The 576,716-nt window shown below is 38.3% G+C and overlaps 6 protein-coding genes and 1 long non-coding RNA gene across 11 annotated transcripts; 5 read left to right on the forward strand and 2 right to left on the reverse strand.

Moving 5' to 3' along the window:
- Positions 1 to 65,300: 65,300 nt before the first annotated feature.
- OSTF1 (osteoclast stimulating factor 1) lies at positions 65,301 to 90,574 on the reverse strand. Of its 2 annotated transcripts, XR_008508938.1 has the most exons (11): positions 90,103 to 90,574; positions 79,371 to 79,417; positions 78,713 to 78,763; positions 78,566 to 78,629; positions 77,270 to 77,323; positions 76,671 to 76,778; positions 76,174 to 76,223; positions 75,980 to 76,058; positions 75,415 to 75,513; positions 71,253 to 72,410; positions 65,301 to 68,042 (listed from the first exon to the last, which is right to left on the reverse strand). XR_008508938.1 is itself a non-coding variant. In XM_036403437.2 (10 exons), exons 1-10 carry the CDS (start codon positions 90,134 to 90,136, stop codon positions 72,352 to 72,354), a joined length of 645 nt encoding a protein of 214 aa, XP_036259330.1. In that variant the 5' UTR covers positions 90,137 to 90,574; the 3' UTR covers positions 69,961 to 72,351. The 2 variants fall into 2 exon arrangements, 1 of the variants encoding a protein (XP_036259330.1); XM_036403437.2 differs by lacking the exon at positions 65,301 to 68,042 and having other exon boundaries at positions 69,961 to 72,410.
- A 70-nt stretch (positions 90,575 to 90,644) lies between these two features.
- On the forward strand, positions 90,645 to 99,381 carry NMRK1 (nicotinamide riboside kinase 1). Of its 2 annotated transcripts, none has more exons than XM_036403438.1 (9): positions 90,645 to 90,751; positions 92,700 to 92,759; positions 93,178 to 93,268; positions 93,876 to 93,924; positions 95,306 to 95,468; positions 95,547 to 95,618; positions 96,611 to 96,720; positions 97,682 to 97,771; positions 98,138 to 99,381. In XM_036403438.1, the coding sequence occupies exons 2-9, from the start codon at positions 92,731 to 92,733 to the stop codon at positions 98,155 to 98,157; spliced, it is 624 nt and encodes a 207-aa protein (XP_036259331.1). In that variant the 5' UTR covers positions 90,645 to 90,751; positions 92,700 to 92,730; the 3' UTR covers positions 98,158 to 99,381. The 2 variants fall into 2 exon arrangements, with proteins under 2 accessions (XP_036259331.1, XP_036259332.1); XM_036403439.1 differs by having other exon boundaries at positions 90,669 to 90,803.
- Positions 99,382 to 102,932: 3,551 nt separating this feature from the next.
- On the forward strand, positions 102,933 to 123,606 carry CARNMT1 (carnosine N-methyltransferase 1). Of its 3 annotated transcripts, none has more exons than XR_004982071.2 (8): positions 102,933 to 103,289; positions 105,727 to 105,922; positions 106,844 to 107,007; positions 114,197 to 114,337; positions 118,277 to 118,455; positions 119,437 to 119,546; positions 120,449 to 120,552; positions 120,829 to 120,916. XR_004982071.2 is itself a non-coding variant. In XM_036403436.1 (8 exons), the coding sequence occupies exons 1-8, from the start codon at positions 102,958 to 102,960 to the stop codon at positions 120,928 to 120,930; spliced, it is 1,332 nt and encodes a 443-aa protein (XP_036259329.1). In that variant the 5' UTR covers positions 102,933 to 102,957; the 3' UTR covers positions 120,931 to 123,606. The 3 variants fall into 3 exon arrangements, 2 of the variants coding, with proteins under 2 accessions (XP_036259329.1, XP_036259327.1); XM_036403436.1 differs by having other exon boundaries at positions 119,437 to 119,550; positions 120,829 to 123,606; XM_036403434.1 differs by having other exon boundaries at positions 120,421 to 120,552; positions 120,829 to 123,606.
- A 247-nt stretch (positions 123,607 to 123,853) lies between these two features.
- CZH9orf40 (chromosome Z C9orf40 homolog) lies at positions 123,854 to 129,500 on the forward strand. Its single transcript, XM_036403914.2, has 2 exons — positions 123,854 to 124,207; positions 128,174 to 129,500. Exons 1-2 carry the CDS (start codon positions 123,887 to 123,889, stop codon positions 128,330 to 128,332), a joined length of 480 nt encoding a protein of 159 aa, XP_036259807.1. The 5' UTR covers positions 123,854 to 123,886; the 3' UTR covers positions 128,333 to 129,500.
- Positions 129,501 to 145,226: 15,726 nt separating this feature from the next.
- TRPM6 (transient receptor potential cation channel subfamily M member 6) lies at positions 145,227 to 229,855 on the forward strand. The gene is made up of 40 exons (XM_036403779.1): positions 145,227 to 145,349; positions 145,899 to 146,024; positions 152,413 to 152,492; positions 153,278 to 153,316; positions 164,012 to 164,192; positions 164,591 to 164,804; positions 165,608 to 165,732; positions 166,494 to 166,665; positions 167,927 to 168,101; positions 169,406 to 169,529; positions 170,581 to 170,653; positions 170,768 to 170,868; positions 175,083 to 175,217; positions 175,799 to 175,852; positions 178,158 to 178,298; positions 179,619 to 179,753; positions 180,808 to 181,088; positions 182,156 to 182,384; positions 182,965 to 183,119; positions 183,860 to 183,992; positions 185,007 to 185,135; positions 187,135 to 187,386; positions 188,317 to 188,491; positions 189,920 to 190,034; positions 191,654 to 191,853; positions 195,334 to 195,466; positions 197,181 to 198,316; positions 199,027 to 199,139; positions 200,057 to 200,183; positions 201,087 to 201,184; positions 203,518 to 203,576; positions 205,167 to 205,192; positions 206,923 to 206,973; positions 218,660 to 218,725; positions 221,140 to 221,426; positions 221,697 to 221,779; positions 222,293 to 222,498; positions 224,380 to 224,431; positions 228,723 to 228,829; positions 229,734 to 229,855. Exons 1-40 carry the CDS (start codon positions 145,227 to 145,229, stop codon positions 229,853 to 229,855), a joined length of 6,333 nt encoding a protein of 2,110 aa, XP_036259672.1.
- Positions 229,856 to 246,929: 17,074 nt separating this feature from the next.
- Positions 246,930 to 384,416, reverse strand: RORB (RAR related orphan receptor B). The gene is made up of 10 exons (XM_036403333.2): positions 384,253 to 384,416; positions 288,136 to 288,221; positions 283,743 to 283,884; positions 280,347 to 280,748; positions 265,721 to 265,842; positions 264,321 to 264,453; positions 262,053 to 262,160; positions 260,828 to 260,938; positions 256,698 to 256,810; positions 246,930 to 256,210 (listed from the first exon to the last, which is right to left on the reverse strand). The coding sequence occupies exons 1-10, from the start codon at positions 384,257 to 384,259 to the stop codon at positions 256,055 to 256,057; spliced, it is 1,380 nt and encodes a 459-aa protein (XP_036259226.1). The 5' UTR covers positions 384,260 to 384,416; the 3' UTR covers positions 246,930 to 256,054.
- A 532-nt stretch (positions 384,417 to 384,948) lies between these two features.
- Positions 384,949 to 471,366, forward strand: LOC118698996 (uncharacterized). The gene is made up of 2 exons (XR_004982011.1): positions 384,949 to 385,192; positions 470,876 to 471,366. It is a non-coding gene; the product is annotated as an uncharacterized LOC118698996 (long non-coding RNA).
- Positions 471,367 to 576,716: the final 105,350 nt, after the last annotated feature.

Here is a 576,716-nt window from a genome sequence, read left to right on the forward strand (position 1 = left end):
CCTTCTTGTCCTTTGCCAGACTCAACTCCAGGTAGGCTTTGGCCTTCCTAAAGATGCTGTATGTTATAGCCATACATCAGCAAGATCCAGCAAGAGAAAAGGGAGAAATGTAAGTAAACAGTATAGTGCTGCCCTACTTGGGGGCATCCCATAGTTAAAGTGGATTTAGTATTACATGAAACATGTCACATTTCATATCTTAATTCCAAGATTTCAGAAATAGAGTAAGCCAGCATGGACTGACAGTCTTGCAAAAACACCCCAAACCAGCCTGTGCTTTCTCCCTTGGTTTTTCTCTTGCTCTTCCTAAAGGTGTTAAAGCTGTACTTTCTTTTTCTCTTTCTCTCTTTTACTTTGCTGAGTTAATTTAATCTTGGATGGGTTTCCCAATCCATTTCACTGCAGGGCCACACAAGAGCTTGTGTTGTCAGGACCCATTTTTGGTGCATTATGATTGACTTATTCTGAAATAAACTGTGTAACTTAGCTGTGTGGTTTAACTAGTTAAAGCACCTATTTTATCTAGATACAGAGACAAAGGCATTCTGGTTCAGTAGTCAGAGGAGGAGCATTGCTGAGGAATGTGGCTAGGACATGGAGGTTATTCTGTATTACCTCATACCACTGTGAGGAGCAGAGGGAAGGGGACTCTCACTTCTGAGAGAAGCGTTTTCTGTCCCCTCTAGAAAACAGAGTGGCAGGGCAGAAGGGAGAACTGTCGGGCATTGTTTGTTGTTGCGGGCTCAGTGGTGAGTTTGGTTTTTTTGCATGTGAATCAAAAATCACATCTCTCTTTTGTACACTTTCTTTCTTGGTATTGTTGCTGTTAGTTTGTTTTGTTGTCGTTTCCAGTAAATAGTTCCTATCTCAACCATGATCTTTAACTTTTGTATGTCCAATTCTTCTCTCCAGCCACCCGCAGTGGGGAGGGGGAAAAGAGAGGAGAGTGAGCAGCAGGATGGTTTTATTTGGAGTACTAACTTGGGTGTACCGTTCCTAAACCATGACAAGAGGAAAATAAACTCTTGAGTTGGTTGACACTTTTCAGTCACTAGTAATTAACATGCTCATCTTAAAATGGTCTTGGTTTGTCACAGATATGTTCTCAGATAAGCTAGTTCACAGATGGTGCTGTGTACCATACTGTAAACATGACTGACCACAACATGCAACTGTTACAGAGAGAAGAGTTTCTCTGCTAATGAGGTTGATGTAAGTCAATTTTTTATTGTGTATATTTTAAAATGTTACTTTCTTAGCTTTGAGAGAATGCTGTGGCAGTGTGGACTGTACTATTAAAGGCTGAAGTTGCCAGACAGAGGTTATGGACTGGGGGCTGTAAAGTTCTCTTTGTTGTTGTGCACAGCTAATTAAAACCAAATAGAAATAAAACCAGATCTTTTGCAAGAACCTTAAGCCCTTGAATGATTGCTACAAATGTCACCCACATTTTCCTAGAGAACTTGTAGTGGTAAGAGAAGGCAGGAAGCACTGGGTGGGGACAAAGAGTAAGTAGGTTATTTTATCAAGATAAGACCAAGCTCTGATCCAAGACACTATAGAAAACTCAGGAACATTTCCTAAACTGCCTGAGCTCTAATCTTTACTATGTAGGCTGAATTTTCTGCAAGAACTTCTGTTTTTTCAGCATGCTCTTGTTGTCTGGAGCTGGCTTTGTAGTGATGACAGTGATAAGCAGCTCTGGTGATACAGAACACGCATAGCTACTTGGTCCACAGCTTTGTTTGGCAGGCCACTTCTGTTTACTGTTTCCTTTTGTTTTCTTTGAAAAGCACGATGCTGCACATCTGCAATCTTGCTGATTGCTCCACAGATTTTTCAGTGGTCCTGAATATCTATGGATGACCTCCTGTAGTGGTTACAGGAAAAAGGGTGCCAATATGGGTGTAACCAGACTGTGTATTCTACTCTGATCTACATAATTTCCAATGCACTGTTAACGATGGGTCATTCACAGCAGCTGCCCGGTGCACACCCGATCCCTCAGGCTACAAGCTGGATGTTAGATGAGAAGAGGCAAACCCTGTGAGGAGGAAGAGTCTTCACTGTGACTCCTCCCATGATAGCTCCCATATGGAAAGCAGCAGCAGCAGCCATCCTGAGGGGCTCACCTCTGCTAATGAGCCATAATGAACAGAGTAGACACCAGCAGAATAGGCTGCTGAAACGATCATCAGACACTCCAAAAATACCCCACAACTCCTAGGACCACATCACTCCACTGTGAACTCCCTCATCCTGGGGAGGTACCACCTGAGCTCTACTGCATATACTCTTGAGGTTTGGGGGTTTGGGACACCACCACCACTCCGTGGACCCAAAGGAAGACCCGAACTTCCACAGGAGGACCAGGCTTTCCACAGAACCACCACTTTCAACAAGCCTGCAACCTTCACTTCAACAACTGCTTAAGCAGGTGGTTGACTGCTAACAGGGTGCCAGGTTGTACTCTGACTTGGTGTGTTTAAGCCAGTTTTTCTGTATCATTGCATTTATTGTAACCTTTCTATTAAATTGTAACTCCAACCTGAAATCTCTCTGAAGGTGTTTGTGTGGGGTTCATTTCTCCTGCTGGTTTACTTTTAAACTGGCACACTTAAATGTACTATAATATTGGGAGACTTTTTTCATTTTGTGTAATAGGAAAGTTTATTTCTGGGGGGAGGAGAAATGGGAGAATTAAAAGCAAATCCATTGGCTTAGCTGAAATAATGGAGGATAAATGATGTCACCTTTCTTAAAATAAATCTGTGGTCTGAATGCCACTCTTTATCTGAATTTCAGGTATTTTCTCCCTAGGCACTCATGTATGACCATCTGTGAAGACAGAATGGATATGCTGGAAAAGCCTTTTGTCCAATTTGATGTGACAGATCTTTTGTTCTCTTGTTCCTGGGAATTGGGAGATCTAGAGAACAAATAACTGAGATGTGGCTTGGTGAGCTAATGTAGCTCCTAGAGGGTCAGAAATGTGGCAGAGTTGTTGCTAGTGCACCAACTGTACACAACTGGAAGAGAGAAGAGGGCTATGTGACACCAACCCTTTCCCCATCAGCATGCTTACAGGTTTCATTGTCACTTAGGGCTGCTGCTGTTTGTACTGTACCTATGCTGTCCTCTGGATGCTCCCACTTCTTGGGGTTTTATTGGGGTACTGATTACTGATACATTTGGTCATTCAAAATATCTGCCTCAGACCTTGTAAGAGAAACAGCAGACCAGTGGTGTCTTTAGTAAGATTTTTTGACTCTATATGGCCCCTCTGTGTCTATTCCTAAATCATGTTTTTTAAATATTGAGTGTTTAAGAAATAGGGTAAGTTCTTGGATTTTGTTCTTCATTCTCTAATTTTCTAGAAACTCTGTATAAGTCTCAAGATTGCCAGATGGATTTAATTTTTCAGCCTTCATTTTTCATTAAAAAAAATGAGAGACTAGCTGACTTTGGTATTTTTTGGTGACTTCAGATGAGACACTTCCCCTGATCTTCTGTGGATCCAAGGGGTCTCTGAATCTTCATGCTGGCACCAGGAGAAGAACCACCGATCAGTCTGGGACATGGGTAAGATCCCATTCAATAATAAGGCATTCTTTTGGGAATCCTGCCCATATAAGATGTGTCGGTCTTCCAGCACATAGTAGGGGTTATCCCCCCAGTGTGGGGGTTATTTGGTATTCTGAAATTTGGTATCAGACTTGTTTTTTTTTCAACTGATAATTGTTTTGTATTTGTATTTGCTCCTGAACTGTAACATTATGGGTCTACTATTCGAAAGTGGGTAGTGGACAACTTAAAGGGGGCATTCTGACATGCTTGATTGCATTTTTGACATTGGTGAGAGAAATGTCGGTCCCCTGGGGAAATGTCTACCAGGGAGAATTCAGTTTAGTATTGTAATCAATGGTGGCCATTGTGCAAACTATGCTCTGGGAAAAAAGTGGCCACAAAATGGAATCTTGAACATTGTTATAGTTAATATTGTTTTTAAGATGGGAACAGAAATGGGATGAGGTTATGGATGCTGATATATTCTTCACTTTGTGGAATCAGATGGAATGGCAGAAAAATTGTGGCTTGAATTCAACTCCCTCAGACTCTTTTGTGCTGGGTCTTGAAAGGGAGAGTCAAGGAAAATGGTTAAAATGTTGTTGTTCTATGTGCAGCATATAACAAATTTGTTGTAAACATCTCCTCAGTAAGGAGGATGATTTAGATCTTATGGTCAGTCCTAATTACAGCTTAGAGAGGAGAACAAATAACCAGGCTACCAAGACTGATATCACAAGGGAGCTGGTGCACAAAGAGGCAGATTTAACACATATAGATGAGAAGATAGAGGAGATAGGGAGAATGTATCCAAGAGCAGAGGTTTTTAGTCTTTTTGCAGGGAGAACTAGAGCTAAACTCAGAGATATGACAGTAGCTGACTCTGTTGGATGGTAGATGCTAAAAGTTTCATTTTCAATAGCAGACTTTTATGATTGGAAGTCAGTGGCTGGCATCACCTTCTAATACTCAAAAAACCCTCCAAAAATCCTCAGAAGGTTGCAAAAATCCTCAGAAGGTTGCAATCCTGAGAAGGATTTCCAAAGGAATGGTGCCCCTGGGGAAAGGAAGGGGGCACCTTGAATCTTCCCCTTGGGAGACTAGGTATTGATCAAATGTGCATACTGTAATAAAGATGGGCATTGGAAAAAGGATTGTCCACAGTTGGAACATAAAAGCCTCCCTCTCATGGTCATCACCCATGATGACTGTGGGAGACCAGAGGATTCTTCCCTAGCAGAACCTCAGCTTACAGCTAAGCTGGGAAATGAGGAGGTAAATGAGGAAGTAGAATTTTTAGTGGATACAGGAGCTAGTTACTCTGTGCTCAATACAATAAAGGGAAAGTTGAATAATGATTCTATAACAATCATTGGTGCAAAAGGGAATTGCAAATCTCAGCTGTTTTTCAAGCCCATTGATTTTGAATTAGGAAGAAAAACTCACCCTTTTATCTACTCAATTCACCAAAGCATCTCTCTGGGAGAGATTTATTGGAAAAACTTAATGCTGAAATCAAATTTTTAAATGGCAAAATACAGGTTATTATTTCTCAACCTCATTATGTGGAAGCTTCTATTTTTGTACTAGTCTCTGAAATTGGATGTGATCTGTCTGCCAGTATCACTTGAGGATGCAGTGATTCCCATAGTCTGGGCTGGAGAGGTGACTGGGCAATCCAGAAGAGCAGAGCCTGGAAGAATGAAGTTAAAACTTGGAGCAGGACTGGTAAGGCAAAAGCAATCTCCTTCGAAAATAGAAAGTCATAAGGGGTTATTTTCTCTTGTGGAAAAATTTGTAAAATATGACCTATTGAAGAACTGTGAATTCAAAATTAATACCCCTATTTTCCAGTTAAGAAGGCAAACAGAGAGGATTACCAGGTACAGGATGCTAGGGCTGTAAATCAGGTAGTAGAAGATATACACCTGTCAGTCCTTATACCTAGTAGAAGATATACACCCAAGTCCTTATACCTTGCTAACAAGCTTGAGTGAAAAATAAAAATAGTTTACAGCATTAGATTTGAAATAAGCCTTCTTTTGTGTCCCTTTGAATACTGAAAGTCAAGAGCTTTTTGCTTTTGAATGGGAAAATTCAAACACAGGGAGAAGGATCCAACTTGGACAGTACTACCACAGGAGTGGTATTTAAAAATAGCCCCACTATGTTTGGAAATCACTTAGCAAAAGAACTGGAGGAATGGAAAAATCAGAACCCTCCTGGAGTTTTGTTACAGTATGTAGATGACATTCTGATAGCCACTGAAACTAAACAGCAGTGTTGGGATCAGAGTGTGGCATTGTTGAATTTTCTGTGACTAAGTGGATCCAGAGTATTCAAAGACAAAGCACAAATAGTCCAGACCACATTAATCTACTTGGGAATCAAAATCTTCCAAGAACAAAGGAGGCTGGGACAGGAACAAAAGAAGCAATTGGCCAGCTTCCAGAGCCACAAATGGTAAAAGAGTTGTGTGCATTTCTTGGGATGGTCTGATGGTGTCACCTGTGGATCAGCAGTTATGGGTTGCAAGTAAAGCCACTGTGTGAGCTCTTGAAGGCAGCTCAGGAAGGCAGCTCAACTTATTTCATGGTTACCCAGCTGAGCTTGGTTAAAACATTTGTTTATAATAATCTCCATTAATAATTGCTTATGTTTTATCTTGCATCATTATTCATTGTTATAGCTGTTGTAGTGCCTTATGCTTAAAAATGAAATACAGATATTAATAGTTCCCATAAGGAACATGGTCTCAAGAAAAGGGAGACTTGATAATAACAGTGGAACAGAAAGCATTTTACCCTCATGAGGACAGTCGAACAGAACAGCACAGTCTTGGAGAAATGGATAAAGGATGTAACTTAGGCAAACTGGAGTTGTGCAAATTCACACAAACATAAGCAGGATGCCGGCTCAGCTCTGCAAAACTGACAAAGCAGAAGTTTTGGAAAACAATGATTTTGTACTTACTCACAAGCAGGGGTTGAGGAACATGTTATGTTAAAGACAGACGCCAAAGAACCCCATAAGGACTTTTGATAAGTACAACCACGTAAAATACAGTAATACAGGTACATCAGGTAACCAGGGATAGCTGATGAGTATATAATCACTGCTTATGATAAAAGATCTGCTTACCCGATGCCTGGGGCACTTGACTAGAGGAAGGATCCTCTCAGAGACCAGTGTGTTGCAATAAAGTATGCTTTCTTTCTAATACTCAGAAGTGTTAGAAACTTTCTGTCTGGCCAATTTTGATATCAATCCAAAAGTCTCTCAGAAACTGAGTTTGCGTTTCTCTTTAATAGCTATTGTTTATAAATTAACACCAAAAACAATGGGCTATTTGATGTTCATGCCCAATCACTAATTAGTCAGCAGTCTTTTGTAGAATGAGGATTGAGGTCAATAGTGGGGAGTAAGCCTCTATCATGGATTGGAGGGCCTCCCTGGAGTTTGCAAGCTAATTTGCAGCATCAAGCCTAAGTAGAGTGAGTCAAGATTATGTCAGAGCCTTCCACTGATTTTACTAGTTTCTTACAGTGGGGGACTGTCCAGCAAAATCATGCTACAGTTACAAACTGAAATGGTTTCCTAGAGGAAAAGAAAAGGCTATCAATACTTACTGTATTGATAAACACTGAAAAACAACAATGCTCAAGAACCAGGCAGTTTTCATTCTCATCTTCTTTCAGGGATTTTGAAAGGAACAAGCAGCTAATGGTTAGTAAATGCAGACCCTTCATGCAGGAATAACCATGTCTTTGGATGTATCTCAGTGCAGATGGAAGACATGTGGTACTGGAGTTGTGATACAAAAAGGCTTACCACAGGCTGCCTGTGACAGAGCATCAGATTGCTGCTTGTGTCCTTTATTTCTGCCACAGAATAAAAGAGAGAAGAAACAGTGCCTTTCACAGAACACTTACTATATCACTTTATGCAGATCATGTGACAAGCCACTGCTGAATTCCTAAAACACCCCAAGAATTCTCTGCTTAATGAAAAGGTTGTGTACTGACTGTGTGCTGGTTCCTTTCTGAGCCACAAAAAGAATGAGATTTAATGCCTCTGTGATAACTTATTATTCTGTCTTATAAAGCTGAATAGTAGATTTCAATTATCTGTCATTAAAATGAACATTCATAATTTCTTCTGCACTAAGATGTTGTGTGTCGTGTCAAATCTCTTGCACTTTTAGGTACCATGCAATTCCCTTTTAAGATGTGCTTGAGAACCCTACAGGTTTCATCAGATGTTTTCACATCATCCCTGTGGTAGCATCTCAAAGAGACCACATTATCCTTACAATGTATATAGGTGTGTACACTATTTTTTAGATAGCTTCTTCATTTAGTCCGTAAATATTTTAAACCACCAACAAAACCTTATTTCGGATAACTTTGGGTTTTCACTCAAAGCCTGAAATGTGAACTCAGTTTATAGTCAAGACAGACTTTGATTACCAGAAGATTTTTTAAATGTTTTAGGAATTTTTTATCTTCCTTTTTTGAAACATTTCACAATGTTTCAACTACTGCAAGTTGCTTATGATATATCATGATATATCAATGCAGACAGGATCTGTTGTATTTAAATTCTTCATTCCTCTGTGCTTATCTGCCTCTGTTGTGCTCATCTGCCGTTCTTTTGATTCTCCTTCCTATTCCTTCTGTAATCCTGGCTCTCCCTCTCTCCTCAGCACTCTAGTCATGCTGAAGGAACAGTGGCTTCCACAGTGAAGGTTCATGATACTATGTCACTCCATAGTATCCCACCTACCCTCCCTTGCAGTCTCTTGGTCTCATTGCCTGGACAGATCCACGCTCTAAGCCAGCCATTTTGATTTCTTCATACCGCAATTTTTCATTAAATTACTTTCTTCTGACCCTCTTATCTATTCTACATCTATTTTGTTGGCACTCCTGCCTGATCATCTCTCCTTCATTGTTCCTCTTGCCTTTTGTTTCCTTGGGATTCTTTTAAAAGAGACCATTCTTTGCATAATTTTAGCATTCCTTTTTTCTTTGATTTCAACCTACTTTAATGTTACTATGCCTTGCTGAAGAAAGACAATGTAAACATCATGCAGTTTCCAATTCCACAAGAACATTTTCAGTTTTTTAAATCCATTTCTCTGTCCCTTGACCAATATCTTTATTTTACATCAAGTTTGTGTGTTCAATTCCCATATGGGCTGTTCACTTAAGAATTGGACCAAATTATCCTTGTGGGTCCCTTCCAACACAGAATATTCTGAGACTTTTCTTTTTTCTTAAACTAGCATGACCTTTGTCCCTTCAATTCTTTGCTATTTCTGAATTTCCTCTAAAACATCCTGCTCTATTTCTATCTCCTCTGCCAAGCATTTTCTGCCGAAGAAATTGTCAGGCTTTTTAAAGGATGGAAAAAAAGTCATTGCTTTCACTCAAGGACCTTTCCCTTTGCTCGACCTGGCAGTCTCCTCTCTTTTTCTTATTTTGCCTTTGTCCTTCCTCTCACCTTAAAGCATTCCTTCTAAGTTCTTTCTTTTACATGTATTCCTCCTTGTTCTCTGGATTTCATTTTTTATAGTAATTTCTTCATCCTGAAAATAACCTCACTTTTATTTCCTCTTCTTTGTATTTTTTAACTTCTACTGCTTATAGAGCTCTCACTATCATGCCTTTATTTTATTTTAATTAACAGTTATCTTGCAGCTGAGACTGTCCATTGATAATCAGTATTTTTCCCTTGATTTGACTATAGTGCATTGCATATGTAAAATGTCCTTCTGTTGTAAACACAAAATTCTGCCCCTATTTCAAAATACGCTCTTGCAGATGTTGCTCTTGTAGATGTTTGTTCTTGCAGATGTTCCTTTTCTGTGGAAATGAGCATTTAAATTCCGCTTGTTATTTAGGTGGATAACACTGGTTCAAACTTTCTCCCATAGTAGCTGCAGAAAGAAAATATAATTTAAGAATGATACCCTGGTAGCATAACTTGAGTTATGCCCTAGATTCATGCAAATAAAAATATTAATGACATTTCTACCCAGGGAAGTCAAAATACATATGTGTCTAACACTGACGCATATGATACCTTTTCATTGTGAAAAAAGCACATAAATTTGTCTTTTGCATACAAAGAAATGGAATTGGAAATGTCAGTGAGGCAAAGCCAGGATAGAAATGGAAATCCAAATGCTTCCAATGGAAAAGCATTGCATGTAAACTGGAAACCTGATTGTCTAAACCTTACATATAAGGGAGACCTATGAATGAGTATGCATGTGAAGGGTTTGCAGGATTCAGTCCTGTGATTTGAACTTACTGTGAACAAGCCTTGCTCAGGCAGTGGAATTTGTATAGTGATAAAGGAATGCAGGTTTCTGGCACAAGAAAGCATTCACTGAGGTGGTAAAGGTCACAGTGCAAATCATCCTAAGAATTTTGATGGATATTATAGTGAGAGATGGATTATTTAGGAAAAAAGGCTACATAGAAATAAAGATATATAAATAATGGAAAATTAGAAGAAAGACATGTACTAAGTGTTGAACATAAATGAATCAACAGTAAGTGAACCTAGCAGCTCATTTTTGAAAGTGAGAATGTGAATCCTCCTGAAGAAGAGAATTTGAGAGTACTAGTGCGGCTGTATCAAGGCCAGAGCATAAGTGACTACTCCATATCTCTTTTTCTCTTCTTTCAGTTGTTAACTGCTTGCTGTTTTCTTTTGTAGTAAGCTTCTACTTCCGTGCCTCTTTAGAATTCCTCTAGAAACATTGAATACAGAGATCATTAGCTGTGTATCCTGGCTTTTTCACTTATATCAAAGAATACATGGGAATACTATCCAGAAGGATCAGATTCTTGAGATTTGCAAAGGCGAACCTCAATTTGCTCTTTTGCTTTTGGTGTGGTAACACATTTTATCCAAATGCAGGAATACAAACATTTTGAATGTTGTGTGCAAATACATGCACATGCTTTCGAAGATATGTCTTTAATTCCATTTTTTCCAGGTTTATGAGCAGAAATAGATCTGAAAATATTTATAAACTACCATCTGAGCTTTTTTGTTTTAAATTTCAAATTGCATTTTTAGAAGAACTATTTGTGCCAAAGTTGTGAAGTGGTTGTTGCATTTGGTCTGTTTGAAAGTAAGTTTAAAAGAGGGTTGGTTTGTCTATAGATCTTGTCACATTGTTTAATGGTAAGCAGGAGGGTTGGTAGCCACAGGTTTGTGGAGTAAAAAAACAGGTCCTGTGGTTTGTGTGGAGAAACAGGACCTCACAGGCCCCTGGGGAACAGTAAAGCACAGGCAGGTGCCTGGAAGAGGGCCCCGGAGACCAGAGCAGAATAAAAGCAGTGGCACAGTTGTAACACTGATGTGCCCCACTGCCTTGGGTTTACAGGCAGCTGAGACTACTCTGGATCTAAACTGATGGCTATACATATATTATTATCTCTTCTTTCTCTTTCTTCCTCTAACTTCCTCTTCTCAAAATGTGGGTAACTTAAAGTTGGATGGATTAATTAATGTTTGTGAAGTCACAGCTTTGTGAAGAGCCTTACTTTGGTGTTTTAAATTTGCCAAGTATCTTTTTCTACCTTAATGTTCTAAAGTTTGCAAGTAAAAATTTCTTATTCACCCTCCTGCAAAATTTGCTGTTTCCCCTGTGCATCACCAAAGTAAATCTAAATCTAAATCTAGATCTAAATTCCTCTTTAAAAGATCACTGAGCAGGCTTGGGTAAAGGATGTAGTTACATCCTTTACCTTTCTAAGAGTTTAAAATCCAGCTGCAACTGATCCACATCTTTATCAAGCTTCGCTCTTCCAAGAATGGCATTTTATCTTAGTAGCAATTGAAAGGGAAGTCAAGAGGGATCATGAGAATCTTCTAATGACTAATTTGCAGCATTCATATGATACAATCTGTCTGCTTTTTACTGTGTCCTTACCTCATCTGAGTTTGTATCTCCTGGGGTAAGAGAAGCCCTTTTTGTTGCAATGTTCTTGTTTTAAAAGTGGGGAGAATTTCTAACTACTTTTTTCTGTTTACAAACCAGTTGTACACAGGATCACTAACAGAGCCTTGCTATATATGTGGTTTGTATGGGCAAGTAAATTATCTTGTTTTCCTAAAGAATCAGTGGGTCAGATTCTTTTTAAGTACAATCTAGGAATTGTGAACATTCCTCAGGCATCAGAACTGAACAGAACATATCAAAAATCTGAGTAAAGGAAAACATTAAATCCCAGTGCCAAAAGCAAGAGGAGATCTTGTTTTGTACCTCTAAAAGCAGCAGTATTTCTTTGGTTTTTATATTATTCTAGTTGCTAAACATTTCTACCTCTATTTCCCTCTTTGAAAAGCACTGTTTGAACTTGGAAAAGTGAGACTTATCTATCCTTCACTCTCTGTTGCTTGGGTAGTGTAGATTTGAGGACAATATAAATAATTTCTAAGAGAGGTTGGATATTTTTTGATGAAGAGAAAAGGCTCATTTCCTCTTGAAGAACCTCTCTCACTCCTGGTCTGTGTATTTCACTAAACTGCCCTGGTGATGCAGTGAACTCCTGAACAAGTATCTGACCCAGAAAAGCAGCATGGATTGCAACTTGCTTTGATTTTCTGAAACATTATGTCATCATGAATTATGGGGCTTGGCTTCCTAACATCTGCAAAGCACTTGAAGACTACCAGATGGAAGGATAATAAAAATACTTTGCATTTATATCGTTCTGGGTTAAAACTGTAGTTGGAACACATTTCTAATCATGTTGATTAATATAACTGTATAAACCCACTGCAGTGTAAACTCACAACCATAATGTCTCTGGTGAAGTTATAGTGGAATGGCTGCTTCCCTGATGAAAGTGTTGGCAAAATCCTCTCATTCTCTCTTCTTTATCTTATCTGGTTTGAATAGAGTGTACAATAGGAAGAGGTTATTTTGTCTTGTTTATTCCACAAAGATATTTAATATGGCAGCCTAGTTATGAAACAGAAGGCAAGAAGCAATTCCATCTTCCTGTTTGACTTTTCTGTCCCAATGTATTGTTCTAACATATAACTCTGTCCATATCTTGCTTTTCTCTTCTGCTTGTAGCAATAAAAGCTGAGAACTGTAATCATTTTCCTCCAAAATAAAACTTTCCAATCATAGGAAAATGCCATTTTTTAACTGAAAGAAAAAGTATGTATGTGATATGATTCCTACCCAGAATGGATCTTTTGATGGTATAGGTGTACTGCATGGGGACAGTTTACTGCCTGTGTTGGATGGCAGATGCAGACGTGGACTTGAGTTACATAAAAGTATCGTTACTTAAATGTTCTAGAGGTAGGGAAATGCAAATTCCTCCAATTTCCCTCTGTATAAAGAGCTGGCCCAGAAATTTGGATACAAATGTTCCTTTGCAGTGTTAGAAATCTGTTCTTTGTCCTTTATCTTGGGGCCACCTGTGAGCCAGTAGTGTTAGGAATTAAACAACATGGATGTAAACAAAACAGAGTGCAGATCTCATGCATGGATGAAGGAAAACTCTATCATTACAGTCAGAAACAATCGTTATGGCACTGGTTTTGGAGTATTTTGTATCAGTCCATTATCTTGTTTCATACATTCAACAACACTGTTACAGTCAGGGGAAGCAACTTAATAAGGATTTTTAATGTGATTCTCTAACAAAATAATACCTGTGCTATGGTATGCATCCCCTGGAAAAAAAATTTCATGCATTGGCCAGTGCTCTTCAAAGACAGTGGTGCTGCTGAATGTTTCAAGGGAATTACTAACTTTAAAAAGGATAGAGATCCAAATTAATGTCCTCAGGCAGTCAGTATGTTCATAGTATTTTAGCTATTCCTGGTCTGTCTTCTGCCCAATAGCTGTTTTGAGGACAAAAGGAACAGTGGATTGATAGAGGGTATGAACTACCCTCTATAGCCCAATATAAGAACTGAAAGTAAATTTATATTTAAAATTAGTCCTTGGTGCCTAGAGAGGCTACCTAGAACAGAGGCTATACAGTGTTAAAGGAATAAAGCAGGTATTTATTAAAAAGGCCTTCAAAGGATACACCTTGGGCAGTACAAGATTCTGGCCATGGCTCTGACCAAGATGGACAGTGAGTCACAAGTTTTTGCACTTTTATGAGTTTTGGTGCATTTACATATTGGGGTTAAGTGTCCAATTACAGCTTCAGGTTATGAAGTCCCATCCTCCCAGATTGCTTTCCTTAGTTTGCTGTTGTTTATAGTTTTTGGGCCTGAAGCTGTAATGGTGTCCTTGGTTCTCAGGCTGGAAAAGGATTCTTTTGTCTGACTAAACTGTGAGAAGAAATTGCTAACACTCTATATGAAGTTCAGAGTTATATACTAATGCAGTACAGAATCTGGAAAGTATGAAAGCTAAAACTTAGGGCATCATCCTCAATGAAAAGAGCGGATGAAGCAGTTTGATCCAGCAAAAGTAGCAGCATGGACATGGTGCCATTCTACACTACTTCAGCATAGATAATAGCACTTTGACGCAGAGTAAAGTGTAGTGATGCACAGTTATAAACTACAGCACAAACTGTATGCAGAAAACCAAGAAAAGAACTATTTGTATCCACTTAGGTGGCTCATAACCTAAATTCAGGTTTTATAATCTTCTAGATTATACAGAAATAGAGAATCTGTGAGAGCCCACTGCTGGCTGGAACATGAGATGGGGCATGACAGTTCCCCTTGGCTCAGAGGGCAACAGGGAAGGTGAGCATGCAGGACCACCTCAAGCTAAGCCTTTGGGAGGTTGAAGGAGATGCCAATGCCATCAGGCAGCAGTTTTGGTTAGTCATGTACACTTTTTCTTCTATGTTTACTGGATCCTACACATTTCTTTCAGTCTTTCACTATTTTTCACAAACTCTTCTTTCGCAATTCCTCAGATTTCTCTATGTCCTTTGAGTTTTCCTGTTCTTCTCTTCCGTCACTCCTTTTTCCTCCCTTTTTCTTTGTTTGTAGCTCCTTTTAATGCAATCCACAGTTATTTTGTTCCATGGTGCTTTCATCTGTAAAAATTATATTAAACAAGATATAAGCTGATAATTCTGACTGAGCCTTTAACTAAGCTGTTCAGGCTACCACATGGTATAGTTTTCCTCATACATTGCTCCTGAGTGCTGCCTAGGCCATGAGCTGCTACAGTATCTTTTGCCTTAGATTTTTCTGTCGTGCTTTCTAGAAAACACCATGCTTCTGGAAAAAAAAAAAAAAAAGAAATTGACATTTACTTCCATTGCACTTCAAAGACCCATATGGATTGTCTGGTTCCTGCTTTCTCATATCTGAAGAAGCCTTCCATGTTTACCCCCAGAAGGAACAGCCAGCAAAAAAAGCAGAAATGGGCAAGGTAGGAGGTACCTGCTTATCCATTCATTCCTCAATTAATCCATGTCTATGAATCATTCTTTAAGCACAGGTCAGAATGAACCAACTGTATCTTTTTCAGCAAAGCAAAGCAAAGCAAAGCAAAGCAAAGCAAAGCAAAGCAAAGCAAAGCAAAGCAAAGCAAAGCAAAGCAAAGCAAAGCATGCCTTTTATTCTAGGAATTTTTCAAACTTCTGTTGCTCCTGGTGTCTTCTATTTTGTTTCCCAGTGTATATCTGTAGAAGGAAAAAGGATACCTTTTTCTTAACACTGAAACTGGTTTTTATAGACAGACCATTTATGTTTTTAATTTGCATCCCCATTTATCAAGTGGTTCTATCTACTTTATATGTTTTTATCCTATCCAGACTGTCCCAATAGCTTATTTGTTGTTTGGTTTTGTGGTTTTTTACCACCCCCTTTTCAGAGCTGAAAAACTCATTTATTCCAAGTGATAACCATTTCTTTGTTATAATTTGTTTCACTGAAACAAAATGGTGCCATGTCATTTCAAGCAGATTTTATATAGTTACCAGTGTAATTGGAGTTAAACATTCACTTAAAAGAAAAGGAAGAGTCAAAGACCTCTGGGTTGTGGCATATTTCCAATATCTTTGCATCTATTTAAATTGAGATTGGATTCAGTCTTTGAGTTTCACCTGTCTCCACCCATTGTGCAGTTATGTCCCCACATCTCATATCAGCATTTTTTTTGTGAAATGCTCCTCAGCTTTTTATTCTCTGTTCCATTTGTAAGTTTTATAATGAAGAGGTGTTCTGCAACATTTGTAAATCAACTTGTGGAACCAGAAAAGTGCCATTGAAGCACAGCAAGGTGTAGGCAATAGTGTGGAAGAAAGAAATGATGAGAAACAGTTCAGTGAGTTAAGGATTCTAGTGTAACTTCTAGTCTCTTCAACTATATGCTTCTTCAGCTTGTATCACAATAAGACTGGGATCTGTAACTGTGGGCATTGTGAATGATACTGATTTTATTTGAGAAGTCAGCTCATTCAGGTGCAGTTGCACACTCATGACAGTCTGTTCCATCTAAGCTGCAGAAGGCAGCTGTACTAGGGAATGCTGATCCATAAGCTTAGAGAAGCAGTTTGTCACTGGTTAAACAAACTACTCATAGGTTCCACCTTACCACTTGCACACTTTATTTAATAGCTCTGCATTCTTGAGGAGCAGATCCATGTCTCACCTAGGTCCTCCTCTGGTTCTCCTGGGTTTGTCTTCAGTCAAGTATTCTATCAATTTATTCTATTAATACTTCAACCCTCTGAAGTATTGTAGAATTACTTATCGAGGTGGAGAGCCTACAAGCACCTCTCTCTGCACATGCTGAATTCCTCTGTTCAGGGCTAGACTGTATTAGTCATCATGGGGGAATATATTGCTCCTGCATCTGTTTGAAGGAAAAGCAAGTCTCTGTCACTTACCCAAGTGTAAAAGTCACCATCACACCTAAGAACAAATTGAAGACATAAAAACAGTCAAGACAAAAAATGAGATTTTTAAAGCAGGTGGTCTGAACTTGAAGCAAAAGACAAAAGATACCTCCTAATCAACCCCTTGATACTGTGGTGCCATACCAAAAACACATTTAGTGCCATATTATGCAGTTGCTTACCAACTCACCCCCTGCCACTGAAGTAAAAAAAGTGAAGGCATAAGCCTACACATGTAAAGTTATGTCGCAGTCTAACAGAGAAGGCAAGCAAAATGCAAAGCAGTTAGAGATAGTAATTCCAAGTTACTAAATGCCTTGCAAGAATCTTTTCAGAGGTATTTATTGTACCCTTTGTGTTAAAGAGAGTCAAATAATGTAAATTCCTGGGATAACAGTAACAGTTTCTTCTCTAACTGGTTTAACAGGTGTGCAATTATAACAGAGAAGCTGATAGTGACCCCTAAAACCTCCTATGACAAAAGACCCCTGGGACTTTTTCAAAGTTGTGTTGATTCCACTGTTTATAGCAGGTGTTTGAAAGGTGAGAAGCATCCTAAGGGTGAAGAAATGTGGGGGTTTTCTCTTATGGGATCCAGTTAGAGAACAACTTGAGAACTCAACCACTAGGGTGACATTTATGTGATATTAGCATGCTACTTTATTGAAGAGAAGACAGTGAACTGCAAGTCTTATATTGCCATTGTCTTGTCCAGTACAGAAGAAGAAACTGAATTCCTTACTTTTTATCTTCCAGGAATCTTTACTTGGCTGCTGTGTAGTGTCTCAGCAGGAGAGGTCTTGCTGCAGGATGAGACTGCGAGTGAGGTGCATGCACTGGGGACCTCTTCATATCCTGTGTCCAAAGCTTAATGAAGCTTACGTTTTACAGCAATTCTTACAGTCTTCCCTTCTTCATCATTGGGCTACAAATCCTCTCCAATGCTAGGGATTTTCATTAACCTTTGGCATGAACTAGGGATATGAGAGCAAGCTAATAAGATGCAATAAATACTGTGAGTACTTTGTGGGCATTATTATGTGCAGTTTATGAAATTTTGCTGTTTGGGCATTTTTTATATATTTTACCTTAGTGTTACAACAACTGAAATCAACTGTAAACGTGGTAATGCTCAGGGAATGGGATTTCCCTCTCGCTCCACATCAGCTGAATACAGGGTTATTCCATTTCAAAGAAGAATGCTAAGTTACTGTGGCTCCTTAACCTCTCCAAAGGAGGTATGGGGCTATTATAAGGGAATAAAGGGTCCTGATAAGAGAGCTCAGAGAAAAAGGGAATGCCATCAGTATTAGCCTCAGTGATAAGATTTGGCTTTTGAAATTTGATGATGTATGCATATTTGTTAAGCTCCAATTAAGAATTAAAAGGACAGACTGTATTTAGAAAGGAAAGAAAAAATAGGTGAGAGACCAAACCAAAGATGCCTTCATAAGCAAACATTGGCACAATTGTGTCAATCAGTCATTATCACAGTCCTTGATGGCCTCATAATTTGGTACACCTGAGGCACAAGTTGGCTGTCCTCCAGGGTACAAATCATGATCAGAGATGCTGCAGTTAACTTTGATTGATGCCAGTCTTTCATCACATCTGTGAGCAAAGATCTTCAATATTCAGTGGCAGCATTATCCTCAGCACTAAATAATTTCTTGGGAAGTCTTTTCAGAATGTCAGCCTAAGACTTCTGCTTTATTCAGTGTAAATTCTTTCCCTCATCTATCTTATGATCTTAATTTCTTGCCTTTGTGTTGTGATTTGGGAATGGTACTCCCTGATTTACTTCTCCCATTGAGATTTTCCAAACTAAACTTGCTTGCTCTCCCTGCCCTGGAGAGAAGAGGCTGGAGAGAAGAATTAGGAGCCCACAAGACTAAGATCGTGGGTTGAGACAAGAAAACAAACACTAACAGCAACAATATTAATAACAAAAGCATACAAAAAGAGAGAATAATGCGCATGCAAGAGTGCTTATTGCAGGGCCTGGCCTGACCTGACCACAGCCACATTTTTCCCACCCGGAAAGGAATGCCCTTCTTAGAACTGAGAGACAATCCCTTTTCCCTGCCCCTGGCAGTGACATAAGGTGGTATCAAATAACAGAATGCCTTGCCCATGCCCTTTCCCGCTGATCTGGGCCAGAACCATGATATTTTGCAATCTCCCTTGATTTTTTTATATGTTTTTGCTGAATTGCTCTTTAAAGCTAAAGACTAATAGTACTTACTGGAGTAGGTGTGAAAAAGCAGGCAGGCACTTGTGTTATCTATGTGTGTCATTTTGCTGATAAATCTCAGACAAGTTCCATGCCTCATATACTATCAGTCCCAGACTGAGCTCTTGGGAGTGCTTACATGACACAGAACAGAAGGAACTGAAGCTCTAAGAGACACAGACTGACAAATGTACTGTGGTCAGGAGTGTTTCCCAAACCCAAACTTTCAGTGTATTTGTAATCATCCTATATTATACTCCCCCTGTGTATAATATTTCAGATGTCAGGATTTTTCAATGAGTCTGCAGAAGGTTGTACCAATGGGTGGGCAGCAAAAATAGTTTGATCTCATGTAAATGGTTTTTAAAGGAAGAAGAACAAAGTCTATCAAACTAGTTAGACATCTAAATCCCTTTCATGTCAATGAAAATTTGCCACCTGGACTAGATTGGACCAGCAAAAATCCTGTGCATTTCTGCTCCATGAATTGCACAAGTACTTTAAGAAAATATTGTTTGGAAAGAGAAATGTGAATTATGCTCACTATCTAAAAGATTTTGTATGTATAATTTGATTACTATTTGAGATTTTGTCAAAACTCATTTATGTTGAAGAATGCCCCTGAGTATAAAGAAAACAAATTTACAGTGGAGTTCAACTAAGGAAAACTAACTTTCTTGTCTGAAACACATTTTAATTACAATATTAAGCCTTTTTTAAAGCCCAAAAAATGATAAATTATGGGAATAAAAAAGAGTTGTGGCTGGATTTCTTTTTAAACAGCCTTACAAAACCTACAGTTTAGCAAGGATGTGTAACTCAGGGATAAGTGGACTCGGACAACGTCTGTATAACTGTGTCTACAGCTTGGAGGCTGTACATCAGACAGAATAACAGGCATAAATTGCACCGTTTGTTCACTGAGACTAGTGAAAGGAAGAACTGGTGCTTCTCCTTTCCCCTATGGCCCACTCAGCTCTGGGACTAGGATCTGGTTTAAATACTGCCTCCCTCTAGTGTTCATTTGCAGTTAAACTTGTAAAGTGCACGGTTTCTTTCTTTCTTTCTTTCTTTCTTTCTTTCTTTCTTTCTTTCTTTCTTTCTTTCTTTCTTTCTTTCTTTCTTTCTTTCTTTCTTTCTTTCTTTCTTTCTTTCTTTCTTTCTTTCTTTCTTTCTTTCTTTCTTTCTTTCTTTCTTTCTTTCTTTCTTTCTTTCTTTCTTTCTTTCTTTCTTTCTTTCTTTCTTTCTTTCTTTCTTTCTTTCTTTCTTTCTTTCTTTCTTTCTTTCTTTCTTTCTTTCTTTCTTTCTTTCTTTCTTTCTTTCTTTCCTTCCTTCCTTCCTTCCTTCCTTCCTTCCTTCCTTCCTTCCTTCCTTCCTTCCTTCCTTCCTTCCTTCCTTCCTTCCTTCCTTCCTTCCTTCCTTCCTTCCTTCCTTCCTTCCTTCCTTCCTTCCTTCCTTCCTTCCTTCCTTCCTTCCTTCCTTCCTTCCTTCCTTCCTTCCTTCCTTCCTTCCTTCCTTCCTTCCTTCCTTCCTTCCTTCCTTCCTTCCTTCCTTCCTTCCTTCCTTCCTTCCTTCCTTCCTTCCTTCCTTCCTTCCTTCCTTCCTTCCTTCCTTCCTTCCTTCCTTCCTTCCTTCCTTCCTTCCTTCCTTCCTTCCTTCCTTCCTTCCTTCCTTCCTTCCTTCCTTCCTTCCTTCCTTCCCCCTCCCTCCCTTCCTTTCCCTTCCTTTCCCCTCCTTTCCCTTCCCCTTTTTCCTGGTAATACCTGAATGCATAGGAATATTCCTCTATAAGATCCATATATCTTATATATATCAATATATAGTATAATATATATATACTAATATATATCAATAAAGAATATCCTCTATAAGATCCATACATCTTCTTTGTCTCTGTTATAAACTGCCCATCCAAACCTCCACTCATACATTAGATTATTGTAATGCAGCATTTGGAGTTAGAGCACTGAGACAGCTGAACTGAGTTACTGTGATGCAAAAGGTATCATTTGCTGAGGATGTTTGTTTCTTCTTCTGGAATATAGTATTTAATGGGAACATGCATTTTTCCTGGAGAATGTACTTGCATTGGAGTGAAAGTCATTTCACAAACTAGTTTTAGATCATCACTCTGTGGTCATAGTAAATCAGCCCCAAGTAAAAGCAATTTTGTTCAACAATGACAGATTAAGGAAATTATTTAAGTTATTTGGGGGGTTGGGATCACAGAAAATAGTTGTGTGGCTCACCTTGTCTGTCTTCCTACCGTAAATATCCCCTTAACTCCAGAGGTTTCAAAGGTGTGATCAGTAGTTAAGTGAATGCCTAGAGATTAAATTGTTCGTATTTTCTGAAGTCACAGATAAAAGCCATCTGAAGTTGATTGCCCAGTAAGATTCTAGAATTTTGCTGTTCTGTGATGCGTGGATTCTTTTAACACCTTTTAAATGTTTCATTTCTTGGGGTTGTGAGGGCTTTGATAGAAGTTTTGGGAAGAAATAAAATTCCCACCTATTCACTGATGACACCCAGTTACTGAAAATGGAAATATTTATTTGCAGCATTGTTTGTGGTATGATTTGTGGCACCTTTGTAAGATGAGGTATAAGCTCCGGGAGTAAACAGCAGTAACATAAATATCTGTGTGGAAAAAAACAGGAAGTGATGTGAGAAGTGAATTTTAAAAATCATGATAAGGTTAACAGAAACCATTCAAGTTTATGTCTTTGTGAGAACATTATATGTAGTCTTTCTCAGTAAGAAACTATCTCTTCTATTCAGAACTGTCAGCCAGCCCTGAATTTCTACCGCTTTGTCAGCATATGTTCTCCACTTAGAGTGGATGCTCAGTAAGGCCTGGAAGTGCCAGCTGCAGAAGAGATGCTGATCTACTCCTTAAATGTTGGTTTGACAGAGCCACTAATTTTTCAGACTCCATCTCTACTGCAGTTAGTGACTTCCTTTCTGCTGAAAGGAAACTTCGATTGCACAGGGCTGTGGCAACCTTGCAACACTGGCTGGGGCAGGGCAGGTGCCGTGGGCTGAGGCTCTGGGGGTGTCTTTTGAGGCTTTAGGCTGCTTTGAACTGTTTTGTTTTGTAAAGCAATTCATGCAGCCTGATTTCATGCTGGTAGCTTTCAGGTGTCTTGATTAGAGAAATAGGGGTGTTATTTGATCAACAAGCATCCGCAATAGGCTAAGCAAATGTCTGAGTAAGGGCTGTGCCTTGTCCATTTAACACATAGGCTGACGAAAGTTACACAGGGTGAATGAGCTTGGGGTGAGCTTGTCTGTATTCACCTCAAAACCTGTTTTGATAGTTTCAAACTCCTTCTTCTTCAAATGACTTTTGAAGGTGTGAGTACTTAAAAAAAGCTAAATCCAAACAAAACAATACATACACACACACACACAAAAAAAAAAAAAAAAACAAAACAAACAAACAACTGAAAGATTAGGTCTAATTCAGCAATAATTTCCTTTATTATTTATTAGTAACATTGTTGAGGTATAATTTCAGTTTGAGACAGTAAAGACTAACAGGCATTCATTCTTTTATAGAGCGGAAACTGAGGCACAGAGAGATGAAGTGGTTTTATCAAGGGGATGCGGAAAGATAAGAAATTAATTTAAAGACACCACCCAAAGATAACTTGTTTCTCTTTACTGCTTCAATCAAAGCCTATCCATGGTGGACTGAAATCAAGGTTATTCAATTGTTATGCTTTGACTACTATGCAGCAAGAAAAAGTCTTTACCCTTGTGACCTGGACAAAACAGAGTGCCCTTCCAGCAGAGGTAGCTCAATACCAGATCTTCTTTTTTGCTGGCTTAGGAAGTATCAAGATGTAAGATTTCTAAGAACAGGGTAGTGGATTTTTTTCATTGGTATAAAAAACATGAAAAATGGCAGTATTCTGGACACCTCAAATATGTTACTGTCTAGACCCAAGTTTGGATTACTTACACTGACACATGGATGCTCTGCAGGCTATTAAGTGATGTGAGGAAAGCAGGTAGAACTCTTCCAGCAGAGTAGCAATCAAATTAAATTGGCATCTCCATTTCAATGCATTGCATGGAAGATCGGAGCTGCTGCTCAAGGCTAATACAAGCACAAGAAATTCACCTTTATTCCAGAAGAAAATGGATGGGTTCTTCGGGAGGCAGATCTTCAGGGGCTTGCAGAAAAGGCAATTCACTTCACATCTGTTCCCACAACTGGAAATAAGAGGCTAACACAATAACCAGGGGTAAATTACATTGGTGCTGTCTTTTACTCTTCTAATTGCTGCTGTAAGAGACAAGGCATCAGACCTGTGCTAAATTGGATTTTTTTAATAATAGTGAGCTGTTATTACATTTTAATAAGCTTCACCACCAGCCTTGTCAAGCCCATATAAATTATTTAACAAAAAGAGGAAATGGAACAAGGGAATCATGATTCCTGTAATTTTGAATGCCATTGATGATGAAAGTGATTATAAAACCTGAAGTCCAGAAAGCAGTGTGCACTACAGTTGTAAAAGTCAGTGCTAACCTGACAGTATGTTACAACCTGCACTGGTTTTTCTGGTTTGGGTTGTTTGGTTGAGGTTTTTTTGGTTGGTTTTTTTTTGGTTGGTTGGTTGGTTTGGTTGGTTGGTTGGTTGGGTTGGTTGGTTGGTTGGTTGGGTTGGTTGGTTGGTTGGTTGGTTGGTTTGGGATTTTTTGTTGTTGTTGTTGGTAGTGGTTTTTTGCTTTTGTTTGGTTGGGGTTTTTTTGTTGTTTTTGTTTGTTTGTTTGTTTTGTTTCTGTCCAATCTGTTTATCAATACTTTTAAAGGGAAGAAATTGGTAATGGAAGCTCTGATGTCTCTCCCTTACAACACATTTTCTTGTGACAGTTTTGTGTGTGTATGCAAACTACCAAAATAGTTTTACAACATCTAGATCAGTTGCCAGTGTCCAACTTAAAACCAATAAAAATTCAGGCCTAGCTGATCACAGTCTCCACCTGCAATATCCAACACTCATTTCAAGGAGTTAGTGTGAGTCAGTAATGCCACTTGTGAAAGAACTTTTATCTTATAGAACTAGTTTCTGAAAAGTATTGAAGTATGATAGCTTTTTCCTGACGGATGAGACTATTTCTCTCCCTGCATGCTTTTTAGTGTTGTCATTATTGAGCTTGGGTGCCATAGCAAATGTAACACCAGTATTGCAGTTTTAGGAACTTCTGCCTTGGGTTTTCTGGGCAGTGCACTTTGTATTCTTTATTTAATACAAGTGAGTCTAGATAGGAGAACTGCTTTTGACATGGAAGTTAATTTGCTTCAGGCCTTGCTCTGAGCAGTCTTGATATGAGGACTTTTTTCAAGGCATGGGGCATCATGATCAACACATAATGTCTAATCACAGACTTTGTTAACATCTTGGAATTTCAAGACCAGTTTATAATCATTTGTACCATCATAAACTGTTTTCTTTGTTTCCTTTCACATACTTTTGAAGGCATTTTTGCTCTTTCTCTCATGAAATTTTAATATCTTTCACATTTCTTGTCTTCTCTACATGACTGTATTCTTTGATCACTAAATTTGTAGGAAATACTAAATGAAAATAAAAGAGCTGCGTCTTGTGAGAAATATGTGAGCTATGTCTTCTGGTTTACTTTCTGGTGTGCTAGTGAAGATTGCAGATGCAAAGTTTAAGGAATAGTGCAGGGTTTGTCTGTCTATCTATCTATCTATCTATCTATCTATCTATCTATCTATCTATCTATCTATCTATCTATCCATCCATCCATCCATCCATCCATCCCCTTTTGGGTAGTAGCAGAATTTCAGTTCAGGTGAAACTTAGAAGAGTTCTGTGTTTCTCACTAGGAATATTTTCCTGGTTTATATTTTTCCTGGTGCCATGCCCCGTAGACAAATGGAGGTCCATTGTATGAAATGTTTCCTGACAGGAAGCTTTTGTCACAGGAAGCTCCTCATAGTGCAAGGGCCAGGGTCAGAAGGTGGGGATGATGGCACTGCTAGTGGTAAGGCTCCAGGGGAAACACAGTTTCTCTGTGTTACACTGGTGCTATCAAAAAGAAAATCTAGACACTTAATTCTAAAGATGCTTAAGATTTGGTCAGGAGACAAAGGCAAAAGAAGTATAGGGACACAAAAGAATATACCAAACACACCTTCCACATCAGAAATGGCTTTTTAACAGCAGATTAAGTGCTTATGAACAAGTAAACCTCTTAGCCTGAAGTGCAACCACTTGTAAAGCACACAATTGCTTGTCTCAAACACTGTCAAGACCCCAGTAGGAACTTGCTGTAAAATAAGCTGCCACAGTGGGAAATTGAGATAAACACAGAAGGGAGTAATTTGTTTCAGGATGGCACTAGTTCCAGGGCTGGCAGAGGGGAGATCTGGTTCCCACATCCTGGTTAGTGCATCCAGACAAAAAATTCCCACTGTGGCAAACTGTGTGAAAGGAAGCAACTGCACATATGCCTGTCTCCAGTCAAACAGATATTGCCCCAAGTTATGGGACAGATGGCACCAGTGACCAGCAGTGACCACCGGAGCACCTCCCCTCCTGCCATGTGTGGAGTTTTGGCTGGGCAGGGCCAGCTCAACTGGCCAGCCTCAGGTGTTGACTAACCAGATGGCCTCTGCCTGATCTGTGACGGTCTCACTAACCATTGCTTTCAAAGGAGTGGTGTGAAGCCTCTGAGGATGTGCCTGACAAGTGTCTTTTTAGGAAATAATCTCTCCCCTCCTAGTCATATTAGTAATCTTAGAAAAGAGCCTGACCCTGCTTCCTTTTCCCCCAGTGGGACAAGATGAACTCTACCATGACTGTTTCTATCCATTAAAATGTTCTGTGCTTTGTCAGTGTAATTAGGAGTGTGTTGTTACAACTGAGTGATCACATCTATAATCAACTGAAAGTATATAGATAACACCTAAAAGGAAAAAGTTCTTTTGTGCATGTGATATCTGCTACTGCTTGGACAAAATACTGGGGTGGGGAGGTGGGTCTTTATTAGTAATTTTTCCCCCTTTGCTATTTCTATGCACAGATTTGATCATAAGCTAAAAAACAAGATCTCTCTGACACTAGAGATAATCCTGCTTCATCTATGTCTTGTTTTATGATGTCTTTTTGAGGAAAAGAAAATGTATTGAGAAAGTTTGCAGGGCAAGGATGTTGACAAATGTTTGAAAGGAAATTGATGTGATTCTTCTTCCTTTCTTTTTTACTTCTTTCTTTCATATTTGTGAATTATTTTGAGACTGAAGTTCCTGTGAACAATATGTAAAGCAAATTTGCATGGATCTTTTGAAAGGATTAAAAGATTAATAATGACTGTCCTGTGGAAACAAACTTACTTTTGTTAGTGAAAGGCAGTGGATAATAACTCAAAACAGATATTTCACCTTTCTCACCTTGACCAGCAGTCCTTCAACACGATGGGCAGAAAACAAGGTGTTTTGCAGAAAACAAGGTGTTCACCATCAAGCAGCAATGATGGAACCTTTGTTTTTGCAAGGGGTCAGGCTACAATAAATATTATTTTATTTTAATGTGCCTCATCTGTATACTTCTGACAAGAAATATGCCTTCTTTGCTTTACACTGTCTTCTGTTCCTTTGAAGTGTTTGCTTTGGCTTTCTAGAGAGTACACACACAGAGACACACACAGGAAGCCAAATAATGCCATGCTGTTCCCTGAAGAAATGTAATTGGATTATTTTCAAGTCTTACACCAGAAGCTAAGAACATCATAGATACAAGCAATTCAAATTCTTGGCCATTTCCAAAGATTATTGCCTCTCTCATGTGCATACAAAGGGATTGATTTGAGAGATAAACTCCAGAACACTTTTCTGTATAAGGGGATTTCCAAACACAATTAACTTGCTAATCATTCCTGAATGCTAATGAAATATGAGAGTTAGGTAGATGACACCAGAGATGTGGATCAGGTTTTGTCCCTCTTAGTTGTCAGAAAAGATACAGTTACAATCAGTGTATACAAAGAAGAACAAGCTTTGCAGTAGTTGTGTGGAGAGGGTTTCCTTGGATTCATTATTCCTACTGAGCTATTGAGAGCTTAGATTTGCCTTAGATCATGGCCTAGATTTTAAATGTGAAGCAAAACTGATTTCTAAATGTAATGAAGATTTAACCTTTTTACTATGTTAAGACATTCACTAATTATATTCTCTCTAACAACCTCTTCAGCACTGAACTAACCTTACCCTTCAGGGATGTTGAAATTTCTTTACCCTTGGGGCAAAACATTTTTTTTCTACCTCCCCACAATACAATAAACTATTTTATTTTTTATTATTAGGCAAACCCTGATATTTGATGTATCTCCTTGATAGCCACTGCAGTGATTTTAGGGAATGTGGAATGATATTCCAGCATGAAGGATCCATTTCTTCCTCATGGCTGCGTGCTCACTTGTGCACACACATTAACACAAACGTAGCACCAGACTTTCCAAGCCAGCTACACAAACCATTAGGAAATTAATGGTATGGACCAGGAGCCACAGCTGTCTTCCCTGCACTAAAACACACTGTTCCTGTCAGAGGGGGAAGGCTGGAGTCCATGAAGCTGCCTAACACACAGCTATCACTCAACTTTCCCTTTGGATGGATAGCCTTGTGAAAATGTTTCTTCCTAGGGCAAGTAAGGAGAGACAGAAGATTTTCTTTTTTTCAGGGTGAAAAAAAAAAAAAGGCAGTGTGGAACAGATGCAAGGAACACCAGGGAGAGAGAGCTCAATTGTAAGGCTTGGGGGACAGGCTTTGCTAACTTTACATGAATAGCACCTGTTTCCTTTGTGCACTGCAGGGTGTGTAGGAGGAGCTTCTTCATCTCAGTGTGTAGTAAAACTCAATCTCTTTTTAGAAAACCAAAGAATGTAAAGAACCTAGTCAGAATGGAGGCAGATGCATTGACTAGCAGGGGATGAATTTATTTTACTAGGATTGCTCACATAAATGACCTAAAAAGAAGTAATTATTACATGGATACTCTGTAAGCATGATACTTATATAAATTCAGATGAATCTCACTAAGTGTTTCTAGCAAGCTTAACTAAGTAAGTTGCACAAAATGGCCAGAAAATCATCAGAAAAAGAAGTAAATACTTCAGGTGAGCCAACTGCAAAATAAACATTTTTATTATTAACAAGAATATAAAGTCAATAGAATCCTACCAAAGTCCATGGGATTTTCCCAGAGAGCCTGAGAGCAGAATTGGACCCTCAGTGTCAGGGCAAAAAGCTGAACATATTAAATAGCTATATTAATTAATTATTTTACTCCTGCTATTCAGTTGCCAACAATTATGTTAATGAGGATCCTACTGAACTATGAAGAGTAAAACAATTAATTTAAATAAATGAGGAATCTTCTGTTGGCTTTTATAGCAGTAACTCTCCCAGAGGTTTTAGCTTACCTGACTGGCTTCAAAGGGATGGAACATGACCCCGACATTTTGAATTGCAGGCCAACACATTTGCTGTATTTCTTGCCTAACACAATTCTAGTGCACACAGTGCCATAAGAGATAAACAAAAGAAAAATGTGAATTATTTGTTCACAACAAATGTTTCTGGAACCTTTTGTTTCTCTGAATTTTGTCATAGATCCTTTAAGCAAAGGACAGGGGAGCTGGCTGTAGCTATGGAGATGGGAATTATTTGGAAGTTAGTGTTGTTTTTATTCTCTATTCTAGGCCCACAGTTTCCAGTGAAGAGTTCAGCAGGGTACCTTTTTGTCATTGTCACCTTTGAGCATGTACTCAGTCATAATTTTTTCAAGCTGTGATGTGTGTGAGTGTCCAGGGTTTTAGGTTGTTATTATCATAAAGGCAATAACCTTAGACATCTAATCCATTTCGTGCCATGTAATATCAAGGAAAAACCTGTGTGAACCCTCACCTGTACAGACTGAAACAACATTACTTTTCCATTGATCAAAAAAGTTTATTTCTTTATTTGTGCATAGGTGATCTTATACTCAATGGTTTGCCCTCCTTGTTTGCAAAGATTGAGTGTTGAATGTACTAAAAAAAAGAAAAAAGTTCTGCCCCTTCTCTTGAGGGGCCTTATCCCAAGCCTTAAGAAATAAAGGAAATCTTTTGGCAAGTTGTGTGGCTTTTGGAAATACTCTAGTACTCAACAATTGAACAAATTTTCTTCACTACAAGTTGTCAGAGACCAAAACAGTTCTGCCTCAAACACTGATAAAAGGTTTTGCTCATTTTAACAAAAACTGTATAAAGAAGCTACAACCAAAGAAGCCTCCCAGAAGATACCTGACTGGGACTTAGGACTGAAAGTCAAACTGCTGAGATGAGATAAAGGGAAAACCCATTGTTCAATCACCAGGAACAAACAAGTAAACAAAGAGAAGAATGTGAGCCAAACCCAGCAGCCCTGCCAAGAATCACCTCTGGCTTGCTGTGGGGTGGGAAAGGCTGTAGCCCCTAGACCCATTTTCTGGGAGCAGGTTTCCACAGATTTCCCCTCCAAGTGAGGTGGAGGGAAGAAGTTTTGGTATGTTGTAACTTCTGCTCGGGGCAATGGACCCATCCTCCCTTACACAAACTGGCTATGGAAACCCCAACCCTGGGAATGCCACATCTATGGGACATTGATGTGAGGAGCAGCTGAGGGGATGCCTTAATCCATCAAAGGTCCCCTGAAGTGCCCCCCAGAGTCATTCCTGAGGCCTTGCACCATAGGACTGCATGTGATGCAACAAATGTGGAGACTGTTGTAAGAGACAATGGCAAACTCCCCCCACCCTGCAAGGAGGTGCCTGGATTTTCCTACCTGGCCAGAGCATACAGTACATTACCATCCAATCCTGTGCTTTTCAGGAGGAACCTTCACCACCAAGGACAGGATAAATAGAACACTGTTGGCATCCACCCAGTGGTGATATTTTCCTTATTCTGCCTCTGACATCCCCTTTTTGTCCCCCCACCTATTTCTATTTCTTTTTTCTTTCTCTCTCTCTCTGCCCCATATTTACTATCAAATAAAACCCATACTATTGTCACTGGCATATGGGCTCATTTGCACCTTTATTTGGGCAGAGGCATTTCTAAGAACTTCAGTAATCAGATCAGGATGCAGGTGTGTATGGGTCATGTGGCACCTCAAAAGGAGGCCTCAACAATTGCATCCTCTGTTTACAGATGAGGTGTCAAGAAAATAGATTTATTTTTGTGATTGGAAGGAGAAGGAAGTTGTTCTGCTGAGATGAAAGCCTCCAAGGACCTGTTTTCTTTTCTGTGCTTAAAACACATCTTACACAGTAAAACCAATAGCAATTAACTGTTATAAACCCCTCCCTTTAATAAGCAGGATCATTAATTTCTGCAGTGAAAAGAACTTTGTCATATACTCTGACTTTGCATGTGAGAAGTGTCAATCTCTGATGTACTCTTGCCTTCCTTGTTAACGCAGAACAGCAGCTGATATTTGGAGGTTAAGCACTTTGGGGAAGGGCCAGCAAAGGGTTGTGGTCTTCTGACCAGCTGAGTTACATGGGAGATATTAGATTGCCTTTGCCAGGCTGGTTGCAGTAAATAACAAATATTGAATAGAGATTTGAAAGATATTCAACAAATATCTTTGTTGAAAGCAGGCCAGAAAAAAAGTTAAATTCACTGGACACCTTTTTTTGTGAATAGTTTTCTGGGTCCTGGTAATGCCTAGTGAGGAGGATTTGAAGAAACCCTTGTTACTGAAAGACAGTGTTCTTTTTGCTGCAATACTTGACACTAAAAATGATGCATGTTGACTCAATGCTTTTCATTGCCACATTATGTCAGGATGAGATAGCAAAAAAATTTGGCTATCCTACTTTGAATCCATCATACTAATTCTGTCTGCTTCAAAATTTTGATATAAATCATATTCAATCAAAATATTTCAGTAACCCAACTTCTAGCTAAACCAGCCTAGCCTTTACCAGCTGATGACGATTGTTCACATTACCTTTGACTATCTTGCAATTGGGGAAAAGAAGAAAACAAAGGAGACCTGACTGAGATGAAAGCAGTTTGTTTGCATTGCCAGGAGAAAAGGAAAATTGCATTTAGATTACTTGTGCAGAGGTCACAACATACCAAAACTTCTTCCCTCCACCTCACTTGGAGGGGAAATCTGTGGGTCAGGGGTGTTTTTGTAGGTTTTGTCACAGTGAAAACTGGCAGGTACTTCTGAGTCTGACACTCAAGGTGGCAAGCTGAGGGCTTTTATCATGAGAGGAAACAAAACTTCTTAATAAACTGAATCATCAGAAACCTGTGATGTGCATCTCAATGCATAATAATGAAAGTTTTAACAATTTTAATTTGATACTCTCAGTTGTGAGACATACACAGCTCTACTTACGAATGCGCTCTGGACAAGGGGGAGTTTATCACTCTGCCTTTGCCTGGCCTCGGTGCCCAGCAAGATAATGGAGCAGATCCTCTTGAGTGCAATCACACTGCACACACAGAGCAATCAGAGCACCAGGCACAGCCAGCAGGGGTTTGGGAAGGGCAGCCTGACCTGCCTGACCAACCTAACCTCCTCTTGACCTTCCTGGTCACCTTGGGGGAACTTGAGGATGTGTCTTCCTGGACTTCAGCAGGGCCTTTGGTATTGTCTCCCCCAGCATTCTCCTGCAGAAGCTGGCAGTCTGTAGCTGGGGCAAGTGCACACCTTACAGGGTTAAGAACTCTCTGCGTGGCTGGGCCCAGAGTGTGGTGGTGAACACATCCAGTTGGCAGCCAGACACTAGTTCTGAGGACTGTGTCTGTAGCAGGACAGATCTGACCAGTTCCAGGTAAGATTAAGTTTTTTCACAATTTGAAAAGTAATCTCTGTTTCTTCAGTTGCTCTCATAAAGCACTATTATTTGATGAAGAAGTTGATTAATGTAGAATCATACAATGGTCTTGGTTGGAAGGGACATGAAAGTTCATCTAATTCCATTGTTTGCCATTTCTTTTGACTCTACATCTCTCCACTCTACAAAGACTGTCTGCACACAGGTATCTTGAAATACAGGGCTCAGCTTCACATCTGCCCCTTGGCTGGAATTCCAACTTCCTTCACAGGAGGAAAAAAATATAAAAAAGCAAATGTGAAATCACATACATCCAGCATTTGTTTGGAAGTGCTCCTTTTGCTTAAGTATTTGGAAAAAAGTACCAGAATTTAAAGATAGTTAGGAATAAATCCTCCAGCCCATTTATGAATTTTGCTTAATAGACTTCTCATGGTGGTGACTCAGTGCCACATTGATCCCTATTGACCTTTAATGCAGCTGCTTGGCATGCAGACCCAAAGGGACTCTTGAGAAGGCCAAATGGAAGGCTACTGCTGCATGTGGGCATCTTATCCTTATCTGCTCTGTCCTTTCATGAAGAACAGGGATAGGGAATCAGCTTCCTGATTGCTGTTCATCCCTTATGTGTAAATGAGACGAATTAACAGATGGGATGAGCTTTCAAAAATTACCACATATATAGTTGTTTATTTGTGAATATCTATGGTCACAAGAGTATTAGGGTTTCTCCTACAGAATTATAAGAAATTCTACTTCATTCCAGGCAGGGGTGTCATCAAAATCCTCCATAATCATCAGGATAAAGAACACTCTCTAGCACTGCTTTGTTACTGTTAGGGAGTAAGGCATTACTTTATTCTTGGTGAAGAGTTTTGTGTGGCTGACAAAGTTCTGGCCTCCACACAGATGCCAGTACAAAACCTTTTCACTTATTTATACATTTTTAAAAAACAAAGACATTTATGCTTACTAGTTCTAATTTGCATAATTATTTTCATTAATTAGTATTCTATCCTCTATTTGTTGTTGGTTTCTCACTCTTCATGCTAATTTGGTCCATACTCTTTAGTCTTTTTATCATCTTTTTGTCAGACAGGTAGTCTCTAGCTTTACAGGCCTTAATCTCCTCTGTAACTTCTGGTTACTCCAACATCCTTGAAGGGCCATAAATTTTAGGTCCCAGATGTTCAATCTTCAACTCCCTTTGGCTCTGTTTATTGAAGCTCACCAGGGTTAGTTTTAACAAACTTACAGTTTTGGTGATTTTATATCATAAGTGACAATAGGAGCCTCTGAAAAAATTTAACTAGTACTGCCTAAAAGTGGGCACTGCTTACAATGAATTTAGACAATTAATTAAAAATTATTTAGGACAATTACATTATTACCAATGGAGGGAAATAGATCGGTTAGATAAGTAGATAATTTTTTTTCTTTGAAGGTATGATTTTGTTGTTAATGGTATTTAGTTTTAGAATTATATTTCTATTATAGGTAAAAGGAAAAATTTGCTCAGTCATTGAAACTCCTGAGGGAAAGAGCAGTTCTCCTCAGGATTGCAGGCCTGAGTTATCAGGGGAGGATGATGTCCCACTGGTCTGTGTCCTCCTTTAGAGTTTTCATTTAGTGGATCTTGTTCCACTAATGTTAGACCATGCTCTAAACAGCTCTGTACTGGGGCTGCCATCACCTTTTACTTGTCTGGCTGAGTGTCCTCATCAGACCCAGTGCAGTAGCTATAATCTCATTCTTCCAAGAGCTTGGGAAGGCAAGGAGTCTCATTGGGATATGATTTCAGCTCGTCACATAAACATGTTCTCTGCAACCAATTGAAAAACAAAAAGTCAAGGCATTTTTTCTGTCTTTAAGAGTATATAGGATACAACCTCAAATAAAAATAGTTTTCTGCAGACACCCAGGCAATTAATATTTTAGTAGCCAAAGTGCTCTTGGAAAAACTTAAAATCCAACAAATTGATCATTCAGTTGCTAGTCCATCAATAATAATAAATAAGATTTTGGCTCAGATCTGCTCCCTGAGATGAGCTCAGTTGGCTAGAGCATGGTGTTAATAAAATCAAGGTTCTGAGATCAATCTCCGTATGGGCTATTCACTTAAGAATTGGATTCGATGATCCTTGTGGGTCCCTTCCAACTCAAAATGCTCCTTAAGTTTGTGAAAATATAGTTATCATCTGGATAAGGTCTGCTCATCCAGTTGAATAAGAACTATAAATGATAATTTATATGAAAAACTGGATAATTTTTTAATACCAAACGAACATTTTGTAATCAATTATTTAACAGGCATATCACAATGCACTTGTTTCAAACCTTGAAAAACTTGTTTTTGTGAAGCCAAGTGTGGACATGTGAAAAGCATTTATTTAGCAACAAACCTTGAAATTTGCCTTAATGTATAGATTTTATTTATAGGCTGTAGGCATTGAATGCCACTTACAGTGGACCCTAAAGAGAGATCACAAATCTCTAGAAGTAGAGATAATATTGCAATGGGAAAGGAGTGGGAAAAATTCTGTTAGCAAGATGCCCCACAGTTTTCTAATGATTCTTTCAAAGCTCAGGCAATTTCTGTTGCCTCAATGCTTTCATACATTTACATTTTTGCAGCAGAAAAACATCTCACTATTTTCTAGGCTTTAATAAATCAAATCTTTCCTCTCTGCCTCTGATTGTACTTACAAACAGCAGTACAGCTGTTTATCAACTTAAACCAGCTCCATGTGTGTAGATTTTTTTTTTCCTATTAATATCCTTAGGTTGCAGTCTCATCTTTCCACTATGGGTGTTGTGAGAGGAGTAAATCTGAGAGGGGTAAACCTTTATCCAGATTGGCATTGTCCAAGTGCCCTGTGCAGCCAATGTGATGGAGCCTGAAGGACTGAGCTGCACAAGCAGCTGTGGCACAGATGGGGCCCTGCCTTCACTCCTGCACCTGGGAGGGGATGTAGCAGCACCTGCAATCCCACTATCTCCTCATGTCTGTCTCTATAGCACCATGTGCTATCCAGAAGAATTGCAGGGATAAGACGTTGGTCCGTTTAAACAGACATCTGGGAATGACTCCTGGTCTTTTTCAAATTAGTCAATAGTTTGCAGTTAAGGTATTCAAAGTGTTTAACTGGATCTTAAATTTTGTTTCCTGTACCTCAGGTAAGAAAAAGCCTGAAGCTAGTTTATAGAATCAAGCCTTTGTTCCTTGCTGATAAGGAGTAAGACCTTTCACTGGGGTTTTTTTAGTTTGCCTTTTCTTTATATTGAATTTGAACAAAGTATTTTTGTTACCCTGACTTGCTGGGAGAGGAAGAGAAAATTGTAGTTTCTGTGTCTGACGTATTGATGAAGGTACTGTGTGAGTACACTTGGAGGTAATAAAATGGATAAATGTATTAGTTGTTCAAACAGCTGTAACTTCCTTTTTAGTATTTCTCTGATCCATGACTATTACAATTCTCTGATTTCAAGAGTCAAATTTAAGCCTTAATATCAAAATGAAAAAAAAAAAAAAAAAAGGAAGCCTTTTTAAGAACTTAATCTTGTTGGAAAACTCCTGTCATGTCTGTAGAAAGCAAAGCTGTGCCAAGCAGAGGCAAGCCAGCAGGAACCCCCAGGTCAAGGCAGGACTTTTACACTACAGCAAGCAAAGCCAGCTGAAACTGGGCACTGCTGATTTCTGGGGAAATAAATACGAGGTGCACCTGCTCTGAATGTGTAGTCTGGCTGAGGGAATGGCTGTGGTGCACGTGGAACGCGCTAATCAGACAGGAACTGCTGCGCTGGAGTTTGTTACATACACTGCTCTTACGGCATAGAAGCTATTTCCCTGGAAACACTGATTTCTTTAGTGCTGGGTCAGATTAGGAGGGCTAGTCTGTGGATATGCCCTACCCTCACTCTCTTGGGCCTCTCCAGAGCACCAGAAGAATTCTCTGTGATGGTCTTGAGTTAGATTGTATGATCCTCTTTCTCTTCCCTTCAAAACACTAATTTTTTTAATACAATATTTAATATTTCATTATTTCTAGTGGAGAAAATGAAAAGTCTGCTCTAAAAAAAACATAATGCATAACTTCTCCCCAAGTCAGTGCTGCCAGCTGCAAAAATGAATTAGTCTGCTATCTTCAGATACCAAATTTTTTTCATTTGTTCACAGAAGAATGGAAATTGTAATTTTGATAAAGCTATTTTGATGAATAAGTGGCTCAAAAATAGCAAACTAAGGCTGCTCTTCTGCTGTGAAAGATGTTTGTCAAGTAATTTGCCTGTATAAACTATATAAAAGCAAAAACCCTGTTGCAAAGCTGATGTTTAGAGGTAGATTTTATTATTGACCCTCACTTCCTTTCCCACCAAGGGATTTCTTTCTCTTCAAAACAAGGCCACAATGGCTAATGCATGGGATCTGATTAATAACAGCTCCAGGCAAGATATCTTGCAATTCCGGGTTCTGATTCTCCAGAGCACGTGTGGTTTTTTTGCTGAAACTTGATCTGCAAAGTCTTCAGCACTGACCTCCTCCTGCAGTTCCCCAGTGCAGCCGCTCTCCCTTCTCTGAGAAGATCACTGATTTACTGGCAGTAACGTGGCCTTACTCAACACTTGAGAAATGGCAGTTGTCTTTAGTGAAAGAAGTCATGATAGTGAAACATGAAGTATTAGCCCTTGCTTTGTCTGCTTTTCTTGCACTAGCAGGGTCTTGTCAGGGGAATGGCTATTGTCAGGATTTTCGTCCACTTCCAGTATCTTCTCCTGAGTGCTACTACAATGTTTCTCATTCATAATTTTACTTATATTTCCCTAAGCAGCACGCTTCTGCTTTCAGAAGACATCAGACACTCATGTTTTGGCTAGTATGGGAAGAAGCAATTCAAATAAATTCACCTGGTCCAATTCAAAAAGAAGACAAAAACTGCCTAAATCTAGTAAAACATGATAGAGCACAAAATACTTGGTGTCTCTCTGTTCAGAAAAATTCATCATTGTTCCAGCATAAATGTCTTTTGCATGCAAAACTTAAAAAAATTAAGAGCAGTTTCTATTTCTGTGGACAGCATTATTTTACAAGGTTTTCATGAATATTTTTTAGCTGCAACCACTCTTCCCATACAGTGAATTTCTTGTTTTGCATACTTAGTTCATTCCTGTTAAAAAAGTAAGTGGTAAAGTGGTTTAATCTGCACATACCATATGTGCAACTTCCATCACAGTACATGTAATTATTGGATTTGATGCCACACAGACTATAAGTGAACAAGGTCAATTCACTTTGTAAGGCTTTCTAGAAAAATCTTTTGCTGTTATTCCATTTACATCAGCAGATTCAAATAAATTTAAAACTAATTATGAAAAAACCTGAACAACCAAACCAAGCCCTGACAGCTTCTTTCAGAAAAAGTCCTGTTGTTCTTTAACTAGTAACTTTGCTCCATGATATTTTCAACATTTCCTTCTTACTTCCTTTACTTAAAATAAGTCTTTCTTGTGGCTTTCATCAAGCTTCAACCACTTCAAGTACAATCTTTCTGAACAGTATGGAGAAACCTTTTCCTACCATTCAGTAGCTTTTGGGGCAGGCTTCTACTGAAAGCAAAACTCAGAGGTCTCCCAGATGGTGCTTGAGGGAGCTGTTTCCACTTATGTAGAATAATTAATTGATATGCAAACTCAAGGTTTAAAAGGGCAAAACCAAAAAGAAAGCCAAAGGATGACTTCATTAGACAAGCCCCTCAGCAGGACTGCTGCCTTTATTCCTGTAAAGACTACACAGGAGAGAACATCACACTAAATTTACTCAGTGTCTTTCAATTGTTTCTCTCCTAAAAAAGTATCTATACATTGAACTAACAAGTATCTTTAGGAAGCTCTATTCTACTGCGCCTTCTAAATTAAAATTTGTTCTCAGTAATGCTAAGATACTTCTGAAAAATTTTGGGAAATCACCACTGCCATTAGAAGCAATAAAATTTTATTGCAAAAGTATTTCAGTCTTCTATTATTGTTGTGAATTATGACTTTTTGCACACCCACGTATTGAAGTAGAGTTTATCTTCCATGTGTATCTATGTTTTGTTAAATATATTGGTTAATTCTGTGTGAGGGAAGGAAATTTCTCCATGTGACAGGGAATTGTGCCATAAAGTTTTGCTATTCCTGGATCACTGCTGTCCATCACCTGAGAGGAGCCCTGCCATGGGCTGATTTTACTTGGGAGCACCCAGAGGGAGTAGAAACCCCTGTTGTGTGGTTAGAGTTATACTGGGGAAAAACCAATATATTTTACAAACTTGAGCAGTGTAAGTGTTGACAACCTGAATTAAAACTGTGTGATGAACTGCTGCAGGCCTGTGAAATAGCTGTGATTATGCACAGAGGAACAAAGAGTCTGGCTGTCTAGAACATACTGCAAGCCCCAGCTGCTGGCTACTCCAGTGGTTCAGGGACTGAGTCTGGATTAATGTCATGCATTTATGTGGACACACAGCTATCCTCCCTGGTCATTAGCTCACTAGAACCAGTACTTCTGTTCTGAAACCTCTACCTCTTTTCTTGACAAAGATCTTGATAGGGTTTCCAAAGTTTAGTATCAAGATGTTTGTCTTGCTAATACATGGAAACTATAATAAATAAAACTTATCTACTATTTACATACCAAACATGAGTGCTTTTGGGGTTTTTTGCTTTCTTTTAAAGTCAAACATTTGGAAAAAATATTGTGATAGGTTAGTTTTCTGTAAAGTGGATGAAAAGGTGATGGTCAGTGAGCTCTTGTGGGTTCAAGACATGAAAATCCCACCTGTGGGTCTTCATAAGGAAGAACAGATGATTGCAAAAGAATATGAAAGTGCTTAAGCAAGAGGTCTGTTTGGTCTGGAGTGAGCATCTGCAGTAAGATATATATACCTATATATATATATATATATATATATATATATATATATAGGTATATATATAGTGTTGCAGAAGACAGGATTTGACCTGGGACTAAATTATTTAGCACCTAGGGTGGTTATAATGACAAAAAACTGTTAATAAGTGAAGCTGTTTATATTACTGACCAAGACAACATCCATGACTTGCAGTTCTGAGTTCATTCTAAATCAAAGAAAGTTACTTCATGTAGAGACAGTGGACTGTGGGCATTTTTAATAGGATTCCTGAAGTTAATTTGAATGCCTACATATATTCATTCTAAAAATGAAAAACATCTACTAGGCTGTTTACAATGGCCATTATAGCCTCAGCATTAAGTCCTGCCATGAGGACTGTCTGCCTGGCATCAGCAATGAGCAGAGAAAGAGAGGAGAGTACCAGTCCACTTCTTCATTAGAAGTGTTCTGCTGTGGGAAAATCCAGACAACACTGACTCAGTGCGAGCCTCTGCCACGAATGGGAACTTCCCCTGTGTCTGTTAACAGCTCCAATGTACCTTAATGTGATTTCCTATACCTGACAAATGCAAGAAAATCAAGTGACATTCAGTTGTTTTTGGAGTAGCAGGTTTAAGTTATCCAGTGTTACCTCTGGATCTCTTGCAGGTCTAGAAGATGAAATACATAGTTGAGGTGGAAAAGCCATAACTTTAAAATGCCTGGTTATGACTTCTTAAAGCTATTATGGACTAAATAATTTCTCTGTGCACTGAACCTGACTGTAATAATCAAAATTGGCCGTGAATTATGATTATGTTTGGCAACAATCACCATTTCCTGCTGTAGTGTGAAATTAATAACACACATTTTAGCTATGGCATTTATTGAGCACAAGAGAACTGATTATACTCCATAAACTTGAAGAAAATCTCTGCTATTACTTAATTAGCATCAGTACCAATGTATGTTAGAATAGCATTTACAATCACTTCACTAGTTAAAGGCTGAACAGTCCACCCATACCACCTGTAATTTAAATGATAACCTCAGACTTGGAGACATATGCCAGTAAAATCAGGTTTGACTTGCAACATGGCGGACTATATTTCAGAATTTTTTTTTCTGTGACTACTATTTGCTTAGTATACATTGAGACTATCCTAAAACAAGTTTTCATACAACATTAATCTACACAGAATTCTGAATTCCATTTTACTGATTTCTCTCTTTTATTCCTTCCCCTCACCCCCATTTCCCAAAGTGGGCCTTTTCTTGGCTACAGTGTAGTAGTTCCTGTGTTCAAACAGAAAATCACCTAACACGTCCAGAAGGGAACCTCTTCTTTATTTGTTTATTTTGAGAAAGCTTTTCACAGAGGTCCTGAATTCACAATGTGAGCTCAGGAGCAGCACTGCAGACATGAGCCTCAGAGTACAAATGCTTGTCTGTTTGCAATAGGAAGTTCAGTAGCAAACTAATGCAGGACAAAAGGGCTTAGCTGAGCTTTGCCCAAGAATGGCTTTGTTCAGGACCTACTGAGCATGGACTGGGACACTGGTGACTCTCCAGTTTCAAACAGAACAAGAACATCCTATGGGTTGAACCAGAGGCAAAAGAAATGACCTGGGAGAAGGAGTGAAAAAGTAAATGGAAATGTTTCTGTGGTGTTTGCTATACATTCCTTCTTCTTGATTCTTCTAATCTAAGGATTTATTTCAATTTTTTTTCCCTGCTGGAACTGAAAGACCTTTCATTCCCTTTTGGGTATATTTTTAGACACCAGAGGAGGCACCATGTTCTGCAATTTTAAGGTCTGTGGTAAACATATCCATATTGCACACATACTATGTCTTCAATTGCTCTGGTCTGTATCACTCATGAATATTTTGATTTTTCTTTATTTTTCCATAAAAAATAGAGAAACACTGTATTAGTAAGTTTAGAGATCATCCTGTGTAAAGCAAATTTTCCTGGATCTACAGATGTTCAGAATTTCTCCTGCATCACCAAAGCAGAAGTTTGTGAATGAAGGATTCTATCTTTAATTCCTTTGACATTAGTTGAAACTGTTTTTGGAACATATTTTCCAGAAGGCTTTTTTATTAACTGGTCAAAACTTCATACTCTTCAGTCTGCTCCTTAGGGGACTGTTTTTCTTAAACAAAATGAAAAGATGAAGTTTGTTATCATGACAAAAGTTTTATTGAAAAATATAATGGAAGTGCTGGGAATGAAGCACCAGTAAGCAGTGAGAAAATTGGCTAAATGTAGCTCAGAAGAGCCAGTTTAGCCAAATAATATACAGGTGATAATATACAGAAAAACAGTATATTTAATAAAATACAAGATTGCCTTATTTCCAGGATTTTATATACTGTATAATATACAAAAAAATGTGTCTATGCTTCTTCAAGTGTGTTATACTTGAAAGTTTTATGGTTTGCAGCGAGAGAACAAAATACTATTGCCTTTTTTCACTCTTTGCATCTTACTAGTGTCTCACGAGATTTTTGGCTCCTTGCCTGTGCCTGGCAGTCAGTGATTCATAGTAATACATTAGGTCAAACTAAGATCATGTGTGCTCCCTAAGAATATCAGGCAGAGACTTTGCTCTCCTCCCAATGCCACAGAGATCAGACCCTGATTCCCAAGAGATGGATCTAGCAGGGCTCACTTGGTGACTACTTTCTCTGAGGGCAAGGAAGTAAGGTGATTTTGAGAGTTATGTTGCCTTCTAAATGTGTCTGCAGGGGAGATTTTTTCCAAAAGAAATAACTAAGCAAGAAAAGGCAAAGAAAACCCAGAAAACCTCTGCCCAAACCTGTTATCTGTTAAACACTGAACAAGTGTGAGGCCTTCATAATATTACTTGGAAAAATGCACATTTGGACTGCTACATTGTCTCACTGCACCTTGGGGTTGGTTTTTATCTTAATCCAATACTAATGGTGACTCTGCACTCCTAAGAGTGGCTGTAATTTCATACTCCTTCTCAGTCTGGGAAATGTCTTTGAATTGGGCTTGTATCTCCACAGTGTTTCTCTCCAATTTTGAACTAAGGGTTTAAAGGGTTGGGTTTATTCATTTAGCCTCTCATGATTCTATTAATATCAGATAACTTCTATTTTAAAACATATTTGGATAGTTATAACTGAACTCCAGATGATTCTTTTCAAAATAAACGAAGGACCAGTAATGTAATCTTCCTTATTGAGAAAATGAAATATCCCATTGAGTTCTTTCTTACTTTAATTAATTTCCATCTTTCTGGTTGATAAATGATACTGTGAGAAACCTAATATAGGAGAGTCTTTTATCCTCGTCTAGGTCAAGAAAACATACTAAACCTAGTCACAATAATTGGGTGTTTCAGCTGTTGAGAAAATGACTGACGGCTGGCAGGATTTTTCTATCAGCTTAAATTAAGATGAATCAGGCTAAACATCATTTCAGGTGGTTAACTTTCTAAAAGTCATCTCTGCAATAAACCCTGCAGCACTTCAACGGCTGACAAAGGGAAAAGTAGATTATATAAGTTAGAGAAAAGGTATCCAGGAACAAGAGTGTCATACAACACAGTAATGACAGCAGTGTGTAGTGCTGTATATGCAGTACCTGTCATTCAGGAAAAAAGTGGGTCTGGAAACCATGTTCCATGTATTCCTCCAGTTCTGGAAGTAAAATGTCAGGTACTTGAAGACTGACAGGGAAGAAGTAGCCTGGGAGGGCACAGGCATTTCCCCTCTATCACAGACCAGGAGTGGATCTTACAAGAGACTATTTTTCTCACTTGGGTGTGCATGTTGATCTCTGGTCTGGACTCTGAGAAGACTCTGAGACGTATAATCCCATTCATTGTTAGGGCTGCCACTCCTAAAATTGTGCCCTAATAATTATTTGGGGGGGACCCAAATTTCAAATGTTTTGTGCCTAAATGCAAAAGTCTAATATTTTAAAATAAATGGCAGATCATTTAAACTATTGGTTGTACCTTTTTTCCTCCTTTGTTCTCCTCTGATTTTCTAGCCAGATGTTATCTCTACCAATTCTTCACAATCCCCTCTGATTTTGGTGAGGGGAAAAAAAATCTCCTTTTTATCAAACTGACAGAAGGAAGAGTGTTCGCTCTCCTCCTGCTCTTCATCATTTTATTTTGTAACCTCCTTTTTCTTCCTTTTTTTTGTTTCCTCCTTTTTCCTTCCTTTAATTTTACAGGAAATAATTCCATTCCACATACCCAAGGGGAAGATTGAGGATGGATATAGTAAATAATATACTGCTAAGTAAGTCAGGTTAAATCTGTCTTTCACATAAATCTGCCATCTTTTATTCCATCCATGTTTTTGGTATTCATCTACTGATGATGAAAAATCCCACTGGTGTAATGCAAGATGTCCACAGGTATTATGAATATCCCTTCATAGATCTCCATTGAGGCGTAAAATATGTGGTGAACTCAAAGTCAGTCCTGATTTATTGATGCAAACAAACACATTTGCACAGAAAATAACACTCTGTCCCTCAGTTAAAGAAAGATAAAGATTTTAATACCAGAAATTATGTTTAAAACAAAGCAATAACTTTCCTTTGCAGGGAGAGCTGTTTGCTATGTCCAAGAAATATGTCCTATTTCAGTGAATTTTAAAGGGAACATGAGGATAATGAGGTGCACAGAAAGTGCACTTAAAATTTCTTACATTAAATGTTCATGGTAGTGAAGCCTGTGGGTATGCCACACCACATTGTGGAGAAAATAAACAAGGAGGTATAAGTTTAAACTGAATATTCTGTGCATTAAAGAGGAAAGGAAAACACTTCATTTTTAATTATCTGTACGTATATCTGTGCAGTTCTGTCTTTTGTTCTAATCAAAAGTACCTTATCTGTAAATGAGATCTCTAGGAGGAAAAAAATACTAATTTTTCTTATCTGCTAGTAAGGGGAAAATATTCAATACTGTTGGGGAGATACAGCCTGGAAAACCCTGACTTTGCAGGAAGAAACAGCTTCTTCACAAAATGCATTTATGAAAACTGATGTCTCTGATAAACTAAGATGAAGTGCTGGCCTGAATTAGAATCAAAGTTCATGGACAGCAACAAAAAGCACTCAAGTCTGAGGAAAGAAGAAGTTATTAGCTAGGAATAACGTCTGTCTTTATGTCCAAACTATCCAATAAGTACTTTCATTGATCTAAAATGTCTGCAATGATGTATTTATGCATTGTGTGGTCTGTTGTTTTGAGTGTCTTGATCCTCTTCTCATCAGATCCTTGTGGATATAACCATCAGATCAGATCTGCATCAGATCCTTGTGGATATAACCCCACTGTTAAAAGAAAAAGTGGAGTTAGGCTCTGGAGTAAACCTGCTTTGGTTTGCTCTGCTAGAAGTATGGAATTAAATATTGACTTCTATGGATTTATTCTGTGTTTCTTTAAAAACCTACTCTATTTCAGTGTTGCTTTCACTACTAAAGCATGCTCTAGGTCCTCAGGTTAGTACTGGTGGGAAAACCTCCCCATAACACAGATTTAGCATGAGGTAGTCATAAAAGAATAAATATTTGCATATAAGCACTACAGATATAATATCCAGATCTTCATGTGGTATAATTGAAGAAAATGGCCTGTCAGGTAAAAGTGTTCAGATGGCAAATGCAGATAAATGTAGGTACTCATCTTTTACTTAATTCAGTCTTTAGATATTTAATAAGTACCATAATGACAAAGCTTGCATAATACTTTTTTCCATTTACAATCATGGGAACATAACGTGAAAAATTTAGATTGTTGAGATTTTTGAGTTTTGAGTGCTCCACGATGACTTGGTCTTTCTGTTCCAAAGATTCCTTTTTCCCCCAGGCATTTGCCAATTAATTCATACAACAACAACAATTTTCAAAGTACAGATGAAGACAAAAGTCCCATCAGTTAAAGAGAAAAGAAGCTTACATTGCTGCAGACCCATGAAAATGTCCCCTTTGCAGTGACAGAGTGTTTAAATGTTTCTGTCTTGCTCATGGTGATCGTGTTTCAAAATGATCTTATAACAGTCCTGTTAGCTGTCTTCAGGTGTGTTTCTACATGTTAGGAAAATCCCTAGCCCGGCTTCTTGCTTCCTGCAGCAATATTCTAAATAATCAATTTCTCTTCACCTCCAGTATTGAAGAAACATGCTCTATTTTTGAACTTTGGTGCCTGCTGAATTTTAATGAAAATAAAAATATTTTCTCTTTCCTTTCTACAGTAAAGAAATTATTAATAGGTAATTTTTTTTTCTCTCTTCATACTGTTCATCTGTAAATGCATACAGAGTCCACAATTCAAGACCACAATCACTCAGATTGTAATTTTTTTTCCCAGCGCTTGGGGAGGCTTTTCTTGCGGAGCAGAGGAGAAGCTAGTGATGGCAAGGATGTATCAAGGAGCAGAGGGCTTTAGTCCAGGACTGGACTGGGAGGACTAGAACTAAATACAGAGGTGTGATAGTATCTGCCTCCATCAGGCAGTAGGTACAGACAGTTCAATCACAATAAAAGTGACATTTGCAATAACACACCTCAATAATTGAGGCAATGGCTGGCACCTACTGAGCTAACCCAGACAAAATGGCAAAAGCTTTTGAAGTTATGATTAAAATTCAGGATTCTGACTGGAAGGATTTAGGAATGGTAGAAATGTTGTTAGATGGTACACGAGAGAGAGATGGTTGTTAAAAGCTGTAGGAGGTTTGTGGAAGAGCAAATTATATCGGGTAACTTGCTGGGTACAATGCACATTAATTTTTTCACTGCAGATCCTGAGTGGGACCCTAATGTGCCCATATTTAGACAGAAGTGAAATAGATATCAACAATGGATGGATGGAATTAGACATGCCATGCCAAAGGCTATCAATATGTCTAAATCATTTGAAATTTAGCAGGATTGCAAGGAATCAACTACCAGATTTTTAAGACCTCTGAAATAAATGGCTTGAAAATGTACTAATATGAATCCTGAAGAAGAGGAGGGAAAAACTTAATTAGCCACCACCTCAATTAGAGTATGTGGGGCAATCCTCAGATGATACTAGAAGGAAACTGCAGAAGGCTTGGGAACAGTAGAGGTGTGATTTAAGGAAGCTGTTAGATGTTGCTTGCAGGTTCTCAGAATAGAGAAAAAGAGTGAGAAATAACAGAACAAAAAGTAGTTGTAGTTATGGAAGGAATTTTGGAAGGAATGGTGCCCCTGGGGAAAGGAAGGAGATGAGGACATTGGCAACCTACCTCAAATTTCCCCAGGAGACTTGGTATAAATCAAATGTGCATGCTGTAATAAATACAGGCATTGGAAAAAGGATTGTCCGCAGCTGACACATAAACGTCCCCCTCTTGTGACCTGTCAGGACCCAGAACATCCCTCTCGTTGTCCTGAGCAACCAAGACCCCTGCCAGGGGTCTCAGAGACCCTGGCACAGAGCCCAAGATGCCTGTGGTTTTGATTATGGCCCATGGAGCAAATTACCAACCTTGTATGAAGATCAGCAAGCCACAACAGTTAAAGCAGAATGATAGTGAAGTTATCACGGGGTGGAAAAGTAGATTTTAGGGTTTTTGGTATGGGGGTTCAGGAGGCAAGATGGAGGGATCTGGGTGTGTCCAACCTTTCTCCTTCTTCTTCTTGGCCTCCATCTTCTGCTGGGATGTTGGCACTTACAGATTGGATTAGAGTAGAAGCTCACTGTCTAACATAGGTGATAGTAATTGTATCATAGATTGGACATAGATTGTAACATAGATTGGAAAGTAATTGTAAACATTGTATACGTAGTTTTTAGTATAAAGACATAACACCGCCCCGGGGGCAGGCAGAGTGCCTCTGGCTGTCTTGCTGAGCGGATCTCAGCTGGCCAGGAGAAAATATTTTATAGATAAGATACAATAAACAACCTTGAGACCGAGACCTGAATAGCTCTGACTCCTTCTTCAAGGGCCAGGCTGGGAGGAGAGACTTTCGGACTTTTCTTGGGGTCACTCTGACCACCTTGAGATGCCGACAGTGACCATCACGAATGATGGGTGTGGAAGACCAGAGGATTCTTCCCTAGAAGAACCTCTGATTACAATTGAACTGGGAAATGAGGAAAAAAATTTACATTTTCTCAAACCTGTGGTAAAGAAACACCCATCTAAAAAATTTGGGACACTGGACATAGAAGACCACTGAAGAGGACACCAGAAGACCAGATGAGGACTTCTGACAAGAAGTGTGACTATGTAAAATAAAGTAATACATGTAATATACTTAAGTGGGGATAAATAATGAATAGCTAATGGATATGCAGTCACTGTGTGAGGTAAAAACTGTTTACTCAACGCTTAGCACAGTCAATCAGAGGAACGATCATCCAAGTGAACCGTGCACAGCAACAAAGAATGCCTGCTTTCTAATACTCAGAACTGTGTTAGAAACTTTCTATCCTACCAATTTTGGTATCAGAGGTTCCACAGTTCTGTGCCTGTCTTGCAAAGAGGTTTGTTTCCTGGCTCTTTTAGGTAATTGTGTTTCCTGTACCTTTTGAGTCATGCTATTGACTCCTCAACAATGTGTTGGACTGAACTTTGTTAGCACAGTGTGTAATTCTCCCTGAGCAGACTTATATTCCAGGCAGTATATCCAAAGTCCTGGGTACTCTAATTTTCATGGTACTTTGCTCTTCAATTGCATATCTTGCTATAGAGAAATATAGCTGTGCCCTCTGGGGGACTGGGTGAGAAAACAGTTATTGCTATTGCTGTTTAACCTGGATTTGTGGTGCATTTCTGGATCACAGCAGTAGATGTATTTTTGGGTTTTTGTTTATGTTGGATAGTAATTCCAACAATAAGTTGGAAAGTGATTCCTCTGCTTTTCTAAGTATTCCTAGAAGATGCTGTGGGCTGCAGCATCTTCTCCATTGTTGTGGTTAAGAAATGGTTCTCCCCAGCTTACTGCCCTCCCACACTGGGGCTCCAAAACAACATGCTGCTTACTTGCTCATGCTTTTTCCACTTCACTCTGCAGCAGATTGCAGAGGAGATTTGGACAAGGCAGACATTATGGGCTGAGATAAGAACAATTAATTGGAAACAGCAATGAGAAAGAAAATGAAGAGTAGCAGCAACAATATTGATAATAAAGGTGTACAAAAGATGTCGGAACCCAGGACATCCCTCTGGCTGTCCTGAGCAACCAAGACCCCTGCCAGGGGTCTCAGAGACCCTGGCACAGAGCCCAAGATGCCTGTGGTTTTGATTATGACCTGTGGAGCAAGTTACCTTAGATGAAGATCTGCAAGCCATGACAGTTTAAGTAGAATGATAGTGAATTTATCATGAGGTGAAAAAGTAACTTTTGGCGTTTTTAGAATGGGGGCTCAGGGGGCAAGATGGAGGGATCTGGGCGTGTCCAGCCTTTCTCCTTCTTCTTCTTGGCCTCCATCTTCTGCTGTGATGTTGGCACTTACAGATTGGATTAGAGTAGAAGCTCACTGTCTAACATAGGTGATAGGTAATGGAAAGTAATTGTAAACATTGTATGTTTAAAATTACTTTGTAGTTTTTAGTATAAAGACATCTAACATTTCTTGAGGTCACTCTGACCAGCGAGAGTCCCGAGAAAAAGAGAGAGTGCAGAGCTCCACTGCAGGCATTGACAGCAGCCACATCAGCCAGACTGCTCCCTCCAGCAGGGGACAAGCTCCCTCACTGCTCCCTCTGCCTCGCCTGCTCCACCAGAAAGTATGCCCTTCTCCTTGAAAGGGAGAGAGAAAACTCATTCCCTACACACTTGGCAACGACTTAAGGTAGTTTTGAATAACAGGATCTGGGCTGAAACTAGAGCATTCATTTTGGATGCCTTGCCAATAGCAGAGTTGCTATACATAGGCTACTGAGACTGTATTTACAAATAATTTTATTTTTTCAGTGAAATGATAACCCATCCAAAATGACAATATACCTTTTCTTGATCTGTAAATTGTCCTTTAGTGACTTCTATTTTCATATGGACTTTTAGCAAGATTGATGATTCTAAGTTAATTTTTCCAGTACTAACTTTACAAGCATAAGTTGAAATATAAATGTGCATGACAAATCTCACATTAATTTTTAATAAAATTCTCCACAGGACATATACCCTTCCTAAACTTTCAGCTGCAATATAATATTGTGTCCTAAGGTAGGATTTGTCTTTTGATGTATGTTGCACCTTTCTTCTCTTTCTTCCTTGGGTTTAAAATCCTTTTTGGCCCTCTAGATAAAGAGTTTCTTCATTGTTTCACATTTTCTTTTGTGAACAAAAATTGTGTCAGTATTGTATTTGCAGGGAATGCCCTGACGAAGGAATGATGAACCTGACTCCATGTTCTCAGAAGGCTAATTTATTACTTCATAATACTATATTATTATGCTAAAGAATACTGTACTATACTAAAAAATACAGATAGGATACTTACAGTATGCTAAAAAGATAATAAAACAAACTCGTGACTCTTTCCAGAGTCCCGACACAGCTTGGCCGTAATTGGCCAATGAGTCAAAACAACTCATACCAGAGTCCAATGAGACAATCACCTGCGGGTAAACAATCTCCAAACTCATTCCACATGAGCAAAACAGAGGAGAAGAAAATGAGATAAAAATTGTTTTCTTTTTCTCTGAAGCTTCTCAGCTTCCCAGGAGAAAAATCCTGGGCAAAGGAATTTTTTCAGAGAATGTGAATGCCACATATCAGGTCATCTCCACTAACTTTTCATTTTAGGGACAGATTACAGGTCCCTTTTTCTTTCCTGTGTCAGCAGAAGAGAGATAGGATGTATGGAAGTTCCATCTACTGACTGTCTTTCCTTGTAGGAAATAAGTTTTTCTGGGTGTTTTTTTTTGTTTGTTTGTTAAGGGTTTGGGGGCAGGGTTGGTTTTTTGGGAGGGTATGTAGGGTTTTTTGGTGTTTGTTTTTTTATTCTTTTTTTCCTTTTCCTTTTTTTTTTTTCAAGGAACACTGAGACAGAAGAAATAGCTTAGTAATTAAAGTTTGTGTGTTCTCTTCAGAAAGGAGAGAGACCAAGTTATTCCTCAGTAATTGTTCTGCTAATTTCCTGGTCATGTAAGAAACTGTGTTTATTGAGATGAAGTGGTTTGCGTGTACAGTATAGACCCTAACCACATTTCTCCTCTTGTGGGCATGAAGTGTGAGAGCTTCTCCATCTGTCTTAAGAATGGCCTGCATGTGCTTTCTTTGGGAGCTCAAACTCCAGATTAAATAGCATCTTTCAAATCACCTCTGACAACAGCTCCTCAGAGGAAACATCAAGAGCTTCAGTTACAGACTTGCAATTCAAACCCTGACCCTGGGATGCTGAGAGAACTTGTTGCTTGTGTAAGCAGAACTGCTTCTGGAGTTTGTGGGCTGCCCCTTCCACAGCTGAGGCTGCATGGCAGCTCATGGGTACCCAGCAAGAACAATAACAAACGGGTAAAATTATGCTTGTCTCAGAAGTTAAATGCCAGGTTTCAAGTCCAAGTGGCTTCTGAATCTTTCAGACTTAACCATACTCAACTCATTGGCAGAGTGGAAATAAAACATTACATCAGAACACGGCATTTTTGCTTCTTGACAAAATATACCAATTTAGGACACTGAGGAAGGAAGGAAAGCTAACCTACCTTTAAGCACTCATCAGAGGACCGCTAACAAACAACTTCAGGGCAGTGCAGTGTCTTGTAGGGTTTCCTCTACTGCTGCTCCTCCTCTGTGGGCCACAACTGCATGAAGCAGACCATGCTCAGTCAGGCACTTGTGGGATGGGAGTGACAAAAGGCCTTGGTGTTGCTACCTAAACAACAGCAATTTGCTTCACCTGCCACTACTAATAGATGTGACATTTCCCATAGAAAGATAGCATGAGGAGATTTTAAAGGGGAAGAGCAAACATAATTTTGCCTAACATCCTGTAAGTAATCAACCTCACATGCAAATCTAGCAGGCAGGAACTTAATTTATGACAATAGTGAATCCAAAGAGGACCAATATGTTGCAGAAGTTTTTCTCGGAAAAAATGGTTGTTGCACAGTAGGTATGGCACTCCATTTCCTTCTTGCATCTGATGTGATGCTATGCAGACAGCAAGTGGCTGTAAAAAGGATAAATGAGGGACTTGGATTTCTAAAAAATTATATTTTATAAAAAAATTGGGATTATTTCAGAGCAGGGCATCCTACTTTTGCTCAGCATTTGAAGATGCTCATGTACAGTGCTTTGTGTGACTCATTTGTCTTTGTGCTAATACCTGCTTGAATAGGTGTCAATCACAAGTGTTAAGATTTGTCTGTAAAGGATCTTTTAATGTATGACACTATCTTCTATTCAATGAAATTTGGACTGGCACTTCCCCCCATCCTCCACCTACAAAGGAACTTTGAGGTCATTTCCAGCAAATACTGTAAGGGGTGAAATGGTCAATGAAAAATGGGATCTCTGGTTGGCTGGAGTTCCTTAAAACCTACAGGGAAAGAAGGGAGCTGTCACAGCTGAGTAGAAAATAGGGTTTGTTTGCCAAAGAGGTCTGTAAATAGAAATTACATCTGTTAGTGTCTATTTGTAGTAATTCAGCAAATCTTAGAAAAATCTACTAAGGGAGTTATGTCCTTGTTGTTTAAGCTGAACTGGCAACTGAGCACCATGCAGCCACTCATTCAGTCCTTTCACACTCCCAACCTCTGTGAGTGGGGAGGACACCCACAAGTAAAAATTTGTAGGTTGACATAAGTTTAATGCTTGAAAACAAAGTAAAACATTTTAATAAGAGAAAATAACAACAATAATTAAAAGGGAAAGAAATAAGCAACGAAGTGAAGCACAAAACAGTTGCTCATAACTCTTTGATTGATGCCAGACCCTGTTCACAAACCCAGATCAGGCCCGTTTCCAACTAAATCCCCCAATTTATATACTGGGCATGACAGTCTATGGTGTGGAATATCCCTTTGGTCAGATTGATCACCTGTCCTACCTACGCTGCTTTGCCATTTTATTTTTGTTTACCTCCCCACTGGCACAGTATGAGATGCAAAATAACCTCTATTAAAAAACCCCCAATCCTATATAGATAAACACAATTTAGCAACCCTCAAAACATCACTATGGTATCAATATTATTCCCATTCTGAATAGTAGTAGTACAGTGCTGTACTAGCTACTGAGAAGAAATTAACTCTATCCTGGGCTGAAACCAGGATGCTCCTTTATTTGTTTTTGTGTTCTTAAAAAACATCTGTTGTGAGTGTTTAGCTGTCACCATTTGGCAGGTGGAAGCCCAGACATGTTAACATGAAGGCAGTTCCATGTGCAAGGATGTGATTTCCACACATTCTGAGGATGTCAGCCCATAAACAAACCGTGCAGTGCACCCTGGTTGATGCAGTTTACATGGCTCCATTGAAGGTAGAGGGAAGAATCACCCCAGGGTATTTGGTATCAACACAAGCTGGGGGATGAACAGATTGAGACCAGTCATGCCAAGAAGGACTTGGGGTTGCTGGTGGATGGGATGCTGGACAAAAGCTGGCTGGTTCTTCCAGCCCAGAAATACAATTGTGTCTGCACCAAGAGCACTGTGGCCAGCAGGTGAGGGAGGTGATTCTGCCCCTCTACTCTGCTGAGGTGAATCCCCACCTGGAGAGCTGCATCCAGCTCTAGGGTCCCCCCAGCACAGCCAGGATGTGGAGCTGTTGCAACAATGGAGGATCACAGAATCACAGAATCAATTAATTTGGAAAAGACCTCTGAGATCATTGAATTCAACCTATGACCTAACACCACCATGTAAACTACACCATGGCACTAAGTGCTGCTGTCAATCTTTCCTTCTTTTAGAGAAACTAATCTCTTAATATGTTTCTCTGCTTACTGTAGAATAACATTCCTGTGTTTATCTTGTATAAAAAATACGTAATGTTATGTTGTAGTTAGATAACATTATTCTAAATTGAGACCTAATTTCTGTTATCCAGAAATATGTGTTCTTGGACACAATTTGGGATGCTTACCTATTATGAACAAGTGGTGATGGGATGTAAGTGTAGAACTAACTGTGGAGGTTCAGGCATAAGCATGTTTTGTCTCAAAGATTCTGTCTGTTACAACAGGAAAGATGTGATTTGAGGCCACAATCCTGCAGGGGTGGGGCAGCACTTGTTCAGAGCCAACTTCCTGCTCCACCTGGACACTTGTGCTTAATCCTCTTTCTTGACTCACTCCCCGAGGGGGGGCTGAAGGGGCTGTCTGTGCAGGCATAAACAAAACAGCAGAAAAAGTCTAGTTTGCATGAGGGGCATGCACCAGGTCAGATATAAAATTAAGTGGATCAGGACCCCTTGCTCTCTTTTTCCTCTCTTTCACTTGTATTGTCTACCCCGGCTCTGGTTCATCCACAAGGCACAACCAATGTGGTAGCTGTGGAGTCATTCTTTGTTTTTCTTTCTCACCTTTATTCCTATCCTTCCTTGCTTTGTCTGGGAAAAGCATGGCTGTCATATTTTTCCCCATCCTTGGTACCGAAGTTTGCTGTGAGAGTGGGAGCTTGTGGAAGTGTATTGTGGCTTGTTAACCAGCACCTTTAAGAAGAACTGTATTGTGGCTCCTGAGCCAACACCTTTGGTTGCAAGTTGTGGCTTGGTAGCCAGCACCTTTGAGAAGTTTGTTGTGGGAGCTGAGAACTGATTGAAGCAAACTGTATGAAACTAAGGGCTTGCTAGCCACTTCTTCTGAGAAAATGCATTCTAAGAATTTCAGGGCTTGTTAGCCCACACCTTTTGGTCTAAAGAGTAAGCTGGCTGCCAGAGTTACAGCTACAATAAAAGCACAAGAGTTCTCTGACACGTGTCTGATGTTTTTGTTCAGCCTGACAAGAATTTACAGCAAACATCCCACCACTTACCAACGGGTCATGACGCTAAGCAGGAACTTTTAACAAAATATTTTTTTAAGCAAGTCAATATATACACACATGTTAATTAAAAGGTTTTTGAGATTTGCTGTTGTCCTAAGGAGGTTTTCTGGACCTGGGATAAAATCTGTTGCCAGCAGGAACCAAAGGCCTCAGATCAGAGCTCTCTTAATTGTGGTTGACTTGTATTACCAACCAGATGTTTTACTTGTCTGAGGAATAGCTTTTTGTCTTTTTGCCAGCACAATTCAGAGCAATATAAATGCTAAAGATAATTGTTTTTTCTTTGTTTTTAGATGCATTTCTAATAAACCTCAAGAATCTGAAAGTAGTTAGTGGTCCTCTTGTACTAATGCCTGACCAGGATTTTTTAAATGAGCATTTAGCTATAACCTTATCCTTAAGAAATGGTTACAGATTCATATTTAACATTTATTGAAGGCACACAGAAAAACTTAACCTGACTAATCTTTAAAAGAAGGAAGGCCTTATGATAGAAAGACTATGATTAATGGGTTAATCCTTCCATTTTTAGTTTAATCCCTTGATTTAGACTTCAGACAGCATGACAATCTTAACCAAATAAAAGTGCCTGCAGTTGGAGAAGTATGAACTGTTTGCACGGAGAGTTTTTTAACTTTTCTCACTGGTTTTGATATGAGGTACATCTGCAAGAGCTTTGGAAAGCTCCTTTTTTTGTGCAGAGCTTTTTTTTGCCCTGCAGAGGTAGAACTCCTTTACCTATAACAATTCAATAAAGAGATCTCATTGGGCCAGCTATAATATTTTGTCTTTTTAGCATTTAATCTAAAGAACCAGAATGGAATAATAGCTGTAAAACGACACGGCCATCTACTGATAGAAAACTCTATAACTTCTGGAAGGCATGCAACTGTAAGAAAGGGAACATAGATTTTAGTACTTATTAATAGAAGTTCTCTGGCTATTCTGTCATCCACAGTGTGCAATTGCATGAAAAGCCAACAGTTTTTAATGAAGACTTGTTGTAAATAATGGATTATTGTATTACTAGAGTTTGTCAGCCTAGGAAAAAAACATACTGGTAGAATTACAGCAGCATTGATTTGTCAGTGAAACTGCAGGAATAAAAGAAACTCTCCAACAACATCTTATAAGGTTTAGATAATCAGGAATTGCTTTATTCTGGCCAGGATATACAATGGAAATCATTCCATCCCCACATGCCAGGATGTGCCGTAGAAATCATTCCATCACACATGGTTAGTTACCAGAATTTTCACATATTTAGATACAAAAACCCCAAAGAAATTCTTGTTTATTGATTCTACATTACACAATTCTTAGCATTCACTCTACTATTGTTTTTTGGTCCTTCCACTCTCGATGCTAATTTGGTCCTCATTCTTTGGTTCTCTTATCAATCTTTTCCCAGACCAGGTGTCTCCAACTGCACGGCAGGGGGGGGATGGAGGGTGGGGTAATGTTTGTTAATCCCTTTATCTCCTCTGTCTCTTCTGGTTAGTCTCAACCTACACACGTTAAACTCTCAGAGTCTAGGAATCTTCCTTTTGTTCATTGAAGACCATCATGTTTCACCCAGCAAATATCTAACTCTCAGTGGACAGATTATTTTGAAGAAAAACTTCAATTCCCCTCCCCCTGGGCAGAGGTGAGCAAACCCATGACTAAAGTTACTTAAAAGAATTTTAAGTAAGAATCTCTTCTCACTTTGAAGAGATCCTCCTGGAGATAATCTCTCATTGATAAATATGTGTGTCTGTGTGTGTGTGTGTACATATTTTATTGCTCTGATTTTATGCAGATAGTTGAACTTTCAAGTCCCCAGTGGGAAAACGTCCCTAAAAGTAAGCAGGTCATTGCGGAAGCTCATATGCTTGAAGAACTCCAAGTTCTTTTATTCCCTTTTCCTAGTTGTATATGATAGGTAGGGAACAAAGATTCAAAAAAACTCTTGAATATGAAGGTATTGAATATGAAGGTACAACACAATGTAAAACTCCAATCACCCTTTTAAGTGGTGTGCCACAGATATTCTGCAAGAAATACAAGTCTCTGCCCAAATCTAGAGCATGTTCAGTTTGCATTTTGGTAAAAAACAGCTGATAAAGAGGTGTGATATTTAGTAAGAGCTTTGGCAAAGGCAGTATTGGAAACATGAAAGATGTAGTAAAAGCCATGCCAGTATTTAAGGGGTAACACATGAGATTTGTTCGTGTCTCATTCTTTCTGACCCTTCTGAGCCCCTTCAGCACTGCTGTGACACAAATGTCAGCCAAGTAATTATCCTGGGGACTTCCAGGCCTACTTACCTCAGACTGCTCTGTGAATGCTCTACAAGAACGCCTGGAAACCAATTAATGGCTCTTCGTGAGCTGCTCTGCAAACTGAATCTTGCACACAAGGATCAAGTTTGATACTGACTGCAGCCTTCTCGGATGTAGTGAAGTGCCATCCTAGGGAGGTTGTAGGCCTGGGATTTAGAAATCAGCATCTTCTGCCATTAAGGAAGCCTTTCAGAAAGAAATCATCTCTTCGCTCCATATTCTGCAAGAATATCAAAATTACCTGAAAAGAAAATGAGATCACAGAAGTAGGCAGATTCTAAATGCTGAGTGTTATAAATACAAATATAGTTATTGGCTTTTGCATTTATGTATTAACTTTAGTTTTATAAGTAATTATTTATCACACAAATCCTAATACAGTACAATTTGTAATTACTGCTTCTGATATAGTATAATCTGTCAGTTTATGCATACACCACAAAGCTTTTATAAATAAAAATGTAATATATGCTATCTTAGACCATAGCATAATAGACACTGGAATGTTGAAATGCTTTTTCATGTCACTAACTCAGAAAATGGTGTAAAATATTTAGGTGATTTCTCACATTCGGGGGCTATCTTATCTGAAAGACAAGATAAAGGAAACGGAAACCACAGCACTGGAGAAAAGAAGAATTTATTGACCCTCCTTATCAGGGAGTGAAAATACAACAGGATGGAACCACAAGAAGAAATAAAATATGTTGGTTTACTCTCCAAGATGGCATGAAGGCAAGTCAAAGGTTAAAACTAAGCAAAAGAACATCTAAACTCAAAGGAATGTTTGGATATGTATAAACTCTCATGAATATGCATATATCCCCTGTAATGTAACAGTATATAGAGAAAAAGGTTTAAGGTAACAGTGTGCTTTTGGCAAATAGCCAAGCACCCCAATGCTGGATTTTATCTGTTTTATCCCTTAATAAACTTTTATAAAAATTTTAAATAGTGAGACATGTTTCTCACACTAAGCAAAATGTAAAAATAGCAACATTTGACAGAGGTGAGATTAGTTGCTGCAGACTGAGACAGATATGCAGTGTCTTTCAATAAACATTAACAAGACTAGAAATAGAAAGTCTAACTTTCTTATCATGGAGATCATTGACAATCTGGATTTGTTCTTGTATATGAACTGTGCACTAACAGGTGACAGCTTATGTGGATACATGTATATATGCTCCTTCTGAAAACAGTGATGATGCAGATACCTTCTGATGTACAAGTAAATAGCAAGAGTCAGTTTGCCTGTCACATCTTCTACTGCTACGTGCAGTCAAATTCCCTTAAAATATTATGGTTAGTTTAGAGACATAACTCATTTTGGAAGGACAACGATGTAAACAACACAAGCAGATATAAGAATGTAGAGAATATTCTGGCAGTTAACTCATCCTCTGTGATTAGATGGACAAGGAGTGGGCCACTGGCAAAGTTGATGGCCTGACAGCCTCTTAGAGTCTGATTTACTATGAGCCCACATCAAGCTACACTCATCCTAAACACCTGAGGGGAAGGTAAGGGCAAAGTTAGTCCTTTCCTGTCCTACATATGCTGTCTTGGGTTATTTCATCATCAATATGTCTTCTCCACAGGCAAAAATACACACTGATATATGTTGTATTGCAGTGGCTATTAGACAGGTGGAAGTTGTAATTCACATATGCATAATATGACAAAAGCATCTGGTACTTAGGTCTGAGTTATGATGCCAGTGAAACTACTGCAAGACTCGAATCCAAAACATTGGCATGGCAGTCAGTATATCCAGGGCAAAACTATGTGAGGTTTTATAAATACAAAACTACAGCCTTTAAAAGTGCTTTGTTTGTGTAGAATACAGGGCTAATGCTCAACTCAGACTTGTGTTTTAGTGATAGAGAAATACCAGCACCATTCTGTGAGTAAGGGCAGGAGCCTAAGCACTGAGATTTCCCTGTGGGAGCTAGGTGATCAAGTGGAAACCAAAGGCCTCTGCTTGGAGATTACATTTTGCCATGGGAAATAGGAATTGTTCTGTGCAAGCCTTGAAGCTACACAACTAGGAAGCATGTCTTAATTTTTATCTTAATGGGCTTAGTCATAATTTGTTTACGAAACAGAAAACATTTCAAACAATGTATTCTTCTATTCAGTGGCAATATGAGGATAACAGCAGTTGTTTGAAGGATTTCTTTAATTTTTTTTGTCAACATTTTGTGAATTATATAAATGCTTTGGAAAAGCATTTTTCTCCTGTTTAAAAAAATATTTGGCAGGAAAATAGTGTATTTTTTCATTTCTTTTTAGCCTTTAATTCTTCTTTTGTTCTTTTGAGGTTTGTGTGGTTTTTTTGTCGTTGGCTTTTGTTTGTTTGCTTGTTTCTTGGTATTTATTTTGTTTTGTTTTGTTTTTAGTTATGAGGGCTAGAAATGTCTGAACTTTTAATAAAAAGTGCACTGAAGTTCTTATAAAAGATTTTAACTTCCATCAGCCCAGGCTTGAAAGGAAGAGTGGCAAATATCACAGAACTTGCATCAAAATCCAGATAGCTGGCAATGTAATAAAGTTTTCTATGTTTTTAGCTGCAATTCTTCATTGACCATTATCTTCCATCTGTAAACTTAACTCTTTCAAAGAAGTGTGTTGTAAGATGAAAGAAATAAAGAGAGCTAGGGGAAAAAAAAAGGAAAAAAATACAAGGTACGGCATAATGATTTAACAAAGAATTAAACACAAAGAAACACGTGTCCTGGGAACTGTAGAGGACAACAAGCCGGGATATACCTTGAAATCCTGTCCTTGGGGTTTTTTGTTGCTTTGGTTTGGTTTTATGGGGAAATAAGTTCCACTGTAGCCTTTAAACTGCTGACCTCTTACTTTTTCAGGCAAGAACCTTATCAGTTACCATAAATGTAATCACAGCTGTTTTAGTATTATGCAGAAAATCATGTATGTTCTTCTTATCTGCTTTTATAAATGTGTTATTCTGAAAGCGGATTCTTTTCCCTTTTCTTTTTTATCTGTAAAGATTAAGATTGCCTAAAGGATTTTTTAGGAAAGATTTAAGGATAGTCAGTGTTTCTCCTGATAAAAAACTTTTTATTCCACTTTCCCATTTTTTTCCCATAAGAAAGAACTGCTAATTCCTTTCCTTGAAGATTATTGTTTTAAGAATCTTAAATTAATATTTTCCTAGAAATAGAAATTTTGATAATGATACAATTCACAAGATCAAGCCCTGCTGGTGTCATCACATGCCCTAATGCAAGAAGAGTACATTTGGCTCCCTACTGTGTGCTGAGAAGGGAATTAAAACACTTTATCAAAAGTGTTAATTTTCTTAACTAGTTCTTAATTTTTCCAGATTTCTCCTTTCAGTTCCTCTTGGTCCCCTTGTTACATTCAGACACTGCCTTCAACCTAAGCAGCTTTTCTCTTATCTTGAGCTTTATTTAGGTTTTTACCCAGGGCATGCTTTTGTGTTCTATTGAGAACAACCATGTTACCAGACTCAAGAACGAGAGCTGTCCTTTGTAAGAGAAGTTGGCTAAATCACAGAATGAACTAGGTTGAAAACGACCTTTTGAGGTCATCTAGTCCCCCCTGTGACCTAACACGTCCTCATCAACTAAACCATGGCACTAAGCGCCACGTCCAGTGTTCTTTGAACACGTCCAGGGACGGTGACTCCACCACATCCCTGGGCAGATGATTCCAGCGTGCAATCACTCTTTCAGTGAAGAGTGATTTTTTTCTAACATCCAACCTAAACTTCCCTTGTTGCAGCTCAAAACCGTGTCCTCTCATTCTGTCAGTTGTTTCCTAGGAGAAGAGAGCAACTCCTACCTGACTACAGCCACCTTTCAGGGAGTTGCCCCAGGTTTCATCATGGCAACAGTTGTTACTGAGTTTGCTGTATGTTCCTTGAAGAGATTCTTTGGGAACTTGTCATGAAGAGCTTCCCAAAGAGACTATTCCCAAAGGTCTATATTGTGATCCTTTAGATCACATTTCTTGAAACTGCTTTGGAAAGAGATTTAAAAGGAAAAGCGCAGGAAAGCACAAGGTGGCTACTTTGAATAGATACAGCAGAGTGCCACTGAATCTTCTAAAACCTGAACATGGTTGGAAGATTGAAAGTTGATAGCAGACGGGGTACGAAAAATTTGCAAATGCTGAAGTGTGCAAATGCTTCACAAGCCTTATGTTAGGAGACTGTTCTGTGTTTCAAAAAACCTGAAAAATAACCACAGTTTGAAGATAAAGTGTGTGGAAACTATTACATCATTCTTATGTCACTGTAGAAGAGGAAATCATATTTCCCTCCTGTAAACGAGACATGAATAGAGCATGGAGACCTGCACATACTGATTGTGCTGAGGCTGAGCTTCAGAATACAAGGCAGTCTCTGTCATATATGGAATCTCACATGGAATATGAAGAAGAAAGCAAGGAAAGATTAAGCATTGCAAGTGGCTTTTATAGTCTCATCAGTTAGTGCAGAAGATAATAATTACAGAAAAAAGACAATAACAGATTTCATGGTGAAGGGCAGTAGAAATTCAGGCTTAGAAGGAAAAACAGAGTATGTGCTGAATGAAATAGAAGCACTCTGGAAGGCTCCCTTAAACAGTCTTTGCTTCCTTCATGTGCCTGAGATTGTTCTGATTTTTAGAGGAGCTTTATCTGAGTATATTTCACTACAAGCTGATCTCTATAGTCATTACCTGTGCATTATCCTCTCCTTCCCTCCTTGTCCTACAACAATTTCATTACACCATTTTTTAAAATTAAAAATGCACTGTTTGAATATTTGACATTTTATACTAACTAATTTCTAGTCCTCCCTCTTTCTGATGCTCCTGCCCACTAGTTATCAGAAATTTGTTGTTAGGGGAGAGTTTCAGGTACCTACTGTTATCTCCATTGAAAAACTGGGAAAAGAAAGCAGCAGAGAGATTTCCCAGCTGCCTGATTTTTTCATTGTAAAAGCCAGAAGGAAATCCCCCTGCTTAAAAGCACCAAGTAATCTTTAAGGAATCCATTAGAACAAATTCCTTTCACAATGCAGAGATGTAGGTGCTGTTTGTCACCCAAACTTGGTTATGACTTGACTGTGTAATCCTTAGAATATTTTTAACTTTTCTTTGCAAATAAGTCTGGCAAAATCTAAAAAAGCAAGTGTGAACTGTGAGATAAAGTCAATAAATTATAAACTGTTGTGCTGTTATGTAGCATCTGAAGCATGTCTCAATTTATCTGTAGATATGTTTGAATACATTATACTCTGCCTGGAGCTCTTTTGCTGCTGCACTAGCCCCTTTTCACATAATTCCACTGGCACCATTCTAAGTGTTTTTTCAAAGCAGAAAAAACTTTCATGCTTTGAAATTATTATGAAAGCTGTAGATAATTGAGATTCTTATCAGTTTAATATCTGATACATCCTCAGTGAGAGGACTTTATATTAAACAGATTTATTTGCCGCAACAAACCCCTGCAATGCTACAGTCTGGAGACAGTGTGTCTGGACAGAGGCCAGGCAGAAAGGGACCTGGGCGTGCTGGTTGACAGCCAGCTGAACATGAGCCAGCAGCGTGCCCAGGTGGCCAAGAAGGCCAATGGCATCCTGGCTAGTATCAGGAATAGTGTGGCCAGCAGGAGCAGGGAGGTCATTCTTCCCCTGTACTCAGCACTGGTGAGGCCACACCTTGAGTGCTGTGTCCAGTTCTGGGTCCCTCAGTTTGGGAAGGACGTTGAGATGCTTGAGCGCGTCCAGAGGAGGGAAATGAGGCTGGTGAGGGGCCTGGAACACAAACCCTGTGAGGAGTGACTGAGAGAGCTGGGGGTGTTCAGCCTGGAGAAAAGGAGACTCAGGGGGGACCTTATCACTCTCTGTATATTAAGGCAAGAGAGTGTCCCAAATCAGAGAATAAACAGCTTCTCCATGGATCTCCAGTATTTTCTTTCCAGGGGCTGGAGCAGAAATAGGAGGGAGAACTAGGAAGCAGGAAGAATTGTGAGGCAGGAGTGGGAAAGGACTTTCAATGGTCCAGGCCAAATTTTGAAATTAAACTATTTTGTTTTCCAAGGACTTCATCTCACTGTTATATACACCAGTCATCTTAGAATAGGAAAGTCATCTGGTGGCCAAAGGTCTCCTAGCAGCAAGGGTGAAAACTCCCTTGGGAATTTTAACCCCAGGAGGAACACAGGACAGTTTGGTTAGGAAGGGACCTGAATGATAATGTGGTTCCAACCTCCCTGCCATGGTTCCAGCCTCCCTGCCTTCCACCAGATCACTGAGAAAACCCAAGAGGACCAAACTTTAGACTCTTCCAAAATCATGGATAAGAGGACAGGAAAGTGTGCAGATATTTCCTACCTCACCTCACTACAGATAATCTAGATGTGAGGTAAACTAGGTGATTCAGAGGACAAATGAGCCTAGCAACGCATTGGGTGAATTCATGTGGTTTCTGTCATCTTTTACAAAATGGTAAATGACATTTATATTGGCAGGCAAGTCTGATCAGTGAGTGATGACACTGACCTCTCAGACAAATGGAAAAAGATCTTTCACGTAAAGTTGTTAAAAGTTCTGTTAAAGGAAAAGACTGGAAGCTAAGTCAGGAATGACTGATGTCACCTGTCGTGTTACTGATACTGCTTAGCAGAACAGTTGAACCCAAAGTAGAGCAGCAGATAAAAACAAAGTTGATACTGGAAAGTTGATAGTGGATACAGAGCCATATAATAAATATTCTTTAGTGTTCTGTGTTGCTGCTGTAGGTGTCATCCCAAAATGGAACAGGGAGATTTGGTCCAGGATTCTAGAAAAAGTAGGTGATTCCAGAGTATGCTGTCTACAGGCCCAAGGATGTGTGTTGCAAACATATTAAATGGTACAAAATAACACTTTGTATTGCTGGGTTTCAAAAAAGAGCTGTTGGAGGCATCTGCTCTCAAATCTATTGGTTTCAGTGATCTGCTGCTCACATAAAAAACAGGCAGCAAGCTTGCATGAAGGTATTCCGCTAGAGGTTTACAGAAAGTTTATTGAGTCATTTAGAAGTTTCTATATGGTGAGACATAAAAACCAACCCCAGCTACTAACCTCCAGGTGTGAGCTAGCTGGCTTAAGGATGGTGACCCAGGGATATCTACAGATGGAATGGAAGCTGATCTGAATTTTTTCATGAATGTAGAAGCTTTCAATCTTTTACAGGGAAAGGATGTGATCAAGAAAAAATAAAAAAGACAAAGAGAATCCTACAGCTTAAATAGACTTTTATTTATTAAAGAATGTTCTTAGCTTCAGCTAAAAACTGGCTTCAGCTTAAAAAAAATCGCTGCAGTGGAAATATGGATCAGAGTGTATAAGAGGGCAAAACCACACCAGTTAAAAATTAGCAGAAAAATGGACCTGCAAGAGCAGTAATACACAATCATAGAAAAATGCCACCCCGCTGTAAAATCACGCTAGAAACAGCGGCTTTGACACAATTTATATTAGTATGAAAATGTTTCATTGAACTGGTAAAATACAGTCCCATGTAAGAACGTAATTACTAAAATGTGACTATGGTCATGTACGAAGTATGACAGTCTTGCAGACTTCAATACCAGTAAAAGGGAATCAGAAAGTTTTGGGGTATTTTTGTGCTTTTTTAAATCAGACCTTTTTCTCATTTTACTTCTGAATTCTTTTGCAGCATATCAGCCAAATACTGTCACAAAATCTGATTGCTTGGATTGCAATAGGTTCTCTAGCATTTGTGGAGAAAGACTATAAAGTGAGCTCAAAGTGCTGGCTTTGCATTGATATTACATACTGATATTTTTTTCTGCTACAAATCAATAATTTAGTGAAAACAGAATAATATCTCATCCTCACTTGCACATCCCCACACCAAAAAACCACAAACCCCCAAATCCACAACAAATTTATCACCCTCAGTTGCTGTGTGCTGAAAGACACAGGATGTTTGACTTATCCTTCAAACACAGCAAGGACTGGAAAGAACTGGGAAAAGAACAGAGGATGAAATTGATATATGGGAGCCTGAGCAAAATCACCATTTGCTGTTCTCTTATGGTGTTCTCTTTGCTTCTCCTTCCTAGGTCCTTAACTTTGCACCCTGCTTTCTAAAATACACTTCCTTTCCTAATTAATAATCTTCATTAATAAGAAATGGCATCATCATTTACTATTTCACAAGTTTGCTATTACAGTCTCTGATCTGGTCACTAGTGATTGTAAATTCCAATAAAGCTGTTTTTATGCAGTTATTAGGATTTAAAAGGTTTGCCAAAATAGACCTTTCTCTGAGATGCAAGACATACCTTACACCGTAATTATAGTTGAATATCATGCAACATTAAGTTGTATATAGTATGAAAATAGATATGCTGGTTCTGAAAATGGGTCCTCTTCACAAATAGCACTATCAATTTAATGAGTCATCCAGGCCCTTACTGGAAAATTCCATTGTATCAAATTTCTGCAGCCCTACTGCAGATGTGCTGCTTTTGCTTCCTTTGTATTGACACACTAATTTACTTCTATCTCCCTGGAATTTTCTAGTGGTCAGGCTTATGTTCAAACTTTAAATACTCATCATTAAGAATGTTTATAGACTTTCACATTAAGTAATTGGAAAATACTTCAACATGGCTTCTGAAATCAATTAATTATAATATTCATATTATAAATTTTCCTTGAGCAGCTGTCTTGGTTCTCCAGCATCTTGAGCTGTGCTTACTCTAACACCTTCACATGATTCCTTAGGTGACACCATCCATACTGGCCATGGTCTACTGTGTCTTTCTCAAAAGGCCTCTGGATGAGAACACAAATATTAAGATGTGCTTAAGAAAAGTGCAGCAGAAAAGAATGTTTTTTCTAGACATGTGGTGAAGCTGTGCACATTACATCATGAGAAGGGGATGTGTATGCTCATGGTCCAGACGGTGGGTGAGCAGAATATCATGTCAAACTTTATCAGATTTTTGATGCTTGACAAAAACCAGCCAAAGCCTCCTTTGTCCCACTAGAATCACCTGCTCTAGTGCAGAACTCAATACAGTTAAGTGTCTGCTGCATAAAGACTGTATCAAACGCTTACATATGTCAATAATATTAAGATGTCAATAAATATTGAGAATGTAGTGATTTGTCTTGCCTACAAATAATGCCTATTTCTGCCTTTAAAGTTGGGAACCAAGTCATCTTCTTAAGTAATTGGTAGAGAGCTTGGAAATCAAATTAGTAGAAAAAAAGTTTTTATCTTGTTCAAAGGAGAGAGCATCTTGAAGCATTGGGGAGCAGGAAATTGATTAACCACAAACCTAAGCAAGGCATGGCTCTTACCTCTCTTTTCTATTTCCTTCTTCATTCGCTAGGCTAAACAGAAAGGTAATTAAATGTAGCATTTTATAATTTATGTGAAAAAAGCTGTTTTGTAAGAGCAGTAGAAACAATATGACTGACTTCAGATCATGTCTGGACTTCTGCTCCAAGTCTGGAAATGTAGTTATTGGTTACACTTAGTTACACATCCTGCTCTGCATTTACTGCAAGTTTAGATCATGACAATACCAGTCAAGTAGGCAAAGACATATTTATTTAGAGAAATGAAAGTAAACTACTGAAGGATTGTTTAACAGATTTTTGCAAAGTGCCTGGATCTTTTTTTTTCAATCAAAATTAACAATTTCCACTGCAATCACAGGAGAAACATTCAGGTAAACTTAAGTGTTTATTAAAACTGCTCAATATGGGAAAATAATACACGTATTTCTATTAGGAGAACCAATCAGGACATTGCTCTACAAATCAGGCTTTGCTGTCTAGTATGTAATTATTTCTACATTAAGAAAGTTATGTCACCCCTAACCAGAAATCGAGAGACTGGACACTGCTCTTTAGCTTTGGTTCTTGACTGCAGCTGCACTTTGCAAAGCCTGTCTGTAGACACAGCGCACAGACAGTGAGTTTGTTTGTACAGCACAGTGACCAGGGGCTGGTCAACACACAAAACAGAATTGAGAGAGAATGTGGTGAGGCCTGCAGACTTGATATGGAAAGCTAAAAAATCACCTTTGCTCTTTAAACCCAAATAGAAAACCATTTAGCTCATTAGCAAAGTCCATCACCTCCTCCCACCTAAGATTCTTCTCTCGTGGCCCATTTCCTCTTATCTCATCTCTATCTCTCTTCTCATTCAGCTCCAGGAGGATCAGCATTTGTAAGGTTTCCATTATCCAAGAAGAGGGTTAAAAATCTCAGTCTCTGCCTGTCCAGAACTCCCACGCTGCCCTGCTGGCCACCTTCTCGCTGCACCCTCCCCTCGCTTCTTCTTCTCAGCCGGCTGCTATCAAATTTCAAGGTGGCACAGGCACAGGCACCGGCTCTCTCTCTCTCTCCTGGGAGGGTGCCTGCCCGATGTCTCTTGGTGCTCCTCCACCCTTCCATCCTCAGGACCCCGGCCTACCTCACCCCGCCGCATGGCTTCCCCTGCCCCGCCCAGCCGCAGCAGCTGGGCACGGCAGAGGCCTGAGCTGTTTCCCCGCCGGAACCCACGAGAGCCTCCCCGGGGACAGCCCTGCTTTAACCCCGTGTTCTCAGAGGCAGATCCAATGTCCCAATGGCCACAGCAGGTGCCAATATTAAAATCTGAACACCTATTGGCCTGACCACAGCATCCCAGAAAACATATTTCCTGTGAAACCACCACATTTATTTTTTTCCCCTTTTTAAAAATTTCAAGATACTTTTAAAATGCAGTAAGGATATGGCTACCGTGCACTTCAGACAGCCATCCAGTTTGAACAAATGGAAAGCTAAGCCTAGCACAAGAATATTAAATTTCATTTAAATTTTCTGAGTACTAGACTGAAATGGAAATAGTAATAGCTTGTAGGTGCAGCAACTGATGTAACAGGGAAAAGTGCAAAGCCAGAGCTCACATAATTAGCAGCTAACAGTCCATAAAATGGAAACATACAACTAAACTGGAGTTTCCCTAAAACAGCATTAATAAAACTAGAATCTTTAAGTGGTTAGAAAACTGCTGAAGCTGTGTCTGGTGTAGGCTGGCTTCAGTTAAAACTGAATGGAAGTGACTCCTAATTAACTATGAGCACCACCAGACCCTTTCAACCTATTTTCTCCTCTGCAATAATGGCTTTTCATTTCAAACTCATTTACTTTGAATGGTCTTGTCACACCTACTGGAATTCAAACACTTTCAGCGCTAGTTAGAAGAAGCCTATGAAAAACTCTTCTTCTGACATTGTCCGACAGATGAGAAAATATTTGCTGTGGTTAAGCCTCTGAAGTGATTTGAACTTTTGAATTCTTCTTGGCTGACTAGAGAGCACTATGTAATCATTGTGTTACGCCATGACTCTCCACTGTTGAAATTCCATGTGGAAACTATGTTTTAGAAAAGAACTCACAGAATTGTAACTGAAATCACATTTTCTGATTAGATGGGAGTTGTTAAAGCTAAAGTAATTGCTAGCTCAGGCTCTAATCAATCTAAGTTTCTCTTAATTTTAATGGCCACTACTAAATCTACCTCTAACACAAATGTTCTGGTCAACAAAAGCTTTATTGCTCTTGCTTTCATTGTAAGCACATGTAGGCCAGACATAATTTTTATTTCTTCATTCTTCTTCCATTTCAAACTCAGTTATGTAGCTGGAATTTTCTAGCAAAATGGCTTAAACAGAAGTCTTCAGGAAAAGCATAAAAAAGAAGTGAAAAAATGATTGAGAAGAATATAAACTAGTTTTTAATGAATTTCAGATTATATGAAATGTACCATTTTTTACCAGAAAAGGGAAATTATACGAAAAATATAGAACTTTCAATTAAGGAAGTCTGAGTAATTTACTAACACTATGAAACTACTTGTGCTTGTCTGCTGAACAGGAAGGACACATTAAAATTAAATATAAATTGTGAGCATTTGATTCTAATTTTATGTTGAGCATGTCTGAAGATGGTCAAGACAGACTAAAGATGGTCATTAATTTCACTATGTCCCTGTAGACATAAAGTTAATTTGCAGTGTGACTGCAGTAAAGCTGTGAGCAAAAATATACTCTATTTCTATCAAGAAAACTAATACAGATATGTGCTGAGCTTAATGGAGTAGAGGTCCTCCATTGCCCATGTATCTTCACTGGATTCCTGAGACTTGCTTGAGATTTCAAATCAGAAATATGACCGTATCAAACTTGCAAATGTTCTATTTTTCTGTGGCACTTTGAGTCTTCATACCATACCTGTTTTATATTAAATCACAATGAATTTCCTTAAGTTAGAAGTCCATCTCTGGATAAAGAGAGAAAGAATAGAACAAACATTTACTCTAATGCATGCTTCAGAATTTCAGGGAAAGGAGCAACTCACAAGGGAACAATGCAAGTTAGAGACCCTTTCCTGGCTGCATAAACTTGACACACGTAACAGCTGAGTGCTGGCACCCTGCCAAGTTCTGTGCTGCTGCACATTTATTTAAAAAATTCCATCTAAATTACCATTATCTCTGCAAGAGATTCCTTCAGCCTCTGATTTCAGGAGTTGCTCACAACCCTGTTTTTGTAACTGTGAGGGTGAACATTAGCTGTACCACACTACTTTTCCCAGCGTCATTGCTCACAGGTTAGCAATGTCACAATGTCACTGAGAAAAGTCTTCCAGGAGAATCCTCTGGTGTTCTATGGACTGCTCTACAGAGCTCAAAGGAGGACCACTAACCTTGGCAGGAGGATTAAATAATGATGTGGCTTTCTAGAAAAGGCTGCAGGTGGGACACATCATCTTCAGCATCAACTTTCAGCTGGGAAACAGCAGGCATCAGGTAAATGGGCCCTTGGTGTTTTTTTCTGCCACAGGCAGACACTACCACCAGTCCACATTCTGTTCCAGAACTAGTGATGTAAAATCACTTTTTTCTGAATTCCTTTTGTAGTATTGTCTTATTTTTAGCCTCTGTTGGTTTAATGTGTAGCTTCAAAAAAAGCCCAACCAACCAAAACCAAGCCAGCTCTTACATTTTTATTTAGCAAATTAGGATCTTGATTTTGTATCAAATTAATTTCTTATGAAGATTTCTGTTCCAAGTTCTTCAAAACCATTTCTGCTTGTTCTGTTTTAGGCAAATTACATTTCAGGTGATGGGATGTCTAAGAGTGGAATTCAGTAAGATGGGCTTTGTCTTATAAAAACAGTATACTAACTTGAAAATTATCAAGAATCCAGTAACTATACTAAAGACAATGCAAGAAACGTCCCATTTTTTCCTTCCATAAAACAGGGATCAAGCATCTGACTCCTCTGATGAAGCCAACAGAAAATTTACTAATTTCTTTTCAAAGAGCGTCAAATCAATCCAGAAATTTCTATTCCCTAGCAGTACAAAATTTCTAATGGGAGCACAGCTGATTTTCAATAGAAAGGCACACACATTAATTCAACCAGAAGCATGAAAGACAGAATAATCCTTCAATGTTCAGTTATAAGATACCATGAGCTTGAAAACTTTCCTTACGATGTTCCTAAATCCCCTCTTTTTCTGATTGTTACACACCTGAATGTGCCTGCCTTTGGAAAGTCTTAAATTTTAATTAGTGGTACAAACATTGAAGAAAAGTAGGGAGAGCAAGTAGGTTTGCATAACCAGTAAGATGTATCAGCTTACTCCAGCTGTAATTTCATCGAGCTGTAAAGACATTTGTTTTGTTTTTTTTTTTTTTAATTTCTGCTTGTTTTTGTCTCCTGACAAGATCAAAGTACATACAGTTGACTAATATTGTCCTGAAACACTTCTAGTAACTTCAGCTTTTATCTGTCTCATGAAGCAGATGACTGATGGCCCATTATTTTTTACTCTGTTCTGTGGTGTTTCAACAGTTTCCTTAGAAGGTGGCAATGGCTGCAAACAAATTTTTGATTTTGATGTGTGCTGCTTGCGCAAACATCTGACTTTGTAGCATGTAAATAAAATGACCACAAGGTCTGGCTAACTTACTTTCAGCAATCTTTGGTCCTTGATATAAAATCAAACACAAGAAACACATTAGTGTCTTCAGAAATAAGAAGTCAGTGTTCAAAGCTGGAGACTTTGTTAGAAAATGGGCCACTTGGTTAAAACATTTAGTGTGACATTTGTTTTGGGGTTTTTTGATTTTTTAAAAAAATGATTCTGTTGTGTTTGGTTTTTTTTTAAGTCAAAACTTTACTCCTGGAGTTAGACAAAAAGTAATTTATTGCCTGAAAGCTTTCACAGTGATTTGTATTTCACAAGATGAATAGACAGTTTCATAAAGAAAAACAAAGTTGTGGGAAAAAACAAAAAGCAGTAATTTTTGTCCTGTAAACAAACGACAGCACTCCCTGCGTGCCTGTGATGTAAATGTGCTTCCTTCAGGACAGTCCAGCAAGACTTTGGATGCAATCCTTGGGCTCAACTTGTGCTTCTGTCACAACTCCTATGCAGCACTTAGATTTGTCTGCAGAACACAGGGTCTTCTGGCAGCTGTTAATTGCACAGACATGAACCTAACCTCTTCCTTTTAGGCTGCTGAACCCATGGCAGCAGAAGACATTACATTAAGAGTTATTTATGAATACAGACTCTGCCTCCAAAGCTCCACAGAAAAAACAGTGACTTGAGCCATTCCCTCCATGTCCTGTGACACTGAAAACTTTTAAGTTTATGAGCTTTTTGTTTTTGCAGGAAAAAGACTCATGCAACAGATACCTGAACCTTCTTGCCTCTCATTACAGGACTTTAAAGCTTGCATTTTGAAATTGCGTAATTTTAATCAACAGTATGCAGCATAACATGCGGTTTAACTATGATAAAAGGCTGAGCTAGTAAAAGAGCTGGCTGATTAAATGAAAAGCAGAACAGTCTTAAATATAATGAGTTATGTTCAACAACCGTTCTAATGAAAGCTAGAGAGAAAAAATTGGTGGCTTTGGTTTTTATTTCTTTCCCTCTAGGATCTTCAAGTTCACACAAAATAAAACATCACTGTTCATTTAACCACAGTATTGCATAGGGCTAAAACATGTGTTCTATGGTTTTAACATTTAAATAGTCTAGAATTACATCTGCAGATGACTGCTTGTGCAATGACCCATCTTAAACACTTCTGGTCAATCAAACACTGCCTTCTTTGATAAGAGCTTAACAAGCTTTACTGGCATCTAGTTCTTTGCAGGATGATAAAAATAAAAATCTGGCTCAATGTATTTTTAAAAATCGGAAATTAGGAGTGCTCTAGACTTTTTAAAATATTTTAAATACTTAGTGTGATTTTCATTTATCCCCAGGCTTCCACAAGAGCTTTTTATTTATCCCCAGTCTTTCACAAGAGCTTTTTTTTTGTCCCTATTTTTCTCCATTTTTTGGTTTTGTTTTAGTATCACACACTGCTGTGTCAGAATGAATTTGTCAGAAGACTCTATTAGAGAAGTTAGCAATAAAAATTTGAAAATGAGATTGTATCTCAAATACTTGTAACATTTACTTACCATGACAATAAGAAAGTATCTCTCGGTAATGTGCAATATTCAGCTACAGCTACTTGAGCAATCTGAAGGAAGTTATTTTTTAACTCTGCAGGGAATCTTCAAAGTAGCTGAATTTATTTTCCATTTTTCTTTAATCCACAGGAAGCAGCAATACATTTTAAAAATGTTTATTCAGCTTCAGGTGTCTCTTCTAAAGATACCTGTGGTATATTTGATGCACATCTTCCCTCATTACTTCAAACACACTTAAACTTTGAGGTAATTTAGGACAAGACATAAGAGCACTTGCAAAAAAAAAAAAGCAAAGATCTGTATTAAAAAAATTTAGGCAGGATAAATAGAAAAATATTCTGTGTTCCTTTCACTACAAATGGTTTCAGCATAATAACAGTTCAAAAAGCAAAATAATCAAGCCACAAAGTCCAAGTGAATTTCCAAAGCAAACCTGACTTAAGCAAGTCTTTCACCTGTGTTACATTTCAGGGACTGGGCCCACAGCAATAGAGAAGACAAAGCACTCCTGAGGCAGATTGTCTCAGGTCATTTTGCATCTCACTTAAGAGGGATGGAGGAAGGAAGGGAAAAAATTTTACCAAAATTAAAAATCAAACCTTGCAATGCTGTCTCTCATGCGGGCAAACAATTTCCCCTCTTTATGGTAGCATCTCCCTTTATGTCTGCCAGCCAGTACTGACTGTCAGTATTAGCTGCATGAAGGAACATATACCCAGAGGGATTTGGGGAAATGTTAGCAGTGGCGTCCTCCTGTCCCACATGGACCTTTCAGTATTCCAGAGATACAAGGCACTTGCTGGGACGGCCTGAGACGAAACCTCTGAGTTTAGAAGATGGTCCTCTGCCATATTCAGTGCTAAAGGTGTGCCACACTTTCTCTATGATAATTCCCAAAAGGAACTCCAACTTAAAATGTGACATTATCTGGCTACATAAAGATTATTCCTTTGCAAGCATGATTTCACCCTCTCATTAAAATGCTATATTGCGATACTCTAAGTGAGATATTTTTACAGTTGTAAAGATATGTTTTGAAAATGACATAGACAATGCAAGTTATAGTTTTCGATATGGAATCAAAAAGCTAATCGGAGTCTTCATCATCAAGGTATTCCTCTGCATTACTCAATGTTCTGACTGTACCTGGAAAGAAACAAAATTAAAAAGAGTACTGAAAATACCAGGCACAGAGGCAACAAGACTGACATAATTCACAGAAGCGATAACCATGTTATCCTACATTTCTGGAACAAGAAAAATGAGTAAGTTTAAAATTAACCTGCTCAACCGTTTTGGGAAAAGAAATCTAAGTGAAAAAAATGTTATCATTTTTAGGAGGAGAAGCAGCAAATGGAGAACAGGAAGAAAAGAAATTGCAGAGCCTTGTGCTCAAAGGGCCATATTTCAAGCAAGTACAAATTACATTTCTTCTGCTTCCCTGTTTAGCGGCACAATTAACACAACCTTTTTATATTTCTATGACATGATTTTAATAATTTTAATTTTTTAGAATGTACTTCAGCAATTGACATTTGACTATCTGTATGTACAATAAAGCATAAATCTGAACATTGGCGACAAAGTAAGCTTCCTCCAATAAAACAGTTTTATAGATGAACTATGATAGAAGCCATATGTAAACAGGAACAAGGGAGAGATGACTGCTGTTATAGAATTGAATCTCTGAAAAAGAACAATATTTCACATCCAGACACTGGAAATATTTAAATGCAGAATCAAAAGACAGAAAAATTAAATTAGTGAAAATAATCAAGAAAATACAAAATGTGAGGGAAGTATACAGATTGGTGGTGTCAGAGTATTATAAAAGCCCAAGTTAAGACAGAAAAATGAACAAAGATGCTAATACTGAAACTGCAGTTAGACTGAGAACATCAGCTGTTATATTAAGGCAAGTGAAAAAAGACAGGGAGTGAAATTACCAGAGACTGATGACTAAGACAGAGACAAGGTGACCAAGGACAAAAAATCAGTTAGTCATTGAAACAAAATTAATTTAAAGGGAGTGAAGAAGTAGATTAGTTATGTAGATTAGTTACTTAGCATCAGGAAATAAAACATTAGTATAATTATTGGGACATCAGAAGAGAGAAAATACCGGTGCCAGGTGCCTACAATCAACAACCAAAGATGAATGAAGTTCTTCTAATAGGGATCAAGTAACTTTAGGAAAATACTATATAATATATATATAATGATATATATTATATATACATACTGCCCTTTTTTAATACTCCCTTCTTAAGAACCAAGACTGGGAGAAAAAATTTGCCATGGTTCTGGGAAATCCTGATTTTACCTCTGCTAAAGAGCAGAACCATATTTTTGCTGCAATTGCTCTTCCTGGCCTTCTCAAGTTGCAGTCAGCTATTCCTCCATTTAATTACCATAACCTCCAGGCCCCTACAGGTTAGCATTCCCACTGATCTCACTAGTCCTGTGAGGATGCAACTGCTGTACTGCATATCCCACCAAACCCGACTGTAACCCTGCCTGTGTTTTCAAGTAATTTCTTATTCCACTTAGAGTTTCCACCCTTACTTCAGCCTCCTGAAAACTACAGGCAATAGTACTTACAGAATACTGAACAATTCAGTCTTTAACTTTTTAAAATAGCCTCTTTAACTCTTTTGGACAGGGACACTATGTTGTTGTTCTATTATTTCTAGAGTCTCATATTGTTGTTGTATCAGATTTGTAAAGTCTATACCTCCTTGGTGTGTTTTCATGGCTGCAGATCTTCTCAGCACAGACTCCTTCTTCTGCATGCTGTTCTCTCTCAGTTCAGGACTCCTCCAAGGCTCTCCCTGACTGCCTAACCCACCCCCTTTTATCTCAGTTATCCTCATTGGTTACAGCTGCAGCCTAATTAAGGACATCGCAGCTGCAGCCCATCAAGGGCAACCGGGACCTCTGGGGCAAAGCCTCTATACACATATTCAAATACATTTCCTCTACTATATTTCCCCCTTTCCTTTTATTTGAGTTAACAGTTGTACAGATGTTCAAGTACAATACATACATTTCTCCATGACTCACAGGCCATGTACAACACCCATATTCTCTCATGACTCACAGGCCATGTACAACACACATACATAGCTCCTTGCTCAAAGGCCATACTCTTTCACAGCTCCTTGACCTAAAGGCTATGTTCTGTCACAGCTCTTGGCTGCCACAGCTCTCGGCTGTCTTATCTTTTCTTAACTATCACGTCGGGGTCACCAATGTTGTTGTTCTATTATTTCTAGAGTCTCATATTGTTGTTGTATCAGATTTGTAAAGTCTATACCTCCTTGGTGTGTTTTCATGGCTGCAGATTTTCTCAGCACAGACTCCTTCTTCTGCACGCTGTTCTCTCTCAGTTCAGGGCTCCTCCAAGGCTCTCCCTGACTGCCTAACCCGCCCCCTTTTATCCCAGTTATCTTCATTAGTTACAGCTGCAGCCTAATTAAAGACATCGCAGCTGCAGCCTATCAAAGACAACTAAGACGTCTGAGGCAAAGCCTCTATACAGATATTGAAATACATTTCCTCTACTATAACACTATGCTATTAGGAGAGATGAAGACAAGTGGGAGGCAGTGAGACTATTTTAATTAACACCTGAAAGCATTCTTTATTTCTTGGTTAGACAGTCACTCAGAGACACATAGAAAAAAGAAAGTAAAAAAAAATTAGCAGTAAGAAAAGGAGGATCATATGTTGGTGCTTGTTTGGCTTAAGTTTGGAAGAACAGACAAGCATATGGAGAAAGGACATTGTTTTATTCTTGTACCCTGTCCCTTTTGGTATGCTACTTTTAAAATAGTTTCTATCCTTGCTTTAATTTTGTCTGAAGGGCCAGTCTTCTATTTTCATCTCTTCCCTTAGTATTTTCACACCTTCTGAACTCTTCTACCTCTTGGTGACACAAGATGCCATTTTGTGTGGAGTCAGCAGCATGGCATATGATAAACAATCTTCCCACCATAGCTCTAAACTAACTCTCTCAAGCAAGCCCTTCCAGACACAAGTCTTAGCCCATGTACCTCCCAAATGGTTTTTATGGCTATCAGTATATTGGTATTTCACTAAAGTATTCTTTATCCAAAAGTAATTATCAGAAAAACAAAATCAGAAATACCTGCACTCTGTTTCTTCTTAAGCAAGGAAGCACAAGCTGCATTTGTTGCCATATCTAAAGCCAGTTTCTTCTCGTTGTTTTTCAGATCTGTTCTTGCCCCTTCACGAAGAAAAGTTTAATCAGAAATCACAATCCCAGCTATTTCTCAACCAATGCCATTATGATGTGACTTTCACTAATGTGGGTAGAACAGTAATAGACAAGGGAATCTGAGCTACTGACTGCTCTGAAGCAGACCAAAAGCTATGGATGCTCTTGCATAAGCTACAGTTGTTTAGGAAACTTGCTGGCTGCTCTTTGTTTTTAACAAGCAGACGTCATTGCTGTTCTGGGGTTAAAGTGCCTAATTTTGTCTGTAACGCAGGATGAAATTATCTTGAGGTGAGATGTCTACCTTCAAAATAGCTGCCAGAATTTTCTGCAAGACTTTTCCTGCAAGTCAGGCAGGTGAGCTGGCTAAAGACTGTAGCTGGGTTATACAGAAATACTTAAGAAATACAAATTAAACAACATTCAGGAATCTAGTCTCTACACAGATTGTCGAAACCTTGGTGAAGATCTTTACCCTTTTCCAGCAGCATCTCTACAATATCTGCATAACCTTTCCATGCAGCAGCATGCAAAGCTGTGTCTCCCAATTTGTTCTGTGGAGTTAGAGGGAAAAGCAACAGGATTAAAATGCAGCAAAAACCCTCTCAGCTTCTACCAAGGGTGAGTAACATCACACCTCTACGCTAAGGGTCTATGGGTTCAACCTACCTGTTGGTTTAACTCTAGATTTGCCTGGGCAAGCAGGACATCTACTACATCTGCAGGGAGAGATGGCAAGAGAAGAATTTAGTGGAAAGGAATTATGCTATTTTTGCATTCATTGTAGTTAAGATTCAACGAAAGACCAATCAAATCAGCTAATGAAAATCTGTAAATCAGACTGCATTGGGCAAACAACAATTAGTCACAAAAAAAGCTTCTGCATGAAATACCCTAAATAATACTGCATTTCTTTTTGATCTGTCCTCCTTCCACTCTTCCTCTAAGTTACACTAATGAGCATGCCTGCTTCAACAGCAACAACAAAACACACAGCACTTGATGGAGCTGAACCTACCTCCTAGACTGATTTTTATTAAAGAAATAAATAGAATTACATTTGAAAAACCCTGGCTTTATTATTTAGCACTGCAATTTTATCAATCAGCCTAAGAAGCCTAAGAAGAAAACCAGACAACAATAATTTCAAATTAACATTCTGATACCTTTATGGCCTCCATGGCATGCCCAATACAGAGCTGTGTTTCCAGCTTTGTCTAACCCATTGACACCGACTCGATTATCCAAACACTCTCTCAACCAGCTCAGGTTGCCTGAAAGACAAAATCAGTTTTGATTATTGGTTTTTCTTTGGAAAGTTAAAAGAACCATTACAGGTAAATAGTACTTTCTAAATGGTGTCAGTCTTCCCATGAACTTATGAAGAGAGGAAGCAATTAGCAGCAATTTTTAATTCACTGAACAACCACTTATACCTAGTCATAGCAAATCATGACAAAGTCATACTAACCAATACCAAGTATCTTTTCTTCCATTCGCAGAAGACCTTTATACCCCTATGTAGTTCAATGGATGGTACCACTATTCCTCTGTGTATAGACAGAGTGGCAATTCCACCATGCAGTATCTCAACTTTTCAAAGCTGTAAAACTTACCAGATAACTTGATCAAGAAACAAAACAACCAAAACAAGTAGAAGATCTTAATTCTAAATATATTATTATTACTATTACTATTATTATTATTACAGTAGAAAACAAGCAAATCATTCTTTGGCATCACACAACTAAAACACCAAACATACCTCGTTTGGCAGCTTCATGCAGTGGATTATCAATAGACTCTGCTTGCTCTGCCACTGAAATGAAAAGAGTAAATTCTAACTACTTCTGAAACATGTACTTGAAACCTGTGTGGAAACAAAGCATACTTGATTCTAAAATGAAAAGAGATTTGTGAGTGACAGACTAGTGAGATGCACTTTAATTTCCAGTGTATGGGAAACTAATTCAGAGAAAACCTTGTGAAAACTTCAAACAGCATCATATTGCACAAGTGGTGTAAGAAGACGTGTTCCTAGTACTCTTTGTTCTTAAGGTCTGCAGAAGCTTCTGTTCTGCTTATATATGGAATTTTTGCAAACATGCGGACAGAGACACTACCCCAACCCTGGTCTACAATTGAAGCTTTACAAATAATCTCAATGGGAACATGAATCAAGAGATTGTTGGGTTTATTTTAAATATTCACTTCAATATTCAAAAGAAATTTGAATGTAGATATGCAGCATGTATAAATTAGTCTTCTTGCATATTAACAGTGCATGATCACTGATCTCTGGCAGACAGCAAGAGTAGAGTCAGTTTGGAAGTCACAAACTAAAGTGAAAATTCATGTAGCCTCAATGACTACACCACAGATTTCTATTAATATATTTCTACTAACTACAGGGCAGGGAAACAGAGCATTGCTACCATAATGTCTCCTACTGAAGAAGGGACAACATAAATCAACCTAAGTCATATTGGCAGCTGTGATGCAATCTGTCATGAGACACTGCTACTCTGTCTACAATTCCTAGCAGGACTTGGAGGAATTGTGTTGTGTTGTCTGTATTGATGGCTTTTAAAAGTGATTTTCGTTGAATCTGAAAAAGCTGTTTCTATTCAGTCCAAACACATACGGGATATTTAACGTGGTGCAAACCCCAAGAAACCAATGTTTTCTGTGGCAGAATATATTCACTAAAAAAACAACAAAAGGCAAGCAAAACTCCATCCTTTAGATCCAAGTGTTCTTCCCCTCAAAACTGAGAGTATCTCAGTATCTCTTAAGAGCATAACCAGAATCATGAACACTCAGCAAACTCAAGCTGTCCCTAGGTTATAAAAACACAAGACAGCTTGTGCACTGCTGATGTAGTGGTACCTACAGTGGTTACCACTGGTAACTGTTACTGCAGATGGATGTATTCTGAAATACATGGTGGAGTACTGTTAGGTAACAATACTGTGGTCCATTTTTGAGATGATGTCTTTTTATTTAGTGATTTTCTTTAATTGTGAATGATCTTACCAAATAAAAATATTCTAGACTTTACCATAGTTGCTTGGAATTAGTCCAGTTCTCCCTTTACAAGTTCCTTTCCACCAATTTGTATCACTCTGCAGAGAAAAGGGAAAATATTTTAGATGGGATATATTCCGTCTCAGAAATATTCAGTCTGTGTAGGATGTCTTAGACTCACCATGTCTGAGATGTAAATGATATCTCCTTCTTCAAAGTACAGTTCATCTGGCTTTAAAAAAAAAAAAAAGGAAAGAAATATATCTGAAAGTGTGTATGTAGGAAAAACAAATGCCTGGATAAGTCAGAATACATTCACCTATTCATTCAAAAAATGATAACTCAAATTCTCTATCACCAAGACAACAGCCTGACAGTCCATAGTTTGACTTGCTTACAGCTAACTTTCTGGATCACTCACTTTTCCTAACAATACAGCTTTCCAACAAAGCACTGTGCATAGGAAGCAGTGAAATATCTCTTAGGTTTGTCAACTTCATTTGGGAACTCTTTTTGGTTGGTCCCAGTTCTCCAGATCTCTTAGGTCTCAACTATCATTGCTGTCTTTGGAAGAAAAAAATTATTCAAGATTTCTGATCCTTGCTTGTAGGTAACTGATACTACAGAAGAAAGCATACTGCTTTTAAACAGAGCTGTTCTTAAAAGAGACTTATGATTAATCAGACAGTTTTATTCACATTGAGAATGACTATCCATCAACAGTTTATTAATGTTTCAGTACAGTAAGTCTAATATGTCAATAATAGCAGAATTGAAGAAATATTATGGACAAGGTTAAAAGCAAGATTCTCAAACTGCTGAAGTAAAGATGTACTTACCGTTCTGGGCTCAAATGTATACAGGGCCCTGAATACTTTAACCTGCCCTAAAAAAACCAAAACAAAACAACCCAATTAAAAAGTCAGCACCAGTACCATGCCTTTAAATGCAGCCCTTAAATCCAAATGCATTCCTTTAAGCTTAACACCGGTTGCTGAATGAATTTGTGCTATCAAAGAAAATCACGATGAAGAGACTCAGCAACCTCAGTTAAAAAACCCAGCAACATGGGTTATGAAGGAAACTGGCCACCTGATCAGTTACATCTAAGTAGCCTCTTCTGCACACTTAATATGGTCTTTATAGCTCACTGGGTAATAGAAGTGTTGTCATCGATTTCTGAGGAAAAGAGTAATTTCACTCATATACACACTCACACACTCATACATGCTGTATGTACTTTTATTACTAACATCAAATCTGTCAAATGACAAAGAATTAAGGAAAGAAGAAAGAAACAAACCAATGATCAATGACACCAACATGTTCTTACACTTACTTGCAGTTATTATTAGGAAAATAATGCAGTAACACAGAACTGATAAAGAAATATGACAAATGGTCCCAAAGTCCTATTTAATGTACAACTGATGTCCTGTTCTATTTAGATGCTTAACATAAGGCATAGAGTTTGCAATTCCAGTAAGTGGCTAGCAGATGCTTTAATAGGGCACTTTCGAAGGGACTGACACCAGCATTCAAGCCAAGAAAAAATAACCTGAATGCAGAGAGCTTCAAATTAAATTGCATTAACTGCAAAAGAAGGTTGCCTACAAACTTTTTTAAAAATTCAAGAGGTACTTTTCAAGAGCATGAACAGAAAGTACAAATATAGAAGAAACATGTATGTTACATAATTTAATTAGTTGAGCTGCTGGAGTCCATTGGACTTACTAGAGGAATATATTAGGCAGACTGCTCTTTATTGTTTACTTTTAGGTATCTGAAGTCTTAAGTATGTACCTTTATTTACTTTTAATGTTCTAATAAAATGATCTTGCAAGTGTAGGTTACACACAGGTTCTTACACTATATGTGTTTATATATATTAACTTATATAAAATTGCAGAGTTTGATCCATCAGGAGAATGTGTTACTTAGGTCACATTAGGTCCAGACTATTTTGTCTACTCAGGGAAACTGATGAACTTACTACCAAAGGCCATAGAGTAAAATAAAGTGTACACATGCAATGTTTCATGTTGTTTATTAAATGGAGATAAGCAAGTAAATACAGAATAGGTCTCAAGAATAAGCCTTTACATTTCTAATTAAGAACCATCATCTCTAGAATTTTGTCTTTTTTTTTTTTCATGTCTTTATTATCCCTTTAGTATCTATAATCCTACCCACAAAAGCAATCATTTTAGAATGTTAACTTAAGGGCTTTAATGAGATTCTGGAGGTGAATATGCTAACCACCTTGAGAAAGTAGGATGGTACCCAACTGCAATTTTGCAGCATCCCTTGGGGTGGTTCTTAAACTATATTTTCAAATGCCTCTGGATATTCCCTAGCAACAGTAATACCAAGGTACACTTGCCAAGGCATAACAACTAAGCAAGACATTTCTGTCGTTCTCTATTCTCAGGCTTTTTTGTGACTAAGTGTATGTAAAACTACAAAAATAAGATGAATATGTGTAAACACTGTACATATTTCTTTTCCCAATATGTAATTGTTCCTCCCAGTTCCTAATTTTTAATAACAGGAATTCAGTTTGGCTTTAATGGTTGGTTGTCTCTTTCACATAGCAGCCATTTCCTAGACATAAAAGGTCCAACACTTCTCAAACCTTTGTCCCAGAAACAAAATACTTCCAACTGTGGCAACTGCTAAGAAGAATGAAACCTGAGTGATGTTTACTACCTATACAGAGATGATGAACAAGGACGGCACACAGTAATGCATCCTGGACCAAAGAGCTTTAGCATGAAGCATGAACTGCAGCTGTGGAGAAGCTAAGCAACAATGACAAAAAAACCAAAAAAACAAAAAAAACCCAAACAAAAAAGAAAAAAAGAAAACACAAGAAATGACACAACATGATGGAAGACAGGAGTACTGACCCTCCTCCTTGGCTTTCTCACACAGAAGACACAAAAACAAAAGACAGAACTGCACACTAACAACTATGGAGACTGCAACCATCATGCACTGATCTTCAGTGTATAATGTAAGAGGAGGAAATGGACAACAAAAGGGAAGAGTAAGAAATATTAAAAGGGGAAATGAGAAGATGGCAGAAGACAGGGAAAAGGAGAAACGCGCATTTGTGTGTTTCATGTGTCTTTTATACTAACATACTGCATATGTGCCAACAGATTTTCTAAAGCTATCACACCTGTGGAGGCAAAGAAAACAGGAAACACTGATGCTGATTACAGTATGGCTAACATATTGTGTAAACAAAAGGCAATTCATTTTTCATTTGTTTGTGGGGTTTTCTTAAATTCTATAAACCTGAAACAGGGAGTTACTTCCCCAAATGTCCAACTGCAGTGTCATAGACAGACCAACACATGCTAAAATACTCTTCTGTGATGAAATATAAAGTACAGATCTGCATCTATAGAACTACAGGTCTCGTTAATATTAATTTCACAGTACTTTATACTGAAGTTAAACACTACTCATAACTGGCACTGATCTTTTAAAAATTTATTGATAAAAAGATATTTAGTCTGTTCACTTTGCTTTATTTAAGAGCTTAGAACAAGGGGACTTCAGCATTTGTAAATTTTGATTTTTTTGTTACCAAATGCTAATGCAACTTACAGTCTAGAGGATTAAAATAACAAAATGTTAGCATGCAAAGGGCACATCAGATTTGAATCCTAGTTCTGCAAACAAGAGAAATTGTATTTTATTAGGCACATGGGTGCCTAATCACTGGGAGTACTTTTATTTAGCAATACCTATCTCTAGGCATGCAGACAGAGCTTGCATTGGCAGTAATTTTTGCTTTGGAGGACACAAAAAGTTAGAAAGCGCCTGAGGTCTTCCTCTGTTTCCACTTACTACCATCTCTCTAGAACAAACCATGTTTCAACATTCCCATAGGACAGTGAACCAGTAATTAGCACTGATTTGAACTTATCAAAGTTGACTGACTGCACATCCCCACCACATACTTTTAAAGGACAAAGTAACTATAACACAGAGCACATGTACTTTTTAAAAATTTCAAGGCACAAGGCACACATTAATTACTTTATTCTCAGCATGATTAATGAGAGGAGTTTCCCTTTTAAAAACAAAGCACATGGAAGCACAGGGCAGTGATATGTCCCACAACAAATCTTTTTCTAAGCACAGGGACAGATTCAAAGGGGTCTTCTTTTCAGTCCTGTTATGCCCTGGTCTGCTCAGTGGGTTTAGAGGAAGGTTGTTTGAGTCATTTAGAACAGTGTACAGGAGAAAGAACAAAAATCTTCAATAACAAACCTTTACATACAAATTTTCAGAACATTGAGGTAGAATTAGATACTTGGCAAATTTTAAAGCAAAATCCACACAAACTAAGGCACTTCAGAAACTTTAACTTAGCCAGATTTAACTTAACCAGATACAGGTCATTTACTAAGGCCTTGACTGGAATTTTTTCATCTGGTTTACAATATATTTCCAGAAGAAGTTAAAAGAAGAAATACAGAAAGAAAGGATAAAATAACAGAAAGAAATCACTACCCATGGACCCAGGGACAAGACTAACAATTTTGATGTCCACATCAAAGTGACAGCCACAACCTTGATCCATAGGGAAAATCCCATGAAGCACAAAGTTAAATGTCTTATCATATGCTCAGGTTCAGGTGGGAATGACCAGGTATCTCCAAGGGGGGAGCAGAAATTAACACTCTCTGATATAACACTGTGGATCATCCGCAGTTCTCTCTGGTGGGAGGCCTCAGAAATTGGTCTGGGGCCTGGATGGTTTATGGCACCTTCTAAGATATGACAGCTGCCTTTCAAGTCAGTGTAGTTGAGCTGGTTATACCCCACCATCAGGGATGAATACCTTCAGTCTTAGTGTGAATGTCTGACACCTTCCCCACAGAAGGGAGTTTTCACACCTGAGCTAGATGAGTAAGGGAAGACATGATAAAACACTTATAGGCCTCTTCCCTTATCTGGCTCAAACCCCAGTTTCTTGATAAACACGGGCTGATTTGTTGTGGTCATCCTCTGGAGCTCACACTTTTTCCACCTGATCTTCCACATCATCAGCAAAGCACACCCTGCTTTTGCAAATTTGAGACAGACCAGTAATATTTCAGTCTCACAAACCCCAAACTTTAGTCATAAGACTGTCTTCTCCCTTCTTATGGAATTTGCATTAAACATCTGCAAAACAACTACTTGACAAGCAAAAAGCGTAACTTATTATCCATACTGAATAGATACAAATACTCTTAGCGTACAAACCTCCACTCACTGTAGCTAGCAACATAAAGCTAATGTCAGGTTGGGCCGACCCCACACCTTTTAATTTATTTTGAATAACTTACCTATAAACTTCTCCAGCCTTTCTGAGGAAGTGAAACATGCCACTCATAATTCTAACAGGATCCTTTCCCTGCTTAGCACATAAAAGCAATGAAACAGAGAAACTAAACAGTAACAACAGCTTAAAAACGCAGCTTCTGATAGGTACTGAAGAGAGATAACAGCACTGCTTCATAATGCTAAGTAATAAAAAGACCTCACAAAACCAAAACACCATTTTCTAAAAAGACTGAAAGATTTTTGTTTTCTTTTACAACTCCGAGGTCTATTTTTAATCAATTGCAGCATCATTAACAGAAGACTGCTTCCAAAGAAGTGCTAAGTAAGGAGCACAGCAACAAAGAGTTACTGTTTCTCTCACAGTGACTTTTTTCCCCACTTCCTTTCCGTTCTTTTACTCTAGCTTCTCTAAACCACCACACGCATTAGCATTAAAATCCCCTCTACCACCAAAACATTTTCCACTCTCTTATTTGCTTTCAACTCACCTAATGAAAAGCTAGAAAAGAAAAAAAAACCAAAACCTGACCTATACCTGCATGGCATTACTGTGTTAGGCTGAAATTTCAGCACCAAAGGGGAGAAAATGAAATTTCATTAGCTGTCAACATCACATCCTCAAACATAAAACCACCCCAACACAGTCCTTGGTTCAAAACACGCATATTTTAAACAAAATAATGATGGTGGTAAATCAATGTTTACAGGAACTACCAAGGTTTGGCCCCACTGGACTGATAGGAGTCTTTTGTTAGCATCTGCTGTAGGCTGCCATAATCAAATCTCACTGACTCAAATAAGGAGCTACTATTTAGATATTGATCCCGATGCAGCATCTTTTCATTAGCTTTATTAAGACTGAGTAGCTCAAGACTACCATAAAAATCGTAATAACTAACTCAAGATGAACTGACTCACTGAGTGTCACAAAGCATTGTCAGTACATGGAGGGACAATTTCTGTGCTGTAGAAAATCAGAATTGACTATGGTAATCTACAGTTAGTTAAAAAAACCACAAGTCTGTCAACCTCCTAAATGGTTCAAGCTAATCCTAGGCTCTCATCAGCCACCTTTCACCTTGCTGCCAGAAAGCTAGACAGTAACAGTTCAGAATCAGTTACTCAAGCACCAACTTGATTGAAAACAACTAACCTGAACTCCTACCTGTAGCAAATGTCCCAAAAGGTGAAAATATGCAAAGCCTGTTCCAATACCTGACAAACAATTTCAGTGACGAAATTTTCCTTAATGTTGAACCTAAACTTGCATGGCACAACTTGAGGCCATTTTCTCTCATCTTGTCACTTGGGACAAGAGAAAAGCACACACCTTTGTACAATCTCTCTTCAGACAGACATAGAAAGCAACAAGGTCTCCCGAGACTCCTTTCCTCCAGGATAAACACCACCAGCTCCCTCAGTTCATACCACCTACTCTCCAGACCCTCCATCAGCTCCACTGCCCTTCTCTGGAGTCTCTCCACCACCTCAATGTCTTTTTGGTAGTGAGGGGCCCAGAAATGGACCCAAGACTTTAGGTGCAGCCTCACCACCCAATACAGGGGGACAGGTACTGTCTGCTGCCCACACCACTTTTCATGCAGGCCAGGATGCCAGTGGCCTTCTTGGCTACCTGGGATGGCTCATACTCAGCCAGCTGTTGACCAACACCCTCAGGTCCTTTACCTCGGGAAGCTTTCTAGACTCTGCCCTGAGCCTGTAAGCATTCGGAACTGGAAAACAAGGTGCTTTGCACACAGGTCTCCAAACAGGTACAGAAGTATTGGAAACACTTTTTACAGGGGTGCCATTTGTACTTTGGCATTTTGCTCACCGACACAGCAGAGTTCGACACAGCAGAGTTCAACAGAGCATTTAGGGATTGCCACAACGGAGGCAGAAAAAGGTGGAGCCCCCAGTGTTTAGAGAACAATCTTCAACTTCTGAGTAACGCTTACCAGAAAGGGGAAGTGAACACAGAGAATACATGTTGGGGGAGGGGTAGAAGGGCATACTAAAAAACTGCAAAGGATAGACTGGTGCCAGCCTAGATGACAAACTGAGGTATCCAGGAACAATCATGGACTGCACTAATCAGTATCTGGAATGGAAGGAACAAATGCCATTTTGTTAGAGAAAATCAGAAGTAAAAATATTCTCACAGAAAATATAAGAGAACACAGTCTCACTGTCATAGCCTGATCTGAAATCCTCTGTTTTTCATCAATTGCATTTTTATTAATACTAGCGTGCCTTCACTTGCAGGAAGCTTGCTGGAGGTCCCAGCAACCTGCAGTAATAAGAGGGTTTCAGGTCTGAAATGAAAGTTTATAATTCATATTGAAAGCAGACTGGGAACTGTTTAATTGTTTCTCTGATGTTTTTCTCCCTTCAGACCTGATGACTGAAGTATAACTCCCCACATCCACATGCTCACATCTTCCTAGCTAACAGAAACCTTTCTTTGAGTACAGAAGAAACCCAAACCACCATCACTTACATCTAATTTAAGCCAACTGCCAAGGCCTTAGGCATGTGACTCAATGCAAGTGTTCTGTTCCTGTGAATGCTCCTGTGAATGCTGTCACAGCTCCTACTTCACCTTAGAACTGAGGGGAACTTGTCTATGACTCAAACTAAGTATCTATGTCAAGAATCCTACTTTTAACTCTGACAGCAACTAGCAGGAGAAAAGTCAACAAAACTGCATTGAGGTAGCAACCCTTTATGTTAAATCCTTATGTTTCCTCCTGCCTCCCTCCCAACTGGAGTAATTGAAAACTCTAATTTCCTTGGCACAAACGCTGGTCCTTCTCTATAGAATATAAATGTTGTCTCAACTCTAGACCAGGATCAACAAACCTTACCGTGAAAATGAAAGTAAGACTTTTAAAAAATATCACCCCTTTTATCTCCCCAAAAGCTTTTGCTGCACACTATATAAGGCTCTAATCAAAAAGACATCATGACAGTTAGCACTCTTCAAGAAAACACTGCTTAAGTAACAGACAACTAAGCAGAAGCCCTTAAAGCTTGTCAAATCCAAAGGACTTAACAATCCTATTTGTAAACAGGATTAATATCCAACATGATATGAACTCTGCAAAGAATAATGTAGTTTGAGACATCAACAGATTTCTTAAAAGATGGAGGGGAAACTCTACTCTTGCATAATGCTGACAGAAAAAAAGTATGTTTCTGCTATTTTCAACATCCACTCCATTCCGTTTTATTTTTGATAGTGAGTCTAAACAAAAGCTACAGCTACAAAACAGTAACAATACAGAGTTACACAGGAAAAGTAAAACATTTCTTAAAACAAAGGTCTGAAAACACTATAAGCTAAAAGACATTTAGAGTCTCTATAAACAATCTTGTCCCCTTACCCAAGGGCTGACTACAGACCCAAAAGACTAGCTCAAGTGTTCAGAAACACAATTGTCTAACATATGTTGATGTCAAAACCATCTCTGTAACTGAAATCTTAAGTGCTGTGCACACAACAGGATTTACAGAAAAGCAATCTGTCAGAAAAAATGCTCTCATGTACTGAAGAAAATGACAGCGTCACAGCTAGTTGGTTTTCCCCCTTCATATCACCTCTTTTCCCCACATTTTTAAAGCACTAAACTCAGGTCCAAAATCCTTGAGTTGAGCAGTGAAGACTTAGTGTTTTAAAAAGGAAATTTATTTCACGATATATTTTCACTTCCCCACCACCAAAATATTTCCCTCCTTCTCTGTCCAATCTTCACTTCTTATCTCCCAAACACAGAGGAATGGATGACAGCAACCAATGTCTGGTTTTCTCTCCTGTCTGTCCTGCACTTTCATAATTCATAAGCAATGCAAGCAGGCTTGCTGTTTCCTGACAGAGCTTACAGACTTGATACCTAATAACCAGTGAAGAAAAATCAACACAGCTTGGCCAAAGGCACCAAAACACTCGAGTAAATGCAGTCAAAATGCCACCGAAAGAGACAGCCTTCCACTGCTGTAGAAACTATATGACCACATGAAGTTCCTATATTTATGTCTTTAAATAACATCTATCTATAACCCCAAGAAATTCAATTACAGTATCAAAGGTGTATTATCTGTATTCTGTATTAACATACAGAAGTCAAACATGCAACTACAGAGATATTTAAGTATGCAAGAAGGCAGTCCCTTTCAGAAAAATTACTTTGAAAAAATCTGACACAACAGACGCCACAAAATTTTCTCTCCTCAAAAGTCAGGGATTTGGAAAAATGAATCTTATTACCCTTAATCAGCTCTGAAAGTCACTAGCAATACAATCTTACTTTCTTACTTACATTCTTCCTTCTCCTATGAATTTCCTTTTGCTGTGTCAAGCACTCATGCTGGTAAACCAGCTCAGCAAGTTCATCAGACATAAAAATAACCTTACACAGACATACAAATAACTGGACATAAAAAAGTTGAGAGCACCATCAGCTTGTCACGTAACTAAATGGAACAGAAAGGGATGGTGGGGGTAGGGAACTTGTCCTTTTGATGACAGTCCACATTTTATCAGATCAAACTGCACCCCACCAAACTAGGGAGAGAAACCTAGCTTTGGACAAAACACGTCTGAGTCAGTCTGAGAGCTCCTGTTAGTTAGTCAGAGCTACAGCCTCTAACTCTTAAGAATCTTATGTTAAATTTGACTCATCTTCTTGAAAAACAGAAAACTGAGTTAGCAACTTCATCAGAAAATCCCATTTTTCACACATATTCAGCTGTGAAACACCACATTCTTTCAGAAGCCTGCCTATTTCCTCAGTACTGATTGTTTTTGGTAAGGGTCCACAACAGCAATGCTTTTATTACTGTCTTTTTCATTTCAAGGAAGCTGTTTTCAAAGAAGCTTAGCAAACTACAGGGAGAGGAAATTCTTCTGAGGATGAAATTACAGCCAGAGAGCTTTAGCAGATTTTGCTTCTGCAGGCAGGATGAGACTGATGGTTTAAATGGTCTAAACTTGTTTCTGCACTTATGTGACTTCAAATTAAAAATTTGTTTTATAAGCTGCCTAGTTAAAATACTCAATTAGGCTAAGCATTTTTTTTACATTGGCATTTCAAACAGTATTCCAAGTGCAAAAAAAATTGAAGTTTGGATGTACTTAGGGATCAGATAGTCCTGGTTTGGGAGATATCACAGTGGATTTTTAACTTCTAAATAAGAATTTAAGCTTTTACAGTGACAGATGATACAAAACCATGATAAATAGCCACTAAATTTTCCAGATCAATTCCTTACTTAAAAAAACCCAAAACCCTAAAGCTAATTGTTAAATTTGTCACAGAAGAATGTATATTTACTTGAAAAATGCCACTTCTATTCTAAGACTTAAAACTGTGCAACTTCCAATGGCTTTTCAATTTATTTTTAGAAGAAGCTATGGTTACTATTAATATTTTTAGAAAATTGGCTTTGCAGTAATTTTTTTCTGAAAAAAACACAGGTGCAACACCTTACACATTGAGGACTAAACGCACTAGAAAGGGTGATGTGCACGTTGACACCTGAATTTCCAAGAGCGCATTTAGAGTTTGCCTATTAGGAGTCCTACAAGGAAAACAGTGGATTCCAACTTTAAAGATGAAGAATGTTGCATGCGACTACACTATAAAACTGATTTTATGCGTTAGTATATTGCCCATCCGAGCAATCACGAGACAACCTCGGAGCACTTCAGCGCTTTGTTAAAAGGGTAAAAGGCTTCCTGGGCATTTCAGGCTACGCAAGCAGCTCCCGGATAGCCACCGGACGGGCCACGGCGCCAAGTGCCACCGCCGGCCACCGCGGCTCCGCGCTGCAGACGAGCAAGGCCGGGGCAGGAGGGCTCTGCCAGCCCGTGACGGGGGAGCCTGTCCCTGGGCGATAGCTCCGAACTGGGGGCATACCCCAGCCTTCTCCCGAGCTAAAGTGGGCGCGGGGTCGGGCCCAGACCCGGTGCCGAGGGCAGCCCCCACTGCTTTCCAGCCGCGGGAGGGGCAGCCCGCCCCGCCGACAGCAGGCGTGCGGTGCCGGCCTTCATGGCGGCAGGGTGCGGTCCGGAACGGAAGGACGGCCGTGCCCGCTCCCACCCTCGCCCGGGCTGTTCGAGAGCGCAGACCCGAAACTCAAGCCATTCACGTGTCGGCAGTAGCGGGCTGCGTCGCGCCCCGCACGGCGAGGACGGGCGAGGCCACTCTGACCTTCCCTCACCTGGCTTGGCCGGTTTAGGTGGCGGCTTGGACATGGCTGGCCTAAGCACGGACGGGGAAGCGGCGCGACGGCGATCGGCTGCCCGCGGCGATAGATCCCGCGGCGCGGACCCCCCACCGAGGCGGCGGTGCGAAGCCCGGCAGTCCCCGGGCGCAGCGCGGCAGCGGCAGGAGCCGGGACGAAGGGCGTGTCCCGGCCGACCCCTCCCGCCCCCGCCAGCCCCGGGCGGCACGGGCCAATCAGCGCGCGCGCCGCGGACCAGGCCCCGCCGCTTCCCTCCCCGCGCTCGGCCCCGGCCGGAGGAGCCGCCCAGGCCGGAGGGGCCGCCCGGGCGGTGCTGCGGGGGCCGGGCGGTCCTGGCAGCTGCAAGGGGGCTGCTCCCCGAGAGCCGGCTGGGGCGATTTGGGCGCCGGACCGCCCCGGCTGGGAGGCGGGCGCGCCCCACACAGCTCCGTGACAGGAGGCGGGCGCTCCGCCTGCGCGGAGCCCTGCTGGCGGAAGGATGTCCTCTTGAAACCCTCGCGGCGTGGTTGAAGTGAAGTGCGAACTCCGGAGGCGCTGAGGTGTTGGAACTGCAACTGGTGGAGGCGCGGCCGAGAACCTCCGCCAGCCCCGCGGTGTGGGCCCGCAGCTGTGAGAGACGTTCCCGGTGCGGGTCCGGTGCGCCCTGGGGTAGCTCCGTGCGTGGGAGCATTGCCGCGGTATGCCCTAAAAAATGGGATGACTGCAGCGATGCCATGGCGTTTGTGCTCTGTTTAAAGAGACAAATTGACCCAAGTTAGAGTAGCGTAGGATTTCTGCGTTGCAGCATTTGTGACAAATTTGCTTTTGAAGTTTTTTTCACACACTACTCAGGACGGCAGAAGAGTTGGTGTGTTTTTGTATGATGGTATTTTTTGCCGCAGACTGGGATTAATTTGCATGTACACAATGACATAAAGTCCAAAGGTGAACGTGTTTGTCCGGTTTGTTGCGTAACACCCTTTGTGGAACAAAGGGTAATCTTCTGCAACACAAACCTTACTGATAACTTTTAGAGATTTAGAGCTTTTAAATCTTATTTTTAAAGTAGCCTGGGTATCATCACTTAAGAAAAAATTATTTCGCTTCCCTCTTTGCGTTGTTAGCCAGTACTATGAGCATTCAATGCATCACTGAATTTGAAAATTTTAATATTCCTAGAAAACCAATGTGTACTAACTTAAAAAAGTCACAAATGCCAACTACTGTAGATAAGCAGCACCATTGCAAAGCAATGACTGTCATACAGATGATGGCTTGGACTAGTCAATATGTCTTATGTTGGTTATTTTTTTAATGTAACCATTCATTAAAAAGCACGCGAAGATCATATCACAGACATGTGAAACAGTGGAACTTCCAGTCGTTGCACCAAATGCAAGAGGATTATATTATTTCAGGCTCCACATGTGTCTAAAGCTTATTTTCACAGAAACAGTACAGTTTTGTTTTCATATTGATCCCCTGTAACAGTCTTTTTCCTAATACAGTACAGATACTTGTTTGTTGGACATAGGGAGGATTTTACCTGCTAAGTCCTTTGAGGTCTTAGGTGTCATAGATCTTACCTTCCTAAGCGTGACCTAGGAGGATAGAGCAGGTAAAAAAAGGGGCAAATAGTTATAAATTGATGTGTTAAACTGAAGACAAAGATTGTTTCCCCTGTCTTTTGCAGAACTGTTTTTCAGCTGCAGTATTTTTCCAGGATAGTTCACTATGTACTCTGCAAACACCCATTCGAGAAGAAAGTTCAGGGGAAAGAGCTGGGGCAAGGCAGTAGTTGTGTCTCCTGGCAGCTCTAACTATAGTGAAGGTGTTCAGGCAGTCAGAGCCTCACAGTTGGTGGAATATGGTGGAAGCAGCAGGGATATGGTGGACAAATTAACCTTTAGAGTTTACTCTTCGATCTTTTCAGGGGAAAATCAAGTGCTACCTAGGCTAAGTCAGCTAGGATGGCTTAAACTGCCCTTGCAGTAGTTTTAATGCTTCCAGATTAATCTGTGGTGGGGCAGAGGAGGAGGATTTGTGTGGTCTGTGCTGTTAATACCCTCAGAAAGGAAGTGGTGAATCACACAGTGAATATTACATTGTTGAGACCAGGTTCATAAAAGAGTTTTTGAACATACTCTTTGTTACAAGTCTTCATGAAACTTTAAAACACCTTTCTCCTCAGCATGCCACTTGTTTCTTTCTTAATGATTTTGTTTGTTTTGCCACCACAGCTTCTGTTTACCTAGTCTTTTTTATATTGTTAATGCTTGAGCTAGTGATTGTGCTTTTCTTTAGGATCTTGTATGACACCAACATTGTTAGAATTGATTCTCCCAGAGTTCCTTTCAAACTATTAAAATACTGTCAAAAATAAAGTACATTGGAATTTAAGATGGGGCATATATACTGCAGGTTTTTGGTTAGCATTAGAACAAGCAGCTGAGATTCTGACTGTACCTTTGCAAAAAGAAAAATGATGGACAAGAGAAAGAAAATAAATTAACTGCATGATTGATATTTCTTAATACCATAGTTGCCTTCTTGTTCCTGAATTAAGATTTTTCACTGGCTGTTGTTTTTGACAGTAAAAAGGAAGAACTGAGGAGAAAACAAACTATGAAAGTATTGGTTATTGGCCTTGGGGGGTAAGTTATACAAAATTAAATTTCCTCTACAGCTTAAGACTAGTCTTCTCAGAATGATGTGATATAATTTCTATTTCTGAATACATTTTTTTAAACTGGATTACAAATGCAACATATAATTGTAGAGTTTTATAGCATGTAACTCTTAAGAAATTGTTCTGTGTCAGTTGGAGACCTTAGGTGCAGATATCTGTAGCATCTTTCTTGGCACAGCTTGATTTACTGTACCAATTATTGAAAACTGATGGAACATACCAGAAAATTTCTAGAGGTAGAGAGTATTTAACGTGACTAAAATTTGGGGGCAGTTGTATTCTTTATTTGCATATAACTATATAGATATCTATGTGTGAGCTTGTACATATGTTTAAAAGATTACTTTTTGCCTTGGCGAACTTTTTGCAATGTTTTTTAACAGTGTAACAAATGGAGGGAAAACAACGCTAGCAGAAAAACTTAAGAATATGCTTCCCAACTGTGATATAATCTCTCAAGATGACTTCTTTAAGGTAACAGTTTTATTGGAAAAACCTGATAGATAAAAGGAGGCTTGAGTAGGTTTCAATTATTTTTTCAGTTCTCCTATTGGTCCACTTTTAAAATTGGTGCTGCTTAAAGTAATGTTAATTTAATAAGAATCATAAAAAGAGCACTGGGGTAACTGAAATTTAAGTGGCCAAACTACTGAATATACTCAGCCAATAGAAATTTCCTGTCTTTTTTGCCATTCTTTTAAAATAAGGCATGGATGAATTTTTCAAGATCCTTTTGCTAATGAGTTTAATCATACTATCTCAAGCCTACACACATACAACAATAAGTGGTTCTTTGTCTTCCAAGTCAAAACAGAAAAACAACTAGTGTTTTGACACACACTTTTCTAAAGTATAGCTCTAATGAATTTAAGTAATATGATTTGGAGTGTTTTTTGGTCTAAATTAAATAAAGTTTTTGTAGTGTATTTTAACAGTTGTTTATATCAGTTTAATGTTGAAGATAAATTTAACTAATTGGATACAAAAGTGTATAAACCCTTACGGTTATAAACAGAGTATGTATCTCTCAGCATGGTCACAAAAGCAACTTTGAAAAAATTAAATTTTTTTCCTCCTTCAGCCAGAGTGTGAAGTAGAAACAGATGAACGTGGATTTAAGCTATATGATGGTCAGTAACTCTGATGCACTGCTTTTGAACATTGTACTGAAATCGTTGTGCTGAGCTTCAACACTTCTTCTATCCCATCCCCTCACTCTCCTCCCTTCTAAGCAACGCAGTAAACAAGTGGTTATTTCTGAGCAATCCTTCTCTTAATCATCTTCAGCTCACTGAGATATCTAAGGAAACTTGCTTAACAAGTAAATAGCTCAAGCTAGGGCTTGGTCTTTCCTTTTCTCTTTTGAATCTTTTCCTCTCTTTCTTCACTTGTGTCTGGTTTAGTAGCAAATGGTACTGTTCAGTTGGAAATCTTGGCTTGCAGTACTGGCATAAGTTTAATCTCATCACTTGGTAATGGCCCTTCTTTTTCTGCTTTTGCTGGTGAGCTCATGGGATATCATATTGGGTTTTCCAAGTCAGTCAAAACTTGGGTTTATCCTGACACCTTTATTTGATGTGAGATCTCACATAAAGAACGTATATTTTTAAGTTCATGATTAGTGCTGGCTCAATTTATTCTTAGAGACATCTAGATCCAGATCCACTTTAGGGCAGTGTTTTGTGTCAGGTCATATCTACTTGTAAACAATTGCTTGGTTAATAGCTAATCTCTGTTGATACTTTTTCTCAGCAATACATTTTGTGATCACAATTGGTCAGACCCTTCAGTTGTACCTGAAGACTGGTCATTACCAGCTATGCAATCCTTGGCTTAACTTCTAGACTTCATGTAAATGGAATGTGAAACTGGAGAGATAAAATGGACATTCTTATTCAAATATCCAGGTTTAATGCTGCTCTTAAAAGCTCTTTAAAAATGTGTTTACTGTTATGGTATCCAAAAGCTACCTTATTTCTATCTTTCAATACTTCCTCAATATATTCTTGTGTGTCTACAGAAAAAAAAGGTATTACATTGTGCATTGTACACCATGGTCCTTTAACTCTCTCTATGCCCACCTGATAAACCTTATAAAAACGTAAAGCAAAAAATGCTGAGTGTCTACTCCCCCCTCTGACAACTGACAAAATGGTGGAGGTCTCAGGATTAGTAAATTTTTATAAGTTTTGTGTAAGTGGAGAGCAGTCCCTGAAGTTTCTGTGAAGTGAAAAGCTGTGAATTCCGTTCAGACAATAGTAGATGCCATGAAGTCCAGAGAGACTACACCCAATAGAAATACCCCAATCCTGGTGCAAGCTTTGGTTTCAGTAAATCATCAATAGCAAACACAGAACTATGGATATAATCTTTGGGGTAATCCTGTTCCCCTTTGTTTAAATTTGTATGTAAATTATTTGATTCTTACTGATTAATGAAGGGATACTTTAGGGTTCTTTTTATTTTTTTATTCTTTGTTTTTAAGGGATGTTTAACTTTGTTTTCATCTAGTACTTGATGCCCTCTATATGGATGAAATGGTGACAAGTATTCGCAATTGGATGAAAAGCCCAGGAAGCTCAGGTGTTGTGACAGAAGAGCCAAAGAGTACATGTGACAATCTGAAAAATGTTTATATTTTGATTGTTGAAGGCTTTCTCCTTTACAATTATGAGTAAGCAGTAATATGTAACCTGGTAAATAAAAAGCTACCCTAAAATTGAAGAGGGAACTAAATATGATATTATCTTAGGCCCCTTAATGAACTATGGAATAGAAGATATTTTTTGACCCTGCCTTATGAAGAGTGCAAAAGGAGAAGGAGGTAAGATTATTGACTTCTTGTTTAAAAAGAGTCACCGCACCCCCTGAACTGAAGTGGTCCTTTTATGCTAGCTTTTCTTCAGTGCTTGCAAAATGTAAGCTATTAAGAACATCTGTCCTCTTTTTGTTAGTTTGAGGTTTGTTTGGTCTGGTTTTCATTTTAGAGCACATGGTTATTAAAGTATTAAGTGTTTTACAAACACTAAAAAGAGAATTTATTGTCCTGATAAATGATTTAATTCCTGATTGCATACTTGAGTAAAATTATGTTTAAAATGAGAAATGGTTAAAACAAATACTAAGCACTCTTATTCTTGGTTAAATACAGTTAATTGATGATTATTCTTAGAGTAAAGATGTTCATGTGTGGGTTAGGTGTACAGTTTTGTTTAGACTTTCCATTAATTTTAATGTGGATCTAAACTAGATTATTGAGCCAGTGTCTGACTTGCCTCTCAATTTGGAGCAATACTGTATGCTTGGAATAATATATTTGCACAAAGTCAGAATCTGCTGGCTGAGTGAAGAAATCTTCTATTCAACTGGCTGTGGGTGATACCGCTGTCTTGGTTTCTCACTAGACTCACCTAAGACATTAGTGTGCAGAATGGAAGAGTCTAGACTAAACAACTAGTCATTTAAAGCTTGAGAAATCTATATACCCAGTAAATAGACAAAAAGTAGCTTATTTTGGTAGTAGTGTCCATACAGTTTAATTTACCTGCAATACCTTTGACAAAATTAAAACCACCAAACTTTTACCTTATCTTTTATCTTATTTTAAATGTGGTTTGATTGGCAGAAATGGGTAAGATAGCAAAAGACAGCAGAAGTTCATGTCACAGACTGAATTAAAACAAAGGAGCCTGCTTGGCTCCAACAGAAATACAGCCAGCCTTTCTTTTTTATTTTGCATGAAAGCTGTTATTTAACCAGCTGACACTAGGGGAAAATTTAAAACTTATATGGGAACGCATATGTATTTTTGTGTAGCACCAGAGTCTACCAGCCAGCAGATACACCAGGGTACTTCGATGGACACGTGTGGCCTATGTATTTGAAATATAAAAATGAATTGGAAGAGAATGCAAGTATGCAAGTTGGTATGGTATCCTTAATTTTAAACTTACAAAATGCTTAAGTATGGCACTTGTGCAGTTTTTGTTGAATTGTGGGATTTTTTTTAAATGGGACAAAATTTTCTTCAAGTGTTTTTGTGGCATTTAGTAGGTTTTGATGTTTCTGATAGTTTATATTTCAAGCCTATAGGGATTTTGTTTTTGTATTTAATAATGAAAATTAGGAAGTTAAACAATGGAAATGTTCTGATCCCTAATTAAGTCTACTTAATAAGATAACTTGTCAAGATAACACACTTATGTCTAAATAGGAAGCTTCTGAGATGATAGCTGATGCACTGGCAGAGTTCTTCAGAACAAAACTGAAATCCTGGTGAAGTCTTCTAATAAACTGAAGATACTTTCTAGGTGCTGACTGTCCACACTACAGTCAACAGTTTTGCATGAGAAGTGCCAAAGCTGGGCCAGCTGTTGGGGCAGTGCCACAAGTTTGTGTAATGTTCACACTTACACAGCTCTTGGACTAGCTGCTTCTGGAGTGGGACCAGAGGGAAGGGGAGGGAAGTTGGGTGGCCTCTGCATCATTAGCACACTGCTTCTTGCTGTGCAGTAAGAATAAGAACTGCAGTGCTCTTCCGGAACTTGCTCAAAGGCTGAAACTGAGGAACCTGAAATTATCTACTGCACAGAGATCTTTTTCGCAAATTATTCCATTGCTCCACTGTCCTCACATAACTACCATTATGCTTATGGAGACTTTTGTACCACAAAAAATTGTAAATGAATTATTAACTAGAATTATTTTCCATTATGTTGGGGTTTTTTACGTGTAAAACAAGTTTGGGGAAGAGGAAAATGGGAGGTCCAGTTCTTGATTTTTTTTTCTTCTCTTCTGATGTCATCTATAGGAATACTGAAAACTTTGCCAATTTCCATTACAGATAGCTGGCATAGAACACATGAACACTTCTTTTTTCTTCCTCAGATTATTTGGATGGAACAAAATCCCAAGAGGAGCTTTTATCCTATGTGTATAGTGATATAATACAGGAATTAAACAAGCTGAGGGAAGAAAGTAAGTAATGCTACTGGAAATTGAATCTATGTATCCTGTTCCATTTAACAAAAAGCTAATACTTTTTTTTATTTTTATTTGAAAGTACTACAAGAATTATAGAGATATATATCTCTCTTTATGTGCTACAATACCACATTTACTCATTACTCTGAGTCAATTTCAGTTAAAACTGTGAGTTCCTTGAAATGGGATGGTCTAAGATCATTGTTGAATTAATTATAAAATAAAAAACATGGAAGAGAAGGAATATGGGATAAAATATGAATGAAAACAAATGTGTTAATGGAATTATATTATCAATAATATACAGTGATGTTGTTTGCAAACACTGCAGATTAGATATGTACTTTGTATTTATTTTAGATCAGCAGGTCACATCATGACAATGTAGAAAGCCTGGATTCCATTTGATACGAGTTGAAAACACCAAGACTGTCATACATGGCAAGCCAACCAACTGAGCAAATGCTGTGTATATGGCCATAATGCTGCTTCATGTAACACAAGAGATTTTGTACGTAATTATTAACTCTCTCTCGGGTATGGAGACAGAGACTCCATTTAGGAGTATGAACACTGTGTTCCTGAAATTTCCTTTAATCAATCCTGCTTTGGCTGAGCTTTAAATCTGATTCAATGTGTATGTTTTAAAACATGAAGATTTTGTGCATAGAACTAAACCATAAAGATGCACTTCTGTTGGATTAGTAAGCATATCTGAACATGAATTATTTGATTGCAATTTGAAATTATCATATAGGAATGACAGTGATTGCCTCTAATATTCTTAGGAGCTTATTATCACTGATAAACATGCTCAGAGAAACTAGCTGTGTAAGATATGTAAGTTTATGTAAGTTGTTATGCTGCTTATTCAGTAACTGAATACTTCACAGCTAAGATTATTTAGACTTGCTAAATACCTCTCTGGTGTTTGCACTGTAATTTTTGTGTTGTGTATTCTTTAGGGCAGTTGGGAATAGATGTTAAGAAAATGAAAACAAACCTGAAGAGGATTCAGATTGTTGGAAAAAGGTGGGAAAATAAGATGTAGAGAATGGAGATGCATCATTAACAAGATATAGTACATATATTGTGCAGAGATTGACTAGGATGGCACAGACAACTAAATAATAAATCCATGCTTCAGGGAGAAAGAAGGAAGAAATAATTGTTATTAATATTTGTAACTCACATTGAAAGTGAAATGAAACTGAAATGTTGTGAATGGAATGTTCAGAAAGCAAGAATGCCAGACAAATGTGAAAGCTTTGTTATAGAATTTGTGTATATATATATTTACGCAAACTAGGAAACTGGATCATAGTTTGTGGCTGAATAAGTAATGTCTTAACTCTTATGTTTTCTAGACAATTGGTTACATTTTTATGAGCCAGAATAAAAATAAAACTACAGACATGGAAACGAAAGGATGGATTTTATTACTTGATATGTGACAGCTGAACTGGTCAGTGATTGAAATGTAGTACTTTATAGTAAAAGTCCTAAATCTATGTAAAAGAAAAAGATGTTATCAGATTACAGCTGTGTTTAGCTGTGTTTAAAACAAAGTGCTTCCAAATATAATTTTTTATTATTATTTTGCACTATAAGTTCTTCATCTTGCATTTGCTCATATGCTGTGATGGACTGTCTGACTTTAAACTGTATTTTTGTTTTTATTTCCCTTTGGAAAGGGTACAATTGCAAGAGATTAGCTAATGCATGGAGTGGTTGTGGTGGGCTGACCTTGGCTAGCCACCAAAATTGCTCTATTATTTGCCCCTCCTCAACAGGAGAGGGGAAAAAATGAAATGGATTTGCATCTTGGCTTATCTTGCATCAAGATAAGACAGGAAGATCACTCACCAGTTACTCTCATGCAGTCAAAACAGACGTGGTTTTGGGAAATTATTTGAATTTACTGCCAATAAAATCAGAAATAATGAGAATTAAGAACAAATCATAAAACACTTTCCCCCCACTTCTCCCTTCTTCCTGGGCTTGACTTCCTGCAGAAATCCTCTACCTCCTGTCTCCCAGCAGCACAAGTGGATGGGGATTGTGCTGCTCCTTTCTCTTCACAGACTTCCGCTGCTCGAGAATGGGGTCCCTCACACAGGGACAGTCTTCCACTTCCAACTGCTCTGCCTGGTGATTCAGAAGAGGGAATGGAATGAGCAATGGTATCACCTGACTTTATTCCCAACATTAGTGCTAAGGAAAGAAGCTCAGTTTTGTCAGATCCTCCTATAGGGAAAAATGATAGATGAACTCCAATACAGATCTATGCATTTGTGCTGTAAATCATTATTGGAATATACATGTTACTGAACTTGTATTTCAGCAACTTGTAATAAGAGCTCAGGGAACAGATCTTTCAGAGTTCTTCTATAATCATGCCACAGTTTGGAGCTGTATAAAATTGGGTGTTTTAACTTTTTTTTATTTTTGCAAACAAAACAGGTGGTCTTGCTTGGCTCCTGTGTAAGACCAGTGGACCCATGTTTTCAGAGATGGGCAGTTTTGGTTTCTACATTTGGAGGGAGTCCATAGTGGACTTAAAAGAAGGGCAGCTAAATTTCAAGGGAATGGAGAAGCTGCTTTGCAAGGAGAGACTGAAAATTGTGGGACCACTCACTGTGGAGAAGACCAAGGGGAAAATGGACCATGGCTTACAACATCTTGAAAGCTGTGAGTCAAGTGGATGCAGAGCTAGTATTCACCAAATTTTACAAATACTCATTTGAAACAGATTGACCAATTTATATTAAGGTAATATTTCACACAGGTAGAGATGATACTTTATGCTGCAGACACTGACCTTCTGAGATGTAATGTAGTGGTGGTAGACAATACCAGCAAGTTCAAAGGAGATACAGAAAATTCATTGACATTTCACCCATAAGAAGTAGTAAAAGAAGCAAGCAGTGCTATAGCGTGGATGTAGAAACTGACTGGGCTCACCTGGTGTGCCTAAATTGTGTGCTCTTGCCACTTGCTGCAGCAACTCATCCACAAAAGATAATGAACTCTTCAGAGTTAGTTTGGTAGATAAAGTATTTCAGGTGCTATTATAAAAGCTTACCTGGCATGTTGGCAGAATGCTTTTGGTTTGAAGGTGGTACAGCCCTTGACAGAAAAAAAAAAATAATTCAAGTTTGCTCTTGGTGAATGCTTTTGCATTGTCAGGGCTGTGGTAGCAGTGAAGTGGTTGGGGAGAGCTGCATGACAGAAGCCTGTGGCCCTTTATTGAAGAATAGATAACTTTCTGGAAGTGGTATCATCTGCTGGCCCCAAGTTCAGGCTGTCACAAGTGAGAGAAAGTTTTTGCTCAGTGTCTGGCATGTATTCAGAAATGTGGAGCGATAGAGATAGTGGTGTTCAATAAAAGGCTAATTGATTTTATATAAGGACAGAAATACAAGTATATTATTAGTTTGATATTTAGAAGGTGATTTTCTGATGTTAAAATAACAGAATATGATGAGTCATTAACACTGATGTAGGAACAGACTTTTTACCTCTCAGAGCTTATGATTCCTACTCTAACCTTGAAAGTCTAAAAGCTGAATTTCTGTTTTGGACTATGCATTCCCTACATTGGACAAACATTAGTCAAATGAGCCTGAGGTAGATTCTCTGTTGATAACCCCACACTGACTCGATTCTTTGCCCTTCACTTCCTCTTCCCATTTGTCATCATAGGCCTCACACTCGTCCACCTCACCTTCCTCCACAAAACAGGATCAAACAACTCGCTAGGCATCCCCTCAGACTGCGACAAAATCCCCTTCCATCCATACTATACTATAAAAGATAATCTAGGATTTGCACTAATACTTTCCCTACTTGTCTCCCTGTCCCTATTCTCCCCCAGCCTCCTAGGAGACCCAGAAAACTTTACACCAGCCAACCCTCTAGTTACTCCTCCCCACATCAAACCCAAATGATACTTTCTACTTGCCTATGCCATCCTCTGATCCATCCCAAACAAGCTAGGAGGCAAACTAGCCGCTTCAATCCTCATCCGATTCCTCACTCCATTATTACACACACGTCAAAACTGTTCAGCTGTTGGTTTTGTCACACACAAGGTGTTTCCTAATTTACATACCCACTTGGGAACAATGACTCTTCTGTCCATCAAGCTGGGTATGTCTTTGGTTTCTTTCTGGCATTGCGACTGAACACAGTGTCCAGTGTCCATTCACTGCCTGGTCAGTTACTGTTTTATCAAGAGAGCAGGAGCAATGTGAGAGTAAAGTGAAAGTATTTATTTTAGGAAGCTGATGCTGCTGCTTCCACAGAGAGAAAGTTAGTGTGCCAAAACCCTTTCCTATTCCTGCTGCTTTACTTGGATTATTAAATGACTGCCCCATCTTTAGACAGAGAGAAGGTATGGTAGTGCTCTTTAGGCTTTAAGACTGGGGGGATGGGTCCCTACAAATGAGGCAGTCTTGTATCAGCCACCTCGTCTCAAAGCACGGTGCAAAGGTGTATGGTGTGACTTGCTGCATGACATGGTGTCTGCACCTGGTCAAACAAGTTTTGTCAGGTGGAGGAGGATGTGGCCATCATCCAGGCCAAAGTCTGTTGTGTGGGGAAACCTAGTATTTAGTGACTCATGCATGGTTAGATACTTTGCTTTTCCCTCCCCACAGCTGGTCCTTGCTCATCTTCCCAGGAAACATCATCCATCTTCAGCCTGGTGCAGAGTGGGAAGTAGTGCCTCTTGTCAGCACGGTGAGCTCGCTGCCCCGCTGCTGCCAGCAGGGCCCGATGTACACCTGACCCCAGCCTGGAGCGGCAACCGGGCGGAGGGGCGGCGTTTGAGTGCTGAGCCGGTACTTCTGTGCCCGGGTAGCCCCGAAGAGCTGTGCATCCTCCCGGTACGCCCGACGTATCTCAGCGCCACTGCCGCCCGCGGCCGAACCCGCCGTGCCGCTTCCCACAGCGGGGCCGGGCACCGCGCCACAGACAGCGTCCCCTGTGATGCCAGGGGACGCCCTGCCTAGCAGCGGCTCCCGACCTCCGTGACACGGGCGCGGGAGCCCCGACTGCTGGATGCGCATGCCCGCCCCGGCCGCTCCCCCCTCTCGCGATACCCTCTTGCGCGGGGCCGGAAGGGTGGCGGTGCGCGTGCGCGCCGGGCGTGCCCGCGGGCGCAGGAGGCGTGGGGGATGTCGGCCACGTGCGCCGTGTCCCGGAAAGCGCTGCTGCCAAGGCCGCGTCCCCAGGGCGAGAGGGAGCCGCCCGCCAAGGTGATGCGCAGGGGACTCCGGCGAGGCCGCGAGGAGGAGCGGGAGCAGCTGCCGTGGTCGGGAGAGAGCGCGAGCGGCATGGGCGCGGAGGCCGAGGCGGAGCGGGCGGCACCGCTGAGCGACGAGCGGCGGAGGCGGCCGCCTCTAGAGCCGAGGGCGCCGCCGACGGCATCGGCCAGGGTGGTGGAGGAGGAGGAACGTCTGGAGCGGGAACATTTTCGGAGGATCATCAACGCTTTCCGCTATTACGGGTAATTGAGGCCTGCCCTCTGGGCGTGGGGCCCTGCCGGGTCCCTCCGCTCGCCGGGCGGCCGCCGCAGGGCTCGCAGCTGCCCCCGGAGCGCGGCGCTCCTGGTGCGGCCGGCTGCCGATCTGCGCTCCGTGCGCTGCGCTCTGCCGGGCCCGCGTCGGCAAAGAGCTTCTGCCCCGCTTCCTTTCAAGATACGCGCACAGTGGCCTTGATACCTGTCAGTTAGAAAGCGTAAAAGAAAGCTGAAGACATAAAAGACACACTGAGAAGAGTGTCTTGAGCTCTCTTAGGAGATAAAATGCTCTGAGACGCTGTACAGCCTAGAAACCAGCCTAGAAAACAATATTATTTCCTGCTGGCAAAGAAGCGCAGAATGGTGTTTCGATTATGGGTGGGACTTCTTGAAAGACATTTTACATTGCAGAAGAGATAAGACCTATTGTTAGGGATTATGGATGTCGTTTATTAATAACATCTGTTGAGTCAGAATTTGCTGGCTCCACAGAAATGAGCCAGCGGTGGTGGGGACACCTAGTTTTAAAACTGAATCCATTTTAGTAGACAAGGAAGCAAGTTATTCGCCTTGCAAAGTAGTGGAGCCTGGCTGGAAAAGTCCAGCCAGGAAGAGTGTTTGGTAAACCGTTTCCCGTTTCTGGGTTTAGGAAGCAGGTTTGTACTTCAGCTAAGGAAGCTGCATCATGCGGCTCATTGCGATGTGCTGGACCCTCTTTTGGCAGTGTAGCACAGGCATAATATGTACATGGTAGTGAGATTCTTGGTAGGAGTGGGTGATACTTACATAATTTCTTCTGTTTGAGGTTTGTCCATGTAAGTTTCATTGTCTTTCAGGACGAGTGTTTGAGCAGGAGGTTAGTCTGAGTGACGCTTTGATGTCTCTTCCAAAGTGAATTCTCTAATTCAGTTTGGGCATATTGAAGACCTAGTTAGTTAAAGGTATCTAATACCGATTGCTACTAATGCAATTCCGACCTATAATTTATTTATATTAGTGGTATAATTGCGCCCTCAGGCCTTAGAAGCTGGGAATATCCTTCTCAGCCTTCTGCTGAGCTGTGGCATTGGGTTGCTTTTGAATGCTAGTTTCAGTAAAAACATAAAAAAAAGATGTGATTCAGATTTCCAGTATAGAGTTTCAATGAAATAATCTCTGTCTGAAAGAAATAATTCTAAATTTAGGTGAAATGGCATATCTTGGTACTTAATAAATGGCTTTTTTCTTTCCTCATACAGATATTTCCAGTTAACTTGGAAACATCTGTTTGAATAAGACAGTAACACACTTTCAGATGAACCCAGATCTTGTTCTTGTCTTCTAGACATAAAATAACTTCCTTGTTTGTAGTTTTTGTGATTTCACTTACTTGTTCTGCTAGATGGTTGTAATTTAGCATAAAAGGGTGGAGAATAAGATGTTTTTGAGCTAAGCTGATGTGCTTTTTGTAGAGAATCAGTTTATTTTTTCTCTCTTTTTTTTTTTTTTCTGTTTCTGGTCCTTGAATGTAATTTTAAACCAGTGTAGCTATTGCACTGAACAAGCCCTTCTCAGTAACACATGAATGAGATATTATCTGGTCAAATTTCCAGAATGAGGTTGTAACTAAAACACCAGCAATTGCAGCTGTCTCTCATAATGGCTAGGTTTTTCAGCTTTGTGCTGCTGTATGCTGACACAAGATTTAGGAAACTTCAGTATGACTTGACCGGCTAAAATCACTTGGTGGTCAAAAGGGTCAGTATCTCTTATTGAATTATCTCTCTAGAGTTGCCCTGACTGTGCTTTGCTACTATACTTCTGTCAGTTTAGACAGAAATCAAATCTAGCAGAATCTCAGAAAAGTCACCATTTTTATCAAACTTTTATCCTGGGGAAGTGGAAAATTATTTTTAGCTTGCATCAGTCACATGATCATGTTCACAGTACTTAGGAGGAATATGCTGTTAAAAGAAGGTAGCTTAGTATCTTAGTGTGGCTGCCAGAACTCTGGTATCGTCCAGCTGAGACTTTCACAATTCTCGAAGCAATGGATTTTGAGGATCCCAGTTCTCACTCCACATCTTGTTATTTCTGTAACCGAAGCTTACCACTGCATTCAAATTCATTCAATTTAAATTGGATTTGTGAAACACACTTGGAAGATGGTTGGTTGTTAAATTTTATAGATCCATGTGCTAAGGTGATCACCTGTTCTGGAAATGAGTGGCTGAGGATGAAAGAGTAAGGAGGAGAGGATAGTCCTCTGAAACTGGAATGTGTTAAATAGAGTGGTAAGGTAGAACTAGAGCTAAAAACAATAAAAAATTCTAGAAAACTTTCACTTTCTGTGTATAAAAAAAAGAATTGTAATTGGAGTAGTTTAGAGTGAACTGTTTATGTGTCTGTATATTGTTTCTAAATATTTAAAACTTTTGCTTTTTAGAACGAATATGCATGAACGAGTGAACAGAACAGAGAGGCAGTTTAAGTCTCTCCCAGCTAACCAACAGAGTCTTCTTCCTCAATTTCTCCCTCACCTTGACAAGATCCGGAAGTGCATTGATCATAATCAAGAAATACTACAAACCATTGTGAATGACTGTGTTCATATGTTTGAAAATAAGGAATATGGAGAAGATGTATGTTAAAATGGACTTTTTTCTTGCTCCAAAATTAGTTGCTTTGGGATTGCTTATATGCTTTGGGATTTTCTACAATTGTTACTAATACCTCAGACCTACAAATTTCTTTTGCCTTCCTTTTTTATTGATTCTTGTTTGCTCACACTTTTCTCACTCTTTGTCTTTCACATTTTGCAGAGCTGATGCTTAATGAAGCTGTTTGTTGTTAGTTCTGTTAGTTACACTTATGAAAACTGTGAATCTGGCAAATCATTGTTTTTACTCCAGAGTTCTAGCTTTACCCTGGTTACATTTTAAAGTTATTTTTTCTGTTAAAGATATAGAATATAAGTAATATTGTCTGTCTTCATATAGCTTCTTATATGTCTTATATCTTCAGATAATACATCATTATAAATTGGTTGCAATTCTAGATTGTAAGTATTTTAATGTTGTTATTTGTATACACTTTTTTACTACTTCACCTACTTTCTATCAAAAAAAAAATTACCCCAAGACTTAAGGGACTGACAGAGATGAAAACTGAAGTCCTCCTTTGATACAGGCAAGATACAGTAATGGGCAGCTCTAATGTAAGCTTCTCAGTTTTGCCTTACAGTATCTAAATCCTTTTTTCAGGGTATGCAGTTCAGCCTCTGCACTAGCTAAGCCCTGATCCTTTCCTGAATAGGGACTACCAATTGTACTTTGCTGTGTATTGTTTGGTATGGAAACTGGACTTTTGAATGCCAAAGAGAGGCCAGATATTAAGGTGGATTTAAGCCCAGGTCTCAGGAGTGACAGGGAAGTGCTTTGTCAGCTGATACTTAGAGCACTTCTTGCAGCATGGCCTTCTTCATAATTTGCTTTCCCCCCTGCAAGACTCAAGATATTTGGTATATTTTCCACTAACTTTTTTTTTCTCTCCACTTTATTCAGGGAAGTGGGAAGATTACACCAGCTTCAACATTTGACATGGATAAATTAAAGTCCACATTGAAGCAATTTGTGAGAGACTGGAGTGAAGAGGGAAAGTCGGAGCGGGATTCTTGCTACCAGCCAATTATTAGTGAAATTATAAAGAACTTTCCAAAAGAAAGATGGTAATAGTGTCTTAAAGCTTATATTTATGTGGACTTACACTGTTGCACAAATCTAAAACAGTTTATGGAGTAATGAAAAGCTGTTTCAAAAGTAGAGAATTTTTTATGAACTCAAAAATGAACTTTCTTTATTTTTCAATCAAGAAAGTTTTTTATTTCTAATACAAGATGTTGGAAAAGAGTATAATCATAAACTTCACAAAGTAATACCAGGTAAACCAGTAATAATTTTTTGTTGTTGTTCTGCAGCTGGGTGTGACAATATATGTAAATCTTTCAAGTAAGAGACTTCAGTAGGTTAGCTCAGTTGTGCTTAATGAGGGAAGGTTTGCAGGTTAGCAGATTCTCAGAGTGTGTCCGCTGCAAATGCAAGGAAGGACTCTGACAGCAGGAAGTAAGACTTCTGCTCTTCATTGTGGAAAGAGGGAGGAAGACTTAACCTCTAGTGCAGTTGCACTTAATTGCACTTAATTGCAATAATTTACTCTGAAAAGAGTAAATTCTAACCTTAGTTTCAGACAGCTGTTCTAAGACAATTCTGAAAGCTTAGTTGCACATGTGAGGGTAATTTTGTAAGTATTGGCTTGTTAACAGTGCCAAAATAGTGATTGATGCAGGAGTTTTAGGTCATTTAAGTGGAAGCATACTAGTAAAGCCTCAAAAGGTTATAGTGCTGTAAGAATTCCATGTTTGTTGGTTCTGTCCATTTATCAACCCAGTCATCTTAAAGTGCATTTTAGTTTAAACTTAGTAGTCTTTTACAGTGGGAAAATTTGAGAATTTTTATTCATAAGTGTAACAGGCCACTACGGAAGTTTGATATAACAGGTCATTATTGTGTTTTTTCTCTCTCAGCAATTATTAATAATGCTCTTGCGTGAATCTAAAAAAGTCTCTTCCACTAGCCATCGTTTAGTTTCATTGGTAAAGACAGTTTGTGGTGGGAGAACATGGAATGTAGATGGTTTCTATTTTGCCTTGAACTGATTTACCTAAAGATACATACACCTTTTAGAATGTTTCATCTGCAAGTGAATATTCTGCAATTTTTCTAGTGCTAATGGTGCCTTACATAAGATAAAAAAATGAATTAAATACTGCAGGTATACTTCTGACGTGTAGATCTGTAGGAAAACTCATGGTTATTTTTCCAAGAGGTCATTCTAATCTCCAAATTAGCAATGCAACTTTTTCTCTTGTCTGCTAGCTGTTAATGTATTTTGGTTGTGGCAGAGGTAGCTTTTGTCAAATCTTAAGAGATTTCTTAAGAGACTGAGGCTGGAAAATCTTGACTTTTACGTTTGTCATCAATGAATTCTATTTCAAAACCTTCACTGATATTAGGAAGCAACATGTGGTAACAGATGGGGTGAATCTGAAGTTGACAGCTTTGTGCTTCTTTACAGGGAATTCTCGTGGTTGTTGGACAAAACTAATGTGGCAGAGTGTTGCTCCCTATTGTGGTAGCTCTGAAGTACCATTTGAGTTTTATTTTGTCTCTGCTGAAATCTCAGTACATCACTGTACAGATCAAAGATCTCTACTACAAGTTTGAGTTTGTCAAACAGCATTTTTTAATTTCTAAAATGTGTGTTACTTAAGTTATCATTGTGGAGCTGTTGTAGCACTTTGGTAAAACCCTTTCTCAGTTCACATATTGTTAGCTACTATGTTAGCTCACTCATTTTTCCTGGTGACGGAAGGCTCTCCTGGTTAGGTGCACTTTCCTTTTTGAGGTAACAAGCAGAGTCATATACTATCAAGCTTAACTGGCAGTTCCATTTCATCCTTGTGCAAGAAATAACTTCCCTGGCAGGGTAGCTAGGTGGTAAGTCTGGTTTTTTATACAAATTTTATACAAACTCTTCACTCTCCAGTGACAGCACCTGAGGGAATGGCATGCAGCTGAGTCAGGGCAGGTTTAGGTTAAATATCAGGAAAAAATTCTTCACCCAGAGGGTGGTTGATCACTGGAACAGGCTCTTCAGGGAGATGGTCACAGCACCAATCCTGTCTGAGTTCTGGAAGTGTTTGGACAATATTTTTAGGCACATGGTATGATTCTTGGAGTGTCCTGCATAGGGCCAGGAGCTTGACTCTCTTACCCTGACAGATCTTTTCTAGCTCGGCTAGAGCTAGAGCTTTTCTAGTCTGTGATTCAGTGATCTAGGAGTAGACAGGTTTTTTAATTTTGAAGAGATTGATGGGGCCTGAACTGACCACAGTGAGTTACTCTGTCTGTTGTGTATAGTGGGAGAGGACTGACCATAGACTCTAATGTGTGAAAGAAAGCAGCCTGTAAATGAACCTCAGAATGCAGCTTTGTATTGCTTTAGAGTTTCCTATTGTAGCACAGAGCACTAAAGTCTCCTGAAAGAATGAAATGAAAGTGCAAGAGGAAAACTGTACTGGTGAAAAAAAAACTTTTTTATAAATGTACTTGGTGTTGAAAATGATAAATAATTTTAAACTGTCAGTGCTGGTCACTTTTTACTTTATAAAAGGAATTGCAGTTCTCATCAAATTTGTAATACTCAATGGAATGGTACATTCAGTTTCTAGTTAACGTAATTTGTTGATGTTATTAATTCCATGCATTGGAATAATGTGAAAATGGAGTTTAAATTTTTGAAACTACTGAATGTTTCACTCCGTGCTTGCACACCTTATAGCTTTGCAGTTTGCAAAGTTGATGTGTATGGGTTCAGTTGGTGTGTAAATAGCAGGAAAAGCAGGGAAGTGTTGTATATGCTTGCTCTTTGGGAGGTAGAAGTAGTGCAAGCAATGGTTGAAAGCAGCTGTAAAGCAGGATAGTTATTTAGTAGGTGCTACTTATCATGTGTTATCATGTGTTTCAGTCTAGTCTTCTGATTAGGCTGTCATCTAAAGGTAAATTAAATGGCAAAAGCTGTTCCTGCCTCTTTCTGCTTAGCACCTTAACACAGAATCTGTAAGCAGAGTCAACAAAGCAGTTTTAAGTATATCCCATGAGATCAGGTCTTCCTGAACAGCTGATAGATTTCTTGCATTCTTCATGTTGGAATATATGTTTCAGCTTGCAGGAGCTCTGTACTATTTAAGTTTCTTGGATTAGAATGAACGTACTTGCTTTAGGAGAAAATAGTAAAACATAGATACATTTTTATTTATCTGTGTATTTTTGAAGCATTTTTAGGGAAGTATTAAGTTGAAAATCTAAATAAGCATACTCGTAAATTTTTTTTGTTTCCCTTTTTTTTTTGATCATCTTGGTTTCTTTCACTTCTGGTGTTGCTCTTCCTGCTTAGGTGAAACAATGTAAAGATCATCAGCTTCTTGTCCAAAAGAAATCTATGAAATAATTAACTTTTTTGCTAATTATCATTCCATGGCCAAAACCAAAGTACTTAGGTATTTTTTCCAGTTTTCTCATAAACTAGACCTCTAGAATGAACTATAACTTAAAATTCATCTGTGTCATGCTGTCCAGCTATCAAATGTATTTTCCAAGATGCTGACAGAGCAGCCCAAAAAAAAAATTGTCAGAGCTTAGTTTTTACTTTGAAAAACAACTTATTAGTCCTGAGCCTGAGCTTGACTATACTTCTCGAGTGTGCTCAGTAACATTTATAGTGGTGTTGAAATTTCTGCTTTATTTGAATTTTATTTGACTTTATATGAAATACATTTGTCCTTGCAGGTCCTTGTACTTAGCCTAAACTTTGCTTTACACATTGGATTTAAGAGCAAATAGATTGTCAGTGTTACTGCATCACTCGGTGCTTTGCAGGTCTTTAAATGAAAGTATATAAAACTCAGCTGCCAAGTTCAGAGAATTACTCTTCAAATGATTGTGGTGTTTAGCACTTGTCTTTAAAAACAAAATCACCGACAATATGGTTGAAGTAAAATAACAAAATATGGAATACTGAGAATTGGATCTGTTTATTTAAATTTATGGACCTCATAAACACTAGGAAAGGAGCCCCACAGTATGTTCCTATGCTGGTATTTCTACTGATCAGAAGCCCATCTCAGTGTGAGATATGTATTTATTACTTCATTTGATAAATTGAACTGCTCTTTTTAGTTTATGGAAATGAGGATTGTGTTTGTTCAGACACTTTTTTTTTTGCTGAGCACGTTTACCCCTTCAGCACCATTACTTTTTTTTTTTTTACAACACAATAGACATTAAATAAGCCTCCATTTTTATAATGTTTAATTTCCCCCTTTTAAAAAGAGCACCTTTAAAAAAGTTAAAATCTTAATTAATATCAATAGTCTTCTAAAAGCTGAAAATATATCACACTGAAACATGCAGTGTGAAAAGGACATGAAAGATTTGTTTCTGATATTTCTCCATTATTTTTTTAAAGAGGCTTCTGCAGTTTCAGTAGTTGAGCTGCATAGTATTGTGCAGCCCTCTCTGCTGCCTGGCCAGCACCTTTCCCCACACCTGTCAGATTAATAGGCTGATGCTCCTTCCCTGTTGGCCCACAGGTATTCAGTGCGTACTTGTAGTATGCTCATTTATGTTCCTAAGCACTGCTAGATGTGTGGCATGGAAATCCTGTCCTTGCTGGCTGGTTGGAGGGTAGTTTTGCTTATGGATCACTTTGGGTTATTATGTTACCACAGTTGTTGGGGTTTTTTTAGTTAAATTTGTAACTGCTGTAATCACGTAACAACTAGACAAAAGCCTATTTTCTAGCCTCTTAAAGGACTATAGCCATTAAAAAGCAGTTTCTGTGCAGTTAAAGATTTTTAGCTATTATAAGGGCTCAAAATTAAATGTGTTATTCATTAACAGTTTGTCACAAACAGTTCAAGTCTTGAAAAAAGTGTTAGACAATTTTTTTCTAATAAGGGGACACTATCAACAGTAAGTTTGCCACATACATAATTTCTCAGTCTCTAAATTCAGAAGTATGCTCTCGGAAAGTGTCAATGTTAGTGGACTGAGATTTACTTATATTGTCTTTTATTATTAGATGTGCTCTGTTGCTGAAATTAAGTTGGTGGCAGGAGCATTCTCCAGTAACTGATAGAAATGATATTGCTAACAAATTTCCAGAGTTTAATCCTTTAATAAAGGTGCATATGAAAGTGCAGTTAAGTCTACACTAGAAAAAGAGAATAGAAAACTATTTTCTAAGAGAGAATTTGGAACATCTGTTTAAAAGTACAAAAACTTTATATTGCGAATGAAAAGATAAAGACAACTACGGGCAATTTAAAATCAACTCACTTGACTGATAGAGATTTTTTCTTGTTTCAGAGTGCATAAAGGTGCAGATTTCAAAATGTGAATATTGAAATTTTATTTCTTTATCTGTGTATTTTTGAAGCATTTTTTAGGGAAGTATTAAGTTGAAAATTGTTGCTTTAAGAAAAGACTTCTAATCAATGTTTTGTAATCTTGAAAGTAGTTTATGGCTTATCATCCCATTTATCACAGAAGTGTCCACATGGGGTTGCTAAAATCTGTGTAGAGCTAGTCTAAGTATTTCATAAATAAAGTGAAATTGTAAGGAAATGGAGAAATAGATTAGGTTAGAAAATCCGTTTGGAATAATGATGTACCATTACGAATAAGAAAAGCTGTAAGATAGATGTTTTTTTGGCTTCTACCAGAACGCACATTTTCTTTTTCCTTCTTCCTTCCTTCTTCATCTTTTTCCTTCCCTCTTCCTATTTTCAAAAATTTCATATTGAGCATGTAGTTTTCTCCTGAAGTATATTTTTTTTCAGTAGGACTTTGTGCTAGCTTCTGGTTTGCCCTGTAGAAGAGAGGTAATGAGAACCCTTGCCTCTCAGGAGTGCTCTTAAGTAATAACAAAGTCTTGATTTCCAGCTTCTTGATAAGTCAGAAAAAGAGCCTGGATGTATAATGGAATGGAAATGAATGGGATGATTTTCCATTTCAGAGACTTCACTAATTAGATGATGAAATCAAAACTCAGAAGGCACTGTTAAAACTGTCTTGTTAGATTGTGTGGCCTTTAGAAAAGAATAATACTTCTGGTTTTGGGTAATAGTGTTCAGAAATGCACAGCTTTTAGGATTTATGTAACTCCTTTAATCATCTTCATGCTTGTGTGGCACCCTTGCTCTTTTGAACCCTTCTTGGCATTCTGAATTTTTAAGTCAAAGGCTTCGGTGCCTTTTATCCTTTGGAACTGCTGGTTCTGGCCTCCTTCATGTACTTGCTTATACATTGGTAGGTGTTATTTTTTGTCTCTGGAGGTTATATGCAAAACAGTGTCAGAAGGTATATGAATATTCATACCTCAGTGTATGAAATCGTGAACTCTTGGAGTCGTGTTTATGACTGGAGACTGAAAAACTATTTCCTTTGAGATTAAGTATCTTCAGTTTTGCGTGCGAGTGGTTTCTGTTTTACGAGTGAAGGTTTGATTGCCTTGTGGTGGAGGTGTGACAGAATATGTATGTATTTCCTTCTCTGCCTCCAAGAGAAGCAACTCCTTTTTGAGATTCTTAGTTCTGTTTGTTAGTTGCTCCACTTAGGAGAGATTTTAAGTATTTTAATGAAAACACTGCTGGATGTTTTCTGGTTGTCTTCAACTTGATGCCTAGTTATGGGTAAATGGTTAGAGAGCTGCAATGTACTTTGATTTAAGAAATATGTCACTTACAGTACTTTGGGGAAACCAGTGAGCAGCATATGAAGAACTCACCATTGCTGGAACAGTCACTACTTCAAGGTTTTTACATTCTGAATTGTTCATCAGATTTTATGTTTTTATTTCTTATGTCAAAATACTTGGGATTTTGTTGTTTTTTTTTTTTTATTACAAGGTAACAAAAATATGTCTAGAATGCTTTCTGATTATCAGTGGGGCTTAAAGAAAAATACATTGTGCTATATGATGATATTCTTCAGTTCACTTGAGAAATTTTTGACTGGGTAACTGTAGAACTTTTAAGGAAAACAAATTGTGTATAGCATTTATGGTCTATTCTGAATGAGGGTTGTATATGTTCTTTTGAGTAATTTCTGTAAATTATTTTGACTGTACAATTAACCAATCTGATCAGAGCAGGCTCAGTTTCATTTAAAAGTGAGTCATACAGGAAGCAAAATACATTATCTAAGTATATGGTGGGGAAAATGTTTGGCTGGACCTTTAAGTTGTGTTAAAGGGTATCAGATAAAGACTTAACTATTATTTTTGTTCTGTTGCAGGGATTTCTCCAAAGTTAATATCCTGGTACCTGGTGCTGGGCTAGGTAGATTGGCGTGGGAAATAGCTATGCTCGGTTATGCTTGCCAAGGAAATGAATGGAGCCTCTTTATGCTCTTTTCTTCTAACTTTGTACTCAACAGGTATATAGCTTATGTTTTACTTGCTGAATAAAACCTAGAGAGGCAAAATTATAAATGAGAGAAATCTGAATATATATGTCTCAAAATAATAGATTTACAAGTTGTACTACAAGGCACACATACTCAATTTTTAGAATGCTTTAAGGAAAAAAGTCTTAGGGATAAATGGGGAAGGAAGTATTGTATCTGAGTCATTAACATTACAGGAAGCATAGCTTTCAAGTTGTGAGATTTAAAATCTAAATTGTACAACAGATTTTCTGCAAAATTTTGATTAGGTTTTATGATTTATTTCACATCTGTTTCTGTGAAATGGACACCTATCTTACTATTACTGAATATGGGCTAGTAAATACGTCCATGTTATGTAGTGGTGGTGTTATGCAGTGGTGGTGATACCTGTTTAAAAAAAAAAAACATCACCTTCCGTACTAAAATTTTAGGCACTGTTTTGACAAGAAAAAGAATAATTGAAGCATGCTGAGCAAGACGTTAAGAGTTAATAGTTCCACAGTTATGCTCAGATAATAAATTTAAATGTAGTAAATTTCTTGTTACAGGTTTTACTTAAAATGACATTTCTGTATTTGGTATTCTGCCCCTTGCATTGGAGTTACTGTTTTCTAAATGACTTCGTTAGGGAAGAAAAAAAGTTAGCATATGCAACTGTTCTCTTAAGAAATAGAGTGGGAAAGCTACAGGTGGGCAAGTATTGAAAGAGGTCTGGAGGGTGTTTTGCAGAGGGGGGGGGAGGGGGGCAGTTAGTCCAAGTTCACAAAGGCAGAATTTGACACTTCATTCATGAGTCTGAAATTATACACCTTTGCTGAAAATACCTAAACTATTGGCTTTTTTTCTGTATTACCATATTTTTTACCATATTACCATTGTTTTGGAGACTGTTTTATAGACTGATTATCCATGGTGCACTATGATGCTCTTGCATCTCACACAGCTTACTATTCAAGAACAAGGGGAAAACACTGCTTGGTGTCTGCTGAGTATCTGCAGTATAGCAGTAGTGCTTTGTGTGATGATAATAGATGTTTACTGGAGGTTCATTTGTTCTTTTTTTCTTGCATTATTCTCAAGTGACTCATTTGGTGGTGTAATTGTATATTACAATTGATGTGACTGATGCCTTTTAGCTACTAAAAGAAAACTGTTATTCCTCTCATGCTTTGAAATTTCAAAGCAGCATAAAAGCTTTAATTTCCCATCTTTTGGAGCACTGGTCAGCAGTAGCAGAGGTTAGTTGACTTCACGCCTACCCTCTGATGACATGCTTCCTTGAATAAAGAGTCTTTGCCTATATGTGAAATTATCCTAAAGAATCATGCTTCACTAACAGTAGTAATTTTAGCATCTAATGCTCATATAGTGTTTCCTATGTAGGAATGTACTGTTTATGCAGGATATTTAGCAAAGAGGTGTATATGCATTAAACTTGCTAACAATATGAGATTTTGGACAGGAAAATTGAGTGTTGTGCAACTGCTGTAGTCTTTATCTTATCAGTTATATTGTTATCATGGAAGAGAATACTGCTAGCATGACTGAGTAGCAGTCAATTTAGTTGAAGTCCAAGCATCCCTTTCTGCCAGATGTAATTGTGGGCTTGATGTAACCTTCTGTTATAAAGGTTTTAGGGACTTGAAGATTCTTTCAATTTAGTCTGAAGTAGTTGTTCACAGTTAGCCTTCTGAAATGCACATTTGCTATTCTGAAAGAAACAGCAGTGATTCATATAAGCTGAAGATAATACCTAAAGAAGAGTGGTCAGAAAAAAAAAGAATTTGCCAGTGAGTTTTTAACTGTAGTCTGGATTTAATTTATACTTATTTTTAGTTTATAAAGCATGAGGATTTTGTTCATCTGTGCTTACAGTTTTACAGCTTTACCTTCTTTCTCTGACAGTGCTTTATATTTAGGAAGACAAAGTACTGTTTTGAATGTCAAGCATTGCTACAGTAGGCTCCTAGATGTGGTACATTGGCTTAATGCTTCTGGGTGCAAAGTGATATTTGCTGATTTTTACACATTTTGAAAAAACCTTTCATATCTCTGAAATAGTGAACTTTTGTTACAGTGGATAAAGCTGCAGGGTATGGTATGCAGAGTGTGTGTCACAGTGTAACTGTGGTCACTGTAAATATCTGAAATTATTTAGAGTTTGTTATTCTGTTGAGGAAACTCTAATTTGAGAATAAAGTGACCCTAGACTAACCTGCAGTGGTTCCAAGGCTGCTTCAGTCATTGTATGGGACATCTTGCTTTCCCTTGTGTGCCTAAGGTTCTTACATGGTGTGTTTTTCTTCTTTACTTTATGGAAAGAATATAATTTTGGATAAATCTTGACACTTGGAGGAGACTGCTAGTTGTGTTTGTTGCTTGTCCATTAATGCTTTAGGATGAAAACAGTTAAGTTACATTTTTATGTGTATACCAGTGGTGAGTAGTGAGATTTGACCTACCCATTTTTTCAAAAAACTGTCTTTTAAACTGAATGTTGAACAGTGAATACCCCACCCCTATGGAAAATAATGAAGTGTATCAAACTTAAATATGTTGCTTATAATTGAATGTGTATTACACATCTTTTGTTGTAAGAATGGAGTTGCCAAGGACTGGAATACTTGGTTTTGAAGTAAAAATTGTTGAAACTGGAAATGGAAGTTTTCAAACTTGTATATGAAAGAGATTGCTATTTTCTATTAAATTGGAACCGTTTCAAAGTCTCTGTGAACAATAAACTCCTTTCTAATATTTTCTTTTAGTTGCTATTGTAGTGGTTAGGGGGCTTTTTTGTTGTTTCATTTTGGGTTTGCTTTTTTTAACCAATTACATATGTCTGGTATTTATTTATACATGAAGAAAGTTGATGAACACTATATACTGCTGCTCAAGTTTTAGTTTTTTAACTGATAAAATGAAACAGAGATATGAAATGGAGAAGGTAAAAAATACTATTTCAAACACTTTATCACAAATATATTCTAATCAGCAGCCAAAAGAGTGCACTTTCTATAACCCAGTAGATTGCTTGCAGTTTATGAAATGCTTGATTATATGTATTTTGTGAGACAGATATGTCCTCTGTTGTCCTTGAAAGAAAATGGATTTTTTTTCATTTTCTAGTTACAATTACAAACTAATTTACAGGATGGTGGGAAAAGCTTCTTGTTAAACTTAAATGCTGTGTTTTATAACTTTTTAAAATATGAATCGTTAGTCATGTCAATCCAGAAACTCTGTTTTACAAAGACATCTTTAGTTAGCATGATTGCAAAGATCCGGGTGTTACAAACTTAAAATGACAACAAACTTAAAATGACCATTATTGTGCTAATGCAAAATGCTGCTTATTTATATTTTTAATTCTTAAAACATCTTTTCAGTCAGCATCTGAAAAATGCTTTTGTTTAGCAGTGCTTCAAAACTTCCTATAATTATGGTTCAGAAAAGTCCAGAATGATGATAAACATTTCCAAAAAAAATAATGGAACTATTTTTACTTTTTGTTTGTTTGTTTGCTGGTTTTGGTTTTTTGGTTGTTTTTTTTTTTCTTTTTTTTAATAGGAAGAGAGATGATCCAGAAAGTCTCAGCTTTGCAGAATATAGCAAATTGCAAACTTCATTAATCTTACAAAATAAGCATATGTGTTTTGTTCTCAGCAGAGAAATAAGTTGGAGAAAATGACAAGAAGTCATAAAAGAAATTTCTAAAACCTGAAAAGGCAATTCCTTTGTAGTAGTGATTTTGTCGGATTAAAATTAGTTTTTTTTATCACTTCATTTTCATGGGCGTCTAAAGTGTTGTGAACTAGATTAAATTTTCTGGCAAATATGGAGCTTTTACAAGAACTTTGACTCTTATATTTCTAGATTCTAGATAAACAATTAGTTGAAACAAATTTTGCTGGTTTTCATATTTTGCAGATGCTCTCAAATTAATTCATGTAAGCTTTATCCCTGGATTCATCAATTTAGCAATAACAGAAGATCTGCTGATCAGATACGACCAATTTATTTCCCAGATGTTGATCCTCACAGTCTTCCTTCTGGTTCAAACTTCTCTATGACAGCAGGGGATTTTCAGGAAATTTATTCTGAGTGCAGTGAGTAAATACAAACTTCTAGGCTATCCATGTAACTGTACAGACTTCCAGAGTATTTGGGACAGATTATGAAGAGAATCAAAATGTATCTACCAATATTAAGTATAAAGAACTAGCTGTAGCAAGATTCTCATACTCAGAATATTTCTCCAGCTGTATCAATAGGTCTATTTCTTACTCCAAATCAGCTCTCATTCCTAGTTATAGCAAATGTGGACACATCCTTGTCTAACAGATCTTGCAGGAACCTTCCCCACAGCTGCTTAATTTTCTGAAGATTCTATCTTTAACAGTAGAGCATCAAAGACTGGCATAAATTAAGGCTTCTAATACTTTTTATTCACAGAACTTAAAACTTTTGCTATTTCAAGAATACCTGTTCGGAGAAAAACAGGGAGACTCATGCTTTAAAAGGTAGACTTCAGAAATCCTGCCTGTTGAATTGACTAGTTAAAAACAGCTGGGGAGATGTTCAAATACTGAGTAAAATGTTTTAAAGCTAAGTAACTTCTGAAAGTACACTTTAGTGCAGACTTGTATTGTTCTAGATACTAACTAGGGAGGCCTGAAATGATTAGGGATTTTTGCAGTTGTATTTTTAACAGTTGTCATAATTAAATTTATAGGACAGGTGAGCAATAGCATACTTGGGGCTTCATTTGTGTATAATTTTACAGAATACAATATATATATAATGTATGAACAGTTTCATTAAGTGAATGAGTAGTAAGTATATGTAATATTGTAGTCTGTGTATGTGTACATATACACATGTGAATACAGGCCAAATAAACCCAAAGTTAACAGTTTTTAATGTAAACCAAAATACTTATTAACTTGCATACAAAATCAAGATCCTTCAGCTGGTTTTAGTTGATAGTGATTCTGAGGGTATCAACAAATACCAGGGTTAAATGATGAACTTTTACAGGATTAAAAGCATTGAAACTTATCTCTGTATACTTTGCTCTTTTTGTGCAGATACGTGGGACTGCGTAGCAACTTGCTTTTTCATAGATACAGCACATAATGTTATTGATTATATTGATACTATATGGAAAATACTAAAGCCTGGAGGAATATGGATAAATGTAGGCAAGTGTGACCAGCTGCTCTTTTTGACTTATTTTTGATCGTATACTTGAGAAGTGTGTGCAAATAATTGTGTCTATGCAGCAAACTGTATAGCTAGAAAAATACAGGGCTTGGAAATGATCTCAGAAGTTATCAAAATACACAAGTCTGATGTTTGCTAGTTACAATCAAGTCAACGCTGTGATTTTTAAATAGGCAAATAAATCTTGCCAGTGGCATGTTTTACATTCAGTCATCAAGTGTTTGTTTTTTGACAAATGTCTTATTCTGTGGTGATCTTTGCTATTTTTCTAAGAAAATTTAACTTTAAAATACAACCTTGCTTTTCTGGGTTTTTTTCCAATGTCTAATTGGTACTCTGCCTTGAAGCAGAAGTTTTGGGAATGCGATGTGATTGGAGTCTTCCATGGTGAAGGAATGTTTGACAAGACACAGGCATTAAACATTATGCACAGTAAAAATTGGTCAATTGATTGCTCTCTCAGTCCCAGCCAGTCAGAGTGCTAGCAGAGCTTTTAGGCAGACTTAAATATTCTCAGCTATGGAGACAGCAGTGATGCTTGACTGAAGAAATTTTAAGATACAGAAAACCAAATCTGTTAGGAAATGTAGCAAATTGTTGAATTAGAGCTAAAGTAATTAGTATTCATTATAAGAATCATATTCAAGTAACAGCAATATGTTCTTTTATCAGTATTTATAGAATGATAGAATGGTTTGGCTTGGAGGGGATCTTAAATATGATCTAGTTCCAACCCTTCCTGGGCTGGGAACCTTCCATATTTTTGAGTATATGAATCTGATATAAGTGTTTGTTGCACTATCAGTGTGTACTTTTGACTTCTAACACATATTTTGTCTTTTTGGTAGCCATTTCTGTTGTATCTTTGTACTTCAGGTCCTCTCCTTTACCATTTTGAGAACTTGGGAAATGAACTTTCCATAGAATTAAGCTACGAGGATATAAAAAATGTTATCCTGCAATATGGATTCCATATAGAGGTAAGAAGATAGTGTAGTTTGCAGTAACCAGTATTGTTATGAATCAGACAAACTGCTTTGATTAAACCACCATGAATTTCATTCAATATAATGGCATATATTAATGACTTCTAGGAGTATTATGTATCTCACAAATTACCTGCTTTTCTCATTTTATAAGAAGTGCATAGATAAACCTCATAATCAAATAACAATATAGCATTTTCTTGTATAGTTCCTGTGCAGAAGCTGTCTTGAAAACTGCTGCTGTCTTGAAAACTGCTGCTTTCTTTTCAGGTGGAGAAAGAATCTGTACTGTCAACTTACACTGTGAATGAACTCTCCATGATGAAATACTACTATGAATGTGTGTTGTTTGTGGTGAGAAAACCAGAATAGTAGTGGTTTGAATAGGTTAATGAGAAAATAATGTTGGTTTGAAAGCTAGAAATGAGAATAAAATCGTCTGGTGATGTATGGACACAACCTCAAATCAGTGGTGCCTTCTTGTTCCTAAGAGGATATAGATAGTGTCTATTTTCTTAATATCTCTATTGCTATTCAGACATTTACTGCGCCATGGATATTCATAATACACTTGTGAAAGATTAAATGTTCACATGCACTGTCTTTGTGCTTTGGAATGCATTAAATAAAAAAGCAAAAGTGTTTTCTTGAGAAAAAAATTTAATGTTTGCCATAACTAGGATAATTCTCTGCAAATGCTGCCTCATTTTTCATAGATTTATAGTGCTTTTTTTTCCTACTTGATGATATTAGGAATGCATGGAGGTGCTTACTGTACTAGCTGTATCACTTTTAGAGAAGTGTTTGTAAATGTATACTTAAATTATGAAGACTGAAATGGTTCGGAAGTGGTAAAATTATTATTGAACAAATAAATTAGTCATCAGAACTGTTAGAGCATTTCCTGTGCAACTGAAGTAAAGGAGGATATTCTACAACTTCTGATCTTTGGCTGTACCACTGTTAAAGGTTTAATCAAAAACCAGAACTGATAGGAAATTAGAATTGCTACATGAAAGCAGAATACTGAGTGAAGAAAAAGCAGACCATCAGAGAAGCAGTATGTTAACCTCAGTTCAGGAAAACACTGGTCTTGATTGATCTTAATGTTGGAACTGAAATGTGTTAGATGCTTTCCTTCTTGAAATAACACTGATTTTTGAGTCATCTTCTACTATTTAAGATGGAACTTTTAATGTTGATAAACATAGCTGAGTTATCCATGCCACATGTAGGTAGTACAACATAAAAAATACCTGTCGGAGCAGTGAAGTTACATGTAAATATGTGCTATAACATAATTGCTTACACCTGAGCCAGGATATGGCAGGCCAAATGGTAGACAATTTCTTTGTAACTTCACTTTACCCTTGTGACTTCTTGGTTCCTCCTACTAATGTGTTTTTTTTTCCCTAACAGATGTGGCTTAGGTGAATATTTAATCTACAAGTCATGATACAAGAGGCTGTCATGTCACATACAATCTCATGTCACTTTGAAGTTATGTAAGAAATGAGAAAAACCCTAATTAGCAGACACTAGTCTGAGATGAGGTGTCATGTTAGGCATTCTGTTTGCGTAATATATTGATTACCTTAAGTGCCATTTGGATTCATTTTCAAAAATACGTTTAAAATATAAACCATTATGATGAGGGCTGAATTTTTTTTTCTTCTTTGGCTAGAAGGACACTGGTCAGTATGTTGTTTGTTTCTGATTATTTTTTGTCCTGTCTTTCATGGTGATGTCCTAATCATATCTCTTTAATAGATCTGTTACTGGCTTTTCAATTTTTCTAATCAAGGCCAGAAATTTGTGCCTTTACTCCTAAATTGAAAATCTGCAAGGAGGGAAAACAAACCTTTTTTTAAAAAATATTTTCAACGCTGCATAGGAGAGTGCATGCTTGTGTATGTTTCAGTATTATGCTCCTTTCTGCTCAGAATCCTGATTGAGAACAGAGGCTTCTGAGGCTTCTGCTCTACAGAAGCTTTTAAGTTTGGCTTAAGCTACTCTTCTTTGAACTCTCTTATTTTTAAAAGTGCATGAACTGTCGAAGTTCTACTCTGTTCCAAGGGAGATGTGTTTAAACACTGCTGTTCAACAAATAGTTAAAAAATAAAAGTCCTTGTGTGGCTAAAAGTAAAAAACCATATGCTTTAATTTCCACATTGTACCATTTAATTTTTGAGAAAATTTGTGATTCTTTGCTTTCATTATGCTTTCTTCTCTTAGGTAGAATATGATTAGTAATTTACTTGAAATAAGACAGAGGTTAGCTGAATGTCAGTTAAGCTGATGCTGAGTAGCATACCTATCTGTAATAATACCCAGTTTTTGCCCCATACACTCTGTAACTTGAAATGTGCTGTTCTGTTTTTCAAAAAAAAGCAGTGGAACTCTTAATTTATGGTTGAGTGTTAATATCCTGTGTTCTGGTGGTTTTTTTCCATACCACTCCATGTCACAGGTGCCATTTTTGTATGTTCTCCGAAAATATTTTTGCATATGGTATAATACAGTGATATGCTTTTATTTCTGATCTAGAAAATGCAGGGGATTTTTCAAGAGCATTCTGCTTTTAAATTGCAACAGTCACATTAAGAGTTGGAAGCAAAATAATCTTGTGAATAAGCTGTTAGTAGTGTTTTGTCTTCAGTCCCATTTAAGAGTTCTTAGAATTCGCCACTTGTACTGTAATGCACAGGAATAATTGCGTATTATAGAATTTGATCATTGTTTTATTTAGTTTTATATGGAGGGGGAAATGCTCAAGGTGTTCGTCAGCTAAGACTTTATTTTAAGTCACTATTTAACTATACATGGTAACAAGTGTAAAAATGCTTTATAATCTTCAGTGTAAAACTTCTCTATATGGAGTTTGATAAATGTAAAACGTCTTGTATTTTTTTTAATGTGTTATATTCTAAAATTGTTGCAAAGATGGTAAGAATGGGAAGTTTCATGTCTCTGTGTGCACTTCTCATTGTTTAAAGTGTGTGTAATGGACTGGGTTTTTTGGATATTAAAGATTGCTGTAAGGCTTGATGTCTCGCGTGTTTGGTTCCGTCCTTCACTGCCGCGTGAGGGCGCTCTCTGCTGCTCCCTTCCCGGCGGGGTGGGGGTTCGGCTGTGCGGGCGCTCCCGGGGCGCTGCCCGCTCCTCCCTTCCCGGCGGGGTGAGGGTTTGGCTCTGAGGGCGCTTCCCGCCCGCTCCTCCCGTCAGGCCGTGCGGCGGGCAGCTCCGCCCCTCGCGGCGGCGCCGAGCGTGGCGCGCATGCGCGGGCGAGGCACAGGAGCCCCGCCGAGCCGCTGGCGCGCGGCCCCTCATGGCCAAGCGGCGCGCGGAGCCGCTGATGTGCCACGTGCCCGTCAAGCGGCTGCTGCGCGAGCCGGCGCTGCCCCGCGCGGGCGAGCGGCGGCCCCAGGCAGAGCCCGGCGGCGCCGGCCCGGCCGCGCTCAAGCGCCCGCTGGAGGAAGCGGAGGCGCCGCCGGGAAAGCGGCTCGGGCCCGGCGCCCCCCGTGCGCAGCCGGGGGACGCGGGCGGCGGGCGGCGGCGGCGCGGCGGGCCTGTGGCGCCCCAGGACGCGCCGGCGGCGGAGGGACGCGCGGGCGGCCGGGGCAAAGAGCGGGCTGCCACCGCCGCCGAGGTAGCTGTGCGGGACGGGCCCGCGTCGCTCGGTCGGCGGGGAGGGAAGCGGGGGGCGGTGCCGGTAGCGGCTGAAGCGTGTCTGCAGGACGCGGGTGTCCGCCGGGGGTGCTGGCGGGCTTTCGCCGGGAACGCTCAGTGCCGCCCCGGCTCATCTGCCCCTCCTGGTCGCGGGCATCTTAAAGCTCCTTTTACTTTTGTCTTCCTCGAGGCAAGAGAAGTATCATCCAGCATTGCCGATTCCCTCCCCGCTCCGTGCCATAAAACAGCCTGTCCACCTCACCTGAGGTTATGCTCATCTTTATCCCCGTCAAGCAGTGCGGTGGAAGCTTGCAGAGATTATTGTGGTGTCGCCTCTGTTGGGTGAGGGTGAGGCTCACTACGGCGTCAGCTTCCTTAACTTCTTGTTTTGACATTTAATAGCAATGCCAGAGCTGTCTTTTAACCAAAACATTTAGCGGAGGCGGTGGTCTGAGGGAGGGCATCAGTGTCGTAATGATTAGAGTATATTGAAACGACTTTTCTGATTAACTTTGAATAATATACGTTTTTCTTCCTGGCCTTGATTGCTTTTTACACAGTAGTAAAAAGCAATCTGTAGTTTGTTTTCTGTAGTTCAGAAAACAAAATTTCGTACATACGAAGACAATTGTAATTAAAAAAACCCCAAAAACTCCGCACAACCAAAGCAGATTGTGATCAGATTTCACACATTTCAAACATAGAAGTTAGGTACATATTAAACTAACTTTTTCTCTCACCTGGATCTTGAAAGACCAAACTGTTAGACTCAGTGATATAAGTGGCAGAAAGTCTGATCAGGTTAGATGGGCTTTGATTGGCAGTTGTAGACTCTAATTTCGATAATTTGAGGCCTCTCAGAGCATAATACCCACATACGATCTGTAAAGAAAACAGTAGCTTTTATTTTTCATGCTCTGCCTTTTTGTGTTTTCTTGGTTGATTGATTTGTTAGTGGGTTTTATTGATGATGGTAAAATTAAGGCAGGAAGAAATTCAGAAAGAATTCTGTGTCATATGAGTATTATACAGCCATTTTAAACACAAGCATTTCTTTTAGTTTTGAAGACGGAACACATATATTCACAAATGTAGTAATTAAACAAACTGAACAAACCTCTGCAGAACAGTCTGACTCCCATCACAGGTATACTTGCTCTTGGTGCTGCTTGGCATAATTTTGTAAGCTTTAGCAGTGATCAGAAGGCCACAAGCCCCTTGAATTTCCACACAGTAAAGATTAGTTCTCTATGTAAAATATTTTCCTAGGTGTGTATTTTTAACAGGTTGTTTCTCATCAGCACAGTATTGTGTAAAAATTGTCTTAGTTTTAAAATAAAGCTTGATTACGACTTCAGGCTAGAGCTATTTTTTCTGGTTTTTGTGTGTCCTACCTGTATATTCTAAATACTTTATAATGCTATTTCTGATGATGATTCTTAAACCTTTCTGAAAATATAGTGTCTAGGTTGGTATTATTCTTTGGTGTTTATGGCTTGTGTATTTCATTACATTAATAAGTATGATCAGGATACTGTTAATTTCACAGTATTTTAGTGAAAGTTTAAAGCATCATATTGCAGTTGGCCAGAGAAGAAGGATTATTTTAATTCAAAGTACACTTTTGCAACTAGAGTTGGAAAACTAACTCCTTAAATATTATCAACTTAGTCTATAGAAACTGGGCTTTTGTATCTCTGAGCTTGCCTACGTTGTTGCCACCTTGATAGAACTTCTACTCAAAATCTATGTGGAAACTTACTTAGTCGAAGGTGAATATTTGGTGTTTTATTTTACCTTCTAAGTATGAATGTTTAGCATTTGTGCCTGTCTTTTGTACTTTTATTTTTCATTTTCACACTGCAATGTTGCTGATCTGTAAACTTGAAAGCTTTTGAGAGTAATTATGCATGTAGTCTTAGTCCAAAATTGAGTATGTGTTTATGAGCTCTTAGACTGTAATAATTTTGAAACGAGGGTGCTGTCATTCACTTTATGCATACAAAGCATCAGGGTTCTGATTTTAAGTACTTAGCTCTCAGTTAAAAAAAATAAATTAATAAAATGTCAGGGGAATTCAAATAATGCAGGGGAGAATTTGTAAAATTAGTTGACAGTTTCTGAAACTGCACCGCCTGAGATTTTTTAAAATAATTTGTTAGCCACCGGCCCCGCACAGTTCTGTGTGAGTGATACTGCCTGTGCTGCAGTACAGATTGGAAAGTCATCCTTTCCACACTTGTCAATTGTTGTTAATGCTGTGCAGTACAAAACTTCCAGTTTACAAGAATGGGCAACTACTTTTAGTTTGGCTTTCTTCCAGTTTCAGTATAATCAGTCCTTTTGTTCCTGTGTCACCGTGTCATTTAATTGGTTTTGGTCTCAATTAATGGGAACTTTTGTTCTTTAATGTTTTCTGAAGACAGACTTTCCCAATGAGGAAATTCACATTAGTAGTACTCTGTAGGCAAGGAGCCATCTTACTGCTATGAAATGTCTGCACCTTTCATCCTCTCTTAATTATTACAGGTTTTAAATCATGCAGGGGCTTTGTAGCAGGAAGATGTTGCTTGGTACAACAGATTGTAGTTCAGGAGAGGTCTGTGTGGTAACAAATAGAAAAATGTATTCTCTAAATGAGAAGTATGGTGATTTTATGTACTTCTCTCTTCTGGGAAGAGTGGGGAAAGCGTAATTTTTCAGTATTTGAGAAGGTGTAGGGATGATACTCACTACTGTTTTTTTTTAATTCTGTTGCAAAACCAACAGACAAGTAATTAATATTTTCAAGAGCCATACTGTAGAGGCCCACTGAAGTTGGCTTAGTCACAGTGTGGATTGCAGTCGTGCTTTGACCCCCCACAGGCTGCACTTTGGTATCTCAGGAATACCAAAACAATTACACCAGTTTATTTGTTAAAAATACTTCTGTTCAGTTTCTATTACAGCTGAGACAGTAATAGAGCTGAGACAGTAAAGTAAAATATTAATAAATTCTAATTGTATGTTAGCAAAAATGCAAACGCAATATAATATGAAAATGCATTTTTTTATATTTGTGTCAGCATACACTGTTTTTTATATACTAGAAGAAAATACATGCTCATGACCTAAGGAATGGCTTAATTCATTCCTCTGCCTAGATGTATCATGTCCATAAGAACATGTACAGCTTAGCCATTGTTGATAACTGTGACATGTTTATAAACAGGCAGTGCTCTTTCTCATAGACATTTAAAAAACAATTAAAATTGTGATGCCGTATTAAATTAGTAGATGAGAATATGTTTGTTTCTCCAAGGTTTTTTGAGATATTATCTAGTTAGATAGGTTGGAACATTGTGCTCATAATGCCAAGGTTGTGGGTTTGCTCCCCATATGAGGTATTCATTTAAGAGCTGCACTTGCTGATCCTTAAGGGTCCCTTCCAGCTCATAATATTCTGTGATTCTTAAGCTTTCCTCTCTTGAATACAAAATTTGGATACAGAAAAGAGGAAATAGAATGTTTAAAATGCTTTCTTTATCCTGCATGTATCATCCCTCTGAGTTGCTGTTAAGTAGCTAAATACATTTGTTTGAATACCAGTTTCTAAAAGTGCATGAAAATTGAATACTATTACAAGAAGAAAAACCAGTGAGCCATTTTTGTATGCAAAGTCCAGTAATTGCACAAGTTTTACACCTTTTTTTCTGTGCAAAAGTCGTAAGCAGAAGAAGTGTATCGAATATGGAAGCTGTTACATAATTCTTGGCAAAAATATTAGAAAAGGCAGAAGTAAATCATGATTTAGTTAAGAATCATAAAGTAGTTGTTAATACATAATAGCTGAGTAACTCTTCCTAGTTTCAGTTTCTCATATAAAAAGTTTCTTTTTATTATTTTCTGCTGCTGGTATAGACATTAATGTTTTGTTAACTTTTTGTTTATTTGTCTCTTTTCAAAGCAAGAAGAGGAATTCTGTCAATATAACTCATTCCTGTACTGGAGAGCACCACTGCCTGCTATTGATTTGTCTGATATTCAGAACCTAGATGAAGAGACTCCATCGGGTGCTAAAACTGCTGCAAGGACTGATACTGCAGAGACTGAAATGGAAACCTGATCAATTGTTTCATAGCTGTGCATCTGTTCCCAGGGAACTTGTTTCCACTGAGGTTGGGGTTTTGTTCCTTGGGTGAATATAAGCATGCTTATGCGGTCTTGGAGAAACTGTTGTGGCAGTCTTTAAAAGCAAATCTGAGTTGCCTTAGTGGATGGGATAAACAATATTGGGTACTTAGGAGGAAGCTATCTGAAGGTGTGCAGTAAGGAGGAGCCAACAGTGTCTAACCGGAATACTTGAAGACATGGAGGCAGACTAAAAGAAGAATATAGAATTTAGAACTTTGGGATGCAATTAAAAGAAATGGGGATATGTTACATGTTGAAAGGAAATGCAGAATTATTTTGTCTGTCCTGAACAAAAAAACGTGTGGTACCTGAAAGTGGAGTATTTAACATGTGACTTTATCATAAAGCACACAAACTTTTGTGATTTCTAATGTGTTCTTTTTTTTTTTTTTTCTGTATAATAGCTAAACCAAAAAATAAGAGTCCATCAAAATTGGACAAAACATTCCCTTTTCTATGCAAACCAAAAACCAAGTGTGGCAGAGAAGGGGAAGGAAAAGGGGCTACTTTCTGCTGAAAGCTGCTGCTGTTCTGAAAAGTTTCACATTCTCATTGTGAAAAAGTTTTTTCACCTTCTCTTTTTTGCATTATGGACAGCAGTGGGCACCCATTTTTTTATGTTTTTGGTTCATTCTAAAGTTACTGCTGTTCTTAGTCTTCGTGATGTTGCTCTGAACCAGTTGATAGCATCTGAATGACAGGTTTGGGCAGATGTGTCAAGAAAAGTTAGTGCAATATAAAATGACCACACACGCTTTTTCAAACTATACTGAAGGAGGTGTGGTTTTGCAGAGACTGTGAATTTTGCAGAAAGTTTTTGCAGAAGTTCATTCAAATAGTGGTTTTTTGCTGTGTAATATGAACTTGATGTTTGTGATTTGCAATTTATTTACATATTGAAGTACAATTAGAAAGACATCTTTAATAATAGACTGAAGTTGTATGGGAAGACTTACATTTTGGAATATGATTTGTCTTTAAGGATAGAAAATGTATTTTTTCTGTAATCACTATGGAAAAAGGCAACTTTTGAATTTTATTTTTTTCTAATAATGTGTTTGTTAAAGGACAATAAAGTTTTGCCTATGTGTATGTGAAAATTTTGTCACTATTACTATGTGAAGTTCTTGACTTTATTTCATAAGATTGCTGCTTCTGTATCTTTGTTTTACTAGGTCTTTTTGCTTAAAATAGTGAGCTTGTCAGCTTCCTTGGTAAACACTTGGAAACTTTGTCTGCAATTTGTGCTGCATAGGATATCTGTATTTGTTGCTTATTCATTTAGCTTGTTAAGATCTCAAACCTTCAGGAGAAAGGAGGTGGCTTAGGGACTTAAGCAGTTCATGGTGCCTCTTTGGATATCCTTCTACCTTCTGTCAGATTAGCTGGATACATATTTGGACAATATGTATTTTTCTCAGTTTTAACATTTTGTTTAAGTTCAAATACAACAACTTGTTTTAGGAGGTACTTTGAAATTTTTTTAAAAAACAAACTTTTTTCTGCAAGAAGGCTATAAAACTGCTATTTCATGTTTACTATAACCAAAATAAATTAGTGAAAAAATAGATCTATTAATTTGTTGAGGTGTTTGAGTTGGTTATATGATTAGGGGTTTTTTACGCCATATACATGCTTTCCTGTATTTGTGAGTTTTATAATATTTCAGAGCATCCACTGTTCTCAGGATCCAGTATTTTGCATTATTAGCTAGTATCTTTGCAACCCACTGGTCATTTAAAATCTGCTTGGTGCTTCATTCATGGTAGGTACATTCTAGCAGTAGCCTGGATTTTATTAAAATCAGTCATTCCACTCCTTTCATGGAACAGAAGATGTTTTATTATGGTCTTTCAAATACATGTTTGATCTATCCCATAACCAGATAAATAAGTCCTTTACAACAAATTAAGCTTGCAGTGTGCTGTAAGCCATATGTTTTACTTCATTTGCAATTGTGCTGTAGGCAAGCACTTTCCTCATAGTTTTTCCAGTTGTAGACTCTGTTACAGGCTGGAATGTTATGGTTACTTTTAGAGTGTTTCCCGAGCTGATTAATTTTTTCCATTCATCTCTTTGCAAATAGAGGTAAATTTAAAAGCCTTGGAAAACTCTTTGAAATTACTCTTGAGAGTCTGGGTTATGCAAAAGGCTGGAGCAGTAATGGGGGGGTGATCACAGATCACATAAATTTTGCACTAAAGGGGACAAAAGGTATAAGAAATTGCATTTCTCAGTGTCTGGTGTCTCCAGCTGCCATGTGACACTGAACTGCCAAATTGCTGGTCTTGACTTCTGACTCCATTTTTCTAGAGACCTTTCATTCAAAAGCTGCCTATAAACTATATGTAAATGTCAGTTTTAATTTGCATATACATTAACATCCAGTGAAAAGAAAATGTTCTTTTACGATAAAGAAATGCCATCACACATTGCGACAATCCAGTAGCTGCATACTGACTGACAGTTTAAATTTGATATAGTTTTGAATTTCAGAATGAAAAAAAAATTATATTTTCTATAGTTAACTAGGAGTTTGTATTCTTTATAATATTTCTCTCTAAAAGGAAAGACCAGTGTCACAAGCTTAAGTACTTGTAAGGGGTAACAACTAGACACCACTCAGGTTGATCAGGTGCAGTATCAGCAAGTTGCACAGTAAGGGTACAGGAATAATAGCAAGTCAGATGTTAAATATGTTTCAAAGCAGATTTAAACAGCAAAGTAGCATGACCAACGTTTAATAAGTCTTTTGCGTTATTCTAAACTAAAGGCCTGATTTACATTGTTTGATTTGTGTTTATTGAAGAGATGGATTATGTTTATGGTTCCTAAGATAGATAAGTCTCCGGGAAGAGATTAAAGCTCAGTCCGGATCAGGAAAGTGAAGAACTACGGAGAAAAACAGGCTGCATAAGTGAACGTGTGTTGGGTAAGTAGACTGTGGTAGAAGGAAAGGGAAAAAATGGGGGATGGAAGGTGGATCATGAAGTAACTCAGCTTGTGAGTTGGCCAGCAGATCAATGACAATATTTTCAGCATTAGCTCCATTTCAGCACAGCAACATTACAGTAATTTGAATATAGTATCAACTAAATAGTTGATACAGTAATAGGTTTTTCACTGTTTTGACAATTGCTGGTTGATTTTTTCCTGTTGGCCAGGAATTTAGTGGATGTTAAAAAAGCATGCTTGTATATAGGAACTTGGAAAATATATAGGATCCTTCATAAAGAAGATGAAAAGTGTGCAAACGTATATGTTACCATATGAAATTAAAGATAATTAGTGTCCAGCATCTGCCAGCATGTTTTAACCAGAGCAGATTCATTTGGGGAAATTAATGTATTCTTTTGTGAAAGCCTCTGACCTTGACTGTGGGAAGAGGAGTTAGACTGCACAGACTCACTGTTTCTGCAGCAAAACTTGTGCTCAAAGGAGCATTTCATAATAACTAATATGCCTGGGCTGGCTTAATTACTTCCATGCCTACAGTTATAACTTTGACACTCTAGGTGGCAATACACATTCACAGCAAGTTACCATGAATCTGGAAAACGTTTTGGGCATGCTTTTATTCCAGACTGCTACTGAAAATTCAAGCTGTGACATCATGAATGCTAATCATGTCCTTACTTGATAAATAAGGGCAGATCAACTCACAAGTCCCTGATCATAATGTGACACAAGGTTTTCAGCATAACTAGAGTAAAAACAGTGTGTCAAGGAGTTTTGATTCATCTCTTAATTCTCTTCAAATTTCATCCCCCCAAAACCAAAAAGCAGCCAACCAAACCCAATTATCAGTTTAATACATGGGATTTTGTTGTCACTGCTTTGTATCACTGTTTCCTTTAGTTAGAACTGGGGAACAAGCTTTATCAGATTGTGTGTTGGATGAAAACCTCAGCTGGTGTCTGAAGGCTACTTGAAGTGTCTAATATGAGGAAGAGAAAGGTAAGTGCTAATTCAAAAGAAACTAACTCACAAAGAAGTATTTAAATATTTGTATATAGGTAATTATTTGCGAGGTATGAAGAAAATTAAGAGAAGGAAGATACTTATTTTCCTATTTCCTGAATAAAATTCCTACTTCATGCTTTTTGTATTAGAGAATTTGATGGTGATGTAAAGTATATTTTAACAGTATATTTTAATTAGTGTTGTATTTGAAAGTAGTAGTTGTACTCAGTAGTAGTTTATGTTTTTAATGTTCTTGGTGAAGTATTCTTGTATTCATGACTTAGTCACTTCTAAGGACTTAGAAAATACTGTTCTTTCTTCTCTTAAAACCATACAGATAATAACTTTTTCCCCTACTGAAGGAAGAAGTAGTTTTTTTATTAGTGAAATGTTACCATTCCCAGGGGAAAAAATGTGAAAGCAGGATGGAGGCAAGCTAAATTTTTGTTTCTGTGTTTACTTTTTAAAAAAAAATATTATGGTGGATGATTGTTTTCTTGCTTTTTTTTTTTTTGTCTTATTTTACAATAATGAACTTTTGAAAGAAGGGATATGGACTAGCTAAGCATTCAATTTTTTTTCCACTTTCTTTATGTGAATGCTTGCAGTTCATATTTGGATTAATTGAGTATGATTAATTAAGTGATTTACCAAGTATGAGGTTGAGAAAATGAAACAAAAAGAGCACTGTACTATCTTCAATGAAGTTTAAGCTAGAGAAAAGGCTTTCATGCAGAGCTATGAAATGAGCCATTCATTGTTCTCTTCCACAGGTGAATTTTGTATCCTTCATTTGAGTAGTACACAGATGCACTTCTACCTAAATTGAAACACAATAATAAATTTTATTGGATCTACTCAAAGTGTTAAATACCTCTCTCTGAAGCCTGATGCTGCATGCTGGATATTTTCTTTTGATGCTTCTACTTGTAGAGTATGGAAATTGCTTTCAGTTTCTTTTAATTCCTGGAATTAAAAAAAAAAAAAAAAACCACCAAAAAACAAAAACCACCACCTTATTTTGTTTCTGATCACATAATTATTATGTAAAAACTGCTTTGGCATAAAGTAAGCTACCAAAATCCTTTGGTTTCATGATCATCAGTTGGAAACCACAATTTTTTAAAAAAATCAAATAATCACAAAAAGTTACATCTGTGAATGCTATAATAGTTTATCTTCTTTTACCTTTATGAAGTTGGAGAAACCTGTGATTGAAAAGAGGAAAATCTACTTCAGACAAACTTCTGTATTTCTAAATGTGTAATGTCGAAATACAGAGACACCAAAGACAGCTTTTCATTGTAGAAGTTTAACTCATAAAAATAATTCTGAAGCAAGATTGTGCAATACTGTATGAAAATTAAAATCAGTCACACTAATTTGATGTGATTTTCACAAGGATGGAACTAAACTCATTCTGTCTCCTAGGCTAGTTAGTTTTTCCTCAGAAAAGAAAAATACGATGTATTTTTCTTTTAATAAAGAAAATTAAGATGTTTTCATATGAGGAAGGAATTTAAGAGAATACAACCTAAAATATCACCTATGCTAATTCCTGTGATAAAAAACCCTACAATTTAAAAACACACTATAGCAATTAGCAAACAGATTGGTATAAAATTTATGTAAGAACCAAGACACTGGGTTATAAGAGAAGAATATTGTTTTAGAAATGGGTGATTGCTGAAAGGAAGGAGTAAACTTAATTTCTTGAATAGAAGTAAGCTTAAATTTACTTTGCTTTCCTTTTAGAAATCTGGGTACCTAAAGGTGAAATTAGAGCAGCAGCAATAAACAGCCGAGTTAATGAGTTTGACTGTTCATATTATGGTATATTTCTATTATTTAGTATGGGATAGCTACTCAAAACACTATTTAAAGAATAGTTGTCATAACAGTGCTCTGCCTAGCTGACAACAGCATCTGCTGATAACTGCCTGCTGCTTTCAACACAGGGTACTCAAAACCACGCCTGCAGGCACGTGCAGGTGAATCCAAATGGTTCCCTGCCTTTTCTGCCATGGCTTGGCCATCAGGCAGTACGTGATGGGGAGCCCTTGCCCAGACCCCAGAGCTGCTAGGGTAGCCTGTGAAAGCCAACAGTCAAGTGTTTGTCCCTTGTCTGCAGAGCAGCCAGCAGTTATTAAATGCACATGTCACATGAATAGGGATGTGCCTTCAGCCCTTGGAAGGCTGGCACAGACAATAGACAGTATTATTCACCATGAAACTGCCCACCTTCTTGCACTGTATAATCTGGCATTGCTTTAAGTCCTGTGTTCCACTCTGAGAATGGGTGTGCTCAGTGTACTTCACAGATACCCTAGTAAATTCAGGTTTTCTCTATTTTAGTCTGTCACTAAAGGACAGACTTCCTTCTTCCTTAGTGAAGCGTGCTGCTTCATGTACATTCATCACTGTTTAACCCTTGATTTTCAGGCATTCAATTTGTAGGTAACTTTTTACTTGGGTTTTTTTTTTGTGAATAGTTGATTTTTAGGTAAATAATTTTCAGTTAGTTCAAATTAAAGAGATCAGTCACGTGGATAGGGCTCTTTTTTCAGTCTTAAGCTCAAAGATTTTTGTTTGTCTCCTCTAAAGCTCAAAGCATTTGCTTTGACACATCTTTGATATGAATGCCTCTGTTTTCCCAATTCTAACTTCTGTATAGTCCCTGTGAGAAAATACCATAAAAACATAGAATGTTAAGGGTTTGGAAGGGCCTTAAAATAATTTTGAAGGGATTTAAAATCTAGTTCCAATCCCTGCTGTCATGGAAAGGGACACCTCCCACTAGACCAGGTTGCTTAAGGCCTTGTCCAACCTGGCCTAGAACACTGCCAGGGCTGGGACATCTCCAGCTTCCCTGCAGGTCCCTTTCAGATACTGGAAGATTACTATGAGGTCTCCTCTCCAGGCTGCACAGTCCCAACTTTCTCAGCCTGTCTTTGTAGTGGACATGTTCCAGTCCTCTCACCAACCTCATGGCCCTCCTCTGGACTTGCTCCAACAGTTCCATGTCCTTCTTATGCTGGGGACACCAAAACTGTACACAGGGTGGGTGACTCCAGGTGTGTCACACAAGAGCGGAGCAGAGGGGCAGAATCACCTCCTTTAATCTGCTGGCCACACTCCTTTGGATGTAGCCTGGAATGCATTTGGCTTTCTGGGCTGCAAATGCACACTGCTGGCCCATGCTGAGTTTTTTCATAACTATCACCCCCAAATCTTTGCCCACAGGGCTGCTCTCAATTACATCTCTGCCCAACCTGTGGGTGTGTCTGGGATTGCCCTGAGCCAGGTGTAGGACCTTGCACTTAGGTTTGTTGAACTTTATGAGGTTTGCATTGGCTCACATCTCAAGCCTGTCAAGGTCCCTCTGGATGGCATCCCTTCCCTCCAGTGTTTGACTGCACAACTCCATCTTGGTGTCACTGGCAAACATGCTGGGGTGCTCTTGCTCCCAGTATCTGTGTCACCAATAAGATGTTGAAGAGTATCTGCACACTACCAACCCCAGCTTGTGCTGTGAAAAAACTGGTGGGAAAGGAAAATACAGATTTTGAAAATTGTTTTAAAATGAGGTTTTGAGAGCTCTGGGGTAATGTCTGGAAGAAATGTCATTGAAGAATCCATATACCTGTCATTTGACACAGTCCAGGAAGCTAAGTCAGACAGTAATCTTACCTTCTAGGAGTACTCTGAAAGTACTTTTGAAAAATCTGCTGACCACTCTGAGAGATACCAGGAATGAGGGAGCTACAGAAGAGAGGCAATATTCCCTGAGGAGTATTTTACAAAACCTTCAAGACTACTTATTCTTAGAAGTAAGAATTGTGTTATTGGTCAATAAAGGTTCCCCAGAAATTTGGAAATTTTTAAAGGTGATACTGTTTAGCTACACATACTATCTGATGAGTCATTGAATGTTGAGGTAAAGACCACAATGTTGTCCTTTTATCCTGGATCTTCCGTGTGTTTGTCTTCACTACCTAAAAGGAGATTGTAGTGAGGCAGATGTTGGGGTTCTGTCCCAAGTAACAAGAGAAGACAAGATGAAGCCTCAAGTTGTGCCAGGGAGGCTTAGATTGTATATTAGGGTAACCTTCTTCCCTGGAAGGGCTGCCAGGTAATAGGACAGGCTGCTCAGAGAAGTGATAGAGTCACCATCCCTGGAGGTTTTTAAAAGATGTGTAGATGTGGCACTTAGTGTTATTGTTTAGTGGTGGACTTTGCAGTGCTAGGTTAATGGTTGGTTTATCTTAGAGGTCTTTTCTAATCTAAATGATTCTGTGGATCTATAATTGTTGTCCTGTGAAAGTACATTGTGCTTCTCTATAACTGTAAAGCATTATCCACATGAGGTGGAGGTTACTACGCCTTAAATGTGCCAAACACACTTCTACACCAAGTCCTCTTAAAATGCCTCCACTAATTTTCCTACTAATTTTCTGTTAAGTAAGATTTAGTAACAGAGACTAGAGACACCATGTGAAATACTGTTTCTCCATTCTGGACTGTGATGTCCTGCTGTGGGAAGCAGTATACTGGTATCCATGGGACCATCACTGCAAGCACAGAAACTATTTGTGATTGTAACAGGATTAAAATATTCTATCACATTTTCTTATTTCTCACATTTACTCTATACCTAGAGTATTTCAGAATGCATTCCAGGACAATGATGATTTTTTTTTTTTGTGATTGTGACCATCATGTTGACAAAACTTACCCCACCACGTTCCTGGCAATTCTAAAGTTATAAAAACAATTTTTCTCACAGAATAAGTTCTGCAGACTTTCCAATTTACTTCAAATAATTCTTCATTAATACAATTTCAGAACTATGTTCAGGGATTTTGAGCCATCCTCAGATATCAGTAACTACTTGTTGCATGGGTGACATGCCTAAAAAAAAAAAATCCTATCTGTGTGTAATTCAATATTCAAAATTCTCTTCTTTCTTGTCTCCTGTTGAAGCACATTTATCATCTGAACAAGTAAATTATGACATTTATATGCCTGTCTGGGTTCTATCATCTTTTAATAATAAAAAAATTCTATTCATGATGAGGGAAGTAATATTCTCCTTTGCTGGCAGATCAGTTTCTAATATCGGTGTGCATTGGGCAGCAGGAGAGATTTGCTATGATCAGACCTGGAACAATCATTGCATATATGCATACTGTGAAATAAGCAATAAAGCATGACTTAAGTTTGCTCCCAGGAGGTTGCCTTCATACACTGTATGTTGAAGGCAGAGACCAAAGCAGAAAATTCTGTTCTGTTGTAGTTCAGAATCTGCATAGTAAAAAAATATTTGTATTTTGTGCTATAATGAACAACATTCTGCCACAATGCCTTTCCACAGCATGCTAAAGCAGAGGCTGAAACAAATCATCATCTGATGAGTGTGTTCAATATATCTGCTGCCAGCCTTTGGTCTTGGATTGACTTACATTACACTACTTTAGTTTTGTTGGATAAAGATAAGCCTGAAGGCAGGTTGATTTGCTGATGATGATATAAATGGGGAGAAATCTAGAAACAGTCTACCACTTCTTTTCCTCGCTCCTCTCTTTGCTGCATCATCAGTTCTTGAAGGTCTGCTAGGGCACTAAGGCAAAGGTAAAGGTGTGTATGCAGTCTTATGAAACTTGGTATCTTCAGTGTGCTTGGACACGATGAAACAATGAAACTGGGAGTTCCCTCTAAAACAGATTAGTGCATGACATATAAATTAGTTTGAGCTTTTTCATTCTGAACTCTGTATGATCTAGTAGATTCTGCTTGATTAAACGTGATGGATGGAAAAAACACCAAAAACATTTCAGTGTACTTTGCTGGATATGAGGTATGATATAACAGGTCTTAGAGAACAGAGTGGGTATCTGGATGTTTATGCCTTTGCAGGCCACCCATGGAAACAACAGAAACAAACCCATTCCTCTGTGGTAAGCGTTTGTATTAAGCATATTATCCTCCTTTGAGATTGCTTTTTGGTACACTTGGACTTTGTAAACTATGCAAGGTGATTAATGAATTAATGCAGTCATACTTTGACAAGTATACATTTAACTTACTTAGGACATGAAAAGCAAGAGATGTGATGCACTGTTCCTAATGAGTGTCAAGAACTGAGCTGTCTGCACTGCTGTTGAGGTGACAGCTTAGACACTGGAAATAAAGGACTAACAAAAAAGAAGCTTAAAAGATGGACAAGCAAGATAGCACTGGTCTTAAGGTAAGTCTGTAGAAGTAAGATTGATAAGGAGGAAACATCTCAGCAGTTCTGGTTTCTAGAGAAAATAGGAGAGTACATGAGAGTGATGTGGACTTCGAACTACTAAAGTGGCTGTTATAAAACATACCACATGTATTTTCATATCAGTGAAGTTCTGAGGAATTGGGTGTGGGAATTTGCAGCATAAATTGGCTCATATAGCTTTTTGCAGATTTTTAGGTCTTTGTACCAGGTAAGAAATGGCAAGACCTGATTTCAGGGAAGACTGAGAATTTCTTATGACTGAAAGACTCTTCACAACTTAGAAAAAAATGGCAGAAACTTGGAATTAAGAAAATGCTTGCACTCAGTGGAATGTGTAGATGTAGCTGTGACACAGTAAGTCCAATGCACCTGCATGTGCTGGGATAATTGCGTTGCAAGTTCCTTATGGAGTTCAGATTCATATGAAGAATGGGCACAGCAACAGTTACTGATACATCCTATTATAAGATTTATTTTCTTCATTTCATTGATGATACTAGCAAATTGAGCCAAAAGCTTTTATGCTGACTCAGGATGACTTGATTGAGCAAATTTAATTGACAGTAATGTAATGCCTTAAAAAAAAGATGTAGCTAGGTGAAGAACTAACATGATGTTCAACACCTGCTAAAATTTCTAGAAGTCCATCCTGTTATTAGAAGCTGTAATACTTCCTTAAGGTCTACCATGTGGGAAATGCAATATAAAAGTCTAAAGACAAAATAGAAGAAATACAAGAAGAAGAAAACCATGTTTGGCAGGGGCTGGAAACAGTTTTATTATCCTCTCTGTCTTTGAAATAATAGTTCATATGAAACCACTTCCAAGTTTGACAGCCAGTATTTCCAGAGGTCCTGAGGCATGCCCAAGGACCAAGCAGACTCTGGTTTTTGGGGTGCTGCTCAGACTGTGTGTACGAGCTATCTTCTCCCTGGTGCTCACAGAGGCTCTGCACAGGCTCCTGCAATGGAACAAGATGGTCTGAAGGCAAGCCTCTCCTGTAGGGAGGAGGAGGGACACATGAGCACAACAGAGATAGATAAGAATTGGCTGAGCAGGAAAATTAGAAATTGAGACAGAAAATGGAAGAAAGATCTAGAAAGTACAAGTGGATAGGAAATACAGGTAACATCCAGAATTGGATGGACATTTGAGCTCACAGTCAATGCAGTGGCCAGAAACCAACAAAATAAAAGAAATAGCAGTCAAGAAGCAGATGAGAGAGCAGAGCTGAGATATGAAAGAAATGGAGCCTGGGGTTTATTATAGGAAGAGGGTAAGTTTGAGATAAGAAGAAATGGAGATTGACTGAAAAGTAAGGTTTGAGAAACAAACCTTGTTGAGAAACAAGTTGAAGAAAACAAAGACTGGAAAGTAACTCAGGAAAAAGAAGAACGCTGTATGCCTGTTTTATTAGTTTACACTAGGTACAACCAAGTATAATTATTGTAGGAACTTTGTTTGGTTTGATGGCTGTGGTCCTTGGGACATTCAAGGGCTCCAGTCCTGTAGGGGAAAGTGGTAACTGCTGACGGGCTGTTGAAGTTCCTTTAAGTTTTGTCAGTGTGGAAAAACTGATACAGAAAGTATGTGAAGATGACTAGGAAGATCAAGAACATAAGTGTTCAAAATTTTATCCAAATTTCATCACTTTATGAAGATTTTAATTAATACACTGGTCACAGACTATTTTCTTATTCATTGGTTGTGTTCACTGTCATGAGCTGTAGTACTGCTACTGTTCTTTTTTTACCTTATTGCCTTCAATAATGTCTTGATTACCTGTGATTCAAGTCTTCATATTTCATAATTCAAGCAAATTGCTACTTTCCTCTTGGACTTTCTTGTTACTTTCATCATAACTTATACCATGAATTTACTTTTACAGCCCCTTGAAAAATGACTGAGGCATTAGGAGAGGGGCTGTGATGGAGGGAAACCAGAGTAAAAAGCATATGCTGGGTTCGGGGTGCCTGTGATCCAGTCTCAATTTGAGAAAGAATTTGGTAGGGTGGAAGAAGAGCGCAGCTGGGCCAGAGAGGGGAGGCATGTGGGCGGCGATCTGCTCGGCCCGGCCGTCACGGCTCCCGGAGCGGGTGTTCGCCCGCCCTGCACAGGAAAGCGTGGCCATGGTGGCAGCGTGCACCTGCCAGCACTGGGGGCAGATAGTGCCTGCCAGCACTGGGGGCAGATAGCGCCTGCCAGGATTGGGGACAGATGTTGCCTGCCAGCACTGGGGGCAGATAGCACCTGCCAGCACTGGGGGCAGATAGCGCCTGCCAGCACTGGGGACAGATGTTGCCTGCCAGCACTGGGGGCAGATAGCACCTGCCAGCACTGGGGACAGATGTTGCCTGCCAGCACTGGGGACAGATGTTGCCTGCCAGCACTGGGGACAGATAGCACCTGCCAGCACTGGGGGCAGATAGCCCCTGCCAGCACTGGGGACAGATGTTGCCTGCCAGCACTGGGGACAGATAGCACCCGGCTCGCCCAGAAGCCGGAGTAAAGGACGGCGCCCCGCCCGCCCCGTGCTGCCGCCGCGGGACAAGGATCGCGGCCCGGGCCATGGCGGCGTGGCGGGAGCTGCTGCTGTCGCCGCCGGGCTCCGTGTGGCGCTGCTGGGGACGCGGCTGGCAGCCCCCGCACCGCGAGCGCGCCGACCCGCAGGTGAGGGCGGCACGGCCGGCGGGGACCCCGCTGTCCCCCAGCACGGGCGGTGCCGTGTCCCTCCTGTCCCTCCTGTCCCGCCGTGTCCCGCCGGGCAGCGGAGGCTGTGAGCGATCCTGCCCGGCCTCGGCCGGCTCGGACGGAGCGCTCGCCGCGCCCTGGGGGGCGTCCGAGCCAATCCGCAATTGGCACCAGGCTCCGTCTGAAAGTGCAGGCGGCTTGGGGGGAGCAGGTCAGCGTTAGCTGATGGCAAAGAGAAACCCCCGGCTTCTGGGGCCTGTTTTACCAGGGATTTGGTGTTCTGGGGCCGGTGCTGTTTAGCTCCGGGTATTTCTGCAGACTTGAGTGGTTTCATACAAACACATAGATCTGCTTGTATTCTAGTGGCCGTGAAAGGCTTTAGTAAAAAAAAAAAAAAAAAAAAAAAAACTGCCCACGCTAGGGGTAGGCAGTTTTGCCGTAGTGCTATTCCAAATAGCCACGAGATTAGGTGCAACATGTCGGAAAAGTGCCTCCAGCTTTAGTAAATTGTCACTTCTTTCTACTATGATGCTGACTGAATGTTTTCGTTTGTTTGTTTGCGGTTTTGGAGGGGTTTTTTTCTGTTTGTTTTTTCTTTAAATTTAAAGATGGAAGGTTTGTGATTCAGATGTTTGGGATTTAAAAAGAGAGGTCTGCTACTATACATAACATTACGAACTTGGGTGATATTTCACACAGATCATGCTGTAGCAACATTGCTGTAGCAAAGTACCTTCTGAATCTTTTTCAGATATGCTTGCTGTTAAAAGGAATGTGTATACAGTGGAATATTCTTTATATCTCTTTATGAACACCCTTTTCAAAACACACAATATCTGCTTGTAAACTAAGGAAAAATATGAGCTAGTGTTTTGAGTTGTGAACACCTGAAGTTAAACCACAAAATTCTGCTACCAAAACACTGCAGTAGCCAATTTTTAGAGATTTCATGTCTTTTGGACCTGCCAGGGCAATTGCAGTGTTACTTAAAAGAATCAGTGGATCCTGATTTGAGCCTAAAATGAGTTTAAGGAAATATCATCACAGTTTTCTTTTCTTTCTCTCTGAAGCATGCTTTAAAGTTGTGAAATCAATTTACAGGTTTTTGGTAAGTTTATCTTATACCATAACAACCTTATTTAAAATAGTATCAGGCTTATATAGTAGTATTAAAACCACATTAAGCAACAAATAGGTTCTTGTGTTTGAACCAGTTTCCTTAATTGTTTTGTGGCTTGATAAGGAAAAAATGTAGATTTCATGACTGTTACAAGGTCAGGGTGTAGCCGCAGCTCTCTTCATAGAGAGCAGGCAGACGCAGTCAGGGTGCAGGGATCATCTAGTAGTGAATGTATTGAAGTAGGTTGTTTCTAGTAGTAACCAGAATCAGGGAGAAAACATTACAATCATCCAGAACTATACCAGTAAAAGACATTTCTCTTTGAGCTTCACTGTGACTTTTTTTTTTTGTTTTTTCTATTACAGGAACAGGCAGCAGATAATTGTTACTTGCTACTGCTCTCCCCTTCTACCCCTTTGTGACCCCCTAGGGAAAGGCAAAATGCCATGTAGTAGGTTGAAAAGAGCAGAAAGTAGGTGAGTTTGAAATGTCTACTGCTCATAAAGGAAAATATAGTTTCAATAAACATGTCTGTTCAGGCATACATATGATTATGCAGTAGAGACAGTACTCCAGTCTGGGCTGTGGGTAAATGATTTACCTGCCTCCATTTCAGTTTTCAAAATTGATGTTGGCGCCTAAGAGCAGAGATCCCTCTGGGGCCAGCGAAACCTTGTGTACATGTTGATTGGCTTTGTGGAGAACCTCATGAGCCTGGAAACAGTGGAGTGTCACTCCTTCATTCTCCCCAGGACTTCTTGTTTGCCTCTGCATAACCACATTGGGAGTTGCCCTGGATAATAGAAAACAGGTTTTAATGGCCATGAAGCCAGAATTGTGCTGTCTTTAAAGTGGGATTGCAGTACAGGACAGCATGTCATGGGAAAGCTGCAGCAGTGTGAGGGGAAGGTCAGTCCCTTTGTGGTGCTGTCAGCACTAGGATGAACGTGATTGCTGTCACAAATAGGAATGCACAGACCATGCTAGACTGCTGTATCCCATCTACAATGTCTGACAGTGTGGCTGTAATCTGGTCTGTGGAAGCTAAATGAAACTATTCCAGGAGGAAAAATCTATGTGAACGATTGCATTACTCTTCATACCTATTTTCCTACATAAATAGCCCCTTCATCCCTCCTTTTTGTGGTTCAGATTATCTTATTTTTTCCTTAGTAGCACTATATTAAGTGAAAAGGTGGATCCCTGAATGTGTGTCCTCCAGCAGGCTGATCTATAGGTTTTTCTGTGCTCTCCATGGAAGTATTAGGTTCAAACAGGGTAATCCAAGTTTTTGAGTATTGCAGCAATGAATTTGAGACTCCTCGAATGATTTAGAGCAACCTGAGGTGGTCACAGTTTTGCAAGTTTTGGTCTTCCTTCTGTGTTCCTTTCAGACAGGCTCTATCAAATGCTGTGTGAACCTTCCTTAATTCTTGTAATATATAAACTTATTGCCATGTAACATACATTCTAGGTAAAATCTCGTGATTGACTCTGTGTGACTTGAATTACCAGTTCTTTTGCTTTACGTTCTCCTCTCTAACACTTTCCCTCAGTTTTTGAGGTGGTCATACTTTCACCTTCCAGCTGAAAGACTAGAGACCCTGGTCAGGGGCCATAGCTGTTTAAGTTTCAAAGAAGGCAGGGAGCATTCAAGCACTTGTCTTCATCCTTTCTGTAGGATTGCCATTCCTTTGCATCTCTGTCATAGTTCAGTTGCTGTTACATCCTGTTCTAAGTTGTGCAGTACTCTCTGTCCATCATATAGGAACAGAATGAGGCATCTAAAAACAGTTTCTGAACTTTCTTGGTGTTCTTTTTACCAGGACAGAAGCCAGGTGCTGTCATGATGTACTTTGATAAATGCTAGTCAGTGAAAGGGGTTTTTAAAACTCATTGGTGATGTGACATATTGTCATCTCAGTTTCCAAATCACAAGTTTTTTTTGTTGCTAATAAATTTGTTGCTTCTGGTTTTCTGTAATTATTAAGTCTTACAGATGAGAGTGGAAGTCATTCTGTGTCATCAGTAATGGAAATATCTGCAGAGGAACGGTGTTGGGGCAGATGCATGCCTGCCAGCCTTCAATGGTTTCAGGTATAGTTGTCTGGAACTTGGTATGCACCGTGGCTGCACTTTGGTGTCAGCCCTGTGATGTAAGAAAATTAGTGTTTCCACTATGGAAACATTAGTGAGACTTTTCCTAGTGAGCTCCTAGTGCTCCTAGTGCTAGAGATTGCACATGGGTGACGGGGACTTGGTTGTATCTCTGAAGGGTTGGCAGCCTGTTCTGGCTCTACTGCTGCTTTAGGCTGCATTGTCAAGTTCAGGCTGTGGAAATAAATTTTTTACCAGCCTGGCCAGGGTGAGATGATCCCAGGTTTGATCAGTCCTAGTCCTATCAATTCTATAAACCAGTGCATTTGATTACCTTGTATTGACTGGCTTTCAATTTAACACCCAAACAGGCATAGCAGAACTTCTACTAGTACATCCCAAATGCTTATGAAATACGTCCATCTCTCTGCCTGATGGTCAGCCAGTGTTTCAGAAAGGCTGTGTGGCAGTGTTGTGCAACCTCAGCCCTCACAGTGAGCTCGTCCTGTCCATTCTCCTTACAGCTCCCTCCTTGTCCCTACTCTGCCCCTTCTTTCATCAGATGTGCCACCACAGCTCCTGAGACCATCCCAACACACATGCAGGCATCCTGGTGAGCAGAGAGTGCTGCCAGAAGGCTGGGTGGCATTTGGAGCCGCCGTTTAAGGGAGAGGAGTTGCCATCATGGTGGAGCAGACAGGAGAGTATGCCTTGGAACATAGCACGCCTGCTGGGAGCCTGGAGCACAGCCCAGCTTTGTGCCAGGAGGCCAGTGCTGATGGCTACCAAGTCGTTCTGTGCAGCCTGGTTTAAACTGCAATCACAGCTGCTCCTTTCTGCCTGGCCCTGGGGAAACCTCAGCCTTTGGGAGTCACTTTGGCCACTGTTGCAACCCCCAGTGAATAAACAAGGGGATAAACCTGGTGAGGTGGAATATGTCTCGGACATGAGGCTGAAGGTGCAGAAGGACCTGGTGGAAAGCTTAGGGGGGTGTCCAGGTGGTCTCTGGGGCAAAGGGGCACAAAGGGGCCCTGCAGTCCCCTGAGGCTGCTCTCAGGCCATGGGTGACTCTTCCTCCAGCTAGTTTGTTGGTCTGCAATGTTCAATGGATTGAAGATGTGACTTATCTGTCATTAAAAACAATTTATTATTAACAGTGAGCTGATGTGGAAAAGGAAAACTTTTTTTTTTTGGAAGGTGGTGTGGAGGGCAGAGCTGAGGAGAGAGATAAAACATGTCCAGGTAAGAAATGCAGAAGTGGGGCTGACCATACCTTCAGCCTCTTTAGAAAGTGCCCAAGATGTGTTTCCTCTTTCTCTGGAAAATGCAATTTCAGTTCTGTGACCTGTCTTGTAGTGTGTGCAAGGGCCGCTGTATGCAGCTGTCAAGCCCAAGAAAATTTTGTTACTATGTGAGACAAGCAATGGAGCAAAACCAAGAATTCTGATAGAAATGACAGTGAACAGTCATATGGCTCCAGAGGTGAGCTGTGTGGATTGCTCGCATCGTGGAATCATAAAAGCACAGAATAATTTGGGTTGGCAGTGACCCTGAAGATCAGCTAGTTCTTACCTACCTGCCACCTTCTTCTAGAGCAGGTTGTTAATAATGTGTGACTTCCTGGGGCTCTTCATGCTTCCTCCAGCTGAATTTTGCAACCTGCATTTGCTTTTCACATCGGATACTACAGATATATCTGACCTTTAGAGAGTCACCTCTGTAGTCAACATTAAACCCTGTGTTGGGAAAACTTAAAACAGGCAAAAGAAAGCTCTGATGTTTACTATCAGATATTTTTTTTTCTCTTCCTCCTCCTGGTTTAAACTAGGTAGATCTTTGTTCTCTGTGATTTTGAATCCTTTGATGAAGGAACACATTTGTCACAGCAATGAGTAGCTGACCTCTGTGATTGCCCAGTGCTAGGTAGGTGAGACCAAATTTTAAAAAGAACAAATTGATTAGCTCTTGATAAGATCAAGTGCTTAACAAGTAACAAGAATTGCCTTTCTGTGACTGGCTTTCAAAGTGGAAATCTGAATGAGACTTGAAGCATTGTATTGACCCTCTGAATAATACATTTGAAACATCATTTTCTTATGGCTTCTTGGATTTTCACTTTAAAAGGACTTACAATAAGATCACTTAATTTGGGATATGTAACTTGCTTTGAATATTTATAATTTTCTGATTATATTGTATTAATGACTAAAAAACCACCAAATGCCTGACTTTCTTTGGGACTGACTTCCCAAATATTGTTGGTAAGATTGGTAGGACTGTCCATTAAAAAATGGTGACAATTTTATCTCCAAAAGAGACACAGTAAAATAAGGCATGGTTATTTTTAAAGATATATAATAATTTTCAAATATAGTTTGGATCAATTTGCCATTTCTTCCTCTATTACTGGTGTCTGCTTCTATTTGCTGCAAGTTTTAGGCATCTCCTATAACTTATTCTGCAATTTGGACTGTTTTTGTCAATAAAAATATTTAGAATATGTATTTCTGTATATTTACGTATGACTTACTTGTTCAATAATTAATATTTTATGCTGCCCATTGAACTGGTTTTATAAGAGATGATATACAGTATTATATTGTACATAGTGCCAAAATAAACCAAATATCAGCTTTTAGTGAGGTGGCTGCCATAGGCAGGTTTTTTATTATGTGTATGGGCCACAGTTATGAAGCAGTCAGATCCAAACTGTCAGCAATCACCATGCTTCTAGAACAGTGGGTTTTGGAGTGACCTGCTTTCACTGAATTGCATGTCATGTCACAGAGACTTTTTGCATTTACATCTGGGGAAACCTGTTTTTAAGCAATTCGCAGATATCTCCTGCCAGTACAAGATTTCTAGCAATGTTTTTGAGACCTGTTTCAAGGATAAAGCTGAAGAATATAAACTGTGGTTTGAGATTTCTTGTGTTTACTTCTTTTGCAAAATCCTGGGATGTTGGCAGCAGTGTCGAGGTGAGGTTTTGTGCGTCCTTTCCCACCTAGCCCAGTGCCATGGGCTGTGCAGAGGGTCAGATCTGCCCAGCCCCTCCCTCTGCAAGACAGGAGCTTCTCCACCAGCACCTGCATTCTGAGCTGGGTGTGCTCTTGGAGCAGTGCTCCTTGATGTGTTTTTCTAAGACATTGCATGTTAAGGGATAGCAGAAAGGCTTACTTAAGCCTTGATCAGTTAATAAACCTAAATAGTAGAAAGTAATAAACTAATTGAAGGTCTAATATTCCAGACTGAGATAAGATTTCAATCAGTTCTTTGTTCCCTGTGTCCCAGGAGTCAAGATGAGCTTTTTTCACAGCGAGGGTTTTAGTTTTAGTATTTCCTACATTTTGTTGTCATTTGGTATTTGTGTTGGTATTTGTTGTGTTGTGTGGTCTACTCTGGATCAGAAGCACCACATTGGAAAGCCCAATAAAGTCGAAGGGTTTTTGTTTTTTTGGCTAAGCTTGGGTTCAAAATAGTGGAAACAGTTTTATGAGCCTTTGATGCAAGACCCTAATCCAGAAAATCACTTAAGCATACCTACTTAGCTTTTAAGTACAGTTGATTAACTGTGAAAGAAAGTGCTACAGCACTCTGTGGAGTGAAGATTGAATTAGTGTATTTTTGAAAAGCTAGCACACTACTTTTGTTTTGATGACAAAAAAAACCTAAGATCTCTCTTCAGAATGGCTGATGAGTTATAAGAAGTTCCGTTATCCTTCTGTGACTTGGGTCTGCATTTATCCTGCAAGCACAGGTGACTTCTCTTAGTATTTGTACTGTATTTGTGAATACTTAGGAGGATGTTTCCAGTGGATGAGTTTGAATTGGTTATGAGGAAAAAATCACAGAAATTCTGCTGGGACCTGAAATTACATACTATCTTTAAAAGGGGAAAATATAAAAGTTTCTCAGTGCTACTGAATCTGCAGTCTGCCTGCAAAGGTTTGAGATTAGCTGATAGCTGTTTTATGATTGGCCATGGTGGACAGGTGAACAGTGGAAGCATTCAAATGAAATTATTTGCACAATGTCTTTCAAATCTTAGTGAATTTTTGTGATGAAAATTTTCTGATGAATTCTATTGCTTATAGTTGTGTATTTCCACAGATATGCAGAATCTTGAACACTGGGGCAAAGAAGTAGGTAAGAAAGACTGTAAAAGCAAAAACTGCCAATTAGATGCACCACTGTGTTGTAGTGATGGAGATCAGAGGAACCATAGCCTGTCTGTGTTACAGAGCCAGGTGGTTGTCCTGTGGCAGGGTAGCCTGAACACAAGGAAAGTCTAGAAGACCTGAGAGGCCATGGAAAACCTCTCATGAGTTCATATTTTACTGCATGTGACCCTGGAGTTTTGCAATGTTTTTCTACCCTATGTGGATCCAGAGTGGTGCTCTTTGTTTAGCAATCAATTGTTACATTGCTTCATACCATAAGCATGCATGGAGTGTGTGCTGAACCACAAAATTCCTGCTCTGAAAAGCTTGTGTGAGACAGCCTCTTAAGTGGGAAATCTCTTTAATTCTGGCAGTAATTTAACCAGTTGGTAATGAAGCCATGCAGAGTTTTCAGGGGTAAAGAAGGGTTCAATATATACCAGTGTGCTTAAGCCCCAAGCTCTTGTGAAATAGTCTTGAGTACTAGCTTACAGGAACTCTGGCTGCATTTCAGGTATCTAATGTTACTGCAAGTGACTTGCTACATGTGAAGTTAATTTGCAAAGGGTTTAAGGTATTTTAGGACACTCTGCTTGCAGTGGATTCTTGCACCACCTGTAATTAGGGGAAGTTCTTTCCCTCCTCTGATGTATTTGAATAAAGGTTTGTCACAGATTGCACCTTGCTGACTTCTCACAGACACCTGAAAATAGTACCTCCCTCCTTCACAGGCACTAAAAGTCAGTTTGGATCTTTCAGGTATTTCTGATTATTATATTATTATTTCTAATTATTAGCAAGGGTCTTTGCAGGTATGCTGGAGTACTGAGGCAATTCTATTAGCCCCACGATCATCTGTTGCTTTTTTAAAGAGTGTTTGCTTTCATCTAATTTTGAGGGCAAGAAAAGACTGTATAAAAGTTGTATATGATGCAATTTTTGAAAAGATTTTTTTTTTTGCTAATATTTTGAAAAATCTGTTCAACAATGCAGAAATAGAAATACTGGCACTAGTAGTTAAGATCTTTTAGAAAACCCCAGCTCTTTGGAAGTGACATTGTGTACTGGTTTCACTAAACAGAGAGTGTATGAAGAGCTGACGTATGGTGCTTGACAGAACTTTTCAGCTCTTGAAGTACTGTTTTGGCTAAGGCACTGTGTTTCTCTGTTATCAGTACAAATTAGTTTCAGTAAGCTACTTACAACTTGATTGTTCTGCCTAGTTTCCAGCACAACTGTACTTTGCCTAAATGAACTAACCTGTTATATAAACTGGCTAGTCATTGTGTGATTTCTAATTATCTGCACCTGTCTGGAGCTACAATGTGTCATTAAAAGCAATTGCGGCTGTTTTGTCCAAAAATTGATTGTGTTTCAATAATGGATGACATTATTCTGCACAGAGATGTGTGCCTTCTAATTTTCTTTTGCAGGGAATTGAACAATGTCCAGAGCAGCCTGGCGTTTCATTAGAAAATATGTGTATCTCTGCCTTTCACCCTAAGGCAGGCATATATACAGCTAAGGAAACTAAAAGATTGCTTTTCATATTGACAGTGTAACCTAGTTTTCCTGAGTTTGGTACTTGACCACTGAAGAGTGTTTATTGTCTGGGCTTGAAGGAGCCGAATGTTTTCTGCTGCTCTTGGTTTAGTAAAGCCAATTTCGGAGCAGGGAGAGCATACATTAACCCCCTTCTTGGCAGTGTTTATTTGTCACAGTGCATCTACAGGTTTTAGCTTCAGCAGGCCTTTGCAAGGATGGTGGTGGAGGGGTGTGTGGCCTGAGGCAGAAGAAAGCAGAAGCAAAAATGGAAGCCTTCATGTGTTTTTGCTGGATGGGTGGTGGTGAAATCAGTGAGGGGAGCAGCACAGCAGGGCATCACAGGGCTGCGTTGCCCTTCCCTGGAGGCTGGTGAGCCAAGATCTGTGCACCTGCCCAGACACCCCAGTGGGATGGTGGCACAGTCACTCTCCTTGCTGATAGCACCCCTGCCTTTTGAAGGACCTCTGTGCTAGGCTGGGTTTTTAGGTTTTGTCTGCTCTCACTGCTCAACAGAAAGAATTTTAAAGAAATGGGTGGTGCAAATGTTTCCTTATATATTACATTCTGATCTCTTTCTTTACTTCTGGAAACCTTAATTTTTGAACATTTTGACCTGACAATGTCCCTTTAATACCATATTATGCAAGGATCTCAGACATTAAAGATATTGGAAAAGTGATTAAAAGCAATTTTCTAAAAACTACTCATGTGCCTTAAATTTCAGAGCCAAACTCTCGCCACTCCATTGACTAAATCAGTCTAGAAATCTCCAAAGCCTCTTCTGTGGCAGGGAATTATAAGCAGCAAGCTTAATCCTCAGACTGGTGAGAAAAGAGAAGCCAAAAGTCCCAAACACAGGTCTCAGGACTTCCTTAGAGGAAAAAGTAGGAGGAAAGCTACAATAGAATTGGCTTCAGGTCTTTGGTATATCAGAGCAGAAATTTGCCAGTCAGAAGGAGTGTGTAGTTGTATTTTTGTCTCCTCTAGGATTTGATGGTGAAAAGGATAAGTGTCAATGATGACTGAGATATATGTACCTCATTGTATATTGTAGTGACAGGGAATATTTTCATTTGCTGTTGAAATTTAATTAAATTATGACATTTTGGAATATTATTCAGAGTTTTGTGAAAGGAGATGCTACAGACGTCTTATACAAAACTAGGAATCAAGTTCTAGGACTTCTGTACATGCTACAGAAGTCTTTTACAAAACTAGGAATCAAGAGCTAGACTAGAAAAGTCTGCATTTCAGAAGTCTCCTCTTTCCATTTTTATTTGCCCAGGCTTGAAGTCGTGGATGATTGTAGAAAAGCATGAAGTTTCAAACCCCTTTTCCTAATGATATAATCAGTTGAAAAGCCTAAGTAAAGCCTTAGATTAAGAAATTAATGTTCAGGTTCTGCTGTAAATTGTACATACTATGTGAAGATTTTACCTATAAAAATTAAGAATAATTACTTAATTAAGTCCCAGATATTTTGAAGTTCAGCATCCAGCAGTTACTGCTCCTTTCAAGGAATTTGATCCTGATAAACCTGAAAAGAAAGGTTCAAAAATTTACAGGGAGATTCTTTGAAGAATCTGTGTGCTATAGTGGCTGTTCAGTTTGCTGAGCTGTAACAGGCATCACTGACGCAGCTCTCCAGGAGGCAGGGGAGAAAGCCCACCTGAGTGGCTTTCACAGTCATCCACCCTGAGTGCTGGGTCCCTGCTTTTGCATTTCACTCTAGACCTATTATTCTGTGAAGAATAATAAAAGAAGGACTCAACCGTCTCCTTCAGGTAGAATGAAAATCTTGCCTTTTTTGACACAGCTTTAGTAAGATTGCAGTTTGCTAGTCTGCTGGCAGAAGAATGCAATACTTAAAGCAATTTTGATTAATCCTTGCTACTTTCTCTATTGTACATATGTTTGACAGAACATCTGAATAATTCTCATGGTGGTAATAAATTTAAATATTGATCTTCTTGGGGAATTCTGTAAAGCTTGGAGTTGAAGGGCTAGGACTGTTCAGAGCCGTAGCTTCAGCATGTGGTCTTACACAGAACATGATGGGAATAGCTCTGAGTTATCTATATACAGACATATTGTCATTACAGTGCAATTTTTGACATCATGTTCCCAAGTTCAGGAATGCATTTATATTTGAAATGTCTTTTTAGCCCCCCAAATCTTGGATCGAAGAGGTCTTCAGTAAAAGAGAATGTTCCCACATTATTCCCAGCTCAAAAGAACCACACAGGTAAAGCAAGCAAATTCTCTTTTTTTTCTGTTACATTTAAAAAGAATCAGAATATTTTTTTATGGGCATTGTGTTTGGTTTGGACAGTGTTTTTTAGTGTCTCAGCCAATGATTGCTGGTCTGTGGGTTTTCATGGATCCCATCCCCAGTCTGTCTTATATGAAACTGTTTATTTGAATTAGAAATTGGTAGCAATTAACCTTACTGTGCTTCTTAGATTTGTTGCTGTTGGTGTGGTAATAAAAACAAGTACAGTATCCGATTAAGAGACTGAATTACATGGAGTTACTGCTGCACCATTTTTCCCCTTCCTTAAAATAATTACTGCTGCTGATCACAGATTTCTGATACAGACATTTCTGGTCATACTGGTGTAGAGTATGAAAAGAGTAAGGAAGAGATCAAATCCTCAACCTATGCTTTAGGAAGCAAACATAACTTGGCATTCCATCAGGTGGATGGTGTGGCCTAGATAAATTGGAGATCATGCTCTGAGAATGTAAACTTGTAATTTTGATCATTTGGTTTTGAACACATGGACAGTGTAGCAGATGTAGATAGATAACTCATCTATGAAATGAAGATCTGACATACAGTCTGAGTTGTGAAATGCCAAACAAATCACTGAAGTTATCCACTGCATTTTCCAGGGGTTAGTGGTGGAGATGACAGCCTGTTTTGTTGTTGATGAGAATTCTTTCACTGTTGAATTGATATACTAAGAATAATGTTAAAATTGTCTTATTCTACACTAGCATATATTAATCATCGACTTTTCATCACAGATGTCCTACAGGATGCCAGGTGTGCCAGAATTTAATCAGGTAAGAGTGCATAAATATATATGTACTATTTTCATAGTGACCTAGTAATAGGCAATCTTAGTCAAGGAAGCAATTACAAGAGAAATACTCTTCTTGTTTTATGGTCAGAGCAGCATTTCTAGGGATGTGCTGGAGAATGCTTGGCATAAATATAAGTAGAATAAATGGTATGATAACCTTAGATTTATTTGCAATAGAAAATTCTACCCAAATACCTTGCGTGCATGATTTTATTTTAATGTCCTCCTGAGGAATGGAAGGCAGAAATGTGTCTTTAAATGAGAGTCAATTCCAGCTATATCCCAGATTATATGAAGGAGAGTGAGTCTATAGCAATGGAGGACAGTGAGAATTATGGAAAGAATAAAGAAAATTAAGGGAGAAGAAAAAGGGTAAAAGAAATATCCCAATAATAGGATTTTTGAAAATTTTTCATCTTCTCTGCAGTGAGGATTGAGTCTCTGCTTTTGGGAAGGCAAACAACAAAAAATTCATTACTTTGGTGCTTTTAAATTGTGTTATTTTCAGGGAAATTGTATCTTGTGACCTGTATTAAATAGTTGTTTTCAATCCAATATTTGTCATTCAAATGGTATTACCAAACACATTTTGGTACTGTGTATTTATGATAATACATTATGAGTTATTGGAACAAAAAGTTCAACTTTCATTTGTTTTGTGTTAAAGGCATCTGATAGCTGAGGCAACAACTGGTGACTAGCAAGCTGGTGTCAAGTAGTCCAACAATCTGTGTTAACATGATTATCTGCCTTTTCATTATGCTTCACATTTCATTTTGCTTCTGAGATTTACAAGAGTCATGTTTTACAAAGAGTAAATAAATTACTCCTGAAATTAGATCACTGTAAAGGGCTGATATGCAGAGTGGTGCTGGCATTGTAAGGCAAGTGATTTGTGTTTCTGTTCAGAAAGTGTGAGCTCCTTCTAAGAGAATGGTCTCATGTATATCTTGCTTTAGAGCAGAAAAATAGATATTCAAAGATTTTTGTGGGTCTTTCTGAGAGAAGAAATGTAGGGGGTGTTTTAATGTTTCCTGCTAACCTGCAGATACTCAGCTGTGAATTGCAACCAAAGTTATATTGTCCTTCAAAATACAGTTGTTTAATTTCATCTCAATCAAGACTACAGCAGTTCTGTTGTTCTCCCCCTCTCCCCCCTCAGACCATGTGGTTAGTCAGTCTGGGAAGATCAGTAGGACAAAAATTAACCTACAGAAGTGGAAAACCAAAAGATGAGCTTTCACTAAATCAGCCTCCTAGTCAAACATAGTTTAGCTGCATAAATGTGAATACAGCACTTGGAGAGGGAGGAAGAGGAACAGAAAATGTGCACTCCATTGGATGGATTTGGTTTTTTCTTTTACCTTTCTCTGTCAAGACATCCAGTGTCTTTGTGTGTCTTTTCTCTTGTAGTTGTTTCTTTCAGTTTTTGCTGAGCATTATCATGCTGTTTAGTTCAATATAAATCCAGTTTGTTGGTCTATGTTTGCAGAATGTGTGTGGGTGTCTAATGTACATTTCAGTCAGCCCTTATCTAGCAAGTACATTTCCCAAATATTAACAGTTCTTGTCTTCTTGAGTATCTGAAAGTGTACAGAGAGCTTTGTTCTAGGAGAATTTTTCTATTTCTAACAAGGAGAAATAATTTCCATATAATTGTTATGACTGGTTATATTGTATTTATTAGATCAGCAATGAAACAGGTTTTGGGCCTCCTGGGTTCTGTAGTTTTCCACAACAGTCATAAAATCATGTGGATATACTTGATGCCTACAATAATTTGACCTAATATTGTAGGCAAATAAAATTTTCTAATGATTTCTTTTGTAGAGAACTTGCAAGGTTTGCAAGCTGTTTGTGAATGGAAACAGTTTGTGAATGTGTTATGCAACGAATTTTTTAATTCTAAGTAGAATTACTCCATTTAGAAGTTGCTAATCAAATTTGCTTACCAGCACCTTTGTCCATGCTCCCCTGGTGAGCTGAAATTGGTCTCTATTTACTCTTCTGTGCAGTACTTACAAAAACATCCCAGACAGCAGTTAGAATGGACTCTCTATATGAGTATTCATATATGAGAATACTCTCTATATGAGTATTCAGAAGTGAGGTGTCAATTTCCTGCATCCTTATACATCTGACATGTTCTTGCATCTTGTCTATATATCTCACCTTTAAGGCATAAGTTTTAGACACAGCTTCTAAATTGCTGCCTGGGTATTGCACTCTCACTCCTGCAGTTACTTTGACTTCAGTACCAACCCTTGGGGTTTTCCACTGTTGCTCAAAGGGCGACTTTTCTAGTAGTCTGCTTTAGTGTTACTGATGATGTCCCCACCTTCTCTGGTAGCTTGGTGAGCTTTTGAGGCAAAAAGAGCAAAGTCATTGCAAAGATGCTTTCCACATATCCATAGGATCAGAGTAACTCAGAGTGTCAGGGAGATGGTCTCCAATATGCTCTGCCAGGGGGGTCAGATGAGGATGCTTCACTCAGTTTGTGAAACCCCCCCAAGGATGGAGATGACTCACCTTTCCCAGGTCCTGACTCCACTGCTGGGTTGTCCTCCTGGAAGAAAGGCTGCTTCTTGTTTCCAGCCTCAGACTCCATGTTTCAGCTGTGCTGCTGCCTCTTACCCTTCTGCTATGCCTCACTGAAGAGCCTATCAACATCTTTCTGCATCCTGTCCCATCAGTGCTGGGTGTGTTGTTGGAGCCTCTGAAGCCATGTGTCATCCCAGCAGAATCATCCCCTCTTCTCAGAGATCAAGGGCTCCAGCCCCACCATCTGTGCCCAGCATGGTCACTCTGCCCCTGAAGCCTCTCCAGTTTGCTGGTGTCTCTCCTGTGTTGTGGACTGAAGCTGGAGGTACCAAGCTGGCAGGGGCTCGGTGACAAGCACGGAGCAGACTGCTTGTCCTCTTATCCCCACAATTATGTTGCAGAAAGCAGTGAGGTGGGTGAGGCATGACTGACCCTCTGTTAATCCTTGTTTACTACTTCCTGTCACTGTCTCCTCCTTCATGTGGCCAGATGTGGGCTCCAGGAGGCCTCACTCCTTGATTTTACTTCAGACTTACAGCCAGAGGCTGGCCTGCAGTTCCACAGGGTGGCTTTTGCCTGTTTTTGAAGGCATGCATGACATTTGCCTTTCTCCAGTTATTGAGGACACCCTGATCTTCACAGCCTTGGAATCTGGCAGTACAAGGGCATCAGCCACCTCCCTCATCACCCTGGGGTGCAGGCTGACATGTGTGTGAAACAAGTGCTCCTGTGTTAAGCATCATGTCAGCCTGCTAGTGCCACTACAGCTTGAGCCCTGTGTCCCAGAGTGTAGGAAACTTCCTTCTCCAGTTTGCTTTGGCAGAGCATTGAATAAAACAAACCTAATTTGCCTGGGTCGAAAAAGGGGAGTGAAAGACCTAATTTCATGGCTTCTGGGTATCAAGAAATATCTTACTAAAGCAGCTCACCTCTTGCATTTCCTTCCAGTTGTTTTGGGGTTTGGTTTTGGTTGGTTTGTTAGTTGGTTGGTTTTAAAAATCTGTGTCTTTGTCACCAGTTAGTTAGCACTCATCACCACTGAAAACTCTCTCTTTTAGAATGCACATCTCCAGGGTCTTGCAGATGTTTACACCTAACCTGCCCCTAAATGGACAAGTAGTACAGCTGAGGCCTGAGGCAGTTGCATCCGGGTTGTTGAAGGATGTTTGGTTTCTTAAAAGAGGAAAAGTGAAGAATTTATCTCCATTTCCTAGGGTATATTAACTTCTGAAATGTCTAAAGGAGACCTGGACTGTCAGCTGTCACTATAAATTACACTGACGTTAATCGTGTAGAAGAGACTGAAGCCTGTTGAAGCCTGTGTGAGAGTAATGACTGAATTTGGAATCTGGGTTATGATTCCAGATGCAAAGCTTTAATGCCAGCTGAATTTCTGGTATCTTTCTCTCCTGCTTCTGACTAGGACAGGGTTAATGACTTGCAGAAGCCAGCCAGGGGCCTGGCTAGGCCCAGAGGTTGTTCTCTACTATGTCAGGTCATTGCCAAGGCTTGGGGGGAAGGGAATCTCTTCTGGGGAGCAGGGGTCCCTTCTGGTTCAAGGTAGTGCTGTCTTGTCAGGGGTTTTCCATGTGAATTGTTAATTTTTTGTGCCTCTTGTCATCAGTTTGTTGCTGCTGTTCATTGCCTTATCTCGCTGCTGTTTCCAGCAAACTGTTCTTATCTCAACCCATGATCTTTAGCCTTTGTGCCTTCCGTTCTCCTCTGCAGCCCCAGCAGAGGCAAGGTGAGGGGGAGGAGGAAGAGTGAGAGAACGGTGCATGGTTTGACATGTTTCAGTGGGAACACCAAATTGGGGAATTACAGAATCACTAGGTTGGAAGAGACCTTTAAGATCATTGAGTCCAACGCATGCGCTAATACCACCTTAACAAAACCATAGCATCAACTGCCACATCCAGGGATGGTGACTCCACCACCTCCCCATGCAGATGATCCCAGTACTTTATCACTTTATCAGTAAAACACTTTTTGTCCTAATATCCAACTTAAACTTCCCTTGATGCAGCTTAAGACTGTGTCCTCTTGTTCTATCAGTTCCTGCCTGGAGAAAGAGACTGACCCCCACCTGACTGCAGCCACCTTTCAGGAAGGTGCAGAGAGTGATAAGGTCACCTCTGTGTCTCCTTTTCTCCAGGCTAAACACCCCCAGCTCCCTCAGTTATTCCTCATGGGGCTTGTGTTGCAAACCCCTTACGAGCCTTGTTGCCATCCTCTGGATGCATTCAAGTGTCTCAATGTCTTCCTAAACCATGGAATACCATTCCTAAAACATGGGAGTCTTATTTGGCACCTAATGTGCAGAAGAGCTGAGATAACAGAGCCACTTGGAAACAAGTTTGATCTCAGTATTTCACAGTAGGCATGGAGCCATGGGCCACAACATTAGTAGGTCTGTTCATGTGGCTGTGGTACCCAATGCTGTATATGTTGCCACATGAACTCCTTCCAATGATCTTTCCCTAAGCAGGGTGTAGAATCAAGATTGTTTGTTGCTCTGCTGTGTGATATCACTTATGGCATCATAGCATCAAGGGCTGTGAAGGTCATTTGTGATGTGTGTTCAGTGTTGCTCTCCTAACCTGATCTTGGGTGCTACCTTTGGGAGTCCATTAATAATTGTATAAAATCCATGGGGAAAACAGCGGAGGGTGATTTTCTCCAGCTTTTCATCCCCTTTTCCTCCTTCAGGCCTGTTATGACAGCTTTGGAGAATTTTTTTTTTTTTTTGGGTGTTGAGGAAACCATGTTCTTGTTGCTAAGCCTGCTAGGTTCCCCAACATGGTCCACACCATGGTTAGAGACAAGAAAGAGATTTCTGGGAGGGTTGTTCAGAGTTCTGCCCCAAGGATGGACAATCATGAGTGGCATTCAATGTAGAAGGACATGGGCCAGTATTTGGAAGACTTCTCCAGTGAATTGGAAGTTCACCCCTAATCCACTACAGGACCCTGTTGAAATGATAAAATATATAATGGAAAAATGCTGTGCCAGTTCCAGAGAGGTGCAAAGTTATGCAACATGCTGGGCTCTGACTGCTTTTTATTGAACACTGCTCAATACTAGAATGTGCCCTCCGGAGGAGGACAAGGAAAGCAAAGCAAGAAGCGCTGTGGCCACTCAACTGCACCTGAACCAGAGGAACAGCCAGTGCCAGTAGTGGTTGCTCCTGTGAAGAATGAAAATGAAGAAATCCAAGACCAAATCAGTTCACTTAGTTGAAGAGGAAGTAGGGCCTTCATGACAGGAGGAAGAGGAAGAGCCAGATCCCCTGATCCCTATCCCTGGGTGAGCTGTGAGATATGTGAAAAGATTTCAGCTGCCAGTCAGGTGACCTGGCTGCTCTGATGCTCAGGTGTTGTGGCCCATGATATGAAACTTGATGGTAATGAGGCTGAGGAGCTGGGATCCCTGTCCCAGGATCTGGCACTGACAAGGGCATTGGGAAGAGGACAGAAGCTCTCAGCCTTTGGAGGTGACTCCTGTCAAGCGTGAGAGAAAGGTTCTCTCTCAGGGATGATTTAGTAGTGCACCCAGGCAGGTGGGGCACCATGGAGAAAGCTATCCAGTATCTGGGAGAATGAGTGTTCTGGAGGTAGTCTCTAGGGATTCAAATAAGGTGCAGTCCCCTGTAGATCTGGATGAGGTCCAGAGTGCGCAATCCACGTGGCAGAAGTTTGTACAGAGCACGTGATCATCGTACACCAACTCACTGGCATCCATGTCTGTGACAGGAGGAGAACAAACAGTGCTTCAGGTAACTACAGGATTCCAGCAAGATGAAGATGACTTTTTTTGTTTCCCGACCGACTTGCACCTTGGCTGTGGAAAGACTGGCCAAGACTGCAGACAGATTCAAAAGGCTCAAGTAAGGTAGAGAGGAAATGTCCCATTCCCCACCAGTATGGACTTGTGTTTCTGCTATTGGGAGCAAGTGGACCACTTCAAGAGAGAGGGTACTGATGATGAGCAAACCTGTGATTTTTGTTGCATGACCATGGAGACGATGTGTGGAAGTGGGATGGAAAATTCTCCTAAAGACTTCTTTTGCCATAAACCAAAGTAAGGTCAACTAGCTGCCCAGGAAATTTAGTTAGGAATAAAATTCAATTTAGGAGTAAAATGACAGGATGTCATCAAATTCCAATGGATGTGGTCAACACATTAATACCTGTGATCCCAGCCAACCAGCAAGAAAGAAGCACAGGCTTTCCTCAGATGTTGTGAGTTTTTGAAAGATATGTGTTTAGGATTACAGTCAGATTGAAAGTCCTCTCGATCAAGTGACCTGAAAGAAGAATGATTTTAAGTGGGGTCCTGAACAACAAGCTTTTGAACAAATCAAACTGGAGGCTGATTGTGCAACAGTTCTTGCACTGTCACGACAGGACAAGACGGGAAAAATGTGCTCTACATTGCAGGTGGGGAGAATGGTCCTTTCTGGAGCCTCTGGAAAAATGTATCTGGAGAGGCTCAAGGAACTCCTTGGGTTCTGGAGTCAGGGATATTCTTGGTTGTGGAATGGTACTCCCCAGTTCAGTGCCCCCACTGAGATTCTCCAAAACCACATGCCTCTCTCGCCCACTCCACCTTCCCCTCCCCCTTTCCACTGCAGTGGGGTGAAGCTGAGAACTGGAGACACAAAAGGCAAAAGATCATGGTTTGAGATAAGAACAATTTACTGGAAACAGCAATTTGATAAGAAAAAAGCAAACAGTAACAGCAACAATGTTAATTTAAAAAGCATACAAAAAAAAAGAGGAGTGATCATGCAAAAATGCTCACTGCAGAGCTTGTGACCCCAGCAGGACCAGCCTCACTGCTCTGTCCCTCTTGGGACTGGCACCACCTGAACCTGTCTCTGGCTTGAAACCAGCTCCCTCCACTACGCATATTCAACTGGAAGTGATCCCTTCTCCCCACAAGAGACAGAAACAGGCTCAACTCTGCCTCCAGCAAAGATGTGAGGTGCTAAAGAGTAACATCTGGGCCCTAGCCATGCCCCATTGCAGCTGCTGCAAGGAATTAACCCTGTCCCGGACACAAGCAGGACAGGGATACAAAGGATCTGAGGTCTGCTACACTTCAACTGAAAGAGACCCTGGCAGTTTATGAAGGGGTTTGAGCTACTTCCAAAGTGATGGACACAAAGCACAGCTCCTCCTGGCACCCTGACTGCCAGTGCTGGGCAGGATGTTCAAAGGGAAATTCCCTGCCACACATCATGGCACTGATGCTTTACAGAGTAAGTGCAGTGTGCTGATGACACAGCGAGCTTGAACAGGAAACTCCACTTACCCAGGAATCAGGAACTGGCCCAAAGACAAAAATTTCGGATTTTTCTCAGAAGAGGGCAAAGAGGAGGTGACACATCCTGAGGAGGTCCCACCATATAGTCAGCTACCAGAAAATGAAAAGTGATACACTGTCTTCACTGATGCTTCCTGCTGTATTGGAGGGACACATCAAAAATGGGAAGCTGCTGTACTAGAGTCCTATGTGGCAAGTTGCAGAAGCTATTGAGGGACAAGATGGATCAAGTCAGGTTGCAGAGCTGAAAGCCATCCTGCTGGCTTTAGATATTGCTAAATGAGAGAAATGGCCAGTGCTCTACCCCTATATTGACCCATTAATGGTAGCAAATGCTCTGTAGGTGTGGCTTGAACAGTGGAAAAATAAATAGGCAGTGCAGAGGTAAACCCATGTGGGCTGCTGAGCTCTGGAAAGACACCAGTACCTATGCAGAGAAGCTGCTGTAAAAGCACATCGTGTAGATGCACACGCCCCCAAGGGCTGGGCTGCTGAGGAACATCACAACAATGAACAAGTGGGTTGGGCTGCCAAGATTAAAGTGTCTTGGGTGGACCTGGACTGGCAGCATAAGTGTGGATTATTTCTGGCTCATTGGGTCCATGACACCCCAGGTCATCAGGGAAGAGATGCAGCAATGCAGATGGGCTCGTGAGTGAGGGGTGGATTTAATGATGGCACTATTTCCCAAGTGATCCATAACTGTGAAACATGCACTGTGATCAAGCAGGCCAAGTGGATAAAGCCTCTGTGGTATGGGGGATGATGGGTAAAATATAAATATGGAGGGGCCTGGCAGATTGATTCCATAGATCCCTGATCCATAGATCATGGTATTGAGGGGGTATCAAATTCCCTGTCATGCACCAGCGTCTGGGAAAGTTGAATGATACAATGGACCGTTAAAACCTCATTGCAAGCAATGGGTCGTAGGACCTTCAAACATTGGGATCTGCATTTAGGAAAGCCATCTGGCTGGCTAATACCAGAGACTCTGCCAACTGAACTTGCCTTGCCCAATCAAAATGTTCACATACTGTAGAAGGGGAGAAAAGGATAAGGTCTCCACGGTGCATATGAAGAATATGTTTGGGAAGTCAGTTTGCATTAGCCTGTCTCAAGCAAAGGCAAACCCACCCATGGGAATGTTTTGTTCAATGACCTGGGTATGCTTGGTGGATAATGCAGAGGGACTGTGAAACAGGATGTGTACCTGAAGGGGATTTGATTTTTGAGTGAGAACAGTCTGTAATGTCAAAATGTGTGTTTATTTTTCGTTGCTGAATGACACTGGCACTGTGTGCCATAACTACCATGGACAGTGATTATGGACTGCTCCAGATACACTGGTCATGAGCTCGTGATGCAGCTTGAAACCACCTGACAGCACACCAGCCCTCCTGCCCTGGAAGGCATCTAGGACAGACAGAATCCACAGCCATGGACTCAAAGAACTCTACAGATATCTTGGAGGGATTGCCATTGACTATGATACCTAAATGATACTTAAGCTTGTGTGTCTATATGTTTATATGTATTTGTATGTATAGATACACATGTACATGTGTGTGTATATGTATGTAAGTATGTATATGTATATATGTATGTAAGTACGTACGTATGTATGTATGTATGTATGTATGTATGTAATTTTAAGGCATATGATTTGGTCATGACATAGATGGTATAGAATAAGGGGTGAAAAATGTCCCCATTCCTGCCAGAACAGTGTTATTTTCTGCAGGAGCCAAGGGGGGCATGGCTGGGATTTAGGGGTTATTCTCCATCACCTTATATCACTGCTGGGAGTGAGGGATTCTCTCTCTTCCAAGGAGTACCACAGAATATGCTGAGTCCACAGTGAGCATTGAGCCCTGATAGGGCTATTCCCAAGAGTCATACCATGTGCTGAAAGGTATGGGCTGGCATAGAGTGACAGAGGTAGAGGTTAGGTGTTGTCTATTGTTGAGGGGTTTCTGTGAAATATTCATTTCTTGTGCTGTTTATTATTAGTATTGTTGCTGTTACTGTTTGATCTTGTCTTGTTGATGTTTCCAGTAAATTGTTCTTATCCCATTCTGCAATCTTTACCTTATGTATCTCCAGTTCTTCTCTCCAGTGCACTGCATGGAGAAGGGAAGGGAAAGGGGTGAGTGAGTGAGCAGTGTGTGGTTTGGAGAATCTTAGTGGGAGCATTAAAGTGAGGATTACCATACCCAGACCATGACAATCTCCCTCAATACTGCACTTCAATCCATGTATTTCGTATATGCACTCTGCTGGTTTCCAAGAGTTAACATAAAGGTCACCCTGAAATTCTCCTCCTGATTGTTGAGGATAACTCCTAGATCTTCCTTTAGTACTTAGAATAACCAGTGGTAATACTCATAGCAAACCTCAGTGTCCTACAACATTTCTCTGAACTGGAACAGGTCAGAACCTGCATTGCTCAGGTCAGAATTTCTGTATGGGACTCTCAAACAGTTACAGAACCACACAGAATCACAGCATGGTTTGGATTGGAAGGGACTATTGAAGACTGTTCAGTTTAATCCCCCCAACTGTTATTAGTGTTCCTCAGATAGAGAACAAATTCTATACCCAACTAAACATATTTAGGATATAATTCAATGTCACTTTGCTATTGTTGCAATTTTTTTCAACACAGCTAATTTTTACTGCATTCCATGTGAGACAACTGCAGTATTTTTCTTTGCAGGAAGTTATTTGGGCCATTCACATGTAAATCCTAAAGCTGTATGCAAGTGAGTCTGATTTAAAATAATTTCTGTACTTTTAATGTGAGGTGCTGCTGTGGACGGCTGATTGGAGAGCACCCAGGAACAGAATGCAGCTGGCCTGTTTATCAGGCTGGCTCACAGAGCGATGGTAGAGAATGGTCTGTGCAAAAACACACAAAGATGAGTCCAACAGACGCTTTTGGTACAATCAATTTTCAAGATGGAGACCGCACGTACCATGCCAAGGTAATAGTTGCTGTGTTTATATGTCTGACTTGTTTTTGCAATTTCAGCATAAGAAAAGAAAAGAAAACAAAGGCAAAAATTTGATTGGGTGCATATCAGATTGATTGCCTTAAAGAGGGCAGGGGAATCTAAAAGGAAACCGGTTTAAAATGTGTGTATATTTTTATGTTGAACTTCACTTAGGGATAGGGATACATTAACTTAGGTTAACTTAGGTTAGGGATACATTGTCTGTATTGCTCACATGCATTTTGGTGCTATTGTGTTAGGGTAGTATGACAGCTCTAATCCTTCACAAATCTGCAGGACATTAATCCTTAGAACTTTGTAATGTGTTGTAGTTTCTTCTCCTGAAGAATTTAAAAGATGTTTATTTTACCCATTATTTTCCTTTTCAGTATATTAGACTTTCTTATGACAGCAATTTGGATCAGCTGTTGCACCTGATGGTTAAAGAATGGCAGATGGAATTGCCAAAGTTAGTGATCTCTGTTCATGGAGGCATTCAAAATTTCAAGCTTCCCTCAAAGGTCAAGCAGGTTTTCAGCAAAGGGCTGGTGAAAGCAGCTGAGTCTACAGGAGCATGGATAATTACAGAAGGCGTCAACAGCGGTAGTGTAATTATTTTTCTTTGTTTCACTTTTCCTTTTGGTGTTTTTTCCCTGCATAATAACATGTAGGGTCAAAATAGAGTGAAATTATCTGAAAATTGGTGATATGTTAATACAAAATGAAGCCGTTTTTATATAAAGAGCAGTGCATAATTCAAAGAGTGGGATCATGTTAGTTTGCTGTTGACACACATTCTGCATATTTTAATTAGAGCAGAGTATTCTGCATGTATTAAGAAACACTGCATATAGCCAGAACTTATTTGCAGTAAATTTATCTGCTTCTTTAAAATATTTGGGTTTTGTGGACTATGATTAGTATTTTTGAAACAATTTTCAAAGCTCAATTTAACTTGTGTTTTATAATTGATAAAGTTTTGAATCAGGATAATCCAATAATTAGCCAATTAGTAGCTGAAAATCTCTTTGGACTACTCTCAAAAACTCAGAGGGGTCAGTAAACAGTGGAACTGAAAGTTTTACTTCTTTAGCTGTTATTCAATCTGGTGATCTTACAGGAGAACTGTCCTGGGCATTTATGTAACTAATGAAGTTTTATGGATGTGAAAAGCACCATTAGCAACATGTAAGAGTATTATTAATTAGAAATATGTGCTGAATTTGAAGCAGTGGAACATTACACCAGAGCTGTGAAGTGTACCTCAAATACACAAGTTGGGTACAACATTTTGGTTTTGGTTGAAACACAACTACAGTACAAATTATGTGATATGAAAACTTTCTTGGTGTCCTGTAACAGATCTCTGAATATGGAAAAAAGTTATCATTTGATTATCTGTTTAGGAGCGTCCAGGCACGTGGGGGATGCACTCAAAGGCCGTGCCTCACCACACCTGAGAAAGATCTGTGCTATTGGGATTCCTCCATGGGGTATCATTGAGAATCAGAGGGATCTCATTGGAAAAGATGTGAGTTGGATGCATTTTAATAACAAAAGCCTTCATGTTCATGGGATGTTAGAGCTTTCTTGCATACCTGATTTTCTTCTAGATTAACTTCACTAGTTTGATCTTTTTTTCACTATGATAGATTTTACTCAGCAACAGAATTTTGCATGGCATGTTGAGGCACTCCATTTTGCATTTTATGTATAAATGAATATCTTTAAAATACTTCTTACAGGAAATTGCCATTCCTTTTTAAAATTTTGTAATTATGTAGGCAACTCTCTTGTAGTTGTAAATTGTTTTTCTATATTAAGATTCAGAATGAACATTCAGGTTAGCAATGTATACAAATAAGCTATTAATAGGTGTATTATTTTATTCACAGTCTATTTTATATTCACAAACTATGACTTTATGTGAGGGCATAATCTACTCAAGTGTCTAAAAGAACTTAAATAGTAAGGTGAAATCATTCCTGATAAATGTTAGCTCACATATTATTAATGGGAATACAACCCAGGGAAACTATGCCATGGTGTTCCAGCTGTTGCAAAGAATGCCAGGCAGTGACTCTAATGGTTGTAAACCCAATCAGAAGTGTTTTCTGGGGTATTAATTACGGATTTGTTGCTGTTAAGAATCAAATGTTTGAGTAGCTCTAAAATCATGATGGAGATTTCTGAACAGCCACACTGTGATGAAGAAATACATACAAGTGAGGAAACATAAATTGTGCTATTTTGTTGCTTTCTTTGAGGACATTTTTATTTTGGTTTTCTCAGGTAGTTTGCCTGTACCAGACTCTTGGTAACCCACTCAGCAAGCTGAGTACGCTCAACAGCATGCATTCTCATTTTCTAATGGCAGATGATGGGACAGTAGGCAAGTATGGGAATGAAATGATGCTCAGGAGGAATTTGGAGAAGTACATGTCACTTCAAAAAATACACACAAGTGAGTAGTGCTGTGGCATATCACTTTATGACAGAAAAACCTACCCTAAAAGATGGGGAGGTACTTTACCTTTCATGCTATGTATTGTACATCTTGATTTGCCATAGCTTTCACTGAGGTCAAATGTCATTAATTGTATGTGTTTTGAACTCTAAAACTCAGGAAAATGAAAGGACAGCATTTTTATAAAGCATTATGCATATGGATGAACTTACAAATGGGTGTTTCTCAGTTGTAGAGACATCTAAATGACTCAGATTATTTAGAAAATATTGAGCATTTGCTCACAGTTTTACGTGGTCGCTATTTCACCACTAGATACTTCCCCAGCATTTTGTGAGATGGAAAGATTGTTACATTCAGTGGAATTCAAATCCTTTTTACCATGTTAACTACTTTTGCCCTCATCACTCCTCTCTACTGCAAGTCTATGACCTCCTCAAGTACAGCAATGAAGAGTGGTTGCAGAAGCAAAACCTTTAGCCAGTGTTTGACAGATTGCATTGCTTCCACTGTTTATTTATAAGTAAATAAGTTACAGTAAAGAAATAATTAAATAAATATTTATTACATAGACAATTATTTCCTTTTATGCACTTATTGTACAAATTATTTGTGGAAGTTCACTCTTACCTAGTCATTCAAATCTTGAGGTATGTTAAAAAGGCATTAGTATTATGATGTTGATGTTGCTTCCTTTATCTGCTCACATAATAGAATTGACAAACTTAGAAACCAACCCAATTTTTAACATGTTCATGTATAGAGCTTTTTACTTGGACTCTTTTATTTTCTTAGTATGAGCTTTTGCAAGTCAGGCTTTCACTTTCATTTCTATTGCATTGTACTTGAAATTCTTTTCTGTTTTTTTTTAAAACACCTGCCCTGCTGATGTAACTCTGGGAAGAGTCTCTGAAGAAATACCTGATTACTTTTCTATGTCTGTAGGTAAATACGTGGCTGTTGAACATGTTTCAAATGCCCTTGCATGTGACAACTATTATAAAGGGAAGAGGGGTATTTAGAAGGATGTTCTTTCTTCCTGATGGTTTCAGTTTTTTCAGTAGTTTTTCATGATCTTTTTTGATCGAGTTGAAGAAGTTTTCTGAAAGTCTTAAAAGATGTAAGTGAAATGACAGATGGTGAAGGAATTATTTCCTCTCCATGTTGAACCATGTATAAGTATTTTTTCCCCAATGTTTTGACTTTTGTGTGTGTGACTGAGATTTGTTTGTAACTGGTTAGGTGTGTTTTGAAACAGGAATGGGCCAAGGTGTTCCCATGGTCGGGCTGGTGCTGGAAGGAGGCCCCAGTGTGATCCTGATGGTGTGGGAGTACGTGAGGGCCAGCCCAGCTGTGCCAGTGGTGGTCTACGAGGGCACTGGCAGAGCTGCAGATATCCTGGCCTTTGCCCACAAGCACACGGGTGACACGGGGTGAGTAGTGGCACAATGCTCCTCCTCCCTGGTCTGCCATGCTGGCAGGCACCTGCAAACCCCTGTCTCAAACTACGGGGATAATTTCTAATGCTTCTGGTAATGATGCCCCTCTGGTCTTTTGCCAGCTTTAACTTCTGTGGTAAGAGAATGGAGTTTCTTTCTTCCCTGCCTCAAACTAGTGCTGAGATAATTATTCTGCCAAATTTACTATGGCTTTTTTGAAGAGAGAAAACTGCATGTAGCTACTCTGAGTTGTGAAATTTCTCACCTTTGCTGAGACACACTAATGGACTACCCCCAGAGTATTTGCTATTGTTTCAGCTCAGTTATGTCTCTAGCTATCAATATTCTGTCTGTAGGCTTGGATTTGGATTGTACAAAACTTTTGAGACTAGAGCTAGGGTTCACTGCTGTAGAAGCCTCAGACTGGAGTAGAAGGAAGACTAGGTTTTTCATCTTTGGTTTTGGCTTCTCAGTGTTAGCCCAGATTTGTCACCCTTGTCGAGGTGCCTATGTCACCACCAGTCCAGTCTCAGCTGCAGACTCTATTGAACCTGCCCTGGTGAAAATTCTGCATCCAAACTGGACATAAAAATATATGTTTGCATAGCAATTTAATATTATATGTAAAAGTTTTTCAAAGTCAAATAGCTTTCTAAATAAAAATTGAATTTTAAAGAGGTCACTGTGTTCACTCCCATTTAAGAAAATGAACTATTTAATAAACTTCATATCCTAATTGTTTACTTATTGTCTTTCATGAATATACTTTTGGATATGTGGTATTTACCCCTAGTGTGTTTGAGAACTTTTTTCTTCACTTGCTTTTTCCCCTGTATTTATGACATTTTAAAAAAAAATCCTTCCGTTAAAAAAAAAAGGAAAATATGAATGGAAAGGCTAACAGAAAGACAAAAATGAGGAAAAATGGGAGAGATATGAAGTCTAATGAGCAAATGGTAAGGAATTTCATTTTATGTCTATTTTTCTTTCTTTATTGAAAGAAAGAAAAATCAGTTTCAGTAATTTTTAGCTCTGTGTTCACAGAAAATCCTTTGAAAATTGTTAATTTACTAATGTGTTGTATTTTCAATAGTAAATATGTATGTCAGAACAAATGTGTATGTGATTAATAATTTATATTATGGGATAACTTTTCTTTGTGTTGAATGACAGATTAAGTCAACAGGGAAGTAGAAGAAAAAGAAATTTCTCCTAATTTCAGCTTTTCTGATGAGCCATTTGGGTGGGTAAGAAATATCTAAAATAGAATTGTCATTGATTATATGTCTGTTTTCCAGGGATCTGTGCCCTCAGGTGAAGGAGGAGATCTTAATGATGATTCAGAACATATTTAGGTTGGAACAGAAGCAGTCCAGTCGTCTATTTCATGTTTTGATGGAATGCATGAAACACAAAGAGTCTGTGAGTAGGGTTCATGTGCTGAGTTTAGGAGGTCTTCATTTCCTGTTACCCTTTTTGCTCTTTCTCTGGTGGGCTGGCATGGGCACAGGTGCTATATCTAAGATAAAGATAACACAGTTGTGTCTGTGCCAATTTCTATATTGAATAGCTCTATAGAGCTTGTTTAGTTAATTTACCAAGTTTCAGTTTCAAACATCGTTAATAAAATGAGAGCCTTTCTGATTTTAATAAAAGACAAATATCTTTGTTTTCCCAAGAAAGATCAAGTAATTCCTAAATTTTTCTTCTCCATTAGAGTCTTATTTATGATTTAGAAAGGTTTCCTTCCATTCTCCTTCTCACTAGAGAATTGTGCTAGAACTTATCTCTGAAACACTGCTAGTAACTGGAAATCCCCTCCCTCCCTCCAGCTGCTGGCCATGCACTTGAGTAAACCATATTGGCTGCCACCAGTCACCATCTTATTTTCTATGTGACAGCATAGTTTCCAGGAGCATCTGCTCCATGCTTGTGCTGAATCTGATTGGCCTGTAGTTCCCTAGGTCTTTCTTTTTAGCCTTTTAAAAAACAGTAGTTTTGTTTCCCCTTTTCCAGTTACTTTGCCTCTGTCACAACATTTCAAATATGATGGAGTTCCCAGTATTTAAACAAATAATGATAATTGGACTAATAATCACTAAAATGGATACTACCCAGTACATTTTTAGTATTTTTTGTATTACTTTATTTGAGTGTCTGTTTTCTAGTTGAGAACTGGGTGAATATCAGCAATGTTGCATTTGTACATTTCTCAGGTTTAGAGGTTAATCAAAAGGAAACAAACTCATGTAGACTCTTGCAGTAGGTTTATTCCAATTTTCCTGGGGTGCCATTGCATTAAAAACCAAAATGGTGCACTTTCTGTCTGAAGCAAAGGAAAATTGTGTCTGGACCCTTGCCATTGTTTGTGTTGAAATGTGTATGATTTAATCTACCACAGCCCATACAAAGGAGAAATAACTACAGACTTCTCTGCCTCACCTCAAACAGTGTACTTCTGCAATTCTAACAGATAACCATATTTGATGCCGAGTCAGAAGATGAGCAGGACATTGATTTGGCAATTCTGACAGCACTCTTGAAAGGTATTGAAAAATACGACCTGTTTTTATCCGGCATGCAGTCTCATTGACTTATCTTTACAAAGTAAGGGAGTAACATAAATATGTGGAAACTGATAAATCCTTGCTGCCTCCTAGGTACGAATATATCTGCTTCAGATCAGCTAGATTTGGCATTGGCCTGGAACCAGCTAGATATTGCCAAGAAACACATACTTGTTTATGGACAACACTGGAAGGTACTATTACCTCCTCTTTCTCACCATGTCTTTACACTTTTTTTTTGGTGACTAATTTTTAATGATTTGCATTTGTCAAGCTTTAACTAATAGTTTGAAGACTGGACTCAGTCTTGTGTAGTCTGCTTCAACATTGGAGGAGCATTACCCTTAAAACAGTGAGGTATTCAGCTATGCAGTGAGTCAGATCGCATTTGTTTTTTCAGAGAAGAGATGATATCCTAAGGTTGGTTTTGCTGTGAGCTTTTCCAAGTAGTTTCAGTTTCATTCTGGGTATGTATTTTTCAAGCCTGTGTTGGCAATAAGTGGTGCTTAGGGATATTTCATTGTAGCTTAGAATACTCTTTTCTCCAAAGATATAAACCCCAAAAGGGGTATTGCCTCTGTTTTCCTACCTCTAGACAGAAATACAGAAATCCCAGAGTAAATCACCAGGTGAAAAAAAAGTCATGTCATTATTTTAGATATAGTTTCTTAGGAATCGTTGCAATGAGAGAGTTATGATCCAATTATAAGAGATGTCTCTACTCAATTTAAGGTGTAGAAGAGACCATGCTCAATAGTAGAGATTTTTTAACAGTGAATGTGAGGTATGAGAAGGGGACAGAGAAAGAGAGTGAGAGAGAGAGGTTAAAGAAAAGATACCACCACAGGGATTCCTGCAGTGTCCTGTTGGTTATTCTTCACCCTGGTCTTCAGAGGTGAGGTGCCTGAGCTGTCCTTCTGGAGGTACCACTTTTACACAGTCTAAGTACCAGATACTCACAAGATGTGCTGATCCCATATGGGAAATCCCATTCCCATAACTTGAGTTGGCATGTGGATAAGCACTTGCTTCCTTTCTCGCTGTTTGCCACAGTGGGAATTTTTGTCCAGATGCTAACCAAACCTTTACCTCCCTTAGGCCTGGAATTAACTCTTTCCTGCTGTGCCATCTATGCTTATCTCAGGTTCTGTTGTGGTGGCTTCTCTTATCAGGACAGTGTTTTGGCACAACTAAGTGCATTTTTAGGTCCTTGCAGAAGGCAAGCCAGGATTTAGACTTGCATGTGTGTGAAAGAACATACAATAGCAATTTAATTAATTAATTAATTAATTAAATTTAAATTATGGTTTTCAAATTTTCATATGTACTTAAATATAACCCTCCATAAATGAGTTTTTTTTGTACATAAGAAGATTTTTATAGATGACAAATATAAAACTCTTTGTGCCTCAACACATTTTTCCCATTTGTTATATGAATTAATATTTTCCTCAAGAAAGAAAATGATCCAAGAAGTGCTTCCCAGAAGTACTCTTTCATTCCCTGCCAAGAATTACAAGGTTGATTTTTTTCAGTCCCCAGTATGTTTTCTTCTTTAAACTGTAAATTTTGAAAATGGGCAGTTGTACATATTTGAGTGGCCATAGCTGGTTGTTTGCCACAACAAGAGACCTGATTATGGTCACCAGACCATATTTTTTTGTGGTGCATAAGGCTGAATATATGGAGGACTATGTCTGGGATGTCTACAATTGAAGATCCATGAATTAAAGACAGGATATTGGAAAAAAATTTATTAATGAGAAGTGTTATCAACTGTTGGAACAGGCTCCTCAGGGATGTGTTGAGTAATCAAACATCGAACTACCTAAAAGACATAGATGTGGCACTTAGGGATAGGGTTTAGTGGTGGATTTGTCAGTGTTAGCTTTGCTGATTGACTTGATGATCTAAAGATCTTTTCCCAACTAAGTTAATCTGTGATTCTGTATGTGGGGGAAATAATAAATTTTTTCTGATCCCCACCTCTTCAACACAGAAGGGTTTAGGGACTGATTGAGCAGTTCAGCCTCTTTACTCTTGGCTTTTCCAAGGTGAATATCAGTTTGGTTTTTCCATATTTTTAACAATATTTCCTGCTCTTCTGTGTACTTGAATATTCAGGTGAAAAGTCATCTTTTGGGATAGGTAGATCAGCACTCAATATTCTCATTTAGATATTTAGGGAAAAATTATTATTTTACATATTCTATATTAACTAAAGGATAAATCCTAATAGGCTGTATGCCTTTTTAAAATTTTCTAACTTATATCTGGTTTATATTAATGATTGCAGGAGATAGGTCCACTAGAACTTTCTTCTGCCTGTCACTGCCAAAATTCTGATTTCTCTCTACAAAGTAACTACCTTGCTTCCACTTATTCTGCTGTGTTTTTTCATGTTGTTATTATTGTACTTCTGTTATATTTGCCCTTACAAAGTCCTAACTCTATTGATATGCCATACTTTGACAACTCGGTTTTTTAACAATTTGCATATTTCATATGTACTGTCTATGTTTCTGATGTCAAAGGGGCTGATTTCAGCTGTACTTCAGTTCTCTGGAAACTCTTAGGTGAATACCACAGGGTCCTGACACTTTGCCACTGCCACTTCATGGATGGTTTCTATAATCTTTTCTACTGATACTTCAGTTTGACACAGTTCCTCAGATTTTTCTGCCATAAAGAACAACTTTGATAGGTGACTTTCCCAGCCTGTTTGGTAAGCAGTAGGACAACAAATTAGTTTGCTGTGTCTACAATAGCCTTAAGTGTTTCTTTTATACCTGGTCATCCTCTGTCCTTACAGGTCCACTGGCAGTCCCCCTACTCCCACTCCTCTGCTTCTGATATGTTTGCAAAAAGCCAATGTATCTGTTCATATCTATTTCAGTACAATGTTCAGCACCATTTTGAATGAAAAGCCATTGTCAAATAATAATTGTGTTCTCCCATTCACATAAGATTTAAAGATCTCATAATAAACAAACCTCACATCTCTTACTGCTTCTCCAGGCAAAAATTGGGATGACATATATACGTGAATGCTTTTCTTTTTAGGCAGGGAAAAAACCCCAGTGTTCCTGCACTGAACAGAAAAAAAAAAAAAAAAAGAAAGAAAGCATACAAGGACTGCTTTAAAGCTTGCCTTTAACTTAGTTGCTTTCTTAACTAAAGTGAAGCAACCCTCTGACTGTCAGGTACTGCTAGACCTGCAATTGTCAGGGTTCTCCAGTTTCTGCTGAGTTATTGCACTTGTGTGTTCAAATTTTGAGTTACATATTTAGGGACAGTTTTTAGGTGATTGTCTGTGGACTCCTATAATATTTCTGTTCACTTAAGTGTTGGAAACATGCACAATTATGCACGTGTCCTTTCTTTTTAGAAAGGAGTTTAGAAGGTAAAGGTTATAACCAGGTGTGGCTGTGTTTCTGTTTAAATGTCAACTCTACCTCAAATACCAAAGAATACCATTCTAATAGTATTCAAGGGGCTCTTCAGACACACTGCCAGCTCAAGGACTGTTAGAAGAAATTTAATGCAAGAATGTCCAGTCATTCTCAGATATTTCTGGGAAAAAACCCCAATAATTCAGGATCAGTGGAAAAGTTGTCTTTTTATGTGCAAGAATTGTGTAACATTTATTAATCATCTTTTAAAATTATGTCTGTTAAACCTCAATATAGACATGGAATGTACAATTTTCAAGTTAGCGCTAACACCTGCCCTGTTAGTGCTCCAGCCTCCTCATTCTGCTCATCCCATGGCATTTCCTGGGCATATGTGTTCTGTAGAAAAACTTTATGTGGATTAATATGAACCTCATATGTCTAACTCCTTTGCCACTTTGCATGTATAAGCCCTGCTGAGCTCTGTTCAAATGCCATGAGTAGAGTACTTCCACCATTTGGACACTGCTTATAGGTAGATCTCTGCTTCATGTTTCCTCTGAGGGAGTTTATTCTAACACACATTCTCTCTCATACTTGAAAAAAAAAATTGCTTTAAAGAAATTTCAGTTCTGTAGAGACTTTTGTATGGCACTTAGAAACAGCTTTTGTCATGTGTCAAAAAAAAAAAAAAAAAAAGGCTTCTCCCGTGCCCTGCATTATCATACTTTATCTTCTGAACTGAATTATAGAGTAGGGAATGTATTATCAGAGTCTAGTCGTGAAGTTACATTTGTAGAAGTCTCTAGAGATGTTTGGTTTATGGAAACTGTTTTCCTTCCCCTCTATTGGCTTTTTACACAGATGTTTCCTCCAGCATTTTTTTCTTTTGTACTTGCACTTTAAATATACATAGAGACAAGTCACTGGATGGAGAGATTACTAGCTCTAGGAATGTTTTATTTATTTACAAAAGTAGTTTTCTGATATTTTCCTTCAACTCTGTCCATTTGGAGGTTGGTGCCTTGGAACAGGCAATGCTGGATGCTTTAGTCATGGATCGTGTAGATTTTGTTAAACTGTTAATAGAACACGGAGTGAACATGCACCGGTTTCTTACCATATCTCGTTTGGAAGAACTCTACAATACAGTGAGTATTTGAAATCCCAGTGTACCACTTTAGATATTAAAGCCTGGAAACAATGCTGTTTTGCTTAATGGGTGTGATGATTAGGCCATGTTTTTATGAAGGCTTTTTGAAAAAAAAACAAAAAAGGAAAATTTATGGGTTTGGTTACTTTTGATTGTAATGTGGGGGTTTGGGAATGGTGTACCAGGTTGTTATTTTTGACTGTCACTAGCTTGGGTAGTCACTGGAAGATGATAAGAAATATGTTCAGATTTTAATCTGATATGTAATACATGCTCACCTTGCTGAAAATGATTTGTTGTTTAGACCAAAGCTATATCAGTTTCTTTCTAGAATAAGTCAAGATTTAAGATAGTGGAGATGTTGCTGATTAGTGTTGAAGTTTTTTTGAAGATTTGTAGGTAGAGTGGGGAGCGTTTGAATCACAGTAGTTTATTTTGTAGATTTTTTTAAGCTGCTATATTAATTATGTTATGTTATGCTACATTATGTTATGTTATATTTCTTATGTATATTATATGTATTGATTTTCTAGTGTAGAGTGATGTGTTTGTTTACTGTCTTTTCTATTCACACCACAGAAACAAGGACCATCAAATCTGCTTTTACACCATCTAGTTCGAGATGTGAAACAGGTAATAGACATAGGAAAGGCTGAGGACAAAAATGCTAGATTAATACTTCAGTGTCCACTGGCAAGCTGCTATTAGATAATACAGGGGAATTTTGGTAATAGAAGTGACAGCTTCATTACTGCAGTGCTAAATGGTTTCATCTTAATTCCACTGACCCGCTAAGCAATTAACCAATATACTGCTGCTGAGGCTCCCAAGGGTCCTGTACCTTAATTTCAAAGCCCAGTAGTTCATCCAGATCAGACTCTCTTTCTCACATTACTAAATTGACATTTTGAAGTGATGGTACAAAAGACTTAGTGAATTAGTGCAGTGGTTATGCTCCTTGCTTTAAGGTTTAATGTTTTTTCCCCAAAGTTAAGGTCTTTCCTTGTTAGAGCAGTAGATAAGATATTGTGACAAGAGAAAAGACAGCAGAAAGGATATTATGACAAGAGATAATATTTGTATGTGGCCTAGGAGAACAGAAGGTGGGAGTGGATGACTACTGCATGGAGCACTGGTTCCATTAATGATTTAGTAGCAGCCTTGTTATTTAGATACATCATTAACTTATTTCACAATTCTGTTATCTGCTGTTCCTCACAGCACTGCTTAGCCAGAAAGGGATGAGCTGTTCTTTATGCATCCACACTTCAACACAGGGGATTTCTAGATCCAAATCTAGACTAATTGGCTAATTCTTTCCAGGGTGTGATTGCTAAGATAAAATGAAATGGCAAGTCTGACTATTTGCAGAGTTCTGTTGGATTTGTGGTATTGTTTTGCTACTGTGGATGACTTTCATGTCAATCCCATTAATGATTCTTTAGATAGATGTAGGGTATCCTGGTCTCCCAAACAAACTGTTTTCTGTGTTTTTTCATACTGATGGACATATTCAAGATCTATTATATGTTATAAATCTGGAATCTATATGAAAGGTCTAAATCTTGAAAAAAACATTGAGCTTCTCCAGGCTGAGAAAATTCTCTTCTTCACTGAAGTGATTGATATGATCACTTCACTAAAATCCATATATATACATATATATATATATATATATATTTGTCTTTATATATCTCAGGACACTTTGGGAAAACCCAGTGTGTGATCTAAAGAGAAGCTTTTGGCACCTGACATACAGTAATGGAATTAATGTAAAAAATTAATGTCTGCACAATTTCAATACTTTCTCTGCCTTTGTGTAAGCTAAGTTTGGGATCTGCAAACAGGTCTAAATGCTGAAAAGCCTTATTTACCTGAGCTTCTGTAAGTTCACATAAGTGTTCTGTGAAGGGGTTGTGCAGTTGCAGTCTGATTAAACCTGGTGGCACGGTAGTTGGGTCAGTCAACAGAGTGATGTGACCCTGGATTTAGAATATTTTCTGTTACTGTGAACAGCTTTGATGCTGCTGCAATTGAATGAAGATACATGCAGTCTGCTCTGATGATGTAAAAAGTGGGGATTAGTGCACAGAGAAGTATCTACAAGCTTAGGCATTCAAAAATACTTGCCTAACTCTCAGTGACCTGGGACTGAGTGGCCTTAGCTGACTGTACTGAGGTTTGCTGCTGAAGTATATTGAAAAAACACCCTCAGTCCAATGAAGAAAAAGACTTTTCACAGTCTGAAAGGCTTACACTGCCAGAAATACATAACATCTCTGATCCCATTTATATACAGGCTCATTTTTCACTTACTTCAAAGAGTTGCAGTTGAGGTTTTACCAATAAGTTTTAAAATCTGCATGGAAGAGAATTTATTCTTCAGAGAATTTGTCATAAGCCTTGGGTCTTTGAAAGACAGTGGAGGTTAGATGGGCACTGGTGCTTTAAGCAGAAGAGGTGAGATAGTCAGAAGGTAGAGCTAGTGCATGTACTGCTGTTGTCCTAGCTGTCAAGACAGTCTTGAGCCTCAACAGGATATTTCCAGTCTCTAGGAATTATTACTCTGCTTCAGCTTAAATACATGCTTCAGCTACTTCTTCAATTTTAGTTAATCAAAGTGCTTGATTGTACCATGCTAATTTTCTCTTGTGAGAAGGTTTTTATCTCTACCTCTGCTGTTGGTCCTTGTCCAGAAGAACTGTTACCCTTACTGTTGGATGCAGCTGATCTTGTGAACATTGCAAAATATGCAATGTGGGTACAGTGAACTGCAGGAATCACATTTCCCCCTCTTTTCTAGAAGAGTTCCATATGCGTAATGAATGTGTACACTTTCTTGACACATTTTTCCAGATTTTACAATAGGAGGGCTATAACATGGTTGAATGTTGCATATAACAGCATCATGAAATGTTTGTGATGTTTGGTGTTTCAGAATAACCTTTCTTTGGATTACAAGATATCACTGATTGACATTGGACTGGTGATAGAATACCTTCTTGGTGAAGCTTATCAGAGCAGCTACACAAGGAAGCATTTCCGAATTCTCTACAATGATCTCTACAGAAAACACAAGGTAGCTTCTTCCAAAACACTGGTTACCAAGAAAAGCCAAAATGTGACACCTGAAAATAGCTCATATTGTCATCCTGGTTTGTCTGAGGAGTATCATGTAAATGTGTGCCATGCTTGTCTGTTTGAGAACTGTAGAGAGGTTGCAAATAAAGGAGAGATATCCCCAAGAGTATTGTTGGTTGTTAAATTATTTATTAGTTCAGTAAATTTACCTTTGTGTCCAGTATCTGGGTTGTATTTTGTCTATCAATAAGGTATGACAAGACTGTCCCAACCACCATTTTCTCTTTTTTGAAACAGTTACATATTTGCTTCTTGCAGCTTGAACCGCCTCACGGAAATACTAAATTCCACATGTCTTGAAGTAGACTTAGGGCATGCCAGCATTCTCCCAGTTGATTTCCCAAAACCAGTAGGTTAAAAACAGCTAAACTTCTCAATAAATTAGTTGAAAGTCATTCCCAACATTGCAGAAGGTATAGATTTACTGCATAAAAGTGACCCGCAGTTTTTGGAGTAAAACTGGACATTTAAGTACTTCCATATGTTAAAAAATAAACAAAAAAAAACCCTCCCATCCCCATGAAATGTTTCCATGACTAAGAGAAAAGCCTCATAATTATCAGGGAAAATGAGAAAAAGTAATGGAACCTGTAACTTGGAGTGACTAGAAACAGAGAGACAGAGCTTTCTGTGTGTCATTAGTTTTTAGCACAATGCTTTAAAAATATGTGAGAAGTTCTAACACTTTTTGCTCTTTCCTAATGAAATATGACCTTAATGGTGATAGGTGAAACTATATAATCATATAATTAGGAGTTGTTGGGAAGAGCATTAGTGTTTCAGCTGTTAACATCCTTCCCTCTTAGCCAACACTGAACAAAATTTACAGAGATGCTGGATGTGCTATCCTTCAAAGGAAATTATCAGCAAAAAGTTCAGAGAGTTCTGTCTTTCAAACAGCTTATGGCACATTTTATAAAGGTTGGCACTCAGAAGAGCATCCAGACTGGGCAATTCCATCTGTTGAAACCCTGCTTGTTGCAATTCATGGATGCTATGAGTGGAAAATAACAATTTTGAATTCAGAGACTCAGAAAAATATTTATTTGTTAACTGAGATGTGAAACAGGATATTTTTTTTCCTTGATGGTATAAGTTTCAGTGGTAGTTATGGTGATTTTTGACTCACTGGTTTTTGAATAAAATCAATTTCTACATGCACTATTTTATGTGCATGTAGTTTTCTGCAAATACCAGAAGACTTTATTTCTAATTTGTATTTCTCTTCTTATGTTTTATGGTTTGCTTTTGGATCTAGAGAGCGGTCTCCAGCTTGCCTCAAAGCCTGTCTCATGCCTTTCATCAGAGTAATCAGATGGATAGTGGAATGGGATCCACTGAAAGTACTTTGCATTCTCAGTTCTTCAGGACTGCACAGCCTTACAAATACAAGGTAATATAATTGCTTATTCTATCCAGACTTTGCTTAGGACATATCAGGCTGTTAGTAATTTTATTGACAAATTTTAGACATGCTGGTCAGGCTCTTAGTTTTTATAATTCTACTTAAATTGCAGTGGAAACAATGCTTTACTGCTCACTGCTCACAAAGTACAAATCATGCCATTTTATTGGTGAAACCAAGCTCAGACTCTGTGATAATTTTTAACTTCCATCCTTTAGTTGCTAAGGGCTTTAATTCACTGACGTGTAGTATCACCAAATATCTGAGTATCAAGCATGTGTGAAAACTCTTCTGAATTTGGAATAAACATAGGAGTTTTCTGACTTTCCTAATGCTTTCTCATGATTGGCTTATTGAAGTGCTACAGTAAGACTGTTAAGAAGAAGAAGAAGATTCAGAGAAAGAATGATAGAAGAGCAAAGATTTGCTTTAATATCAGCTTTAATATCTATCTGTCTATCTATCTATCTATCTATCTGACAAAACATTAAAGTGAAATGGATTTAAATGGCTGTGCTGGAATTAGTCAGAGCCAAAAAGAACCCATGACAGCACTGAGACTTCCTCACTTACATCAGTAAGACTCTTTTTCCTGTACCATTCACCGAGAAATACCCAGATGTGAAAGTATAGCAAATGGGACAGAGGAAATAATCTTTAAGGATCTAAAGTGTATAATTCAGTCTACTGTGTACTTTTTCTTCTATCATGACACATATATAAAAGAGAGTAAAAGGGGATTCCATGGGGAATCATGGTGTTTGGAGGGTGCCCAACACTATGGAAAGGGAAGTTATGAAAGGCATGGATGCAGAGCAAGGTGTATTTTTCCTTCATTAATGTTACCAGCTTTTTAGCATTGGTAATCTGAACATAGTCCTAGCTGTGGTTTATGACTTAAATTTATATAGCTATCAAATAATTTTCTACTTGCAATTCAGATTTGCGTGCAGTTTTATTTTCATGAATCTGAACCTCAACCATTCACTGGGATTTTCTTTGTGTTTTTTTTTCCTTCTTTTGTTTTTTTACAAATTTATAGGAAAGATCCAGCCCTTTCCCAAAGTATAAGAAGAAATCAAAAGAGGATGTAAACTACATGGAGAACTGTGAGTCAACTGGCTTCATCTACCCGTATAATGACCTCCTGGTTTGGGCAGTATTAATGAAAAGACAGAAGATGGCTATGTTCTTCTGGCAGCATGGAGAGGAAGCCATGGTCAAAGCTGTTGTTGCTTGTAAACTCTACAGAGCAATGGCACATGAAGCTAAACAGAGCAACATGGTGGATGACACTTCAGAAGAACTCAAGAAGTATTCAAAGTATGAGTTCTCCCTTCATTTCAGTTTAAGTTCTCTGGTGCTGAGAATTGTTAGAGACTGCCCTAATCCACTAAGAGTTACTAAAGTTAGTGATGCCATGGATTATGGAGTATAAAAAAATACTTTCAGATACTCACTATTGATGCTATATAATGGATCTATGTACAGGTGTGTAATGTTGAGAGTTAAAGGAAAACTATTTGCATATTACCTGAATGCATATTTGAAAATATAGGTGAGTAATGTATAGTTCATTATCTGCTAAATGGTCAGGTGAAAGGCTGAAATTTCCTTTGCAGCTTTTCTTCCAGTTCAATTTGTTAAAAAGCCATATGGCACATAGGTCTGCACTGTTCAAATTTATAGCAAGTAGTAATGAGCAAACCAAAATCAGTGCTTAAATCCTGCTCTGTGTAAGACTAAGTGGAAAGTGAGATACCTGATTGAATTAAAAGGGAAGTGGAACAAAAATTTTCTTTGAGTTTGTAATTTCCATTTAGTGTTTTCTGATAGTTTTTCTGGTTAGAAATGTATTTTCTGCTTTGTAGATTTCATGCTTAAGATTCAATAAAACTTAAGGTGCAATAAAACATACTTTGTTCTTTTGTATGCAGCTCCAAATCTTAATTTGAAGAAGGATATGAGCTTTCCATTAAGAGTCTTCTCTGCAGAAGTGTTTTAAAGTCAGTCCAAAAAGAAGAGACTTTTGCAACTGGCTGCAATGTTTGCCCACAGTGGTGGTGAATCTGTTGGTTGAAGCAAATACAGAGAACTTTGTAGGGTCCATTTTGATCACTGAGTGAGATTAAGAACAAAGCAAATGAAAAATGACAAAACAGGATGGCCCTAAACATTGTGATTAGGACTAAACAGTTAGGTTTTACATCCGGAATTGTTTTTCACTAGGTATATTGAGAAAGCAATGAGAAAAATGGGAGAAGGCATGCTTACTGAGATTGATAGCTGAACTTGAGTTACCAGAGTATTCACAGCAACCTCTTTTCAGCAGTAATTCTGAGTTTGGACTGAACCCTGTTATATTGACTGTTAATTCCTTTCTGCTTTAGAGAATTCGGGCAGCTTGCCTTAGATGTGCTGGACAAAGCATTCAAACAAAATGAGCAGATGGCCATGAAGTTGCTGACCTATGAACTGAAAAACTGGAGCAACTCCACGTGCTTGAAGCTGGCTGTGTCCGTGGGGCTGCGGCCTTTTGTGTCCCACACGTGCACGCAGATGCTGCTGACCGACATGTGGATGGGACGCCTGAAGATGCGGAAGAACTCCTGGTTTAAGGTAGCATTGCTCTGTTTTTTTCTGACTATTTAGGTGCTATTTAGATGCCTAATATATGGGTTTTTTTGGTTATGGACACGGCTAATGCAGTTTCAGACAGCTCTGCTTAAGCATATGTTGGAATGTGAACATCTGGGGAAAAAAAGCGAGGGAGGGAGGGAAAACAGTACTTGCTTCTGTTTTATTTCTTTGCAAAAGCATGTGTGGGATCACATTAGGATGAAGGATTTTTTGTTGCTTTTCCCATTCTCTGAGCACTATTCAGTCCTTTCTCACCTGCTCTTGGTTCCCCACATTGCCTATTCCTTGGCAGAGCTGCTGGTGGGAAGGATGCTTTCCAGACACAGGGAGCTATATTGAAAGCATCCCAGATACAATGACACTCTTCAAAGCCAGAAATCAGGCAAGAGCAGCACAAATCTTCAGAGGCTGTCAGACTCTGTGATACAGATTCCCAGCACCAGTGACTCCTTCTGCAGCCAGTGGAATTGCACTGGGTTTGTGCTGGCACCAGGCATAGCTGACTGTGGCCTAAGGTTTATGCTATCACTGCTTAATTAATCTTGTGTCTCTCTTTTAGGTCATTATGAGTATTCTCCTGCCTCCCACCATCCTGATGCTGGAGTTTAAAAGCAAGGCAGAAATGTCTCATGTGCCTCAGTCCCAAGACTTCCACCAGTTATGGTATCACGGGGAACAGAGCCCAGTCAGCTCTAAAGATACTTTGGTTAGTCTGTGAGCATCAGTCATTTGTGTGCCAGAGTCTGTCTGTTTACCACAGTGCAGTTCTCAGGAGTGAGAAGATGCTCATCAGGTGGAATGAAATGGCTGGAGGCCAGTTCTCTCCAGAAGTATGGATGAGGTCCCTAGTTTGGATATGGACTTAAGTGAATGCGGTACAAGTTACTTCATCTGTCCTGGATGTCACTTCTGTGCTGGCCATAATGAGAAAGTCCTTTCCAACCTCACATGTATTGCTAATGCAGGAAGGGAGCAGTCCTACCTGAGGCAGCTAGGAAAAGTGCTCACACACATTCTGCTTAATTATCTATCAATCTCTAGCAGAAGAGACTGCTACTGATTTTCCTTAAATACTCTTATACAAAATACTGATCAGGCTACTGATTTTCCTTAAATACTCTTATACAAAATACTGATCAGGCTACTGATTTTCCTTAAATACTCTTATACAAAATACTGATCAGGCTACGGATTTTACTTAAATACTCTTACACAAAATACTATACAAAATATACAGACAGTGTAGCTGTGCCATATATGGCATCTTTCACAGAGTGCATGTTGATTATTGCAAATGAGATATTTGTAACCAGAAAAAACCAAGCTACAGTAATGGTTGGTGTATTCAGAACTAAGTTTAGACATTTGTGTCTGTCTTCCCTCTGAACCAACACTACCTTTGCAATTATAGACCATTGTTTTTTACTTAAAAAATGCTGTTTTCTTTTGAAGAGGGGTTATGATGTAGAAAAGGCTGTTCAGAAGTCTGATGAAAGCCAAGGAGATGGTGGACAAGGAAACCTGACTGGAACTAGAAAAATCTATGAGTTCTACAATGCACCAATTGTCAAGTTCTGGTTTCACACGGTTAGTCATCATTCTAGAACTTGGAGTGATAAACCCCTCCTTTGGTCCTTCAAATGCCACTTAATCCTGCTTTTACTTTTTCTAGCATGGATTTGCAGTCACTTAGTGGTGGGTGTAAATGGGAAGCCATTTGAATGTTTCTCTGACAGTTAAGTGTAAAGATTGTCTGCTAAAATCATGCAACTGAACTAAAAAAAAACAAAACAAACCAAACCCAAAAACCCAGGAAAACAATCATAAGGAACTAAAGAAAAACTCAAGCACAGCCTTTTACAGTGGTCAGTTGCAAAGGCTGACATAGATTTGAAGGTGACCTTCTGTACCTTTAATACTTCACTGATATTCATGTTCCTTTCTTTAAGAATTGTCTCTGGAAAAGCAAATATTTATCTGTAGGGGATCATTTGCTATAGGAAATGTAAATTTATTAAATCAGTTTTAGTAACCCTGTGTCAGTAGAGCTCAAGATGTTTAAGATCAGGCTGTGATCATGTATTTTCCACCTAATATCGTTCCTGTGTTTTGGAAGGTACAGATTAACCAGCAGTAACCTATTTAACTTTGAGAATTGTTGCTCATCCCTAGGGAAGGCTAGGATAAAGGCATAAGACTGCCCTTGCATTCAAAGAATGGTGTGCAGATCACAGAATAAAATCACAGAATAGTTATTGTTGGAAGGGACCTCTGGAGACCATCTAGTCCAACATCCAAGATAAAAAAATCTGTCTCTTTTATGGGGATGAGCATATGCTGCAGTTGTTTACCTTCTGCTCCTACCTGTTTTTTCAGCATTAAAGTACCAATTTCTAATGATGTTTAGGGACATTCCCATAAAACAAAGCAAAACAAAACAAAACAAAATTTTTAAGAACTGGAATAAAGATTCTGGGCTCAAAAATGTGTGGCAGTGTCCCAGTAGTTTGAGTACCTATAGTGAAGCCAACCAGCTGTTTTATTTGCAGAAATTTGCTTGAGGTTTTTGTGTGTATGGATTATACACCATGTGTTTTGCAGATGTCGTACTTGGCATTCCTCATGCTCTTTACTTACACTGTATTGGTGAAGATGGAACCAAGACCAAGTGTGCAAGAGTGGCTTGTTATCATTTATATTTTCACTACTGCTATTGAAAAAATCAGGGAGGTAAGTTTTTCCATTTGCATTCTCATTTTTCTTATAACCAAGGAAGACCTCTTTGAAGAATGCTAAATCCTGCTTTGTTTTATGGAGAATTATACAGAGAATTCATTTATTGGAATTCTTTTATTTGAAGACCAGTTCTTAGGCTGTCAAAATGCATCTCAAATTTTGGCCTTGATTCTCTACCTTTCTGTGTAGAGCTGGTTGGTAATGTGTAGGTGACTGCTGAATTGAGATTTAGAACCTTGATGTAGGCACCTGGTCCTTAATTTTCTTGAGCTGACCTAGTAGACTTCTTTTATTACTAGACTTCTCGTAAAAATTACTAGACTTCTTTTATTACTAGACTTCTAGTAATAAAATTTGTCTTTAGATATTTAATCTGAGTGAGAACTTGTTATGAATTAATAGATGTTTTACATAGAATAATCTATGGTTCTTCCTCAAGTCTAGTCAGCCTTCCACAAATGCACTTGGAAAAAACTACAATCAACTTTTAATGCTGGATTTATTGAACACACACACACAAAAAAAAGATACTCCAATCAAAATTATTGCAATTATTTGCAGCTGATTAGACCCAAGCTTCTGAATGCAACCTGAGCTCCAAACCTGAGTCTAGGGACAAATGCAGCAATGTATTTCCTCAATTATTGGATCTGCTCTGACATGCTTTCACTGCAGAATCAGCACATAACAAATCAGCAAACAGTAATGTGAATAGTCTTTTGTATGACTTTTGAAATGCTGTGCTTTCAGAGGAATAAAGCTAGCCACAAAAAGCCAACCACAGTTCTGAGCAAAGGACACTGCAAATACAGATCACTCAGAAGGCTGTGAAATCAGTATGAGAGAGGTGAAGGATTCCAAGGGACAGTAAAAATACTTTTGAAATCACTGTTGTGCTCTTGCACCATCTTGATGCTGGGACAGCAGAAAGAACAGCTCTTCTTTCTGGTATCATTGGTTGGACACTTTGAAATTGATGTCTTTACTTGATTTTCTTTATCCATGTTCTAGTTCTGGTCTGTTGGAAAAGACTTTGTAGGACACTGTTTTAGCTGGGCAGCTGCTTAGCTGCTGAGGGCCTTGTTATATATAGCTGCAAACCTCTGTTGCTCTAGATTGTATCAAATAATTGCTGAAGCCTTAGGCCCTGCAACTAGTTACTCATGTGATTTAGTCTAGATCACTTGTCTACATTTATGTGGTCATCTGCATAAATTCTTGCAGGATCAGGGCATAATGTTTCAAAATCTCTCCTTTGCTTGGTACTTATCAGTGTAATCTCACATAGCACTGCATAATTGGCCTCACTTGTGGCAATGTGCAAACATTTTATTTGCCTCCTCCCTAGGATTCCACTTCACATGCTTGCTCAGTGAAGCTTAAAATCCCTTTGGGGCACCTTACAGTTCAAGGAGTGAACATTTCATTCTTTACCTTGCTTGTTGCCAGCACTTCTTTTTTTAACCTGTCCTTGGCAGAATACAAGGATCTTTCATTATATTTTTGGTCTGAAATAAAGGACATTAGTTATTTTCCCAGTGGCAAGGTTAGGCCAGCACTTTCCATGACTTAGGGGTTAATGAAAAGGCCATTGCAGGTCGTGGCCATCCCTCTAGAAAATGCTTGTTAATTTCTAATAATATGTGTGCATAACAATTCTTTACTGGCTGCTCTTTTCTGCTGAGCTATGTGCCCTTTAGTGAATAGATTCAGGTTCAGGATCCATTTCTTTTTCAGGAAGAGCTATCCCATTTGATGTGGCACACTTGAGCAACATGACACGGTAGATTAAGCAAAAACCTCAATTGATGATGAATGGCAATATGCAGTAAATGGGTCCAAAACAAAAAAAAAAAAAAGGGGAGGGGAAATGATACATTCTCAAATATCATGAAATAATGCAGACTAATGCAGAAATAATGCAGAATAATGCAGAAAAGGTTAAATAATGTATATGTGATTTTAATGGCTTTTTTCTCCCAATTCTACCTAGGTATTTATCTCAGAACCTGGAAAATTCTGTCAAAAGGTGAAGGTGTGGATTTATGAATATTGGAATTTTACTGATTCTGTAGCTATCATCCTGTTTATGATTGGTTTTGGTTTGCGGTGGTCCAACCCCCCTGTTCAAACTGCAGGGAGGCTGCTTTACTGCTTGGATATCATATTTTGGTACACTCGGCTCCTTGATCTTTTTGCTGTGAATCAGCATGCTGGCCCATACCTGACAATGATTGGGAAAATGGTAAGTACTGTGCTTTGGATCAGTATTTCTGTAGCTAAGGCATCTACCTTCAGGAATATGTAAAGCTCAGAAGTAACAGAAAAGAAGTGGTCTAAAGGCTCACAGTGAATGTTTTACTTGAAAATACCATGATTTTTTTGTTTGTGGGTTGACCAAAATCAGATTGCACTTTTCTTTAATTTATTAATTATATCGATTTATTCACAAAAGCCATTTTTACTTAATTCCTTAGAGAAGGGTTGTGTTTGAGTTAGTTTGCCAATCTAGCTTGGTAACAGGAGAAAGAAAAGTCACTGCTTCTTGGATATGAGCTCACTGTGACAGGTTATTCCCCCAGCTCTTGGAAACAGTATCATTATTGTTTTACTTGTTGATTCAAATAACTGCATCCTTGTTTATCCTTGTCACAATTTCTGTGAAATCCAAGTTAATCTTGTTTCTCTTTTGCTGTAAGAACTGTTGTTGAACAACTGTCTAGTCCTGGGGGACATGTGAAGATTCCTACTGTAATTTGCCTCCTTTACTGAGACCTCTCTTCTTAATACTTTTATATTTTGTCTTTCATGGTGATTGTTTAGGAGGCAAAATAATTTTCACTGCTGTTCCTTCCTCTCAGTTTGAAAGAAGCACCACTGAGCAAAATCACCATTGTAAGATCTCTGCATTTTTTAGATCTTGCTTAAGATATAAGAGGGACAACTGAGGCAAGTAGGGCTTTTTTGGTCTAAGATGATTTTAACATCTATAAAATGCTCATGTAGTCTAGGTCATAGAAACAAAATATTTTTATTTCCTCCAGCATATTAGATTATTACCCGTGGTTTTATATTCTGATTTGAAAAAACAGGGATTGATACTCTTCCCTAAAATGAATGTCTTCTTTATATATAATTAACACAACTAATTCTTTTACACAAACATGTCTTCCAGACAGGAAACATGTTCTATATTGTGATCATGATGGCCATAGTCCTGCTGAGTTTTGGGGTGTCACGAAAGGCAATTCTTTCACCAGAGGAGCCTCCTTCTTGGACACTGGCACGCGATATTGTATTTCAGCCCTACTGGATGATGTTTGGTGAGGTCTATGCTGGAGAAATAGATGGTAAGTAATTTTGATACTATAGCTCACAGCTTAAATTTAATATGTGGAGAAGCATGTCTTCTGTGGTCTTCTGAGTTTTGACTACCTACTGAGTCTGTTCTTCCTTAAACAGTTCTGATTTCAATATATGTATGTACATAATGGGTAATACTGCATGAATGAAGTTGAAAATATGAGCTTCTTTGTGAAAAATAAAGAGGATTAAACTTTAAAACCTTCAAATTTAGTGCTTCAAATTAAATATACTGCAAATATCAGGGCATAGTACATGGGAACTAATACTAAGATACTTCCTGGTCAGGGGATCTGCCAGTGAAATAAATTTCTAGTTAAGTGAATCCAAAGCTGCTGATCTCTTGGAGAAAAGAGAAAAGCTGCCTTTAAGGAAGAAAGAATAAAGGAGGAAAAGAAAGGGAGAAATAAGCTGCCTGGCACTATTCTTAAACAGATAAACCATGTGCACATAGGAGAACTAGAACCGATCAATGTAAATAGGAAAAATTGTGTACCTTGATTATGGCTTTTGCCTTGTTTCAGTAAGACAGAGGAATCAGGCACCCCAGAGATATTTAAGCATTACTGATGTAAGGCACTCTCATGCTACTGACTGAAGGTATAAGTAAAACAGTCCCTAAAATAGAAAAGAAGTAATCCAAAGAGAAATATATATTTAAGGTACATAGTTCAGCATAGACCCAATTCATTAAAATAATCGACCATGTTGCCTCCATTATTACTGCTGAAACTATCACATGTATTTTGGTTATATAAATCAAAATTCTTTTAATGAAAGCACATTGTTAAGTTCCCAGTTTAATCCATTAATCACTTAATAATTCTAAACCTTTAGAAATTTGACACTTCCCAAATAAAGCTATGATTTCTCTAGTGACTCTTTATCCTGCAGAATATATCCTGAATTTCGGGCTGCTTCTTTATAAGTATGTTTCAAAGAGTTAAATTTGATTAGAAATTAAAAAGGTTGGGAAGTATTTATTTTTACGATTTAAAAACATCAGGAAGGATCCCCTAATTTTCACTATTTGTTGCTTTACGTCTGAGGCGCTCCTGTCTTAAGGATCAAAGATTTGGATTTCAGCTTACTTGGGTAAAAGCCATCCCCCAAATACATTTCAGCTGCGTATTCCCCCTTAACAAAAAGTGGAATGACTGGAATAATAACTGATTTGTATGAAGTGGTGCCTGCACCTTCTGAACAGTGGTAACTAAGGTGGTAGTAGCACAAAGGGGTCTCAGTTCTCCTTTCAGTAGATGTTGATCTTTAAGTTGGAAATTTAGTGATGTGAAATCTCTGTGAAATTAGTGAGGACTATTCTGTTTCTTGCTGAGACAAATGAGAAGCACAGGCCATTGCTGTGCTCTGCTGTGGTTCCTGTGCTACCCATTCTGTATGTCTTTCATTTCCAGTTTGTGAAGCCAACGAAGACTGTCCTCCTGGCTCCTTTCTCACACCCTTTCTGCAAGCTGTCTACCTCTTTGTGCAGTACATCATCATGGTCAACTTGCTCATTGCATTCTTTAAGTAGGTACCTTGGTATATTGCTGCAAAAGCAACTAAGGTGTGTTGTGCCTGCACTTGTGGAAAGGTTTTCACCAAAAATGCCTCAGCAAGGGCACGTTGATGGTGGTGTTGTACCCCATCAGCCATGGGGGTAAGTCAAATGAAGGAAAGAATGGTGGTAGCCAGATGGTGCAAGGAAAGGTATAGTGAGAAGACAGCTAAACTCTTTTGCCACTTAAAAAGAATGTGACTCTGTGAGAGTGGACAATTGCAGTTGGCAAAAAAACCAGCATTAATTCATCTGTTAAGTAGTTTTCCCTTCCTAAAAGTTGTGTTTGTTGTGCTAAAAGCCTATATAACATTCATCACAGGGCAGGCCAAACTGGCAGATAAGTGGAAGGTGTTCAAGTGAAGAGGATAAAGGAGGAGTATGCTTTTCCTTTAGGAAATAATTTGAAAATTCTTACTTACTTTAAGCAATCCCATATATTCTAGACTGAAATCTAACAGTAGTGTTTCCAGCAATTTGCCTTTTAATGTGTGCTGCCACAGTACAAAGGGGTTTTATAGTAATTCTATAGAAATTCATAGTACTTTACCAGTGTCTTTATAGTAATTCTAAACCCTTTATGTTTTAACAGGAGCCCCTTGAAGTGGAGTACGTTCTGTAAAATATTAGTAAAGAGCAGCCTAACCCAAGGAGTTTTTTATTTTTTCTTATAGCTCTAGCAATTCTGGGGAAGAAAAAGTCAGCTGCAGTTTAAAAAAATTCAAATTAATAAAAGAACTCATTCACATGCAAAAACCCCTGGACTATCAAAACTCATTCTATTTCCATTTCCAATAAGAAATCCCTTTCCTGAAATTGTGTCAAGGAATCAAGCTATTATCTTACACATTATGTATTATTTTACATGTGTGAAATTGTTATCTGAATTATTTCTGGAACTGAACCTTTAGTAATGATGATATTGTAAATCTTCTGTGTCGTGATTTGATTGTTCCAGAAGTGGGACCAGAAATGGGTGGGTATGAGAAACACATTTAATTATGCTCTCAGAAGGAAAGTTGATGTTTTTGTGATTATATGCTGGCTGTGTAGAATGACAGTGAATCTGAAATTACTAGAAATGGAATGCTAGAAACCACAACAATTCTTTCCTGTGCTTGAGTCTATCATAGTAGATACAGAAAATTATTCAGTGCAGTCACGTTTATTACTTCTGCAGCTCCAATGAGTATTCTGCAGAAGAATGGCTCATGTAGCTGCAAACTATTTTGTCACAGTCTTCCATTAGCCTGACACCTACTTTTAATCCAGTCCAAAGAGGCAAACAATGTTGAATTCTGTAGTTAGGGTATATATTAAAATTTAAATAGTATGACTGGGATTTCAAAGCCATGTCAGTAGCATCTTTTGCCCAGCTCCCATTAATGTGAATGGGAGTTGGATCTCCAAATCTGTTGGGCAGCTTTGAAGATCTCATTCTAAGTGCACTAGCTGCAGGCACATGACTTGCTAAGCTGATTTACCTCTGAAGGAATGAGACCAGTGTTAGATTAGCTCTGTAGACAAGTGTCTTGTGCTATATTGGGAATATTTACCCTCCTTCTCCTCTCCTCTGTGGCTCTCTCCTCAGTAATGTTTATTTTGACTTGAAATCCATCTCGAACAAGCTCTGGAAATACAACCGTTACCGCTACATCATGACCTACCATGAGAAGCCGTGGCTGCCTCCACCCTTCATCCTCCTCAGTCACATTGGGCTTCTGGTAAAGTGCATCTTCCACCACCAGCCCCCAAATGAGTCAGACCAAGAGGAAGGAGATGTTGGACTAAGTAAGCTGGGAACCAAAAATAGTTCATCATCAGTCCCATCACTGTGGAGTTGAGCTCCAAAAAAAAAAAAGAAAGGGGGTAATGCTTTGCTTTTGGCTGTTGCTGTGCTGCATACTGTGCATCAGTCAAGATACCTCACAACTCTGAGGTGAAATAAAGGGACAACAACTTACTGTGTAGGAACTAAATAATATCTTATTTTCAAAGAAATTAAGCAGTGCCAAAGGTATAAATTCTATGTTTGTCATGAGAAGACAAATAATTCCTTTATCACTACCTGGGGAAAGTAGCGGCAGAGCCCAAGGGTAGAGGAGATCCAGTGATTTCAGATGCAGAGAGGCTTCCTACCTCCTTGCTGCTTTTGTCCCTTTGTGCACTGGATTATGACTGCACCTTACCTTCTTCACTTTTCCCAGCCTTCACTTTTATCACCCAGAGAAGGGTGGTAAAGCCACTTTTCTTCATGCCAGATCTTTCCTAATGCCTCCTTAGTCCAGTTCCCTGTCCCACTTTCATCAGCTCTGCCAGGAGTAGCCTGGGCTATTGTGGGAAAAGGACCTCAAGATAATGGGATGGAAAGTAGTGGGGATTGGTGGTGGGTGTGAGGCAGGGGAAAAGGTGACTGTAACTACATCTAAAAAAAATTGGGAAGCATTGGTATCTAGTATTGTACAGTCTCATCCTTTTTGATGTATTGTAAACCCTGGATGCCTTATAATAGAGGTAGGCAGATCCTGTGTGGGCTATGCCTCACTTAGAATTTTCTCTTCTGAACATGAATCCCTGAAGATACCTGGCATGCTCACAGGTGGTTATAGAGCTCAAAATAGGCTTACCTAATCAATGCTTGTCCTGGTTTGAAAAGGAAGTGAGTTTTTTGAGATGCTGTGTTCAACCCAATAGGTGCTCAGATTTGAATATTGCCACCTGGTGTGGCCACTCAGGACATGGGTACACCTCTGACTAGGGGGAAGCTCTCTTGGCTCCAGACAGTGAAGGGTTCAGAGCTCCCCTGCCCGGCTGTGGGCTGGGTGGGGCAGGGGAAGCCATGTGGCCAGGTGAGGTAGGCCTGGCCTTGGACAGAGAGGGGCGGTAAAGGCCCCTGCAGGATGGAAGGGTGAAGGAGCACTGAGAGGGAGAAGGGGGGGTGCAGCGAGGAGGTGCCCGGCAGGGCAGTGTGGGAGTTCTGGACAGGCAGAGCCTGAGACTTTAACTCTTTTCTTGGATGATAGAAACCTTACAAATGCTAATCCTCCTGGAGTTGAATGAGAAGAGAGATAGAGATGAGATAAGAGGAAATGGGCCACGAGAGAAGTGGAGAAGAATCTTGGGTGGGAGGAGGTGATGGAGTGGCCTTTGCCTGGACTTTTCTTGTCTAGCCATGGACAGAACCATTTTTCCTGTGACACAGAGACTGCATCCAGGGGGAGGCAATGGCTCAGAGCCAAGAGACTGCAGTGATGTTGTGTGAAGGACTGTGTGAACAGAGATGATGGGTGAGGAGGTGGTGGTGGTGCCCTCCGTGTTCAGGGAAGAAGAAGATCTCTGTTCTAGAGGCCCCTCAACCCCAGGGGCTGAAATTTGGGGGGGACAGGTGTCCCGAAAATGAGAGACTGTGCTTTTTTTTGGAACTGGGCAAAGCATCCTTAAAAAGAGAACCCTAGAAGCAGCTCTGGTCCATGTGCAGTGGTGAGAGCACTGGGCATGGAAGGAAGAGGTCACGATGGCAAATGTTCTCTGGGCAGTGGCCAGGAGTGACACGGAAACATAAGAGGTCTCAACTGTATTTCCAGGGGAAGCCTATAGTACAAGAAAGACTCCTCTCTCCTTGATAAACTGAGAATTGATTATGTAAAGAGTAGTGATAGACTGAGAGTTGGTGATCTGAAAGGTGGATGTGTTGGAAATTTAGTGGGGGGAAGAGGAATGTTTTTTAGAAGGTTTTCATTCCAAGTTCTGTGTGGGTTTCTCTTTATATATAGTTGTAAGTTAATAAAGCTTTTTCTTCTTTATTCCTAAGTTAGAGCCTGCATTGCTCTATTCCTAGTCACATCTCACAGCAGACACCAGGGAGCATGTATTTTCATGGGGGCACTGGCATTGCGCCAGCGTCAAACCATGACACTGCTGAACTACTGTACTGCTGCTTCCTGGTTCAGCTCCCCCATCATGATGGTATACACCAGCCTGGCTTGGAAGTGCCATTGCTTGTTTTATGTGCAAGCACAGCATAAGTCAGTGGCATAGCATAGAGGGAGTCCTGTAAGGAGCTGAAGGAAAACTGCTTAGCACATCTGAAAATCCTTGCACAGAAGAGAGCTCATACTTTCTTTACCTTTCCCTCAGAAGGAGAATTTTTTTCTGTTTAGCCGCCTCTGGGCACCTTTTTCTATACACTTTTGCTTGATAGCTTTCTCTTACTTTAGTTTTGGTGTTGTTATAATTAACTGGTTTTCACAATGAGTACCCAGGGCCACCCTGTGGAAAATCAATACCAAGACACAGAGTAAGATTTTGGAGGAAAAAACACGGGTCAAATAGGGGAAAAAAGTGTCTGGAAGGTGATGAAGTCTCATTTGGAGTGAGGGGGGTCTTCACTGCTGAGCTGTGTGTTGCAGCTGAGTACTACATCCTTGTAGCAAACTCTGCCTTGTTGCTTGTAACAGGCACCTCTCTAGCAAGTACAGTGAGGACTTTGGTACATAAAAAAGGACAGAAAAGAGGAGCTCGGAAAATGTGGAGTTTGAGCCAGAGAAGCAGCTTTCCACCATATGCATTTCTTTGTACTGCCTTGTAATGGAGTTGCTCTCTCAGAAGTCTTGGTGTGCTAGAAGAATAGCACCGTGAGCAGCCCAAGTTATGGATTTTTAAACTTCTGAATGCTTTTTTCCCCCCAATAATCTTGGGGTGGAAGGTCTTAATGTTTTGTACATATGAACTTTTATCAAGGATATCTGAATGTTTTATAGATATGAGCGTATTAACTAATCGGGTGAAAAAAAAAAAAAAGCTTTGCAGCTTTGAGCACCTGAATGGACTGTAATTGTTGTAGGTGACTAGCACTAAATGAATGCCTGGGCCAAAATGGAGTGAAAGTTTTGTAAGGTTTGCATGTTCATATCTAAGTCTTGTGAATGACACATGTATAACAAAGTACAGGAAAAAATTTGTGAGAAAATTAATCTTTGTGAGCAGCCATTCAGATATGTATTTTTGAAGCTTTAAAGAGGAGTGTACTGGAATTTTTGTCTGTGTGGTTTTGTTCCCTATGTAAGGAAAGACAAAATCACACATTTTCATGTATTTGAGTCTTTATACCGAAGCCCAAATTCATGCACTTAGTCCTGATTCATTCTTGTCAAAGGAGGGAGTGTAACCAAGTTTTTCGATGGGATTTTTAATTTTTTTTTTCTCATGCATACTTATAAGTGATTGCAATTATTAACATGCTTCATACTGATTCCTACCTCCTTTATTCAGAGCTCTACCTCAGTGATGAGGAGTTAAAGAAACTCCATGACTTTGAGGAACAGTGTGTAGAAGAATATTTTCTTGAAAAGAATGAAAACCTGAGTTCCAGTGGCAGTGAAAGGATCCGTTTGACCACAGAAAGGTGTGTTTTTATACATATTTATGTTCTTTGTATAAATTTGTCATATAAAAAGACTTTGATAAGTTCATGCTTTTGAAGCTGGTTATGGCCACTCTGAACATGCATAGGCCTTGTTAATTTGATGGATCTGTGTCTGTTTCTGTATCTGCATCTCTTTGAGGTGTATGTCAGATCTGTCTGGGCAGCCTTGCTGACAGAATTGCATCCCCAGACCTGCGCAGTGTGCCCATGGTTAAAGGGGTACAGAGAGGTGCTGCTTGGTTTCACTTGTGCAGATCAGGTAGCACTACAAAGGCAAGCCAGAGAACAGCATACAATATGTAATTTTATTTAAAAGGTTAGTAGTGTACAGACACCGAGAGTATTGCTTATGATTGGGTATAATTGCTGTTTACAGAAACAGCCTGCAAACAAACCATTGTAGCATTATTTGCAATATAGTGTCTTGGTTTACACAATGTCAATACACAACTACCAAATGGGTTTCAAAACAGTCAGTATTGGCCTAATTAAGCTTTTTATTGAAATCATTGGTAAATCTACCATTAAGTTTAATGGGAACAGTTAAAAAAAATGAACACTATAAAAAGTCTCACTGAATGCCCACAGTAATTTCATCTAACAAATTTGTTTTGCCAGAGAAAACATAACATTATTTTCTGCAAAATAATTTTCTTGGCTTCTTCAACACAGAAGTTGAACACAAATAACTTTCTTGGCTTCTTCAACACAGAAGCCAAGAAACATCCTCTCTAAAAGAAATTAAATAAGTAGTTTTGTTCAGAAAGTGCAGAATTGATTACTTCAAGAAGGTCTCATTTATTGGATAAATATATATCTGGGAAGGAAACACTCTTCACAGCATTGCATGACATTAATGCAATACATTAATTTAGATGAATAAAATGTTCCGGAACACTGGTCCTTTATTTGATATGGTAATGCCTTAATACTACATATTTTAGTTACTCTGTGACGAAGGAAAGAAATTACTACTGCATATTGCCTGCAGATAACTTACCATTATCTTAGTGATAAAGTAACAGAGAATATCTTCAGGAAATATGAAGATACTGATTTGGTTAAATGATTTAATTCCAGGCCAAGAAGTTCCTGCACTTTTCACTGGGTATTTGAGGATAATAAATAAGTCTTTGGTTTTTTGGGCAGTTCAATTTTACCTAAAGATAGCCAATGCCATAAGATGCATAGAATCTGCTTCTGTAGGCCAAATATGTTCTTGGGAAGACCTGTTTCTCAGCAGTCTCTAATATTTGAACAATGCAAGATTAAATTGAAGAGTTTGTGTGAGTCTTATCCTTCTCATGCTTGCACAAGAAATGTAAAATCAGGATGTCCAGCTGACATAAGTATACTTCATTTGCGTATATGTATGTATTCATATGCATATACCCAATGTAACCTGCCATCAATGTTTTAGTAGTTCTATGGCAATGAATGGGTATTACTAGGTAAGCAATTTTAAAATATATATTCCTTGAGCAAAATGTCTGTTTCCTTAAGAAACCCACTGGCAGTTTGGCTGGGTTTTGTCAAATACAGGTATTAACGGCAATGAAAGTCACAATTTAAAAAAACGCCCATTTGAAATGCTGAATTTTTGAAATTTATTAATGGTTTCTCTCATTATCTCTCCAACAGATGTAAAGATCTATGTTTTTGTATTTTAGTTATGTTTTCTTTTTCTACCTAGAGTGGAAGAGATGTTTCAACAACTTAAAGAAGTGCATGAGAAGGTATTTTATATCAAGGAGTCTTTACTCTCCCTGGACAGCCAGCTAGGACATTTGCAAGACCTGTCTGCCCTGACGGTGGACATCCTGAAAGTGCTTTCTGCTGTAGACACCTTGAAGGTGGAAGAAGCCTTACTGGCTGACACAAAACATCAAACCTGTAGGAAGCTGCCCCATAGCTGGAGCAATGCATTATATTCCAAGACCTTGAGCAGTCTGGAGGGCTTGTGTGACAAGAAATACCACTATTACAGCATGCCACCCTCCCTCTTACGGAGCTTGGTAAGGACTCAGTCTCCATCAGAGTGCAAACTCTTGAAGTCTGAGGGTAACAAGGTGGTAGAAGACAGCTCTCAGAAGGTAGAAATAGAAACAGATACACTCACTTCAGGAGTATCTTCTGAGACTAAGTCGACTCCTAGGTATGGGCAGTTTTTGCTGGTGCCCCCTGACCATCAGGGAGGGTCTTTTCCTGAGGATGTCGCCTTAAATTTGTCCTTTTTGAACACTGCTGCCAAGTACAAGGCTGAAGCATTCAGAGATGACCTGCAAAGTGGCATTGTGGTTCCTCAAAACTTGCCGGGTATCAGCTTCCTTGGCAAAGAGACAGAAGGTTGCCAATGGAGCCAGAGAGACTTTGTTACTCATTTGCCATCAGAAAAGATTGATGCTGCAGAAGCTGATCATCCTCTTGATCTCCAGCTACCACTGGATATTGAAGAAAGTGTAGCATCCCCCTGTGATGACAGGGAAGAAACTGAAGGTGGTTATGTGAACTGGGGATTCTCTGAAGGTGATGAAAAAGGAGTTTTCATCTCAGATTCAAAGAAGAAAGTCCTGTGCCTCCATTCCTCCTATGACAGGGATAACAATTGCCAGAACAATCCCACCAGGCATGTCCAGTTAAGTAATTCGAAGTCCTTCTCCTACAACTCTGTCAAGTCATGTCCCAGCAGCAGCATCTCTCAGAACAGGCTGAAGAGAAGCATCTCCTTCTGGATCAGCCCTGTCTGGAGGGACTGGAGTTTCTGCAGAAGCAGCAGCTTACCGTTCCCTAAGAAAGAGAGATCAGGAAAAGTCTGCAAGGCCATAGGAGGTAATTACAAAACATTAAATGTGTACAGTATCTTCTACTGGAGAGTCCAAGACATCACAAAAATGTTTGATTTGCACCCAGAAGGTATTAGATGCAGTGGAGGATGGGAGCTGAGAGTCCAGAGTTACCCTTTCACTTTGCTTGTGTGGGTCTGGGTGTTGGGAATATGCAAAGTGTGCCTGGTATCCAAGCTGCAACACACCTGTGTGCCAGCCACCCTGATCTGCCCCATCTCATGGAATTTCCATGTCTGTGGCTACACAGCCAGGTGGCAGAAGGACTGTGCTCACTCTGGGGAAGTCTCTTGCCCTGGGGATGCAAAGACAGAGTTGCAGGAATCAAAATACATTTCATGATCCTGTAGAGATATATTAGCAGTATCAGAGATGGGTGCATGGAGAATGAAAAGGCATACTTTTCTGTAGTCAGTCTAAATACCTCTCTGTCCCCCACCAGGTTTGCTTACCAAGTGTTAAAATACATCAGATTCAAGTTTTAATTATGAAGAGTTGACATGATGGATGACATTAGTTGTTTTATATCTTGTGATGGTGCACATCTTTGCATGGAACTGCTTGAGTACTGAGTTTGGTTATCACAACTCTTTCTCAGGTTGCTTTAGACATCTGCCAGTTGTCAGTCCTATCAGATTTTCCCTTAGTAAACAGAAATTCTATAGCTCAAAGATGTTTTTTGACTCTTTCCTGCAGAATCTTTAGGATCCTGTGAGCTACACCACAATGAGGCAACAAAAGCAAAACAGCAAAACAGAGACAGAAAGTCTGGGAGAGGAAAGAGGAATCAAAAACCTCTTCAGGTGCCGGTATGGGCAGATGCAAGAGAATTATATATCTCAAAATTGTCTTTTTCATTCCTTAAGAGCAGTTCTGCAGTGTCATTTAATTGAAAATGCAAACATTTAAAATGCTGCACACAAACTGCAGCATCTTCTGTGTGTATCTAGTTTTGGTTCAATTTTATTTTTTTTGGATGTGTGGGATTTCTGTTTTGAATTGCTGCCATCCAGGGACTTTGTTATATCATGCTGATACTGATTTTGTGGTGATTCTCAAGTGTAAATCAGTCGTTGCATTTCAGCTTTCAGGAGAACTTGTGGAGGCTTCATGTGATCTAGACTAGACTGAAGCAGTGACCATATCCAGGGGGGTTACAACTGTACTCAGGCAAGATAGGCCTCATAACATTTTCTCCTGCCTGCAAGAGTCCCATAGACTTTTCTCTGAATCCATCAAACATTTAGCACATTGCAGAAAGTATATTGATTGTGTATAGGTGTGGGGCAACTTTTGCAACTGAGTCTGTGTGTTCATAAATAAAAATCTATTTCTAGAGCCTATAAAGAAATTTCTAGGATCTTCATTATCTGGAAAGAATTATCACTGTTCAATGAGATGAATACTGAAGGCTAGTTTATTTACATAAGATACACATGTCAGCAAAGACTTGAACTTTGAAATCTAGTATCTCTCAAGGTATTAGGTCTCAAGGTTCAAACACCTTTAGAGAGTCTGAGACCACAGTACTTGCTAGACAAGAGCAACATGTCTTCTGCACTTTGTAACAAAACTGAGAAAATCTGTTTCTCAGTTAGGAGTACATTCATTCATTCACTGGCATTTCAGAGGTGCTCTGAAAGGCCACATCATAATGCTGTCAGAGGAACTGTAGAGATACTAGTCATCCTGTAAATTCTGTATTGTTTTGTCTGTGTCTTGGCAGGTGATTAGAGTGGATGATTGTCCCCAGAACACTCAAGTGAACTCAGAGCCTGCAGAAATCAATATCTGGGATGAGCAGGAGAAACAGAGCAAGAATTGGCTCACCGTGTCTAATTTCAGTCAGCTAAGTATGTTACATGTTACACAAAGTGAATTTCAGAACAGCTTTCAAAAAGAAGCAGTAAATGTAATTCAGAAAATCCAAGTGTCATCCACCATTTTCACCTTATGGCATAATTTTTATGGAATTAGACTTAATTTGTCTTGATAATTTATGCAACATTGAAGAGGCAAAAGAGTCATAGGATGGATGGAAGATCAGGTGAATCTTTTTGGGACCACTGCCTGTCTTCCATGGGAGATAGCTGAGTGCTAATCCTTAGGAATGAGTAGGAAGAATGATGTCTTTGTCTTCTCTCCTGAAGTGTCTTCTAAAGTAACATCTTCCAAAGTGGCATCCGGGCTAATTGCAAAAAAATAAACTCATTATTTTTCAGGACATTTACCCTCACAGGCAGTGCCGTGATACCGTATTTGCTGGCAGATCCTCTGCCTGCATTATTCATTTCTCATTGCTCAGAAACATATCCTCCAAAGGGAAGAAATTAATTTTGTATTGTCTCTTTTGGAGTGAAAAGGAATGACATTCTGACCCTTCATTTAGTAATCCATCTCTTTCATTCTCAGAAATTCTATGCATCATTCATCTCATCTTTCAGCTTTGCTATGATGTGGCTCACTGGTTTCATCCTGTGAGCTGCTTGGAGAAGTACTAGACAGAGCTGTAGCTCACTACCACTCAGCATTCAGCCCTCAGAGGAGGGCTGTACTCCAAAGTCTGCTGAAAAAAGTGGAAATAGTATGTTTAGCCCTATGAAATTCTATCACTGTTTTTTTAACCCATTACACATTTACTGGGACAATATGTTGTATAGGTGTTTATTTTATAACACTGTGTAGCTACTTAGTTTATAGCAATAAAATTGTTCATTTACCCTCTCGAAATAGCTGACAGCTTCTCTTTTGACTAGGTTTGGAATGTCTCCATTACAAACACCAGAAAATTAAAAATCCAGACTTTGGTAGGCATACCATACCATTCTGTGATTACCTGAGGCATTCTCGAGAGGTAAGACCTAGGATTACACATCGTAGTCCATAATTTTTGCTGGGATGAGCCCACAGTAGCTCTACAGTCATGCCTGGATTTGCCAATAGAGTTTCTTTGTCATGACATACCTTTTTGAGAGATGAGAATCTTTGTTTTCTTCTGGAACAGTGTACATGTGGAAGTAAATGAATAATTTAACAGCTGCTCTACTAATACTCTCCTAAGATTATTGAAATACAACATTAAATTATTGAATCTTCCAGTGGTTCTGAATATGAGCTTAGTCACAAATAACACGTGTTGATGTTTCATCAGGCAATGAGTGAGCACACAACTTGGTCTTGAACTTGTTGATGGGCAGAATGGATTTGAAGAAAATTATGGAGAGTTAACTACATAGCACTCACTTTTCCACACAGTCGTTTCTTACAAAAGGGTGGATAAATATTGATAATAATTGCAAAGCATGGATTTTTTAACCATTGTCTTATAAAAATTGTATTTTATTATTTACCAGAATTAATCTGCAGCTCTGTAATCTAAAGTTTCTCTTCCTGTGTGAAACTAATTTAGGCTCCTTGAATTTGATGGAGCTAGACCAATTTATATTTCCTAAAGGCTTGAACAGGAATCTGGGTTGTGGAAACCACTACCTGTTTTAAAATTATGTAGCTAATAGAAGAAATGGAATAGCTAATCAAAGAAAATGTACCATACATTAAATTTTATAGGAATATCTCAGAGGAATGAAAGGAAATTACCAAAGAATAAATTAAGAAAAGGAAATGTGAGCGTGTGAGCGAATCCTTTCCTCTTTCTTTTCAAGAGCACCAAAGCACCCTTCCTTGTTGATTTCACTTATAGGACTTTTGGTTATTAAAATGGAGTTCTTTCAAAGACTAGCTTATTTTTCATTGAAAATGTTGTCATTTTCTTTTTTTTAGGAATAAAAATGAAACAGGTAATTTCAGTTACGCTGTTCTGAGTGTTGAGGAACTTGAATCCCATATACCTTGGATGAGAGCTTTAATGTTTTAATTTAAAAAAATGTTGGGGTTTTGTATGAAAAAGTGACTAGAGAGAGAAATAGAAATAAATTTACTGATTTTGTATTCTGTAAAACTGAAACTTGGACTCAAAATCAATACATCTTTTAATTGTGAATCACAGGAGCAGCCAGGCAAAATAAAGTCAGGAAAACTCTGTGAGGTAACCAAGTAATCTGGTGTTTCATAGCTCATATTAAGATATATTTGGATAAGACACAAGTGTGATATTTTTTAAATTGTAAAAGAACCCATTCTGCTGATTAATAGCAGTATTGGAGTTATGTTGAAAACAGTTGTTTCTGAAACATCATACTCTTTATTCTTCCGAGGTACAGCCTCCAGTATCCACTGAATTGCTGTGCCTCTGTCTGGACTATGAAAGCTTATATTTACACTGAGATGTAACAAAGTTTCTGTATCCAACTGTTCCACTTGGAGAATAATCTATTTTAAAGATATGTATCTTTCTGAAAGTGAAGCTTCTCACTCATGGCATACCAGGGATTCAGAAATCCCACTTGATAGGAAGCAGAGAGCAAAGGAAGGGGTGTGTAGGAAGCTTTTGGTAAAGACTTTCTCGTCTTCAAAGCAAGGTACCTGTTCAAAATATGAGAGAAATTTAAAAAAAAATTAAAGTTTATGCAAGTTTCAGTTTAAATTAAAAGTTGAATTTTACTTGATTCATCTTTAAACTTAGCTGTCCTTAAAATTTTGTGTGTGTGTGTGTTTTGAGGATTGAAATTGGTGTGAATACTATTGAGAAGAAAAATTCCATTTCTTACTACCATATTAGGAGGACCTGGCTGGCCATTTTTTCCTAATATGGCTTGAAGTTTAAAAGATTATTTGAGCATTTCTTTAAATATAAGACCTTGAAAATATGTGATCTAAATATCCCTGGAAAGCTGCTCAGTGTGTTACGTTCTTCTGTTCCAGGGCTTATTTTCAACAACAGTAAAGGTTATGCCTACACTGGAATTTTCCAACATAAAGAAAGTTCTCTAATACTGTGCCTATTAGAAGACCTTTAACCAGCTTTGTGAGTGTATGGAGATATAGGTGGTGACCTGAGTATTTAATTAAAATTTCTGGAGACAACATGGAAAATGGCAATGTGAGCAAGTTATTTCCATTTTAGTGTAGGTATGGCAGTGCTATGATACACATGCTGTCAGGGTCATTATTCATGTTAACAAAAATCATATCAACAACTTTCTCAGCATTGTACCTTCTTGAGCTGTGCAATGTGAATATGATAAAGATGTCCACATTTTACTGGTAAAATTGTCTTTCTTTTTTTAGGATTTCAGTAATAGCGTATCTGGAAATATCAAGAAAAGTAATCTGAACAGGAACTCCTCGTATGTATCATTAGTATGTTAAGATTCACCACAGGTTTTCAGAAAGAGATGTCTGTAGTGTCTGCAGGTTTCCATTTCAGTTCCGCAATATACTCAGGATGACAAATTCCTGAGACATGGAGAGTTAAGGCCATTCAGTATATTTAAGTTTATTTAAAGGAAATCTTACTAATGGAGATCAAAGAGATCCATTTAAAAAAGTGTATGATTTTAGGTGGAATAGACCCTTTCTAATTCTAACAATAATTGAATTTTCTAATTCTGTCACTAAGATGACAGCTGGACCTGATGATTTACAAAGTATTTTCCAGCCTTAATGATTCTATGATTCTCTGGTGATTCCATGGTTCTATGGCCATAGCATCTTTAATTAGCCCTTTTTCCAATCTAGTTAGCATGAAAAACTGTATTTTCTTTTGCTGTGCAATTGCATGTTTTATTTTTTAATAATTGCAATGCTAGCATCTCCTGAAAACTTCTCTCATTGACTGATTCATCTCTTTTGTACATTTACTAAATATTTAGCTCAGTTTCCTTCATGCATTTTCAGAAGTTATAAAGCTTTGATTATATTTATTAAAAGTATACTGGTTTCACAAGTGGTTTCCATTTCTTGTGATGCTTTTTTTTCCCAGATTGATTAATCATTATCATAATATTAGTAGGATTTTTGCTACATGCAGAGCTATCTTTATGCTCCTTTTCCTTCCTATTTTCATCAGTTTCTTCTAGACTTCTGTTTTGTTTTTGGTGTTTTTTTTTTGTTTTGTTTTGTTTTGTTTTTTGTTTTTTTTTTTTTTTTTTCTTTTCAGCACTGAGCAGGTAATTAGTAGAAGATACTAAAAAGCTGTCACATCTCACCATGGGGAGAAGAGTTACTGGGGGTTTTATGCATACTCTGTGTGTGTTTGGGCCAGAGGAGCGGGGTTGGGTGTTCTGCTGCTGTTGTGGGTTTGGGGTTTTTAGGGTGTTTTTTCTTTTTTCTTTTTTTACACCCCACCATTTATAGAGAGTAGACAAACTGCACACTTACCAGCAGGATGTAGGGGCTGTTGAGTGGCCTGAATCTGTTGCTTAGTCTGTTGTCTTCAGTGGGATATCTCTGGTCTATGAGGTGAATCACATCTTCTGTGCTCTTAACAAAGACTGCTTTAATGTAGCAGTGCTTTTGCAATCAGACTTGTTAATCCAAAGAATCACCAATTCTTATAAATTTTAAAAGTATGTTCTTGTACGAGGAATGGTAATGACAAAAGTAACTGTTAATGCATCTCAGCATTGACTAAAAACGAGCAGTTGTGTGTGTGATTGAAAACTCTGTAACTGATACTGCTATTGCAGTGTAAAAGATATGAATAGCAGTGCAGACTCAAGAGCAGTTCAACATAAAGCAGAGAAAGAAACACGTAGAGAAATTTGTCAGTTCTTCAATGCCTGAAGATTATTTGCTCATGGCTTTGTTGAACAAAATTCACTGAGGGTTATTTTGCCTTAAGATTGCTGAGTCACATATGATCCATGTATACTAGTTTTTGCTTAATGACAGAAATAAATGCTGGATTAAAATATCAAATATTTGCTTTTAAACAGATTGAGATCTCCAGAGGAAACTGACAGTAAGTTTTTTATTGGTTGTCATTCATTTTAATTCCCATCTGCAATTCTCATGAAGACAATTCTGAAGCACAAAATCCAAAAAGAAGTTCATTTACTGTAGTTGAAGATTATAGCACAGATATTGTTTCCTGTGTTAATTTTTTACTTTAAAGTGAATGATTTTTTATGAGAAACATGTTCTTCTCATAACAACTGCATAATGTTAAAAGAAAAAGATTTATTTTCACTCTAGTCTGACCAGTAATGTTGTCCTTTCAGCAGGAAGAAACTCTTTAAGATGCTGCTGCTTTGATCCTTAACAGTCCAAGTGATCTCCTGGGTTAAACCAGGGTGTATGTCTGAAGTTATAAGATTTTTAATGTATGCTTGATTTTTCAAATTGCAATTATTTGTAATACTTCTAGTTGGGTTGTCTACCTGGAATTGTGAAATCTGTGAAGGACTGAATTTATTATGAAATGTCCAATGAAGAAATTCAAGGTTTTAGTGAGGAATCAGTTTGCTCCTCAAAAGCAGAGTGCTGGTGTGGTATTTGTTGTGTTTTTGTTCATCTCTCAGTTTTCCTGGCATGACACTTAGCTGTAAGAGGCTGAGCAGCTGGCACCTATCTGTTTTTGAGATTAGCTGTGGTGCAGGAATCAATTGCTCCTAGTCTTATCTCCACTGCAAGTGATGCTCTTTGTGGGTCCATCTGTGCCCAGAACACTGCAGTGCTGAAGCATTCTGCTGCAAGCAAACTGAGTTGTAAGGCTGCTCTCTAGAGCACACCATTCTTTTGATTAAAATCCAGTTTTCCTATTCTCAAAAGGCCCCTTTTCATGTTTTGTTTTTTATGCAACACGCAAAATGCTGCAAAAGTAGATGGGTCCAGCAAGAAAAAAATCACAAGGGACTTCGAATCACTAAGAGGAGTGAAAAATGCTGACCCTTCCCCCAGTATCCATAGATGTTTTCATGTAAGATCAATTTCACTAGATAAGGGGCTAAAAGCAAATGGAATACACCAAGAAGAAAAGTGTAAAGTTCAAAAAATTTTGGTGAACATTGTTTTGATTATGTAAGTTTTTGAAAATTAATAGTAGTACAGTATATATAGATACTAAAATCTGGCATTTTGAATTATGGTTTTCCAGGACAACAAAATTATTTCATCTAATTAATGAAAATGTGTTCCTTTTTCTTAGTTGTATTAAAAAGGCTTTTTTATAAAGCAAACATTTTTGGACCAAAATTGATCTGTCTGAGCATATGTAACCACCAAAAATATTTGTCTACTTATATTTTAACAGCACTTTGGATGCTGTGGGTTAATGGGAAAGTATTATTATAGTTTTGGTGCAATAGTACAGTTAATGGAATACTTAATGGAGGATGGAGTTGGAAAACATGTCTTTGGGAGGCCATGAAGCACAGTGGATAGTAAAATGCTTTTGATATCCATGGGGTCTAGCTGGCTTAACATGTCCTTGAGGTTAATATATGATTTTCCGCACAATTTCCTTGAATAAATAAGTCGTCTGCCTACATTACACTGACAACTGAAATTTGGCAGTATACAGTACATGATAAAGTAGTTAAATCCCATAAGTCATTCTCCTCTTTAGAATGCTGAGTCAGCAATTCTCATTAATCTGTTTTGTGACAAACTCTGGGATGGAAGGAATTTTAAAATACTGCATTTGTGTCTGCTATAATAATTAATATAACAATCTTTTAAACATTATTTCAGATATCTTCTCCTGCTTGAAAACATCTCAAGATTTGCATCTTCACTACTCAGGTAAGCAGGAGACACAAGAATGACAGCTGAGGAATTTAAGAAATTAAAACAAACATTAGTTGTCCCGTTGTCATCCACTGTGATTTTCATTTTGAGGACTTGCACAATTGCCCACTGCTAAGAAGGTTCTGTCTTAATTCATGTCTAACACCCCAATGAAAGGATTTTTGATTTTTTTTTTTCTGTTGATAATTGCTTCATTCTGGGTATTTATGGCAAATCCAGAGCAGAATGTAGATAATCACTTTCAAGATAGTAGTGGAAATCATGAATACAAGTCAGCTTCCTGAGCAGGCTGAAGAGGCACTACTAGTTTGTTTATAGCTGTCAGTCTCCTCACACCTCCCAAACCCTCCTTGGTACTTTCTGGAGTTCTTTTCTTCAGTTAATTGGTCCTGTACTACCTAATCTGTGTTTGTATATTTATGAACTCCCGAAAATCTGGCAGGGAATAAATCCTTTGAATGTTAATTTCCTGTAGTCCTGCCTTTTCCCAGGCTGAGTCTGCACGGATTTTCCCACAAGGCCTAGATGTCAGTTTTTTCAGGAGGAGAAGAGAGCAGAAATTGCCAGTAGATGTCACCATTGCCCACAGGACTTGGCCTCCGGGACAGGCAGGGCTGGAATAAACCAAAACGGCTAGCAGCCTTCTTAGGTCCAAAATCTAGAGAGTTTTCACTGGGAATAACACCTCCTGGCTTGCAATCAACAGTAGAGACATAGTTTCTCTGGCATGGTGGCATTGTTGCAGGTATTGATTTGTTGTTTGTCAGGCGGGCTATTTGAATTGATGTTGGATTTTTTAGCACAGATGGAAGTGGTTTCCCTTTTGAGCTGACAAATGTCTTCAGAGGTTTTCAGTGTATGTTTTCTTTCTGCAGGAAAATTAGGACAGAATTTAGCCAACTAGGCCCAAAAATCCTGCAATAGAATTCTGTACCATTTACTGCTTCTGTGTTATTCTTGCTATCAATTTGAGAAAGCAAATATAATCCTGCCTCTCTGCAGGATTATAACCAAAAGAACTAGATCTTTGTCCCAAGTTTGGCAGCTGCTGCATGTCCATGTCACATGGCTTCTCAAAGTTCCAGAGAGACTACTGGCAGGGTCTGACAGATGGTATGGATTTTAGCAGCTCCTCTGTTCACATCCTTCTTCCTGCTATGCATGGATTTCATGATCAGTGTGCTCTTAGTGCAGCACCAAAGGAAGATCTTGTTTTTCAGTGCATGCTCCAACACTGTTCAGACATAGTAACCAACTCCTGTTGAATTTGGTATGTGTAAACAACCTTAAACTGGAGTATGAAGTGCAGATCTTCTCAAATGGGGACCCCAGTTCATAGGGTGGATGTGTCATGGGTGCCCTTTTCTCTGCCCTTCTGGACTCAATAATCTCCAATTACATCTTGCTTAAAGAGGTAATCTTAAAAGAAGGATAGCTGCTGACAAACTCCCTAAGTTCCATAATCTCCAGAGTTTGTTACCATGGCTTTTTTGTTCCTCTGCAAAGAAACACAGCTCTACTGTGGTTAACTCTCTGCTTTGGTTCACTCTCTGCTTTGGACGATGCTTTTGCCTTCATCCATTGACAGTCAGAACAGTGGCATCCAGGTTGCTTCCTACTTCTAGGAGTGCCTTGTTTTAAATCTCCCTCCCCCTTCCTGATAACTCAGTCATGGTAAAGACAAATCCATAAGTATTTGGTTGGCTCTCTGAAGTTTTGAAGGTGTTTGCCTGAGAAATATGCTGCAAGTTAGGGAGATATAACAATGTTACTGATGTTATTTTGGCAAGAAGCCTGAATGAAGAAACAGTACTCTGTGCAGGGGAAGTCTGGATTTTCCTGTCACACCTTGCTAAATCTTCAGGTGCTTCTAACCCTGACCAGGCAGACAATGAAGGCAGCTGGAGTCAAGACATCTCATCAGCACAGTGTGAGTGTGTGTTGCTGTACTGGAGTTGGCAGGAGCAGGATGCAGAAGCAGCCCTTTGTGAAAGGAGGAGGATGAGAAGATAGCAGAAGTCCTTCTAGGCAGGTTGCAAGGGGCTTTCCCAGAGAGCCTGCTTCTTTGGAAGGAGGGAATTTATGAACAGGGTGAGATACGATGGGTCGGTATCCGGCCAGATGGGGTCATGGCTAGGTCCTGACAGTTATTCAGTACCAATTCACATAATTTTCTGGTGATGGAGAATGGAGTCCCTTCATGTTGGGGTAGTGGAGGTTCACTTGTTTGTTGGTTTCTCTATAGTGAGTATTCGTGTGTGAATTGTTTGCCTCTCTTGTACCCTCTGTTATAAATTCTGCTGCTGTTACTTTCACTTTCCTATTTCATTGCTGTTTCCATTTGTCAGTTCCAGTAAATTGACCTTATATAAACCCATGGTTTTTAACTGTTGTGTCTCCAATCCTCTCCATTCCATAGCTGGGAGGAGAGGGAGGGAAATGAGCAAGCAGTGTTTGGTCTGGAATGTTTCAGTGGGAACAGTGATGTGGGGAGCACCATTCCTAAACCACAACAACCTTATTTGGTGTTTCACGTGAAACATGAAGAGCTGAGATAACCACAGATCTGGTAAGAGTGGGAGGTAAACAAGTACTTGTTGTATTAGGTATGTCACCTAACCCTGTATGTTTCAGTGTAGGCACTATGTGCCCATTGAGGTGCTCCTTTTTGACGCTGGCAAGGGGGGTTATTTACAGACATGAAAGAGATGGGGCTGCTGTGGAAAGCGCCTCGAGCTGTTTTATTTTTCAGCATCAGTCTCATTACATTATTATGACAACGGGAAGATGCCAGCAGCTCACAATCCAGGCAGCAGGCCAAAAAACTTAATGTTACAACTTACTTTATAAGCTTCTTGACCAATCACACAAAGCAAAAGCATATTGACAGTAGTTCAATCACCATAAACACACGTACCTTTGGTTAAAACAATGCTTGTTTATTTCGAATACAATACCTGCTTGTAAGGCTTAAAACGCAATGCACAGAGCTCCATTATTAAGCTTTAACCTTCCTAATATCTTGCTAGATAAACTTTCTGCAGCTTAGAGAGCTATTCAGACAAGCATTAATACACAGGCCATTGTTCTATTTGCCATTGCTTTTTCTACAGTTTAAATAATTTTTCTGACCTAACTCATGGCTGTTGCTTTAGCTCTACTCATAGTCCTGCTGTATCTGAGGCCTGCCTTTTGCAGCTTTCCCCAAAACCCTCTAATTTTCCCTCTAATTTTGTGTATTCCCACACCTTTTCAGAGCAGGGAGAGGGATCAGGATTGCTTTGTTGCTGAACTGTGTGATATCAGCTTATGAAATGATAGCTTCAAGAGCAGTGAGGGTCATTTGTGATGTATATTCAGTGTTGGTCTTCTATCCTTACCTCAGGCACTGCCTTTAGGAAACCATTAACCATGTCCTGGCCTGTAGCAGGCACAGCATTTCCAGCTGGTCAAGGAACATGATTGTCCTGCTCTGCTGTGCAGTGGTGTGAGGTCTCACCTTGAGTTCTGTGTGCAGTTTGGGCACCACAACATGAAACAGACATTAAGCTGTTACAGAGCATCCAGAAGAGGGCCATGAGGCCTGGAGCAGAAGCCTTGTCAGGAGCTGCTGAGGTCAGCAGCTGTCTGTTCAGCCTGGAGAAGAGGAGACTGAAGGTTGACTTCACTGCTGTCTTCACCATCCTCATGGAGGGAAGCAGAAGGGCAGGTACTGATCTCTTCACTCTTGTGACCAGTGGCAGGACTCAATGAACTGGCATGAAACTGAGTCAGAGGTTCATTAGTCAGGTTTGAGCTAGATATCAGGAAAAGGTTTTTCACCTGGGGAGTGTTTGGGCACTGGAACAGGCTCCTCATGGAAGCAGTCATAGCACCAAGCCTGACAGAGCTCACAAAGAACTTGGAGGCACACAGTGTGGCTCTCAGGCACAGGGCCAGAATTTGGACTTGATGATCCTAATGGGTCTGCTTCCTAATGGGTCCCTCTGCATATTGTATGATACTGTGTTTCTGTAATAATTGTACCCAGTCTGTGAGCAGAACAGGGATTATTTTCCCCAGCTTTTCACTCCTTTTTCCTTCTTGAGACCAGTTACAACAGCTTTGGAGGATTTAAAATTCCCTTTGGATATTACGGAAATCATGCTTTGGTTGCTAAGTCTGCCACGTCTCTTCAGTGCAGTCTTACACCCTGATTAGAAGAAGGGATTCTTAAGAGGGCTTTTCAGAGATCTACCCTGAGGGTGGATAGTCATGATTGGTCTGTGATGTGGGAGAAAATGGGCCAGCTTTTGAAGGATTATTCTGCTCCAATGGCTTGGAAGTTCACCCCTGAACAACTACAGGACCCTGTTAAAGTGGCAGAATATTTGAAAGAAAAATGCTGTGGCAGTTACAGAGAAACACAGAGTTCTGCAATGTCCAGGGCCCTGTTTACTCTTTATCCGACACTGCTCTCAACACTAGACTGCACCCTCAGGGGGAAGAAGAGGAAAGCAGAACAACAGGCACTGTGGCCACTCAAACTTCAGCTGAACCCCAGGAACAACCCATGATGGTACCAGTTGTTCCTATACAAAAGAAGAAATTCAAGCCCAGACAAGTTTGCATACTGAAGAGGAAGCAGGGCCCTCAGAATGGGAAGAAGAAATGGAGAAAATCATCCCCTAGCTACAAGGTATGAAAATTTTTCAGCCACCAATCAGGAGAGTCCCTGCTGACCTGGTGGCTCTGGTGTTGGTGTATCACAGCCCATGATACGAAACTCTATGGTAATGCAACCAATCAGCTGGGATCCCTGTCCCAGGATATGGGCATTGACAAAGGGATTGAGGATAGAGCAGAAACTCTCAGTGGCAACTTCTGTCAAGTGTGAGGGAATGGTGACTACTTAGCTCTGGCAATATGAAGATCATCTTTTTTTCCGCCCTACTGGCCTGCACCTTGGCTGTGGAAAGGTCTCTCTGGAGGACCTCCCTGCCACTGAGGGAGTCAACATCTCCTTCCATTTTTTGTCATCTGTGAATTTGCCTAGTAGTCCATCAAGCAAGATGAAGAGGAAATTTACCATGCCTTACCAGTATGGACCAGAGTCTCTGCTATTGGGAGCAAGTACCCCCATATTCAAGAGAGGGTACACACCATGAGGCAACCTGGGTTTTTTCTGTGTGTGACCATGGAGAGGGCATGAAGAAGTGAGATGGAAAACCCACCTCTGCCCTAGCAGCTGAAGTATGTGAGTTGAAAGGAAGAACAACCACCAAATGTCACTCTAGTTTCCAGAATGTCCTCAGACAGAATAGGAGGGCTGGTGTTACTTTCAGTCCTCTTGAAGGGACTTTCAGCTTGTATTTACAAGAAGTGAACCGTTCTTTGACCAGAGTTAGAGGGGTCTTTCATTCAGCCAGGTCCTTCCTCGTCCAGGGGAAAGGGACAATCAGATCTATTGGACTCTGTGGATGTCATGGCCTTGGCTCATCAGACTCACAAGAGTATTGGGCTTTACTTGACCCCAGAGTACAATGTACCTTGATGCCATCAAGATATTGAGGGGCAAAATCCATCTCTATTTCTGGGGTGACGGGGGGATCCCAACACATGACTGTACTGGAAGCTGAAGTGACTCTGGCTGGGAACAAATGGCAAACACGCCCCACTGTGACTGGCCCAGAGGCCCTGTGCATCCTGGGCACAGATTGCCTCAGGAGAGGGTATTTCAATGACCCTAAAATTAGGCTTTTGGGACAGCCGTAGAGACAGAGGAAGTTGGGTGACTGAACCTCTTGCCTAGTCTCTCAGAGGACCCCTCTGCTGTGAGGTGGCTGAGGATTGAAGAAGAACAGGTACTGATGGCTCACAAAAGTGCAGTATCAGCAATATCACACCAACCAGGACTCCATGACCCCATCCATGAGGTGATTCTTGAGCTGCAGAGTCAGGGAGTGGCCAGCAAGACTTGCTCACTCTTTTATGACCCTAATTGGCCAGTATGTAAGTCCAGTGGGAATGGAGACTGACAGTGGACTACCACGGCCTGAAGGAAGTCACACCACCACTGTGCACTGCTGTGCCAGACGTGCTGGAACTTCAGTATGAGCTGGAGTCCAGGACAGCAAAGTGGTGTCACCATCAATATTGCAAATTTGTTTTTCTCTATTCCTTTAGCAGTAAAGGGCAGTCCACAGTTTGCTTTCACTTGGAGGGATGTCCAGTACACCTGGAACCAGCTGCCCAAGAGGTGGAAATACAGCCACAGTATTTGTGTTGGACTGATCTAGACTGCTCTGAAAAGGGAGAGGCTCCAGAACATTTGCAATACATTAATGAGATCAACTTGTGAGACAACACAGCAGAGGAAGCTTTTGAGAATGGGGAGAAGATAATTCAAATCATCCTGAAGGCCAGTCGTGCCATAAGTCAAAGTAAGGTTTGTGCTGGAAATTCAGTTTTCAGAAGTAAAATGGCAGGATGGACATTGTCAGATTCCAATGGACATAGTCAGCTAAATAGCAGCTATGCCCCCACCAAGCAGCAGCAAGGACACACAGACTGTCCTACATACTGTGAATTTTTGGCAAATGCATAGTCCATATTAGAGTCAGATTGTGAGTTCTCTCTATCTTGTGACTCAGAAGAAGAATGATTTCAAATGGGATCCTGAACAACAACAAGCTCTTAAACAAATTAAACAGGAGATTAATTTGTAGCAGTAGCCCTTGGGCCAGTTAGGACTGGACAAGATGTGAAAACTGCTCTACACTGCAGATGAGGAGAATGGTCCTTCCTGGAGTCTCTGACAATATGCACCCATGGAGGCTTGAGAATGATCCTTGTGGTTCTGGAGTCAAGAATACAAAGGACTCATAGCCCACCACACTCCAACTGAAAAAGACCCTGGCAGCTCATGAAGATATTTGAGCTTCTTCAGAAGTGTTTGGCACCAAAGCACAGCTCCTCCTGGCACCCTGACTGCCAGTGCTGGGCTGGATGTTCAGAGAGGAAAGTCCCGCCACGGATCATGGCACTGATGACACATGGAATAAGTGCATCACTCAGATCACACAACAAGCTTCAACAGGAAATCCCAAGCACCCAGGAATCTTGGAAGTCATCACAAATTGGCTCAAAGATGAAAATTTTGGAATATCTTTGGAAGCAGGGGAGGGAAAGGTGACTTGTGCTGAGGATGTCCCAGCATTTAACCAGTTACCAGAAAATGAAGTTATATGGTCTCTTCACTGATGTTCCCTGCTCTATTGGAGGGTGCTCCCATCAAAACCAGAAAGCTGCTGTATGAAGTCCTACACGGTGAGTCACTGAAGCTATGGGGGGACAAGGTGCATCAAGTCAGGTGACAGAGCTGAAAGCCATCGAGCTGGCTTTAGATATTGCTGAATGAGAGAAATGGCCAGTGCTGCACCTCTGCACTGACTTGTGGATGGCAGTAAATGCCCTGCAGGGGTGGCTGGACCAATGGAAAAAGATAAATAGGTAGTGCAGAGGTAAACCCATGTGGGCTGCTGAGCTCTGGAAAGACACTGGTGCTTATCAGAGAAGATGCTGTAAAAGCACATCGTGTAGATGCACACACCCCCAAGGGCTGGGCTGCTGAAGAACATCAAAACAATGGACAGGTGGATTGGGCTGCTGTCATGGTTTGACACTGGCACAATGCCAGTGCCCCCATGAGGATACCCTCTCCCTGGTTTCTGCTGTGAGATGTGACCAGGAATAAGCAAAGCAGGCTTCCACTTAGAAATAAAGAAAACAAAACTTTATTAACTACACTACGACTATATATAAAAAGGAACACACACTGGAAAAATGAAAACCTTACAAATACATTTCCTCCTCCCCTCACCAAATTTCCAATACAATACATCTATTCCCCAAATCACCAACTCTTGGTCCAGCTCCACCCTTCAGACAATCAATCCTCAGTTCATCAAGAGAAGAAGAGTCCTTCTTGTACCATGGGCTTCCCCTGGAAACACAGTTGAAGCCTCGTGTGTTTCCGTGTCACTCGTGGCACTGCCCGGAGTATATCTGCCATCGTGACCTCTTCCTCTCATGTCCAGTGCTCTCACCACTGAACATGGACCAGAGCTGCTTCTAGGGTTGTCTTTTTAAGGATGCTCTGTCCCGTTCCAAAAAGAGCACAGTCTCACCTTTGGGACACCTGTCCCCCCCATATTTTTTCACCACCTGGGGCCGAGGGGTACCCACACTGAACCCTCCTGGTTCTGAGGCATTGCCTCCCCCTAGATGCAGTCTCTGTATCACAAGGAACATAGTTCTGTCCATGGCTGTACAAAAAGAGTCCAGCAAAAGCCACTCCATCATCTCTTCCCACTAGGATTCTTCTCTATTCTTCCCACTAGGATTCTTCTCTATTCTTCCACTATTTCTCACTCGCCCAGACCTCTCTCGCACTTGCACATTTCCTTCTTCCATTTCATCTCTATCTCTCTTCTAGGAAAGGTTAATGTTCTGCAAAGTTTTCATTGTCCAAAAAAAGGGTTAAAAACTCGGACTCTGTCTTCTCAGGAACTTCCACAGCGGCCGGACACCTTCTCGCTGCATCCTCCTCCCCACTCCTCTTCTTCTCAGCCGTGCTGCCGGCACATGTTATCAAGTTTCAAGGTAGCACAGTCCCAGGCACAGGCTGTACCCTCTCTCTCTCTTAGGGGAGCTGCCCGATGCCTCCTGGTGCTTCTCCCACCCTTCCATCCTCGGATCCTCTTCACCTCCCCTCTCGGTCCAGGCCCCGGCCTACCTCACCCAGCCACATGGCTCCCCTGCCCCGCCCAGCAGCAGCAGCTGGACGGGGGAGAGACCCAAACTCTTTCCTTACCAGAACCCAAGAGAGCCTCCCAAGGGAGAGCTCTGCTTTTAACCCCGTGTTCTCAGAGGCGGATCCATGTCCTAATGGCCATGTTAGATGCCAATATAAAATCTGAACATCCATTGGCCCAACCATAGCATCCCAAAAAACACATTTCCTGTCAAACTACCACAGCTGCCAAGAATAAAGTGTCTTGGGTGGACCTGGGCTGGCATCATAAGGGTGATTATTTCTGGCTCATTGGGCCCATGACACCCCAGGTCGTCAGGGAAGAGATGCAGCAATACAGATGGGCTCGTGAGTGAGGGGTGGATTAACCATGGACACTATTAACCATGGACATTATTGATAACGTGAAATGTGCTGAAATGAAAAGGGGATAAAGCCTCTGTGGTATGGGGGGATGATGGTTAAAATATAAATATGGAGAGGCCTGGCATTGTATTGCACATGTGCCAAGGCAAGCTCCATGTAGATACAATGAGAAAAACACTGGATGGCAGAGATGCACCCTGTGCCTCACCCCATTGCCCAGAACACTGTCTTGGCACCCCATCAATAGGTCAGTCAGACAATAGGGCCCATTTCAAAAACAGCTTCATAGAACTCTGGGTCAGAGAGTACAGTATCAAAATGGGTATCTTGTTCTCTGTCATGCACCAGCCTCTAGGAATGTTGAACAATAAAATGGATTGCTACAAACCACATTGGTGGGACTTTCAAATATTGGTATCTAGATTTAGCAAAAACCACCTGGTTAGTTAACACTAGAGGCTCCACCAATCGAGCTCAACCAAAAGCTTCATGTACTGTAGAAGGGGATAAAGACCCTGTGATGCATATAAAGAATATATTTTGGAAGTCAGTTTGCATTAGCCTGTCTCAAGCAAAGTCAAACCCACCCATGGGAATGTTTTTGTTCAATGACCTGATTGCTCTTTTGGAGAAATGTAGATGCATGGGGAACAGGATGTGTACCTGAAGGGGATTTGATTTTTGAGTGAGAACAGTCTGTAATGTCAAACTGTGTGTGTATTTTTGGTTGCTGAATGACACTGGCACTGTGTGCCATAACTACCATGGACAGTGAGTATGGACTGCTCCAGATACACTGGTCATGAGCTCGTGATGCAGCTTGAAACCACCTGACAGCACACCAGCCCTCCTGCCCTGGAAGACATCTAGGACAGACAGAATCCACAGCCATGGACTCAAAGAACTCAAGAGATATCTTGGCCATTCATTATGGACATACCAGTGCTTATGTACACATACATCTCTATCTATGTATATAGTTGGAAGGTGTGTGACTTGGTCATGAAGGACATGGTACAGAAGAAGGGTGTATCTGACTTCTTTTTGGCAAGTGACTGGAGTTCTGTGGAATCCTACTATTTGCCTCAGCTAGGGAAAAGGTGTAGGTGATACAGAAAAACTAATCTGTGTTGAATTATCTTGACAAAATTTGGTAAACCTGAGTACTTTCTGACTTTTAGCTAACCATCATCATGCATGGGAGAATAGAACTGAAGTCTTTTCTACAGTGCCAGTCTGCCGCAACTGTTTAATTCTCCACTGACTAAAATAGTTTCATTATTTCTTCCCCAAGAGTGTAGGAGACTTCCTTCTCCAGTTTGCTTTGGCAGAGCATTGAATAAAACAAACCTAATTTGCTTGGGTTGAAAAAATGGAGTGCAGACCTAATTTCATGGCTTCTGGGTATCAAGAAATATCTTACTAAAGCAGCTCACCTCTTGCATTTCCTTCCAGTTGTTTTGGGGTTTGGTTTTGGTTGGTTTGTTAGTTGGTTGGTTTTAAAAATCTGTGTCTTTGTCACCAGTTAGTTAGCACTCATCACCACTGAAAACTCTCTCTTTTAGAATGCACATCTCCAGGGTCTTGCAGATGTTTACACCTAACCTGCCCCTAAATGGACAAGTAGTACAGCTGAGGCCTGAGGCAGTTGCATCCGGGTTGTTAAAGGATGTTTGGTTTCTTAAAAGAGGAAAAGTGAAGAATTTATCTCCATTTCCTAGGGTATATTAACTTCTGAAATGTCTAAAGGAGACCTGGACTGTCAGCTGTCACTATAAATTACACTGACGTTAATCGTGTAGAAGAGACTGAAGCCTGTTGAAGCCTGTGTGAGAGTAATGACTGAATTTGGAATCTGGGTTATGATTCCAGATGCAAAGCTTTAATGCCAGCTGAATTTCTGGTATCTTTCTCTCCTGCTTCTGACTAGGACAGGGTTAATGACTTGCAGAAGCCAGCCAGGGGCCTGGCTAGGCCCAGAGGTTGTTCTCTACTATGTCAGGTCATTGCCAAGGCTTGGGGGGAAGGGAATCTCTTCTGGGGAGCAGGGGTCCCTTCTGGTTCAAGGTAGTGCTGTCTTGTCAGGGGTTTTCCATGTGAATTGTTAATTTTTTGTGCCTCTTGTCATCAGTTTGTTGCTGCTGTTCATTGCCTTATCTCGCTGCTGTTTCCAGCAAACTGTTCTTATCTCAACCCATGATCTTTAGCCTTTGTGCCTTCCGTTCTCCTCTGCAGCCCCAGCAGAGGCAAGGTGAGGGGGAGGAGGAAGAGTGAGAGAACGGTGCATGGTTTGACATGTTTCAGTGGGAACACCAAATTGGGGAATATCATTCCTGAAATACAACAGTGTGCAAAGGTGAGCTGCTGTCTGGGTAAAGCAAATGGTGATCAGATGTGACACAGTGTCACACTGCTGCCTCCTCCTTGGCTTTGCACACTACAGTAAAGTGCAGCCAAGCATTTTTGAAACTTAGCCAGCTTGTTTATTCAATCTAGCAGTGAAATCTTTGTTCTTTGCAGCTGTTGAAAGAAACAACTTAATGAGACTTGCTCAGACCATACCATTTACACCAGTCCAGCTCTTTGGTGAGTACCAACTTCTAGCTTATGTTTGCTTTATAAATAGTTGGTGCATTATCTTTTAAAAACGGTGTTTGAGAAATTGTCTTGGATTTATTTCAACAGTTCTTCTTTTCTGAAAGAGACAAAACAAGATAGAATGGTAGTTGTGCTGTAGTTAGGGACTTTTGGTGGTCAACTTTTCCAAGTCCTTCCATGGTCAATTGAGATCAGATTGCTGAGGCACTTGTGAATTGCATTTTGATTTTGTCTATAAATGGAGACTCCTCATTTTCATTGGCCAACCTCTTCCATTGTTTGATTGACCTAATCATGAATCCAGGGTTTCTGTCTGTATTTGTTGGGGTTTCCCTTGCTGTATCTTGTATCTGTTAGTATTCACGTGACTGCTGTCAACCTCAGAGATGAGTCTAACTCCATCTTCTATGTATCCATCCTTAGGATACCTGAAGACAGCCAGAAGCTTCCCCTTAACCTTGATAACTTCATTCTTTCTGTTTCTCTCTCACACACACTGACACAAACACAGATGCATATGTAAATCTATGTATAGGATATGCCATCAAGAAGAAAACCAGTACTGATTTAAGAGCATTATCCTTTTATCTGGCACAGAAAACTTTTAGTGTCTTTAATGTCAAGGACAAAAATCTTTGCTGTAACTGAAGAATGGTAGAGCATAATCCATATATTTTTGGGAAGAGTTCTGAAAATAGTGTGCAGTATTGGCTTACAATAGCAGAAGGTCTGCCTCTAGACTCTTGATATCTAGATGCTGCCTTCTCAATAGGCAGAATACTTTGTCTCACAGCAACTAATTGCTGATACTTGCAGCATCATAGGATTTCTTGGGACCTGATTGCTGTAGATAATTACTATAGCCATGGCGATATTGAGAATTCTAATCGTTGAAGCTCCCAGAAGAGCTTTCTAGGTATTAAACTGTCAAAAGATAATAAAATAAAGACTTAATGTAAGATTAAAAAAATGTGTCTAGTTATACTATCTTTATTCAAGTGTCTGTCTTTTATGTAAGGTACTGACTTTTCCAGTTGCTTTATTTTAGATTAAAATGTGCCTAAATTACTGGATTCAGCAGCATCTGCATTTGTGCTAATTGATGAAAGGCAAGCTCAAAAGTGGGGAAGAAATCTACAAGTCTGAATTCAACTTGTAATTGCTTATGGTCTTTGCTATTTTGGCAATTTAGTTACCTCATCACACTTCCCAGTGAAAACCTATTTCTTATTAATTAATGTTACAAATTATGTGAGTTGTAGGAAGGAAAGCCAGATTTTAAAAAAATCAGTCTACTTTGCTGTTAGTTTACAAATGGCAACACAAAAGTATTGTTGATTCTGCTGCAAGAGGAATGCCACTACAACTCTCCGGGGGAAAGAGAGTGCAACTGAGTTAAAAGTCACTAGGTTCTGCTGCAGAAAAAGTGTTACGAGCAGGAGCAGAACACCTCAAACATTTCATCATTTCATATAACATTGGAATTTCTAGAAAAAAAATCAAAATATTAGTTTAAAATACCAAAACTGTAAGCTTCCTGATAATTTCTGAATGAGCTTCCTGAACAAGCTTTAGCTCGTTCTTCTGGAAATGTCTTTTTCAATTTAATTTCCCTGGCTCATCACATCATGGCCAAGTCACAATTTTTGAAACAAACTCAGCTCTCTGCAGCAAAAGGTGGCACTCTCAACTACATCCCATATTGCATCAACTACAAAATTAAATCCCTTTAATATTCAATAACTATTACAAACTCTTTGCCTTGTTGTTATGATTTTCCCCCTAGATTTATTTTAAACTATTATTTAAACTGTTTTTAGACTAAGATTTGAATTCAGATGTTCTGCTCCTGCAAGTTTGTTTTGGTGTTTGTTGCTTTTTGGGGTTTACTTTGTGAAACACAGAGTTAAAAGAAAAATTCAGGGAGTGTTCCACAGATTAACTTAAAAGTCTTACTAAAAATTCTCCTTCCATATAAGTGCATAAAGAGAGGGAATTACACATGAGATATTTAGAGTTTGCACACTGGAGATAAAAATGGTGACCCTTTAAAAATATGTTCTTTTAAATGACTGCTATGGACTAGAGTATCAGTGAGCCATGTTTGTGTGGAAGAATCCAGGAGGTCTTGAATTTATCATTGTTTAGAGGCTTAAGACAAGATGCTTGGACCACCTATTATCATAGTAGAAGAATGAATGTGTAGAAGAATAAATAGTGTATGTTTAGGCTGGGGAAGTTTTCAGACAGATGAACAGTTATGATAAAAAGTTCTCTTTTTAAAGAAGTGTGGCTTAGAAAGGTGTGTAAATAGGTATGTTATTTAAAGACACCAAATGAAAGTGCTGTTCTCTCCTGTTTCTGCCAGTGACTTTTGCTAACAAAACTTCTTTTTATTTAAGCTGGAGAGGAAGTGACAGTTTATCAGCTAGAAGAGAGTTCACCTATGAATCTTGATAAAAGCATGTCTTCCTGGTCCCAGTGTGGCACAACTGCAATGATCCAAGTCCTGTCACGGGAGGAGATGGATGGGGGTCTGCGGAGGGCCATGAAGGTCATTTGTACTTGGTCTGAGAGTGATGTATTAAAGCTGGGACAGGTTTTTATTGTGAAGTCTTTCCTGCCAGAGGTGGTTCAAGCTTGGCAAAAGATCTTTCACCATGGCACAGTATTACATCTCTGTCTGAGGGTGAGTTCAGACCTGAAGGAACAACACATCAGGCCTAGCCTGATATTAGACTTATTAATGTCTTCAACAAGGTTGACATGTGTTTTGATGTTATCTTTTGGAAAGAAAAAAGGTTTTGAGGAAGTTGTATCTCCCATTTGTAAAAAATAGATAATCAGGGTATGTGTGTGTGTGTGATTGTTCATTTTTTTGAAAAATTCATGACACTTTTCTTCATGAAAACGAAGAAAGGTGTCATGAAATGTTTATAATATTATCTTTTTTTTTCAGGAGATTCAACAGCAAAGGGTTGCCCAGAAGTTAATCTATACCTTCAACCAAGTGAAGCCTCATACTATTCCCTATACTCCAAGGTAAATTCAAAGTCTTTAGGTACTAGGTGAAAGTCCCTAAAGTTTCTCTTTTCAGCATCCTTTTCCATTGTAGGTTGGAATGATAATGCAGTACCAATGATAATGTCTAAGGATAGGTAATGAACTTTTAAGAGGAAAGGTAGGCAGCTTTGAAGTTTGTTTTCATAGTTACATGTGGTGGAAAAATAAACATTCTGTTCCATAGACTTAAGCAAGAACTGCCTTTTACATAATTAACTAAAATAATTTGATGTGGCTCATTTACAGTGCACTAGGGTAAATCAGATTATGTTGTTTGTCCATAAACTATACTTTCTGATAAGGTGCTTTTTTTTAGAGGGTTGTCAGACCAAAAAAGCCTTTGTTCTCTCTATTGTTTGTACCTACCTACTGTTGTTGAAAATGCTCCAGTCAAAGAAGACATGTCCTCCTTTTTGGTATGTTTGCTCTGCATCTTGATGGCTGCTGACTGTTACCTTGCCAGCTGCTGACAGACAATATTTATATTTACAGGTTCCTGGAAGTTTTCCTCATTTACTGCCATTCAGCAAAGCAGTGGTTGACCATCGAGAAGTACATGACTGGTGAATTTCGGAAATACAACAACAACAATGGAGATGAGATTACTCCCATCAGCCTGCTGGAAGAGCTAATGCTGGCCTTCTCTCACTGGACCTACGTCTACACCCGTGGGGAGCTCCTGGTCCTGGATATGCAAGGTGACTGCTAGCATAGGACTGCTATTTGAAACCAGATGAAAAGTAATAATCTCAAAAGAGACTTTAGTACTGAGGGCCAAATTCTCACTTAGATGAGAAAATGCAAAGCTCAAAAAACCTCTGGATATCTGTTGTGTGATGCCAATAAATGAAAATCCACAGAAACAGTCTAGGTTAATGTAGGTGTAATGGGAAAATAATACTGCTTCAAATGCCTCCAGGCTGAAAGACCAAAAGAGCAGTTAGATAAACTGCAGGAACATTTCATCCAGCTCCAAAAAAGGCACTCCGCAGTTAAGGTAGTTGTATTTTTCATAAATAAATATTTTCATAAATGTATAAACAATACAGAGATTCAAATGTACTTGGGTACATACACACACAATATGTATGTAAATCTGTCAAAAATGTGTGAACTTTCTGCATTTTTTATTGTTCATATTAATAGATCCATATGCAGTTTAAATAAGCTGTAAACCTGAATGCTATTCACAATGTCTAGTGACTCCTTCAAAGAGCATGTGATCATTTTACTGTACATATGTACGTGGGAAGATGGCATATTTTGAGGAGATAAAACAGTTGACAATGTTCAGATGAACATCACCCATAAAACAGTATAAACACTATCACTTTTCATTTCTGTCAAGGGAAAAGTCTATGGGTAGCCAGAGACTTAACATATTTATATTTTACGGCATCCAGAAGCTGTAAGTTACAAAAAAGACGTACTTATTATGCAAAATAAGCTTATAATTCCATCCTTGCCTTGATTTGCTTTAGCTGCATATAAAAAAAAAAATTATACAGAAAGAATAAATGTGTCTCTGCCATAGCCTATGAGAATTTGAATGAAATTTGCTCAGGCTTATTACATAACTCTCAAAACTCCAGAGCAACTGTGTTGGCTCAAAAATGGAGAATATAAACATCTATGTAAATCTCAGTTTTCATCTTAAACAGAGATCAGCTCTAGTTTTTGCCTCATGTTTAATTCTCTAAATCTGAAACTCAGGAAAAGTGCAAGGGCTGCTCTCCTTGGAGTTCTACTAGGATGGATCTAGATAACAATTTACTATTTAATACCATGGCCATCTCCACATACACATATATGTACATACACATTTTGCCTAATTTACATCAACTGAAATGGCCTATATTGCAGTCTGGGGGTATTTCAGCAGCATTATCCTGTCTCCAGAATCTTTATTTGTGTTGCAAAACTTAAAGTTACCATGTTGAAATAAAAAAAAAAAAATTACATATCACATGGTCATATGACCATATATTTTTCATTATTGTAAAAGCACAGCAATTTTTTCAGATTCAAGAAAAGATTATTTTCTAAAGGTAGTATACTTTAATCAGTTTGGTGAAAACTGCAACATAGGTATCAAAATGTAATTATTTCTTTAATATGCTTCCTTCGCCACCCGAATGGAGAAAGGGATAACAGATGCAAATATTTGCACATCATGAAGTTGTGACTTCTTGTGTTTGTTACCTTGAAGAGAATGTGTGTCTGAAAGTAGCTCTATTGATATTGGTAAGATCCGTATCTGATTAGTACCTTTACTCCAGGTAAAATAACAATGTTTTGGTTGGTCACATTTTAGTTAGTTGAGCTTCAATATATTGTATTTTCATACACTTTCCATCTACAAATAAATTAACCTCAAAGGAGCTGAAGAACTGTAACTGTATTGCCAGTACTTTACAAATATTTATACTCATAGCATTTTCATTCTAGCTCATGGCCACTTTAACTATGACACTTTATGATATATCAATTAAATGGTTAATTACATCTTTTGTTAAGTGCCAGATTATGAAATCACGACTACCTTCCTTTGTAACACACAAAATGTTTATTTGTTGTAGGTGTTGGGGAAAACCTTACAGATCCATCTGTGATTAAACCTGAAGATAAAAAGTAGGTTTCTTTCTGTTGAAATTGTCATTCATTTCAGACATTCAGCCAGCAGTCTGCATATTTAGGATGGTTTTCTATATTTTGTGGGGGAGGCTTTAATTTCTTTTTTCACATGGTGTTTGAGTTAAATGATAGTATGATGCCAATAGAGAGACTGGGTCTTCTCCCATGCTTTGAAGGACTCTGAGTGTCCCAGCTCTCACTGTGGGCTAAAAGGTGTATGAAAGTTGGGAGGGTCTGCGCTGCTGTGCTGGGAGCAATCTCTTCACAGAGCTGTACAAAGGATATGAATATGGCAGTCCAGTTTCCCCTGAGTTTTTTCTAGGAGTATATGGGGCCACAATGGCTTAAGAGGATGAAGAGAGGGCCCCATGCCCCTCTCCAATAGGTTTTAGTTCTGCACTTAAGCATGTAGCATGATTTCAGAAATGTGATATGAAGATGGTAAATCATGAGTGGGAACTTAAAAAAACTGGATAGACTAGACACACAGAAACAGCAGTCTGCCTTTGTGAATCAAATTTCAGAATCAGAGCCATGGCTGTTCTCCCATGCTGTGACCTTGCTCTTCAGCGCTATTTCCTGCAGTAAGAGCAGAAGCAGGGCTGTTGATAGCTGCTCTCTTACAGCTCTCCTACACTTCCTAAACCCCACCCCTCTCCAGATCTGCCCTGACATCCCTGCCCCTCCCCTTTCTGGTGCTCATCTTGACTGACCCTTGCTCAGCTTGTGCCGTTTGATTGAAGGGAAGTCTCATGTTTGGAAGATAGGAAGGTAGGGAGATGCAAATGTAAATAGTCTAATTTAATATAAAGGGCAACTAACTGTAGAAATGTCAGATTACTTGCCTACAACTTGGAAATCCAAGTTGATTTTGTAAGCAAGTTCTTAGTTCCGGGACCATAATCAGTATTTCAAAAAGATAATTAATAAACGACTGTCTTAATGTTTAATTATGACTGTTGGTGTATTGTACATATAAAATTTATATTGAAAACAACAAATATATGAGAGCAAAGATATGCTGAGTGCTTCTCAGTGACAAAGTCTTTGCCCTAAGTAGACCATATGTTCATGACAGAAGCACATAGATAGCTCAAGTTAGAGATGCAGAGAGGTCAATCATGTAGTTGTTCTCAAGAATTTAGCAAATACTTTTAAGGTACAGATGTATGAAATTCTGATTTGCTACTGTTCAAGTAGATTTTTAATGTCAGTGGTCACATAAACAGTAATAGTTATTGCTGTAAACAGCAGAGAGGCACTGACCAAAGTAGTTCACAAGATAAGTCAGTTTATCCTCTTTAACATAAGGATAATATTTACCTACATTAATTACCGTGAAGTTTATTTTTATTAGTGTTCTTCTCTATTGTTTTTGCTATTAAATAATTTTGTTTACCAATCTTATTTTTAGGACTTTTTATTGTTTATCATCTGCAAAATAGTTAGTCCTAGTAAGAGAGCAAGTGTTGATTAATTCATCAAACCCAGCTTGATTTTCTTGTATTCAGGGAAATTTTCAGAACAGCAACTAGTGAAACTATATTGTTTGATTTAGGGCTATATAGGAATAAGGCAGTGAAACTGTGGTGTTTTCTGTAAGTAGATACCCAATTCTAAGAAATGCTTTCTAAAAGAGTAATAAGAATTACACTGTAAAAGCACTGTCTTTGCTCTCACCTTCATTTGCCCATAGGAGAAACATTTCTGACAGAGGCAAGATGTATTTTAAGTTTTCTTTTGTAAGTAAGATACTTAGATAAGATCAAAACCTGCCTCAAAAGATACTTTGCGTTCATGTTCTCTTGAAAACCTAGGATAAAATAGATGACTCCTGACTTATGGGGCTGATTGAAATTTTAGCTTTACTTATAGTTAAATTATTTATGTTTTGCTCTTTTAACTCCATCAATTTATTGGCTCATGTCATTTTCCTGTCATGTGTCATGTAAGTCTTTTATTTCATGCATCCCATATTGTGTTTTGGAAAGGTCTTTGCAATGGCAAAGTGTGACCTCCAGGTCTGTGGTAGTCCATAAAGATAGCTTTATGTCTTGGTTTTATATCCAGGTCAAGACAAATATAATAGATCTGTTTGGAAAGTATGCCTAATGTTGTGACAGCTCAGACAGAACCTGAGATGGTGCAAATCAGTGTAAGATCTGGCCACAGGAACTTCATAGAATGTATGAAGTGATAAAGTGGTACAGATATGAGATTCACAAGAAGATTTCCTTTAAAACAGAAATAATTGAGGCACAACAGCAGGGTTTAACACAGTCCTTGTAGACTTCTGCCCTACCCAAATGTTGGGAAGAATTGCCTCAAAAGCAATACTTTGGGTACTTTTTGTAACATGTGCTAGTTTGCAAGGCCAAAACAAAGTTAATGAGGGTAGAGTTTTCAGGGATATTATATGACATTCAGAGATGAAGAAAAGTCTTCTGATTTTCAGACTGAAAAGAGCTGATACATTCACAGAGCATTTGTTTCCAATTGTTTGATATTATCACTGCCTGAAAGATTTTTCCTGTTTTTGTTTGTTTGGTTTTGTTTAGGTTTTTTTTCTTTTTTTTTAAATTTAAATGTTTCTTTCTCATGCTACCTACTGACAACTCAGAGAAAAAAAATCAACAGTCTTCTCCTTCAATCTTTTTTTTTTCATGTTAAACCACTCCCTAATCTTTACATGTTATGGTTTCTAGGCTGATGATCATTTCCCATTTATCCCCAGATTCCTTGAAATAATTTTCCAAATTTAAATGCAGTATTCCTCATGAAGCATTGTCTATAATGAGTAGACAGGAAAGGTTACTTGATGTGTATTACAGAGAGTATACCTTTTTATCTCAAAACAGTGTGAGAAGATATTCTGTCTTACTTGCTTCACCTTGCTTGGAGTAATGGTTAGATTAGAGGAGGTATCAGAGTGGTTGTGTGGCCTTGAAATTAGCAAAGTCTTCCTAATTTCCTATAACTGCTCAAGCAAATACTTAGGCACACTCTATTTCTATAGCATTTCATCAGATTCCAGAAAAGCATAGAAATGGATATACTGCATCATGTTATTTAAAGTTATTTAAGTATGGCCCTTGATTGATAATTCACTTCTTCCCTTGTTTGATGTATTAATTTGCATTATAAGATGATTAGATGAATGCTTCACAGGATCCAGGAGACACATATTCTCTAGTGTCTGCAAGAAAACAGAAAGATACTAAATTTTGTATAGTAGTTTCGGTTAATCATTGCTGTTGTCTTGTGTGAAAAGGAGAAGTTTCATATTTGAACGCTGTTTTCCTTAGAGAGAATATAGTTTTGTTACTGTGAATTACAGATAGATTTGATAAAGTATTTTTTCTATAGCTTCTCAGAGCTGTAATTGATTTCAGATTTGGAAATGTGCTGTTTCCACTCTGCATACCATTAAAATAAAATACTAGTATTTGTAAAGTTTCTTTGGAAGTGTTTCTTGTGTGCTGTGTTCCATAGTGTCTAGACTGTCAAATTCTTGAGAGTAAAGGTGCAGTTAAACTAAAATACAGTGCAGCTTTCAGACTACCTTAAGAATCTGTGGTAACTGTGGGGTACTTCCAATACGTGTGTGGATAGAGGTGGTTTCTGTTTGTAATTGTGGCAGTTTCTTTCAGAATATGCAATATAATTCCACAAATGGATCCCCTAGTAGCATTGATTAATTGGTCAGAGAACTGACACATGGAGATGAGCACAGGATGAAGACTATAAATTTTAAAACCTTGCTTGTCAGCTGCATACTGTGGGTTTTGAGGTTTTAATATTTTTTTTCATTTTTCTATGCTGCAGGTTTTTGTGGCTAGGGTTCTGCTAGACTTTGCATTTCTGGTTTTAATTGAAGAGAAAATAAGTCCTTGTTAGCTCTGTTTTATTCTCACATACCCTGCATCAAAACTGAAACCAGACTACTTGCTTGGGAAAAAGTTGTGGCTGCAGCAGAATCATACTATGGCAAATGTCATCAAAATGTCACTGTGCCCAGATTTCCTTTCAGCCTCTTAGTAGGGACTGATGGGTCTGTCGTGTCTGCCTTTAGAGAAAAAAAAAGTAGTGTGGGATATATGTAGGCTAATATTTTACTGGAACTGACAGTTTTCTTGTCTCATATCTAAGAAAATTTTAATATGTATTAACCTTTGATTGTCTTGATAAAAAGGGCTAACTGATTAAAAAAATTAAAAATGTTATCATCTCCCTCCCCTTTAATTGCTTCATTTTAGATTCACTGATTTTTTAAGAATATTTCTTTTAGGTCTGGAAAAATGGTATTTGGACCAGCAAACCTAGGAGAAGATGCAATAAGAAACTTCATTGCAAAGCATCGTTGTAATTCTTGCTGCAGAAAGCTGAAACTTCCCGGTATGCAAAGTAAAGATTAATTTTTAATTTATGTATAACTTTACAAGTGCAAAGAAGTAAAGGTCTCAATGTGCTATAAAGACAAGAACTGAAATTCTATTGAGCTGAAAGACTCAGGTAGGCATAGTCTTCCTGTGCAAGGGCAGATATTAGAATACTGCTCTTTTGCCTAACATCCATGTAAGAGTGGGAGCTCATCAACCTGATGTTGGCATTCAGCATGAAAGCTTCTTCCCATTGAATTTTTTCCCTTTCTTTGCTAAATGGGAGCCCATTTTTCCAGGATCATCACTACAGCTACTATCTGCAATAATTTTTACAGTAAGAAAGAGTAACAATAGAAAATTTGCATGAAAATGCATCAGCTGGGGAAAACCTGGAGGTTTTCTGGCTCTGCTGCAGCCCCTACTTAGGCTTGGTTGGATTGCCTGTTGTTCACATTACATTTGGTAGAATGTGCTTCTGTGTGATGTGTGGCACGTTTTAAAGACTGAAAGCCAAAATAGATTGCTTTCTGTATGACTTTCAGCCACTGATATTTTTTTTTCTGTAGAGGAAGCTCCTTCCCTTCATGGCCTACATGAAGTAATAATTGCTATTTTATTCTGAAACAGAAACTGCAGTGTTATTGGTTTGATTATTTTTGTCTGTGGCAGCTGGAGATAATAGAGGGGAAAATCAGCTGAATGAATACAATCAGGGAAGGTTCATTCATATGGGCTCACACCACTGAGTTCCCCAGGGCTCTCAACTCCCTGCTTCTTATTTGCCTTGCTCCAGATTTTCTTCCTCCTGGAAACATCAAATAAACTGCCATGAGTTATTGGGTTGAACACTGCTTGAGATGTTTGTGCTTTTCAAACATTCACTTGGCTGCATTATTGAATTTGTTTTCCTGCCATAGATTTGAGAAGAAGTGACTACACACTGGAAATTGCTGGTCCAGCCTTTGGAATAGAAGTGGAAGCAAGCACTGAAGAAGCTGATGATGCAGATAAGCCTTCTGAGTGTGATACACAGCTGTGAAGCAGAGAGCTCATGTGTTTGCATTCTTCAAAACCTGTTCTTTATCACTGCCAAGGTTTTGTCCAAAATAACAAAATACAGGTGACTGAGTGCAGCATCTGTCTGCCCTAGCTAGACCCTACAGACAAGGAATGAAAAGAATCAGCTTTATTTACTCCCCTTGCATTCTCTTGTGCTGGCCTTTCTTGTAGAGATTAACAAATCCCCAGGAGCAGGTCACCCCTTACCTGGATGAACTCTCTCATCAGTGCCATTTTTGATGATGTGGGTCATGGTTCCAAGTTATATTTTCTTAGGAAGATGATTGTGACAAATTTATTTCCAAGTGGTAGTAATTTTGTTTCTCTTTCTGCTCCTTACTAAATAAATGAATGTGTACGCGTGCAAATAATTCATTTTCAGTCAGAGCACACTCAGCCCCATGCTCACTTTTCTTGAGTGTAAAAGGCTCTTCAGGAAATTGCAGAAATACTACTTTCTCTTTATTATTGATTTTGATGCAGAGATAAACCAAGAATAAATAAGCCAAGAATAAAGTTTTGGTTTAAACAGTAGTCACGACAGACTGAAAAATTTTGTAGGAAGCTTTTCTTCAAATATTTTCACATACTAAGAAAAAGTTGCACAATAAAGCAGCAGATTATTGGACCCACAACCATCAATTTTTCTCATCAAGTTGAATATACTCTCTCAAGTTGAATATTCTGCGGATTTAATACAAACATTTTGAATATAATCTGACTTTTAGGACTTGCCTGTCTTAACAATATTTTAGCTTCTGAATGTTTTAAAGTTGCAATTGGAAGAAAGATTTTAGAAGTCACAAAGAATAGTATGTTCCATTTGGTATTTAACTTGTTGTTAATGTCAGGCAGAATGTAGGACTGTTGTCTAACAGTGGTGCAATTATATTAGGCAGCATCCACATTTGTTTCTGTTGATGTCCTCTGATAACAGCTGAAGATCAGAAAACAGAAAAATCAATCTGTGCAATATGATTTTTTTAGAATAAAGACTGAAAAGAAGTTTTCGGCAGAAGTATTTCTAACAAAACTGGTGTTCTAATACAGGTTAAACCATTAAAAGCAACTTTTTACTTTGGTGTTGATTAAAAAAAAACTAATGTTCAAATGTTAGTCATTACAAAACTTTATATTTGAATTTAAAAAAAAAGAAATCATATTTCCACTGCAGCTCACAGTAAATTTTAAGCTGTAAGGGGGCTTTTTATTGTGATCTGTGATTTGTTTGGTATATTTAGTAAGTGTCCACATATACATAGGATTTGGAAGTTACGTGTCCCCAGTTTTTATATTGATTATTATATTGATGTTGAAGTGATCAGCATTGTAAACAGTCATTGGAGTAATCATCTACACAATGTTTGGCTCAGATGCTTTCAGTTTCTGAGAGCATTTAGAAGAGGTTCCTACTGTTTTTTCTTTTTAACATAATTTGATAGAACGCTCCCATATTTTTCCCTATCAGATTATACTTCTCATTTTGCAAAATATATAGTTTCTTTTGGCTCTTCTTTTTGGAAGCAAGCCAATATATCAGAAAACTTAGCTTGTCTGTGAAAGAGGTACTTTGATTGCATCTCTGCAAACTGAGGGTGAATTTTGGTCCATATCCCTTAAGGTAGTAATTCTGCTTCCTGTGGGTATCAGTTTAAAATCTGACTTTAGGGAGATATCTGCTTATATGAATACATATACATTTTAAAGAAAGAAATATCTTAAAGATCTTTCTTTAAAGAAAGATCTTTCTCTCAAGAATCTCTAACTATTTGTCTGCCTTTGAATTCAGTTAAGTTAAATGACTCATGGATAGGTCTTTAAAGTCAAAGACAATGTAACTCCTGCCCTAATAGTGTTGTTTTCCTGAAATGTTGCCATAAATTTAGAACACATATATATATTATGCACAAAAAAAACCCCAAAAAACTCTAGGCCAGGCTGGGCCTGAGCACTTCTCATTTCTTACAAGTTTTGAAGGTATGCACAAATCAGATGACCTTTTCTTGGCAATGCTCCTATTGCCTGCAAGAGTGGGTGGCTCCTGCATTCATAGCAACATTTGTGAGAATTTTTATGCTGTAGAGCTAGCTCAGTGCAGATTAATCTTATTCCTTCTTGTCAGTATCTGTCAAGGTAAATACTACACTACAGTATGAAATGGGGATCCTTGCAAGATACTAATCTGTGTTAAAATGTAGTTTATTTAATTTTGTAGCTATTTAATTTTGTTCAGCATGAAATGTTAAGTGGATGAAACAAGAAAAAGAGGCATTTCAAATTGTTCCACTGTATATTTTTATCCCTGCACTAATTTTTCCAAATGTGGAGACACTAAATTCAAGAAGTCCAGTAAATCTGCTGGCTGATGAATTATGCCTCACCTTTCCTTTTACATTTTTTGGGAGTGCTGATTCACATTTCACTAAACTTTAAATTTAAGTATATGATTGAAGACCTTCCTCCCCTCCCTTTTATAGTTCAGTAATAAATTATCTTGAACATAATTAAAAAAAAATTTTGAGAACGTTCTTACTACAAGTTCTGTACATTCTTTAAATTGTCTTTTGATTTCTAAATGCTGACTTTAGATTGAAACACATGCCTACTGAAAACATGAAAAAAAAACCCCAACAGCCTTTTAAGGTGACAGCAGAAAGGCCCACTCACAGTAAAATTTGGGTTCATGTGAAATGAAAGATGTGAAAGTCAGGTTCTTTCTCCAACTGCTTAACAACTAGAGTAGAAGAGGAAATCACGTGTGTCAAACCAAACCACAGGAGTTTCTGATTATTAGTGTCAATATTTGTTTATGCTGAAAAGCACATACAGGGATTTCTTTTATAATTCTGGTGGGTTCAGGAAGAAAAAGCCCTGTTTACTTTGTTCAAATAAGTCAGGCAGTAAAGTTTTGAAAGAACAAAACAAAACAAAAAATCCACCAGAGTATTTATAAGCTCACTTTTTAATATGAGCTTAAAAGAAGCTTACTTAGGAATTCACTTGGGATTATCCACAGCAAAATGTTATTTTGGCATCTGCTACGTTGGAGATGTAGCTTGAACATGTGAAAAATATTCAGAAATTGAAAACCTCATACTCAGGAAGTTTTGGGTTTTTTTGCTTTTATTCATTGTTGTGGTGTATTTGGGGTTATTAATTTATTGTTAATGCAATAAAATTCAAAAGGGATATTACACATGTATTTTCTAGAAATGGACTTGTATTTGTTGTAGTTTTGTCGGTCTATTTCCTATTATTTCTAAAGAATAAAAGAACACTTTCATAATGTTTCTGTTCTTGATAGGTGTAAAATGAAATAGCATTTCTGAGCACTAAGGGAAACAGGGGAAAATAACATACAGAGAATAATGCAGTTATTTTTATCTTTAATCTCAAAGTAATAAACATCTATTCTATATTTATCACATGGTTTCCAGCACGTCTTTTGTTTTAGTTCTGCAGTAGTATTAGTTTCTATTCTTGTAGTCAATACAGCAAGAATACTTCTACACCTGTCTCATAAGCCAAAATTTAATTTACAGAAGAAGCAAGTAGATATTTTAATTTACTTATTAGTTGTTCAGTAAAGTCTGGATTTATTTTGTGTTAGTTGAGATGTGTGCTCAACTCTTAGGAAACTTGGTAAATCGAATCAGTCTTGCAGGTTTTAGAAATATAGATGTCACTGCTTTAATATCACAGTCTTATTTTTTACTGTAATTTTAGTTCTCTGATGTGAAAAGCCTGTATAGCCACAAGTATAAACAAGGAGCTGACATAAATGAATAGCAATCAATTATCAAATCTGCTACATTTTATATCTGTTTTCTGTTCTTAGGATGCTGTTGTCAGTTACTTTTTGCTGAAAAATTGTTCCCAGAGATAAAGAAAAACCAGTCTGGATTGGCCTGGACCTTCTCATCAACTGTGGCCACACCAGAGTCGTCAGTGCTTCCCTTATTGCTAGATCATTTGCAAGATCTGTTATGCTTTTCTTCACTGTCTTCATCATATCTTGACTTATCCTGGAAAACAGTTTGATCTCCCAATTCATGGTAATTGCTTCTGGAAAAAAATTTCAAACTAAAACTAGGCAAAAACTATTTTCTTGTTTGACACTGAAGAGTGTGTTAACAGTTACAGTCCTCTGCCCATTTGCTCCACAGCATTGGTTCTGTTTGCAGAACAGAAAACAAACCAGTGCTTTAAAATACCCCAGGTACCCCATTTAGATGTTAATATTCAGTCGTGATAATGTGCTTAAGGTTCAAGAAGAAAAATCAGGGAAAAGTTCTGCAGGAAAGGAGTAACTTTGTTGCCTAAAGGAAGTCTGGCTGTGATCTTTGTGTCAAAGATTTAGGTAAATGGCTAAAACCTTTCATTTCTCAGGTTGCCACTGAAAAGAATATGATTTAGGTTTGGCACTTTGCAGGTATCCCAACCTATGTAAGGGTGGCAGAAGGGAGGAGGAGAGAAGAGGAAGAGGAGGGGAAGCTGAGGCACAGACAGCAGTCTGACTTCTGAGCTGCTTCTCCTGCTGTTTTTCCTGACTGAAGTCTTGTCCCACAGAGATACTGACAATGTCATCTTGTTTCTGTGGTCTGCAGCATGAGGCAGCAATATGAACTAAAACACATTTGCACAGTGTAGTCAGGATGGCCTGGTTTCAGCAGGTGTCTCACCTGTTGATGAAGAAAGAGCTGCTTCTCCTCAGATGACCCCTACTATGACATTTGAAGTGTTAATGTGCCCTCTGAAAACGTCTGAGCAGGAAACAGGTCAGCAACTGCTAAGGAGAGCAAAGGAGGTGCAGGGTGGTCAGCTAGGAATGGCCACGTATTCCTCCTGTCCTAATAAATGGATATGAGGCTGGCCTCGAGCAACCATAAGGAAATGTGATCTGGATTGACTTCAGGTGGCCTCTATGCATTAAAGGAGCCCAGGCTCACCCTCAATAATTACTTGGTGTAGCTAATTGGAATTAAGGTTGATATCACATGACACATCTGCAGGTTAATTTGTTCTGAATAGGACTCCAAACAACTTGTTGAATGAAAACAAGGACCAGTGTGATCCCAGGAAATTTACTGAGTGTAAAGCTGACCCCAGGCATTGACTTTAGATGGCCCCAAGCAGATCACCAGCTATCATATAGTCCCAAGGTGACCTCTTTTATCTAATTTGCTAGTATCTTGACCTCAGATGAGGTCAACATTTCAGCCTTGGGGCTCAAAAATGAAGCCAATTGGATCTTACAGTGACTCCCATAAGTGACTTAAACTCATGTTTTCTTGAATTGAACTGTGCCATGACTGTGAGAGTTGACTTTAGATGACCCTGCAGTACGAGTTGCATCTTCAGTTGAACTCAGATGACCTCAGACAGGAGTCAAGGACTGTGACTGACCTACTGGCACCAAGTGAGGGGCAGGTTGATGTCAAATGACAAACCAAAGAGTTAATTGGATCTGAGGTTTACCTGAATGACTGGGTGCTGAGCAAAGGCTGCACTGACCTCACATGAACCCTAACAGGCCCTCTGGTCACCTCAAATGAATCCTAATTGCTTAATTGGATACCAAACAGACTTTAAATATTTGCCCTGCCTCCAAAGGAGAAGAGTGGTGACTTTAAAGGACCTCTGTGAAAGTCAGAGGTATGTCAATTCTGTCAAGATCTCTGTTTGTCAGGTTGGCCTCAGATGATCCTAGGCTCCAAACAAAAGCCTAGCTAACCTCAAACAGACCTTGCATATACCTGGGCCTCATGATGGTGCCAGATAAGCCCTATAGGACAGGTTAACTGACCCCTCAGGTTCACCTCAGGTGACCCGACAGAAGTTATTTAGCTCACAAGCAGATCTCAAATGACCGTTCTGAGAAGTGATCATAGACCAGCTAATTGATTCTCATTTAACCTCTACTGACCCCAAGGAGTTACTTGGATCTCATGCTCATTTCCCATAAAACAGAGAATCATCTCCTACAGAAAAGAAAGTACGTCTATTCAATGTTCCAAGTGTCACCAAGATGCTAAACAACACAAGAATGAATGCTTTACTTTGGCAAACACCAAACATTCTCTCTGTCCTTTATGGAATGGTGTATCTCAAACAGAACCCTTACCCCTGGTAGGTCTGCTTACGTGACCTTTTTGTCAAACCCTATCCTGGCTACAGAAAAAAGGGGCAGAATCTTCTAGCACTGTCTGTTCAATACCACCCACATCATTGCTGGGGTTGTGATTTTGGCAAGAAAAAGATGGGGCCAGAAACTGAATGTTTGCTATTTTTCCTGGCTGACTCTGGAGCGTGTGGGAGCAGGATCACAGCCACAGGGCTGCTGGCACCAGGAGAGAGCCCTGCTGCCCCAGGAGAGCAGCAGTGGCAGTGTCCTGTGCCAGCCTGGAGAGCCCCAGGCACTGCTGCTCCAAACTGCAGAGACCTGCTTGGAGATCTGGGGCAGAGCCACCACACCAGGAGAGCTACAGAGGAGCCCAAAAGCCCAGCTGGAGCAGAAGCAGCTGAGTGGACACTGCTGAACACAGCTGAGAACAGTGGGCTGGAGGAAACAGTGGGCAGCATGGCATGGATAATCTAAGCTCCCAAGGGGATAGTTTTGTCCCAGTTATTTGTTGATTTGGAGGGGTTTTTTGTTGCTGTTTTGGTTTGGGTTTTTTTTGGTTTTTTTTTTTTTTTTTTAATGGGGAGATGGAGGGCAAAGTTTGGTGGTGAACATGCTTTTGAGGCTAAAACACCTCTCTCTTTTGTAAATTGTTGTTGGGTTCTTTTATCTATCTTTTAGCTATCAGTGCTCCTGTGGGTATTGTGATTTTCAGTAAATTGTTGTTCCAATATATAATCTCTCGTAGTCCTCCTCCTTTGTGAGAAGGGAAAGGGGAAAGGGAACAGCTTCAGTGGGGTTTAATCTTCCAGATGGGTTTTAAATCACTACAGACCCCTTAAATCTTAAAGGAGCAGCACACAAAGTCCCTTCCAGAGCATGAGGGTAGCTGTCACTCTCCAGGGAACCTGCTTTAATTAACTAAACAAACATCCCAACAGTGTTTAAATAAATAAATAATAAACAGTTTAAATAAATAAATAATAAACATACTTCAATAATTTCATGAACCTCCCACATGCTTGTTTCTCACATCTCATTCTTTTCTTTCTTTTTTCTTTCCTACTCCAAAATTGTTGTAAATAAGACTTAAGGATCAAACTGAGCTCTTTCTGCATGTAAACCAGGAATAATGAATAGTGCCTCTGTTTACTGCTGAAAAATACTAAAAATCTGATGTGCTCTTCATCACAGGTTGCATTTCAATGCTGAGGGAGGCAACTGCTATACTCAGACATTTATGGTAGGACAAAGTGATTAGATTGTCTTCTGCTGGTATCTCTGTTCTGGAAAGCTAGACAAGCTAAGCAGTCACCTCTATATTGAAATAATAGAGAGGGTAAAAAACCACATTTGCAATCAGAAAGTTATACTGATATTGATATTACTAGGATCTGGCAAAGCTTAACCTCTTCATTTGATTTCTATTGAGTGCTAAGCCTTTTTGTACTGTTTTTTTCAGGATCAGCACATAGCTTGCGCAGTGGTTGCACTTGGTTTCCAAATATGTGAGGCTGGACATGAACTATGAGAAAACTGGGTTACTTTTTTTTTGCAAATCTCATATCCTATAGCTTCTTGTCACCACATCCACCCAGCACTATTTACACAATCAGTTACACCAATAACATGAATTTAGATTCTTTTTTATTTTCTTATGAATAAGCAGACGCAATGGCATAGCAAAAAGAAAAGAAGAAAGAAACAAAAAAACAGAAAAAAATCCTGTCACAATTGTTTTTGTACACTCATATGCCTGTTAGATTAGATTTGGAAATTAGAATATCAACTGCAAATTTGGCACCTCTGTTCTGCTACATTTGAGCACAAAGCCATTCTTCATAGATTAATCCACCTACCTTTCCATGCAGAGCAAGAAAGTCGGTGGCCCAAGGGCTTGTGTAAAGAGAAACTGTGGAAAGGGAAATATGAATTTACATAGACTCTCCTGACTCTCTTCTCCTCAGAAAATGTAGATCAAGGCTGCAGAAGGACCATCCAATTGCATCCTGCAGGTCCATGAAGAAGAAAAAGAAATGATAGACTGAGCTGGTGCCAGCTTTCCACTTAAGATATTGTAAAATCAGCTACTTTTAACAAGGCTATATGTTAATAAAAAAAAAGAAAAACCAAACAAACCCCCCCACAATACCACCTGTACCCAAGACTCAAAACTAGGAGAACCCCAAAATCCCTTATAGAAGTTTAAATGTTTACTTTCCAATTGCATAAAAGAAAAAAAAAGGATATATTAAGAAAATGGAGTGTGTGAGGAGGTGGGGAGGGGCAAGGTGAAGGTCTTTTATTTCCAACCCTGCAATATCAGGAAGCACAGCTAACTCCACCTGAATCCAAACCCCTCTTATCCTGTAAGTCTGCTGTTTCATACAAGGCCTTGATTCCCTAAGCCATTACAGAAATTTTGTCACTACCTCATAAGACTTACTCTAGTAAGTCTTATGAGGTAGTGACAAAATTTCTGTAATGGCTTAGGGAATCAAGTATTTATATTTTCATTAAGATTACTGCAACAGCCTTCAAATAAGGCTAGAGACATGTGATTTTTTTGGAGCAGCTGAAGTTTATTGCTTGGCTAGTGAGCTCTGAAGTGTGATGTATAATACACAAAATAAATCCCCTTTAAAGAGCAGCTGGTATGTGTGAAAAGTCAATTTTCTTTTCTTTTTTCAGGACTACATCTGTTACTAGAGCATGTCTGAAGCTGAGGATTCAGACACAATAGTTAAGGGAAGTTTAGATGCCCTGTGAGGACATTCCTGCAGTTTGAATCCAGCCTGAGGTCCCAGAAGAACTGAGAATTTGACAGCCTTCTTGATTTTGGTAGTAGCCTCCAGGGCCTCTGACTGTCACAGCATAGCAACTGCCTCTCAGTAATTCTTGATGTTTGGAATTATTACACCCCTTCCACCTCCTTGGAAGATCAGGACTTCCCTACAGATTGCAAAATGGCTTATGGAATTGCATGTTCTAAATATTGTTAGTCTCTTCAATTTTTCGAGCTCAAGCTTATGAAAAAATGGCTCCTATGCATGATGCTCTTTGAATCCATGTAATGAGGAAAAAACTCTAGATGATGGCTTCTTGTTTTAAAGATGCACCATTTATTAGATACTGGATTCTATTTATTTTTCTGTCTTGAATTTGCAGTTCCATGTGCTCCACTTCATTACCTAGTGTGAAATCCTAAAAGGCAAACACTAACTAGTTATTTCCAGCACTGTGCCCTCTGTTCAAATGATTAGGCAAAAGGGAAGATATACTTCCATCTCTTGCTGTTCTAGACCATGCTGAATTGGAACATCCCATGAAAAATCCCATCTCTTTTTTGTTTGTCTCAGTCCTGAATTCCAGTCTCCACCTACACGTTGAAGTCAGGTTAGTAAAAGTATTATGGCACTGAGCTTCCATGCTGACTCTATGATAGCTTTTCCTTGAATTTCTCCATTATCTGAACAGCCCTGTTTACCAAACCTATTATCCTTCCCCCTTGGTTTTCAAGCTGAGAAAGCAAAAGGAACTTCATTAATGGCTCACAGATTGATAATTAACAATTTACATGTCCCTTGTAAGGCTGGTAAGCAAAAGAATTGCTTTTGGACAGTGAAAATACTGGAGAGAAGGAAGTGGGAGTCAACTTATGTGGTTAAGTTGTGCTGCTTCATTAATCACAATCTATCTTTTATCGCATTGCTCAAAGCCAAATCCATTCTGTTTCTTGGGAATGTGTTAGATTAAAATCAAGTGCTCTTAATGCATCTTTGACATCTGGCCTAGCAGCTGGCTATCACTAATATTGCTCTTTAGAAATGTCAGGAGCCACATTTACTGTGACCATTCTAGTCCTTCTGATTTAAGCTACTGTAGAGGGCAATGAATTACCTTAAAGGAGCTCCTTTGGAAAGTCCTAAGTTTTATGCTGGATCCCCTGCCAGCCTCACCACTTCATGAGTATGAACAGTCATACAATTGAACTGATTTGACTTTGCTGCTCCTGGAGTTTCATTGCTTTTAACCTTGGGATGTAATGATGATAATGCCACGCTAAGTGCCTCTCCTACCTGGGTTTGTCTGCTGAAGTAGGGCACCCATTCTTGTTAGCTGAAAACTGAACTGACTTCCAGTGAGAGGGGAAATAGATTGAGCATGATTAATACCACTATGAATGCAACCTATTTTCTTGCAAGGCTTTTGAAGGTGGTAGTCCTCCAGAGATATTTATTTCTTTATTAATTGTAAACTTGTGCCTAAAAAAGGCTGGGATTTCACACTCTCTCTCCGCCAATAACATCAGCCTGAAGGCTCTACTCTCTTCTTTCTCCAGGTAGACTTGAATATAGACTGCATTAAATTTGGGGGGCAATTGTTCCCCTCTAATGAAGGTGCAGTGGGAGGACAGTTTTCCTAGCAGTGAAAGGCAAAGAAATTAAGAGTTGGTCAGTGAAATTGTCCGTACCACAACTGGGAGGACAAATTGGAGTCCTCAGCTTCCCAGATACTGTGTTGCCTTCCTTATTTCCTAGATGTTTTTCCAGTGCCCTCTCATGCTACCTGCTTCTGACTCTGACTTGGAAAGAATCTAGGAAATGCGATGAACACGAAGCAGAATAGCAGTTTGAGAGTCTTTACTATGACTTGGCCATTCTCAGATTGAAGGCTCTTAACAGAGGCATCAACTTCCTCCACAGATGTTGTGGTCTGAAGTGGCCATTGCTTGGACCCCCAGGAGCCAGTTATTATGGCCTGCTTTTCAGCAGTACTCCTGCTCATTGGCTCACTGGGGCATCTGCAAGGACATTATACACCCTGGGAGGGGCCCCTCTTGACACAGTGCAACCTAAAACCTCTGATATTTCCTAGAAAATCCCAGCATGAGAGATGATGAGGGCTTTGTTTTATTGGTCAGCCTGCGAAACATCCAGGTATTAAAATTATTAGAGAGATGTCTCTGCTTGAGTAAAAGTGCAAATGAGACCACATGCTGAAGTGATTTATGATTTAGCAATAAATTATTTATATTTAGCAATAAATGTGAGGTAAGAGAGGGAGACTTAAAAAGAAAAAGAGAGGGCAGGGGGAGAGGAGCAGAGTGACCGAGTAAGTCATCACTATGTGGATCCTGGTGGTGTCAGTCCCGATCAATCTGGGCTGGGGGAAGTCCAAGTAACACAGAGTCCACCAGGTTTATATTTATTCACAGTCAGGTGAAAAAGTCCAGGTACCTCCTCTGGGGCAGGGAGTTTTACACTAGATGATGTTAATGCTTTGGATCATGGGACACTTCAGGAACCTTTGGAGATGGTTTATGACATCTTCAAAGATGTTACAACTGCCTCTTGTCTCAGCAAAGTTGAGTCAATTATGGCTCATTAGCAGGGATGGATATCTTCAGGCTATGCGTAAATACTGGAAAACCACAATTTGTCATGGAGTAGAATGGATCTGTTCAGTGTGAACCACTCCTACCTCCACTGCTTGGCTGGACACAGGATGAAATACACATTTTTACTATGAGTTGAGAGTAATGTGTCAGCAGCCTTCTGTGTTGCAATGCTGCTCCATATTGAAAGGAATAGCAGCTCAGAGATCCCTGTTCAACACAGTACTGGAAACAGAATCTCTTGGAAAAAAGCCTTAAAATATACTGGAAAAAGTTTTTAATTCCTCAAGCTCAGCTAACAGAGACTAGTCATTAGTTCAAGTGGTTCAACCATATGTAAATTGAAAACAGAATCAGACATACTGTCTGTGCTTTGGAGCAGGCACTTGAAGGGCACATTTTCGTTCACACTGGTAAATAATGAGTTGTATACAGTCATCAAATGACTGAAGAAATTTGAACAGAAATTCTTTTATTTGTCTTCTGTGATGTGTGCTGGTTCCTTCCATAAAAGAGATATACTGTTTTCTTTTAAATCTAATGAAATCATGCATCATATTGATATAATTTTCCTTTACTTTCCAAGGCTCTATTGCTCATAGGAAAAACTGTGGCTGCAGAATTTTGATTACAAGATTCAACACTAATGGCAATTTTTAATCTTTTGACTGTTTACACTTTTATTAGCTTCGGTCACAAATGCTCTCAGGAGATTTTTGGTGGATAATGTCTTGCTTAGGGGTCTTAAGGTTCAACACCTCTAAAAGTGCAAAGCACATTTCTATTGCATTTCCATTTCTATTTATTCTCACTGAATGTTGTCAAATCAAAAGAAAATTAACAAATTTAGATAACCTATTTCAGACAAAGATTTTTATATCTATTGATTCAGTTCACTAGTGTGCAAAAGGCATGATACCTCTGCTTTGCTAGCATTTGGAGAAGGTGAATGTTTTAGAACAGCTGGATATCCTTTAGCATGCAGCATTGAAGGTTAGGAGTGAGGAATTTAAATCCTGATTTGTGAACAGCCACAGCATCTCAGCATATTGTTTCAGTGAAATCACAGGACTGCTGAATTTTCCCTTAATAATGTAAAGGTTGTTACAGTTCTGACTAACCTGCACAGAACAAGTCACTCTGAGACCCTGGAACAATCGCTGTTCTCAGAGAGAAGAGTGGATTTCATTAATAATCCAGATGGAAGCAAGAGAATGAGGAGATAATTGCCAAGACAATAGGTGTTTATGTGATAACATCTGAAAATTTTGAAATAAAGATGAAATCAGGGCTTATTCTGCAAAGTTGACAAGAAATAGCTAAATATGTATATATACAGGTGTCAAATTATCTGTTTGCCTAGAAATGAGTAATCCATGATCAGAGTCAGCATCCCTAAAATACAGTGTGTAAACTTGGTGGTGCTGTCATTTCCTGGTAGGCCTCTCAATTATCTATAGAAAGGTATTTTTATTTAGTTTTTGGACATAAAATATAAATTCTTTAAGGCAGTATTTTTCTGCACAATGTTTGGCTGCTAAAATGTTCTGTACTTGAAGATGAAGGTGCATGGGTAGCTACACTCAGATAGTTACTTAAGCACACATCTTTGTTTTCACAGAGGATGTAGTGATTTCTTTCTATATGGCATGAGTTTAAAAAGCACACACAAGCTAGTACCACTGACCTTCTAGGATGTCATTCCATTTGATGTAATGCTCCTGAATGCATTGCTGCAAGAAAAATTGGGAGGGGGGTGGAAATTACAAGCCTAGTATAAATGACTGACCTAACTTCTAAGCTAACAGTAGATTTTTATTGGTAGAGGAATACCAAGCATGTATTTGCTAAAACTTTATAGATTTACATGTGTGACGTGCTGTCACAAAGCAGCAAAGGATATACCAAATCTTGTCTCAATCACTGAGTTTTCCAGAGGAACCACACAAAGCTGATCAACTACAACTGCAATTTTAGTGATGTTGTCTTTATAACTGGATGCATTTTTGAATGCCAAAATACAAAAAAACCCCACCAGGATGGCGGATGCAATTTTCAAAGCCCTCTGATAAGGCTTCTTTTATTAGTCTGAGGAAACTCCAGATTAATTCAGCATTTGCTCAAATCTGCTACTGATTAATTAGTGGAACTGCAAACACATTACATGACACTTTATTAGGACTGAGCTGAATCTGCTGATCATGGAAGTGCTCTCTTAAGCTCTTAAGTAATGCAGTTATTGTTGTGAGGATTTTTGAAGGCAAATCACAGCAATTATTTCTAAATCACTGATAGTGTTCAGTCTGTTTACTTTCATACACCCAAAATTCCAGGCATTCATATTAAATATGGATGTTGTGCACCAAAATCTTCTTGGACATCTGAACACCAGCACACAGCTACACTGGAGTTGCCATAGGTTATTACAAATGTCAATGTACTGCAGAAAGCCATGAGGAGCAGCAGGAAAATGTCATGTGAGGCATCCAAGAACAATGCAAACAGGACCAGTGCACCTCTCTGGCCAAATGAATTCAGCCCTTACAGGCAGAATGTGCAGGTGAAGGACTTGCCAAGATTATAGCATACTTTTAATGCATATCTGTTGGGGGAGGTAATATTTTTATTAGACTGCCCACTGTAATTGGAGTAGAAACCTTCTGGGATCAGTCCTTTCATTGGGGTTAACTGAAACTCTTATGTTTCCTATAAATTTCACTTCTCCCCTATATGCAGACCGTTAAAACCACAATTAAACTCCTGCAGGCATAGGAAGGTAAACAGACATTTTTCAGAAATGGAAGCATGACCTTTAACACCAACATTACAGCTACATCTGCACCAGAACAAGTCAGAGTTTGTCCTCCCAAAGCAATCTGCAAGGCAAAGAACTTTTTCAAGATGTACTGGGTATATGAGGATGGGAAGTGAGATTGACAATAAAGGAGTAAGAAGGAAGAGAGGCAGAAAAATTGTTTAGCTAGATTTTGATTAACTGAATAGAAATACTGGACTGTTTTTAGGATGTTGATCACACTCCATGAGACAGTTTCTGTTACAAAGATGTTGTCTGAAGTGCATGTAAGTTATGGTTGAATGCATCTATGATACATCACGATCCAGGAGGCTGCATTTGCATGGGTTTGTAACTAATTGAAGTATGAAATAATTGGAAGTATTTAATTTTTCTGGGACTGGCAACTATAATTACTAAATTTTATTTTGTGTAATGCATTGTGTTTCTAGAAAGCCTATATTCATCCATCTACCTTCAAGAACCTGCAATGTGAAAAATATATAAAATAGTTCATTCTTGTAGGAGGAGATCTGTTGTGGGCCTGCACATACTGAAATATGAAATGACATTTAACCAGCACAATAGTGTAGTAAGTTATGCCCTGTAAGACTTTTATATAACTGTGTCTAAAATAATGTGTGTAAATGCAGCACTCCATTTATTTCATATGGCTAGTAAACTCTTCAGCTTCATCATATCTGAAATATAAATGTTTATATATGAATTCCCCATTACACTTGTCTGAAATTTTTCCAAATTGATGTGAAACCTTAAAATGAGCCTTAAATATCTGGGACTTGAAAATCAAATAAAACTAAGCTGCACTTGTGCCTCTCATGACCCAAATTCACTTACCGGTATTGTGGTGCTGTCACGTGTAAAGGGAGATTTGCTCAAACCCGCAGCATGTGGTCACCTGTCAATGCCCCAGGAAAGCCTCAGCCCTTGTGCCTGACCAGTCTGCCAGCATCCTGCTGTGGGGACCCTTCACTGGGCAGTTCAGGGGGTCAGAGGTGGCTCGGGGTCACTCCCCTCCTGCATCTCCACATCTGTACCCAGTGCTGGCTGCCCAACCCCTTACTCAGCGAGGGGTGGCTGTGCCCTAGGGCAGATATCTCAGGGCAGCACCTGAGACGAGCTGGGGATGGGGACCTGTGCCAGTGACCTTCCCCACAGCTGCTGCTGACTCCAGAGCAGGACATCTCCCTTTCTCTCTCCTGGTTTTAAGCTGCTGGGAGGGTTTTCGGCTGGAGAGGACACTGAGTTCTCTCTTCTCATGAGTTTTGACAGAGACTGGCCATGGTGTCTCCACCCTGCATTTAGACCCCATAGATTGTGCTGTGTTTGGGAGGTCGGGTATGCTGACTGCCTTCCACTAGGAGCAGCAAGCATATTTTCCCCTGTAATTTCTGTAGTGTTTTCTTTATAGTCTCAGTCACTTTCCCACAGATGTAAAAAAAAATTAAACATAACTGGCCTTAAGTGTAAACACTGCATTAAGCCTGCTGAGTATTAGTGTACTCACTAATAAACATGTGCCTAACAGTTTGCAAAATGAGGTCTTTTGATATTATTGTTTTTAAATTTACTTCTGATATTAATTTACTAAAAATTTAAAGTTAGTATCATTAAAAGGTACTGCTTACAGCCTTGTCAGCTAGACATACACAGACTTAAAAAAATACTTGACATATTGACCATTTTAAATAAAGATTCTTCTTTTAAATAAAGTAACCTTCTATTACACTACTGCGCACTTTGCTGTCACACAATTGTTTCTATGTTGTTTTGCTTTTCTACTGGCAGAAGCTTTCCCCCAAATAAACAGAGAAATAAATTAGTAAGTACAGCAATTTCCATATTCAAAAGTCACAGCTGTAACTTAAAAGGCAAAACAAAGCCCCTTTACCATCAGTTGATGTCTCAACATGCCATATACCTAATTCCATTGGTGAGGAAAACCCCTGAAAGTACAGGCACCTGATCATAGAACCTTAGAATGGTTATGGCTGGAAGGAGATCTTGAAGTTGGTCTCGTTAAAACTCCCCTGCTGTGGGTATGGACACATGATGCTAAGGGTTATTTTCTCTTTTGAAAATGCACACACTGTACCTTTTCCTGATAGATATAGGTAATTTAAAGGGACAGGAAAAAAAAAAGCCCAAACCAAAACCCACAACAGAATTTATTTTCTTTCTTTCTTTTTTTAATTTTGCATTAAAGAAAGGAACTTCATCAACACTGATTGTCATTTACAGAAAACATTCAAAAATCATGTGTGCATTATTATGAAATGCTAACAGTGTTTAACTAATAATTTACAGGTCATAAAATAAGACAAAGATCTATTACATTCTAAAGTAATATAGAACCTTTTCATTTGACATGGATGCTGGTCCTACAGATTCATGATAAAAAAACCCTCAATGGTCACTTTCTAAATTAATCAGGCTGTCTTTTCACTCACATACACATAAATTAGGTCAATTATATTAAACAAGGGAGAAAGATCAGAAGAGAATTGCAGATGTAAAAATGCTGGATGAACTCCTGGCACTGTTGAAACCAGTGAAGTGTTTGCTGCTGGTTTCAATGGAGCCAGATTTTTACTCAGTACATCATGATTCATTTGCAGTTCTGCTTTTTGCATCTACAAGCCAGTTAAGATACATGACAGTTATTACACAATTAAGCTTATTAAAAAATAAAAAGAAATCACTGTTGACTCTATGAGGCATTTGATTTTAGAAAGGAACTTTTATTTGTCTTTTGAGAGTGATTAATTTTGAGTGTTACTTATTATTTTATTAGATTGTTTATTATAATACTTCTTGACAGGCAATGCAACTCTTGTGTGTTACCAACAGTGGTAAACATGCTTACCAAATAAAAAACAACACACCCCTAAAATTAAAATTAAATTGATTTACAACAATATAACTACAGCCAAGCACCAAATAGCTCGGGGCTTGGATCCTTAACATCTCATTTCATTTTAACAAAATGAACTGGAAATAGGATAAAAACATTAGATATTTGAAAGTGGGAAGTATATGAAAAATCATTTCTTCTCATAATCCTAAAAGCATTTTCAGGGATATTCCAAAAATATTAGAAAGCTTCATTTAAATCTAAATATCTATCTTAATTATGTTTTTATTTTTTTTATAAATTGGTAATCACAAAATACTAGCCATTAAAGTCACATTTGGATGCCAAAACAGCATCTAAGTACTTTGCTAATTATTTATGCTCCTGCCTGTATTACATTACAGCTGTTGATAAACTGGACATAGTTTCTTTTTTCCATTATGATCTTTAAAATGTGCATTTGGTGAAGATCAGTTATGGCTTCAGATTACAGCTAATGAGTGACCTGACCTCAAATCTGAATAAGAAATTAAAGGCATACAAAAATATTTTGCTCATTGGAAAGAGAGAAATGTTTCTATTAATATAAGTAATGTCAGAAGGATTCATAAAAGCCATATGCTATAAGGAAGCATTATTTGCTTGAGCAGGTTTTCTTCAAATCAGTCAAATGCAGTCTGCAGGAATTATTATAGTACTCACTGTACAGACTTCCTGGGATCACGTTTCTCTGACAATCCCACACTTGTTTCCAAATTAGGAACAGAAGCATACACTAAATATCAACGGCTGGTCAAAAGGCTTTATCTATTACAATCAGTTTCCATAAAAACTGAAGAGTACATTACACTTACAGGAAGCAAGTACATAATTTGCTCTTTGATGTTTTTCCTCTTTAAAAAAAATCCAACATTACAAAGTCTTATGTTTAAACAGAGACATAGAAAAAATCAGTGTATTCACTGTCCCGAGTTATTTACAGCAAAAATTACAGAGACAGCATACATAGTATTGGACCTTCCACAAGCATATATTAAAAGTAATTACATATGAAAAAATATTTATTTGTCTTCTACATTTCTACAATACATACTCAGGTTTCTTTCTTCTTGTTTTGTTTGTTTAGTTTTTAAGTAACTTCTTTAGTGTTAATCAAATGAGGCAGAGAGTGCAGCTGTAAAATAAGGGATTTTGTTGCTGTTATGATTCCTATGTTCTTTATATTGTCCATTCATTACAACTGAAGTCATTAATTTGACATGGGAATTATAGCAATTAGCATAAATCTCAAAATACTCAATGTATTCAATTTAGCTGAGTGTTGATAACAGCTTAGAGTTCAGTTGTGCTTTATTTGTTGCCACAAGTACAATCACAGAGCCGCTCCCAAAAGTGTACTAGAGGTCACATGGCAGTCACACAAGAGGCAAAGACTATCATGCCTAGTTCACAGGCTATGCTACTCAGTGGCTTTTTAAAAAATAAGTGCACGAATAAATCCCCATATACTGCACGAGAATGTGTGGTCCACACTCCGTAGGGTTAAATGATTATTAGCTTTTTGTACTAACAACAAAACAACTTTTTTGCCTGATTCTGACATTGAAGTGACACATTAAAAAAACCACAAATGTAGTGCATCTGAATCTGAATCCCCAAAGTCAACAGCCTAATGTAGTTACTTTGACTTAATTAAGCTGCGTGTCTAATCAAGACAAGTATAAGTGCTTTTTTTTTTCTTTTCCTTCAAATAAGCTGGTTTTATCCAAAACAGTTGTCAAGGTAAGCCTATTCTTTCCTGTTCTTTCCTGTTCTTGGTGGTTAACCATCTACTCCTCCTAGTGTTTCAATGCAGTTCCATTCCTGTTGCCCAAATAAGGGGCAAATGTGTTCCTATATTGAAAACTAGGAATAATTGTTTAAAATTCTCTCCAGACAGTCTTATATTGAACATACTTTACTGCCGTCCATGTACAGTCATAAACAAGGACCTCAGCATTTTCTTGAAGCAGGAAAAAATTTCTCAACAGCAGTATTTTCATTCATAAATTAGCAGCTATATCCAACAAATCAAAAAAATATGCAAAATCACCATGATATCTACATTAGTTGAATTTTTTCTTTATGTTATTGTACAGAAGACCACGTGCAAAGCAAACAATTTCTGCAAGTACAGTTACAAAGAAACAATTACAATTTACTTATTGCTGCTATAGCCAACGCTGTTTTCTTTCACTTTCCCTATGTGCTGTGCTTGAACTGTGAGGATGATGAAATTATGCAAATGTAGTACATTATGTTACTCAACTCATTGTGAGCAGTATTATCCTCGCTGCCTGCAGTAACATCCAGGAAATACTTCTCCTTTCCCAGAGGATGTTCAGCCTGCCTTTTTAGGAGAGTTACTGATCTGTGAGCTACCACTGTGGAAGTTTCAGGACTCTTTTCACAATGGCTCTTGTCTGCAAACTACATACACAAGTGGCTTTTAGAGCTGCAAACAGCTTCTGGGATGATAACTTACTGGGGTGCTGGGCTCATTGTCACACAGTCATGCAGGGACAACATGTGCAGGGACAACATGATGCATGCAGGGACAGCACAGCTAAGTGAGAGCATGAAGGGAAAGGAGGAAGGAGCTTCCTTTCTACCACCTGGGTGGAGCTTCCCTTGCAGGTTGCAAGTACTGATCAACTTTGAGAAAGAATGAAGATGAGTCATTTACTACTCCAAGCCTCATTCACTAGGAGCTAGGAGTGAAAGGAAAAGGAAAGAGAGGCCAGGTCCTCTGACCAAAAGACTGAGCCTTTTAATAGGAAGCTATCATGCTAACAAGAACTTCAGTCACTTGGACGTGGCTTCTAGCAACATGAAGGATTAAAATAAAAATTGCAATGGGATGCTTGGCAAAGAATATGATGGTGAAGATCCTGATGCATAGGGATGCTGGCCTCTTAACTCCTGAAGTGTCCATCAGCCTTCAAGGTGGACGGGGTTCAAAGGATGGAAGGAGTCAAAAGCCACGCATACTCACTGTGATAATGGGAGCAATGATCATATTCAGAGCTGAGGAAAACCTCTTGGTTGAAGACATGGAATTAACTTAATGACTGGCAATGTAATCCATTGCAATTTATCTTTCTGTGTGTGTTCTTGTAGTGACAGAAAACCTGTGGTGTAAAGCTAGGGATAAGCACATTTCAAAACTCTAGGAGGTGGGAGTACTTTTCACTAGCATAGTATAAAATGGGGTAATGTTTTCTTGATATGAGAAAGGAACTAATCATACCATGGAGAAGTATTGCTACAGAGTCATGGGCTAGCTATGATTTTGTGCATCCCTGAGAGAAAATGGTAGCTGTTAGCCACTTGCTCATGTCTACTTGTTCTTCACAGTCACTTCTCCATGTCCTAGCTCAGCGCTCTTATCATTGCTGACATACTTATTCCATGTCTTAACCTTTCCTCTTACACACCTGCAGCAAGTCTGAATATGAGCTCACGTTAATGGTACATAAACTAAGTACTTTGCAACTTTGTCAGTTGTCTAAATTCAGTAATTCATACAAAGCTTGCTTACACTTTGTTCCCAAAAGGACCTTAACTTCATGAGCCGATGGGTCAGTAGGACTCTGCTGACTGTGAAACAACAGGCAAAGTCTGACAGATCAAGCTGAGGAAATGCTGACAGTGAATTCAGTTTATACCAATGTTATTTCTAATCATTGGCTTGAAAGCCTTGTCTGGGTCACGTTCACTTGGGCAGCTCAACCCATGCCCTTCAAATCCTCTAACATTCTCTTTCGTATTATCACTGTTATATTTATAGTTATTTTCAGTAATGAAACATCCCTGAGTGGCATAGAGTGCAATGTTTGCATCAAGCAGTGATTGTCATTTACGAAGCATGAAACTTAAAGAGTAAAGACGAGGACGGGGCCTCCAGCACACTGTTCCTAATGGATGTCAGAGATAGGATTTAGTTTCTAGAGTGGAGGCAGAAGGTGCTGGGACTGGCTGGTAGGTGTAAATACACTACTATTTTATTGGCCAGGGAAAAGCAAGCTGCTCTGTCTCAGGGTTCTATTTCACACATCCTTAGACATAATGAATTGGACCAAAAAAAAAAATAATTGTGTTTCAGTTTGATCTTATGAGCTATGTTCCTGGGATGTCCAAAAGACAATGACTGAAAATAGGAATGACCTTTCAGGCGGGACCTTAGCTCTTCTGGAAACAGCACAATCAATGCAGAGTCAGGAGGGAGGAGGAGGATTGGGGGAACCTGAACATCTTTCAAATGACGTTTGAAACACAGCTTCAGAGGGGTCAAAAAGTCAACAGGGAAAGGAGCTATCAGCTGCACATCTCTAGCTATGCTGCCTGACCAGTTTATGGGACTGCTGCAATCTTAGAGAAGCTCATACAGCCTGGTAGAGGGAGGCCAAGAGGCTAGCACACAGGAGCAGCTTTGCATCCTCTTTGGGTAGAAGTTGTTACATCAGAAACCCTGCAAACTGTCCCAAAGGGAAACACACCCCTACACAAGCTGCCATGGTGAAACTGAACAAAGAAAATCACGTAACAAAGTTCATCTTCATGGGCAGCTCTGGCAGCTGCTCCACCTCAGCACCATAACCTGGCACAGGTACTGAAACAGCACTGGTGCCCAAGGTGCAACAGGACAATAAACTGACCCCTGTGAAACTGGGCTGAAATAACAACATGGAGCATGAAGTCAAAGCATTTAGGAGAGCAACATCTGCCTTCTGCTCAACAGAGCTCACGTGGGACCTCTCAATGCCAAGAGCCCCAGTCTTGCTATCAGTTGAGCACCTTCTTTGCTGAAATGCCTCAATTTTTCCTGACTTTAGTTAGAGCTAAGTGTCTGACAACTTGCAGAATCAATTCATTCATGCTGTTTATTCACAAGCCAATCAAAAACTGTACTTTGCTTTCAGAAACAGGTTTTCTCAACTGAGGTGCCTTCTAATACCATGTTTCTTTTCTAGCAACTTCCATTAGAAGGAAATATGAATCTTAGAATTAATTCTTTATAAAAAGAGCAGGCAAGAGAGATACAGCAAAATGAATTCTTTGTGGTAGTATAATGAACACTGTAAATCTGCTTCCTCAATGCCAAAGGTAATTTAGCATAATATGGTTGAATTACTGGAGAGCAATGCTAGAAGTAGTAGATGCAATAAATGCTTTAAATATATGCTTTAAATATGCTTTAAAATAACCTTTTGTTACAGGTCCCAGGTTAATCAATCATTAAAAAACATGTCTCATTTGAAAAGTTTGTCACTAAAAAAATCAACAAACATATCCAGTTATTATAGAAAGAAGATGTGATGGATTTTAGTTTTAGACACTTATTTGAAAAGTTTCAGCTTTTACCGTGGACTACTGAAAGCCAAAAAAACTAAAATGAAGAACTAATATTGTGAATTATTAAATTATTTACTAAAATTCATGCTATTTTGTCCTTAAAAGTCCATGGACAACTTGAATATGTGAAGTCCAATATCAAGAATTTGAAATTTTGAGTGTAAGTGACTGTGTCAGCAAAAACAATCACAAAAATCCAGCCTGTGGCATGTGATCATTATGTGTTGTTGTACACTCACTCAAAGAAGGGCAAAAGAGGTACTATACCTATGTGGCCAAGCCCAAGTTACAGAAAATTAAATAAAATCTAATTGCAGTTACCATAGCACAGTTCCATAAATAAATAGTGTTTGAAAATGAATTTTCATTTTCCAAGTAAATCACAACACTATTTGCTCAAATCCTGTACTAATAGTAACAAAAATTTGTTTGGCAATAATCGAAAATCTCAGTAGATGTTATAGCCTATCAATGACAATGAAGATCTTCTATGGCAGAGAATTAGAAGTTTTAAAAAGCCAAGAATTCACTTTTATTTCTAAACTGGATATTTCTACCTTTGTGGTCTCTCACAAGTTACTTAACCTTTTTTCTTTCATTTCCACAGCTTTAAAATGTGATCATAATCATTACTGATTGGAAAGGTCATGACATTGTAGTGATATAAGAATAGTGCTTTAAAGATTAAAGGCCCTGCAGATAATAATTAGTGTCATTTTCACTGGTGACCTCCATTTAGTTATCTTGCCTGAGAAGTAATTCAAAAATCCCAAGGAGCAATTAGCTTATTAGAGAAGAAAACAACATTTTCAAGATGTAACACACAATTGTGAAGAACTATTTATAAACATGACAAACCTCTTTATTAAGCAGCACTACGAACAATAGTATTTATCACTTATTCTATATTTCTATGGGTTGGCTAGATATATACTTTTGATATACTGTAAGTGAATTTATAAAATATTTCAAACAGTATGTGTGTGTTCTTGTGGTGGGAAATCAAGAAAAACATGAATCCCCTGCAATTAAAACTGAGCACTTCTAGAGTTCAATATGACTCCATTTTTCTCCCGATAAATCTACACAAATAATAGGTAGACATTAAGTTTTGGTATACACATACTTGAAATTTGGGATCCTTTTCTTCGATTTGCCATACAAAAAGGGCTGCAAACAGGTAAATCATCTTATAAAGGAATTTCAGTCTTACTGTTAGAGTGGTATAAAGAAGCATCAAGAGAAATGCTTCATTATGTTAATCGAAGACATTTTAAGGTAGTCACTAGAGAAATGTGTTCTGAATTTGGAGTAAAAAAGGTAACTTTAGTAACTGCTGTTCTATATAGCATTAAGCAATTTTGAAGAGTATGTCATATTTGTAACAAAATTCTCACAACCAAATTTGCTGGACAGATTTTTTTTCTAAGTTGTAATGGACCTGCACAGAAACATTTATTAGCTGAGATTGTAACTACTCTTGTACCTGTTCTGGCACTGTTAAAACAGAACAAATAAATTGTGATATTCTCAAGACTTGATTCTGCCACAAAATACATACGCAAACTTGCAAACTGACTGATGGAAGGCAAGGGAGAGCTCCTCAAAGTACTTGAAATAGCCTGTGAATTATCTGCTCATGCAGAAGAGAGGAGACTGAGACCAGAGCTGCCTGAGGCATTAAGTTATCACTACAACAGACCCGATTTTCTTCACCCACCCAAGGGCCCACCTGTGTCCCTGTGGGCTCCCTGTGACACTGCCCCTCCATGAGCCTGGCAAACATGCAGGTCCTTTGTGCTTCCCCTTGCCTTGCCTCAGATTGCACTGGCTTCTGCATAATTTGAAATAAAGAAACATCTGCTTGTGATCCTGCCTTCACTTCTTTTCTTCTCTACTGCCTGCTTCTTCTTATTTCTGCTCTATGCCCTTTGCTGGTATCCCAGGAGGAGACTTCTCTGAAAAAGTTCACAATGGGTAAAAGTGGTGGTAAAGAGAGATGTAGCAGAAAATGAATCCCTCTTTCAAAGCTAAACCATCTGTGTTTTGTACTACTGGCAGAATGCAGATACATTAATAATGACTGCTGATTAAACTTAATTAATCCACAAGATTAATTCCATGGTCGCCTTCCACTCCCCTCTGTGTTCGCCTTTGGTTTTGCAAGCAAATGCATGCACAGTCAATTCAGAGACAGACAATAAGAAAGCTCCAGCCCTTTGCTCCACTCCTGAAATGCATTTAAAATAAATCCTATATATGCATATATATATACAGTTATATACATACAGATATATACATACATATATGCACGTGTTTAAAACATACAGAGATGTATGAGTGTAATGGAAACCATCAGTCCCATCTAGATGATGACTGTCAGAAACAGTGACAATTACACTATTGTTTGTAGTAACCATGGACTTCTCTCACTTTTGACTTTCTTCCTCCTTCCCTCCTTTCCTTCAGAGATACATTTTAGGCTTTCCACGGTTTTCACTGAGCTTACTACCTATCTTTCTAATGAGTTCAGCAAAAAACAAACCAAGACTTGAAGCTACTTTTCAAACCAGTATATATAGAACAAAATCCTGTGTGAAATCACAAAAATGTACATATGGGATTGTCTACATTTTTAGTCCATGTTTCAGACACTTTACTGAGATCAGGTCCTACTACGTTCATTTTTATATATGTTATACCCCTGTAACAGTGAGAAAATTAAAAAAAAACCCAATCCTATTCCTCTTTTCAGTAAAACCATCCAGACAAGGCTTTTGCACCATTGATACATTCCTGATGTTTGATTTACACACAGCACACATGCACTACAATACACACATCTCAGAAGTAATCCTGTCATTACAGATTGGCAGCTGACAATTTAACTCTGGCAAAGCAAATCTTGATTGCCCAAAGTAGATCTATACATTACTTGGAGAATGGGAAATACATGACAGCTGGGTTGAGCATCCTTTAAATGTAGGCATGTGATTTTACGTTACAGTATGTATGCATATAATGCATACATACGTATGTACATACATACACATATATATGTATATATATGTGAGTGTGTGTGTCTTCCATATATGCACCATAATTTCCAAGACAGCTACAGATTTCCACATGCATTAAACTATCTAAAAACATAGAACTAGGCAGTCTAATAAGTGGAATTTTCTTAAATTATATTTTAACAATAAACAGCAAGAGTAATACTGCAAAGTACTGCTCTATTATCATGTATATCTACAATAAAATTCTAGGAACAGTTATCTCCCAAAACATCCCCCAATAAAAGTAAATTAAAAAAAAAAGGTAACACCCAGTGTCCTATATTTGTATATTCATTGTCAGTTCAAAAATGAAAAATAAAAAACAAAACGAAAAGTAAACAAAAGAGAAAAAAGACATCCCCACTCAGAGTTGCATATTTACATTCTTCAAACTGTAGCGGTGAAAAATAATTCTATTAAGTGCAGGACATTCCTAGTGTTGCAGTAGTGACATTTTTAATAATTTCTTCATGAAAACATTTCTCTTTGTCTTACTAGTGATGCATTCCATGACTACGTGAAAATTCTATTATCCCCTTCACTTGCAGCCAGTGGTTGAGTCTGGATTGAAAAGCTCCTTGTATAATGGAGGAAACAGTGTGTTCACTATGTCTGGATGAGATTGCTTAAATACCTGCAGTTTCTCTCCATGCAAGTTGCAAAGTGCAGTAATTGTTGGTATCTTGGCTATTAACTGTAAGACATTGAAGCAAAAAAAAAAAAAAAGGAAGAAGGTGGAAGCATATTTTATATAAATTACACTTTCCAAAATGAACTATGTTAGCTTCTTGCTGAGTAACTGAAAGCGATACTCTAAGCTCCATCAAAACCCACCCACAGGACTAGACATTGTTCTTACTGTAAGAGCCTGTAACAGCAGAAACAGCTGCCCCCAAAGTTTTAGCCAAGGGCCAAAAATGCATCTGACATGGAACAGCCTCAAGGAGCACATTTTTAAGGCAGTCACATTCTTTATAGGGTATGAATTAAAATTACTGTTATATTGAACAAAAAATGGAGTAAGAGGCAACAGGGACAAGAGTCAGACAAGCCTCTACACATGGCAAGAACACAGTGCATTTCTTTTAGCTTACATTAATGTGGCAATACACACAGAACTGGCTGCAGAAAGAGAAGAGTCATGCTTGAGGACTGCTTGGTATTTTGTTTAAAGAACTTACCTTTGTCAATGTCTCCTCATCGAGATGGTTCTTCTGAATAACATGTTGAAGTGCAAAGTAAATCTTTTCCTGAAGCTTCTGGACCTTCCTTGGCTCTATTAACCAGGCTCGATCTGCGAAAAAGGAAAATAAAAGTTAAAGAATGCACAGTTGTGGGGCATGCTCATGGTGCATACAGGGTACTGTGCTGGCAAGTATCCACAGGAATGATAAATCTCACAGGGAAGGACTGCATTGCATGGTTTCGGAGGCAAACTGTCTTAACCCATTAAAGGGTTACCTGAGCACTTAATTAACCCATACAAAACATACAGGAACACAGTGTTGGCTCTGCATTTATTTGTTTAAAACAGGATGCTAGGCATCAAGATGGAAACAATGGCTCAACATTTTATTATTCTCTGTTGGTACAATCAGTGTTCTAATATCATACTGGCTAGGTGATAAACATGTCCCGTTATCTCAGTGTCTTAATACATAAATAATAAACTTACTGATCAAAACAGTTCTTTGAAAATAAGATAATTATTCAAACATTATTATATCTCATTATTTATTAGACTAATATTTTGAGAAAAATATATTCTAAATAAAAATAAAAGGCTTTCTTCATGAGAATTTTTTCAATAATTCAAAAGAATTGCAAAGTGCAAGTTTCTCATTATTTAAAAATGTTCTCTTAAACAACACAAAATGCAAGATAATCTGGAAGAATAACAGCTACACAGCTGTTTTAAAACCTATATGGCTGCTACTGGACTCAAATCCCACTTGCAGGAGGTTGTCCTTACAATCTGTATTTTCAAAAGTCATAAGTTCTGGAGAAAGCACACAGAAAGGGAAGTAGCAGACCCCAAGACAGCCCAAACCCATTAATGCAGTGTACTTGCAGCACCACTGAACCTTCTGTTTTCCCACACTGCAAACTATTTTTTTCTCCCTCAATCCAGACCAATTCTTGGGTATAGATTTTAGCTTTCATATGGGAAATGGGAAAACTTCTTTTATCACAGGCATGAATCTTCACGTACAAATTGAACAATTCAGGAAAAACCCCTTTCACTTTTCTTTCATCCATTCCCCATCATTAAAATAAGTCACACAAATGAATTAATTTAACCACTTCAATGAACACACATGCCACACAGGCTGGAACCGAGTGACATTTTATCACAGCAGTAGCACAGCTCTGCCATTTGTCTGACTGTCTCTGGGGAGAGGTGTATTAAAAGAGTTGGTTGTCAAGTATTGTGAAAAGGAAAAAAATCAAACCTCAGCTACTTAACAGATGATCAGGAAAAGAAAACAGTGTTTTGTAAACGTTAGAGAACTGTGTTCCCTGAAGGTAAGCCAAGGGATCCTGTGCCATCAATGGCCATGGAAACAGAATTAGCTGAGAACACATGCACTTTCTACACAATAAGCACACAGTAATGTTTAGACTTCAGAGGTTAGGTGCTAAACTTTATGCTACTGCAAAACCTGGTCTTTAAATAATGTTAAATAAATGCCTATTGTGGCAGACTGGAGCTAGAAACATTTACCATACAGACCAATCCCTAAAGGTTTACCTTTCTTCACTAGCATAAGGTTAAAAATAGACTGAGGTGGTTGAAGGACAGGTTCATCACTCACCTGTCATGAAGCATGCTGTATATTACACAAGAGTTCTTAAATTCATGACAAGAACTAGGTAAAAATTTTTAACAGATGCTAACTTTGTCTCCCAAAATGTGGTTTCTACCCCCTGAACACCATCTGTAAATTTGGCTGGAATTTCAGAGGTAACTCTAGCTATATCACAGAAGTGCAAGAAAAAGTGAATAGATCAGTGACCACCTTTAAAGGACACAAGAAGCAGTGATTCAATAGTGTACTTTTCCTCTTGGGTTTTGAACTTCTCCATCTTCAAAAAGTATGCTGTCCACTAGGCTAGAGAACAGTGTAGGAAAGAAGTTGAGAGACAGCTCAGAAACAGACAAGATCTGCTTTTGCCAAAAGGAAGATGGGAAGAAGGAAAATGCCAAGTCAAAGTCTCAGGAGACGGATTGGCACAAGGGAGCAGCCATGTTCCTGTCTTACCATGTGCTTCTTTTGTATGTTTGAAGGTGGAGATGCCTCTGCAGCCTTTACTGGATTTGTACAACATTTCAGCTTTTGAAATCACAAGTCAATCTAGAGAATCACCTTCAAGCAGTGTGGTTATGCTCATTGCGAAATGGAAAATCCGGATTTCTGCTCTGAATTAGATGGATGAGACACTGGTCTTTGCAATCTTTGCAAGACTACTGATGGATGGTACTCATGGACACCCTTCTCAGTTGCCCTTACCCCCAGTGGACTACTCTGGTTTCTGTAAGGGGCCTAAACACTGAGATGAAGGCTGCAAGAATCACCTTCCAGGTGGCGACTTTTGCAGAAAAGAAACCTGAATATGAGTACTTCCTATACGGAATCTTTGTACGCTTGTATTAGTCAATGAAAGGACTGGTGCAGGGACTTCTGTGAAGCAGTGCTTTATTTTTAAATTTTTTAATTTGTTCCCATGATGAGACTCTTTATTGTGAGGGAACCAGACCTTCAAGTGTGGAAGGAGATATTTCTTTTTCTATTGTTTACTGTTATTGGTTTGGTAGGAAAATAAATGGCACATTTCAGTATCAGTTCATTCTGGACTATTTTCTCTGTCTTCTCACCTCAAATGTAGCAGCCCAGCTGAAACAGGAGTTTTTTAGGCAATCAAGGATTACAGGTTTTTTATGGAAGAAAGATTGCTTTCACTCATGCACTTGTTCCTGCAGCCCATAATTTCCTTCTTGCTCTGTTTTAGGACTAGTTATGCATGCTCACACACTACAGTCTGCATGCACCAAACACTTTTGGTCCTTTTAAATTTTTTTTTTTTTTTAGCTAAAGCAATAGGAGACGTTGCATGTATTCTCTGGCTTGCAAACTAAAGGGATGTATGCAGACCTGCAGAAATTAATCAGAATTTTGATTCCACCTAATTTTTCCAGCAGCTAGCACCCTCTGCCACCCACCCATCTTTGTTCTTTTCAGACTGAGAGAGGAATGATGGGCAGAGACATTGCTGATCCAGAGAAAGTCAGGACATCTAGGGGGTGGTGCAGAGGCAGCTCTCATGCCTGCACCCAGCTGGGACACCTTTGAGGTGGAAATCGTCAATGTTTGGAGGGTTGTAGGTCCAATATTTTGGCGTAACCCCATGAAGAGTCACTGGCTCAACTATTTCACTTCTGAGCAGACCGTGTCAAGAACTGCTCCAAGTGAAAAAAAAAGTATAGTCCTTTCAGTAGGTGTTGTTAACAATGAGAATGAATGTGTTGACACCATCTGTGATAGCCTAATTCTGACTAACATAACCTCAAACACAGATGTGCAAAAGTGCAAGGTGACCTAGAAGAAGTCTTCAGTGGAAAATGTTTGAAATATCATGGTGTGGTTTTTATTGTAAGGCAATTTAAGAGATTAGCCTCAGATGAAAATGTGTATCTACATTCCCTGAGGCATATTTAAAAATCCCACACTAAACTGTGAGCTTGTATACTAGATCCACCTTCTGAGCCAACTTAAATCACAAAACAGACTTCCTCTGTGGTCAGCCAGCCATCACTCCCTCAAATGCATACTTGCCTATGTAGAGTTATGATATATGAAAAAGAGTATGTTGCACTTCTAATCACTACCTCTCACCTGGAACTAAGTTCAGACAGGACTGATCACCAATTTTTACTGTTTGCATTCTCATTCCCAAGAAAGAAGCCCATCATAGTTATGGACTATATAACCTACTCAGGGTGGTGATTTTTTGCTCCCTGAAAAAGCTAAGAGAAATACGTACCTCTTGAGTAACATGCTTCTTTTGACATGGCCTGGAGGAAGGTCAGCCTGCATTTCTTGTCTGCACAATCCTGCTCCATGTTTGTTACACTTAGGATCTACCTCAAGTATATGTAATTCCTGATGGTATATTTGGGTAATTCAGGCATTCTTCCACTGCTTAATACATTGCTTAACATTATTTGATGCAGCTTAAACTGCTATTTAAGTATGTAGAAACAGAGGTGGATAAAGAGCAAAAAAAATCAGTGTTTGGAATGAAAAATTACCTGGTGATATCAGAACAGCAGATGAAAACAAGGCAATCTCCTCCTCAGTCAGCTGTAAGGAACATAAATTCTTTGCAAAGTCAAATGCTTCATTTACCAGATCATCAGAACCTGCAGACCAAAGAGAACAAAACCAATGCTAGAAGTCAGCTCTTTAACCTCCAGGGATTGTTTGGGTGTCAGAAAAAGTTGTTCCTGAATTTCTGTACTGCTAAAGCAAGTGCTTTTTATTAACTACTGAAATTCCACCGAACCTGAAAATGGCACTAAAGCGTACATTGAAGCAAAAAAAAAACAAACCAAGACTTAGGATTAAGTACAAAAATTGCACAGACATCTAAGGAGAGAGTACTCTTTTCTCTTGATCTGAGGAAAGAATTGGTATTTCTAAACAGGTATTAAACCTAAACAGGAGGAAAGACCAGCCCTAAATAACGTTCATATATAATTTTACTAATAAACAGTACAAATGTTTATGAAAATTTGCAAAAGCATCATAAAGATAAAAATAAATCAACCAATAAACATTCATAAATGCTTTAAACTTGTAAAGTAGTATGTTTATGATACACACTAAGAAAAAAATTTATATGATAAATATATGCATCTGAAGGCAGTATTTCTCTTTGAGTTTGGTCCTGTATCAATTTCTGATAGTATCAGTCTGATGGATGCACAAAACACAAACATTTCACTATTAACATTTCACTATTAACATTTCAGGTAGCACTAAATATCATGTTGAGAAACCAAATATTTTTTTCAGTACATGAATCTAAATGAGCTTACTTAAAAGTTTTAGGCAAAACAGTATTTTCAGCAAGTTGAACCAGTTCATTATTTTAGTCTCCTCATTGCTGGGGCTAAAATTGCCTGCTGCAGGACACAATTATTGGGAGGGATTTGATACATCAAACATAACTGAACAGTGAAGATAAACAGCTTGGCTCCTGCCATAAACTCACGACTCATCAAAACTTCAGAAGGCAAAAAAAAACAAACCAAAGAAACCCTTGCTGTGCTCTTTTATTAGAGAAAAACACCTATCATTGCTAGTAGCAAATGGAGTCACCTTCTTTTTCTTTTTCTCTTCCAACCTAGGCATTTGGAGACTTGGGGATTCAACATTTACTGGAGATTTCCACTGTGGATCACAATTCTCATAAAGACAAATTTCTTGCTATATGACTCATTGCAATTGGTTGAAAAAAGAAGAGCAACATACCCAAAGCTTTAAACATTTGCATCCCTCCATACTTTCCTTCAAACAGAACAGTATTGTTAAGTGGGTTGAAGGCACGGCACATTCTCACCAAAACCACTTCCAAGCAGCCTAGCAGACAGAAAAAAGAGCAAAGGTACCAGGTATTATTGCCTACCAGAGCACAGGAAATCTCAAGAAGATATTTATGAAGTCATCAGTCATTAAAAACACCAGAAGGGACAGGCACTCTTTGAAGACATCTAGATTATACATCTATGATGGTGACAAAAAGTATTTCTCTCTGCTTTGTATATAGAAAGGGGTCATTTCTGGTCCAGTCTAACCACCTTTTCTATAGGTTGACTTTTTCACCTTTTGCAGAAAATTAGCAGCCTGGACTGAATCTGAATTTAGATCTTGGGCAAATAATTTCAGTTTGAAATACTTTATCCTGAAAATTAGGCATTTATTGGAACTTCTTTTTAATAATTAAACTTTTTTTTTAATAACAAAAAGCAGCTTTGGTCAAGGCATATAAAAATCCCAGCTTATTTTGGCTGGAGAGGGAGAACATCACAAAGCATTTTTAGAAAGAATGTACAAGTTAAAGTGCTGCCAAGAGCACCCCTAAATAGGTTTTACTTCTTGTTTGTCTTTCTTTTTCTTTTTTATTGGTTGTTGACTAGAGAGAGAAACACTTTTTTCACTTCTAATTTCCAACTGCAAAAATAGGCAGTTGGAAAAGTGGAAGGAAAAATTTTAAGATCCCTTAACTATATACAGATCTCCTGTAAGATGAGCCCTGAATCTGAGGACTCTTCTGCAGACATGCTTTTGAGAGAAAAGTCCTCATTTTCTAACTCCTGGTCAGCATTAACAGCAGAAGAGAAAATAAAACTTCATATATTTTTATATGCTATAGCTTAGCAATGTTTTCCAACAGTAGAGTAAGATAAATCCTTTCCTGAAGGTGCAGTTGTGTGGTTAGCTTTGCCAGTCAAATGAAATTTCATTTGACTGGCAAAGCTAACCACAGGGGGCACAGTGGTATCTGCAGAATTTTCAAAATTAGTACAAGATTAAAAAAAAATAGTTTTTGTGCTATAACTCCCGTTTTCTAGGAGGTTGCCTGTGTGTTCCCTGTGTCTCTGTATCACTTCCCTTTGCTGCTGTGTCCATCATCAGAGCCCAGTCTCTCACCAAGACACAGTCATGGTGCTTGTAACGCCAGGGTTGTGGGTTTGATTTCCCTGTGGGCCACTTAAGAGTGGCTGGATTCTATGTTCCTTGTTGGGTCCCTTCCACCTTAGAATAGTCTGTGATTCTGGTTTTGCCACTGAGGTTAGCTCATTTGGTTGGAGTATGGTGTTAATAACACCAGGGTTGTGGATTTGATCTCTGTTTGGGCTATTCACAGAAAATCTGGCCTCAATGTTCCCTTACAACTCAGAATAGTCAGTGATTTCTGTGTATGGAGTGCTGAATCACACAGGCTTTCAGCCTTAGTGAAGAGATCTCTCTTCAAACAGAAGCACTTCTTAAGTTTTAACAAGCTGCCTCATAAGCATCCTAGCTTTTACACATGGACAGATCAGGAAACTGATATGACAGGGTAAATGTAGTTAATTACCAGTCATGGTTCTTGTGGCTCACTTAGTCATGCCATTTTGTCCTTCTGGGCTTGGCAGTGTTACTGCACAGTCACGATAAATCTTGTCAGGATTCTTTTGGAGGACAGAAATTACTGAGTCCCTTGATATGAAAGGAAAGCCCTTTTCCCCTTGCCTTTATGCACACACATGCAAACCTGGCATGCAGAGAGAGTATGGCTGGAGCACACTGCTGTAATCTGCTCTCATTTATTCTGAAACCAACTGGCACCAGCAGGAATTTTCCCTCCTGTGCACTGGCTGTAGTACATTTCTGTAGTCTCATTAAAAAGATTAAAGATGACCACAGAGGCAGGCCCCAGTGAGCTTGCCTTCGTTTCGTTAATGACAAGTGGGGATTTTACAGGGTGGCAGATGACTGATTCAACCAGCTCAATTTTCAGGCTCCTTCCACCACATGTCATGTTGAAGACTGCAGTTTTTGCAATGGTTTTGTGTGTGTGTGTCTGTGTGTTGTGTCTGTGTGTGTGTGTGTGTGTGTGTACTTAATAACCACAACTGACTGTAGAGGGAAGATCATACGGCAGTAACATTATTAAGGTGGAAAAATACAGCAAGGTTAATGCATTTCTAGGGTGCTAGGTGCTAAACTAGTCTCCAGCCTCTGGTGTTTACCCACCTGACTTAAGAAGGAGAATTTGGTCATTCTGGCAGAGCTCCATGAAGCCTGTTATGCGCTTTGCAAACTCCACCACATACTGGATAGCATGGGTGATCTGAATGGCACACTGCTGCCACAGAGCTTCTCTCGTCTTCCAGGAAAACACACACGGAAAAGCAAAGTGGTGAGCAAGCGGGTACATCAGTGCATCAAGTAATTCAGGTGGCCTTGCAGACAGCAGCACTCCCCACACTCCACCCCATACCCAGGCAGAGCTAGCAGCCCCTCTTCTTGTCTAGGTAGCCAACACTTATCATTAGAAGGCTGTTTTCACAAGCCATTGCCCCATTGCCATTACTCATCTGAACTCTGGCATTGCCTCCTCAAAGGAGCAGAATGCAGTGCACACCGTTAAGATGTGGTTCTAATGTTGGCTTTTGTGCAGGACAGACAAATAGTGGCACAAAAAATGTACACATTCCACAGCACTCTTAGGCAAGAAGTGGTGCAATGCTATTAATTTATTCAACAGACTATTTTTCCTAGTTAGAAACTTAAAATATATAATTGAAGTATCTGAACACAGATTACAAAAAAATTTGGAGTTCCTGATAATCATTTTCCTTGCACATACATGTGTGTAAATATAAATGGATGTTCTTGGTTTCATGCCACAGCTCTGCAAACTGTGGTGTGTTTTTATTACTGCAAATACTGCATAGCCTCTCAGATTTCAGAGAACAAGCTGGAGTCTCTCCTGTGTCTTACATGACCAGCTAATGTGCCAACTGAAGTTTGACTGCAGACCCCTCACCAATGAAGCCAGTGCAAGAGGCACAGAGGTTTCTGCTGACTCTACTACATCTGGGGACGTGATGGGGAAATAGACTGAACTTGACCTGAGAATTGCAGGAATAGAAAAAAATGTAGTGTAATGAGATCATTTTTCCACCCAATATTAAAAAGCTTCAATTTAAGGAGTACTTTCAGCTTGTTATTATCTACTGTTGTAAGTGACAGGTGTTTGTAATTCACTTAAAAAACAGATGTGTTTTCAAAATTACAAGGAATTGAAGTTTATGTTGGCTAATTTTCTTAAAATCCTTACAACAGAGGATCCAATAATAATCACATTGAAGTTAACAGAATTTGTGCATGAGGTTTAGATCTGTAACAACAAGCACAGAAAACTGGATTCTATGACCATATCTAAGCTTTAACATTACAAAGAGCCCAATATGCTGGAAAGCTGCTGCTTCTTTTTATGAAGTGTCACTGCTTTGCTCTCAGTAACCAGTTCCCCAAAGATAGTGAAAAGTGTATTTTGACCTGTACAAAACTCATCAGTGTATTCTTGCCAAATAAATTACTCTGTTAACAATTTCAAGCAGAAGATAACGCATATTACAGGGTTGTACCTTGCTCTGGTAAACCTTTATTTCTTCATATGTGTGGGTCTGCCACGCTAGCTGATGTAATTCCTCCATTGTATATTGACATGTCTCCAAATGAGACTTAATGATATTCTGTGCAATTCGATCTGTGAAAAAGAGAATAAAAATAGCTTGCATGAAACAGTGAACAGTGATCTGCAACAGCAAAATGTTGAAAACAATGAAGGTGTTGGAAAATGCACTTTAAGAAAATTAATCTTTTCTTTTCAATGCTACCTTTCTCATTTGTTTTTAATTTGGAAGTTGATTATTGCAAAATGTTTCAGTATTCAACCCAAAGCCAAATAGTCTTGATAAACAGTGGATCTGTAGATGAAAATAACAATGACTTTTGTGAAACTATACAGAATCCTCATTCTGGAAGTGATTTAATATGTTTAAATAAATTTCACTTGGAGACCCTGTTTACCCAATTGCTTTTGTCTGCCCCAAACCTATGCAGTAACTGGTGGACTCTTCTAGCCTGGAGAAGAGAAGAAACACTGCTGTTGATTACCAACCCAGCAGGGTACCCCTTCAGGCTTTAGGCCACAACCTCTGCATGAAGGCAGTATCTCCCCTCCTGCTGTGTGTAGGTGTTTGCTTTCTTTCCTCATAGTCCATTTCTTTCTAGTTTTACTAAAAGAACTAATCTGCTGAACTCAGTGGTCAGCATGTTTGAGAGCTGCCAGGTCTCTCAAATTGACTGACAGCTTGAACTTGCCATGAACATTTGCATTACATTGAACACTGTGTGACTCATTAAAGAAGAGTAAACAGATCTCTTTTTTCTCAAGTTAATTTTAAGCAGGATCATTTTCTGATTGAATTTGATGAGCAAGAACATGGTTTTAGCAAGGGATAAAAGCTAAAACTAGTATCCTGGGGTCTAGAAGGAAAGATGGAGGACGTAAATCTCACACACAGCACTAAGCTACCTTAAAGCTGTCCTGAAATTGCAGCCTTAGAAACTACTTCACAACATGGAATGCAGGATACAAGCAGAAAGGAAAGCATTCAATGTTGCCCTGGAAACCCACTGAAACTATGAGTAAACTTCTTAGACAAGTATCTTAAAGCAAACCTTTGCCCTTAAAGCCACTTGAGTGGATTAAAAAAATTCACAAAAGCTTCCAGCAAGAATTCATTAGCATTAGGAGTTGAAATGTTGTGATAAAACATGTTACTGAAAACTGATGATTTCCTATTTTGCAACTTTGGGTCCTACACATCTAATGAAACTCATTGCTTCAGCCTGGAAACTTTACTTAAGCCAAACAAAGGAACAAAGTTGAAGCCACAGAAGTAAGCTGAAGCACTTGCAGTAGAACCAGCATTGCACAGAAAACATTTGTCAAAAAAGAGAAAAGGACATTGAAAATGCATTAGCCAAACCTGAGCATGGGAAATAGAAAGACCTAGGTATACCATTGCTCACTTGTTCAGATCCTCAACAGTTTGCGTAGAGTGTAGGGATCTGGAGTCTGGAGTTCCAAAATAAATCTGCTTCTTTGGCCTGAACTGACTGAACTTAGAAACACCAGCAAGAAGTGAAGCTGAAAAAAGAATGCAGAAGTGCATGTCCCTGTAAAAACTGCTAGAGGAGAGCTATTTGAAGGACAGATGCCTGTCCTACTCACAGTTAATAAACTGAGACTCAGTAGAAAGGTGCTGAAGATAAAATGTTGTAGGTTTGCATAGGAAAAATAAAACCTGCTTAATTGAATTTGTGCAGGTGTCCTTTTACAGGTCAACACTATCTTTAGGATTCCTAATGGAAGACTTGACTCCAGCCTATAGATAACTAAGGATGCATATTAACAGAGTGATCTACCCACTGTTCTTTTATAGAAGGTTAGATGGAAGTCTTAACCTTTGAGGTGTTGCATTTTATAATAAAAAGGTATTGCATTTTATAATAAAAATCTTGAACATAAATGGGCATCTCTCTTACAATAAATGTCTCACATAATTCCATATTACTGCGTAGACAGATTTCTAATCAGATAAAGTGACCTGATGTCAACATTCTGAAAACAAGACCTTTTGATTTCACTGACTTCAAAATATATTCCATTAACAGTTCTACATGGCTGCAAAGCTCCTCAGCTTCCCTCCTCTTCCTAGCATTTATGTATTTACCTGAGGAATGAAGAGCTGAGAAGCTCTGCAGAGCTTTCTAGGGATGGCATCCTGTGTTTTACCCCATGCATCTTTTCCTTACACACTTATGCTCATGCTGAGCTGACATTAAAACCCATTTAGAAGTGCAAAGGCCTGGGGCAATCGCAGCAAGCAGCAGCTCTGACTGCTGACATCCAAAGAGGAATCAGGTGCAAGACAGACTTGAAACCCTTGTGCCACAGGCTAGGCGAGGCTGAGTGCGTGACGGAAAGGGTACACGGGGTCTCTGAGGAGAAGGGAACTGCTCATTCAGCAGAGGAGGCTGCTTGCTTGCACTCCCTGCTGGAGTCCCTGGAAGGAGCTTTATGCAAATATAGCCTACAGCTGGTTGGCAGAGCTGACATGATGTAAAAAGTAAAAGAAGTATACACCTGTCTTGGCTTCTCAGATGGTCCAGGAACAGAAGATCCAACACAGGCAGAACAAAGAATGTCACTCTTAAAGAGTTCCACAGACCATAGCATTTGTTTTTGACCCTGACATTTTCAGATTTTAGCATCTTTTTGCTAATCCACTCCAACTTTTTGAAGTTGGAGTCAGTGCACATCTTGGCAAATCCCAAGGAGAATGGCATTCCTAAACCACTGGCAACAATATAAATGACATCTGATGTAAACATGTCCTATTGCAGGTACAGTGCTGTACCCAAAAGATATGAATTTCTGGGAGACCTGGCAGCTCTGAAATAAGCTGACCACCAAGTTCAACGGGTTAGTTCTCTAATAGAATCAGAAAAAATGGACAATGGGGAAAACAAGAGAATATCTACACACAACAGGAAGAGAGATACTGTCCTGATGCAGAGGTCCAAAGCCTGTGGAGGTACCCAGCAGGGGTTATAATCTAATAAATAGCTATGTTCTCCAGGCTAGAGGAGTCCACTGCAATTACTTCACATATCAAGTCTTGACTTTCAGTAGATTTTGTTTTCAAAAATCTTGGGCCATAGATTTCAAGGGTCCCCTATCACTGGGTAACTGCATGTACACAACTAGAAATCCTGTTTGGATGAACTCCAGGAACTATAAAAGACAACTCTGTTCTTGTGACTTCAATGTGAGCTGCATTTCTACTTGAAATATGGTCAGCTCCCATTTTACATAAGTTACAGCAGGTTTGCTATATGAAAGGGAAAGCAAAAGAGATTATTCTGGCCACACGGGTGTGAGAATCAAAGTCTGCAACATCTTATTTTCTAAGGACCAACTGCTCCAACTATTGAGTGAAAATTAGTATTTCTAATGAAAAGAATCCCTGAGCCAGGATGACAGTACACCACCAGCCTGCAAATGGCAGGATTTGTAAAGCTTATCTATCTGCCACATAGGTAAACACAAATGTAGACGAGGTGCTTTACTCCTCCCCTTTTGCCCAGATACTGGGTTTATTACATTAGAGCTAAATCTCCTATCTGGATCACTTGATACATAAAAATCACAGCATTTCCAAGCAGATTTACTCTGTCTGGGAAGCACGGTCCACAGAAAATAATGTTCCTAGTATCCAAACTCTGGTATACACTGGGATGGGAAGCATTTGTATTAGGCAGCTTCATTCTATATTTTAGGTTTTCTTAGTATTGGTAGCTTAACATTTTTTCTTGAAAAGCAAACAATTTTTCTAAAACTGCTCTGCTTCATTGAAAAAAAATCTAGAAAGAAGTATTTGCTTCCAGAGAGATAAACCAGAAACAACATACTCAGTCAAGGAAATTGTCAATAATTGTAACCAACAGTTGCAAAAAACAGAAACACTCAAACAAAATACATCATGGGGTGTCCACTTACATTTCCATTACTGTCCTGCACGTCTCTGACTGACTTTCTATTATGGCCCACTATTCTAGCTGTACAGCCTCATCTGTTCTTAGAGGACAAGGAAATCCAGATTTTTTTTTGGCATGGCTGGAGAGCAGACACCTGAGAGGTCAGGCTGGTCCCCAATCCATGCAGCACAGGGCATGCTGCCCTTCCTGTAGCAGGGCCTGGTGAGGCCTTGAGAGGTGCCAGACCAATGGGTGGATTATTTAATTGGAATTTACAATGCAGCAGTTAAAAATATAGAAAAGTTTAATGTATAGTAGGAGATGTTCAGAAAAAACTGAAAATTGTACATCATGAAGCTGAAGAGGACCACGAGAGATCCATGCTGTTTCAGGAAAAGAAATGGTTTTTACATTTGTCCTAGCCTACCTAAAACAGAAGACAGAATCAAGAGACTTGATTCTGTGAGGATTGCTCAGTGAAGTAAGCTATGCAGAGAAGTTAGTGCAACAAACTTGGATGCCTTCAGATGCATCAAATATCACCTGCCCCTCCCCAGTGCCCTTCTGTCCCTGGTGTTGGGGTGGGTAACATCCCTGGTCCCTGGTCAGGGTGGGTAACAGGCACCACGTGAGTGCACAAGGGACCACTCTGCTCAGTGTCACTGGTCATCAGCCATCGCCTTCGCGGCTGAACATGGGACTGGGCTGTGGCTTCCTCCTTTCCCTAAAGCTGTCCGTCTCCTTTGCCTACTGAGTAGTCACTTCTCCAAAACTTGTAGGAGCTCAAGTGTCTGAGACTGCTGCTTCACTTCAGTGGTGCTGCAGAGTAACTAAAGAATCATTGCACAGCCCTGACAGAAGGACTGGGGAGACAGAAAGACTGCAAAAGCCCTATTTCATCAACAACAGGCCAAAAGCATATGCTTCAAGAGAAGAACAACAGCACATAGACTTGGGCCTTTCTGTTTCCAGTTTTGGTTGCTCTGGCAGGCTTCCCCCTGCCCCAGCCCCCTCCTTTTTCTTTTTCTCCTGCTGTAGTTTCCTATTTTAGATTTCAGGAGTTACCTCTCAAAACGCACTTTTCAAAGACTACCAATTGCTCAAACATTATTGGTAGAGTAGGAATTGCTTAAATACAAGTACACACAGAAAACTGAACACTGCAACCTAGACAGCAATCAAAATCGGCATACCACAGACCCACAGGGATCTACCATCAGCTGATAAATCATTATTGCCTTTTTCAGGCACTTTCTTGCAATATTCAGAGATCTCCAACTAAAATAGTGAAGAAAAAATCCAACTTGAGGTCAAGTACAATGCTGGTGGGGACGGATGTAATCCATGGAGTGCACACAACATTCACCAGTTGTGAATTTGGCCTGCTAAGTGGAACTTATCTACAGCAGCATTTGTTTCCTACAGGCTCCTTAGTTCTTTCATTTGTGTCTCTTTTCTCAGGAGGCCTTCTAGTTTTTCTCAGCGTTCCCTTCTTTTGCACAGGGAACTGAAAAACTTTGAAGTTTGCCTTCTAAAACACTGATAATCTTCTTCAATTAAAATGAATAATGCATCTTTAATTTGCCACTTACCCGTAGGATCCAGTTGGGTAGCTAAGAGCTTATCTCAGCTATATCCTAAGTTGAGCTCTTGTAGGGATCCACTTTGAATTAATGCTGCAGTAACATCACAGCTTTGGCTGGCTGCTGTAAGCATACATAACAAAACTCCAGCCAGGCACTCTAAATAAAATCTCTGTTCTAGGACCTAAAAACTTGCCAAGATAGCATTGGATCAACACTTTTTTGTATGCTAATTCAAGGATATTATGACTACAAAATGAAAATTTTTGAAAACTGAATCATTGAATTCAGATTATTCCTAAATTCTTTGACAGTTGTAGAGACAGTGACAGAGCTAATAAAGTAAAAATACCTCAGTGGTTGCTGTAAAACATGAATAATATGTCTTGTTTTTTTTTACATGAACTGGATGAAAAGTTTGATTTTTTTTTAGAAAAACAGGAACATTTTTTCCTGAAAGTGGTTGTAAAAAGCTCATTCCAGTTTCCATCTGTCTGTGGCATTCTCAATGCCATAACACAAGAAAGTATTTCCCTTTAAAAAACAAGCTAGTTTCATAATCCCTATTTGCTTAATAAATTTGCAACACTACACAATATGCAGCCTAGGAAGATAGTATGAAACATAAAAACACTCATATGAGACTAGAAGTGCTAGAATTTAGTTCAGGATAACATTTACTTTATGCTTAAGTTACTGCATGTTTAACATCACAAATGGAGTCCACAAAGAGTAAAAGTTACGTGTGTGAATTCTCTATTTTGTCTCTCTCCTTCAAAGTAAATCAGTGCTTCGTTTGCCTTTCTAAAAATGCTAATAAATTAATAGAAATGACAATACAATGGAATGAAGTCCTTATCTTAAGGAAACTAGAGGATGGAGCTAGAATTCTGTTAGATCCTAGAGGATTTTTATAAATGCTTAATGGTCTCTAGTTAGTGATAATTCTTCTGGGACTCAGCCAATTTAGCAAAAAATTAGAAGACATTTAACTGGCAAAAAAGCACTAGCCGAGGAAATAGCTGGAGTTCAAATGAACTCTAAATATAATTACCACAAATTTATTGAGATGAGCTGTTTCTTAGCTTCTTCTAGCACAGGTTCCACAAATAAACCCTTATATTAAAATGAGACTGTTGTGAAACAAGAAGGTGGTTTTATTTTTTACAATAAAGCATACATTACCTGAAGTGGACATTGTTCTCTATTAAACTGAGAAATATATATGTAATAATTAGAATATTACTGCCTTTAAAGCATGTTTGTGAGGGTTTGCCCTGTCATAGCCTGCAAAAAGCTGAGAGAGGTTAATATATCTTTTAGCACTTGTTTCACTGTCACAGTCCTCAAATTAGCTTTCTATGATTTTAAGCAATCTATCTACAGAAACATGTTAAAAAGTAATGGCAAAACATTCTACAATGGTTCTACTTTCTGGTAGTGTGGCAAATGAGTTGGATGAAAGTGATGTTACTGTATAGTGTCGGAAAGTGGAATAACTTGGTTATCATAAACAATGACAGAATCATCACTGATCAAAAGAAAAGCCATGCATGCAGTCAAAAAGGAACACAGAACAGGGCTCCACACCTTAATATCCTGTATTAACTATTCCCATTTACTTGTGACTTTCATTCCTCAAAGATTACTGCACTATAAAATCTGCATTCTGATAATCAGTTTCAGCATTTGTCTCTGAGCCCTGTGTTTTGTCACATTGAATTTTTCCACTGTGCACAACTATGTTCCTTTCTTGTGCATTTCACTCGAATTCTTTCTCATATTTTTTCACTCTTTTATAAAGGAATTGTTGCTGTTCTGTGAAATAAAGTATCAAAAGCTGAATGGACTGATGGAAGACATCAATACCTACAAAGACGGAAACAGCATCACAAAACAAGCAGAATTACCTTATTCTCAGGAATAAAGTGGGAAGTAGTGAAGTGCATGAAGTGAGTGATGAAAGATAGCAGACAGAAAGCACATAGTGTGAAAAACTGGACTACAGCCTTGGAAAGGCAAACTCAGGATGCTGCATGTATACTGGGAAAGAAAAAAGTTGTAAACCCAAACTTCTGATGCCTTCCTTGTGCCTTAGGATTAAGGAATGATCAACCAGTGCCGTCCAGGATGACAAAGAAATATAACAAGGACTCCAGGTTAAGCTCTCAGAAAGTACAATCACCTTGTAATTATTGGGGCTGACTGCCCAGAAACACCAGACAGAAACACTGGTGGGAAAGTTGACACTAAATCCATGAAGGGGTTACACGGAGGAGGATGGAAACAAGCAGCCACTAATTCAAACCATAGCAATTCTGGCAGATAGTGTGCCACTTCCATATACTACAGTGATTCCTAAAACATCACTGCTTTGACCTCTCGATTCTTGTCTGCAGTTCCCCGCTTTGTGGGCTGTGTGCGAGTCATAACCCCAGAAGACAACATACTTCTTTCACACATCCCAGCCCCTCTGTGCTCTGGCACCTCTCCAGACTTCTTTTTTTGAGCATTACTTGCAGAAAGCCATCTTGTCTGCTATTGACATTGCTGGTCCAAAGCATATGACAGGGAACTGGCCACAAGTCTGGTCTTACAGCTGGCAGCAACAGCACTTACCACACCATTGGATCTACCCTGATCTTCCTGTGTGATTTGTAATCTGACAACATTCACAGCACAATGTTATTCCTGAATAGATTGCCATGATATATGGTAATATATGGGATATATGATATGGTATTTTACATATTTTGACTGCTACAAATGGTTGATTTCTAACAGCTTTTTTCGGATGCTCAGTAGAATGAACATATTTTGCCAAGTTTGGTCATGGAAGAAAATATTCTTGTCTTTGGAGAAAAGGAGTAATTTCAAATACTTTAAAGGATTAGAAATTTGATCTCTTTAAAGAACTATATTATGATGCTTAAAAAATGTAGGCTATAGATAAGGTTGTTTTTAATACCATTCAATGCATAATTTTAGCTCATTTGTAAAACAAGCTGAAGTTCTAAGTGAGCTGAAAGGGACACAGAATTGAAATGCGAACATATACTGATTGTCATCTTTAAATAGGTAATGATGGTAAGATACAGTGCCCTGATGGCATGCACATAAAATGTGCATGTTGCATTTTTAAATGCTCACTAGATGGCAATATTGCTTCTCTTAAATACAGCTGCCATTTTACAGACAGCAGTCCTGTAAAATTTTGACTGTCACCTTGATAGAAGGAATATTAAACCATGGCCTGGAAAAAGAAGTGGAGAACATTACAGAGGACTAAAAAACATAATTTCTGTTTTACTGTGGTGGGTGGTGGCTTTGTAAAGGGAACATAAACATAGATGCTCCTGTCACCTTAGGTATGGGCTTTAATTGGTGAGCTCGCTGCATTTTGAATGTGGTTTGGAGTGTCCCTTGAAATAGCATCTAATTGGCCAATACATGTTCAGTAATGTTAACACTTGATCTGGCACAGGGAACAGACCTTGGAGATAAAGAGAAGGGTGTTAAGGAATGAGAAATGCTTATCACATGGAGAAGTGCTTTCAAAACCAAAGCACCAAAGCACCAAAGCACAGTGGACTTTTTAAGATATCAGTCTGATGGTGATATGCATTTATATATTGCATATCCAACATTAAGTCTTGTGGTCATTTATGAAGAGTATAGACATAGAGGAATAAACTAAATTCTTGTTAATTTAGCTGAAAGGAGAAAGGTGTGGGACTGGCTTTCAAACAGATCTTCAGCAGGGGACTTCAGAATGTTTACAGGTAAAGATCTCCCTTCAAGGAGAGAGAGTGAAATAACTCCTGCTTGTACAATATCGCAGCAATGGAAATTAACTTCACAGAGCGTAAAACTGTTCACTGTGGTCTTGGGATGAATGTATTAATACAGCTAAATTACAACTAAATTACAAATGCACAGAATGTCATTTGTGGTTACCAAGAGGACTTTTTTTTAACCTATCCTGAGCAAGTTGAAAAAAAAATTAAAGTTTTGCTTTACTATCACTTTTCAGTCTATGTGTGCAGGTCAAAAGAGCTGTGCCTTACAATATAAGGCAGGTGATACCTCCTCCAATTCACATTAGGCATGTGTCCTAGGGAGTTATTGCCCACCCTAAGATACACATAGCAGGGCAGGCTTCGAAGGACTGGGGAAAGGGAAGGCTCACCAGCTTTACTTTAATTTTATTAGAAATGTAAGCTCACCAAGCCACTGGGTACAAACAGGCCAGATTTTGAAGAAATGTCATGTAAATACACGTAAACAATACTTTCATCTATAATTATAGAGGCTGGACTGTGTTATCTCCTGTACACTCCAGAGGTGTCTTACTGACTACCTACATAAACACAGCTACAGGGCACCCTTAAGTTTGGCTTGCAGTGAATGCTTAACCAATCTGTTTTCTCCGTAACAGCTGGCTAATCATTTCATCTTGTCCTTAAGAAATCACAGGCTGGCAATCTCAACTGCAGTTAAAGCAGGGAAGCCTTTCCATTAACTTTTACAGACCAAGATTGGAGGCACATATTTAGGGAGGAAAACGCAATATTCAGCTCAGTGGCAGATAATATTATGCACATATATTTAAACAAGATAGTCTTTTAATTTCACCAAGTCTAAAAATAAGCCTTTAATGCCTCATAATTTAAAACCACACTTGGGAGAAAGCATTGACACCAGGAACTGGAGCTCCCTTCTCACTTCAGAATTTCCCACCCACCAGCTGACCTCTGTGATTTGCTGTGTGAGGAGAAAGCCTGCAAATGACCAAATTCTTGCTTTTGACATGGCAAGCAGATTTCACCCCATGGTTTGAGCTCCCACTGCATAATTTCTGCCTCCCCAGATGTGTAGATGGTACAGTGATGATGGAGAAAGAGGATGATGTTGCCAAGTCCTTGGCAGCATGAGTCCTTGAGATGTGGGTGTCTCCCATGCTCCCAGCTGATGGAATACACCTGGATCATGCCACCCATGAACAGGACAGGCAGTGACACAGCCTGCTTAACTCAGCTAGTGACTGCCAGATGGTCACCTCACCTATTTTGTGTTCTGCCCACCCAAATCTGTATCAAGTGTCCAACAAGATGCTCTGAGTTAAGGACAAAAATACATCTCTTTAAAGTAAAGGGATCTGAACTGGAAATGCACTCGATGACAAGTTGCGGTTCTGCTCTCGTATGTGTATTTATGAGGTTTGGAGTGATGTCATTATGCTTTGAGGGATTTTTGTAACAGAAGTGGAATATTAAGGGCTGTGCCTAATGGGGAACTACCTGATTTTGTACAATTTCTCTCCATCATAAGCTCTGACAGTTACATGAGAAATTTGTGACTGTATCTGAAAATGCTTTTTGTTACACTTAACCCTCTCTTCCATAGGAGGCATGGAGGCATTGCCTATCCTGCTTCTCATGGAGATCAGATAATGTGCAGTTGTATCTAGGCCTATGTAACTCATTTGGAGAAATATAATAATACCAAGTGTGTGTGACAGAGCCCTATATAACTTTAATCTGTCAGCATGTCTTTCTCCTACACCTATTTGCTAGCACAATAGATAGATACCAGTAAGCATGCAATACAAGATAAGCGATATTTTCCTTGCCATTCCGTTCTAATACTACATGTCAAAACAGTTGCTATGTAAAAAATTTTGCATTTCAAAACTGTTAGGTTGAACAATTTCCATTTCCACTACAAAGTCTTCTGTAGATGAATGTATGTTTGTGAAAAAGAACACTTTCACATTCAAATTAAAGCATAGAACTGTTAAAGATCAAAGTAGCTCTAACCATTTAGATTACTTTTTGGTGGAACTAGAAAATTAACATGTGAAGAAGAGCATGTAAATGATGTGTAAATTATGTCATAGAGTATCTTAGAAAATATTATTTTTATAACTGAATCAAACTGACAGGGAAAGGAAGACTTGTGACTTGGATTTTACAGAGAACTTACTGTTGGATAGCAAGCCAAATATAAATACTAAAGTAATATATATGCAATTGCAGCAAGTATTTTAGGCCCAGCAGGGATCATTATTAGGATTTCTTTTGCAAGCATTTAACATTTTCATAATAATCTGAAAGAGAAGGTTCATAGCAGGCTAATTAAGTTAAGAGACAATTCTAAACTGAAGGAAGTCACAAAGCATCAATGAAGACTGAGACATAATGTGACAGGATTGAAAGAATTAGAAAAATAAGAAAGAGAAAATGATACTCAAACTTGGAAATGTACAGTCAACTACATCTTAACTTAAAAATGCCCTACACAGGATAGAAGTGAGTTTGAAAAAAAGTATTAACACCAAAGCAGTAAGTGAATTAGATTTTGGTTGACATGTAATCAGAAACTGCATAGATTACTTTTGTTCTGAGTGCTTGTGAAGAAGTCTGCTCCTTGGAGAGCTTACAGAAACTTCCAGGAACCCAAGGATGAAAGAAGTTCCCACACATTCATTCGTGAGGGAAAAAAAGACAATAGTTGCACTCAAGATCAGGCAAGTGGCAGTTGAGATTGTTCTTATATACATAAATTTATTTGAAGAGTGTAAGGACCAGAAAAAAGCTAAGACTGGAAATTTCTACCTGGTAGAAAATCATCAGTGCAGAAAAGAAGCATCATGATCTGGGATACTTAGTGTTTCACTAGATCACTAGACATGTTGGTACAAAGAAACTTCCATCAGCCACAAGTATCAATGCAGCATAGCTTTTCTATCTCCTATATATTCTTCATGATTTCATCTAACAGTTAAAAGCAGTAACATCTATTTAGCATAAGTTGAGTTTATTCCTAAATGTCACTGTAGTGAGATGCAATTCTGCAGTGAAATCTAAGCACACTATAATATGAAATCAGCACATCCCAGGACTGCAAGACTGCAGCTCTACAGATGGTCCAACAATCCGCTGCAACATTAAGAGACATTTTCTACTTCTTTTTAAACACTGAAAATATCATTTGCCTGTGCACTAATCCAAATATTTTATGGTGCATCTCTTCCAGTTGTCAGCTGATTTGTTATACTACATTATCTCTCACTGTCTCCCTTACCCCTCTCCTGTAGGTGCCACAAATGAAAGACAGCATACTTGTGTAAAATCATAGCAATTTAGGAGCCCTAGTTTCAATTTCAAAAGGAAAAGAGGTAAATCCCAGAGCCTCTGCATTTTGCCATCAGCTCAGAGACAGGCCATTTGCTATGTAGCACTCCCTCTGCTCTGGGTTTTTCCCTGATTTGTGTGCTTCAGAGGAGGATGATAACTTGGAAATGTGGGGTGGATTTATGGCAGGATGTTTTAGAGCTAGGAGAGAAAAAAAGGGTGAAAAATGAAGAATGTTGTATTATTTCTAAGTGAACCTGCAAGAGATAAAAGTTATCTTGATTTAAGTTAAAAAGATAAAATTTTGATTGTCTGAAGTCAAAAGGTCCCATTGACTTCAGGGGGATTCTCTGGCCACTAAGGACATAGTGGCCTTTGGCCATATTCTGTCTTTGCACTCATTTCTGTAACTGAGCACAAACCCCAACTCATGGACTATCAGAACTCCTGCATTTCTGGACCTCCCCTGGGTCTCTCTGGAAACTGGTACTGGTACCCTTTGGTACTGGGTCTGCAAGGAAACAGCTCTTAAGGACTGTTTACATTGCCTCTCAGCTGGTTTGCAGCATTGTAATCTACTGTTGCAGGACTGAGGTATGCACAAGCCACATGTGAGTAATATTCATATGGCCATGAGCGCTGAGGGAGCAAATGTTCATCTCTAATCTTACTCTGTGGGTGTACAGTTTTATTGGACAGTGGCCTAGGCAAAATGTGATAATAAAGCAGGTCTTAATAAACAGAGTGCCAGATAAGTTTTAACTTTCTCCTGGACAATTTGCAGCTAAAGTACACAATGTGTTATAGCGCTCCCTACAAATAAGCAGGCAAGGACAGAATACATGCTATCAATTTTAGCGGCAACTTCATTTTTTTACCAGACAGTAACTACTATATATCCCACTACTGTAACTTATATTGAGGGGAGGCCACAGTCCTCAGTAGGACTGAGCACAAACACACATTTACAGATCTCAGTGTAATCCATGTACATGAGACAGCAAAGTTAGACCAGAACTACAGGGTTTTTTCCATGATCTGAAATGAATTAATTTGTTAAGAATGCTCCTGAAGATGACTTTTTACCTTCTTCTTTTTTTTTAAATTAAATTCCATTAACAAAGTGTTACCCTTTGATTAAGTTCTCAGCCACAACCGATTCAGCATATTTCACTTCTTCAGGTACCTAATTAGGATGCCAATCTTTGTTCATGTTATTTCTTTGTAATAGAAGTAGTACTTCCAGTGGCTTTGGTGAAATACAACTAGAAGCATTAGATGAACAGAAATCCTCCTTAGACAAAAATCACCTTTAGTCATTGAGTTTCTAACAGCCTCACCTCACAGAGGGGTCTCTGTCAGTTGTCAAAGATGAAAGCAAAGGGACAAGCTCTCCGAGGTCTCTGGGCAGAGAAGCAGGGATATACACAGAAATACATTCAGAGTTTGTGCACTTTAGGAATTTAGTGAGCGTGCTCACATCTGTGCAGCTGAAGTGGGAACTGGTGTTTTTTCACAGTAAGTACCCTAGAATTTGCTGCTATGGGGATTCTGGGTGTTGACAAGAATACGGATAGTTGGCTGAGAAGATCATTTAACCCTGCCAGTAATGAGCTCATTTGAAACAAGCCCCTTCTAATTATCACTTGGTTATGATTGATTCATCACATGCTTTGATGCTCTTATTTAATAAACAGAAATGAACTGCTGGTTTTAAGAACTGCATAAATTTTAGTAAAAAAAGAGCTGCCTTAATGTTATGTCAACTAGTTCCAGACTTATTTTCTCTCCTATACTCTCTGTACGTGTGTGCACACACACGTGTGAATATGTAACTATTGTATACCTCTGTATGGAATGCCTGTATGACATTTTAATGAAGACAGTACTGGATCTTAGCTTATATACACACATTGCACTACAGGTATAAGAATTTTTCTTACCGATTTCACTCATGGATATCCCTGGAGCTAATTGCCCGCTGTTGAAAGAACTATAGGTAAACAAGTTTGGTACAGAGGTGAGGTCATAGATAGGTTCCTGCTTTATCTGTTTGATTCCAGTCATGTCTAAACCAGACTGGTCTGGGGAGGGCTGGGCAGAATCCACGTTGTAATAGCCCTCAGACTTGGGCAGGTCGATGACGTGCCCGTTGGCGTAGGTGCTGCCAGTTTCGCTATTCAGATTGTTCAAGCCATTGCTGATGCTGCTGCTGTAAACCCTGGCCAGAGCTTCTGCCTCACCACTCTGCTGCTGCCGCTGCTCCTGCAGTCGCTGCTGGTGCTTCTGCACTTCAGCATACAAGCTATCCCTCTGCTTCTTGGACATTCTTCCAAATTTCACAGCTGAAAAGCAAAGCACAATGTGAACCATTGTCATCTTTAAATTTTTCTCGATTCCCCTCAACCCCACCACTCTTCTGTCATTAACTTTCAGGGTTAATTTTGCTGTGGAAACACCTTTTTCTGTGGAAATGAGAAAGGATGCAAAGCTTTGCATCACTTACATCTCATAAAGGAAAAAATATTGTGTACTTGAACTTACCAGCTGACAACAAGAACTCCTGTTTGACAGGAGGGCCTCAGTCAAGCAATTCACTTCCCACTATGAATGTTAAAAAGATCATGCATCCTTTTATATCTCTGTGTTCTCTGAACAACCACCCAGAGCTGCATGAAATGTACAGTCTGTGAATTCATATCCATTTACTAACTTTCCACAAATCTTTACACAGTACACTAAGAAGATTAGTATTCTGGGTGAAAACAAGCCCCAAAAACTTATTACTGTGTGCTCTCAATGGGGTGTTATCTTCCTACTTAAAAAAAAAAAAAAATTTACAGGTTAGAACCTAGGGGAAAATAACAGATTTGAAGGTAAACAGCACAAATGAATGTTATCTTTTCCACTGAGCAAAGTCTTAGGGATTTATGCAATCTCCATTTCAATAACCTTCATGCACAAATCCATGCACTCCCTCTGATGAGAAAGGGAGGAAAATATAAGAAAGTAAACCATTTTCCCCAGAAACAGGGTTCATTACACCGAGATTGAAATTTTCAAAGGTGACAGGCTGATTGCTGTGGAACTACGAGGAGTAAATTCACAGCCTGTATATACAGTAGATCACAGCTGATTATCACTCTCCACCCCCATCTCTCTATAAATTCTGGTCTTTTACTGGACTAGATCTTGGGATCTTAGAGCAGAGACAGTTGTTGATTGTGCTCTAAAACGAATGAGAGATACATCCAACAGAATTCATCAGAACAGGTAAGGGGACATAGCTCCAGAAATACAGAGTTCTACGTATTATGAGGTGTATTTTCTATATTGTGTATTTCCAGTCTGTCTGAAATTTGGATCAATTCAGAATCATATTTATTAGCACATGACTCTCATTTAGCCCTTGAGAAGAGTATGAACTTATATGTGGATAAATATAAAATTCTTCATTCAGGAAAAAGAACAGAAGAAGTAGAGCACAATATGAAAATACAGTGCCAGAACAACAAGGTGACAGCTGCTTTATTTTCACTTTTTTTTTTACATCAAGAGGGTTTTTTTCTTATTGCCAACCTCAGTTTAGTTGCAGCCCTACATTCAGGCTACAAGTTACCTCATACAAACTCAGCCTGCCCCTGGAATCAGTGCATGGTATGCTGCATATCCTTATGGACAATATACAATGACTGTATTTGAAATAATTTTGAATAATGCAATTGTATTTTCTTCAAATTTAGGGCCTCGGCAATAAAACCAATGTTTATCCTCATTATATATTCATTAATTGGATTCTCCAGCTGCTGTCAATTAGCATCCTGCCTCTGCGTGATAAAAATGCATTTATTACATGGCTGAGAGGTAAAAATCAAATTAAGTTTTCTGTCAAAAAATTCACACACCCAATTTTAAATTTGCAAGAGCTCTTAGTAGTCTTAATCCTCAACAATCATAAAGACCTTTACAACAACTAGGACAGAACAAAGTGATGCTCTTGGAAGAATCTCCTTTTGTCTCTCTGCAGTGGTCCCTGAATTACTGGTTGGGAAGATGGCACTGTCAGTCACATTAAAATGCTCCTGTGATTTACCTTAAATCATTGGAAGATACTATTTTCAGGAGGAAAGCATGTGCTGCTAAATTTTTGAAATGTTACTTCTTTAATCACCATGAAGAATTAGGAGCTAGGGTGTCAAGTAAACTGGGTGCTAGGACCAAAAAGAATTTATGGACTAAAGGCCATTCCCAGGCGAGGCTGGTAAACAAGTAACTTCAATGAGGCATAAGACACACAGAGGTAGAAGAAGACCTATTATGGTCCAAATTTTGACAAGTTTATAGTCTGTGGACTGTCGAAATAAATGGTTCTTTATGCAACTTCTCCATCAGTGACTCATTTTAAAAATACACATTTTGAGTCAACATTTTAAGAGAGAAAATTGCTTCCAGGAAATTGAAATTAATATAAACTGCTTAAAAAAATTAGAACATTTTCCTCTAATACTTTCTCACTATATGAAACACGTTTTTGAGCTGGAAACTCCCTGCTCGAGGAGTGGTGCCCAGGGCATGTCAGCTGTGGGCAACTTTGCCCAAGCCTCCCATTGCCTGCAGCTTTGGTGTGCTGCATGTTCTCAGCCTGCTGATATTGGCTGGTCACACCACCACCTGGAAGGTGGAACAGAGCTCTACAAGGAGCACAGGATCCTGAGATGGCATAGACTGTGGAGCTTTCCTCTTGCATAGGATATACTTTCAGTACTAAATTAGGAAACTTTCTTCTGAAGACCCAGATAGGGACAGGAGGCAATGTGCAAGTAAAAGAAATGGGGTTTCTTCCAATGCAAAATATTTTGGTCAAGTGCACTGAAAAAAAACAAACAGAAACCCCTAATGATATCAAGGTGTAAATTTGTGTAGGGTTGCATCTCCTTACTACCAGTTCTTTAAAGATCTCAGGGAAATGGATGCTTTCACACATCAATATTAAATGTTAAGAAAAATGCTGATTTTTAATGTAATACTTAATGTAAACCCACCTCACCAGAGATGACTTTTTTGTGCTCTGTTCTTTTGATTAGAATAACATATTTCACTTCTGCCTCTTTTTGCTCTAAACTGATGCTGCTCTCCATTTTGTGATTTTCCTCACCCCTGCCCATGAAAATAGCCTTCTTTGTTAAGTGGATGGCAAAAATTGGCTCACAGCGCACGCATTACAAAGCATGGAGCTTCTCCTCTCTCCTTTTGCAGAAATCTACAGGGAGTTTAAGTAAGTCAGCAGCGAAGAAAAGTTTCAAAGGGCTTAGATGTGAGGCACGGATTTGACTCCTTACCATCTCGAGACATTCCCAGGGCAAGACATTTCTGCAGTCGGCAGTGCTGGCAGCGATTTCTGTTGGTTCTGTCAATTAAACAGTTTCTCTGTCTTGGACAGGAATAGGATGCGTTGTTCTGCTGACTCCTCCGAAAGAATCCCTTGGGGCAAGAGAGCAGGAAAGACCAAGCATTACCACAAGTACATTTATGTGTGTGAGCATGCATGCAGACACACACACACACAGACAGAGGAGCATGCAAACAACTACAGCAAACCACTGTTTAGAGCACTGCTACTTATGCTGTGGCTCTGCAGATATGGTGGTATTGTATTAAAGAACATCTAAGTATAATAAGGAGAACTGTGTATTATTCTGTAAAGAATATAATTCTGCTTTGTTAAAAACTAAATTATGTTACAGAATGCATTTTTACTATGGAATAATGACCCCGTATCATCGAATACTTGCTCCTAATAGAGGAAAAACTTGTAAGCATTTGTAAGAGATGACTTCAAAATACTTGTTTTGACATTTCTCCCTTTAATGAAGAGACTAACTGTAACTGTAGAGGTAACTGTTACTGGGTACACATAGCATGAGAAGCTTAAGTCTCCTGTTCACTTTTACTTGGCAGATGTTGATCTGATCTGGAGAGGCATATGATTCAGGACTGAAGGGATTAAAATTCAGTCTTCACAAAAGCACTAGGATATAATGACTGTATCAAGTAAAGCCAACACACAAAGGAGAAAGCAACACCTTTAGGCACTACCATGAGAATGTAATGGTATTTTCCATGGGCTGTTTGTCTAGAATTCTGAGGGCTAGAGGGGAAGTATATACACCTAGGTCTTTATGAGCTGCCAGCTGCTACGGGGTGGTGTCAAGAGTGGTGCCGAAAGGTGCTTCTCCTGTTATGGTAGAAGTGACATGAAGCAGCTGAGGTGACAAGAGGAATGAAACCAGGAGGTGAAGAGAAACGAAAGTAAATAGATCTATACCAAAAAAGAAAAAAAGGTCAGGAGTATCTGTAAGTCCAGAGGGAAAATAAAGTAGAGAACTCCCCTAACCAGTTTGGCAACTTTAAATGCAAGCAGTGCAGGTTGTGGTGGGAAAGCTGAAGGATAGCCTGGCCACTGGCTATGAGTAGTAAAACAGCAGAAATATTACTGCAGTTACACCAGTCACCAGAAGTGACACCAAAGTGCTTGTGCCTTTCTGGGGTGGCTTGCAAACACCTTGGAATAAAGCCAGAAAGCAACAGCTGACTTCATTTATCAGGCAAAAAATAGGGCATCTCTGCAGAGGTTGATGGATGTTAACACTGAGCAATGGACAAAGTCACAAGGTGACAGTGCTACAGGCCTCAGCTCACTTGCTACAGCTTATACATGAATTCTCTCTCAGGTCCTGGTGAGCTGAATGAGGGTGGTGTGGTGTCAGTGACAGTGACAGGCATGGTGCTCCACCAAAGTCACTGCCAGTGTGAGCACAGAGACCCACCTGAACTGGGTCGAGCTTGTTCTATCAGTGATTACAGTGTATCTAAAATAAAAAATAAATTTTATGACTCATACTTTTCAGAAAATAGATGTCCTTTGAGGGAACTCTCAGAAAAATTCTGGTGGAAAGTTAGCTGATCTTAGCTGACCAAAACTTTCCTGATATAGTAGAACTGACTTTAATTTAAGACTAAATAGATGTTAATTGTATATGTCTTTGCTGAACTTTATAGCCAGTATTGGCTTTGACTTGTGAAGATTTTCTGTTTTCAGTTTTAGATTTTAGCAGCATCTATGGATTTCAAGAAAATATTAATTCAGTAATGTTAAAAAAACACTCAACCATTTAGCATTGACAGTGCTTTCTCCTGCAGTACTTTTTGTTCTCTTTAAGGTGGATCTCATCTCAGAGGAATTTGTTTCATCTTTGCCCTCCTTAGGAAAAAAGGACCATATAATGTATCAAGGGTTACATAAGAGAATTAATTTACAGCGGGTAATTAATTTTTCTGAGGAGAATTTTATGTTCTCATTCTCCTGCATAAGATCTAAATGTTGTTTTATAAAATAGAGATAATACTTTCACTTTTTTATTTTTATGTTATCTTTATATAGATTTGGCTACATTGTTTTAAATTGGAATAATTCAATTTTGTGTTAAGGAAGATGTATTTCATAGCTGAGGAGCTAAAGAGTCAAAGACAGATTTCTCAATATGGGCAACAAGTCTTTGAACAGATCCCTTCAGCCACCACCCACAGCCAGTCTGAGAAAGGAAATTGCTGAATGAACTGCTTTCTAATTCATGACAAAACAGTGACAGAAAGTACTTTGCTGTGGGGGAAGGCACACGAAATGATAAAAGGCTTCTTAGTGAAGAAGTAGTTGCAGAGATAGATGTGATGCAAACTTATCTTCAGGTTTCACCCTTTCTATAAGAATAGTGTCAGACCTGCAAACTCACTCAGCGGGTCCAGCAGGCCCACTGCATGTGCACATTCAGCATAAGGCAGGCATACATACAAACCAACAGCAGTATTTCAGATGACCCTTAAGCACTTAGAATGTGGATCTGCCACAGTATAGCTAATGCAGCAACACAGAGTTAAAGGATTTTCTGTTCCTTGAAGTTTGCAGCACTGCCATTGGCACTGTAATTCTCGGATGCAGTATCCACCAGGCTGCCAGGTGCCTGGCTCAACATGTGTGCATGCTTGTGGAGTGATTCCACCTTCTTTCTTCCACTCATGGCCTCTATTCTTAATAATTTCAGGTTTCCAACAAACCGAGACAAAAAGAGCTAGAAATGATGAGTATGCAGGCTGAGTGAATAGCTATTTAAGTGCTGAGCACTTAAATGGATAGCAGAGCTGCACTGCCAGAAACAGTGTTCACCTTAACAGGGAGCTCTGACAGACTGGGATGCCTCCCAGTGGAACTGACACAAAAAACTGACACCTTTTTTTCACACAGGCTCACAAAACAAGATTAGACTAATTGATCTGATACAGCAAAACTGGCACAAACCCAATAGGGGTTAAAACTTAAAAGTGGAAGAGAATCTCTTTATCTCAATAAGCAGTCTACTCACTGAGCACAGTGGTATCATCTCCTCTTGAGGCACACACAGGGGTTAGCATTAACCCTAATTATTTCTACGGAAGACTATACCCCTAGACAGTCTGTGGGCTCTGAGTACTGAGAGAAGATGCTCTTTTTCTGCTTAAAGTAATTTCCTTCCATAGCTTTTGTGCCAATTTTGAAGTATCAGATCAATTAGTTTAATCCTGTTTCATGTGATCATCATAAGAAGATGGTTATTTCTAGTCTAGTGCCACAGTAAGACAAAGACACACTGCAAATTGTTCTGTTTACAATTGTCAATGTTCCTGAAAAAAACCCTTGATCTTTACCAGTTGGTTCTCAATGTACTGGCAGTAAAGCATTTCTTTTGCAAATGGGTGCACCCAAATTTTCAGATTTTTTAGCTACTCTAATACTTTGCAAAGCATTAGCTACAGACTTGTGATTTCACACTGCAATAGGCACCCATTTTCCAATGTCCTAGGTTCTGTGTTCCACGTACAAGAAATCAGAGACACTGCCTCTCTACCTTTGCAATTTCCCATTTACGATTAAAACTGAAATACCAACATGTGGTATGAAACTCTTGTTTGTCATGAGTAATAATGTAATTCCTTAGATAATAAAATCGCAGACAATTTTTAAAATTGAAAATTGAAGCCTTTCTTCTCATTGAGTGGGTCTGATTTGCATTATTTGAACTAATGCCTGAAATAATATGTTGATATGTCTAAGCAGCAAGTTTATGCATTTCCCCCTCTCCACCCCTTTTCTTAACTTCCAGTTCCCAGCAACTGCTCCTGCACTAATGCCTTTAAGAAGACAAAGAATCCTTTTACATGGCTCATAATGTAAGGCATTCTTTCTTTTTGAGATTACAATTTGGTCTGCAGATTGTGCAAAAGGAGATAAAAAAGGACCCAAATCACACCTGTAAGCTCTCAAAAAAGGCTGACCAGAAGTAACATGCCAACTGTAATGCTACATGGGTTGTATAGGGAACAAGATAAGAAATCCACCTCCTTCAAAGCTGATTTAAGGCAGAACAGGTGTGACTTCCAGTTGCCAGCCTATATTGGTGTCAGCACTTACACTGCACCAGATGTAATTAATTCATGTTTCAAACAAGGAGGTAGCGCTAAAGACTATTTGATAAAATGGAAAGCAACTAGGAAAATTAGGCATGAAATGTGTCTTTATCATCAGTAGGCTTTACAACCATTGGCACCACTTGTTTGAAAGCTTGTAAGAGTGTATCATTGTACAGAGGTGCCTGAGGCTAATGCAAATGATGATGACTACGCTGTATTAAAATCTCATACCTTGCAGCCTTCACATGTGATGACTCCATAGTGTATTCCAGAGGATTTATCACCACAAATTTTGCACGGTATCACTTCAATTTGTGCTGAAAGAGAAAACAAGGCAGATATTTTGAGTATATAATTGTATTAATTTCTTTTTTTCCCAAAATGAGATCTTTAGAAATAGAGAGTAGATAACCAGTTGAACCCCAACAATACAAAAATGCTTTGTATTGTATGTCTGTTTCTGAATGCTTTTGTTTGGCAAATTTTAAATGCTTCACATTATGTAGTTTCTGCCACATCCCACAAAACTCTTCAACATTTCAAAATGTCTCACAATTAGTAAGCTTTACTCATATTCCCTTTTTAAAGTTTTTTTTTTTTACTGGTTAATTTTATAATTATTACAAATGATTATTGCTAATGACAGTCATTAGGGGTCCTAAAGAATAATCTGGATTGTCCTTTCCTACATATTTCAAATATTTGTGACTTTCCATTTTTCTGAGGTAGAGACACAGTGTGTATTTTGATGCCCTTTTTAAAGAAGAGTAGACATGATGAAGTTTTCACTTTCTTCAAATTATGTTCAAGACATGAAGATACCAATACCACTGTCAGAGACAGGCAGGTAAAAGCTTGCTTCATCTTCCTGTCTTCATACCACTTGTTTTAATACTAGGTCATTGGCAGGCAAGGCCCCCAGATGGAGTTCAGGTAGCCAGTGGCTATGTGCTGGGAGAGTCAGGTACAGCCTGAAAAATGTTTACTTATGAATGTGCTTCAGATCCTTTTATAAACATAGTGGTCATCTGATTCTGAGAAGGAAAACACATTTCATTATCTTTTAAATTTTTTTTTGTAAACGCAACTGTTTGATTCTCTCAATTACTTTGAATCCTGTGTCTTTCCTTTGATGATGCTGTAAGAGCACATTAGACATGTTAGGAAAAGCTGTGCCTTTATTTAAGTCAGATGAACTGAAAAGAAATGTTAAACTTGTTTTCTCTCCCTTTCATTTTCTTCTGTAGGATGCATTCCTCCCTGCTATTCTCCTCCTACTTTTTTTTCTCCTGGCAGATGCTGTTTCTCCATGCCCAGGGCAGGAACAGCAGCAGTTCTCTGCAACTCAAGTCATCCATCAAATCCTTGAGTAGAAAAGCTTTTTTAGTAGAGCTAGCCCAAGCACAAGGATAGGTAACTGTTAGTACGTTTAACAAGACACGGATAACTCTAAAATGGATTGAGACAGAGAAATAAGATTATTGTCCAGATGCTAATCCTAAAAAGAGCATTCCATTTCAAACTTGTGGGCTGTTGAAAAGATTAAAAAAAACTGGAAAAAAAAGGATGCATAAAAATGACTGCAATTGTAAGCTAAGCACTAAATATGCCTGCACAGTGGATACTGTGAAAATATAATCATATAGCCTGGATTATGCCCTGTTTCTACTTATGATTATCATTTATCTCTTTTAGCAGAAGCCAGAAGTTTCCTTCCTACTACTTCCTTCCTCCCACCACCTTGTAGTTAAATAACCAAAACTCACTACTGTGTCCCAGCGAGCCACCACCACCACACTTCCCACTGAAAGGTGCATTGCATACACTACTCCTTTATCCTCCTATTTAGTGCAGAGGCTTAAGGGGTAAACTGCACAGTTTATTAGTCATTATTATTTGCAGGCCCTCTACTTTGGAAAGTCAATTAACTATTCCCTTGGGACAGCATATTCCAAGGGACCCAGGCAAGAGGAACTTATGGACGGCTGAAGAGACTTTAACTCCTCACTGTGAGCTCATTTTCTTGACATACTCTTTCTGATCTAGCATAATTTTAGGTTCAGGCAAGTAAACCAGTTTTAAAACTGCTCCTAATCCATGTTAGAGGGAACAGAGGGAACTCCTTAACAGAGAATTACTTGCAGTTCTTTGGAAATTTTTCCAGGTTGGTCCTGCTCAAACATTCCTATGCCTTATGCCCACTAGGATAAAAAACCCTTTAAATATGTGCCTCCAGGCACTGCTGTTTATGAGGCTACTTTGAGTAACTGCTCACAGGTCTCTGCCTGAGAGTCATGTGGATGGAGGAAGTCTCAGCTCTGGGACCATGTGCTGCTTTATGTTATATTGACATATGTCAACGTCAGAGGCAGGAACTTCAATGAGAAGAGAAAGAAATCTTCAGGAAAAGACAAGACGGAGAAAAAAAAACACCACAAAAATATCAAGGTACTTTTAATGTGACTTGCATATACCATTTGTAACTCTGATAGGAACAGAGAGAGAAGAATTTATCCTGAGACGCTGATTGCAATTAGCACAGTACTTTTTACTGTAAGCAAACAACAATTCCCTGCATGAGTCTCAATTATAAGCTCTACATTCATGGTATTTGTGGATCAAGTCCCTAAATGCTAAGGCTTTGGGTTTCAATTAATATGTAAAAATATTTTAGACTTGTGACTCTTCAGTTAATTCAAATCTTTATTTGAAAATAACCATTCTATAAATTAGTAAATTCAGTTTTTTCTAGGAAATTGCAACCATTTCTTTTAAGACAACTCACAGAAAAGACATTCTTAGGACACAAAAGGCATTTGAATAAGTTTGGAAAAGTGTATTTTGCTACTGTCCCTGACATTTCTTTAGTGAAAGAGCCAAACAGTTTCAGGATTCCTAATAGAAATCTTGATTGTACAGGCCAGATAAAAAAGAAACCACTGTATTCCCAGAAGAGTCTTGAGATACTGTAATGAACATAGAGAATACCATGTTTCTTTTGCAGATATAATCACAGTTCACAGACTGCAGAATATTCTGAGTTGAAAGGGACACACAAGAATCCTCAAGTTCAACTCTTAAGTGAGTGGCCTGCATGGGGATTGAACACACCGCCTTGGCATTAGTAGTTGACACAGGGTACTGCACTTTTTGCACATTCTGGTTTTATTTGTCCACCTATGATCTTATGTTATTTTATCTTGTGTTATTCTTACTCCCTTCACCTATTAAGCTAACAAACAGTTCAGGGAGCTGCATATCTGACTTTCTTTACAGCTATTATAAAATAAGCAGCTTTCTTCTGAACTCCTTAAAAATATAAAATGCATTGACTAAGTGCCACTTCCTAAATATTGAAGGCAAAAATTAAATGAACAAACAATAGTGGAGTTGCCACAATGGTAGCTTTCACCAGCACAGGAACAGAACTGACAAATCTCAATGTGATAAACTTGAAGAAGGAATTAGAGCAAAACTACTTAGCTCCACTTTGAAAGCCTTTCCACTTGTCTTCTCACCCATTTTCCTCTGATACTATGAGCAAGAAAAATGGCTCCTACCTCTTTTCAAGCAAGTCTCAATCTGAGCCCACTTGTCCAATTTTTCAGTAAGCACGTTGAGATGTACCACTCAACAAAAGCCTGCAAAACCACTATCACCCTAATGTCTAAGAAAACATTTATAATGGTTGCTGCACAGTGATTGCCCCCTACCACCAGCTGTAGCATAATTCCTCAGTACCACAGAGTCATGTCTCTGCAATATTAATCTCTTATTCTATACTTAAGTTGAAAGTTCTTTAGGACAGGAAACTGCCTCCATTTTTATGGGACAGTCTAGAAAATGTAATGCCACAATGGAAATTAATTAATTCTACCTGACAAGTAATTCTCATCCACAGATGATGGCATAACAACCTGGAATCTAATTCAGTCTCTTATGAAAACAGAAAGTAGGGTGGAATTGTATCAAGGAAGTAAATCTAAAATTGTCTCATATATTTGAAATGAACAGTTACATATAAACAAATCAGTAATTAGAAACATCTTCAAACAAAACATTAGCTCAAATGTGCTGCAAGAAAAATCAAAAGCACACTGCTGGGTTTTCTTTTTTTCACCAATAGAATATTACACATAGACAAAAAAATCCTAAAGGCAGGAAAATAATCAGGTTTCAAAAGTTATGTGGGTGAAATTAGGAATGAATCTGTAATGGGAGACAGTTTTCTGAATTCCTCTTGAAAGGAAGGTAAGAGTCAACAAGGCAGTTAACGTGTCAGATGTGTATTTGTGGGGATTGTCATTCACATGCATATGATGCTTAACAGAGAAAAACAAAGCTCATATTTTATATAATTTCAGTTTAATACCTGAAGAACTTCACTTGAGAAAGACAAGACTATAATCTCACAGACCTGTAGCTTTGGTTTAAGGGGGAATAAAGACTTGAGCTTTCAGTATTTAGTTCTTGATCAAAAGAGACTAATAAAGCATTCCAGGAAAAAACTTCGAAAAGGAAGTCCATTCTCTAATCAGTAGATCCAAGAAAGGTTGCACTTGGAAGCATCAAGGCTAATCAGAAAACTGATAGTGAAAAAAACCCAACTGCTTCACCTTTCAAGAATTCCCATCACCCTTTTTTTTGGAGTTCCTCAAAAATTGCTGGTAGATTGGCCTAGTTCACTTTCATGTTTAGATTCCCAACTGATTTCAAATTAAGTACATTCACCATTTTTATCTACTTGCCAACTCTGCCTTTTTTATCCTGACCTCTGTGAGTAGGAAATGCTTTTTTTCCTTGCATGTAACTGTCAGTAGAAGTTTCCATGGTAAGTTAGGCTGGCAATGAGATCTTGGCATCCCCTTTGCTACTGGAATAGATGTTCTCTAGCTTCTCAGCAAGATGTTAGGTGCTTTGCATTTAATAATCTGAAAATATACAGCTGAGGATACTACTTATGTTTAGAGCCTCTGTCATACATCATGCAGTGAGACCTATATAGTTAGTAATATCTCAGCAAGTTAATTAATGCCAGATAATGTTAATTAAAGTCTGTAGCTACATTAGCTGTCAATCATAACCCAAATGAGCCATTAGAGGAAACCGATATGGTGCAGTTAACCCAGAAAACTAATGTTTTCATAAAATCTCAGCACTTTTGCACAGAGATACATTAAACTCTGACTGTGGGTCTGGCCCCTGGATTTGTTATAGCAACAGAGACTCTCTGCAAAGCTGATGGTTCTCAAGTAAGCCAGTACATCTCATGAGCACAGATGTACAAATCTCAAGAAGCAGCAGCGCTTGTATATCTCTGTGTCTCAGTGGGCACAGATATTAGATGTCATCTGTACATAATATATAAAAACGTGTCTTGAGTATCAAGGTAAGCAATAGCCCTAGAATTTGGATATTGAGAAATCTGATAGATCATTGCTCAAAATAGAAATTGGGTACATTAGTGAAAAAATGAATGTTTTTTCCAATAAGTGCATGCAATAGTCATGTCTGATTTCTTTCACTGTCTCACCTCCTAGCTGAAGTTCTTTTAGTTTATAACCAATATCAATTGGAAAGTTATTTGGTAATATGTTTTCTTTTCCCCTTCCTCTTTCATGACTTTCCAGTGGGGAAAAAATGAACAAAAAGTACCCCAAAACAAAACCCAACCCAATCCAACCCAAATTAAACACGATGAATTGTATACCAGCTCCCCTTACAGATCAATTCTGCCTTTTGCATGCCTACTCCAAAGACTACTGAAAAAGAGTATTTTAAAACCTAAAGCTTTTTTCATGGCAAGTTTTTATGTAGTTACTCTCTGCATCCTTATTGTGTGCATTTAAAATCTATTAAAACAAAAGATCAAACCTTAGAAATATGTGTGATGATGACTGTAGAGTGACGAAAAGTTTTAAAATGATGTGGTGTGTATTAGCCTTTTTGTATATGAAGAAATATGCTTATATCTGCACTGTAAATACATACTTTAGAAGATGTCTTCCTGAGTTCCATGGCAATAGTAATGTTTACTGAACATTGTCAAATGGTATGAAATAGCTGAATATGAGTTCAAATGATTATGGCTGCTCCACAGCTAAAGGTAATTTAAAACTGCTCATATTATCTCATCTTTTTGTATCTTATTGCTACACAGTAATTTTGGAGCAAGTCTGGAAAGAATTATATACTTGCCTTTATATTCACCAGAGAAGGTGAAATTATAAGGAGAAAAAATGAGCACAGTATAACAACCTTAAGTACTAATAAGCACTGAAGTAAGAAAAAATGTTTTGTTCAAATACTGTTTCTTTCCTTTCCTAAATGTAATAAGTACAGTGGATCTAGCACTATAATTTAACAATTTATGAATAGCAGAAAGTTGTTACATTTGTGATGATCCAGGGTTACAAATGACATGAGATTTTCAGATAGATTTAATATCTTTTATTAGAGCAAGAGATACATTCTTTTTAAAAGAAACACTTTTGGACCCTTAGCTTTTTATCATAACTTAGATAGGAGCAAAGACTTCAAGCCTCTGCGAGGCTGGATGTTTCTTTGTGAAGCAAAGCCAGCTGTGAGCAAAAAAAAGGCAACAATTTTAAGAGCAGTGATATAATGTTGGAGATGATATATTTTGGATCACAAGATTTTTATTTTCTGCAGACCTAATTATTTCAATTAATTAAAACAATTTGTACTTTGTAAAAAATGTGTAAATTTGTAAATTAACAAAACCCTTGGATTTTCACCAGGTTATTACAAGATCGGTGATGCAATTTCCTGGACTCCAGAAAAATACTGTACACTTTGTTGCCATGAATGTCAGCCCAGCCCTCAGTGAAACACTAAGAGATTAGGAATCTGACAAAGGTACACAAATTGCTACCTAGAAGCTTTTTTTGTTTTTTTAATTTGGACAAAACAGAGTGGCTGAAGTGTTAAACAAGCACAAGTGTTTCCCAGATTTTTTTGAATGGCTCACAGACAAGGATGGCAGCAGAAGAGAAGCAGAACTGCCTGCATCCTCTGCTGGGCAGTGATGAATAACACAAAGTACAGCGCATTGTCCAGATCCCAAAAGACAGAACTCAGGTGCCTTGTCAGAAGCTGTGGTTCAAAACATGATCCCTGAAAGTCTGTGCTCATAGAGGTAAGAAAGTGCCAAATGATCAGTAAAATCTGATGGCTCACCTAGCACTCTGTAAATCTGTATAGAAGCATTTTCATTGCCTCTCAATGTGCACATCTCTGTATTAATCCATAAACACTTTTACCCAGTAATTCAAATTCATGGAAATTATGTGTGTAACTTCAAAGGATGGTACTACAGTAACACAAGTCATTACACAACACTAACATGTTGCCAAACTGATGATTTGGGCTCCACATGTGAGTTAAATCAAAGTTATTTAACTAAATGATCAAGGCCTTATCCTGGACCCCCTAAAGAGCTCAGAAACTTGCCCTATTCACAGAGAAAAATTTAAGTATATAATATATGCTGAATTATTATGGTACAGTTTCTGTTTCCCTCAAAGACTCAAGCAATGGTTCTGCTGATACTGCACACTTTCCCTAAAGAGATTATTATGCTAATCCCAAATATTATACTACCGAAGCTATCCTATATTTGACTTCATCAGATCCAATGTTCTGCAAATAATCTCTAGGAGCTTTAGCTAATGTTTATATAAGCTGGTCAGGATGACTGAGTAGTGGTGACCATATTGTCTATGCAACACTCTAAAACAGTGGAAGTGCACTTGGCCAAAAAATAGCTGCAAAGTTCTTTCCTATAAGAATTATACTTAGCATTTACTCTGCCAAAATGTTTGTCATAATAAAAGTTCATAATAAAAGTTCATAATTTCATAATTAAAACATTTTATAATATATCAGGCATTTAACAGCACATATTATCTTCCCTCTCTACTTCTCCTTACTCAGAAAGCTACTTAGACTGTGCCAAGTAGTGCTGACCTGTTGTTTCCTGAATACAACAATCCACATCTGCATTCTTTTCCCTTCTGAATAAATGGACCAATGAACTCTGCAAAGGAAGAGTTCAGATACCATCATAAATACTTACAGTCCATTTTGCATGTCAAAGCTGGCTGAAATAGTCATACAGTAGTCAGGACCTGTTTTTTGTGTCAGATATGCACAGGTCTCTGCTATATAGTTACAAAGCTGAGCAACACAGAGAAAGATGCTGCAGGAACACGCTGTGAAGACCTGTTTTTCCAGGCTGTGGGATCACACACAACCTTATCTTTCCTCACACCCAGCCAAGTGTTACTGCTTACTGGAGCGGGATGGAAATGAACTTAAAACTTAGTTCATCTCATAGTGGAAGGAGGGTGTAGTGGTTATTTTCGGGTCTGTCTGTAGCAGTGCCCTCTTCTCCAGCTTTTTGCTACCGGACTGCAGCTGCAGCATACCAGCAATCTTTGCATCCCTCATCTCCTCCCCCCTTTACCTGCCCAGATTCATTTGAATGCCCACAAATTCCTACACTTTCAGTAACGCTCAAACCTACACCAGTCAACACCATGCAAAATCTTCAAGGGAAGTGAGGACTGCTGCACTGTTAGATTAGAGCACTGCAGCAAAATGAGGGTCTAACTTGCATTATCTGGGACTTTGTGTAGCTGCCATCACAGTCAAAGGAACATTTTCCAATCCACTTTCCTGCACCACTTTTCTTGCAATATCTTACTTTAGACACAATATAAGTCCTACAAGGCAAAATTATGAGAGACACAAGCAATGAAAACCAAATAATAGTGATTTCAACCTGAAATGACTCTGAAATCATTCTGATGTTGTCTTCTTAAAACTTCCTGAACTTCTTCACATTTCCTCATATTTTTGATTATCACTATGGATTTTCACTTTTGCACATTCCTATTTAAATCTTTGCTCCATCTTTTGAAAAGCATTTAAATCAGCTGGAGATATTCTTGGATTTGCATCTGTTGCTGATTGAAAAAATGTTGTACTTACCAGCTGTCTACTTACCAATTTAATCTGCCATCTTTTAAAGACAGTAGGAAGACTTAATCTTAGTAAAATTCCAAGTACAGTTGTCTCAACTTGTAGACTTGTAGACTTGTACAACATGTTTAATATCTCCCTCTTTATTTTTCACTTTAATGTCCCATAATGTAAAGGAAGTGAAGAATAAAAATATTCCAACTCACCAGTTGCATTAAGTTTTATATTAGTTTGAATATCACACATTTTGTTGTAAATAAATAAGACTTCCAGGAGCAGAACAGTAGTCTTCCTACTAGCCTACTTACTCAGAGTTACACCTGTGCTGTTGCAAAAGTGGAGTCTTAACAGACTGCATTAACAAGATTAAATGGAAGAAGTAATAAGGCACAGACTGTTCCATGTCATTAAAGAAGGCTGCTGGAGGCACTAAGTAATGAAAAAATATTTCCTTTTGATACTCTATTCATGTATGCATTTTCTATTTCATTCCAATAATTTTTAAATTTTCTCCCCTTGAAATTCTGAATAAATCTCATCTTTCCTTTGTCATCAGTTTTTGTTTCAGATATATATAAAGGCATGGAGGATTAGAGTGGCAGATGTAAGATGCCAAATTATTATAGATAAAATCCCCATGTTGTGAAACGTCATGAGCCTACATCTTGCCTACTTTCAGCCAGAGTTAAAAAGTAAGTCTCCTTCCAGTGTTTTTATATGTCATGTGACAGACCTGTCTGAACTGCCCCTCTCGAATCCCAGGTGCCCTTAGGTTGTACGGAAAAGGGGAACTTAGGGGTAAGCTCTCAGTATGAATCTCTAACAGAGCTGCTCAGGGCCTGGAACTACTACATTTTTCCCCCCTAGCCTTCTATAATGGTTAGAACTGCATCCTGTTTCATGGGCTACATGTGCAAAGGCATGCAGTGGCTGCTGTGCACCCAATGTGGTGCAGCTGAACACAAAGCAAGATTTACACAGGCTTTCTGTCAAGAATAAAACACAGCAAAACAGTATTTGAGAAGAGAGCATTTCTACAAGACAACTAATACATTACATGCACTGCCTCCTACTAATTCATTTTTTCCTTGAGTCTTTCCTGTGCTTTGAAAGAATTCCTCTCCCCTCCCTGTACATATTCCCAGGCTTTTCTGTGGCACTGTTACCCCACTTCCAGGTAACCTTTCCTTTTTAATCCATTTTCTTGTGCTCTAACCTTTTGCATGAAGAAGTTGTTGAAATAAGTAAGAAGATTCTAACAGTTCTGTATTGCTAACCCTGCATATCAATTTCCTTGGAATTCATGCCAAAGATAAAACAGAGAGAACTTAATTTTCAAGATTCAGTTAGCCTGATACATACAGAAGACTGCTAATCACACATACTAGTGGGAAAAAAAAATTCAAAGTTGCCATCTCAGCCATCTTTGTTTTGAATGCTGGCTTAATTTAAATAAAACAGCTGAAAGATTTTCAAATAAAGAAACCCATGCAAGAGGAAATATTACAGGAGAGTTCTGAAGTTTATGAAAATAAGAAGTATTTTTGGAAATCGGGAAAAGTACAGAAAACAAACAAATACATGAGCTGAGAATAGTCAGGCTGAAAAAATATTTTCCCAATAGTACAGAAAACATTATTTGAAGGATAGTAAGGATGAGTTAATTACTTGCAACAACTCATTTAAACTTGCATAAGCATTACACAGCTATTTTTTTCACGTCTGTTCCTAGAATCACTCACATATAGTCACATACATGTGTTGCTCTGGATTTATAATCTTAAATACAGTCTCCAACTCTTGGCCTGTGGCATTTTGATGAATAAACATTTTCTGGTTTGGTAAAAAACAGTTCACTCTCTATTATTTCATTAATTGAAGCTTTTTGATGTTATGGAGCATAACTTTTCCTGACTGGGTAAATAATTGGTGTATAATTTTCCTTCTGTTGCAACAGTGTTTCATTCTGCTGAAGTACTGATTGCCTAAGAAGATCTTTAAGTCTCACTGTTTCATAAAATATTAGAGTTTCCCATTAGACACACTGCTTTCGTCTCAGATAAAAAACATGGATCAAAGAAATGGCCAAAAGAAATGAACAATATTTAAGTGGGTTTTCCCCCCCCTCTTTTCCCTCTGTAATTTGTGTAACTGAAAATTAGTTCTGCATGAGTCAGAAAGAAATCATAGATTGCCGCCAAATACTGTGTATCCTTCTGATGCACGATTTAGTATCAAACTGGTACTGAGCAAAGGCTCCAGACACACCAGGTTTCAATTCCAGAACTGCCATTGACTGGTAGCCCAATAAATCTCACTGCATGTCCTGCTGAATATGTGCTGCCTCTACAGGGATCAGGGTGGGATCTTCAAGACTTCAAGAGCACAGTGAACTGCCTCTAACTCTGGGAAAACAGGAAGTTCTTGTAAAATAAGCCACCACAACAGGAACTTAAGAAAAGCACAGATGGCAAACAGAGAGGCATTAATACCAGACCTAAATGGAGGTGAAGGTTTGGAATTAGCATGTTGGGCAAATTCCACTGTGCAGACAATGGGAAGAGTGCAGGTGGAAACAACAGGAAGATGCCAGGCCTGGTGAGGCAGATCTGGGTAACCTATCCAGGCAAAAATTCCCACCATGGCAAATGGGGAGAAAGGAAACAGCTGCTTACACACGTGCCATTCCAAGTTGTGGGAACAGCATCTATGCCTCATGGATAGTGGGGACCTGGACCTGGAAATGAGGGTACCTCCAGAAGAACATTTGGGACCCCCAGGACTGAGCTAACCAGTGTGAAGAAGAACAACCACGATGCCAGAGGAATCTATGCAGTGGTATCTCTTGCTGAATCTCTCACTCTTTGTCTTCTCCCTCTTCCTCCTATTCCTATTGCTGTCTCCACCTCACATTAACAATTAAATAAAATCTGTGCTATTGATTTTGGTCTTGTTTGCACCTTAATTCAGTCAGAGGCATCTCTTACCAGTTGGATCCTAACAAAGAGCAGGCAGAACTTGGATGAGAAAATCTATGCAATATTTACTTTTTGAAATGGGACCTGATTTCAAGAAGAAAATGGAAGTATTTTAACTCTTACAGAAATACAATGATATGACGTAATTTTCAGTTTGTATTTCTAGAAATGTACCCCACCGACTCTCAGCTGGAAAAATCCTATGTTGAAAAATGATTTCAAGAGCCAAACAAATACAAAATAAATACGCCACTCATCTACAGCACAGGCTACAGCAAGCTCTGAAATCCATACATTAAAAGCTCCCTTTTGACCATGAAGTTGTCCAATGAACTGGCCTAATAGCCTGAAGCAACAATCTCAATAAAAGGCATCCCCATGCACCTAGCGTTCTTTTTAACTGTTTGAACACAAAGAGATCATAGAATCATAGAATAGTTTGGGTTGGAAGGGATCTTCAAAGGTCATCTAGTTCAGCATTCCTGCAATGAGCATAAAAAAGTCATATTTGCACATTCATGACAAAATATTACCCGATTGTGTTCAAAAGGAAAGAGATTTCTTTTTTTGTATGATAAAGATTTTTGAGGTAAGCGGTTATAGAGAAATGAGGTGGAATTTCTGGAGCTGTTTAATTATGTACCACCCATATTGTGGTAGGGATATGGTTTCAGGAGGGAGCCAGGGCTAGCAGTGGCAGGGTTGGCATCTTTTTATGGGCTCAAGGAAGGAGGTACGCAACTTTTGGGATCAGCCTGGCACAGCCAGACCCTCTCTGCCACTGCAATCTTTTCTCCGTTCCTCTGACTGCATCTTTTTTGGTTTGGTGCGACAAGACACAGAAGAGAGAGAGCAGCAGGGGTGTGGAGCAGAGCCCAGCCCAGCTGTGCCGTTATCCTGCAGCCAGAACTGCCAATCTCCACTCCTGCTCACACACAATCGAGCCCAGAAGAAGGTGCCCTGACCTGCTTCAGAGCCCTCTCAGATCCCACCAGGTTTTGTCTTGTCCCTGTTGTTCAAGTGTTTTTGTGCTGGGGGGGGAATTTGAGCTGTGACTCTCCCTGACATTTTACTGCCTTTGTTTTCCCAAACACCATGTGGTCCAGCACAGGATCAGCCACTGTTTTTGCCTTTGGCTGGGAAAACCACATTGGGCACGGTCTTTGGGAAGTGTTTTTGTTTGTTCAGTGATGAACACTCTTTTTTTTGTGCAAAACACTCTCTCTTTTCTATGCTCTTCTATTGATATTTTTGTGGTTATTGTGATTTTTCACTGAAGTGACTCCACTTTATTATCTTTCCTCCACTGTCAGAAGAGGGTGGAGGAAATGGAGTAGCTTCAGTGGGCTTAATTTTCCTGCTGTGTTTCAAATTAGCACATTAAGAAAGGAAGGAATTTGACACCACTGAACACTTTGTAATATAGACTTATTCCTAAATGAGTTAATTCTCTCATCAGTCTAATTTGTTGAGCAGTTAATAGCATCTTATAACATCCAGAATCACAGAATGAACTGTGGAAATGAGGAATGTAAACAATGTATCCCAGTAATTTAGAAAGAAAATAAACTATTGAAACTTTTGCACAGAAACTGATTATCAGAGTACAGTAAAAAACTCCCACAAAACTAATAGCATTTTCCTGAAAGAAAAATATACCAAAATTCAAAAACTGACTGGGTATTACTTTTTTCTTGGTAAAAACTACTAATATACTCACCAACATGGTCTGCTGAAGCCACCCTGTGCAATTCTATAGCTTAGGGAGTCCTTCAGCTTCTTGTAGATAATATCTAGTTTGGTTGATAGCTGAGGTAAAAATTATTTAGCTAAAGCAAAGAAAATCTGGCCATCACTTTAGAGATAATAAATGTAGAGAGCAGGATGAAGGTGCAGTGGAATTCACTTCCACCTAACGACCTTACTCCTGTAAGAAGCAGACAAAAGATGCACCCTGTCTTGGTTCTGGTCAGATTGTTATTTTTTTTCAATAGACAAGAGGACCACAGGTAGGACATGGAGGTTATTCTCTACTACCTCATGTTGTTGCTGGGGAAAGAGGAAAAGGAGTCTTGTCTGGGAAGAAGGGGCTCCTTCTGGCTGAGTGATTGTGGCAGAAGGAGCAGTCAAGTAATGCTGGCTTTAAGCTGGAGCGTGCAATTGGGAAACACGTTTCCAAGCACTCACGTGTGAATCCTTTGCCCATCCTATACACTTAGTTATTAACATTGATCTCATTGCTCTTTCCAGTAAATTGCTCTCATCCCCCTCTGCTCTGCACTGAGGCAGCCTCCCTCTAAGTACTGTGTGCAGTTTTGGGCATTAAGCTGTTAGAGGGATCCAAAGAAGGGCACCAGGACGGTGAAAGGCCTTGAGGGGAAGCTGGGTGAGGAGTCGCTGAGGTGCCTTGGTTTGCTCAGGCCAGGAGGAAGTGGAGGGGCAGGCACTGATCTCCCCTCTCTTGTGGCCAGGGAGAGCACTCAGGAAACAGCATGAAGCTAAGCCAGAGGAGGTTTAGGTTAGATATAAGGAAAAGAGCACAATATTTAATGGGTATATTATACTCCTTATCATACACCAGCCTCTGGGAAAACTGAAAAACACAACGGACAGCTAAAAACCACATTGAAAGCAATGGGTGGGGGGACCTTCACACACTGGGACTTTCACTTAGCCAAGGCCACCTCGTTAGCTACCACCAGAGGCTCCACCAATTGAGGTGAGCTGGCTCTGCCCAATCAAAACCTTCACAGATCACAAATGGGATGCACCCTGTGAGGTACATCTGATGCATGTGTTAGGGGAGACAGTTTGGATTAGTCCAGGTTTAAGCTAAGACAAACCTGTCTGTGGGACTGTTTTTGCTCAATGACCCGGGTGTACTTGGTATCTAATGCAGTTGGATGGGGAAACATGATATGTACCTGAAGGGAATTTGATTTTTAAGTGAGAGCAGTCTGTAATATTTTGTTGCATTAGTAGCTGAATGCCATAACTAGCATGGATAGTAAGTATGGACTGCTCCAGATACACTGGTCATGAGTTCATGATGCAGCTTGCAACCACCTGACAGCACACCAGCCCTCCTGTCCTGGAAGGCATCTAGGACAGAGAACCCACAGCCATGGGCTCAATGGGCTCAACAGATACCTTGGAAAGACAGATATTGACTATGGAAATTGTGCTTGTGTCCATATCTCTATATATGTTTATAGCTGGAAGGTGTAGGATCAAGATATTGATGGTACAGGATATGGGCTGGATAATGTCTTAGTTATGGTCAGGACAGAGCTCATGATTTGCAGTAGCCAGGAGAGGCCATGGCTAGGATCCAGAAGTTATTCTAACCACCTTAAGTCATTGCCAGGGGCAGGAGTAAGGAAGTCTCTTCTGGGGAGAATGTGTTCCTTCCAGTCAGGTAAATCGGGTAGATGGAGTGGTCCTGTAGCTCTGGTTCTGAGGCTGAGAGTGGCTGGGTAACATGCATTCTGAGCAACCATGTGTGAATTGTTTGCCTTTTACATTTTGTTGTTATTGTTGTTGCTGTTACTGCTAATTTTCTTACCACATTGCTGTTTCCAGTAAATTGTTGTTATCTCAACCTGTTATCTTTACTTTTTGTGCCTGCAATTCCCCTCTCCTGTAATGGGAGAGGGGGGAGACTGAGTGGCACATGCAGAATCTCAGTGGGAGCACTAAACTGGGGAGTACCATTCCTAAACCATGCCACACCCATAGATAGAACTCTTCTGCTGTTGCTCTTGGGAGTTTTATCAAAAATTATCCAGCTATCTGGACAGTTGTCTGGGGAGTGAGAGAAATGGAAAAAAAAAAAAAGTGTGTTTATCTGTGCAGAGACAAGACTACTGGTTCAGAACCTCATTTGGTATGGACTGATGCAGGGTGGCCAAAGTCAGTGAAGCTGTGCCAAACAATATTAATTATATTGACTGTAGGTCAGCCTCTCTTTTCATTTATTCTGATGTCACACAACAGTTGAAAAATAAAGTAGGGTGTTATAAAAAGGTTGTAGGTAATTGTATGATTCTCCTTCTGAAGGCTGCCTATGATATATCCCCCAGTCTTAACTGCCAGAACTGTAGAAAACTGAGCAGCAGCTTCTAGACTGTGGCCCGCACTATTATGAAGAAGGTGCTTCTGTTCATTTATTTTAGGAAGTAGGTATTGTCCTTGGGGAATGTGATCAGATGAACCTCGCTCTGTCTTTTGCTTTGTATATTCTTCAGCCATGCAAGCTCTGATCAACCTTGCAAGTGCCCTTTTGGATGTTGGCCTTCCTCCTTTGCAGATACAGAACAGAAAGAAAAGTCTTACTGTATCCTGAAATCCTTGTGATCTGTAAATCTAAGTCTCTGCAGCCCAAGGGACATTTCAACAATGTGAATCAAGTTCTATTCCACTTGCAAGCTAAAGATACAAAAATGGTGATGCTACTTTCTAGTTTAAAGAAAAATCAATAAAAACTTAAAAAGAATGCTAGTGCTTTAATCAGAGCTGCTATGTATGATAGAATATGGATGGCATAATATATATGTGACTCCCCCAATCACAGCAAAAGGATCAGCACAAGAAAATGGTAGCAGGATTTTCTGTCAGCTCTTTTTTTATTCTATTTTATTTTTTCTGGTAAAAAGTGATTCCAGCAGACTGCATGAAGGGGAGCCATGAATGAAAGAGAGCATGCTCTAAAGGTCTATTAGTCCACTGTGCTATACATTTTAAGTTAAAAGACTTCAGAAATTATACGAGAGGCCATACCTCTATGTACAGAAAATAAGTATCTTTGGACAACCTTATAACATTGAGGTGACAGGTTTCCTCTGTTGGTATGAACTCTTTAGGTCTTTGACAAACACTGAATGAATGTTAAGAACCAGGGACCAGAATATCACCCACGGACAACCTGGAAAAGAAATTATGAACATGTACAGAATCATATCTTTGAACCGCACTGGAAATGGTGAGATAATAATAGAGTGGTCTAATATCATAGTTCCCCATTTAAACTTGCAAGATCTGTGGGACTTGCTTTGCCTGACTCTTTGTCTCACTGCTTACTTACTGTTTTACCTCCCAAGAAGTGACTGACCACTCTTGATAAAAAAGTCTCTTCCCTAAAAGGGACGACACATGTCCCTGACATGTGTAAAGAGAAATTCACAGCTAAACACATTCAGGAGCAAATCAGGTATTTTAGACTCCTACAGTCTGGATTACAATTTGTAGTGGGCCATTTTCTGGGAAGCTATTGATTATTTCTGTGGGTCAGTTTAGTTCTTCTAGTGACCAATATGATTTGCTCCAATATTCACTGGTTGCCCAATTTATTGATATTTTTACTACAATTCAAAAAGCCAGTAAATTTTTAAATTGTGAGTCATCTTCTGAGAAGGAATATGCTGATAGCTCCTTCCAAGTTGAAAGCACTGATCTATATTACACACTTGATAGTCTAAATATGAATACCATAATTTGGACACGTTGAAGTGCATTCATTTGCCTGCACAGGATAAATAGCTACATGCCCCAAATTTTGAACGTTAAGAGAAATTATTTTGATATAGCTCTTTTCTTTGTGTGCTGACAATAAATTTCAACTTTCTGCAGCAACAGAACCATTATCTCCTGAACACTTGGTCTGAACTGTTGGGAAAGCTGTGCTTTACACAAACTTGCGTCTCACAAGAGAAGCAGTTACTGAAATGATCTGTCAAGAAGAGTTGTGACTACACATTGAAAATAAAAACCAAACTAGTAGGATTTATATAAGTTAGGTAATTAAATAAACTATATTAAATGAAAGCTTTTATCAAGACTTTTTTAGTATCTAAATGTAAGCCTTACTCATTTTACTTCAATCAAAGTATGAAATGAAACCTCTTGGTTTTATTCCTATAAACTGCTGTAACCACACTGCTTCCTATAATGTGTTTCAATTTAAATTCTAGACTCTCTGTAACCATAATATCTTGTTGGAAACCTAATAAAGTGGGACAATTTATCTGTCAATGATGACAATCTCTATGCACAATTCAGTGTGAAACCTCTGTATTTCCACTTTACTGTAAGGAAACAGTAAATTCTCTCTGGGACCTCTTCATTATATGCATTAGCAAATGGTATTTGATTGGTAGCAATGCTGTTTCTGAACTGTAATCATATCATGTCCCTTCAGTTTGCCAAGCCCAAACACTGGAACCAAGCAGTGAAATGACAAATACCAGAAATATTTCAGTGGGCATCCTGAACCTAATGAATTTATGCTCCATCCAGCTGGAAGGAGAATAGGGACCTTGTGTCTTACGTAAAATTCAGGTAGTTTTCATGAATAAGAATACTGCCTGCCATATTATAAGGCCAGTCAGAAAGAAAGCATCACTGCTGGGTTTCTAATCATGAATCTCAATCTCATAAACAATACACAAAAGAACATCAAACCCTTCTAAAACAACAAGCCCAGAGCTTTGCTGTAATACCTCTGCCAACACTTCTCTGCACTCCTGAAGACACATATTGTGCTTTTGACAGAAAGAGTGAGTGCTTTTAAGTCACTCTTCTAGATACTACCTCACCCCTGTTTCCAAGCACAGCATGTGAATAATAGATGCAGAATTTAACAAATTTAAAAATAGTGAGAAGGAAAAAAACAAACAACTTATTAACTAAAGATCAAAAGATCATCATTGCAGGTAGAAGACAGATGATAGAGTGAGCATGAGCCTCTCAATGTACTGTGCTACTATTTCAGTTATTATGTTCCACATAATCTTCAAGCGCATGACAAAGCTTGTGGCATTGTCCTTCAAAGTCCTCCATGGAGGCATGAAATGGAGAGAAACTCCAATCAGTATGACAGCTTTATTCAGACTGGTTACATGCAAAACATTTTCATCCACACTGAGATACATTAGGGTCAGACAAAAAAAAAAAAAACCCCAAAGATCAGAGATACCTAAGAATTCGGTACTCTGATATCTGTCTCTTGAGACACTTAAAGTGGAGTTAGTAAACCTCTATGTGCTTAAATGTTTCTGCAGGGTACAGGCCGTCCAGTCATCTGCCACTGGGTCCGGGTTTGTGAACTGCTAACACACAAATGCTGGAGAAGAAAAGAGTATCTTAGGTGCCTTGGGCAACATACCTAGGGATGTATTTAATTTTGAAAATTTGCCTAATTTCCTTCTCAACAGCAGCTAACTAATAAAACTGTACTAGTGACATTAGAATATAGGGGAAAGAGTGAACAAGCTATTTTTATAGCAATCAGTAGATACACCAAATGTAGGCATTTGTTTACAGTGATGTTTCTGGCCCTCTGCCTAAAGTATCTGACAAAATTATTTTATTTTTCTGACAAAACTTTAATGAATATAGCTGTAACTTCATTAAGGCTAAATGGAACACAGCTTTGTCATCCTAGCTTTGTAAAATATACTTGGTGGGTTTTTGTTTATTTGTTTTATTATTGCTACAGAGCAAAGACTAACCTGTTTGTAAGCCCATACCTAGCAGCTTCTGGGATGCTGCCACATCTGAGGACCCAAACATTGTAGGACCCAAACATTGATGCAGAACAAGTAGAGTAAAATGTTGGAGCCACACAGAACTTCAGGGACATTTAGGTAATTAGGCACATGTGTATTGGTGTACTAGCAGCAATGTATCAGAACACTTTCACAAGACATGGTGAGAGGCCTCAGTGAGAACCTCCCTTTTATCAAACGATAAAGCCTATCACTAGCTATGGAACAAAGGGAAGCAGTAATATCAGATGAATCACAAATACAGCTTCCTGCCATGCTAGTGAAATAATACATTCTTGTCAGAAGCTTTTCATCCATTTTAAAAGAAATGAGAACAAGCTGTAAGAAGAGAAGAGACCACTAGGAGAACAGTGCTGTTACTGTAACTTTTTTGTCGATGTCGCACTACTCCCTTATTATGTTGGGTGTACTTTTCTGGCTTCCCCTTCCAGGAGCCGCCAATGAATTTAGAAAAGTGAAATATAAATTTTTATAATTTACCTCTTAGATTCCAAAAAAACCTCAAAACCAAAGTTAAGGACAAAATCTATTTGACCAGTAGTGTTAGTTATCTTCATAACACATAGAAGTGTACAGCAAAAGGATTCTAATAAATGGTTTCCTAAGCTATGAAATTTAACACTTTTTCACCGGTTTATATTGATTGTTCTTGGAAACAATACAAGATATAACTTCCTAATGACGTAGAATAGCTGATGGAATCTAAGAATACAGTAAAAAAGAAGTAAAATAAAAATATTTTATTGGAATTTTTTATTCTGATATGTCTCCAGACAAGACATATATACTTGAAAGTGAAAGATTTCTCACTCTGTGCTGAGACAGAGAACTTAATTTGCTTTAAGAAGTTAAATAAATGGTACAAAAGAACAATCATATTTATCAATGTTACATACTACAATATTGTTTGCTGAATTCTTAAAAATAGAAGTACAGTCGTGTTACAGAGGCCAAAAACAGAATTGCTATTAAAAATGCCTTAATGGTACCATATGCTCAGGTCTGCCTATAATCACCTCTCTAACTGTTTTTCTTCTCCCCACAAATGCTATTTATTGGGAAAGAAAAGTGTGTATCATCTACCCCTTCACACAGGTGTCATGCATAATGTAATTCTTATGATTTTCTGCACCTCAAAAGTGCAACCGTTTCCCACAAATACGCAGAAAAAGAAAATTACCCTAACTCAAATTACTGTACAAGAGACAGTCCTCACTAATATAGCTCTTATTACTTTAGATGACATTGAATAATTATGGATAGCATTAGTATTTTCAATTCAGGTGGCTCTACACTCAATTATTAACCAACCCTACCTCATGTTCCCTTGGACACTAATTACTTTGGTCATGCAGCTCAGGAAATCTGAGCAAAACTGTAATTCTGGTCCCAGTGAGAGCTACCTACCTAGGTAATGGGGGAAACAATAAGCCAGGGATATAAGCCATAAGTGCAGCCCATGCTAACATCTTACCCACTGTAGCTTTAGTTGTGAAGTGCCAAGAAGGCAAAAGAAACAACATTCTGCAGTATTTGAGGTTTTTCTCATACTGTCTTAGCAAGCATTACTAAGCAAACTGGCATTCAAACAAAAATGTTTTGCTCTGCAGAAAAATGCTGAAAAAACCTTATTAAAAATCTCTTGAAGATTGTTTTATCTGGTAAAAATCATAAACATTAAAAAATTGTAAGAAAAGCAATTCAGGCAAGATGTTTTCAATATATCTACATGAAACATTCTGTAACAAATTTCTCTCTCCACTTTCTCTCTCTTTCTCTCTTTTCTTTAATTGACAGACAGTAAAGTCTGATGGGAAAATAACAGTGTTTTAAATACCTAGGAATGAAAAGCAAATTGAGTTATCACAGTGTAAGATGCAAGTAATTAGACAATGCCAATCCTGTTTTATACAGTTCAGTCTTTAAACAACACATCTAGGAGAAAATATGAATCTCCTTTCTTCAAGTGACTCATGCTCTTTTCCCAAAAAGTAGTCAGGGCTATTACATGTAACAGCAGGCTCTTTGCTTAAGGGTTTCTCACATGTGGATGATGCTAACAGTTAATATACAATTTCCTCTTTGTCTTGTCAAATCCAAGCTATGAGAAACAAGTCTTCACTGGGCAAATTTCAAAATTATCTTTTCTGCAGAAAGAATTTCTATTATCTCTGAGAAAACGCCCCCACAAAGAGACATAAAAATCTGATTGAAGTCTCAACAATATGTACTATGCAGCTGTGTCTTTTCATTGATACATTAAATATTCTGCTGAAATGCAACTAGATCACTGAACAAAAAACAAAAAAAAGCCTTTTTAGATGGTTTGTGTCACAGTTCCTGACTGGTATCATTTCCGATTTTTCCACATCTGCTGTTTTTGTGGCATCACTTGTCCTTATGATGTGCACACTGCTTCAGCTGGATGACACCTGACAGACTGAACATCAAGGAAGGCTTCTACAGAGGGAGCAAGATGAGAGGCCAGAACTTTCTCTCTACACCTGCCGGACAGGACAATGTGTTCAAGTGTGAGCCAGCCTATTCTGCAGGCAGCCACCGAAAGGATGAGAGGACAAGGTACACTCAGGCTGGACATCTGAAGAAATTTATTTATGCAAAGTGTTGTTAAACATTAGAACAGACTATCCTTGGAGTGGGTGGAGTTCAAGAATGTTCAAGAAATAACTGTATGTGGCACTCAGTACCGTGGTCTAGTAGACAAGGTGGTGATCATTCAATGACCTCAGAGGTATTTCAAAATCTGAGTGATTCTGTAGCTCACTGACAGATAACAGCTAATTTTTCTAAGCAAGATGGTTAATATTCTAGGATATATTAACTATTCATTTAACTTTGACTAATTTGCACTTAAAAACTTTCACCTTATATCATTCCAGGTGTAAAAATTACCCAACAGCAAACACTCATCTCCATTCTAAGTAGGAAAGGCAGATGGTCGTGGTTTACAGTGGTACATTTACTTGAGCAACTCGGATTATCTGTGAAGACATGGCATTCGAGTCCTTTGTGTAAGTAATGCAGCTAAATACATTCTTGGTAGGATCACAGACACTGGCTCATAAAACAACTACTTGAGAACAACTATTATGAGCATTATTATCTTTTGTTACAGGCCTTCACTCTTACTCCTAGAAGGGTGCATGCATTTAAGTTACAATGTATGGCTATTAAAAAAGATGATAACCTTTGACCACTTAACTTTTCCAAAAAGGGATGGATTACATGTTTCTCCAATTTAGGTTGATGTGAATTTTAATATTTTCTTCTGATAGGGTACCTACAAGCATCTGGAAAACAGTATTTTTTTCTTTTGCTTTTTCTTTCTCCTCTTCGGAAGAAGTGAAATTAACACTGTTGCTTGGTGTTCAATCTCCTTTCCCAAACACTGGATTAAGATATCTTCCTGCTAGCATCCCAACACTTCTTTCCTGAAGTACTCATGGATTTTTATATATGTTTTTTAATAACATAGTTCCATTCTGCTTTCCAGTAGAAGTTGCAGGCATTCTTTCTTTCAATTTCCTCTTTCTTCCCTAGAGCCAGAATAAACAAACAGGAGACTATCTCCGTTCGCCTTGCCACTGCCACCTCTGGCTTCACGTGGAATGTGCAGTTTAGGAAGTGGATGATAGGTTTTTGGGGCAAGGATCACCTTCCTGCCCACCCAGCATATGCCAATGACTTGGTCACCTGCTCTACACACCGGTCACTCGCTGCACATACGCTACATCACATGCTGGGATCCCTTCTGGACTTTTTAAAAGTGTTTCAAGAAGTTCTGTAAGCTGCAATATTTATTTGTGCACAGCAAATAACTGCAGAATCAGGGCCCAGATCTTGCAATGTGGAACTGGAACAGAAAGAGTCCTTGGTAAATATTTTCAGATGAAAATTACCCAGCCACAGCCAGTTAAAAGGAAAACAACAGGCTACTGGAAGATGTCAGAACTCCAAAATTATTAGCACCCACCCATGGTGCTTTAGGAGCCAAAATGTATCAAAGATACTTGAAATAAAACCCTCTATAACAGAATTGGTTCAGACTTCAAACGCAATTTATTTTGAATCAAAACTGATGATGAAAATCACATAAAGTGCAAAAAAGGCATAAATGTCACATGTTGTGAAAGAAAATTTTCACCAATCAGCTAGAACACATTGTTACACAGACTTAAATGAAGAGTTAACTAGGGATTTTGAAGCAGCAATCATATTACATTTGATAATTGTGTTTTTGTTGACCGTAAGTACCTGAAAGGACTTCTTGTCTAAAGCTAAGACATGAATTATAGAAACTTCAAAACAATGCAAATGAATCAAATGAATAGCCCTTTAGAAAGAATTATGTTTATGTCGGTTTTAATTAGCAGTTACTGACATATTCAAGAAAAATATCCTGACTCATGAGTGCCTGAAACTGTCATGTAATCACTCTAATTATTTCAACTTTTTGTGTGTCCAGAGTTTCTGCAGTGTGTTGACGTAATGTAAGACATGCATATTTCTTCTGATAAAGACATTTGGACTGTAGAAAAGCAAACCTGTAACAGACAGGAGAGTATTGAGGTCTAAAGAATTGGCAGTTTAGACTACTTTCTCTGGTACATAATCAAAAACATATTATTACCAGTACTAGCCTTTTATTAAATGAACAATGTGATCTCTTCTACTCCAGGGTTCTTGTTTACTAGGTGTTTGTTTACTATAGGAAACCCATTTTGGAACCATAAACAATTATTCTCTCTTAGGAGAAAGTGTTTATGGATCTGAATGCAGAATGGGCAAGGAAATTGAGATGCTGACACTTCCTTTTACCCAACAGATCAGTTAATGACTGTGGCAGGCTAAGTATTTCTTGTTGCCTAAGGGATTTGTAGGCACATCTCTTTCATAAACTACTTTAAATGCCTCAGCAAAGTCCAAAATGGGATTTCTATCTCTCTTAGAACTGAGGTGTGTAAATTCTGGAGTGGAAAAAGCTTTCTTCAATTCCAGGACCTGTGAATTTTACAGTACATGAGAGGTTTCACATGACCAATAATACCAAGTGCAGGAACATTCATTTACTTGTATTTTCTGTAAGGAAATTTCAGTTCAGAAGATGCAAGTACAGACTCTAGCATGACAGACTGCCCTTGAGTGCAGAGTGCCTTTAATAGGTCAGTCAGTGTGGTACAGTGGAATCATGTGCCTCAGTCACTCCTACCTGCACTCCATATGCAAAAAGAGAAGTTGTTGCAATCACAGTTCAGACAATGTTTCAGTTCTGAACATTTAGGGAAGGAACCCTGTTTTTAGTTTTTTGGTTTTTTTTTTTGAAAAGGACATTGCTAAGTTTAGCCATTTTGAGGTTAACAAAAAACCAGCTCAATCGGAGATCTTAGAAAATCAGCCCAAATTGTTACTGTTGTCATTAAACAGGGAGTTAGAGAAAGCTAATGAGAATCTGAGCTCTTTCTGACATGAGTATTCAGAATGAAGTTAAGAGGGATAAGGTCCCTGGAGAGTAGAAAGGTGGCTGGTAGAGGAGAGACTAGTTTTTATTTTAGGGATGATGCTAGTACACAAGAATAAACATCTCTCCTGAGAAAATATCTTATTCAAGCATACTTTTCTATTTAATCCTGGATTACACTGCCATTAATCTCCACATGAAGCCATAGGTTCAGCTTTTTCTTTAACATGGACTCTATTAACAGAGGCTTCTGTGAACTTCCCAATTTACAGGTAAGCTTATCAGGTGCTACAGCTCTATGTGAGCTCTATCTCTCCTTTGCTGGCCATGGATCACTGGGAAGCTTAGCACAGCAAGTAGCAAGAACCATGAGAAATCCTTCTGTGGGACTAATGGAAAAATCTTATTTGTGGCTTCAAATCTATGGTACATATGTGTACAGGTCCCAGTGAGAAAGATAATTCCTTAAATCTGTTGCTGGCATTTCTATTTATTTTACCCCAGAAGATGACTTCAAAAAGACAACAGATTTGTGAACTATAAATGAAAAGGAAACCATCAGAAACAGTATAATGTTCCAAGGTAGGAGGGGGGACTAGTTGTAGGATGTTGGGAATATTTAGATTTAGTACTTGGTATACCAGTTAAAAGGGCTTTATGAAACTGTAGAAAAGCCCTCAAATCCCGCATTAAAAATTCCCTCTTTCCTTTTTCATTCCAAGAGGACTTTTGTTTCTATTTTTCTAATTGTAGGTCCTGAAATCGCAGCACCTGAGAATCCAGCAGATTCTTTTTTATTTCATAAACAGTAAACAGTTTTCCTAGAAAAATAGCCTTTGTTTCTGGCTCCACTGTCTTGTGGTTAGTCTTTGGTGACATAGAAAGTGCAAACTCCTTACCTGAGTGGCCATAACTATTTGAAATTTAACAATCAACTGGCTGAAATACAAAAACAAATAGAGCATAGTTAATCCCCTCTCACTTGGTTTGGAACTTACAAGTCCAGCAAAAGTGTAACATTTCAAACTAAACATTCATTTTGGACTAAAGTTACTAAAAAAATTGAATACATGAATTTCAGTCCGAAGTTTTCATTACAGAGGCTCCAATATAATGGAATTATGAACAAATAAAAAAATTACAATGAAGAATTTATTACAAGAACGAGAAATGAAAATTCACAACACATCACTCTCAAGACTGTAAAAAGCATACCTAGCTTCATATATTACCTAGATCTATGTTATTCTCTTTTTATCTACAATGAACCAAAGGTAAATTTTCTCTAGATTTAGCCTGCTGACTTCTCGGGTCGGCTGTCTGTCTCTGCCCTGAGATGCGTGGGATGGTTCTGAGGCAGCGCGCGCTCCGAAGAATGAGTCTGGACTCTTCACTTTTCGGTCTTCAGGTTGTTTATTATTTCTTATCTACAAAATTTTCTCTCTGCCCAGCTGAGGTCTGCACAGCAAGGCAGCCACAAGCACTCTGACCGCCCCCGAGGCGGTGTCATCTTTATGTACTACAAACTACGTATATCATATTTACTTTTAATTCCCAATACCTATCGCCTATGTTAGACAGTGCACTTCTACTCTAAACCAATCCCCAAGTGCCAACATCACAGCAGAAAATGGAGAACAAGAAGAAGAAAGAAGAAAGACGAGACACGCCCTGATTCCTCCATCTTGTCTCCATAACCCCTATTCCAAAAAACCCCAAAATCTATATTTCCACCCTGTAAATACATCATTCTTGCACCATTCAAACCCGTGTGGCTCTCATGTCCTCACACACAGGTGGCAATTCGCTGGAAGGATCAAAGTCAAGCCACCAGGTGTTCCGGGCAACATGCCAGGGTCTCCGAGCCCCCCTTGAGGGTTTTCAGCAACTCTGGACATCCAGAGGGATGTGCTGAGTTCCCACACTGACTAAACCAATTGTCTGTGTAAATCTTGATACAGCTATGAAATAATTTACACTACAACAATTTAAAAAACGTGTTTCAGGAGCAAGTTGATCTTTCTAAAACACACTGTGTAGAAGTAGCAAATCCCAGGTTAAAGTCTTTGTTTTCTTAAAATACACCCTTCTCATAACTCTGCTTAACAGTGCTCAAAAGCACTGGTGATTATTTCAATCACTAGTGGCTGATGTCAGTCCACCAGTGGGCTTTTTGGCGGTTTTAGTGTGCTGTCCCTTTACCTTGAGAAGGATCTAAGATCTGTTTAAGTTCCTGAGTCACACAACAAGCCCAAGCTTCATTTGAGCAATACCACCCTGGTAATAGTTTATACAGTGTCACTTCAGGCAATATAGCTGAAAGCTGGCATTAGCCAGTCAGATACCAATGGTATGCAAGGCCGGACACTCCTTGTGACAGGTTTTTCACTGCTGTTTCTTCTTCTCTGGTTTCTAAAATTCTAGTCCTAGTGAGAGGTACTGCTGCCCATAGCAGAGGGTGCTGGGACTAGTTATCTTTAAGGTCCTTTCCAACCCCCCAACATTCTATGACTCCATGATTCTCTAGCCAAAACAGACCCAGCTGCTGCAGTCCCTCCTCACAGGAGATAGTCGAGACCTCTCATCATCTTTGTAGCCCTCTGCTGGACCCTGTCCAGTGGCTCCTTGTCTCCTTGTCTCCCTGGTGAGGAGCCCAGAACTGGACTCCAGATGTGAAGTAGTCCAGTTGTGGCTTCACTAGGGCAGAGGGGGAGGATCACCTCCCTTTACCTGCTGGCCACACTCTTCCCAGTGCACGCCAAGATAGCATTGGCCCTCCTGGCCACAAGGCACACTGCTGGCTCACAGTCAACTTGTCATCCAAGTCAGCTTCTCATCCACCAAAATTCCCAGGCTTTTCTCTGCAGAGCTGCTCTCGAATAAGCCAGCCCCTGATCTGTACTGGTACTTGGGGTTATTGCTCCCAACATGCAGCACTTGCCCTTGTTTATCCTCACTTGCCCTTGTTTGAGCTCATTAGGTTTCTCTCCAGGCAATTTTCCAGCCCATCGAAGTCCCGCTGAATGGCAGCACAGCCTTCAGGTGTATCAGCCACTGCCAGCAGAGTGGCTGATACATCAGACTATATGCATTATTCATTCATTGAGGAGACCCAAATGCAAAATTCACTGCTCCAAGATACAATGCTGGTTTGTGAGTATCCAAAGTTCTTTGCAGCCATAAATGGATGAATGCCATATGTTCACATCTGTATGCAGTTTATCATCCTTGACATACAGATGGGCAACTTTAAAAATATAATTCAACTAGTATCCAATGAAGGTAACTTACATAAATTAGAAACATTACACATGGAAAATTTCTGATGTACCCTTATTCTGCATCAACTGGTCCACCTGGACATCCTAAGTATAAAGTTCTCAATTAGACAGAACATCAAGCTTACAAACTGTAATTTTTGTGTACAAAATTTACAACTCATGAAAAAAACACAAGAAATGAAGGTGAAACAAGTATTATATCATTTGAAGGTTGTGGTGTCACATTAAAATAATGTACTTCCACTTGAATTACATATTCACTTTGCTAAAACTTATCAGCCCTGTATGATAAGATGAACTGAAATGACATACAGCTTAAGGACTGTTTGCACAGGTTGACAAATAATAATTATATTCACAGGATAATCCTTCATCTCTATGTACATGAACAGTTATGTTTTTCTTCCAAGCATTTCGAAATAATCACCTAGTGCATTTGAACAATAACTTGTGTTGTGCTTTTGAAAACTTATTCTCCAATTTAGTAAACCCACTAAAACCACATGCTGCTCCCCTTCTCTCCTCCCCTCTGCCTCGAGTGCACCAAAGCAAGGAATTGGGGGCACAAAAAGTAACGACTGTGGGTTGAGGTAAGAACAATTTACTGGAAACAGCACTGAGATAAGAAAACAAACAGCAGCTGCAACAATACCAATGACAGAGGGTACAAGAAAAGTAACTCTTCACAAGAATCCCCCTACCCAAAAATAGACATGGCTCTCTGCCATGTTTATTTGTCTGGAAGAAGGCCCTTCTTGAGACTTGGGAGACAGTCTCTTTTCTCAGTCCCTGGAAATGTTGTGAAGTGGTTCAGAATATCCTCCATGTCCAAGCCCTACCTTCTCCTGGCTACTGCAAAAATTAATTCTGTCCTGGACAGATTCAGGAAAACTTTTCATAGATATTGTCAAGGGATGAGGCAAATTCATCATCCAACACAGTACACTGTATGATAAATGTATGCATCCTATGTCAAGAAATAGCCATGACTCAGCTAATTCACACTTTTTTCTTTAAGCAAAGACTGTGACATAAGATTGTTGGGGAGCAGTGGCCAGGACAAAAACAGGAGGAACAGCACTGTGTAAATGTTTCAGCTGTTTTTCTTAGGCAAAACAACAGAGCAAAGGGAATTACTAATAGCAATTTCCAAAAACAATTGTGCTGGGGTGGTCTGCTCAACACCAGGGTACTTAGATGGAGTGTAAATGAACAGCATTTTCACAAGGAATATGTGGCCACTGTCTACCATGGCAACCTGGGATTAGACCAATATGGAAAATTGACCCTGAGGGAACAACAAGTCCACAGAGATGCTCCTCTTTATCTGAGGCAGCATTGTGTGACTGGGATTGGTGCTACACAGAGCCGGCAAGTGGAGGTTTTAGAAATATGCATGAATAACTACCAATAGAATGTACCCGGCATGAATGCTTTCTGCAATACCATGCAGTCATCTACTTAACTGGTCCTGAATGGCTATTTTCAATCTCCACCCTTAAAGACAAACTTTACAAATAAACTATCTTCCCAAAGAACGAGTGACTAGTGTCAAAACTTGATTTGCAGAGAATATGGATAAAGTAATAGGTTATGCAACTTGAATAAGATACCCCAATAGAATCCACATGAGCGCATATCTTTTATCTTTATCTCTCAGGTATTCAAAAATAATCCTCTTTGCTTTGCCATTTTGTTGCAAAAACAGCAAAAGCAACAACAGTACTCTTCATGATAAAAACCAAAGCAAACTAATTAAAAAAATCCCAAGTTATAGTTATTCAGATTAGTAACAGTAACTGCACAGATTCCAAAATATTCACAAGCAGAACCTGGCCCAAAGGGAATTAGATTGGTCTGAAACAGCAAAAGGGAAAAATGGTAATTAAAATCATCACTGCATAAAATCAGCTTTTCAGGGAGCTATTGAGAAGTTCATGCTAATGATGACCTGAAAATGGACCGCAGTTTATTGATTCTCCCTTAAGAACGGGCTCAAATGAAATATATTATAAATGGTATTAATTGTATATATACACATTTTCATTTACCCTATAACTAAACAAATGGCAAGAAAAGACCTCCTGGAGTTGTTTAGTCACTCTACTTAGAACCTTTGAAAAAATCAGAAAGTTCACCACAGCTGAACAGTAGAGGAAACACATCAAATGTCTTTTTAAACTATTTTTTTCAAAGAACCTGTTGTAGGTTGACAAGGAAGTGAGTTTCCTTGGGAAGTTATAGTCAAACCAATCAAAATATATTTTGATATATTTATATATCAAAAATATATTTTCATGGGTGCACTGGCACTGCAACAGCACCAACCCAAGGCTTCATTGACAGTGGATGATTCTCCTAGCATATGCATTCTATTGTAAGTTGCTTTGAAATACTATCTAAATAATCAAATAAATCAAATAAATCAAGTTTTCTGTGATTTTGTATCAAATCTTATTTTGATTAAAACAGATATTTCATAAAGAAATATTCTTTTGAAAAGAAGCTTAAGAGTTTTGAAGACTAATTTAGTAGATGAGGAAAAAAGGCTCCAAAATCCACAGCAGGGGATAAATATGATGAAGAACAATCTTTAAAAAAATTATGACCCGTAATCCACACAAAAATGAACTAAAAAGACCCTACCATTTAAAAAACACAATACCAATGGTCTGTGAGGTTTCAGTCCTAAGGAAATAAGTTCTAACTACTAGAAACTTTCTTTGGACAAAACAGAAACAGATCAAGAAAATATTTGAGAGAAGGCTCAAACAATTTACTCTGGTAAACAATTTACTCTAGTTTGATATAATCAACAAATATATTTATGCTCTTTATTCCTAAGACTTCTGAGAAAAATGAGACCTTTGAAAAAATTGCATATTGGTATTAAAATGCTATTTAGGAACAAATGAAGCTATTTATATTCAATGTTATCTTAACAATAAAATTCTGTCCCACTTACTTCTCAAAGAGCTAAAGGAGACAGATTTCTATAGCAAGCAGACAAAAATATGCATTTCAATATAGATCTTTTACAGTATATATGTATGACCTGAGAAACATATACTGCCAGTGCCTGCTACAAAAGGTTGTCCAGATCAGTTGTGGACGTCACATCCCTGCAAGTGTTCAAGGCTAAGCTGGATGTGGTGTGGAGACTCCTGGTCTGGTGAAGGGTGTTCCTGCCTGTGGAGGTGGGGGGTTGGAACTAGATGATCTTTAGGGTCCCTTCCAGCCCAAAGCACTCTCTGATTCTATGAATACACTTGAGACACAATTGGTCATACTCAACATGGGTTTACAAGGAAAAGTCCTGCTCAACCAATTTAAGTTCCTTTCAGCTTTATAATTCATAGTCAAAGCTGTACTCTGATTTTATTGTTCAAATGTAGGAAAACCACATAGGTATCTTTAAAAATATATAGCAAATAAAAATCTAGGCCACTGACAACACCGCATGAAACGTGTTAATTGCCCAAGGTATTTATTTACCCCAGTGCAAAACTGAAGGGGCAATGGAAGTTAAACACAGGTCAAAAGTGAGCCTGGCTGAAAAATCTTATGCATTTTTGAACTTTCTTCCAAGTGTCAATACTCCAGGGAGAGAAATATAGGAAATGAATAGGAATAAAATGATAATGACAACAGAATATATTTTTGACTAGCTTTATTCTTGGACAGTTTTATGTAACCTTACAGAACTGTACTGATCAACTGTTCTGTGTTAAATTACAAAATAGCCCTTCCTTTTATGTTGAGTCTTTGATAATGTCTAGTCTCTCATTGTTGTAATCACATTCAAGGTGATCTTTATGAGATCCTTTCAGACAGTATATGTCCTTTCAGAAAATGTTTTAGGCAACCTTAAGCACTAGTCAAGAATGAACACAAATCTTAGTCGCATCAAGGCCTTTTAGAATGTAATTTTCTTTTTTCTCTGCTCTACATGGCATATCTGCCTACAATATTTTTCTGTTATGAACTTGGCTCTCAGCTATGATATTCATTCATGGATAAATGTCATCCCCAAATATTTTAAGTAACACTTTCTCCTTTGTATTTTCTCCCAATGAAAATAATCATTGTTTCTTCACAGAATGTAAATACTTTCTTTATAACTACAGTGTGAAACTGAGGCTGATTTTAATCATTATGTCAGTGAAATTCTTCTTAGCAATGACAGAGATCTTGTTTCTCCAGTGCAGTAACTGATTATTCCCTTCAGACTGGGTAGCAAAGGAGCAGTTCTGATTGTCAAAATATAAATGTTTAAAAGAGGCCATATTGTAGGTCACTGTTTTTAAGCAAGGCCCAATTTAAGACCTGAACTTTGCTTGAATAGCTAAAACAGTTTATTAAATAATTTTAACTGACTGGCTTAGACTGCACAACAGTGGATACACTTAGAGAGCAAAATGCAACCATCTTTATTGTCTATTGTTTTGCTATTTCATGACAGGTGGGTAGAATAATTTGGTTCTACTAAACGTTAACGGTGAGCTGCCTTATCCTCCCTTCCACACATAAATCTGTGCCATAATAAGAAGCAATCTGTAGATACTCTACTATTTAGCATGTCTTCCTTTGCCACTGGGTAGCTCCTGCCACCTTTAAGCTTCTGTTCACAACAAACCTTAGTAGCACTGGCTACACTTGCCAGTGTTCATATATAAAACTTCTTGAAGCTCAGCTTTTCCCGGCAAAAGCTCACTAATGATAGCATTGTTAAGCTCCACATGCAGGGGATAAATATGATGAAGAACTTTTTCTCACAATAATCACCATTCTAGATGCACTCAGTTTAAAGTAAAAGAAGTGAGTTTGTTTGTCACTTTTAGCTTTGTACACACAAACACCCAGTGTCTAATGAGTCCTATTTGTATTGTATACTATCACCTGGATAATGCCTTTAAAACAGGAGCTTTTAAAGCCCTGGTGACATCTTCTGTTACAGTCATATCATGTGTCCCATGCCCTCCCTCATGTCATTGTGTCCAGCCCTTGGCATGAAATTCTCAGTACTTATGTTAGGTGACAGTCAGAGATCAAGAAACTGTCATCCAGTTAATGGAATTATCCAGTCAGTATCTAGCTCTCACATTTTTCTTGATGGCAACTGCAGGCTTGACCATCAGTGCAGTTTTTAACAAAACAATTTTAAGTATCAGTTGCAAAAGATAACAGACTTTTCTCTCACACAGGTGAAATGTGGCTAGAACGAAACAATTCTGCTCTTATCTCTGGGAAGAATTTTTTTTCTTTTAAAATTGTAGCTGTAGAATTTGCAAAGAAAATGCCTTGCATTTGAGCAGTGAGAAAAATAAACTCTGGAATTCTGAAATTCAGCAACAGCAGTGCAACTAGAATAGTCTTTTCTACATCTCCTCAGTCCTCACTAGATGGTTGCTTTTTTTACCAGTTTGTCCCTAGGTCTACAATGAGCAGAGACCTCGTTAAAGCTCACAGTGCATAGCAGAAAACTCCAGCTTGGTGGGCATAATCTGGTTTTTGTAAAAAATACATGACGAGTACTTAAAGCTCTAAAAGATAAAATTTGGATTTTTTCTTTCATGCAGTGCTATGTCCTATGGAGAATTTTAAAAACATAAGATGTTCGTAGACTCAGCTTTTCAAACATAGATAATTTTTATTTACTTTCTTCTAAAATGAGGTGAAATCATATATCTTAAAAAAAAAAATTATCTTACACCCATCACAGAAAAAAAGCTAATTAAATGTTAAAAGCAGAAGTCATTCAATTAAATGATAGCGCCAGCTGTACAAGGATGTGTGCATTTTTATTTCTTGTAACCACTTAGATGTACTGTAAAAGATTATAATCTTTTCTTGTTTTTTTACATTACTATTATTGCAAAATCTGCAAGCCATGACAACTAATCATACACTTGTTGGTGAGTTGCTGTCAGACATCACGAGTTGTATATTGAACCCCAGTGATGCTGAAGCCATCCCCAATTATACAAGTGTTGGATTTCCACTTGTACCCATGTTCCCTCCCCTACACAGGGTACATTTGTACATATAAAAGTGTAAATACACAGTGATTTGTCTGTATATCCCTGTGACCACAAATTCAATTCTAGCAACCAATGATTATTGGTCAATAATCCAATGATTATTTCTTTGCATGGTTGCTACTTAGGTTACCATCCATGCAGAATGAATATGCAAAATGAAATCAGGTGGCAGGCTTGATTCTTTAAACTTACATATTCAATATTCATTACATGTGTATTGGCCAAGTTCTGAGAAGTTTTTTATTAAAATATCATGAAAAGGAGGCCTGTTTCTATTAAATCATATGAAAGCGTAGTGGGATGCCAAAAGGATCTTTATCTGCCTGATCTATGGACCCTGAGGTACACATTTCACTTTCTGAACATCAGTTTCACTTATAAAACAGATAAATAAATCTCTTTGTTTTCAAAATTCATTGAGGCACTATCAGGTAGTACAAATAAAATAAAAATCCAAATATTGTACCTACTTATTTTAAACTGATATAATGACCACACACAACAATTTAATAAATTAATTGCTTTAAGGGTTCATTGCATACAAATAGCTACACAAATAAAAGTTATCCAAGGAAGAAAAAGATTTAAGAAAGCAGTAGGAGAAAAGGATGATAATGATATAGTACAGTAAAGATTCTTGGTGATATTTCAACCTATTGAATATTGCTTAACAGTACTTCTCCCTCCTATCATTCAGTAAAAAAAAATTATAAAGAACAGAGCTCCATAGAGCTCACTTTTGAACAGTTCTTAACACATTTTCACTATCTTAAGAAAAAAGATTTAGGAACAACTCAGCGAGCAACACATTTAATTTTGAGTTCACAACATCCAGGGCTTCCTGTCATTCTGCAGGAACAATACACCCAAACGCACTCTCTAAGATAGAGTGAACTTTGAGGATTCATAGTATTTGTATAATTAATATTTTATAGGTGATAAATTTTAATAACTCCCAGACACATGATGGCATTGAACATTCACCAGAGGGTGGGCTCAGTCATGTCTACAGTAGTAGACAAATGGGGTCAATCTGCCATTTCACATTTCAACACATTTGACTTCCTCAACTCAGATTCAGTTTTAATGCACCTCAAGATGCTGCTTAACTTGCTTTTTTTCCTAGCTAAGGAGGAACACTCTGAATTTGAAACGGCCAGTAAATATGAATTTGATAGTGATGTTCACCTAAACATCTCTTTCCTAATATGGATCTCCTTTACAGGAAGGAGAGGACACTTTAGATTCATCTCTAGCTCTAGGAGGACTCCCAATCTCTTTAGGCAATATTTTTGCTAAGTGTCCAGGAATCTGGTGTACCAGGTTTTCCAGATCCATAGGTGGCACTGGAGTCACAGCAGTCCTTCCAACGTCAACTAAACAAGTGGATGTAAAAACTGTAGGGCAGGCAGCACGTAAAATCTCTCTTGTCATTCTAGTATTGATCTTGAATACAGAGTAACATTTGGAGAGTCTAAAGCATGTGGCAGAGCTTGGTACCTGAGAGGAAAGGTCTCATCTGGTCCATGCCACAGGCCTGGCACAGCTGTCACACAAGACACAGCCGAGGAGATCTCCTGCTCCATCTTTCCTCTGACAACCGAGATCCAGTTGTAATTTACCCACCTGTTTTTACTACACCTCAGTAGATTGCTTCAGCTTCAAGTGCCTGGAGAGAGCCTCCCTCCCTATCTTCTCTCCAGACTCCATGCTATACTGGTATTCAGGCACGCAGTCTCAGCGGGAAGTGGGAAGTATCCCCTTCCCATTTGCAGTCTTGTGTGGATTCAACCACAAGAAAGCAAAATTCAAGTGCCTGTCATCAGCAGTACGAATAAAACAAATCTATTGACCAATGAATTTTAAATACTTCCACAGACCCCCACTCACAGTGTTCACATACCAAAGCCTTTGCTTAGAGATGCAACCTTTCTTCCATAGAAAAGTAGGTCAGGTAGCTAATAGAAACAGATTAGCATCTGAAAATTCTTAACAGTGAAGTCAACAAGTTAAAATTCCATTTTGGAATATGAACAAAGTCAGAATTGGTGATTTTCCTCAGGGACTGCTCATAAAGAAAAACTTCAAAAATGTTTTCATTTAATCAAGGAACTACATTCTCTCAGTTTGTCAATTCTACCTCATTATAAACAAACCTGTTACCTTGATTTTCTTCACAATAGGTGTCTACTTGTTACTAGCATTTTAAGTAAAGAGAAGCAAAGCAGATAGGAAAAATGATTACATGGCTTGTATGAAACCCAGTTCCACTTCAGTTCTGGGTAAGGAAAGAAAAATTGCTTTATTACTGGTATTCACACTGCTGCCTACCTAAGATTAGGTTAACTACTACTACTAATTTAAACCTTCAAGGTAAGAGGATTTAACAGTGAGAAAAATTCTCTCTAATTCTCTTACGTCTATAAATGGCTCCAATATGCTTACCAAAAGAGAAGCTTCTATCTCTCAACCATGGGTATACTTGCAATCACATTAATTGCTCCACCCTCTTTCTGCCTTCTCTCATATTATTACACCTTTAGATTCACTAAAAGCCTTTCTACTGCAATTAAACCTTTCTGCAGGGCTATCTACTTTTTACATACCTATTGCTGTTCTAAACAGAGTGGCTAAAAAAGGATTATAATTAATGATTTAATGAATTTATTCTCTGGACCCTTTATCTCCATTGGGGCAGTGATGTAGTTAGATCTGGAAGCAGAAAGCCAAAACATGGAATTCTTTACCACTTGAATGGTTACATAATTTTAAGTGTTAATTATCACCTAGATGTATTTTACTCCTTCAGGAAGATTTGTTGCAGCCCTTTTATGGATGGAAGGCTCCACCATATGCAGAGCAAAGCCCCAGGTTACAATGCATCTTTTTCCACAAAGTCTAAAGTAATTACTACATGAAAATAAAATGCAGAACTTGGGCTCCAATGCAGTATGTTCAAGGATGGCAGGATGCTATGATTTAATTGTTTTCAATACAGCAATTTCACATACCGCAAACCATTCTCTCAGTGGAACAGATGATATCTGAAAGATCATCTTAACTTTGAAAAACCGTTTCAAGAGGAAGGAATATACTCCCTTCTGCTCCAAGAGTATTCATTTCGCCATCTTGTAGAAGGTATAGGAAACAGATACATGCTAAAACTTAAAAATGATAGAGAAATTGTGTGAGGAAAGTAAAAATTTGATATTTTTAAAAACACAATAAATAATATTTATACCTCCTCCAGCCCTTACACTGCACTTTCAGAGACAGATTTTGTTCTGTTGTGGTCATATAAATTGAGTTCAGCTCCTTTGTTTTGGATTGAATTACTTCAGGCTTACCAACATAACCAAGATCAGAAGCTGACAAAGTGGCTATCCCAAAGGGAATCATGAATACAAAACACCAGAGAAGGAATCAACTCTCTGCAGGACCAGTCTCCTCTTACATTCGTTGTCATTAATGAGAAATGCAGAATATCATCTGATTCAGTGATGAAGCAAAATACTGTATTTTCAAAGTGCTCCTGACTTAACATTTGGACCACACTGAACCATCTCATGGTGTGAGTGTCATCATTCATGCTACAAAATGTGCACAGCACACAAGAAGAAGGTTCAAGCTATCTGAAGATAGGAAATACTAGAAACAATTTTCCCGTCTGGTGTGCATGCATTATGATACAGCTGTGAATTACAAGACGCAATTATTGCTCTCCACAGAACTCTACCTCACACAATACACAGGGTGAGTGGTGTTCATTGAAAAACAATGAATCAATAGCTTGTTTTCTGCTAGTTGTTCAATGTTTGGCCTGGAGTCTTATTTACTATACATACTACACGATACTGCTCTAAAAAGAAAAATCTCAATTTTCTCCTTAGGCTTTTTTTTTACTATCACTGGTATTCTAATATTCAGAATTATGAATATACTTGTTTTTACAGTATATTAATTAGATAAGCATATGTCAATTTTAGAAAGCAGCAGCTGAGGAATAGGGAGACTGAAGTAAAAGAAGTAAATCTCTTGAGAAGTTTCCTTAATCAGATGATTTACCTTCTAAGATGCTGATTTGTCAGTTGTTTATGAAAATAATTTTGATGAAACCTAAAAGATGCGTTAATTTTAAGGTGTTTGCCATTTCCTGACCATCAAAAGCACAGAAAAGCTCACTACCAGGGAAGATGATACTCAGCTACAACAAAAAAAGACTTGAATGTTTCAAGTCTCTCACAGACCTCAGGCAGGGAACACCAACTGCTGACCAAAAATTCCAAGCAACTAGCCATCTTACTAGCCATGAAGCAGTTGTCTTCACAGCACATGTGCAAAATGTAGTGTTCTTGGGCTGAACCTCCATGACAATGGGAGGATATATATGTCTGTGAATCAGGGAACTCCTACCTAACCATCAGTGTTTTATAGAGTATCTCAAGCTGGAGAGGACCCGTAAGGATCATCACATGCAACAGCCTGCTTCTGGAAGGACTGTATAAAACTAAACTACACAGCTAAGAGTAGTTCAGAGACTCCATGAACTCTAGCAGTCTTGGTGCTCTGTTCCAGTGACTGACCATGGTCTCAGTGAAAAACCTTTCATTCCCACCCCATCTGAACTTCCCCTGACTCATTTCACTCCTTTGCTTTGTGTCCTATCGCTGGTCCCCAGAGAGAGAAGACCAGTTCCTGCTCTGTACCTGCCCTAAGAAGATGCAGATGGTGATGGGGGTCACCCCTCAGCCCTCTTCTCCAAGGGGAACAAAACAAGTGACCTCACCACTCCTCATGTGTCTCGCCCTTGAAGCCCTTCACTGTCTCAGTCACTCCTGTCTGGACTTGCTCAACGAGTCTGACATCCTTCTAGGAACGAGGCACTCCTACACAGTACTGGGGGTAAGGCTGCGCAGGGCAGGGTAGTGCACTCCAAAAGGTGATGCTAAGGGCTAAAGGGCATTTCACCCTCTTGTCCCTAGTATGTTAGTGTGTCTGATGACTTGGACAACTTGGTGTACAGCACAGTTCTTACAAAGCAAGTCAGGATGTGGTGAATTGCAGCATGGGGGCATGAATGCCTTGATACAGCTCTGATTTAGAAGAAACTGTCAGCTGAGAAGACTGAAACTGCAAATTACTGGATTTGGTTCCAGATTTACTTTGGAACCCCTTCTAAGCTGCCATAAACAATGTGTTACATGCACTTGCTAACACAACAGGCATTTCTATACTCAGAGGCAAAGCACAGCAAATCTGAAAAGCTTAGTTACTGGGTTAGCAGCAACACAGTTTTGTTTCGGTCATGACTTCAGGTTCGACAATATGATTTACTATTCTCAAACCTTCATTCTGTGAGTGAAATTCTTTACTAAAATTTTCCAAGAGCACTTTTTGATAAGGAAATCTTGAGTTTTGGGGGGAAAAATTGGTCCAAAGTATTTAAATTTTAAAAAGCTATTATCAGTTGTAATTGGAGTCCTATGATATCAGGATAAAATGCTAATTTTATACATACACATTGATGTAAAGCATGTTTGTGGAAACAAATGAGAGGTGTCACATCCACTAGGAATACAAGTATTTTAAAACATTAAATTATCACTGTAAGTTAATATTGATATATTGGTAGAGGACTACAAGGAAGCAATTCAGTTTGAATGACACCTATATAATTTGCTGGAGAATTACTGTTGGACTTGTCAGCCTACATTAAAGGAGAAATTATTACTGTCATTGTTATTTTACAATTTAAATTGGGACTACCTCATTAATGCATTATGAAGTAAATTTTAACACACTCTTCCCCCAAAAGACCTCACCTATACAGACAAGGTCACAAAGTGACCAGTAAATGGAACACAGGTTCCAGAGGCAGCTGAGGCAGACATCACACACTTTCCACCTTCCCCTGGTGGGTGCTTCATGAGCAGAGCTGCTGTGTTTGTTTAAGTGCTCACTTGGCAGAGCCCAGCCCCAGCAGAAGATGAGTGCTGCAGCCTGGCTAAGGCTCCTGGCCCCAAGGCTCCATGGATGGCCCCTGCTCTCAGACTTCAGGCTACCCCAGCGCTCTGCTGTGTGGCCACCTATGCATCCACTGCCAGAGCAGGGAGATGGGCAGCTGCCAGCTGCACACTCCTGGGATGTGCAACACCCACGAGCTCAGCACCAGGGGCAGTGCCTCTAGGTCTGGGGGCTCACAGGACATATTGCCCAATACTGTACTTTGTTCAGCATGCTGTCACCTGCTGCTGCACTTTCCACTGCTTGTTATGCTGCACAGGGGTTTTACAAACCACTTCAAGAGCACTTGAGGACAAAGAAGCTTGTATTTTCTCACCCCCCTTCCAGTAATACACAACACATTTGTTCAGGGATTCATTAGCAAAGCACTCTTTAACACAAATCTAGAGAAAAAAATCCAGCAGTGGTTCCTTAAGCCATTGCTCCATTAGCATTGGGAGTAACTAGTCTGCAGGCTGGAGATTGCAAAATGCTTTGTCCTTTCTACTTTGCAAAGCATTATAACTCATCAACAAGCCCTGCTAATTGAATTTGATTTAGTGTCAACACTGTCACCATCACACAGAAGCACACCACTAAAATTTCAATCCTGCTTGCTGTGATCATTAAGTCCCATTGTCAAACAGAAGCTCTGTCTTTGTGGTGAAGGTTGTCAGATCAGACTCACAGGGGCTCTGCATTTCAGCTGCTATGTGAAATACATAAAAAGTGGCAAAGCTACCACCTAACATGTAAGATTAATAGAGAAATTAATTAGTTAAAATTACATTAATAAATGCTCCTGGTGGCTTCTTCTTCCATTTCTGATCTCAGTTATCCTCTTCAAAACACAAAATCCTGTAGACCAACAGAGATTTGAAAGAATGAGTGTGCTAGGGAAATGACTGGATTTTTTTTTCCATTTAAATCTCCTTTCAAATAAACAGAACAAAAATATGGAAGGAAAAGGTAGATTCAAAGTACATCATTGATAACTACAGAGTTTCTAATATACTGAGCTTTTTTTTGGCTCTTTGTCCAAATCAAATAGATAAGCAGCAAACAAATGTTTCGAATACTCTATCTAGGGGCTTTTGGTTAGCAATAATACCATTAGTAGTAATAAAATGAAACAAAAGAAAGCGAAATCCAAAGAACAAATATTGTCTAGATTCTGACCCATTATGAAACCTAAAGAAAAATATTAAAAATCTGAAGGTTCTATTCAGAATTGTAAAGAATCATTAAGGGACTGACCATGCAAGCTGACTTTCTACTTTGGCCCATCACTGGCCTAAGGAAACACACTTTTCCTTTCCAAGACTACTGAGTATTTAATCACGTACAGAAGGCAGTTTCTTTTCTCTCTGGAGGGAGAAGTTAATGAACCACTGGAGTTTCATGATACTCCACCACATCTTTTTATTTTAGTATTTTACATGCAGGCACATATCTATTCCTCACCAATGTGTGTGCTTGGGGCTTCCCTGCCTCAGCAGCAGTGTCATTAAATCCCTATCTCACAGATCATAAGAAAGTGACATAAACACTGAAGTACTACAAAACTATGAAGTTCATACTCTTGCAGTTGGGGGACACCTTATGGCACCAGGCAATACTGTGAATCTATTTAAATCTCCTCTAGAATCTCACCTGAAAACTTAAAACAAACAAAATAAACAATCAATCAAAAAATCCAAACCAATCCAAAAAACAATCATAGGACTCCCCAAAGCCACAGTGGAAATACTGTGATCTGATGCTTTACCACCTTATGTTGATCCTGGTCTTTGTCATTTTCCACAGCTATATTCCTGCATTACAGAAATTCAGTCATTATATCCTCAATTATAGACTGTAACATTTGTATTACAGTATTTCATCCCATTTTTACTCCTATTATGGCCATGTCTGTTTTCCCTATAGTAGATCCCAAATGCTGTACATCCCTAATAATCATGCTATAGTCATTAATGGAAATATTCAATAATGTCAGCACAGAAACTGATGCCCGAGGAACTCCCCTAGAAAAATTATTGTATTCAGTCCATTACTGTATGTCCCTGTCAGCTATATATAACTTTGTCTTACATGGAATCCCAAAACCCTGAGATGAAATAAACCCAAGCTCATAGTCTAGATTAATCCAGTTTTTCCACTGATAACTGCCTGTTTATTGTCTACCTGTGTTTTGAATGATACTTTTCATACACTGAAAATTAAATTAAAAAATCCAAAATGATTCAGGGAAATGTTTATCTCACAAGAATACACTCTCAGGCTTTATTAAGAGCTTTCTGTGAAAAGGTGGAGGAAAACTAGGTCTCCCCAAAGATGTACTTTCCCACATCCACACGTGAAACTCTGCTTTAAGCTGAGCTCTTGCAGAGCTCTAACCCAGCACTGTTCTGTGCAGCCTGGACATAGCCTAAATGTCTCCACTATGAAAAGGTAAATGACTGATTTTTGCAAGTTTCCTTTCCAACATCATTGTTCATTGGTGTCACACACTGAGTAATTTTCAATCGTGTAGAATTTCCTCTGGCAAGTAAAAGCCTTACTTTTACAAAAGCTTTGGTCATAAGAATAATGCAGTAAAATATATTGAGGAATATTTTGATATTCAGAAGACAGTTCACTCAAAAGCTGCATCACATAAGTGTGTCTAAAAATACTTACTGCTGGTCCAACATAGTATACATACTTCAACTTGCAGAAAAATAAAGCAAAACAGGATCTGAGCAATCTGCATGCTCTTCTGTCTCCTAACTCAAAATCTTTGGGGTTAGCTAATTTTTTTTCCATTTGTTGATGCTAAAATGATGTTGTGTGGGCTTTTTTTAATGCAGAACCACTGCCCTCTCCGCCCCCCCCCCCACATCCTAGGAACTTATTAGTCTTCTTCTTCTGCCTAAAACACATATTCTGATGATCCTGCAGTCTGTCCTTCCCAGATAGGCAATGAGTACAATAACTCATCTGTTGGACAGTTCTTTGTCTCGTCTATCAGATTCTGAATTTCTTTCTTCCCTGCTGGGCTGGAAATGATTCAGCTTTGATAGGAAGCAATACTGTGCTGCTTACAGATTGCTTTCACCCAGGCTGGCCATTTCCCTTCTCTTTTCATGAATTCTATGGACCCTTATTCTGTGTCTATGAGAACATCCTTCCCTATCAGGGTTTTCACAACAAATTGCTGTCAACTCTCCAGAACTGGCTTGTAGAAAGTTACGAACCAGCCCTCTCTGTGTTCCCTTTTGCCTCTGATCCACCTTGAGTCCACAGAAGTGTGCTCTTACTATCCAAGGTCAGAATAACGTGATCGATCACTTGCTATCTTTTGTCCCTGTCCTACCCTGTGCATAGAGAGACTAGATATGCTTCTGAATTTTTTCTCTTTTCCACGTCCAAATCTCTGGGTGGAAGAAGAACTCAAAAACCTGTTTTAAGCATTTGCTCCCCAAATTGCGTGTGGGCTGCTGCCTCACTTCATTCTTGCCACCGTCTAGACTATTCTGTGAAAAAATCTAGTCCTTATGTAAAAGAAACAGACCAGACGTCTCAGTTGTCTAGTATCTTTTTTTAAATTGTGCAACTTTGTGTCATACCAGTTTGCAAAAACTACATGAAGTATAAAAAGATGTCCATTTTTAAGCTGCCGAAATCCAACCACTTACATAAGACATGACTAATTACCAAGAGGAAACCAAACTTCCATAGTACAATTTTGCTGTTTTAAGTTCTGCACCATTCTCCCCATCGTATGGTAAGGGGAAATAATTGGCAATTGCCTGGCTGGCAATGCAGAGATACAAAGACTTCAGTTAAGGTCAAAAAAATCATCAGAAAAAAGGCAGTTGTTGGTCCTTATTTCGGTTTGATGTTTTCTGATGTTCCTAAGATTTTTACACCTAATGACTGAATTATCTTTACTCTGGGGGATTACAGCTGCTAGTATGGCACTACAGTTTATAAGTAGAAAATACCTTCCATTACATTCACAGATAGTACACAGCCCAGATTTTTTCACTAGAAATGGCTTTCAAACAACTGAAATGGAAATAAACTGTGAGGGAAAATAAACATCCTTTTCTTCTGTTCTTCCTAAACATGCATACCTTGATATTTTCTAAAGGGCCAGGAAGAATCACAGTAGATTCTAAACTGAAAGGGTCCACAAGGACCAAGTCCAACTCTTAAGTGAATTGAACCCACAACCCTGACATTATAAGCACCGTGCTCTGACTAAGTTATCCCTATTTTCAGAAGGAAGATGATGAAAACACCATAATGGGACTATTTAATATACCTCTCCTGATCTGAAAATATTTCGCATTAAATGTTTACTGCATCAAAACTTTTTTCGTAAGTAAAGAAGATCAGGTATTTACACATACATTTTAGTTATTGTCTCAATGAGACCCTGGTAGCTCAATATGACAAAAAGTCAAGTCAAAGTCTGAAGTGCAGTAAGTCAAGGTGGTATTACGCCCTTAAAACGGAAACTGATGTTTCTAAGACAATTCCTATAAAGCCATATGTCTTGTCAGTAAATAAAACAGTAATTCTTAACAAAGAGTAAGTAATTTCAGACCTGAAATCTTTTGGTCATGGTAGTAATGTTCAAGAAACAAGTTAATGAACTGTACTGTATGGTCTAAGTATCATACAAAACAATGAAGATGTATTTTTGCATTCAAGTCTAAGGATCAGATAGCACCATGGAAAGCAGTTATGTCTAGAGTTACCAAATATAGCAGAAATTTCAAGAGAACTGCAGTATGAAGTTCTACATGGTTGCCTTTCAAGTTACATATTTTTTAGAGATGTGGTCATTTTTCAAACTTTGCACATCAACAGTTTTGGCACTGCCATAGGGAACTTCATATTAAAAATATTCCTGAAACTGTTTATATGATGAACTGTTCACAACATAGTTCTCAGGTAGCTGCCACTTCGGCTCAACATGACAAACCTTTCAGCACAGCTGGAAGTTGTGGTATACAGCTTGTGAAGTTTGAAGAAAGGGGAAAGAGCCTGGAATGACAGATTGATTTACAGGAATACCTGCTTAGATTCAAAAACCCCCCAAAAACGCAAATAAAAACATATGGCTTTATCTCTGTAGATTTGTCAAGGATCATATGAATGTATCTTTTGTAAAGTGGGGAACAGACACCCAAACCCATGTACACAATCTCGAAACTGCCAATTGAGCTGAGAACTCAAGCTGCAGAAGAAATTGATCTCAATCATGCCTAGCTTCAGCTACTGCAATCCACTGACTGCAGAGAATTGCTGAAGTTGTTCTAGATTTGGTGGGAAGTTATTTTTCTACCCTGTGGAAATTTTGGGCATTTCATAGGCCTTCTCATTCTGTAATAGGAAATTACTTCACAGAATCATCTGAGCTGGAAGGGACCCACAGGGAACCTCAAGTCCCACTCTTCAGTGAATGACCCAAGCAGGGATCAAACCTGCAACCTTGGTGTTTATTAGCACCATGCTCCAAACAACAGAGCTAACCTCTGTGGCTTAAATTCAAGTTCTATTTAGATGTAGTTTATGCAAATCATGTCAGACATATCAGCTTTAGAACAGATCAGGACTTGGGTAAATCACTTATATGAATGTAACAAAATTTAATTCTGTCCTGCTTCTTCCAAAAAAAGATAAGACTTGCCCTCTTGTAATCAAGAAGATCTCCTCACTACTCATCCTCTCGCGATTCTGTCCTACTTAGGGTTATGCTACCTTGAACTAATATTGAAATACTTCTTGCAGTAAAGACTCTAACTACTTTACACCAGAAGTCCATTTGGCTAGTTTACCCTCCAGCAAACACTGTGTGCCACAGGAGGTTTTGCTAGTTCTCACTTTCTGTCTTCACGGCTTTTATTCTAATCCAAATATTTTTCCTTGTAAATGTGGCATGCCTGCTGCCATAGACAATTTCAATTTAATTAAACATTAAATATTCGACAATTTTGATGAATATTAAACATTTTCAGACTGAAAAAACCCCCCAAAAATTACAGGATATGTGGCATCAACTCAAAAATTTAGGAAGGTCAACCTAACCAAAATCAATAGCTTTTCAAAATTACAGTTGTCAAATTTACTTCACCAATATCACCAATAAGTTCCTGCGTTACAGAAATTCAGTCATTATATCCTCAGTTTATAAACTATTATAGACTTGTACAAGATGCCTTTCCACTGGTGCAGGAAAAGGGATTTCAATACAGTCCATCCCACTGAAATACTACCTTATTTCATAGTGTCATGCCCCAGATTTGGTTATAAAATATCATAAAATTGAGGACCGATAGGTGCATTAAACTAATTTACAGGAACATAAGGCAAAGGTTCTTTTACTCCCTCAGACTTTATTTTTTCTATTTGGTTTAATATCACTTCAATAATGATACTTAATAGTACTATGGCTAGATTTGCCCACTCAAACAGTTTTGGCTCCCAATTCAGTGTTTATCAGCACAGCTTCTCATCAGTGTGTGGTGGTTCTCTGACCCTCACAAGTTACTGGGTGACTCATACTGTAGAAAATGCAGTTTGCAGTTTTCTATTTGCTTTAATTTCCTGCTTTAAAACTAAGCTCTCTGAGTGACCAGAATGCTTTTGTGGTGGGTCCCAGCTTAATTCCAGCATTGAGACTATCCCCCTTTCCTTGGGCACTCTCAGAGTTTGGAAACAAGCCCAGGCATTTCCAGTCACTTAATTAATAATACATCACAGTTATTTCAGAAAAGTCTCTGATTTCTTTAGGCTATAGTGTTACTGTTAATTGTCTAATAATCTATCATGCATCACAAACCTTAAGAAAAGCGTGGATCATTCACACATTCTATCTTAATACTATGACAACATAAAAATCCACTCCATGTTTTTCTCCTGATGTTACAATCAAGAAAAACTCTGGGGCAAACCCATAAAAAAAATTAAAAGACAGGAAAATCAGGCTCTAATTAGAAACTTACAGTGGTAAGACTCAGTCAGAGTTATTTTTTAACAGATTGGGTATCAAGTAGAATAGAATATCCCCATTTTAATGCACTCATGAATTTATTGCACCAGCTGGATGAAGCTATGAGCTGTATGATGAATCACTGAATCACTATTAGCTGTATTGTGCCACAGGTATTTACACAATCCTAAAGTGAAATTTACAAAATAGCATGTAAAAAGATAATCAGCATATAATTCCTTCATTTACAGTCTAATTCCTTGGAAATAGGTCAAGTCTAGTTATAACAAGGTTGAGCTTGGTCCAAAGGCTATGTCTTCCCATATACAAAGACGTATTTGTTGAATTTGTTGACTTCTCATGGTGGAAGATGATTTTATTTTGGGTATTTTTTTTTGTTTGTTTTGCAGTCTTTCTGACCTGATGTTGTGGGATGCTCTTTCTCTTATACTTTAGCACCCAGACATTGCCAAGATGCTTGCAGATGTTGTAACACAAAGCATATACCATTCACTGAATCTACCCAATGGGAAGACTTTCTCCATCCAAGTAATAACACTAGTATCTGTGTACTAGCCAAAAAAATCTTGGCTGCTCTAAGACTACAGCTCAGTGTGATTATTGATTTGCTGATTCTACCACGTATTATTAATTTATTAATCTGTCTGACTGCAACTTGAAACTAATTAAACTAACTTAAAATTTATTTTCCACAATTACTTTTACAGAAGGCTAAAACCAGGGAAGGAGAGCTCATCTATTATTAATGAATATATTCATAACTGTCCGACGAGGTTCACTTGACATGGTTTACTACAGCAGCTTAAATGATTTATTTTTATATAGAAGCATGCCAGAGCCAATCTGGTTCCATCTAGTGGAAGTTACTTGACTTGCTTGTAATTTAAATGTTTACAAAACATTACCAACCATACACTAATTTATATATCTTGTCATAACTGAATAAATCATTAACAACTGGCTAAATGTATCCAAATGCAGGCTATATAACCCACAACAGCTTATGAGAAAGCAAAAAATTACTTAAGATCTCTGGAGATGGAGCTTAGATCCATAATAATTAGTCTTTGCAGAATTGGGTTTCCTACCCAACTCTAGTGACAGTCTGAGACTAATGAATACTTCTTGAATGACAAGAACACCATTAGCAGGAAACAACAGGAATATTTTCCTAAAGCTCCTTTTTTAAGACTTGTTGTGCTTGCATTGTAATATTGAAAGACTATGGTAATTTAAGAAAAGAAGACTTACTGTGTTAATTAGACAATGCAAATCTATGTGTTTACATGAGGTAAGAGATGTGTATGTACATGTGTATACTCTCACACATGCTTTCTTCCCTGCTTAATTGCAAGAGATATAAATCTCTGCCATGGGTGAGAGGAGTGAGAGGTGGTCTTGGCCTTCTCAGGTGTGCACTATACTGCTTGTAAGCATTCCCTACATGTGGAGTACCTTCCAATACTGGCCTGTGACCACCCAGCTGTTTGTACCCCACAGGTGCCTCACCTGCAAAATCCGTGCCAAGTAAAACTCCACACTTCAGATTTGTACTTGTACTTGTACTTCAGATTAATATTACAGCGACCTTAATGGAGCTAGTAACTCACCTCAGCAGAGCCTGGCCAAGTTTGCTCCTATGACTTTAGATTTGAGAATTACAAGATTAAAAATGCTATTTATAATTTTTTTTAAACTGGTGTAGAAGGTATTAACAAAATCTTGTGTAATTTGTTAGATTAGTTACTTGTGAGTTCCACTTAGGCTAGATTATTTATGAATGCAGTTCTACAGCATACCAGCTGTACAAGGATAATTTTTTTAAGTGTCTCTGGCGACCAGCTCACCTTCCCTGCAAACATCCACCATAAAGCACCTTCACAGGGTCCAGAATATGACCGTGACAGCTTGCATGTAAAGAGCAACATTTGCTGCTTTTTTTCACATTTTTCAGTTGCGAATACACAGTGCTGAGATTAAAGAATTTCACTGTTTGGATCCACAGCATGAATTCCAGAAACTTGGGGGTTTAGAAATGCTTGCAATATATTTACTTTTTTTGATGACTCGAAGTAGTATTTTTTTATTTAAAAAATCCCAGAACGTTGAACAGCAGAACATTTCTAATTTGTCTTTTTTTGGTTTTGTTTTAAATTATGAACAGAAGATTGAAAGCTACAGGTTACTTATTGTGAAAAGAAGTCTGTTATGTTCTAATTGGATCTTCTGAGGAGAACAAGAAATAGTTGTGTTTATAGATACATTCATTTTGTCACTTTCCTGTATCACTAGATAAAATAAGAAATATCATCATCATCATCATCACATTGACTTTAATTTCTGTAAAATTAATGTAAATTAATATTGCAGTCACAAATAGAAATTAAGCCATTTTTATTTGACTCATTTGTTTTTCAAAAAATGTTGTCTGTGTGGAATTGTATTTAATTTTGCATTCTACCATGTCATACATATTCAACATCATAACTGCAAACTGAATTTTGATATGTGTTTCTATGGGCAGAAATGAGAGGACAATGGAGCCTTTATCAAAAGGATTAGAGGGTTTTGCTACTGACACATCATAAACTGTTTTCCAATTCAACACCTACGGTACAGCTACAGAAGTTTTAGCACCCAAAATGAGAACCACAAATTCTGAAAGCCTTTTATTAGCAGACACCTAATCAGGTATCCTCTACAGCATGTCGGCCAAAAAACTGCTTTCAGTCCCTGAGCATAAAACATGCTTGCTGTACAAGAAGTGCCAATGACCTGCAGCTCCCCAGCTTTCAGGGTATTTTAACAGGTAGCTGAAATGTTAGATGACCTAGTCAAAATGGGGGAGTGGGAGAGAAATAACCCCAAAGACAAACCCAGATAATCAGACACATCAGACTGAAGTGGGGGGAAGAATTGTTGGCTGATACTAATCTGGCAACCTTAACCATGATAAAAGACTTTTATAGAAGCAACAAGCATGCCATTAGGGATTTGAGGGCAGATGTACAAGACGCCTTTTAAATTTCTGCATTCTGTGAACTGCAAAAATTGTTCCTGGAGTATAAAAAAAAAATGTAGATAGATCTGCTAAGAGTTCAGAGCCTGTTACCATATGCAACACTTCCTCTGAATATCTTCTACTCTCACACCAGGAAGGAATATCAATTTCTGCATTCCTGTAAGCAAGAGTGACTTGGGCATTACATAAAATTGTGTGCATGCTCCACTGTGCATGATTTTAGCACTAACTTTCAAGTTTAAGGTCTTCAAACAGTTTGGTTTAGTTAAAACTAGGGACCTGAAATACCAGGTATTTCCTAAGCCTTGCTCCCAGAAAAAATTTTGTGGGAGGAAAAAGAAATAAAGCTTTTGCACTTTGTAGTTCTACAAAATTCATAGAAGAATCAATATGCAGCTTTGAAATTATGATGTATTTTTGCATGCCCTTCTTCTTGTTGTCAGCCTAATTTTTTTTCTTGATAGTCATAAAATCTGAAATTTCTTAACAGTTAAATACAAAAATGTACAAATGTATATAAAATTCTCAATCAAAGAGAATTTAATAGAATTTCTCAATCATTCCTTTAAAAAGTTGTTCCTAACCTTCTAAGTATTTTAATAAATTCAGCAAATTTTACATGGCCCTAACAGTTCTGGGATTATACATTTTGACCTCACTTATATGACAACTATTTGATTACATAATTACCACAAAAATAACTGAAATAATAGACCTGCAGGAATCTCTAGCAATTTAAAATTATCATAGATTTTGTAAAACATTTTAGATGATTAAAGCAAGGTAGTGTGCAGAAGGTAAATTCAAGGCCCAGTACTATTTTAAAGGAAAAAAAAAGGAAGAGGAAAAAAAAAAGTATTTCAGTTTAAAAAAACCCTTAAGTATTTAGACATTTTCTAAACTTGTTTTATTATTAAATTTGTTTCATGTTTTGTCTTACTTCAAAACAAATTCATAATTTTCTGGTTATTACTGTGGGCAATTTTGCAGAGATTCTAATTTAATGTACAGGCCAGCTAACACTGACCATTATTACTGTGTCATTAGGAAATAGTGAATGCAGTAGATACCTTGGCTTTTTCTCTATTAATGTACATGCATGCACACACCCATATACATACACAGGAATGTGAGTTGGTGTTCAAACTTTAACCAGTGATTTATACTGAAGAAATTTCAGTTTCTGTAGGAAAAACTGAAACATGCAAATTTAGGTCAAGGTGTTAATTACGCTGACATTGTCTAGCAGGCTTTATTTAACATGACATACCTAATAAAATCATGCAACCTTTTTTTTTTTCTTGCTCCCACCTTCTTGGGCAACATTATATTCAATATTGCAATGCAAACATCTCATTCAATTGTGGTGCTTTCTATCAATTTACTAATTTCTACTGCTTGATGTAGGCATTATGTTGTCACAACCAGATGAACATTAAGTCCTCTGAGTGAAAACAAATCACCCTAAAGCTTGTAAATTGTAATTAAACACCTGAAGTCTTGGACATGCACCTAAACTTAGCATACCCTAAACATTCAGTGTAAATGTGCATTAACATTAGTAAAAAAAATATCTAGTATAAAACACAGTTACACATTGTAATATATTTTCCTGTGAAAAATTTATACAATCATCCCAGTATAAGTGTAATTCCTGTCTTTGCATGAGCCCAGATAAATAAGGAGTAGGCAGAGGAGAGCTGAATGTTTTTATAAATTCAAGCACTGTAGAGGGATAATATGAAATTAACTTCACTTCAGATGATTATATAAAGAAATGAACCCTAAAATGTGGTAAGAATTTCAACATCTCCCAAATGTTGCATTCTAATGTATAATTTCATTTAAGCTTGTGCAAATGTTATTCACCAATTTATAAAACAGCACGTGTTTTAACACAAGTATTGAGCAAACAACACTGATTTTAATAACCCTGTAATTTTTCTGTTTTCACAGCCTCTCACCCACTACCTACAGTTTTCCCATCATTTTTCCTTTATATTTATTTGAATAGAAAAAGAACCCCAAACCTCTGCCTTGCATATAAATATGTAAGTTTATGCAAAATACACTCTCCTGCATTTTCACAGCTTCACAGAATAACTAATAAACAACCAAGAGAAAACTCTTCATCCATTGTTGTTTCATCACATTCATTTGCATTTTCTGCTTATTGGAGCATTGTGTTTAGAGAACTAATGGGTTTGTCTTAGTCCCTATGATTTCCCTGAATGTGGTTTTACACATCCTAAGGCTTTATTTTCTTTTCACTGTGCAGATGAACAAAACTTTTATTAATATTCCTAAATAAATCCATATTCAGAGTATTTTAATGTAAATGGGAGCTTTACTGGACTGCCTGTTTATCCTAGCTGTCTGCAGAATAATTGATTGATCTGTGAATGCTATGGATCAATAGCAACATCAGCAGTTGCTTAACCATTTATGTTTGCAACTTACATACTGTAGGGAGGAGCAAATGTTCCACTGGCCAGCTAAGCCTTAAGAGTCTGCAGAGATCAGGAAATCTATCCTGTGCTTCCAGGGAGATTTTGGCATTAAGAATGATAAAGACCCAGGCACAATATTTTCTAACTAATCTATATGAAACTTCTTAATGGTTCAGAAATTCAGTGTGGAATTGGTTAGCTCCATGGTTTAAGTCTTCCAAAACACTTTCCTCAGAAATGTAGGTTAAAATGACATATAGGCAGAAGATAGATGACACTTTGTAACAATACAATACATGATTTCAGTGGAGTCTAGCTAAATCTTGGCAATACAAATACAGTAACAGACAGGACTTTCAGGCCTAAATATATATTTTTAAGTGCCTAAACTGTGTATTCAGCACAGTTGTCTTGATTTATGTCTTCTACAGGAATTCTGGTAGGCTTACAGATACTTACTTCTTCTTTATTTCTGACATGGAGAAGCTGCCATGTCAAATCCACATTCAGAAGCAGCTAAGCATGACATTATTGGCTCTTGTTTAAAGTTACTTAAAAAAAAAAAATTAGTCCAAGTCCTGGTTCAGTTTTGTAGTACTATAAACAGTCAAAAATTTCAGGAATTAAAAAGCATAGTTACTGAACAAAATACTGCCTTCTTGACCACAATGGCTCTCATAGTTATGTCTCCAGTTATTAGCTTCAGACCTGTAATATTTTAAGCAACATCTGCTCAGTGTTTTTGAAGGAACCATGAAATAAATACAAATTTTCATCTGTTTCTATTTCTTTGTGGTTTTTGATGTTGCTGTTGTTTGGTGGTTTTGTAACAGAATTTTACCTTCTCTCTGCATTATCCCTGGACTAGTTGAATTCCTCCCAAAACAGCTCCTGAACATGGGTCCTTTTACAGCTGAATAAAGCCTGGTGAACCCCAAGGGACAAAGGTCTCTATTGAAGTGTATTTTAAAAGGAAGACAGCGAGTCATATGCTGTATTGAGCAGCATTGTTGAATAGAATATAGCATACTGCCTCTTTGGCAGGCTGAAAGAAGCCACATGCCAGTTCTGATTTCAGACTTGCACAGGATGAAGACCATGTTCTAGCTTCAGCACATCAGGAAATCAGTCAAAGGAATAAGGAAAAAGGGAACTGGGAAAGAAAGGACGGTTCAACCTTATTTTGATTTTGTCCTACATAATATTCCTAGCTTCAGCTTTTCTCAATTTACATATTCATCAGAGCATCAGATGGCACTTTTCTGCTTTTGACATGGTAACATAATGAGAAACTACAAACAATATTCTGTTTAACACCATTTAACCCAAACTGTCTGGGGAAAACATCACCCAGTCTCTTGTTGCTTAAGTACTATGGACCATCAGAACAGGCAGGTTAGTTTTTCAACTACTTTCTGTTTCTTCTGGAACTATCTGCTTTAATTCATTCTTTAACAGAAAGGGAACTTATCTACAAGCTTCAGTCAGATAAGGATTCTGTGAAAGGAATAATGATCTGACATTTATTTCTTAAAGATATTCAAATGCAATTTTCAAATAAATTAAATGTCAGGTAGCAGCATGTTCTGTCCTCACTTTTACTAAGGATTTCTGGAGAGGAAGAATTAAAAATTTTGCCACCTAGGTGACTACTATCCTAAACATTCAAGAAAAAGAGCACAAACAGCAGAAAAACATTACAATGTTTAGATGCATACAGGACATGACAAAACAAACAAAAAATATCATACAGAATATAGTCTGACCCATATGCTACAAGCATAATCAGTGAGCTTGATGGAGAGAATGTATGGACTGTTCTTAAGAATAAATATGATTTTCAAAAGAAATGTTGTTAAGTTTTACAATTTTTATTAATTTCTCTCATATAAATGACTTCTAGATTGAAGCTGATCACTGATATATCATGTACAAAGTACATGGCCAAAATGGTACTTGAAGGTCTTAACTTACCTCCTAAAATGGTGACATTTAAAAAGTTAATGGCAATTTTTAGTAGTTTGGCATGACCACATGTTAGCTTAGGTTGTTAACAGAAGTAGTTTATTTCCAGCCCCCAAATAAAATGAGAGTATTTGTTAAAATATATTTATACTGAAGTTGAACCACACTCTAAATCCCAGTTTCAAAAATACCCAGACATCAGCAAATTATTTGGGAAGCTGAATGCAGATTTTGACTAAAACTTTATGCAAAATCCTTATTCTCTCTCTCTCTCTCTCTCTATTTCTCTCTCCCATCTTGCTAGAACAACCTTTTGATGTGCATCTGGATGCATGGAATCTTCATTACAGGCATTTACTGGCGCAACAGGAAAATTTTTAAAGAGATAGCCATACACCTGCAAATGACACTGTACTCACATCTTTTCATTGTACATAATTTCCTCTGATCACATCCAAGCCTCCTTCCCTAAGCCTGCATTACACATGACAATAAAAAAGACTTCATTTTTTGAAGCCATATTTCATTGGTTGAATTATAGCAAATTGTTTAAAAGTAATTTGCACAGACAGCAACTAAAACACATTACACTTAGAAAAGTAGGATATGCCATGCAGGATCAGAGAAGAGAGTCCAACATGCTTGATATCCTCCTTCCGCGCAGTACAGCCCTAATTCTTTAGGGCAATATAAAAGCATCCAGAATTTCACAAATCTCAGCCTTAGTTACAGAGCTGGCAGAACCACAGAATCATTCAAGATGAAAGGGAGCTCTGGAGTCATCTTGTCTGACCTCCTGCTTTAACAGCAAGCTGAATAAGGCCTTCCTGACTCACAGCACCACTGAGTTGATAAAGGAATACAGAACTTTTCTGATGGCCTCCTGTAATGCATACACATGAGATATCAATATTTCTGGACATAAAATGGCCCACTATCAGGCAGTACTATCTTAATACCAGTTTAGTAGACCTCTCCTTTTATCTATGAGTGATGGACAGTTTATCTCCATCAGCACACCCCAGCTCCTGGCACAATATAATGTACTTAAAGGCTTCTACTGATCAGTTCATTGGTTGGATATGACTGAATTTTATTACTTCATCTTGGAAAGCATTTCAGCTCCACATGATTCCCTGAAGTTGTGGTCCTGTTACTTTTTCTCCAAATTATTGTTACTTATCTGCAAGACAGAAAGGAGCTAAAGAGAGGTCCTATCTCATTAAAGGTCATCAAAACTTAATTTAACAAGTGCATGACTACAGAAGAATAAAGACAGAAGACCTGATTCCCTTGTACCTAACTCCAGTCTAAACTGATTTCCTTAATGCACAAAAAGAAATTTGGAATGATTTCCTGATTCATGTTTTTAGAAGCACATATATAAATCAGATTTTCAGTTGCATCCATTTACAAATCCACTTCCAACTATGGTTTCAGTGGAATTAATATGAAATTAAAAAGAAGAACATAGCACCTTGACTTCCCCTCCCCTTCCCTAATACAAACCATAAAGCATTTCTAAGCACACTAGTAACTTGATTTCTTTTCTTTTTTTTTTTTTTTTTACTTAGGGATTTATGTTACTAACTATTCATTGACTTATTCAAAGGAAAGGGAACAGAAGATATTCTCCTAAGTAAAGCTTTCTGTTCCCTGAAAAAGCTTAACAAGAAATGGATACTTTAGAAAGGGATCAAGGACAAGAGGTGTTTCACACTGAATAGAAAAAGAAATCTTTTATAAAGAGTTTACGTTCTGCCTAGCCCATATCCAATGACCATTTGATTGTGTACCTGCTATTACAGAGGGTAGCGACTAGCTTTAACTAAATCTTTGTAGAATGTTCTCACAGATTTGCACAATGACTTACAAGATCACTGGCAACAGGAACAGTGCCTCTTCCCCCCATATTTCACACTCATCAAGACTCAGGCCTTGCCCAAGCATTTCCCTGAGAAGATTGGTTTTGGATAGCTCTGGAGCAACTACTGAAGTTTTAGATCCTGACCAGAACCCTACTGTGGACTCTAGAATTGGTTATCACTCCTTGCACAGCTGATGCCAGGCAGAACTGGTGCTCTTCTTCCCTAAACACAGGTTGGGTGGCTGTGAGTCACAAACATTGCACAGTAAATAATCCATCTGGCACAGAGGTCAGTGGAAGTGCTCTGTGTTTCTCAGTCTTTGTACTGCCTTCAGTGCAACAGACAGCACTGTGACAGCATTTTCCCTCTCCCTCAAGTAAAGAACAGGTGCAGAAATTACAAAGGTATGGACAAGAAACTGCAAAAATCCCAGTGAATCAAAAAGCTCATAGCATGAAATGTAGGAACTTAAAATAACATAGAATATCCTTCAGCAGTTAAAGGTGAAGCAGTTAAAGAAGGGGTTTTAACGACCCTAACACCTGAAGATAAAAACACTTTGAATACATGCTTACCTTTTGAAACCTAAGGAGTAACTTGAAGAAAAGTTATCTCATGGATTTGCCTCCATCTTTTGGAAGGAAACACTTGCAGACTAAGAAAATACAATTTTGTTTACTTCACTATTGTGATATGAAAGAACAAGATGCACTTTTGACTAAGCTTTATGATTCTGAATGTTGCTTTTGCTGACTTGTGTCTACTTTGCCCCACAAAATGTGAAAAGAGCAGGGCATGTGGGTACCTACCAAACAAAGCTACACAGTATTAAGACACAACTGCATTTTCAAGTCTTTCACTACAGCATGCCTGTAGGAAGGGCAAGTAAAACAGATCTTGGACAGGGAAGCTTGCTGAGTAACAGGTAGTTAAGACTAAAATGGAGTTCCTGAGAACCTGCTATGCATGTTCTCACAAGATTATACTTATTTAAATAAATGTTTGTGAACAATGGCTTCACTGTGAACTACATCAGAAATATCATTGTACTTTTGAAAGGAAGAAACTATATAGACATTAGGAGTCCCTCCATTCTCTCACATACTGCCCCCTGTTTTCTGAAAGCATGGGCATGCAATGAACATCCATTCCTAGACCTCTCCTCAAAAGATCGTTTCTTTACTTTATGAAGAAGTATTTAAAGTCCTGAACCCTTTTCTTCACTTTGGAATAATTTTATTCCTCCACCTGCTCAAAGAAGGTCATCCTTATGAACTGAAGAGAACAAGATGGGTAATTCTATAAATATTCACATACCCTCTAACCCCTCTGGAAGCTGGAGCTTGCTTATTTACTTTTAATTGCTACCCCTGCTAGTGGCTGAATTGCATGTCCCTGGGGTTCTTCAAGTCCTGCAAAACATAACTGACCAACGCCTTGCCACCCCAACGAAAAAGAATTACATTTGAAAGTTATGTATTAAAACTGTTAGGGAGGGAAGATAAATCACAGACAGCTTGCATTCTGGAGACTCTAGAGTTTAAATTTGACTGCTTTCAGAGTTATCCCTGATGATCTGCCTCCTGGAACCCCTGGCATGGGGACATTTTGAACATGGCCATATCACTTCAGAATTTACAGTGCTGAAAAAATGTATTTTTTCTCACAACAAAAAGATCAGCAAAAATTCCTGAATTTATGTCCTACTTCATATAAATTTAAAAGATTCTTTCATTTTTGCCAAGGCTTCAGAATTAGGTATATACCAAAGTATGTTGATGAACTAGGTATTTCCATCAGTTATGTTCACTAAAAATATGAAATCTTTGAGGCTTTACCCCCTCTTGAAAAAAGCAAGCCATTTCAAGTCTTGTCCCTGCTTCACTGGTAGCCTAGACCATCATTACAACCAATATCAGGCCTAGCAAGCCAGGGATCCAGAACAATACACCCTGCATAATTACAACATTGGATGGTTTCAAAGTTGCTATTTGAACCCAAATTTTCTAATACCAAAGGTCTGCCAACCTTCACCAACAATGAAACAACATTTTCAGACAGTGAATGACACTGTAGGAAATTAGCTAAACCCAGATAGTTATACACAAATTGTAAAAATAATAAAAAAAAATTCAGATAAAGCCCCTCAAGTGCAGTTTCAAGACTGACATCTCCAGATTAGTGGCTGGTCTGTAAGTTCATGCTCAACTGCCTTCAGCTGCTCCAAAGACACTATTATTTTATTTTCAATTAAATAGAGTTTTAAATTAAAAGTTTAAGGCTAGGCCTGAATAGTGGTCCATACAAAAATCTGAATACCATTTAGGTACAGTGATCAGAGAAAGTCTGGTCACTATCATATGAAATGCAATGTCATTGACATACTTGACAGTCCGATCAGGCAGATCTCCGTTAGATTCACATCACATGACAGAAAACAGAACAAGTCTAACATGGAAGTTAAACTTAAACAACATAAAGTTGTATAACCTTATTTACTAATTTGTCTTTCTAAATATATCTCAGGTTTCTGAACTGACAACTGATTTATTTTAATTAACATTTTCAGAAGAGGCTGTAAGATACAACTAGTCCAGTATTTTCCATAGTCTCACGTTAGAGAGAATAAGCACATTTTCTTTGTGCCCCATAGCTTTTGTCAACAATAAAAATGCTTAAAAATCCACTTAATTCTCACACGTATTTATTTTAACTGAAGTTTTATACATTTCAGCTCCATATCCCTATTTCTATGGTTACTAACGGCTTCATTCAACATCAAAACATACAAAATTCATATGTTCTTCAACAGCTCTTTGAAATATCTTGTCTGGTCAACTGCCTCTAAATGAGAGCCACTGCCTCTAACTGGAATGGATTTGCTGGCAGGTCTAAACATTTTAATAATTTAAATGCTACAGACAACCAATGTAACCCCTAAAGCTACTTTAAAAATATCTCTTATCCGTGTCACTAATTTCTAACTAAACCATGCATTTCCATGTCAAAGACAGATGATGGTACTTACCATATCTACACTATTCTTCTCATGACTATCTATCAATTCACAAACCTAAATCTTTATCTCAAGACTGTGGTTTTTAGATTTGTATATTAAAGTTAATGCAGTAAGAAAGAATTTTATTTTTAAACAGTCCTGAGCTGAAATATATGACGTCTTCTTGAGAAAGAATGTTTTGGGGGAATTAAGGGGATTAGGTATAAAGTATTGGAATGGAAAAGGTTTCTGTTTTCATTTTAAAAAATGGAATGTTTTACCTTGTACTCTGGGCTTCCAAATTGCCAAGCTTGTGATGCGCTGTCACAACTTATGCGTGACTGACTGGTTAGAGAGCTTGCTGATCTATATGGAGAGGTGAGAATTTGTCACTGTGCACAAGCAGAGAGATCAGTCAGATATAGTGATAGATCTGTTCTTTGCATAGGTTCGTATGCTGCTATATTATGGGGGCTCAGTGGCTGCCAAATCAAATTCTGAGCCTATTTCTGTGGTTGAAAAAACAGGAAAAAGAGATAGGGATGTCCTGACACAAACACTTTCTGTAGGAAAAAAACCTCTTAGAACCTCTGTAGTGCTGTGCTCTATCTTCCAGGGTAGCCACAGTGATCCTGGAGTCAATGAGTAATCTCCTCCTGCCCCTGCAGTTTACTCACTACACAGTCTAGCACAGCACAATGTGGAAGCAGGTATCTACCTCTCCTGGGGCTGTCAGTAATGAAGATATTTTGTACAGCTAAACGTGTCACTACCAAAGCACACAAAACAGTAGATAACACTGTAAAGGGAACCTGGAGATGGAGAGCCTTCAGGCTGTGTTTGAAGTAGAGAGAGATGGTCTACTTGATTTTTCTAAGGCTTGCCTTAAAACTGCAGAGACATTGCTCCAAAAAAAGCAAGCCCTGAGTGGGCTACTCAGACAAAACCACCCCTGTCTAGAAGCACTGCTAGTGGGGTGTTCAACCTGCAATCCCACATCTGGATGACACTGACTTTTGAAGTGCAAGCATTGCCATATGCCAGCATTACTCAGTGGACTGAGATAGTTTATGCCTACCCCAGTAAAGAGCACAGGTAGCAGCGAGAATGAAAGAAAATCACAGTCTCTGCTAAAATCTGACTCCCCAGGCAGGACCTCGTGTGACCTGCAAGAAAAAGAGCCCTTCTTGTCTCTCCAAACCTACCGTACCCTGAGGAGATGCTGTGATGTCTTGACTAAGGATGAGGGTTACAGTTTACAGACCACATACAGCATCCACTCAAAGTCAAAAATAAAAACACAGGAGTGAAAGAAGGGATAACAGTATGGAGACGGATATGCTGGGTGCCTGCATACGTAATGCTCTATTCCTGGCCTGTATCCTCCTATCTGTTCTCACTTTTGCAATTCTCTCCATTGCAATCTTTCCAACATGTTGTGCTTTGTCAGAACTCTTGACCATAAATCAATTAGACCTAAACTTTACTGAAAAGTAAATTTAAATACTTAAATAAAAAAGCACATTAAAATCACTATTACCTTGCAGCTAGAGATATATTTCAATAGAACTGTTCTGGCAATAAAATTGATAAAGTGAGGTGAAAGGCACACAAGATTTACAGAAGTAATTGCCAACCCTTCTCTGTGCTTCTTCCAGAAGACACAGCTGAGACCAACAGGCCTAATGTAGGTCTGACTCTCTTTAGTGCTTTTAGACAATGTTGTTTATGCCTTTCTGTAAAATTTGGCTGCTGGTCTCCTATTTGTGGTGTTGCTTTATAGTCTCAGTTATTATTTTTTAAGCTAAAAATAAAGGAATAACTTAAGAAAGATAGTATCCACTCTATCAAGTGTATTTAACCATGCTGCTTAAAGGCTGCTTTTTTGCTGAGGGACAGAACACTCCATTCAGAACATCATGTTCCTTACCACTCACCAAAGGAATAGCAGTAGAATATATTTTACTTTTTTTCTGCACTACATAATAGTAGCTGTATTAATTTTCCTTTCTAGGGATTAATGCAACTTGTATGTAGCAATTTGCAGTGATGAACCATTGTTCCTCAATGGGAACAATGGGACAAAGAACCATTGTTCCTCAATGATATTTCCAGACCTGACTGACTTGAGGCTTGATCTTGGGCAAGGCATTTACCACATCATCCACGTGGACAACTCTGCTAGGGCTCCAGGAGCAAATTCATCTGAGAAGCTGCCATGTTCCTTACTGCCTGAATGTCCCTGCTAGTCTTCAGAGGAGAGACCTTGCTGCAAACACCACGCACAAACTTGGTCATTGGTTTACTAGATGGTTTGTACATCACTGGGGGACCATGAAACCAGCCAGCTGCTCAGCACCATGGCATGGCTGAAAAGCAACATAACTCTCTGCTGACACAGAGTGAAATAACCACTGTCTCCACACCTGAAGCATAACAGTGTTACAAACACTGTATTGCTCACAAGAGCCTTTTTATTTGGGGCTCCACTGGAAGTAAAGGGAATACTGGTTTGTAATAAAATTAGCACAACCCCTGTAACAAACAATAAACAGGGCTCTTCTAGTCCTCCAACAAATCCTGAAATAAAAAATACTGCACATTTTCAGTTCCCCTGAAAGCAGCAGCAGCACCAACAAACAGTAAACTTGTGAACAGTTATTGTTATGTGTTGTGCTGTTTCTTACAGAAATGTTTGTTTGTCACTGGTGTCTATTTAATCATGCCTGTTATGCTGGGTTTTAAAGCTTAGTAAATACTTTACAAATCCACTCTGGTTTTAGAGAGGCTTGTTCTTTGTGAAAGCTCAAATGACTGGATTCATCAAGGACAAACTTCATACACAGTGCAGGCCTAATGTTTTTGTGTACTGCACTATGATAAAGACCAAGGTGGCAGGAAGAGAGTACACCAAGGAGACTTACCCTGCTGGTGCTGTTGCAGTACTTTCTTACTTTTCTTTCATATAGAACTGACTTGTGAACTAACACTGTGCTTGCCACGTAAACTGTCTGTCACAGAAACTTATTCTTCCTGAATATTACAACTGACATGCAGAGTAATATTTAACCAGAGCTTATTGAGTCAACACACAAGAATAGGTTCAGCAAAAGGATTTGTGTATAAATATATGTATGAACCCTAAGGGAACATGATGCAGATTTCCACAAACGCTGTGTATGTACGATCACACAATGTGAAAAAGAACACCACTGTCAAATCTAGAGTATTTTTTGATTAATGAAAATCTTCCATTATTTTGCTTTTGATCACAAATTAATGGTTCAACCAGAGCAAAAATTGAGAGAACATGACCAAAACATGACCTGAGATGTAGCTGTATAAACACATGTACCTCCCTGTGTATACATACATATCTGAATACGTATTATATATCTTATTTATAACTGTATACATGTAGTTAGATAGATACACACACATAGAGATAATTTCAAGTAGGCCTTTCTAGTATGGTGGCAGATTTTCTCTGAACCTGTAATTTATCAGTGACTAGATGTTAGCAATAGAGAATGCTCCCACTTCACTTTTTCGCATTTGTACAAATCAACATCAGTAGATGCATTACAATCTACTGCACTGTATGTGTGTTTTCAACACTTGACAAAGGATTGGGAGAGCTGCCTAAAGAAAAGTAGCCTTGACAGAATGCACAGCCCAGAATCTGGTTTCAGCACACTGAATCAGTTTACTTTCAGCCAAAGAAACATGTCAGCTTGGCTAAGAAAGGTCACAGCGACGACTTCATGTAGTGCTGGCTTTAGAAAAGTTGAAGAGTTACCTAAAAACTTTAAACCCATGAACTCCAACATGAGTTGAGCCAGTATTCTCAAGGCAGACTATTTCAACATAGAAGTGGCTCACTCTATCCATGTGACTTACAGACTGAGTCTCAACGACTGTGTGTATGAGTGTGTATCTCCCACTATGACTAGTGGGAGATCCTCAGACCACCTAAAAAGACTGTTGCTTTTCAAGGTCAAATGGTGTGATAACTTTTGATGTGGAAAGTTTGTAATTTCGAACAGTTCCGTTTTCCGCAGAAATAGCAGAGAGCCATAGATAATCAGGCATTCCCTAAAATGTAAAATTTCTTAAAAAAGTACCCAAACCAAACACAGAAAAATCCCTCTATATTTCAAAATAATTCACATCATGCATACTTGGAGAGGTTTCTCTTCAAAACACTTGCAGGATTGACACCTAACTATAAGCAAAGTACTACTACACTGAAATATTATATTAAAAAGTACTGTTACACTGGGTGTATTTTATATATGTATGCACTTTTTCTATATATATATGTATTTAGTCATACACCTGGGGGATTGGCCTAATTCCTAAATGACCCTGTACTCTCCACTGAAAATGTTTTAGATTAAATAAAAGAGTATGTGAAACCAGGAACATTTGGGCCTGACCTTACAGTTGTTATTCTTTGAAGATTAGTAAATCAATCTGCATTCAAGAAGTATGCCATATTCCACATCTATGTTTTTATTCTATATACTATATATGGTGAGAAAACAAACTCCTAAAACCCCAAAGCAGGTACTGAAAGCAACTAGTGCAACCACTAGGCAGTTCAGTTTGATTAGTTGTCATCAGCTCGGTAAAATAATTAGAAAAAATGCCAGTGTGCTGCCTGTCAGTTTACAGCTTTAAAGAGGTGTTAGCTCATACTGATAGACAGAACTGCTCTTTCCCAGTACAGCAAATGCAAAAGTATACTATAGCAAACCCATAAATATTAATATGTATCATCAGGTTTACCACTTAGGAGTGTCACCTTATGATTAATGGGCTGAGAGCCTGTGAGCTGTAAAGCAAAGCTGAGTTGAGCAAGATGTGCTTGCAGCCTGAAATGTAATTCCTATGTCACATTTCAGCACATTGGCAGTTTTAGAAATAAAATAAAAAAATTAATAACTATTAATCATCATATACAGAATGATCAAGTGTTTTGTACTAGCATACAGAGGGAGCCTCCTGTTTCATTTCAGAGAGTTCACTTCAAACAATCTTTCATGTGCAGGCTAAATTCTTACTTGCTCTGTGCAGATACTAAAGCTGCACTGATATTTTTGGCAAAAGCCAGTATTTGCTGAATCTTCCAACAAGCCGGCTCCTCTTTCCTTACTGACCGCTTCTTCAACTGCACTAGGAGGTCTGACCAGTGCATATGCCCTTATAAAATCACACATTTACATGCACAGGCAGACCTAAACATGGCGACACATCCAAATTTCAGGAGATCTCCAGAATCTTCTGAAGTCCTGAATGCATGCCATTGGGTGAAGAGCTACTTTATATAGCATGCTTTACGTAAGACACCCTTTGTGAGTCAGACCTCTCACAATACAGCCACTGTGTGTACCAGGAACCTGGAGAGGGTTCAGCTTCATGTCTGATCTATGTCGTGTAAGGTTTATCTTTTTAAATGGAAGCATGCTTTTAGGGACTACTGTGAGAGGGATTGAGATTACTGACATCACCACCACAAAGTTCCTAATGCCATGCCAAAGAAATTATTTGCTGCAATGCTGTAATGTCTTTTTAATACAGATGTATTTGTTAATGGAAAACTTAATTCTGTGTTCCTTTAAAAAATTATTATTTTACATCCAATATCTATGTCTTGTTTACTACAAAGCTTCCTATAAAAAAAGAGTCACAATATATTCCTGCAATCACTTCCATCTTATTTTTTGGGAAGAAAGGTGAAAAACTCTCTAAAGAAGGACAATGTGTAAAAATGAAATAATGATGCCAAAGGACCCAACTGGAAAAGTTTATCTTTTTACTTATTCCATGCCAGCCCTATTGGCCATTATAAAAAAAACCAACCAAACAAACCAATCCCACAAAATAACACATTTCAGTGCTAGCTAGTAACAGCCACATCAACATTCACCAAAGCTGATATGCTTGCTACGTGAAACAATCCAATTATTTACAACAATAATGTGTTTATCAACTAAAACTTCTTTTCTAATACATCTCCATATCAATTAAGAAAATTCCCCTACTTTATATAAGACTGTAAGAAATATGGAGAAGAAATGTGCCCAAACATTTCTCACAGATTTTTCCCAAGGGGTGTTTCAACTTCTGGTTAGTGCACTGCCCCAGTCCTAGGAGAAGAAAAAGAATGCAACATCACACTTGTTTTAGAACAGGGTTGAAAATAATTACAACTATAGGCTTCTGTTGTACTTCCATGATGCTGTTCTGCCACATGGAAGTCAGATTTAGAAGCAAACATTGGTTTCTGTAGTTTAGCCTGTATGATACACACCATGCATCTGTGTTTGTGCATGAACAAGATGGAGAGCTAGGATCTGGATTTACACACCCAGACACTGAAATTCAATGGCTCATCCTCCTCCACATAAAAGTGACAGGCGTGAATTTGAAACCTAGAGCCCATGCAACAGCTGGGAAATATTTAACTATTAGCAGTCTGGAAACAAGAGGATACTCATATTTAGGAATGAGTGACCACACAATCTGTTAAACGAGGAACAGCAAATGTTTAGTTTATCTTCAACAAAATCAGTAAGAAGCTTTATGATTTTCCTTTTCATATGGTAAAAACTTTGCCCATCTTTACATATAGGCAAATCTCTTTCCTTCCCTTTCTTGCTTCTCAGGGCCACCTTATCTAGCTGCTATTATGATCATTGGGGTGAACTAGCCATCTAGCTTTTTTTACCAAGTCATTCAGGGCTTTGCTGTTGCCAGGCTCTTCATTAGTGCTAGAAGCACTACTGTGATACAAAAGCACCATGCAGACACTGTGCAAAGAATTCACTTTAAATGTAGCCTGAAAAGTTGCAGGAACTTTGGATAAAGGTCTGTAAATGCAAGCAAAGACCTCACAGACAACTCCTAGGTTACCACGTCAAAATAGACCTATTCTACCGAGATCTTCCCAGTTTTATTTAGCTCCCTGAGTCAGTAATTCTTAATTCCTTACAAAAATATTTTCTTGTATCAATGAAATACTATCAGTCTGGCAAAGGCAAGAATTTTGTTTGTGTTCAAGAGATTATTATAGGGCTTATTTAAACCTCTCATACAGCATTACTATCATGAGTAATTTTTGAAAGAAAGTTTTCAGAATTCTTAATCTTTCTCCTCTCCCTCTAGCACTTACTTTGTTGTTGTTCTGGGGTTTTTTCTTCTTCTTTCAGCAACTTCCATCTTTTGAACTAATTTTAACATGAACAGTTTCTTATTAATTCTCCTCCCACTTTTTTGAGTTCTATCCTGCCTGGAGGAGTCTTGCTTTCAAAACACCAAGAAGCTGTCAAAATACTTCTTTTAGATCTCTGTCCTCCCTACTGCAGCATCATCCTGGATCCTTTGCACTCAAAGTCTATTTGTATGGGAACATCAAACTACATTAATCTGGACCACAGAATTGAGCACGAAGAGCCATATTTTTAGTCATTTAGTTATTCAGTCACAAAATTCTCATTATAATGACAAAACCAGTATAGTCTTACTGAATAATAATGTCAGAGGTAATTACAGAGCATTATTTTAATTATTCCATGTTTTCCCAGTAGCAAGAGTAGGGAAGCGATGATAATATAGAAATAACTCAGGTAAGTTATCTAATTGCAAACTGGCAGGTCTTTGAGGATGGACAGTATTAAAATATTGTCACACATTACAGCACTACAATAGTACATTCAGTATTACAAATATTTAATATTGCAATACTCACTTTGGAAAATGGCCACGTTCTGCATTTTAAAGTAACCTTTTAATGTGGATATAATAACTTTTCATCCTAGCATTACATATGCAGACCCCACAGATTCATGACAGAACATAATCATTGTGATTCTTTTAATACTGATTGCACATGGTCTTTGTATATGATAGAGACTGTATGCTACATTACATTTTTGAGGTCACTGACAATACTTTTGAAGGGTAAACTACAACACTTAACACGAGACAGAGAAAACCAAACTGTCCTTTATTGACCAATTCAGTTACAGAGTAATAGAATTAGATTCCACAGGATAAAATGAACCTCAGTAACATGAAGAATAGCATTGTCTGAAAACAACTGTAATGGTTGAGAATACCAATCATAATCCCAGTGTAAAATCTCCCTTATGAAAGGTTGGAATCAAAATTTAGCAGGGAGCATCTAAATAGGAAACCTTACTAAATACATGTAGATATCAGCAAGGTCACTTGAATTTAGGGTTTTGGCTTTGATTTTTTTTTTCCCCTTTAGCTTCTTAGCAAAACTCATGTGACAATTAACGCCTCAGTGGCTCAACACAATTCAAGAGCAGTCTTCAGATGCAGGAGAAAAAGACACATGCCTATCTGATTGACACCTAATTTTCCCCTCATACCATGGGCGTGGACTCGAAGAGGAGAAAGTCAGACCCCGCCTCTCACCCAAGGGGACAAGTAAGGCAAAGGTGCTACATGACATGCCACACCTCACATGGTTTCAGACACAGCTGGCAGAACTGGACGCCATGTAGGTACATGAATAAGCTACTCAACAAAATCCTTTCTGCATAAAATGTAATGCCTGCCTCTCATGGTAAGGAAGTTGAGGATCTGGACAGTAAGCTCAAGAATGGATGTGTCCAGCCTTGCTCTAGGTGGGATGTCTGGACACCCAGGCAGTCTGCATCTAACTTCTAACTTATTGGCAGAAGGCTTTTTGTGTCTTCATTTGCCCCCGCACACTGTAAATCAATCAAAAGTATTTGTGGGCTTTCGTCTGGGTTTTTGTTGCTGTTTTCTTTGTTTGTTTGTTTCTTGTAACTGACAGAATTCCTGTTATTTGAAATACAATGCCTGGAGTAAAGTTTAATAACTGTCTCAAGAGAGCTGTTCTTTTATTCAAAGGGAAGCCAAACAATGTTTGTTCAATTTTTAATAATAATCTCATTTAGATAATAAAGCAACCAAAAAAATGCTCTTGGGAATATGCAAGTGTCAGAAATTACTTACAAACCAGCAAAAACAACACACAGTCACAATGTTCTGAAAACAGAGCACTGGCAATCAGAACCCTATGACATACAAGATGTGTTTTCAAATGATGTTCCGTGAGGTTTGACTACCATCCACAGCAGTGGCTTTGTAACCCACAAGGCTGAAAGCTGCACAGTTAAATTCATGGAAATTCCCATGGAAGCTTAGCAATGGTCTTTTTTTTTCCTAAAAAATTAGGCATCTGTATAGACCAGGAAGTTTTCTAAATAAAAATATGCATAAAACAGCACAGTGGGTGCTTATGCCCTTTGAGAATTCTGTGGGTACACCTCCATGGAAATTAGAAGCTGACACTCCAATCACTTAGAGTAAGACTGTACAGCAACACAGGTGGTTTTGCAAAAATTCACACTTAATTGTAAATGACTGGAATAAGTATTCAGGCACTATGTAATCTCAGCCAGCAAAACCAACAAGATTTGAAGCAGCTTCCTTTCCTACTACTACCCTCAAGTTCACCAGAACAGCAATTTTGTATGTGCTTACAATGAGCATGGCATGAAGTCTGTGCATCAAGATAAGAAAAGAAGAGGTTTTTTTTGTTTGTTTATTCATTTATTAATTTTATTTCTGTTATAAAATTAGCAACCACTATGGTACCAAAAACAGTCTGATACAGCCCCTTTGGTCATAACTGAAAAATTAAAAAAAAAACAACTGTTCAATTAATCAAAAGTTACTAGCCCAGAATTAAATTTAGGGGGTCTAATACTGAAAGGTGCTGATCAATCCCCTTAGAGGCACTGAGCAAGCTCATGTACCACAGTAGCAGGTCACAGAAACAGTTCCCCATGACCACTATAGCACAAGATTTGGACTTTGGAGTTATTACTTGAATTAATGTTTTCTTTTCTTTGTGTATTATCTATGTGCAGTTTTGTGAGTGAGTTTTACATAGATAAAATATTGACAAATACCTAGAAATACTTTTAGAAATAATTTCAGGAAAAAAGAGACATATTTAAGTTTCTTCAGGCACCTTTCACATGCACTTTCCAAAACTATTTTAGGAAAAAAAAAAACCCAACTAACTTCCATAAAAAACTGATTTTAAAGAAATATTAAAGAACGTTAAGGAATTTTAATTTATGAATACTAAGACTATGAAGTCACTTGTTAGAATAACCTTCATTAGTTAAAGAACAGAGATTTTAGAAAGAGAATGAGCCCACCTGGAATTTTAAATATCATATATTGGGGAAAAAACCATAATGCACACTCTAGAGATTTTAGATTATTTACGGAGGAAATTTGGCAAGTAAACATGAATAATTGAAGGAAACTGCAGTTCCATTTTGTGTGCTTGAGAATACAGAAGAAATTTCTTTAAAAAAGATAGTTTGACTGGATTCTGTAGAATTAATTGCAAACATACACAAAACAAACCAAACGTACACCAAACATTTCTCACCCATGTCCCAAACATCAGAAATGAAAAAGTCTTGCGTCACAATCTGTACACACCATGCAAACCAGCGAATGAAGGCAGATGGGTGTTCCTGCTTCTATTGTTTTTCACAAAAGGATATCACAGCCATTACTATTTGCTCCCAGTTTTTCAGTTGTAAGCAAACCTTTGTCCAATAATGAAAAATCAGCAATCTACACAATTTTTATAATGTTTGTCTTCCATTTCACTGAGTTTTTAACAATACATGCAATGCAGAAATTTGGGGGTTTTTCAATATTTTTTCCAATTATGTGAACTACATGATGACGTTTCTGTAACTACAATGCACTGAACCAATCATTGTCACTTAATTTATAGACAATTTTTTTTTTAATTACAAAATTACAGAATACAAAAATCCATTGCTTGTTTAACATTCATAGTTACTGGGTATTGAAAACTGCATTGCCTACCTTAGCTTTGGCAACATTAAGTAAGCCTTGACAGACTCTAAAATCCTGTCTTAACTATGTTACATGTTCTACATACTACATGTATTCACGGAACTTGGAAAACTATTTTTTTCAAATTTTAGCCAAGTTTCTAACTTGAGACAAGTAAATATATGAGTTATTTCTAGTATTGCAGTTGAAATGGAAAAGGGAAAATTCAGGCTTCCTCATGGTATGAAAACTAGCGTCTCTGTTGAAAATTTAACGTAAATGATTTGACATAAAGAAAAACAGTATTAGGTCAGAGTGAAAGGCAACTAAGAGGATATCTTTCTATAATATTTCCCACAACCTGAGTTGAACAACTTGGTCTCTTTACACCACACCAAGTGTCTAAAACTTTATTTTGGCACAACAAAATTGCTGCAATGGGAACTCTTGTGTCCAAGGAGAGGATAGAGTGGTAGAAAATACATAAACATATATGAATTACCAGTCTGAACCTATTCCTCCATAAAATAGTTCCTGAAGTCAAATGAAACATGCAAGAAACATAAAAGGTATCTGCGTAGCTCTCTTGATGATGGTAATAATTATCACAAGGCAGATTTTCCTATAACAGAGTAAATACTCCAAAGCTAGTAGCCAAAATCCTAAGATTTTAATAAAAATTCTGAGAATTCCCAAAGATGTTTTGACCAATTAAGGAAAGCAATGAGAATTTGAATGTCTATGCAATTGAACTTCAAAGTTTTTAGCATTAAAACTCTGGTAATTACATTTTTGGTTAAAATAAAAGTAACATTTAAAAAACGCCACCAATCTACTGTGGTGAAAACGCATACATTTTGATAGCTTTTCTACATGGTTCTCTTTCAAAATATTAATGGCCTGCAAAAAGGTCTTACTCTGTGCTGCACTGAAGGCAAAAAGAGTAAATGAGCCAAAAATGCAGGGAAAGACTCCAGAGCCTTTTTATGTCTAATGAGCCAAATGTTTGAGACATGATTCTGGGAAAAGTCCCAACAGTTTATTTAGGGCAGTACACTAACATCAAGTAAAGGCAATCAGATATCGGATGACTTCATTGTTTGGTTTGTTTCAGAAATATTATGACAACTTTTTAATTTGGCAAATTCTTATTTCCACCCTGCCTATTACAGTAGGAACCTTCTCTCCTTCCCACAACTTTCCCTCTTCTTTTTGTAATCACTCTTCATTTGTACCAGTGGGTAATATGGTGTGGAGGTAAAGTGGTGACTGCATTCAATTTCAGCTGTTGATGTTAGAATGCCCCAAGGGAAAATCTCCTAGCTACTAAAAGAAACTTAAAAAATACCTTGACCTTGATATAAAAACATGCAGATCTCAGCAAGTTAACAACCAAATGTCCCAGGAGTACAGAAATGGTTACGCCAATTTTACAAAGGAATTAAGCTGAAATATAGCAGGCTAAAGAACATTAGAAAGTGATTCCTGTGCATCTTCTAAACATCCTGCCCAGCACTTCCAATTTCATGAGAAAATTTGGACGCAGTTGGTAAATCAAATACACGTATGAGCAAGAACACAGGCAAAGACTCAAAAAGATGAAAAGATTTTTTTCAGCTGAACTCAGTTACCAACTGCTCACTTACCAGTCACTCACTGACATATGACAAGAATTGGCAAAGTGACCATGATATGATCCAGCAATCTTAAATAACACATTATAAAAAATATCATAGTACACGTACATTAAAAGGTATTGGGAAATTGACTTTTCTTTGTGGAGAATTAGCAGCAAAGATAGCCTTCTTACCAAGTGCAGTTGAGGCATACAAGTAAATACAGCAAACTTTAGTGGCAAAATATTCATTAAAACAAAGCACCAAAAGAAAATTTAGAAATAAAAACAAGGGCAAAGAGGTAATAGAAGTATTAATACACTATTATTACAAAAACTACAGAAAGCTGATGTTTTCCAGACTGGAGGTTCTTACAAAGGGTACTGAACAGAAAATTTTATCATTCAAATACTACGGGCCACTGGAGACATCATGATGTTACTATTTCATGTAGTGACACCAGAATTTGGGACATTTCATAAATCTCTTTTGGTTAGAAAGTCTGTATTTTACCATTATATGTCTGATTGTGTTTTGACTGTTTAGCTGAATTTCCCCAAGAGGAAAGCAACACGACAGAATATCTTTCAAAAAGTAACAAAGAGCAGAGCTAGCTGAGTATGCAGTTCATTAAATTTCTTGTGATTTATTTAGTGAATGTTGCCAACACACAGAAAGAGATGTTATCTGTTAGATGATGCATCATCATAGCTGGAGAGAGACAATTAGGACACAGTTTCCAATAGGTCCATCACAAAAGCACATCTGGGATAAGAGAGGAAACAGAGGTAACTGCTCCTATCCTAGAGTAAAGATCAAAGAAACAGACCAGAGGCCTAGCAGAGCACATTGCATACAAGTTTTACACACAGCAAAGTATTTACTACACGGTTGAGCTCAGTCCTCTCGTCTGAAATGGAAGGTGAAGTGTACTGAGGAAAGGGAAGTTAAGAGAACAGTTACAGGCTTGCACTGGCAGTGCTTGCACTGGCAATGTTGTACAAAATACAGGGCCAGGTTTGCACAGATTATCTCAGTGTTACCACAGCTATGCACAATCTGAACAACAGTCTTAAGCAATGGAAAGCAGTTTTCCTCAGACATTACCTAAGTAACAGCAGAGAAGTGATGACTAAACACAGGCTATGCTGCATACACTGTAAATGGTTCCCAAGAAAGAGGTATCACTGGCAGAGGAAAAAGGCTTGGATTCAAGTTTATTTCAAACCTCATCAAAGTCCAATGTCAGAAACTGCCAGGAACATGCAAAAAACAGCAGAAAATACAAGATTGCTGAAGGGAAAGGACCTAAAATATTGAGACTCGCTGAAGTAACTTGGTAATGCAAGGAAAAGTGTTTGGAGACATACACAGAGATAAGAGAAAATGTAAGGAGTACACAAGCAGAATTCTATATTGCGTTGCTCACTTCTGCATGCAGGGATTGCTCTGAGTATTAAAAGAAAAAGAAGGGAAAACAAAAACAAAAAGAATACAAATTGATTGCAAGGAGTGACACCTTATTTCTTTCAGAAGCAGAATTTTAAACAAAAAACCCCATCTTCAGTCATCTGTGTGGAAGTCAGCTATACGGCTCAAATGACCAGTGCATCTTTGGATACCCTCTTTGTCTTACAATTAGCAAATTGAAAAAGACTGAGTGAATTTAGTCAGAAGTAAGCCAGGAAGATCAAGTTTAGCTAATATAAAAGAATAAATTATTCAATTAGCTACCTAATATTTTAGGAGAAATCACAATTAATCCCCTTGAAATTCTGTGAAATATTTTTATTGTACACAGGCAACAAACTGAGGGACAGAAATAACAGATACTTTGAGATGAAAATAAACATCATTCAGTAATACTTCCTCTATTGTCTCCAATGAATTCGACAGGAACTCTTTGAAGAACAACCTGCTACACAGGATGGCCCATAAATTAAGGTGCATTAACTTAATTTGCTCAACAGCATCTTGGTGATGTGCTAGGACAAGAAATGACCAAGAACCCAATCCTGCTGCTCTTCTACTGACCCACTTCCCCCAGCCAGGCCTGCTGTCAGTGCCAGAGCTACCCACTGGGGACAGCACCATCCCCATGCTGCAGAGCTGCTGCTGGTCCATGCCACTCAGTAGAACACCTGCACCAAGCCTGAGTTTGTGAACTCTGTGATCATGTGGATGCATACACCATACAAAACCGGGAATTTGAAAGATGCCTTGCCTTGTTGCAGTGCACAGAAAAAAAAATTGTGGTAACAAAACACTCCAAATAAAACAAGCCATCCTTATCCATCCTTATTCATTTTTGGGGATGTTTAACATCCCAATTTAATGTTTGGCATTTGAAGCAGTATATTTAGAAGACATTCTCATCATTCCCTTAAAAGTGAATGATGACTTTTTATTTTGATACAAATGTCTTAATTATTGTTTTTAAAAATATTAATACAACTCACCCATTCATGCAAAATATCAGCTGGAGAAAACTATCACAACTTCAGCATTTTCAACAGAATAGTGTTGATTGATACAAGTTGAAAATCCAGACAATTATTTTTACTGCTGCATGGTATGGCAGCTAAAGCCGATATATGTTGAGGAATGAAGACACAGTAATATTCACCTTTATGAGCTCACGGAGGTTTCAAAGATGTTATAAGGGGTCATTAGTATTCTTAGCTTTTCTTCATGTCACTGTTCAGTTTTGGACTACCTGTTATTTAATAAAAGATGGAGGCAAGGTGAAGGTCAAGGGACAATGAGAGAGAGCATGGTTCTTTAGCATTGTCACCAAGCCTCCTTGGGAGGAAGATCTTGGTTCAGTTCCAGACTCAGTAGCTACTTTATCCAGTTAGTTTCCAATCTGGAAAATAGACCCAAGATTTGAGTATGTAATCTGGATGTTCAGTCTTGGTCTCTGCAGTTAAAGGATCATGCTTGCCCTATTTCTGACTCAGTGAATCTTTAAAAGTATTAAAAATGAGAACCATCAGTGGTCAGTATACAGCTTGCTCTGTAAGGTGTATCTTTGTGTATTTATGGATTTGACCCTCCAAAGAGCACAATGCAGAGGAACACTCTCTGCACTGTATGGATTATGCTAAGAGATACAAAGAAAGGCAGAAGAAAATAGGAAGTTTTAATTTCTGCAGAAGCTAAATGTGGAAAGCAAATGTCCTCACATGGCTTAAGGATTCTGCAGCCAAAAAGAGGCTTTTAGTGTCATAATTTTGTAGTTGATCACCTATCATATGTGCAAAACTGAATTTATGATTTGGTGGAGAATAAGTTTTTATAGCATCAGAAAAATATTGGTGAACTTGCACCAGCACAAACTTACCTTCAAAATCAGTAGCATTACAGTGAAATCAGTAATTTCTTTTAATATATTTAACCTTTTTGGAGACAATATGAGCTCAAATGAGCTCAATATGAGACAATATGAGTGTAAACCCACCAAAGAGCTATGTATGTCCATGATAACCACTGACTAATTTTGCAGACACACCATCAATGATGAAAACATTTAAGCAACTTACTTAATCTCATTGGAAAGCCTGAACTGCATGCATGACCTTTGGAGATTCAGGGGTCAAAGCTGCACCAAGGGAAGTACAGGTTGGATACTAGGAAAAAGTTTTGTTTCAGAAAGGGTGATAAAGTACTGGAATGGTCTGCCCAGGGAGGTAGTGGAGTCACCATCCCTGATGTGTTTTTAAAAAAAGACTGGTGCACACACCTTTAAAACAATGTCTTTAAAACAATGCCGTGGTTTAGTTGAGGTGTTAGGGCAAGGCTGGACTTGATGATCTAGAAGGTCTCTTCCAACCAAGTCATTCTATGTGTGTGTGTGTGTGTGTGATTCCGTGGGTTTAGAGAACATGACCATAAAAGCTGAACCTAGTGAAAAGCCCTATTTCTAAGGGCTAGAGCTATAGAGGAGGGGTAATCCATGTACAGGGAGAAAAGCTGACATCTGGAGATTGAAGAGGAAAAAGTAACTGGAAGTGGAGAAGAATGCAGAAACATCAGATGAAAGAACAAGACTAGTGAAAGAGAAATACAAGTCAAAGTAGAAGTAAACTGGAACAGATGGCTGGAATGCTTTATCAGAGGTTGGCAAGAAAACATTTTGGCTCTAATTTGTCCTTTTCACCTTGTTCCTACAAAGTGATGTTTGGGAAGGAGGCCTCAGACACACAAGCTAATGACTTGAGTTCAGCAGAAACAGTAATATTCTCAGCAGAGTCACAGAAGAGAGTGAAAATGGGGAACAAGGACCTCCTGCCTGACTTCAGGCTATGCCTTCCAAATGTACACTCCAGAAACTTTTAATATATCTGTTCCTCTTAACTTTTTCTGCTTAGAATAGGTATCACAAAATCGTCATGAGATGGTGAGAAGCCTCCTAATGACACTTACGCATTGTTGCCAGAATGACTCTGTCTTGAATTTGAACTTCTGAAAAACATTAAGTGAATATTTCTCACAGACACTAGACTTGTAGAATTCACTCCCAATCCCCCAATTTGTTCTTTGTATTTTACTGAGCAGGTGAATATAATATTTGTTGGTGCAGCTGCCTTCTACATGAACCCTAATTTTACTTCTTCAACTTGGTAAGTGCTTGACTGATCTACACACATGAAAAATGGAGCAGAATTTACACCATGCAGCAATGTGAAGGTCAGCATTAAAATAATACCTACATCTGTTAGTAGGGTTCTGACATACACTGCTTTCACACTGCCTATTTGTCCTTAGATGGTCCGAGCATCTCTGTCAATCACAGTTTATTCTACAAGTGTCCCACGGCTCTCCTACCAGGACTGATTCAGTTTGCAAATTTAAGAGAATCTAAGATATTATATAGCACTGTGATGAAAAAGTTAAATCACCAATAATGTTTCTAATCTGCATCTACATTGTCCTGAGAGAATACAGCTGGGAAACTTGCTCTGGGCAGAATTTGTTGCGTGTACTAACTTTGCCTTTAGGCTGTTCCTGAAAACACCACTTCCTCAGCATCCCTAAGCCTGCCAAGGAGCAGTCTTCAAAGTGCTCGCCCCAGACAGCTGCTCCATAGATACACTCCAGAGCGATGCCCAAGAACATCTCTGCTTTTACCACAGACAGTCTTTCCTGGCCTGTCTACAGCTGGTTTCTTGCAAAACTGAAGACAGCTTCCAGAGGAGGATCATTCAAACAGAGTTGCTAGAGACTGAAATGTGTCACAAGGAGAAAGCTGAAAGCTGAGGAAGGGCAAGAGTAATAATGACTTCATATGATTTCCTCCCTCCAAGATGATTACTGTAGGCCAAAAAATCAAGTCAGCTGTATCCATTTGCTGATCTTCACATCACAATTGCTATGAAACACAGACCAGAAGATATCATACCATTTCTACAAGAAAGATAGCAACAATTTTTTAGAGGAGTTCTTAACCTCAGAGATTGAAAGACACTGGATAGCCACAAAAAAGTTATTGACTCTTCAGGGATAGAGATGATACAGAGAATATTTCACTTATATGACAAGAAGAGAAAGTGACTCCACAACATATTTTAGAGCCTTCCTCTCAGGGTCTCTCAGAGCATATCACAGAACATTAACAACAGGCTGAACAGATACATAGAAAAATTCTGTGTGTCATTTGTAGCTACAGCACCCGATCTGACCCCACTTCTGACCTTCTTCTCCACCCTGCTATCTCTCCCATCTTCCTCCATCTTTTCTGAATAAGCAAATAGCCAACTCACAAGACTTTACAGGTTTGACCACTACATCAGCCTGTCCTACTCTAGTGTTTGTTAATCTCATAGTAATTTGGTCTGCCATCACAAAAGAAAAATGATGTTTATCCTTTCCTCCTGTCTGTGCGTAAGTAGAGGAAAGATGGTATTGGGCATTCCAGACAAGATATGACCAACACAACCTTTAAAAATATTTCCCTAGTACAACCAGTCTGGTGATGAGCTAGACAATAAACATATAGGCTGGGAACACTGCAATAATCCTTAAGGCGTTAGAAGAGTTAGCATGTAATGCTTTTTTGGCAGGGAATTGTCCTGGTGGTTTTTTCACCAGTCCAGTGTTTTTTTCATCCAGACTTAGTGTCTGGAAAAGAAACCTTTATTCTTAAACTGAAGCGAGACATATCTTTCTTTAATGACAATGGGGTTTTTTTAGTATTTACTAATGGGTTTTTTTTAGGATTTACTAGTATTTACTAACAGGATTTTTTTTGTATTAATTGTTCTGGACACAGAGGTACAATTAATTTAACAGTCTTGCAGAAGACCATAGCGGAAGACATTTATTTTGCTATTGCCCATTTTCTGCTACTGTCCATTTCTCACCTTATGGTCTTGGTGGCCTCAGCCTCATTTTTCAGGTTTTGAATATCATAGCACTACACAATGTGCCATAAACATATTCCTTCTCCAATACTTTGAGCAGCTTTCAGAAAAAAACCCTGAAACAGCAAAACCAAAACAGATGTTTAAGGAAAAGCAGTTTTTTTGTTTACCTTTTCCTTTTTTGACATTGAGAAGAGTTGTAGTGAGTCTTTACCTACAGACTGAACAAGGAGAAACAAAGTACTTGATCCTCATCAATAATAAGCTTTATTGGCCCTTGCTGAGTGTTAAGTGAATACATCATCCTCTCTCCTGATTTAATGTCCTGGTAATTTGGCTTAAAATTCCCCACACTGCTCTATGACAAACCCCTTTGGTGCTACTGAGTTTTGCTGACATCCAAAGGGTTATGTGAAATCCACATGGGGGGCCAAGAAGACAATGGAGGAACCTCCTAATGGATGGACAATGGCATTAAATGAGACAGTAAAGATGATATGGAGTGGATCATGGGGGTTTGTATGGAGCACCAGCTTTGGGTAGCATTGTGATGATCTCAGTGGAGATGCTTGGAAAGATAATGAATTAAGTATTCACCCTGATGGTACCCCAGAGACCATCTCTGGCAAGTAGGAGTGAAAGACAACAAACCTCAGGAATTCGTTAGGAGAACTAAAGCTATTTGGACATGGTTACTTAAAAATGGACACACAGCATCCATCTCTTTCTCTGCTGAGTGAAAGAACGTTCTTTGCATTTGGAGAGAACTTGGTGAAAAAGGAAGATCTTGAACGCAATATAATAATAAAGACATTATAAAAAAATAAAACAATGCTCTACAGAAATCTCTACAGTAATATTGGCAAATTAAAGGAAACTACAGAACTGCATTCTGGCAACAGAGATCAGAGTACAAATTGTAATAAATTTTGCACTGCTGTGGAAAACCTTGCACAACCTGCTCACTCTGTATGATCTTACTGCTTCTTTCTTCAGTAATGTTTCTCCACAGAAAGACTAAATAATAGGTTTAGGCCTATCCATTATCAGAATTTGAATGAAAACACTAGTGGAGTGTAATTCTGACAAGCAGAATTCTGTATCACCTCTGAAAAACTTATGTTAAGAGAGTATTGAGGCATAGAACCAGAGACACATTTCTAAACATGAAATAAATGGCTAAATCCTGGCTTACCTGCCCACAAACATGATGCACAATAGTGAAGTATTTACATTTTGATAGTGCAAGATAGCTGCATGTTTGCATGCTGACAAAAGCTCTCCTCCAATCTCTGCTTCAGATTGTGTAACTAATTTAATTTGGTTAAGATAGCATAACTAACCAGACTTTTATCAAATGACACCACACCAAAACCTGCTTTTGTCACTTCTGTTTTTCCAGCCATAACATAGCACATGTAGTTCTAATTCAATTTCCTTTTCACAGATTTTGAGTTCCCCCTAACTCCTAAATACAAAAAAAACAGACTTAAAAAATTATTTTAGAATGGCAAGGCAATATGTTAATCCCAAAGCTTCTCGATTATTCTTAGTTTTTGCTTAAGATGTAATACTTCCAATCAGATCCCAAAATGTTTTTGAAAATGTCAAATACGCTTCCTTCTTTGGCAGAAGAGAGCATTGGCACAGCGTCTTTGAGGGATTCCTAATCATACTGTAGATTAAGATGGGATTTTCTGTTGGTTCATGTTCAGTTGTTTTTCTCCTCAACCCAACACAGAGGGGATAAAATCTATTTTGAAAATGAAGGGAAAAAAAAAATCAATGCAAACACTAGCTTCCCCTGCAAGTTGATGCATACAAGAGAAAACAGAAACAGCTCAAGTATTTGTTTAACTTTTTTTCTAAGATACCCAGAGTGAATTTACTACAGAAAACCCTATGGAATCAAGCTGCTGCACAGCACAGCTCTTGAAGCCTTTCCTTTTACTGCTGGAGCTGACCAGCCAGAGAAACCAGCTGTATGTCCAGATCTTTAATTGAAATCTGCTGCTGAGGGGAATTGCTCTGTGCTTTCAGCTGGTTCAAATGGGGCTGCCTAGCAACTGCAGAAACAAGTTTCAGCAAGACGGGATGACACAAGCCATGACCGCCTTTGTGGGAACAAGTTTGTTGAAGTGGTATTTACTAGTGAGACCTCCTCAGACAAGGAACAAGAAGCAAGTCAAAATCGGATGATAAATAAAGTATAAATATGACTATATGAATAATATGCATTTTTAAATGCCTGGTTTTGAGCTGACTCAAATAAGCTTTCCATATGCTGTTGACAAACCTATGTTTTATTTATCAAATACACTTTGACAGGAATGTCAATGCTAAGTATCAACCTGCAGGACAACTGGATTAGCAATAAAAGTACCAATAAAACCTCAAGTTATATCAACTAATGAGACATGCAATTAATCTAATTTTAACCAAAATTGTATCATCTCATCTGTCTAACTCTGAACATCAAAGCAGTATTTCTGTGTTGATAGCTGAATGCTACATTACTCCAAAGCAAACTTCCCCCACATCTGAATTTTTCATATTCTACTTCTGAAATAGCCACAAGGCACATTTGTAGAGTGGTAAAATTGAGAGCTGATGTCAATACTCAGGGGGTAAAGGGTCATGCTGGGTAAGATTCATGGGGGTACATGAACATACGATACAACTTCATTCATGATGAAAATATACTTGCAAGCTACAGGAAAAAAATTATGCAAAAACATCATGATAACTCTAATTCAAGGGGGCCAAAGATGAACTTTGCAAAATTATCTGCTAAATGAACGTAAAACCATTCTGAACTCTCAAACAGAGAAGCTGCTCAAATAAAGGAGTAAGAAATGTCATACTCTGAAGTTTTGAGACTCCTGAGAATAAAATTCTGCCATGCTCAAAGAATTAGATTCAATATGTGCTTCTAACAGTACGACTTAGTAAAAAAATAATATTTTTAGAAGCAAAATTATTTGTTACATTTGTCTTTAATGGTTTTCTACTTGTCATTTAAGAATAATTAAGGCACTGCTCTGCTACAATACACCTTTATACCATCTCGTCATTATCACAAACAGATAATGAAACAGTATCTAAAAATGAAACCAATATAATGTCTAAAGTTCAGCCCCCCTTTAGCAGAAAGTCCAAATCAGGAGCATTTCTTTTAAAGGATTTACAGAAGAAACTACAATACCAATATTTGTGGTGCAAACTCGCATCTTTGTTCTGCTCTCTCTTGCCCACTCTCTTTTTGAATTTGCTATAAAAGCTAAATTAGGTCTCAGGGGCACTGCACTACTAAACAAAGATCTCTTCTAGCCCATTGTGATGGAAGTAAATGTACTCAGGAGGGAGATGTACTGAGAGGCTAAAGAGTCTTCCCCAAATTCTCTCTCTTTTGCATGGAACTCTTTATCCCACTTCACAATATCACTCCCACCGAGTCATACACTTGCCCCTCCTGCTTCTAGTCTTATCTCTTTCTCAGATACGTAGCCACATGAATGTACTAAACTGGAGTAAATGTTTTTTTGGCAAACTTTGCTAAGCTATTTCAAAAGTTACATGATTCTTTTTATATAGGTATTGAAAAATAACTCTTTTCTAATACTTACTCTTTCAGAACTGAGACAGCTATTTGAAGCAGATATATTCACATTCAAATCTCAGCCCTATTATGATTTAATAACAACTCAGTTCTGCTCTCCTAGTGCTGTCCTGACTGCTACTGTCAGTAATAACAAACTAAGTTTCTAAGTTTTCAGTTCTAATACTTCTTCAGCTTCACTACCATATGATCTTAAATTGCAGACATACTTGTAATATACCTCTCTGTGAAGGATCCCAGCTTGCACTGGGTGGGAAAAGAAAAACAAAACAAAACTCAACCAAAACTTGAGCTGTATAATCCATTTCCTCCTCAGTTATGAAAACAAACAAATTATTTAAAATTTTAAAATATCAAAGTACTCCAAAAGCAAAAAGCCAAGACTGTTGCATTGAGCTGACAATTTATTACACACCCTCATATATGCCATGTGAAATTTGGCATTAAAGATTTTAACACAGACTAGTGGATACCACTTCTACTGGACACTTAGAACAGTTTGTTCATGCATATTTAAAAGAATAATAAAAATAAAAATAAAAAGCAAAGTAATTTTTCATCCAACAGAAAAATAAAAACTGTTTCAGAATTACTGATTTAATCCTTGGCTACACATAATACTAAAGAAAAACTTCATTTTTCAGCTCTGTTTTCTATCTGTGAAACCTTAGAAGTTTGTGGTATGTCTATATTTAAATACTTTTGACAGAAAAGTCCTGGTAAACTAAAGATGTCCTAAGATCACTTATGAGATGTACATAATAAAACAGAGACTCTCATGTTTCTGTATTAGTTTGCAAAGCTTATTGTAACACACAGGATTCTCTCTACTTTTTGCAAATCTACTGCTTCTGTCGTTCCTGCTGTTCCCTTTTAGTATGTCTGGTCAGTTCTTCAGAGTTTTTCCTAAAATTTGTGCATTTTGTAAGAGCAGAGTCAAATTCAGTGCCTAACCACAAGAACGAAATGGAGATATTTTATGTATTTGTTACATAATACTATGCTTTATTCACAAATCTTACTTCAGAAGCAAAACTCTTCTACCAAGTACAGCCATTTAAAATTAATGGTAGACACAGACTGTATACAGATTACACATGAAGGTTCAACACCAGGTCAGCAGCGACTGACCAAAATAAAAATGCCATGGCACTCGGTGGCCTGCATGAAGTAAGCTGGTGGTGTCAGTCCAATCCTCAATGGACTTAGTTCATTAGAAAGGAAAAACAAACCCCACCACATAGCACTAATTGGCACCCCTGTTGTCACTGTCAGCGGCTAGGCCAAGGTTACAACAGCCTCAGGAAAAGGGTCCTTCAAGGTCACTGTGGAGGCACAATAGGGAAGTGGCACGGGAGACAGCCAGCTCCAGCGCCATGGGCAGCTCAGCTCCCTGACCTGCACTAGGGCTGCACCAAACATCAGCCTGACAAGGACTTTGCACACCAGCCACCCTACCCATGCAAATATCTGCATGGCACAAACCCCTTCAGGAATAGATCCTAAACCTCTGCAGGGTACAGATCTGGCACCTTTTCAGTTAAAGAATACAGCATGTGTGAAGGTACTTAAGAGCAAAATGCCTGGGAAAGTTCTAATTGAACTGGCTGACAAAATTTCTTTGTACAAAAGGCTTCTGCTTGTTTTCCTTAATGTATAAGATGCTGACCATATCTGCAACAGAAGGGGAACTATCATTTGTCACATCAGTAGAAACCATCATGCAGAACAAAGCAAATTAAATAACATAACTCAGTAATTTTTCTTGGTTTTCTTGTATATGAATAGTTGCTAAATGCCACTACAGAAAGCATTAATGAGCGTGTGTGTAGTTATGGAGTACACTGGTATGGAGACTCATCTTCAGTCTGCCTTTCTAATGACTCTAATGAATGATGTGGAAGGATCATGTTCCAAGCTCACATCAATAGTTCAACACCTCTTATTCTATTGAGTCTGCTTGTATGCCTGTTAGAGAAGCAGGTCACAACATTAACAACCACAAAGACCAGAAGAATGTGAAACGTACTGAGAAGTAGCCAGTAATCAGAGAGCAGTGGAGATGGAATTTAAATGAATGCAACACAAAAAATCTAAAAAGGTTAACTGCAATAAAACCCCAAAGCATACATTGTAACATAAACATAATAAACATACATTGTAACAACTGTTTAGCTCTAAGAGAAAAAATCTGATATATGGCATTTTATTTTCATTTTTCAATCTTCATTAGAAACCAAAAATATGTAGCTATTAAAGAAAAATTTGTATACTTGGATGTGCATATATCTCGTACTGTAAATGTTTTGCTGAATTCACGTCATGGGAAAATAATATCACCTAGTTTTTAAGAGACTGATTAACACCATAAATGTATCAAAATACCCCCTATACCCTCACAAAATAAGAAACATTTACATACAAACATCTAAAATCCAAAGCCTTTTCATTTAACTTCCTGAGCAGCATGTAAAATATTAATTGTTTAGTGTTCCTTAAAATATCAACAGTCAGGCTTTAGACACATACAAAAATAGCCCTAATCCTTTCACTCCTTTCCTTAGGAGTGAAATGTAACTCCTAAACAACTCATTATTTCTGACAGTAAACTAAGAGTTCATCTTTTGTCTTGGTTCCACAGTGAAACATATAAAAAATGCTATTTTGGACATTATGAAAAATCACAATATGCATTTAACAGCATTTGTTTCCTGGAATTATTGTATACTGCTGCTCATTTGTGCCCAGAAGACAATGCAGGCTAACACTGGCTCAAAATCAGATGCATTCCTAAACATTTCAGTAATAGCACAAAGACTCTGAGACATCTACCCTCCTCTAGCTCAACTGATCCTGTGAGAGGATGAAATAGATGTTAACGGATGACAGCTTGGCATTCTGCCTGTTTTATGCTTAGGACTTACAGAAAATTCCAGGAGGGATGTGGGAAATCAAGAGATTTCATATAAATGTACCTCCTACACTTTCAGTGTAGTTTTCTGAAAATTGAGATCTTTTTCTTTTTGGTCATGGAGATTTCTGCAATTGTTGTAATAAGCTCTGTGGGGCTGCTATAGAAAGAAAAGTTAGTCAAGGGCATATTCTTAAGAATCACCCTGGTCTTGGAGGATTTGAGAGCATTTCAAGAGCATTCTCCATGTCTCTTTTTCTTTTGAGCATGGAGAGAAGATCAGAAGATGTTTTTTCTGTTTTACAAAAAATATTATGCTACAATCAGATATGACACTATTCCTTTATCACCATGTATTTCCAGCATCTCCAAAAGCTAAAATCTATGTAACAAATCTGTGGTTTTTTTTAAAAAAAACCAATAGCACAAAACCAACCAAACTAACCACTCAAAATCACCAAAACCACTACAAAACAATCAAAACCACCAACCAAACAATGCCCCCAACCAAATAACAACAACAACAAAAAAACCAACCAAAATCTCCCACATTCCTACCCCCAAAACACCACATAAACAAAATAAACCCAACAAAAAAAATTGAAAGATACCAGCATATTATCTTACCAGACAGAAGAAAGAACAGGTGCTGGCAAGCAAGAAGCAATAGGGAAGCAGAGATTCAACTCTTGAGCACCTCATCTATTTCCAAGGCTACAAGCATAAAAATGTCATAGAAGTACCTCATGGAGATGTAACCCGGCCAAGATTTAACAAACCTCTTATTTCTTTGTAGCAGGAAATCCCAAGCAAAGTAACCAAATGAAAGAAAATGTTAGAAGGAACAACTGTAACACACAGGGACATATGATATATAATTTAGGGAACCAATTATACATTCTCTAACAAGTGAATGAATTTCAGTTGCAAGTACCTTTCTGATTGTACAGCTTTTCAACAAAAGTGACTGAAAAAAAATCAGAAAGAGGAACAGAAAAAATGATATAAAGATAGGGAAAAAAAATCTAACCAAACCTAATTTGATTTGATACAGAGATTAAAATGATTAGTTTTGGATGTATTTTGCAAATGACATTTCAATTTCACAATAGGTAACTTGGCTGAAGTGCAGTGAATGCCAAGCTTGTTCAGACAGCTTACATAACTGTATATGTGATGCCCTGACTTACAGCACTCCTCAGTAGCGGAGCTCTGGATATACACAGTGAAATGAATGGAAGTGGATGTCTAATGTTAGCATTTAGCTGAATACCAAATAGTTTGAAGTCCCATTACAACAAATTTACATGCTTAAATAATAATAGTAATAGAAAGTAATAATAATAGTTATAGTTAATAATAGTAGTCAATAGTTAATAATAATAGTAATAGAAAGTAGCACAATGAATACATTTATATTGCATATTTGTTCTTTTCTTTATTTTTCTTCTCTTTTTCCGTTACTTACACTTCTCTCTTTTCTTTCTTATTTCCAATAGCAGGCCCACTGTAGTTAACTCCACCTGCAATGAGTGGAAATTGAAAAAGTCCAGCACTTTGTAGTACAGGACTGTTCACATCAAAACCCCTTCCATCTCCTCACTCTTCTGTTTTATGTTGTTCTTTTCCTTTACATTTCCACTTACTTCTTGAACATAACTCTATTTCAAAACAGCACCAACAACTCAGTTTGTTGTTTATACGAATTCACCATCCTTTTTTTCCTCCCTATTTTGTCTTGCTCCTGATTAAATCCCCTCTTAAAAGCATACATTTCTCTCTGTCAGTTTTATGATGCAGCTGGTACAATATTTTTCTCCCCAGTTCTGTTGAAGCCTGAAAATGGCTTGCTGCAAAAGGTCTTAGTTAATGTGTTCTGTTTTAATGGCACTTCCACTAGAGTTCTTAGGAATGCTGATTTAGAGCACATCTTGTCCAATCATATTTCAAAAAAAAAAAATGGAATTTTGGCAAATGCAAATCAATGATAGACAAAGAAAGTGCCTTTCACATAGGCACCTGAATTAGGACAGCACAAGTTCTCTTCCCTCTTATCCACTGAACTCAAAACTGATTAGTTCCCCCATTTTCTAAAAACCAGTGGGCTGTAAACAACCAATGAGAACATACTGCACCTTGATTTTTACATAAGGCATCCCAGCAAAGTCTATAGGGAATTCTATTTCAAAGACATACAGTTCTGCAGTGATAGATTTCACTCAGTTGATGCAATTTACTGTAGTATACATTTGCTTGAAATATTATCACATATAAACAGTTTCTCAGAAAAAAAATTTGTGTGGTTATTGTCACTTCTCTAAATGTTAGAGTGAATATTGCATGCAATACCTTTTTTCTGTTCTTTTAATAATATATGAATTACTAATTAAATTATGCCTAAATTATGGAGATTACTAGATACCTTTGAAGTTTTATTTTTAATACTGTAACAGCTGCTATAGCACTGGTAATGCCTTTCTTATCCACCAGTTCTGAATAAGGAGTTTATTTTCATAAGCATGTAGAGTTGCTTTACAAATTGTAGTGGAACATGATGTTGACATTCTTCAAGCCATGGAATAATCTGTAGTTTAAATTACTCTCAGTGGATGTTAATCAACCATATTTTGCCTCCACTGACATTGTTATTTTAATCTTTCTCTTTATTCCAACTACTCATGTGAGAGTTGATATAAACTGAATTTTCAAGAATTGGCTATGGCTACAAGGAAACTAGCATTCTAAATAAAATACATAGATTTCTGAATGAGAAAATTCTGTGGAAGTGTTGCTAATTCTTTACTTTTTTCAATGCAATATTAATTTTAAGTGCTATTGTCCCAGTAATCTAGTGAATATATCTAAAAAAAAGACTTCTGGTGCAGTACTGCGTACATCCTACCTATAGTATAATAAATATTAGAGGTTTCCCTACATTAAACAAAAGAGTTAAGCTGGTATTTCTTGCATCACCTTTCCATTTCCATATGCATTCCTATAGAGAGAGTGGTTTATGGAATTAAAAGGAGAAGTCTGGCTTGCTGACAGGCACTTCCAATGATAGTACATGTACAGCTTATATAATACACTGAAAGAAAACAATAACAGGTTTAATATAACTTCCTGAACAAACTAAATTAATTTCTCCTTGTCCACCAGTGGAACTCTTTCCAAAATAAAGTGTCTTTTCTTCACAAAGATGATATCAATGTATGGCTTTGTGCCTTATTAACACACATCTCCTCTAATGCCATTACTTCCTTGTGCCACTAGACTGTGCTGCATTTGTTTATATTTGTGCTGCCACTGCATTTGAGTATCCAGCCTCAATTCTTGTGCATGGTCTCTCAGTTTATTCCAGTTACTTTCAGTTCATCACAATTAATTACCAAATACAGTTAATTGTACAAATATTGTACAAAGCCTCTCAAACAATGTGCACTGAAGTAAGCAATGCTTTTCATAGCCAGCTGATGCTTCATTCTTCCAGACTGACAAATATGAAAAGAAACAACAGAGCACCTGTTTCACTACTCAGCCAGGACCTGAAATGTAATATTTATTTTCATTTTCCATCTTTTTAGAAAAGCAAAATCAGTGCTGCACTGCTGGCATGCACAAATAATCAAGGAAAAATTTGCTAGCAGGGAAGTCTTAGGATTTCCGAAATGAACTTCTGTGGCAGGCTCTCAAATCAAAAAAGCTGACTCAAAAAAATTTACCCTCACCTAGTAAAACTAGATGTATTTTCCAAGAAGGAAAGAGAAGATAACACACATCAATGTCCCTAAACAACACTTTTAATGAAAATATGGTCCTTAATTTTGTTATAGTTCACCTATAGTAAAATCCCCAAACTGTCCTTCCCCAAAAGATCCTTATTTCTAATAAATGTTCTGGAAAAATATTTGCTGAACAGTTCTCAGTCTTCTAGCTAAGAGATACATGCCACCAACTTTGGACTGAGACTATAGCTTCAAAATATCTCTGAAACTTTCAATGTGTAATGCACACTAAATAATCTAACCTTTGAAAACTATGCAGGTGCATAAAGCCTATCACTCTTTACCTCCTGTTGTAGTGGGAATAATAATTTAAGACTTGCTTATTCATTAGCAGCTTTGTCTTTACTTTTTACATTTGAAGTTTATTTTAGGAGAACCATAATTTCACCCGAGACCAACAAAATGCAATATGCTACCCACTTGACAGCTCATTATTTTGACAGTAGACCGAACTGCAATTTAATTTTTTTGCCTTCTTTTGATCTGTTTTTCCCCCATGAATGTCTTCACTAAAAAAAACCCAACAAACAAACAAACAACCCCCCCCCCACAAAACAAAGAGAAGAAACAAAAAAAAAACCAAAAAAAACCCAACAACTGAAACTTGTAACAAATAGACTGCTTGTAAAGATGTTTTTCCTCTAAAGGATTGCTTCAGAGGAGGGGAGAAAATTAAATGTAATGGGAATGCATGTCTTGTTCAGAAGTGTCACTCTGAAGGATAACCTCACTTATGAATATCATGGATTAATGAACCAGAAATATAACTCCTAAAAAGAATAATTTTGTTATGGAAGGAGTTTGCTTGTTCAGGAAACCTAAGTGACCATGGGTAATAAACACAAATCACTTACATGTGAAATCACCTGAGGAATATCTGTAAGTAGACAGACTTTTATAGACTGACTTTGTAACAATCATCGAAATTGCCCTTAAAATTGTATTGCTCTTTAGCCATACTAAAAATTTATTACCCTATCTAGCATATTCATGCATAAATACAATACAAATATATGTATTTTCTTAATCGTTACTTAAAGATCTTTCCAATCTTTGCTTGGCCACTATTTACTAGCAACAGCACAGCAATGAGCATGAGCATAACAAATAAACCAAGTAGTTTGTTGGTAATTGGCAGAAAAACAATGTTTTTGAATACTTTTTATGTGTCAGCTTCAGCAGAGAAAACATGTATCATATTTACAAACACTTCTTTCCAGCATATATAGCAAACAGCTGTATTCAAACACTGAAGAACAGCAGACAGTGACAACTGGAAGGTGATTTTACTGAAAATTCAGAGCAAGAAGACTTTTTCTAATTTGGCATGCTTCTTATGATATCAGTTCCCTGTGGCCTTTATAATCATTCATGCTGCTTACAACCTCAAATCATTGGGTGTCCAAGGGACACAGAACAAGCAGTCTTAAATTCAGCTTGCCTTATTACTGTGAATAGTCCCATAAAACCTAACTGAACTACTCACATATAGAAGACCCATGACAACTCTTCATAAATGAGTTTGTCTGTCAAACAAGCATAATTACTTGATGCTTACTCTTGAATAAGTATGTGTTTTTAAATGGCCATGATCCAGATAAACATAAATTTACATTTTAAAAAGTTATTGCATTTTTGTGCAGCAGTAAGTGTAGATCCTCCACAAAAATTGTATACATGCATTTTAATTGGCAATTCATCAAAATAATTCACAATTAACAGCAAAGTAACAACATTTATGTCAAGCTAAATTAGTGTATATACTTGTAACAGAGGCAGAAACAGCTGTTAGTCTGTTTGCATAAACTTCCAGCAGAATGTGTCTGGCAAAGTTAAGCACGAACATTTCTGCCTCATAAAAAATAGTTCCAAGACTGAAAAAATGTAGAGGGCCAAATGTCTCATTAATAGGACCACTCAAGTGAGTAATCATTGTTCAGTCAAACAAGGACCAGGCCATCACAGCTGTACTGTATTCTCAATCCTGTGCATAAATTAGAGTTTTTAATATGCTCATGAAACCAATATTAGAAACAAACAGAGAAATGGCACAATCCAAAAGGCACCTTCTGTCTGCCACCCCCAGTGACACTGTACTATGTTTTATTCTCCAAGCTGCACTGCAGACTTTGCCAGACTGCATACAGAATCAGAAGAAAAAACAACATTGAACTTTTTTAAACACAGAGCACAAAGAACAACATTTTGACATCTACAGCTAGTCTATGAAAGTCATTATGGAAAGCCCCAACTGTGCTAAATGTACAAAGCTGTTAAAATTACTGTTTAAAGAAACTGATTTTAAATTCAAATGTATCAGTTTTTTAAAATTTACACTTTGATTTAAGTTGATATAACAGGTTTATTAGCAAGCTCAACAGCAAGTGATTGAAGACAGAACTTAGAACTGTAAAAAAATGTACGACCACTAACACACTACTGTTATCTCATGACTGTGTAGCAATGCTCAGACTTTCTTATCTTTCTCAATTATTTCAGTTTTGAAACTGGAGCAGCTAATATATTTAGCACAATTTACCATAGATGTAACACCTGTGATTTTCCTCATTAAAAGCAAAATTGATTGGTTCATGGGTTGAAAGGGCAGTGTATGGACTACAAAACAGCTAGTTAATATAACCATTATACTGCTGTACTGATAAAGCTCATTTCTATTCACCAGATGATTAGTTCAATCAATATTTACTCCTGTGTGCATCTTCAGCTACAAAGCACACATTCTTCAATTTTGCAGTGCAGACCCTAATTTCTGGGAACTCATTGCACCACTTGTGAGGTAGAAATTTTTTGGATAACTTGGGAATCTTTCACCCCTTTGAACTGTTTTCCTGTTATAGGTAACCGGTGTGCACACTATGGCAGACTCTGGGTCCCGAAATTGTTTAATAAGACTCAGTACTGTTGAAGGTATACCTTACCCACACATTTTTGAGGATGCAAATGTCACTATGATATACAGCCATACCTCCCATAGACCCCAAAGGCCTTTCACAAATTATCACAAGTGCATTTTAAACAGGAATTATGACTTCCAGAATTCTTGTCTACTCAGAACATTTTTTTCCCTGATAGATTCACTCCTCAAATGCCAAAAATAGTTTTTAACCATAATACACAATTTAAATGACCTCTACTACTGCACTGTCAAATTAAAAAAATCACACCAACTTACTGCTCGCCACTGGATTTGGAAAAGACCAACAGTGGAAGTCAGATATTTTCCATACCACAAAAACAAAAATTATTCTCAGCCAGTGTACATAGTATTTTTGCAGTTTTTAAATTAACTGTCACTAGACTTCCATCTATGAAAAACAAATGTAACTTTAAAAAATAATTATATGCTGAAAAAATTCTTATAAAATATCTATTTGCTATCAAATCATATACTTATCTATTGATGAACTTTCATTATAGATTCTCCTTTGATCCCTAATATGAATGGAAGATACCACATGGAGTATAAGTACGATCCAATGCAAAGCAAAAGTATTGTTGAGGTAATAATGGGCACTCATGCTTTCCCTTCTACTTTTGTTCCTTCTGCAGGGGTGTCACTGTTTATTGACTAAATACAGGTGTATTTTTTATTACATGACACAGTTTATTAGTGACTCACAATTTTCAAAGCATTTACTGATATTTATTAAATTTTACCTGAGAACACCTAACACCAGAAACTTGTGCTTTATCACATATCAAGGAGTCCCCATGAAGTCAAATAACATTATTCAATTAAGGAGTTGCTAAATGCACTACACTGTGATGACAAACTGGTTTTACAAAGGTAGGGTAAGGTCCCAAGTCCTTCCTTTAAATACTCAATGCAATCAATGAATTTTAGAATACTAATGTTACATATTGCAAATAGAGACATATTTACTTTTCCTGGAATAAATTGCAAAATAATTTTCCTTTGAAGTTAATGAGTCTATAAAGATTCCTTGCACTCATCTACTCAATTAAGGAGAACTTCTAAGTGAGCCAGTCTCTTTATATGCGTTACTTAATAAGCTCACTTAGAAATACTGCATATAGAATTTGTCTGAGCACTTTTATAATTTCTTACAAATATTTCAGTCATGCTAAGAAAATGGAGTAACTACATAACATCATGCAACATGCATTATTGCTCATCCTGACACCAACAAGAAAAAACTACACAGAAAATTCACTTAAATAACTTGGCTTCAGGGAGTTGTGGTGGTCCTTTTCTTTAGATGTAACAAAAAAAGCTTTTAGTAAGATTTCCAACTAAAAGTTTAAATATTACTTTTGTAATAAGTGAAGTACTTGGGTACTAATGTCACTTTCACAACTTAAAGAGATACAATCACAAAATTGACTTTTGTATGTGTACGAGTCGCATGTTCCCAGAGTAAAAGTAGATATTTTGACACTTTTTTTGTCACAGTTAACCTTCCACATTTGTGTAACAGCTGCATTATATACAGAACTAACTTTTAACAGCTTTAAACTTTACAAATAATTTTAGTAAGAAATAAACTACAAAGAAAAATATAAGTCTTGTTTTTCAGTTAAATAGCACAATTATTTTAGTGCGTTTTCTGTTCTCTTTTTCTAAAAAATACACTGAATTACACATTCTATGTTCTTAACTCCCTCACAGGATGTTGCCAGGAATGGAACAGATGGAAGGAAGACTGTGATGAACACTCAAGGTAAATTTCTTCTACACCTATGTTTGCCTCTATAAAATACCGGTATAAAAGTCATCAACTCCAAAAAAAATCCATTTTCCATTCAGAGGGAAATATCCGGACCTACCATATCAACAAATGCTCAGTGCCCTGTATATTGTTCTGCTACAATTCAGTATTGCTACATATACTTAATGGGATTGAAATCAAGGTTTGAAGTGCAGAAAATTATTATTTTGGATGGAACATGACCAATGACGGTAACAACCACTGAAAACATTAGCTTGGCTTCCACAGGATGGGATAACTGACAGTCTATGTGACTCTCCAGTGCTCTGGGATTCAGCAGAAAATAGCCAGGTTAGGTATTTTCAGGCACTTTTTGGTCTCTATCTCCAATGTGGAGCAGTAATGAACCACAGCAGCCCCTGTACATCCCACATCCCAGGTATGCTGTGTCAACTGCGCCAACCGCAGCTTGGAAGGATCACAGCTCAGCTGGGAAAGTTTGGGGGAAGAGCTTACATGCTCAAGACTGAGCGCTTCCTCCTTCACAACCACAAACACAGTTGAAAACAACTACATCCATACCAGAAGGCTCACAGCTCTCTAAAAGCATCAGTCCATGGGAGCTCACAATCTGTGAACTGTGACACTCATTTATTTCCATTATTTGGAAAGCCACAAAGACAGATGCTCAATTAATGTGTAATGCTCCTTTTTAATTGAGGTGGTATGAAGCACTGCTCTGGCCTTGACACACACCTGTTGCAAAACTTCACTTTACTGATCTCTTGCACATGAGTTTCAAATAAGAATGAAAGCTGCCTGTTTGTTTTTCTCCTCCATCCCCCCCAGCCCTTTTTTCCCCACCTGTAAATTCCCTATTGAGTAAACATAAATACAATGCAAATACTAATTTGCATTCTAGGGGCAGAGCTGCACCTCTTCACATTGGCTGACAGCACAGCTAAAGGGGTGGCAGAGGTGGTTAAGGAGCTGGGGCAGATCCCGCAGGAGATGTAACCAGATGTGCAGCAAGATCTGCCTCCCTATCCCTGCCCAGCACAGCTAGACCACCCCGGGCCTTGTTTAGAAGGAAAGCATCTGAGGAGAGGGAGGACATTACTCATCACCCTTGTACAGGCCACCTCAGGGCAGGGGAGGAGAGGCATGGGAGCCACAGCTTGCGAGGATGACCTGCCCACAGAAAGGGGAGTTGGGGCTCCTGACCAGGGGTCACTAGATGGGCATATTTTTAAAAACAGCCCCTGAGACAATGACCGGCTTTACTCAAATTGGAAGCACTCTGGTGCGCAGAAAAAGAAAGAAGGAAAAAACCCAAACCAAAACCACAAACAATACCAAAACCCACACAAACCTCATACTCAAACAAATAGAAAATCTCCAACCCAAGCTGCAAAGCTGCAACAGGGGCCACTTTACAGAATTGAGTGTTTTCCCTTGTTTCCTGTTGCTCTTAAGAAAAACAAACACCGTTTAGCAAGTTCTTGCCAGATGCCCCACAACCAACACCCTAACAAAGAACGCTGGGGGAAAAGAAGGTCTTTTTAAGTCGATCTGTGCCAATGTCATAGCTACAATTCTTTTAAAGCCAATTACACACGTGTGATTTGTTAGTGCTGTTAACACATGCTGTTACAGGACATGACATCAAACAAGCTGAAATTCTAGCTAGAAGTTCTTTACAGTACGTGTGTGTCCCATCTTTAAACAGAAGATCAAGAAATCTGCATGCAGTGCCGCTGTCAACCCCGAGCACGTCCCACTTCCCATAAACCCTTCTCCTCTGTTCCAGTACCCTGGTAGAGACTACTTTTTGTCCCTTTTACCATGCCATGGGTGAGGCAAGCAACCGCCCTGCCAAACTGGGTGATAAAGGGTAAGGTGGAAGATGGGGGCGGAGGAGCTGTGTAAACTCCGCGGACGCCCGAGGCTCGCAAGGGTTGTTCTTGCCCCGGTGCTGGTGCTCGTCCAGCCCGAGGGATGGGGCCCAGGGGAGTCTGGTCCTGGGAGACAGGGAAACAACGCATTCCCATGTCCTCCGCAGCCCTACACACCCACCCGGATACCCTGCGTGCCAGCACGCAGCCTCTTTCCATCCCCACCGGACACCGGCAGCTCTCCATGCCTGAGGGTGTCCCGTCGGTGACGATATTCTGTTCTCCGGCGGGACCCTCACCTGCGGCTGCAAGCCCCGGAGGAATCTCTCCCGCCCTCCACGATCGGGCTGCGCAGGCAGGACAGGCTCAGGACCTGAAGAGACCTGCGGGCACGGGGAAGGGGTTTCCGGGCAGCGCAACCCTTGTCGCCCAATTAGCAACCCATGAGGAATGGGGGCCTCCAGACGACGTGCCGGTTGGGGAACAAAGTCGACATAACTTTTTGGGAGAAAAGGGGAAGCTCTCCGTGCTGGCAACGACCCGGGACCAAGCGGCAGCATGTTCCGCCGTACGGGACACCTGCCGCGCCCCGCGGGCAGCTGCAGGTGGGGACCTCACGGCACAGACACTGCCAAACCCCTGAGCCTCCCTCCTGCCGGCCCTTTTGCCACGAGCCAGGGCGGCGCTGGGCTCCCCGGGACGCGAGGGCTGTCCGCCCACCATCCGCCCCGGAGCCTCCTCGGTCTGGGTCGCGGCCCCCGCGGGTGCAGGAATCCCACCATCAGTAGCCACCCGGGGGGTGGGCATGATCCATCAACTTTCTCCCTCGGACCCTCTTCCCTAGTACGAAACCTCTTCTCCAGCCCGTTCACCAGCATCTTTCCCAAAAGAGTGCCGCCCGCCGGCCCGCTTACCTCGCATGGTGTTGGTTCCCCGCTCCGCGCAGTCATGAAGCTAGGAGCCCAGGAACCGCACCGCACAAATCCCGTCTCAACAGCCGCGAAGGTGGCAGCGGCCGCAGCTCCGCTCCGCCGGGAAAACCATACCTCCGGGGCGGCTCCGCGGGGCGCGGCTCCGCGGGCTCTCCGCCGCCGGGCGCGCTGCTCCGGGGCGGCCGCCCCGCGACTGCCCGCGGCGGAGCCTCTGCGGGGGGCGCCGGGCGGCCGAGCGGCGGCGAGGGGCTGAGCAGGGGAGGAGGAAAGGAGTTACGTTAGAAAAAAACAGGAAAAACACGCGGAGGCAGAAGAGAGGGGGGTGCCGCGTGGATGGCAGAGCATGTGCGCTTTCACATGACAACGGCGCCCCTCAGCAGCTCCCCGGTGCGGATTTCCACTGCGCAGCCACAGCAACGCACGGAGCGAAAATGAGACCCAGTGAGAAAGCGGCAAAGAGGCTTATAGCGGGGGGTGGGCGGTGCCGCCGCCGCCGCCCCGCCCGCTGTCAGCGCCGCCGCCAATCGCCGCGGCCCGCCCGGCTCCGCCGCCGCGGGTGGCCCCGGGTGCCGCCGCCGCCGCCGCCGCCGCCGCCGCCGCCGCCGCCGCCTGGCCCGGCCCGGCCCGGCCCGGCCCGGCCCGGCCCGGCAGCGCGGGCTCCGCGCCGCAACTTGCGCTCGCCCTGGGAGCGCCGGCGGGTCCTGCCCGGCAGGCGAGGCTGGGCGTGGTGGTGCAAGGGATGGGACCGGCGTGCAGAGCTCTGGAGCTTGCGGAGGAAGGCAGCGGGCGTAGAGAATCACCCCTTGTGGCGTTGTTAGTGAGGAGGTGGTGTCTGCGGGGAGAAAGGCGAAGGCGCTCGGTCACCACGGTGTGACCCTCATCGGAAAACTTCATTTTCCAACGGGAATGGGAAAGTTTGGTGGTGAGTCATTTTCTCATTAAAGAGGGAATCTGGACGTCGAAAGCAATTTGTCTTCCGGTGTAAGACTAGCAGAAGGTTCTGCAGAAACCGGTGTGTTTCTGCGGCCAGCAGGATTTTCACGACTCACAACTTTCCCCCTGATTAACTGATAGACAAACTGATGTTTGTCCCCCAAAAACCAAAAACTCAAACAAACAACCCCCCCCCCCAAACAAACAAAAGAAACAAAAAAGGCAACAAAACCCACCCAAACAAACAAAAAGAATATGGGATCTTTTAAATTACTGTTTTGTTTTGGGTTTTTTCCTGTGTGATAGATCATGGAACACAATCGAAGCTCAGTAACACATTTTAAAAACAGGTCCCTATTATCAAGGTTTACAGTTCCTAGCTCTAAGCCTAAAATGAAAAAAAAAAAAGCCTCTGCTTTAACTAAAATGTAAATGGTAACAAAGATACTATATCGATATCATAAATCAAAATGGATACATAGTTCATACTGTTTAATTACGTTTGGACATAACAAAATAGATTTATTTGTTACTACATGAATTATCAGACTAAGTTCTATTAGGTCTCTTTTGCAAGAGGTCATAGGTATGATGTCTTTTGCTGTCTTATGACTTATTGTAGGAAGGATACAAAGTGAAGTGCCCACTGTTAGTGCAAAGCGGCAAAGCTTTATTCTTGGGCAACAAGGTTACAGGGTTTAGAGGAAGCAAGTTCGTGTGGCTAGCCTGTTTCAAACACCTGTTTGAATTGCAACTGAAAAAGACATGAAAGAATCAACTCTGCGGTATTGCAAATGTCTAAATTTACTTGACCATGGTGAATTTTAACTGCATTCGCTGTAGTGAAGACAGGGTCAGTTAAAAAAATTCAAATTCTTAATTCCTAAGATATTAGATGGTATTTGTATTCCTCACTATTGTATTTATGCAATTTATATACTGCATGCAAAGTTGTTAGGACCTCATCCAGAAACTTTTACCAATTACTTGGCTTTTAGTCTACTTATATCAGCACACCTTTCAGTAACAGTTACATGCTCTCCATCTTTTCACTTCACAAGACGTGGAATTTACAGTGGCATGTTTTCTTTTTAATTGGAATTTTAGCAGATGTGGCTGGTGGCATTTAGGCTTGCCTCCAGGATTCTCTTCTATGGATTTTCCCACAAACCATCTCCTCAATCTGTTCCTCCTGTTCAAAAGTTTCTGAAGTAATTGCAATAAAACAACTCTTACACATCACTTTGCAAAGCATGTTAGGAAGTCTCATCTCATAATAGGTATCATTTATCTGGTATCTAATATGAAATTTAGTGAATAGTGCTTATGGCCCTTACAAAAGCAACTAGGAGAGATAGCAGAGATTCCATCTACTTCTAATACTTGTTGTATTAGAACCAGAACATTTTTTTTCCCTACTGGAGATTCATCTAGCAGCAGGAACAAAAGACAGGTGGATTTCAAGAGGAGGCATGCACTCTCTTTTTGTATTGTCAAGACATCTTGTTCTTAATTATACCAAAATGATTTTTAGATTTATTTGTTTTCAAGCTGCATCTTAACACCAATCAAAACTTTATTAGGTAAATAACAAGCTATCTACTTGCTGTGCTGTGCATTCAAAATACCTTACACTATTACAGTGAGTTCTGGGTCATCTTTATATGGGATTTGTGTGCTGCTTTTGACAATGGAAAAAAAAAATCTCATTATTCATTCTTAGCTTGATTTTGATAAAAAGATTTTTTTCTTTTTTTCTTCTTTTTCTTTTTTTTCCTACAAAACCCACATAATTTGGGCCCTGGAATTAATTTACATTTCTCACTACCATATCAAGTGGCAATTTTTATTTATCCATTTTCAGAAGCCTTGGTAAACTTTTAGTTTATTCATCTTTCTTGTTCCAATATATTATATGTACAATGATGTCTGAGATAACTTCACTAGCTAGGGCAAGTTGTTAAATTTCATTTTTTAAATATTTATGATTAAATATTGTCTACTAAGTACTAGTAATGGTGGTGAAAGAATTAGACATGTTATAAACATGTGTAAACTTCAGTGAGAGTCAGACAAATTACAAATACTGTATTTAAAAATACAAGGCTGCTTGAAACTGTTATATGTTGAAGCAGGTAAACAACACACAAGAAAGCCACATAATCTGAAGTCATACAGAAATTTAGATAATATTTAAAAACTGAACACATACTTTCAATAGTTAAATAAACTGAGTAGTAGAGTTTAGCCCATTATTCTTCAAAGATGTTAGTTATCCTAGGTTTCAAAGACAGCTTTTTCAGGTTTTACTCATTTCAGGTGAGTGATTCAGAGAAGTTTAGGAAACATCAGACAAATATAGTTTAAGTACAACAAATAATTAGTTTTGCTTCAAAATATAAACTAATATTCTATGGCTAAAGAGCTATATTATTGCTATTATATTTTCACTGCAAAATAACAGTGAGGAATTGATTTTCAGAATATCCACTTACATTAGCACCTTTTCAAGCACAATCTTCTAAGACAGTATTTAAGGCTACATAGTTTTATCATTTTAATAATTTGCAATATGTTCATTAGAGCTATAGCAAATTATGCCTAATTTAGTTGCTTCATTAAAAAGTACTGAATGAATAGTCAAAATAAACTGTATCAGGCAGGTCCCATTTCATTCCCCTGGGTATCAATGACTAATTTCTGTTGGCATGAAAGGAAGCCAGATGCACCCCATAGTCAAAATTTATTTCTTTGATTCAATAAGAGTAGCATTGGTCACAATTTTCTTCATATGTCTACAGCTTCACTGCCAGACATTCCTAACTTCATGTAAGTAATAAAGATTTTCCAGTTTTTCATTTTATGACTTTTGCACAAAGTTATTGACAGACTCAGGAATATGAGCTTCTCTCATGCATTCTTCACTTTAGAATAATTTTCTGAAATTCTTCCTATCTCATTATGCTGCCTGCAATCTGCACATGTACTATATTGTCTTTGTCTCCTATAAAGACTTATAACCATTATGCAATTTTAAACCATTTCCACAAAATATTATTAAATTCAAAACTCTGCATTTTCTTCCAAACTAGTAAAATTATTTTAAAAGCAGCCCTAGAAAATCCTGACACAATAAGGAACAACATTTAGCAATTGAAAAATCTTTATTTATGCCAATTTAGTTTTAGAAGCTAAGTATTATGCATGACAGGACAACCAGAAAGGTGAAAAAATTAGGTGAAAAACTATGTTTGACTTTTTCCTCTGTCTTGTGAAATGAAAAGCAATCCCTAGCCACAAATAAAGAAGCTCAACTCCTGTAAATACTTCATGACATCTATTTCATTATGTCTCTTCTTCCCTCCCTTAACGGCAGAAATTGTATTGTGTCTTCCCCTGCTTTACATGCAGTGTCAATCACTGATCATGTTATAAAATATCCCAATTGAACATATCTTGGAACAGAAATGGGTACTAGCTGAGATACTAGATACCATCACCACCTCACCTCCTGACAAACTGTTCAGCACCTGAAAAAACTGTCTGTTAAGGATATAATTGCTGCATTAAACCTAGAACACCAGATTTTGAAATGATATTTTGGATTCTAAAACCTAGCCCAGGAAGGTGCTAAATTTGACAGTAGTACCTATGCCCAAGTAACCTGAAGTTTGCTCTGGAGAAACTACAGCATATTCAAACATTGATGAGAGAGGAGGCAGCAGTGAAAGGCTGTCTTCCTGCAACAAAAAGCCTGCCAAGGGGCAATGACCTTCCAGGATGTGTCCACATTCTCCATCCTTGGAAGGTCCAAGGATTCCTAAGTTGTTTTGAGGCAATCCAAGACCAAGAACGGGCTCCAATGAAGGAGATAGAAAGATAAGAGTTGGAAGGAATATGTGAGCAAAAGGAAGTGCTGTAGGAAAGAAGCATGAGGCAGAAGACCTGCCGTCAGATCAGTGCTTCAAATCCTCTTGGCAGCCTCTGAGGCACGAGACACTATTGCCTGGGAATGAGACTCTGTGTATCTTTAAATGTATATTGAAGATACATGCTCTCATGAAGTAGTTTAAGGTTTAAATGTAAGCATGTATTACAAGCAAAAATTTTTCCCTTTAAATGAATACTGACCCTCCAGCTAACTATTCTTTCAGCCTCATGGAAACAGTCTGATTTTTCAAATTTTTAATACTTTTTTACTGGAAAATTGCAAACTCAGAATACAGTTATTTTATTCATCAAGAAATTAATTAATTTTCTGGTGGAATCTCAGTATTCCTAGTCTTACTTATGCACTATAGTTTTACATTATAAAATCAAAGAAGTTCAAAACCTTTATTCTAAATTCTTTTTCATTGTATGAACAATCAATATTATTTCTGAGCTAATATCTGTTTAGAAAATAATAGCATTTAGTATATCAGAGCTGTTTACACAGTCTTGAAAAACTGATCCGTTGCTATGGGTAGCATATAAAAGCATTTGCATGTTAGTAATTGTCTTCTAAAAGAGGTAAAATAAAGGTAAAGAGAAATATTGTGTATTCATTTGAAAACAGAGTATCACTGAAACTGGAATCTTGGATATAATGGATAACAAGAAAATGAAACAAAAAAATTTAGAGGGCCTAACTTTCTGGACTTTATAGGAACCATGAAGCATATTGACTGAGTAATCCATAACATTCTCTTGATCATTCAGTTGTTTATTGTTATGTCACAATAAGTTAGTAGTACCTGCAGAACTAGGCTGGTGATAAAAGGCTAATTTGGAGTAAGCAATTTTAAAACAGCTGTATTCCCTGGTTTTGAACTGAAAAGTATGTATGTATTTCTAATTTTCACTCAACTGAGAAATATTTAGGTTTCGATTTGTTGCCCTGCTTTCACTTTTGGGGCATTCATATCTGGTGTTACTGTTCTAGACTTACCTCGTTTGCATATCGAGTCCACTGCTAGAGACCATAGCTTTAGCTGTAGCTCAGAGCAACGGCTGAAGTTGAGGATGCTTAAGGGCTTCTCTTCAAAAGTGCCTTTTCAGTTTTTGCTAATTTTTCCCTTCCTTCCTTCCTTCCTTCCTTCCTTCCTTCCTTCCTTCCTTCCTTCCTTCCTTCCTTCCTTCCTGCCTTCCTGCCTTCCTTCCTGCCTTCCTTCCTTCCTTCCTTCCTTCCTTCCTTCCTTCCTTCCTTCCTTCCTTCCTTCCTTCCTTCCTTCCTTCCTTCCTTCCTTCCTTCCTTCCTTCCTTCCTTCCTTCCTTCCTTCCTTCCTTCCTTCCTTCCTTCCTTCCTTCCTTCCTTCCTTCCTTCCCTCCCTCCCTCCCTTCTGCCCCTTCCTTCCTTCCGCCACTTCTGTCCCTTCCTTCCTTCCTTCCGCCACTTCTGCCCCTTCCTTCCTTCCTTCCGCCACTTCTGCCCCTTCCTTCCTTCCTTCCACCACTTCTGCCAATTCCTTCCTTCTGCCACTTCCTTTCCTTCCAACATTTCCTTCCACCACCTCCTTCCCTCCTTCCTCTCTTGATAAAGAATCTTTTCCATCGCAGAATGTGCACCTACTCCATGACAGTATTCCTGATTTACATACAGTTTTTCTTTTTTTCCCCTGCTCCTCTGCTATGTTTGTAAAGAATAACTATACCAAATCAATATAAACACCTTAGGGAATAACTGGTATGTATATGCATTGTAGATACTCCAAATAGTTTGAAAATTGTATACATCAGTTACCTATTTTTATAGCAAAAAAATAAAATTGCTTTCAGCATAGCTAGCTTTAAAATTGATATCCCAAAGTACATTTATTTTCACATAGCAGGAAAAAAATATGCTTAAATATAAACAATCAGGCCAGGAGTATTCAAAGTGTCTATTGTTGGCCTAGTTTATGAAACAGATGAGAAAAGAATCAGGTTTTTGAAAATACACATATTAAAAAGCAGATTTTTTATAATCTTAAAGTATATTTTTGAAGAGAAAAAGAGCTTACAGATTGCTTACTCCTATTTTTGGCAGGATACATTTACAGGCCAGTGCAAAGCAAACAAGATAGTGACCTCAGATAACAAAAATAATCTCCAAAAGCAGAAATTACTGTCGATGTTCCCCTTTCATTTAAAAGAGCTGTTTCTCTTATAAAGCTGTTAGCACCACTTTAATTTATGCAGTTAATTTTTCTATCCAGTTCATAGGCCAATCCCAAGAGGGAAAAAAATGGCCCCAGCTCTATCCCTTATATAAGGCAGGCAGATTTAACAAGTCTTGATCTGAGAAAGTAGTAATGCAAATGCTCAGGATTAAACATGTGGTTATGTGCTTTTTTTTGAATTAGAATCTGTGTCAGAATGCTTATTTAGCTACAATTCTGATATTAAGAAAATATTCTTGTGTTGGCTGACCTGATACAGAAAGTGGTATTGTTTTGAATGTTCCTTTTGTTTTATAAATTTATGGTAAAATACATTGAATATATAAATATTTGTATGAAAGACATAGATTAGCTAATAAACATTTAATATTAATGTTAATATTAATATTTCCAAAATTATTTTTGTGATGTCTATTGTGATAAGATATGACTAAGACCAAGAGAAAACTTCTAGATACAGTGATATAAAAACTCTGAACCACTCACACTTGTGAACAGATGCACACAAATGAGTTCTCATAAGATGTGTTTGAAACTAATAAATGCTGGTATAAATTGAGTTCTTGGCACATACACTACCCCATACTATTGTTACTCTGTGTCACTACAGCATGAAAGTAGAAAATACTTAAATAATTCAACTTTTAAAGATGTTCCAACTATAAAAGGTGTTGGGACCTCCAGCCATAGCTGGCTCATGGGCTGATAAATGCACAGGTTGGATAAAACTAAGCAAGACCTAGGAGCTAATATTCCTTTAAATCTCCAGTTCTCCAGGATGGCCACTTGCACCTGACAAACTGCAAATGTTCTCCACTGGTATCTTCAGTTTAAATCCCTGGAACAGGAAAATATAAAAGCCCACTAGGACACAGTGTAGCATAAAGATGCAAGCCAGTTTTAAATGAAGTATTTTGGGTACTGGCAGCAGTCAAGCTGTGATAGCAGAAACCTTACTCTGTGCAAGAAGTTTATTCTGCTGCATGGGCATGTTTAGCAGCCTGTTCTGCACTTCACGCTATTGTGAGGTGGCTGCTATGCAATGTTTTGCATAATACCTGCCATGCAAAATGTTTCCAGTAGAGCAGAGGCACCTGACAAACAACACTTAACTGGGCTAGAACAACACTGCAAAAGAATATATATAACACACATTAAACATGCAATTAAAGGTATATTATGCACTATAAAACTATAATTGCATAGTTTATTCCAATAATTTCTGCCAATTCATTATACCACTTCCCCCTTTCTCAGAACTTTTCTGTGTAAAATGTGGCTGGTCTTGAGATGTATGCTTTCTAGAAAGAAAACATTCACATGAAAAAAATGAGGCATTTCTGAAGGAACACTACTTGTAGTGGGGCACGTGTGCAAATGAAGAGTAAATCTCCAAACACCTACAGTTATTACAAGATTCTCAGATGAAATATTCTGATATTCAAGACTGCTGCTGCTAATAGGACACAATGAAAAACCAGCAAAATCTCTCTCTTTGCTGTTAATGCCAGTGACAAGAAGATCCTGGGTGCCCCAGGCCCAAAGTAGGATGCCACTTCATTGCAGGGAGATATCTGATGTGTCACATTAACTTTCTTTTCAGGTAGGCAAGGAATGACTGTACAAAGAGGTATCAGGTTATTAAGCAGTATGAAAGCATGATAGTAAGTTCAATTAACAGAAAGGATATAGAAACACATGGAAAATATTCATGTAACAACAGCAGGGACACAATTTTCAATACAGAATAAATAAGAAATAAAGGATAGGTTTAAACTCCTATATTTACAAATTAGGGATTTTACGCAGAGATTAGAATTACATAGGGAAACACAAAAGTACAAAAATAATTGCCTTCTTAACCACAACAAATTGAAATTAATGTAATGTTTATTCTCCTGTTATCTTTCCAAATGTCTACCAATTCATAAATGCAGCCATTTTAGCTACACAAAGTAAGCAATTTACCTTATGTGGGATAGAGACTCATACTGCTATCTATTATAAATATTAAAATCACTTATTTACAAGAATAAGAGTAGACAATAATGAGGAAGATAAGTACTAACAGACACAGGAACAGAAATTAAAAACAAATGAAATTAAGAAATATCCTTAAAACCACTGTATGATACTTTGGTGCCTTACTTAGTATTTCATTACATCATGTTTTTTATATAAGATGTTTTTTGTAACTCTGCCCAGGACACTGCACACCTTACTAAGATAAGAGCAGAGAGAGGGAATACTGAGGGGGTAGGAGGCTACATAATTCTTCTTGTAAGTTTTTTGAGTTTTAGAAGAACTTGCATATGTTACACAAGTTTTTTCTATTCTGTGCAATGACAGTAGTCTGACCAGACTGAAAATTCTTGGACTCCACAGAAGCAGTGATTTTTTGAAGGCTGATAAGTGCTAAATTTAGGAAAAGATCTTAAAGCTTTTTCTTTCAGCTCTTGAAGAAGTCTATAAGCTGTTGAAATTTTTATTTATTTGCAAATAAAAAGAAGAGTGTTTGCAATTTTTGGAGAATAAGTATTGTCTTAGATCACTGTATGATAAACTATGATAACTCCTATACTTCTAAGAGCTCAATAGAATGTACAAGTACTATGCATGTATGACTTTGTATATATCAAAATAATTTAATAAAGCTTTATCTTTAGGGGAAAAAAGTGATGTTAGAAAACTTTAGTAGTATATTGTCAGCATCAGTTATGTAATTGTTATACATTACAGACATTTTTAGACTGTCATATTCAATGTTTCTTTTAGATTGCGAAGATAATAAAACAAGAGTCCACTAACAAGAAATAAAAGAAATTAATGTCAAGCACTTCTAAACCTCTTCAAAATTACAGAAACTGTCAAAAGAATGATGAAAACAATATTCAAATGACAGCTGTGGAAACACTATACAAATTACAGTCATGTGGTTCCTTGCAAGCTCTCAAAGTCATAGGTTTATATTTCTTTTTCTTTAATTCAAAACAAAAAAGCAAACAAATGAAAAAAATCCACAACAAAACCAAAAACAACCAGAGAAAAATACAAACCAAAATCCCAAAATTAAAAACCTATTTTCATTGCTTCCTTGGTGTTAATGACCTATGCTATTGAAATAGACATCTTTAAAGAAGCAACCACTTTTCCAAATACAGAGAATCAAACACCAAACAAAGAAACAAATCAAATCACTCCTCTGTGCACATCCCCATGGCCAGCTGGATTATATGTCACATTTGGAACAGTTTCTATGCCAAATCAAACCTTTCATTCCTAAATATACTGGTGCAGAGAAAGCCAAGGGCCAGATTTCGGTTTCAGTCTTCAGCTATTTTGTTTCAGAGTAAGATCAGAAGTCAACATTGATAAATACTGTTTTGTCCAGAGACATTACCCTCTTGCTCCCACTAAATCTCCTTTCAATCTTAGGTTTTTCTGCAGCATTTTAGAGCTATTCATTCATGCCTTTGTCTTGCTGTATCTCTGTTTGTTGATGCCTGACTTATAAACTCACCCTGCACAAGGGTCAGTTTTATTTCCCTTCAGCTCCCTACATAATTTGTGTAAACCACCAGAGGAGTGCCTAAGTGCTGGCAGCAGATAGCATGATATTCAGCTCTAGCAGTCCTAGAGTCATCTTACTATGACCTCCAACCTGGCCAGGAAGGAATGAGCTGGTCAAAACCAGTCAAAGTCCAGTCCTATCTGGAAATATAGGAGAAAATTATTTCTTAAGGTCAGTCCTGCGACAGTGTTCTGAAAGTGAACATTGGTTTGTGTGCAGTGTATGGCTATTGATGGGTTCTTGCTGATTCTAAACTCGAGCCAAAAAGTATCAGTTAAAACATAGTAGTCAATAATGTCTTCATAGGTAGGAAATTCCTTCCAGGTCTGTCAGAAGAATGACTTCCTTTGACTAAACTACAGCCTAAAACAGAGCTGGATGTAAAACCACTGATGAGTAGGGAACACCAACTTAGCCAACTGTCATATTTCCTAAGTGGCACAGGTACCACAAACAGAGGGACCTTCCACTGGTTTCATGTAGAATTTTTAATTTGAGTCAGTGGCTCTTTGCTTATATTTTTAGGTGATCCCAGATACTGAGGAGACTGCTTAAACTTGTGGAATGATGCATGTGTTCTTTTACACAGGAGAACTTTATATGATAAGCATACACAAATGGAAGATGAGGACTATGGACTGGTCTTGAGCTTGAAATTAATTTCTTTATCAACAAGGACCATAAAAAAAAATGTTTCTTGTGAAAACTGCATTTTCTGAATTTTCAATTTTTCTATGCCCGTAGCTATATTATATTAACAGCACTTCTCCCCCTTTCACTTCTCCATTTCTTTACACTGTAAAGAATCATTGTTTTGGTTAAACAGTTCCACCAGCTATCTCATTCTACAAGATCTGAAAAACACCGTTTTCTAAATACATAGTAAATACTGTGAAATTTCAGGAAGCATAATTTTCTTTATACATGCTATAGAAATATAATTTTGAGTTAGTATGCTCTGTTTGCAGAGTCTGATTGTGATGTCACTGAGAAATATTTGCATATAGCAGTGATTCTTTGACAGAATGAAAGGAAGAGACAGAATAATAGGAAAGGGAAGGGAAGTTCTGGGAAGGGAAGTGGAAAGGGAAGGGGAAAGGGAAAGGGAAAGGGAAAGGGAAAGGGAAAGGGAAAGGGAAAGGGAAAGGGAAAGGGAAAGGGAAAGGGAAAGGAAAAGGAAAAGGGAAAGGAAGTAACAGGATTAAATGAAAACTATATGTGATATGGTCAAGCCATATAAGCGCTGGCAAAGCTAAACACTCATTTAAGTGACATGTATAGTAAACTTGTATTGATACTTGGCAGAGGAAAAACTGTGAATTAAGAATATTGGAGAAAAGTGTAATTTTTGTTACCTAAGTGAGATTTGGGGATTTACACAGTTGTCATCCCAGATTTTCTTCTAATGGCATTTTAAATAAAGGTCCCAGAGAAACAAATATTTATTGGTGAAACTGAGAATTAATGATTAAAATGTAGTGTCGGAGGAAGAAAAGCTGTAAAAGACATAAGTGAAAGAAAGTACAATGCCTAGAGGAAAGAATATTGTGTGCAATTTGGAAATAAAACCTGTCTTTTCCTTGGTACTTGCAGCTTATGAAACTTGCTTGTGTAATTTTTCTGCAATTTTTCTGCACCATTCATACTTTGTATTGCCTTGTAAGTGTGACCAAATCAAAGTCAGAGAAGACGTAGGGGTTTGGTGTACTTGCTAAGATGTATTTTATATATCAAACCTGAATTTAAGCAATGCCACGCACTGGTTATATTGAACTGCATATCCTGCATTAAAAAAAAACACAAAAAGAATGAATACTGAAAACAAAAACCAAGTAATTTTGGATTTGCTGTACTTTATGTTATTTTTTTTTTTAAAGAAGAAAATCTGATCCTAAATATCAGCTTTTGAATATGATACAGATCCTAAAGCCACATCAAACATTAACAAAAGCTATTTATCAAAATAAGTACATTAATTAAAAAAAAATCACCGAATCAGCCACATTTGACTAGTTGACAACAAAAATAAAATGAGATAGACATGAACATTTTTCTCCTCAAAAACTAGGAGCAAAAGAATGGAATCAGCATTCAGTAGATGTGATAAAAAATCTGCAGAAAAACATATTTATGAAGTATACTGAAAGAAAGAATCATTACACTTACTTATAATGAAATCCATATGGTTTCCACAGGGACCTGTTTGAATTAAGGCATAATTTTTAGACAAAGTAAGACTAATTTGAAGTTTGTCAGCAGTGAATAATTTACTTTGTCCTTTTCTAAAGCAGCAGTAGCAACAGTTTTTTGTTGTCTTATTAGAAATCTAAGATAATATCTCCAAAGTCAACTCATGCTGTGTGAATTTACTGGGGCTTTATATTTAAAACTTACCCTTTTTATTGCTGTCTTTCCTTCTTAGTGTGACTTGCTGAGTATCTTGCTCTATAAAACAGGTTATAGAGCTGGAAATGGTCTGTAGCATGGAAGTTAGTCCTGAAGCCCTCACTGGGAGAAATACAGGCTTTGACCAAGTGGCTTTGTCCGTGAGTCCAGAAGTCCTTGGAACAGAGGTGGTGCAGCAGCTCCAGCTCTGGCCCCGTTGGCACATCCTGGTTGCAGCAGCTCTTCCGACTCACAGACTACTCATAGCAAGCGTAGCCCCAGCCAAGCCTGCAAGGCCAAGTTCTGTTCTTGGTTACAAGGATACAGCTCTGAATAGATGCTGGCCTGTTTTATTCATTTGTGGTACATACCGGTGTCAATGTCTTTGGATATGAAATTAATGTTCATTCAAGCAACTTCCCACTCATGTCATATTACTGTCCTTACTGAAATTATGGGAAGATATGACTAAGACAAGACTTCAGAACTTTGTAAATATTCAGTTAGAGTATAATTTGCTACCAAATTGAATCTTGTTTGAGGCTGAAGCAACTGGGCTGAATTTATTGGAACAGCATCTTGTTTCAAACTGCCTTATAGCTTTATTTAAAGCTCTGCATTCTTCAGAGAGGAATTTGGAATAATAAATATTTCAGCCAGGCTGTGTAAAAAGTGTTAGTAGGTATTTCCTTTCACTTTAGCATGAGTTTAGGAGAATCAGCTTTTATTCTCGTATATACTTGATGCAAGACTGCTAAGGAACATGCTGAGATTTTTTTGCAGTTTTTGCTTTCCATATCTGAAAATACGAAGTGATAGTAGTGCTCCTGTACTCTCGGTAAATAAATATTCCACCTTAACTGTATTCTGAAATTTACATATGTGCCAATTAATTATTGAGGCATAATAAAAAAAAAAAATTCATCTTTATTAAAAAGTTATGGGGTTTGACATAATATTCTAGGGTGAAGCCAAGGACATAACACTATGCAAACAACACTAGCAAACTAGCTGTGAACTTCATTAATGACTGATTTCCTCAAGATTTAAATAAGTTGTAGCATGATTTGAGGCATATTTGGAAGAACAGCTGTTTTTAATTTAGACTTTCAGTCTTTATCTTTAGTCTAACTACCTTGGACTATGGATTTTCAGCAAAAATCCTAAACTAGTTAATTGGCAGCATTAGTAAATCCCAAACTAGTAAATTCAGCTAAAAATCTAAACATTAAAATTAGGCAGAGAAGGCATGAAGATCTGAAATGACATATACTCCTGCTTCAACATGGGTAGAACTGATGGCAATTAAAATTCATCTCCAACCTACCCAGGAGTATTTTCCGTGCATCTCTTAGGAACTTTTCTCTCCAGGCTTTTATTTTACCACTATTAAAAAGGGAAATGCAGTCAAATAAAAACTAGTATAAACTCCATGCAAACAATTCATACAGTTTCAGTATTGCTCTATTTTACTGAAGCAATGCAAAGGATTGTGCTACCAGCACAATGCTTAAGAAGCAGCAGTAGATTTTGAATAAAGAGCTCTGCATTCCACTGGCAGCTGAGGAGATCAAACAGAAAATATGCCAGCAGTATAGACCAATGCATTATCACCCCCTCCCTCTTGCTGCATAACTGTGCTTCATAATGTGCCATAACATTGGCAAGCACAGCTCAGAGCTTTTTAAGAACACAAGGAAGCTCATGAATAATGGTTGAATCAGGAAAGTGATAATTAAATGAGACAACTGAATGCCGGTGGAGTCCCCAGTGGAAAACCCTGTTCAGTGAAGATCATCTTCATTTTCCTGGGTTTAGCAGTACAACACTAAAGATATTTTTCAAACCAACATTTAAATGAAAATACTGAAGTTCCCAAAAAGATATTCTTCCTGTATGTAAGAAGCTCTGTTTTAAAATGAATGTATATTATGTGCTTCAAAGAGAAAAAAAAAAAAAACCAAAAAAACCATAAAAGCTTTCATTCTTGATTCAGTGAGATAAAATATTTTGTTGGTTTACCTGATTAGTTGACACCAATAAATTTATATTATAAAATGTGGCAACCAATAATGGGTAAATTATAAGCATCTTGGCTTAAATGTTTGCTTTATGTTTCTCCTTGTAGTGGAAGTATAGTAAGTTTTATTCCATCTCCAGTTTCACCTACTTTGTGACCTTAGAGCAAACATGGTTCGCTGCTATTTACCAATGGCCAGTCTCAAATTTTTATATAATAAACATCTCTGCTGTCTCCCTGTCCTGTCACCCGGCCAAGCTCCTCCTAAAGTTGTGCTGCAAGGAGAGGCTGCCATGCTCCTTGTGCATTAATCAACACTCAGTGGGTCTGAGAGCCAGGAGCTGCAAGCTGTACACCCAAATCCTTTTTGGTTTCGTACTCTCCAATTAAGTGCTCTCCACAGTTCACCCCTTGAAACAGAAATGAGAAATGAGTCTTGTTATGGAACAAAAAATTGCTTTTTGTAAAAGCACTAAAAGTCAAAGTGATTAAATAGCTTGACATTCATGTGGACATGATGGCAAAATCTGACTGGAACACAACAGTTTTTGTGACTTATGGTGTGTGTAATATACATTCATTCATCCATTTTTATTTGAAATAAAGTCATAAAGTCTTGTTCCTTTATCACCTGACTTGTCATTCTTAAAAAAAAAAAAAAAAGCCAAAACTGACTGACAATGGATCTCAAGGTTGCATTTTGAATAAATTCAGAGGGTTTTTTTAAATTGTCTGTTTTTATGTATCTTGAAAGATATTTTCAGCATCTGAACTGCCTGAATTAAAAGATCTAGAAAAATTATTTGGGGTATGTTTTTGTTAAAACACCATACAAACTATTTATCGTATTTATGTGATTTTTTCAGTAAAATTTCAGTTTCAGTCTTTGCTATGCTCGTAAATGCAATGGAAGTTCGCAGAATCCTTAAACTGCAAAGGATAAAAGCTCAAAAGCTTTATCACATAAATCAAGGTTCTGGGTTGGGTATATAAGATCATGAACTGCTCTTAACCCACACAAGAATAATTAATAATACAAAATTTCTTTTTTTTTTTTCCAGTAAGGAAACGTAAAAGTTGCTTTCTCTCTTGCTTTGCCAGGTGCCTCAGAAAACTTGGCCAATGCAGATTTAACATATAATGGTTGCTCACATGTATTTTTAGACTCTCTTGTTGTTCCAGATCCACTTTATGGCACACAATTCCAGTATTTTTTCTACCAGAGGAAATTGAACGCAGTGGTGGCCTGGTTGCAGAGATGGGATGGAGGTTTTTAGCGCTATGTGTGTGTGACCACGGTGTTTATTCCATACCATCAACTTCACTGCGTTCAGCAGGACAACCTGGGCACCAGAAAATAGAAGTTCTTCTTACCAGGCTTGCTGGAGCAGAGTGTACTATTGCCTTAAAAACCCGCTGAACTTGGCTCCTTCTACTTGGTTCCTTCTGCTGCCCACCATCTCCCTGCTGTTCTGTCTCTCCTCTGGAGCAGGACGGTGCTGAAAGGGACAGCTCTGAGGCACGTCTAAGCCACCAGCGTAGGCACCCTGGCAGAGGTGTTTCACACTCACACACACACACCCCCACACACACACACCCACAGACAGGCACACAGACAAACAGACGCATGCACATCAAATGGTGTTACAGAGATTTGGAGGTGGCAGTGCAAGCAACTGCAGAGAGCTGAGCTCAGCCAGTGGCTACACCATCCCTCTTTCCATGAACTAACTTCCAGGGTTTGTTTGTCCTTGTTTTCCATTGTTTTTGGGGTGGGGACTAGAGGGGGAATGTTAAGCTGTGGGAGATCTCACCACATTACCTTTGTTTCCCAAATACCTGGTGTGCGAGCACCACCTTTGGGAAGCTTTTTTTTTCCTCCTTTATTCCCAGTGGTGAATACCTTTGTGTGGGTAAATCACCTTCTTTTTTGTACTCTTGTTATTAAAACTGCTGCTGTTATTGTGGTTTTAGTAAATTTTTATTGCAACTCATAATTTTGCATTTATTGTCCCTTAATTACAGAAAGGCACTGGGGGAGAGAATGGCTTGTTTGAACTTTAATTGCCCTGCTGGGATTAAAGTCAGCACAGACAGAAGAACTTCATGGGTTAAAATACCCTTTGGAAAGCTGGAAAACTCTGAATCCTCTCGGTTCTCAGGAAAACAGAATGATGTGGAGTGATGATTTAAATGATTATTTTCCAGCCATACGGGTTCTCTGGTGCACTGTGGTGGCACACAAGCAAGCTGGTGGAACAGCAACTGAAGGTTCTTGCTTAGGATGGCATAACTACTAAATGTAGCTCTTGATATCCCTCCCACATACTAGAAATTAAACAGTTGAATTAAAAACTTCCTAGGTTTTTGTTTCATTTTAAGGATTTTTCTGTTATATTCGGGGTGGGGGGGGGGGGGGGGGGGGGCAGGAAGTGAAAATCACTAGGAAGCAATAAACCTAAACAGATTTATTCCATTTAGCTGCTGAACCAAAGAAGAAAGAGAAAATACAGCCTAGTCAAAGAGGACACCCTAAATCATGTTTCATATTTTTTCAGACAGTGCATATGACACTGGCATTATGGAAAAATAGATAAGTTGAAGTTATGCAGAGTGATGTTGCCAACTACGCATTAGAGATGGGTCAGATTATTTATGTGTGACTTCAGAAGGGTAGTGTAGAAAGCTCCTTATAGCTTCCCATATGCTAATCTGTAGAAAAAATGTTGGGAAATGAAGTGCAATACAAAAGAGAAATTTAAAATTTTGGTCTTGCTAATAAAGTTAGAGGTGTCAATAAAATTAAGACAAAAATTCCTTTCCTTCTAAAAAAATAAGGTAGCTTTGTGGGAATAGGGTACCAGAATTGATTTCAACCTTGGTGTTTTGTAGTCTTTAGGGGGAATTATTTTTTGGTGAAGAGGCTATTGTTATCCTCTCAAAGAGATGAGATTATTGCCCTCATTTTGTCCCAGATTTAGCTAAAGAATATTTGCTTTAGGCTGGGATGTCAGTGAGAAGGAGAAAAAAAATTATGTGAAAAAAAGGAAATACCAAAAATAGGTACGCACCTTAAATAATCTTTAAAAGTTCATTGTTCATTGTGAGTGCATCTTTAAAGCTGTATGGCATTGGTTTAATTTAGATCAGATGTGAAAAATTTTACAATACCATTCCTGGTGCCAAAACAGATGAAGAAATCTGGAAGGTGTCATAATCTTGTAATCTACTGAATTAGGAAGGATCTGAAAACCACAAAGTTTTGAATTACTACCTTTTCTTTGCCACTGCCGTTCAGGTTAGCTTGAAGCGTCTCTCTTAAATGGCTGCAGTATTCACAGGTGTAGGAAAGACACGACAATTTTTAACTAATTCACAAATTTATCAGGAGAAAAGATAAATCTTGCTTGGGAGGGAAATTTCTAGCTGAAAACCATCAAATGACTTTTTCTCCAGTTTTGGCCTGTACCGAGACTGTGAGTAACAAGGCACTTTAATGCTGACAAAAATGAGTGAATACAGCCCCAAATTTATTATCTTGTCTCTTATTAGACAAATGTTTGGGGATTTTGTATTCTTCAGTTGTCCTAGAATAGATTTTATAAAGGGGCCAACCATTTTTTTCTTTCAGATACAGAGAAACCTCAGAGTTAGGAAAAGTCTCAGAATTTTATGGATTGAGCTCTTTACTCCCAAGCATTAACACTTGCCATCTTCATAAAAATTCATCTTAGTTAGTGAAGTTATGAATCTTTCCAAAGCGGAAGTTATCACTCAACTAAGTAAATATTTGCAAGAGTTTAGTAAATAAAATCTCCAAAACCAGCCTCCCTTAGGATGTGGCTTGATCTCTCTTTGCTACACTTCACATCTGCTATCTCCACGAAAAGTATTCCATTGAAATCTGTGTTTTTAATTAAGGAGACCTATGCTAATCCACACTGATTTTAGGACCTAGAGTCATATTAAAAACTGCATGGAGGTCTTCCCTGTCTAAGAGCAGGCAGCCAACTTTCTAAGTTAAACGTATAATTCCTGATTGAGACAGAAGTCTTCAAATTAAGTTAATTTTAAAATTATAGCAGTTATTGGTAAAAATAAATAATTCTGGGGACCCAGTTTCATGCATTTCACTCTCTAAAAATCAATACAATAATGACCTTTTTGCCTTCTGAAGCAGATGTGGTGCATGGTGAGCTTCTGGGCACATCCTGCTCCCTCACTGAAGCAACGTGGCACCTTTGGATTGCCAACGTGCCCATCTGGGGAGCACTGCTGAGGAGAAGAAAGCTATGCCAAAGGCACAACAAATGAAAGTAAGACCTGTTTACACAATCCAGCACTGCAAAATTAATGAAAACCATTAAACTAAGGATTTCCACTAATCAAAATATCCTTTGACTTTTTTTTTTTGAGAAGTAAATGTAAAATAAACACTTAAGAAAACATAACAGAAGAGAATGGGATAGATGTCAAACAACTAAGAAACCTACAAACACTAGATGAGGGATTATAAGCAAAAAAAAAAAAACAACAAACAAAACAAAAACTTATAGTCCAGAAATATAAGCCAGGAGCTTGAATTAACTACATTTCTTCCTCACAGAAAATGCAGGAGTCTTTATGTGCTTAAAAATACTGACCCAAGCGGTGCATGCATGATTAGCCAAGGAGGCCTGTGAGCCAAAGAAAAACTTTGTTGGGGTTTGGGGTTTTTTTCTTTCTTTTCTTTCCTTGTTACTTGTGGAATTTTTTCCCATTGAGTTGCTAAGAAGCACTGAGGGCTGGGTGCTTGAGAGAGCGGGGAGGGGAAGTCTTGGGGAGGTTCTCTGAGGGCGGCGGGACAGAGATATCACGACAAGAAAGGCAGGAAAAAAATTCAAGGGCTGGGGAGTTGGGGACTCTCATTTGCTCTCGGCTTTCGGAGGAAGACGGTGGAGCTACTACTTGGGAAAGGAATTTCGCTCCCACAGCTATAACGCCGCCGGGAGCTGCCTTCCTTCCTGCTGCTGCAGGGCCCCCACCCCTGCCCGCCCGGACACCCGCAGTCCCAGCTATCGCCGCGGAGTTTTTGATAAGTCTCATACACCACCCTGGGATTTCTGCTCATCCCTGCCGTTCCAGCTTGCTGCTTCTGAGAGTCCTGGAGGCGCACTGGGACCCACTGCCCCAGGGCTCTGTGAGGCAAAGCCTGTCCTCCACCCCTGCCCGTCGGGGCCGAGCCGCCATTGCCGCGTGCTCCCCGAGCCCGCGCCACAGCGCCCCCTGCAGGCGCGGGGGAAGCACTGCGCCCGCCGGTAGCGACAGCGCCCCTGCCGGCCGTGCCCGGAACTGCGCCGAGGGGAGGCCGAGCGGCCTGGCGCGGGTTTGTGCGTGTTTGGTGTTAGTGCCGGAGCTGTTGTTGTTTGTTTCCCTTGTTATACGCACTAGCAAAGAACTGTTGTCCCTTTTCCCGTATCTTTGACTGAGAGACCCTTAACTTCAAATTTTAATAATTCGGAAGGAGGAGGTTTGCATTCTTCCTTCCAAAGGAGGCTCCTGCCTTCCCTAGCAGACACTTGTCTTTCAAACTGAGACAAACTTCTGTCTCATCGTTCTTGAATTCCAGTGCAATAATTTAGTGTCTTGACCACATTGAAAATCTATTTGGACAAGTTTCCTAAGCATTTAGAAACAACTAATTTTTCTAATTTGTGTGACAACTTTATTTGTTATTTGTGTTATATAAGTCACAACTGGAGTATAGAAGCACTTATATCATTTGTTTGTTCACATGTACCTCAGCTGTAAAGAAGAATGGGTAAGAAAGATGTGATGTAAGAAAGATGTGATGATTCTCCTGATGTCATATAGCCTCCTTAGATGAGGAAAAGCTGATCTAATTAGGCAGTGTAATAGTTCTATTATTTTGAATTTTAGAAGTCCTTTTTTTAAAATTATATTCCATGAACCATTTTCAATACCACAGTATCTATCTGCAACATATGTGACTTTTCTCCAACTTAAAAAATAGCAATTAAGGTCTTTACCTAGTGCCCAGCACAAAATATTTTTGCCCAAGTGGTGGATTTTTCACAGCTCTTGGTCCATCTTGTGAAACGTGGATCCATTGAAACTGTTCTACAGCCTTGAATAAGGCATCTGAGTTAATGCTCCAGTAATTATATTGTGTAATATTAGAGAGTTGATTTCATAATGCTTTAATTAAGGCATCATGTTATCAGCATGTACTTTTCAGGGACTAAACACTTTAATTATTGTGCCAGATTTGGTAAAAAGATGTCAATTGTTTGTGAAATGAAAATAGAAAATGTTTTCAACTAGTTCTTTGCTTTTCTCCTCCTCTCTGAAGACACCTGTTATATAAGAGAGAATACCATTTTAGTAAGCCTGAAGGTTCTTTTCTTTTTTTGGTGCATGGTCCTTTCTCCCATTAATTTGGCATAACAAACAAAAAGTTGCAAGCACTTCTCTGAGACTTAGAGATTGAATTTTACCAACTTGCTTCTTGTGGTGAGTTGATCTGGCTTTTAAGGTGTGACTTCCATAAATATAACTTATTTTCAAAAGTCTTTTCGCCTTTATGACATACTTGCCCTGTAGACCTCTTCCTCAGTTAGGCCTCATACTCTGCCTATTCATCTACCAACTTTAATCATCATCACTTTCAAGTACTATCTGTCAAGTGAGATTTTGCCCAATTTCCTCCTTGTTCGTGTACATTGTTCCTGAGCTTGGAAGAGGTGATCCTCAAATACCAGGCAGCATTCTTGTGCCACTCTGCCCACCAGGGCTCTGTCCCAGGTAGGTCCATGAAGAAGCCAAAATGTGCTCTCCTGAGTCCAGAGCAGGGAGCTTGCTGCATGCCGTCCCGGTGCCATGAGGACCTCACCACTGTCTTGTGGTCACTGCAGACAAAGCCGTCTTGGATCACTACAATCCCCACCAGCTCCTCCCTGCTGGTGGGCACAAAGTCTGGCATGGAAACTCTTCTTGTTGACTCCTCTATCACTGTGTAAGGAAGCTGTCATTGACGCATTCAAGGAACCCTCTGGAATTACTTGTGCCTCACTGTGTTGTCCCTTACTGTGTTGTCCTATGTTTTCCCAGATACAGTGGTAGTTGAGGACCAGTGCTCCTGTGTGCCTGTGGAGGGCTTCATCAGCACCATGCTCATGGCTGGGTGGCCTGTATCAGATCCCCCACTAAAGTGTCCCCTGCCCTCCCTTTAATCTTTACCCACAAGCTTTTGGTTGGCTCTGCATCCTTCCCCAGGCAGAGTTCCATACACTCCAGCAGGTCATTGACATAGGGGCTATGCCCCACCTTTGCCCCACCTTCCTCTCCTAAAACCTTCCATTGGATGGCTTCCATGCTCTGGTCATGGAAGCCATACCAGCCTGTCTCTGGGATGCCAATGATATCCCAGTGATGCAGGTGTGCATTTCTCTAGTTCCTCTTGCTTGTTCCCCATATTATGTGTTTTTGTGTATAGACATCTGAACCAGATGAAGGCCCCAGATAAAGCCAGCTCACAGGCTGGAGTGTCTGGAATGCCTTTGCATGCTTCCAGATATCCATTACAGGTAAAAAAAATAGTTGACCTCCAGAGCCCTTTACCACCTATCCCAGGGCTCTCTAATCTGTATTAATGATTCCCAGCCAGCTGCTGGCTATGTCATCTGTGTCCACAAGAAATACTAATAGTGAATAATAATCCTTGGGTTTAGCTAGGCTTGGCAGCTTCTCTCTAACCTCCTTGATTCAGGCTTGAAAATGGGTCAGATATGCCTTTATGCGCCTTAAAGTAGACTTACCTGCTACTATCACCTGCCACCTTTTCTTGGGTGTTAATTTCTTGATTTGTGGAGAAATGCTCCTGTTATTTCTGGCTGTTCTTCCCATATGCTGGGTGTTGCCTCATTAGTCTGCAGAATTATAAAGTGGTTCTGGGTGGTGATGTCAGCTGTGTGGGAATATTTGGTTTTGAAGAAAGCCCATTCCTTTTATTAGTTCCTTTCCTCTTAGTTTTGTTTTTGTTTGAGGTTTTTTTCTTCACTACTTCCCAACTTCTTATGTTAATGCCTTCCCTCTCTTCCATGAGTGCTGGTAGATGAATTTTTGGCCTCTCCTTAGTGGGCTGTGTTTTCTCCCACCACCAGGACTTGGATCAGCTGTCCAACTCCCTATGAGCTTCCCTGATATCCCACAGTCCTTTGACTGTCTCCTGCTGCTTGACTGTCTGGAGGTTCTGGAGGTCCTCTACCAGGCCACTGAACCTGTTATGAGTTCAGTGAACTATCCCTCTGGCATTCCCTCATACTTCCTCACCTCTCCTCTTCCCCTTTCAGCCCTAACAGTAAGTAGCTCATCCACCTGTTCACACCACAGGCAAGTGTTATTTCTGCTGCATCAGGGACAAGCTCAGGCACTCATTGCAGCTGACAACCTGGACAACTACATGTTGAAGTGTGAGGTGTGTCTGGACCACCACATTCCTACAGTGGCTTTTAACTGAGTAGAAACAACAGTAAATTCTCTTCTAGCTGGTTGGGTGATGACTCACTGCCTAAATTAAATTCTCCTCAGGTTCAGCTGGGGAGACTGTGTCCCACCTTCGTGAACTGCTATGCACATTGCCCTGTCACACCCTGTCCGAGGTGCTGCACCCTGTACACCTGCACCCTGGAGCTGTTTAAATCTCCCACAGATGCTCCTGGCAGCTCCCCCTGGTTGGCTTGTGAGGGCTTCCAGATCTGCATGGGGCTCTGAGCTGCTGATGGTGTGTCCCTGAGCCCAGGAACCCCCCCTATACAGTGTGATCCCACAGTTACCTCCAGGCTTCCCTCAGTCATTGCTTGCTGTCACTGCTGCCACCTCACTGACTGATGGTAAGTTCAGTGCAGATATTAACCTGAAAGAACAAAATATCAAAATTATTATATTTTGGCTATCCCATTTTCTTTTTTTCAGAATCCTTGACTGGCAGTCATGGGAGTAATTTTTTCTTACAGCCATTATTATTTGAGGTTATTGCTTGCCATCTCATTTGACCATCAAGGAGATGCTGCATATGCCATTTAGGTAACTATTTGCTTTGTTCTTCAAGTTGCTTATTAGTAGAAAAAACCACCAACTGTGTAAACATGAAAGGCTTATCTGTGGATTTGAAGCAGTCCTCAGCCCTGAAGGGAAAGAACATTCTACTTCCTAGTGGGATAGGAAGCTGCTCCAGGTTTTTGCCAAGCAGTACTCACTTTCTCAGCTGATTGTATGGTCCATGTGCCGAAAACTAAATGAAATATCAAAGCAAGTTGATAGTCTGTGGTATCATGACATGAAAGGTTCACTAGTTCAACAAAATCCTTCTAGGGAAATAACATAAATCCTCCGAAGCTAATTATATAAAATGTAGAGATTAGCATATTTCATAATTATGTTCAACTATTTCCATTCCATTTGTTTTGCCTGTGTTTTGTTTTCATGAATAAGTTAATTTTACCATGAGCAATGAAAGGCAGAATCAAGGAATTTCCTTGTTTGGGACTTGAGTTTGTGTGAAAGAAACTGATTGCTTTCTGATAGTCCAGGATAGAGAGAAAAATTCCTGATCAGTCAGGGGTACTGGGTTTGGAGTGGTACCACTAGAATGCAATAGACAGCTCTTATAATTTCACTGTTTACACAGTCTTCTTTAACAAGTGCTCCTAGATGTAAGCTACTCAAAACTCAATTGGATCCTTCATAATCCTTCCCTACTTTTATGTCTTTTCATTTTAATAAGGGTTTTTTTCTCCTTATTAATTTTAAAAATAATACAGCATTTGCATGGAAAGCACAGTAATTTTTATTGAATAAGAAAGCTGTTTCTAGTGGATTTTTTGTTGGAAAGACAACTTTCCAGAATTATTCCTCTAGACTCTCTCAATACAGTAGAATGCTGTACTTTGAAAGAAAACACCCAGCCAGTATTCCAATAAAATCTTGAACACAGAAGTTTTATTAATTTCTTATCATATATATTACAAAGCCTGTTGCTATTCTTTTTCCTCTAATTTTTTGCTTCATAATTTTTAGCAAGCCCAATTCCATGACTCATTGCATTTAATAACTACGTTTCCATTACATATATTTCCAACCATTGCTTTTCTGTCTTCTCTCCATATTCCTCTTAACAATTTTTTTAATACTAAAAGGACTAAAGCAAGAATTTAGAGTTAAATCTTTTTCCCTACTCCCTTAGGCTATGCAGCTGAATTAAATAAACCCTACTAAAAGTAATAATAACCACTCCTAGCTGTGCCATAGTGATATCAGTTGTTGGAATGTCAATGGGAATGTGAGGACTGAATTCACTGTCGCTGCTATTGAAGGAAAAAGAATCCAAAAAAACGGAAAACCATCAACATCAGAAATCCTGTGTCTCAGACCTGAGAGGACCTGATACAGAAAAATCAGTCTTCCTAAGAGAAATACATATTTGCAGTAGCTTAATGGAAATTATTCCTATCAAGATCAGTATTTGAGTACGTGTTCACAAAGTGGGTGCAGCATTTCTGGTGCAAACGTACCAGACCCTGCAAGAAAGGTGATAACCTCCCCCCGGACAAAACTCCAAAACAAAGAGAGGGAATCGCCTCTTCCAAGCTCTCTGGGATACTGCAAGTGAGCACTGTAACATGGCAGAATTTATGAGTGTGACTAATACAAGGTGACAGCTCAGTTCAGATCTCTCTGCCCGTCTTTAGTGAGACCATTTTAATGAAATGTTTGTTTACTCTTCAAAAGCTGAACTCAGCTTGCAGGGAGTGCCTATTTTGTATTTATCTGAGTCTGATCTGGAAGAGCTAGATATTTAAGTGACTAACAAACCATAGCATTGGTGAGTTGGCCTCTTATGGGAACAACAGCTCAGAAAATAACTGCCACCTCTTCACTACAGGCAGCAGATTCCTGCCTTCAGGAGAGCTATAGCTATAGGAGTTCCCAGGGGAATGAACACAGGAAAGGATGAAAAAAGATACTTCAACAGGGATTATTTATGAACAGTGGTGGATGGGCTATTTTCAGCAATTATTATAACAAATTTACACAATGTTGTCACCATTCCCTAAATAATATAACTATTGCAAAATGTTCTTAACAAGAAGTGGTAAAGTACAGTTAAAAGAAAAAAAAAAGAGTAAGAGTTTTAAGAGAGCAAGAATAATAATGGTGATAGGTAGCTGCTTAAAACAGCAAATACATTTTTTATTGCATTTAACCAAAAGAGGGAAAAAAAGGAAAAAAGGTTCCAAATAGGACAAGCACATTTCAATACTTGGATGCTAGAAATCTAGGTGAATTTTCTTTCTTTTTATTTTTTCCCCTTGGATTTTGTTCCAAGACAAACTAGAGACAAAATATAAGTGAAGTGAAGATGTGCTGTGCTCTGCTTATAAACCCACAGGATCATAAATCAAGGGTCCCAACTAAGACTAAGAGTTAAAAGGAGGGAAAGAAGAAAATCACAGGCTTTAAAAGCACATCTTTTTCCCAAAAGACTGAAAAGATGTTAGTCAGCAAGGCATCTGAATTTTTTTTTTTGGGCTTTTGCATGGCAAAAGAGAAAGACACACAAAGATTAACTATAGAAAATAGCACTGCATGGGGTACAACTGAATGCCCCATGGCTTTCCACTACATTCACAGCATCACAAACCTTTGCAGGCAAGGCCATCATTCTCTGATGCAGCCACAGCAACTTTCCAATAACTCTATCTGAGATCTGCAACCCTGCACCAGGCTTTCCTCCTCCCTCAGCTGCACCATCATGTGTCTGTTCCCTCTGGGGCACAGAAAACCAGTTAACATGAACTTGTCCCATGAACCCCAGCTGTCCACAGCAATGTGGAGGTAGTTGCCTTGGTATCACCTCTCTGTCATCACACACAGGTTTGTCATTTCTCCCTTGCAACACAGTATTCCAGCACAGCTAGGCTTCTGATTTTTCCCCCCTTAAAATGCTACAACTCAATGAACATAAATACTAAAGAATATAGTATTTTTCTAAATTGTCAGTATCCCAAAGGCCATAACTAACAACGACAGATCAAGTTCTGCTACTTTCATTAGGAAATAGCCAAATATTTCAATATGAACTAGAATCCAGACTTAGTAAGAAAAGGGTGTAAAGCACGGTGATGTTAATTTAATCATTGATGAGTACTCATATAACATTTATGGCAGCCAGTATCAGTCACAGAAAATGCAGTAAATATGTCTAATTTTATTGGATTGCTAGGATATAGCAATCTAATAAGAGTATACACAGAGTTTAAGACATGGTGTTAGAGACTTTGTATTAAGTGCTCTGCATGAGAGTTACACATTTGATTGTTAAGTCTCATTAATTTTATCACTATCATTTTATATTACTATGAGCTACAAAATTGAGGATGCATATTTTGTAAATATTTTCTAGTTAAACAGTCTGCTAGCTGGCAACATGACTTTTTTAACCTCTTGTGAGCTGGGTCCAATATTGGCATTTATTTCAACAGTAGTAAAATGTAATCTTACCTGTCCTGGCCTATGCTTTTCTTGTCATTTTTCCCTCCTTTGTGAAGAACACTTTCAAAAATTGCTTTTACGCAGTCCTTTTTAATGGATTTTCTTTGCAAGGCTTTTTATGTTGAAACACACCAAATATACATGTAGAGATTTACAGATTATGCACAGAAGATACTCTATAAAGAATATGTCTACATGCTTTTCTGCATCTATATCACAAAAGCATATGGACAGAAAATCACACTTTAGTTTTCATGTAGTCAGATGAAACAGGTTTTTTTTTCTTATTTCAGGTTTATTTTTCCTCTCTGCTCTGTGTTTCTGAATAAAAAAATTGGGGAAAGTGTAATATTCATGATTAGGATATTTTTCCCTTATCTCTTGGATGCTGTTTAAAAGCTGTTTTCCCAGCAGCAGCTAGATCTTCACCATATTCTAGCTCAAAAAAATACACTTATACTTACTTGGATGGCAACAGTATTCCTATATCACAAAGAAAGATAATAAGACTTTTATGCATAAAACCCAAATTTCAGATAGTGAATTTTTTTTGTCAGACAAAGGTAATATTAGTATTTATAGTGAAGTAAATAAGTCTTAAATTTCTATTACACTGATTTCCAACTCTGAGCAGTTTTTAAATACATTTCCATAAATACTTAAAATATTGCAATGATTTTGAGCCCATAAGACCCAGAGAATTGGAAGAAAATTCTATTTGATTTTCACCTTTGTTTGGCAGTTTCACTGAAGTGTATACTGCATTTTGCAATTACAGCATGCAGCATTAAATGTCTTTCCAGACAAACACACAGACCTGCACTGTATGCTTAACCTTATGCTGCATATTTTATATTAAAAAGATACAATTGATAGCCTATGCCTGCTGAATTTCAACATTACTATGAGGGTTATTTAACTCCGTCCTATAATTGAACAATAGCTTCTCACTGTTCCAGTAGCCTTTATTTTTACTTTTTCAAGTAACCATTCAAAGCCAAAATATTCTGGAGTATCAATTCAGGGGAGAATATGACATGCTATTAAAAAGAACACTTATATTTCAGTCAGCAGATACCTACCAGTCATGGTAGATGTAATCTTTTTTTGATCTTAAAAAATGTTTTAACTACAGCAGTTTTCTGACCTGAACATAAATATGGTCCCCATCTAAGCTTTTCTTATTAAATGCAAAGCAATTTGTCATAATTTTAAAATTCTCTGTGACAGAAAAAAATTTTAGGCTTATTGTTCACATTTCATTCCATAACCTTCAAAGGTAACATCTTCTGCCGGACTTATGTACTATTTCCGTATAGGCTGGGATTTCTAAAGAGGAACCTGGATAAACACAATGTCATTTACTTATGAAGGCATTTAGAACCTTCATCTTCTTTCATCCAGTTAGAATAAACATGTGATAAATATGCCACTTTTATCACTCACCATAACACCCTTCATAACACTAATCAGCAATAGGTGCTAAAAAGCAAAATTATTTTAACCAGCAGAACCTTTGTTCTTATCCAGTCTTAATTTCCTGTCCAAAGGTGGGTTTTGAAACACCTCTAAAAATCACTAATTTCCCCAAGGAAAAGAGGAAGTAAATTGAAAAATTATTATTACTTCTGGAGTACTACATCATGCCACTTATCACAGAACTGAAATAATTGCTCACACTATCAGCAGCACATCTAGAAGGGAAAAAGGTGAAATAGGGTGTGGCTAGGACTACATCAGTCCTTGTGTACCAGATCTGAATTTAATTGTGCACCTTTAAACTCTCCAACAATATCCCTGTTTTGTTCATCCAGCCATGGTAGCTGCATGGGTTTTGAAAAACTGTGATATTAAAGAAGATAAAGGGATTGATTCAGAACAGGTGTAAGTCAGAAATTCTCTAGATAACGAAGACCATAAATTCCCAAAGCAGACCATTGTGCCAACCTGGGATTTCCAAACCTTACAAAGTTTTAGAATAACTTCTTCATGTCAGAAAGTGATTAAATAGTGCAGCCTTAACACTGAATATCTTCACGTGCCATTAAAATTTGCCCTGAAAAATTCCAAGCTGGGAAGGATTGTGTTTAACAGATAGGAAATGTTTTGCTGTCACATACTTACTTTTGGGTTAATATCAGAGACTTCACAGAAATTATTCTGGGTTTAGGTCAGCATAACTGACAACTGAACATATTCTTAAATCCCTGTGATGTTTAAGCTTGTGGTAAATATATGCTCTAGGCAGATGATTAACAATTTCAAACTTTTGAATACTATTTTGTGAACTGTGATTGATGCAAAAGGCTGGGTGTGCACAAAGTTGGTAAAGGGACCAGCTTTCTGATGTGAGTGAAAGTGGAAGATGCACCATTATCTCCATGGCCCTAGAGCCTCTCTGCTGTTAGACAGCCAGATCTGGGAATTCACTATGCTTTTAAAACTTGACTTCTGTAAGTATCCTATGTAAAGATCAGTACCTTTAAGCACTGAGCTACAGCACAGAGAAAAACTATTCTGAATACACAGATATCAGAAGGACTTTAATTGAATTTGAGCCATATGACCATTTTTGAAAATATCCCCCAAAACTTGAATGCAGATTCCTCTTTAAAGGAAAAACTTCCTTAGGATATTAATTTTATTCGTTATGGTAAACCTCTGGATAGACTTGTGAAGGTAATTGTCATGCTTACATGAGTAAGGAAGAGGCTCGTAAACTCACTGGTACAAAATCTCTACTGTCTTGGATTAGTATAACTCTGCAAAATTCAGAGTGAGACCCATCACCATAGACAAAAAAATAGGTGAAGAATTAGACAAAATGAACTTCTCTTATTCTGAAATCCATGTGATTCTCCTTTCTTGCATAGGCTACATTCTAAAACCAGGCTCCAATTCTGAACAGGACTTATGTTTGGTTTTGTCTAGTTCTCATTGTAGCTTTCCATATTCCACACACACAATGACAGATTTATTGCCTGAATGAAATACAGCAAGAAGGAAATGTAGTCCATTTTGACTTAAGAAGCCAAAGCTTAATTAAAATACTGGCACATTCAGTTCTCATACAGACCTAAGTTGTCAAATAATTCCAGTCACTGATAATGATTCCTTAAATATATATCCAAAAGAAAACAGCTTCTATTGGCACATTTTTCCTATTGTACAGTACTCCTATAACACTGGATACAATCTGAGAAACTATCTGATATGCTCATATATGCTGATATGCAAGGAGTCTGCTTTGGAGTACTCATATTACACAAGAATTCTGCTGTATGTTTTCAGCACAATTAATAAACAACATATACATTGAAAAGGCACCATGCTCATAACGTGTCAAAAAATAGAATGAGAAGAGAAGAGAAGAGAAGAGAAGAGAAGAGAAGAGAAGAGAAGAGAAGAGAAGAGAAGAGTGCTAAATCAGTGATCCATACTTAAGTATGAGGTGATAATACGTATCTTTCATTCTAAGCAATGCCGTTTTCTCCACTTTTTATAGATAGGCTGGAAATATTACACCTAGGTCAGTTAAGAGTAAGATGTCCCTTTACTTTGTTAAACCTGAATCAAAGCTTCTAAGCAAGTATTGTGTAGGGAGTACAGGGGTCAGTGAGGAAGGCATTAAGTCTTTTCATTAGAGAAAAGTGATGTTATAAAGCTTAAGCTCCTTCAAAGGCTCTCAGGTAAAAAAAAAAAAAAAAATATGTTCTGCTAAAGGTAGAACAGAAAGAAAACCCAGACAACCTCCCTCTCATTATTCCTCACAATTGAATAATCAGAGAGATACACATATTTGACTGGCTACAGCATAATTTCTGGTTTGTTTAGGTTTTGGAAGAGTTAGTTAATCAGAGCTTTTTATTTTTCAGTTTCAAAGGAGTGGACTCCCACTGACCATGTGCATCCATGATGGAATATGATTTAAACTCACAGTTAGAGATGGTATTGATTATTTTGGCTAATGTGATGATAGGATGTCTTATATCTATATTTCCTTGGTCTAAAATCATACAGGCCTCTTCTTAACCTAATTTCCATATGTCAGTGAAAATGTTTGGGTTTTAGGGTAAAGGAAGAAAAAGCATTAAAGTAATGAACACTTACATGTTAGATTATTTGGGTAAGATAAGTGGTTTTTGTTAGTCATATTATTACTAGAGAGCAGATGGTGGGTCAGATCACTACACCTTTTCTTACATTCTGCTGTTGCACTGATATCATTCACCTTCAATATCTCAGAGATGCTCCTGCACCCATATTGCCTTCTAAAAGTATGATAGTCACAGATGGTGGAGGTCTCATAAACTGGAAACACTTACCCCCCATTTTTCTGGCTACATGCTCCTAAAAAAAAAAAAACACCCAAAAAACCCATTATGGAGTGCAAAGGCCATTCCTTGCTGCACCTTCTCCTGCTTCTGGGAACACACTAATAGCCTGCAGCTGTGCTAGCTGGAGATGGTGGGGGGGGAAAAAGGGTAAATTTGAATGTCTTTTTCCTGTCCACTGATCTCAACAGCTGCTTGTGGAAAGGATGAGAAAAAGTTCAGGTATTTCACCACCAGTAGCTTCTCTGACAAGTTCATGCCAACTCAAATTCAAGATTGACTTTACCAGAAAAAAAAATTCATTCCAGTTTTCCTACCAAAATCTCTGTGCTGTGAAGTCAATTTCTGTGAAAAATACTATACTCCATTATATTTGAAATTTGGAAGGTATTTCAACTGGTGTTGTTTTCAAGGTGATATTCTTTTCTCTAATGTCTCCTGGGTGTAGGAATGGTCTTCCCTCCATAGCTTGGGAGATTTACAAACAGTCAGGCCTCTGGCCCTTACTTGCTCCTATCTTATTTTCCAATAAAATATTTCTAAAACTGCTGAATGAAATAATACATTCATTCTCTTTTTACAAAGTAGCTGTTGCAGTTCTCTAGTCTTTTGTTTCTAGACTGCTACTAGGACTCTTTTATCCATTTCACAGAGACCCAGCCCTCTTGCTTTGTGTAGTACGATAAATGACAGTGCTATATTTAAAACATAATACAAATATTAAATTATGAAGATCATAATTGCAGTGTATCAGTGAGATAAAATTGTGCATCTTCTTCATGATGAAATTGAATATTTTTACCTCACAGATTTCTCATAATTAACATATTCAAATATAATTGCTGCACTAGATAATCTTTAAAAATTAAATTTTGCATGTGTTGTATTTAAAACCCACAAGTGAAGTGTCTCAGAGATAATCTCTGTTATTTTCCAGTTTTAAATTTGAAGGTAAAGAAATTTGCTGTTTCTATACTTATTTATGCTGTAAATTCAAGTGGGAACTGCTTCAAATGGGAGTCTCATAAAAGAATAAGCAGCTTCTCTATTTTAGAAAAAAGGGTTTTTTTTAATTTCCTTTCCAGCTCTGGAAAAGGGCTATAAGAGCCTGAAATAATATTCACAGAAGTAATTCTTAAGTGTCTGTCCATATTATCTTAAGATAAAAACCCCACAAACACTGAACTTTCCTCCAGTTGCTACACAGCATACAACAGATGGAGGTAATCTATTTGAGATAGCTGTTAGTTAGCCCAAACTATACTGTGTGCTCAGGAGCTGTCTATTAGTTTCAATGTATGTAGAGAATGAGACAGATAGTCATTTAGCTAGAGTTTTAATTTAGCTAATTTTAGTTTAGCTAATATATTTATACCAGCAGTCTGATCAGTACCTGTGTTTGGTAGAAAAGTTGATTTAAATGACCCCTGGTACTGCAAGCTCACCATATCATGTGACAATTTTCAGTCTTAATTGAATTTGTATAAATGAACATATATGTATGTTTTGTGATATGATTTTATTTAACGATTTCTTATGTAATTTTAAGTTATCACAATACAAATTATTATCTTCCCATAATTTTGGCATTATTTTACCCAGTAAAGACAATTTCTTCATTATAGAGTTATTCTTTTGAGTCCTTTCCTCTCAAAAAGAAAGCTGCATAAATAGTGGACTTTTTGGTTTAGTGCCTAACCAACATCTTCTATTGTTGTTGCTGTTGTTGTTGTTGTTGCTATTTTGGCAAGTAAAATATTTTTCAAGCTAAATCTGAATTATTCCTATGAGTGTAAAGGAAAAGGTATTTCATAAGTAAAGAGACGATGTTTCCACTATTATTATTGTATCTAACTCCCAACACATTAACTCTGCAGCCTTGCACAAAAAATATGTCCAGAACACAAATTTTAGTCCTTCTGTCAAGGCAAAGATTTGAGCCTGATTTGTTGTTTTTCTAACAATAAATAGCTTTCTAAAACTTCTACTTTTTATGAAAAGTTTAGGTTTTTGTTGGAGTACAAGGAAGGAGAACAATTAAAAAATCTCACTGCTGAAAATTCCTCTCCTGAGGTGACAGAAGCCACTATTCCGTACCTCCTCCAATGAACACCTGTTAGGTGTTGAGCAATGCATAGATGGCTACACAGAGCATGCAAGCTTTCTTACAGGATATAAGTTTTCAACATAAATCCTTTTATAAAATAACTCAACAAGGAATGAGAGTCCAAATCTTCCTTCACATGTGTGCCTTAAGTCACAAACTGCTTAAGGACCACACAGCTGCAGACTCACTAACTCTACCACTGGTGGCATGTGGGAGAGAGTCCTTAGGGCAAAAATGAGAATGTTTGTAGGTTGGGGTAAGGCCACTTAAAGAAGGAAAAAAAGAAAAAGGAAAACCCCCTCCAAATTTTGCAAAAACCCAGTCTCTCATCACCAGAATATCAATGCCCAGCCAGTCCCCGTGCAAAAGAGACTTTGGAAGAATTTCCATTCTTTACTGCTGAACATGACATTCCAGGGCATGGGACAGATCTCTGATTAAGGCAGTTCAGCTGCCCTGGCTGTGTGGGCGGCCTTGGCTGTTCTAGCCAGCCTTCTCACTGAGAGGAAAAAGAGGTAAATAGAGATGGTCATGATGCTGTGCAGGTACTGTTTAGCAATTGCTAAAACATCAATAACTAAAACATCCATGAGTATCAACACAATTTCTGTCACATAAGCCACAGCACCACATGGGATACTGTGAAGAAAATAAACTGTAAGGAATTACAATTTATACCTTATTCCATACCATTTGTATTGTGCTCAGGTACTGCATTATTTAATCTATTTTCCTAAGACACCATCATACTCTGCCCTGCCTTTTGACATATTTACAGACATAACTTCCTTCATTCATTTCATGGGCCACTCCCATTCAAATATCCATTCAAATATCCATTCAAATGTCCATTCAGTAATTTAGTCCTTCCTCAAATTTTGATGGTCATTCATGACTGGAGAGATGCTGTGTTAGGTCCTTGCTGCATTTGCCCAATTCCTTATTAGGTTCTACCTGCATTTGTTCCATGGCTCTTGCTTTGGTAATTCTGACATAGAACTATGGCATCACACAGCAATGGCAACATACCACCGAGACTACAGATGATTTTCACCCAAAGTAAAACCTCCTCAGGGTGCACACTCAATTTCCCCATTGTTTTGTGTTGTCTACCAAGGTCCTTGTGCAAAAAGTATCTTGTGAATGGGTATGCCTTTTCCTAATCTATGCTTTCTCAGAGTCACTAATGCGGACTATAGTAACTGTATGTCCTTCTACAATGTGTAGGGATTTTGTTTGGGCAGAACCGGGTTGTTTAGCAAACCCTCTAGTGTTAATCACCCAAGTGATCTCTGCTGGATTTTTATCCCAAATGATTGAAGGTCCCAGCACCCATCACTCTAAGTATAGTTTTTAACTGTTCAATTAAAATTTGGTGTATGATATGTCAAGGTGTTTGTGATATACTGGAGTACTTTCTTGCCTTGAGGCTTATTTTCCAAGGTTCAGGACGGTGTTTCTGGCAGTGGAGTTGGTCACGTCTCTTGTTTCTGGCCATCTGGTAATAGTTTCTACTGTTGTAAGCAAGTGGCAATAATCGTGGCATGCTCCTGGTAAGGGAGGCCTCCCCATATTAGTATCTCAGCCACCATCCTCTGTGCCAGAAAGCCAAGCTTTGCCTGTTTGTGTCTTTTGAATATGGCATGTTTTGCAGTCCCAGGATAACCTGTGCAACAATCTCAATTGGTCATATTTACCCTTGGAACACAATGCTGCATTCCCTCCTTGGCGTCCTGATGCACAATGGATCCATTAAATGAAGGGTGGATGTCCTATCCACCGGTGTTTTGATCACCAGTCTTTAAAATAGCACTATACAGAGTGCTTAATTACGAAGAAAATTAACTTGATCCCAGCCAAAACCAGTACAGAAATAGATTAAGATGAGCTGACCTAGCTATTCATCTGAAGATGAATAGCTATTCATCTGAAGCAAAAACCACCAAAAGATAAACTATAAAACCTTTTCCATGGGGACTACCAATTTAGGGAAAAAGTTCAAAATGTAGGCTAAGTTAACTTTTCTTTAAAAAGACTGTGGCAACCCTAGGTTTTCTAGTCTTGATCTTCCTTACATTATTTTCCTTTATTGCAGATATTAACTGTGAAAATGGCAAGGCACCAAAACATGTTGCACCAAGGTGTTCTGGATGCCCCATCCCTGGAAGTGTTCAAGGCCAGCTTGGACAGGCTTTGGGCAACCTTGTCAAATGAAAGGTGTCCCAGCCTGTGACAATGGGTGGTTGGCACCACCAGATGATCTTTAAGGCCCCTTCCAACACAAACCATTCTATAAGCTGTGAAGGGCTGTGATTGGCTGGTTTTTGCTTGTTTTTATTTGAAGCACCTGTTGGTTACTTTTCAAAGATGCCTAAATCAAATAAAATCAAATTAAGACAGTAGAATATTTCATATAATTTTAAATTTGGTTCAGCTTTGCAACTGCCGATGTATCTGCCAGATGAAAATGCAGCTTTTTAGAATAGCAAACTGTATTCAAACAAAAGATTAAACAGTAGACTTTTGGTAGATATTACTCAGAGAAGAATGTGAAAGGAAAAAATGTAACTATGTTATGCTTATTCTGTAACTTAAGACTAAGCATTTCACTTCAACTCGATTGCAAGAGCAAGATCTAGCAATCGCTGATATGAGGTCTTAAGTTAAACAAGTATAAAAACAGAATCCTTATGAAGTAGGAAGAAAAATGATTACTTACTGATAAAAGAAAAGGAAGATTTTTTTTAAAAAGATGGCTTTCATGTTTTTGTCTTTTCTTTTCCTGGCTATAATAAAAAGGGGCTAGTCTGAATTCAGAGATCCATAATGTCTTTTATAATTGGTCATGAATTATTTTTTTTCTGTAATGGAAAAAAATGTGTATTTTCTTCTTAACTACTCATTCCACATTGCCTCAGGGAACACATGTTTTTCTCTACAAAAACTGAGCAGTTTGTATAGTTTAAAAGAACCATTGAAATGGTCTTTTCAATTTCCTTTGATAACTTCACAAATGTTAACTTTATCAGCACTTATACATTAGAGGAGGAAATTTCCTAGAAAAATATCCAAAACATCCAAAGAGACATTTTAAAACTTCTTTTTGTATGACCTAAACTGTTGCTTGCTCTGTTGACATTTAGTGATGATTCTATCATGAATCACTTGACAATTTTATTTCTTTTTAGAAGTAGGCAGGGTTGGAACAGTGCCCTTCTCCTCTTTCATATAGCATCTAACCCAGTTTGGATGCTAGAGAAATAGAATCAAACAGAAATTATTAATAATAATGTGTGACATGGGCAGATCAGAGCTGTAGGCAGAGGCACACAAACATGCAATGAGACACTTCATTTTGCTCTTGTGAATTCCCAGTATATTCTTACTGGACAAGTGAAAAACACAAGCAAAACATAAGAAACAATAGCAATCTAGCATAAGAAGAGCTATGAAAACTCCTTACTGTGACTTGCACCTGGATTGCAAGCCTGATATTATTATTATCAGCTGATAGCGAGGCCAATCTTCAAAATGGCTCTAAAGTTGAGTTTTACACTGATAAAGATTCTAAACCTAAATTGTTATAGCTCTGTGGGACAGCATAGGTTCAAACCTGTCTCATATGCTATAAATGTATGTCTCCTTTTCCTCCTGTAACTTCAAATTGTTATCATTAACTATTATTAATAATAGGAACTGTGAAGTGAGCTTCTTTTGAAAATCCAAGACTCAAAAAGTCCTAAAATTTGCAGTCACACAGCACATTATCCTAAAGAGACATGAGATTTTTACCTACCTCATCCTGAAGTCCTGGCTCCAAGATTTTTTAGTTTATTAGATTGACTGATTATAAACCAGGCAAGATTTCCTCCTGGAATCTTGTTTGAACCATATTTTTCAACATAATTAGCTATTAGCTAATGGATTAAGAAATATATAATAAAATATGAAAAGTCAAATGTGAGTGAATAGTAGTCCTAAATGCAAGATGCAGAATTTATTTATCTCCTAGTAATAGTAACGTATTATTTTTAATAACTTTGGCAAATGAAAAAACATGTGTCTATTGTGCACCCTTTATTAAGAATTTAATATTATTATAGTAGAGATTAAGCTCTAATGGAAGTTCTAACTGCATGCAGGCTAGGAGGCCTTAAAAATGAAAGTTATCCTCTTCCAATCTCTGATATTGTTTCAACAGAACACTCTTTGCATTTAAGTCAGTGCAATGAATAAGTCTGGTGGCATTTTATTAATTATTTTATTGTCTTTGGGGTCTTGTATGATTAAACCTACTGAAAATACTAACTGCATTCTAATTTGTCTATGTATCATATATATCACATTTCTAGTTCTGTTTCATATTATATGTATAACATTTTTACTTCTCTGGTTATAACATTTTTTCATTGCTTTTAAGACTTCCCTTTTGAGTGTTGGAGTGACTAGCTTTGGAAAAATAACCAATTTGTCCCATGTAGACCAAATATTCAAAAGAAGAATATACTATTTTTTTACATGTGTTTCTGTGTGTTTCTATGTGTGTGTACACCTGGGTGTAAACACACCATTATTATTTACACATATATTATCAATAAATTGTTTCTTATTCCTGTTTCAGACTTCTGGTGTTTCCTTCTCTCTCAACTGACTCTGTCAAAGAAGACAACACAGAAAATTCATTCACTGTTTGAGAAGATTGAAATTAATTTGCCACTTCTTTACACGGTCAAAATAAATGGAATCCTTGCCATAAACATGTCATTCCTTAAACTTTCCTGACATAATATATCTTCTTGGCAGTCTTGTGTTCTGAGACTTAGCAGTCCAGTAAGACTGAGAACCTGAGATATTGCTTCTAGGATTTAATACTCTTTCAGAGAATTTCTGGAGTCTCTCTGCGAATATTAGGAGGTAGCCATTCTAGGAACACATCTCTCTGAGATCCATAGGACTTTTCTTTCCCTTGCAATAAAAATGACATAATTAATACTCTATACATCATGTGTAGAGAATCAGAGGCTTGTCAAAGCCCCCAGGTTACTGAGACCTCTGCATGAGGGTTCAATGGGGTTCACTGTGCTTAGATAGCAGTATAAAATTTTGCAGCTAAATCACGTTCCTTGTAGAGCTGGGGACCATATTCAACTCTTTCACCAAATATCTTAACTAAGATCTATCTTTGTATCACAGAGGAAATGTGTCATGGTTTAGGAGTGGTTCTCCCCAGTTCAGTGCCCCCAAACCATGTTCCTCTCTCTCTCTCTGTCTCTCTGTCTCTCTCTGTCTCTCTCCTGTTTTCCTGTCCCTCTTCCCCCTTACTACAAACACCAATGAGATAAGAAAACAAACAGTAACAGCAGCAATACTAATGACAGAGGGTACAAGAAAGAAAAAAAATCACATGGCACCTGTTGCCATACCAGACAACTTCCTCTGCCATGTTTACTTGACCAGACTGGAATCCCTTCTCCCCAGAACAGAGTCCCTTCTCCATACCCCCATCAATGACATGAGCAGATGTAGAATAACCTCTGGATTCTAACCATGGCCCTTCCTGGATACTGCAAGAATTAACCCTGTCCTGGCTAAAACCAGGACAAAATCCATCAGGGAATAGACAATACAATGGATGTGAAAGAACAGGTGTAGTTGGCATATGAACAATCACAAAATGAAAGTCATTTTTATTTGCATCACTTAATGAAAAAGAAGATATAGGAAAGGAAAAAACAAAAACAACCAGAAAAGCACAAATATGAGAGGAAGAACAACATACTAAGAAAAATTATTATGAATTTTTGAATTTTTTTACACATTGAACAAATATATTCCCATCTGAAGTTACACATAAACTGTGGTTGAGGAATATTGTGGCAGAATCACCAAAATTTGAAATCTGCATGCTCGAGAGGGTTCAAAAGAGCTGGTTTGTACCAGCCATCAACATGGTCTGTTGTTTATGATCTTTCTTCCCTAACCCAGTTTCAAATAACATAACTGTAAGTTTGAAGTGAAATACAGTTCCCTAGCTCTCATTGATGCCAACTTAATTCCTCTGGCACTGTTGGTATGTATTACATGTCAAAACTAAAGATGGCAAAGATTAATTGTTAAAAAGGTATTTAATTTCATGTCATCTAAATTTATTTTGTCTACTTTGATCTTAGTTCTCTGCTTGCTTTATTTTACATTGCAATAGAAGCATGAAAATTCTTCTAAGGGAAAAATGTGTCCTGCTTTCCTAAAACAAAATGAAGACAAGCTGTTATTTAGAGCTAATATTTACATGTTGATGATTCTCATTTGATTTGATCCTTTCCAGTGCGGACTTGCCAGTGCTTGGAATACAGAAATACAGATGATGGGAGAGAAGAATGTTAAGAAACCTTGTCCCCCTCTGCAGGACAGATATGAAATTCATTGCTTTCCTGCCAGAACACAATGAAAATACATAGAGTAATTGTAGCAGGAATATTTCGTGTTCAGCTGAAGTAAGACAACAAGCAGCTTCCGTTTCTCTGTCCTAATTCACTCCAGGACAAAATCATTCCGTTTCAGGTTTGATTTAAGCAAACCATCTCAATGTACATTAATGGAGACATAAAGCCCATGCAGACAATTTGCATGTGACCTCATCAGAATTGCAGCATCCACCTCTATGCACTCAGAGCACAAGAGCATCCACCACATTAAATGTTTCTTAAGTGATCATGCATCAGGGCTCTGGAAGCAATTTGGCTCATAAATGGGGATTTCAGTAATATCAGTCCTGCTTGGTGCATCTCTTAAGCTACACTGCAAACCTAGCTGCTTAATATTTAGAGAGAAAAAGACATGCTTCAGGTCTAAATGAAGAAGTATTTCTGACCAAACTGAAACCTAAAGGAATTCAAACTCTGAAATTTGCCACTAAAAGCCATAGCCACAGTAGCTCATAAACCCATGTACAATATCCTGCACCCTATATTTTTAAAATATCAATCACTGTCTTTTATAATTAATATATATCTTATATATTTGGTGTATATCCTACCTTATTTTGTACCCCTGTTTCCTGGGTGCAGAGACAAGGTGGTGAAGCTTTTAGTGCTGTTTTTTCAACACCACTCACATCACAGCAGGGAGCGGGGGTGGAACTGGAAACAGAAAGTTTGCCATTTTTGCCTGGCTTCTTCAGGAAGAAGGTCCCAGGTCAGCCTGATGGAGCTAGTCCCGCTGCCACCATCAGCAGCTCCTTTTCCCGTTCCTCTGAGTTGCAGTTTTTGAGGTTTGGGGCTGAAAGATAGTGATGGTGAGCCCAAGATACCACTCTGAGGAAAAGGAAAGGGAGCCAGAGTGGCAGCAGCAGTGTGAGGGCAGAGCTGTGTGGGGCCCAGGCCCCAGGAGAGCTGAGTGGAGCATCACTAATACCACAGGGGTCCCCACATGGAGCTGAAACAGTGAAATAGAGTGGTCGGGGGGAGCAGCACAGATGATCCAGGTTCCAAGAGGTTTTGTTGGCCTTAGCTCGATGTTGTTTTTGCACTGGGGTGGGCGAGTGCAAAAACACTGGGAGGGATTAAACTGTGGAAGCTCTCATTGATATTCACATTGCTTTTGTTTTTTTGAGTACCATTGGCCCCAGTGCAGGGCCAGCCCCCAGCTTGTCTTCATTTCAGAAACCATGTCACATGCTGTCTTTGGGAAACATTTTTGTTTGTTTGGTGGTGACTCTTTTTTTGTGAGTAAAACACCTTGTCTCTTTCGTACAGTCTTTATCATTAAGATTATGATTATTGTGATTTTAAGCAAACTGACACTCCAATTTATAATCTCTCCCAGTGTTCTTCCATTTTCAGAAGGTGCAGGGGCGAGAAGGGATCAGATTGAGTGGGTTTAATGTTCTAAATAGGATTTAAATCCAGCACACCCTCATAAGATTTTTGGAAGCATTTTACTGCATTTTATTTCATTGCTTATTCCAGCCATAAAATAACTTAATTTTCTACAGCATTCTTTCTCTGAATAACAAAATCAGCAATTATAGCCGTAATATTCAAAGTGCTTACCTTTTGGGAATACATTTTTGCACAAGTTTTTTTGTATGCTGAAGACTGTAAAAGCATTCTGTATATTCACAGGTAATTTTTATGCTTGCATCTAAAATATCTGAACAACCATTACAAAAAGGATGATTTGTAATTGAAGGTTTATGATTTTGAAATTGAGAATTTTTTTTTTCAAGAAAGTTCAAATCAGGGTATTATAAGCAGACTTGAAACTCAGCCTTTACTAAAGTGCTTTTTGAAATTCATGCCTTGTTTCCTGCCTTGTTTTCTACCCAAATTTTAATTTAATTGCTTACATTTGTTTGTCTGACTTAAAAAAGGCTTATGTCTAAGCTGAACAATATAGACTCCTCAGGGACCTGTACATGTTATCTACTTTATACCAAAAAGTTTTCCTAAATATAAGTGGCCCTTCAAATAAGTGTTTGCTACTGTTTCCATGAATTTTGCTCATGAATCTTTTATATAAATTTTCTGGTTTTGCTATTACCCACTTTCTAATCTTCATTAGCATATTTGTTCTTATTTGTTTGGTACTTTCATTTTTCTTTGTTAAATTGCAGGTCTACTAATCATCTTATTTTAGACGTCTGTGTTCTTTCTTTTTGACTTAACTGTGTTCTTTCTACAGTTCTAGTAGAAAGTCTAAAGTCTTCTACAGTCCCATTCAACACACATTATTCTACCAAACTACCTTTCATCATCACTGTATAGGTGATTTAAACAAAATAAAATATTTAATTAAAAAAAATTTGAAGTATGTTAATCTTGAAGAAGAATCCCATGGTTAATTGGAGGAGTTAATTCTAACAAAAAGGAGTATCACGAGAGGAGGATTGATGTTCCTTTACTAAAATTTTTCTAGAGTTATACTTGCTAATTCCAGCTGTTTGCAAGGTATTTATCATGTAAAGCATTTCAGAGAATCACAGTATAACCGAATGGGTAAGTAAGGTTGGTAGGGGCCATAGGGAGTTATCTTCTCCAACCTCCCTGTTCAAGCAAGGTCATCCTAGAGGACATTGCATGAAATTGTGTACAGCAGGCTCTTGAATATCTCTGGTGATGGATATACCACACTCCACACTCTCTCTGGACGATCCGTTCCAGTGTAAAGTCACCTGCATGGTGAAAAAGTCTGTCCTCATATTCAGATGGGACTTCCTGTGCATCATTTTCTGCCCATTGCCTCTTGTCCTATTTTTTGGCATCACTGAGCACAGCCTGGCTCCATCCTCTTGGCATCTTCCCTTCAGATACTTACATTGATGAGATCCCCTCTCAGCTGTCTCTTCATGAGGCTGAACAAGCCAAACTTTCTCAACCTTTCTTCATAAGAGAGATGATCCAGTCCCTTAATCATCTTTGTAGCCTTCTGTAGTCCCCCTTTATAGACCTCCAGGAGCTCCCTGTCTCTCTTGTACTGAAGAGCCCAGAACTGGACACAGCACTCCAGATGTGGCCTTTGGAGAAACCCTTCTACTAGGTTGACTAGAGGGGCAGGATCACCTCTCTCAGCCTGCTGGCCATGCTCTTCCTAGTGTACCTCAGGATATCATTGGCCTTCTTGGGGCCCATTGCTGGACATGGATAGTTGTCATGGACAGTTTGTTGTCCACCAGGATCCCCAGGTCATTCTCGGCAGAGCTGCTATCCAGCAGGTCAGCCCCCAGTTGATACTTGTGCCTGTGGTTATCCTTCCCTAGCTATAGGACCCTGCATTTGCCTTTGTAGAACATCAGGGAGTTCTTCTCTGCCCATTTCTCCAGTCTGTCAAGGTCCTTCTGAAGGGCTGCACAACACTCTTGTATCAGCCACTCCCAGCTTTGTGTCATCAGTCAACTTGCTGAGAAGGCATCTTCCCCTTCATGGAAGTGAATAACAAATAAGGTAAACAATACTGGGCCCAGTATTGAACCTTGAGCGACACTTCTAGTGACAGGCTCCCACACAGACCCTGTGACAATGATTTGGACACTATAGAATTTGACATCCAGACAGTTCTCAATCCACTGCCCACTCATCCAATTCACACTGCCTAAATTTGTCTATGAGGATTTTGTGAGAGACAGTGCTGAAAGCCTTTCTAAATGTAGACAATATCCTGTCGACAATATCCTTTCTAAAGGTATCAGGTTTGTCAAGCATGATTTATCTTTTGTGACTCCTTTCTGGTCCTGATCACCTCCTGTCCACATGGATAGAAATGGCCTCCAGGATGAGGTTCTCCAACACCTTTCCAGGAACTGAGATGGTTGGCTGTTCTCTGTGCAGTCCTTCTTGCCCTTTTTGAAGACCAGTGGCATTTCATTTCTTCCAGTCCTCAGGCACCTCTCCTGAACTCCATGACCTTTCAAAGATGATGGTGAGCAGCCTTGCTGTGATTTCCACCAGCTCTCTCACTCAAGGATGCATTCTGTCAGGGCCCTTGGACTCATGGATATCAAGTTTACCTAGATGATTCTAGCCTGAGTCTGCTTCACCAGGAGTCAAGAAGAATTGGGTTAGAGTCTGTCTGTCTTCCAAGTTTCCTTTACCCTGGTCTGCTGGATTAGAATTTTCTGAGGGATGATCTTGTCTGTGAAGATTGATGCAAAGAAAGCATTCAGTAAGTCTGCCTCCTCTGCATCCTTTCTTACCAGGTTTCCTCCGCTAGTAATGGGCCCACATTAACCTTTGTTTTCTTTTTATTACTGATGTACTTGGAAAAGTAGATCAGTACAAAAGTACTTCTTGTTGGCCTGGATATCCTTGGCTAGATTTAATTCCAGGTGAGCCTTGACCTTTCTACTTACTCTGACAACCTGTCTATATTAATTCCAAGTTGTCTGGCCCTGCTTCCATCTTCTCTGGGTTTTCTGTTTGTGCTTGAGTAATGACATGAGTTCTGTGTTCATCCACAGAGGCCTCTTGCCCCTTTGTTTGATTGGGATACATCATTCTTGAGCCTGCAGGAAGTTGCTCTGTCCCATAGGATTCTTCCAGGAAGATTCCTGAAGAGGTTAGCTCTCCTGAAGTCCATGTTTACAATCCTACTTGCTGCCCTGCTTCCCTCTCATCTGATACTGAACTCCACATTCTCATGGTCCCTTCAGTGGTATCTGCCCCCAGCCCTCACTAAATACTGAGATGAGTTCAATTGGTTAGAGCACAGTGCTGATAAGACCAGGGCTGTGCGTTCAATCTCTGTAGAGACCATTTACTTAAAAATGGAACTTGGTGATCCTTGTGGGCTTCTTCCTACTCAGGATAATATCTGATTCTCCAACAAGGCCTTCTGTCTTGTTAGGGTAAGGTTAAGCAGTGCATAATTCCTGGTAGGATTCTCCCCTACCTGAAATAGGAAGTTGCCATTACTGCTTTCCAGAAGCCTCCTGGATTGCTTGTGTTTTGCAGTGCACCCTTAACTCCAGCTGATATAAGGGTAGTTAAGAACCAATGTTTCTGACTTAGAGGCTGCTTTGAGCTGCCTGTAGAAGGCCTCATCCATTCTCCTTCTCTTAATCAGGGAGCCTGTAGCACACACTCACAACAGTGTCACCCTTACTAGCCCCCCTTTTATCCTAACCTATAAGATCTCTACACACTCTTCAGACACAGAGCTAAATATATTCCAAGTGTCATCTCATGTGGAGGGCAACTCCACAGTAGGGCATATAAGTCTTCATGATAGAGCTTTCCTTTCCAAATTCCTTAAACCAAATCTGAAACCAAGCTAATTACATCTTCTGCCTGCACATGCATAATCATAAACACAAATTTCACATATATTTTGGTGTCTTGGCAGCAGTCTAATGAACTAGGAACTTAAAACTAATTGCTTCTACAAGGAGATTATGAAGATTGAGGAAATCACTTCAATGGCATATATTGATTTATCTTAAGTTCAATAACACAGACATAATTTTAATATGAATAGTGCTCAGTACTTCTCTTTTTCTGTTAAGGATGCACCATTACTCTCCTAAAAAGCAATGATGGCTGCATTAATGAGCAGTACTCCCTTTTGATAACGATTTTATTCATTCTAATATTCATACTACAGTTTTTGTAAGTAATGAGACATATTTTCCTTCACTATAACCAAAACTGAACTCTACAATCAAGAAAACATGGGTTGGATATTAAGTTGTTTGGCTCAGATACGCATTTCTTTGAACCTGGTATGAGCAACCCTTTATTATGTACACAATATGTCTTTTCATGTAGGTGTAATTGTTTCATAACTATAATTTACAGATTCACACAGATTCAAAATCCTCTTGCTTTTAAGCATTGTGTTTCCTGATGATGTTGTAAATATGTTTTTGTTCATTTCTTTGAAGAGAAAGGAAGTGAAGACATCCTTAGCAGAAAAAATGGTCAATCTTATTATCTTCACCCCAGCAAGGTTACCTTAGATTTCACCCCTTATCAAAATTCTTACATGGTTCTTTGGGGTCTTCAATGATGGGTGTCCTTTTTAAGTGGCTGTTCCTTGACCCCCACTTGTGAGTAAGTGCAATATCATTGTTTTGCATAACTTCTGCTTTGTTAGGCTTGCGGAGCTAAACTGGCATCCTGCTTGAATTTTGCCTGACTCATATTTGCCTGAGTTTCATCTGTCATCTATTTCTCCAAAATAGAATAGTTGTGCTGTTCTGCTCTAGTTCTACTGTCCTTATTTGTGTCAGTCCTTCTTCCTTTCAGCAGCCATGGAGGCATGTGTGTGTGTCTGTGTGTGTGTGGTCACTCCTGCTGCTTGCTGCCTCCTCCTGCCACCCCCAGGACTCAGCTGGTGTCAGTGCAGAGTTGGACACACTGCCAGGATGCTGAGGGGAAGGAAATGGACTCACTGGTCACCGAACAAGAGTGCCCCTTGCCCTGCTGGTCCCAGCTGCAGTTCTGGAGCTGTCACTTCAGCACTGTTTGACTTGGGAATGGCCCTGCTGCCTCTCCTCACTGCCTGGCTCTGCAGAGTGTCCTGGAAAGGCTGGTTGTGTGGTGCCAGGGTCTGCCCTTGACTTCAGTGAGCCAGACAAAATGGATCCCTTTCCAGTTGTGGCCATGGATTTTCCCTGCCAGAGCCACACCAACGGCTGTAACATGAATGGTACCTGAACAGACAGCACAGACACCCTCAACACCTTTGTCTCTGTACCCAAGACACATAGTAAAGAACATTAGTGAATTAAATGTTCACATATTTTTTGCCCTTTTACCCTTATATCCCTTTTTCTGTCACAGTATTTCCATCCTTAGCAACCTCCTATCTTTTCTGACAGTGCCAATGACCAAGGTGACTTGCCATGTGGGTGAATTGTCAATACTATATTTGTTTTGTCTGGCTAGCAAGAAAGTAAGGCGAAAATTTAGAATGCAATATTTTATTTTCTCCCAACTTATTCTCAACTAAGGGTGTTACTGTCTGACCAATCAGTGACTTTTTCTGTATTCAGAGAAGATTAATTGTCATTGAGATCTGTCAAGTTTGACTGAAATTACACAGTAGAGGAAAAAAGTGTAGGGGAAGGAGAACTGATGGATATGCAGAAACCTGATAAGCACTGAATGTCTTACACAGGCTAAGAAAATGAATGAAAACTACATGATCTATTATTGCCCACTTTCATAGCATAGATTAGGAACCATTCTATAATTGCTTTTGGTATGATACAGTTCCAAATGTCAATGAAACAACAATTGGCTTTTTAACCTAAGTTGACTGTCTAACTAACTTGACTGTCTGTCTGAAATTCCCTGTTTCATGTTTAGATGCTTCAGTTCTTAAGAAATGGTCTTCACATCTTCTCTTCTGATGTATAGTAAAGGAGGTAAACACTTCTCTTCCGTGCATGGCTCCCTCAAATCTGTTTGGTCACGTAGCTGAAGTCAGTGAGTCAATGGCTTTAGAAAAAGAAAAAAAAGAACCATTACTCTTCAAGTGAATTTCAAGCCTATTTTATCTATTGGCTGATGAATTATCTGACATGTGATAAATGTTTGTATAAAGAAATAGCAGGAGGAATGCACATAACCATCTTCGTAACTGAACATGCTATTTACCGAGTATTTAAAAAACTTTAAAAAGTTTTATGTAACATACTGGTGTAAGTATTTTTGACTACTTGACAGCATTACATTACAATACTGAAAAGGCAAATCTGATGCACTCTATTCCCTAGCGACAAAAGTACAAGTGTATATATATACACTTACTGTACTAATTAAATGTCATCAAATCAAATACCAATATTCAAGATTGTTTTAATCCAGAGAAGACTTTGTTGGTGTTTCTGTCGAAGCAACAAAGTTTTCAAACTGTTAGCAGCCTGCATTTTTTGCCAGTTTAGCTTAGGAGAGACGTTTCTTTTTGCTGGAGACCTGAGATCAAAAAATAACCACATTTAGGCACCAAAACTCAGCAAATAAATTTGAACTTATTCTGTCACACTTTCAATAAATCTCATCAGTTCCTAATGGACTCAGTGATGTATTGTGCTGATAGTTCCACCGAGCATTTGATTTATGGCTAAATATTGACTTAAAACTTTGCATAAGAAAACTAGGTAAATAAGGAAAAAGTAGTCTCCCAAGCCATTTGAAAATATTCACCCTAGTATTTGCCTGGTTTGTTGTCTTTACAGGTCAAATCCATTAAAATGAAAAAGCCCAGTCTATAAATTAAAAGCTCGATTAGAAAATTGAAACTGGAAAATTTGGGAAAATATTTTAAAAAGGGCTTGAAACTCTTGAATTGAAAATTCCTGAACTCTCAGATGAGAATCATCTTAGGCAGAGATGGAACTGTTCATATGGCTTTCTTAACTGTCTTCTAGGTGCCAGGAACATTTTTGGATAAAATCAATTGCTCAACGGCTAGGTAACAATACTGCTTGAAAGCATCTATGAAATGGAATGCTTGGATTCTGAAGCCCTTTTGTCTGAAGGGATCCTTTCTCTAGAGAAGTAACAGTTTTAATTTCTGCTTTCGTCTCACTAGTCTTTCTGGTTGTCTGTTTGATCACATTCACAACAGAAGATATTTTCCCAGTTTATTTATTCGGTATTTCTTTCATATAAAACCACCTTACTTAGTCTTAGAGGCAAATCTTTTGAAGCTTTAAGGATAGTTAAGACCAACATGAACCTAGAAGTGGCAATTTTCCTCCTCTTTCTCTTCCACTCTGTTGAAGGGATAAAAGACTTTCAGGGAAACACCTGGTGTGCCCAAGTTAGTCCCCTGCTTTGAAGTGTCCCTGAAAGAAGGAGTACCCTGTAAGAGAGTTTAGTTTTGTTTGAAGACATTAATGTCTCTGGAAAAATAGACTTTCTATTAAATTAATGTTTAAGGATGAACCTTTTTTTGGTGGTTTCTGTGTATTTGCTACAATGCTTTCCAAAAACCATCCTTTTATTGATAACATGTTGAATAGGCAGTGTATTTGCAGGATATCATCATTGTCTTCTGCACATTTGTTGAAAATGTCCTTAGTAAAGGCAAAATGTTTGTATGTGCTAGACTCTCCAGGAATATGTGCATGTGGCTGGACAAAACACTGTAAAAAAGTAAACACAATTGTAGTTATTGAGGTTTAAATTCTCATGAAGCAGTAGCGCAACTGTTTATTTCTGGATATGATTTTAAATTTTTTTAATATTTCATGGTGCTCAGATTCAACAGGTAAAGCAATAAATTCAGTTTTCTTTCTGTTATCATACTTGTTGAAAAAGATTTTCTGCTTTAAAACTAATACAGAGAGCACTTTAGCCAAAGCTTTTTACTTTGTACTTTACATCCAGCTACAGAATACTGACTGTTGTCTAAAAGCTTGGTATTAACTGATACATTGTCAGTTGTGGCTGAAATGCAAAGTAATCAAACATACAGCTTCACTTTAAACAATAGGTTATTTTTTTTGTTTGAAAGCCAGATATACTAATGCTCATTTCTGTGCAATGTTTCTTATGCAGCCAAGAAGCAGGCAGAGAATCAGCTACAACTGCCTCAAATCGAGTCTAGGAGAGAAATGTAAACTGTTGTCATGGTTTAAGCCCAGCTGGAAATTAAGCCCCATGGAACTGCTTAGGTACCCCCACCCAGTCCAGCGGAAGAGACAAAAGGCAGAGATCCAGAGCTGAGATAACAATCACTTACTGCAAATAGCAATAAGATAAAACCAGCGCTAATATTAATAATGAAAGTAAAAAAGAGAGTGATTTAGATACAAAAAATGCTCACTGAGCCATCTGACCTGGTCTGGTGCCATGTGTCCCTCTGAGACAAAGAACAAAATGGCCCCATCCCTTCCACATGCACGTTTGTTCCCTCCCAGTCTTGGACATTGAAAAACAAGTTGGGACAAACTGCTCCATTTGCCATTCTGTCCCCCAGAAAAGGGTAAAATTCCCACAGATCCCTCTTGACCCCCTTTTTTCCTCCACCCAAAGTCATACCCCCTTCTTTTCAAAGGTAAGTATCCCTTACTTCTGTCCCCCAGTGATGATGCGGGTAATATAGAGCAAGAACCTAGACATGTCTGTATGGTCGAAGGCTCTGTCCCCTCACATCCTTGGCCAAAACACATGTATGTACAGGACAAAGTGCTCTGAGCACCACCGGAAATTAACAAGTTAAAAGTTCATTCATTGTGCCTCATTTACTTAAGTCATTTTGCTGTGCCATCGCATTTTGAAGGACATGGCAAGTACTGCAATATACAAACCTGGAGCACATCTCCTCTTACTCTTGCTTATAGACTTCCTGTCTGTTTCTAAAAAGGTTGGCTTTATTAAGAACACAGATGTGGTTGAATTGCTGTCACCAATTCCTGCAAACATTGTATGCTGTGGCTCTTGACTTCAATGAAGACCTCTTTTTGCTGTACTGGTGACATAAGTCACCAGAGCTAGCAGAAAAACAAGTATAATTGTGACTATCAGCCCAGTTGTGTGAACTTGCTTAGCTGAATTAAATGGCAAATATAATCTGGTGTCCTAGGAGCAGAGAAAGCAGATTTGATTTCCCTTCAAAAAATGTCAGCGTTCTGCTACTATTTTGAACACACACTATGCCCATTTCAGTCACAATTCTGTTGGTTATAATTTTGCTGGTATTTGTTGGAGGTCTCACTATGAACCTTTGCACACAGCTTCTCATGAGAACCTTCCCAGATGAAGTCAGGGAGGCACTCAGGGGCTCGGGCAAAAAGGGTGAGCATGGTATAACCCACTACTGTGTTAGTAAAAAGGCATAGCACTTATGTCCAGAGGGATGAAACCATGATGGCACCATAAGAACACAAGAATTCATGTTCAATTAAGAAGAGTGAATTCTGCTTTAAAGAACTGAGCTGTGTATTCAACATTTTGCCACAACAGTTTTTGGCCTAGTGTTGTGTTTTCTTGTTAATAAGATGCAAGAACTTGGAGTGATGTGCTATAATACAGAAGCTGGAGTCATTGATAAAAAGAAAAGAGTCCTCCACAGTGGTAAAAATCCTCATAAAAGGAAAAAAATCCACAACAGTAAACTTCTGATTTAGCAAAATATCTACATATCTAAAGCCACATATTAACACATACAGGAAAAACATCTGTCTTTTCAGTCAAAGGCTTGTCACAGTTTACTAGAGATCAAATATATACTCCTATAAATTACTTGATACCATAATAAATTTCCTATGCCTCTCTATTTTCTACTTTCTCTACAGGAATTATATTGTCACAACAACAGCAAATTATTGTCACAAAATTTAGAAATTTCTTATGGTCATCTACACTGTCACTACTGACATTGTCAAGGTTTGCATTAGGCAAACAAGGGATCAGAGAAAAATTTTCATGAAAATGGCTTGAAACAAGTCCATGGGTGACACAACTAATCTTGACTGAAAATTTAATTCTTGCATTTGCCAGAGCAAACACAAGAAGTCCTAAAGGAGGCTTTTTTTTAATGTCATGGAAAAAATCAGTCAAAAACATAAAAAATAAAAAGGGAAATTAGAATTATAGGCATATGACTACAAATTGCCATTCCTAACCTTGCAGTGATATCAATATTTACTGTACCTAAACTTTGGAGTACAGCCAAAGAGCCGGGGAAGGACCACAACAGAGACTGAATGTAAAGCAGTGATCTTGAATCGGTGTCCTTTGCTTTCATTGGTAAGCTCTCCATTGCTGTTAAATGTACTCTGGAGTTTTACAGAGGACTTTTGAGTTCTTTTCAGTGCACAGAGTAGGATACACTGGTCAGCTTGAGCAATTGAATCCTCTTACTCCTTAATTGTTGAGTTGCAAATTAGCTATAAGAAAATGATGAAGTTTCTTGCTGGTTTACTCTTCTCATCAAGGGAATTTTGTGAAATGATAGTAAAAAGTCCATGGTTATCTCTACTAAAATAACTTTAATAATTTATGATCCAAATATTAAAATTTTTAGAGAGATGCATCTGCCCAAAATGGCATTTGAACAAGACCATATGCTGAAGACACTAGCACGGATTTTTACTGAACAGTAAATGTGAGGTAGATGGAGATAGAAAGAAATAGAGAAAACCAAGAGAAGGAATGAAAGTAGGAAGGTATATAGTCACCATTCATTGGATCCCACAACAAGGCTTGGTGTTGCAATTGCAATGTCTGGTGGTTCCTGTCCTGCTCTATCAGGGGTGGGGAAGCCCTGTCAAAATGGTGGGGTAAATCCACAGAACAGAGGGTTCAGGTTCAGGTGGGAATGTCCAGGTACCTTCCCTGAGGGGTGAGGAGCTGAATGAGGTAATGTTGTGTATCACAGGACTGTTCAGTGAGGCCTTCTGAGGCCAGCTGCCTACATCAGAGCAGCTGAGTCCATCACAGCCATCATGGCCCATCAGCAGAGCTGAAGACCTGGGAGTGAATGTCTGGGTACTTTTCCGGCAGGGGAGTTTTCACGCCTGATCTCGCTTTAATAAGGACAAAGAGACAGTACCCCACTTCCAGAGTTCTTCCCTCACCTTGCTCAGCATTGAGTTTGTAGCCTGAGGTGGTGGGTGTGCTCTGCCCTCTACACCTGAGTGGTTACTTTGCACTTCAGCAGCTTGACTCCTGATTGTTTAGCCATCACCATTCCAGGAAGTCTGCAAACCACCTTCCCAAGACTAGGAGGTGTGTGGTGGGAAGTGTTTGTTTAGGGAATAGAATGTTTCTCTTATTTCTGTATGAAGTCTCGAGCTCTTAAAGACAAGAGATATTTTTCATGAGCTTGAATTATACATTTTTTACACTAAACAAGAGAACTTGATGACTTCCTCCGTCTGGGAGAATGTCCAAATGAAAATGACTATCACTGATGTCCTTCTAACTTTGTTAGATGTTTATTTTCTGGCCAGTCTGTCTTTCGTGTTGGATATAGTTGGTCCTTTCCTCATGTCTGCCACACAGCTGCCCAACAGCAGCACATTACCACCAGGGAAGGAATGAATTTTTCTGCACATGGCCAAAAGCATTTGCAAAGCACAGGTAAAAGCTTGCTTTTAAAGACTTTTTCTGTATTAAAAAGATTTATATAGTTGAAAATGCATATAGAAAAATGCTACTGTTTTTTCCTCTTGAAAAGTGATTCTGCTGTCTGCAATGGAGATACCCTGTATTTACCCTGGTGGGTATCAACTGTACTGTTCTCAGTGTACAAGTCAACATTCAAAAGCATAAGAATCTTAGTCATTACTTATTGCACTGAGATATTATAATAAGCGTTATGGCAAAATGCCAGTTCAGGTATTTTGATAGCTAAATTTCCTTCATAGTTTCAGCTGAGTATGGTCTACTTCCTTATTTTCTGTCTTGGGCTGCCTCTGACAAGGACTGGCATGCTAACAAGGGAGATGGATAGGGTGTAAGATTGTGGTTTGCCTTCATAATGTCTCTAGGACCATGAAGAGATCCAGAAGGTTCCTAAAAGATTCCTAAACACCTGGATCATAAGCCCATGGTACAAGTACAAAAGAAACCAACTAGGAAAGGTGTCCTCCTTGATTTGTTGCTTTGATTTAATTTGTCAGCAGAGAGAGTCTCATGGCTGAAATGGTTATTGGTGGATGTCCTGGCCACAGATATCATGAAGCAATCATGTTTATATTTGGTGGCAACCCAGAAAAAGGGTCAGAAAAACTTCAGCTCTAGTTATGAGGAGAGAAGACTTAAGGTTACTCAGGGAACTACTTAATGATGTCCTCTGGGAAAATGCCTTCAAAGGTGCTGGGATCCATCAGTGGTGGCAACTTTTTAAGGCTCACATCCTAAAAGCACAGGAGCAGGGAATTTCAGAATGTCAGAAGCCAAGTAGACAAGGCAGAAAGCTGGCTTGCATGAGCAGGCATCTTCTTCTGAAGCCAAGGCAAGAAAATAGAATGTACAACCAGTGGAAGCAAGGTCAGGTGACACGGGAGGAATACAGAGATGCTGCTTGCCACTGGGAGAAACTTTATGCAGACAAAGCCCAGCTGGTACTGAAGTTAGCTAGTACTGTGCGGGACAAAAAAAAGAGTTTTTTTAAAAAAACTCTATAGCTAAAGGCAGTTCAGTAATGACTTTGTCCTGTTTGAGCAGGATGAGGATGGTGGCCATACAAACAGGGACAAGGCAGAGAAATGTATTACTTTGCTTCTGTTCCTCAAAACTAAAGATGGGCTGTGGGAGTGCCAGTGTATTAAGCTGAAGTATGTGAGGGTATGAGGAATATCTTCTGACCTAAGGCTGTGAGAATGATAAACACCCAGTTACTCCTGAACTTGTGCAGGATTTGCTGCTCCAGATGGTTGTTGACTGGTCACTTGGGAATCCCCAGGGCTCCATCCTATCACCACTTCTCTTTCTTCTTCTTAATGAATAACTTGGATGTAGGACTGCAAGGTATACAGAGTAAACTTGCTGAGAACAATAAACTGGGAAGAGTTGTCCACTCCCTCAAAGGCAGAGAGGAGTCAGTGCAGAGGGACCTCAACAAATTACAGGCCTGGACAATCAGCAACCATATAAAGTTTAACAAAGACAAGTACTGGATTCTTTCTGCACCTGGGATGAGACAGCCCTGGACATGTGTACAGACTGGGGGGAATGAGAGGCTGGAGAGCAGTGCTGTGGAAAGGGACCTGGGGGTCCTGGTCAGTGACAAGTTGGACATGAGCCAGCAGTGCCCTGGCAGCCAGGAGGGCCAAGCGTGTCCTGGGGGGCATCAGGCACAGCATTGCCAACCAGGCAAGGGAGGAGATTGTCCTGCTGTGCTCTGGGGCAGCCTCACCTCAAGTGCTGGGGGCAGTTCTGGGTGCCTCAACATAAAACAGACATTGAGCTGTTAACATTTAAACAAGGATGGTGAAGGGTTTGGAGCGTAAGCCATATGAGGAGCAGCCAAGATCCCTTGGTTTGTCCAAGCCAGAGAAGAGGGGACTGAGGGGAGGCCTCATCACTGTCTTCTTCCTCATGAGGTGAAGTAGAGTGGCAGGGATCAATCCCTCCTCTTAAGTGACCAGTTATAGGTCTTGAGAGAACAGCATGAAGCTGTGTCGAGGGCATTTGGCAGGATATTAGAAAAAGATTCTTCACCCAGAGAATGACTGAACATAGCACTGAACAGGCTATCCAAAGCCTGTGGGAGAGCACCAAGCCTGCCAGAGTTCAGAAACATTTGGGCAACATTCTCAGGCACATAGTGTGATTTTTGGGGTTGTCCTGTTCTGGGCCAGGATGTTGACTTTGATGATCCATGTGGGTAATTTTCAAATCTGGATGTTCTATGATACTAAGATTCTCTGATTCTTTGTCTTTTTTTTTTTTTTAATACCAAAATGTCATGGTCTTACAAAAGAGACATACTCAGATAAATGTCAAAAGAGATCACTTTCATTTTCCCCTTTAGGTGAGACATACATCCTTTTCCTCACAGGAGCTATTTAGCACAGAAAAGCAGATTCAAAAGCCTCAAGTGTCCAGTATGAATCTTATCAGATCCTTAACCAGTGGCATTGCTTCTGTGTCCTGTAATAAATCAATGCTATATTGTGGCTTGACTGAAATGCACTGTAGTTTTCTGTCATGTCCATTATATATTTTACATATAGCTTGAAGTCAGATACCAATCACAGATCATAGGCTTTTTGTACTGCCTTCAATTACATTAGTAAAGCCCATGGTGAATATTTCTGTTAAAATTTCTGTTGGTCTGTGTTCATCAACAGGGAAATATTGCTGAATTTTAAATTAATACGAACACACTGGTTGTGTAACTATTTCATGCTCTTAATTTCCCGAGCAAATATAATAAATTTTATTCTTTGAATGTATTATGTTTGTGTTTCAATCTGTATTCTTGTAAAGAAGGCATATTTTGCATGCGATTTTTTTTTCCTTATATTTTTAATAGGACTGATAACACTGTAAGTTCACCTGCTAGCCCTTGCTGGGCTAATTATTATAAAATAATTGAGAGCTGTAGAATCATGAAGATTGTCACGAGGGAAAGAGAAATGTAGTGTACATCACCTGTACAACAAACTAGTAGCAGAATCTGGAATTAGTGCTCTCACCATGGAATTACAGTACAATTTCATAAGGTAGGATACCTCAACATCATTTTTGTGGGCTAGGTTCTGTCTATTTCTGGTCACCAACAGTGCCAAATAGGTAAATACTATTTGGTGCTGCTGTAAAAGACTTACCAATTGATTTAAAACTCTGCTGGCTGTTGATACTTTCAATTGATATTTACAGAGTTTTGTATAAGAACTAAACAATAATAAAAAAAGCAACTTCTTTTAGTACCTCTGGGAGGAGAAATGTTGTAAACTCAAATTGAATTTAACAGTTAAGGAGCAGTTAAGGAGACTTAGGATCTAATTTCCTTTCTCCCTGCACCACCAATATGGGTTGCATTTACCTCTGTGCAGCATTACACTACAAAGCCTTAACAGGTGCTTTTTAAAGAAGGAATTTTTATGTATCTTACATGTAGCTGGCAAGAGTTATTTCTGTCACTTTATATGAAGACTTGTTTAGATGGATAGCAAGCCCAGTAATTTTCAATGCCCAGGGCAAATCCTCATATGTCCCTTTTGCCATCCTTTAGGTTTTGCAATAGATGATCAGAAGGGTGATCATTAATTCTTCCTAAAGTTTTTCAAAACCCTTGGTTTGCATTTTCATTAATGCAACTTGAGGTAAGCTCATCACGGTCAAACAGTAGAGACAACTGAATTATATTTTAAAATTACTCAGAGAAAAGGTTTTTTTCCTTCAAAAAGACGTGCTCCTGATCAACATAGCACTTTTAGCCAGTGCAAAGGAAAAAGAATTTATTGGGCACATATCGTAGCATGGGTCCACAGCAGGTAATAATTAGCATTGACTCCATGCTTCCAGAAGGCAGATCAATTGCTTTATTATACTATACTCTACTCTACCATACTACACTACATTAATAAGAAACTCATCGCCAATACGGACAGACCAGATTGGTCCTTGATTCCAAACCACCATTACCATTGGCTAATTAAGAAATCACCCTTTGGTAAACAAACCTCCATAACACATTCCACATGTTCACAACAACAGGTGCAGCAAGTGGAGATAGGAATGGTTTATCATTCTTTTCTCTGATCTTCTCACAGCCTTCCCCAGGACAATGCCTGGGGAAGTTGCGCCTGCTGCAGTCTATGAAGAGAGCTGCAGCCACAGGCACTTTGTGGAAAATAAATACAGGCAAAAATTCTACCTAAAACCAAATTACCTATTACTACTGTGAGGCCTGGGGAAAGATACACTTTGATATATCTTTTAGTGTAAATTTTGCTTCAAAAAGAGAGAACACTACTCAGTCAAACCCCAACGTCTGTCACTACTGTGAGTGACTGATATCTTAATCATAAACTATTTGTTTCAGAATGTTTACAGGGTTTAAACCAACACAAATATTCTCAGAAGTCCCTTTACAATGCAAGTTTCTGCAGATCAAAAAAAAAAAATTTTTTTTTTCTCCAGGTAAATTACAGAGAACAGGTGCAGTATCACTCAGCTGTGCTGTACAACCAATAGCATATGACATCAAAAGTAGGTGGTGACATGGTATTTTCTGCTACTCTTTCTCTGTAGGAATCCTGACTTTTCATATTTTTGTCTTCCAGTAGGATTTACTGTGTCATTGGGATTATTTTTTCTTTCCTTCCTTTTTTTTGGAGTTTGACTCAAGGCTTGAGCTCCAGATGTTTTATTATTTTCATCTCAGATTGCTGGCACTTGCTTTCTGCCCACAGTTGTAAAGCTGTGGGTTTCTGTCTTCTTGGTTCCCTGTTTGGAGGCTGGATTATCGTTTGCTTGGCAGGGGTGGCTGTAGGCATGTGGGATGGGTGCTGCTGCATGAGGATCTGCAGTTTTGGAAGCTGTTTGTCAGAAATGCTTGGCAGCCCCTTCTGGCTTCACTAATGCCCTAGGACCCCACAGGCATCTTTAAAGATGAAAGGAAAGAGCTTAGCAGTTGTCCTAATTGCCAAATCCTGATTGCATCCCAGGTCACACTGCTTTGCTTCTTCATTCCTTCAATGGAGACTAGAGTGCTGACTAACCAGTTATCCCCAACTCAATCCTTTCCCTTTCTCATTTTGGAGTCACCCAGCTGTCATGTCCCACTATTCCTGTATTTTCTGTTGGTTACAGAGGTTCTCAGGCACAGCACACCTGACACTGCAAAGTATTGCAGGGCCATGGATGCTGTAAAGCTACTGAGCTGCTGACTGGCACTACATTGTGCCTCTAATAAGGACAGGAGCTGGAATGTGTGTGCAGGGGGCCTCTGCCTCCTGCGCAGGTCACCAGAACCATCAGAAGTTAATTACATTGGAAAGCAGGAATTGTAGAATAGCAAGAACTCATGCTCCACCAGAAGACATCAGCATTCTTATTAATACTATTGCCAGTAAGGCAAAGAAAATTGGAATGAAAGGAATTGCTGTCACTTTCCCAAATATGTAAAATGAGCAGTAAAGAAACCATGTTGTTACAGCTGGCAATCATTAGCACTGGCAACACAGAATTGTCTTGACAAAATTATAGTAGTAATAAACAACGTCTTACCTTAAATAGAAGTCTTCTGCTTTTGAAGCTTGCTGCTGTTACTTACACAGGAGGTTGGGCTTTGCTAGTTTGTTATTGGACTCAAAGTCTTTTGTTGTGTGCTGCTAGGATTTGGTGAGGTTTTTCTGTCAGAATTTCCTCCTCTAAAATGTAATTTAGTTAAATAATTAAAATGAAACATTTTTCTGAGAACATACTTGTTGCTACAAAAAAGAGACCATGAGAGAAAAAAGTGATAAAAATGGTAATACTTCAAAAATAATCACTCATAATCATATTAATTTGCTGGCATTTCCTACTACATTTAAATACTTGAAATGCAATGTGTTTGATGACTGAGATTCATGGTAAGCTCAAGGTTTTTCAGTTCTGGAGAGATGAATTCTGCTAGCTCAAACAGAGGGACTGGTATGTGGTTGGAGCTACTCTTGCTATAAGGGAAAATAAAGGCATCACCAGGGAAAAAGAATGGGTGGGAGTGGGGTTGACTTGTGGTACATGGCACCTCCAGCTGCTCTCCCAGTAGCAGCTGAAGTAAAACTGACTTCTTTTACTTGGGAGAGCCAAAGCAAGCAGGAGGCCAAACTCACTCTACTCTCCATGCCCACTACCTGCAGCCTCAGGAAACAAATTTTATGCCCTTGCACTGATTAAATGAGATGTTGTCATTTCTCTTTTTCAGTAGCTAGCTAAAGAAAAGCCATGGTCAGTGGATGCTAACATCTTCATTTCAGAGAAATGCATAAATCCTTTTCGTGACAAATCCTAAGCATTCCTCTAAAGAGGAACAGATATTTATAGAAGGAAGGTGAGAAGGACTGTCTAGATATTTCATTATATATGAACTTATATGGAATCTATCTGATCTCTTGGTTTTAGGTTCTGGGTTTTTTTTTTTAGAATCCAGCATTTAGACTTCAGTATTCATATATAATTTTTATTAGTAGCCTCTGGACCAACTAAGAACAAACACTAGCTATTGATGAGTCATTCTCTGAGCTCTTTCTTTTCTCCATATTTTTCACTTCTAGAATTATGAGGAATTTAGCTACCTCAACTTGTTTGTGTTAATAGGCAACAGAGTTTAATTCAGCATAGACCTGGAAAGTGTTTTCTGGTTTACCCACTTATTGTTGTCACCAGAGATACTAGGCTGGAATTTTCAGCAGGGACCACCTGAGACCCACTTCTCCATGGCATTCTAAAGTTGACACACTTGACATTGAAAAGAGAAAGAGCTGTTAATAGAGTTTGAGAACAATTGGAACCTGAAACAAGTTCTTACTGATGATCCAACACCACCTGAATTTGATAATTCCTTTTTTTGGGGTAGATATATTCCCAGAAATTACTGGGGTGAAAATTAAACCTTTTGTTTATGATTGCCAAGGTGGGTTATTCCATTGGAGGCTTCTGTTTGTTTGTTTTTCTTGTGTTTCTGTATTTTTCTTTTTAAAAATAGCTACTTTCATTCTTTTGCCCATAGCTGCATTGTCATTTAGGATTCCCTCTGTGATTTTTATTTTCATCTTTCTGTAAATCCTAGCTAAAAAGTAACCAGAAACAATTATTAAGTATATTTGAATATCAGTGTAATCCAAAAAAACCATGGTTGTGGATGATTTCTTTTCAGTCCTATGACAGAGGACCTTCTGAAATCTAGCAACATTCTGAATTGAGAACTTAGACAAAAAACCATAAACCAAAAAACTGACAACCCCCCCATTTAAACAATACCTTAGAGATGGAATATTTATCTTTACTTTTGTAACTAAGAAAATGGACTGCTCTTAGCTCCCAGTGGTAAGGACCTATTACAGCACACAGGAGGTGCCACTGATTCATACAGGTTGATAGTATTACTCCAGAACCTTTACCAAACTTTCTCCATGGAGCCTAGTATGGGAAAGATTGTTCCAGCTGATATGGCCTTTTATATTGCCATATCAAAAGCATATCTTGAAATGAAGAGACAAATGCATTTGTTAAGTCTCAAGTGTTGTCATTGTCACCCCCTGGTGAAGGGATTGAATGCACCCTCAGCAAGCTTGCTGATGATCCCACACTTGAGGGAGTGGCTGCTCCACCTGAGGGCTGTGCTGACCTTCAGCAGGACCTTCGCAGGCTGCAGATTTGGGTGGAGGGAACCCCAATGAGGTTAAACAAGGGCAAGTGTAGGGTGCTGCACCTGGTGAGGAATAACCCCAAGCACCAGCGCAGGTCAGGGGGTGACCTGCTGGAGAGCAGCTCTGCAGAGAAGACCAGGGAGTCTTTGCAGATGACAAGTTGATATGAACCAGCAGTGTGCCCTTATGGCCAGGATGACCAATGGTATCCTGGGGTGCACTGGGAAGAGTGTGGCCAGCAGGTCAAGGGAGCAGATCCTCCTTTTCTACTTGGCCCTGTTTTGGGCCCCTCAGTGCAGGGAAGACAAGCAGCTACTGAAGAGAGTCCTGTAAAGGCCATGAAGATGGTAGGGTGTGGAGCATCCTTCTTCTGAGAAGAGACTGTGGGAGCTGGGCCTGTTTAGTCTGGAAAAGAGAAAACGGAGAGGGGATGGCATTAATGTAAATAAATATCTCCAAGGTAGGTGTCCAGACTCTTTTCAGTGGGGCCCAGTGACAGGAACAAAAGCTAAAGCCTGCTCAAGAAGTTCCACCTCAGCATGAGGAAGAACTGCTTTATGTTGAAGGTGTCAGAGCACTGGTACGGGCTGCTGAGAGAGGTCATGGATTCTCCCTCCCTAGAGACATTCCAAGCTCACCTGGATAAGTTCCTCTGTGGCCGGCTCTGCATGACTGTGTCTTGGCAGGGGTATTGGAGTAGATGAGCACTAGAGGTCCCTTCCAACCCAAACAGTTCTGTGATTCTGTGAAGCGTGCAGGTGAAGGAGACATGCAGTGAAACCCAAGAAATATTATTTTTCCAGTTCCCCATCAAATCATAAGAAATATGAAAAGGAAGGAGAGAACCTCCATGTAAAGTACTACCTGATTTTCAACTGGTTTTGTTTTTGTTTTTTTTTCCTGGAAAAAGTGGCTTGGAAATATATATCAAAATTGTTTCTTACAGTCTAGTGTATGTTCTCAGTATAGTCAAATTAAAAAAAAAATTGAGAAACAAACCAAACATGTTATTTGGAAGCAAACGTGGAAGAGATGGTTAGGAATGATAATTAGGAGGTAAATGTAGTGCATTTTTACTCTAAAGGTTTGTTATCTACTTAAGTCTGTACAGAATGAATTAGAGATTGTATATGCATAGGTGCAACATTTGTATAATCTTATTAATATGAACTACTTGCTTGTCATCACAAATGGTTTTGTTCTTTCCAGTACCCCTTCAAGTTTAGTTATGAGGATCACAGACTTTTCAATGGGATCAAATAGGAGGCCCATTTTTCAGATGATAAATAGGATTATGAGTCTGCTTCTATTTCTATCCAAATTGATGCTAAGTCTAAGCATCAATTTTCAGAAACCAGGCTTGTGATCCCACAGAACATCCATAGCAACTGAGAAAAGAAGACCATTTCCTGACTACTCCTCCTGTGCTTTAACTACAAACCTCCTCTTTGCCTCAAATTGTTGCCCCCTCACTTGCACAGAAAATTACACAAAAGCTTCACTAGGTCTATGACAAAAAATTACATAATTCTGCTTTCCTTCTTCTTTTGTTTATTTACTTAACTGGTGAAATGGAACAAGACAATGATAAATGATCAAACAAGACTAAGAAAGGGATATGGTAACACTCCAAAAGTTCAGGCTGTTCTACAGAGAAGCTGTCAAATATTTGCAGCTAGACAAATTAATTGTTTCTGAGAGAACACTTGTACACTGAACTTGGCGGGCTGTGAAATTTTAATGCATTTGATCCAATGTATTAATCAAAACGAAGTCCAAAACAATATGTAAGCAAGGAATCACTTGCAAGAAATTCCTGCAGCTTTATGAGCTTTCTGGAGTGCCCAAGGTAAGGTTTTATTTATTCATCTCTTTATTTATTCATCCATTTTTGAAGAAGCTTTTTTTCCTGTCTTGTGGATCCAAAGATGTTCATTGCCAGACACTTTCTGATGCCAATCCACCTTCACAAAGAGAAAGCCCATTTTCATGAAGAAGTTGTATTTTTCCCTAACAATGCATTTTTGGAGTTGTGCTCTCCACTCTACATATTGCAGAGAATATAAGACTTGTCTTTTCTCTAAGCTAAATAAATTGCTACAATTTCTCCAACACTTTCCTTGTGAAATTTAATTCAAATCTATTTTGACTTGTTTAAGGTATCTAGGTTGACTAGGTCATATGTTGCTTGCAACTCAATACTCCCTTACTTCATGTTGGTGCTCAAAATGTAATTGGGCTTTTCTATGTAAAAACTGAAACTTGCTTGCACTTGTTTTATATTAATATTTATTTTAAAATAGTTAATTTTATATTAAATATTAGTAGAATTAGTTTTATTACATTCTTGGAAGTCACTGAAGTTTTACCAAAAATGCTGAAAGCAATCTGAGCACCGAACTCAAATTATTTATTGAATAACTTATCTAGAGTCCCTTTTAAAAAGGAGTCACATAGAAAAGATGAGAGGTGATGGGTGCAAATGACTCCTGGGGAGATTCTGATTGGACACAAAAAGAAAATTTATTTCACAATGAGATCTAAATTTCACAATTTAGAATGATCTCTCAAGGGAAGTGCTGTATTCCCCAACAGTAGATACTTTTTTGCAGCAGTCAGATTCCAGACATTGTTCTTTAATCCCTCTTTTAGAGAGCATACAGCAGTTCAGGGCAACTAAAGCTGACAAAAATTGATTCCACACCACCCACATATGCAATTTAGTTTATTCCAATTGAATTAAGAGCTTTCTGTGTGAGGTGGCATCACGCCTGTGCAAAGGACAGAGGCTGAACTGACCAGCTTCTCTCTTTCCAGTGACACATCTTATGGGTGCTACAAACTCTCTTAGATACTGTACAACTTCACTGTGAAATCTGAGGTTCTGCATTGAAAGTAGAAACAAAAGTTGCTGCTTCCTTCCTCTCTTCTCAATTTATTAAAAAGCCTAATCATTTAAAAAATGAGTAAAGAATTAAAAAGTGAGAGTGAAAATTGAAAAGCATTTACATACAACAGAAAACATACTCAGAGCAGAGCTGGCAGAGACTGCAAAATTTTGGCTGTATTTATGATGCACTATTATATTCTGTATTTTTATTTGTATTCTAGGTTTATGAGAACAAAACTCTGTAACTCTTTTCAGGTTGTGGTACACCAGTTGAAAGTAGTTTGGGTAAAAAGCTGCAATAATAAAGTCAGAAGGTAACAAAAATATAGAATATTATGGGCAGACAGTGTCAGCCAGGCTGCCATTATATATTTGACAAGTTAGTATATAATTTTAGCTAAAAAATTTAGTGAGATTGAGGGAGTGGGAGATTTCTTTTGAAAGTCTCTGTGTCTCTTGTTAACATTTAAAAATGAAATATTTTTACTTTCTATTTTAAAATGAATTTTTATTTACCTCATTAAAAAAAAAAAGGAAAAAAGCACCTACATTCTTGGGAAAAAAACCCCAACAAATAACTCTGAAGCTAAACATGAGGCAATAAGCAGTAATTAATAATTCTGACTTCAATAAGTGGAGAAAACTGGGGATAGGTATTGCTTATACCGTATTGCTCGAGTACAGTAAAATCTACAAACCCTTCAGTTAATTGTTGCTGAAAAGATTTAATGAGATTTTATAGAAATGCTAATTTAAATAGCTAGCATCAGTGAAAATTACCAAAATCACACTTTTTCAAACCGTTCATACATGATGAACCAGCAGACAATAGGCTGACTTTTGAAGCTTATATTTTCTTAAAACAAAACCTGCTCTTGATGCTCACTATGATGTTTTATTCCTCCATAAAGTGACTACTCAAATATGGAGGCTAATCTGTTAGTGAATCAGGTTCAAGTAAGGTAAGTCTAAACACTTCTACCCTGTCATGAACCTAAGTGTTTCATATTTTAATTGACAACATTCACATCGTTGAGCTTTTCATTTAGACTTTGTTAAAATCTGCTCAGAAAGGCAGATGGCTGGTTGTTATTTTTAATTCACAAGCAATGTTAAATATATGCCATATGTTATAGAACTTTTCAGGCACAGCCTTTTGAATGCTATCACAATAAACTTACAAAATTACATAAAAGGGAAATCTGATAGAGAACAACACCACTGCAATTTGCATTTTTGAAAAAGGAAATAAAAATGACCAGACTTCCTTCTTGCTAAAATATAATTATTCAAATCACCAAACAATCTTTGGAACATCAAAATTGGGGCAGAAGGGAAGTATTTGTGGGCTTCTGTTATCTGTTCTGCATCTAGGAAAACGTATTTTAATGCACTATATGCATTAACTGAGATGTTTCCTAGTAAAAAAACGTTCATGATGTTTTACACTACTGTATGTGGCAGCTTCATGTGTAGGTTAGTAATGAAAAAAGATGGGCTGAAGAAAAAATAGTTTTTAGCATAGTTTGAGATCAGAGTTGTTGTCAAAAGATACATTCAAGTTATATCTTCCCTAGAATTGGAGCTGTGGAAGCTGTAGCAGAAATTGTATAGCAACTCTGAAATATTTTCTTTTTCTAAAAACCATAGCTAGTGGATATATGGCAGCCCACAGTCTGCTGTAGCAAAGAAAAGTATGCCAGGTTTCAGCAGCTAGTGGAAGACCCATATTTGAAAACACGGCATCCAGCATGTTCCTGAATTGCATGTGGACTTCTGGCCTGTGAGTTTTCAGGAGCAGCTCAAAGAGACAGACAAGGCAGTGTGTATAATAACAACCTGTTGTATTTAATGTGATACAGACGATGAGATGTCTCCCAGGGAGGGAATAACAACCCTGCAGGTGAAAGGGTTGTTATGGGGAGAATGATGTCTTAGAAAGGTTTCTGTGTGTGAGCAGGGGATGCAACCTCACAAATCCAGTGATTAGCTGTCCCTGAAGCTCTCCCTGGAGAGTCCAACAACCAGCTCTGAAAAGGGAGCACATTCAACAGCTCCTGTGCACCCACAGTCAGTCTGGACTACCATGGTTAAAGTGTCAGTTGGGTTGTCATGAGCAAGCATTGTTTTGGTCTTCTGTCTTGCATGGTAAAATTGTGGGGTTCCTGAATTTATTCAGCTGCTGAACACTGCTTGAAGCCACTGGAAGTGAAACTTTAAAGTAATGGTATAAATGTATGTGCAGAATGCCAAGAACATTTCTATATAGTGTGGAGATGGATGAATTATTCATTATGAATTATTCATAACACAATTTTTGACATTTTGCTGGAATAAATTTCCATTTTTTTTAATTATTCACAATATCACCAAATAATTCCTGAACTTTTCATTATCAGACATCAGAATACTTTCATAGGTTCTTGGTTTCTTTCTTCATTACTCATCTTATTCAATGACACCTGATTAATCCAGCCACTTCTGTAATTTTTAATATCTTAAGCCACAAATCCAGTCAACTAATGAGATCCAGCACTGCTATGAAGGCTGTTAGAGAAAGTGCAAAACATTTCTTTTTTAGAAATATTTCCTTTTGTAAACACAGATTCAAGTAGATTTGGTTATAATAGATAGGTTTCTAGAACTTGCAGCAATATTATTTTTCAGTATTGTCATTGAGACAACTACCAGTTGAAGTGGTTTCAGAGCTACCGGCTGACATTCACATTTCTTAAATGGAATTGATCTAAATCTGGTTTTCAGGTAAATATGGGACTAGTTAATTAAACTCAGGGAAGACCTATGACTGCACAAGCTGAGTAAGAAATAAATTAATTCAGAATCAGAACTCATCTTCAGTGGTGTTCAGCTGTAAATAGGGGGAACAAATATAGATTCAGAGCTATACAGTAGTTAGAGTCTAGAAATTGCATATAAAGCTCTACAGAAGAAATCTATATTTTCCAATCAGCCCTCTACTTGGTATGCACCTAAGAAGCAAAACTGCAACTGAAACATCAGAGTTTTTGGGACTTATCAGTAAGCAAAACCAAAAAAGGTAAAACATGTCACAACAAGTAGTTCCAGTCAATGAAATGAACTTTAGGTCTTGTGGCAGCTTTAGACTACATCTGCTAAAAGCACTAGTCGCACATAAACTCCCCTAGATGCTCTGGGCTAATTCCTATTTTTGCAAGTTAAGTGGTTGGTTGAATAAAAATAAGAATTTTAAAAAAGTATAAGAAATACAACCTTTTCTTGCCCAGTTTCCATGGAAATGAAAGTGGAAAGACTGCTGGCAGTCAGTAGCCGAGTGTGAGAACTCTCGCTTGCAGATGTCAGTTCCTCACTCTTCACTGAAAACTGCAAGTGTTGGTTAAAAAAATCAGCTGCAAATGATATCTTCAAAATTCTGTGGATTAAAAAAAAAAGTTGATAAACTAGTTTAAAATGGGAATATTAAAAATGTAAAAGTCTTTACATTTCCATCCACCTGGCTGCTGAGACACTTTCCTTTTATAAGCACAAAAAGTGGTGACTACATTTTCAGTTACTATCTTTTGGATTTCCCTTCGGCTCAACAGATTGAATTGATCACTTTGCTGACTGTGCTGAAAGCCTTTCCACTTAAAGGAGGCACATGATTTCTTATTGGTTTCATAAAGCACTCATGGATTCTGTTTAGATATGGATTGCTAATATTTACATTAATTTATACATAACAGAGAACGGAATGGATCTAGTTTTAATTCAAGATGTGATTGTTTGCATATAATATCTTTCAAGCAACGAATACTAATGTATTTCAAATAAAGATTGAGAAACGTACTCAGTGTCTTGCAAGAGTCACACAGTTTGGACACAAGTTTACAATTGTTAATTGTTTAATGTAAAATAAAAAAAAAATCCTTCATATTAAAAAAAAGACCAGAAACGTGTCAGTTATAACCAGTGCACATTCTCTATAGTCTGGAAAAACTCAATGCATTTATTCCCCTCTGTATCTCAACAGGCAGTAGTTTACTGTTCTTAAGCACTACATGGAGAATAATGACTCGGAGGGATTTTCCAGAAGATTACAGTCTTAAAGACTGTAAGATGTTTTTTATGTCATACAATATTTATTACAATAAGGCATGATTTTCCCTGGAATGACTGCTAATGGGCCAAATGAATAAGCAAGTAACTCATTCACAAACAGCATCATTAGGAGCTGAGGTAAATAAGCAGCTGATCTTGCTTGTTCTGTACACTGAAGCCTTGAGACTACTTTTCATTTTTCCTTACACATTAATTCAGTTTTTGTGGCTGCTGTGGTAGGTGGAGTATTTTATATTCTCACCTCATTAATCAGGTGTGGGTTACTGCAGAAGATCTATAAATGTCCATTCAGGAGATTGAGACAGTGTAACCCATAACAAACCAGCAGCTGCACCATGAAGGCTGTGATGGAACCAAGACCTTGGTAACACACCACAAATATTGTGAGGCATCTGTGAGGGAAGCAGCATCACTTATACAATGAACAAGGTTATCACTTAAACCATGTGAATATAAGAGAACAAAAAACGATATTGTAGTAAACATTCTGATTGTATGGTAATGAGTATAGCAGAATTTAATACACAATATCTCCCAGTCTCTGCTTCATGGTCTGACCTAGGGAAACTCTTCTTTCAATTTTCTGAACTGAGGCAATATACAATTATAAATTTTTATTTTTCTCATTTTAAATTATAAAAGAAAAATAGAAGTATTTTCCTACAAGCTTTTCTTTTACTCCCCTTTTTACCTATACTGACTTCAAACTACCTAGATTAATCACCAGTTACCCAGAAAAGAGATTTGATTAAATCATTGTGCGCTTACTTGGTTCTAGGCTTATGTACAGGGAAGCACTAGAAATGAGAATGAAACCACTGCAGCAGAGCAGAGGAGCTTCATAGTGGGGTTCTGCAGGGCTCTGTCCTAGGGCCAGCTCTCTTCAGCAACTTCAAAAATAACTGGAAGTAATACTAAGTTTGCTGATGACACTAAACTGTCCAGTTCCTCAAAGGCAGAGAGGCCCTCCAGAATGACCTGGACAAACCAGAGAGATGGGCAATCACCATATGAAGTTTAGCAAGGACAAGAACTGGGTTCCTCGCCTAGGATGAGCTGAGGAATTAACCCTGGCTGTACACACAGCCTAGGATAGGTGCAATTAACCCTGGCTGTACACACAGCCTAGGATAGGTGCAATTAACCCTGGCTGTACACACAGCCTAGGATAGGTGCAATTAACCCTGGCTGTACACACAGCCTGCAGAGCAGTGCTGTGGAAAGGGACCTGGGGATCCTGGTCAGTGGCAAGTTGAACATGAGCCAGCAGTGCCCTGGCAGCCAGGAGGGGCAATTCCAAAGTGGGGCGAAGAGGATGGTGAAATATCTGGAGATGAAATCTTGAGGAGTTGATGAGATCCTTCGGTTTATCCAGTCTGGAGAAGAGGATACCGAGGGGACATCTCACTGTAGTCTTCAACATCCTCATGAGGGGAAGTGGAGGGGCAGACAATGGTCTCTTCATTCTCATGACCAGTGATGAGTCTTGAGTAAATAGCACGAAACTGAGTCTGGGGACTTTTAGGTTGGATATCAGGAAAAAGCTTATCCCTCAGAGGGCTGTTGAGCGCTGGATAGCCTCCCACGGGAAGTGGTCACAGCACCAAGCCTGACAGAGGTCAGGAAGCATTTGGACAATACTCTCAGTCACGCGCTGTGATTCTTGCAGTGTCCTCCACAGGGCCAGGAGTTGGACTCGATGATCCTGATGAGTCCCTTTCAAGTCAGAATATCCTGCCATTTTGCCTGCAAAAGAATGCTCTGAGGGCATGCAGGACAGCAAAATGGTTTTGCTGTTTTTTTCACTAAATGTCAGTACAGCAGGCATTTAAAAGATATTTTGACTTATATGAACTTCCAGTGAAAGGGATGAAGCTGCTAAGTGATTTAACTAGTCAGGAGTGGTGTAGTTTTAACCAAGATTTTAACCAACCGTTTTGATTGCAGTCAAAAAACAGTTTTCAAAAAAGAGTCAGAGATCTCCTTCTTTTTTCCACCATGCACTAACCTCATAGTTACCAGTTCTTTACCCACATCTTGCTATCATTGTACGCCTGCTCTCATCCTTCCTACTTGTTAGGGCTTCTAGTCCATTCCCTTGCAAACATTCTTTTAAGTGATAGATATGGTGAGATAGGTCAACATATCTACTCCTGCTGGAGTTTGTGGAGCTAGGTGCAATTAGGAAGTGTAGACCACACTGACTTTTTTAAACTGTATTTTCTTATAGCAAAGATGAAGCTCACCTTCCCTGGGTAACTGAGCTATGTCATTGCCCAAAGTAAGACCAGTCACTGTAAGTGATTCAGGCCTTTATTTCTTTCCTGAGGCTTATTGAAACTGTCTTTACTCTTGAAGGTCAGTGCTTCCAACTAAAACACTTTTTTGTCATCTCTCTTCAGAGTGTCTTCCAAGCCATTTGTAATTCTTCCTCATTGTCCTCTCTCTTCTAGACTCTTTGTGTTTCTTGTTTCCTCATACTTTTTAGCAGGAATCTTGCATTGATGCTGTGGCAGTTTTTTTCTTTGTTTAATATACCTTTCATATATTCTCTATATGCTTAGCTTACATATTTTCAGCCTGATACTGTAACTAAGTTCTGGTATTTCCCTAGGCAGGAGGACAAAATCTTCTAAAAGTCTCCCTGTTGAAGGCCTGAAGCCTTCTGCTATCTTTGTTCTCCATAGGAGCCAATGCTGGAACCAGCTCTCTAGGACAGATTTTTATAACCAGGATACAAGCCTCATCTGAGGGGGAGAGATACTTGAGGTTGCCAGAGCAGGGGGACATTACTTAATCTATTAAGCTTCTCATAGGGGAATCTTCATCAGGTGTGTTAATTTGCAAAGTCTATAAAAATTGTATATGTGTCATGTGCTGTAATTTCAGCATTTTACACCTTGTTGAGTTGCACACCATAAGGATCCTAATTAAATGAGATAAAACCCCTTTCATCCCCTTAACCGTGTCTAGCTCATAATTCTAGGACCAGAGAAAAAGGCATCACCATAAATGAAACTCTAGGTTGAAATACCTTCTCTCAGCTGATTTTTAGGAGGCTTTTCACAACCTGGATGCAGCATTCAGGAAACTAAGGAAATAATGTAATCTGATTCCATGTTCTGAGGTATGAAATGACTTTTTATTGGTGGTAGGGAATAGCTCACAATCTCCAGCTTACGCTGTACAATACTTCTTGTTTAACTAAACAGCTTTTGAATGACACTGCAGCAGGAGACTGTACAGGGGGAGGGGACCTGCCTAGTCCTCACTCATTTACCTTTGACTTGGTGTGACCAAGGAGTTGATACAGCACACTTTGTTATAATAGGAATGTCACAGCTTGCAGAGCTTTTATCATCCTTTTTATGGCTTTCCAATTTGCCTGGTTGCCCTATTTCCTTCAGTATAATCAGCTATTTGCAGAGGTGGTATTGCCAGCTAATGATACTGGCACTTGGTTCATGTAAATTAATTTACATCATTAGTCTGATTCCTAGTACTGTGTTGCCCTCAGAGCACTGATATCGGACAATGAGACCACAGAATGAGATGAAACTATGGCAACAAAGTAGTAACTTCCTAAGAACACGATTTCCTTCTTTCTACACAAACTTGTAGTTCACCTTGACCATGACCTACATCTAATTTAAGAGTCAGTAAAAATTAAGTATATATTGCAAACCAAATTTTTAAGGTACTTATGTGACACATTGGACAATTTAAGCTCTAAGTCAATTTCTTACTGCTCCTATAAGCACGGTGCCAATATGACAGGCACCCTTAAAACTGTGGTGATGAGTGACAAAGAGTTCATATTCACCTACCATCTGAGTTTAGGAAAGATCGCAACACCAAAAGCTATGTATAAAAAATTGTGAAGTAGCATCATGTTACTGACAGATCAAAACTTTCAGCTTTAGTGGGCACAACCATTTATGGTTCTATGCTCTTCCATACTGTCCCTTGCTCAATTTTTTATTAATATCAAATATTTCATACATTTGTAAAGTACAAGGTGCCTCCATGATCAGACTGGTTATCTACATGATGGTACAGCAGGAGAATTAATGGAGTTGCAATTGTTTGGTAGTGTCAATATGGAAGTAATAAATATTGGGCTGTTGTTTCATATATCAACAATACAATTGTAATTTTTTTTTAATTCCAGCAACATATACACTAATCAAGTGCTCTGTCTTTTTTTTTTTGACCTGAAAATCTTCCTCTTCTGCTTCTCATTCAACATTCCTGAGCACCAAAACCCACACAACACTGAGATCAAAGGAAGATTTCCATCAATTTCAGTAGACTTTGAATAGAACTAAAAGAAAAAAAAATATTGCAAGTATGTAATAAAATAGTATACATTTAAATTTTAATAGACATGGGCAGAAATGTTCTTATTTATGTTCCATAAACCCTATCTCCCTGAGATAATTGAAAACATTTTCCCTAATTTTTCTTTTATGGGGACTGTGGTGGAAAAGGAAGAGATAAAAAGATTCTTTTAGAAAGCACATCTGAAATCTTGGAGCCCATTACCAAATCATTAGTGAACACAGGCCCCTGTGATGACATTTTGCTTAAAAATTGTTAATCTGAACTCAGGAGCTATTTGATTCACAGCAGCAACCACTGCTAATTTGAATGGATTGGTGGTGCACATTCCTAGTTGTATTACTTTTCCTGTTTTCTTCCAACTAGTTCTGTCTAATTCCTCAGATGACTCAGGCTTATCTAAGTTTTGGAAGTAACCTAGCTCCATTTTATTAAGAAAGGGGCTTTAAAATAGTACTTTGATTAACTATCCGTGCCCTCCATCTGCAAGACTTCTTCAGTCAAATGCTCCGTCACAAGCCTGCCACTGTAGCTCATGATTGTGATGAAATGTCCCAGTAGAAACTTCTTTAGGCAGGCAGGATCAAAACTACATCTCCTGAGCCAGTGCACCCAACCAGATTTCTTACTGACCTTCCCCCAGGAAACAGAGAACTTTTCTCGTAATTTGCATACAGCTGCAAACTGTCGCTAAGTGCAGTCTTGAAGTTTCCACCATCAGCTCCTTGCAGCATTTTAATCAATAACTTCTAATGGCAAATGACAACAGTGAGACAGGTCACCCTGCTAACTGTAGGAATATCATAAAAATTGAGAAATAAACAAGAAATGTCACAAACTTTCCAGTGAATGTTCCATGACATACTGTTTGTGTTAGACCGCTAATCAGTCTTTAGTCTATGATAAATTTGAATACTAATCCCTTCTGAATAGGGATTAAGCTTCAGCGTGTAGAGGAGGGATTCATTAGAATTCATCTCATCAAGACACAGCTTGAAAAAAGTTGCATGGCACTCTGTACCTCAGACCTTACAGTGCTGACAACCAATTGCCAAACCACCACTGAGTGCCTAAAATCAACAAACTGTAACTTATTAATGCCCATATTTTCTCAGTCAGAAACTGATGACATGTTGTGTTGTTGTCTGGAGAGGACTATCTTTAGGCAAAATGCTTTCTGGTTAGTTACACTAGACAAACCATCAAACAGTCCTGAAAAAGATGACAATAAGTAAGGGAAATTCAGTGGAGATCATGTTGACAGAGTATGAGCATGAATGTTTTGAGGCCCCATCTGTTGATTTATGTATCATTGGCCCACTAATTTCACTATTGTGCAGGCTCACAATAGTGAAATTACTTCATTGATTCAGCATGAATCAGACTATGTATTAATGCATTGCTGGAATGCCCTTTCCCAGGAAACATACACACTCTGGAATAGCTTTGACCTTCTCCAAATCATATTCATGCAAAGGCAATGGTGGCTAATGCAAGATGTGGTGTGTGCTTAAAAGCAGTTTCTATTTCTTTAGCTACAGGGTAGAATCAATGAGTGTTTTGACCATGAAATTAGTAGGGCAAACTCTCTAAACTTTTAGGACTCTTTTCTCAGTGTCAGCAAAATTGGGATAGCTTTGATGAACACATGGAGATTTACTGATCTCATAAACTGAATATATTTTCAGTAGTCCCCAGTACACTCTGCTGTTGCAGGGAGAAATGTCTGCAGGCACTCTTAACTAAAATGCTTTGTTTACAGCAAACTGTGCATGGCAACACAACATTTACAGTTCTGCATGCTCTACAAGTGCAATATAGCCATACTTAGGGGCTCTCTCACAAGTGACTCCCTTTCTCCATCTGTCTGACAGTACCCCAGGAAAACAGTCAGATGAAGAACAAAGGGCAGAACAAAGGTAACCTTGAGACATATCATTATTTACAAGTGTCAGGTTGTAAGGAGCACTTCACAGTCCAAGCCTCATTCATTATAAGCAGCAGAAGTGTTAGCTAATTAATTTGAAATGTGTGTAAAAAAATCAAACAAGAATTCAGATGTAGAATCCTAACACTGTCACACCAGCTGGTGTTGACCACTTTTGCAGGGACTACAAGCTTCAAAATCAATGTGCTTATCTCACTGACCCCATAATGGAGTTGCTTCATCTGGAATATTAGATATTGACCCATTTGGGTTTTGTACCTTTGACACTCTTCAATATATTCTCTTCTTTTGAAGACAACTTCAACCTGAAAGTATTCTTTCAAAGAAAGAAAAGCAGCCATACAATATGCATATCTGTGTGGGAAAAAGAAAAAACATCATTGTCAATGAAAGTTTCCATCCACATCACTGCGAAGCCATTCAGAAATGCTGGCACCAAGCACCATAACATTGCTGATGCTAAAGTAAACAGTATTACTAGGTAGTAACTTTGACAATTTCAGTTAGATTCCTGTTATAACCTGAAGCTTTTGCACATAATGCACTGATATAGAATTTTGGCTATTTAAGTCAAATATCATACATTGTCCCCAATAATTAAAATTGTATTGCCTATTTTCCTTGTCTGTGACTCATGACAAAAAGACAGATTTTCTTTGAAGCTGGTTAGACAGTGTCATGCAAAATAAAATGTACAGCAATGTCAAATATTAAACAAAAAATCCCCAAAACAAATGGCAAAAGTACATGTATGGAAATCTAGACTAGTTGCATCCAGAGATCTTGGAATTATTGAGCACAAGTAGGGATTCTATGCTTTGAGTTCCTAGCAAGAATATCTGTTTCACCCAAGACCATCCCTACATCTGGATGCTGCATACAATTTAAAGAAAGATTCAGTCAAACCTTATGATGTAATTTCTGCTTCAATATGTTGAAGATTTTTCTCACAAATTCTTAAAACAGCAAGCCTAAAAAATCCCTCCCTTCAGAAAACATCTTAAAAGGAAACTTATTATTGAAAAAATGTTGATTTTTTTTTTCAACAGATGAAAATTCTGTCTCACAAAGCTCGAAGTATTTACTTATTGCCCTAGATTAACCTTCCAGGATGCTAATGGTAACATTAGCTTTTTACAGAAAAAGCAGCTACAAAACTGTAAAGGCCCTTAAATAGTACCTTTTCTGAACAACTGGAACATTCTCTACCCTACAGATTCAGTGACAATAAATGCCCAACTGAGGGCAGGAAGAAGAAAGCCCAGGAAAGGTGTGCTAGCTGGCAAGTGCAGGGCCAAGGGTCTGCTCTGTCTTAGCAGTGAAATCTGACCATGGCTGACTTGTCAAATATTGTCACAAGTCAGCTCTGAATTTGGACTTTGTGGTCAATTCAAATTGTGGCTAATCACACAAGAGACAGACAAGAACAGTAATTTCTTCTGCAGTAAAGCCAAGCTTTCTCTTGTTATCAGAGATGAATTCTAAAAAAATATCATCCTAATTATACTATCTTTCTGGTTTTCCTGTTGTCATCATATAATTCTAGTGTCTTTCAGAAAGCACACGTATGAAATCTTGTATTCTGTCTAAGTTTTGCACTCAAAATTTGACAAATTTGTTAAACTACATTGAACAGAGGTTTTGTTACAACATAGGAAAAATAATTGTGTGTAGTACATAGGAGGGGTGAAATTTAATGTATGAGACTGAACTTTAGACAGAGACTTACTTGCTAAGAGATTAGTTCAAAAGTGGAGTTACATAGCCATCATTTCCTAATGGAATATGCTTCAAGGTGTATCTGAAAAAATAATCCTTCCTTATCCTATATTGGCATGGTTTATAGGATAAGATTACCCAGCCTTTTTGGTGCTGATACAAGATGACAATGTTCTTGAGAACTTTGCTAGTTCAATACTAAATGATTTATATCTTGAAAGCTCTCCCTTACTCTTGGGAGATTTGCAATCCACCAGATGTCACTTCCAGAGTAGTGTTCCTGATCCCAATCTTTCTCCCAGCTTTATTCTAATACCCTTAAATTAGTTATGTTTCAATACCTGTGAGTAACAACCTCAGTTCTGTCACAGTACTTAGAATATCTATTGGTCATAATTATAATTTAGCACTTATTCAGTCAAACTTCATACAAGCAGCTTGTCAATTCTCCCTTGTAATCCTCCCCTTATTGTCCTGCTGATCTTCAAGCTGTTATTTTCAAAATTTCCTTCATATAGCAAGCAAGTCTCCCAAAGTGCCTCTAACTAGAGATCTATAGCCACTGTAAGATATTTAGGATTACTTTCTCTATGAATACTCCTGCATATATAGGTCAAAATATGTAAATTTTTAGCTCTGTTTTTCCAGTTTAAAACATGGATAAGCACCTAATCTATGTTGGAATGATCAAGGTGTTCTGTCCCACCGCTAAATTAGCTTGGAATCAAAGTACATGAAAGTGGTTAGCAGCACTCAGAAAAGCAGCAGACCACTCAGGTGGCTGTATGCTTTCCTTAGACCTTAGGAAAACCTTTTGTTTTCCATCTGATGGTAGAAAGCTGAAAGAAAACTCTTTAACACCCTAGATTTTCTGTTCATGTATGAATATTACTTGTCTTGCCTTTTCTTCCTTGCACAATTCCTGCTGGGCTGTACTGTACTGGCTATTTCCATGGAAGAGGAGTTTATTAAGCCAGTCTTTGCTACCAACAACATAACACCTCTCCTAGTTCAAATAAATACTCCACACAGACCAGCATCACAGCTGTTATTGAAAAGGGATGGAGACACAGAGGTGAAGCTTTATACCATGGGGATGAGGTGAGGTTTAAGAGTTTCACTCTTTCCTAGCAGTACTCCCTTTCTTGTGACTAACACACACCACTTGCTCTGCAGGGACTGAGTTCCTGATCACACTAGGAAATGGATTGGTGCAGTGCCCAGTAGTAAGCTTTTTGCCATAGGTGAATATCTGAAGAGGGATAATCTCCAGCTGGATGGAACATGTCAGGGGACAGGATGGACATCAGAGGTGCAACTGCATTTGCAGTGTGCCATTCCTAATAATGGCCTGAACCATCTCTGGGTGAAAGTCACAGCCCCTCTGGAGTGTGTTTTGTATATACAGGTAATGCTATTGCCCAGGGAAACACAGAGCCACACAACAAAATGTGAACAAGTCTAGTCTGAAGAACATAAAAGGCAAAAGAGTATGTGTCTGTAGTAGAGACCTGGAAAGGAGTAAGATATTTTTAATCTAGATGTTTTCTTGATATTTTACCTGTTTGGCAGATCTCAGCAGGCGCATTTTCCAAGTATTTGTCCACTCTCTGTGAAACCCATGTTTACTTCTTGTATTCACAATGCTGTTTCACAGGTTTACTGCCCAACTCAAAAACGTCTATCCTCAATTCTACATGTTTTACAGTATATTATCATACAGCTGAAATTGCTGACAGCAATTAAATTTATTACTACTGTTTCATGATTGGTTTGTAAATGCTTCTGTATTTCCCATGCTAGCAATTCAGGCTAAAGTTTTTTTGTTTTTTTTTTTTTTAATTTTATTCAAGAACAAGTCATGCTTGTTTCAACAAGATTTATAAAAGGACAAGTATATGTCTTCACTCAAGTTAAGAACAGACCATCAGCTATTGAAAAAAACAAACCATATAGGAATTCCATCTTTGAAACTTGGCCAAGAAAGATGGCCGGTAGGAATGTGTACACTTTGTGCCAGTCTCACATTTACAGGACATGGGGAAAACATGCTTTCAGACTCAGTGACAGCTCAACATATTTTTAAAAAATTCTTCAGTTTGAAGACAGTCAGTAGAGAGTTTGCAGCTAAGCCATAAGTGCTGAATGAAACTGGGGTCTGAGAGGAAAATAGATGGTATCTGACTGTGTAATTAAGGTACACACATGAGGGATGACCTGGTGGGTTGACCCTGTCTTAATGCCAGGTCTCCACCAATGCCTCTCTATCACTTCTCAACAAAAAAGATAAAGCAACAGGCTAATTCCACGTCCAATAAGGACGTGGAAAGAGCACTCACCGACTGCCACCATGGGACAAACAGACATGACTTGAGGAACTAAATTACCAATTTATTATCAAATTAGAGAAGAGTAACAAGAAGTAAAACCACGCTGTCTGTCTCTGCTGCTGCTTCCTCCTTGTGTGGAAGACTCCTCACACTCCTTCCCCGCTCCAGAGTGGGAGATAGTCCTCTGTGGACTTATCCAATGTGAGTCCTCCCCAGGGGCTACAGTTCTTCATAAACTGTCCCAGCATGGCTTTCCTGCAGGGCAGCAAACCTGCTCCAGCATGGGCTCCTATCTCCATGGGTCCGCAGGCTTTGCCAGGAAGCCACTACAGCATGGATTTTCCATAGTGTCACAGCCTCCTCCTTCAGGCAGCCAGCTGCTCTGGTGTGCACTCCTCCAGGGGTTGCAAGTGGATCTCTGCTCCCCGCTGGGCTTTCGTGGGCTGCAGGGATGCAGACTACCACACTCTGGTCTTCACCAAGGGTTGCTGGGGAATATCTGCCCTGGCAGCTGCTGCACCTCCTGTCTGTCCTGCTCTGCTGACCTTAGTATATGCAAGGCTGTTTCTCACTCTCCTCTGCTCTGATTTTTTCCCCATAAATACCTTATCCCAGAGTGACTGCTTCTGGTGACGATGGGCACAACCAGTCCAGCAGTGGTGTGCCTTGGAGCTGTCTGATGCTGTCTCTACAGGATATGGGGGAAACTTCTGGCAGCTATTCCAAGAAGCCACCTTTTTAGCCCCCCAGAACCAAAACCATGCCATGCAAACTGAATATGAATGAATTAATAATGCATGTCACTTTTCTCTGGCACTTTTCCTTGCTCTACTTTACTTAATTGTCCTATAATGCAGTTGTGTTGTAATTAATAAATAAATAGTTTAAAAATTATTGTTGTAATTCATAAGTTAAATATCTGTATGAGTCCAAGGCTTGCATCCTTCCCTCAGTGGTTGTGAGAAGACAGCTTTGCCTGATTTTCTATTTGCCACCTGCCATTATTATTTATACAAAGAAATTATGGAACCTCAGTGGTAAAACTTGTCTTTATGGACCTAGAGATTGCTTTTACTTGTGATGTCTCCAGCAGAAAATACTTATCTCCACAGAAAATACTGTGCATTTTCTATGGAAGTGCGGGAGAACTATAGCAGAACATAAAATTCTTGAAGGTTGCACACAGTTTGTCTCAAAGAAACACTGCAAAACACATCTGAAAGTGGAGGGAATAAGAGTATTTTATTAATTTTGGGGCTTGCACACTTCTATGCTATCCAACGTGAAAGAGCCACAGAGCCCAATGAAGTTCAACATCTTCATTAAAATCAGAACAAATTTCTAGTTAAGCTGCTTCAACATGGGAAAGATTTTTTGCTGGTGCTGTATTCACCACTTTATTTAAGTATCTCAAGCATATTCAGAATTATTTCTGTGATATTTCATTTTAATTTGAGGCTCTTTCTCATTCATACTATTCCTTGGTCAATACCAAGACATAGCACAACGTCCATAAATTTAAGAACTACCTATATAGACCCAGTATGCAAAGTAGTGTTGCAATCAAATTTGTACAATGTCACCCTTCAGATGATTTATAATTCAGTGGAATTATTACAACATTTATGAAGTTTCTGGTCCAGTTAATTTTCTTTTCTCAGAAAGAAAGTCTGTTTCTCATTATCAGTGTGAAACTGCATGATTTTGGAGAAGAAATACTGTCCACTACTGAAGATAAAGCAAGTAACTGACAACACTTATTCCAGGTATAGTATAGCAGTCTCACTGTTATTATTATAAGTAATCCATTAAAAAAATATTTATATGTAGAGAGAATCTTGGAATGTATGGAAATGAGAAAATTTGTATCAAATAGTAGACAATGCCATTAGGAGATTCTTTCCCCTGTACGACACAGAAACTAATATCAAAGGAATGAGGTGACAATTTGATTTGCTTTCAGTGTGATGCATTGGCAAGTAATTTGATAACATACTGTAAGGTTTTTTTTTAAACATCTCAGCTTTCTTCCTGGGAATGCAATATTGAAACTGTGGTGTTCACAAAAGCACTGACACTCAGCTCTATAGTATTGTTAAAAATATGAATCTAGTTAGTAGCAGATTTTTTTTCATCACATCTCCTTGATCCTTAGCTGTGTGGTGGTGAATGCACTCAATATATCAGCCAGGGATGAAACTAGCTCTCTTTTTGTGCTACTTAGTCACTTGTGTATTCCATCTCCTACATTACCAATGTTTATATACTCTCAAACCACATTCAAGCAGTCCTTAAAATGATCCCTAAAGAAAAACCAGTGAAAATAACTAATAAATGGTATGAAATGATCATTAGTACAGAAAAGTGAAACTCCTAGAGCTGAACCCATAAATATCAACCCATAAAAAACTTGTATGTTTAATATACAAGTACGTATGTATCTACACACAATTTGGAGAGAGAAAAATATGCATCTCATTTCTTCCTCATTTCAGTGTTTTCGTTTGTAGCATTCAATAGGTAGATTCTTCTGTCATAGGCAACTAAAAGAAGAATTAGTCTCACTATTTCTTTCCCTAACAACCATAGCATAAGGCAGCCAGAAGTTTGTTGGTGGTACAGAGGATGGTTAAATTATTTGATTTTTCTGGGTAAAAACTACCCAAGGAACACCATAAGTCTTTGAATACTTACTGTGTGGAATTCCTTTTTTCTTCATTAGAAGGAGTTAAAGGCATTGGTATCACATCTATAACAGCTCAAACAAATACTTTGGCTTCACTAATTAACATTTTTCTACTCTTTTCATCCAACCGGAAAAGCCAGAAATCTGCTTTTGCAGGACTGAGTCTGATCGTATCTCTTTCATTTGGAAATCCCTGTCACTATTAGCATGCAAATCTGAAATTTCAAGAGTCAAAAAGGAACTCAGAGGAAATTATTAAAAGTGAATTCATTAATTAATTTAAAAGGGAGATATAAATTTCTATAAGAAGATTAATACTTTCCTCATTAGTTATCAGGTTTTGATTTCAGATGCTGTGATCTCTGCCTCTGTCAGGATACAAAAAGCCAACTTCAAGAAAAGAGAAATATCTCCATATCCTCTGTGCAGCTTTTTCAGTTTCCTGAACACAGCCCATATTTATTACAAGACTGGACTGAAGCCATATAGGACCATCAATTCTATGTAAAACTGTCCAGCTTTTAATGAGGACTTCTGTAAAAAGCAGACTCTCCCCCACTGCCCTAACTTAAACCAACACATGGAATGCATGGTGTTTAATAAAATACATTACTATATTTTGTGCTAGGTTGCAGGAATCATGTGAAACTGGTAAAAGATTAATTCCATAGTAGAGATAACTGGTTCTGAAATTTAGGTCTCAATTAATTTGCACTGTGTGTTGTTGAAGTTTGTGAATACAGATGATGAGAACTTTTGCCTAGTTGCAGTAGTGCATTTTGTTAATTATGAAATTCAAAATAGAAATGTCCTTAGAACTTGGTTTTATTTTCAGGGTATGTTCTCTCTTTGACCTTTTGATTCCTAATGTTATCACATTTTGGCAACTTCTAGTGAAAGATCCATGTGACCAGAAAACTAATTAATAATACAAGAGCTCACATTTAAAAAAGCCATTTTAAAATGGGAAATATTTATCTAAAATTTGTTTAGATGCAAGCACTTTCAGATGATGGAGTTGTCTCTAGCAGCGTTTGCTACCATTTACTGAGCTACTCATGTACTGTATGGGAAGCTGTGGGTTTAGGGATGTGAACATTGTTAATTGTAATATCCTCTGTCTAGCAAGGGCCAGTACTTGCAACCTGACAGTGGAATCAAAGAGGTACAACACTCTCCTAAACACTACTTATTTCCTGAGCTGATTGAATATCCTGATAATGCACAGAGAATCCATGATCTGATACAGATAAGTTACCAATGATTCTTATGCTCCTATGTTTGAAAGAAGTTTTAAGAGTGCACTACAGAATTATGTAACCAGTGACATCACACAAAGAGAACAACTGCAGAAACCTTTAACACAAAGAGTATGGAATACAAGCAAAATGACAAAAAATTCTTTTTGGCTGATATTTGATAGCTTAACCAAACAGTGTTAAATACCTTTACACAAGTATTTAATTTTAGATATATGCACAAGGTATGTCTTATCTAGCTTTTTATGAACTCTGGTAATCACTGAGTCCAAGTTACTTACCACGACGGTTATTAACCATCAAACACTTCCCATTCTCTAGCAATTTCCCATTCCCTACTTTTCTATTAAAGGAGTCTGTTGCAAGAACCTACACTGCTCCATCCCAGATAAGAGTATCTTCACTCTGGCACCCAAGGGCAAGTTTACTTGGCTGCATGCATACCATTGCTGCCCTGTTCCCCTTTCCTTTGAGTCACCTTAGAGATAACTTCACACTGGGAACTCTTTGGGGACACTGAGATAAGAAGAGAGCAGAATGTGACTGTGTGTTACTACATTCAAATTATTTACTCCGTAGAAGACCTGTAGTGAGCTGGGGATAAGCAACTAATTCTTTTTTGAGAGATGAAAAATAGATACAGGGAAACATTTCTGAAGTATGGTCACATATTCCTACTGAATTCAGTGTAAGGTTTTTGTATAAATAGGCTGTTTTCTCCCAAGTTGATTTGAATGTTTGGAACATTGGACCAAGCAGTCTGCATGTTATCCTAGTTTTACAAAATCAAATGGATAACTCTAAAAGGGATTAATCTGAAATCTGTAGAGTTCCACAACCAAGAAGTTACAGAGGAACTGTAGGATTTTAAGGAGTCTCACCTTTTTTTTTCTGTTTACTTATGAAGCAATAAACCAATGGACTACTGAAACTGATATACCTGGAATCCACTAGATTACTAATACCAGGTATATCAGGCTGCTAGCTTAAAAGAATGATAAATGTTAATGAGAAAACAAATGAGAAAAACTAAAACATACCAACAAATTATAGTCTGCAATATTGGACTTGATGATCTTGGAGGTCTTTTCCAACCTTAACGGTTCCATGAATATTTTTTCTTAGGTTAAATTTAACACCAAATAATAATTAAAACAGCAGATTTAGTATCAAGTTAACCTTTGTGTCCGTGTTGCAAACATTGCTAAAAATCAGATCACATAAAATGTGAGGTGTAAATTATTTTAAGTAAGTGGCACTTGTAATGATACCATACAGATGGTATTTATGGCAATTAATGGAGATTATTTTAAATGGGAAGAAATGGTGACAACCTGCTTGTGCTAAAAATGTCAGGCAATTCACCTGCAAGCTGCATAACACGGGTAGAGAACAACATTTTCCAGTGTGCCATTGAAGTGGGGTAGAGGACACTGACTGTCACAGAGGGCAGGACCATGATGGGAATAAGCTTAGTATCAGTCTGAATAAATATATTTGTTGCCAGGCCATGGATGTGCTTGTACAGAGCTTGTGGTATCTGGCATTAGAATAAATGATGAGAGAGAAAGCACATGGTCTGTGCAAGTCAGACTGTGGCTGCATGGTAAAAATACTAGCATTCATTAGTTTCTTTTTATTCGCTCATCCCATGCAAAAGAGGAGAAAAAGACACCAGATTTTTCTGCACTCTATTAATTTGTTGGGGAAGTACATATTTTGTCACATTTGTCACAAAGTCTTGGCATTTATATCTTCCACTCTACCTGGAAGCAAGGAGATCATTTTCTATGGTGTCTGGTCTGTTTTTGGATTGAAATACTTACCTATCTCTTCCATGTAATGCCTTAATAAGTTCATATCACAATCTTTTTCATTTAGTAGAATGCATTTTATCTCCAAGAAATTTATTCCTTAGCACCCCTGATGAAAAAAGTAAAATGTAGATGCCTTTTGAAAGATTGTTCTGCTTTGCTGAAAAGTAAATGAATTTTTTGAAAACTAGGGCTCTAACAGCTTCTTGCTAAAAATATATTCATCTGTACCCCTGTGTGTGTTTGTGTGTGTGTAGGAGGAATAGACTTTTATTATTGTTATACTGGGAGATTCTCTTAGTTTAAGAATGGTTCTCCTCATTTTTTCCCTCCAAACAGCAAAGACTATATGTTAAGATAAGAACAATTTACTGGAAACAGCAATGAGATAAGAAAACAAGCAGTGACAACATCATTATTAACAACAAAAGAGTACAATAAAGAGAGTGATTCCCACAGAAATGCTCACTGACCTCAACCCAACCACAGCCACGCCAGCCCAGTATTCCCTCTGGCTTGGGACTGGTGCCCTGCTACCCTGCCCGCTCTGCTTCCTCCATTCTTGCTTGACTGGAAGAAGCAGGAGTGAAGCCAGCCAGTGGATGGTAAACACCCTGGCTAGCTGGCCAGCCCACCTTCAGCCAGAGGGGGCACTCTCCCAACTCCGTGGCTGGGCGCAGCGCCTAAGGCTGGCGTCTCGCCCAGAGACGATAGCCTGCCTTGAGGGACATTGCCGTACAGGACTTCAACCCCGCAGGAAGAAGAGGCGACTCTCCAGTTAGTGGCAGGTTCAGATTTGTTGAGCCCCAAGGGAACCAATCACTCCCAAAGAGGCCAAGAACAGAAGAGCCCAGAGGGTCGGAAACACTGGGTTTTAAAGGGAGTGGGTGGTAGGGGTGGTAACAACTCAGGAACAAATCAGAGTCTGGGGAAGGGTGATACATAGATGATTGACATAAAGGGAAAACCAATAATGGTGAACTTAGGGAGGGGCCTCGGCCCCTGAACCAATCACCCGACACCCTGGCTGGAAGCTTCTAGAGAAAGAGGCAGGAGTGCCGAGTGACTGGTAGACAGCCGGGGGCAGGGAATTAAAAAGATACATAGGTTGCTGGGGTAACTGGGGAGGAGTTGGGAGATTGACAGATAACTGTGGAAGGGAGGGGCCCAAAGGCAGAACCATTAACAGAATAACATGGGGGGAACAGAACATACCAAAAACAAACTACAACACAGGAGAATCCCTTCCCCTGCCTCTGGCAATGCTGTGAGGTGGAGCAGAATAACCTCCTAGCCATGCCCCTTTCTGCCTTTGGCTACTGCAGAAATTAACCCTGTTCTGACCAGGAAAACAAAGGTCTCACTGTTTAGTTACCAAGAAATAGATTGACAAGACCTATTGTTTAATGGATTTAATATTGTTTATAGTTTAATTTTTCCTACATTGCTTCCTATGTATTAAAATAATTTTGTAGAATAAAACAGACAAATTCTAGCCAGTAATGTTCCTGATTACCATACGAGTTCAGAACACTAGTTACCTCTATTAATTTTTTAATCCAGAGGGATATGAAAGGTGAAAAAGGTAGAGAGAGATAGAAAGAAATAGGAAGACAGGTGCAGGGGGCTGGGAAAGAGAGAGTGAGAGAGATTAGAGCGAAAGATAGTCACCACCACATGAATCCCATGGTGTCCAGCTGATCCTTCCTCACCCAGATCTTCTTGGTGATGGGGTTTCCAGAGCTGTTCTTTGGAAGGCACCACATTTATACAGTAAAAGCCCCAGATATCCATGGGGCATGGATGCTGTTCCCACAGCTTGGGCTGGCATGTGTATGAGTGGCTTCCTTCCCCACAGTTTGCCACTGTGCAAATTTTTGTCAGGATAGTTTACCCAGATCTGTCTCACCAGGCCAGAAAATAGCATCTTCCTATTTTTGCCATCTATACTTGCCTCAAGCTCTCACAAAGGGAATTCTTTGTCTGGCAGTTGATCTTATGGGAAGTCCCATTTGTGGCTTTGACAGTGTTTTGAGACACGTAATTGCATTTCGTTACAGCAAAAAGGCTGTGCTCTGCTAAAGTAAATGTACACAGAACTTATAGGCTGCTTTGGCATTTTCACTGAGGATGAGTACAGGAAATATCACCACTGGAATATTACACAGTAAAAAAACAACAGTGAGTATAATTGTACTATTTTTCTGTTCTAGGGAATGACTCCTTCTGTGTGTCCTGTTTTGCATCTCACAAGTTTGGAAGAGACAAAAGTTATGAAAAAAGAAGTAGAAGTACAGTTGGACCTGTATAACACCTAGCTTTTCATTTGGGGACTGCCAAGTTTATGAAAACTATGACAGAATCTGCCATGGAGAATCACTCATCAAATTTTATCCCATCTAGTCCAGGAAAATGCAAACTCTGAAAGAGGATGTCTTTGTAAGGGGAGATGATTTATTTATTTGTGGTCATGTTTTGACTTTGAAACTTCACCATTGGTAATGACAGGAAGACACAAATTTAGCCACATAGTCCTGTAGTTCTATTAGGGCTTTGTGCTTAGTTGTGACCTTTTTTAGAAGTTGTGGAGAAATTGATTTGCATGTGAATAAATGATACAACTCAGTCTAGGAACTATAAAGTTTATTAATTAATATTGTGAATGAGAGACTGTTTTTCAGAAAAATAAAAACTTTTTGTTGGATATAGTTTGTTTACTTTTGTCCTCCCAGCCTTAGAGACTTTTGCTTTGCACTATTTTGTGTACAAGTACTTTTAGCCTTTAGGTATCTAATCTATATTTTTATAATCTGTGAGTTTGATGCAGTCAAATCCATGGCCAGCTCCTGCAGAAGTCAATGAGAAAATTGGCTCCAGAGGCCCTCTAAGAGGGTACAGAGGCATTTAGGAAGAAGATAATAAGTTGTTGTTCTCTTTCACCACATCATATGTCAAATGACTGTTGGAAATTTTCTGATTCCATTTAAATAATTGTGAAAACTCACTAGGACCAAGATTTGACTCCATGCAAATCGGAAATGATGTAAAGAAAGAACAGTGAATAGAAAGAGCAGCAACACACAGCTTTGTGTATAGGACTAGTAACCATTTCAAAGCAGTAGGCAAGCAGTTCTCCCACTTCTCTACCAGAAGAAAAGAAGCATTAAGAATTGTGTCAGTGTTTAAAAGGACTACAAACTTTGTTTCTGCCCTTGCGAGAAATAACTTGTACTCCTAAAATCTTCAAAACTTTCCAATGAGATTCTTAAGAGGAAAAAAAAGTAAAAGAAAAGTCTTGTAAAGTATTTGCTGACTCTCCGTTCTTTTTCAGTTGTATGTACACCCTAGACGTGTGTTAGTGAGGCTGTTAAGTTGGAATGTGAAGTCTAGTCTTGAAGAATATGAAGAGCAGTAAGTCTGCATGATTGTGGTGTAGTGAAATTCAATCCTGTTTGAGGAGAAAGGAGAAAAGAGTGCACAAATAATTTCATTAATGAACTCTAATTATTTGCAACAAAAGCTGGACTTTAAAATAAAAGAGAATGCTTCAGAGAAAGAGACAGATTTAACTCCTAAATGCATTTAAATTTGGAGCTCTTTCAAGGTCTCTGAAGATCTAATATCAACACTGTTCAAAACTCATTTATTTTCCTTCTCATTTATTCTCAAAACTTCAAAACTCATTTCTTCTGCATAGTGTTTTAAAACTGCACTTCTACATTCAAAACAGGGAGAAGTAACCTTCCATTTGTAGCTTCTCTTTTTTGAGAACTTTTATTGAACTAAAGGCCTAAGTGGCACAAGGGCAGCAATTATGCCATCCAAATGCATCATAACAGAACTCTAGGGGTAGCGGTGAAGCAGGCTGGAAAAAGGAAAGAGATATCAAAAGTAGCATAAACTTTATTTAATTTATTTCTTTATTCTTCCATGGCGTTTTGGGGGATCTTGGGATTTAGAAAACTGTCTTGCTATTATTTTTCCCTTTGTTATTGCAATTATACTTAATTAAGGCAGGAAAAGCATTTCGGGACAGTAGCTGTACAGTAATAGTCACTAATAGGTATGCCACTTATTCATAGTCATATTTTTGGTGCAGGTCTTGAAAAAACTAGAATTTTGTTTTGAAGTTGATTTTATTATAACTTGCTTTTTCTAGGTGACCTTTTTTTTAGTCAGGACAAGTTACTTATAAATATTTTGAAGCACATTTCACAGAACGAACAATATTATCTACCATACTAATTTTAGAGGAAACTTATTTCAATGCTTATGGCAAATTAAAAAAGTGCTAATGTTTTTGCAGGGATGACACAAAAATTAGCTTTTTTCAGGTGATTAATCTTATTAGTTTTGATAATTTCTGCCCAAAAAAGCATGGTCTGGAAAAATTGGAGCCTAGAAGCAGTCAGTGGGCCTTGGATACTGGAGAGCTGTAGGGTACAAACAAAACATCCTCACAATATATAATATTAAACAAAACTTATCCTACTTCCACTCATTGTGAGAAGGAAAAATAATAATGATCATTATGAGAAAAAACCAATAATTAATTAATTAGATGGAACTAATACTATGTATATGTTAATTGGCTAAAGAAGAACGAGAAATGTGTGTGATGGACCTTCAAGAATACTGGAATTATGTGTGTCACTTACTCCATGATTTCAGCATCACCAGAAGATAATCTTATTTAAATGACTTGCTGTATGGGATCTTTAATGACATCAATGGAAAATAACTCCATCAAACTAACATTTTTGAGGCAGTAAGATTTTCACAATATTGAAGTGTGAAAGAATTCCTCTAGACTTACCTGAACTGAAACAACAGACTACAGAACTCGACAGTATCTCAATGTATTGTCTTGCCTGCTGCTGCCCTTCAAGTCAGGCTGTGTTTGAAAAAGTCCATTGCCAAAACACAGGGCCACTTCAGTGATGTGTTTTCATTGTGTTCTGAATCTCTCACCCAGCCTTCCCAGCTGAGCACAGACAGAAGGTTTATAGGATTGTTGAGGTTTGAAGGGATCTCTTTAAGTCACCTGGTCCAGCCCCTCTGTTCAAGAGTGCTAAGTGAGAGCTGGCCATCCAGGTCCATGTGCAGGTGATTTTTTTTTTCTCCAGGGATACTATCTCTGCAACAACTCTGGGCAACTTCAACCAAAGTCTGGTTGCCCTCACAGGCACATTGTAGAGAAATGTGCAAAGCAGCAAGCGCTCATCTGCATCACTGAAGTCCACACCCCCAAAAACACCTTCTGGATTTCAGGAAATTGGACTGGGAGTTAAATCATGTGAGAATTTCAGATGTGATAAAGGTGGCACTATTGTCCAATTATCTCATATCTAAGGTGATGTAACTCCCTGGGGAAGAAGTATTCACAAGGAAAGCCAAACACTGCAGCTGTGTTGAAAATCAGCTCTGTCTGGATCTGGGTAGGGGAGGCCATAGCCCACAGACTCATCTGCAGGGGCCAGGCTTCCACACACACTCCCCCACATCTGAGCTGGGGGAGGAAGTTTTTGGGTGTGTGAGGATGAAGCCTCCGGTCCGCCTAAGAGAGAAGGGATGAACACCAACTCCTGGAGGCTATAAGCAGACACTGTGGAGATAGAATGGTGCTTTTTAAGATGCCAGATATCCTCCCTTACAAAAATCTGGCTCAGTTGTAAAACTCGCAAGCACCCTGGGAAGGTCACCTTCACACAGAACATCCTCATGGGAGGCAGCTGGCATATCTTAGGTGGTGTCATACTCACCTTGGGAGAAGCCCAAGGTGCCCCCCCCAGACTCATTCCTGAGGCCTTCCACCAGAGGGCTGTGCCTCTGTGACCCAAGTGTTGCAACAGATCCACAGTCTGTGTCAAAAGACAGTGCAAAACTTGCCTCCACCCTGAGGAGGTGCTTGGGTGTTCCCATTGTACCTGAACATATATTAACCCACAGAACTCTGTTTTGTAGGACCCCCACCACCAGAAGACCAGAAGAAGAGGAGTAATGGGACACCACTGGATCCATAGGGGTAGTGATACCTTTCTATTTAATCAGTCTCAGTCACTCTCTTTCTCTCCCTGCATCTCTATTTTTCCTGTTTCTTGCTATCTCCCTATCTCAGATTTACTTTATTGACTTCAACATGTGGTCTCAATTGTATCTTGATTTGTACAGAAGCATCTCTCTAATAATGGTAATAACTTCATCATAAAAACTTTTTGGAAACAGGAGAGATACTTAACACACTTGGTCTCTCTACTCCTAAGAGAAATGTCTGTGAACACAGTTTGGCTTTAAAACACTTGAGAGTTTGGTGGCTCCAAATAACATTTTCTCTGCATTTTAATTCTAATTCAGAAAAACCTCTGCAGTTTATATGACTTAAATCTCAAGTCAAAGTATCTGAAACACTAAATATTCAAAACAAACCAATACACTGCATCCCTTGTCCTCCTGGACTGGAATCTTCCACTTAAAAATGTTGCAATTTTGGAGTCCAGTAGTTAACCTCAGCTAAGAAAACTTTTTACATTATTGATATTTACCTAATTTGGTACTTTGAAATTACCAACACATGCCCCATTCTGGGACACCACTACAGTAAAATAAATTACCATAATCTCTACAGTAGTCAAAGCTTAGTGAACCATTAAAGGCAAACCAGCTCAATGAACCAGGCAGCAACAACAAAATAAATGTACAGTGAAAGCATGCCTAAGGCAACAACATTTTTTTTTCTCACTCCCATCTCTGCTACTGACTTTAACAAAGGACAAAAATGTCCAATAATTTATTTGTTGGCCTTCCTGTCTGGACTTCCAAGACTTCCAGCCAAATTTTCAGCATAGCCTCTTGGTTTGACAGTCTCTATTGTAAGTTTGGTCTTATGTGAAGGTACTGCTTACTTTCCATTCCATTTCACCAGATGATGCATCCAGGATGAATTTCTACCTCTGACAATGCTATTTGTGTGTGTGGGCCTAAGTGTGAGCATGTATATGAGGTATTTGCCTACTTACCACAAAAAAGTGAGTTCCATTTAAGACATTATAATTGCAGTTCTACTGCACTGACCAGAGTGGAAGACCTTCTTGGGTAACTTCAGAAAGCTGCAGCCTATAGTTTACTGAGCTTGCAACCTTCAAACCTAGGTCTTCTTTAGTCTGTTCAGTCCAAGCCTATCCCGTGTGGAAATGTGCCATGCAGGCCTGGTATATTTGTGACTATGATGGAAATTCCCTTTTTCAATAAGTTGCAGCTGTCATTAAGATTATCTAGAACTGACTGAACACAAAGTCATTGGTCAGCATGAGAATTTGTATCATATTTTTTGTAAACTTGCTGCCATTTCCATTAGGGAAAAAAATGTGCCTTTTGTCTGTGGGCATCCTATTTGAAGAACAAAAAAAATCCCATTACCTTATCTCCCAAAGTCATCAGCAGGGATGTACTGAGTTCTTTGGTTGTGAGTCCTTTACCATCCTTGAGAAAAATGGAATTGGATTCTACTGAGATGTACAAGAAAATGGACTTAACATATGAAATATGGGTGGGGTTTTATCAAAGCCTCTGAAATGGTGTTGAGATTTATCTCCATCTCTCTCACATGTAGTTTGCTAGTCACAGCCAGTTCCAAGGCTAGTCACAGCCAGTACCAAGGCTAGCCATCAGTGACAGTAGCTGCAGGAATGCTGAACAGTAGCTGGTGGTGCAGAGAAATTAAACTGCCCCAAAGAAGTTTTGCTCCTCTCTGAATTTCATTTCCCAAAGTAGTCAAAAAAGAAATTAATCACATTATTTCATAATGTAACAGATGAGCTCAGGTGAACAATAAGTTCTTCCTCTCTCCTGGGATGTCTGCAAGGTAGACTGGTATACCTATTTCCAATGTCTTTCCCATTCAGGCAGTGAACACCGGAGTTGTACCACTTCATAAAGACAGAAAAGACAATTTTAGCTGGTGAAGTTTCAGAGCTTGAAAATGCAGAGCAGATAGAGTCCAATGGCTCAAAATCAGGTAGCAAATACACTAATGCTGACTTTGCTATGATTTTAAAAGCTTCTTATTTTAAGCTGAAAGCCAAACATGAGAGGGAACATAGGATGCTGCTTTTGTGCTATGCTTTCATCTCTAGGGCTTCACAGATGATGCAATGGCAATTGATATGGAGATACATGACTTTTGGCATTATTGATCACGTCTGCACTATCAGACATGATCAATAGGCTAACTGGCAAATGTCTAATCCCAGCATGCATTAGGTTTTAGCAAGCTGCACGGTCAGAACAATCTGGGGTCACTTTTGGTTTTAGTTTAGGACAATTATGAGGGATTTATTGGGTTCTGTTTGTTAAATTAGTATTACCCAACAGCCTTAAGAAGATAAAAAATAAAATTCACAAACAAGTTACACTACTGTCAAATCTTTGTCTCAGTGTTCCCCATATTTTAAAGATGAATTTTTTTTATCCATGAGTCCCTTCTCTGCATGTTCTCACTTGATTTTTGACTTGAAGGACATCTGAGAACAACGTGGGGGAGTAACACAGAGCCAGCTGCTTGTGGCAAATAACTGAAAATATCAAGAGTTAGAAGTAAAAATAACAATGAGGCTACTGTGTTCCAGCTATTAGCAAAAAAGGCCAAAACTGAACTTTCACTGAAGTCAAAGCATTCCCCAAATAGGCCAGTGTACAATTTTACCTGGTGTGTATTTTTAGTTATTCACAAAATTTTATATAAACACTATCTACATTTATCAGGTACAATTACTTGCAAAAAAACCCCATGAGACCCAGTACATTTCCAGAAGATTACATGGGTATATTAAGTTCATATTCAAAAAATGAGTATTGTGCTTAATAATGTTTTTCAGAATATACAAAAGTGCATGTGAACATTACCCACAGTGTCAGTATTGTTCTGCACACAGCAGCTCTCAGAAAAAGCACAGGTAGCAAAACTTCATTTTCCCAAAATGCACTTCAATATATTTTAAGTATAAAAACCTAATTTAAAATAATGTCAGCATCTTTTGCCTGTAGAATATGAGGCTCAGCATCTTTAAATTATTTAAGAGTTCCTTAGAGAGTCAGTTGTGCTTATAATGTCAGATTTGCTCAAAGAAATGGAAAGAGCAAAGCAAAGTGTTGAATAAGGACTTCCTGTGTGATTTTACCAAGTTATTTTTTACTGCCTGTAATTGAAGCAGCATTCACACCTCACACCATTTTAGCCAAAAATATATGTTGTATAACTGTAACGTGTTTTACTTGGTTTTGTTTCTTTTTTTTTTTTTCCCTGTTTCATAAATAAACTAGCTCTACTGAACTGCTCTTTTCCCCACTGGAAGTCATTCACAAATAAATACAAGATCTATCAAGACTCAATTGAAAGTACACTTGTAAAGGGGCTTACAGATTTTTATGAATGTCTCCTCCTAAAATGAAAAATACAAACCATAAAGGAAAGAGTTTACTATTATAATCTCTGACATATTTTGTTTCCTTTATTGTGATAGAAGGACCAGAGCTAATACTCATAAAGCCACCTTAACAGTTTCTATTCAAGCAAATGAATATATTCAAACAAATAAATGACAGGACTTGTCACAGTTTGTCATTACAAGTGCATTTTCAAGATATAGCCAAAACCTTTATCCTAGTATCAGCCATAATACTACATTAGATGAAAATAAAGATTCTTGTTAGTGTTGTCTTTTTCATTTTTACGGGGTTATCTTTTTTTTTTTTTTTTCTAGGCATTTTGGAGACCTCTAGATGAAACCAAGTTTGTGTAAAGTGTGTTATATTTTCCCATGCTTAAGTCCCAATTTATAGCTTTTTTTAATGTCCTTCCCAGGCACCAGTGTTTTACTAGTAAAATAGATTAAGGATGTGAGAAATAAAAATTAGAAGAGTGCCAGGTACATAATTTTATTTAAATGCTCTATAAACTTGCCACTCTTAGTCTTAACTTAGGTATCTCTTCTAATTTAATGAGATGTCACAATTCCTAAAACCAGATGGAGAACTTAATCCATGTACTGAACTTGTCTTTAAAAGAACCATTCAGTTGTTGCAACTAGAAATCTGGCCTGCGCTTAATTGCATGAATTTACTGAGGAAAATTGGCATAGGGCTGCATTGCTGTTTTCTGCAGCTAGCTACACCATCATGCAGATCAGCAGCACCTCATGTGCTCTCTGCAACTGAGATATTTCTTATGTCTCTGTAATTAAAAACAAACAAACAAACAAAAAACCCGACCAATCCATCTTTGCTTTGAGGCTCTTTCAGTACTAATGAGGAAATTGAAGTACACAGAAAGCATCGATCATAGATAGAACAAGGAGAACAGGTCAGCTCCTACTTTACCTCAAAACACCTTGCACTGGCAGACCATGCACCGTCTGTGCCTGAAACACTTTGTGTTTGAACTAGAGCACAAGCTCCCTAGAGAAGCAGTGCATAACTTCATCTGATTTTGATCTGAGTTCAGTCACTATTGACTGTCTGTACACAACAAAAGGGATTGTACCACTCATAATGTTAATATTCTGCGAAGGATTTCTCATTAACTGTACAAAGAATGCTCCTTTTAAACAAAAACAAAAAACAAAAGAGACACCCTGAGTGTATTCACACAGTTCATATAATGACATTCAGTAATCACACCCTCTAACCCAAGGAGCTTTGGGCAACAGTCTTGGCCTCTGTGCACAGACCTCTCTGCTTTCACCCACAGGTTGCCAGGTGCCTTGCAGGTCAAAACTCAGCCAGGGCCACACTTCACCTCTGCTGAAGTACAGCCATTCCTGCAGACAAGAGCTTATCTCCAGGTCCACTATCCCCCTCAGCACCACTCAGCAGCTTAGCTCTGCATCTGAGGACTGTCCTTTACACAGTAAGCTGCATGCTGAATATTTTTAAAAGGATCTGGATATTGTGAATTACAGAGCAGCAGCAGGAGCAGAATGAAATTAAATGACAGAAATCTGTGTCATTGTTTTAAGTGCTATATACACCATGGATAAATTCTTCTACTATCTCTTCTCTTAACTTTTACTAACATGTTACGTATTCTGTGCCCAGTGAAGTGAAATGCAATCAAATAATTTGTTATGAAGGGTAACATTTTTTGCTGTATAGAGATCAGCCAACCCACAGCTGCCACAGGCTGCTAGATTAAGGAGGTGCTGAAGACCTAGTACATGGACCACTCACTCATGTCTTGCTCTCATTCTCTGATTTTAATACACAATTTGAGATTATGTTGTATGGCACTAAATAGCTCAAGGCAGACACTTAGCTTTAACCTTCCAGTTGTACATTGAAACCTTACAATAGAAACAGCACTTTATTCATGCAGAAGCTGGAAGTTGGGTAGATCTGAAATTATTCATTATTTCTTGGGAACAAAAATGTATCACATATTCCTGAATTCAGTTTGACCACTGTTTCTTGCTTCACACTTCAACTTCCTCCTTTTCCCTCAACAAATGATTTTGTAACACAGGAGAATTGGGAAGAATTAATCAGATGCCAACATTAGCCTTGGGCTATACTATTTTGCCTTTCCTTTTTTTTATCCCTTCCAACTTTAATTATCTCCTCTAAGTGTTGTGCCAGTCTCATCTGGCGCAAAATAGTGAAGCTACACTGAAAGCCATTGTTCATTTAGATAGCTATGGATTCCTTAGCCTTCATTTTCATGTCTGACTTCAGCTTCTGGAAGTTGCCATCTCCTCTACCCTACATCAGTATGCTGGCTGTGACACCACCTCCCTTGGCATTGCAAAAAGGATTCCTACTTGCAGCAGTGCTGGGACAGCAAAGGGGCCTTTGAAGTAAATTCAGGGATTCTTTCAAAACCTGCCTTTTTTTCAGAAAATATATTGATCGTTTTGGTAATAAGTTCAGTGACTAATTTATCTTGAGATTGCAGGGAAAAATCAGAGAGGAAACAAGTTAGAGATGACAGCAGAAGAAACATTTTGATTTACTCTGTTTCTTTGCTAACTTCAACTTGCTATTGCCATTTCTATTATTTTTATCTATCAAAGCAGAAAATTGCCATCTATTATTACACAATACAAAATAGCTTTTTCTTAGCTATTGAATATTAGCTATGTCATATTTTATATGTATTCATTTTAACAATGGTGTCAAAAAACCTTAAACATGTACTTGAAAATTTATTCAAAGTTTGAAGGCAAAGGAACTTTCAGTTTGAAAATGGCACTTGAAAAAGATTGCAAAACGTATGTGGAATTCCCAAAATGTCTTTTCAGAGGTCTCAATCAGCTACACCATGGTTAAGTTGAACTAATTTTGTTTATGTATAGCAAAACATCTTGAGAGATGCCAGAGCAATTTTTTTCTTCCCAATGGGAGAGCTTAAAAGTATTAAATGAATAAGAAAATCCAACATGTAAAAACTGCACATTTTGGAAGCCATCCAATTTTAAACTTGGTTTTAGGCTGGAACAGATATATGAAATCTCCCAGTGGTAGTTTTAAGATTTGAGTTTACAAGATATACTCTAATGACCTCATATCATAGCTCAATGTTTAATGAAAATAATTATTTCCCATATTCAAATTAATCTATTTCTAAACTGTGCACAAAAGTCAGAAGATTCCAGGTAATCTCTCTGAGTTTCACCACAGAGTGAAATAGAAATTTTTTAATGTGCAATACACATTAGGAATCACAATCTTTAGCAAAGAGCACCACATACTGATTTCACAGATTGCAGAGCACATAACACAGAAAAAAAGAGTGGGGAAGGCAATGCCTCTCTGTACACAAACCCTTCCTGTTTAAATGAAACAGTGAGCATAAACATGCATAAGGCCTCTCTGCCTAGGACTTGATTACATCTGCATCTCCAAGCACTAGCATAAGTTTTATTCAGCATGCCTGCAAAAAAGTTGTGATTTTGAAATAGGTGAGGAGAAACACATCAAAATACATAGTTTGATTTTGCTTATGAAAAAGCATTTTAAACAGCTTTTTTTTTTTTGTAAAGGAACTTTTTTCCCAAGAATATACCTGTGAATAAATTCTTCCCCAAAATCCCAAAATGTGTCTTTGGTTTTGTTTTCTAGGAATATTATCTTATCCATAAGATTCTGTGCCTTTCAGATAGCTCTATCTATCTATCTATCTATCTATCTATCTATCTATCTATCTATCTATCTATCTATCTATCATCTAGCTAGCTAGCTAGCTATCCACATATCGTTTTTAATTTTTTTAATTCTGAAACTTGTAATGGAAAACTCTTTCAGAAAACCGGTGGCAGGAGAGGAATCCTACTGATTCCTCACTTCTGTGACCTCAAGAGGAAAAAACCCATTTTTCCTTTTTTTTTAAATGAAATTCATATATATATATTGTCTAAGATATTTGTTTTCCCTTCATGCTATTTGTGCAAGAAATCTATTAATAATATGCCAGTACATTTCATAATTAGTCTACAATTCCTAGCATAACAACATTACCTTATTTTTTAAGTCATCTTTGTGGGACTCTCAATCAACTTTTGGTCTTCGTTGATGTCTGGATCTTTCTTCAGTTGTACAGTAGGTATTCTGGAGATGCCTACCACAATCTCTGCAGCATTAAACAAACTGAATCTTATGGGAAATATACTGAACTATGCATCTTTCCTGAGCACACTCACCTTCCACAGCTTCACTACCTGGGTGAATTACTGTAAAACCTTGTTTGTGCTGGTAATACTTTTCTCTTTCTCTTACTTTGCCAAAATGGTGTGCAAACAATTTGTAATAGTGGTTCTCATGAGTACACACACACACACACACACACACACACACACACACACACACATATGTATATATATAAAGTTCCTCAAGATCATCCAGTTCTTTCTATGTATCCTGATACATCTACCTTTTAATTGTATTTAAAAAACCATCAAGATAATGCCCAAAATTTGTTTTTGATTCACTCTGTTCAGATTTTAAAATCTGAAAAAAATTAAAACATTAAAACTGTTGCTTATTCTGCAGAAAACTCTTACTCCTGGTTCAGATTTTGATCCCTTATGTCTAACCTAGATAATCATTACCCTTTTCATGCTATAATGTTTTTACCAATGCCCAGATTGCAGATTGGACATTATTGCAGTTTCTTCACCTATAATTTTGTGAAAAATCAGTAAGGTAAAATTGGAGTCCTCTGTGACAAAATATCTTTTCTGCAGAGGATAGTTTTTCATTATAAGTATCTGATACCGTAAGTTCTATTTCACATATTACATGTCTGGAAATATTAATACAATTTTTTTTCTCTAAGCCTTCCTACAATCCTGTCATGACAGAAATTAGCTGAAGAGTCTTTATCATAAAGTGCTATTTGTCAGGCTCAGAGAAAAGAATATGGGACAGGTCTCAGTGGTATGAAAGATTGTGAAGAATTAACAACATACTGTACATGTGAATTTTATAGTTTATGTTATGGTGTCCTGTAGAGGCTTTGTGCATGTTATACAAAGACATAAATGATGCTTAAAACAGATGAATAGTATTTTCTAAGTTATGAATGACCTTAGAGGTAACTACTCAGTTTATGTAAAGATTTCCTTTGATGAAGATGTTTCTGTAAAAAGCAAGTAGTGCAAATACCGTGGAATATTAATAGCTGAGAGGTTTTTCTGTATTTTAGTGCAATCATCTGTTTACTGAAATGAGGATAAAACATATTTGCCTTTTTAAAAACACCTAAACACTATAAAACTTGGGAATAACTTATCTGTTCTGAGAGTGAGAGTACAAACAAGCTTCAACTGTTAATAAAACTGTTAATAAAAATTTAACATGAAATACTGAACTATGCCACATAATATTGAGAAGAACGACAAGGTACAGGATGTGGTACTCTCTGTTTATTTACACTTGTCTCATCAAATACACGGCAAGCTCCTTAATATAAGTTACAGTACAGATGACACTAAGATATATTGAATCCATACCTTTTGAGTGAGATACTGTTTTCTGATTTTGAACCTTCTTCTACAGCAACAAGACAATTTAATGACTATAATGCATATAGGAAAAAAATAAAAATAAAAATATTTTTCTGTCTTTGGTACCATAGGATCTTTTTTCCTATTAAATATTTGACAACTGACACTTAATTCAAGCAAGTATAATTCTGTGCTGATAAAGCATGCATTTTTTTCAGGACCGGAATCACATTCTGGAGAAGGACACAGTTTAAGTTTTTTCCTCTTAAATAGTCACTAATGTTGTAATTTTAGAGTTGATTTTGCCCCACTGTATTTTCATTATATTCTCAAGGTATTTTAGCACCTAATAATATCTGCTTGGTAGATTTTCAGCTTCAACCAGAGCACAATGTGCTGAGTCTGAAAGAGAGACATCCTTCTTTCTTCTGGGGAAACCCCTTATTTCTGTTTGTTGGAGAAATTCCTTCCATAAACAACACTAAGGAAGATCCACTGATTTAAAATAGTGCTTTCTATTGGCTAAAGTACAGCTAATTGATGCAAGTTCTTGTTTCTCAAACAAAGGTTTTTAAAACAATTTTGATTCACAGTATGGCAGATTTTCTACAGGGAATGGTTATCTAGTGGTGACTACCATGTTACTAGCTTTTATTTTCTTTGTTATGCACTACTTCTAAACTTTCTATCATTGCAATCAGTAGGTTTCCCACAATCTCAAAATTATTCATCTTCAGTGATCTGTTGGACTGAGGCCAGAATTCCCGTCACTTGCAGCAGAAGGAGAATAAGGACATAAGTTATTATGCTGAGCTCTTGATATTTAGTGAGTATAGTGCCTTGTACAGCTGCAGCTTCTGCTTTCCACAGGTCTGCAGCTTGCATGTTTCTTCCCCCACATCAGGACAATATTATCATCCAGCCTGCTTTAAAGGATTTCTTTTTCATGAAACCAGTATAGGAAACAACTATGGCAGTAAAAGGTACAGTTGTTCAACACCTATTTCTTCTGCAAGCATGAGAGCATCTTGTTATGCATGACACTTCATCAGCCTTCTGATAACATAGAAGACAGAATATTGATGTAGTGCATAATATCCATTAAAATCAAAAAAAACTTGGATACCCCAAGTTTCTTGATAGAAAAAAAGATGAGCATCTGGTACAGTAATAGAATTTTTCATAGGCTTATCAGAATTAACCAACATGGGATAATTTTTAATTCTGTGCTATAAGGCCTTTTATTATTTCTCAGAATTAATTATAAACCAGGATCAGAATATCATGACAATGCACATTTGGCTCCAAGTTTAGACTGCATGACCTGATTTAAATATCCTCAAGAGACCTGTTCGGTGCTGAGCATTTTGAAAATCTGAGCTTCTCATATAGGTATCTACTTTATCTACACCACGATCATCAAATTTATCATTTTCCTGTTCAGTGAATTGTGCCCCAGAATCACATTTCTAAAGTACAACTGAATTTCCTCTGACTTTCAGACAATGGAGATTTTTGCTAGCCGAAGGGATATGCTGTACTTATTAAGATGAAATGTATATTTGGGAATACAAACAACACCATTAATATTTTGAGTAGTTTTGTAATACAGGAATTTCTGCTGACATTAAAAGCCATACTAAATTGCTACTTGGTTTATTTTGAGAATACCTGTCTAATATAACAAAAGATGACTTTGATGACATCATAAATCTGAAACATGAAAGCATTAACAAAAACTGCTTCATAAAGAGTAATCAGCCTTCTGTCAGTGAAGGTGTTCAGACATGGTAATATTTCAAGCTAAACACACTGGACAACTTCACATCTTTCTAACCAGCAGTGCTGCAAAATTGATAGTAATGAATATATAAGCTTAAAGAAGAGAAAGAGAGAAAATTTTATTTTTTGTGTCAATATATTCCATAATAAATATTTTAGGACAGGGAAATATTACACACCTTGTTAAATCCTGCAACGTCTGAGAGTCTGCCTTCCCTAGTTGTTACCAAGGAACTTTTGTTCTGTGTATTGTCCAGTCCTGTAATTTCTTTTTGCAAATGTGATATTTAGTTCCATTTATCCAATGAAATCAGTCACATTAGGATCTTAGTGTTTTTTAAGACACAGAGGAGCTATACTCTGCATTTCTTTTCATAAATTATTTATCTTTCTGCAGGGTAAAGCACTTCACATGTTCCATTCTTTCCCCTCTAAAATGCATAGTGGGCCTTGTAAAATATGAAGCACCTGGAAAAACAGACTTAATTGTAGGTAGGATGGTAGTCATTTTCTTGTGGAGGTGCCTGCAGAAAAGCTTAGAGAAATGTTTTTGAAGATGATATTCCTGTTCAAAGCCAGTAGATTCAAAACTGTCATGTACTTTTGAAGGTCTAGGATCACTTTCATCACAAATTCCTTAAAATATTTTTGGCAGTAAAGATTTTAGGAAAATAAAAAATGAAGAATCTTGTTTTCAGGCAGTTTCTACTTAGATCAGCATAACTCCTATTAATTACACTCCACTCCTAATTACAATCTACAATTACAAAAAAAATGAAGTGGTTTTTTTCCTGGAAAATATTCCAAGATATGTATCTCTTTGGAGGATTGAGACTATCAAAAGTTCTTTGCTTCAGTTAGGGTAATGCTCCCTTATAAATAATGTCTTCATAATACATACAGAAAATAATGTCTTCATAATACATACATAAAAGGTCTTGCAAGAACTTAATGGGACATACAGCAACATAAATTCTGTTTCTGATTACAGAATCAAAGAAGAGGTATACCTAATGTATTAGAATCTAAAACAAAGACTCTGAGGAGACAGAATTTTCTCATTGAAACTACTGGAAGCAAAAATATTTCCTATTATTTGCATGTCATTTTCATATTGTTCCATTCTCCTGTTTCTCTTTGCCACTCTGACCTCCCCCTGCCCTGGCCTCAGTCAGTTTACAGAAGATTTGGTACATTATGAGGGAATTGAGGTAGCCAATGAAGAAATATTTGACTCACAGAGATGAGAGTGTGCAGGTCAAAAATAGAGAAAACACTTGTGCTTGGAAAAGGAATGTAATAATCTAGAACAACATAGCTTTGAGTGTTATTTATATGGAAAATTTGCAGTGTTCTCTGGATTATTTGGATGCAATGGAAGTGATAGGTAGACTGGGGTTTGCAAAGTTGGCCAATAGCTCTCATGGTGAAAACTACTCTGGCAAAACAGTTTTATATTGATCATATCCATGCATCGTGCAAACCTCTGAGATTAAAAGTTATGGGACCAAAGTTGTTGGTCCATATTTACAAGTCTGATAGCAGGCTCTTTGTGGTTTAAAGGTCACCATGAATAGTGCATACACTATAATTGAAAGCAAGCAAAATGAAAAAGGATGAAGGGCACAGAATTACTTCAAGTCTTGGGTGCTATGGCAAATCATCCAGCTCACCTTCATGGTGTACTCTAGACAGCAACCACTAGAGAGCACCTAGTTACAACAGCATGAGTACCTGTGCTGAAAGGAAAATGCACTCTCATTAAGTAAAAAATGAGAAATACTTTTTCTTTATTTCTTAGATCTCAGGATTTTGTGAGCCAAATAGTACTCCAAACACACTCACACACTAAGAAATATCTTTTAAAAAGGGCAAGAAAACAATTTTTTAATCACTTTCAATATTAATCATTTCCCCAGCCAGCTGGAACTTTTTACCAGGTGTAGATTATAGCTCTGGAAGGTCTAGGACTCATGGTTTCTTTCAGGTTGTGATTAAAGCTACTTGTATGAAAACCATGGGAAAAAGTCTTCCTCCATTGATATCAGGGTCCCATGAAAGGTGGAGGTCATGGAATGTATATTCAACCCTATAGTGGTCAACTATAGCCTTTTACCTATTGCAACAGCTCATCAAAATATCTGCGTGGTATGGGATGTATGGCTGACCTCCGCATAAGGCACTTAACAGGCTTGTGGGATTTTCTCTGTTGCTTCCAGTACAGACAGCCAGAGTCTGGACTAGAATTAGTAAAGGTACCAGCTGGACATTCCTGCTAATTGGTTTAGATGCTTCTTAGTGTCTTACTGAGACATCAGGATGTTTAGACTCCAACTTTTCAGTTTGACAGGCAATGGTGTTGGAAGGCACTTGTTGTTTTCCTGCTTTCTTGTGTGATGAAAGGCAGCAGCAGAAAGAAGCCTGACTCATGCCTTTATTGTATAACAATATCTACCTGTATTTAATAACAAACACAAACACTTCCAATCAGTTTGCTGCATGAGTAGAAGACCGTTCAGCCATATGTCTTCATAAAATCCCAGTGGAGCACTTGAATCATTATTACTTCCACACACAAGATCATCATTAACAAATTTATATCAGACAAAAACTTGTCTGGCAACTGAATTTTAACTATAATTTTAATTTTTACAACATCTTTATTTGTGATGCACTGAAATAAATCATTCTGAGAAAAATAAGAAGGATCTGCTTTTTAAGACTTACTAGTTATGCTCATCATAGGATATGACTGAAGTTTAGCTGGTTTATAGAAGATAAAATTCACAAATTACTAGAATTTAATATACTTAATTAAGAAAAGTCCAGCCTAAACAACATCAGTTTTTAAATACTTCTGGCATAATTGCAATTTTGAGATAAACTGAAATGGAAATTAGCTAGAAAGGTGGTATCAGTTGGACCAGTATCCCTAGAATATTTAACCTGTAAGCTAAAAAAAAAAAAAAAAGACAAAATCCCATTCAAAATTTTTGTGACAAAACACATTGATTAAGAATACTGCTAAAAGAACTGACAGAATATATTTCAAAGTTAATTTGTGTAGAGCACTTCAATTATTCTAGCTCTCTTCTCCTTTGTTTTTTAAATTCAGACTTCAAATATTTCAAAATTCCTGATAAATGCTGAGCTGATATCTGTGCTACAGAGATAATCCTGAAAGGATGTGCAAACCCAGTAGCAGACAGACCTGCTATGTGTGCAGAGCAGACCTGACCAGAGTAGCCATTGGGAAAGCTGCTTCCCAAGGTGTGCTTCCTGCAGGGGCAAAATCATCTCTTGCCCATGGTCTTCTTGCAACAGTGGTACAACACTGTACAGCCCAGATGAATGCCATTGCCTTGGAAACATCATTAGACATGGGTGTCACAGGAAGGAAAAACAACTGTTTTTCTCTGCTTCGAGCGTGAATCCATTATTTGGGGGCCCTGTGAAAGCTGCTCTAGATCTCACTCCATGTTTAAAGCTTTAGCCTGGCTGCTGTGACTGAACACTGTGCCCAGTCTTTCTCCTGCTTCTGTTCTCCAGTACAGCATTGCACCTGGAAAAATGCAGACTTTTCCCAGCCTTCTCAATGTACTTTTGGCAGCATTATGCCTTCACAAACATAACAGGTGCAAACCTAAGTTACCCATACCTAGGGGATTTTGATTCATGCACTAGGACACTCTTGTGTGCATTGAGACCTTCATCCCTGGAGAGGCATTACTGTGATGTGTGAACCAAAGAAAAAGCAAAAGGAGGAAAGTGAAAGAGCAGAAAATAATCCCACTGAACAGCTGAGGCTTGTTGAGATGAGCACACCTGTCTGAATTCAAAACAGAAGAAAAGAAGAAAATAAAAAGAAAATCAAAAATATTAGTAAAAATAACAGAGTGTGAATAGATGAGCAATGATAAACAGTAGGAAGCCTAAAGGTCCATAACACTTAATTTTTTTGCCTATATACAGTGAAAACTGTGGAAACCAGCAAAGGAGAGATTTGAAAGGAAACTATGAAGGAAAGTATTCTCCCAGGGTCCGAACCCCATAAGCTGACACTGTACTGCACAAATGCAGACCTGCACTTCCTTACAGCAGCCAGAGAAACATTAAAAATGGTGATTCTGCTATGTAATTTGAACCCTTTTCAGGTATGTAGTTCACTGCTCAGTGGGTGATCCCAGCCTGTTCCCTTTGTTCCCTTTGTGTTTACCAAGTCTGAAGGCTCCCTGAAGATTAGAAGGTAGGTGTTACAAAATGAGAGCCTTCAGTGAAGTTCAACAGGTTTACTATCAACAACCCTTAAACAAATACAATGTTTTGAGATTGTAAAGTGGGGATAATTTCTGTTTCCCATTAACAAAACGATCCACCAAATTAATTTTTCAAATACTAAAATGAAAAACAAATATCTGAACATTAAATTCTGAAAATCTTGGTGTTTGTATTTTTCTGTGTGTCTGGCAGCTAAGTTGAGGACTGTAGTTTCAAATACTTTCAGCTATTAATTACGTTTCTAACAATATTCTGGATCAAACACTCTGCAGTGAATTTGTGGTTCAATTTCTTTTTTAGTATGATTACAAACTGTAAACAGCTTCCCTTTTCCCTAAAGATTATATAACTTTATAAACACAGAGAGGAGGGGTGAAAGATGTGGAAAAAATAAAGAATTTATTGAAGTAGAAATAAAAAAAGGAATGTTTGATATGATTAATAATGACTATATAACGGGTTTCACTGGGATATGGAAATGCATTCCATGAAGACAGCAAAAACCTGTGTGAAGGGGCTCAGAGAAAGGCAACCTCAATCTATTTTTCTTTCCCATATCCTTGGTGGTGTTGTCTTCAAGCCAGGCTGTAAGGGCAACAAATAGTGGACTCAGGTCACCTGGATGTCTCCTTAGGATTTAATGTGGTTAAAGGACCAATTAATGGTCTGATTTGTTTCATAGGGTGATGGAGAGAATAAAAAGTAGTAGGGATTCCATGTATCCAATTCTTGTGAATAGAACACAGGTATAATTGAGAGACATTGTTGAGAGACACTGTTGACATTTAATGAAGGTGCTTCTTCACAATATTTAATTTCATTCATCTTTTGTTGAGCGCTTTCACCTTATTAGTGCTTGTCCAACAGACTCTTGAACATCTGACAGCCTGTTGGGTTAGACAGCCTCTAGAAATTTGCGTTTGCCTGTGACAGCAGTGGGTGGGCCAGCCTCAGGAGGCCAGAATATCTCACTTGTGTCAGGTGCTCCAGTTTTTGTAAGATCCTCTTATGAAAGCTGTTTTAGGACAGAAAATTACATTGTACTAGAAAGCAAATATTTTTGCTAATGGAATAAATTTAGGTGGAAAAATATTTAAATCTTTAGAATTCTGCTTAATGATCACTGTCCTTGTTAGCTGCCCTAACTTGTGATCCTGCCTCATTAAACCTGTCTCAGATCTGTTGAGACTTCTCCAAATCCATATAGAAGTCCCAAAGCCCATTTCCCCCATCTCTATCACTGAAGATTGCTTTTGAGGCAGTTCAAACAGAGGTTTGGGCAATCTGCTTCTTGTGTATTCTGGGATGCATTAGTTTGTTTAGATGGTAGTTTTATTCCAGATTCCTTTTGATTTTGAAAGTAGTCTCCCATAGTAATTCAGAGGACAGTTTTCTCGATTCCCCAATCTAACTTTGCTAAATTTAGTAAACAATTTTATTTCTTAATGAGTATAGATTGGTTGCATATTTGTTTTGACTATTTCAAAGCATTTTATGACATTTTAGTAAACCCAATAAAAGAACCAGCAAATATATATATATATATATATCCCTCAATTAAGTAAAGATTTTAATTTTTTTTTTTTGAGAAATTAGGCCACACTGGATTTTATATAAATTCAACAGAAGAATGCATTCTCTCACTAATACTTCATTAGAATTTGGGTAATACCTTGGGATTACCCAAAATCAAAGATTGCAAACCTGTCATACGACTAAAATCATATTTATTTTCACAAAAATTTTAGCAGTGACATGTCTGTGCTAATATATCTTTTTCCCATAATGGGAGCTATATGCCAAAAATACTCTAAGGACAAAATCAATACTAGCTTAACTATTTTAAGAAGACATAACAATAGATGAACAAGTTGTTTATGACACATTTTTCTTCCATGGTTTAATATGATATATGTATCATAGGTGCTTTTTATCATGCAGAGTTTTATTATTAAGAATTATTTCAAGTAATTTCAAGGGGACTGAGAAGGAAGGCAGTTACTTTCCACCAGGTGCATGTGAAATTTTTATTTATTTCTAAGCTTTTATTTTCTTCCATCTAAAGTTTTCATTATGAAGGCTTTCAGAAGAAAGTAGTCAAATTATTTTCCTATTTTAAGCTCCTTCATCAATCTTTGTATGATAGTGATTAACCCCTAGTGCTTCTGTTTTAGCTTAAAATATTAATGCTTTAATATTTGAAATGAAATGTTCTTGGCCTTTTTGTGCACCATGTCTTATGGTGTTAAAAACCATAAGACAAACTGCAAGTCTATTAGTGATTGTGTCAAGGGCTTTGGCACAAGTGACTGTATGACCACACATGCTACATTTGAAATATTTGTTTAATACCTTTACTGACTAGAGCTTTTTTTAAAATGCAAGATTTTCACTGTTGTGTTCTTGAAGTTGTCATATCATACCTAAAAATCCCTTTCATTCAAAAGCGTTTATACAAAGAAAAGCAAATAAATATTTTGTGATCCTTTAATCTTTCATATATTTATCAATAAGTAGATTGTTCCCCTCTTTCAAGCTAGGCCATTTCATTATCAATTATGCAAATCTTTGCCTTAAGTAATACCATAAAGGAACTTCTAAGGGAATCAGGAGCAGAGCATGGCTCATTAAGATCTCCCATAACTACTAACCTTGTCAGTTTTTAATACAGGCTGGCTCCCTTAGCCTCACCAACTTGAAATGCAAGCAATCCTTATATCATCATTTATCTTGAAAATCTAGCCCACAACTGTACTTTCCAATTCTCTCATCCAGAAATGTGTCAGAATAATTCACACTTGCTTCTATCACTGCCTTTGACAATTTGTTCCATTATTCAGTAATCCTCGGCATAAAGAAATTCTGTCTGAACTGCTTATAGATTAATCCTTTCTTTTAGATCTATCTATTATCTCTGGTTTTGTGTAAATTATTATCTCAAATAGTGCCTTAGTGACAGTCTGGTTCTCTTCCTTCATGATTTTACATGGGCCTAATTAAGACCTCATTCTGCTAAGATCTATGCTCTCTGTGTGTTTGAATTCAGATATTTTTAACTTCTTTCACCAACAAATGAAAGTGCCTTTTCTTTTTCATCTCTTATGGAAAAAAGCTGACAACAAAACCACAATATGAGAATAAGAGGTGGAGTCTTGTTTACATCAGTTCAGCAAAGCAAAGCATATGAAAAAGCCCTCAAGTCTGACAAAACATCTTAGCACACAAGGAGTTTTCTGGCCTGGTTTCTCTTAATAAAGTTATGACAAAAGGAGATTTTCAGGAATATCTGTTCTCCACTACACTGCTTTAGTGAGCTGGCAGAAATGAAGGTACTTGGTTTCATCTCTGTTAGTATCAACAGGACTTATAAAGATTTTATGACAGGTGTTTTGTCTTTCTGCAGTAATGGAAGTAGTAAATTGGTGCTCTACTGTTTTCTGAACAGCCCTCCACTTATTTTTCTATTGCTATATATTTTTGTGCTGTATCCAGATGTCAAAACAATGACCATAGAGGGGGTGGGGGTGAAAGAAGTAAGTTAAGCACTCAACACAAATATGGATTAGTGGGTTAGCTTGATGGGCTGCCTACTTGCATAAATCTCTCTATATATTTGTTTTGCTCCCACTAAGACTTTGTTTACTCAAATAGATTCTGCATTATATTGGTTTTGATTCATCATTACTTCATAAGCTGCTTTGAGATAAATTTACAGACCTGAATGGTCTACATAAAGCCAAAGTTTCTGCAATTCTTTAAAAACATTGGACATCAATGTTATACTTGGTCAGCTCTACTACTGATTTTCCTGGATAAGGAACATTGTCAGGAATCTCTGCTGATGCTGTCTTCTCTTTTATTATAGTACTTAAAGTTTGTATTGCACTTTAAATAAATGAAACACAGACTTTTGATTCTTCTGCCTACAGTTATCCACTCCTTGAGAAATTCTGCTTGGAGAATCTTTATGGAAAGTGTTGCATCATCTTGGGCTTGTTCTGACTTGGTAATTAATTGCACAATGTTGACTGTGATAATGCTGCTATCTATTTATAGATTACCTGAGGTAAGGCTCTCAAAAATACACCTCTTTTTTTTAATCCTGAATGGCAAAGATAATTGACATCGATACTCCACAGACACATTCCTTATTGCAACCATCAATTTTGTGCAATATCTGCTATTCAATATTTAGTTTGTTCTAACTTTAGGTTACAAAAATATTGAATTTTTTTTGTTAAGATGAAAAATTCCTATGTTTTATAAAGAAAGAGACATCATGTTTTAATTTGTCATTAAATGTTCAAAAGGGATTCTTAATGATTTGTCAATTCCACAGCACTATATGCAAACTTTTTACTTTTCTGTAATACTTCACTTCTGCTTGAGAGTTGCATGTTTTGGTGAAGTTTTTGGGGTTGATAAAAAAAAGAAAGAAAGCAAAGGAAAATGCCCTTTCTCCCACCCAGAAAAAGTATCTCATGTCTTGCCCAAAATTTTGATTTTTCAACAAATGCCTTTTCTATTAACTCACAACAAAAAAAATCCCCTTCTTTTCTATAGCAAGATTTTTATTTCTATCCTGTGCCATAGGTGTACATTTTATTATATTTTTATATATAATATTATATATACATTATATTATAATTATATAATTATAGAATACAATATATTATATTATTATATAATTATATAATTATATACTATCTATTATACTATAATAATAAATATATTATATTTTTTCTCCTTCTTGGTTTTCTGGCCAACACTAATAACATTTGGTCTTTTCATTACAGTGAGTGGAGGTTAGTGGTGAGTAAAAGTAATTTTTTTTCTGTGTAGAAGTATGAATCTAAAGAAGTCCAAAAAGTTTTCAGCCTAAAAACTTTCTAACCTAAATTCAGAAGACATGTTGTTATTATTAATGTTTCAGGAAAAAAAGACAACAAACCATGGAAGTTTAGTACATGGAAAGAAAACAATTTTATTGTTTTCCATTTCTTTTCCTTTTTGAACACCCGAGAGGTTTTTTATTTTGATTTTTCCTAGTTTTAGATTGAACATTTGAAATACAGTAGTTTAAGATTAATGCATTTTTAAATTATAAAATCCTCATTTTTCATTTTAGAAAAACTATTTGGAGGAAATGTTACTTAAAATTTCTTCAACTGAAAAATTAGTCTTAGTTGGTTTTTCTCTGCTAAGAAAATCCTAGCTCTATTTAATTGACTAAAACAGTTTTCTACCAAGCCTCCACATTTTGCCAGAAGAAACAAGCATGCTGTGTAAAACTGCTCAGTAATTTCATACTTACAGGAAGTGGAGAAAGAGAAAAAGAAAATTGCCCTGCAGACCTTTCATTCCTTTGTAATATTGTCTGTGAATCTAAGCGTGTTTTCTTTCCTATTTTTTTGACATGAATGTGTTTCCCTGCTGACTCATCTTTTCAGCTGACATATTTGAAAAATGTATTTTAAACATTTTCAAAACTTCCTGCATTTTTAAAATTTATTGTGCCCTGTTCATGTCTAAATAAACAGATAGGTGGATGAGGGGTGGACATACACTTATATAAATACTCATGGGATGTCTGCACTTTCATCATCCTACTTAAATATTTTATATTTGTGCTAGACTGATTGTTTCCTTTAATCCCTTTGTGAAGCAATATATTGCAGATCTTTTTACTTCCTGCTGTGCCTACTATTAAATAACACAATTTTTCTTCTAACTTTCTGTTTTCTGTAAGGACTATCCTACCCAGGTCTTCTTGCTTTCTGATTTCATATTGTCCACAACTTTTTTTGCAGTCATTCTACAGCATTGTCAAAAGATCATAGACTCACGATCTTAAGGAACAAAACAAACTGGAATAAACCACTTAACAAATATTTAACTTTTTGATAATATTTCCACATTACTTTTTTCCACCTTTCATTTTTCCATGTGCCCAGAGATGTGATAAAACCACCTACCTAGGCACAGACACGAGCACACTCACACATCTCATACAGATACACAGTGAACTGAGGGAGATTTCAATCAGAACACAACCATTCTGATACAATAATGAAATTATATTTGAATCAGGATTTTCTGAAGTTTCTGCCTGTGGACAGTGTTTCCAAATTTACTGCAAGGCAGTTTTTTGTGTGTGCACTTTAAACCTAGAATTTAATGGGTTTCTGTCATTGAAGAAATGAAGCATATGCCTGCTCTCTTCTCCATTAGACATTTTCATGTCTATGCTGTTACCTGCTGGCCCAAACACTTTATGCAGCTATGTTATGGATCTTGGGCTACTGCACTCTTATTTGACTAGAGCATTTTAGGGAAGCTAAGAAAATAGAACATTATCCGTTGTCTCAACTATGAACAGCAGAAGAGTTGTGCTGCAATATTTTTTTTTCATCAATGAGATGAGGTCTGAACTTATTGGTAGTAAACATACTCCTGTGATATTTTCCAAATGCAGCTTTAGCATAACTACCCCTCCCCAGTCACAATACAATTTTGCTTCTGTAATCACTTTCCCCAGGCACTCCCTCAGGAGGTAAAACCCTACCCCCTCCTGGGCTGAAGTAGCTGGCATGATAAGAATACCAAGGAGATGCTCTCCCAGATGCTTAACTTGACACAGTTCTGTTGTTGTTTTACTTTTTTCGTTTTCCAGCTCTTTTCTTCTCAGGAGAAGCCTTGGTTTTTGTTGTTTCTGTACACCAGATGGACCAAGGATATGAAAATCAGCATTTTGAAAAATTTATCTCTGCTTAGTTATTTCTGTGGGTACATTAATAGAAGTACAGAATCATAGAATAGTTTGGGTTGGAATAGACCTTTAAATGGCATCCACTTCCAAGCCTGCTGCTACAGGAAGGGACATCCATCCCAGGTGAGAGCATTGGTGTTCCCAATGCCCACAAACTCCCAAAGGCTGGCTCTTGTGTGGTGCAGAGCACCTTCAGCTGTCATCAGTCAGACTTGCAGCAAACTGCACGGCACCCATGAAACTGAAGGTTATGGAGCACAAGTCTTATAAGGAGTGGCTGAGGGAGCCAGGACTGCTTAGCCTGGAAAGGCGCCTCATGTGGAAACCTTACTGCTCTCTACAACTGCCTGAATGGAGGCTGTGGCAGTCAGGAGGTTGGCCTCATCTCCCAGATAACAAGGACAAGAGGAAATGGCCCCAGGTTGAATCAGGTGAAGTTGAGATTGGATAATAAACAAAAGTTTCTTGGTTGAAAGTTTGTCAGGCATTGGAAAAGGCTTCCCAGGCAAGTAGCTGAGGCACCATCCCTGGAGGCATTTGTAAGTTGTGTAGATGTAGCACTTAATGACATGGTTTAGTACTGGAATTGACAGTGCTTGGTTTACATTTGAACTCTGTGATCTTAGAGGTCCTTTCACACCTAAATAAGTCTATGATTCAACTCTAAATGTTCTGTGCTGCCAGGCTGGGGCCCAACAGAGCTATTAGGAAATATTAGTTTTCTTTCCAAAGTCTTTATTTCTTGCTTACAATGTGTTTTTTATCATGAAACAAATTTTGATTGAAGGTAAATAAATGAAAATCTGAAAAATAAAAAAAAATTGAAGGTATAAAATGTTATTCTGTGCACAGCCTTCTAATACATGTAGCAGATATATTAACATTAGTATTCAGATCTGTGGAACAAAACATTATTAAAGCAACTGAAGAGTTTTTAATATTATAAATATGTATGACTTTGTAGCATAGTAAGGAAATATATTCTGGTCAAAGCCCTCCTAATGCTGAACATTCTAATAAAACTTACAGCATTTTAATACAAGTGCTATAAATTATCCACTTTAAAATTAGATAAAAACTATTTGAGAAATAATTATGGGTATATGTTCACTAGACTGGAGTTGGAGGACTGAGAGATAAGGGCATTAGGTCAAGTCTTTCAATCTGCCTCCAGATACTCACTTCCACTATAATACCTATAAGCACATTATGGCAACAGAATCTCAGTGTTTAGAGAATTCTAATTCATTCCCACTCTCTTGCTGCTAGACAGTCATTCTTTGGCAGTGTACAAAAACACAAACACAGAATTTGAGCATACTCACCGCATTCCTCTCTTGCCCCTTACTGCTGCCCATACTTTTGCCTTGTCTTCAGGCTGCCTGCTGAAGGCAATCAGCATGCAAGACTTACCAAGCAGCTAGTAAATGTTGATTCAGACTGCAGTATTTACTTAATAATAGCATTGCTTTATCCTTGCTTTTAAGTTAATCACAAACAAACCTCCTTCAATCCTTGCCAGGAAGCCTCCCATAAGTCCACTGCAAATCATAGACATAATCTGTGTAAATAATTAATCTGCTTGAATCTTATGCTAGCAACACCTGCACCAACACTGATTACCAGATATGTAATTACATTTTGTTTGTGTTTAAATAGATTTGCCTCTGCTTTCTGTAGTGGAAAGTGCTTCACCTCCCCAGTGATCGAGGGCAGAATTTCTTGACCTCCATTTGGTTCCCTGATGTGAGTGGTCACTGAGGTAAACAAAAGTGATGTCAGACCACGAGGTTGTACCTTGTTTACTTCCTTCTGAAGTTAGAGGTCAATGAGCTGATCAACAAGGGACAAAATAAACATCTCACAAGCTCTAGTAATAACAAAAAAAGGGATTGTTCTTTTGTGACTCCACACTGTTTTCCATTGACTCAGAAATTACCACATAACTGAATTCTGTGGTGGATTGACTTTGGTTGGTGCCCACAAGCTGTATTGTTACTCCTTTTCTTAGCAGTATAGAGGGGAGAAACAAAGACAGAAAAAACCTTGTGGGTCAAAATTAAAACAATTTATTAAAGCAAAAGCAAAGGCCACATGCAGAAGCAAAAGAAAACAAAATATTTATTCTCTACTTTCTACTTTCCATCAGCAGGGGCCCACTTCCTGGGAAGCAGATGTTAGAAGACAAACACTGTTAATAACAAATTAGTGTGTCTTCACCCTTCTTTCTCTTAAGTTTTCTGTGGTTTTTTGGTTTTGTTTTTTTGTGGGTTTTTTTTTTTTTTTTTTTTTTTTTTTTTTTCTGAGAAGACATATACATCACATTGTTCAGTTTGGGCCAGCTATACTGGCTGTGTCCCCTCCAATTCACATGGCAGTGTGAGGTTAATGGTTGGACCCAATGGCAGTAGAGGTCTATTCCAACTGAAATGATTCTATGATTCTGTGATCCTATATGAAGTGTTCTGCTTAGTAAATCAGTACCAGTTAATTTTACTCACAAATCTGTACAGCCCACTGCTTTTATTCTGTCCTACTTCAGCTTTTTTCTTTTCTGTTGTTCTTCCAGACCATCTGTTCATGACATCTTTCTTGAGAGGCAGGAGACCAACAAAGCATGTCTGCTTCTATATGGTTACAGATTTTGTCTACAGCACTTCTCTCTGAAATAAAATTTTTCAAATTAACAAAAACTTATACCATGACTTTCACTCTTGCTTCAGACTCATATATAGTGATTTGGGGCCATCTTTTCTCTCGGCATATATTTTACCTTTCTCAAAGCTTTGAAAATCTACTATGTAATAATATTGTATTTTTTCCCATTTCAGGTGATTGCATAAAGCAAAGGGATAAACCAGATAACTATGAGGACTTTATATTTCCACACAGATTTAACAGAAGACCTTAACCTCCTGTGCTCTAGAAAAAGGCAGACCAAAACAAACTAATTTATAGTTATGGGATTAGAAATCTTCTGGAGCAATGACATAAACTAAACCCACAAGAATATAGGCAAACAAGAATATCATTAAACAGTATTTTGGACTGACACTAATGAGAGTCAGAACTTCATATAATTCAGTAATCTTGTTAAGCAAAACAAAAATTTTCCTCTGATGAGAGGAGGACATACATGTCTTCATTACCCTAAGTAATCTGAAGAAAGGTAAGTATTACCTTCTAGAGTAAACCACATATTGAATTCCAGTGTAACAGTGTATCTCTCCTACAGATTTTTTATCACAATGCTGCCAACTAAAGAATGAACATTCACAAGCAACTGTCCTTAGCAAATCCTTAATATCCTCTGACAAAATAATCAAAATACTTGCTGTGAAGGGTGAAAGAGAGCCAGTGGGATTAGACATACATGGTCAAAATGGCTGTGATTAATTCTTCCAGCTGAAGAAAACATGGCAAGGCAGGCCTTACATTAGAGTGTGTAAGAAAAGAAAAACCAAGGCAAACAAAAGTGAAAATGGAAGCCTGTGATTCATGTGAAATTAAAAAAACTTACTAAAAATTAAAAAAAACCCCAAACTATAATTGAAACTACACAGGGAGGAGAAAAAGAGACCAAAAGCATAGAAATGAAACAGCAATATGATGCCTTAAGTTTTAGCTTTCATATTTTCCAGATTCTGTACTGCATTAGTATATAACTATGAACTTCATCTAGAGTTCTCCTCACAGTTTAGTCAGACAAAACAAACTGTTTTTCAGCCTGAGAACCAAGGACACTGTTGAAGCTTCAGTCCCAAAAAGTATAAACAAGAAGGAACTGAGGAGAGCAATCTGGGAGGATGGGACTTCATAACCTGAAGCTGTAATTGGACACTTCATCCCAATGTGTAAATGCACCAAAACTCATAAAAGTGTGAAAACTTGTGACTCACTGTCCATCTTGGTCAGAGCCATGGCCAGGCTCTTGTGTTGCCTGAGGTGTACCCCTATAATAAATACCTACTTTATTCCTTTAACTCTGTATAGCCTCTCAAGGCATCAAATGTGTTCTGTTACTTCGCTTCCAGCATGCACTCACCCATGAATACTGAATACATAACAATCAATAGCTGAAAGAGAGGGAAATTGCAAGCATATTGCTGATGCAAAACAGCATTCAAGCAGTTCTAGATCAGTCTTCCTTAGACACTTTGAGCCATCTCATACCTACCCATGTGGCAAGAATGAGGCCATGCCAGAATCAGTGGCTGCAGGTGCAAACACACTGGCTGCTGACAGTGTGTTAAATAGCCCTAACTCAGGGATAGCTAACACTTTCCAGACAGTATAAAATATTTAAAGCTGGTTATAGCACTTACATTTTGCTTCATTGTTTTCAATAAGTACAGCCTTCCTCTATGTTGAAGACCTGTTGTAGTCCCAATGATCCAGCTGGATTTTTAGGCTTTTGCTTCTAATGAGGACCACATTTTTCATCTACTGCTTTAAGATGTAGCAGAGACATCTCTTTCCTCACTGTTGAATACATTCTAGAACAAGATAGCATACTAATGCAAACTCTCTAAGGACTGTTCTCACACTGGAAAGACATGGATTATATAAAAGAATTAGAATAAAATTTTCCATTTTGTTTTTAAGTGCAACATTAAAATGTCTCTAATTTGTTATAAAACCTATCAAATCTATATGGGATACTGCAGCTTTCTGGGCCACAAGCATTCAATGCTGGCTTACATCTAGTTTTTCCTCTAACAATATCACCAGGCCTTTCCCCACAGGACTCTTCTCAATCCAGTCATCACAGACCCTCCACTGATAGTGGAGAATGACCTCACTTAGGCACAGGACCTTGAAATTGGCTTTGCTGAGCTTTAGGAGGGTCATGTGGGCCCACTTCTCAGACATTTCAAGGTCCCTCTGGAGGGCATCCTTTCTCTCCTGTATCAACTACACCACACAGCTTGATGCCATCCACAAACTTGTTGAACATGCATTCAATATCATTTTCTGTTTCATTGATCAGGTTATATAAAAATATTTATTAGTTCCAGTATGGATCCCTGAGTGACACCAGTCCTTACTGATTCCTATCGTAAGATATGGATATTTAGTTAAGATATAAGATATTTGGATGTGGCCATCCATCAATCACAAATCTCTGCAGTTCAGAGGCAGGGACCATGTCCAAGGCCTAGCAGAAGCCCAGGTAGAAAATATCTGTAGGAGCTCAGTTGTCCTCCAAGATAAAAGGTTACCTGGTTAGTGAGGCACAATTGGCTTGTGGTGAAGCCATGCTGGCTGTCTCCAGTCTTTCAAATGCATTGACATATCTTCCAGCAAGATCTCTTTCATGATTGTAATGGCCACAGAGGGGAGGCTGATTGGTCAGTGTTTCTATCATCCTCCTTTTTATCTCTTTCAAAAAAAAATGTGATGGTTCCCTCGTTCAGATCACTGGGGATTTCACCTAGCTGCCCTAATAGTAACAACATCTTTGTCCATGTCATATTTCCATATTTCAAGTAACAAAAAAGAATAGCTGTTTACTCGGACTGCCTGGAGAATTGAGGGCAAGAAAATAGGTGTTAAGGATTGGCCTGCTTTAAAAAAAAAGAAAACTGAACATGAAAGTAAAAATCTGAATTAAACTAATAAAGAATCAGTAATTCTTTTCCAGTTAGACTTGTGAATGTATAGAGCCTTAAGCAAAGTAGAGAAAATATTATTGTCAATCTAACCAGTGAAAAGAAAAAAGGTATACCTACATTTTATACACATACACATGTAATTTTATGCACATAGAGTTGCATAGAGACACACAGACGCTTACAGAGACCTTGTCCATGCCGATGTGTAAAGAGAAGTGGAAATTATGAGAATCACATGCAATTTCAGCCTGCATGTGTTTGCATGTCTTTGTAGACTGTCCAGACCCGTTTCAGGATAGGTTATAAGAAACAACTCACTCCTCATTACACTCATGAATTACTTAGCTTTTTAGGGGTACATCTTGTATGATTTACTGACAATGTTTGTTTCATAAGTTGTTCTATCCTCAGTCCTAGAAAAGCAAAAAATGAAAATTTGATAGACTCGGCTTACAATAAAGTGGGTTTTCTTTAAGCTGAAGTACCCACATTTGCACCAGCAGGGACATGAGGACTTAAACAATCTTTCCTAGGGACAGCAGATTTCAGACAGGGAAAGAGCAACTGAGAAATTAACAATTAGCAGTAAATATATTAAAATGAGAGTAGTTCTCTGCCCAGGTTTCTGCCACAAAGTTAATTCATTTCAGTATATGTGATAACACTTGACAGCAATAGAAATCCCACTGCAGTTTTGAGTGGAATATAAAGGCACACACACACACACACACACAGTGCTTCATAACAGGTTTATGCATATTGAGATATACTGCCTCACCAAATCATATAGAGCTTTTCCTGATAGAAGTTCTCTTCCTGTCTGTTTAAGAGAAAAAGATAAGAGGTTTTGTCATAAAAGTCTTGTTCTGCTTCATATGCAAGACAACCTTAAATGCTTCTGTTACTAGAAGTCAAGATTTTCTGTTTAAATATCTGATGCATCTCACTCAGCTACAACTGTCAGATTTGATGATGACAATTGAGTCAGTTATAGACAACTATGACACAGAAGCAGTGTCAGTGTGAATTTAACATGATGAGCATCCTCACAGCAAAAAGTCAGATTTATGATATAAAGGAGTCAGTATTTCTGCTATGTAAGATTTTCCTAAAAATCCCTTCCAGTTCAGCTGAAAATTATAAGTGAACATCTGAATATCTGAAATTTTAAGTGAAAAAAATATAAAGAATTTTGTTTGATTTTTAAAAATCTTATTTTTTAAAACTAGTTCACCTTTTTTAAAAATGTAATTAATATCTAGTTCTAATCTAGGAAACTATTTGAACAAACCCTAAAACAATGAAAAGCAAATATTTTAGAAGTTTCAAAGATTTTTCAATACCTTCAGGAAATATTTTTAAAGCAGTGTTTTCCTGTTAAGAGCTTTGAAATTACTTTCATTGTCAAAAAAGTTTTTGCAATAAGAAATCCTTGAGAGATAGAGCACATAAAATGAATTGTGTGTATATTGCACTACTGTTTTCTATTGAGTTTTTCATGCAGAATGCATTCTTTCTTTTTATCTAGTTTTTATTTCTTCTCTTCAATAACTTTTAAAACAATGTTAATAACTTTTCAATTCTGGAGAAGAAAAATCTGTAAAATAAGGGTATTATTGCCAGTATATAGCTCTTCATTTGGTCTTCTAATTTCCAATGCTGGATATCAAACAAAAAAAACCCCCTCAAGAATGTGAAAAACAAAGAACAACTGAAGCTTTGAAGAGGTTAATTTGCAGTAAAATTACATTTTGATTCAAACTTCTCTTTGATATTTTATCTAATAATGTATCCATTACTAGTTTTGAAAACACATTTATATGGAGCATAATCTTTGCTTTACATTTTAACATTATCATATGTAATGTTCTTGTATAATTCTATAGAGCAGTAGATTCATATTCCTATATGAAACTTCTCATTAGCAGAGTTTTTATTTTCAAGAGGTTTATTTTTGGATAACAGCTGGTTACTTACGCCTGCTAAGAAAGTATAAGGAAATAATTTGCACAGAGTTATTTGAATATATGTATAGTCAGCATATAGGTATGCAGTTATGATACTAATTGAAAAACAGAGATAGCAATAAATCTTTTATTGGTACCTAAGAAAGGAACCAAGAAAATGGGAGGTCTTTTCCAGGAGAAAAATCAACCAATCAACTACACAGAGAACAGGGGCATCAACTAAAAAAACAAAAAATTAAAAATATTGGAGCCTGCAAAACCTCTCTGGCAAAGGATCAGGATGCAAATGCAACAAGAAGCAATGCTCAGAAGAAATCAGCATCTTGTGAAATATGTTGAGTGCAACAAAGACAAGAGATGATAGCTTTTCCTGAAAGCAATTTCTTAGTATTAAGGTATAAAAGTAAATTCAACTTTCAAACACCAGCATGAGGAACAGCCCTTGAATTGGGAAACAAATCTTGGTAAGCAAAGATACTGCATTAACCATCACTATTTAAGTCTCTCACCTTGAAAATCAAAACAACATGAACTTCCTCCACAGCTCTCCAGCAAGGTAGCATGCTACCAGAGAAGATTTGTGGCCTGGTATCAGGCTTACATGATTTCTGCTTTGAAAGTGCAAGACTAAGCTGTTCTGCAGAAATTAAATGAAAAGACAAATGTGGGTAGGATGTTCAGCCCTGCAGGTGAAAGGCTACACTTCAATTTGGCAAAATATGTTTAAATTAGGCCTTATAATAGGTTGGTTCCCCATTATTTTGTGCCATTAATTTGGTTTTAGAAAATACTTTAAAACACCTTCACTTGTGAAATCTTTCACAGACAGCTGATTGTCTCCCTAACCGAGAATGGGAGGCAAAATGTCAAGAAGAGCAAGTATTATCTTAACCTTGTATTGCACTGATCAGAACTTGTCTCAAAGTCAATGATTGCAACTTGTTCAGAATAACCTGATGACTCAGTCTCTCAGAATGCTAATCTTCAAATTCAGTGCAGGCGACAAGGGGATTAAAGCCACATTCAGCTGTAATGAGATCAATCATTAAAGGCAAAACAGAGTCCATTGACATGAGATGTCTAGCATGTGTAAATGCTTTTAATTTAAAATTTTCATTAGGGCAAGGATTTAGAATCATTGTTCTGTCATTATATATTGCCTATTATTTCATCTTATTCTTATTAGGTACTTAATAAAGCTCTCCCTTTTCTGCAGATTCTTGCATTGGAGCTTCAATTTATACAGACATCAGGGGTTTTTTTTGTTTGGCTGGTTTTAACGAGAAGAGGAATTTGACTGCACAGCCTCTTCTTATTATTCTTCTGATTTTTTTCCTTTTGAAAAGATTGTCTCATTCTGAAACTTGCTTTTTCCTGCTTTCTGTAAGAAATAGAACTAGAGATCCCTATTCCTCTCAGAATTATTCTCTGTGTCTGGCCAATGCATTTACAAACTGGATTGGGCATAGGCAATCTGCTACTGGATGATGATGCTCTGTTCCTGATCTGCTCCCCCAGCCTCCCAAAATACCAGGAAGTTAAGAGAAGTGTGGAGCTTTGCTCCTTTGAATTTTTTTTGGAGTAAAGTATAAGTAAGCTATCTTCAAATGCTACTTTCTTTCATGTTTCACTTTGCTTTGCACAATTAATTCAGAGAAAGTTATAGCATTTCATTCCAGAAAGTAAATTGTTAATTTATTTGGGGTGGGGAATAGCAAGGATACTCTACATGAGTAATTAGCTGAAAATATGTACTAAAGGCAAACAAATAGAGAAGCAACAGTGTCAAATTGTGCATGATTCCCATTCACGTTGTCTAGGGAGAGCAATATACTTCCTAAATGCACAGCTTTTGACCAAGTCTTTCTATATTCACAAGGAACTACTTCTCATTTAAGCCACATAGCATTTTTTTTTTATTGTTGAAACTGAGAAACAAACTGACAAAAATATACAAAACATGAATAACAATTACAAAAATGCCATTCTATAGCATCTATCCTAAAGAATACTTACTTTCCATTTTCTTGTTATGCTCCCTCTCCCCTTTATTGCTTATGCTGCATATACAAACATATCTTTTGCTTTTGTGGACGTATTTCCTTAAAAACATGTTTTGAAGAGTGTTAAATGAATAACAGAGGCAGGATTCTAAGAAATTCAAGGTAAACTACATGATCTTTAGGAGAGTGTCTTTAGAGAGATACTTGAAATCAAATAGTATTGTAATATTTTCCCTGTTTCAATGCATGTGAGTTGGCTCATTAACAAGGTATGGCTCTGATTTCCAGTATTCTTTAAGACTCATCTGGGCTCCAGTGTTACATTGCAATTTCAGATTTATTACGTCTACAAAACAGTACAAAGTTGCTGTAATTACAATTACCTATGCTTTCTGATTCTCCCTCTCTCACACAGTCATCCTGGGAGGTTTTAAAGAAAAATAGCTAATAAAATAGGTGAGTAAATCCTTAATATAGTTGTCATATGACAGATCTGGAAGTATAAGCAGCAAGTTCACTACTGAAGTACATGGCTCTTCTCGTGTTCAGTGAATGAGACAATTTCTCCTTACTTACCCTTGATGGAGTCTAAGACATCAAAACAGGAATGAAAAGTAAAAATCCAGAAATTACACAATTTTTGGAAGTAAGAAGTGTTTAATGGAAGAGATTTTTAGTTGCAAGTTGTCTTGTTTTCCTATCTTAAGTAAAGATTCCATAAAAAGTTATTGCTTTCTCAGATAGTTTCCTGACTTGTGTCCCTATCTCAGCTGAACATGACAGAGGCAAATTGGGGAAGAGAGAAGAGAAAGGCAGAGGAGTAAAGACAGCAGGAGAAGAAATCACTTCTACAGAGTGATTACTAAGCTATGTGCCAAATATTCATAACACAAAACATAGACTGTTGCCGTAATGTCATAATTTTCAGCTGGAATCTTGCCATGCAATATGTAAAAATAGCCATGTGCTATCTGGTAACCATTTTTTCTCAGGCAAGATGGAAATTAAGGACTATGGCAAAGTTGATCTCTTAGAGTTGGGACAGTATCAGAACAAGCATATACCACTTGTTTGTATATTTCTTTCCTAGGCATGTTCCTTGATATTAACATAATAACTCAAATAAAAAATTCTTATGTTATAGAATAGGTCTTTCCTAAGGATCTAAGGCAGTTCATAAAAAGAACAGGACATCCATATTGACAAATACTAACTATATTTCTTTGGACTCCAGCTTTCACTCTCCTGTTTTGAGTCTACTGTTGCAATGATGCTTTCAGTGTAGCTCTAGGATGCCAGCTCTTAACGTTAAAATCACAACTTTAAAATTTGAGCAAATTTCCTGACTTAATTCACATTTCTGACAGTATTTAATATGTTTTCTACTGCATCTGAACAGTAATATGTTTCTTGATTTTTATAAACTATATAGCCTTTCCAAATACATCAATTTTGTTTGTATTTACACATTTTGTTAGGCATTGTATCCTTTTTACTTTAATTGATTTATATATTACTTTTTCATTTGCATTCCAGTGAACAGAGCAGGAGGACAGTCAAGAATAATAACAAATGATGATGTAATCTTTCAATTACTAGCAACATTCCTTTCTCAGTAGCCAGAAATTACTTGCAGAATATACATGAAGAACTTAATATAGTTGTACTACTCCAGTACATAACTTGACTCATAACTTGACTCATAACTTGACTCATGACAAATTTGCTGTGACTAACTGCTCTAATTGCACATGTAACTAAATCCCTGCATCATAAGTGCATTGGCTTCCTGACAACCCAATTCTGCAAGTGTTGTTTTTGTCATTTCCCAAGAAGCCATTCAGTATTATAATCCTGAAAATTGCCATGTCTTGAAGAAGTTCCATTAGTTTTACTTAGTTTTATGGCTTTTATTATTTGTATACAAGGTTCTATTGTCACAAGCACAGAGGAAAATCACAGGTGAGGCATTTTCATTTTCAGTGGTTTCCAAGCATGACTTTGGTGAAAATGCTGTGGCTTGTCCAGTGCCTGTCTCTTGCTTCCCCTGTCTGCAAACAGAGAATGAGTTTAACCAGTCTTGGGTGATAGCTGAAGCTAAATTCTTTCTCATTGAGTTCAGACTGAAAGAAGTGTTGGGGATGCCTTTGACCTAGTCCACAGTACATCATGGACCATTATTAGCCAGTGTAGTCCCCAAATGCATGGATTTAAATGAAAGCAGCACCTTTGCTGATACTTGTTACAGGAGCCTTAGGGACTGGTTACTGAGTTGTGTTTTTCAGAAAAAGTTTGTCTACACCAGAGTGTTTAATGTAAATAAAGTATCCCCACAATGTTTTTTTTTATACCAATGTTTTTTCAGAAGCAGCAGAAAGATTCTAAGTCATGTGGAAACAAGGAGTACTCACATTGCTATTGCTTTCTGATTCCCTATTATTGCCCTACAGTACTTCAACCATATTTAAAGCAGTATATAGAAATCTCATGGTTTCTTTACTTTTCCTTTAGGAGCCAGGAAGTACAGATTTAATAAATTTTAATAAATTTCCCGAATTAACGGCCCATACTCCATATGAGAAAGATCTTATAATGCCTGCAAGTCTCAGAACTTCTAGGGACTGTCCTGTAGGATTGGTCTTGTTTCCTCTGCCTGGAATTTTTATGACCATACTGTTTTCTGCACTGAATTGAAGGTAAATCTTGCCATTTGAAGGCAAATCAGAATCTCATTGTATTTCAAGGGATAAGGTGTTTTTAACTGTTGGAAAAAACTCAATTTTCCAAGCCAGACCTCTAACTTTTGGCCTTGATTTGAGGACACAGAAAATTAAATTTCTTTTTAAAGTGTGAATGTTATGGACTACCATTAAACTTCCCTTTACCAGGCACAGTATCTTGAAATGTCTGTCTTCTTTTTCAGAGGTAAATTTTTCTTTGTTTTAGGTTACCACAGTCCTAGAAGTTGCCTTAAAAAGAACAAAAGTGCTCCTACTTCCTTTTTCATGGTTATCCCAATATTAGTTAGGCCACAAACATTATTTAATGGCTAGGTACTGAAGGAATAGGAGGGACGTTGAGATGCTTGAGCGTGTCCAAAGGAGAGCAACGAGGCTGGTGAGGGGCTTGGAACACAAGCCATATGAAGAGCGACTGAGGGAGCTGGGGTTGTTCAGCCTGGAGAAAAGGAGACTCAGGGGTGACCTTATCACCCTCTTCAACTTCCTGAAGGGTGACTGTGGTGAGCTGGGGGTCGGTCTCTTTCTCCGGGCAACAACAGACAGAACAAGAGGACACAGTCTCAAGCTGCGCCAAGGGAGATGCAAGCTAGAAATAAGGAGGAAGTATTTTACAGAAAGAGTAGTCAAATACTGGAATCATCTACCCAGGGAGGTCGTGGAGTCACCATCCCTCGAAGAGTTTAAAAAAAGACTGGATGTGGCACTTGGTGCCATGATCTAGTTGAGGTATTAGAACATGGGTTGGACTCAATGATCTTAAAGGTCTCTTCCAACCTAGAATTTCTGTGATTTCTGTGATTTCTGTGAATACCACAATATTAGGTATAAATCTGCTGCTTAAAATAAAGATATATGTTGAAATAACTGTACCTCAGTGAAAGTTTGAGAGGGAAATTATACATTGTCCTTTTTATTCTGGCTGTCAAATACCAAATATTTTGACAGAAATGTATTTCCCTAATAAAGAAATATTGGCCAAAGCAATGAACTCCTGAGATAATTGGACAGAACAATAATTACATTTTAAAGTATCAGTGCCCTAATTTTCAAAACAAGCCCACTTTTTTATTTGCACCTATCACACGTGCCAAGAAATGAAACACCACTATTTCACCTATCACAATCCAAAAAAAGAGGCATGCCAACATTACTCTTTCATGAAACAACACTGTATGACCACCAAAATGAAAATGTCTTTGACATGAAATGACATAAAAATATTTTCCAAAAATATATTAAATATTAAAACATATTTCATATTTCTTCCTATAAGAAACAAGGATCTTTGATATTCTTAAAGGCCAAAAATAAAAGCCTTTCTCATGTAGTCATTGTGAAAATTGAGGCAATAGTAAACTGATGGAAATCTCACTTTTGTCACCCTTGCCATTCAGTTTACCTTACAAGTCACAGTCATTGCTCTCAGGTTGAGCTGTAACTACATTACATGGGATATTCCCAGTTGACTGTGCTACTTACAATTTAAAGGCAAAATTAGATTTTCAAAGGGAATTAAATAAAACCACACAATAGTTTTCCATCACTTTTGACAAGATACCATAGTAAGCAGAAGAAGATGTCAGTCACTGAGCATGGTTTCCAGGAGCTTGTGTATACACATGGATGGAAAGGTGTTGTGCTTGTCCTTGGAGACTTTCCCTCTCACACTACTAAAGATGATTTCTGGCTGGAAAAATGAACCATATGACAAAACTGCCACTTCCAAAGAAAACCAGCAGAAAAAGATGCTGATGACCTTGAAGACGCAACAGAAAATTCATAATCTTTATTTGAATTTGCTTGCAAGAAATCTTTTGAGTATTACTTAGTAGCACATTCATGAGAACCACAGTAGCTTGACATGAAAACCAGATGTATTTTGTAGTTCCTCTGCAAGTTTCAGCTTTTGGTCTACATCTTTAATATTGTAAGCACATTTTTAAAAACAGAATAGAAATTCATTCTTCAGCATATTAAAAGAAAAGGGAACTCAGTAATGAAGGCAATGAGTATGATGTATGTTTTTTTTAAAGTAGGCCTCAGGTACAGGTAAAAAGCATTTATAATCAATTCAAAGCAGTTCATAAATATCTTCTTTTAAATGTTCATTTATGGACAGAAAATTTTTGCTAACAGTTTTCCTTAAAGTAATCTTGGATAATTTTAGGTCCAAAAGAAAAAAAAACACAGACAAGAAGTCATAGATAGGTAGCCATTTAGCTAAGAATCAAGTTGTTTCATTGTTCGGTGGGAGCCAATATCTTTGTCTTATAACATAATATTATATCTAATATAATATTACCAGGAAAAGACATAACTTGAAAATTTTAAGCATGTTCAAAAATCTGTGTTTTGCTGATGCTGCCCAGGAGAGAGTTATGAACTTCCATTTCAAGGTGTACAGGCTTGATTGTGTTTCTGTCTAGAAAACATCCATTTGCGTTACTATGTTAAATATGTCCAGGCTGGCACTTTTCACCTCTCAGCAGGGCTCAGACATTGAGGTCTAGTGCTTCACTGATTAAGTTTATCAGCTATCTCACATCCACCTATTCAGCAGCAAATGCCCACACAAGAACTGCTTGGGTAAACTAAGCTCCTAAGGATGACATCTATTTCACTTATTTTCTTCCCAACATTCCAATATTTAGACCAACATGGATTCCTACAGATATTAGGTTTTTGCATTATAACTTATTTTCTAATTCCCAAAAGTTAAACCTATTTACAGGAAATTGGCAACTACTAGGTTTTTATTCATGTCTCTTTCCAGAAGCCTCTTCAGTCCTCTCAATATTGTAATTCCCACTGGTCTCTGCTGGCTGAAAAGACCTCCGTATATTTGCTTTATTTGCATGGTTTAGGTAATGGGGGAGAGTACAGGGGTATCATCTGTACCAAGATGCCAGAAGCATCCCCTCATGTCAGAAAGGACCAGCGCCAGCTGGGTCCAAGACATTGGCCAAAGCTGTGTCAGTCAGCAACAGAGGTAACACCACTGGGATAAAATACTTAACCAGGAAAAACAGAGCCATACAACTGCAACTCTGAAAAAGGAGGGAGAACATGTGAGAGAAGGAACTCTTCAGACACCAAGGTCAGTGGAGAATGAGTGGCAGGAGGTCCTTCAGGTGCTAAGGCAGAGATTCCACTGCAGTCATGGTGAGGCAGTCCACGGGGGTCCCCGGTGATGCAGAGATCCATCCACAGCCCTTACAGGACCCTAAAGCAGGTGGATGCCTAAAGGAGGATGTGACCCTGCAGGAAGCCCATGCTGGAGCATGCTCCTGTCAGGATCTCTGGTCCTGTGGAGAAAGGACCCCACAGAGGAGCAGGTTTGCTGGCAGGACTTGTTTCATGGGGGAGCCACACTAGATCAGGCTATTGCTGCAGGGCTGATCCCTGAGGAAGTTTGTGAAGAACTGTGGCTTGTGGAAAGGACTTACATTAGGGAGGTTTATGGAAGACTGTGTGCTGTTGGAGGAACCTGACACTTGGTCTGGACAAGAGAATAAGAAGGCAGTGGCAGAGACAATACATGATGAAGAGACTACAGCTCCTGTTCCATGTCCTCCTGTAGAAAAGGTGGGGGAAGAATAGAGAATTGGGGGTGAAGTTGAGTCCAGGAAGAAGGGAGGGATGGGGAAGAGGTGCTATAATATTTATTCATATTTCCTATTTTCCAAATTTGATTTGATTAGTAGTAAATAATATTATTTTCCCCAAGTTGATTTTGATTTGCCCATGACAATAATTGGTGACTGATCTCTCCCTGTCCTTATCTCAACCCCAGAGCCTGTCTTCATATTTTTCTCTCTGTACAGGAAGGGATTGATAAAGTATCTTGGTGGTGCACCTGGAAGACAGCTGAGACCAACATTGCATTTTGGGGAAGATGGAGTTACAATTTTTTTACTGCATGTCAGCTTAGCCACATCTTTTGTTACATCGTTTAAACTCTGGATGCTCAGTTTACATGAATGTTCTTAAGAAAGAAACTGTGTATTTGCCATCCCTTTCATTCTAATTGAAGAATAGAATATTGAAAAACATACGGTAAATTAAAATACTAGTACATAGATTGGGCTATTCAACTGCATAAGATCATAGTGGCAAGTATTTTCAACATCTGAAGCAAAAGCAACATTCATAAGGAGTTGGGTACAACAAAGGCAAAAAATTTACAATTTGCGGCAATCTACCTTCCACTAAGTTAGGATCAAATTTGATATATCAGCATTTCTTCAAGAAAATGTTATCAAATTTGTTGTTCTGCTTGAATATACAAGAGATTGGCAAGTATGGGAGACTGGAATGTTAATGGTTAATGACTCAAAACACTTGGCCACTTGCAAAAGCAGTGGGTGCTTTCCTGCAGATATGCAACACAAGTGCCTTGGTGCAGACGGGCAGCACACCCAGCACCAGAGGTTGCAAGCTGTTATCAAGCCACTCTCCTCCATTATGTAACTGGCTCACGTGTGAAAACTTCCCCTGGAAGTACTGGCACATTAGCAGTTGGCCTGAAGGAGTTCATCCCTTCTAGTGGGCATATTTGGGTCAACTGTGCTGATGTCAGAGGCCTGAAAAGGGACCCTCAAAGTGCCCCACGACCCACAGCATTGAATCATACAGTGTGGAACTGCCCACCCCAGGGGAGGTACTCGGGTGTTCCCACCCAGCCTGATCATACATTAACCCACTAAACTTTGTGTTTCACGGGTTTCTCCCAGCCCCAATGGATCAAGACCACAATCATTGTCTTGACCAACAAACACTGAAACTGCAACAATTGTCTAGTCACTGGATCCATGGGTGGTCACTTTATACCTTTCTACCCTTTCTTTGAAAATTAACTTAGCCAATTTTAACTTATCCACACAACAAAGGAATTTACTAGGGCATTGAATGGAGCTTTTGGCTTTAGTTCTCTAATATATTAACCTGTGCAGGATACCACATCAGTAAATTATGTCTAGGTGTTCAGATTAGTGCAGAAGGATAAATCATATTGCTATGCTGGCTGCCGTGGCTGCTTTTAAGAATTTGTACTGTGTACAGTCTGTTTGCTACTACAGTGGTTCAGCATAAAAAAGAGCCCTTTTTAGTTTCATAACAAAAATGAAAAATTTCTGATAGTGTAAAGTGGTACAGTCCATGTCAGAATACAATCACTGCAATTTTTTATCAATGACTGGGGGAGCTACAGACTACTGGACACACTAGCAATGAAAAGTTGATGAGAACATTTGGAACAACTCAGTTTGGCTCTTTCCTTTAAGCAGAAATAAAGTATTCTGCACACCATAGCTGGAATTGTAATTTTTAAGGAGCTGATCATTTACCATTTTGTACACCTCTTCCCTTGATCACATGTATAGAATAGTGTTTCTTGTGTTGATAGTAAGGTGAAATATTCCCACACTTTCTCTGAATTTTAGTTACCTCACAGCTTTATTGTCTGCTTTTTGCTGCATATCAATTAATAAATCAAATCAATAGAAGTATTTGTAAGCAATATTTCAGCCCAGAAGATGGATATTTTGCTACAGTTTGTGGTTGAAGATGAAAAACATTTATAGTGATTTCTGCTGCATAGTGTGATTTAGGGAAAAATAGCACTTATGATTAGTATGCAAAATTATTTTTCAGCATTATTCTGTCTTCAGAAGTGAAATGTGGAGAAAATAACTTGATTCTATGAAGAGAAACTTTTTCATTAATATAAGCATCTGTAATATATGGATAAGATTCAGATTCAGAAAAGTATTGAAAAATTTCTAATAATTTTTTCTGGTACTTCTCTGTCCAATATCATCATGTTCTAATCAATCTCATGCCAGCTTTAGGATTTACTCCATATAAGAGTTGCAAAAAATATATATTCTTTATATCCTCTCCTTATAAATAATGATGTTCTATATATATATATATATATTTTTGTAGACAACAACATGGTAGAATTTTCAGGGAAAAAACTCAGAATTTGAAACATCCTAGAAGTTGCTGTATGTAATGATATGTGCATCATATGGGTTCTGATGATAATTTTCTGTTGCTGTTGAGAAGATTTTTAATTCTCAAGAAAAGGATTTTGGACACTGTAGGTAAAGCCAGAAGGTCTCCTGTTGCTGAGATTGCTGTCTTTTATAGGCTTATAAAACAGCAGATCCACAACCATCTGTTGGCAAGCTTTGCCTTGGTGAAAAAAACAAAACAAAAAAAGACCCAACCAACCCCCCCAACCGAAAAAGAAAAACAACCTTCCCAAAAAAGTAAAGCACCAACCCCAACTGATATTATTATAGCCTAGACTTACATTCATATTTCATGAGGTATCCAAGCTAAGAAAGTGGTTTATGTCACTTTAAAACAGATTCAAAGGATGAGTTAGACAAATTTCAAATTAAGCCTCAGTGAAGTATTTTGTCATCTCCATGGTGAATTGTTAAATCACAATAGGACTCACAGACTAGAGTCTCATGACTCAATTAGGGCAGAAAGGCATCTTAAAGAAGCTGATCTAATTGAGATTGCTATTTATTGGAAACATTTATTGATTTTCCATTTGTCAACAAGGAACTGCATTAATTTCTGCATGTTAGGACAGAAAAGTTGGTGTGCACTTATATGATAATGGATGTAATGAAAGTGAGGCTGTAAGGCACTGGGAGTGATGTTAAATCTTTCAAGCCTTTAGCATTGACCATTTAGGGTGAAAAAACCTGGTAATCAGGAAGGAGAGACAATTTTCTTTTGCAGACTGAGAAATGCAGACAGAGCTCACCAAAAGTAAAACTGAGAAGTAACAAGCTCAGTTTCTGGTTGGGATGCATGCCCACAAACTTCTCCTGGGCCTTCCACGCCTTTCGCATACACTGAATGGGTAAGACCCCCATCAACAGAGAATCTAGGGACACCATCTAAACAAATGTCAGCACAACTCTTGTACCACTAAAACCTATTATTTACAAGGGTTTTTGTCAGCACTGAGGGACTCCAATCGCTAGGCTTTGCTCTGTCTTTACTGCTTTGTGTGGTATGGATATATTGTAACACATTATTTATACAGCTGTAGAATATGCCCACTACACTAACTAAAATTCAGGCTCTTCTTTTCCTGTTTCCACTAATCGTGTCAATAAATAATTGCATGGGTTGTTTGCCTGGATAAGGATCCTCTCTAGGCCTCAGAGTGCTTACACAGCTGGAAAAAAGCTCAGTAAAAAAATCAGGTCTCTTTATTTTTGCGAAGTAGAAACATTCCTTTCCTCATTTTGAGGATACATGTAGCGAAGAAATGAAAAGTTCACTACTCATTAAGAAATCATTGGGCTCTGGGGTCTCTTTTGGAAGCTAGACTAAGTAATTTAAAGGAATCTCTACTTTGTGCAGTAAAGATTAAAATAACTGGTGCAGGTGCAGGAGTTTGTAAGATCCTGGGGAGGGATATGAAGGGGAAAGATTTTTTTCAAACTCATTAGTGATTTTAAAGGCCAAATCTAAGCATGGGTCTAAGCTTCTGCAAAATTAGTGAGACACTTGACTTCAAAGTGAGAGGGGCTTTCAATTGCAGGTAATTCTTTTGCCTCTAAACCTGTGAGAATGGGGTGAAAGCAAGTGAAGCTCACAGCAGACCAGGGACTGCATCAGAACCCTTGCAGGGAGCAGAATCTAGGACTGCCCATGCTACCTGAGCAACCAGGTCAAATATGTCCCCAGTAATGAAGATCTATTCATTACTATAACATGCAGCCCAGCACTGTAGATCACTTTCAAGGTCTCCAAAGAAGCTGAGCAGTTATCAGTAACGTTCAAAAATCCACTGGAAAGTCATTCATTTCACTTTATAGTCCTAATTAGCCATTTGTATAGTTCTATAATTAAATATGCTCCTTTCTCATCAAGTTTTTCACTTTAGTAATGATACCACTGTGCCACAAACAGGCCCCATGCTGTTTGGTTTGGGACTTATTCATAGCTTTTAATTGGTCACCCAGTGGTTAGCCAATAACCCCTTCTATGGGAAGCAACACTGAGAATGCTGTTAATGGGCTAGAGGCATAGTGATTGCCTCCTGGTACCCAGCAGTACTGGGAATAAAGCAATTTCCTCCACTGTGTTGTGTGCCCAATAGCTAATCCTCTCCACTCCTGAAATGTACACTATTTGGTTATAAGTATTTGTACTGGCTTACTTACCGCTGGGTTGTTAATAGGCAGTGATTCTTCAATGCTCCTTCAGTGAAGTTACAGTCTGGTTGCTGACTGCTAATTAAAATAAGTTTGTACTCTAACACTGCAACTAAAAGGTAGCAAGGTCATATTATTTAATGCTGCAGTTTTTTATTTAACAGTGTTTATACTGTATTTATTTGTGCATATTTTGCAGACAGGCAAAACTATTATTGATCCTGACAATATAGCCAAAATGATCTACAGACTAATCTTTCCTTCCTTGGAATATGATCACTAGGCTTTCCCTGCCTCTGAATACACAGTTAAAGAACAGTGCATGCATGCAGATTTCTCCCTCAGTCTAGTTCTCAGCTTGGAAAAAATAGTGATAGATAGCTAACAATGTTCAAAAATGACTCAATCTGCCAGGAGTCTTTATAGAAATCAAAACACGTATTCATGAGCACTGGAGTAGTTCTTAACCCAATAAGGTTTAAAGAACAAAGTTATGACATTCAGAAGCAAATTTTATTTATTACTTTTTTGCTACTGTTTTAAAATCCTGTTTGAATAAGAGGCCCTATCATCAAGGTATCTGAATGTAGTATTCATCTGTTGCATGTAACTATTTCTTTAAGCTTGCCTCCAGCAGATGACAAGCTCTCTCCAGCAGAAGTAACTGTGGTCCATTTACTTTTGCTTTCTATTTTACTAACAGGAAGGCTATATTATTCTTAGCCATATTCTTACTGTAATTAATATCAGAGACAGAAATAAAAGGTTCTGCCTTTTTAAAAGTTGCTTCGAATCTTTCACTTCTCCATATTAAGAAAATGGAAGTTTACTTATGTCTCCAACACAATGTAAAGTACTTCAATTTCAACAGGTGCTAGAACATTGTGTATTTTGGTTATAAAGGTTTTCCAGATATCTTTTCTTAAATAAAAGAGACATGCAATTTGGAAATGGGTTCAGTAGTTATGAAAAGCTAATTATCAGGGAACAAATACCATTTTCCCTCCTACCCTTCAACTCAAATATGGATATTCCATCCCAATCTAAGACAGACATGCTTTCTCAAGTTCACATCAATGGAGAACACAGAGTATTACAAATACTCTAGTCACTCCCTGTAAGCTGAAAGAAAACAAAATATAAACAATATTTTTTTCTACTGTGCTGCCATTTCTTAATATCAGGCTTTTTTTAGCAGCAGTGACAGAGCTGCTCAACCTCCAACTGATTTTACAATTGTGAAGAAATTCATGCAACTTTGCTTCATCTTCCTAACCTCTGGAATATAGGTAGTAGATATTAATTAGAAAGAGAAAAAAAATTAAAAAGTCTTAATTACTGGTATGTTTGACATTCACAGAGTTTCTGCATGCAATTTTTGTCAGAAAATTTCACTTCCCTGCGTGATTTTTCTTCAGTCTCTTAATTTGTTTCTATTTTACAGAACAATAAGACTTTATTACTTCAAACTCAAATAGAGCAATTTTTGTTTTTTAAGGCACAAAAGAACATCCTCAGGCTTTTGAGGAAGGCTGATGGTCAGGAACTGTTGAAAATTGATTAGCTATGTTTTGTGCATGAGGCATTATTTTATTTTTCCTTCTCTGATTCAGGAAACAATTGTGCATGAGAGTAATTTCAGCACATTTTATCCTGTTCAGTAGAAATGTTCACATGCAGAGGTGATTGCACAGGTTTCTCTGAGTTTTGATAGACTAGGTATACTGGGGAAAAACACTTGGATAAGCATCCTTAAATGCTACATTGAATGAAAAATACAGGATTACATTCATAATAAACCTTACATAATATTGTAGACAGTGTATTTTATAGGACATTATTTTCATAATTTGGGTAGCATTCAGAAAACCCAGGTAAGTATCAGCTGAGGAACATTTTGTGCATTTTATGCATGTGCAGAAAAGTTTGCATGTTGTTCAAATTGTACTGAACCTGCTGGAGGCAAGGGTGAGAGCAAGGAGAAAGGATGCTTTTGGCCCAAACGTTACCTATCTACCATTCAATACTTTTTAGCAGTCAACATACCCATTATATTTTTCAAATCAGTTTGTTACTCTTTTAATTCATCGTCATATGATTTGGAAAATATCTAATTAAAAAAGATGTTTTTTACAATTAATATCCTAGCTAGCATTTCCTCCTGTTCCTCAACCCCCTCAACCCTTGCAAACCCTGCCCTGCCCCCTCTCAATGGATCTGCACAGCATCTATCACCTCAGGTCATTTGGCAGGAAGCCATTTACTCCCCCTCAGAGAAAAAAAAAAAAACAAAACAAAAACAAAAACCACAACATTAGTTGATGCATAAAAATATGATTCATTTATTGGAAAAGTCAATAGAAATATTTTGATTGATTTTCTTAAGTCTTGAATCAGATTAATACCAAATTCTAATTTAGAGTAGCCATAGGTCCAATCTCTGCAAAAGATGTGATATTCTGTTTGTTTGGTCTCTGGACACTAAAACTCAGAGAGATTAAAGTAATTTGCTGTCATTTTGTTGGAGTCTATTCTGGAGACTGAAACAGAAGCTGTAATTACTGAATCTCCCACCCACCCACCAAGCATAAGGATCAATATTTTTGTTTAACAATACAGTTCTCTATTCAGTCTTATTATGCTAGGCATTAATAGCTGCCATTATTAAGTTTTTGGTCTTGTGAAGAGAAGATGAATATGTCAAAACCCACATGAACACTCTCTGTTCCCTGAAAGTGGAAGGAAGGTAGGTTCCCTTTTAAAATGTAACCAAACCCAGTAAGTTTTGCAAGCAACAGCCCCAGGAGCTGGAGCAGAGATTTCAGATGCCCAGCCAGGGTTTGCTGGTGAATACGACCTGGTTCAGTCACTTAGCACTGCATTATGACAGCTCAGCTTGAGTGCTCCTGCTCGCAGTCTGCTGCTCAGATGTAAGGTTATTTTATTGTCTAAAGTTGCAGGGTGGGCAATAGCTGACAAACTCTGCAGAGACAGTGTTCATCTGAGTGTGTTCAAAGAGACCTGAAAAACAAAAAACAACTCTGTGTGTCTGTGCCAGCAAGTGGGAGGAATGTTTGCATCTTCACTTTGTAAAAAAAAATACCCTAAACATGCCCAAAAGGCAGACTTAGAGATTTGTGTGCAAGAAAACTGCCTTCCATTTTTTATTTCTATTTTTTCAAACCAACGATACTGAGCGTACCCTTTGCAAACAAACTTGAGTACATCAAAGAATACTGTAGGTCCATGGAATCAACTTTCTTTCCTAATGAAAACAGATCCACAATATTGGCTGTTTGGGCTAAAGGGGAAATGATGTTATTATCACCTGGTTGGAAGAGTTTATCTACTCCATCATGCATCATGATTTAATTATTCCTAATTGATCTTAATAGATGGATGTCAAGTCTGGCCTTGCTTGGCTTCAATTATAGCAATTTTGCTGGCTCCCTTTGTAGCGGATCTTGGAAAATATCTGATGATTTCTGCCTGTTTACATTTATGTTGGAGCACTTCTAGATTTAGCTAAATGGTACTTGAAGATTTTATGCATTATGGCACCAAGGAGAAAGATAATGGAGATTTTACAAGAGTTATTCTTTGTATATTCTTTGTATATTTTTTGTATATTCTTTGTATCCATTTCTAGTTTATACAGTATTGGAGCTGTGTTGGTTGCTCCTCTGTTGCTGGCTGTTATGGAAGTTTTAAGGGAGAATGAGTGAAAAACAATCACACTTTTGAGTCAAACCTATTTGGGAGTTATGCTTTTTTTTCCATTGTCATTTGATGGAATGTTCATGTACCACCACCTAACAAGAAAGAAAGTTTTTTTATGAACTAAGAAAACAGTTCTCTGACATGAATTGTTTATGTTGTCTCCTTTTTGGTGTTTTTGTTTACATTCTAAATGAATTTTAAAAAAATTCTCATGCTGGCTATTCTAGTGGTCACTAGACAATTACCAAAACAATATTATAGAACTGTAGAATGGTAGAATATGCTGAGTTGGAAGGAACTCATCAGGATTATTGAGTCCAGCTCCTGGCCCTGTGCAGAGCACTCCCAGAATCACATCATGTGCCTGATAGCATTGTCCAAGCACTTCTGGAACTCAGACAGGCTTGGTGCTGTGACCACTCTCCTGCGAGAATGTCCCAGTGCCCAGCTACCCTTCAGATGAAAAATGTTTCTCTGGTATGTCACCTAAACCTCTCCTGACACAGCTTCAGGCTGTTCCCCTGGATCGGGTCACTGGTCATGAGAGTGAAGTGATTTGCACCTGTCCCTCCACTTCCCCTCCTGAGGATTCTGAAGACCACAATGAGATCCCTCCTCAGTCTCCTCTTCTCCAGGCTGAACAGACAAGTGACCTCAGCTGCTCCTGTGCCGGGTTGTGAGAGACTGAAATGTTATAGTTAATGGTTTAAACATTGTTATGGAGGATTTTTTGCCCTTTATGGCAAAGCTATATAATGAAGCTGCAACCACCAAAGCCCACCCCTCCCACAAAAGGCCTTCTGACTGGAATTTTGGACTGTGAGTTAAGCCAATGGGAACTTGAGATAAGAAAAAGGTGACACTACTGTTCAATTATCTCAGGTTTAGGGAGAAGTAAACAGGGCTCAGAGAGAAGAATGTATCTACAGAAAAGCCAAACCCAGCAGCTGTCCTGAAAATTTGCTCTGGATGGATCTGGGGAGGAGGAAGGCCACAACCCACAGGTTCATCTGCTGAGGCCAGGTTTGCACACACTCCTTTACAACCCATTTGGGAGATAGGTAGAGATTTTGTGGGTGTAGCATAACCTCTGGCCAGAGAGAAATAGCACCCATCCTCCTTTACACAAACTGGGTCAGTTGTGAAAAACCTCCAACGCAGGGATGCCATGTCCACAGGGGACATTCATGGAGAGGCAGCTGAGGAGGTATCAAAAACCATCAAAGAACCCCAAAGTACCCCCAGACTCATTCCTGAGGCCTTGCACCTGACAACTGTGTGTGATGCAAGTGATGCAAAGTGATGCAATAGTCTGTTGGAAGAGACTGACCCAAACTTGCTTCATCCAGAGAAGGTCCCTGGGCATTCTTATCTGGCCTGAATGTATATCAATCGATTGAACCCTATGTTTTGCAGGACTCCCACCACCAAGAAGACTAAAGGAAGAAGATCAAATGGATGCTGCTGCGATGCCCAGTGGGGGGGTTATTTTGTATTTAATCCATCTCTCTGTCACTCTCTCCTTCCCACCCCTTTTCTATTTCTTTCTATTTCTCTCTCTCTCTCTCACACATTTACTTTTAAATAAAACCCATACTATTGACTCTGGCATATGGTCTCATTTGAACCTTAATTCAGGCAGAGCCCTCCTAATAACTTAAAAAACTGGATTTTAACACAGGTCCAGAATCTGGCACTTGTCCTTTAAGAGTTCACATCATTGAAGATTTCACATCTCTCTAATTGGCCCGTCACTTTTTGCCAGGCCTCTCTCTCTTGAGGAAATCAACAGCTCCTCCCAGCTTAATGCTGTTGGTGAATTTAATTAGTACTCCTTCCAGTCCTGTGCCCAAGACATTAATGAAGTGTTGAAGAGAAGTAGGCCAAGGATGGAGTCCTGCAGAACCTTACACGAGAGGAGAGCCCAGCCTGATGTCACCCCACTCAGTACAACCCTTTGTGACCGACCCATGACCAGCCCACTGAATTATTCAGCTGTGTGCAGAATATTTGTCCAGAAGGAATACTGAGAGACTGTATCAAAAGCTATGCTGAAGTTCAAAAAGATTACACCTGCTGGCATTGTAAGATTAACTAGGTAGGTTATCCTACTTTAGAAAGAAATCAGTTCAAGAAGCAGGATGCCCTCTTACATAAACTGAATAAGCAGAAATAGAGATTTTAATCAAAGCATTTTTCTACTATCCCCCCTCATTAATATGCTTTCATAACACTAGATCAACTGTAATGGTTAATTTTTTGTGTGTGTGAGAAAAAACTAAGCATTCTATTTTTATAAGTATTTTTGCTAAGCATTCAACACTATTGAAAACATGCTGAATTAAGGCATGAAAATCCACAATCTCTTCTAAGACCACACTAACTTCTCTGGTGCTATCTGAGAGAAAAGCCAGTGGTCCCATATTATGGGGTATGTCTTCATAGGAAAATGACATAATTTCTTATTATTCATCAGAGGGCTGTAAACAGGCCAGAGCAACATCAATAAAATGTAACTAAAACTATGCTTTTTGTGTGTCCTATGAAAAGGTGAAGGCCCAAGATGAAGAAATATGAAATGCTATAAATGTTATGAATAATCTTTAAAGGATATAAATTAGAACATAACTAGAAAATTAATTTAGAAGAAGCATGTAGAGACTTTGAGTAAATTCAGTTCCTTGCATTCTCTGATTTTTTGTTTCTGGAATGATTTTGATTGTACTTCATAATAAATAACTTTAAAGGGAAAATGTTATAGCAACTGTCATATTCGGCAAATAGGTGATATTAACTATGCAGTAACCCAGAGATCTGATTTATAGAAATTCAGAAATTTCAAGTATATTTTGATGATGTCCCTACAAAATTTCTTATATTTGCCAGCTAGCCAAATAAATGAATCTCTAAAATGCCAACAAATCAGAAAAAATTTGCTCCTATCAGGAGTGTTAATATTGCTCTGATTATTTGTTCTCCATGGCACTTAAAGAACTTGCTGAAATAGCTTCTTTTTCAAAACAAATTTATCTACTGTAAACAGAATGCTGGATGAGTTGGAGATGAAAGAAAAGTTTATTGGCTGGCCTTTCAGACAGTCTTTTCTTATTCCAAGGAAAGTGGTCACCAGAAGATACAAGGAATCCATAAGCATAAAGTCTACAGACATCTTTTTCTATTTACCTTAAAAACTTGGTAAGCATTAAGGACATAAGATAAACATAAAATCTAACATAAAATCTTCGAATCAGCAGCACAGGAGTGTTTATGTCTTTGAAATGAAGATCTGCGTTTGTCACTCAGCAGCTATGATTCTAACATATAAAGCACTCGGCGTTACAGAAATACCAAATGGCTTTGGTGTCTCTGTTCCCTCTGTACACACCCATCACAGCTTCAGCTCTGGGATGGAAAGTTGTGCCACAAGGGCTTAAGGACATCCCTCCTCCACAACTTCAACTGCATCCAATGATAATAAAGCAACTATATTTGTTGATCTATTACTTTGTCCATGGGCATTTCTGCTAGGGCTATGGCTGTCATAGGAAATGTATTTCACTTAGCTATTTGCACATATTGACTCTAACAAGGTTTTGGTACTTCCAAGCAAGTGACCTTCATCTCTCTTGATAGCAGATCAGCTGCTTAAAGAGCTTCTATTGTGCACTGCTGAAAAGAAAATATATTTGAAGAAACAGTGTGTACTTCACTGAAAAGAAAAAGACATTACTCAGCAGTCATGTCACTCAGGCCCACACGGACTATAAAAATATGTTCCAAAGCTAAAATACTACATCTTGTTTGCACTTGAAGGGACCAAAAATGATTTACTGTTGACAGGTTTACCCACAAATATTCAATTTAAATGCTTTTTGAGAACTGTACCAGTGCTATCATGTCTCACTGGGGAGTTATCTAACTGGCAATGCCACATAAAACACTGACTGAAAATCAGCGTAGAGGCAAGATCTCTATTCGCTAAATGTATCCCATATTAATCAGGGTTAGGATTTGCCATTAGTAGAATACGAAGAGGCATGGCAGAGGAGAGAAATTGACAGACGTATTCCTTTCATGCTCTCAAAAATACTCCACACCATATTTTTGCTTTCCTCATTAATGTTGCTACTTTATCAAAAAACTGGGAAAGGAGCAATAGGAGGGGGAAAATTCCGTCCTACATTACACTGAAGATCAAGGAATCTCTGAAGCTTGTGCAAGGCCTTATAAGCACTGCTTGCATGGAAGGATATCAAATCACATCTTATCTATTCTCCAGTGCACCTGACTGTGGTCTCATCCACTTCCCTCCAGTGATGAAGCCTTTTATAATGGTACATGTCAGTTAAATTAGAATTCTGACAGATCCATGCCTACTGGCCAGATCCAAAGTCCTTTAAAATCAATGAAAAGATTCAGGCCACCACTGCTGCCTCCTGCCAGCTTTTCTGTGTTTGGGAAAGACCACAGGCTAAAGAGTTGTGTTGGTAATCATCAGAGTGAGTACCCCACCTGAATAACTTGGAGAGGGCCAACAGAGCAATGCCTAATTAAAAAAAAAAAAAAGAAAGAAAACTAACAACAAAACCCAGAGGGAAACTTCCAGTAGTTTCTATTCAATAGATCCAGACAAATTGATCTTAATAACCAGAGCAAACTATTTTCAGTGTTAGAACCCATTCCAGAGGATTTGCAAAACCACATCAGCTCACCTAATCTAGCATCGTCTTCCTAGTTCTGCTGGATATTTCAGGGAAACTGCACAATTTCACAATTCATCTAATAATATAAATCTACACAACTGGGAATGTCTTTTTTCCCCTTTCTCAGCTGCTAATCAGAATATGCCCTGAAGCATGAGGATTGGTTGGAGAGAAGATAAAAGCATGGAAGATAATAATATAACTTATTGAGGTATTGCTTTAGACTCTAATGGATCCCACTACAAATTAATTCTTCGTAGTACAAATGCCCTGTGGTAATGCCCTGAACTACAGATGGATCAGCTGTGTCATGTACACCTAAATGGCTGTGCAAAGTGTTAGGTTTTAAAGGAAAGATCACTCAGTATTCATATATAAAACACTGTTGGATACTGTAGAACCATGGCTTTGATGCCCTGGAAATAAATGTATTCCTCCTTCTCAGCAGTTTCGCTGTCCACAATACTGGATAGCCCAAGCTTTATGCCCTTATTCTTTATTCAGCCCACCAGTAAATAAATTAATAAGACCAGAAAAAGAGTTAGAGTGCCTGGGGACAGTCAGAATAGTCAATACACTGTATTTCTACCTATGCTGTGTGCTTTAACATTGCCAAGGAAATCAGAGAAAGGAAGCAGTATGGCTTGTCCCAGCATGGGATTGGCATTTGCAGGTCGGTAACCATTATGCTTACCTTTAGGCAGTCATTTTGCAGGATAGTACTTGAGGTTTTGAGCAAGCAATAACCATGACACCAGCACTGACTTGCACATCTCTGTTAGCTGTCCTTACAATTCAAACCTAGCAGAACAGCCTATGGGAAGCGGACTGACAGAAAGGTTTGGCCATTAGGAGATTCTTTTGTGCTGTTATCCCTTTTATTATGTTTCAGAAAGGTTTTTTTTTTTTTTTCTGCAGCACTAAAAGACAGCCTGCAGCAGTAGCCTAGAGAAAGTAGGCATCACCAATATAGGACAGCAAGGATGAGTGATGAATTAATTGCACTGACACGTTTGGGTTTACAGTGTCCTCTCTCTTCTTAGAGAAAGAAGGCCAAGAGGGAGACATTACCTTCATGTTCAGTAGCAAGAGAGAATTTGTGCAAGTTGAATGTCTGTGCTTGAGTCATACGTACTTGAACTGAAGTCAACATGAGGAACACACATAAACTGCTCATTCTGATGTCTGCTTTCTGTGCTGTCTCCCACACTAACATACCTCATGGAAATAGTGATCCAAAACTGACAATAAGAGAACAGCACTGAAAAAGAGAATGAAGGTTACATGAGTTTGTCTGCTTCCTTTTATTGCAATTGAACAAGATCCAGACAGGGAAAAATGAGGGAAGTGAGGTGTACATAACTGTATGTGTGTATGTGTGACAGGGATCTCTGTTACGTTTCACCCTTACCATTAGATATGCTCAACACCTTCTACTCACTAATAACCCTTTTAAGCACAAACCAAATGAGGTTAGATTGCAGCACTCAGCTTCAGTCTCACTGCTGGCCAGGAATATTCTGAGTTACTGTCAGCACACCTCACCTGGCAATAGATGTGACATTCAGTCCTGCACTGTTTGCAGCACAAAGCTACTAAAGAGAAACTCAAAGTAAATACAGGATTGAAGTGACATAATCTTTACTCTCATGCTTCTAGCCAAAGAACTCAGTTGCTAGTTCAGCTGCTAGATTCACAGGAGGTGTGACTGGAGTTTAATTTAAAAGGACCTCTTTTCTTTTGAGCACTACTTTTATAATGAATATTTATTACCATTGTGTACTTCTGATATATGGAAGATCAAGAGAATCTTTTTATCTGAAAGTTCTGGTGGATCCCTTGAAGAAATTGACCACATCCTCTTTCATTTTTTCTGATAGAAACACCAGATCCTGTTGCTATATGAAAGAGTAATCCCTTACAAACACTTTGAGAAAGCACAGATGCCAGTAAGTTTGAAACAAATGTCATATATTCTCAAACTGTTGGTCTTACTGTGCAAGCACAGATCAATGGTTTATCACTTAAAAAATTGAAATTATGTATTTTGAATGCACTGAACTGTGTTTGCACTGTATATTTCTGTTCAGAAATTACTGAGTAAAAATGAGAGGGTTGAACAGGGTAAGTTGAAAGAGATTGGCAAAATGGGTCTTTAAATGATAGCATTCCCTTCTGCAAAGATAGAGATGTTAGTGGAGCTGTGCAGCTAATAATGCCCAGCATGTTTGTTCAAGTTGCTCAGCATCAAAATTATTATTGCTGGACAAAAGCCTAGCTTAACTAGAGAGTAAATTTTCTCAAATAAATTAAGTCTAAAAAAACCAAAAAAACTCCCTGCAGCCAAATAGGTTATATTTCTTTAAGAAGAAATCTATGTATACTTGAAGTGAGAGTTTAAAAAATTCTTTTAACCTTAGCACAATAGTTATGATCCCTATATTTGGGAATAATGCTTAGTTTTGTACCATAGAGGGCTTAGTACAAACACCAGAGGTTAATGTGGCCTTGTGCTAACTCTCTATGTCTGTGACTCAGAGTCTTGTGTCAGCTTATTTACATTTATCAGAGAATAATATGGACTAGTGGATGTCTTGAGAACAGAGGTAGAATGCCAGTGCATCCTTACCTGACAACATATTTGGGAAATTCCCAATGAGACAGGATTCATCAGGAGGTCTGGGACTGTAAAAAGAAATTTTGAGGAATGGGACGTTCCCAAATGACCACCAAAGACCCTCAAAAGACCCTTACTCATATCAAAAAAAGCTCATGGAAATAATCAGCATGTATGTACATATTCGGGAAATGTTAAGACGACATAATAAAAACGTGATGAATATGTATTAGTTTCATGGCTATAACTTGGTCTATTAACTTGCTCCTTATGCATGCTTTAGGATAATTCCCCATGCATCCAGTGCCACTAAAAAAATAATACTGGCTAGAAAGCCAAAACCTTGAAAATTGTTTGGAGAGTTTATTTTCCAGTTTTTAGTGACAGACTCAGCAATATAATGACTGGCTGACTAATTTTTCCACTTCTATATGTATTATTTAGTTTTTATTTGGTTTTTATTCTAGGTGAATAAGCCTTTAATCATTATATTTATACAGACAAAATATTAATTAAATTTCAATAGAGGTCCATATCTGACTTTCATTTTTTGAATACCACTCCGCACATCTTTCCAGTGCTTGAATCACAGGAGGGAGAATAACTGCAATTTTTTAATGTTTATTTTCTCACAGGTGCTAGTTGAAAAGAAAATAAAACATCTGTGGGAAAGAAGCAGAGAGTGAGGCATCTGGGAGAAAGAGCATATGTTACGTTTATACCTCACCTGTTTCCTCTTGGGTACAGCTGAGCTTAAGTTGAAAATTGAAATTAATTTTTCCACTGCTTCTCTCTTGTATTGCCACAAGAGAGAAAGAAGAAGAAAGCCTTTCCAAAATTCATGTCTTCCTTTAGAAATAACTTCAGAAAAAATATCACTGGGGAAAAAAATACAGGTTCTGGTAGTTTGCTGTGCTTTCCTTATTTACCCCCATGAATCTCCTCACAGCCAAACTGTAACAACCCTGCAGCTGACTGCTTCTCTGCATAACTCTTTTCTACCCATCCAAATAATTCACATATTCATCAACATCTTAAATGCTGTGAGATGCTATGCTAGTCTTTGTCTTCAAAGATAAATCTAGTTTAGGGAAACAACCTGCAAATCCTCATGAATATGCTGTGAACCCCTTGTCATCTTCAAGGGCCATACTTCCAAGAGATACCTGTATTTTGTCTCTTTCTAACTCTATATGCATCACAGTTCATTGATATTTCTGTCCACATTTCATTTAACAATATTTGCAAAGACGGTGATTATCACTTTGGATAGTGATTGCTCCTTTTTGCATACATTAATTTTTATTACACCTTGCAATTTTGTTTCATTTCCTATGAGCTCTAAAAGTATACTTGCTATATGTTTACAGTGTCATTTATTAGACTTGATCCTTGAAAGCAAATTTTCTGAATGTTTTTGTGCAAGATAACAATGATGGAGATACTTTTTATCCTCCAAATTAACACTTCAGAAACATGTTTATCAAGCTGACTTAAGAAAAGGTTTGAAACAGACATAGCTGGTAGATGAAATTCTAATTGGAGGCCCTTTCATGATGAACTAGATGATAGAAATGAAGTTACACCCCAGTCTGATATAGCAAGAAAAAGCAAGAGACAAATTTAACTTCTTCGCAAAACTCAGCTTGGAACCTCAGAGAGAAGGGGGCTTTTGTACAGATAACAAAAAAAACCAAAACAAGAAAACAACGAAATATTCATTCATTGTAAATAAGATGTCTATTGTTTCTTAATATTTCCTAAAGCCAAATATTAACTGAAAGAACAGGCATCACTGGAGTCATACTTGCACTCTTCTGTAAGGCCTATGAAGGAAATGGGTTTTGTACTGACTTCATCCAGTTAAATAAAGGAAAACTTGAGGGTTACATTTAATTTACACAGATTTTGGCTGCCACTGTAACTAGAAGCAAAGACATGGTTGTTCAACATCTAGAATACACCCTTGCATTTCAACTCCTAATTCAATTATCAATATTTGCCTGTTTTGTTTTTGTAGTGGAAAAGCCCAGAAAAAGCCCTCTTTCTAATATATCTGGTTTTGCTCTTAACAACTAATAAGAAATGAGGAACATTTTCAAAGTATGATTCAGGATAATGTCAGTAAATTAGAAAGTGTTCCAAGAAGAAAAATAGGTCTGTCCTTGAGACCAAAACACTAGAATGAAGAGCTGTGCTGTTTTTAAAATTATATGTTTAAAGTGTGTAGGTATGATGAAAAGGAAGAGAACTTCCACTATACCTTTGGGTATAGCCACTCTTTTTAACACATTAATCAGACTGGGAAAGTAGCATTATAATAAGAAAAATGTGGCTTTTTGTGGAGTAATAACATTAGAAAGGAAAGCCCAGATACTGTCTTAAAACAGTTTTTGACCTGCTGTTATTAGGACAGCTCCTTTGCCAAAAGATTTGCAAGAAAAAATAATACCCAAAACTCTAGAGAAGGTTGCTTTTAATTAGTCAAGACCTAAACTTGTATACAAGACATGAACAAAAAGATAACCAACTTTTCCTGCATTACTTTGTAAATGAATCATTTAGTATATAACCTAGGTGGTTGTTTGCTTTTCTCCATGATTGGTACTTTATAGTTGTCAGCATTTATTATAATACATTAACAATGCAATGCATTCATGACCTGGAATAATGACCCTCTAATAGGATCGGGGGACATTTAAAGTTCCTCTTTTCATATATTTTCAAGTCTCTTATGAGCAGAACAATCAAAATTCATTGCCTAAAGGATCTTCTGCTGTTGGACATTCAGAATCATTTGCAATCATCGTTGGTTAAGGTGAGACTTAAGTGCTGCAGAAACTATGTAGCTGAAGTTGACACCATGGTCAGTGTGTCACTTGTCCTGTTGAGAAAGGACTATTAGCAACAAAACTCCGCTGCTGAAAGCTGTTTGCACAAAATGGTACCTTGCTGATATGAGACACAACTGTAATTGCTACTTATTCACAACTTAATAACTACTGTAACTGGTCCTACAATAAACTCTCCCAGAAATGGCAAATATTCAGCACACTTATTTTCAGGCTAGCAGAACAATGAAACCATTACTGTTAGCTTTAAGAAAAATAGTTAAATATTTGGGGTAATATGTAGTGAAGCTGAATGCTCTCAGATAAGCAGTGAAATATGCTTTCGTAGTTTCAATCAGCAAATAAATCACTTGTAATGTTATAAAGCAAATTATTCCAATAGTTAGCTATAGCTCTCAAAAATTCAATTCATTTCATTTGCTTTCTGGTATGCTTAGGTATTGAATCATGTAAACCTATCTGTATTGCCTGTTGCTGCCCAGGTGCTAGAGGGGTAGGAGCTGTGCTGCAGAGGTGGCCTCTGTGAGAAGAGGCCAGACTCTTCCCTCTACCTGACACAGGGGGTTTCAGTCAGCTCCACTGGACACACCACAGGACATGCCTGAGCCCCTCAGCCAAGGTGCTGTTATCTCTCTGATATTATATTAAAAAAATAATTAAAAATGCTGCATGGAAGTAATGAGAGAAATAGTGCAAGAAACAGCCCTACAGTCACCAGGACTGAGGAGGAAGAGGGGAGAAAATTATTCCAGAACTGTTCCTGCCAAAGCTGAGATTCCACTGAAGTTTGTGGAGAATCATACAATGGTTATGGTTGGAAGAGACCTCAAAGGTTATCTAGTTCTAACCCCTCTGCTGTGGGCAGGAACCCACACCACACCTTTCTCTACACCAGGTTGCTCAGGGCTTCATCCAGCCTGGCCTTGAAGCAGAGAAGAGGCATCCACAGCTTCTCTGGGCAAGCTGTTCCACTACCTCACTTACCTCACAGCAAAGAATTTCTTCCTAGTAACTATTCTAAACCTACTGTCTTTCACTTCAAAACCATTGCCCCTTATCACTATGTGCCCTTGTAAAAAGTCTTTCTCCAGCCTTTTTTTTTGGCTCCCTTCAGGTACTAAAAAGAGTGCAGTATGGTAGCCTTCTCTTCTCCAGGCTTCACACTCCCAATGCTGTCAGCCTATCCTTTTAGGAGAGGTGCACCAACCCTCTGATCTTCCTGGGGGCCTCCTCTGAACTCTTTCTTTCCTCCAGGTTGATTTCCTTCCTGTGCTGGTGACCCCAGAGCTGGCAGAGTTCACTCCCTGGCCCTGCTGGATGCAGCCCAGGATGCAATTGTTTTTCTGGGTTGCAAACACACGCTGCTGGTTCTTGTCCAGCCTTTCATCCACCAGCACCTCCAACTCCAAAGAGCTGCTCTCAATCTCTTCATCCCCCAGCCTGTGCTCATGGTGGGGTTGCCCTTATCCAGATGTAGCACCTTCCACTGGGTTGAACCACAGGAGGTTCCCTGTGCCCTCTTCTTGAGCTTGTGCAATCCCTCTGGATGGCATCCTAACCTTCAGCTGTTTCAACAGCACCACTCAGCTTGGTGCCAACACCAGACTTGCTGTAGGTGCACTCAATCCCACTGTCAATGGCATTATGAAGTTTTTGAATAGACCAGAACCAGTGTAGATCCCCGAGGGACAGCACTTGTCATCAATGTCTACCATGACACCACTGACCACTGGCCTCTGCATGCACCTCTGCAGCCAACTCCTTATCAACTGAACAGTCCACCTATGAAACCCATATGGAACCAATTTAGAGAAGGATATTTTGGGGAACCATGTCAAAGGAGCCACAGAAGTCCAGATAAATGACATCTGTAGCCCTCCCCTTGTCCAGTGATGTAATCACCATGCCTTAGAAAGCCACTGGGCTGGTCGAACAGGATTTTCTCTTGGTAAAGTTGAGCTGTATTTCCTGAATCACCTTGCTGTCCTCCATTGTGCCTTAGCAGAGTTTCTGGAAGGCTCTTTTCCACAATTTTCCCAGGCAGAGGTGGGGCTAGTAGTTTGTTAGTTCCCAGGGTCCTTTTTTTTATGCTTTAGGAAAAAAAGTAAAATGTAAAATATTTCCCTGACTAAATACTTAAAGTACCTTTGTTAAAGGAAGACCACATCTGGATGGAGCAGGCAGTAGATGGCTGAATGAAAAGTGATTGTTCTATTGTCCTCACATGCATTAAACCGGATTTTATTAGATGTTGTCCAGAGCTCCAGAATCTCCATAAACTTATATGGGAAGATTGGGCTAGACTGATTGACTACATTATGCAATTTTTCTAGCAATATACTTTTCATAGCTGTGAAATAATAAAATATTTCACATCTAATATTTATATTGGAGTAGCTATGACTTAAAGAATTATAAAATTCTAAATACATCACATGTCTCTGTTTTAGTTACTGCCTTTACAAAACAAATATTTGTTTTATAGTGAACATATATAACACTTCCAAGGCAAAAATACTCTTAAAACTAATTGGAATATTATTGTTTTCCATCATTTTTTATTTGTTTAAATGAAATTAAAATCAGTCTAGGTTTACTCTGTACTGTTACTTAACTATGTACCTGAATGTACAGTGGTACATCCTAATTAAGTCAATGTAACCAATTTTCAACTAGGTAAATAAGATACCATTGATTCTCTTTATTATAGATTCATGAACCCTTTGAAAGCTTATTTTAACAGCAAATGAGCTAATGAACTTTCCTTCATTATAAATCTCAAACTGGATATCCTTTATTTTGAATTATTTCAGTATTCATCAATGACAATTTAGTACTAGAGTCTATCATTTTTTCTTTGAGAAACACAGTATGCCTGACAAATAAGTGATTTGGTCTTATTTCTTTACTTATCAACAGTTCAAACAGCCACTAAGGCATCTGGATTTAGCAACAATTTATTGTGGAACAAATTTCAGAGGGGAAAGAAGAAAGAAGACAGGATAAATGACAAGAGCTCAGAGACCATGCACTTTATACAGGTAGCGTAGAAACAAAAGCAATTAGGCTCTGAAATGCACCTTTTTCTCCTCAAGCTCCTGAATTTGTTGTTTCCTGAATGAACTGTACTGCTATAAAGAGATTTACTTAGGTGTTCAGGGGACCCAATGCACAGAGGTATTTACAAAGAACACTGCAAGGTTAGGCTGAAAAAGTTTGGCAACACGTCTGTCTATACAAAGAAATGCCCATTCATGTAGTATTCTGGCTTCAGATGCTGGATAATAGTTGCTCTTTTTCCCCCACTTCTTAAAATTGTGATATTTTTGTAAATGTGGTCATGTGACCACAGTTCTGACTAAAAATCCAAGACCATGTTTGGATAGCTTAATCAACTGATTGTTATAAATCTTACACAAGTGATTAATGATTAATGATAAGTTTAATTTAACTGCTAAATAAGTACTAGAAAACACCATGAGTGTGGTAGCAAGATTTCAGTCCTTTGTAAGTTGACTCTGAGCTTATGTGGTAGCACCAAATAGATTGGTGAACTTTTTTTGGCCATACTGGTGCCCTGATATGACATCATCACAACGTTTTGCTTCTATCTCATTGCTTTGTAGCATTTGACTCTTTCACCTGGACTTGTTTTCTACTTATCAGGAAGCCCAGGCCCCCTGGCTTAGTCTGTTGATTTTTGTGACATGAGCCTGATGCTTCATACCCCAAGTTGAACACTGGAGTAACTTAGGTTGAGAATTGATGGCTGGGTGTCTTCAAGGTGGCTTAAACAACAGCTAAGCATAAATACCATCAGATTTCCAATGCATTAAATGACTATAGATACAACAGATAACCTCAGAAGTCAGAGGGCTCTACATATAAAACAGCTTGCTGTAGGCTGAGTTAGCTCTTTGAAGGAAGAAGTACAACTTCCCAATAAATGTTCCATGAGGATTTGTCTATAAAGTGTGCAGACCTGGGTTTCGACTACCCACAAGTCTTGAAGTAGCCTTTGCTACTTTAACATAGGACTTGTGACTGAATTGAGCACTGTGAACACTGATCCCTGGTTACCTGATGTACATGTATTACTTTATTTTACCTGTCTGTGTCTTTATTGGAAGTCTTTATGTGATTCTTTGGGTCTGTCTTCAACATCCTGTATCCTTTTTAGGTAGTTGCTCTTGGACTCCTAATTCTGAGTAAGTGAAATATTATTATTTTGTACAACTTCTGCTTTGGCAGACTAGCAGAGCTGAGCTGGCATCCCACTTGCTGTTTTCATGACTCATGTTTGCCTAAGTTAGATTCTTTATCTACCTCTTCAAGGTTGTGCTGTTCTGTTCTGCTTGTCCTTTTAAGAGTAAAATGCTGTTCTGTTCTACTGCCCTCCTCCTGCCACTGTGAACCTGAATTTGAGCTCAAAGTCTACATCTGTGCTCAGCTGGTTCAAATATTTCACATGGTCTGTCAGCATGCATGTTTAGACATGACTAACAAAAAATGCCTCTGATGAAAGGAAATGCATTAAAAATACATAAAGAAAATGTTTATGACATGACAGAGAGAAATACAGCTACATAGAAAAGTGGTTGTTCAGTATACTTCAGTGTCCAGTAATGTAGCAAAAATGTAACTTTTTTTTCTGAAGACTCCCCAAAGGTTTGTGAAGAATTTTTTTTTTTAATTTTTATTCAACCTAATATTTTGGGGTTTTTGGAAGATTTTGGACAAAAAACCCTGACAAAACTTATCTTATATCTCATCACTCATTCAGTAGGTGAAGGCTTCCATTGATTATAGTAGACCATAGATGCAACTTTCTGGCAGCTCGAGAAGAATTGCTCTGTTATGCAAACTTAATTGACGCTTAAAAGAATCCCTGTACATAAACACAAATAGCTTCTGCGAACAGGAAGAATATGTTATGAAACTCTTGGGGTGCAAGGTATCTCCCAGAATATTTGGCACCATGTTTATGCCCAAATGGTAACCATTAACCTATTCAGGACAGGAAGCACTCAGTTTACAAGTCTGGTATGTGGTGGCTTTAAATTTATCTGTGTTTTATGCCTGTTTTGAGGTGGCTTTAAATCTGTTTTAAACAAAATTTATTTAAACTCTTTTCTGAACATTTTATTTTGCCTTAAGAATATCTCAATTTGATAAAATTTAAACCTCTACCTAATGAAGAAAAACTCCTAAGCATTTTAAATTTGAAAAAGCATTCTTAAAAGTACACCTAAGCTATTTTCATGGGGACTAATTAGTGTAAAATCAGTTACATGAAGAAAAGGCCCAATAGCAAAATAATTTTTACCCCAATATAATACAAAGTAGGTATTTGTTCTAAAACCCTGTTTTTATTTTCAATTTCAATTAGGTTATCTGTTTTCTCACCCTGTGAGACAACTTTGAAATTTGTGGTACCAACAAAAGTTTTCCTTTAACAGAAAGCAACTTCTCTAAGATTCAGAAAGATGAGTTTTTTAAAGAATGAAGTTAAACTGAATTCAACACTTGATGAGTGTTCTTGTGTGCTCTACATTTATCATCATTGAAGTATCCTTAAAAATCACTAAAATAAATAAATTCTTTAGAGATTTAAACATCACCGTACAAATCAAACCTTTTTTATTCATAAAAAGATATACGTATAAGAGTAAAGGAAAACATCAGTCCAAAGTAATTACACAGATATTTGATTTTCTGTTTTGAACCAGAAATGTCAGAAAAAAAGTAATATGCCAACTGAAATTTATTCCCTCTACTTGCTCATCTCAGGAAACACACATGTGAAACCATAACATTGGGATGTAGAAAAGCTTTTGTGTAACTTTTTCGTGGTTTTAGACTTAAAGTCAAGCTGAATTTCCAAGTGAAAAAAGGGTACATTTAGAATGCCAAATACCTTAAATATTTTTTCTTTTTTCTCCATTGTGATGTGAGATCTAATAGCAGCACTGATTTGAATTTGCAAACAATCTAGAAAACATGGCATTTAAAAACTAGCTAACCTACTTAACCATTTTGATTGTCTGCATCTAAAAGGCAGTTTCTATGCATTGATCTCATATGTAATGTAGTTTGACATCTAATTCATGATTGCTCAAAAGTGTCTGACCAGACCAAGATTAGTGATTAACTGAAAACAGAATCTACAGCCAAAATTGTGTCCGACTTGCCATCAAATACCAGGGGTTTTTATGCTTTCAGTTGTCAAGGGCATTTTGAGTTTCTGTTCCAAATCACGTTAAGATGTGACATTTCATACTGTGTGTATTGTTAAATTGTATATTTTAATTCCAGTGTATTATCAATAGCATGTTTGGCATACTAAAAAAGGTTTGATTTAGGTATTACCTAGAATGGTATTCAGCAAAGGCTCTTGCTTCAAGAAATAATTAGTACATGAACTGCCAGATATTTACATTAAAAAGGTGCCATCAGCTATGTCCTCTTGAATTAAACAGATATATTACTACAGATTTAATGATTGTTCTGCATTTGATTCTTTCAAACTGAAAATTAGCTATTCATATAACATATGTCTCTAATGTGTGATCTGCCAGAAAGATCAAAGCCAGCTTCAAGCAGGCATATTTGAGTTCCCAGACCAGCCAAACATGGTGGCAAACAGGTTCATGGACCAAATTCATGCATTTCCATGGTGGGATGAGCTGGCTGAGGACCATGTGGAGGACCATGCAGTGCTACTTGCCTTGTTTGAATTGACCCTTACTTCCTTACACACTGCTTCATGGATGCTCAGGGCAAATGACATATTGTTGATAGGAAAATTGACAAGGTCTCAATTAAAAACCAAAATTTTACAGACAAAAATTTCCACTTGTTTTCAATGTAAAAACTTCTTTTGGTTTAGTTTGAAATATTTTGGGGGCTATTAAAAAGTAATTATTACAATGAGAAGAGCTATGGAGTAACCATCTCCACTACTGATTGTCCATGAAGAAAACTCCAGAAGTTAATTCCTTCTAACTATCATAGAAGTGGCTGGAAGTGAAATGCAAGTCCAGAATAACTCAGTAGAAATCCTGAGTTTTACTAAGGAGCCAAAATACTAGCTGTAGGCAGGTCAGAATTTGGTGATTATATGTGGCGTGCTTTTGAAAATTCTCTGAATATTTAAGATGGAAATACACACGTAAGGTTGTCAATGACAATGAGCCATCCTAAAGTTACATTTCTTTTATTTGTTATTATTCTAGGTTTACTGTTTATTTATTGTTCAGTCAAAAATGAGACATTTGTGAAGATTTTACAACACACTAAAACCAAGAAGCAGTATCAATAAATACACGGAAAACATAGTCAACACATCACAAATTCAGGATTTATTGATGTCTTGACTAAAAATATGAGTTTAAATCATCTGTTAGACCTACTCAAAGTAGCAAAAAAAGCATACATAATTCACCTTTAACCCTAGTTTATATGGATATAATTTAATTGAGTAAAAACTCAGCCCAAGACATATTTTTACACATCTAAGTGAACAGGCTTACTTGCACTACAAAAGGGACAGACAAATCATATTTATACACCACTTGTTAGTTCTCACAGCATCAAGAGGATCTCCATTCTCTCAGTAGTTACACTCAGTAATATCCAATTTTTGGCATAGTGGGCAGCTTAAATGAGGCTCTGACCAAAATCTTCTGTCTTCTTGCCATGCCTTCTACCTGTAGATAATTTTCCCTGTTCCAGCCAGGACAGGGCTAATTTTGCAGTGCAAAACAACTGCCCAAGATGGGCAGCTGTTCTGCACCACCTCACATCAATGCTGGGTGTGGGGGGCAGTGCATCTATTCTGGCTGGGGAGCCCTGGCAGCAGTTCACACAATACCAGGCTCCATTGCGTGCCAATCCTTCACCTCTTTCTTGCATCATCCATCATTAGTATTGCTGCTGAAAATGTCTGTTATCTTATCAAATGTTTCCAGTAAATTTTTCTTATCTTGACATGTGATCTTTAACTTCTATCCCTCCCATTCTCCTTTCCAGCATGCTGCATGGGGGAGGGGGTGGAAGTGTGATGGAGCAGCACATGGTTTGGAGTGTTTCACTGGGAACATTTAAACTGGGGAATATCAATCCTGAACCATGACCACAGTGTTTTAGCGGACAAGTGAAATCCAGTTTTCGTGTAAACTTGTGGAGATCTTCTGTTGGACACTTCTGTGAAGATTAGAAAAATAATTAACATCCCCCAAGGTCGATTTGCTGTTATAGATAAAAATGAAGCTAAACTTGGTGCGCATGTACATGCACACTCTGTAAGCTGTCAATTTGATTATGGTCTTCTTGCACAGACAAACTACCCTCCTGCCCTCCTTCACCAAAATTTTGGTGCTTACTGTATTTCAAGTGTTTATATTGTTCTAAGTACATGCCTATTAACTGAATATCATTACACTCACTTTACAGTCAGATATTATTACAATATGCCTGTAAAAAGTAATTGTACCATATAATTTCTTAACAGACTAACTATATGGAGTGGGGAAAATGTTAATACATATCTGCTGGTGTAGAATGCACAAGAGCACTTTTTCTATGTGTGTGAAATTCTTTCTGGGTAAAGATTCTTACTGACATGCACGCATAATTGTCTATATAAACATACTTTCCATATGTTGTGCATAATGTGTATTTTTATGTAGTCACATATTTTTGTAGGTAGAAGTGCATATGTTCACAGATATGGGTTGGCCTTGGTCAGATACATAAGGGATAATTGGCCAAAAGGAATTTTGATCCATACTCTGCTGCTAGGTGGACTTATAGATAAAGGCGCTAATTTCAGCATATTTTTAAATACAATGTTTAGTAATGTATGCCTACTGTCTCATGGGTTATTCTGTATAGACTTTCAAATGAAGTTCAGTGCTGCTGATTGGAGGGATGGGTTTTGCCTTGTGGGTGGAGAAGAATAATTGGTTTTACAGAAAGTTCTCACGGAGTTTAACTAAAGCATGCCCTGGATTGACTTAGTGTTGAATGTATTATAGGAACTATTGACAGCGTAGAAAGGTTAATTACTATTTACCTACTTGTTTGGCAAATACAATTACGTTAAAAAAATCTTACATTTTACATTTAAGTTGTATATTCAAAAAAACCCCATGGTTTTATGCAATTCTTCATCATTGATAATATACTGCATTTGTTCAAACACGGTTAAGAAATTTTAAGGTCATTATTTGATGCAGGTACAGTGATTAAAAAACCCCAACAAAAGTTCAGGAAAAAGTCTCTAATTAAAATTAGGTTTTCTTCATAGATGTTCTTCCCAGAGAAATTGTTCTCTCTAACTTTAAACAAACAAACAAACAAAGACAAAAAACCCACATGAAGAAAGAGAATATAAATAGAGTGGAAGGTTGTATTTAATTTTAGGTTATATTTGAAGAACATTTTTGGATATATTCAGCTCTATAGGAAAATTTTGGATTCTAAAAACAGCTGCAGGTATGTTCAGATTCTTACTTTATCTGCATTACCCCTCCTATCACAGATGAAATATCTGGGCAGTGATACCTATATTATCAGAGGTCAGGTGATAAAAAGAGAAAAAAAAAGGAAGATCAGGTAGGAGAAAGATATTTAAACTGTTGCCAAGACTAGATAAAGGAACCATGCTCAATGCCTCGGAGCAGGGTCCCTTTTGCAGCTGCCAAAGCCATAATAAACAATTTGGAGGGCTTTTCTAGGACTGGTTATCTCTGGCACCAGCCACTTAATTCCTTTAAAAACTAGAAACTGGCTTCCACTTCTCAGTTTGAGAAGAGGGAGAATTTGATGAACTATCTGTTGCCTTCTCTGCTGATCAAGAAGTGTATCTAAGTTTTATAAGGGATGGTACCAGCTTTGTCTCATTTTAGCACCTACACTTTGTGAATCTAAAGGCAAGGCATGACAGCCATAAGTACAGTTCATGCTTTACATAATATTTTTTGTGGAATTTAACTATTCTGCCCATTACAACACAAACCAGGTGTCCTCTGTCTTTTCCTGTGTGTGTCCATCCACCTGTATCTGGCTTAGGTTTGAAGTTACCAAAGGGTAAATTACAATCCAGCTGAGCTGTAGCTGTTTATGTTCTTTGGTTATTGCAAATATAAAGTGAGATAAATTTTTCTCTGAGAAAAAATGTTTGCCTGTCTGGCACTTGATCCACAGAGAAGTGGGAGATAGACCATATAGATCCACATACCCATTTGGTTTTTTACGTTATTTATAGGTGTATTTACATAAATGTGTACACATACCTGAAGCAAACACATCAAAAACATTGTTAAAAATTTTCTTTCACTCCTTGCTCTTGATAAGATTATTCCATCTTTTATTAGTTATGTCTACTTTAATTAGTATTACTTATTAGTTATGCAAGTGTTGAAAACTGACTGAAAACATTATTCTCTTTTAACACACATAGATTCTGATCTTGATTACACTAGGGAGGGCTAGTGAGTTAACTCTGCATGAGCTTCAGTTCTACTGGAATCAAAATTATACTCAGAGTGCCATAATCAATTTGCATTTTACCAATGCATGCAAATGAATTTAAGAAATGTTGAAAAATTGGCAGTATGACTTTGGGGTTTAGGCAAAAAATCCTATAGGTTCTTTAAAATACTAATTCAGTCTACAGAAAGAAACTTCTTTCCAGGGAATTTCATAAGATGTTCTATTATCTCTTGGTTACAAATTTACAGTTCTGCCAAGTTCTCAGCCACAGCGGTTTAGAAAGGGGCTGGTGTGTGTGAAAAGATTCAAGATCTGTATTACCACACAGTGCAGCTAGACCTTACTGATGATATAAATGTGCATAATAACTAAGCTGAAAGTGAAACTTCCTTACTTTCAACCTTTTGGGTTTCAAAAGACAGCTGTTTTCCTGCATGTCTTTACCAGCAAATGGTTGGCTACCATACAGGTAGTATTAGTCCAAACAACTGTATCATTTGAAAATAAATCTAAAGAAACCAAGTCAAATGCCTGTAGGACTGAAAGTATGGTTTTTAGCAGCTGAAATAACAGAGAAAGCAAGAAAATATTGTAGCAAATAAAAGTGTATTAATATCATCAAACTGTCTTAAAGAAAGGCTATTCAGCCCAGCCCTTTGGGGTGTAAGGAGATGGAACCAGATTCATGTAGAAGAGGATGGGAGGATGGGAATGGATGCATTTTTTGGTATAGTCTGTTTTTTGGTATAGTCTGTTTGCTTAACAGTGTCTAAGGGATTTTATTTTCTAGAATTTAGTGTGAGGAGATTTCATCAAGGCTGATTTGAGCTCTAGTTGTGTTCAGGATCACTCTCCTTTGCTTTTTTTGAAGCAGCATTGCATAACCTTCAAGCTTAGCTTTTTGCTTGTTTTCTGTAGGCTTCTGTAGAATATTTAATGCAGTATTTTTAATTTTTTTTCTGTTTTAGTTTGTTTCTTGCTTTGTTTTGGGGTTTTTTTGCTTGTTTTTAATTGTGTATAGAGACAATTATTCTTTCAAATCTCCCCTTGTTAATTGGGAAACATTTTAGTCAATACAATTTAGCTGTGCTCAGGCTCAGCTTCTCATTTAGCATTTTTCCTTCATCACTAAACAAGCACATCTACACATATAGTCTGCATTAATTTAGCTGTCATTCCTAGAAAATTTCTTGAAGGAGTAGGACTCATCAGTCCTCTTTATTAGCTGAGACTTTTCCAAAAACTTGTAACATGGAGAAAATTCTATTACTTTTAAGGGGAAAAAAAAATCATCATGAGGATTTTCTAACACTGGAAGAGGCTTCCAGAGAGGTTATGAAGTCCTTTGGGATATTAAGATGCTGATTTGACAAGACCCTGAAAAATCCACTCTTCCCCTTTCCTGCTCTGAGGAGACTAGGCTAAAAACTTCCAATTCTTCCCCTACATAATGCCATTATTCTGAGGTTAAAAATGACAGCTGGGCACACCAGAAAAAAACACCTCAAACCACATCAGCAGCACGAATACACTGTGGGGTAAAAATGAGAGTGACAGAAGTTATTTTTATGGGAGCTCAGACTCTTCCCACCTAAGGACGATCCTCTGTAACTGAGGCAAATAATCCTGAGAGACCTTGCCCTACAGTGAGGGAGTTACTGTACTGGCAATCTGCATGTCTCTCCACTCTCCAAACCCTATGTGGGGAACACCTATCAGTGGATTTTGCAACTGGTTGGTGATTCTTGCTTTTGTTATGGCCTCACAATGCCACTCACAGTCAAAACAGTTTAGGAGAATCTTCATGACACATTCAATTCAATCAGGGGGCAGGACACTACATATGTGGTTTAGGATCTCGTAATCTTTCAGTTCCCACTCCTTGTATCTGCCAGTCTTCTGTGTGTGCTGATGGGTGATAGCCAAGATTTAGGCAATTTGGCACTAAAGAACTTGTTCTCTCATGTTAATGGTAATACCTGTCATGGAGAAGACCAGTGCTGTGTCAGCACAATTTAAATACTCCATCTCAGCTCATAAGTGTCCCTCAAGTAGATCACCAAAATATTCAGTAGTCATCCAGTGATACATCCACTGTGTTTTTCTGGTAGTGGGCTAGGAATATGTTAGCACAAGTTTTTTTCAAGTTTTGTTGAGTATAGGGAAGCAAAGGCATACCTCCCAAGCCTGTTTGTGCTGGTTTTAGCTGGGGTACCGTTAACTTTCTACACAGTAGCTAGTATGGGCTGCATTTTGGATTTGTGCTGAACATAGGGTTGATAATACAGAGATTGTTGTTATTTCTGAGTAGTGCTTACACAGAGTCAAGGCCTCTTCTGCTGTTTGTGATGGAACACCAGTGAGGTAGGGGTGCATGGGAGCCTGAGATGAGACACAGCCACAACAGGTGACCCCCACTGACCAGAGGGATATTCCATACTATATGACATCATTCTTAGTATACAAAGTGGGGAGAAAAGGGAGGAAAGTGGGGAAACATTTGTACTGATGGTGTTTTTCTTCCCAAGTCACTGTTATGTTCACCTGGAGATGGCTGAATGCCTGCCTGCCTGCCTGTGGAGAGCAGTGAATTAATTCCTTATTTTGGTTTGCTTGCGTATGTGACTTTTGCTTTCCCTATTCAATTGTCTTTATCTCAGCCTGTTACTTGTCTGGATTTTACTGGCTTTTACTATTCTGCTTCTCTCCCCAGCCCTGTTGGGTGGGACAGTGAGGGAGTGAGTGGCTGTGTGGGGCTTGGTTGATGGCTGGGATTAAACCACAGCACTGTTGCTGTGTCTGTCTGAAATGAAAGCCCTACCAAATGTAAATCAGAGCTGAGATTTATACAGTATGTGTGTTCGAAGGTATTAATTTTCTATATGCTAAATAAAATGGTTATTTTTCAAGTTTTACATCCTATGGCTGGATGAGAATACTTTTTACCAAAGCACAGAAGAGCTTTTTCATCTGATTCTTATAAATATTTGCAGTTAACCAGTGAAGAATGAATATTGTGAGTCAAGAATTGGAAATCTGAATAATAAAATTAAAAGAAATGATCACATAAATCTAAATTGTGATTAGTTAGAATTTGGAGCATTACTCAAGCAGAGAAAAAGGCAAAATTCATTGAATGTATTTTTTGCTTTACATTTTTTTACTCTGCTGTGTCATTTGACATCTGTTTCGGAATTGGCTTATGTAAAATTTTTAAAGAGGAAAACACAAATACATCATTACTTTGACATGATATAGCTGTATCCTATTCACCATATGCATTTTACTTATTAGCTACAAAAGAAGAGTTCATTCCACATGGTTATGTCAGTAATTGTCATTGAAAAACTCTGTTTCTCTATGTAATATATGTGGTTGTTATAGCAGGTATATGAAATTTAGATTTTTTTTTTAATAATTACTGTGGTACATTAAACATTTTTAACTAATTGACTACAATATCTATGGCTTAATAAACCCATGTTAATCATTTAAGTACTTTGTAATTTCCTATTTTTTAGTTTCTACTTTTTTTTCCCTTTTGTTATTCATTTATTTTTAAATTCCATAAGCTTCTCCTGTTTGGGGTAAATCCTTTTCCACTGGGATCTAGTACTATACGCCTGCTTAACTAACACATGTGTCCTTTCACATTATATGTCTACATTTTTAAATGAAATTAATATTCCTGTGAAACTTAGGAGTTCTTTAATGCTGTTCTTTATTAAAAAAACCTTCTGTGTGCAAGACATATAGAGGAGAGATGGACCAGTAAAACGCTTTTTGGCATTTTGCACATCAGTGGTTAACCAGCGTCAATTTGATTCTTTCCTCCACATGTTGAAACACAGCTCAGAGCATTAAAGTCATTCTCCAGTGATTGGGACAAAAGTAGGTTAGTAGAGTGGGTTGCTAGGAAACCAGTGTCAGTGTCATCTATGACCTTGCAGAGCATAAAGAGACCATATAGATTTATTGAGCTCTGTGGCACATTGTCCAAGTCCTCTCTTGGCTGTCTTACTCTATTTCCATCTGCCATCATGCTGCTGTGCTCCCTCACACATGGACACATGCCCTGCTCTCCAAAAGCAGCCATGTAAAAGGAGAAGTACCTCTGCTTTTTGAGACTTCCTAAAGCATCACTGTAATTATTCTGTGGCATTAAGCTACACCATAGTCTCTTAGCTAACTAGACAGAGAAAACAACACAAGCAAAACTGCATCCCTTTAACAGCTGGTTTCATTATTCTGTGGCTGCGAGAAATACCAGTTCTTCTGGAAGGAGAATTATTAAAAATGTATAAATGTTGCAAAATAATTGTGCTGCCACATTCAAAACATTTTTTCAAATTGCATCCACAGTTTTCACAGCTGAGGTGACTTAAGGTTAAACAATCACATATTGCAGCGAGCTGTGACACTTCCCTTTTTAGAAACAGCTAAATGCTGCAGGTAGGAAGGAAAACAAATGAAAATTTCATACTCACATAAAGAAAATTTTTAAAAAATTGCTTTGAATATGCAAAATCCTCCTGTTATAAGAATTTCTCTTCCTCTTAGGTAGTTTTAGGTGTTTATTATTTAATGTTGATGTTTGTATTATAGAGCTAAAAACAACATGCTGTGGGAGCCAGATAATGAAATCCTAGTCAGTTATGTTAATATTTTACTTTAGAGAAAAGAATCAGGTTTAAAAATCTCAACTGAAAAGTATTATGTTGGGTGTCTGGACTATTGTATGGTCTTTTCCATAACTCATAGTGGATATATGTTATTTTGTCATTCAGAAATATTTGTGATAGCAAATGTTATTTGTAGAAAGGGAAGGATCACTTTTCCTATGCAACAAAATTATCTGTATTGCTCTCCTTTACTCTGTTAGGTCCCAAAACACTAGAGTGTAAGCAGGTTACTCTGAATACCACTGAACTCTGTATCACAGCAGCTGAAAAGTGCATTCCATCTTGAAGGGCCTTCTTGGAGGCAATTCCTTGCTTCTTGCATTTAAAAAATGCAAGAAACCAGGGACTGCTTAGTAGAGCATTTTAACTGACTGTATCTGTCCTAGAGGTTCTCAGGCAGCATGGTGAGTATTGGGACATTGAAATTCCAGGTCACATGTGACTCAGTGCTGCCAGGAGATAAGGCTTCTTAATCAGTCCCAGTAAAAAATAAGAAATTCAGTAGTTTGTTCATTTGTTATTGCTCCCTCTCATGGTATGAAACACCAAAATAGGAGAAATGTTAATATATTAGGCAGCTCTATTTCTTCCACACGAGTTATTGTATCTTTATGTGTGATAGAGCATAGAAGTGAGATAAACAAACTGCTTTGTTTTCCAACATAGCCTACAAGCAGAATTCAGGATCTACCGTGCAATCCAGGCCCTAGCCCACCCCAATGACTCCCCTGGCTCCTTAGTTAGCAAGAAGAGCACCTGTGACCATTTTAGACTCAAAGTTCCATGGAATGTTCACACTTTTGCAGTTGGACATATTTGCAGGACCCCCTACCATACCAAGAGCCAGAGGATGCTTCACCCCACATTTGATTCAGACACCATGCCTCTTGCAGTGGCCAACCCTCCCTGATGCAGGCCATTGGTCTGAAACAGTGCTCAGCTTGGCACATAACCTAAGTATCATGGACATAGTCAGGATATCTGCTTCTTCCATGTTTTTGAGTTTGTCAGGTAATTAAACAAAAGCTGCCCTAAGTTCTTCAATTTACACTATTTGGATCATATGACTAATATGGATTCTCAGGTGTACAATGACACAGAATTTAATTTTTTCCTGTTATTTTTTTATAATCCATATTGAACTATGTCCACAGGTGGCAGAATAACTGTATAGTTCCCTCTGTTTATAAGTGGATAAACAGACAGAGCTATTCAAAGCCTCTCAGCAGGATAAAAAAAATGCTTTGAAAGTTTCAGGCTTTATTTAGGAGAAAAAAAGAGATACAAAAGGGAGATGTATAGCCTTAAGACAGAGACCTGAGTGAAGAGAAACCTCTTCTATCTCAATCTACAACCAGGGGCTCACTAGGGCTCTGACACAGGCCAAAGTGAGTGGCTACTCTTGTAGCTTTGTGTCTTACACAGCTAGCAGCTAACTCTGTGCCTTAAGTGATGGATTAGCAGTGTAACCACTCTAAACTGACTTGAAAATAAGATAGTATTTTTTGTCAACTAATGGACAGAGAGGACTATGCCTCTCAAATCTCATTAAACAGAGAAGAAAAAGTTTACATACACAAAAAATCTAAGAAAAATTATTGAAGTATAAATCTACACTGCTGCCAAACTTTTACTTTCCCACAGCTTTGACTTCCCTCCTTACCTTAAAAGAAACACTGATCTTTAAAATGAATGCTATCTCAGGAAAATAATTTCCTCATCACAATATTGTTGCCTTTATGCAAAGCAAGGGATTGTACTGTCCTCAGGGTTAGACAGCACATAGTCTGAGGTTGTGTATAATTAGTGTCTGAGATGCAAAGTCGTATTACTGTTGGTCTTCTTCAGAGCAGTAAGAACAGTTATGCTCTTGATTGTCTTTTAAAGCAACAATTAAAATAATAATCAGGAATTTCCCTTTTGCCTCATTTGGATTAAAGTTAATCTGAGGCTATGTCTATATTAATAAGTTAAGAGAGTACCCAGAAATAGCATTATCTATACTAAACTCCCAGATTAGTCAGTACTGTGCTTCGCCTCCCACCCACAAGTACTACTCGCTGCTGCTGGATGTTGGTCTCAATTTAAAGTGCTGCAAGGATCATTACCATTAAGGAGTATGCCTACATTTGGTGTTGTAGAGGCTACAGGGACAGAGGAATCGGTGTCACATTGGGTATCAATGGTGCCATGGAAAACACATAGGAAGCTTCAGAAATCTCTGGGCTGTTGAGAGCTTTACTGAGCTTTTTTACTGGGACTGTGTAGGACTTGTGGATAGTTCACAGGGTACTTCAGTGCAGGGACACAAGATTTTTAGGAAGGACCAGGTAGGAAGTTATGGATGTAGAGTCACCCTTTATGCGAAAGAACGGCTTTCTGGAGCTCTATCTAGGCACTGATGATAAGCCAACTGAAACCTTATAGGTACAGATTAAAAGCAGACCAGCATGGGTAACATATATGGTGGTGAGGATTTGTTGTAGGTCAATTGACCAGGAAGAAATGGTGGGTAAGACCTTGTAAAATTACCTCCAAGTAATCTCATATTCACAGGACCTGATCTTCAAGGGGGACTTAACATTTGAATGCAGAGGGAACACAGAGGATGAAGCCAGGCTCTTTCTAGCAGTGTCCAGTGACAGCATCGGGGTAAATGGGCACAAACTGAAACATAAGTAGTTCCCTCTTAACCTCAGCACACTTTTCCGCAGTGAATGTGAGCAAGTGCTGGAACTTATTGCTCAGGGTTGTTGTGAAACCTCCATCTTTGGAAATGTTCAAAAGCTGCCTGGACTTATTAGTTTCATCCACAGTTTTCACAGCTGAGGTGTCTTGATGTTAAGCAATCACATATTGCAGGGAGTTGTGACACTCTAACCACTTGTAATTGGTTCCAGATGACTTTGTTTGGACATGTGATTTGGAAAAATGACCTCTAGAGAGCCCGTTCAATCTTGACCATCTTGTGATGCTGTTCCCAGACCTATTTCTTTTATTACAAATATGTATGGTTAATGTAACAGAAACTCAGACAGGAGACTCCTAAGCCTTACCAGCTGATTGAATTTTGCCATCTTTGCCATGGAATCTCAATCTGGTGTAGTGACTTCAAGATGCTTTTTCAAGGTACTCAGTTTTAGTATGCATTGGTGCAAGCAGCAAGATCAGATGTTATAGATGAGTGGTGAGGTAATTGGCTCCCACAAATGATTTTGTGTCTTAAAAAGGTTTATTAAGCTTTAAAGTTCTTTTGATATCTGACTCTGTTGCTGTAGCTTGGTTTTGGACCCCTTCAATCTCCCTTCAATCCCCTCTTCTCCCCTCCCTGTTGTTGCCACCAGACAGCTCTGTCCCTCCGTATGTGTACATGCGCCCCTTGCATGGGACAGCTGGGAATGGGGGAGGCTTGTCCCTGGGGGAACGGTAACACCTCACCAACAATCAAACTGTGAGAAAGACTCCACCAATGGACTACAAAGGAGAGTCAACTGGTAGACTTTGGGAGGGGCCAAACATATATATAAGGAAAATATTAAAATATGCTCATCATGTGGCTGATGCAATTTCCCAGGTGTATAAAAGGCAGAGACACCAATTTGTGGCATCAAGTCATGCTCCTGGCATTGCCCCTTGTGCTTTGTGCATTTTTATTTAGTTCTCAATAAAATTTTTATTACTCATTCCCACTTGGGGTCTGAGTTGTTTGTAACAGGATATGTATGGAAACCTTGCTAGCTGCTGTTTCAGTACAGAAAGAGTCATAATGATACCCCTAGATCAACATCTGATATGAACACAGGCTAGGGTATGACTGGATCATAGCAGTTCTGGTGAGAAGGAGTTGGGGGTGCTGGTGGGTGAGAGGCTGCACCAGAGCCATCAGTGGGCTACTGCAGCCCCAAAAGTCAGCCCTGTCCTGGCCTGCATCAAAGGCAGTGTGGCCAGAAGATCAAGGGACGTGATTCTGCCCCTCCACTCTCATGAGACCCCACCTGGAGAGCTGCATCCAGCTCTTGGGTCCCTAGCACAGGAAGGATGTGGAGCTGTTGTAGTAAGCCAGAGAAGGGCCACCAAGATGGTTAGAGGGATGGACCACCCTTCCTCTGGAGAAAGGCTGAGAGAGCTGGGGTTGTTCAGGCCTTTTGTACCTAAATAGGGCCTACAAGAGAGCTGTAGAGGGACTTTTTACAAGGACAAAAGGTGAGAGAACAAAGTCTTTAGACTGGAAGAAGGTGGGTTTAGACTAGGTTGAAGTTCTTTCCTGTGAGGCACCAGCAGAGGTTGCCCAGAGAAGTTGGGGGTGCCCCATCCCTGAGAATGTTACAGGTTAGGTGGGGCTCTGAGTATTCTTGCCTAGTGAAGATGTTCCTGCCAAGAGAGTGGGTTGATGTGAATGATCCTTGAGGTCTCTTCCAACACAAACCATTCTATGGTTCTAGGCAGCTGGGTAACATATTAGCATGTTGATCTAATACTTACTGGACACTTACTGGTTCTAATTGCTTGGGGTATATACTGGCTTGAAAATTCTGATCCTCATTCAGGCAATAGATACATTTTGAGAAAAAAAAAATCACAGGAAGAAAAAATATTGAATTTTCATTGGTAGAGACAGTCTCATCTGAATGGTAGAGTTAGGCTGGATGTACAGGAGATTCTCAGGCTAACGCAGCAATGTCAGGCTCTCAAGCCCCTGTCCTCTCCAAGAGGAGAGGGGTTCAACCATCACAGTGACACATCAGAGATGTCACCAGGCACATCAAAGAGCAGCTGCCCAGCAACCTTTCTTGAACCATTCATCAGCTACATATAACTCAAAATTTCCACACTGGCCACCCCTGCAGCATATGGACAGAGTTTAGCAAAAGTATAGCCAGAAATTGTCTGAGCAGTTTTATGTCAAAGGGAACTGGAGGATATGTTAGTTTTCACTTAGAAAGTGTTTCCTTTGGCTGTTTATTGTGGCAGAACCTACTTGGAGTGACCAAAGGAGCATAAAAATTAACAGTGCCACTTTTTTACACTGTATAAGTTAAAAATTATTCTTTGGAATCATTGGATCAAAAGATTTCAACCAAAGTATGTGTCTTGTCCTCCATTCTTTTTGTCTGAATGCAATCTTAATTTCAACAAGGAAATAAATTTAAAATAGAATTGAAAGGTATACCATAAAAATGTTCTTAAGTAGAACATAAAGAGAAAAAGGATAATTTTCAATGTCTGAGTGACTGGGAATGTTACTACAAGAAGTACAGTAGACAGCACAGTAGACAATGTGAAGCTGAGCCCCCTCCTTTGTCAGGCATCAAAAGAGTGAGCCTGCCCAGCACAGGACAGGTCTGTGAATGTCTCTGCTGCTGCCTTCCCATGGTGCAATCCATAAGCACAGTCCCACAACAAAGAACAGTCAGCTCCAGCTTTTTAGCCCTCAGGCTTCATAAATGCATGTATACAGCATCCTTGCAAATGTCAGTCACTCAAATGTTGCTGAAAGTATTACTTTCTGTCACTTGCCATAGAAGACTTTATTTCGGGGAAAAATTCAGCCTGCAATGGAGAAATATGTGACTGTAAATAGGAGTTGTGAGAAATGTACTCAGATCTTTAGGCTAGGCTTGGAGCTATGTGGATAGACAACCATGTAAGGATCTAACTTTTTAAAAAATAAATCTTTTTTCAGCAGAACCTTGAAGTGTGCCATTGCAGTGTAGCTTAGATATTAAATGACAGTGCTACCTTGGCACCTAGTTGAATATTTACAATTACACATCCTTCTCCTAAATGTGGTTTGGATCAGAATTAGATGTAAGGAAGAGATCTAGAAAGTTATTTTTATAGTTGGCTGTCCAACACTACATACTTACAAAATGTTGTTAGGCAATTTTTCCAGACTTTTCTTTTAGAACACTGATGTTCAAATGGATGTAGATATCTTAATTTCAGCTTTCATCAGATTATTTCCTTGAATTTACAAAAGTGATGCTTACAAATAGAGATTAATATTCACAACAGAAATTTGATTTTTAACTCAAAATTCAAAGAATTAAATGTCCCATAGATGGATTGTTAGTAATTACCTTGTGAATATTTTGCAGACTGCATGTTTTTACTGACTCATCACCTCACTCTCGGATTTTTTTTCATTTTTTCCCTTACCTTTTTTCCTCTTTTCCAACATATTTTTTAATATTTTAATATTCCAACATATTTTTCAGACCCATGCATGACTGGATGATCAGAACAGAGATGATACACTGAATGATCAGAAAACTATTATTCCTATTCTAGTGGCTTATTTTTCTGCTAGTTTGATGAAATGAATCTGTTCATAGTGTGGTCTAAAGGTTATCATAAACATTGAGTATCCTGAGAAAGGGGAACAGAGCTTCATCTTTCTTTTGGTGATAAAGACTTATCAGGTCAACTTAACAGATCTATGGTGCTCACCATACCAAATTAATATTTTGGTCCCTAAAAGTTTATAGATACATGTATATTATATGGTATTTACATGTGAATCAAGTGTAACTGAGATTGACCAAATCATTCCTGTATATGTGGCCCTGGCTCCATAAAAGTGTGTGCTCTGGGGAAAGCAGCAGCAGATCTACTTGTACTTTGCATAGTCCCAGTGTTCTCTATCAGTGTGCTATTGATCAATAAGGCCAAAACATGTATCCCCAGTTTTCACTCTCAGGATGGTTCTGGGACTCGCCATCCCCTTGTTCCTGGAGGTGCCCTGGGAAGCAATGGGCAGGGAAGCACACAGCAGTGCACCTGGCTCACAGCTGACACAGTGCAGGGGTGGGAGCAGTGCAAGGGTGCTGAGGGTCACCCTGCGGTGTTTCCTGCACCTCTGCTGTTAAAATGCACGTTCAACGCCCTGCTAAACCTTTTGCGTTAGCTTCTGAACATATTTGTGTACCCCCAGCCCTTGCCAGGAAGGAGGTCAGCCTTGGGTCTTTGAGAGTGTCTTCTTAACTGCAGATATTGCAGTGATCAGACAAGAGCAAATAGCAACTTTCTGCATGCCACCTGTAGAGGCTTCATCTTGGATGTATTTTCTCTGGCAGGCATACCCAAGTCATGGCAAGGTCGCTCTAATAGAACTGGATCAGAATGATTCAGCCTAGTATTTGCATCTGTGCTATTGTGTTTAATGTGAATACATTTAAATTTCTTCAAAATTTCTTCAAAATTTCTTCTTGATAGTATATTAAAGCACCCATGATGTAACATATTCCATCTTGGTTGCTCTGCCTTTGTTAAGTAAGCAAATAATCTGTTACCTGTAAGCAAAAGAAAAGCATCATGTATGTGTCACGCATTACCACTTTCTTTAAAAATAAGTATCTCTTTCTGCCTAGGACCATTTTATATTAGACCTTTAGATATACTGAATAAATGCAACATATAGTTTTTATTAATATATGTTATGTTCGCACATATGAATTACTTCAGCTTTGTTTTAAAACAGCTCACAGGAATTCTATCTTATTTTAGGAAGAATAAAGATGATGAAACATGATCGCACCCTGCACCCTGCACCCTGCAGTCTATGGAACATAAATATGTATTGCAATGCACAGATAAATGGAGTCTGGGCACAGAACACCTTGTAAATGTCTAATTTGAAGATTACAATGAGGGGAACTGTTGAAGTGGAGAAAAAAATGCAAGAGTTCTGAAACAAATTTCTGTCATTTTAATACAGAGTCACTGAGGCAAGCAGCTTCAATGTAGTAGAGCTAAACCACACAGAATGACTTAATTCTTGGACTGAGGGCTGCTTCACCTGCTTCACCTCTTACAGCTCTATTAAATGAAAAGTATCACAGTAGAGGTTTATCCAGGTGACATTGCTAAAATTATGCAGGAACAGATCACATCCTCAGGAATGCAGAAAACTAGCTATTGGCAAAACAAACTTTTTAGAAGATTTGCCCTTTCAGCAAGAAAGCCAGTGCCAAAAAACTTACAACAGACTTCACAGGTTCTCTGGCCTCTGTGTTGGGAGAGGTGACTAACTCATACTTGCAAGACTTTTATATGCTTTGATTAGGGGTGCAAAACAAATGACCTTACTGAGTCAGCGGAATTGGAAGACAACTGTCACATGCAATAAATGAAACAAATGCAAGTTTTCTTTCCTTGTCTCTGCCCTTTTTTCTTCCATTTCAAGGTTGATGGGTAAAAGCACCTAGGCAATAGCAAAGTATTCCTTTTGGTCTTGCTTCAAACCATGCAGTTTAACATACAGAACTTATTGTTGAGGGTTGTCAATGAGGTTAGGTGTCATGGCAGGGCTGGCAGCATTCAAAGCTGCAATAGCTAAAGAAGATGAAAGTCAGCAGATACTGTGGCTGGAATTTTGTTCTGCAGAGAGATTAGTGAGTAGCCTGTTCTTCTGCTTAATGTATCATGAGCCCTTTTTACAAAATTCTTATTTCTTACCCCTTTTGGAAATAAACAGATCTAAAAAAAATGACATCATCTTTCAATAAAACAAGGACACAAAACCCAACAAACAAATCAAATAGTGCTTATTATAGGGTCCTGCATTTCATTATCTCCTAACTTTCTTCAAGCTGCCAAACAGGGCCCAAATTCAGCAATGGCTAATATTGCACATTGTTAAACATTGATTAATTAATATGTTTTAACTTTACTGCTGTGAAGTTCTTCTGGTTATAACAATACCATTCTTAGCAATAAAAATCAACAGGTCAGACAAAAATTGATATTACAACATGCTTGTGATTTTGAAATCAACAGGTCAGACAAAATTGATATCACAACATGCTTGTGATTCTACAAACTTTATTTCATTTTTTTCACTACAGTTATTTTGTGAGAAGAAATCAAGGTATTTCTCTCTGAGTTTTCTTCTGTCATAAACACTTTTTTAGGGAAGTAGGCAGTGAATAGGTAAGGTGCTTTCTACCTGGACAGCCTTTCATAAAGCATGTTCATATACTGAAGTGTCAAAGTCAAGCTAAATATCATATCAGTCTAATGTAGGCAACAATAATCAGGTGTGTGCTTATGAATACAGAATACACAATGTAGTGACTAAAGAATGTCACAGAGTTGAAGTTACTAACAAACTGTAGCTATGAGCACTTCACGGTACTTTAACATTTGAAGGACCTACAGCACAGGTAGCTCATGCAAATTCACAGAGAAATGTCATAAATAGGAGTAAATCAGTGAGCACTCATTTGACAAAAATTTAGTTGAAATCTGTTAGAATCTTCTCTTTAATTCTGCTTGAAATTTACTATCCATGGATTGCTTGATTGGCCTGAAGGGTGGGGCATTTTTGTCCACTATCCATATGCAGCAGTAGAGCATATATATCAGCCTGGGATATTTACTGAAAGGGATGCCACTACTTTGGTTCCTGGACTCCCGAATTTTTAAATGCATATGCATATGTAAAGATATGTTCTGCCTTTCTAACCTTCATCCCTCACACAACATACAATGAAGCAGAGTGGAACGGTCAGAGCCATTGTGGGTACAGTCTAAACAAAGGCGTGTTTAAATGACATATGCAATACTAAGCTGGCAGAATTTTTTGTTTTCAAACTATTTAGTGACATGCAACTGAAAACAGATTTAGGCTTATAAAGAGATGACAAAGAGATCTAGAGATGAGGGCACATTTCCCCAGCAGCTGTGATGCACTCATTTGTCACTCTGCAGCACTGCTGCTGCCTGCACAGCACATGGCTCCCTTGACCTTACACCCTCCCTCTGATCAAATGTGGGAACTGTTGCCACATGAACTGTGATTCAGGTGGGATTTTGTTTTGCATTCCCTGACAGACCACTTTTTCTTTTCTTTGTAAGATTCTCTATCATTGTCTCTTTCCTTCCCTTCACTGCCCTTTACTTTGTTCTCTTTCTTGCTGTGATAGTTCCCACAGTGGCCAGGGTGGGAGCTTGACAAACAGGCAATCCTCGTGCCTATTTGGTTTGTTCTGCTGCAGCAGAGACATCTGCAGCAACACCTGACCTTTCCTAGCTGCACAGCACAAAAAGCTGTTCCTATTTATAATAACCATATTTAAAAAAAAAATGAATTCCAAGTTAAGAATCTATGCCTCACCATATCCTATACTGCCTGAGACCAAACTACTCCTGTACCATGAAGTACACTTTCAGTGGTGTCACTTTCAAAATATACCACCTCAAGAAGCAAGTTTGCTGCATGCTATCATGTTATAGTGTATTTTAAATCTGAAGTGTCTGATGCGCAGAGTAATGTTTCATTGTTTCTTTATCTTCTAAAAGTAGCGTAGTGTGAACTGCAGCCTCCTTTTAGGCAACTATAGAGAACCTAAATTGACAAGCCTCCTTTTCTCCAGCTCCCTTAGCTGTTTCTCATCAGTCTTATGCTCCAGACCTTTCACCACCTCTGTAGCCCTTTCCTGGACATGTTCCAGCACCTCAATGTCTTCCTTTGCAATGAGGGGCCCAAAACTGAACATGTACAGAACCCATCTACCTTTGTTCACTGACTTCAGTTCCCATCTCTTCAGCTGAGATCTTTTGCACACTTTTAACCGAAATAAAAAAGATGGAAGAGAAAGGGAGTAGGAAAAAAGTCAGTAGAAGATCCAAAATTCCTACTGTGGTTCAGACTGGGAAGGTTTGCTCTGTTTAGTCTTTTTTTTGACTCAGGGTTTGACCTCGACTTGTTCGGCTATTGCATACAGGAAATGTTTTGCAATTCCACAATCATGACAGCAGCAAAATGATGCAAAGCTCCAGTGAACTTATTATCTTGCCCAGATGCTTTTATTTTGCTTTCATTTTTTTTCCCCTCTCCTTGATACTTTCAAAAGAGACTTTCAAAACAAGTCTGTTGGAGTGGAAACCCAAAAGTCAGCCTTTTTGGTTTTTTTACACAGATTTCACATTTCTACTGTGATTTCTTCCATAGATAATTCTCTATTACCATATAGAAAATCTTCCAAACTTTAATAGCAATTATGACTCTATAAACATCTGAATTCCCTTACAGGAGATGAGACTGCCTCCCTCATTGTTCCACCTCCACAAACAAAATACTGGAGCTACACCACCTGTAAAAGACACTGCAGTAACTTTCTTTCCTGTGCAATGGGAATATTAGAACACACCCAAGCTTGAAGTTTAGATAAAGTCAGAATATCTTTTTTTCTTTTTAGTTAAAAACCAAAACCATTAACACCCTTTGCCCCTCAAATGACGTATTAGCAGAAAATCTACAATTTCCTTGGACCAATACACTCAACTCTTTTTGGAGGTAGATCAGATGAGAAATGTTCTTACTAATTAACTAATACCTGCTATTTCCTGGGCTCTACTCATTGCAAACAGTTTTGTTATTCGCCTTCTTAAAGAGAGGCTCTGAAAGGTAAACCGAAATTGTGTATTCTATGCCAAACTTTTTTCCAGTTGAAGAAAGAAAAGAAGACAGTACCTTACCTTTTTCTTGCTTGAATCCACCTTCCCACAGCAGTGAAATGAGCGGAGATAATTAAGTAGGCCAGCTTGCAGCAGATTTCTGTTTCTTTCTCTTCCAAAGGAATACGTGCTTCCACTTATATGCTAGGAGCCTTTAATTTGGAATCAGTAATGCAGCTGACAACCCTAAGCATGTGGAAGAAGATTATCAGTATTTGACATGAATTCACCAAAGGGAAACCAGGCTCAGTGAATCTCATGGTGTCCTGTCATGACATTACTGCCTGGTTGAGGGGAGAGCAGTGGGTGTTGTCTCCCTTGACTTCAGCAGGGTGTTTCTCACTGTCTCTTATATGTCAGAAAGTATGGACAGGATGAGTGGGCACTGAGGTGGATCGAGAGCAGGCTGAATGGCAGGGCTCAGAGAGCTGTGGTCAGCAGCACAGGGTCCCTAACAAATGGTGTTTCCGGGGGATTAGTATTGGGCCAAGTCTTATTCAGCATATTCATCAGGGAGCTGGATGAAGGGACAGAGTGTACCCCCACAAGTTCTCTGAGGATACAGAGCAGGCAGGATGCACCAGAGTGCTGTGCTGCCAGTCTGTACAGACTAGAGAGCTGGGCTCAGAGGAACCTGATGAAGCTCAGAAGGGGCAAATGCAATGTCCTGTACTTTACAAGGAGTGACTCCATGCACCAGTACAGGATAGAGACTCACCTGCTAGAAAGTAGCTCTGCAGAGATGGACCTGGGTGGGGGTCAGCAAACTGTCCACAAACCAGCAGTGTGTCCTTCTTACCATGGAGGACAATGGTATCTTGGGGTGTGTTAGGAAGAAAGGGGTCAGTGGGTTGAGGGAGGTGATCCTTCCCCTCTACTCTGCCCTGGTGAGGCCACATCTGGAGTGCTGTGTCCATCTCTGGGCTTCCCTGTTCATGAAAGACAAGAACTATTGGAGAGGGTTCACTGGAGGGTTACAAAGATGATTTAGTGACTGGAACATCTCACTTACAAGGAAAAGGATCTGTTTGGCCTTGAGAAGGAAGACAGAATGGGAATCTTACCAATGCAGACAAATATCTTACAGGTGAATATGAAGAGAATAGGGCCAGTTCTCTCCAGTTCTGCCCAGTAGCAGGACAAGGGGCAATAGGCACAAACGAAATTTTAAAATATAAAATAAAATATAAAAAAAAAAACAAACCTATTCCATCCAAATCTGCAGAAAAACTTCTTTACTTTCAGGGTGGCAAAGCACTTGAATAGCCTGCCCAAAGAGACTGTGGAGTCTCATTATCTGAAGATATTCAGATGGATGTGATTCTGTACAACTTTCTCTAGTAATCTTGTTTGAGGAAGGGGGATGGACTAGATGATCTTCATTGGTCCCTTCCAAACCCACCCATACTGTTGATTCTGTACCATAATGTACGGCAAAAAATAAATTTATTGCAAAACCTTTCAGTTACAAATTACATGAATGACAATATTTATAATAATAAACAAAAAAAGATTTTATTTTATGATGTTGTTTGACCTTTAGAAATGACAGAGAGTTGATTTATTATTTAGCATTCTCACACTGATTACTTAGAAATATATGTTTCTAACTGTGATGTGTCTTTAATACAAAAATATTATCAAATATTAAAGGAAGAATGCTTTAGCAGGACAGATACATTTTAAAAAATCCATTTATCAGTCTAAAGGCCGCAATTATTTCTTAGATCTAAGACATGACCAGGAGGAAAGACTTCACAAAGGTTCTCTTTACTAACTGCTAGAAAAGAAGATGTTGAGTAGTCCTTGAATGTCCCCTTATTTAATCAGAGCTACAATAAAAGACACAGGTACAGTCATATTTTTTTGAGTATTCCAGGACATGCATTTGATGCTAATGGCTAGTTTGTGGTTTTGGGTATCTCAGCAGGCCAAGGACAGACACAGGTCTTAAGGGAGGCATTAGAAGTTGTTTTGTTTAATTCTGTTGTAATGAATTAAAAGTCTTGCTCTGACAGGATGCATTTTTATTCTCAAGCCACCTACAATCATAAACTGTTCAAGGTTTTCCCAGAATACTGAACTATATTTGAAACTTACAGTAGTTTACTTCAATGGAATTTCTTTAGTCATATGGTCTAAACTTAATCAAGATGAAAACAGACGCAGATTTGTAGGATTTTTAGTTCTTCTGCATATTAAAAAAAAAGGAAAAGGAAGTGAACAAGCCAGCATTCAAGAACTACTTTCTTTGCAATGATGATTCAGGTAAAATAATATAATGAATAGCTTTCTAACCTAGGTACATCTTTCATAACTGATTGCTTCAGCAATCAATACTAACTGCTGTTTCTACCGCATGTTGCTTGGCCAAATACTACTGAAATGGAGTTTGGACAGAAAGAACAGTGGAAGGTTAAGAACTGAATTTTATAATACAGGTTAGGCGATTTTTGAACTCTTTTCTCAGTAGAGCTTTCCTGATGAATATAATGCTTGTAATTGCTCATTAAAGACATTAAGACAATATTCATTCCAAGATAAACTATAAAAACATACCACTGTACATTGACTTTCCTTCAGTGAACCATAAGGAGCCAGCCTAATTTTAATCTAGAAATTTACCTCAGCCTGTAGTAAAGGCGTATATCTTAAATACAGCAGGTAAGAACTCAAACTTCAAGGGTTGCAAAGTATGCAGTAGGAAGAGCAGAATAAGTCAACTGGTAGGGAGATGAAGGCAAGCCAAGAGTAATGCTCTCTCATTTGAAGTACTGCTGACTATTGGGGGATTTGAAGCAATGATGCTTCAAATCGCCCAATGACTTCTGTTGGTCTTCTAAGACAGTAAAAGGTCTTCAAGACTTGCAGCAGGTGCCCAGCTGTACAGTTGCCAGGTGTACAGTGACAGAAACTGCAGGAATTCTTCATGAAGATATTCTTCATGAACTCCTCACATTGACAAATTGAAGAAATACAATTGGTGTTTTCAATTGTACTCTAAATTTCATAAATCATGGTGTTTCTACACACTTGGTACAGAAAAGCATATCCTGTATGATGTACCTGCATACCCAGAAACACAGATGAACAAAAAAATCTAAATGATCTGCAGAAAGAACTCCTGCAGTAATTACACATATACCCTAAAATCTTATTATCTGAAAAGTCAAAATTAAATTATGGAAGAGATCAAATTAAGACAAATGAAATAAATGAGAATTAGGCAAAAATTGCACAGTGAGGGAAGTATTGTAGTTATATTGTCTATATTCCTTCTCAATAATTTCAGCTACTTAGTTTTCAAGTTATTTTGACATATTTCAGTTTTAGAAGTGATTTGTGAAAAATTGTCCTGTGACTGCTACTTTTGCTTCTCCAGGAGATTGAGAAAGCCAGATCAGGTACTCTCCAAGTACTGTTGGAGAAGAGAAAAATAATCTTGACTTTTCTGTGTAATATTTAAAGCTGAAGCCATGCCAAGACATGACAGATGGCCGTGTAAAACAGATAGAGTGAAAAGCCGTGGTAAAACACAGAGAACCAGGGGAAAGCATTCCAAATAATATCCAAAGCTGTCTGCTGGACTGTGGCTTCTGTTCCAGGGAGACTGCTTCTAAATTCTCTCAGAGACAGGAGATCATAACACTTGCATTGGTTACACATCTTCTAGTCTCAGAAGCCCTCCGTATAAAAAGCAAGAACACATTTGTAGTGTAAATTTACAAATAATGTAGATTTTCACAGATGAAAAGCATCTGAGAGCAATCAAACTAGCAATGATGTTTGTAACTCAAGATTTTATAATTACCATAAATATTATCACTTCTAAATTCCTATGTTATTCCTGTAAGAATTGCTGTGCTAGGCAGTAGTTTTTAAAATCTGCTTTAATTTTGCCATCAGAAAACCATACTTTCTTTGGCTGGTTGGAATCAAAGTTAACTCTTCATTTTTTTTTTGAACAAAGTCAGTATTGAATTATCCACAAATAAGCACAGCACAAACCTACAAAAATTTGATATTAAGATATTTTTTATCTAATTCTCTAAATGCACAAGAATTTCCTAAGACAGATGGATTTATGTTGCATTCTTTCAGCTACATTTTCTAGTATGCAGAAATGTATGTATTCTAGGTTTCCCTCTGAGTTTTGATGCATGTTAGAGCTTCATTAGAGTGTATATATATCATCTTACATGGTAGGATTATTAATATAATTAACATTAATGGTATGCTCCTTTTGGTATCACTAAGCAATGGTATCTGAACAGAAGTCTGAAAATTTGTTTCCCATTGTCATGTGTGCTGAAAACAGATGAATTTACACAAAATTCTTAATCTTCAGTGTAGGGGAAATTTCCCAATGCATCCTTTTGATAATTACTTAATATTGCTGGAAGCTTTTCTGCTCCTAACCAGTTGAAGAAGAAGACAGTAGGATCGGATTGTAACAGGTGCAAACAGAATAATTCCCACAGAGTGCCCCTCGTTTCTTTAAACTGACACTGAAGTTAATTTAGTTACACTTTCTCAACTGAGGACTTCTGCAGGCAGGATTGCAAGACACAGTATTGGCCTTGATTGTTTTTCTGGGAAACAAAATCACATTAATAAGTAGTTTCAATAAGGAATAAAAGTATGTCTAGACACTGATTGCTTTGTCATATGTTTCAAAATAAAAATGTGCATTAAAGAAATAATTTTGCAGTGCCAAAAATTAAAGATTACTCTTCATCCATGAAAATATCTCAGTAACTGAAACAGTATTTGATTTTTCCTTATCTACTTCTCTGGACCACAGATATATTTTATTAATATTTCCCTTCATTTGTGCAAGTATGTACATAAGAACTACCTGGTTTTTATTTTAATGATTGCAAAAAATAAATTTTTGTAATACTTTTATATCTATTCATTCTCTTAAAAATCTGAGAAGTATGGTGAGTAATTTGAAAATATTCCACACAAAGTATTCCCCTATGTAAATAATGTATTTCTAAAACGTGAAATTCATTATTTCAGTTTAACCAAAAAAATAGCACAAAAAAAACCCCCAAAAAACCAAAAAGCCCTAAACCAAAATGGTGTAATGTGAACAAGCCATGGATGGTTAAGTGGCATAAGCATAAGAATAAGCAACCTAGAATCATAGAATAGCTTAGTTTCAGAAGTTCTAAAGGTTGTCACTTCTTCCTGTGCTTTGCTCAAAGCAGGAGTAACTTAGATCAGGGCCTTGTCCAGTTGTATTTTGAATATCTGCAAGAATGGATACATAGTTATTTGATTTTATGAGGACAGCAATACAATTCTTTCTATTTAGGTAGGAGAGTTTGTGAAAAAACCTTCATAATCAAGCCATTTGCATTTGTGAAAAAAAAGTAATTTCTGTGAGTTTCATGAAATTTTAATGAAACAAGCACTGTTTTATAGATTTTTATTTTCTTTTGAAATTTGCAATAAATGCATAAGGTTTTCAGTCTCAGTTTAGATGCACATGTCAAATGAATTTAAGATTCTTTTATTATGAAATAAAAAAAAAAAAAAACAGTTGCTGTGAACATGAATATTTGCCTGGCGATTAATATTGTTTTTTCTTTACAAAGTTGCAAAAGTATTTTCTAATATAAGTACATATTTTAGTGATGCAGTCAGATTAATCAAACACACATGACTATATTTAATACTTGACTATTTTGCCTACATTGCAAATACCTGGAGGAAGTCATAATGAATGTATCATGAGAAGGATGACAGGGTTTAATACAAGTCTATAACTGAGGAAAATTGAGAGCAGCCTGTCTTCCCCATCTCCACAAAGTTCTTCCAGACTACATGAGGTGCCTCATTTTATCTTTTAAATCACCTTTTGCAAACTTTGTGCTATAATGAACTTAGGCCTAATATTTTCAACGTTAATATGGTGTTGGTTCTGTGGATTGCACAGCTGAAGTTTCTAAACCACAAGTTTCTAAACCTCAAGCTGAAGTTTCTAAACCACAAACATTAATTATTCTTAATTTATTATTCAGGTACAGTACACCACCAGTGTCTTTGTAAAACTATCTCTGTCTTTCAGAAGTTCTTTAAAAATGCAAATATATATAAACAGTTTTTAAGAAAACCGTATTCTTGCAACATGACAAACAGAAGCACAGGACTGCTGTCTTCCCACACGTGGCCTTGCTTGGCAGAAACTTTCACAGTAAACCAATCCATGCTAGTCCTAAACCATGTACAGAAGAGATATTATTGAAAAGATGAGTTTAGAGGTTTTTTTCATTTTTTTACTCCTCTTAGCTAGCTGACCTTTTGCCTAGGAGTTATAAAACCAAAGGAGATTTCATATCTGGAGAGAGATATATATGGGTTATTTTATTAATAGGATGCTCTTTCCAATAATGATTCCAAAACTCTTCAAACACAGCAGTCCAGAAGGAATTCCTCCTAAACTGACAGAACTAATGCTTTTAATCTCTTCTTCATGGTTCTCCTATTATAAATGTGCTATGAAAATTCTAATACATCATTGCAATCCTCAAGCATTTTTGTATATCTATCAGAACTGTTCTCCTCAGGGAAGGCTTGTAGCTATGAGATAAAGTTTAATAAAACATTAAATTAAGTATATTTATTTTTTCACTTCTTTCTCTCAAAACAGAGTAAACACCTGTATTCATTTACCTGTAAACTTCTTGAGGTTTTTTGATATTTTTAAGTTCCTTTCCATTTGTATCCTTTACAATGAACTTCAGCTCTTTGGAGAGGTAACACATAACATTTACTAGTTTCAGTTAGAATTTTTATACCATTACCATGAAATTAAATTTTATCTAACACATTTATTTTGACTAAAAAGAATAAACTTACAGAAGAGCTAATCTTTACCAAAGTCATTGGTAATTTTCAACACAAAATACCAAGGTGTAATAATTTCAGTAGGACTCAGCCATGATAATTTTTATGACCACACCTTGATTATTTCAATTAGATAACTGAGTAGTTAATTATGAAAGAGTTTGAATTTTATTACTTTTCTTGCAAGGTCATTTCCTATAATAAAATTTTCATTTTATTTTTAGTGAAAAAATGGCTTGATACTTCATTTTGCATCAAAGAATAATGTATGAACTCTTGTTATGCTTTTACTCCTAGCTTTGGAGGCAGGATACAAAATGTGTGCGTTAAAAATAGATGCACCATGCTATCCTTTAATCAGTATGTACTAGAGTCACTTTCTTATTAGTTCCACTGGCAATAAAATAAAAGGCTGATGATTAAAACATTAATCTACATTTTCTCTTCATGAGCTAGTTGTGTTTAAAATGACTAAAAGTTATTTACTAATCTCAATTATTTTATTTGTTGCATTTTCACTGCTAGTAAGAAATAAATAAAAGAATTTCAAATGTCTTGTAAAGCTAAGTCCTTTTTCCTTGTTTGTATTATTTCCTCATAAATTCTACCAAACAGGTGTATATGTTTGTTGTCAGCTGTATTTGTCACTGTACAAGCTGTCTCTTGCCAGTTTTCAGCATGTTGCTAGACATGATTTATTGTGTGCTGTCATTCTATAGTTTCTTTAAAAAGAAGCCAATCTGACTAGATTTTCTGAATTAAGAAGTCATCCAAATTGCAGTCAAAAGAGCATAGAATTTATCTGATAATCTGCAACTTGACATTTACTAAATCTCATAGTACTCCATTATCGGGCATCTTGGATGCAAACAAAACTGAAAGAGAATGTATTTCATTCTCATGGAAACAATAAACACAAATTTATACAAACACCATCAATATTCAAAATACTTTTAAATTAAAGAATGCAAGTTTTTTGCTGTGGTTTTTAGTGTTCCATTGAAAATTAGTCTCCGTGGGCCAATTATCTCACCATAAAACTGTCCAAAGAAGAGAAAACATAGATTAAACTCACCATCATTTCATAAATCTGGATCAGGTAGAATTAAGGATAATCTAGTTGCCCATTAACACATCTGCAATGGTTTGTTCCTTTCATGGATGCATATTTATACATCTCTGATAAATTGGTATATCTCAATCATATACACAGGGATATAGGACAAATTACTTAGAATAAGATGGGAAATGGTGACATACAAGCTAAAAATCCATTCACTGAAAAATCTCCGGTCCCCACTTCCAGAATTTACCACCAGTGTCTGAAGATATGTGATGCTATACCAACTCCATTTTCTTTCCAATGTTTTTCATTATTCAGTATTCAGCAGAGACAATCCACTTCATATAGTTCCAAATAAAGCTTATAACTTTGTGGTGTAAGATAGCTATCTTCTATAGTGCACATTACCTTAGGAAAGAGAATCAATTGCATTAACATTTGTAGGTTGTTAACACTGTCTTTTCACTGTGCCCATTGAAACTTTCTTTCCATTTGACAGATTCTACTGCTATTGCCAGGAACATGTGGGTCTCAAGGTGAAAGCCATAATAGGCAATACAAATGTCACTTTTATGCTTCCAAGTGCTTGTTATTATTTTGCAGGGAAGTTTCTGGCCTTATTAAGTCTAGTAATGTTGTTTTATCAAATTAATTCAACACTGATGGGTACTACTTTCTCCCTTTCATTTTCTAGTATGCCCACAAGGAGTTTTCAAATCTGAACACTCTAATTTCCATCTGAATGTGGCTAGGTACATGTCCCTTGCCTTGACTTCTGATATCAGGAAAGAAACCATATGCAATGGATATGACACATCACTTGCTCTTCCTAGCTTACTACATTTGTTGATGTCATAGAGCCTTCTTAACCAACACTGGTCTCCTCAAATCTGAGTGGTGTTGTTACCAAAAAATCAGTAAAAGGTAAAAAACTCCTCAACACCAGTGTGGCATTAAGAAGCAGCCATTCTTTATTTAGCCAGCTGCATGACGGCATATTTGCTCTGAAATATTGTGCATGCTGTATACATGAAGAATTCTATTTATATACTGTAGTTTACATACACATTCATTGATTATCCCAGAATAAACATACATATGATAATAATTTTCCTGAAATCATTAACAGATTTTTCTTCTCCTTTATACATATGCTCTTCTGTCTGGGAGCCCCTTCTAGGGCTCCCACAACTAGGTGGTCCCTAGTTGTCAGGGTCCCAAAAAGATCTGACTGACTGACTGGTGAACTGCAGAAACTGGGCTGGGTACCTCCCAGTCCTCCTTCTTACACAATGGGCATTTTGCAGTTCCATGAGCAAGAAGAATTGTGAGCATTGTGTTATCTCACCAGGTGTAGACAATTTTTCATCTGGCAACACTAATATATTCACAGAAAATAAAACAAACACTTGAGATGAAGATTCATCTAAGCATTGTCATTTTTCTAGTACAGCTGCTGTTGCTTTCTACAGAGGAACTATTTTGACATTTTCCACAGAAAAAACCTGACTTTTTCTGTTTATAGCCCTAATCATCATAAATCACTCAGAGTAAAACATCTCTGCATGCACACTGAGACTGGAATAACTAATTTGGGTAGCCTATGATAAAAATGATAATGGCAATAAAATGACTGAAAAAAACTTTGAAAGTTCTGGATTTGAGATTCTGATGAAAGACTCTAGATCCACCGCTGAAACATTAACAGATTGAGCACAGCAAAATGTATATTTCCACACAGCATATTTTTGCTATATACAGTCTCCAAGTAGAATTATTGGCAAAAGCAGGATTCACATGAAACAAATAACTCAATAAACCCAAGCTGAAGTGGCATATGCCTAAACTAGCCATTAAAAATAGATTAAGAGATGTTTACATTAAAATGAGCTGATCTCTTGGATTTCAGTATCAATCTTGTGATATTCCTACTCCAAGCTGGTAGGAACTATCTGATCTTCTTGCTTTGAGTTGTGAATCACAGCTAGCCCTTCCTCATAAAATAAATGCAGTGGTTGTATTTCCTTTTACTTCATATACCGAGGTCCAATGAAAAGAGTATTTATTCTGTTTCTTCAAAGTCTGTGTAATTCTGTCGAAAGGTACTGAGCACACAGCTGTAATACTGTATAAGGAAGGCTCTTAAGTTCTTCATGTGAAAACAGCTTCAGTATTAAAAAAATAAGAGGCTTTTGGGGCAGTGGAGGAAAAGGAATCCATTTTAAAAATTATTCACTATTATTCATGAGATTATATTGACCTAACCAGCTGAATATCTGACTTATGGTGCATGTCTCCACAAGTGGTCTTGGTTTAGATGCAGACCTGGTGTCTGGTGTTTCCAATCTCTGCTTTTTGCTCCCTGCTTTTTTTTCCTACATGTCCACTCTTGTTTTCTGTCAGCACACTTCAATACTGAGTCAATAGTACTGCTGAACTGGCAATCTTCAATTTAAAGCAGAATGTTTCTGTTGTTCATTCATATAAAAATATGAGTTCTATTCTGTTGCAAAACTATAGTTCCATTGGTAAGACAGATTTGCATGGGGAGAGAAGGATAGTGCTGCAGGATATTTCCCCTCCTATCTTTGCAAATTCAATAAATGTAGTCATGAAAAATAATTATTTTCCAATGAGACTCTGCAGAAAATGGGAATAATTTCTGAGAGCTGTCCCAGGGTTTTCAGACATATTCATGGATAATATTCCACTGTAAAATAGATAATATACAACCACGAATTAAGGCAGACCATGAAACTTTCTTTGTTGTGAGTTCCAAAGATTGTGGTATAAAGAACAAGGAACAAAATGAGATTTTATGCAAAACCAGATTTACTTTCTCCTAGGAAAGATTTTTGCAGAATAAAAAAAAAAATAAGGCAAACATTGTTTTGTTTACAGTATAAAAAAGCAAAAAAGGATCGACAGAGTCATACCATTGTGAATCTAAAGACTGACATTAAAAATCTCTTAAGCTTTCTGCCAAGGTCGAGGAAAGATTTTTTTCCTCCTTTTTTGTTAACAAAGGAACATCAAAGACTTGAAACAAAGGATAAATGTTTGCAAAGACTGGGAAAAAAGTAATAAATATTTCTGTTCTTAAGAAGCCCTAAATTTTAATAAGAAAGTGTGAACCAATAGGTATGCACATTTGCCTGCTACCAGATACCTCCCACAGTAACAATCTGACATCTGGCCTCAAAGGAATGTAATTTTGTAATATAGCATTGTTTTAGGCCAGGTACTTGATACTGTCAGTCCAATGACCCATTCATAAATATATGGAAGCAGACTGTGATCTATGGCCTGCACAGTATACTTTCTGAATGGCACCAGTGAAAACAGGGATGTTAGCTGCTGGACTTCTGTTTAAAGAAAAAGAGAAATTAGGATTGATGGATGGCAAGGTTACTGGGCACTTTATATATACAGGAGAAAAAAAAAGATTCAGAGGCACCTCTGAATTACAGGAAGCTGGGTCTACCATTTGTGAGACTGCAAGAGATTCCTGGCTCGTAACATTTTGTGTGTGTGTGGGGAAAGGAGCAGGCTGGGCCTTGCACTGCTGAGGCAATGTCCTGCTCTACATATCCCACCCCCAGAGCCTGTATCCCAGCCCCACAGTGGCCGCCAATCCCTGGCATTGCAGGCAATGCTCCACACTCTGCCTCTGGAGCCCCAGTTCAGCCCCAGAGTGGCCAGATGACTGGAACTCCCACCTGGGGAAGGGCCCAGGAAAGCCAAAGGGTATTTAACCTGACACAAGGTCAGCATGTCTTGACCCTACCTCCTCTTTGAATCTCTATGAGCTGAACACCTCTGGAACCAGGAGTGGTAGTTATGTTTGTTCTTTTCTGTATCTTTTCTATCTTCCCTTTTTCTCTTTCTCCATCTAATTCCCTTGTCTCAGAGTTTTGATTAACTTAAAATCGGATGGGCTTGGAGTTTGCTCAGTGGAATGGGCTAAGCTAATGCTTTGTGGATGGTTTTATGTTGATTGAATGCTGCTCTAAACTTTTGTCAAAATCGTCTGATTTTCTGAAGATGCCAGTAAAATTTTTTGTTGTCTTGACCTCTTGAGGATATCTTAGTAATTCTCCTATGTGTTTACTTAGAGCACATAAAAACTGTAAGCCCTTTTAAGAAGCTCATTGAGCCTTAGTTTTTTGTGCCTTACACCATTTCACAAACTTATTTCTGTATGTGTATTTGACAGATTAACCTTTGATTAATCTTCCATGAAGACTAATTGAGCATCCTCTGAGTACACTGCCACACCCTGAAAAGGAGTGGGTGATGCTTCCAAAAAATGTTAGCTCAAGCTCAACTTTATTTTTTTTTCTTTTTAGGAAATATTTTTCAATTCCATTTAAATCTCCTGCTGTGATTAATATATAGTTATCTGTCTCAAAGCTAGACATGCTAAAGCTTTCTTGTATAAGTGAATATTACACTGCAGTCACAATAGTATGAAATTTGTAAGTAAGTTAATTACAAAATTTCTTTTGCCCACCTCCAGCCTACAGTCTGGAAGAAACAGAATAAAAACCATACAGTGTCTTGGTATTGTGCAAGCAGGGTTCAACAATAGCTAATGCATTCTTGAATTATCAACACTGGTTTGGTCACAAATCTAAAGCAGAGCACAGCTTGGAATATTATAAGGAAAATTAACTTAATCCCTGCTAAAGCCAGTAAAATGGAAAAAAAAAAAGAAGAAAATAAATAAAAAATAATTAGCCATGTAGGAAAATAATCCTTCAAGTAAGACAGATGAAAAACAATAATAAAAGAAAAATCCAAAAACATTCCAGGAAAATCAGTCTGTATAGATTGAAACAAAGTTGTATATTCTGTCTCTTCCTTCCTCTTGTCCTCTTTGGAGGCTAGATGTCTTTCATCTTTTGATTTAATTGTTCAGAACATAACAGCATGATAAAAGTTTTTTATGGAAATTTCTCACAGCAAGACAATCAATCATATTTCCAACACATTCACTGTCTTGAGCCTCTGAGCCTCAAAGACTTTTTTCTTCTAGGAGCTTACTTGCTAATTTAACACTGATCAAAGGCTAAAACATTTATCATGCTTATTAGTGAATAAACCTAGCAGCAGGTATCCCAAGTGAGGAAGCAAATCCTCATTTCCTGCAAGAATGAACTGGAAATTATCCAAAACATTTTTCAGGAGTGATGAGTTGTCAAAAGGAGGCAACTGGCAGATGTGGCAGCTCTAGGGTTAGGAGGGATGAAAAAGAAAAAAAAAAGAAAAAAAAAGGAAAAAAAAAGTGTCTTGTAAAGGCATCTATAGACTATTTCATGGGGAATATTACAGTTTCATTTAATTTAGTTCTGAACTCCTGCAGCAACTGACCTTAGAAAGAAGTTGCACTATAAATTATAGTGGAAATTGATCACATTTGCTTCTCTAGAGCCCTAATCTTTCTTAGATCCTAAAAGTGAATGTTGACAGGATGGGGAGGATTCTTGAAAACATCTTCTGTACAAATAACTCCAGTGTGACCTCAGGAGAAGTAGTAAACCTACATTTACCAGTCTGTAGCAGAAGGAAACAAGGACTACATTCTGCACTGGTTCACCACCAAAGTTTTGGACCCATTTACAACCAGGTAATTTATCCACAAAAGTTTCTTGGGAAAACAGGATCTTCATAAACCTACTGAGCTAATACTCAAAATAAATAGTAGCTATCATCAGATAACTTGCTTTATTTGATGAAGGTAATTCCACCAACAGTTTTTGATTTGTGCTGCTTGCCTTTTACCTGAAGATGCTACTGCTTGTCTTTTAGAATTTCTCTTGTATGCTTGTTATCACTTCACTTGGACACAGTCTGATCTTCATCTTCCTCCCAAACACCACTCTATCTTGCTATACCTAGACCATCTTTGATTCTATCTCACTGAAAGCTGTGAATTTCTAAATTCTTTGGTATCCTCTCTGTCTCCATTTATCTTTCAGGCTTCAATGTTTTCACTTGATATGCTACCCAGGAGCACAAATAGTGTGGAATTTGCAGTATTTACCCACAGTGTTTAGCAGTACACTGCTGCTCTATAGTTAGAATATATTAACACAGGCATATTTTTCAGCTCCAGGAACTGCAACACTTATGGATTCTGCAGCAGAAGGGGAGATTACATCACAATCTATACAGGGCAAGACATATATATGGCATGAAAAAGGAAAATTAACCTACAGCAGAGACAGTAGGTGTCCTGGTTTCATATAGCTGTTATTGGTGAAGTGTATTTTTTATGGATTGAATTTGCGTATTTGATAATAAAGATGTTATAAATGGTGAAATTAGGTAAGAAATTCAGCACACTGGCTGGCAGAGCCAAGATTATGGCTTCAAACCATTCTGACTGCTGGATTACTTTTTGAGATTTTTAAGAATTTTCTTTTCGCCTGGATTACTTCTTTTTAATAGGAGCCCATCAGTGTTCTGTGCATCAACTCACTCATTTGCTTTGGAGAAATTTCCAGCTTAGAACTGAATGATATGAAAGGTCCTTGCCACTATCCGTCTTGGCCACTATTCCCAAGAGCAGAAGAAGACTGTTTGAACATACTTTCTTGTGTTAAACAAAGTTTATTGGTGAGAATATAGTTACTATTTTCCATGAAAAAATTAGAAACCCATAGAAATTAGATGTGGATGACTACCTCAGAAGAGAGAACACCATAAATAGGCAAGGTTTCCCATATTTGTTTTTTTTACAAATTTTATTTTCTTTATACGTACAAATTTAGTTATTTTATTTTTCTCTTAATAATCAGCGGCCATTTTTATGCCAAAGTAGGAAAGAGACAAAGAAAACACAAGAGTTTCAGTGTTTGCACTGAATGTTCTTTGTAGTTCTGAGCAGCAAGTAAGTTCAGGATGTAAGTGAATGCAGAAGTCATGACATACTTTAAGACTAAGATTTGAATGGCAAATTCCTCAAATGTCTCACAAATTGTCAGAAGTTCATAGGCTTATCTGTGGTCTTTCAGATGTTACAAGAAGAGCCTCATTTTACAGACAAACATGACAGCAGAAAAAAGACCTGCAAAAACTAATTTAAAATGCATGGAAATTATTTTTATTTTGCAATGGATTTTACCAATTTTATGTTCTCCTGCTGAGGAGAACTGTGGTTATAATTTGAAGATGTTGTGCTTTGGTATATATTTTATATTCTCTCAAAGGGAAAATGAGAGGTCTTGTGGAATAAAATAAAGTCACCTACTTCTTCTGCTGTGACCCTTTCTAAGGATCCTATTAAAAATACAGATTTTCTGGTTGAAAATATGAGTGGTAACAGCTTTTTACTCAAAAAAAGTGAGAAATCAGGTTTAATACTCCCTCCTTACCTGCTATTTTTTTGTCACCAACATCAGTAATAACCACAATATTAGACATTTGAAACTAACAATAAAAATAATATCTGAAAAAAAAGACTAGGAATGTTAATTAAATATTTTTCAATTAATGAAACTGATATAACATTTATTTCTTAAAAATCAGATAGGGTTACCACAAGCTAAGTCAAAAATTCTGGAACAACTTAAATAATTTAAAACAAGCATGAAATTTTGAACTTGATAAAGACAGAACAACTTCAAAATCTTGTTTCCTTTTCCTTGCTTTTATTTAGTATTTTTGCATATAAACAGAAGCAGAGTGAAGATTCTTCAGGTCAGTAAGTGGAGTAAGTCTCATGCTGTTTTTAAGTGTAGAGAAGAGATTATATTTCTGATTTTTTTCCTTAAAAATGCATATTGAAATGCTACTATTGCTATGTTCTGCTAAATAAATCAATAAAGATGTGCAAATATGTGTTTTGAAAATTGAACCGAATTAAAAAATCAAACTAGACATTAAGTACTATTTGGTTATTAAACAATCTCCCCTGAGAAATTGTGGAAAAAAGCTCCATCTCTAAGAATGCTAACAGTTTTATTACACAAAGTATTGGAATATATTATTTAAGGAATAATTTTGTTCTGACAACAGTCTGGACTAATGTCTGGACCATTCCCTTTTGTTCTGACAGCAGTCTGAACCCTTCCCTTTCTGTAGTTTCTATAATATCTCCCAATAATGCGTTTAGTTACTTGATCTTAAACTCTCCTTTGAATCAGCTGGAGACTTTGATTAGAGCACATATTTTAATAATTAAGTATGGACTCTGAATATCAGGAGTTGTATGGAAACCTGAATAATAAATAATGTTTAAAATGTACTAAGTTTCTTTCATGCCTATGGTTACAATGCATATTTGAACATATTGTGAGATATCCATGTAGCATTCCCTTCCTTTCAGGAAGTGTCTTGGGCTAACAATTAAAAACAATATGACATTATACAATCTATTCCTGACTTTTGAATACTGTAGCAAATATAACAAAGGAAGCAGGAAAATGCCTTGAAAAATGACCATCCATTTGGCCCAACACAATCCCTACAAAGAAATAAATGTTATTGTTCCATGGACATCAAACAGGCACATATTAAAATACATTTTACTGAGAAAAGTTCTCAAGGTTTTTTCTCCACATTTTTTGCAGTTAGTACTACTTTCACCAAAATCAGGGGCTTTTACCTTGTCTCAAAATGTCAATACTTTGTACTTTTGCTTCATTGTGGTGTGTGATTAAAAGGGCAGGGTACAGAAGAGATTCCAAACGAGCCACCAGCAGGCACCCAAGCAAGTTAGAGCATGGTGTTAGTAACACCTAGGTAGTGGGTTTGATCCCTGCACAGGCCTTTCACTTAAGACCTGGACTCAACAATCCTTGTGGGTCCGTCCCTTCCAACTCAGAATATTCTTGAGGAAGCAATTAAAATTGTCATTCTGCATTCCAAAAACTTTTATGTTTCTCTGTTAAGGCATCCCTTATTTCCTTGATGGACTAAGAGAATAAATTCTGACATTATTTTCATCACCGGTCTCTTTCTCCTTTTTACTTTGCCCCCACATTTTTGAATATTTCCAAGTAATCATTTTATTTTCAGCTACTACAGTCGATTACCACTGGAGAATCAAGATCTGGGTTCTCTCAGAGCCAGGCCCAGCTTCCTTAAAAGCCTGTGGCTCCTTCCACTCACATCAGCTATGTCTCTATTCAGGCTTTGAGGAGTAATCAACTTTTACAGTTACCTAGTTGTTCATCTATTATTAGGGAAATTATTTTATGATGAATAGTTGCATTACAAGAAGAGTAATTTTGGTACTAGTGACACTGTTTTTTGAAAGACACCCCTTGTTATTCAGTTTGGATGACTGCCTGCCAGACACAGATATGGAAATGGCTTTTCCACCTTACTCATTTTAGCTGTTGATTATAATTAATTGGAGCTTCTTAAGGACAAGCATATGTTGTGCAGTAGCAGATGTTCAGTATAAAAATTTGTCTTGGGAAAACACACCCAATCAGTGCTTATTTGTGAAAGAGGACTGATGACAAAGAAATAATTAGTGTTCTGTAGACAAATGCTTTAGGACCCTGAGTCCCTAAACTGTGAGGCCACAGTGTATTGATCTCAAGATGTGCCTTTACATATTGCTCATCTGCTAATGACAGGGTAAAACAGAAGAACATGAACTTAAATTCCACTGAACTCGGACACTGAATGACCTAAGAGCTAGAGAATTTTGTGGACATATTTGGAAGAGTCAACATGCAGAGAACCACAGAATCATAGACGAGTCTGGGTTAGAAGGGATTTTACAGATCATCTGGTTCCAAATCCCTTGCCATCTGTGGAAGGGACACCTTCCCAGATTACTTATAGTTCCACCCAACCTGTTATAGTGCCATCCTTAAATGTTTCCAGAGTGGGGTATCCACAACTTCTTTGAGTCACCTGCTCCAGTGCCTCACTTCTCTTACAATAAAGAATTTCTTTTTAATGGCTCATCTAGACCCACTCTCAGTTTAAAACCATTTTCCCTTGTCCTATCACTACGTGCCCATGTAAATAGTCTCTCGCCATCTTTCTTGTAAGCTCCCTTAAAGTACTGGAGGGCTGCAATCCAGTCACCCTGAAGCTTTCTCTTTTCCAGGCTTCAGAGTCTCAATTCTCTTGGCTTTTCCTCAGAGGAGATGTGCTCCATTCCCCTAATCATCTTGGTGGCCTCACTCTGGACTTGCTCCAAAAAGTTCTTTGTCTGCTGGGGACCTAATGCTAGACATAGCATTCAGGTGGGGCCTCAGAGTGGAGCAGAGGGGCAGAACCTCTTCCCTCATTTCTCTGGCCATGCTGCTTTGGATGCAGGACATGATTGTTTTTCTGGGCTGCAAGGGCAGCCAACTCTTGTCCAGCTTCTCACCAACCAGCACTCCCAAGTCCTTCTCCAGTGGGCTGCTCTCAATCTGTTCATCCCCAGGCTTATACTGATAATGGGGCTTGCCCCCATTTGGTCTTTTTAAATCTCATAAGATTTCATGGGCCCAGTTTTTGGGCTTGTCTGGGTGCCTCTTGGCGGCATCTCAACCTTCAGGCTTGTCAGCTGCACCACTCAGCTTGGAATCATCTGCAAACTTGCTGAGGTGCACTTGAGATCTTTTTCTGTGTCGTTAATGAAAACATTGAATAACAAAGAGGAAACCCTAGCATTTTGTTAACTAGTTTATATCAACACATGACAATAACATATGAGCTGTTGCTAGCCACAGTCAAGCAGTGGGGTAGATGATAGGACTGAGTAACATTGGGAAAATGTAAAATTTTACAGGGTAAATGTCATTTCCTTAAACACTGATATAGTGTCTCCTACAGTCACTATGTTGCTACTGGTCATTTCACTATAATTTGCTTGTCCCAAAGGCTCAGGTACAACTATCATTCTTGTCTGAAAGAATATGTCACACTAATAATTGAATAAACTCTGCTGAATGTTCTTCCAGGTTATTTAGAACTCAATGATAGTCTGGGGAGGGGCAATTTGTTGGGTTTTTTTTCTCTGCTTGATAGCTGTAGTTAATATCAGAAAAAAAAGCTTGTGCAAACAGCTCATGAAAAGTAGATGTTCCTCAAATGAAATGATAATTCAAAATTTTAGCATCATTACAGATTATTTTGTTGTAAAGATAAGTAAATAAGCTCATCAAAAGAATGATAACATATTATGGAGGTAAGATAAATGTAAACACATATAAAAATGGCATGCATCTGAACATCAACCACTCTCTATTTACATGGAATAACCAACAGTTGGGAGAACTGATTAATTTGATTCATGGCTTTGGT

The sequence above is a fragment of the Molothrus ater genome, chromosome Z (genome assembly GCF_012460135.2).
Source record: "Molothrus ater isolate BHLD 08-10-18 breed brown headed cowbird chromosome Z, BPBGC_Mater_1.1, whole genome shotgun sequence".
Lineage (NCBI taxonomy): Eukaryota > Metazoa > Chordata > Aves > Passeriformes > Icteridae > Molothrus > Molothrus ater.

Bases quoted from the DNA above. Each gene is read 5' to 3' on its own strand.
- CZH9orf40 (XM_036403914.2), top strand. From the start codon at position 123,887: ATGGCCAAGCGGCGCGCGGAGCCGCTGATGTGCCACGTGCCCGTCAAG. The intron at 124,208-128,173 runs GTAGCTGTGCGG...CTCTTTTCAAAG, and splicing joins GGGCTGCCACCGCCGCCGAG to CAAGAAGAGGAATTCTGTCA.
- OSTF1 (XM_036403437.2), bottom strand. From the start codon at position 90,136: ATGTCCAAGCCGCCACCTAAACCGGCCAAGCCAG. The intron at 78,630-78,712 runs GTGAGTCTAAGA...TTTTCTCTGCAG, and splicing joins TCATTTACATCTCAGACATG to AGTGATACAAATTGGTGGAA. The intron at 77,324-78,565 runs GTAAAGTCTAGA...TTTTCATTTCAG, and splicing joins ACTAATTCCAAGCAACTATG to TGGCAGAGCAAGCAGAGTCT.
- NMRK1 (XM_036403438.1), top strand. From the start codon at position 92,731: ATGAAAGTATTGGTTATTGGCCTTGGGGG. The intron at 95,469-95,546 runs GTAAGCAGTAAT...ATATTATCTTAG, and splicing joins TTTCTCCTTTACAATTATGA to GCCCCTTAATGAACTATGGA. The intron at 95,619-96,610 runs GTAAGATTATTG...ATTTTTGTGTAG, and splicing joins GAGTGCAAAAGGAGAAGGAG to CACCAGAGTCTACCAGCCAG.
- CARNMT1 (XM_036403434.1), top strand. From the start codon at position 102,958: ATGTCGGCCACGTGCGCCGTGTCCCGGAAAGCGCTGCTGCCAAGGCCG. The intron at 107,008-114,196 runs GTAATAGTGTCT...GTTCTGTTGCAG, and splicing joins AACTTTCCAAAAGAAAGATG to GGATTTCTCCAAAGTTAATA. The intron at 114,338-118,276 runs GTATATAGCTTA...CATATTTTGCAG, and splicing joins TCTAACTTTGTACTCAACAG to ATGCTCTCAAATTAATTCAT.
- TRPM6 (XM_036403779.1), top strand. From the start codon at position 145,227: ATGGTGGAGCAGACAGGAGAGTATGCCTTGGAACATAGCACGCCTGCT. The intron at 153,317-164,011 runs GTAAGAGTGCAT...TTTTAATGTGAG, and splicing joins GTGTGCCAGAATTTAATCAG to GTGCTGCTGTGGACGGCTGA. The intron at 185,136-187,134 runs GTAAGTTTTTCC...AATTCTACCTAG, and splicing joins CTATTGAAAAAATCAGGGAG to GTATTTATCTCAGAACCTGG.
- RORB (XM_036403333.2), bottom strand. The intron at 280,749-283,742 runs GTAAGGAGTCAA...TTTGCTTTTCAG, and splicing joins CCTGGGAATGTCTCGAGATG to CTGTGAAATTTGGAAGAATG. The intron at 262,161-264,320 runs GTGGGTAAACAC...TCTGTCTGCTAG, and splicing joins AATTCTCCTTCTTAAGTCAG to GCTGCTTGGAAGTGGTTTTG.